The sequence below is a fragment of the Trematomus bernacchii genome, unplaced genomic scaffold (assembly GCF_902827165.1).
Source record: "Trematomus bernacchii unplaced genomic scaffold, fTreBer1.1, whole genome shotgun sequence".
NCBI lineage: Eukaryota > Metazoa > Chordata > Actinopteri > Perciformes > Nototheniidae > Trematomus > Trematomus bernacchii.
In genome coordinates, this window is record NW_022988050.1 from 7649313 (window position 1) to 8146447 (window position 497135).

Here is a 497135-nt window from a genome sequence, read left to right on the forward strand (position 1 = left end):
ATGAATTTCCAATATGTAATAATTGTCTTTGCTTGTGTGAGGCATGCTTTTTATTTGCATAGTTTTAGGATTGCACTCTTAAAAGCAGCCAGTAATCAATTTTAAAGGATTTTCTAGGGACATTATTTATTTTAATGTAGAATAATTAAATATTAGATCTATAGTCAGTCAGCGCTATTAGAATAAGCAGAGTGAATAAAAGACCCCCTTAATCCTCTGAATCCCACTGCACATATGTTTATGTTTGTTGATCCTGTGTTTTAAAGGGGTATTAACAAATAAAAGAAATAGTTCTGTCAAAATAAATGAACAGTGTGCATTGGGAAACCTTATATGATATTTTACATGTTATTGTTTAATATGAATTTGATATTTGTCATAGAATTATGTTTTCACACGTTTCCCTGATTGTTCTGTAATTTGATTTAACAGCTTTTACTCTACTTTTACATCTACAGTACGCGGTTAAATGACTGTCTCATAAAAGAAGAAAGAATTTGCCTGCAAAATAAATTGTACATAAGTACTCAAAGAAACAGATAGGAAAAATCCTCACACAGAACACCAAACTACTTTGAGAAATCACCTACTTTTCTGTGAACACCCTCATTGTTTCATCTCGAGCATTGAAGGCAGCAGCAGCACACAGTGCACTTCCTCTGTGTTTGCAAACAGTTAATTACCCATCATGCATCCATGTTGCCAACCACACCAGCTAAAAGGTCTCTCGTTGCTGATTAACATATTCCTGCTGGACATTTTCTATTTTTTCCCTCGCAGAAAAATGCTTGTTTTATGGTAGCTGTGTTTTGATTTATTCCAGTAATGAAGTTTGTTCTCTTGATAAGTGAAACTTAACATTTTACTTTAGACGAGTGCACATTTCCTCTATTATTGGGAGAGATGCTGTTAAGTATTTTGGCATTTATAGATAATGCTGTCGTTAGCCATAATTACATGTACTAATGGTCCTGGTTTTTTAAGAACGGACAGGAGGGAGAAGTATAAAAATTGACTATTTCATATTGTATGTTATTCATATATTATTATTTAATTCATTCGAGTAAAAGCAAATCAGAGAATGAATATCTAGATTGTGCTTCCATGAATAGTTAATTGTGTGTTTTCTAATAGTGTTCTTATTACTGTGTTTGTTAAATTCAGCATTTGACAGTTTTCTATGAAGAATATTTCTGTGAGTACTTTTTTTTGTTATCACTGAAGAATATTTGCTCAGTCTCTGCATGGCTTGGAATTTTTACTCCATACATCAAAACGATGAAGAAAAGATTTGGGAGGAAAGATTTGGAAATGTAATAATTGTATATATATTGAATACATACTGTATGTATATATATATATATATATATATATATATATATAGAGAGAGAGAGAGAGACTTTATATATTTTGTTTCTTTTTGTATACTTGAAGAAGTAGTTCCTCTGCTCTCTTGTCTCTCAGCGTTTTTATCATTTGTCACAATAGAACAATACATTTGATGAATGCAAATAAAAGCTTTGTTTGAAAGAAGTATGTTCTTAAGTCTTCGTGTTATGACAACCAAAGCTAAGGTTACTGAATGGGGGCAACATCTTTTATCATACATAGAAAAACGGTTTGAATTGTTATCAATGCACTCTCACGTACAGAAATGCAGAATGTCTGTTTTCTGAAAGTCAAGAGCATATTAGTGTTGAAAAGCACCTTCTTGAAACTATGGCAAAAATATTTTTCCCGTATACAATTCACAATCACAATGAAGACAGTGGAGGGAGAGGATAATAGTGTAATGAACAGTGAGTCACATTGGCCTGTGACTCTGCACTCATCTAAAATCAATACCAACCTCCAGAGATGTCTCAACTAATATAACAAACAGCCCAACAAGCATTTCATTAGGGTTAAAAGTTTATGAATCAATAATCAAAATCTCAGGATGCAGAGCCTTATTTTGTTTCCCCCCTAGACAAATCCCAGGAGTGGGATCCGGAGTCTGGACACTCATGATTAATGTAGGTACACTGTTTTTGATATCACTGTAGGTTTTGGAGCGGAGTGTCTCCAGAACTGATCCACACAGCATCGTGGGAACCGTATTAAGCCGGCTACGTGAGCTGTCTCCCGTCGCCTCCAAAACAAACAGCCAAGCGTTTTTCAGATATGGACGCGATAGTCATTAATCAAGGTCCCAGGCAGGTCCTGAACTCTCTAAACATGGAATCCACCAGAGAGACGAGGTAACCTACAGTATGAACCGGCGGCCAGCACAAACACCGTTCACCTGCCCGTCATCTCGCAGGAGGAGGAGAGCCAAGCCGCTGCTGGCTGCTAAATGTTACTTAAAGGTCAATGGTATACATGCCAACGGGTCGATGATTTGAGTCATATTTTTGTAGACTGGCAGGTAGCCGAAGGGATTTTATATGCTGATTTATGTCTTGATTGGGAGAAAAGATGGTGTATGCGTGTGTGGACCTATATCCAACACAATGCAAAGTCCAGTTATCCTCCTACAAGAAGGAGCGCGGTGTTGATTGTATCACACTAGCAGACTCCTATAATGAAAGCTGAAAAGGAATTACAGATGGATGAACCCCCATGGGTGCTCTTTTTAAAATAGGGGGCCCCTTGTAAAGAGATGGATATAAACTCTTATCTTAGGGTATCCAGCCTTGATTGCAAGATCCTGATGAATTTGAGATGTTTTCATTTGTCGCCTGTTACTAACGCAATGTAAAGTCAAACATTTAATCTCTGACCTCTGTGTTTTCAAACCCTCGGCTGCCAAAACAAAAAATCCCAAAAGCAGATGCACAGGACAAATGCAGAGAAAGTGGCTTCCTGTTGACCCCTGCTTTGTGTTTGAGGAGCACATGGGAACTCTCCCTTTCTCTGGTGGTCTTGTATGCAGGACCCTCCACATCTCTGGGCTCTTAATGAGGAGAAGCCCTTTTTTTGACTGTTGGTTAAAAGACTGGGAGCATCTCTTAGAAGGTACTTTCTCAAACAGGAAGCAGGAGGCCTTATTGTGAGAGAAGTCAAAGGAGGAACAGTGTCTTCTTCGTGTTCCTGACAATGGGGGGCATAATTATAATCACAGTGAGGGCAAGTTGACCTTTGGAGACCCTGAATAAAAGGTCATTATGTGCACGATGGAGGCAGTTTCTCTTTGTGAGATTGTGTGTGAGTTTTAAGCAAAGTTTTATGCGCATTTGTTGGCTATTCTGTGTCTGATTTGGCATCTGCATCAATGTTAAGCTTTACTAAAGCCTAATTATGTTTACTGTGACTGGTCAATCATGGCATATTGATAAAAGAGACAATACACTGTGCTGGTGTTACTTATAGAAGCAAATTCCGGTGCATATTAACTGGGTACAGGGCTATTTTCCAAGATGTACAAGGCACTTTAATTTAATGAAGGACACATTTTGGTTGCAAGTGTTCTGCACGCATTATCTCATCATCTTTATAGAGAAATAAAAATAAAAGCACCAGGGGAACTTTGGAAATGATAGCAAACATAAAGTGACCTTTTTCTCTTTTCAACATGTCACTGCCACTCATTTGCGGAGTTATAAAGCAGCGGCTGTTTTTCTTTCAATGCTATAAACTATTGGAAACACTTTAGTACAGAGAAACAATTGCATATTTAATGCTCTCCACACACTTACTAATGAGCCACACAATGAAGACGTGACCTTGAGACAAATGAGTTGCCTCTCAATACAAATCAGAGCACTGTCGTGTTCATTTGGCTATGTTTTCATTAACAGAATGGAACAGGAACTCATTAATGAGACATTAGTCTTTGTACAATACGTGCTAAACGAAAGCTAAACATCATCCAAGGTTAAGTTGTGATCAGGTTATAGTTGATGCAAAGGCTAATTTTAATTTCTGACACTAAAGATCCCAACAAAGCGAACGGGAAAACAGCATGTACATCTTGACTAACATCTCATTTGTGTTGTTGTTGTTGTTGTTGTTGTTATTCGTCAAAAGGATTAAGGTTATTCAGCCTTAATTAAATATTTTATATTTAAGACAAACAGAAGAGGGCAGGAAATGTTAATTAGCAACACGTACTTACCAAACTTAGTCTCCAGGCACGTACTGGTCAACTTCCTGCCATCAACACCTGTAAAATGCATATATATATAACATCAGTTCATATTTAGCATGAGCTTTATTATATAGTGTTAGTCAAGTACTATTTTTGTATTGTCATATTCAACAACTCGTGTATAATACGCAATTTCGTATCTCATCCCTCCAAAATATCTATAGATGATTAGATACTTATATTATGTATGCTTTTGTATACATAAGTGTGTATAACTCAAACTCATTGTTCGCATTAGTGAGTAATCCAAGTCATACACTGTTGGAAAGAGAGCATTTAGCTAAAGTCATGTATTCAAAATCTTATCTCGGTCAAAGAACATAGGTTTTAGCGTCAATATACTTTAGTTTATAAAGTGAAACAACTGATAATGCAAACACACTTACAGTAAGAGTGTTATATTTATATGTTGACTTATTATTTTTGCATTAAAGCAGCATTACAATGTTTTATATTATTATATTGGAGCTCATTTGAACAATTTAAGATACTGGTTTGGTTGGGGGCAAAATATGATATGTTCATCTGAAATGTTGCAGAGTAGAAGTATCAAGTTACAAAAGGCGGGAAACCAAAACATATTAGACATACCTCGAATCGCCCCACTGTCTGTTGTAATGGAGTGTCAAGTGACAAGTGAATTGAAAGGTCCCTAGACACAACATTTTGACAGTAGTGTTGGTTTTTTTTAGGTACAAGAGGACAAAGAAATCACATTTAATGAAGTAATCCTCTCTTTTTGCTGTCAATATGTTAGACGCTGTACACTAAAAGCTGCTCTTAAATATCTGACCGTCTTTTGTTTGAATGTTTCACTCTGATGGAGGGATGTGAGTGTAAGAAGTGTGAGGGCGCAGCTGGTTCAATTATTGATTACCTCTCAGGTATTACTTTGTCTTGAAAATTGATCCTAAAGTCGTTCATTATTATACAGATAGTTGTGTTTTAGGCAGATCAGATACTCTGCAAAAACATACACACATGCTCACACACACGTACCATTAAGGCCCCAGAGCTTTTTTTGTACTCTTTTTTTGGCTGCAGCCCTTGTGGTCTTTTTTTAGGATCCTAATTGAGAAATTAATGCAGAAAAATCCATTGGCCTCAAGTTTTGTGTCCAATAGGCTCCTGAAGGCTTCAATCAATGCTTTCCACCTGGGTGGCTCCAAAGCTCCTTCACGCTTTTGTTTATGCGCTCATAGCTGGAGGATTTTGATATGTGAATTTCAATGAAATAATCACTAATGAGTTTACTGTTACCCCCTGTGATGTACAATGTATAACATGATCTATTTTGTCAGCATTTAAATATTGCTTAACACAAACTAGCTTTCTTAGAATGTTGATGTATTTGTGTCGTAATTGTTCCCTTACCGGCAACACTTATTTTTCTACACTTCAAAATGAGGATCTTTTAACATTCTGTGATCATCTGCGGCATTGTTGCTGGATGAAGCGAGTGTGTTGTGCATCCCTCTTGCCTAGAGGACTTCATTTTGAGGGCGATGTTTAAAGCACAGCACATTATCATCAGGTCAATGAAAAAGCAACCTTGAATTCCCTTTGACACAACTGCCTTTTTTCTAGCAGTCAAACAGGAGAATGTGCATCACTTTGTTACAACTGAAGGCAAAAGGCAAAACGGAGAAAAAGGGGGCTATTAGAGAAGTTGTGAGGCTAAAATCTTTAAGCATTTCAACAGGTTCAGTCCTCAAACATAACAGAATTTTACCTGCCCTTTTTTTCTTTTATGGTCAAAATGGAATGGAAGAAAACGGACATTAGCTCATGGTTGACGCACGGGGGAAAACGAGTGCCATGTTCTCCTTTGTGCTCGTTAACCACCTTCCAAATTCATCATAAGCCCAGAGATCAGATCACAGTCATATTTGATCAATATTAATAAGGATAGGCAAACTCCTCCAGTAATTACCACAGTCTCTGGGCTTTGATTTCGACCATTACTAACGCCTCTGCATCTTTAGATTAAAAAAAAAAGCGACCCCCTTTTATTTCATAACATTAAATCCCGACATGCATCTTCTAAAAGCTCTAATAAGACAAAGATAAGATTTGCATCCCCATACAAGTGTCTTTTTCAATTGATTATGAAGCCGCCATTGATGTGGGAGAAATTGATGTTTTCCTCTGTTCTTAAGGGCGGCTAATAGAAGGGGCGGGCGTCGAGGAGGAGACTTTGCTACTTTGATCTTCAATCAGTAAAAAATCCCACTTCTTCTTTGTCAGACTATATTTGGTAAATAACAGTGACAATCTGCAGGGCCTGGAAAGGGAGAGAAGGAGAGATGTGTTGAAGCGATAAAGAGAGGATGGTAAGTGGGAGAAAAAGGGAGAAGAGTGGGAGAAAAGGGCATGAAGAGGAAAATATCTTGCTTATTACATTTAGGGTGTTAAACAGTGAAAACACAACATGTCTGATACAGTCTTGAGATGGCAAAAAAACAGCATCTGGTGCTGCTATCTCACCAGGCCGATGACATCAAATATTTCTTACATTGTTTATTTGGGATAATCAAATTTGACCCAACTGCCCCCATGTTTCTGTGACGTTGCGTCATGCACAGCAGGTTTCTAATTAGGCCCCATGAAAAACAACAGGTGGATGTGAGAAAAGTAATAAATCATTCAGCCAATATGGCTGCTAACAGGAATGTGTTTTTTCTCTTTTTGTGTCTGCGGGTGGGAAATCGTCGGTGGACAGATGCACAAGATGCTGTGTGCGTCCCACGCATACTTTACAGCACTTCATTTCTGTGTGGCATTTTGTAAAATCATTCTTAGTGTTGGTGCTTATGGCTAAGAGAAAAAACTTGAATTACTTGTATTATTCTAATTGCCAGCAGGGGGCGACTTCTCTGGTTTCAAAATGAAGTCCGATTGTATAGAAGTCTATGAGAAAATGTCCCAACTTTTCAATTAATTTATTACCATAGGAAACATTTTCTAATTGCCTTTGGGGTGTTAATTGCTAGTTTCCAGTCTTTAAAGCATGACGTTTATTTTGTAAATGATTGTTCTATTTAAAGTAAATTAGACATTTAAGCAGCTTATGCTTTAGGGCGGAACTAGCTTGTGATTGAACGGTATAGCTACCAGTGATTGGTTAATATCTGTGTTTTTGTCTTTGAAATGTAACCCTTTCAAACGGTGTGTTCCCCATGAAAGTCATGTTGGGGGTGTAGAAATGCTACTCAAACGATTTTGTGAAATATGAAAATGCATGTGCAATTGCCATATTGCATGTCTCCAATTGATATAGAAAGCTGTTTTGTATACAAAGAACAATAGAGAGCTACATGTTATTGTTTCATCTACCTTGGATGTGTATCTTATGAAGGAGACAGGTGAAGTGTGCATGTGGGCAGAGAGAAGGTGGAAAACACCTGTGAGAGTCAAGGGGACTCGTTCAACAGGTGAGGTTGACAGGAGAACAATTAGGCATGGAAAATTGAGTGAACTGTATGTATATACTGTATATGTTTGATGAGGACATGAAATAAAATAAAATAAACTTCCCCTGTAAAGGAAATAATAAACCAAAGCCAAAGTAAGACAAACAACAAATACATAAGCCACATGAAAAAATTAGAAACGAGAGAAGGTCAAATAACAAAGGCTTGAACAGAACGCTCATGTAACAACACAAAAAAAGCCCACAATTTAGTTGAAAGGGACACGAGACAGGAGGCGGGAGCTGCGATGGTGAGCTGGAGAGACAGAGCTGGAGATGAAGCCAGAGACAGAGGGAGCTCAGTGGGAGGTGGAGGAGAGGCTGGGGGCAGGCTGCAGGCACAGGAGAGGGCAGGGAAGGATTCATGGCCCAGGATCAACAACAGCACACTCAATAAACCCCCACAGACACCGGGGAGAAAACCTAATATGCCTTCAACACATGCAAGCACTCATTTACAAATGTTTACAACCTTTAAGGAACAAAAAAAAAAGGTGATTTGATGCCGTTCGATATCAGCCCTGAAACGGCCAAACGGCAATCTGGGGATAAAACTGAAACAGAGGGCAAATACAGCAGACTGTTGTTTATTATTCCTGGTCTGTAATATCATTTCAGACTATCAGTTTTTTTTACCTTACTAATGATAATGCACACTAATGCTGGATGGAGAAGAAAGTAGAAGGGTAGCAGGTTCCTTTACAACTCTTGTTCTATCATCTCCTTACATTTAAGAGACTTTATAAACACTACACATTAAGGATCATATTCATAAAGCAGCTGCTATTGTTCAGGTGAATAAAAAACACTTGAATTTCTCTTTTTTTTTTGTTACAAGAAGCATGTGTGTTTTAGAAGCTGGATCCAGACGATGTAATGAATATTCCTGTTTGTAATGATCTCGCATTCACCACAGTAATCGTACAATTCTTTATTTATTCCGTGTTTAGTTGCATGTATGATTTCCAAATAATAGGACCGCATGACCTCACCACAGTGCAACTGTAGCGTGATATTGATTTTCAAATTTATAAGTGATTCATGAATATGGATTAAAAGAGAAAGCAACAAAAAAAAAAAGAATCGCAGTTGATACAATGGTGCACACTACTGAGAAGTCTGACTTCTTAGAAGGAGAGGATATAAGGTTGTGAATGCTGCTGAAAAGCTCCGGTGAGGACTGAGGGCTTCGTGTAGTGGTTACCGGCTCACTGAAGCCTCTGACCCAGCGACCACCAGCCTCTCAAAAGTAACTCAAGCCAAAAGTGAACATAAGAGGCTCTTTCTTCCAGCCCTGTTAGAGATCGCATCCATAAAAAGCTCTGCTGGTTCACCCAGTCTAAAGATGGCCGACTCCTGCACACATTTCCGACCAAAACTATTAAAACTCTTCAGAAAAAAGCAGTCCCTGTTCCAGTAATGTTTTATATAGAGTAACGAGGGTTTGATAAAAGTGCTCTGTGGCTTTTACAGCAGGAAGAATTAGGTTTGAATACAGTGCCTTTACTTTGAATACAAATCTGTCCTGAGTAGTTTCACTTTAAATAACAGCAAACAGACAACGGAGATGTAGAAAACTTTGACGTCTTTCTCAGGGAATGAACATTTCAGAAGGACTGTTGCTCTCCGATCTCTGCAGGTCCATTAGTGGCCCCGTAAACCCACCCCGACGGGAGAGAAAAACCTGTGTCAAAAAGTCTGTTTTCTAACAGAGCCTCATCTACATATTTGAATAATACATAGTGCTTATAAGCATATTAAATGGGATGTGGCCACGCGTCATTTGAAGGCAGAGATTAGACCTTCCCAGTTAATTATAAAGATGTCAAATGTCAGCGGGTGAACCCACGCCCTGGGGTCGCCCCCTTTAGTTTAGTGATTATATGCACAAACTATAGATAAAGTGTCATCATACAGGCTATTAAGGTGCTGCGGCTTAAAGAGAGGCTTCCCTCGCCTTTATTGCTATGCATAATCTGTCGAGACCATGCACTCTTAATGGTTTCTCAAACAGCTACTACACTCAGCCTTATATTTCCCTCACACACTTTCAAACAAAGATTAATAGGGAGGCTCAAACTGATGTTAACTTGCTAAATTAGCTGGCTTAGACCTTTACGTTTCAGAGATCTTCTGAGATAGCGCCCCCGCCTCAGACAATAGTGAGGCTGTGTGTGTGCATATGTGTGTGTGGGCTTGTTTTGGTCATTACTGTACCATTAAGGCCCAATCAGCCCAGCTAGGGGCAGCCTGGTGGAAAGCAGCGCGGGGCCTGAGAGAGCACCTTGGGTTCACCTTGACAGGACCGCCAGTCAAACGGGGCAGCCCTCTCTGTGTTCCTGTCAATCTGACTCCCCCTCTGAAGTTCATTTAAAGAAGGAGCAGCGGCTCACTAGCTCCTAACAGGTAAGAAGGGCTCATATTATCAGCCCTTAGAGAGAGCAGGGCAGAACTGTGATGTGCTCTTTCAACTGTACTAAACTGTCTGCACTGTAGCTCAGCGTGCTGACTGACTAGACACACACACACATACACACTGACATATGCACACACACACGCACACACATATATACACACACACATATTGCCATCTGATTGGAAAACAGAGAGACAGAAAAAGAGCAGAAAGTGGAAAAGAATAGTGAGAGAGATGAGAAGAACTGATTTGCATGGGGAAATGGAGATGTTAAGAAACGAAAAGATTAAGGGCACTGGAATAAGGATGAGATTAGATCTCACAGAGCCCGGTTGGTGTCTGTGTGTGTGAGTGTGTAAGACAGAGAGAAGGGGAGAGCAGGAGGGGGAAGAGGATAAGAAAAACAACAGAGAGAATGGTATATTTTCAATGGAAGGTATATTGCAATCCACTTTTCAGATTTTAGGAGTACACTGGGGGGCTTAGGAGTTTGTTTTGGTTTGGGGGAGCTGACACAACATCCACAGCTTCCACCGTCAGGCAATCCCCACTACACAAACACACACACACACACACACACACACACACACACACACACACACACACACACACACACACACACACACACACACGCACACACACCCCTACATGAGGCCCCAGCCCAGCCCTTCCAGCTTCCTCAATATTTCATGCGAAGAGCCCATGCTGACTAACTCAAGGCCGTGCAAGCAACGCTCCCTAACCGTCCAAAGCGCTGGTAGTCTGCAGAGGTTCCTGAATGCCAATATCTACGATCATGGAAACAATAACATTTAGCTGCATTTCCCAGGAATCAAATAAATTAGACAAAATGTAAAGAGTACTGGATCTAAGATGACTGCCATTAAATTGATATGATTTCCCCTTTTTTTTTTTAGCTCAAATTGTTAACCGGCATCAATAAAGAGTAATTTTGCACGATGGAATGCTGAACCCAAACACAATTACACGTAGGCTCGTCTTTGATAGCATCCTGTGGGTCTCTAACTGGTCAAAGTTCTCGAGCTCAAACTTTTTTTGTTTTTATTTCGATGATTGCAACAAGTTACCTCATGCAAGGTTCTTCAACTTTTTTCGGACGAGCTTTTTGTCTCAACGCTGGCCTGCTGGCCCTCCTTTACAATCCCAGTTTTCTATCCAGAAACATGTGAAGGCTCATGGTCACACGCTTTAGTGAATTATTAAACACACTCAAACAAAAGGTGTTCTTACATTTGTTTGATCCTGTGTGTAGTTGGTAAAGGATAGCACTGACATGGACGAGGTTTGCGGTTTGATCCCAACTGGAGATCACACAAGAGCCATTTTGTCATTTCCTGCTTAAAGGATAAGGCTGGCAATGTTGTATATATCCTGAACTCGTCAACACATTCCATAAAAAGACCAAAACCAACAACATGTTAGTCCATCCTCAACACTATCTGACTTACAATCCTTATAAGCGGGAGAAATCCACCACTTTCATAAAAAAAGCTAAATAATTGATTAAACCACTGGGCACTAGTTGTTTACTTAGTCAATCTTACTTATAACTGCGTTTTGTTGCTCTACCAAGTATGTTTGGCACGAAGACGGTATATGTGGACTTGACTCATATCAACTGCAATGCCCATGTTCAATGTGATAAAAATACATGCGAACAGTGTGGATTAATGGTGTATTTTTAATAGTTTTGGGGAAATGTGTTATCGGGTTGAGTCATTGTTGGTTTGAGTTTTTCTGTGCGATTTGTTTACATGAGAAGAATATAGAATATCACCAAACGTATCATCTAAAATGTGGTGATAGACAGTGTATCATTAAGTGTTGGGGTGTTGCACATACAGAGCCTCAGCTTGGTCACCAGTGGGTAAAGGTGTCCCAGTTGATCCCCTCAATGACAAACAGGAACACATGAGGATAAAGATTATTGTGTTTGTTTGTAGATTCTTTGTTTTCAAGTCTTTCAGCTCAAATATCGAACCATCAAACGCTCCAATTTTCGCCACTCTGCCTTGTTTTGTCTAGATTTCCTTCAAGCCGAGTGTCATTGGAGAGTAAACTATGTGTATGCTTTCAGTCCTTTGTATTTTTTCCCTCCGCCTCCCCTTTCTCTCTCACCGGATGTGTGCGAGAGAGCCAATGCGCGCTTGTGTGTGTCTGTGTGTGTGTGTTTGCAAACGAACGTGTGCAGGCTTTGTTTTTCTTTTGAACATGCCTTTGATGTCGCTGTTTATTTATTTATTTCTCTTCCTGCGAAGGCCCTTCTCGGCGGTTAGGGCTACAGCGGATTGGGCGCGCGTTGCTCTGAGTGCCATCCATCAGCGAGGAGCCTCTCTGACGGATGAACCGGTGACCTCGGCTGCCTATAGCACATCAGCTCGGAGCTGGAGCTGCGCTGGGGGATTTTTGTTTTTTTAAGAAGACGTAGTGTAACCAGGAGGGCCTCTGCTTCATCATCACCACCCTGTCTGGCTGGGTATCTTTGTGCGTTACATGTAAAACAACTATTTCATCTCTGGCCAGGAGGTACTGCTTTACTTTGGTTTCCCAATAATAATGGAGCTCTTGTAGTAGTGGGTGTACTTTTCGTTGCTGATTTGATACCTGTGTGTTATCTGCTGTGGTTGAGGCGCGTCCAACGCACATTTTGTAATGACTTTGTAAAGCATATGGAAGACACTGACTGACCATGAAGCTTCAGTGTAAAGGTCATCCAGAGAGGTGAAATTAGAGCAGCCAATTGCTTGGCTCTGAATGTTGCTGAATCTGTCCATGGTGCTGAAATGACCCGGCTATTGTCAAGTGGGGGTATACAGCATATCCCAGAATGCAATAGCTGGATAGGCAGATGACTGAGGTATAATCAACCTCTGATCAAAGTGACTTGCATATGTTTGTCATTTGACCATGTTATGGTACTTCAAGCAGGGCTTTTTCAATAGGAATTTCAATAATTGAGCTGATTCATTTTGATGGCATACCCACAAAAGTTCAATGTTTTTTAGTTTTAGTTGCATAAGCAGCTAAATGATAAGCATAGAGTCAAAAGTTAAATAAAATACAGTATTTAAAGGCTTTTAAAAAGTAAAAAGTAGTTGAAAATGTAACCTTATACACATTCACGACAAGCCAACTAAAACAAAACTGTATTTAAATAAAGAATTGTCCATTTCAGACTTACCACGACCACCTTTTCCCTCCAAGTTCAGATCCATCCGCCCCTCTCTGTTGATTTCGTGTTCCTCGAAGCAAATCTTCAGACCATGGCTTCCAGGGTTATGTTCAGCCTGTCTTTGACCGAGTGTCTAGCATTCCATGGATGGTGTCTCCTCAGGTGGATAGCCATCATCCATCAGACTGTATGTCTTAACCTGTGGAGTTAAACTTCTGACAGACACCTACTGAGACGCCCTGACAGCTGAAATAAACCCGGACCCTCGTGTCCTTTTGTCTCTGCTTACTCACAGGAGTGTGTCGACTGACATGCATCACTCATTACTCAAGAGCACTCTATGCATATATTTCTGTAAGAGGAGTGTCTATCAAATATTTTAAAAGCCATGTAAGCTCCATCAACTCAGCCTTGGGAATCTTTAGCCATCCAATTCTATACTTAACAGGTATGGAACATATATAGCAAACTACTTATCATTAGAGCCGTGAAACTTGAACTCACATTCCTGCCGGTGCATTATCGGAGGCTGCTACCATTTCCGTGCCTTGTAAGCGTTGCCTTCTCTGAATTCCAGTGGCCCCTCGTACCTGGCAGACAGACGACTGACCTACAGTATGCTGCTGTATGTTTCTCGTGATGCTGCCTTCAGGTGCTGCTAGGATAGAAACACATGTTCACAGACATGTTGGTAAACAGGTAACGTCTCGAATGATATCGCAATCAGTTCCTTCACAGACGTCAGGTTTGAAACAAAGAAAACTAAAAGGTACAGTAAGCTGTATATGCATAAAAGGAAAAGCAAACATCTTTGAATGACCCCATTCACTTTTAATTACGTGAATGCTGGAGAACAAGGTCATTAGTGGGATTTGAGAACATGTATTGTGAACCGTTTGACAATCAAACAGGTTTTTAAACAAACTTCTAATGATGAATTACACATTTTCAGTTGTACCTCCAAATAAAAAAGTTTAGATAACCTCATTAAAGTCTGTTTGCATGATTATTATTGTCTGCTTTGGTACTGTGTTACAAAAGTAAGACCCAAGTTGTAATAAAATGGATTCTTCCTTTTACAAAGTAAAGACTCAATTTTATGGGGCCATATTTTATATTTTAGGTTGCAAAAGCAGTGTCTTGCTCTTAGATGTTCTACAGTTACAAATGGTTTCCAACATCAACACAATTTCTTTTAACTGTAACCTTAGTGAGGTCCAAACTAGCCAGACAGTATCTCAATGATGTCTGGGTCCATCTAAATGAACTCTTCAATGACAAAGCAACTACTGCGCAACTTTATCTCCAAACAGAAATTTCTGATTGAATCTTGGTTGAAGACATGTGCAAATAAAACCTTGTGACAATGGCTCAACGTGGCTAAATGACGTCAGTCGGCATTGTACGTTTTACCTTGTCATTCTCCATTGACAATACAGGGAAAAGCTTATCTGAAAGAATGTATAGAGAAATACGGACTAAGGTTTCTAGCTGACAGTACTTTCAACATCAGAAACATAATGGTGCAGACGTCCACTGTGCATCAATAGGAACCCAAGGCCACAGCACAATAACACTAGAGACGGGTAGATAAACAGTTTGTTTACTTTTAAACTTTGCTTCAACAGGGGAGAAATTCAAAGGTAGTTTAACATTTGTCATACTCACAGGAATTGATTTGATCCACAGTTATTGATTATTGCCAATATTAAAACTAAGAAGATTTGTATTTGGGATCTGGCGATGAGCATGTAAAAGTCAAGGTTCAATCAATCTTTGGAATAGCAAAACTTTTTTAATTTGACAACGCAAAGTCAACGCAAAGCGCTGATAAGTAAGTAACTGTGTCATCAGCATAATAATGAATAGAGCTGTTCTTAACCAATGAGCCATGTCATTTATGTATACTTTGAACAAAAGAGGACCTAGTATGGAGCCCTGAGGTGCACAGTCACTTTCTGGGAATCTGTTGCAGGATATATTCAGCTTAGTGCCTGGAAAAGAGAAAGTACCTGCTGAAGATAAGATGATTGCTTCCGGTCACTGACCTAACTGCATTTTTTATGGAGTGACAGGTACTCACAATATAAAGTTCTTAGTAACACTTTTACTTACTTTTCCATCCCATTGTATCGTACCAGAGAAAGACCACTCAGTTTTATAAGCACAAAGTGCCCATTGAAAGGCACTAAATGGGTTCAACTGTATTACTGTATCATTCCCTTTTTAATAGAGCTGTCCTTCAACCACAGCCACCAACTCAGCAGACAAGCTTACATTTCATTTCAATTCCTATTCAACTCATTAAAGAGATTTTTCTTCCATTGGTGTTATTTCTTCATTTAAAAATCACTAGAATGCTTTGGCGTTGACCCAACACCCCTGCCACCCTTTCTCAGTCATAGACGAAACCTGATGGATCCAAGGTTTTATAAGCTGTTGAAAACAGTTGTATGGACTTTCAGTCTGGCTGATGGAAAACAGAACATCTTCCTGCAGCCAGACTGAATTAGACAGGCAAGAAACAACTTGGTCAACTATGTAGCCACAAATTATTCATAAAAGCATTATTAATTAATTAATTAAGTGTTTACTTGGTTTGATTACATTATATTATTGGACGGTTAAGTCTGATATCACAAAATCATAACACCAACAAAGAAACAAAAGGCAAATCCCAAATCTAATTTAGCTTATATTACCAAACTAGGCTTCATATGGGAACTAGTCTGCTCTTCCTTTTGCAGAGACGTGAAAGTGTTCTCAATTGCCGTTTTTCAGTTTTTTTTTACACATCTAACTATGGTTTAAAGGTCACCTATTATGCAAAATCCACTTGTTCATGTCTTTTATACATAAACATGTGTCCCCTCTGTGTAAAGAGATTCTGAAAGTTTGAGGAACAAAGATTAGTTCAACTGTCTGAAAATGAGCAGATTGGATTTTGGCCACTTTATGATGTCATAACGATTCCTCCTAGAGCACCATTGTGTTCTTTTTAACCAAATATCTCACAGAGGGGCGTGGGGGAGTGGCTCCTTATTTTCATCTCAAGTAACAGACAGAGAATCAGCACTTTTGAAACAGGGCTGAAACAGAGGGGATTATGGGATGCATGATCTGTTTGGTATTTGGAGCCAAACACTTCAGAGACATGTTTTGTATATATCTGAGACCTACTGTATAATATATTGATGAAAAACAGTATAATAGGGGACCTTTAAGAAATATGAATAATCATAAACATTTGTTTCAGCTACAAAGAACAACCCCTGCATGCTTTGCTGTTTTGTTGCACCAATTCAGATATAAGTACTCGTATTCAGAATGAAGGTTGATAAAGAAGAAGCACAAAGTCCTAGGAACCCCCCTGATGGGTGGTGTGCAGAATCTGCCTGACCAGGGTTTTTTTTTCTCTCTCTCTCCCTGGAGGGGACAGTGTAAATTCAGCATTTTGATCCCTGAGTGTAATGGAGCGTCCCCTTGTCTGGAGAACCGCTGAGGGATTGAAGCGCGATCAATCACCTCTCCGGACTGTCCGGCCGCTTTACATGTGGCTGAGTCCGAGCTGCTGGCTGGGTGGAGCAATGAAGAAAAAAGGCGTACAAAGTTTTAAGACTCGTGACATGCTTGTGTACGAGCCAAGTTGATGTTTTTCTGATGACATCAATGTGGCATGACTTTCACTTAAAGGAATATTTATTTTGTGTACCTTCAATGAAAGAAAAAAAGCATTTGAAGTATTTTAGGAGCCTTTTTATGTTGGATTTACCCCACAGTTCATGCTAGAAACAGCTGTTCTTCCCTCTATGGAGAAATAACATAACATCTGATAATCCAAAGCAGTATCGTCCCATGAATGGTCCTAAATTCAGTTAACCACAGTGCTTCACTTTAACAAGCATGCCAGCAGAATAATTAATACGTGTTGACCCTCTCCAACGTCGGTCATAGGAGAAGCTATAGGCCAACTGTGTTGTTAAGCATTCAATGAGGGCATTAATACCAGGAGACTCAATTATTCTGCAAATAGTTTGGATGGCACTATAGGTTACGGGAAGCTGCTGACTTTGAAGACCTCTAGCTAGAGACAATGTTTCATTGACACTAATTATAGATATCAGTATGGCATGATGTGTTGCATTCAAAACATCTTGGTAATAATACAAAACACACACATATCATTTAATGTGTATGCCAATATATGCATCACCTGGTTTGTGTCTGTATATTTGTTAGTATTATAAATCAAAACAAAGATATTCATGCCACAAAAATAACTCGTAGTCACTGGATTGTATGTATCTGGTGGATTTTTGTTGCAATGACTTGATGTACTTGTTTAAAGGGCAGTAGAAATACACTTGTGATACAGCTCATATCAAAAACGCTCCATTCGACTACATGGTACGGCGTTATGATCGTTATGATCGCTATGATTTGGGTTCATTCCCACCTCTATGTCAGCTCTCCACTCTTGGCCGGTAGATCGAGACGTTTCTCTTTACCCATAATCCCCCTGCTGACTCCTTCCCCTTTCTCTCACCTGATTAGAATTTCTGCCGTGGCCTCTGGGATTGGACGATTTCAACATATTTTATTTAACTGCTTTTGTAAGCCCTAATATTCAGCAGCTGTGATCTATGGCTGAATTACAATTTTCAGGGTCAAGGAGGGACTTGGCTGTGGAAAAGGGGTGGGTACAACCACTGTACTGGTTGGGAATTGTGTGTATATGTGTGTGTGTGTGTGTGTGTTTGGGGGGGTGTTGGAAAAAGGAAAAAACAGAGAGAAAATGGGAAGGAAGAATCTCACGAGTTGTCTTTAAAAATGAATGAGAAAATGGGTAATCCCAGAGTCGCAGCATGAAAAGAGGGAAAATCAATATGGCCTCTCAGTTCACTGGGGCCCTCACAAGTCCTTGAGATGAACAAAAAGTTGTGCATTTTGTTGCCACATCCATACGTCTCAATAGAGAGGTGTGTGATTTGTGTGTGTAAGGTGAGTGTGAATTGTACAGTCTGTTATAGGAGATGCATCTGTGTGTGTGCAAGGCAGCATGAGCACTGAAGAGGCAGCGTGTAAGGCATATCAGGGAAACTTTGGTTCATAATTTGGAGTTTGAGTGAATTATGTGACTGAATGGGACCCGTGTTAACTGTACCGAGCTTCTTCCAACTTCTAAACCGGTCAAAAGCGTCTGAGAAAACATCCGCCTTTTAATGAAAAACAGATAAGGGAAAACCGGGATTCTTTCATGCAGGCATTCTGTGTGCGTCACTTCTTTCTGAGAGGCGGCGGGATATGAGAGGACATCATACAGGTTCTGTAACCTTTGGACTGCCGATTCAATTGACCCCATGCACCAGCCTGAGAAAGGCCCCCCTCATAAGAATCCAATCCCACTTCCTGGCCTACGTGGAGAAAACTGGTCGCCGAGCTCTGGGATTGGATGCCCGCTCATGAATAATTAATTGCCACCAACCATTTGAGGCGGGGGTTTTGTAGAGCGGTGGGGGGGGGGGGGGGGGGGGGGGGGTTAGATAACAGGCTGCTGGGGGTATTGGTATTGCCCTTTCTTCTAGACAACGCAAACACATATTCCTTTCTCCCTCTCATCCACCTGCACTTCTAAGAGCGAACAAGCAAGTGCACACCTTTTCCATCCATCTATCTGTCCGTCCATCCATCCCCCACTCCACCACCCTTCCCTCTCTGTGCTGTCATGCTAAGCGATGCCCCCACCTCCCTCCCCCCACCCCAGTTGATTAGCGGGCTCTTCAGTAGCCTGTCATGGCGGATGTGCTCCATCAAAGCTGATCGACTCCCCGTTTTTCCAGAAAGATGTCGCGGGTTATCAGCGCGCGCTCAGATCTCCGGCTTCGGGAGGAGCGTGACTGGCAGGCCGTCTTTTGAAGACAGTGATTCCTCCACTGATGCCTCCCAGTTGGAAATTTAGGAACGTGTCTGCTAAGACGCCATATGCAAAGTAAATTACTGTACAGGGGCGAGGCCGACTAAACCCTCCTCTCTCTGAACGTCCAGGCCACTGAGTGCCTCCCAGGCAAGCTCACCTTCTCTGCGCTCATCCCCACTTTTCTTCTCATTTGGCTCTTCTAATTCGTCCACTTTTAAAATGGACAGCAACACCGGAAGAACTATACTGAACAAAACCAGCCGTAGATTTGATGGCTACACCTGCTTGAGTACAGGGGAAATCAATTAAACAAACATAGGCAGAAAATCATAAATGTAACATTTTAAACATATTTTATGATTATCTTCAACATTTAGTGTGCATTCATTTAGTTCAAATTTGATTCAAAGGTCAAAGGGCATACAAGTAGTGAGAAATAAATAAATAAATAAAAGCACAAGCTTCTGCCACTTTACAACAGCTCCATTTTCTCCAACTCCCCATTATCATGCAAATGACATTGCTGGTTACAACTGTATGTCTTTGTAGTGGTAAAGTGTTAATTTCAGTTCAAAGGCTGTGGCAGTATTCTACAGGGAGAGAGAGAGATGGAGGGGAAGATGGGGATGGAGGGGAGAGGAGGAGGGGAGGTGTGCCGAGTGGTTTAGCCTGGCTCAGCCTAGCTCTGACCGGCTCTTTGTGTTTCTATTGTCTCCATGGCAAAGCTGAATTAAGAGAGTCAGGGCTAGGTGTGCCTTTAAAAACAAAAAGAAGGCAGGCAGCACTGCTATAGGCTTACAAATGTCAGCTTTACCTCCTCCAGGAGTAAGTCTGGTTCCTCTCCAAGTGTTTTCTTGTCTGTTAAATGACGACACTACAGGAGGGAAATGTAAGTTATGACACAGCGTCTTGGTAACTGAAATTCAGAACGGCTTTAATGACAAATGTAAGACAACACCGACACTAACAGAGATCACAAAAGTCATCTTCATAGTTAGGGGAGCAGCTCAGAGTCCGAAGGAAACGAGACAAATTGAAGATCCGGGTTGAATGGAAATATGAATCATCCGGACATTACGGATGAAAACGAGCAGAATTTCGTGCATTCACAGTTTTTCAACAAAGCTTTCTACACCAAGCCCTCCAGCTCCATCTCAACCACAGGGGGACACATCCTGCTTGCACACAAACATCCATGTATGTATGGCTGCAGCCCCAGTGATTTCCTCAAATAATGGGGGGCATTGTCATTTCTTTACGAGCACAAACACCATTAAAATGGTCGACAGCGCTGATGGGGGCGAAAGAAAAGACAGATAAAGGGCCGGGGAGAGAAAGAAAGCCATTCTGCTAGGACTGGTGCCGTGTACAAACGGAGAACATGGCTCCTCTTCTATCAGCCGTACACTAGAGCGTGTGTGTGTCTTTTTATCGGGGGGGGGGGCGTCCACCATACGTGCAGCAGTGCATGTGCGCTTTTCTGTGTTTGCTGAATCAAACAGTAGAAGCCTCATTGTAGTTCTCAAACAGTGCCATTGTGGGTTTTTTCTTATAGCTAGTATTGCAGGGCCTCCTTAAATACGTGTGTGTTTGTGTGTATGGTGGGGGGTGGCAGCATCATGGACACTCCTGGAGATGAAGCCCACCCTCCTGTTGTGATCCCACCACCGGAGCTGTTTATCTCGTTTAAGGCCCGCCCTTCGCCAGGGGACAGACAGCTCAAACGACGCTTGTCACAATCCCTTGTCGTCTTAAATGGCTGACAACATCAGGCTTTTTGTAATGGCGGCGAATCACAGAGGTTCCTTACCTTCTTTTACAAAAAAAGAACTTGTATGTAAACCTAGAAAAGGACCAGGGAGGACGAGGCTGACTTCTGAGGTATGCACCAGGGATGTTATCGAGACACAATGACGCAAGATGGAGGTGTAGAAGATCCTCTGGAAAATGATTTCCACTGATGAAATAAAAAGACTATAGCTTTATGATCACTCGTAATCATTACTGAATCAAGCGAGGCACAGCGACGCCGGCATCTGAATGTGATTGGTTGGTTGTGTTTCAACTCTCACAGGACATCCATGCTGAGGACGTGGTTGGTGTAGGTAAAATGTACAGGGACACCCAAAGACTCCATCCTCTATGGCAAACAGGGAGAGGTTCAAAATCACTTCTCAGACATCAAATAATTAATTGCTCTCTCCTCTTGCTCGCTCCCCCCCCCCCCCCGTTTCCCTCCTGGAGTCTGTATGGAAGACACAGCTCCAGTCACTTAAGGAGGGTTAACACCCGTCTAAATTAAATATTAAAAGGTGTCTGTACCTGCTGCTATTGTTGCCCCTTGGAATAAGATATAACCTATTTTTGACAAGTTTTCATCCTCAGCCTTCTGCGGTGAGACGCTTGTCGAAAACCAAATCAGCGCGTGGGGGGGGGAGTGGTAGTGGGGCGTGGGGGGCATTGATGAATAATCTAGTTCATATTCTACCGACACCCGCCGCTCAGAGGGAGAGAAAGAAAGGGATGAAGAGAGGGAGAGAGATGGCAGGTGGAGAAAGCGAGATGGACAGAGGAGCGAAAGATAAAAGCTGGGGGAAAAGCAAGGGATGAGTAAAGGGGAAAAAAGGAGAAAAAGAGGGGAAGAAAGGGAGGAGTGGCAGATGATAGCCGGCGTCTGCCAAGGTATCACATGACAGTGCTCCTGTTTAAATAATAAAACAGGACGGGGGCTCTAAACAAATCGTTATCTTCCCACCTCCATGCATCCTGCCTTGCCTCTGCCCCTCCCTCCATTTTCCCGCTTTTAAAAACTTGTTTTAATGCCATTTCTTAATGAACATAATAGCTCGGTGCTAATAATGAAAAGAAAAGAAAAACATCTAAAAACGCAGAGGGGCCCCCGAGTTGTCGCCGGCGCTCAATTATTTCCTTGTCAAGTGGGTCTGTTTTTAATGAGGCCCTGTGGGACTGACGTCTGTCAGTCAGCCCTGACTTTTTGACACCATTACAACTTCAAATAGAAGCCGCCGCCACGCTGCCTTCCACCGCTCGCTCGCTCCTGCTCCGCTCATCTGACAGGCTGGGAGGGAGGGAAGGAGGGAGGGAGGGGAGGACAGGGAGGAGGAGAGAAAAGGTGGCAGGAGAGGTAGAGAGAAGGGGGGAGCAAAAGGGATGCAGAGGGAGAGAAAGACAAGAGGGATAGAGAGAGAAAGGAGAAGAGAGCACATCGGGTAGACTGCACGTGGAGACACACGCACACTGGGTGAAAAAACAATCACCGAGGGTCATTATCAGTGGAGGTTTGTCAAACTGCCAGGGATTACCCCCCCCCTCCAGCCCCCTACGTACACGCTTCCTTGTTCACTTCCTTCCTTTTTCCTTCCTTCCTTTTTTCATTATGCCTCCACTTTAATGTAAGTCTTGGTGGGTCGGCCCCGCATTGGGACGGTCAGAGGCACACTATTTTGTCGGCCATTAATTTGAGGCTTTGAAGCAGACGGCGGCGCTGCAGCTAGTGAGGGCCTGTGAAACGCTCGTTCGTGGGGGGGGGGGGGGGGGGGGGGGGGGGGGGGGGTCACCACCCTGACACCCCCGCGTCTTCGAAAATGAGGACCAAGGCCCTGAAACAGAATAGCAAATGTCCTCGCCGGGAAGCACCACACCGACCACAGGAGACGCATGCACACTCCAATACTCTACTCCTGTGTGTGTCAATATGGATATGTGAGAGTGTGTGTGTGTGTGTGTGTGTGTGTGTGTGTGTGTGTGTGTGTGTGTGTGTGTCTGTGTTTGTGTCAGATTCATCTACCTCAACTTCTGAAAAGATGCTCTTAAATTTAGATTTTCCAAGACCCCCTGAAGAATGGCTTTCCCCTGAAGAATTAAGCAGCAGTAAACTCACACACACACACATTTCTTTTTCAAACACCTGCAAATGTATCACATCATAAGTCAGCGTACAGATAAACACAGACACAAGGACTGCATCACAATCTTCAGAACTTGACAAGAAAAATATGGAACAAAAAGTGCCCGTTCTAAGACAAGTTAGATCCATTTATAAGAACAGAGGAAGAAGAAAATAAATGCCTCAAAGATACAAAACTTGAAATCCACACATTTCAGTTGGTCCTGGTGTGCAGTCTACCTACGTCTTATCACTGAACACCCAACAATCAAGATGTGGTTAATGTTAATGCTGAATACCTTTTAACATCATCAAATATACAGTTCTAACACAGAAACGTTAATCGCATTATAAATAAATAATAACAGAATCACTTGTATTTAGAGCAAAACACTATACATGATGTGGAATTAAATGTTAGTAGATACAGTATTATGCCTATCATTTAGCAAAATTAAGATATATTAAAAAGTCTGCGGGAGTAAATTGTGGAAGTTTGGGAGGTGCCAAATGTGGATATTAAAGCTTGTATGTGTGCATTGTATTTATGGTCAATTCGGCTTTGTATTAAAAACATTAAAATATTCGATTTTATTTCATTTCCTCAATCTTTAAACGTGTGTTCATATATCCTTTCCTGAAGGCAGCTAATTGAAAACAAACATTTACTTTTGACTGACTGAACTGAAAGTGACCTCCACCTTTTTTTTTTTACGTGCATCCTCTCTTTTGAAGGCTGCACCGCTCGTCTATTTTGGGCTCTGCTGAGCTTTTTAAAGATGGAGTGTGAACAGCACATCTTATCTGAAGGCACTGTCCTCTGTTTTGTAGGGGCTACATGAAGAACAGCTGAATCATTTAGCTACAGACGCTCATACCTACAGAATGAGTGTTGGAGTTAATAACAAACAGCGTGGGCCAATGTCTGTCACTCATGCACATGCAAACATTCATAAGTGTGCACTCTTATATCTGTCGTTCTCGCTGTCTCTCACGCATGCACACACATCCTGAATAACACCTGACCCACCTCCATCACAAGGAAAACAATTATCTACATATCTGAATCTGCTTTTGAGTTACGTACGAAAACCACAGAATTCACCTGGGGACAAGATGGGGTGCAGAACATTGATGAGGACGACGCCATGAAAGATATTAACTTTCATAAAAAAAAAAAACTATTCTTATCCCTGGAGATGAATGCGAGCCTGACAGAGAGAGAGCAAAAGTGAAAGGAGAAAAGCAAGAACAAGAAAGGGAAGCGCAAAGTGGAAAAAAGGTTGAGAGGGACGGAAAGAAACAGCAAACAGGAAGGAAAAAGGAAAGAGATGAAAAAAAAAAAAAAAGCTCGCTGTCAGACTTTGGAAACAGTGATTCATGGGGACCATTTGTCCTAATTACAGCAGAACAACGCTTTTGTCGCTATTAATCACACGGGTGTGTGTTTGTATTTGTGTCAGGGGAGGAGTGAGTGTGCGTGTGCGCGTATGTGTGTGTAGAGGGGAGATCAGTGGCCTCGCAGATTGAAATAGAGGGCCAGGATGATGGTGAGAAGGATGATGGCTCCGAGCATGAAGACCAGGACACGGTTCTGGATGATCCTGCAGAGAGAGAGAGAGAGAGAGAGAAACAGAGTTAGAGATCAGGCAGGGTTCACTAAAGTCATGTTGTGTCTACTGAGATCAACGTAAAACAGTCACATGTTTATGTGCTAACTAAATGACTAGCCATCAACTGGAGGCTTATAATGTTTAATAGCTACCATGAGGTCTGCGTACATGGTATTTACTGGTATACAATCACCGGCATGGGGGTGTAAAACACACACACGCAATATTTCTTAACCTGCAACACTTTTGTGCAAAGCTTGTGTCTTGACAGATGATTTCTGACTGGCAAACACACTTGGAGCCGCTATTAAAATGTCATACAGAAGTGTACACACACACACACTCAAACACACAAAACACTTAACAAGCCCAACACACTAACACACGTACGCACACACAGGCTCTAAAACTTTATTTGCACAATAAAGTGGAAAAAGTGGCTCAGAAGGTCTCCTGGAGGTAATAAAATCACTGAATTACTGATGGAATTTGCCATAAAACGACTCACTATTTTGCGCATTTAAATGTTCCCACTGTGACCTAAGTAAACTTGACAAGAGGGGGCTTTGAATACAGAAAAAACACACAAAGCTGGGAGAGAGGGACAGGGTGCAGAGGCCTGAGCATGGAGAGTGCGAGCTTATCTCATGTGCTCGTTCCCAAAATTCTCCAGAGTTTGCATCACCACACATGCCACGACAAACACACACACACACACACACACACTGCAAACCCTCCGCTGCTCCTGACAAATGAGAGAATTATCACATTTGCTGACATGTGGAGGGGTGGAGGAGAGGCCGAGGAGGGGGGCACTGTCCACTTCTCTAAGCAGGAGATGAATAGCCCATGCTGTGGCCATTTATCACCGGGGAGGGGGGGGCCGGCTGGTTGCTCAGTCACCCTGCTACCCTCTAAAGCCCGACACACCAGTGGAGCTCAAACCTCCTCCAGGCCACCGGCTCCGACCCGCAGTAGCCTCCACACTCAGTTTAAAACCCATCGCTATGGAAGAAAGGACGACAAAAATGTATCACAGTTGTGTTTTTAAGCGTACGCCTTTGTATTCCCCTTGTGTATGTTTTTTTTTAAAACAGAGAAGTGTCTGCTTTGCTCAATTCCTTTGCACAAAGGGCTCTGGAGCCAAATACAAAAATCCTGAAAACCAATCGTTTGTAAAAAAAAAAAACGTCTTTCATGAACGAGACACTTTTTCAGTAAATCCCTCACTGGATAACACCAGAGAGCTCATTACAACCACTGTTTGTAACTAGCACTGCTTTATAAGTAGGTAGTTTATCCTTGAATAAATGCATACATTATCATTCAGTGTCATACTGTACACTAATCCATGTCACACAAGTAGCAGTTATGGTATATGTTCTTATCCTCACTAACACCATGCTGAGTTTTCACCCTAAACAAAAACAAGAAAGAAATACTCAAAATAAATCCAACTGCATGTACATGTTTATGTTGTGGTAAGAGTTGAAGCAGTATTAAGGGATGCTATGATGAGGCGGAGATGATTGGCTGGAGCCAGCTGGGGAGGAGACCCCTCTGAAACACTAATCAGAGCATGCTTAGCAAGGCCACGTCTCCCCCTATTAATTGACATTCATTATTTACAATGATTATTTATCCCAGCCAAATACCCAGAGGAGGTTCTCGTGTGTGTGTGAGCGCGTTGGGAGAATCCAGATCGCTTTGTGTTGTTTGTTAATTTTTCAGCTGGGGAAAAGAGAGGGAGGGTGACTCGAGGCCTGGGGGGGGGGGGGCCGCGGGGGTAAAATGAACAGGAAGTTAGTTTTAGACTCAAGGAAGAAGAGCCCGGGTGCTGAAAGATAGAGAGGGGAAGGGGGGTTCAATGCTGTAAAAATTGCATTCATTAAAAGGAGACTGATCTGGTGGCAAACAACGCTGAATAACTTCAAACACTAAAGCGTTCAAAGCCGTACGGAATGTGACAGTGCTGCGATTTAAGAACTTTTCTCAGGGGACAGATATTGGAAAAAATTGTTACTTTGACCTAAACTGATTCTCTGTACACCAATCTAACAAAAAAGTACAATTTAAAAAGGAGCTACTCTTATTAACAGGAGACTCAAAGCCACAACTACAACTCTTAAGCATGTCTTTCACACTCAAGCTGTGTGTTTTAATCCACTGTAAGCAACACAGCTTGAAGAATAAACTCTTTTTTTGTAATGATTGCAATCATTCAAGTGCACGACAAGATCTTGTGAAGGTTATACACCCAGGATCACCTTTAACCAGAGGATCCACGGATACACACACACACACACACACACACACACACACACACACACACACACACACACACACACACACACACACACACACACACACACACACACACACACACACACACACACACACACACACACACACACACACACACACACACACACACACACACACACACACACACACACACCACAGCACACACACACACACACACACACACACACACACACACACACACACACACATGGAGGAGTCACATAAAGCAGAGGGAGGTACAGTCCCTAATTTAGTTACACAACAATAGGAAGTATAGAATATTGATGTCATCACTTTGCTTTAAATACCATACAGGTGAGAGGGCTGGACAGTCACGACTTATGTTACATTATAGCCTGGATAGGAAAATATTCCATTTGAAAAACCATCACACAAAGCATCGTTCTGGTTGTAAAATAAAAAAAGATTACAAGTAACAAAGTTATTTTGCTCGTTGTGCATTTCATCTTTTTTTCCATTTGGTCACACATAACAACTGGTGTCTATACAAAGAAATGAAAAACCCAGCGGGCAGATCATCTTCATAATCCTCAGGGCGATTCATCTGCATGCTGTTACTTGTAGATGTAATCTATGGATTTATGTTCTTTATCCGGCAAGGCACTTTACTGTGAGCTCACCAGTCAAATGAGCTTCTACAGTGAAGGAAAGGTTGGTTCCTCAGGCAACAGAAGCACCTAGAATAAAACTTAGCCCACAAAAAAAAAACTGCACCCCTGCCAAACCCCCTGAAAATGAAATAAAAAAATCCCAAAAATTGGGAGGTAGGAGAGTGAAGAACATGGTTTTTCTCTGCCGTATGGTTGATCCCATCCTGACACGTGGCCAGACAGAACAGAACTTATCAAACCGGATCCATCCTCCAGCTTTGACACTTGACATAGAGGTGGGGGGGCGAGGGGTGTGTGTGTGTGTTGGGAGGGGAAGGTTTGGGGATGTGTGAGTGATGCACACAGCGCATGTACAAGGCTGACACACACATAGACACACTGACGCACACACCAAGTTTGAGAAGGCTTACCTTTACCCCGCTCCCTACTATGGTGCTAAGATCCCCAAGTATTCTCTCTGTCCCTGCCCCCCCCCCCACCTAAAACACACCACTCATATAGAGACAGACCAACAGTAGATGTGACTTAGAGATCAGCCAATAACAGCACATGGTACTGGTCGTTCTATTGGCTCATGACGTTCCTTCATCGCAGGCTGCCAGTCAGCCTACACCATACTAAGACGTAAATACACAGATATATATAACTGAGAGAGAGAGAGAGAGAGAGAGAGAGAGAGAGAGAGAGAGAGAGAGAGAGAGAGAGAGAGAGAGAGAGAGAGAGAGAGAGAGAGAGACGAAATGATATGAGTGCAAAGGAGAGCAAAAAAGTAAAGCAAGCAGGAAGGATGGAAATGGACAATAAAGCAGCTGAGAGTGAAAAACAAGAGAAAAAAGGAGTGGAGAGACAGAAATAGAGAGGTGGAGTGAGAAAAGACATTAAAGGGGGGGAGAAAGAGGAGAGAGAGAGAGAGAGAGAGAGAGGAGAGAGAGGAGAGGGATGGAAGACGAGGGAGAGAGAGAGAGAGAGATGAGACGATGAGGACCCGAGAGAGAGAGAGAGAGAGGAGAGAGGAGAGAGGAGGAAGAGAGGAGGTCCGTTTACCCGGGGAGGCAGAGCTGGAGGAGAGGCTCCTCGGAGACAGATGAAAATAATGAGGACTTTTCTGTCAGGAAAGATTTACAAAATCGTACCAGTGTTATTAAAATTTAAAATCTCCCGGTTTTTTCCCCTTTTTCTCCCTTCCCACCCTCTTCCTCCCTCCCTCTCTTGCTTTCCCTGTTTTTTTTCTCCCCTCCTCTTCCAGCAGCACAGCCTTATTACCAGCTCTAATGAGCACAGGGATACACCTCAGCTCTGTGTGTGTGTGTGTGTGTGTGTGTGTGTGTGTGTGTGTGTGTGTGTGTGTGTGTGTGTGTGTGTGTGTGTGTGTGTGTGTGTGTGTGTGTGTGTGTGTGTGTGTGTGTTGGGGTCCAGGTCCCTAGCACTAGCTCCATCAGCGCCCCAGATTCTCCAGTCCCTTAAATGACACACACATGGTGTGCGTCCAATCACAACACATGATCGTGGGCACATAGATAGATGCTGCCAAACATGTACACACAGACACAAACACACACGTGTGCGCACAGACAGATTTTGATGGCTCTTAAAGGTGGCTGGACATGAGGCACACACACATAAACACTTCTCTCAGAGTAAGACAGACAGATAACAGCCCCCACCCAAAAAACAAAAACAGTCTCAGTCAGACAGACAGACAGCAGATAGCCAGAACCCACCTTAAAACACACACATACACACACACACATACACACACCCACACCCACACACACCATCTCCACTAAGAAGAAACTTAGCTTCGAGTTGCATCTCTCCGGCCCTCCCCTATCCCTCCTCTTTCCTCGAGTAGACCAATAAAATAAAAATCAATGGCTGTCTGAGCCATTCTGACTCTCCTCCCTCCAAAACCCTGGGAATATGCAGCATGGGAGAGGAGAGGGGGAGAAAGGGAGAGGAGGGAGGGAAGGATCAATGTGCTCACAAATGGTTTGAGTGATGGACATGGAGGTGGAACGCTGGTGGGGGTAAGTCCTAACTAATGCATCGACCTGTTATCGCAAACTAATACAAATAAATGTTTCATCGTAAAAGTACAAGTCCACACACACACACACACACACACACACACACACACACACACACACACACACACACACACACACACACACACACACACACACACACACACACACACACACACACACACACACACACACACACACACACACACACACACACACACACACACACACACACACACACACACACACACACACACACACACACACACACACAGGTATAAGTCTTGGGCTCACACACACCTGCCAAAGGACAAAACATAAGGTGGTAATGGGCCTGCCTTCAATCCAGGTGAGTGAGGAAAGGTGAGAAACGTGCAACGATTTGATCAAGTGAATGAAGCGAGGGAGAATAAGGCAGAACGATCCAGAACGATCCAGAACAATCCAGAACGAGTTCATGCAGATAAAAATGACTTGACCTGTTTGTTGGAGGGATCTGATCTCGCCTCGTTTGTTTTGCTTATTGTCCCCAAGGGGTGTTCAAGATAAATGATGATTTTCAGAAACACACACACAGGCACACACACACACACACACACAGCTGGAGTGGGTCTTTAATTAAGAGCTGTTTGGTGTAATTATTCAGAGCCCCCAACATCATGTAATTCCCTGAAGACAAACAATGTTTAAGAACGTGCCCACACCTTAACAGTCGCACGCTCACACTGTAAAGATCTGTAGTCTGTTAGCAACCATGAACAATGATGTAACACTGTATATATAAATATATCATAACCCCTGTTTTCCTTTGTGTTATTTAGTTTGTAAAAAGCAGCAATTGATTGACAGAGTATTTCTTGTTTTTTGATTTTGATTTTTTCCTGGGAATGGGTTTGTTTATGTAAAACAATTATTATATTTGAATTGTTGATTTGCAAACTGCAACAAACAATTAATCAAATGTTATGTTTCATCCAATGAAAGAAACCCAGAGATAGGCAGTTTAAAATGGTATGAAATAGTTTTGATGTTTTTTATTAAAACCATTCAATTATGTATGTGATTAAACCCATTATGAATTTTGTGATTGAACACATTTTTAAATTGAAATGTATATATTTTATTATCTAGAAATATAACTAGTTTTTAAACAACATTTTTTTTTTTTTTTACAAGTCTTTTTATTTCATTATAGTGTACAATAATCGATGCCATTTCATTTATATTGTAATATCACAGTACACTCCAGAAATGGTAGAAACCATTTGATCCCATACAAAAAAAGGCAGCCCCTTTTTTTTGGACCTGTATTGACAAAATTATTTTTTCACAACTGAGAAAAGTGATATAAAAGATAGACAGGTTTTGATTTGGAGTACGTGGTCTGAGCTCAGTATTTCAATTCAGCCTGATCTGCTCGTTCTCCCCCGCTCTCTGTCTCCCACTTTATTCCCCCTTTTTCTACCAACTGGATGCAGGAGAACAGCACCAGGGCTCTACAAGTTCATCCATTTTTTATTTGGCGGCTAACAACCCTGGCCAGCAGCAGCCTAGACTGGGACCAAAGCTCTCTCCCTGAAAAGTGTTGCAAGGAGAAAAAGAGAGTGAAAGCAGAACAGAACGAGAGGAGGGATGGAGATAGGGATGTAAAAAGATGGAGGAAATGCAGCGTGGGAGGAGAGTGTGTTATATGCAGGAGTACAGTATGTGAGACATGAAAAAGCGGTGACAAAAATTGAGATAGAGAAGAGGAGATGGAGAGGGAAACGGAAAAGAAACAGAGTGGGTGAAGGAGAAAGAGAAATCGAGAATACATTGCAACTGTGTTTGGAATTATTATGAACTTTTTTCCGCCGGCAGCAATTTCTGTGCCTGCTGCAGCTTCTCCTCATCCCGGTGTGATGTACAGGTGGCTTTCTGAGCTCCATACACAGATCATTCCCCTGCCTGCTTACCTGCCTGAACCCTCGCCCCCCCCCCATCCATCTCCATCCTAATCTGTGTCCTTCTTTCGTCCCTTTTTCCTCAGGCATTCATTGCTTATTTTCCACTCACATTTTCTATCTTTTCTCATTGTCTGGCTCTACTTTTCTTGCTCTTGCTCGAGGGGTGTGGTGATAGGATTTGTTTTTACAATGTTTACATTCTGTGCTCGTCACGTCACTGGTTTATAGTCTGCAGGAGCATGTCAACAGCCCATATTTACTGTATGAACGTCAACGTAGGCTGACCACAACTTTATTCAAGACTTCTGTAATCACATCAGATCCTGTGTACTTACTATTAAAGGTTTAATTGCTAAGGAGCTCAGTAAGGACAAAATTACAATTAAAATGTTTTGACTAAGAAGGATTAATAGTGTAATAGTCACGAGCTGGTTGTCACCACAGTATGGTAACAAACGTGGGTATTGTAATAATACAAAAAAACACAAATGAAAACATATGGCTGTTACATTTCGGTAAACTGGCTGAATATGGAACAAACAGCTAACAATAATGGTTGCCTTGGATATCATTGTCGTTTTTAAATTGTAGTGATGTTAGAGTACATATAAAATGATTCAGTACGTAAACAATTGCAAACAAGAAACAGCAGTGTTGTTAGTCAAACAATAGTGGGATGAAGTTTCCTCTGCCATGGTCAAGTTTGCCTGCATGGAAAGAAAATCCAGATCCATTACTCGTTTGAAAAAAACATTAGTTTTCAGTGTTTGCTTTGTTTTCTCACAGCATGTCTGGATTGTAATTATGAAAAAACAAACATAAGCGTTGCCTTCTTCATTCAACAACATGTGGTTGTTATAATATGTAGATGAAATATTCCTGCACCCTGATAGCATTCCTCACCATTTATCCTCTCTGCTAGGAAGTCCCTGAACACAAAATCCCCCTTGTATACATTCTGCGAGGTTTCCAGGGCCAGCTGCAGATCCGATTACTGGCCCCAGTGAAAGAGGGCGTAACATAAGCCATTAGAGCTGCAGGACTCCAAAACTATGATGTCCATAAATTCTTATTGTTTGTTCAGGACTGAGATCTCATTGAAACACATAAATCATTTGCTCACACTGCTGCTCACTTTCAGTAAAGAAGGAAAAGGAAATGAGGAAGAATGAAAGACAGGAGAAGTAGAGCTGGGATGCGTAGGGAGAACACCTGAGGCAATGGTTAATGGCATCTGCATGCTTTGTTACTGGAACAACATAGTGACGCAGGTTGGGAGGAGAGAGACTGCTTATGCATCACACAGTGTTTTCTTAATCTAATTAGTGCACACCTTTTTCTCCACATAACTTTTCAAAGGCAGTGTTTTTGTTGTTTCTTTTACGTAAAAGATACTTAGATGTTTTGAGTCGGAGAAGCAAGGACTAAAACATCAACATTCTGACACCTAACACCAACTCTATTGTTGTGAAATTTGACCTGACTTCTTCAAAGATACTGATGAAATGCTTGGACTCGCCATGTACAATTTGTCATGACACAAAATACTGGCAAAAAGGTTTTTGTGGTGTTTTCAATTGAAAGATGTGGTAATTGGGAGAAGACAGAACATCCATTTCCTTATCCTGCCGTGGTTCCCATAGTTATAAGTTGTTTTATACAAGTAGGAATCAAAGCACATATCTTCACAAGGACTTGTCACAACAGTTACATTTTGCGAGGTGCCTTTTACTGGTTTCCACTCAAAACAAAACCATTCATCAGATAAATGCTTTAAACTCTTTGGGCCTAAAGAGACGTCTGTTTAGGATTCCACGACAAAGAAGCCATGAGGATATTAGTGTTTATGTCTGAGTCTTTTTATTAACTGGTCAGGGAAGCTCTTCTGCGTGGTGTTTGTTTGCCATTTTAAATCAACTCTCCAAATATTTGCTTCAAGTCCCGTGTGGTTTAGGCTCTGCATCCTGTGTGTCTCCATTTGGACATGATGTTGCAATATTGCCCACCAGCATGCACAAAATCATGTACACACACTAAACATACGAGTACACACACACACACCCACACAATCTGACCCTTTTCCTATACAAATGTACAAAGGGCTTACACTAGCCAAGTCAAACCATGTACTGCCTGCAAACATTCCTACACATGTAAGTACAAAAAAACAAAAACACTTTCTATAACAAAGTTTGTTCACATCACTGGTCCTTCTCGAATGTTTGCCTCTTTGCTTGCATAAAATAAAAACATAGTGGTTTACAGATTTCTCACAAGCAAAATGTTTGCATGATTAAAACACAAATGTATGCATTAGCAGCAAACATGAAATCAAAGTGACTTTGAAAGACTGCTGTATACATTGTAAGATGTTCTTTATCATGGACGTCAATCTCTTCGATGAAGAAGAAACATCTCCTCATTTCCTTTCTATCTTCTGTGCTAATTATCTTAATTAAATCATTCTGATGCATTTGACAGAATCTAGAGAGCTGATTTCTTTGCATGGCAAAAATAAGGTCACTTCAAACACATCTGAAAAACAACAACGGTCCCTGAGCAATCCATATGGTACAGGCAACTTAATGTTTTAACAATGGCCATTTTCTTTGAGACTATAGTAAAGGGACTAAAGTAATTGAATGTATAGGTCTTACAATCACGAATATGACAGCAACACACTTCTTAACCTGTTGAAATGGGGAACTAAGTACCTCTCTTTATCTGTTAACTTGGTTTAAATGTATATCTAGAACAGCAGATAGGCTGCCCGAAGCAAAAACTAAGGTAGTTTCCTCTGTTGGTCCCAAGAGGTTAAAGGTCACGATTCCATGTCAGTGTGGACAGAATGCAGACTACCCACGCATGGATTTCATATCAGGGCCACGGGTGCGCTTGAGAAGAAGCCATTTCTTGAACTTGACCTCATGACCGCCGGGCCATTCTTGCCCCGCGCTCTGTCCTGCAGGTATGAAAGGACTGAGCCAGCCAAAGGTCACAGGGTCAGACTATACGTGTATGTGTGCAAGAGCGATTTTGCACATGCTTGGTGTCCGCATCAAGAGGGCGTTGAGTCAAATGTGTGAAAGGAGCGCGTCTGGCAATCTGGTGTGAAATAACACAGTACAATTAAGGATTATGTGAACCATCGGGTCTGCCTGGTTTGGACATGCAGGTACAGATCAGATCATCCAGGTAAGCAGGAAAGTAGAGAGAGGAAGGAGAAAATGGAGAGGTATAATGTCATCCCACAACCCCCCATTTGACACTACAAGGGAGGCTTTAGTCAGTCTAAATAATCCATGCTGTTCCATTAAATTTGCAGACTAGCTTCCCTAGTTCCTATGTCTAGGCCGGGAGAGGGGAAAGAGGGGAGGGGTCGAGCTTGGTGAGATAAGAACCAGAAGTTAGATAATGGTTCAGAATAAACCGCTTTAACGTTAACACATGTTGCCAGAATGACATGAAATGTTTTATAAAGACAGATGGGAAGAGAAAAAAGCAACAGGCCCTTTGAGTGACACTGATTTGCTCATGATTGCCTGCCTCACAGCCAAATATCTCTCCCAACCCATGAAAAAATAAGCACATAGATTGTGTGTGTGTGTGTGGGGGGGGGGGGAGCCACCAGTGTGACGGGGATTGTTGCAGTAACAGCATTATTGACTTGTTGCTCCAGCTACATTTGCTTAGTGCTCTGGAGGCCCGATCAATAGACTCTGAGCTCTGAAGCCCTGCTAATCAGGGCCTGCAGCCACGCAGGGTCAGCCTTCTGCAGCAACTCAGAAAATGAGGAGGGGAGAAAAAAGAGGAAGCAAAGCAGCAAGAAAATGGGAAAATAAAGGGCGCAACAGAAAGAGAAGAAGAGGAACTTTAAGAGCCGATGATGACAGCCGGTGATAATCGACTGAGAATTCTCCTTTCAATCCATTTTCGTTCCGTACACAGCTAGAGGTAAAGTCATGTGGCCTCCTCGCTCTCCTCCTCAGCAGCAGTGTGGGAGTGAGGCACCATGAGAGATGCAGATTGCTGCTTCACCTCTGCCTTCCTGTGAACCTCAGTTCAAAAGTCAAAGGGGCAGTTGGGCTGCTTTGGGACTTTTGGAAATGCAAGAGCCAATCCATACTTGCAGAATCCAATTGTGAGATCTCAAGAGGACCCATAGTGCTTAAACATAGATATAGGAGGAGAGAGTTAACCTAAAGCATGTTAACAAGATTATTAAGAGGGCAATCTAAAAGGCATACATATACTTTAATGACACGCTCACTGTTGTGAACATGGAAAGACAGGAAACTCTGTAGGACTTTGTGACATTTGCAAGGCTGACAAACGTAGAATGGACATAGATCATCTCCATCTGGAGCCTGACGTTCAGACAAGCCCACTATGTAATGCTATGGGAAATTCATGAGGGAACTGGCCATTAAATATAAATGATGAAGTCGAGCGTAGTGGGTTTTCTTACAGTTTTTTTTCCCCCTGGTATCTATGGTCACTGCCGCTCTAAGAGACTTCCCACAGGAATCGAACTAAAAGAAAAAAGGAGAGGATAGCAGGGCAAAGAAAGGTAAGGGAAAGGCTAGAAGGGTATATGGGGGTTCGATATTTTCTTTTAAGGGGCCAGAGGCTGGTTGGCTTCAGCACAAACAGGGTCTTGATACATAGGTCCCAAGGTGTAAACACCAACTTTTACACTGTTGGTGTCATTGCTTTTGCTTTTTCCTCTACATTTCTTTCTGTTGTGTTGTCAGCTGGCCAAATGGGAATATTGTGTCACAGACGTAAAGGCAAGGTGGTTTTCACTGACACCGGCCCTTATGGTTAACTTCTTCCAGTCTTTGTGACAAACTAAGAACAATAACCTTGTAAAATCATTGATTGTTGGATGTGAAAGGCAACAGCTAAAATTAACTTTATGAAAAGAAAGAGAACAAAACCTTTCCCTGAGAATGAAAAAGCCCTTGTGGCTAACAGCTACAGAGAAAGTTTGATTTTAGAGAAGGCAAATCAGATAGCAGGACAAACAATAACAACCAGAGAAACCACAGAACAAGGCCTGAAACAAACTTTCATTGAAATATTCAATGTGATGGAAATATGGAAACAGCTCATCAATGGAGCCCTGTTCTCTGTCTTTGCCACAACCCCTTCGTAACACCCCACTAGAATACCAACACCCACCATCGCAGCATAAGTGGAAGTGCAGGGTCAGCAGCGTCCCCTCTGGCCTTGCTGACCAACAGATATTCTAATAATCACCTTCCTTCTGTACTGTCAGGCCAGCAACCAATGGATCCCTCGTCCTGCCTTCGCCCTCCATCTCCACTTATACTAGGGGCTTTACGGAGCGGCGCTGCTTCGATACATTAAAACTGCTGCCCCATGATCAAACGAGCAAATACCTCCCGGGTCAGCAAAGGGCTACCCCACGTCAGTTAACAATGCAGCATTTAAACATCAGTCGTATGCAAAGCGGCTGGTACACAGGGGAAGAGATGGGCGGCAGGAGAAAGCACAGAAGCAAGGCCTGGACTGGAGAGATAATGAGCGCAGGAGCACACTGGAGAACATCAGCAGCTATATAGCGCTTCCGTGTCAGCTCCTACACAGCTTTATGATGAAAATATAAGATGTGAGGCTCCATCAGCATCATAACAAGGATGTGCTAATGGCTGAGCCGAGCACATATTTATATTGCTCAAAATGCAGACTCAGTATTAATGTGTTGGATACTGAGTTGCTCTAAAACATTTCCATCTGCTCTCTAAATCAAAACTTGGAACTTCCACTGATTCTCACAAAAATATTTTGGAAATGTCTGCAAGTTTGCAATAAATGCGACAGAATATTATTCATTATAGATACTTGGGCCGTTTTAATAAAGCAGAAATTGAATGATAATTGTCAACTTCAGCAGATAATTATGGTACATACTTAAGGCATGCTCTTGTCAGCATTTGATGTTTGAAAATACAACACTTAAAACATAAGCATAGGTCATATTTACCCATGAATTATATGTACACACAGGGACAAGGTTTGCAGATTTGTTTACAGTATACAATCGTCCCAATGCGAGATACTAACTCAAAAACAAATAATTGAAACTATTTTTTTTACAATTTAGAAAACTGAGGAGGGTGAATCAATTTGAGTGTGAAGAACCCTTTAATACGGCTTAAGGGTGAAGAGGTGAAGAAGAGTTTTCTTTCTGGCTTATCCCTCTCTCCCTCTGCCTACTGCTTGGTTAACCGACTGACCTGCTGTCAAAGGAGCCTTTGTGAGTGCGCTTTGGCGGAAGGCCAATCAGATCCTCCGGCTTGTCTGTCTCAGGGAGGAAAATGGCGCCCCTGGTATGCCATCAGTGGCAGAAATGTGCAGACAGTCTGACTGCTGAGGCAGGCTTGGCTTGCTGTGGCCCTTCCAAAAACTATGCCGGAGGAATTACCTGTTTGGCCCTTGGCCAGAGGGACTCGTTCTACAAGGGCTGGTGGTTATTTATCTGTTTATTCACTTAAACCTCATGCACACAGGCACTTTAAAAACAACATTGCAACTCCTTCACATCCACTTCCACAGGTTCTGACAATATTCTCCTTTGAACTACACAGGTAGTTTCAAGGGGTTTGAGTTTGTAACAAACAGTTTTATGTCAAAAGGGTTCCTATTCCAAAGCAAAGCATGAAAACAAGTACTGAATGACTGCTGGGTTAAATCAAATAACTTACTTTAACTTTTATTCACTACAGTGTAGAACAGTTCACTTTTATCTTTGTACAAACCCATAAACATCCACATATTAATGTTGGATTAACCTTTTTTCGTGCCTGTATTTTGGCAACATTGCAATGACACTGCATTAAGTCATTGTTTTATTTTAAATGACCAACTAATTGACCAAATTAATTTGTTATGTACAATATATACAAAACAAACTGTACCATATACCTAAAATACATATATGCAAATGCGTATTGGGCAAAGTTCATACAGTAGGATATTCTGAAACCAAAAAAAGGCTTTTACATTCTTTTTTAGAGGTATAGTGTGTACATGTGAGACTGTGGGAACTCCCCCACTTGAATCAGACACTGAAACGACAAACACCACACAACAAGAATACAAGTTCTGACAAAGCCCTGGTTTACACTAAACAGAGATCACTACTTGCTCACTGCACAATCCCTGTTCATTTCCAGCGTGTAAAACCTGCCAGAGACGAATTCAACTGCTCAACAAAGTGCCACTTGTGACACATCATCCGAGGAAGCATGTGTTTAGGCTTCTGCTTCAGAAACAAACTTCTGACAGCGGGAGATGATGAAACAGAGCAGATCCAAAATTATTCTCGCACTCCTCAGAACCTGCTAAACCTGCTGCAGCCTGGAGCATGCCCCCCCTCACCTTCCCCCAGAGAGAGAGACAGAAAGAAAGTGAGAAAGGGGACAGAGAAACTAGTTAAAAGAAAATAGAAAAGGATCGGAGGGTGATGTAGGAATGTTGGAATATTATTAAAGATTGTAAATGTGCACGGAGCAAACAAGAGGCCCTACAATCCTTTACCTAATGTAAGCAATACCGTTAGTATACAAGAAGTTCATCTCTCTTAAGATTACGATATACACACACTTGAACGTACACACACACAAACATTTCCTCAACCTCTGTTAAATACTGTACGAATTGTAAAGACACACTCAGCAGATCATAAACCTCCACATGTTTAGACCCAAACAGAAACACCATTCTTGGCTGTGCTCACGTGTGTGTGCGAGCTCATGGGGTGGGGTAAGGAGGATAGTCGAGACTTGCTCATTTCACACTGCGAGGTGAGCCAGGGAGCAGTAACAGAATCTAGCCATAAAATATGGTGGAAAAAGGGGGAGGGAGGATGACTGCAGCCCGTGGTGAAGTATGTGTCTATCTGCCACCTATTCCTCCCTCCAAGCCTTTTCTCACAGTTATCCATTATCATAACCCCTGTCTCTGTGGGCATGACTGACACACAAGCCCCCTTTTTGCGTGGCGGCTCTCACCTCGACTGGCCTCCTGCTGACGTAAACTGAGCATGTGGGAATGTTATTTGATGAAGAAAAAGCTGAAAAAGGAATTACAGAATTCTGTTTGACCTCTTGTGCTCCACTGAATACATTTTGTGAGTTTTCTTCAACATTTCTTTGAATTATTCTCACGGCGTGATATAAAAAAAAATCATTATTTTGATCTTTAACGAACATCGTTATTGTCACTTTCAATCATTAGTCAACTTTCCTTGGTCAGCCGGTCAAAGGCAACTTGACAACTTGAAAGTAAAAAAAAAAAAAACCTGCAACAAAATTAGACTCAAGCTGAAATGGCTCACATTTACTGAAAATGGCGTGTTAGTTAAAACCTGGCAGAACGGATCTCTTCATATTTCATCTTTAGAAGTCAGGGCCCTTTTGAATTTAACCCCTTCAGCTCGGCAGCACTATCAAAGTCTCAGGTTCTCCGGAGGGGGTCCACACCTCAAACGTTGCCACTGTCAACAGGAATAACCCTTATCCCCATCTTCTCCTTCATTTGGGTTAAGTGCATCAGCTCTCAGAGCCCACGCAAGGAAAAGCAATTCAACGGAGGTGAAAAAAAATGAAGAGAGAGAGGAAAGAGAGGTGGATTTGAAATGAGAGTTAGGAGAAAAAGTTTTTAATAGCTGGACTGTGCTAAATGATATAAAATCCACATAACTAGGCAATTTCCCAACAACCCTTATTATTTAAGAGTTTTCGATATGCTTGTCTAAAGAGGGTGTATAATCAGATAGACCTGAGAGGCACTTATTTGTCAAGTGTTCCAGTGACTGTGCCATTGTGAATCTGAGCAGATTTCACGGGTTGTTCTATTCTTGTCTGCAGGCCACAGTGGTGTGTAAAATGAGAGGGAATGCAATGTTTTGGGAAATCTAATTTGAGACCTGTGTTTGTTTTCCTGGCCTTACTTTGCAACCAGGAGGCTGGCTCCAAAGCAGCACAACTCTTTTTTTTCCCCCCTAGTTGCAAAACAACAATGTCCAACACTAACCAAAAACCTTAAATTCGATAGAGTGAAGGACATTAAGCTGCTTTTCTCTTCTCCTGGGTCTCTCTCATTTACGCCAAATATTTAAGCAGACAGTTAATTGGGAGGTTATTCACCATGTCACAGGAACATATGCACACTTCCATACATATATGCGTATTTAAAAAACACAAATATTAACAGCCATCTTTGGCAGCTAATTGCAACGTGTTCCCTGTGGGAGGAGAGAGGGGTCCTCGGTCGATAATTAATCCTCGTTTGGAAAAGTAAATGACATTCATTAGCAGGGAATCGAGCCAAGTGCCATTATTTACATGGCAATAATCTGGAGCGTGCTGGTGGCGCTCTTTTAATGTTACAGAAATAACTCTGGGACAGGGGACGAGTACAGTTGCTTCCATCCCTTTTTTCTATGTCTCCGCACCCAGGAACAATTAGGCACAGGCGAACAGATGGGGACGCCTCTGAGTGAGAAAGCTCCTCTGAACAACTCTTCATCTCCTTCTTATCTCACACTCTCATTCACATGCACTCGGGGTACTCACATATACGCACACATGGCCACAAAGTAGAAAGTGTACACAAATACACAAATCCGGGCAGGCACACAAAAACACACTTTAGATATATACTCAAACCAGCGAGCTTACCAAGTACGGATCATGCCGAGTAAACTTTTAACGTTAACTGTCAAAAGACGAGGCTCTTACAAGAGGCTAAACAAGAACATTGAAAATATGGACACTGAGCTGTGACGGTAAAAACACAAACGATGGCCTTAGATATTCATAGCAAAGAACACTGGCTTTCACTGTTGATGAAAAGCAAAGCTTGGCATAGCAAATGTCAGCTCTTACGCATGCATAATTGAAAGTTATAATTGAGAAAACGTACCAGTCAATAGATATTACATAGGTTCAGAGAAAGTGTGTGCTTTGTACACATTTCCATAACACAAAAGGTACATATATGTGTTAACACTGCTGAAACTGGTGTGATAGAAAATGTTACACAAAGGGTCATTTGTTGCACAACCCTGAGGTTTCCCACAATGGTACTAGCCTCTGCACGATGTACTGCTAGGGATGTACACATGAATGGAAAGCGATGAATGTGAAAGCAAACCTATCCTCAATACCATTCACAAAGGTTCAACAACTGTAAGCTTGTATATTTACAATAAGGAAAGCAGTAATGTGAGAATGTATAGAAGAGAACATAACAGTCAGCTGCTTAATCTTATAATCAAGGTTATATAATCAGCTGTATGATAATCTACATTTCATTTGAGGATTTTTTCATCAATAGTGCAACTCTCCAAAATAAATAACTATTCACATAGTATGTAAAACAACATAACTGAATAATTAGAAAGTGTATTTTTAATATTCACCCCATTTGACAAAGCAATAACTAATGGGGATACAAATAAACAATACACAGTGTACTATTTTAATATAATCTAACCCAAAATGTGATTTATACACTGTTCAAACTGCAATGGGACATGTTTTAATGTAGTATGACATACACTGTGTGAACAAAGAGGAACTATTCTTTTCCCCCCTATGTTTTGTATTCACCTGTAATTGTCTCTGTCACTATAAAGCACTTTGAGAGACATGTCTTGTATAAAAGATAAATATGTGGGTATAATGTATTGGTGGACTTTATGGAAACTGTGAGTGTCATAAATCATTTTACAACACATCACCTAATCACTTTCAGGATCATTATCCCAGTTGACCTGGATTCTGCCCGGTTTACCATTCTGTCCAACATCATGCAGCAGGTCAATGCCATGAAAACTAATACACCTGTTATTGTGCGACCTGTTACCCGTCTTTGTCCAGCTAAGTACAATGATTAAGGTGTCAGTCCCTGGGGAACCATGATGAGACATAAATGAGCATTCACTTCATAGCCTCACAGTTTCAGAAAGCCCTTAGCCTTCACGGACACAGTCAGGGGATAGGCCCTGCAACCTCTGGTCATGATGACAGGGAGTGTTCCATCAGGCAGTCTTTACCCATAAGATTAGGTAACATCATCTCGTGTTTGCTGACACTAAGGAAGCAGCCTCTTACCCCCGTAGGGCCTCCTCCACCACCATATGCTGTTACCTATGCCAAACAATGGACTCTGTCAAAGAGACAAACCCTAAATATCTCTGTATCACTCCTTCTCACTGCTTAATCTAAATCTTACCCTTAAGTAGTAAGATTCATGGAGAAAACTAAACAATGTGAGGTTATAAAAACGCCTAAACAAGGCCATGCTATTATGGAACTTTCTTTGCTCTTTCAGTAACTTCTGAATTAATTAATTCACAATGGAGTCCATTCTGTAACATAATGGTTGTCTCCAATTTGTGACCTAACTTGAAATTAAACCTACTTGCCCTCTTTCCTCCCTTGACGCTGACCAGATACCGGGCTGTTATTTTAGCTATTGGGAGGACTGAGGCCTAGGGTGACCTTTTCTGAGCCGAAGGGAAACTTCCTAGAGAAATCCGATAAAATCCAGAGCACGGGCCTCGCTAATTCGTCCATCCAGCTTGCTGCACTTCCACGACCTCTTTTCCTTCAGCCACCCCCCACCAACCCCCCAATCGATCTGCTTATCTCCCGAGATCAAAGGCTCGCACCGCCGTTGTACATTTAGCCTCGGCTGGTTCCTCCCACATCATGTCTAAATATTAATGATAATAAAGTCTCACACCCATCCCTGTGTCAGGCAATTACAGCCAACATTGATCCTCAGCTCTCTGCTCCAATTAGAACTCACCGCTCGTAATGCGTCCTAGCACATCAAAGGATAACAGCCATTGATCCACTCCTGGATCTTAACGTTTACCGTTAGAAGAGAGGGAGGGGGTGGTGGCATGGTGGGGGGAAGCAATATTCTGACTAGAGAAGAAGAGGGGAGAAAATAAATCATTTCATCCACACAGTCAGGTAAAGGAAGTGCTGAAACTCAGAGGGTAAAGCATGGCAGAGGGTGCTCAATAATAACGGACATTTTGACAGTTCAGGACGCAACTAGCAATCCGGAAAGACTCCTTCATAACAGCATGGCCAAACTTACCCACTGAAAACTCTACTCTCTTTTATTTCAATCTAGATCTTTTCGCTTAAAACTGTTTGTGAAAAAAGTGATGATTTCACAGCTGAAGATCACGAAGTAGCAATTGAAGGGTCCATTTGTAATTTCAGCTCAGGGACAATTCATTTTAAAACTCTCAATGCCAGTCTTGTTATTATGCCTGTTTCTAAATATTGATGACTGAACCGCAACCAAACTTTATAAACAAGGAGAAAACAACTCTGGGATCAATCCTATACAATAAAAGTCTCAGTGGGAGGCAAGAAAAGCTTCAGTCGAACAGGATTTATGATGTAACTCCCACATCTATGTCTTAAGGCCAACTAACCTTTACAACTGACCTCACTGAACTTTCAAAGTTTGAGTAAATGGAAATATTTCAAATCGAAGTATGGCTTACATTTCATTCCACAGCAGAACACGCTCAGACAGAGGAACAGAATAGACAACAGGGTAACATTTGACCCATTGAGTCAATAGACAGCGACATGTCACCATTAAACCAGGGACATTCCTTGCACAAATGATGCTAAACAATCCCAGTGTTGACACCATTATTTGACAGGGCTTGTTGTTGTGCTCTTTCTCTGCTGGACTGATGCTCTGATAGTCCTGGCCTTGGGCTCGACCTCACAGCCGCCTTTGTCACAGAGCTGGAGGGAGGCTTAACCATCACTCTGTGCTACAATGATACTCTTCATGGCACCATAATACACTGAAACTACTGTGCAACTGGAATGCAACCCAATGGTTTGTATACCTACAATTAATTGACTGACCATGGCTGGCCTTTTGGTAACAAAGCTGAAATATGTCGAGCAATGAGGTAGCAGTGAAAAAGAAATGAAAGACAAGCACAACATAACTACACCAATTAATTTAGAAATGACACTGTATATACTGGTATCAGTAAATCCTGCATTGATTGCATACTGTATGACAATTAATGCCCGGAAGGGAAAATGGACTCTTGTCTTTGAGTGTTGAGGTTCATTTAAATGTATTTCTAGGTTCTATTTCATGTTAAATGTATTTCTAGGTTTATATTAATAAGTAGTACCAAATCCATAAACGGCTATTCTAAAAACAACAACAATGTTTTAATTGATTTACACGTCATCACAAACCAAAAGTTCCATCACAAAATCAAATAGTTCAAAAGTGCTAAATGTCCACCAAGACATATTTTATGCCATACCAAATGTATCTAAATGGTTTAAAAGTCTGTGAACCCGTAATACCTTAAGCCTTTTTCAGGATTTTTGTGTACGATATTTTTTCCTCTTCTCAACCCAATGTCCTCCGATTGTGGTATCCCTCACTATTATACGCTTTGCTAACATGGTGCTTTGCTTCAACTCTGTACCTCGGCCTCTACCAAACGATGTAATTAAAGATTGGTTAAATGAAACCAGTGTTTAGAAATGGTTTATGTCAAGTCTGTTCTGAAATGCTATACCACAGAGAAACTTTGAGATGGGAAGGGTGTGCATCGACGTCATGTTAAATAAAGAAGAGTCTTGGCCTGAAGAGTCCGGCCAAACAACTAACCAACAGTGTGTCTTAGTGTGAGCCAGGTCAGAAGACGAAGGCTGTGTACAATTGTAAGGCAATGGTAACGGTAGGAAAACATTTGTTGTTGGCTTGGATATCGGGCTCCTCACATGTTAGTGATACTCAGTGATCCATTCAGGTCAGCTGAGGAGAACGAGGAGATTGGCGGGCTCCACAAACAGGCTGGGAAAGTGACACTAGGATGCTAGGCCAAGACATCAATGTCCTCACAACTTCCCTTTAACACTGAAGCAATGTTAGCCCTGGCGCCATCAGAATATGGGTTGAGGTTTAAAGTTTACACGGTGGCTGACAGGATGTCCATGTGACCTAGAAAACGGTCAGAAAATAAACAAATATGCTCTAAAGGGAGGGAACAGTTTTGAGGGCTTAACGAAATGGTTCAGAGAGAATTGGATATTTATGTAAGGGTTAACGCAGTAGTTACCTGGTTCAGATATGGGTCAAATAATCTGTATTTTGTTCATTATTTTCTAACTAGGTAATTTGAAAGAGAATCTTGTTTTACTCATAACAATTGTTTTGCATATAGAATTACCAAAATAATTATCACAAGACTTTTTTCACGACAATGTGCTTATTTTGATTATATCTATTTAGTTAGTGTTTAAAGACTGTGATTAGCTGTTTTTTCTGTTGCCAGTAGCATACAGTAGTACCTAATCCTGAAAGTAACAATCGAAACAGGGAAGGGAATGTCTAGATAGGTCAGCATTTTTCATTTTCACATCCCTTTAAGAACTTTGGCAGATACAATATGGGCAACTGGACTTTTTTGACTGAGGAGGCAAAGTGTATGTATGCGTGTGTGAAAAAACTGGATTTGCGTTACATTGCACTACAGGGGATGAAATCAAAATATATATTTGCAATATTTGTTTTCAGTGCTGTTCTGTGAGCAAGGTTGTTCAAGCTGAGACGAATCGCGATGGGATGTTGTTGACCCTTGAGGTGCAAACTAAGATCCCTGTCGCCACAGAGACGTGAAGACCGTGGTATGAGCGAGGAAGTCTTCCCTCTAGTTGGCAGCAGTCCTGGCCTAGCACCCGGGTGCTCAGCCAACAGCTCCTCTCCTGTGTCAGACCCCCCCCCCCCCCCCCCGCCCCCGCCCCCCCTTCACCACCTCTTCCTCCACAGACTTTACGATGCCAGTCTGACTGGATGGAGCGGGCCAAACAAGACCCAGCCATCGGGCCAAAGGGGCAACGGAACTGCTGCCAGCTGGGCCAGCACTTCACGGCCGAGCACCACTCTCCAAACAAACAGTGCATTGGGCCACAAGCCACGGGCAACATGGAACCTGTCATTACCAGCCGTGCATTGCTGGTTCACTCCCCAAAACCCAAGCCAGGCCAAGGGCTTGAACGTGTTCTGCACTTGACTCAAATTTCTCAGCCAGGGTATGCCATGAGAGAATTCCTTTTTTGGATATAAGCTAAATAATCAGCATATCAAGGTTTATTTGTCTTTTCACCTCTTTAAATAATGTTGATTATAATTGTCATCACTTTTAAAGCAAAAAGAAGAATAACTTTGAAGCTAAGACTGACAGGTTTAAGACATACGAGTGAACAAGTAAGACAGCGCCTACCAAACAGTCCCTTAGCATTAACTGCATACCATCTAATTATACAACATCTAGAAAACTTCCTATGGTCCCTGTGCTAAAAACGGACTCGATGGGCATTTGACCTCAATGGGGTTTTCTTCACTGATTAAGGTTCTACATGCTTTTGTGGCATAACTCTGCTTTGTCCTTACGATTTTGGCTACAAAAGATGATCGTTTAAGGCAGCTATCATGAAAGAAGTCTTTTCTACATCACTAAAAATATGAATCAGTGAGAGGAAGGAAAGTTACGATTTGATGTCCAACCATGCTTTCACTGGAATGCACCAGTCAAACAAAGATATGGAGAGACATGTAGAAACAAATAAATGTGTCTAAAATTAATTTTGAGAAAAAGTGTTTGTGAGGAGTTTAGTGACCATGTATTCGTCTAAAACACACAATGCGGCAACACATGGTACAAGTTCCAAAAACCGAAACCTTAATTGATCTTAGATGACAAATAATACTGTATGTACACTGTTTTTTTACACTGTACTACGGTATCAGCCAGCAGGAATTAAATGCATTTAGTTTGAGGATGTGCTTAAGTGAGCATATGGATAACAAACAGCAGCTACAAACATTTTCACAAAATCTAAGCTATTTCAATTTAAAACGAAGGCCATGGACTAAAAGCATTTCGAGGCAGACATTCAGTCTATAGGCTGCTGCCTCGGCAGTTTAAAATGATGGCCTCTTTGTATGTACTTTCTAAAGGCTCAATGACCAAGATGAATTGGGTCAACAATACCCGAAAAAAGTTTGAGGTGATTTACTTCTGTTGCAAAACTGATGTTATTGAACCTCTTACATTTCCAAAGCAAGAATCCATCAGTATTATTTATTATTTTCTGACAAAACACTGCAAAATAACAATACAGATTAAAGGGTATTGTACTAATTTGGATGGATATTTGATATAATCATACAAAGCTTTAAAAGATGATGGACTTTTTATTATTAACACATTTAAATGAAAATTATTTAAGTTAAATATAATAACTAGATGACCCAAGAACAAAAGAGTAATTTGTTCCTTTGTTGTATGTATTTAGTCTAAAACGATTGATTCTACACATTTTAATATTACAATATACAAATTCAAATAACATTGAGAATAATTATTTCTGTAAATTAAAATGTGTTTTAAGATTTTATTGGGCGTATCCACACATACATATATATATATATTTATAAAGCCCTGTTTTCAAAAATTATTTTTATGACTGTTATGTTTTATACACCATTGAATTTCCATCCACAGCAAGTACCACCAAACTAAAGTAAGCAACCAGATGAGTAATGGGGTCTGTCCTTTTGCCTTAACTTTTTTTTAAATATAAACACACTCAAGGTCAGGCTTTTAGCTTATAAAAGATACCAATATTGTTAAGTATTTTGACAAGAGCTGAATCCTGATGCCTACTGCTGTCTTGCCTTACACGCTTTTCCATTCCTTGAAAAGAAAAGTGGTCCACTTTATATATTGTTTTGCCCGTTGTGATAAAGGGGATCTTTTATGCCATCAACTACATGGCAACAATGTTCTGCCTTTGTTTCATTGCACCATCCTCGGGGTCCGTTAGAATGAGATACAGATATACACAGACGGATAAAAATGATTGATGGGTTAGAAGAAAATATTTAAAAAGAAAGCAAGTCAAATTCAGCATTTGTAAATATTTCAAGCTCTTGCACCCTGCCAAAGAGAGATCTAAGGGGCAACAACAATAACAGCAAAATCTATACTTAACCATCCGTCCTGATGCAAACACAACTTAGACAGCTGACTTATTTTGTTGAGGCTGTTTTGAAAAAATATATTTCGGTTGGGTAGAAAACACAGTAGCAATCTGACACCCCATGTGACATGATTTCACATGAAGTTATCAGCTTAAATTATTTTTGAAAAAATATAGTAGGTTTTTCCTGTCCCCTGTTACTGTCACAATATGATATATCTGACTGAATGGACTGGTAAGAGAAAAATATGGTGAAATAAATAAATTATTGAGAGTGGACAGAAAGTGCAAGGAAGGTATGTACAGTGCAAGTGTTTGGGCAGAAGCCACTGTATCCTGGCAAGCAATGGAGCCAGAGAGCAACTAATCATGGCACAGGGGTCCCATGTCCTGGCATGGCTCAAGATGGAATAGTGCCCGACATGCGCATATGGGTACAGAGTCTATTGCAAAGATATAGAAAACAAAACAGCCATTTTTCTCCTTGACACAAATACTGGCATCCAGTGATGCGGTTGCATTCCACAATATTCCAGGCAGCTGTTGCATAGTATGCCCAGAAGTATGCACAATGGCTTGCTAGGAGGGAACAACAGTCAAATAAGAGACAATGTGATAGGTTCTAATTGCTTCAAAATGTCCTGAAGAAGGCCCCCTATTATCTATTTAAATCGGCTGATAATGGGAGGCTAGGAGGAGGAGGAGATGGAGAAGGGGAGGAGGAGTAGGAGGGGGCGACCTAGGCAGAGGGAGAAAGCTATCCTCTGCGCTGCTGTCGCCTCATTATTTTCCGTCTTGACGGACGCCCGCGCTCAACCCCTGGATGAATGGCCCTGTGCTGAATAAGTTATCGCCAGACACACAAAGGGAAGAGTGCCACAAACAACACAGCAGTACTGCAAAGCATGATATTTTTTTCCCCTCTCTTTCTCAGTCTTTCCTCCCCCTTTCAAACCTCCACCCCTACCCCTGCTTCCTCTAGACGAAAGGCAGGCCCTGCCACAGACTGAGATCTCACCTGTAATTTCTAAAGAAGCTCACAGTAGGTGGGGGGAAAAAACGTAACGGATATAATAAAATGAAAGGGAGGAAGGATGCAGGCATCTATGTTTTCTGAAAAGCTATATACCTGTACTCCTCCATTTTGTTTCATCTGTCCTTTTTTGTTTGTGCAGCTCCCTAGTGAAGACAGGGACCTCCTTTGGACAGCATCTGAAGATGTTGCAGAGGATGTCTTTTTGTTCTTCTTAAGACAAGGCCCACAGATTGATCAGTGAAAATAGTATTGTTTCATCTGATTTGTTTCCTTTTTCTGTTGTGTGGACTGCTAGGGCCTAGCATATCAAATCAAGATCACGTCTTTACAATGCTCCCACGAGGGGGTGTGTGAGAGGCTTCCCCATAGTTCCTAAACGGGATTGTGGAAATGATGACTACAGGAAACAGTCCATCCCCAAAACAGGTGGTTATGGCTGCAGTTTGCTCTACAGCCGCCACTCAGTCTGCCTTGCTGTCACTCAAAAGTAGCGGTGGAACTTTTGGACAGGAGAGCCTCTTTCCCCTCTGACCGGGAAATCAGAGGGTGCCGTGGCCCGACAGGCGCTCGACGGCAGATCAAACAGGGCGGGTACCCTTGGAGTGACACCTGGAGCCACTTCAAGGGATGAGAGCGCCACTGATCTCCAGTCATCTCGTCAGAACGACAGTCTGTCAGGGTTAAAGGAGGGGGGGGAAAAGAAGCTCTATCAACCAGGACGGTTTGAGCGAGGTTGAACGAAGGATCACCTCAATGTCATGGATGGCTGACCCTCGAGCATTTGGAGAAGTGATGGTACTGTGAGAGTTTTTTGATGGAATTTTAAAGTTTGGCCTTGATACCTAGTTAAGGGACTAGGTGATATTTAGGTTATTGTGCTGATATTGTCACCACGATACAGTATGTCTGAACATTTTTTTGTTCTGCTTTGATTGTGAATGCCTTCTACATTAAAATGAATGAATGAATCGTTCTCATCTTTAACGCTAGCCCTCTGTCTCAAACTCTGACATGTTTTGGTTTGAACAAAATGTTAAGAATTTTTTCAGGACCAATCTTGGAATGATTGAGATTTATCTATACAAAAAAAAACAGAAGTTCGCTATGGACTAGATAATAGCGAAAGGGAGATATGTAGGGGAGAAAAAGGGGGCTTTGGCAGCCAGTTAAGCGAGTCAATCCTCAACAGACAAATGCATCCCTTATATAAAACAACAACACGTCTTTGCCCTTGTCAACAACCCCTTCTTCTACAGCCTTGGCTTGTGTGTGTGTGTATCTTTTCCTTTCTGCAGAAAATGTCCCATCAGCACTCTCTAATGGGCGAGGTGGAGGAAGAGAGGAAAAGACAGAGATAAAGCAGGAGGAGAGCGAGAGCGAGAGGGGTGGCAGTGGTGCTTGTTTGGCTCAGGAGCAGCGAGTAATGAGGCTGAGGCGCACCCTGTCATTGTCCCAGCAGCAGCCTGTACTCAGACACACACAGACACACACACAGACACAACCAAAAGTATTTCCTATCTACAAACGAGACACTCAAAAGACTGATATTCAAAAGCTAAAAAAGTAATATAACTTGATAAAAATAAAAGTGTTTTTTATATAAAAATGGTTTTATTGTTATTTTCATGGTTTTGTATCTTATATCTCATTCAGTCATCTGATCTTCAAAAGAAGAGATGAGTCCTGTCATCAGGACCATCACAGTCTTTATGATGTGGAAGAATACATTTGCCTTATATATATTATATATTTGTGTCTCCTTGCTAAAGTAAATAGGCCTAAAGACCAGCAATGTCTTCCAATTTCCCTTGTCTGTCTGTCAACAGTTTAAACTATCAACCCAAAATACCTTTACAGGCTAACATGCTTTCCTCAATCCATTAAACATGTGCATGCACAACAGCTGCGCTCATCTTCAAATGTTTAAAGTTTAGCTAGGGGTTGCGGAGAGGGCAGATATGATTCATGTTTTGTCACTTTGCTGCTTTGCCAGAATAAAAACAGACTGGACATTAAAAGGGACAGAATGCTTCCCTGGAGGTGGCAGAAAAGGCCAGGGATAGGACTGACCCAGAGGGATGCTGCAATATGGGGGTGGGGGGCAGGGGGTTGAGCGGGGTGGTAATGATGCCAGGCTGAACAAATTGCAAAGCAAAAGGCAATGTGTTTAAATGTAGCGCATGGAATTATCGTGGCAGCAACATGGAGAGGAGATCAGAGAGAGTGAGATCCACTGGGAGTGATCTGCCACTCTCGGGACAGAAAACACGAGGCTCCGCTATGGCTACTGTGATGAGTTCAGATGTAATACAAAGTAAGATAGAATTTAAAATAGGGCAAACCCGTGTTACACAATGTCATAGACATCAAGTATAGTCAAATGTTCCGATAAAACCGAGTGTTTATGATCGTAAATGCATGAGATGGTCGGTATAATGGTGGAGGACAGTGCCAGAAAGCTTGAAACGACTACTTTGGGCTGACTCATGACCTCACATCTGATGTGCTTTCCTTTGCTTTTTTCACACTAAAAGAGGGTAACACAAAGCACAACATTTTAAAAGAAAAAAACAAAGGAGAAAACATCTGATCTGCAATCTGAACCATCTTTCAGCCTCAATTAAAATAAATCTTATCTTTTTGTTCAACTTCATAACAAGACTTCAAGAGGGCCCCAAGACTCCGATCACACCACAGCTCACTGGTAGGGTTGAATTCCATTAATAATGTGACCTACATATCCCTGTAATTAATATTCCAAACAGACGGATAGAGAGAGTACATATTTGCCAATAATACAGGATAAAGGCAAAACTTACAGATCTTAGGGAATCATAAGTTCGCCCTCTCCAGATGTTTTTTTTCTTTTTCGGGCCATGCACTTTGGTCCAGTGGCTCATGACTTTGATAGCCTGTGCGTCTGTGGGCCAAGCAATGAAGATACAAAATATGTACATTTTCATGTGAATCACGCAGGGACGAAACTTTAGATTTTTCTATAGGCAAGAGTAAATTGTACATATTTTTCTTTAGTTATACTGTATGAAAAGGTTTATGTTCAATTGAATGAATCAATCAGCAGTACACTGAAAAAAATGAAATGTTGACTTTAACTGAATGTATTATGTAAAAAAGTTGATTAGTTGAAAGCAATAATATTAGGTTTAGATAAAACGTATTAGGTTCAACTTCATATTTTAGCTTTCCATTAACCTAATACAGTTATGTGAAAAAAAATTTACACAATACATTTAATTAAAGTCAATGTTTCAGACAGAATTCAAAATATATTTTCACTGAACTAGCCACATGCACCCACAGTTGTCAAATCTGAAAAATGAACTGGGTCGCACAATAAGACAGCGTGTAAAGACAGGTTTAAAGAAAAGGAAGTTGGTGTCTTGGTAACAGTGCTACTGCATCATCCTCATGGCGGCTCATGGGCTGATCTCTTAATCAGTGTCCAGAGTGTGCATGAATCCTCTTCTGAAGGCTGAGGCTGTGTCCATCTTGCCTGCCCGTCGCTACTGCCAGTCCCAGCCATGAATATGGAGCTGTTCTGTGGCTGGGAGCTTGCTTATGTTTTCTGTCTGATATCTAGGCCCCATTCCCATTTCAAAGGGAGGTCCACCCGGGGCTTTGACTTTTTGATCTGCCTGGCGACTGAGTCGACCACCTGCATGTGGGATCAGCTGCCAGCGAGAGCAGACAACCCCTCTGCTTCAAAATATACATCCTCCCCCCTCTTCGTCCTCTCAGCCTCATTGCCCTTCACTGTGCCCCCTCCCTCCATGAGGCTGCATGGAGCCCCAGTGGTCCTAACTGGGTCTGGAGCTGCATCCCGCTCCCAACTGATCTTCCCGTGGTGGGTTAGATGCTTGAGATGTTCAGGGTAGCGGCAGGAAGGCTCAGGCTAAAGACACAGGGCCGTTTTGTATTTACGAGAAGCCATAGTGTCAGGTAAAAAAACAGACGACTTGTCAAAAGGTCAGTGGCTTTTCTAATCAGAGATGGTGATCCATACTGTGAGCTGTAACCCTTCTCAATGCAGGCTGCACCAAACCTTTAATTCTTTCAGAAATAACCAAATTGGTGGGTAATGAACACCCATTAGTTGAAAGAAAAATCCAATACACAAAGTTTAAAAACCACATCAAAGCCAGTGGTGTGATTTTACAATTCAGACTCCAATAAATCAATAATTTGTTCACTGTCATCGCGCTTAATGGCAACTCATGTTTATATCTTGAGCCACCACTAACTGACTAGGATGTTCTTTCTCTGATGAGTTATATTGATGAGATATTAACGAGCGCCTCCTGCCGGGATTAAGGTGGAGTTAATATTTTACATTGCATTTCACTAAAAAGGAATGCAGCCAATAAAAGTTGTTTAAAAAAACCCAGATGCCAGCTGTAGCCAAAATATTTTCTCTGTGATACAAAGGGACTGGTGTTGTTGCTAAACAGGAACCAAAGGAAATGATAATAGTTTATTTGATGATCATAGATATGAATATGATATCAGGATTCCTTTTCTGCCTCATTGGGATCACTGTGTCTGTCACGGTATAATTAAAACCCAAAGGATTTCAGAATATTGAATTCAAAATTAACTAAGAGCGGATGCCCACCACTAGACCACTGACATCCACTAAGTAAATGAGGACCGTTGATGTGAGAAAGAGGATACGTTTTTGGAAACAGTTATCAACCAAGACCCAACCAATCAACAGCACCAACACAGTGTTTTATACTAATTACCCTCATGGCCTGTGATGATTTTCACAGACCCACATTTGTTAAGATTCATTTTCAAACAAAGCAACAGCTATTTGAGATGTCTGTGTTTCTGGCTGTTTCTTACAATAGGTGATACTCAGAGAGTCTTTAAGTTAATTAGCTTTCTTGAACCCTGACAGCTAGCTTAATGAGTGTCTAATTGTTTCTCAGCTGGGGTGAAACCCCCAGACCACAAAGAAAAGGAGGTGTGAGAGAAGCTACAGCAACAATGAAGAAGCACACCGTGTATCCTTTTGATAACGACAATTCCCTCCTTCTTTTTACCGCACACTGAAGCCTATTTGTCTGACTATGGACCAAGGCCAAGGTGTTTACTGTTCATCATTTTAAAAAGAACTGTGCGATTATTTATTTATACGATCACTATCACAGTTTAGTGGCAAAACAAAGCTATATCTCTCCGTGTTATCGATGCAAAACAATTGTCTAAACCTTGTTGCTTGCAGAAACATATGATTTGGGGATTTAAAGGTAGGGTAGGTAAGTTTGAGAAACCGGCTCGAGATCGCTCGAATTTGAAAATACACAACCGGAGAAAATCTGCCACTTCCTTATAGAGCCCCTCCTCCAACACACACGAACGCGCACATGACCAATGAGGGCACGAGATAAGTTTGTGCACAGATGGAAGGCTGACAGGCAGGTACTGTAGGCCATCCAGTTATTTTAGCCGGGCCGGCACTTAAGATATTCATTGCTATCGGGATGTTAAGAGCATTCCATGGAATATAACAAAAAGTGTATCTCGAGCCGGTTTCTCAAACTTACCTACCCCACCTTTAAATGTAGCTAATTGCTCCATTAGAACAAAAAGGAACACCTAACAAGTTATTTAAACACATTTTTTTTAGTTTTCTTTGGTTTACAACATGTATACACAACTACAGTATAAGTAAAAGTCCTTTACATACTCCTGATAGACCTACTGTACGCAAAGCAATACACTACTTCTATAACTGAGACAAACAAGTGGAGAATGACAAAGCAACCACCCCCCCAACCCGAACCACAGTGTAAAGAAACTACTATTGCTTTGACAACAAAAACAAATATACAATTAATCAAAAGGCAGAAAAACCGGGGGAGCAAATAATGAATTGAATGGGGAAATGAGGACAAATTGCCTAAAAGGGGGTGGGGGGTGTGATATCATTGAACCATCCTGAACTTACTTTTCGCTCTCAGTTCTCTATCTCTGGTTATAAATGACTTCAGATTTGACGTTTCCAGCCCACAACCTTACAACAAAACACACTCTCTTTTATTCAAACAGCGAAGAAATGAAAAGGGAAAAAATTACTTTTGTTAAAGAATGACAGGGGGTGTATGTTGTGCTGCTCCCATCAAGCAGAAAGGCGGGCGGCAGTCGAAGGGGCTCGCAGCCGGGCCCCTCTTTGGAAGGCCCTCATAAATCCTGATTTGAGCGGGGCGCTAACCAGAGGAGGAGAGGCACGTCAACAGAGGAGGCTGGAGACTAGGAGGGGGGTGGCAGCATGCTTCTTAAAATGCTACGTCTGATTAAGTCTTCCCATTAGGTGACAGCTGAACTTTAACATTAATATGATAATATTGAAATAAGTGTGTTATTTACTTCAGCGGCGGCAGAGGGGGGTGGAGGGGAATAAAAGGAGGAAGGAGGAGGGAATGATGAATGATTTCTGGACAGCTTTGGGTGACATGCCAGGCGAGCTGACCCCCCCTGCGATCCTCCTCCTCTTCCCATAATCAGACTTGACAAAATGGAGACATATGCAGAAATATTGGTTACAGTCGGCGTCACAGCCCTTCTCAGGCCTCCCCTCTCTGGTAACTGCCGGCCGCCCTGTGAGCCGCCCTCCAAATTGTCTACGAGCACTGAAGCATCTATTTCAATTGGCACTTCCTTCCTGGCCCCAGGATTTTACATTTAGTCGGTGTCATTTACATATTACTCTTAATCAAAATCCACAGTGGGCGACAGGGAGAAAAAAAAAACAAGAAAGAGAGAGCGAGAAACAAAACCGTGGCGTCACGGTTCAGGGGTAGGCACACAGGCACTTTATAAAATGGAGATGTGACAAGACATTACGGTGTTAGTGTGTGTGTGCGTCTGTGTGTGTGAGACTGTGTGGATGTGTGATGTGGTGGCTGCATAAGATAATGCCAGGACTATTGAAATATTTGCGTGTGAATGCTAGTGTTTGTGTGATTGTTCGGGCTGCATGTGCGTGAAGAGACAAAGGCTGCGAGTTGAATATGGGTGGTAAGTGTGAAAAACAAAGGCAAAGAGAAGAAAATAATGGAGACGTGTACAGTGCGCACACTTGTCTTTTCTTGCCTTTTTCTGGTGGCTGCTACTCTGTTCTCAGTTTACCCAGACACCAGTACCATCGCATGTAACAGAACATCATTCACACAGTTTGTTTGTTTCATTCAAACATACATTAATTGTCATAAAATTAGAACATAAAAGTAATAAGAATCATTTTATAAACCAAATTTAAAGATAACAAAAACCTTAAAATAAGAGTTATACTTCAGAAGTATTGCATAAAGTGCAGTTGTTCCTTGTTGAGTAGTTTCTTTGTATACATTTCATCCAAATAAAATGCCACCAAAGTGGATCAAATCAACTGGTCACAATTTAACCAGTGACTACTTGTCATAAATGGCATTATCAGCATATTTATTTTATTTTATACTGAATATAATTGTACTGTATTCCTTCATTTATTTATTGACTTGTCCGTTGTGTATTGACATGTACCTGTGTTCTCCACAATAGCAGCGCAATGTGCGGTCAAAAGCAACAACAATGGTTGGTATTCATCCTAAATGGAAAGATGGATCACTTTAAGGTGCAGAAACAAGGTCCGTACCTGCCTCTTACCTTCTCAGCATGCCGGTGAGGATGCGAGAACTCTTGCCCAGGTTGGCGTCCGTTTCTCTCAGCTGGGGGAACAGAATTGGGAAAAATAAAAGTTTTAGTTTCCATCGTGAATAAACAATTCTAAAGGTTATTAAACACAGTCTACATATAAACTACTCATGCAAGGCCATACTGTATAGGCTATACTTGTATTGCTGGCCTCAAGGCAAGGTACCTTGCTCAAGGGCAAATTCAGAGGGCACCTCTAAAGTTTGACATTTTATTCCTACACCCAAATGTTTGGTTGTAGAGAGAGATGAATCTAAGAAACTTGATAACAAAAGTATTAACACTATTTTACTGTTATGTCACGTTTATTTTTATTTTATTTTTTACAATAGAACATCTCTGTAACTTTGGTAAGTTAAGAGCAGATGTCCACTAAGTAAGGACTTGTCTTTCTAGCCCTCTGCTGATCATGCAGGGGAAAAGAGTGAGAAGGGCCCTCAGTGTACACAGCGAGCACGAGAAGCACACTTGAAATAATGAACATGGGTATTCAGAGCTAATTGCCGTGGATATTTTCCCTCTTGCTCCATCTACTGTCTTTTCTTTCTCCCTGCCTTTATTTTTCTCCGGGGTCAGGGAGATGTTTTTATTTTATACTCTCATCAGGTGTAGGTTCTTTCACAGAGAAAAGTATTTGGCAGAGATGTTGCCAACAAGGTGCGAGTGTGACTGTTAAAAAAATGCTGACACCGCACTGAGTGAGCTGCCACTAACGTCTACCTGTAGTCACATTTCTAGAGGGTGATGAGGGAGTGCGGGAAGAATTTGTGCAGAGAGGTTCTTTCTGGAGTCAGCCGGGAGTCATTTATGTTCATCTCTCTCCGAGATAATAACTGCTTTCCCAGTAAATCAGTATGTCGTAATCAGTGTATTATTTACGAATTCTATTCTAATTTTGATTCCTCACTTTCACCTCTGTTCTTCCACCCTCCCTCTTCTCTACAATAGTTCCAACATCACTCTTTTTCCTGTGTGTTCTGGCTCATCTTGCATTCATCTCTCTTGCCTGCAATTCGCCCTCTCTTCCCACCCCTTCTTTACTGCTACTTTTTTCCTCTTCTTCCATCCTCCCTTCCTACCCTCTGGCAGCCTGAGTTGGTGCGATGCAGGTTGTGAGAGCCAAGGATGCATGTGGTACAGGGTAGGAGGTGGGGGACCTGGGGTATGGGCCCTCTGGCAAAGACAACAAGTCCTGCAGTTGCCTGATGTCTGCCTCTTCCCACAGATCTGTCCCCTAGATACCTCACACTTTCTCCCAAAATACATCTCTCTCTGAATCATTCCTTCTTTCCACTCCTCTCTCTGTGTCTCTCCACAGCCTCTCCCCAAACCTCATGCTCTCCTTCTTAACATGAAATGGAAACCAGCTGAAATTTTAATGCAGTTGAATGTCTGAAACGAACTGTAAACTGGAATTAACGAGGGGATTTGAATGTATAGATCAAGACAGAACATTGCAGCCAAGACACCCTTTGTAGGCATTACATCCATACAGAATATGTTGCCATGAATATAAAATAAAGCTCATTTGCAAATATAATACAAAAATAATCTCGGAAAATAATCCTTATGAATATTTTTATCTATAGTGCCAGACAAAAAAGAGAGCATTGAGGAAAAGTTCAGCCTTCAGGATGAAAGGTGCAAAATGTAAAGACCCTTATTCAAGTATTTAAGTTTGCAAGTATACTGAGCATGACAAATGTAATGTTTTTTTTAATTTGTTTTTTTAAAAAGCCTTCAAATTACCAAAACATTAAATAATTGTATGTGAATAATCAGAGCTCAAATGACTAAATTCTACCCTAAATAATATGTATTTCTTATTCTCTGTCAGCTTTCAATGTGAAGGTGCCGTTTCAAATGATTTCCTTTAAGGTATAATTTGTGGCTAAATAAATGCACAAATAATGCAAAGATCATGGGCTTCGGGGGAGATAGGATTCATCTCACCCCTAGAGAAGGGAGAGGACACATTTGGTAACCTGATTTAGTCATTTTAAGGCAAGAAGTATTCATTTGGTGCAACAAATATTTAATTTGTGCATTCAAATTCCCTTTTTGTCCCCTTACAGTAAATACCAAATAATCAAGTCATTAATTTTAAACTCTGGAATACAAATATAAGGGTTATATATTATATATAAGGATATAAACACTCATTTTAGGTTATCAATGAGTATTCGTTCCCTGCTGTTACCTGTCTCTTCCGTATGAGCTAGCCTGGAGAATTGTTAAATTACATTCTTCAATCCACTCCGCGGGTTCAGAGTCTGCAGTGTACTGCTTTGACCCAGTGTTGACACCTTCCATTGCCTTCTTTTTGTACCATAAAAGCAAAAACAAAAGGCCAGACCCCCTGCTGAGCATAGGGGTTTGTGTGTGTGTGTTTGTAGGTCTAAATGTGTGTCTGTGCTGTATTGTATGCTAAAACTATGACTCCTTCACCTTCTTTTTAATGCAAAAGATCTGTTAACCAGCCCTCGCATCCAGAGTCTTTACATCTTGATTTATTTTTACTTAACTTCTGCCCCACAAACTGCCTTTAAAGCCCTCCTGAATGTGTGTGTACATGGTCGGGGGGGTTCAGCGAGGAAGACTCATGGGAAGAAAGGAGAGCGAGAGCGAAAGAAAGAGAGCAGGTACTCTCAGTAGACACTGTGGACCGTTTTGAAAGGAGATGTTTGATTTCCTTTGAAAAAGGGCCCACTGCCATGTTGTGGTCTTTAAGCATTCTGCGTTGAGGGTGCCGTCAGTGCTGGGCCCCCTTCCTGTGTTTGGTCTTTTCTGTCTCTGCCTAACTGTCTGCTTGGCTGTCTGAATGTAAGGAGGGGCAGCGCTAAGGATTTGGAGGGGTGGGGGGTTACTCTCGGAGGAACAGTGGGAAGGAGAGAGGGAAACTGGAGAAGAGTGCTGAGATGTAAAGGAGGGTAGGTGAGGAAGGATGGCTGCTGGCAAAGCTATCCCCATTCAGGTGAGAAAAGGAAAAGCGGGAAAATCCTCGAAAAATAAATACCGGGTTCTAATAATATATCACCACAAGAAAGTTTCAATGCATGTGGTGAAGAAATATAGGCTCAACAGTTACCTTGAATTAAAGAAAACACATGAAACTAAGCAATACGGTGCCATGATTAACTGCCTCGTCATTACTATTCTGCTGATGTAATGTGTCCACATGAGTAAGCAAACCAAAGACAGTGTGTGTGCCATGTTTGTGTGTCTTCACTTGGCAAACCATGCAGAAAGTGGTGAATGTTGTCAATGTTGCTAACAGGCTGTAACACCTTTACGGTGTCACAAACACATGTTAGAATAGGCAGATGTGTGTGTGCGGGTGGCGTGTGTGTGTGTGTGTGTGTGTGTGTGTGTGTGTGTGTGTGTGTGTGTGTGTGTGTGTGCGTACTCACCCTCTCTCTAGCTTTTTGGATCTTCTCACGGTCACTGTGCAGGTTGCTGAGAATCTCCTGACCCACTTGTTCTGTAAGAGAAGACGGTGCAGGGTGAGAGGAGTGTGTGTGTCTGACATTTGCAAACTGACCGAAAAGACGGCCTCACTCAAAACGTAAAAGTTTGAATACATGATGTATTTTTTTAAGCAATGTAACTTGAGTTTCAAACTTTTTATTCTCTGTCTTTCAACTCCACCTTTGGTACTTCAGTCGGAATAATGTGAACAGAATATTTTATACCTAGATTCACAGATTTTTTTAATAGCAACAAAATGTTTGACTAGATCCTTTAGTAAATAACATCCAGGGTTGCATCATTCAATTATTTCAGAAACAAAAAGGGAGAACAATTTTCATGTTTACATTTACTTGGAGTGTTCTGTATGCAGGCCTTGTGCAACATTCCATTTTTTTGGTTGTGGTAATTGTTTATGTCTATTAGATTTTTATGCTGCATTGTTGTAGAAGCCTCGGATTCAAGATGTTCATTGCCATAACTGTATTGTAGGTACTGTGTATATGAAAATAAAAAATGTCAATCGTGTACAGACGGTACATTCCATTAATTTATTTTATATATATTCTTAAAAGTCTGAAGTAAATAAACAACACGTCCTAGGCGACAATACCCCAGCATCTTTTCTGCCAGTGGGGTCCAAAAATGCAATATTCAATAGGCCATTCTTTTTTAAATGCCTCTCGTCAGTTGTAGATGTAAACACATTAACGCACAGTTATAAAACATCCCCGACAAGGCACCTGACAAGCTCGTCAGTGGTCACTGTCAGCTTCCTGTCCCTTGGGTTGGGGACGAAAAAGAAAGCAACACAAAATAGAAAATGAATAAGCTGCCCCACCCCCCGCCCACCCCCCACCACAAACTACTGCTGCCATCAATGTAACCATGCTGCTCCAGCATTAGCGTTTAAAAATGAGGGAGGCTGAGGATGAATCAGGAAAAAAAGGAAAAGAAGTGAAGAATCTTTGCATGGATCAAAGACAGGCTTTCAAGCGCACCAAACAAATCCGGAATAAACAACGCAGTTGCTGACTGTATTACACTACACAGGTGCCGCACACCAAAGGGCCCACGTGCTGAGCCCCTGTTTGGGGGGAGCAGTGCAAAAATGGGATACATCTGGCAGCTAAACAAGAGAAGAGAGGGAGAAATAGAGTAAAAGATAGAGAGACGGAGAAAGGAGATCAGGGAAAAGTAGAAAAAAGAGGAAGCACTGTCAAATGAACGACAGTCGTCTCCCATTCATCCCATCCCTTTTACCCCCCTACACTGTAAGTGACTCAAATGTGTCTCTTCCTGCCTTCATTAATTTCTAATCTGGGACGAGACAGATTGAAGGATACCCAGATTAAACAGTGCAGTCAGACAGTCACATGTGACAAATAGGGCAGATTAAAAGACTGAGTGCAGGTATTAATAACCATAAAAAAACAAGCCCTCCCCCGTCCCCATTGGAGAAGAACAAGGGATAAACAGGAAGGGAGTTTTTGCCGAATTCTTCTGTTAAACAGACAAATAAGCACATCTATCCATCTCTGTCAAGGCTGTGGCGTTTTCTTTTAAATAAATGAGTGTGACAAGGACTGCAGCAGCAGAGTTTTTTTTTTATGGCAAGTGCATTATTGGAAAGGTTTGCAAGGTGTGAAAAGATGGATGAGTTAGCAGGAGAAAAGGCCTCCGATGATAGCTCAGTCTAAGCACTGAGAAATCATTACACTCATTCCGTTTGTTTATTTTGAAAGCCAATGATGGTTTTGTGAACGTTTAGGTAAAAGGAAATAATGGACAGCCTTGGCAATGAGATATGTTTCAGTGGACGAGAATAGGACCACTGGATTCAGGTTTCTGTCTATTGTAAGATGCTGATGAGTGCTTGTGCTGTCTGAAGAATGAAATGAATACAATTATGTTTGGCCCGGGTATTAGAGGACCAATGCACAGCCTTGATCAAGAGAGAATATGCTATACTCTTCAAAAATCAGAGAAGTGTTATTACACAAGATTTTAAGCAAATTCAGGTCTTTAAACATTTGTATGAGTTAATGGAGGAATAACAGCTAATATCACATTGAAGATATAATGGTCAGTGGCATATTCAGTTGTTCTAAAGAATTACGGTTAAATATAACCCTATGAAATAAAAAATGTCACCATGACTCCTTCAGATAAAAACATTTTCCTAGGCTGTGTTAAGGTCTTTCCCAGGTCTTCCAAAAATCTCTCACCTTTCCAACAAAGGAATGATTTTGGAGGACTCTCCCCGACCACACCAAGCTATTAAGGGTGTGCATAACATCTCCCAAGGGAATGTATGGTGTTTATTGTCTTTATCATGTATCTTCCCTTGCATTAGTCATTCTCTGGCATGTATCTACATTTACATTCATCTTATTTAACTCCTGCTGTCCAGTGGTCCGTGTAAAACACCATTAGTTACTGGGGAACAATAAGTTGTTGGGCAACAAATGGTGCAAGATATTGAGCTAAAAACTAAAAATCTATTGGAGTAGAGTAATGACAAGCTCCTCAAGAAACAACTTGCATGACTTAAATGCTATTTCATCATCATCATCAAACACTATAGGCTATATATGGGCTTTCACCCATACTGTCAATGCGTCTGAAGACCACAGTGAACTCATACCTCTGGTCTTAGCTCATGTTGATGTGTGGGAAAATGTGTGGTAGAACCTGACCTTAAATGGCATGTTGGTGCATAAGATTTGCTATGTTAACCCTATATGTTCAAGTATATACAGCACAGCAATCGCAATAAATATAGAATTTATGACTACAACAAAAATGTGGGGTAAAAAAAGAGAAAGGTGGACGGTTGATAAAACCAAAGCAGGAGAGGAGAAATAATTTTGTGTTAATAGCCCTGACTTGTTGCTCGTTAGTGTTTAAAATATTCCCCTCCTGTTTAAATAGCTATTAACAATTTAAATAACCCTGGCCCAGAGGCCTTGCTCTGACTCACTCAAGATCCCCATCCCCAAAGGTCCATTTAACAAGCCCATTATTCCATTACATTACACTCACACCAGCACCACTGAGCCTTAATCCAACTCATTCCTCTAATGTAACTGTAGAAAAGAATTAGTATAGATAGTCGAAGGCACAAATTAGATTGAGGGGGGAATAATGTCTGGATCAGGAATTAGACACAGAATTGACATGGCACAGTTTATCTCAGCTCAACCCTGCTAAATGTTTCTAATAATAATACGGTGGACGGAAAATATATTTAATGGACAATTAACTTTACTAATGTAGAACAATAAACCAGCTTAAAACGAGCCGGACACAGTTGGAGAGGAACCCTTTTATATGCTCTGATTCTGGAACAAAGCTGATACAATAAGTTGACAGAAAAATATTCAACAACTTCCTAAAATCTTTTATTTGCCAACATTTCCCCAGTTTAAGCTTACTCAAAAGTTGTTCTGCTACTCTTAGCTTTTTGTGAAAACAGAGAGGCTTACCTATTTTTATTTTACCTTCACATGCTAGAAAGAAAAGGCTAACATAATAATTTATAATTCTGTGTAAAATGTAAATATTTTATCATGGACAAAACCATGCAGAAAACCAACAACTTTGGTGCCATGAAAAACCTCCACCTCCTTAAACTTTTTTCAGTCCATGACACATTTAATTGGAGGCATCATCTGTTTTATAGGAGCTGTTTCAGAGCAGTTACATACTGTCTAAGGGCTCTTTCTCTATTTCTGAGTTGCATTTTTGCCTTGCTCCCTCCGTCCCCAGAGCCCAAAGGGTACAAGACCTGACAGTGGTGTGCTCTGAGGCTCAGCACAGCTCCTTTTCATTAAGCAGTTGAGACCACTTTTTGAAGGTTACCACACACACTTGTATCCGGACACAAGCCACACACTCTAACAAACGGGGTAGGGGCACCCATGGGAAGATTGAGGAGGAGCCAGATAAATGTTAGACCATACATTTTCTCACTATCTCTCTCTCAAGCTTTGCTCAATTTCACACACACACAACAGACACAAAGTGTGGCAGTCGACTTATGCCTGTTACTCCCAGGTGAATAAAGTTACCTGTCTTTCTACACTTCCAGAGAAGCTTTTCTTACGTCTACAACTGCCTGGTGACATACTTTCATCACCTCCATCAAAGTTGTACCCACACTGGGATGTATTTGTAATGCTGAGCCCACAGGCCATGAGGCTTGCGCCTTCGCACTGAGCATAAAAAGGTGCCAAATGCTAGGTCACAGGGGGGGCATGCAGCATCTGGGGGCTCAACAATGTTATGACAGACTACTTGTAATAATAACAGACACTGTTGCATGTTAATTGGGAACTGTTTCTTCACAGGACAGCAGAGTACATTGAATAAAGTGTCTAGATTCATTAAAGGAAGGGCTCAAAATTGGGATTTTTCCAAAATGGCTTTAGCATTGACTAGTCTTTAACAACACACTGCATAGGTGTATATGAAGGTGATTCAGTGGCAGGGTATAAGCACCTTAAAGGCCCAAAACTAGCAATATTCTGGGCAGGAAGAAGCAGAGCCATATAAGTCCATCCTGACTTAGCCCATGCAGCGGCGTTGCATGTGTATGAGTGGTGGTGGGCAGTCAGGGTGGATTTCTGGGGCCTTTCTTCACTCCGCCGGGCTCTGTTTTATTCATCGCCTGCGCCCTGACCCCGCAGAGCTCCTGTTCTGACAAATCACTTCTGATTAAGACAGATCTCAGTTAGTCAGACACTCAACTTGGCCTATTTATCATTCCATAGAAAATATCCCTCTCTCCTCCCCCCGTCCCTCCTCTCCCCCCCCCCCCCCCCCCCCCCGGCTCGTTTGCCTGTCCGTCAGACCGAAGCAAGCGCAAAAAGAAATGTCTGCTGTTTTAAATGGCTGATTATAGACATTTGGAGGATGGAGAGACGTAAGAGCGTCTTATGGGTGATAAGACGAAAGTGTAATGGGTATAAATGACCGGGCCTGCAGGAGAGCAGCTGCTAATAGAACCATTTGTTTAAAGCTGAACCGGGGTGGAGAGAACTGAAAGCTATATTTTCCTTCGATTTGAGCTCCCCCTCTTCTTTTCTATTCACCTCAGCCTCAAATCTCAGATCACTTGATTTACATTTCTTTTTAAAGCAAAGTCTCCTTCACCTTCATTCAATGAGAATTGATGAGGCTTGGAAGTGAATAGCTTGCTTTACATTTATGAAATTACCCGTACCTACACGTCCCTGTGGACAGATTCGCTGACATGGCCACTCGGGTTGTTTAGTAACAATGTCAACTGAATATTTTATGTGTAATTACCAACACATTCAGTTGTTTGAGAGAATAACTTTTATGCAAAGATGTGTTATTATAAACTACAGCTAAATCATAATGCTGTGCCAAAGCATCTAGACAGCCACAAAGCTATTGTGTTAACATTTCTAACAAACCCGATTAAATTAACCTGAACGGCAACCCTGCTGGTGGCAGCGGGGTGAGAAGCAGGAGGGGTGAGAAGCAGGAGGGGTGAGGGGAGAATGAGGGTTTCTACGAGCAAATTGCCTGGACTTAATCAACCAGTCTTACTGAACCATCCAAATGAAAACTAATGGACTTGGGTGCTTGCTGTGATTGCCCCACATGCAACAATGTGTGGGCAGGAGCATTGCTTTCTGAGGTCTTCAATTAAAATTAGAATTACTACAGACGGCTGGTCAGCCCATACACCTATTCTACGCATATCCCGATTGGTCAATTGAGTGGACTTATTAATTCCATTTCCAGTGCTGGGGAAATTATTTTTTATGAAATTAACTTGGTCAAAATTGTAAAAAATGCATGAAGTGTAGAATTAAAACTCATTTTCGAATGAGCTAATTTGTATATGCATTATTCATAGTGGTGACATTTGTGTCACACAATTGTGCTGGCCACGTAGTAATTAAAATATAAAAAAATAAATAGTGCATGAATAAAAAACAAAACAAACATTAGTATGTCAAACTTTATTCAATAAAGTTAGATTGTAAGTGCATTAGTATGCAACTTAAATAATTTGATTTTATTATTAGCTGAGTAGCTGTATAAATAATGGTGCCACACCACATGAGCATTGTAATAACATAATGACCATATCTAAACCAAAGGTCAAAGTCATGTAAAAACACAACAGACCTCAGCAAAGGAACATTTAATAAAAGCATATTCAGTTGGATTTAGAAGAGAAACACATTGAGCCAATTTGAGCTCAACCAACGATGCCAAGATGGATAGAGACTAAAATGTAGGAGAAAACAACATGTCAGTTGGTCCTAATCAAACAAAACGTCTGATTTAAAAGCCGCCGGTGGAACTGACGGAGGAGAAAAGTTTGCCAGTTTCTCGGAAATGGACTCAGGGAGAGATATCAAGAGGAGGAGGGAAGAAGAAAGCGAAAACTTGACGTTCCTCTGGTTCATTTTCAACAGTTTAGGAGCGTTAATCATCACATTACTGTTGATTAAAGGCTTTCACGTCTCTAATCAGAAAGTTGACAGGCAGATCAAAGAGCGAAACACACATTTCTTGCCTTTTAATTATCTGTACAACACCACACCTCGGGCAGCTCTTCCCTGCCTATCTCCTCAAACTCAGCGAAAGACTGCAAAAGGAGATCTAACACTCCTCAGCAGTTCATTATCCAATAAAATGGAACATGGGGGAGAGAAAGCACACACACACACACAATTACACGCATCTGCACACAAAGCTTTAAGGCTTTCTGATTAGTGAAGACCTGGGGGAGGCCTGAAGTCTTCTTTATTAACATGTCCCGAATTGGAACACCTTAATTATGTTTGTCAAAATCGGACGGGGCGTCAAGCTCATTTGCATGTTTTGACAAGGCCTGTTGGGAGCCTCCCTCTATATTTCCCTCAGAGTGCTAGGAGTATTTAGCACTTTTCAACACTGACTGATAATAGCTTCTTGTTGCTAAATGAATGAAATCACTTGTGAGATGTACTTTGTTGGCTTTGACCGCCCAGACCTACTGTTTTCGAGTTAAAAGGTCAAATGGATGGGTATGCTGAGTGAGGTTCATACAAAAGAGCCACTAGACTTTTTAAACAAGCTTGATCGCCACGCTTGTTCAACCTGATGACGATTTGACACCTTATGGAGATTAATTGTTCCTAAATAGCTGTTCCCTGAAAAATCTGTACTACTTTTGGGAAACATTTGGCACTGTTAGGAGGTTCTGGAAAGACCTACTTGTTCCGTAGCACATTCAATACTACAACAGACTGCTACCTGACTCATGATCACATCCTATTTGGATAAAAGAAAGCAATGAACAACTTCCTCCCTTCCCCCATTAACAGCACTAATTGAATCTTTGTTACGTCGATGATATGTAAAACAAGTATGGTCGAAAACAAACAAACAATCTGTGGGGACACAGGACTGTCGGCAGCAATTTAGCAAAGGAGAAAAAGGAGGGCATTAAAGCGATACATCAAACATTAGCCTGAATGGAAGCCGCAGGCCATTAGAAGTGGTTGCACTGACAGGATCTGACGGTTGGAAACACTTAAAAATTATTTTTCCCAAACTTTGAATTAATTATACTCATAAGCGGGAGAAGAGCTTGCAAATCACAGCACAAAAGAAGACACAGCTAGGATTAGTTTTGAAGCTGGCTGTAGAATGACAGGTGGCATCACGGAGGCCAGTTCAATATCTGTGAATGAAGCTCAATTTCTTGGTTATATTCGGCTAAATCTAAGTTTGATTATGAAACATATCACCTAGTTAGGAATTTAAAAGATTGAAGTGAAGGAGCAAGTAGGAAAGGAAGGAGGAAGAAAGTAGACAAGAGGAAAAGGGAAATAAGGAAGAAAGTGAGCAAGGAAAAAGGAAGGAAAGGAGGACAAGGAAAGGTAGGAAGGAAAGAATGGAAGACAGGAAGGAAGGAAAATAGGAAGGGAAAGAAAGGAGGGAACGAAAGTGGAGGGAAGTAAGTGAGCAGCTAAGAATGATTAATCGTGCCAATCAACCAATCAAGTGGCTTGTTTCAAGCGACTAATCAGATGGCTTGTTTCACCTTTTTAACCAAATGTGGACTTCCGTGCATAACAAAGTTAGCACAGATTTCACCTTTATAAGGAACTTTTGGCTGCATTTTGCTTACTTTTGTCTAATAATGATAATAATAATAATATAAAGGTTTAAATTTGAATCTTACTGATCACTCTTAATAATTTGCATTTTTCTGCATTCCCTGAGGTTGTTGAGTTGATGAATAAACACAGCTGATAAGAAATATGGACAAAACTAACTAAGGCTAACTAAGAGTGTGCAGTAAATCACTTTATTTAACATAAAAGATGGAAATCCTTCGTGGCGACAGAGATACTTGTCGTGTATGGGAGGCTTTAATATAAAATGATCCTTTATGCATCAATTCAACATTTTATGCGTGTTTTTATAGCATGCATTAAGTTCTTTTAAAATGTACTGCCCCAGTCACAGTGCCCCTCTTATGCACAAAACAATTTATCAAATTCTCTTTGGCAAATTCAAGGTGCTCTGACAATTTTATTTGAGCGAGCAACAGTGAAGCTTGTTATCCGAACACTGCGTCATTGTGTCTTCTCCGACAGATAGCACAAACACAAGTGTGTGTTTTACTTTAGGGTAATACCACCGCACTTCCCTGGTCTAGTAAAGGGGAAATAATACTGCCATTATAGGGAGAATACGAAGCAAAAGAACTCACAAAAGAGAGACGCATCATGCGCCTCATTTAACAATGACCGGGGCCACAGAGTTGAAGGCCGATTATTGTCAGCTTCCACTGTGAATACACAACATGGCACGACATGTGAGGGCATGTCTCTTGCATATAGTGTACATTGTTTATGTCTACTAGACAAAAACGTAGACAATTCTGCAGTTCTATCCTTCAGAAATTCTCCTTGAACACCTCGTCTTAGAAAGTTATGAACAATAGAAAGATCCCTTATAGCGAGATATATGAAGAACAATAAATATGATTTCTATGATTCACAGTGAGGCAAAGTGCAAATAAAGAAGAAATATAAAGTATGAAAACAAGCACAATCACTTATTTTGACCAAACTAAAATGCAGTACCCATCATTTCCTTTTTCAACAGTTTAGGCAAAAGGCAACTTCAAGTCGTTGCTTTAATAGTGACCAAAACACATAGGCCTGACAATTCTAAATGGCATTTTATAATGTACCGCTGCACTATTTCTTAATGCTCCAATTGTCTTACATTTTTGTAAAGCACTTTCAATTGCCTTGTGTTGAAAGGTGCTATATAAATAAACTTGCCTTGCCTTGTGTATTGTCTGAAATCTGAAATATATGCATCCAAATGTTGGCATATATTTATACTGAAGAATCGGATATGTGACATATCTAAAGGTGAATAACACATGGGTTGAAATTGTACTAAATATAATATAACTGTGCATCACTGCTGGGTGTTAAACTGTCTCCTGTTCCTCATCATTAGCTAAAACAGGCTTAAGTGAATACCCAACACGTCTGCCACCATCTTCCACACTAATGAAGCATATCTAAGTTTTGAGACATGGCAGAACTAATTTAATCTACCTTCCAAAGGGCCTTAGTGCCATCAAATTAATTATTCATAAAGGACATGATATTACAACTCAATTGTCAACTCATTAGCTAGCCCTTTTTTTTAACCTCCCCCTGCCTGTCGCTCTCTTTTGTCTTCAACTGTCTTTCTATTAAAGCAAGTCCTTCGCTGTTAATCTATAACTGAGCAATGTACATAGTCATTGAAGCTCCTGGACAAAATGATTCTATCCTTTTTTTGTGTTGTGAAGTTTGCAGATAAAAGTGACAATTGGGTAGGGGAAGGTCTCTACGATTGTCTTTAAGGTATGCTGATGGCGCCAGCTTTACCATAGAGATTAAAGACACAAAGAAAGTCATCAAGACTGTTATAACAAAACCTTAGATACATTTAGTTTTCCCTCATGAATAATACATGCCATATGTCAAAGCTGATCTTGCCATGATGGTGTTTAGATAGTTTTGCCATGAGGAGGTGGGGCCAAATGTATTTTACACACAGCAGTTCTTTTAGCTAGGTGTCATTTTCTGTTCAGGGGTAGAATGATGGTATGCGACCCTGCCATGACTGACAGGAACAGCAGCAGCCAGGCATGGCTACAACACCCTATAGCAAGACACTAATACGTATATGCCGATTCCTCATATGAGTATGAGGACCCTCCGTGTAAATCAGCATGAGGCCCACACAGCCTGGAAACCAAAACAAAAAAATAATCGCCAACAAGTATCCATGCGCGAATAAAAACTCTGCATACAAGATCAATCCAAGTCATGAAACACTTTTTTTTGCACCTCAAGTACACATGCAGATCACACACCACACGGGTGTATAACAGCTCTGCAGGAGGTCAGAGAAGAAGATGTGGTGTTACGAATATTAGGCTAGAGATACTAAAGAAATCAAATAGCCAAAGTCAGCCACAGAGGAGCGTCTGTTTTCATTTCATTAGAACATTTCTGGATAGACTAGCAGGTGGCAGTAGTTTCTTTGTCCCTTGACTAACAGTGTTCTCACAGTTTTAAATAAGGGGTGGATGAGAGATTTATAGAGCTCAATATGTAAGTCTATGTGCAGATGAGAGATTTTAAACAACGTTTTTTAACCAATAATGTAGAAGTGTTTATTGAGGTTTTATGTTATTCCAAGTATTGACGGTTGGTTAACAATGTACCATCTAAGGCAAGGATAAAGAAGACGTGATTGAAAAACCTTTTCCACGAGAAAGGAAAAACATTCAACATATTTCTTAAAACTCAAGGACACACATGCATTTTTGTCAGAAACAGCAGATGTAAACATCAATGATGTTTACAAGAATCCACCACAAGGCACCTTTAACTTGAATAGACACATTCTTTTGAAACTTATTTTTCCTTTTGGAAAGCGCATTGACATGGAAACTAGCATAATATATGTTTGGCGGCACTACCTTTAGGTTACCTCTCAAGGTTTTATGTATGACACATACAGTATGATGAAGAGACACATGAAGAGTACATTAAAAGAGTTTTCTTTTGAGAGATTAAAATGTTTCCCAAGGTGAGCAAGTACTTGTATGTAATACAAATGTAGTGTTGTCAAGGACCAGTTATCATAAAGTGGAAAGTATTTGAATGTAAACCAATGTTAGACACTGCGCTGGCTATATAAATATGAACAGCATTTTGTATACAGATACATTTTGAATAAATTAGAAGGTTAATAAGGTTCTGTATATTTGTCAATAGTTGAATATCTGCCAAATAAAGAAACTCTATTGGCAGTACATCTCCAGCGAACATTATCTGCATGAGAGATAGGATGTGATACAGCGCAGCCGTGACAGTGGGCAGCCTCTGCATGCTCCGTCCCCTGATTGTAATTGAGGCCGACGCGTGACAGCCCCCCATGTGCCCTCCCTGCAGTGGCCCGGGGCAGAGGCCGTGCTAACAGAGGAAGCACCCGAGACAGTGGCACAGGGTCCTGGCCTGGCACGGCCATAGCATGGTACCCTTAGGGGCACTGACCCCCCCCCCCCCACTCTCAACCCACCACAACTTTCGCTGCCTCACCTTTGTCACCAGGCATCTCGGAGGCTAACGAGAGGGCAGGCGAGACTGCTTAGCAATTCCACCACATCCGTTGGCTGGGTATGCAAGCAGCTCCTTTTTCCTCTCTGCCCTCCGTGTCCCCCACCCCCCCCCCCCTCACCCCTGCTCTGAGACCTTTGGTGAAATAAGTGTCAGCCTGAGGAGACAGGCACTCATCAACACTTTATACCTGGGAGGTATATTAATGCTGTGATGGCTTGCAAGAGGAAAGGGAAAAAAAGCTTTGTCCTCGTAGAGAGAGATAAAGGACAAAGCCTTGGACAACTTTTGAGGATGTTAACTTTGCCGCTGTTAATGTGGATATAATGTGAAAGGTAAAATAAAGCATAAGACAGAAGCAGAGGCCGAATATTATCTTACATCCAGTATAGTTGTATCTCGAAAGACACGGGATATACTAATAATTGGTCATGTGTTTTTAAAAGGAAGCTATATTTATATAAGGTTTCTCTTGATCAATAAGAAACTGAGAACGGAAAAGGAATATGTTGGAGAGAGAGCGAGGGAGTTGCAAGGAGAGAAAGACCGAGAAGAAGCCTTCGTTTCTCCGAACAGATCCTCCCCACCAGGATCCGAGTTACGAATGAAACTTCACATCCACAACAAGTGGAGCTGGAAGCCTACAGGGGCATTCTGGTATCCAGCCGGAGATACATAATTAAAGGAACACGGAGAGGGAGCAATGTTATTACCAATGTTTTCATTAGGCCAAGTTAACACATTGGTCTCCCACAAGACCCACAGACAACAGGAAAGGAAGTAGATGGAATAGGAAGCTGCCTATTGGGGTCTAAAACTCTGTTCAAGAACTGTTCAAATTAGTGCTGGTCTGTGCATCTCTCCTTTCCGCCATAGTGTTACAGTTCTATAAAAACATTTAATTTTGACAGATAGAAAAAAAAAAAACCTTTTTCATGATATTTTCACTCTTTTCCCCAACATCCAGGCCTAAATTAGCCAGGATTTTTAAGATCAGGGACTGTTTTTTAGGCTATGAAAAATGGATTAAATGAAGAGGAAGTCTGGCCTAATGAGCTCCCTGGGCTACGGAGCAGCAGGGACTGTGAGTGGAAAGAAGGGAGACGAGGCAAGCCTTTGAGGAAGAAGGGGCCGCAGCCATGCCCAAAGTGTGCCAGCTTCTCCTTCGCTTTAGCGCCAATGGCACAGACGGCACCTGGGCAAAGCCTGGCCACCCTTGTCCCGTGCCAAAGGAGAAGAGAGGCAGAGCAGCAAGTTTGTGTTGAACCTGAAAGTTCTTTGGCTCTATTTTTTGTATTTGAAGTGCTTTTATATTTGTATTTTTTTACATTTGCTGATGGTTCAGTTATCGAATGGGAAAAGGAAAAATGTATTCTTTATTGATTTTCTGCCTATAGATTGCCCTTTTATTAGTAATATAAGCAGGAAACATGAACCAGTATAAAAAGAGTCTTCCAAATTCAAAATAACTGCTACAAATCTCATTGAAATGTGGTGATGAGTCAAAAAAATAAATTGCAACATGACCCTATTATATACCAATATAAAGGCCAGATCCTCACCAAGTTTGAAACAAATCCTATTTCAACAACTTGTATAGGTGTTCATCCACACAACTTGGAATTTAGGATGTGTTTTCATTTTCTTAGACATTTTTACTTTCAGTTTCAACTTTTTGCATATATTGTCGATACTAAGTAAAGTAAAAACAAATCATACACGACACATAAAAGAAGGTTTTTGATGAATGTAATGAGATTAAAGGGTAATCTGAACCTGAGAAATGATCTGACCTTTCTAAAAATACAACATTTTCTGTCGGAAATAAACGTAAGTGAATACTATTTTTATGGTTTTTCATGGCAACCTGTTTAAGAATAGTATTCACTTATTGTAATGAAAATCAATTGCATACAGTACTACAAAAGAAAAGTCATGAGAGTTACGGGAAATAAAAGCTAAATGAACACATAAAGATGTATTTGGAAGTCATAATCTCGCAGTAAAACAACTTTTCCATCCTTTCAGTTATCATATATTTTTGCCATTTTGGCAAGGACACTAAACCAGGCAGGATGCCAACGACCATGGGACACACTGGGACAGGCCAAGTCTTTATGCCCAAGGAATGTCAACAACTGTCCACAGCAGTGAAAAATAGGGGGTGGGGTCAAAAGAGGGGGTGGGGTCAAAAGAGGGGGAACAGAGAGGAAGGGGCGGAAAGAGGAAGGAATTACAGGCAGGTAGTGGCTCCTGGATGCCTGCCAAAACAAAGAAAAAGGGGCAAAGAAAACAAAATAAGGACAGACAAAGATCCGTCACTCACCTTTAAGAGGTACGAGTCAAAAAGAGAAGAGGGAGACAGACAGAGAGACAGCAAAGAACAACAGCTATAAGAGAGGATAGGAAGGAGGGGGGGCACATTCTTCAGCTACTTTTCCTGACAGCGATTAGAACCTGTCAGAGCCTCTCAACCTGCCACTCCTCTGCGCTCATAGGAGGCCTGTCATTACAAATAGCCCAGATTAAAATACCACACTCCTGGGGCATGGGCCTTGACCTCCACCTACCCCACATTGCCACATGTCTACCCACACAGTTACCCACCCTGCCGGAAGGGAGGGCGGAAAGAAAGAGGGAGGAAGGTCGGAAAGGGTAAGAGACGTGGAGAAATGGATAAAGAGTAATGGGATGGTTGGTAATCTGACCTAAAGAAAACAATACGACGGAGAAGAGAGAATGGAGGAATGACAAGAAGAAGCCAGAAAGAAAATAAATATTACAAGATGACGAATTACTTGAAATCCATGCCTGTTGAAATCTGGAACCAAATCCTGCATGTGCATTCTCTCCTGGGATCGTCTATCCATTTATACTATCCTTCGTATCTCACACGGCTTATGAATAAACACAGTGTTTTATTTGTTTACAGGGTATATATTTTAATTTCTGTCAGATTTTGTGTTAGTTAGACTTCATAAAACAGCAAAAGAGGGAAAAAAAGTCCTGAACATACAGCTAATGATATGTTTGAAGTGCCAGATAGTTCTTTCACACAGCAGTTTGATTAGGCTAATGGTAACAAAGCACTGAGATGTGCTATAGGTTTTTCAGCTCAAGCCTCCTGTACACGTCGACTTGTATTTCTGTGCCAGGTAGACATATGCAAACAGAGAATAATGAGTCCAACGTGTCCCGGATCTATCTGGTGCCAACGTGAATCGTCTGTCCTGACACTGAAAAATGACCTATCTCAGCAAGATTTGGAGGGGGGCCGGTGTGTGTGACAGTCACCAGCACCATGCTGACAGCCCAATAGAGAGAAGAGGAGGAAGGCATCATTAGGATCGCACACACAAATACACAAAACATCAGCGCACAAATATTCATGTACAGAATCCTCGCGTACACTCCATCAGACATGGGGAAATGTGTGCATGCCTGCTTGCACCGCAAAAAGAAAGAAAACATCTCTTGACTGATATTTCTACCTCAAACAGAGCATGAAGTTGTGGCCGCTGTCATGTCACAGTGGCAAGCAAACTGTGGCAGAGCCAGACAGGGCTAAACACACCCCAAACAGACAGGAAACTGATTACAGTATATGACATGTTAGTAATACATAGCCTTAATATGAACATAAACACATGACTGAGCGTAACTCCACAGAGCATGACATAATATAACACACACATCACTGCCAGGACATTTTATTAAAATAGATTAGCTTGAAATTACCTGACAGTCTTGCAAGCTAAACATCAATGTCCATATGGTGTCATAAAAAGAAGCACCTGCAGTGTGTTGGAAACCAATTCAAATCAGTGTGAATACCTTTGGTGGCTCTAATGAAAGACAGAAATGGAAAATTAACCCACAGGGACTGATGCCAAATACATCAAATTAGATCTTGGCCTCAAACTCTTTTTCTAAATAGCAGAAAACATATCTTTGATACATGGACAGCATGTGAGAAGACTGGCCTGACAACAGCATTAGCTCACCATGATGAATTTAAATGAGCAAACTTGGGGAGTTGACAGGCGAGTTTTGCTCACGAGAGACCGTCTCCTGAGAGGAGATGACAACTGAATGATGAGCAATTAGGCCCATCACTTGTTTATTTGTCCAAACAAGGGCTGAAGCTGACAAACAACAGGGATAAAAGCAAACCTAAAATGAACGTTTTTACATAAAATTATCCACAAAGTGAATAATAATGGAAATAAGAAGATAAGATAAGAATATTTACTGCAAGACGGAACAAAATAAAGGACTGCTCCAAGCCGAACCGGACCTTTCCCGAGACTTTTTTGACCTAACGAGCACCAGAAATATTTTAATGTCTGAAATGAAATTTGTGGTGCAGTGTGTTTTTTTATTCCTGCCAGAAACAGTGAGAAACTTGGACTTGTGTATAAGCATTTTTGAAATGTGGCTTGGGTTCCTATCCTGTTGGCTCGTTCTGTATTGCTCATTACAGAATAGGAAGCGAGGGAAGGACAGTGGGATGATGGATACGAGGAGGTGACAGAGGAAGACAGAGATCTCCAGTGACATGTTGAGACATAAACAGCTGAGAGTTATGTGTGCACCAAGCCCAAGTTATGTTGCTGTGAGTTAGGCTTACAGCGATGATGTCTGAGACGGGGAAAACTAAATCTGAGGAAATGTTATGACAGACAACCTGCACTCTGAGGCAAAGTTGTCAAGTGGTCACTGCCAAGGAATTGGTCCTTTTTATTGCTGACTTTTAGCTGTGCTAGGCAGAAATCATTCTAAGGCTATTCCTCATGTTGAACATTCTGTGATGCTAATAAAGTGACAAGACAGCTAACATTTTTTTAAACATCTGTTGATTTTTACAACTGGAAAACTGACAATATTTCCAAAAGATCAAAAATTATGGGAGTTTATAAATCCAAAAAAGTGGAATGACCTGAACAGAGGCGTGTCTGTTTGCAAGTCAGATGACCTCAAGACACTGCATTGAATTTCTACGTAGAGGCGGGAACACCGCATCACATCCTACACCCTATTTTCTCCACTCAGGTCGTGCTCTCCAAAAGCACCTAATTAAAATAACAAACAAAACCCCTGACTGAAAGCTGCACAGTATTCATACAGTATATCATACCTAGACTGTACAAGCACATAATGTATAATGTATAGGCCGCTCGCCCACCACACGTGAAAAATATGTACATATTCCAAAAACAATGAGGTGCTACACAAGTGGAAGTGGAAAGAGGGAGAGGGAAGGAGTGTGAGTGTGTGTGTGTATGCAGACAAACTCCTGATAGTGACCCCGTACCTCATCTCCAGGGCATAAATAAACATGTGTGTGTGAGTGCGCCTGTGGATTATAATCAGAGAGAAAAAGGGAATCAAATTTATTCTGCAGCTGTCATTAATATTTCAAGGCCGTTACTGTTGCCCATGTGAAAGAGCATGAATGATTAATTTAGACATCACCTCTGTCACAATCCCTTACCAGGCCTGGCCCATGATCCACCTTTGAGAATAGTAAACAAAAGGTGGGTTCTCCCTTGTTTTTGTTGTGGTCTGGTTTGGGCTGTTCCTGTCTGGAGAGTATACTGTATGTGGTGGTGGGGGGTGGGTGGGGGGTGGGGGGGTAAGGTGCTGTGTTGTGTTGTTGGACAAGTTGGCTGTCTTTGTGGTTTGGCTGTGACATTCAGGTGTACAGTTTGCTTGGTGTGGGGACAGATCCACAACTGGGAGCTAAAGTTGTAGTAGGATCATGCGTGAGTAAGGAGCTTATGTGCACAACAGTGTGTGTGCCTGTCAGGATGGTGTAGATGTCTTCTTATTCACGATGTATAAAGAACTCTCTCACAGGAGTCTAGCGATTCAAAAACTAGGAATACACGACATGGAATCGTTTAAACCGATACCCATAATTACCTGCATCTCAAGGACGATACTAATAAGATCACCTATATTTTCGCATATTTATATTTTATGCAAATTGAAAAGGGTAAAAAGGCTAAAGGCTATGCAGGGATGTTTGATTTAATATCGACCACATGTCTGACTCTCTAGTCAGTGTGCGTGCTTGTTGTTCATTTCTTCTCTTTTTTTATTGGCAGACCGCAAACCAACTTCAAAAGTGCATACTGCCACCTACCGATTGGCGTGTGTAAAGACTGCGCCTGTTAAGTCAATAAAAACTATTTGGCGCTGAATAGTCAACTGATAATATATTGGCTATAATTGTATTATCCGAATCATATTGAATCATATAAATGTCCCGTTATCCTATAATTTGTTGCCATGCAAAACCGCTGTTAATGCCCTGTAAATGTGTTTCTCGATGACAACAAAGCTCAAGATGACAGCATTGTATTCCAAACACAAACCATTAGTCTGCAAACCAGGTACATTAATAGCCCAAACACTGTGACAGGCACACGTTTACACCCTTATTCCAAGTCAATGGATGAGAATGTTAGCTTCTGATGGATGGGGAGGCAACCGCGAGGTCCTATCAGACTGACATGTGCCCCATACCTGTGTTTTTGATTTGTGTTTGGGCTTTGTGTGACACTTGTCTGACAAGTGGAGATCACAAGGAGACAGGAGCCATCTATCAGACCGCTGATGCCACTGCTGCCGCCTCCAAGGCCTGAGGGCGTGGTGTCTACGTCTGGGTGTGTGTTAGTGTGTTTGTGTGTGTGTGTGTGAGAATAAAAGTACGTTTCTGTAGAGTCTATATTTGTCTTCTAGAAAACTATCGACTGTGTTTTTACGAGACAGCAAAATCATAAGGTTTATTTATGTATTGAATATCATATATTAAGTGTTAATGAGTATGTGTGTATGTGTTTTTGTGTGTGTGTGTGAGTTTGCGTGTGCATGTGTGGCTACCTGCTGAGCAGTAAGCCCAGAGGGGCAAAGCGAGGAATGATGACACTGATGCGATGTGTTGGCATGTGCCCTCGGGTGGTTTTGGTGTGGTTGTCATTTTGTTGTTTCCGTACAGCTCCCCCTTCGTCATACCCCGCATTATTCAAATAACGCGCTTTAAAGTTCTATAAATAAATAATGATTTCACCACTAGATGGATTGATGAACAGTGATGGAGAAGTATTTGTGTTTTTTCTTGTTTTTCCACAGATTTCATATTGTTTGGACAAAGTCTTTGACAGGCATTTGTCTCTTGGGAGATCCAGCTTACGGGGAAAAGGAGTGCTGGGTTAGAAAGCTGCTATCTTGCTGAGCTGTGTGTGAGTATAGGTGTGTATGTATGTGTGTATGTATATGTGTGTATGTATTTATGTATGTATGTGTGTGTGTGTGTGTGTGTGTGTGAGTATATGTATGTGTATGTGTGTATGTATATGTGTGTATATATGTGCGTGTGTGTGTATGCGTGTGTGTGTGAGAAGCTACTTTAATTCAAACCATGGCTTAGCTTTTTTTAAATTGTTATCTGGATAAACTGGCTGCGTCCGTCAATATCTTGAAAGAAACAACCAAGTGCGTCAAAAGGTCAAACTTAACAAGAAGAGCAGAATGATACATTATACATGATACACAATACAATGTAGTAAAAAACACACACACTTTCTCTAACACACACACAATGGAAATTAACATTATAGAAGATTACATATGGGACGATAGGCTGCTGAACTTTTCCCTTACATATATACATGTTACAACGCCCCATCCCTTTCTCTAAACACATCTCCATAGCTTATGGGACCTAAGGGGGTCAATATGCATCTAAAACTTCCTTGTCTTTCCCCAGAAAAAATAAATGTGTGGGACTTGAAAGCAGCGGCAACTCGCTGACTTTCTTCTCTATAGTTCCTTAAGCCAATGCAGATCAATACACAGCCATACATACCACAACTGGAACAACTCCTGTCAAAGGTTACTCCTTTTACTCTGTGTTTCTTTCTTCATTTTAGCAAGGCGGAGGAGGATGAGGAGACGGAGAGAGGACGAATGAGAGGGGGAGAGAGAGAGGAAACGCTATTGGAGCAGCAAGAAAGAGAGCAAGAAAGATAAACCTAAAATGATCCCTCTCTATAGTTGCGGAACTCTGTGCTAATGGGTTTTGACACATCGCCAGCAGGCCAAAGACAGAGGGGGCTGGGGGTGAGTCGATAGTGGTGCACGGCGGTGGCCAGAGGCTAGCAGCAGCGGCTAGGCCAAACCCCTGGTACTAGCATGGGCTGGGGGCCTGACCACTAATCATTAGAAAGTCAATGAGTCCTCTAGCGCTTGCAGCTACGCTAGCCTTCCCAGGGAGCCAAACCACCTAGCGAGGGCCCTATTGTGAACATTCATGTACACACACACACACTATTATAATATATGTGCTGTATATCCTGCATACAGCCAATACAAAGGTGTTATACACACACAACTACTGTAGGTACACATAACTAGACACACATGTATGTAAGAGCTCAATAGCATAGAAGTAAAGAGCTGCAACAAAAACTTGACTAACACTATAAAACTCAGACAGGTTTCATGATATACGCCATGTCAGCCATGCAGAAGTCTCCAGCCTTTGATGCGGTCGTTCTATTAATAAGAGCGGTCACTTTTCCTGCCCGACACTGGACACAGCCTCTCCTGAGACGCCACACAAACTGCTCCCAGGTCGCACTGGGGCTCGGGCACCTCACCTGGACCCCATGCATTTTTAAATGCCTCAAACTGATCTTGACACTTAGCTTCAGACTAGACTACTAAATGAGGCAGAGTTTCTGTAATTGGCAGGGACTTAATAAAAAGAAAAGTAGCATAAAGGTAAAAAAGACACTTAAATTGATGCCAATTTCATTCATATCAAATTACATGTGCGTATTTGTCTTTTAATGTACAAGTTACTGTGAGTGTGTACGATTACACTTCAAAACATTCTGTGTTTTTCAAGCACCTACTCTAAGCTAATGACTGGTTACTGATGGATGAGTAAATTACAATAACTTCTTAAAGATGGGACAATTGCCTTGATTTAAATATCTCTGGTATTACCATACTACATCTAAACATAGAGACAAATGACAAAAGCTTAAACTGTGCAAATCTCAACAAAAAAACAAAATCAATAGCCTTACAGCCTCTTAGCCTCGCTCTGATCAATATGCATGCAATCAAACTTTTTGCCAGCATTACCTCCACTGCTATGCCCATTGATTGAGTCCATTGATCCTGGCGCTTTTAGGAACGGTAGGTATGGATATTTAGCGCTAGAGACCCCATCTGGCCATCTTCGAGAACTCTGACCTCTGTGTTAATCCTCAAACAAAGATAGAACTTATTGGAACCTATACAGTCTGACCTGGAATAGTCTCAGGGGGGTATACTCAAGCAGTGGGGTGCCAAAACAGCCTTTAAAAACTCTAAAAGCCTGGGTGAGGGCTAATATGATTTTAAAATAAGGAGATTGGTGCAAGTGTGTCAAGACACAGTCAATTGAAACATAGGTTGAACATGACGGATAAGATCAATAGAGAGAGACGTGAAGACGGGGAGGAAGAGAGAGTGACGGAGGGTCAATGAGGGTGGGGCAGCAAGAACCAGGGTCTAGCGGGGGATTGGCGTTCACTGAGGCTTCTCACTGATGTGCCGCCAGTCCCTTTGAAGGGATTATTAACACATTTTGATTACTCTGGTCCAGTTGTCACAGAAAATATAACCTCCATCAGGACTATAAAATGGACGGCCCTTTTCTTCTTTAGCCTCCCTCATGTTGGTGCTCCCTTCACTTCCCGCGGTCCCTCCCATCGCCCTGGGCTGGCCCGACTCAAAGCAATCCACTAATTACGGTCTCAGACATCTTGAAGAACGGACTAACACACTATTAGTCTGATAAGAAAGACAGCCTCTTCAGCACACACATATTAGTGGACACACTCTCATACTCTGTATTGGCACCGTGACTGACGCTCAAGTAAATACAGTGCTTTAAAAAAACTTTCTTCATCTTAATTGTCTGTACCAATATTAATTACAGATAGACAATAATTGAATGCTGACCTCTAGGATATACACCAAAGTGGCCAATATCGTCAAATCAATTTTTACATTTGGATCCAGGTTACAACCTCTCAGACTGTACAAGCCAAAAAAAAGACCGATGGCTCAATTACAGCAATACTGCAGTGTGAGGGGGCAACTTTCTATTGACACCACTACATCTGAGACATCCACCATGTCCCATTAATTGCTAGGTTTCCCATGCCACTTGTTACAATGGCAGGTCACATCCTGCTTCGCCTATTAAGACCAGTTTGGATCAATTAGGTGTTAGTGTTGACCACTAAGACACAAAGCCAGTATAAGCCTTCCAGTAGGAAACCAACTCTTACTTTGTCTATGCTTTTGACATAGAGTTCTACCTTTTACCTCCTAAGGTCAACAGTTGTTGTGCACTGGCTTTATAGTATGCTGCATTCATAATTTAAAACAAATTCCAAGTAAAATAAACATTTTCCACAAAGTAAAATCCCCCCCAAGATGGAACATCATCAAGCCACTTAAGTTTACAGTTAAAGACTGAATTTACACCTTTATGAAGAAAACTAAAATACAAATATGTATGCACTCAAAGCCACCTCTCTCGCCTCTTTTCTAGCTAACATAGCCTTATCTTTAATATTCTGTGAAATCTGATACAGTACATTTATGTCATGTGGCAAAACTCTCAGATAGAAAGCCAAACTGACCAGAGTAATATGAATTCTGATGATTTTGAGTTGATGTTACCTTCAAAAATAGAGAAGCCAACTTGGTGTCTTGTTAGTGTTTGTGCTTTTGACTTCTGACATGCACACGCCTACCCAGCTTCACACCCTGTCACTTCAAGACTAAATGAAAAAGATGCTAACAGACAAGCAAACACACATATCCTCTATGAATAAAGTCTCTTTTTTTCACCAGGAAACTGAGTAGGGAAATTCGTAAGGGAAAAAACATCAACAACAAAAGAGAAACAAACTCAGCAGTGACTCAAAAAGAAATGAGAGAATCAAGCAAACGGAAGAGTGGTTTTCACTGTGAACTTTAGCATCATTTACTGTGATAAGCACAGCTAATACATAAGAGAGGATGATTCTCTTTGTACACCATTAACTGGATATCCTGTTTGTGAAATGTATATTCATAAACAGACTGAGGATTGAGCAAAGGGGCCATTTCCAAACATGTACATGATCTGTGGAAAGGGCCAACATAGCCGACATCAAAGGGTCCAGAGTGGGAGAGGTAAAAGTAGGCCAGGCCACGGCCTTGGAGAGAAGAGGAAAGGATACAGGCGGCGGTGAGAGAAACAGAGAGAAGAGGCAGTATGGATGGAGAGAGAGAGAGATAGAGAGAGTTGGTCCCAGGCTGGGAGGAGCTCAGGTGTGAGTTGTGAGGAGGCACCTTCTGTTCGAGCCTCTGAACGCCCCGTCGCCCGGACAGACACGGGCTCCTCTTGTTTGGCCCAAATACATCCAGGTGGCTCAAGACGATGCTCTTTATCACTCAACACAACTTCACCCCCCACAAACAGGCTCACTCACAGATGACATGTACTCACTCAAAAGATACTTGTGCACTTGTAGTTCACTTTTAAAGGGGGTGTGAGCATGGCTGACTAGGAAACACTGGAGATCAAAAGGGTTGTCATAAAATATAACATACATCAAGAAGACCTTTTTTATTTATGAATTCAACAAATGCATTTATTTGAGTTTACGTCACTGAAGAATAGAAGATTTTCATTATTATGTGATCTTAAGTATAAATCATTGTTATATAAACCAGTTTAGTGCATTCCTTTGTTTTTGTATAATGCACTTTTTGTAACAATCACTGCAACTAGGTGTTCTTTCCCTTTTTTTTATAAAACAGATGCAACATCCAAGCTTAAGGTGTTGCAGAGGCAGTACACGCATCAAAGAGGAGACATAACAATACACCACTGTACTTGAATCTCATCAACAAAACCCCAACAAAATGCCCTCACTTACACTAAAACCCGGCCCACGAAAGGTCCAATGTAGACATTGTACGTATTGAAATGCAATACCTGCTTGTAAAGTTACTACCTTGCTTACAGTTTTATATCAGAGGGCTCTTTGATATCTCTTGTGCTGTTGACATTTACGATCACTTTACAAGTAGGCTTGGACAGATGGATTGTGTTTCTGTGCTGCTGCTCTGCTCCTGTTTAGAGACCTGAGCACACCGCAGCCACACATGTCCCTCCTGATGACTGGGAGTTAACACTCAGTAGCTGAAATATATGAGGCAGAGGACGCACGATTAACTGATGGACATTCAAGGACAAACAACAACCCAGTGCAGATTATGTAAAATATGATTAGTATTTTTTTGTTTAAAAAGTGACAGAAATGACCTGCTTCCCTGTGAAGATCATCTTGACACATCTACCAAAAAATGTCAACAGCTCTGCCAAAAAAGATGCTCAAACCACTCAAATCAGATTCATCAAAGGCGGAGCTCACATATCGAGACTTGTTAAGTTAACTGTAGTCACATTGCAAAGGTAGGGTGCCGGAGCCATTGCTGTCACTTGACGACGCTTGCGTCTAAATTGGGAGTGAAGGCCTCCCCAGGAGAGATGGGTGAACCTGTCACAGAAGACTGAGGGAGCAGAAATGTTCAAAAAACGCCAAAGTCTCACACACACACACACACACACAAACACTAAACCAACACAGCATCTCCATATGCTTAAGATCTTAATCATCATCACCATCATCTGTTCTGTCCTTTTAGTGTGTGTGTGTTTGTGTGTGGAAGCTCATGTGTGTGCGGCTCACATAAAAGAAGGACATCTGGAATACAATTATTCCTAGACACCCTCTCACACACACACTCACATTTTCCCTTTGCTCTGAATTTGCATGAATTCCATACATCTGGCCTTTAAGAGGCAATAACAATTATTCATTGAGCTGGTGGTTACAGCCCAAATGCAACCGGCCACTAGTCTAAACAGCTCATTAAAATAGCACAATAGCTCACTTCAAGCACACAGGAAAATTGGCATGCAACTCTATCTATAATATCGTATGGCTCTGAATGCCCATTCCTGATAATATAATGAATTCTGAGTAGCTTTGTGGAGAAAGTAAATATACGTTATATCACTTTCTGATTCTCTGGCTCTGTTTACCTGCACTACTTTCTTTGTCTGTCCAGTTGAAATTTGGCTTTATGTTTTTCAAGTTAGTCTCATTTGGGATGACGTCAATTTGACAATAACATTAGATCAATGCTATGTTGTCAAATTATTTTTGCATGCTTATTTCCGTAAACAGACACCTACCTTTTTTATAGAAATGAACAGAAATGTATGACAGGTAACAACAATGAAATATGTCAAGTTTAAAGTCTTAATAATTAAAATAATGACTTTATGTAGCAAGAGAATAGTACATCCAAAATGTTAGATATCAAATTAAAGTTAGTTACCGTTCCTGGATTATGCTGTTACAAGTCGATTATTACCAGAATTATTCAGGAAACCAAACGAACAAATTGCCGAAAACTATTTGCCAAAAATAATGAAAAATGTGTAGAAAGAAAATACTAAAAAGTACATTTCGACTATCAGGTGGCCTTCAATAAACATTAAACAAGTCTACATCAATGCGTGGACTCTGTTCTGTGTGTAGTCATAACTACGCACATATTCACATCAAACCTGAGATGGGCCAGACCAAGGAGAGCGTCCCTTAGGCCATCTTAGCCAGTCCTTCACAACTGAGCTTTAAAAGATGGGCGACTGTACAGTACGCTGCAGTTGGCCTTGATTGATGATTGAGTAACCCAAGATCATAGATGTGCTCAGGGAGGACTTGCCGGTGCAGAGCTGTGCATACATCAGCCCTTCAGGACTACCACTACAGTACATACATCATGTGGTGAGACTGAGTGATGTTAGCATGGGGACTATGTAGACCACTTAAGGGAAGCTTTCTACATGGCAGTCAACAGTCAAAGTTGACTGAAAATGATTACAGCACAGGAAAAGGGAGGACTTTGTTGTTATGAATCAAATTTTTATCGGAGCCCTGAAACAACTGAGGTGCAAAGCATGTGCAACATCCACGTATTACTAGGAGACACACATCCGCACACAAGCACACATATTAACTTGTGCTGATATTCTTGACAGGCACAACTACAAAAGCATAACTCAGTGGTAAATAAATAAGTTCATGCCGTCTGCGTGAATTCTCTTTTTAGGAACTCTTTGGCTCACATAGACCCGTCCAAAGGATTATGAGCGTGCATCGGTGCATGCATAGAGGCCCCCGTTTCAGCACCTTCTTACAGAGCGAGAACAAGCGGCTCCTCCCTCGTAAAGCAGCTCAAGGGCGCGGCCTATCTACCAAACGATAGAATGCATGAGTGGAATAATGCTTCACTTCAACCAGCCGGCCAGCCTCCATCCACTCAGCGCCTTGGTTCATTTATATGGAAGTCAAACTGTTAGTACTGTCAAGGTTATGTTATTTAACAGGGGAACAGGGAAAGGATAGAGACAAGTTCCAGGCAATTTAAAATTCTGATGAGTGCTCCACCAACTGTGCATCCATAAGAAGGGAGCGAATCCTAAATGAGACCAATTAACTGCCATCCAACCGAGGACAATTCTTTGAGACCTACACATTTGTATTCCCTTGAAATCCAATGCCATTCAAAAATGTCGTGATAAACACAGCAGTTATTTCGCCCTCATCTGACAACAGAGAATTTAATTGTTGGTCATTTTTGGACTAAATGTGACAGTCCTGCAAGTTGCACATAAATTAAAAGGACAATGTCAGCGTGTCTGTTTGTGGCTAGCTTTGCTCAAAACTGTGATGCGGAGTCTCCTGTCCCAAAGCACACATGCGCGCTCACAAACACGCTTAAGAGGCACACAGAGCACTCCTAAGGTTACCCCCCAGGACAAAAGCTTTACCATCCCACTGACTGGCAGATGGGGCGACCAGCTGACATCTCGGCCCGGCTCCGTTTCATGTTCCCCGGGTGTCTTAAACGGGCGGGCACCCTGTCTGATGGGCACAGGACAGCCAAGGAGGAAGCTCCTTTGACAGGGGAAAGGGGGAGGGGGGGGGGGGGGGTGCTCCTTGGGGCTACCATTGAGGAAAAGAGGAGCAAGGACAGACGGAGATGGCTAATGTGCTTCAGTGTGTTTGTACAGTATAATTGTGCGTCTTGCAGGGCGGGAGGCTCGGGGAACGTCGACAGAAGACGCAGATTAATAAAGAGCTAATGACTGCATTTAGCCCGATATGGTTTTCTAACACAGATCAAATATTTGTCCTCAAGGTTAGAGCCAACGCTTATTGTCGCAGGGATCATGAGCAGTTGGATTTCCGTTTTAGATTTAGACAAAGTAATTTAAATCTAAGAGTAGAACTCTACACAAAAGGTGCCATATAGCAGAAGAGAGGCTACAGGGTCTCTATTTGTGCTACTGAAAAAACATCTGTGTTACGATACGAGAACTGACACGCAGTGCATTCGCTAAAAGAAAGTGACAACAAAGCAGCAGCTTCACCGTCTTAAGCTAAAAAGGAGTCATTGTTGTCGTCGGGTTGTTCCTCCTCAGACCTTTAGATGCGGTCCCCAGCTGGGAAAGTTCTATGTAATAACATCTACTAATAACTTGTTTAAAACTATAATAAGCATCAGAATGCTCTAGGTTACTTAAGACCAGTAATCTTATCATCTGAAACATATTGGCACTTATATCAAAACACATTAACAGATGTGATGGGACTATTGTTACTGCTATCATCTATCACAGTAATCAACCATATGTCCACAGGTGTAAAACTTTAATCTATAATTTATCAAACAAAATGTGTCATTTTCAAGTATTAAAAGTATGCTATTGTTTTCATGATAAATGATTTTATTACAATATATCATTCATAATCCTCCAGGGTGCATTTCAAACACTGGTATTAGGGTAATAAGAAATATGAGAAACACAAACCTTCTGATCAAATAATTGACTGTGTAAAAACTAGAATAGCAATTGATATTGTTTTTATGCATCATAAGATCAAAACTGATCATGTCAAAGTCATTCATTACTATGAAAAGGAGACAAAATAAACATAAAAACACAATTTTGAGCTTAATAATTCATATAAAGCTTCACAAACTGTGCACTATAAGTTATATGTGTTGTTTAATATGATTCAAATAGAAAATAAAAAGTTATTTTGAGGGAAAAACTAATATTTATTTAATACTTTTTTGAGTCAGTAATTATTCATTACTTATTTTCACATATTGAGTATTTGTATTGTCTGTTACATTAAAGCACAAGCTAAAGAATACAAAAATATCCCTTTTATGTAGATATCTAAAGTAAGGTTATGATGACAGACTACTTATATTAAAAATGTTATCAGCAGTCAGCTGGGTGAAAAACTACTATTAGTAACTTTAGACTGTCTGCTCACTACTGCTAAATCTGACAGACAATTTCAACCAAACTGTGATTAAATGTTTATTTAATTTCATAATATTTCATGTTTGAGAATTGGAATTCATTTTTGGTCAATTAGGGTCAGTATGAGATTTTTTTGAAACTGTGTTAAATACATGTTTTATTTAAATACAAACATATAATAATGTAATAATTGATTACATTCAATTCAAACAGTTGTAGTTATTAGGATCTATTTTGTGTAAAGGAAAAAAGGTTTTACTATTAACACCACCACATATAACTTAGATGCAACTACAAATGTTAGTTGTTAAAGTACTATTTTACAACTATGAGCAAAGCAAAATGGAAATGTTGAAAAGCAGTAATAGCTCTTCCCTTTGTCTTGCTTTAAACTCTGTTGAATCTGCATTAATAATATAATAAAACGGTTCACTTACGTCTGCCAGCTTGACAGAAGACTTAGTGTTAATGGTAGTTTGACTCATTTGTCATTACTCATGTTCTTTGTAGCAGCTTTCTCCTTTTAAATAAAGCTGGTTGTGACTTTTCTACAATGTAACAGACGTAAGGGAAGACACTGGTCAAATAAAAACCAGGGAATTTTCCTTTTGTAAACGAGGGAAAAATGTAATAATATGTTATGTGACTGTTGTGAATTAGTCATATGCTACCTAACACCTCCATCTCTTGTTCCTATACTGCAGCCCATCCACACTCACTCTGATAAATGTCTCATTTTTTTTTTTTTTATATACTTCTTTTAGTGTTTTAACTGACATCAATCCTCTTGTCATCCAGTGCGTCACTATCATCACCAAATTAAAATGTCTGATATACATCCTCGGGTGACAAGGTGGCACAATTCTCTCTCACTGCCACTCTTTTAATATATTTCACCATTTCATTTTTTTTGTGGTTCTCCCTTTCCGTTTTTAATATTTCAGCGTCTTAGATGTAGCAGCAGCTCTTTAAAGCGCCCATGGGGGCTCCAAGTCCTCGCTTTTGTCTCCCATTTCCTTCTGAAACTGTTTTCTTTAACCCTATGCGGCTCTTCACAGTTGTTGTTTTAGCTCTCCCCTCTCTGTCGCGCTTTCTGCTGCGTTCCCCCTACCTCCCTCAGCTTTCTCTGTGTCAGCCAGAGGTCAACGCTTCACTTTTTCTTCTGCATGCAAGCAGGCAGGGGGTATCTTTTTAGTTATTGTAACCTAAAAATAGAAAAAGAAAATCTGATTTAAGGTTGGAACCAAGGTGTCTTTTAAGATATAGCGGCGTACCACTATCTAGCAATTGGAGGGTGTTAAATATGTTGAGATAAGGATTAGATTACATCAATCAATGATTTGGATGAGGTTTGATTGAGAATAAAGACCAATTTATGACCTGTTTCTGAAATTACATATTTATAATTTTAACATTTATTACTTACTGACACCGTGCATTATTTAAAGCTGAAATAAGCAATTTTTTTCTTTTAATTGTTGTGTAGTGTTACAAAATTAATCCATAGTGTAGTAGAGAGTGGTGAAACACTATTATAAACTGCATTTACTATCAATTCAGACCTATTTTTGATTTTGAGAGATGTTGGTAACATTTTTGGGTTGCATGTTTTCAGTTAACAATGTTAATGTTGTCGTCTTTATACTTCAGAAAATAATATATATGTGAGGGTTAATGTAACCTTTTTCACTGCATACCACCAGAATGAGTTGAAGCTGTTGTTGCAATGTGTGGAAAGTTATGGATTGGACTTTAATATTTGAATACATCTGTGCTTTTTAAATTGAACTGCAAACAAAAATAACAAGAAAAAGGAAGTTTACGTTGATAAATCAGCATCATTTCAGAATGGACACCCAATATTTCTCTTAGCAATGTTGCCTCATGATTTACTGAGCCTGAAAGCTCCAATGAGCTCTCTAGTCAGATCATTACTTCCAAGAGTCTCATTATGTTGAGAGCCTTGTTGAAGCTAATAACTGACTAAAGGTCTAATTATTAGATTTTCTCCTAATTTTATTAAAGCTAGCTAACACTTAGTGCCCACCCAACACAGGGATACAATCAGGCTGGTTGTTGCCTGAAGTTGTTGGACTCAATTCATGGTATTATCCATTCAGGGACATTTTTGATGGACTTCAGTCTACCTTGTGTGAGTTCATTTAATTTTACTCAAACATGTCAATTGTTGCAATCTCTGTAGCGGCACTTAACTTAAGCTAATATTTGGATGTTTGCGCCAACACCTGTCGATGCACAGGGAAATACAGACTTGCCCGCTCACACACAGCGAAACAGGCGCACACACACACAAACACACACTCGAGTCTGTTGGTTCAGCTCTTCCATTGAGGGTGCGTATGCTAGCTGGCCATTGTGCGCGTTAGGCCTTTTGTCTGTGCAGCCTGAAACTGGTGATTGCACCTTAGCTACCGCAGTTCAAGCGTAAACAGTGTTTTCATGCCCTTCGATATACACTGTTGCCAGTGGACCCCTAAATCCCTGGAACAGCTGAGTCCTAGGGTGTCAAAGATAATGGCGATTTATTGCAGTGCGAGGCTTTCTCATTGCCCCTCCCGCCCCCCTTTCCAATAGTCCCCCCCCCACCCCTCCCCCTTCCTCAAACAGATTAAAATTAAGCCTTAAACATGTGAGGATGGAATTAACACATTTAGCGAGTCTCCTCTTCCCACATCCCATTTTCGCTCCAGAGCGGCTGATCCCTGCTGCCGAACGCGGGTGCAATTTTAATGACTCGCAACGTTTTTGAAGTCCACATGAAAAAAGCGTCGCCCGCCGTTTGTGGCGGCGCTAGATATGGCTGGGCCACGGCCGGCCATGATTGGGGGGGACACACGCCGCCGACTCGGACTCCAGGCTCTTCGATAGGATCGGTGTCATTTTCCTCTCCACGATAAGACGCCTTGCTGACAAGGTCCGATTAGGAGAGAAAAAATCATTATTGCTACGCCTTTCATCCACCGGGGGTTTACCGATAAACAGCTCACCCGCGGCTAGATTTTCTGAGAGCGAGATGTTATGCGTTGAAACATATATATTGCGGGAATATGGTTTCAAGCTACATTTTCGAAGCGTTTTCAATAATAATATATTTTAGCTATAGAAAAAAATACTTTTCTTTAAAATGTATTTTGCAAAAGCTCTCCCCCTTCCAGCTGAATGCTCAAGCTGAGACATATTTTATTTAGCTCTCCCTTTCATTAATCAAACAATTATCAAATAACTGTATATTCTTTTTCAACACAATAGGGCAAGATGAACAAAAAGTAATTCATTATTCTATACCTTAAGGAAATCCACATACGAAAACTGATACATATTCAACATATATTCAAACTACATTGTAGAACAGAGAGAATGAGTTAACAATGGATCTATTAGTTTGAAAGGGTAAGATTTACATTGCATATATACTGTATATGATTCAACAAATATTGTATATATACTCAATACAAATAATCCCTTGAAATATCAGCAAGTATCACATTTTGGTGTTTGAGCAGGTCACACACAACTTCTATTTAATGATATAAACTTCATAAAATGATCTGTTCTAAAGTATGGAATTACCAAAATAATAAAACACTTTGCTTAATATTTAATAAATAAGAAAATGTTACAATGGGACAATTTCCATTAATAATATTTTTTTTAAATGTGTTGGATTTTATTATGAAAGAATATGTTTTAACAATAATTAAATGAAATACAAAAATATGTTATAATGTTTTGGTATTTCCCAATATTGTACATATTTAATAATGAAATAAAATGTGCTAGCTAATAATAGCCTCTGCTTAAAATATCTCTTGCGCTTCATAAAATGTAAGTGATTGTGTCATTTGCTAAGTGTTTGCTTATGGATTTGAGGAGCGAGCACCACTTTGGTGGCCCAGCACCAAAAGAATCATGGAGTCTGATCTTTAGAGGGAAGAGGGAGAAATAAAGCAAGTGTGAGAGAAACAGAGAACGAGACGAAGATGGAGGGGGAGAGATAGAGAGTCGAGACAAACGTACGCTGTGTTACTGGGCCACTCCAGCGCCCGTGGACTCTCAGCAAGACTCAAAGCCACACTCTGCTTCAAAAGGCAGCCATGAAGATTTTTTTTTTTTATGTTTACAAAAAAATATTTATTTATTTCTCGTCACTCTGTCATTTATCTGTTTTTTTCCCCTGCTGTCCCAGCACCCCTTGCTCTGCCACTGGAATCATGTTCGATGACGCCGACGTGCTCGCCCTCCCTTCTTCTCCCCCCCATCTCTTTTAATACCACTGCAGTTGAAAATCAAACTGCTCTAAAACAAATTGATGTACTCTTTAATATAGTCGTCACATCATCACAGGGTCCCCACGCGTCTGCCTTGGTGACAACTGCAGGGCTGCTTAGCTTAGCCCAGCGATGGCTGCCACTTTGTTGGTCGCTTCAATGATTTATCACAAAAAAGAGAGGGGGATTGTGAAGAGAGAGAAAAGGGGAGCGACAGAGAGAAAAGACCCCTGGATAACGATTGAGTCACAAGCACCTTTGATTGACAAGGTCTAATCAGCTTATCTCCATCCTAATAAAGTTGATAGCCTGCGGTGCTGCTCTCTACCTGGCATGGCGTGAACTTTGGGCTGTGCTGGGGCCCATGGGGGCCGCGCTCTGGCCCTCTCTGCTTATCTTAACGGGACTGAAATCAATCCCTAATGAGCTGTTTTCATTTTGCAGGATTGATTACAGGCCCCTAAACACCAAGAACAGTCGCCTAAGAAGTGTTCTCAGCCTCTTGCTGGCCACCTTTAAAATGCAGAGTAGCAACGCTTTTGTCTGTGTCGGTCTTTGTTTCAGCGGCTCATTCTGCTGGCCTTGCTAAGTTATTTGTGTCAACTGAACAAGTATAAAGGGGGATGGATTTTCAAAGTGAATTTCTCCCACATGTGCTGGTTGATTTATTGAGTCGTATTGTTTTTATATTGCCTCTTAGATTCATTCATTCGCAACAATTAAAAAAAATAAAGCATTTCCATTTCATTTTAAATATTAATCCAAAAAAAAATAGAATGACATTAAAGCAAATTACAGAAGCTTCAAGAACAAATACGACTGTTGCTGCTACAATAAGCCCATAATTCAGGTCTGACCCTAAGTCTACTATTACTGTTATTGTCCTACATTTTACAGAGCCATCAGCCAAGGCCGTTCTATGTTGACTCAACATAGCAATTAGAGATATACAATTACAGGGTATATGCAGGAATCCTGAAGTCAAATGTAATACCTTTTAAGACCCTTTCCATACATTTTAAGACCTAATCGCCACTTCGAGTTTTAACCGGTTACATTGGCGACCCACTTTACCTCACATTTACTATATACAGTATTGATTGTCCTGTTCAGATGACGTCAAATCCAACGGGATGCCATAAATAAACTACACAGAATCACACTACACACCTACGCAATGATTAAATTCAGGTAAACTGTAGAATACAACCTCTTTGGACAATTTATATACTTATTGAAAACAAGCTACAAAATGTAATACCTTGGGAAATGCCGTTTAATACTTTTTAATAGCCGTAATTTTCGCTAAATTGATTTATCAACTTTTAATACTTTTTAAGACCCCGCGGACACCCTGAATGATTAAAGTGATGCCGGTAAACAAAGTAGATGATTTTTATTACCATAACTGGAAAATAGGCTGGAGTTTGAGGCAGCATTTTCTCTGCCTCGTCTTGTATGAGCTGTCGATCAGCATGTAACTCTCTCCCCTTCAATGAATAATAATCAAAAAGGTGAAACAGCTAATCATTGCAACTTAGATGTCTTATCTGACATGCTATCTATTTCTAAACAAGCAATCATAAATCATTCAAAATCTTTTCAACTGTGGAGGGATGGACTAAAATCTGGCATGTCTTTGATTTAACATCAGTCAAGCCTCCACATTTGGGTATTTCAAATGGCCCTGACTCAAATGTCTTTAAATTGGCTAACTGCATGCCCTCCCTCTTTATTTAGGGCTCTCTTTAACTGGGCTAGCCCCCATGTCTGCTTGTTGCTGTGCCTTGGCTTTTAAGTCAGTGCTCTTCACTAATGAAGTTCTATACTTTATTTATGAGACAAACAGAGGTCTTTGGTTCTTGAGGGTGCGTGTGGTAAATAGCTCTGCATGTCCAAAGAGTCTCCTCTATATCCCTCTGAGGGCTCTCACTGCTTTTGGCAGGCCTTTGTTTTCGCTAAATACACTGGAGACATCGAGAATGGTAGAAAAAAAAGGCTGAAATCTGATAAAATGGTACTGTGTGAGGATTTATCTTTTCTCAGAACTAAGAGTCGTCTTTTTTCCCTTAAATGTGACCTAGAAGCATCCTGGCTTTTTTGTTCCTGGTCATTAAGAGATATATTGTCGACGCTGAAGAGAAAAAGGGGGCAAAGCTGAGTTTCTACGCCATTTCTTTGTTCAGGATATATCTCTTTGAAATAAAATGTATTTTGGTTCCACTTCCCCCATTGGTCAATTACAGTTCTTAAGGGTTACTGTGTCATTGTGGATGAAGAATGCAACTTTGAATTACTGTAAAATAACGATGCTAAACTGCTCTTCGTAAAAAGTACAGCTTAGATGTCTGAGGAGAGTTGAGGTTTGTAGCAAGAAAATCATTTACAATAAAGAGTGTCTGATTGGAGAAACACTTAACGCTCTAATTATTTGTGTTTTACGCCTATGTTGTGTGTTTTAAACTCAAAGCTTACTCTTTGACAGTTGCAAATGCCATTTTGTGCATGAATAAAGCAGGTGTGCTTCTTGGACTTTTATTTAATTATTTTTTATTTGTTGATTTGAAAGGGAAGGAACTACACAAAATACAGGCTTTTTTTTTACTATAAAAATAAGCAGTTCATGGTTTGCAAAAAGATAAATCCCAGTACTTTGTGTCTCAATACAGTAAAAGCTATGGCAGTACTATGATGTAAATAGTGCAGGACTTCCTGAAGATGTCAGGGGAGTGTTGTGCTTTTGCCGCTGTGGAACCACAGATAGTTTGATTTGATCCAAACTGAATATAGTATCAGATGTCGTACACTCTTAAAAAGCCGTATACAAATACGTTAACCTGATGTTTGTGCCCAGTGTGTTTGCTGGATTTGAGAGCTAGGCATATATAGTAATTAATCTAGTGGAGGAGTGCATATTCCCTGTGTATCTATGTTCTTTGTGCAGATGTATTCCCTGTTTGACCCGGAGACATTGCCATTTCAGGTTGTGCATCTGAGCGGAGGGTTGGTATCGACAGCGGAGTAAAGGAAGGGGTCATGGATTAAAGACGTGGGGCGAATTTTCCCCACCAAACCACAAACACAACCCCCAGCTGGTGCGGACCAAGCCAAGTGTGTGGGACCAAGGCAGGATAAACGAGCATTGTTCTTAGCTAGCTGCACACACGGTGGATGAGAGGACCACCGGTGACACAGGGTCAAAGGGCATGTGGTCGACTACGGCAGGAGAAACGGCCGGGCCCAGGAGGTACTGAACACTGTTAAGCCACGGTGGGCTTCTTAAACACCAACCACGCTATGAGGGACACATGAAAAAAACAAGCCATTATAGCGATAACACGACTGGGTGGAATTTAAAATCAGTCGGCTGTCGCAGAATTTGACGCAGTGGAGGAAGTGGGATAGCGGCGGGATCATCTGAGGCATTTGAATCAACATTTTTAAGCAGAGAAAGCAGATTGTATTTATGAATCTGTGAATGCAAGTTACAGGGAACATCAAAAGCCGGTGGTCTGTGTGCGAACCTTCCTTGACTTGAATTATTAAATCTGTCGATGTCGCACACGCCAGCCAACCCGCGATTATAGTGTAAATTGACAAACTTTTTCAAAACTACAACGGAAGCCTCAGAAAGCTGGTTGATACTTCAAGAATGAGCTTTGATACATCTCTGAGGAATACACTCTGCTTCAATAATGTGGGGACTGTCAGGAAGGAAGACAGGAAGAAAAAAATAAAATGCTAACTGGTTAAATCTATTTAAGATCCCAATGAGCTTTTTTCCTATTTTAAGATAAAAACCCTCCTTGATAATGAGGAAAAAAGGAGCTGTGTGTTTCTTTGTTTGGATGGTTTATTTAGAAAGTGATATTATGTTTTTTCTTCCTTCTGCACTCCTGAATTAAGAACTTCAGGAGGAACGCTGACGTTGTTTATTTTCACAGACCCCCCCTCGTTTTTGTATAAAAAAAAACACCACCACCCAACCAACACTCAATGCACAACACACACACCGCCGTAGTGATGCACGTATTTTCTTCGGGAGCAGAGCAAGGAGAAGCGGCGCTCGATCTGTTGCCTGTACACCTCTCTCTCCCTCCCTGGCTCGCCTTTGATGTGCTCCCGAAAATGTCATCAGGCGTCAAGGAAAGAGGTTTTTTTTTTTTTTTTTTTAGACCCCCCCCTTTCCCTGCAACCCCCCAAACACACACAAACACACATATCCACCCACCTCGCATATGAGCGAGACAATTTGCTGTCGCTCACTCATCCTCACCACTATCTTGAACACCACCCCGCTCCCTCCCAACCCCAATCCAAAACAGAAGACGTACCAGTTTCTACTGCTATCTGGTAGCCGGCCTCCAGTCTCCGTGATGACCTTTCCAGCTTCTCTGTGTTGTCCAACAGATGCGCTCGCTGCAACAAATAGAGGGGAGAAAAAAATAAACCAGAGAAACAAACGCAAAAAAAAATTTGATTGAGAGGGCTGGGACCCATTTCAAAGAAACACATCAACACTGTCAACTAAACAGACAGACCACATCCACAGCAACAACATAATGCAGCCAGGTTGGCAATAACCTTCATGGATGACAATGTGTTATTTGCTGATGGAATATCAAGCATATGCATGTTGAGGCTGACAATGTAAGAGGTGCTGCCGCCTCATCTTGGATATAAAAACAAGAAGTACTTTGAGGTTTGTTGCCTCTTGGTATTGTTCCACAGCGTAGCCTTCTGCTGCACACAGAGGGAAGTTAAGGAAGGGATGTGGAGGGAATTAAGATACAATCAAATGTAATTTAAAGCTTGCCAGTTCAAAGGAACATCCTGTTCAGGTGATGGCTTTACACCGGAGCAGACATACAGTATAAGACAAAATCAACATTTACTCTCGCAACTGTAGAGAGTTATGCAACCTTTAAAGTTTAAGATCTTGAATAATAACAATCCATCAATGTCAGAAATGTATATCAAATGGGCATCATTGTAACGGCAGGAAATGTAAGAATTATCCTAAACAAAACCATCAAATGTATTTTTTTCTTCTTGTTTATCTACATTAATGGACCAATACAGTATTTAATGATGTATGAATAAATGCACCCCCCCCCCCCCCCCGCCTCACCCCCACTTGGTTTACTCACAGCTATCAACAATTGACAAGGCTGTCCATTGAAAGCTTGGAGCTAAGGGAGCATATCAAGAAAAATGTGTTTCATAAATAATTAAATAAGCAATTTGATCATTTTTTTCAAAGTGGATCTTTGTGAGTATCAAGGTGTTAGCTAGGGCTGTAATACTGTGTGTAAACATATCAATTGATAGCAGTGCCTTAGATACTAAGAGAACCAGTGCTTCTGGTTTCTTTTCTAAAGCAACATTTGATCTTTTCTGACTGGCAAGGCGAGAAAAAATATCCGATCTGTTGACTGATGGCCTTGAGTTCCATCTCACAGTATGGGCTCTTTAACATAGGAATCTGCCATTATGTTTACATGTAATTGTGTTTACATATTAAAATACCCCACCATGCATAGAACTTGAACTTGAAAATGTTGATCTATACCTGATGATGCGTATTGTTTGATATTAAATGTTGTTAAATCTATTTTAATATTTGGTTTTAAACCTATTCTTCCAACTGCCACCATCAGGAAAGCCTGCCTCTTATTTAAATTAACAGCTAGTCAATTTGTCAATGAGCCCTCCAAACGATTATTGAATTAAGCAGAACATTTCTAGTTAGGAATATCTACTTTATTGTTTCAACATTACATTGTTTAATTCATTGAACAAAAGAGGATACTCTATGCACTATGCATCATCATTTAGTTCTTGCAATAAAAGTCATTCTTCTACCACAGTTTACCCATCGAGGGTAAACTGTGTGATTATTTTTTTGACAGTCATATATGGTTTTCTTTCAAAAGGCTACTGTTTTAACGTGTTTCCCAGATGTCTGCATTAAGTTTGATTCTGTGTTTTCGACCTTTAATCTTTATAATACGATTCCAAAGACTTAATAAACTACATATCTCATTAAAAATATTCTAATGTACTGTATCACAAGGGGGTTAATCATGGGAGCATTTGTTTGATCAGCCTTTGTTTCAAATAATGCGTGGATAAAACACTGAAGTAGTTTTATTAAATTCAATTATTCTATTTAATCATCATGGTTGCTCTAAGCAAATCTTTAGATATTGATTTAATTGTTATTTGCCTGATTGGTTAAAATTAACTATGTTTTTTTCTTTTACCACTTTCATTCAAACAATTTGGTGAATTTAAAAAAAAAACTACCTTAAAGTTGTTTGTATATCTAAACCGTTCCTTATAAGGCAATACCATCATGCAATCTGTTAAACTAGGCAGAGGCTTATAGACATTTTAATGAAGTCTATTTGGAATCCATGGCTTTTCAGTGCAAAGTTTTGACCACCTACTGTATCCAACATACAAACACAGCTTCAAACAACATAAATAATGTCCACTGTAGCAGTCAGGCTTTCATTAAATCCAAAGTGAATTCAGAAGAGAGGATCATAAACAGCGTAAACATGGAAGGCATAAATGTTTATTCCAATGTTGTTGGTTTTGATGGCCCTTTCTAATATGCTATGTTAAGAAACTGATCAGATGTAACATATTTGACACTTGAAAACAACCCGACGAATGACATCCGCCTCTCTGACAAGGGTTTAGACCCATCACAAGAGCGAAGGGGACAGGGGGAGAAGTGAAATCTCTAGTTTTGGTTAGGCTGTCAAAATGTGTACCAGCTAATCACTCAGAGGAAATGAAAAAACGTAAGAAGGGAAAAAAAAAAAAAAGTCAACGACACACTTTTCAAAGTTTGACAATAAGAGGGATGGGAAAAGAGCAGGGAGAAAACTCCTTCTGAACTCTTTTCTCTCCCTCGCTTCCTTTTTCTTCGCGCCGCTGACAGATGTCATTTAAAATTGCAGAGATACTTTGCAATAGTTAAAGGGAGGGCAGGGGGAGGATAGGAGAACGGGTGGGTGGATGTGTGGTAAAATGGGCCGCTACTAGGAGAAAAAGCGATGGGGAGACGGTGAGTGGGACAAGGTGTGGTGTGTTTTTGGTGTAAGGTGTGGCAGGGGGTTTTCAGGGAGGGGTTACTTGGGTGTGGAAGTGGTAGTGGCACCAGCAGTGATGGTGGCAGTGTGCTCGTGGGAGAAAATGGATACCAAGCTTGGGCTATAATGAGCCCCTATGGATCAGAGGGGACGTATTGACATGCAATGCTTAAGCTTATACACCTAGACCATGGCTGCAGTGCCTGTGTGTGCCTGGGAGCATGAGGCAGTCGGGGATACTGACAGAGTAGCGCACTCCCCGGGTTCTTCAAAGAGCTCAAGTGATTAGTATGTTATCATTACCATTCGAAACGTGATTTTCCTATTCCCTCTCGGCAAAGGTGACACGTCTCGGGGAGACGGCCGGCAGACTCACTGCGATGGAAAGCCACTTCAAAGCTTTCTCCTCCTGAATTTCTCCCTCTCTCTCTCTTCTCTCCCGCGTTCTGTCTTCTTTTAGGGCCGGGGGGAGGGGAGGGTGAGCGCGGGTGGGTGTGTGAGGTGGGAGAGGGGGTGCTGGGGGGGGTTTAGTTGTGGCAGTGGCGGTGTATACGTGTGTGTGATCATTAGAATAATGCGCCCCGAGTTTGACGGTGACAGAACCTGAAGGAAAGGGTGAGAGTTCAGCCACTAAGAATCCAGTAATGGCACACTGTGATGGCCCTAATAATGAAACAATCCAGACATGGACGCAGGATGATACCATGGAAAATAATGAAAAGGAACATCTGCAATAAAAACCTCCTACACTACATTGTCTGTGTTGAGGCTGATAGAGAGATTATGTGTACAAACTTTGTCTAAAATGAGGTGACTCTGAATCTCCAGATAAGCAATTTTTAACAAATATCACAAAAATGTGAATCCAAGTGATCGGCTATGGTTTTATTCTGCAGATAGCAAGTCCAAGATATCCTTGTCAGCATTTTTGTCCAAGGAAAAGCAAAGTGGCTGCCAGCTCCTACTGTGCTACAAAGACATATCAAGGCTTGACCCCCGTGGTTCTGATATAAGCATCATGGGATCTTCAGAATAAGGCACACATACTGTACAATAACATCTATTCAAGCTCCAATACTGGCTCACAATTCAGCCCTGACATTAATAAACTGAAAAAACTATGCATGTCATCATAATGATATCTGATTGTCTCATGGAGCCTTCTAGCAAAAGATTTAAATACAACATATGATAAATGTTGTGCATCTCTGAGTGCACTGGTGCACCCCACCACCTCCACCATCCTTTCTCCCTATGCATGTATGCCTTTTCATCTGACACCTACATTTTGAACAAAGATCTTCTTAGGAGCCAGGAAAATTGTGTTTTTTTGTTGTGCTGTTTTGCGTCAAGAAACACTCTTCAGTTGTAAGTTATTAACAGGGAGCCCCAGAACAATGCAGCTGTAGCTCAAACGAAATCTCTCCCCTCTTCTTTCGCTCTCCTGCCTTTTTTCAATATCAAACACGGGCGGTTACTATCACCATTTTCCAAAGTTCAGATGATTTCCTTATTATTTCAATAAGGGTGGGGGAGAGTCAAAGTGAATAATGATGACAGCTGTGATTCAGACTGACTGTGTGATCTTCTGTGCCGTTTGTTTGGGACTTGTAAGACGAGGAATTACAAGTGTCAAACAGCTGTGAATATGGGTGCTAAATATTTAAACATGTTTTTCAGCTGAAGAAAAAAAAGTATAGTTTTTTAAAAGCAAGGCTTAAGTGTGTATAAGCTGTGCCAGCCTTTGATTCATATGCAGGAAGAGCAGGAGGGTAAAAGACTGCAATGGGAGAAGAGCAATGGCGAAGAGGGCGCAGAATCAAGCCCGGTTACACAGATCGGGTCCTTCCAAAAGGGGGAGACAGGTGAGGTAACTCAAGATGACTTCTGACCCTCAGGCTAGCAGGAAATGCACAGAAATAAAGGTGGGAAGAAAAAGGGGAAACAAAAGTAGAGCTGAATAAAAGAAAAAGGGGTGATAACATGGCATCTGGGCCAGCTTGGAGCTCTAAATTATGAATAGGTGTGAATGGTGAGCCTTTGATAGGAATTGAATTACTCTGTTTCAGAAGAGACCCTTTTGAACATATCTCAGTCAAAGGCACGATTAACAACATACTGTAGGTACACCTGCAAATACAAGTTCAGCCACACTTCAAAGGACAAGCAACAAAATGTACAGGAACTGAATCTGCCTCAATTAGAGGGAAATACATCTTTATGGGTATCAATGAAAATGAGTTACAACTACTGAGTGTTGATTTTAAAAAATATGATAATTATGATTGTGAATAACATGCTTGATATTTGTTAAGCAACATAATGTTATTAGAATTCACATTTATATTGCACTACCAGAATAACCAGTATAAGGTTTTGGAGAGAATATTACTAATACTTTAGGACAGTCCGAGAACAAGTGATTAAGTAAAACAAAACAAAATGGTTGCATTAACACCATCTTAATTCATAAACACACAGTTTTGACTACTCAATCAACATTCCATGTACAGATTGCCATGGCCGCTCAAATCATGCCTTTATATTATACTTACAGCTTATACAGATACAACAACATACACGTTTAAGGAATAACCATTTGATTTAAACCTACAAGAGAGAAAAATGCCAACTGTTGTTAAATTAATCTGTCACAGGAAACTTTCATGAAAAGTTATTCTTATGTAGAAAAATAATCATGTATGCCATTTAGTTTAGTTCATCATTGCCTTTGATTTAATTAGCATGTGGTAAGCTAATCGGCTAAGCAATAGGATAACTCTTGTTTCCGTTTGCTGTGGATTGTTGTAAGATCTGCTCAACCAAAATGATATTTCAGATGTTGCATGTTCGTAATTTACCATTATTTACAAACTATCATTGTACAGTACCTGAAGTGTTGAAGTGTTTTCTTGACATTTTTGTTTGTCTGCACTGATGAACATTTTTGCTGCGCACTAATAACAACACTTGATTGACACTTGGTTTCATTGCTTTGCTTGCTTTGGAGACAACAACCCTTACATTGCACAATTTAGAACATGAACAATGAAATACATCAAATGTCATGCACTAATCTATGAAAATGGGGGTGATATTAATGGAGAAGTGAATGATAAAACTACCTTACAGTCATGATTGAACAGCTTCAAACACATTGGTGGGAATTGCACTCAATCCAATTCATTACAAAATTGAGTGAGCAACTACATGGCCTCATTCAAGAAAATTAGGGGGTAGTACATCTTGCAAGCAGCAAATCCCTCGTGAAACAAAGAAATTGATCAGTGTTGGGCCAAATCACCAAAGCTATTTGAAGTTTTGCTTCATTTTGCTGTTTCAGTATCAGAAATAATATCTTATCCTTATGATATTTAAGGTAACTGGAGAAACTGACCTTAGGTAAATTCATTATCTTTGGCTTGGCTTGTAAGCCGTTCAATCAGACATGCTAAAAAAATATGTCCAAATGAGTTGATTTGAATTTTCTTCAGGAGAGCACGGCAAATTGAAATTTCAGTGGGAAAGCAGAATTTAAGGAAGCACTTACCTCTTCACGCAACTTTATCAACTGCATCATGAGAGCAGAAGGAAGAAAAGAGAAAGATGGAGAGAGTGAAGGAGAGATAAACATGGCAGGAGGAAAATCAGTCATGTGGCTGAGTACAGAATTAACCTTGACGATTTATCTGTTTGCATGTTTAGCATTTGGAAATCACTAGACAAACACATTAAACGCAGCTAAACACGCCGCTCGGGCTGACTTTTTTGAACAAACAAAGATCAAGTCCTGGCGCTGTCACATTAAACAAAGAGAGGGAATGGATCGCTCCACTTGCAATATCAACTAACATTATCAAGGAAGTCACTTCACACAAGTCAATATAGCAAGAGAACAAAAATAAAATATAGTCTGCACAGTTGCAAAATATTTTTCCTCAACATTTTAAACTGCATCTGTCATTTTGCTGAATTCTCTGGAAAGGATAAAAAGGGAATATGTGCCCTTTGGAAGAGAGTTGGAGAAATGCTGAGCCACTCCGTTTGTTCCACTGTTTATCAATGCTGATATGCTGTCAATATTACATGTAGCTTCATGAAGGTGCATTTAGATTATGTATAAGCCATGTGAGGATACCCCTGTATACATCCAGTGCAGCGTCTTATTGGGACAGCCACAGATCATGAAAAATGAATCTTAGCATAGCTATACATTTTTGATGAAAGAGAATAGCAAATTTAAAGTGAAGTAAATAAAAAATGCTATTCTATTCCCTGCCCTGGAAAAACCTTGCATCTCTAAAAATGAATCAGACATTTGAGGAAGGGAAATAATCCCATTTGCCATTAATTATGTCTAATCACAATTAAAAGAAGGTTGCTTCCCTGGCCTGTTGTTAAGTGAGGGCTATAGAGAAGGAAAGAGGAGGCTGGGGCTTATCTTGGGAGTGCAACGCGGTTGGTAGAAAAAAGGGAAGGACATATTCCTAGATTTGCAAGCCTTTAAGGTGTTTTTGAATCCACGGTTCTTGGCCAACATTAAAAGGTGATCAGATTTGAATGCAGTCTCAGGGCCACTGTTACTTGTGCTGTTTATTTAGAATTGTGCAAACTGTAATCATTTTATGTTATCTAAGGCTGACATTTTTGAGATCTTGAAATACAAACTTTAATTGCTAATTCTGTGAAAAGAAAGGGAACAAAATGCATATTGTGTCTGAGTGATATAAAACAAAAAATTACAAAATAAAGCATCAGCCTCTTTCTATTGGTTTATGCCAGAATACAATTAGGATATAACTTATATTTCAAATGTTTACCTTTTAAACTGGAATTTTAAACAACAGCAAAATAATATTATACTGCATACTATATTTGTCTGCTCTATTAATATTCCACCACGAGTAAAACACTCGAAGAAATGTGCTGTATGATAATAAATGCAGGAGAAATATATACTATATAAAACACAAACACAAAGTGCTTCACATATTACAATTTTGCATTTTTCGCAGCACTCCCCCTGTTATTTTAGAAGCATCTCAAAAATAGGATTTATACATTTTGGATTTATACACCAATCAAAAAAATCCATCGCTTCACCTCAATATCGCAAACATAAAAATATAGTTGGTATGTGTTATCTTGGAGGTAAACAAGTATAATTGCATGTTATTCTAAGGAGCTCTTTGCCTTGAAAAAGTCGGCCGTATTCAAGACGCACTAAAGAGTTGAAGCTGTCTTTTTTCTAACTCGAGCAACAACTCCCCACGAAGAATGCATTATTGAAGAGGCCAAAGTTTAAAACTACACTGTGGATGTGCTTATTTGGGGCTTGAAAAAACCCAGCAGATCCTGAGATCCCTCACCCCGGCTCAGCCATCAGTCAATGGGTACCAAACAAAACTTGTTCGAGCTCATTTGTGCTGCCTGACTGATTGCAAGTGTTCGTGGAGGATTTGTTAAAACTATACGAGTGGCATGTTGAGCCGTGTTTCTTCCTGCTTAGCTTTATTTTTCTCTGGCATCCATTCTTTAATACAGCCAACGACGCTCGCGCTGCTCAAGAGATATAGAGCAGTAAATACAGAATATTGTAAATGTTATAATTACTCCTGCATGAGCGCCTTTCCCTGTGTTTTTGTGATGCCAGCCAGTATTCAAAATTGCACTGCTGCAATTTTTCTGTTATGATAATCAGCAATTTTTTTTTCAAACAAAAGATTTTTTTTATCCAATACGGAATTCGATACAAGTGGTAATCTGCTTCCTTTGTAGCCTGTAAAATCTGGTCCATGCCGGCTCAAACCAGCACAATCTCTTGTGGCCAAGCCTTCTGCTGTGACTGAAATCGAAACTATTCCGTATAGTGTTCGTGTGTGAAAAGTGTGTGTGCTTCTGCTGCTTTGTGTGTGGTGTCTCTGTGTGTGTGTGTGTGGTTTCGTTGTGTGTGTGCACGCACCAACGTATGTGCGTGTGCTGCATGCAGAGGGAAACAGAAAGAAAAAATGTGCAATGGTAGCCTACCACATTATTAAAAAAACGAGTGATAGTGCCAATTCAGTCTCTGTCCGCATACAGATAACGAATAAATGCCGAACTCTATTAAATCGTCCTTTAGCCATTATCGCAGGGCCAATACGCCATTTTCAGAACTTATGACGGTTCCCTATTTACTTAGCTATAAATCCTTGCCATGTTACCAACAGATTTGTGACTGGTAATGATCTGCTCAGCCAGGGCTATATGAAATGATCCTGACCTCTTTCAGATCGTCAGGAATTAAATTGACCGACTTGCACCGGCCCCCACCATCTTTTCCCCTCTCCTATCACCGCCGTCTCGTTAGATAAAAAACTCTGAAGTTCCGAGTACTCCACTCACAGCAGGACCAAGACAAGTATTATCTGCACAAGTTTAAAAAGAAAAAATGAGGTAAATACGGCACCTGTGAGGAGAAAGGGGAAAATGTATATCATCTATTTACTGTGCTTTTGCCCCCACCATGAACTTGTTCTAACTCTTTGAGTGTGTAGGTGTTTTAGGTATATAATGTATTATTGCAATTTCTCACGTAAGGAATTATTATTGCAAATTATACCAGCTTTTTTGAACATTCAAAAATGTATGTTGTATTTTTTTAACATATAAAGGTTTTGAGTCCTGGTCATATTTGGAAAAAAATTAAATAAGGAAAATATAAAAGAATAAATTGATGAAACAAAGGGAAGCAATACCCTGTTAAGTTGATCTGTTTTAATGGACATCATGTTTGGCCTAAATTGCCAAATATAAATATTTTATTGCAATGTGATATCTTTCAATATTTTAAATTGTATTTAACATTTTATAATTTTATAACGGACATGATGTTGTTGGGCATTGATTTAAATGTCACATTCTGCTATTTATTTGACATGTGTATAAAACTGGATTAAATTATTTTGTTTTATTGTTTTTCATTTTGCAATACAGTCTTTTGACGTATAACAATATCAAATAAATTACAGACAGTTGGTGTCAATTAATAATAATAAAAAAATAATTTCTAAAACTAGAAATACAACAACAAACAGCAATTTCCTAAATTTAGAATATAAATGTTATGAGATTCCATAATATTACCCATATCTAATTCTAATTTGATAATGTTATTTTTATATGTACAGTATAGACTTATAAATATTACTTTATTACATGTTTGGATACATTTTTGAATGAAAGGAAAATAAGATTTGAAATGAGATGTTTTTTTCAGCTTCTCCTTGACAAGATTCTGATAGAACTCCTCAGTGTCTGAGACGTGACATTTCTGACAGCGAGTCTCCTTCCAACTTCTGCACAAAATGTCAGAGTCACTTTTGTGTCTCGCTAATTTGCCAGGAATATGCATTTCAATTATGCATCTTGGTTCTTGATACATATGTTTCTAAGATGTGCGGTTCATGGGTCATCATTGAAATGGTAATAGGGAAATGTTCAAAAAAAATATAAAAACAGACAACTTTTTTTTTTTAGCTTTGCTTAGCTATGAGTCTTCTAAATATACTCACATAGAGCACTGGGGGACTCAATGTGCAAATATGCATTTAGGTTTTCATCTTTGTCCTTTTTCTTTCTTGATTTGCACGTAAATGCAAAGTATTTATTTGCATGCGAATGTGTGATTGTGTGTGTGATTGCGTGTGCCTTGAGACACAGTAACCCCTGCAAGCTGACAGCCGATTGTAAAGGTAATATATAATTACTTAAAAGACGCTTGGTCACAGTTGAGAGTGGCTGTGTACGAGTGGCAGCTGTGCAGGTGAGCAATAGGTAAGTCTTAACTGTTAAAACGCTGTGTGCTGAATCCAGTGATGTATCATGGTTTTGAAGCCGTTCTACATGTATTAAAAGAAATAACAAAACAACTTAAGTTTAAGAGAACACGTGGCATATTTTGGGAAATTAAGATCACAATTCATGATGATTGTTTGTCTTCTCCATTGCAAGCGCTGTGAATGAATCTTTTGTAGACTTTGCTGACAATGAATGAAAATGGGTCTTTATCTGTTGTTTATATCCCTCCAATTCAACAGGCTGAACTGATATCCAAACAAAATGTCAGTCAGCGGCTTTTAGAGAACAATAAACCAATTGTGAACACGGTGATTGATAATAGATCAAACCCGGCTAACAGTTGGATATTTGCTGATATTAAATAAGAATAATTAAAAATGATTTAGGGGCTAAAGGATAATTAGTAAGGAGTACCACACCAAAATAATTCTGTGATTTCTTTAAAAGATATCAATTGTCAAAAATATGAGAACCTGTATTCTTAATACATTTGAGTATCTGAATTGTGCGGGAGTTTAAAGAAAGACCGGAGAGCAAGATTTAGAAATTCTGGGTGTGCATGTGTGTGTCTATGTGTGTGTGCGGACCTCGATGGAGGGTCTTTTATTTTCTTAAGTCCACACCCGGCTGGAGAACAGCTGTGGGACGGTTGGAGTGGGGAGTCCGGGTTTTTTAGATTTAAAATTTGTGTTGGATTGTGTGTTTGTGTTTTGCTGTGCCTGTGTGTGTGTGTGTGCCTGTGTGTGTGTGTGTGTGTGTGTGTGTGTGTGTGTGTGTGTGTGCGTGTGTGTGTGTGTGTCACAATCTGGCATTGAGCAGACCCTGGTCCCAGGCCCTGAGCCGACTCACTGGCAGCCCAGCTTTGCATTAAACAGTGTTCCTTCCGCATGACTTGGTGACAATGCTGTGGTTTTGAGCTCTCGATGGCCTCTATGGAGGGGCCCCACCTCCTCACCCTTGGGGCCAGTCAGCCACCCACACTGGTGTCGTCTGGGCCCCTGATTAGCACCTCACCTGGTTCTCCGAGGAGCCGGCGTCATCCCCCAGGAGATCGTTGCGCACCTCATCACTGTAGGCGATACGTGACCTTTTCTGCAGGGGGAGGAGGATGAGGAGGAAGGACAAAAAAGGAAGAAGAGAGGGGAGAAACGGGGGAGAAGGAAAAAGAGAAAACAAGTGGGGAAATATGGCTTAGTACTGTCGTCGAAGCAGAGACACAACAGGCATTCCTTAAGCACGAGAGCCCCCTAATGGAACTCGGTGACAAACAGTCATACACATGTAGGCTGTGTGTGAGTGTGTCTCTGTGTGCGTGTGCGTGTGTGTGTGTGCCCTTACAACACATGTACTGAAAACAAGCACGTCTGGGTGTGTGCCTCCTTCCAAGGTGAACTACTGTACCTAGTGCACTTGTGCCACAGAAGTGATGGCAAAGAGCCCCCCCACCTTGCCCACTTAAACAAATATAAGTTGAGGGATAAAAAATAAAAACCTCATCTCACACGGGGAGATTGTGGAACAGGGGGGACAGGGGAGAGGGGCCGGGGAGATGTATTATGAGGAAGTATCACTTGTCAGTGCTAAATCTTTTCTGGGGGCTGTCACCGCTGTCATCCCAGTGCAGTGGCAGCCTCTGTGATAACAGCAATGCTGAGACTCAGACAGGGAATAATTCATCACCCATTGGCGGCCCCTCGGATTTTGGGGTTGCCTCTCTCCAACACACAAAAACCCCGCTCTCTCTTTCCCTCCGTCTCCAGATGGGTGAGAATAAGAGGGAATGCCATGTCCAAAACAAAAAAAAGAAACCCAAAAAGACAAACACACACATTTCATACACACTTCAGAGTGTGCCACCTCCGATTGTGGAAGAGTGGGCTGCCGTTGTACCGCTTGTTTACAGACGCCCGACCCGTGGAAAAACAGCCTCTTGGCATGCCCTCTAAACTAAATACACACCAGCAGCAGACAGAGAAAGTGTTTACTAAGCCTCCTTCGCTTTCTCTCCCTGCCTTGACAGGGTTTCTAGGTGGGCTGCAGGAGGTGGGCAAAATCAAAGACAAACACTAGCATAGGAATGAAAATATCACTTTTTTTCTCAACACAAATTCTTTCTATTTTCTACATTCACTTAGTTCTCGACTGTAAATAAATAAAACAAAGAGAGAGAATCAGTGAAGGAACACCAATTACCTGGTGGGGACCTGCTTTCCCCCCCTAAAATACAGTATATCCTTCCCTGGAATCTTTCTATTATCAGTAAAAGTTTGAAGAAGCTATTGCATGAAGTTCTTTGATGCTGCCTCCTGTAAGAGAAGCACAACTCAAACTTCAAAAAGGCCAATTCTAACCTCATGAGTGACGATATCAAGCTCCTTGATTGAAATAACTTTAAAACCAATCACAACCGAGCTAGTTTTTTTGTGTGTCTCTCCTCATAATCTGGAGCAGTGAGTGGAAAGTCATGGCTGATGTGATTTGGCTGTTATTATCGTGATGGTGAGGGCCACAGTTCTCTGGAGTAATTACTGACTAGACGGAGGGCCTGATTGACCCAGACCACGAAACCCATTAGATAAAGAGTGCACCCAAACAATCCTCAGCCACAGGGACCTGAGCCAACCACAGCACGCCCAGTGGGGGGGGAAAGAGAGGATCGGCAGCACAGACTCAAATAAAAACACCACATAACACCCCCCCCCCCCCCCTTAATACGCATTACACAGGAGCACTATGTCAGAATGCTGTTCAGATGTCTCTGCAATTATTTTGTGATTGTGCCCAACAACAATTAGCTCAATTATTAACTCTTTAGTTTGCGTTAATTGTTGCGACACTTTATAATGTGACAGAAAATTCAAAAATACCTAGAGAAATAAGATTAAATAACTTATGAATTAATGGTAATTAAAGACCAAAAAATTCTAAAAATCAAAAATAGATAAATTGAGATCTACGGAAAATATTTGTGACACAAACATACATAATATAGTAATCACTGCCTTTTTTCTTTCTTCTGAACAGCCTCCTTTGTTCACATTTCTGAAGAAAATGTTTATTTCAATCAAATATTATTGAGAACAAATATTTGTAATCAAGAATAACAGAGTGATCATATGGAACATTTATAATCAGAAATAATTGTAGCAATCATATTTAAATGGAATGTGTATATGTTAAGGTAATTGAAGTGGAAGGATTTGTCCCTGTAAAATAAATGAATCTAAAAATGCATTTTTATTTCCAATTCAAAACTTATGTCAGTACTTTTTAAGCCCATCTTCTGTGCAGAGGTTAAATTGGGTCTCTGTGCTTCTGTCACGACAATAAAATCGGATTTGAGAAAAAACCAGAAAGACAATAAGCATCAATTTAAAGACAGCTTGTTCACTTGTACACGAGGCACAAACTCATATTTGTTGCAAAGGAAAAAACACCCACATATTCCATTTAAGTCAAGTTTCATCTTAAAGCGCTGCAGTGCAACTTAGGGGGAAAGACGACTTCAGCAGTAATTGAGACGAGGAAGCCTGGGAGAAGCATTGATTTGAATGTTAAGGCTTACGTCGCCTTCAAACCATATGCAGGGATTTTGGGGTATTTCTAAATAGCTGTCTGTTACAGATGAATGTATGAAGCGTTTCTGCAATGAGAACAGTGCAGATAACAAAGGAAAGTATAAAGAACGGAAATGTCATTGAAATGAAAGTGTGCCGCTACTTCCCCTGTACCTACTGTATACACTCCAGTTGTTGGATTCCCCCTCAGGAAAACAACAGATTCCTGAGTGATTACTGCCTTCCCATTTCATGTATGAACATAAACAGCTGTGCGATATTGACTGCCTAATACCGGAACAGATTTTGATTATAAGTTAGGGTGTTAAGAAAAAAGTGACAACAGGATCACTCTCGAGGTCAGGAAAGCAGATATCAGATACCTGTTCCATAGTAAAGCAAATCGTCTATTCTATAAAGAAAATGCACTGAAGCTCTCTCATTTCAGTTACAGTATGTAAAGAAGGAGCTTCATATCTTAAGACGAACTAATCAGCCTTTGTAATCTAAAAAAGAATGAGCGCTTTCAGAAGATACCTTATTGCTCAGAAAAGAAAGAGCTTTTTTTTAATCCTTTTGAAAGGTCTGTCTTTTGTCACTTTTTTTTAATCTTGGGTGAGAATTTGCTTCTATTCCCGGAAGCACACAAGAACAGTACAAAGGTACATCTTAACTTTATGCAAAGTGGCCTGCCTTTAAAAGTCTACACATGCCGTCAAATGCAGCGATGGAGGTGCTGGTGTCCTGTCAAAAACACACGTTTTACCTCTGTTGACACGCATAGCAGACGACAAAAAAAAGACTCTTCTTTACCCATCAAAACGTAATTACATATGCACGCATAACAATTTATATCAGATATGCTAATCAGTTTGGCATAATGCTCTGAGCAGCAAATGGTATTTATTTAATTATAGCAAATATATGGATATTTCCTTTGTGTCCAATTCCTTTCTAGTATGTGGGCATGCATGGGTATATAACGTCGAGATAAAGATGATTATTATTTATTTTAAAGAAAGAACAAAGGAAATCTTAAAGAACATCTGTTTACAGAAAATGTGTTGAAGATTGTAAAACAATGACCATTCCTAATTTCAAGCGGTCAACAATCTTCGTAATGTAAAAGGAAAGTTCTAGAAATAAAATAGCTATAATTAAAATCAAATAAACCGAGACTCATACACACATTTCAATGCCCTCCAACTCTCCTCGTTGTTTTTCCGCCCGGTGCAACGAATGACACAAGGACAAGCGCAAATAATTGTGGCGCCTGGAAAGCTACAAAATGTAAACAGTTCATTAGACGGGAAATAAAAGGCGTAAAAATACCCAGGGGCAGAGTGTAATGAGGGGCCCTGAAGTTCCTCTGCAGACGCTTTTTCCCCTCCACTTTCCCGAGCTTTTCCTTTTTTCGCCCTGCACACACGGCTGGTGGCATAGCATGAAGAGTAATTAAGCATATTCAATTTACAATCCCACGTTCCATTACAGGCTTTTTCAGCACAAGGAGAGCGGCAGGGCATTTCCAAATGTAGACCCAATAACTATTTTGTCCAGCTCCATGCGCTTGTCTGAAACCCTAACAGTTCAAACTGCTCTAAGAAAGTGAAAACAAATCAAAAACCATTATTTAAATAATAACTATGTGGCATAAAATGGACAGGAATACAAAAATATGAATTAATTGTCTGGAATATCTTGCAAAAACTTCCCAATAAAAAGTCTAAAGTCAGGAATAAAATGACAATAAAATGGGGTAAAAACCTTTATTTATGTCAACAAGAATGTGTGTTAAACTCAAAGGTTATCTATATCACTTTCTTTCCCCCCCCCCCCCCTGCTGTGCTGTGATATTTTCCCAGGTGATGTGTGGACCAGCACCAGCAGGTCCCACTCTGGTTTCCCCCCCCCCCCCCACAAATGGGGGCAGAGGTGGACCGATGTGGCGTGGTGTTAAAAGGAAGCGGAGACCTTTAAGCAGGCACAAGTATCACAACAGCATCTTAAATAATGCATCTCTGCTTGGCAGGGGGGGGAACACACACACACACACACACACACACACACACACACACACACACACACACACACACACACACACACACACACACACACCACACACACACACACACACCACACACACACACACACACACACACACACACACACCACACACACACACACACACACACACACCACACACACACACACACACACACACACACACACACACACACACACACACACACACCACACACACACACACACAACACACACACACACACACACACACACACACACACACACACACAGCACACACACACACACACACACACACACACACACACACACACACACACACACACACACACACAACACACACACACACACACACACACACACACACACACACACACACACACACACACACACACACACACACACACACACACACACACACACACGCACAGCACAAAGGAAAACACACACACAAATTGTTGTCTGGTGTCTTCTACTCTCCTTTAACACAAGCAAATTGGGAGAGGTTGTTCAATTAAGTAAGTGCTCTTTCTAAATGCATTTGATATATTATCAGACAAAGGCAAGTAGCTACAATTGGGATTGTCACAGGAGGGTGTCATTTGTGCCTTTGTTTTATTGTGGTCTTTGGCGCCACCCAATCCAATCCCCCACTTCTGACTGTAGTGCCTGTTTGTGTGAGTTCACACGCGTGCGCGAGGGCGCCTGTGTGAACGGCGGAGGCTTCCACGAGCCTTTGCATCCCAGGGAAAGCGTCTTTAGAGAGCGTACGCGCACAACATATGTGAACGGTGGCCCCGTGTGTGTTCTCTCCCCTAATAGAAGTGCAGCAGTGGTAGAGGAGCCGGAGCCTCAGATAACAGCATGGGGTCTCTCATTAGCTCACAGGTTGGTGCTTTGGTGGCTTCTACGCACACGCCATTGTGTTCCACTTCCATGGAAAACCTGAAGGAGTCTCATACTGTAGAAGCCGTTGTTGAAAACACAAATAAAAGGTGAATGATCAACCTCGGCAAGGTATTAAATGAGCCTGCGACATATCCAAACAGATATGAGGTAGGAGACTTTTTTTAGGGTGGAAAAAAAATACGTTTTGTCATGAAATAAAAACATGACGGTCAGAGCGACTGTGAGAAAACCTCTCTTTATTTGAATTCCCATGAAAATGTTTTAATTCCTATTTTGAAATGGTATCACTGAATCTATCAATAGTTGTTGTATTACACAAGTAAACAGGGTTTCATCTCTGGGGGAAATACCTCGCTGTTTGCTGGTGAAAGAGTACACTATACTGATAGGGCGCTTTCATGCTTGTACCTCTGTGATACCGGTGGTGTATTTCCCTGTCAAAGTCATTTCTATTGCTAAGTACAGCAGAGATCAGTCAATAAGCCTAACGACTGTACCCACAAAGCGAGAGGCCGAGAGGAAGAGAGAGAAGAGAGGAGGGGGGGGGAAGGATTGCAAGTGAACTCCAAACAAAAGAGCCAATTCAAGGAGGGCTTTGATTGAAGAAGCGCCATATACTTTTGGAAGGCCGAGGGATCATCTCTCAATGGTTATTTCTTTAAGGCATGAGGGCCCGATTAAACCCAATATTAAAATATGGAGGCGCGTCTAATGAAAAATCAAAGGCCCCGTTTCCCCTCCCACACCCCCATCCTTCCATCTCTCCTTCCCTCCATCGTGTTATGTCAGGTTGTTCTCCCTTAGCCCACGGTTGTGTAGGAGGGGACCGAAACAAAGTATGAAAAGAAAGGAAGAAGAGAGCAAGAGAGGGAAAGAAAGAAAAAGGGAAAAGAGAGAGGGTTATAGAGATGAGGGACCTAGGTGCTGGTGGTGCAACACAGAGACAGACAGCAGTGGTTGGAGGAGTAAATCAATAGAGCAGAGCCGTCGGGGAGGCGGGCAGCCAGGGCAAGGAGAGAGGAGAGGAGAGGGGGAACCAGCACAGGGGCCCGGGCTCCGATCACAACGCTGGCTTCTGGCGTGCAGTGGGGAATAAAGTGGGCCTCCCCGGGTCAGCACCAGAGAAAAAGGTGAGATTAGAGGAAAGTGGAGGAGGGATTTTCACAGAGTGGAGGTGGGAGGGGTGGTAGAGGTGGGTGTTGGAGGATGACGAGGAGAGAGAAAGTGTGTGTGGAGGAGGGGGGGGGGGGGGGTGTTAGGAGATGTGCAATGCAGGATACCTGGCAAGCCAGGGACCAACCGGCCCATTAGCCTGTGGCTACCTACATATGGTTCACTGAACCCTCTGCTGAGAAGAGCTCCTCTCCTATCAGTCCTCCCATCTTTTTTAAAGAAAGAAATACCTTCACTTTTAACCCTTTCTCTGCTTTGGAAAGAGGTTCACTCCTGACCTCGATTTATGATTCATTTCTGTTTGATGTCTATTCTTGGAGTGTTATCTAAAATTGAAAAATGTAATAAAAAAAGAAAAAACCTAGACACAAAGGGAGAGCAGTCGGGCCTGCTGAGCATGTGCGTTTGCACGTCCGTCAGTGGACACGCACAGAAGACTATCTCCTTCAGTGCTTTGCCTTTTCTTGTAATGTGACCATTGTTGGTGCTGAATAGCGTACTCATTAGCATAAGAATACAGCAGCACATATAGGGACTTAGCTAGATCATTATCTCTATATATTTATGTATACTTTGTTATTTCAGTAGGCAGAACGCATTCAAATGCTGATGAGGCCAGTCAGGCCCCCTTCCAAAGCCCTTCCAACATGTGCCCTCCTGAACTTCCCAATACACTTACCAGTTTCCTGGGAGTCTGCAGCTTTACTACTGGAATGTACAACAGTAGTTCAAAACATTTGGAGAACAAGCCTCCTGAAGGCTACAGAGATGATGACTCTTAAACAGATTATAAAAAACGAAAGTCAAAAGAAATAAATAAACGAATAAATAGAGATGTTGAATAATTCACAAAGAATCATCTGCAATTTACGGAGCCATTTTTAAAAATATTATAGTTTTTTTAAATTGCAAAAAAAAAAATCCTACTGGGAATTATTGGCCATTTGATACATTCAAGCGCCAAAAGCAAAGAATATTAGATGTGATTATTCTGAAGTAAAAATGTGCAAAGAGAAAATGTACAAAAAGTTTGACGATACAAACAAGTGATCTATGGTAATAATGGGAACAAAACTAAAGAGTTTAGTCTCACTGCAGGAGCACGCTGATGCTCTAATGGTGGCCAACCTCTGGGATAATTGAAAAAGAAAACCTAATTCATCTTCCACAATGAAATTCTGATCAAGGCCACTGCAGGCTTCAAAAACAGCAGAGAAAAGGCAAAATTGTTGGTCGCTGAGAGCAAAAACACTTCCCCTTTCTTTCTGACACGCTCCCTCATTAGACACACTTAGGATGAGTATATGAGGAAGAAACTCATTTTAATTGTGTGTGTGTGTGTGTGTGTGTGTGTGTGTGTGTGTGTGTGTATGAAGTGGGTGCGAGCAGGGGTTAAAACATTTGTAAACATAGAGCTTCTCGTTGGTAAAGATGCAATGTAAAGAGTTCTTACCCCTTTCCTCACTCTCGCCTTATTTGAGGCTTACTTATTAAAAAGGCAAATGCCACTGCCTGAAATACAGAGGAAAAACACAGACCCAATGATTCATAATATATTTCATAAATACTTCATGAATCCCTTCACCATACTTAAGCCAGTCTGGCAAGAAAAAACATTGTCACCTATTCTAGCACCCGCTTGTCAGCACATCACTGGGGAGTGGGTGTCACATGTCACTTCTGGTTTACACTACTGCGTGGGACAGGCTCGGTGCAAGCAAACGGGGGTAGGACAGAAAGAAGAACAGAAGGAAAAGTGAAGGGGAGGTGGAAAGGGGAGTAAAAAAGAGGGAGCAGAGAAAGGAGGAGGAAGGGGGTGTTATCATATCATCGCCCCATGTCTTTATATTTCCCCCCTTATTATCTTTGGCCCCCACTCACTCCAGTCACTCAATCACACAAGCCCCGAGGACAGCGAGGGGACCTGGGAGGGCCTTCGCTTCATGGCAGACTCAGCCAGACAAGCGTCTGAAAGCTATACTGATCGCTGTCAGTGTGTGCGGAAGAACGGCGACTTTGGAGGGGCCATGAGAGATAAGCGACAGAGGAAGCGATCGCGTGGAAGGATAACGGTCGAATTTGCACACTGACAAACAAAACCTGTGCTCCAGGCATAATGCAGATACCCCGTCCATACAGACAAGTGTTAACATAAAGAGACAGGGGGGGGGGGGGGGGGGGGGGGGGGGAGAACAGGTGATCTGCTTACAAATGATGGACTATGTGATTTCTGCGACTGCGACTACTGACAAGAACTCGTCTTGTTAATGACCATAAAAGTCATCAGGATGACAGTAAAGCACATGTCGCCAAAATGTATTCCTGCCTCTCTGTCTGGGACCCTTATCTTAATACTTATCATAATCTCAGAAATGGTTGGCAAACGTGTTTTATTTGTGATACGTTTTCTGTAACTTCCAAATCAGGTCTGGTTTAAATAAGGACAACACCAGTGTAAAGACATGCTGCTTTTACAGCTCGGTTTTAGTTTTGTGTTAAGTTAAGCATTTAGTTTGTACTTCAATTGAACACAACTGAAGAATTGTTTTCAATTTAAGTACAAACTAAATGCTTAACTTGAGAATAAACTATTATAGCAGCAGTACCAACAATAATTTGCCATAAGGGGCATTTTGAACTTGAAAAATATACCATTCAACCATTAATAAAACTTCCATTTGAAAACTTTACTTGATATGACGTATTAATGATTATTCACAGTTTTCACAATAATTAAAAAATGTGTGTTTTAGTTGAAGAAGAAAGTTACACAAAGAATGTATTAAATTCTATTAAATGATTGCTTATGGTGGGAAATTCTGGTGTGTCCACTTGGATTTTCTTCCGATAATGAAATATGAACGCATCCTTTTGTCGTTATTCTGATACTGTCCTTCAACCCAAAAATGACCCATTGCTGCTATTACACCATCAAACCCATGAAACATGAGTGACTAAAGGCTAATCCGCAAATGAATCCCATCTTGGTGTCCATAAAGCGGACATGGAAAAGCCTCCAACGCCACAAATCCACAAAGGGCTTGAGGAAGACATACTGTGCACAACAACTTCCAAATGAAAGACATAATTCATAAGTAGAGAAGAAGATCCGTTCGTTTACATCTTAAATCTGCACTCGGAGAAAATATATGGGGAAAAACTGCTGTCAATTGGGAGAGTCCTTTTAAAACTGGTTAAAAGTGATGAGACTTTGGTGTCATTGATGGGTTTGTTAAGCAATAAACCATAGAAAGAGTCAATCTGCCTTCACTTCTCAGTGTTTAATAAGAACAAGCAAGCCAAGGCAACCTAAGACGATTTACAGTGTCTTACATCCAACTAATGTGTGTCTGTCATGTTGTCTACTTGCAGGAGTCACCAGAAACGAGGACAGGGGGCAAAAAAACAAGAACCCTTCAAGATGGATTACAACTATGCTGATTTATTTATCACTACTAGTGAAGTGTGGGAAGTACAGTGGTCCTAAAACCTCCCATCAAAACCTAAATCTCAACGTAATTATCAGCATCTGGCCTAAAAAATAAAACACATTTATTTCCTAGAGCTTCTTAAGATGAACACAAACGTTTATGACTTTGCAAAGTATTCTTTCCCCTTTTAGGTTGCTAAGCGTGCCAAACATAATGAGTTTATGGCCGCTATCAGCTAAAGTTGGATAGTCTCCGCAACCTTGGATCGTCCGTGACCACTAATTATAAAATTGGACGTAAACATTCGCACAGCACCTAAATGAAAAAACAGCCTCATTTCCATCTTTTCGGTTTCCTCAACAACAAAAGTGGTATTAATATGCTTTGAGTGAAGAGCAAAGAAGACACTAAACTTTAACCCAAGACAGGAAGAATTCACATGGAGACAATACCCTATACTTTACATCATGGCATTTGAAAAACCCTGGAAGAATGTTAATTCATTGCCAATGATGAACCGATGGTGGGTGACCTTCAGATGCAGAAGCAACAAATAGCTCTGGGGTTTGGAAACAGGAAAAGAGGCTTATGGAAAACTTCTGATAGCGTTCTTACTGGCAGCTGAAAGAGCAGCCGGAGCTGTGTGTGGTAAAGTCAAGAGTCATTCATTAGTTCTTCGACAACAAGGCAATTTATTCTGATGGGGAACCGAATAAAAACCACGAGTTACAGTAGTTTGCCTTGGCCTCATGTAAGGTGTTCACATTCTACACGCATGATTCAATCTTTTACTGATTTTATTTTCCTCATTTTTAATTAAACCATTTACCTTTATTTACATGGTGCTCTTTAAAAAGTCCAATGTACCAATTTGCTGCTTTTTGAGATTTGAAGATAACTCTAGAAGGTCAGTTAGAAAACAACTAATCAAACTCATATATCCAGGTAAAACAAGAAATACAAATGGTATCAGCACCAAGAGCTTTTTTTAAAATTCCATTCACCTCTGTGTACCTGGCAAATAAACTGTTCAATATTTCAAGGTTGGCTGGCTCTTTGGAAAAACATTAATTATGTCCCTGGGCGGACAGGAGGCATCCATCTAAAAGGTTTTTAAGGCGGTCCAGAAAACACACTTGACCGTCCGTGACTCACTCCAAACAACAACCCCTACGGACAATCAGAATTTAGGAATAAAGATATATCCCTGTGACAGTTGGCTAAATGACTCAATAACAGACAATATTCACTTTAATATCCATAATGTAATAAATGACCTTAGAGGAAAAATACAATGATTAAATTGTATTTTCAAACCTTACTCTTAGTCAAAGGTAAGTACTGCTGTTCTGACGACGTCAACCTCAGATGATTCACAACTTGAATGACCTTACATTATGGAAGAATCTAATATAAAGACTGCGTAATGATATACATTTCAAAAGAAATAATGCTGCTAGGTACAGGATGACATGTTCAAGGTACTTGATATAATACTAAATAGCATTTTATGGAAAGCAACAATAGCTTTCTATTAAGCCAACATTCTGGCTACATTGTACCAACGAATTAGCCTTGACCATCGTTGACATCCAATTCCACTTAATACAAAATGTGAAGAATTCTACCTCAGAACTTGTCAGTGCTTGATATTTAATGACTACCAATTAACCTTTATCAGATTCAAGGATCCCTGAACACAAAAGCTTCTCACATTTGGACCAGAAGTGGTTTGCTATTGAAAAGACAACAAAATGCAAAGAAATTCATCTCATCACCTTAAACACAACTTGAGGGGAATTATCAGCAGTAACACCTGATGTCACAGAGATTAATTAGGGAGAGGAGACGGAAGAGATACAGTATAAAATGTTTACAATATCATTTGAAATTGACTTTTGAAGAGTTATAGTTATTTAATTCCTAATTTGTTTTGCTGCCTTAATGACCTTTTAGAGCTTGACTGCGGAAAGAGACAAACTAAAGAAAATACATAAACTTGGAGGCCATTAAATGGGTTTTTTGCCACAAGGACATTTTGATAACACACATTTTCAAGGCAAAAATAATGAGGTCAGGCAGAGTAATAAGGGGAAGGTTTTATCATGAGTCCACTCGTACATCAGAAAGGCAAAGTAATTGGTTAATGTGCCCAATGTTGTCCTTGTCCTGCACCTGAAGAAGAGGATAATTCTTAGAGCAACACCGCCATCTGCTGCTCAAAGAGATCAACAACCACAGCAGCCAGTGGGAGGTACACTGAGTAAAAAGTAACAGATTGTTAAGAGACCTCTCTGAACACTCCACTAGGAAATAGGCATACAATAATATGTTGTTCCCTAACTTGCTAATGTTTAGTCTAGCTTAGTTTAGTTTATTTGTTTATAGTGTCGTGGTCAGTCCCAATTGATCAACTGTCACAAAAAACAGTAAATGGGGCAGCTTTAGCAAACATTGCTAACTTCCAGCTGTTGTCCCCGGCCAAATGATAATGGGCACCCTTAAAATCACAATACACTAACCCTAACCCTACAATACATGTCATGTGGAGTAATAACAGTGAGCTAAAAGATGCACCTTTTACATTTTCGTGTGAAAAATCGACTAATGCACGGAACTGAAAAACTGGAAAGCTCAAGTTTGGACACAGTTGGTTAAAATCGGTTTAACCAGTGATATCCTGATATTTAAAGTTCTTCAAGACACAATGATAACTGCAGGTCGAATAAAATCTGCATTAGACAAAACATATTTGACATTCACTAAACATATTAAAGCACCAGGTGTACTGACAACAGCATAAAACCATCCCTAAAACTCTGAGCCAATGTTGCTTTAGGACATCTTGTTATGCCCTTCTCGGAGACGTCACACTTTCACAATTAGCATGGTACATCATTTCAGTCACATCCTTAAAAGTGGATTGTGTTTTGTCAGACACAGCAGACGTCTTCAGACCCCCCTACCTCCCCTACTGGGACGGACCCTTTGAGGATGGTGGCTCTGTTTACCCGATAGATTTCATTAAATTAAGCTTATGCCGGGCCTCTTCCTAACCTGATCAAAGACACTGCTAAGAGACATCCTGCTTCCCCTGACCAGAAAAAAGCCACCAAATAGGATTTTCATTGTTTCATTTAAACATGTCCACACTTTTTTTTTTGGTGCCCGTTTGTCACGACCCAGCACCTTTAAAGACCCCCACTGTCCCCCTCTATTATCGCAATGAAGCTGTCAGCCAAGCCAACAAAGCCACATCATATATATATATACACCTTTGGGATGCCCGTTTGATAAGTTGTCTTCCCGGATGAAATGGCTGGGTTACTGAGGTCGACTCGGGCCCTGTCTGGAAAGGAGCAGCAATGAGGTCTCAAGCTGGCACACCGGTGGTAGCAAGACTTCAAACCACGGGTGAAAGGGAGGATGAGAGAGCAGGTTAAGGGGGGAGACACCCGTGGGAGGCCGGTAGGGGGTGAGATTGGGGTGGGGGGGGGGGGGGGGATTGGGTAGTGAGGGAGTGGAAAGGCCTTGATATCCACAGAAAGCACAACAAAGCCAGAGCTTTTTACATTAAAAAGAAAAGGAGATTGCCTTTTTTCCACAAGACGCCTTTTCGAGCCGAGTGTCATGTCCTCCCTGGGCCTGCAGGAAGTGAGAGGCTGAGCTCGGCTATAGCATTTGGCACATCTGAGGCACTTCAGAGGGGGCTGAAGTTCTTGCCTTCTGAACACTTGCATCAGATTTACGGGAGACCAGATATTCTTGATGTTACCGTGTGAGGTGGGTGATCCTGGTTTAAATGCACACTGATCGGACCACACCACACACAGAGGGGTAAAAACGAAAATGTCTCCGCTAAACTGTGGAGTCACAGTTACACGCAGGGCAATATTCTTTTATTCTTCATCCAGTCAGACTGTCCTACTGCTACCTTCTGCTTTACATGTCAGCATTGTGGGCCTTGATACACAAGTGTGCACTTATATAAGTACGATTTTAGAAATAATTAGGATCAGAGCATGCAACATTTTTGTTTTATAAGGAGGAAGCAAAACACATTTTGACCAAAGAACAAGCATACAAATGCAAGTAATGAAAACGTGCAGCAATATCAGCCACAGCGGGGTTTACTGCTTGATGATTGAGCACGGTAAGTGTGTGGAGAAGAAAAGTTCAAGATTAATCACGAGCCAATTAAATGCCCATGGCGAGGAAAGTAAGCTGTCGTGGCACGGAGATCTCCTCCTGTGATCTCAGCGAACACTTCTCTGTGGTGTTCTCCCTGATCACTGGCACAGGATAGCTCCATCCAAATGGGTTGTTTATGCATGTTTACTTGTTTGTTTGTACATTCCATTGAATAGGGATTTGTTTTATTGCATGGTGAATGATCTAAGGCAGATGTTTGAGTTAACGATTTGGTGAAATATGAGCAGGTTCTGATTTCTTTTGTAGGTCAGTAGCATGGGCTAAGAAACACAAAAAGTCAATATGATTGATAAATATCTCATATTTCACTGAATTACATGTGATCGTTACAGCTTTCATTTCATTTTGTAACAAAGAGAAAACATTTTAAACTTGTAATTCAGATTATTATGTAATTTCTTTGGAGAAAAGCGGTCTACAACTGTGTATTTTTTATGATCTGTAATGATTACCATTATTTCCTGAAATCCTTTCCATCAAGAAAAAACTAACCAACAAAAAAAATACTCTTTCCAAGTAAAGAAACAGTTCACATTTGAGAGGAAAGCTACACCTTGAATTCATATTAAGGTTTTTGAGAAAAGTGTGTTTTATGTATTTTGCCCTTAAACCTAAAATAGTGTAATACTTAATTGGAACCACATTAGCAACTAGGTAAAATGCTGCCACTAACTATCTAAACATAACATTCAGCATGTACTATCCAGCCCATTCTGAGTCTGTGGATTTATCACACATCACATTAGATTTGTGGAAGCACTTGTCTTTTCTCGAACTCAAGGTCAGTTGCATTTACACCACGGGTTTGCTATCGTGTTGTGAGCATCGGCAAAACAAAACTGACAACAGAAAACAATAACAGATAAGGGGAAAATATCATTAAAGATACATATCTAGGCAAGGTAAAGATTTAAATAGAATCAGTGAACTTAAGATGTCTTTCAATTTAGGGAAATCGAACACAAAGGGAAGAAGAGAATATGCAAGTATTGGATTTACATTAAGTACAGTTATTGCTCTTACAAATGGAATACGTGAAATCAGCATTATTCCGTAGGCAACAACCTGACTGGGCTGTTCATTAAGCTTTGATAGAGGCTGGAGATCAAGTCAAGACATACCGCGATTCAATCATGAATTACTAAACAAGGCCAGATTCTGCTGCAACAACACAAACACACAGCCTGTTCTCAATAGGCAACACATGCAAGTTCAAACTTGAACTCGGAATTAGCCTCAGTGGACGCACCTCCGAGCTTCCGTGTAGGACCGCGCGCGTGTGTGTGTGTGTGTGTGTGTGTGTGTGTGTGTGTGTGTGTGTGTGTGTTTGTGTGTGTTTGTGTGTGTTGGAGAGAGGGGGAGATTTGTGACTGTGACACCTACACTGATACATAAATAGTGTATTCTCTACACAAAAGGGTATTTTAAAAGTAACTCTAAAGTGGATTGTTGACGTGTGCGGTATATTTGTAATGTTTAAATAACCATAAAGTTTGAAGCAGGTGTGTGGGTACTTACAAAGTCTTTCTCCAGCTTCTCTATCTCCCCTTTGTAGCTCTTCAGTCTGCTGTTGTACATGGGCCGGCTCTGGATGGGGATCTCCCGCACCTCCAGGTCCATCTGCTCCAGCTGAAACCCGCAGTAAACCCAGTTACCTCCACTAAACTTTTTCCAGGATAACACTATCCAATTCATTTCACAAGTAAAGAATAACTTGGAAAACAAAACATTACACAAGTGACAGGTTTAGTGTTTATTCTGATCCAAATTGACTTCATAATGTGAAGGTACAAACCTGGTGAAATGAGCACTATTTATTATATTGTTTTTTATAGCAGTCTTGAACAAATGCTGACATAAAATCCTCTAATTATTATTGTTTTACAATCTACGCATGTCTCACAAAGGTTACTATCTATGACAAAATGCTGCCTAAGATAGAAATTGTGACAACTCTGAAAATATTGAACTTCCTGAAATGAGTTGTTCCAGCAGCAATAACTTTAATATGCTCCAATGTTGATTGTAAAATGAAAATACCTCCCGCTCACGTCACTCAGCTGTGATAAAAGTTGCGACAGAGGAAGGCTGTTCTGTAAATAAATACACTATCAAATATGAGCGCCCCTTCATGTCAGCGACATGCACAGACCCAACAATGTCAAAGTGAATAAAGTAAAAGTACATTTGATGCATGGCTAGACAGGTCTCTCCGTGGCGCATTTGGAGGAAACTAATCACTGTGACATAACACGACAACTGCAACAACAATTTGTCTCTGTCAGGTGACTTTGCTCATTTTTAAACAGCGACATGAAGGCTCCCACCTCAAGATAATGGCTTGAAATGTGTCATAGGGGTGTCACTTAAAAGCAGATTACTGGAAAGTAATCATGTGTGGAGGAAGCCTCCTTTCCGCCATGTGAAGTGTGTGTCTGTGTGTGTGTCTGCATGTCATGTCACCACCAGGATAATACAGGTGCTGTTGTCTGGTGCCAGAGAAAATTGTACCCTCCCTCTTTCCACAAATTCATTATTTAGGAAATGGGAAGAGGAGAAAATTACTGATCAAAGACGTACCAACTCTCTGACTTCTTCAAGCTGTTTGTCGACATTTAGAACCAGCTGTGTCTTCTCCTCTGAAAGAGAAAAAAACAGCAACATATTGATCAGCCGACAGAGGAACAGCGCTTCATGACAACAACCTAACTCCCCCGCAACGGGGGAAGAGAGGGGGAGAGAGAAAGAAAGACTGGGAGAAAACAACACACAAGGACACATTTGAAGATATATTTACACATTCTCTCTACACGACGAGCCAACATTTGATGTCTTTTAGTTATTGGCGTCTATGAGGCCTTTGTTGGTTTCTGTTGAGGAGCAGTGAGACACCTCGTGCCAACTCAAAGGGAAGGGAGGTGTCAGCTTTGCTCACTTGCCAGAAGTATGAGTCCCACTCAGAATGACTAACGCGCCGTTCAGCTCATCACCCCGTGGCTGCTCTTCCACATTACCCATTGAAACTCATTACGACTTGCGAGAGCTCCAAATAGGCACGTAAAGCACCGTACATCCCATCGTTATTTAAGGCAGCCACGCTACCACTTAATTTCTGCACATATGAGAACTGGTCTCTGTTCTAAAATTAGCTCTTTGTCCTGAAAGTGAACTGCATGAAAAGAAGAAATATGGTTCTGTAGAATCATTTAATGTCTGAAACAAGCATCAATAACACGGGTTATTTTAATGGAGGTAAAAACGGAGAAAAGATTGACCAAAATGTTGAAATACATGACAAATGTGTTTGAATTACTCATATTTAAGTATAGGTATATTCACGGATTCATAACTGAGACACACAAAAAAGCCAGTTTGAAACATCAATTGTATCACTGGTAACATGTAGTGTCATTATTTTATTATTTTTTAGGAATAAAAACCATTTATTTAGAAAAGCGACTGTATATTAACAAATTACAATCCTAGTACAGAGTTTACAGTATAATAACTTAATATTTAATTTAGTGTTGAGTTGTCCTTATACGAAATTAACTAAACAAGGAATGGCATATTTAGCTTTATCACAGCAGACATTTGAACAAAAATTCCGATGTGACTTATAATATAATGTGATTTTACATATGCTAATTGGTTACTAATAATATTTTGGATTTGTTTAGATGACACTATGTATCTACAGAACTAGGGAGCAAAAGAGATAAACAAAGACAGTGTAGGGCCAATTTAGATTTTTTTTCTATTAAAAAAAACATTCAGAAAATCTTAACAGTATTAAATTATTTTTTATTTAACTTTAGATAGTTTCTTGAAAGTAATAATTTCACGAAGAAAATATTTTATTAAAAAATAAAAAATATTTTTGAGGAGAAGCTTTATTGTGATAAATATTTCATCATTTTAAATAATTCAACTCAAAGTCAACATAGCTTCAAAGCAAACCACGAGACTATCAGTTGTGGGACTACAAAATCATAAAAATAAATCTAAGCCAATATCTTTATTTCTCAGGCTCCACGGGACAACATTAACTTTAGCGAGCCCTCAAATGCATTTTTTAAAACCCGTGTCCAGCCTCGAAACCTACACAGTAAACAGCCAGAGGCGATTCACTGGAAGGTGCGATAGCGCTGCTTTCTTACTCAAACTCAGGCCCGAGCTGGAGGGCTGTGAAATATGTATGACTATTTACCGAGACTAGAACCTGCTGACGGACGGATGAGCAGTTTTGTACCCAGAAGTAAGGCAAACAAAGAAGAAGTAGGGCTTTGATTGAATGAATGAAGACAGTCAATGCCATTTTTCCATACACTCATTATCAGCCATTGTGCACATGTGAATAGAGAGAAACAACAACAGCAATAACAAAAGCCCTTTGTCGGGAGCTATATTAATGTATTAAATAGAGGGCTGTCAAATCACTAAGAAAAATTCAGCCACTTCAGGAAGAAGAGCCAGATTGACTTAAGAAAAAGAAGAAAACCCTAATGAGAACGGAGGGAATTGAAATTCAAATGTTGACTAATTTGTTGGTGGCAGAAGACGTTGAACATCTACTTATGGTTGTAATGCATTTCCTGGCTTTGTGCATATTCATATGGGCTTACTGTGACACAGTCAACAGATGGCGAGAGGATGCAATGTGGAATTACACTGTGGAATGGGCTGCCATGAAGCTTCAAAGATGCCAATTCCAAATGCGAAATATTCAGTGAGGCGAGGTTTTGTGAGAGGCAGTGCCCTTTGAAATAACAATGAGCAAGGCCGATAATATTCCAGGTAGGGTTTTGGAAACAGTTTTTAGCCGTCAAAACTGAAAATAAACTTAGAGGAGAAGTCAGTTATGGACAATCCAAGTTTTCCAGCTCCACAGCATTTACAGTTCCTTAAATAGCATCTCTGCAATACTTGATATTTATATATCCTAATGGATTTGAGCAGTTGGTGTAAATTAAAATAACGTGCTGTGTATTTTACACTGTCAAATATCAGTATGAAGTCATATGCTGCCTCTCATTCTTATTTTACCTATTAACAAAAATGCAAACTCAGACTCCAATTCTAATTGTCACTAGTAAAAATCTAATTGCACTATTCAAATACATGTTTGTTACATCCTTTTGTGAGACCTTAATACAAATACATATAGAGGGATAGACCAGAAAGTTTAGAAATACCACAAAGAGAGAGAGGGATAAAGGTTGCTCAGCCCTCAGCCTTTTTGGTCTGTGCCAGGTTGAAGCTCGTGCCAAAACGCTCCTACCTTACGAGAGTAAAGAAGCCAGTAACACATGAGTGTAGGATCTATCACATCATATTTGACCTGTATACTGAAGGCTGTGCCTGTTCCCATCCATTTATAAATCCTTTTAAAATTATGGATTTTTGGTACACCATTGTGACTATGTTAGTAACTTCTATGTGCAGCATCCATTTGTAGACCTTGCCACCAAACCAAGACGTTATTCTTATTATGGTTTTTAATGATTTGTAAAGTAGTCACGATGAACTCACTGAGCCTCACAGTGTGATTTGGTCAAAACATAAATAAATACATATTTTCTATTTGACAAAATAAATACATTCTGAGTTGAACACTTGTCACTTGCATGTTCAATACAGACTCATCATATCTGTATTGAAAAGGAAAACAAATCTTCAATGACTTGACCCCTATTTAAACCCTTTAAAGATCATTTGGCTAACATAGACTGTTTGATCATGGCAAACATCCATCCATCTTTCTATCTTTTTCTTCACACACATATTCAATTTCAAGCATTGAGTTGATAGCTATTCTAGAATCTATTAGTCAGAAAGATGTCATAGGAAACATAAACACACACAGATGTATTCACACTGATGTATAATGTGTTGTGACTAATTCACCTGACCATCATAACATGTCTCTGGACTGTTGAAATAATCAAATCAACAATAAAATTGATCATTTTGTAATGGGAATCCAGTTTCATTGATGCATGAAAACGCAACAAGCTGCTGCGTTGCCATGGTGATTTCAAACTCAACAATGTCCATTCATGAAAAAAACACTTTGATTTCATCATCCAGATATCTGGTATTATCTGCTATTTATGTCATCCCATGGAAAGACTGAAATACCAGTCAAAACTCACTTACTATCAATTAATTTCGATTATTTTAATTTACAATGAACAACTATAATAGCAGTGACCAAAGACTTGTGTCCTTTTAAGCCTACTATTACCGAGGTTAAAAGACTATATGAATTCGTACTTAACTAACGGGAGAAAATATAAGATGTTATTTGTCTTTAGGCTCACATTTTCACACTGATTAAAATCCATTAAGACATGATAACAAGCTATTATGTCAGCCAGCAACACGTGATTCATCTATTTGTATAAAAGTCAAGAACACACTCGATATGTGTGTCACCGTTTTGCGCAATACATTTGTTTACCCAAAGATAAGGTAGTACATTGATGAAATAACATGTACTGTAGGCTATACCTGCTACCGTTAGCTAGCCTTCTCAGCTGAGAAATGCCAGCTGAGCTAACTGATAGCCAGCTCCAGCTCAGCGGTTCAACTCATTTATATAACTGTCTTACCTCCACTTAGTTTGGGAATTCGGCCAATTTTGTTGGTTACTTCGGCTGTAATGGTCCCAAAGTCCTGCTCGTATGCTTCAAAGTCGGAAGACATTGTGACGTTTAGGTTTAAAACAGGTTGCTGACAGTTAGCTCAGGATAATAACAACAAGTATCGAATGGTAGAATGAAGTTCCTTCCTTGAGTCGCAGTAAAATGCGCTCGGCAAGAAACATGATTTTATTTTCCTGACGCTAAAAGTGATTCAGCTTGTGAAAAGACTCTATCTGTCACGTTTATTTTTTTCAAGGGTTAACAAATACAAATACAATTATATTATAATAAATAAACAAATACATTAAATTGAGGATTTTAATTTGTCCACAAGAGGCTGGGGGTAACAATATGTGAGACACCATGAGAAAGGTTCCACTCGCTTTGTACACAGAAGAAATCGAAGAAAAAATCCAAGGAAGTGGACAGGTTGGTAATTTAAAGTGACAGTTTTTATCTCCATGTATACGAAATGTTCATATATGCGTATCAGTAAGCATTCGTTATATTTTTAAGATGCAATATAATCCGTGTTTTTTCTTAGCACCTTGTGTCAGTGATCCGTTAATCTTGTCAAGCTGGATAACAAGCTAGCTAGCTAGTTTACAGATGTCACGTTAGCTCTTATACAAAACCTAACAAAAATAATTGCAAAATTCACAATCCCTTTTGTAGTTAATTATTATTTTTGCCAGTGTGGTCTGATGTTGACACCTACATATACTATTCAAATACAATGTATTTGTCTTGATGCGGTTTAGCTAGCTTGGTAACAAGCTAATTAGTTTGTCCGCTGTTTGGGAAATGCTATGGCTTTCCAATAAGTAGAAATGCAGCGTCAGCCACTTTGGTGTATTATACATTTGCGTTTAGTGTGCTTGATCTAAAGCTTTTAGCTAATATGATTGCCTTATTGTAGGGACAATCATTGTGATGAAGTTTAAAACATCGGATTCTCTTATCAGGTTGCATTACTGTTAAAATAAGACTCCAGGAAATTACATTTTATTCTCTGTCAAACAACATCAATCCAAAACGTATAACATTTATGGGATAATGATTTATTACAGGGCTGTTATATTACAATATATTATTTGTAGGTAGGTGTGTTTAATAATCTGACAACTGGGTGTGTCTACCACAAACTTGGGTCATTAAGTGTAGATCACATGTGTTTTTAATTGTCTCTCTCTTTCTGTTTTTCTCTTAGATGGGGAATTAGATTTTGACACAAGACTAGTGTGCTCCGAAGATTGGCTGGAGAGGATGCTGCTCTTTGCCACGGCAAGGAACAATGGGACACGGAGAGACCCAATGACCCAAGAGCAGGCCAGTTGCTGGGTACTCAGAAGACGAGAAAAAATATGTGCATCACCTGCACTCCTGACTTTGCAAGGTAGCAGAGGAAAAGATTAACAGAAGCTTGGTCAATACATTTCAGGAACTCAACCAAAATATTAGTACAAACGCGAGAAGATGAATTTCCTGTCAAATTTTGTGACATTTCAGAACCTCCATGAGGTTCGAAGACTGTGCCACTGGGGTCCAGTCATAGCCCTGTCTGTCATTGCTATATGCTCCACCATGGCCATTCTGGACTCCATTATCTGGTACTGGCCACTAGACACTACAGGAGGCAGTATTAACTTCATCATGCTACTCAACTGGACTGTTCTCATCCTCTACAACTACTTCAATGCGATGTTTGTTGGACCTGGATACATCCCTTTAGGCTGGAAACCAGTAAGCATACTCAATAAAAAACTAAAGCTTAAAGCATTCAGTGTTTGTTTAAACAAAATAGTGTACAGAACAGGGTTTGACCATGTCTGTGAAATCACCTCTTAAATTTGCGATGTAGAGTGAAACCATACAGTCATATAAAATATATTTCATTACACATGTACCTTTTGTTTATCCCCAAACAGGAGAATCAACTGGAAGCCCAGTACCTACAGTACTGCAGAGTGTGCCAAGGTTACAAGGCCCCCAGGTCGCACCATTGTCGCAAATGTAACAGGTAGCTGTGTGAAAATTAAAGAGCATGCATCATATAATCTGTTATGTAAAAAAACAACCTAACATTCCCCACCACTCCTCTTCTCCTCTGCCTCCCCTCCACCAGGTGCGTGATGAAGATGGATCACCATTGCCCCTGGATCAACAACTGCTGCGGCCACCTGAACCACGCCTACTTCACCAGCTTCTTGCTGCTGGCTCCAATGGGATGCTCACATGCTGCCATCATCTTCATCATGACCATGTACACACAGCTGTATGAGAGAGTCAGTAGTCTCCTTACCACACCACACTATGCTTTTCATGGCCTACTGCCAACACAGCTTTTCCAGTTAATTAATCATTTTGATACACACTGTTTTCTTTTTCCTAACTGTAGATATCTTTTGGCTGGAGCACTGTAAAGATTGATATGAGTGCTGTGCGTCAATTCCAGCCTCTCATGCCATTCAGTGTGCCCGCCTTTGCTGCTACACTCTTTGCCTTAGGCTTGGCACTTGGCACCACTATTGCCGTTGGCATGCTCTTCGCCATACAGGTACGTTTTTCATTGGGGTTGTACATTTATAGTAGCTTGTGGCTAGTATTGCTGTCATTGACATGATCATTTCAGCATTAACCTTGGAAATGATGCCATTTATTAAAGCTGGAGTGTGCAGAACTTCTATCTCCCACTTCTCGCAGTGAGCAAAACTACACAAACACTGTTGATGTGTGCTTATGACAAATGCCTATGCATTCAGGTAAGCTTGCAGCGGCTCCCCCAGTGGTCCCCGTTTGCCCTTGGCATCGCTTTCTAATTAGAACTTAACCCTTTGTCTTAACGCTGTTTTCTCATCTGAAGCATACATTCAAGAAGCTTTTGCAGACCCTTTTTAGGTTTTTCCTCCATACTTTAAACTGCTGTTCCCCCTTCCTGCCCCTATAGCTCTGACTAGTTGACACATGATAGTGCACCAGAGCAAGAGAGTTTCCACAGACACCACAGCTCTGGTACACTGCAAAAATAAAGAGAGCATTCCCTTGCGGTGATAGCCTAATTCAGCATTGAGTGACCTCGTTTGGTGAAGGCTTGAATGTAACAGACATTTATTGATGTATAAAAGTCCTACGATCAAGCTAAAAGGCAAATATAAGTTGACTGAAATAGTCTATCTTTTTCAGATGAAAGTCATCCTTCGAAATAAGACCTCGATCGAGTCCTGGATCGAGGAAAAGGTCAGGATGTTTCTTTGGTTTCCAATGCTTGTTTTGTGATGATATCTCAGTTTTATTTAACATGGGTGCCTTTTTGTATTATTTGTTGTTTGATCTACAAACAATAATGTAGAATGTCACAAGCTTTGCTATTTAAAGCTTTGTTCTTTAAATAAAAATGTTCCCATTTATGACTAATTCACACACATCCCAGGATCATCTGTCAGTACAATACAGCAGGCTGAAACTTGACACCACCCCGCCTAAACAGTCCTATTGAAACACATACGAACACAACCTCCTCTGTTTTCCACTAGGCCAAAGACAGAATACAGCACTACCAAACAGGGGAGGACTTCATCTTCCCTTACGACCTCGGCACCCGCTGGCTCAACTTCAAACAAGTCTTTACGTGGACAGGGTCGCCCAAGGGTGACGGCCTCGTATGGCCAGTCCATCCCAAGTGTCACCAGCACACCTTAACTGTAGGTTCAGTTTGTTGTTTAGTATTGCATCTTTCTTTGTATTTCTGATGTCAAAGTTTCTTTGATTTTTAATTTAGCATTAGGTATTCTAATAAATCCTATTCTTGATACATTTCCTGTATAACAGTGAGATTTAAGTGAGGCTAATTGTCTTGTTCCCCCTCAAACAGATCGAACAACTGAAGCAGAAAGCTGATAAACGAGTGAGAAGTGTAAGTACCATGTGGACTTGATTTACACACAGATACACAAGAGAAGGTTTTAATTTGGATTGGCTAGGAAGTATGCGACTCCAGCGGAATGTTTGTGAGATTTAATCAATTCAAACATCAAGACAAAATCACTGTAATTGAATGCAGATTGTCAGAAATGTTGTCAGACATTGAAATTAATTATGATTGATGAATGTGACTTTATTAACCCACATTATTATCATGTCTAAATTAAGTTTGTTGTGGGGGCAGTATAATAATCAGATATGTTGTATGCATCGGCCAGCAGGTCCAGTATCAGGCAGTGGAGGACTATAATGGAGCCTGCTGTCCTCTCAGCAAAGGACTCCAAACCTTTTTCAGAACCCCCTGCACCGAAGAGCCCAGAATCCCCCTCATTAAGGGGGACACCATCCTGGCAACTCGTGGCACTAAGTAAGTTCGTTGTTTGTGTGTGTAGATCTCTGAATTGTTGATGTAAAAAAACTAAATGTCTAAAATGGTTTGATATAAGGCCAAACACCTGACCAGACTGGGATACCAAATTGTACCACTAGGTGTCACACTTGACTCAGAATCGCCTCCTGAGTGAAGCAAAATGAGACTGAGCGTACCTATTGCAGTTGTGCTTACAAGTTGCTTCTTTTCTTCTTTTTTTCCGCTTGAAATCCAAAATGTTGTCGTATTGATGCAGTTATAGTTTTCTTTGAAACAAACTCTAAAACACATCTTCCTCTCTCACAACTTTTCTGAAATTTGATCTTTGATTTATATTTAAAGGTCCCATGTCATGGCCATTTCTACTGATCATAATTCCATTGTTGAGGTATACTAGAATACATTTAAATTGTGCAATTTTCCAAAATCACATTGGTTTCTCATACAGCATCTCTGTATAGTATGTGTATTCACTGAATTTCACTCTGTCCTAAACGGCTTGTTGGAGCTCCTGCCCCCCCCCCCTCCCTGTGAGCCCAGTGTGCTCTGATTGGTCGGAACGTTGCGAGGCTCGCTGCTGCAGTGTGAGCTCGCTGGCGGTGTGTTTTCCGGGTCGGCGATACAGCGAGACACAGCGAAACTCATCCTGAGCACACACAAACACTCACAGCCGAAGTAAAAACAATAAGTGTGGCTTGATATTGAGTAAGAAAACGGTTGATAAACGCTGTGAGAATGGGTCTGCGGAGAGCATTTCTCCGCGATCCCAACTCGTCTATTACCAGCGTTCAGGGAGCTCTATGCAAGTCTAGGGACTCCCTGTAGTTGACGAGATAGTGACGCCAAGGGATCCTGGTGTGTGAGGTGCTGCGTGGATTGGTCCGTTAGGACCAATCCGGTCATTTGTTGTTAATTTGGGTAAGGGCACGTCACGATACCCAGGAAGAAAACATTGGAAAATGAGAAATCTCCAACGAGGCGTTTTGGGGAGGTCTTTTCAGTGTTAGAGTTTTACTCGCTACAGGGTGTACTTTGAGGGTTTGTGACTCTGCAGACCGTTTACATGCATAAAAACCTTCATAACACACAAGGGGACGGGTAATAACCGGAAAAGCATGACATGGGCCCTTTAAATCCATGAGTAATGGACCAGAACTGTATTGTAATTGTCTATTTAAATTCTCCTATTTAATGGGGTTTTTTTCTCTTCAGATGGTGGATGTATGGAGACAAAGTTTTGAACGAGGAGCATAATATAGGTAAGTTGTGATGGGCTAAGGTTAAAGTTAGGTTTTCCCTCTAACAAATGTATAACTGTGTCCTTTATTCCTGTTTTTTACAGTAGGAGACCGTGTAAGGGGATGGTTTCCAAGACGATGTGTGGAGAAGTGCCATTATGACACAGCTGCAAGCGATAGCACCAGCGATAAGAAAGTCAATTAATATATTGGAAGAGGATTCAAGTAGAGCAGGGGAGTTAAACTGAACAAAAGGTGTCTGTCCATGTTCATAAATATACATCCACTCAAGATGTCATGCCTCCTGCTGCAGGCTCACCATCAACAACTCATACTTTGACCAACTTGAATTTTTTAAAGGAACATAGTTCACTAAGTCCTACTGAGCAACTTGAATTCATTACTTAAAGATGACTACAGAGTTTGGAGAGTTAGTGGTCCCATGGGTTCAGTTTTACTCCTCTGACCAAAAGTGAAACCCAGCAAGAGTCTTAATTTCCCTAGAATTGCCCCCAAGCTTAAATGTGACTTTGTTTTGATTACAAACTTTTTACTTGAATCTGTTGTTTTTACTTGTGTTTTTTTGCTAATTATGCAATGCCTCTGCCCAGTTTACCCCGGGACTTCTTCATGCAACTCTTTCTACAGTATGGAAATTACACTTTATTTCTTTTTATTATTTTTGTTATAACTGTTGGCCTCAAACACTAAATTGAAAATTAAAATATCTTCTGCAAAACTCGACTCCTGTTTTTATGCTCTAGCATCTACCTAACATAACTGCATGCAACACAAGTAAGTACAAAGGTTGAGTTCATACTGAATGTTTGCATGACTTACAACTTTCATTCTTTGAGTATATCTGTCAAATAATTGGGCCTTCGGTGAAAAATTTGAATTGATGTCAGCGTATATGCAAGGACGTTTCACTTAAACTTTGCAATTATGTTTACATGACCTAGTACCTTTCATTATTTGAGTATATTCGTAAATACACTTATACTGCACAGCCAGAATACCTCAAACAAGGATTCAAAGTTCTCCTGAAACTAAAAAAATGTAATAAAACTATTAAAAATGGTAAAAACTTGTAACAAAGAGTAACATATTTATTTAAAGCTTTTGCACACCTATGCAAGTGCTTTAAATAACTCACTGATTGGGCTTTATCTGCTCGGGATCTTATTATAGGATACTTGGCATTAACTAAAAAATAAGATGTCTTGCCATGTCGTCTAATGATCTCTATATGTATTTATCCTGGGTCTGTTGTGTTTTTCTGTAGCCTCTTTGCTTCATCTGTATTTGATTAGGGTTAGGGTCAAAACAAACATTAATGGATTCATATAATAAAGCTGTAAATGTCATTCAATCGACCTGTAAAGTAATACACTTATTAAAGTCCGGTCAAATCAAGCAGAAACACTTTGTTTACATGCCTGGATTTATAAAGTTTACCTTACGGTGACTCCCTGTTAATTACATGGCTACGTTTCCCAGACTCCATCGCTTTTCCCCCCTCAACCATTCAGGGTGCGTGTAAAATGTCACGTGATTACCCTAACCAGTTCATGTGTGAGTGACTGGTCTGAAGGGGACTGGATAAGACAGTTCCTAGTTACATATTTTTCAGGAAACGATCTCTTCAGTAGATATGTGACCAGGTTCACTTAAATTGCACGATTCGTCCGTACTTCACGTCGGCTTAGGTTTCCTCCACTAAGGTAAGCTCATGTTAACAGTTGCATTGCAAGGTTGCCAGATATGTGCCAGATTGTCACGAACGATAATTGCTTGGTATGTGAGCCGCACCTAAAAGTACAGGTCGTTTGTGTTAATGCAGGTAAATAAGAAACACCAGCATCTTTAAAGGGTTGCTCTTTTATAATCATGCAGGGTCACTTTGCAAAGGGTTTTTATTGCCTTTTTTTTACAGGCAATGTGATGGTAGTACTACATTGCTAGCTAGCTACGACTTTGAGTAAACACTAGTTAATCTGAGCTTTAACTGTCAACTCTAAGCAAAAGAAAGTGCTTGCTAGTAAGCAAGACTTCGTAGTGGTTAAACATTGGCTGAACATTGATCAACGTTCAGTTTAAATCTGTATTATTTACTGTAGCTTCATACTTGTATTTGATTGGTCAATGGCTGAAAATCTGACCAATAACATGGTAGAGTCTAGGTCGGTTCAGGTCAGTCAGCTTCCTCGTTGGCTGAATGAAGAATAGTGACAATAACAAACGGCTGTTTTATTCACTGAAATACTTTGCCTCAAGGGTTAAACCGCTGGAGTGAGTCAGCATTGTCTTGTCACAATGTAACTAATGCATTGCACAACAAGCGGAATGTTTTAAGAAAGGTTTTTTTTTTGTAAAAGCTAGGTAATCATAAACACAGCTCGCAGACTGGAGGAATGTTAATGTGGAGTGTATCAGTAACTATCCATGGCATTCTTATAGCTTTGCAGTATGAAATAAACATGATAAGGATGCTAAACAGGACAATAACTTGTTGTTAAAATTCTTAGTAGGTCAGCTAAAATAATTAAAATAAAGAAAAACATTTTATCACCAAGTAAATGCATATTTAATGAATGATATGTAACTTGTGCCTTTATCTGTATAAGCAGTTTTGTCCTTGGGCGGTTGTTTAAAGGATGCATGTTAGCAATAATTATATCCTCTTTTTGTTATTTAAACCGTAAAGAAATTGCTACCTAGTACCACTGCTTGTGTAGTAAGCCTTCAAAGGTGGTTTTAATGTAATAAAATAAAAAATCTCAGCCAACTGCTTTCATTTGACTTGTCTTTCACTTTCCATCCCTAACAGTGACTCAGCAGATACTGTGACGGCTGTGATTCCCCGTGATATCGGCTGGTACCATGGCTATGTTCACCACGGGCATCCTTGTGCTGACGTCTCCTCTCAACACCCTCCCCTTGCGCATCGCTCCTGTTCTCAGCTCAGCCGCTCAGCTTGTGGAGCGCACACTGTACGTCCACCTCCACCCAGGGCTGATACTCGGGTGTGGGAACCAGCCTCGACCCGTCTTCATTCCACCGGTAGTGGACCTGTCAACAATCATTAGCCGCCTTTACAGCAACGCAGCTGATGTGTGCGGGCACCTGGATGTTCGTGTTTTGCTGACTAATGTTCGCGCTCAGTCAGCTACAAGCAGCGGGACCACCATCCCAAACGGCCCCTTCCCCAGACCACAGTCTCTGTCTCACTCCCCGGATGTGATCCTTACAGACTTTCCTCTGCAGAACCCGGGTCAGTCCAATCAGGTCATGCAGTGTCTGCAGAGTTATACAGGCCATTGCTACGTCTGTAGCCCCGGCCTGCCCTCAGTGCTGCTTCACCCACAGCTAATGATGCTACAGGAGACAGAGGATGCACTGAAAGAGCCTGAAGAAGAGGCAGAACCCTTGGAGACCTACAGTGACGTGGTGGTAGGGGGGACTTTTGACCGTCTCCATGGGGCCCACAAGACGCTTCTCAACATCTCATGCCTGCTAGCTAATAGGAGGTTCCTTATCGGTGTGTGTGACAAAGCAATGCTGAAAAGTGAGTAGAACATTTCCAGTGTTTTTGTCATTTTAGGAATGTCATCATATAGGCTAATTTCTCATATTTTGATGAACCCCCTCTCCCCTCTGACATACTTTTCTTCCTGGCTTTAGAAAAAGTTCTTAAAGAGCTGGTGGAGCCCTACTCTGTGCGGGTACAGAGACTACAGGAGTTCCTTCAAGAAATCAAACCCTCGCTGCAGGTGGAGATCGTGCCCCTTGATGACCCCTATGGAGTGTCTGTGGTTGACCCCTTGCTGCAGTGCATTGTGGTTAGTGAGGAGACTAGGAAGGGAGGCGAGGCTGTCAACAAAAAACGCATTGAGAACGTAAGTTAGGAAATATCCGATAAATGTTACACCAAACATGTTGACTTTTACCAGTAAATTGGACTCAAATGTTATAATACAATTGTACTTAAATTAAGGTCCTCCTCCTAAGTGATTTTTTTCTTGGGCTGAATTTTTTACTTTTTTTTACATCAACTCAACTTTTATTAAACACAAACGTGCATCCAAAAGTGCTCCATCCAACAATAAACATGCATATATCAATATCATGTAGCCCAAGTGCAGTTTTGTTTCTTTAAATGTTCATTTTAATCCTTTTTGGTCCAGATACATAGGAAACCTTAGCCTGGGTACTCCTTCTCACATATATATGATGTTTTGTTGTCTTTGCATCCTAAATCAGGGCCTGCCCGCTCTCGTCCTCCATGAGATCCAGTTGCTCAAAGATGCCCACCACACCGAGACAGAGGAGGAGAAGATCAGCTCCTCCAGTCTACGCTCTCGTTTGCTGGGAACCCTCCTTACCCCACCTAAAGTACGGCATATTAAAAAAAAACATCAGTTTTGATAAGGCATTTTATTGCATATAGATTATTAAGTGTGGTATTATTGCAACCTTAAGTCATGAAAAAAGTAATGCCAAATATGTTTTTTATTAACTCACTAAAGCAAAAGATTATACTTGTTTTCTTGCTACATTTGAGGAAAAGTGATTTATACAAAACCTGGCTGTTGAACAATTGGTATCAAGCACACAGATCAGATTTTGGAAACGTCTTAATGCTTAAAGGTTCAAATAAGAACTGACCTATACAGATACAAAATAAAATAGCTCTTCTTTACAGTATATAGGCGTATTGCAAAAATAAACAAACATGGTTTTTCATTCCCTGCTCCCATGCATTTCCTGTTTTCTCTGCACTAGGACACATCCCATCTCGCTCCACTTCCATATGTGATAGGCCTGACAGGAGGCAGCGGCAGTGGGAAGAGCTCCATCGCCCGGCGGCTGGAGGCTTTGGGTGCCGTCCGGGTTGACTGTGACAAGCTGGGCCACGAGGTGTACCAGCCCGACACCGCGGCACATCACAGAGTGCTCAAAGAATTTGGGTCAGGTGAGGAAACTCTTGTGTGATAAGGACCGGTTGGACTATGGTCAGAAATGCGTAATCCATCTCCTCATGATATCTTACCATTTTAATGAAATATATATAACGATGAAGAGCGCGGTGATGAGTTTCTTTCGTCCCTTTTAGATCTTCTGAATGAAGACAAGACCATCAACAGACGCGCATTAGGAAGGAAGGTTTTTGGAAACAAGGTAATGTGACAACTATCAATAAAGTTTCCGCACATCACAACATTGTAAATGACATGACAGACTAACCACTGTGTATCAACTGTACATTAAAGATGTTATTTTTTTTGCAGGAGCGGTTAAAAGCCCTCACTGACATTGTATGGCCTGAGATTGCGCTTTTGGTGAAGAACATAATCAGCCAAGCCAGAGAGGAAGGTAATGTAAGAAATAACATTTACATTTCCTTGTACTGATCGTATTAAGTGAAGAGATTTCCCCCAGTGTTCATGTGATCTGTTGCTATTTGCAGGTAAACAGGTGTGTGTGTTGGATGCAGCAGTTCTTCTGGAGGCCGGCTGGACAGACATGACTCACGAGGTCTGGGTCACCATCATCCCTGAGGAGGAGGTAAGATGTTTCACCTGCAAATCTCAATGCAACAGACATGGAGTCAAATTGACCTGTTAGGAAAATAGTACAAAGTAAAGTTGATGAGTCTAAGGTGAAGAGTTTTTACCGTGTATTTGTTTCTCGATACTGGAATTGTCTGTCTGAAAAGGCTGTTTAAGTTTGGGCTACAGAATGTAACCTAATCTTAAAATTATATTGGGAAGTGAAGTGAAACCAGTGGCAAGATGCACTAGTGTGCAAAGGATGTGAAGAAAAGTATTGGATTAAAGAATCTTTGTGTCGACATTTCTTAAGAACTTTAGTGCATATTCTTTCTTTTTTTTACTTTATCTGATGGCTTGTTTTTAGAAAAAAATATGACAACATTTCTGGTGGTGAAGTGGTGTGTGGCTACACGCATTGCTGATATACTGAGGGGCACCAAATTTGGCCATTTGAAATTGTACACATCCTGGTTTACACCTTTTTCTCGTAACTCACCTCTCCTTGTTTCCGCTCCCCTCTCAGGCTGTGATAAGGATAACAGAGCGTGACGGGGTGACCACAGAGGATGCTCTCCGCCGGCTGCAGAGCCAGTGGTCCAACAGTCAGCAAGTAGAGCGGGCCAACGTGGTGCTCAGCACACTGTGGGAGCCAGAGGTCACTCAGAAACAGGTCGGACACTCGCAGACCTTCAAAGTCTACACATGTACATTAAAGGTCACCTATTATGAAAAATCCACTTTTTCACGTCTTTTATACATAAACATGTGTCCCCTCTGTGTAAAGAGATTCTGAAAGTTTCAGGAATAAAGATTCGGTCACTTTTTGTCCTGATCCATTTATATAAAATCCTGTCTGAAAATGAGCTGATCAGAATTTAGCCACTTTATGTCATAACGATTTTTTTGGCTTGTGTAACCATTAGCCAATAACCAACCAAGGTAACCCCACCCCACCTTATCACCTGAATCTCCTCCTAGAGCACCATTGTGTTATTTTTAACCAAATGTCTCTCAGAGGGGCGTGGGGAGTGGCTCCTTATTTTCATCTAAAGTAAAAGACAGAGAATCAGCCCTTTTTGAAACAGGGGGGATTATGGGATGCTGCAATGCATGATCTGTTTGGTATTTTGAGCCAAACACTTCAGAGACATGTTTTGTATATCTGAGACCTATAATATATTGATGAAAAACAGTATAATAGGAGACCTTTAAATATTTTAATTTTGTAAAATGAGAAAACTGTCGTAATAATTCTCCCTATGTCTTATTTTCTTTAAAGGTACTGAAAGCTTGGGAGCTTCTTCAGGAGAGAATCACGCAGAGGACAAAGGGAGATGTATCATCTTAGCTGTGTAGATGTGATTACAGAACAAGATGCCTTAGGAAGAAGTGAGAATGGTTCCTGTGCCATTTCAGCAAATCCAACACGCTTTCTTACTTCTGACCAAGACTCAGTGCCTAATTGAGTTCCCACAGGTTTTTAATAGTTTTTTTATTTCAAGATGCACTGAAAGAGGGATGCATAAGGAAAAACAATATTAATAATTCCAAACAATAGTATTTTGGAGTTTGAAGGCTGGAATTCATGTTTGGGATTATTCTTCAAATATTTTTTTGAATGACATGAGTTTTAAATAGTTCCCGTTTAAATGATTTGCCTAACATTCAGCAAACCAGAACATTCTCATTTCTCAGCAAAGTCTATTTTTAGCACCTGTTCAGTTGATGACACTATGACACAAGTTCTTTCCATGTTTTCAAAGCACAATTAATGAATGTAGCTAAGCAACTGATGGTATGCAGTTTCAGGGATTGGTAGAATATTTTTAACAAATGTACAAAAAATAACTGAAATATATTTGGAATAACCAAATTAGATGAATTATATGAGAATTCTGTGCAATAGGTTAGGATATTTTTGAAATATCAGTGTAGATGCGTTTAATACACTATCCCCCTAACATGATGAAAATAATCAATGACACTGTACATTGACACACATTAAAGACAATATGATTTAAATCCAGCTGATGTGAACATTATCTATACATCTTTGAAAGGTTTATTTAAAAAGGAAAAATGGAATGGAAATCCAAGAATGAACATTCAATTATTAATTTCTCTGAACATACCTGAATTAAAGCCAAAGATACATCAAAGTGGAAACAAAATAAAAAACCGATGAGTTTATCTTGTGGTAAAATGTATGTTGTCAGATCCTAAAATTATAAATCAATGTTTACATAAAAGACTGCTTCATTGCCAAAGCTTGGTTTTGTCCCATGAAGTCATTGAAGTAACATTTGGTGGTACAGTTGGTTTGAAAGTGTAAGCCTCTTTCATTTCATTGCTTTGCATGTCATCTTGGAAATCAGTGAAAAATATTAATAAATTGGTGTAATATTAACCCATTAGTGATCTCTGCATTTTTCTTAGTTAAGGCACGGGCTAATGGGCCAACTTTATTTTGTAATTGATGAGGTTAAAGTTTATGTTTCTTCATTAAAAATGCTATGTAGCATGGAACATTTCACTAGTTTTGAATGAAAAATAAATGCATTTCAACATTTTCCTCATATTCAGCCTTTAAAAACATTTTCATTTGAATAATATTTTAATGTGCAAAATGTACAGTTTTCACGTGAATGGTGCTGAGCTCACAGTAGCATGATTTCACCTTTATTTATTTTTATGTGACTAGTGAAACAAAGGGTTCTGGGTATTTGGTCCAAAAACAACCATAATAGTTTTTTTCCCCTTTAAATAAATTGTAAGAAGCCTTTTTTTGTGGCAGTATATACCTGTCCACCCATGTACAGACGTCATGTCCAGGCTATATCAAAAACCTTCACATCAGTCTACTTCTGAAGAGTCTCCTTACAAATGAAGGACATCTTAAGCTCCTTTTGTTTTCTCCATTTACATCTCCACTTTCAGTTTGGCGGAGCACACTGCTTCCCCCAGCTTGTTGCCGGCCCTGCACACATAAACTCCAGAGTCAGAAAGCTCCAAATCCTCCAGAACCAGAGAGCAGAGCCCGTCTTCATGTTGCTCCATGCTCACTCTGCCCGATTCACACACCGCCTTCTCATTCTGAAGCCACTTCACCTCCAGCTGTGGGTAACCTAGAATTGAAACAATGAGACATTATTACAGAGTTAAAACATTTAATAACTAATAAAGGGGATACAAAATATCACATATATATAAAAAAACAAATGGTTTCTGGTCTTGATACAACACATTGTTAAATATTCCCAAAGCCAATGGTTGCTTTTCCAATGTTAAAATAGCTCAAATAGTTTGAATGGTGAACACAATGATGGTGAATATGTTTAGCCACAGTTGTGATACGATAGTGTGAAGAAAAAAATAAATAGAACTATATTTCTTGCAAATTTACGGTTTTAACATCAATATGCTTTAAACCATAGGTAGGAGATTTTAACATTGGTCCTAGAAAAACATTGCTGAGAAAATAAAAACCTTTGAACGGTCCCGTTAATGTGTCATTAAGCAGGGAAACATAACCCTGAGAACATACTTTACTGAATCCATGTGTCAGTTCCACACTGGTTGTGAACAGATTAAACAAAGGAATTAGAACGTAAATTAGTTATTTAAAAAACAATGTTGGATTAGCCAAGCAAAGTTGTAGATAACTAGCCTTCATCAAAACAATGAGCTCAAAGAGGGTGAAACACTCATTAAAAACAGATAACTACAGATCCAGGTAAACACTATGGTTGCGGTCGAATAGTCCAAAAATCAGCTCCTATCGTCTCCCTATCGTCTATTCCTTGACCTCTGTGTGAAACGTCACGGGGTTAAGGGATAGTGGATAGGAGAATTCAAAAGAATTTAGGAGAAGAGACTGCGGTGCTTTGAGAATCCGACTGCACTTTCACTATCCGACGTGTTTATGATGCGCCAGCGGACGTCATAAATGTGCGTCTGCTGCTGTGGGGAAACTATGGAAACTACAGTTTTCTATACAGCGGACTACAACATGGATGTATAATAAGAATTATATCCTTCCTCGGTCATAATCTGTTGTTTCCGTGAACGGCCGACTGTTGTGTGACGGCAAATGCTGCGGCCGCAAGGCATTGTGGGGCAGCATTTTCTCCTCTCCTTTCGGTTAGGGAGGTCCAGTGGTTCCTAAGCTAAAGGAGGTTATAAAGGAAGTTTGAAACCTCCTTTCCTATCATTTAGAGAATTCGAACGGCTCTTATCATGGCTGCCACTGAGGTACTTCCGGGTCATTTCACTCCGTTAGGAAGGTTCCTAAGCAAATCGGACTATTCGACCGCAACCTATCTGTTTGTCGATTTCTATGAAAAGTCCTTATTAAAAACAAAGGAATTTGATTCATGGCGGATATAAAAACAATAACCATGGCAGCTTTAAGTTCAGCCAGTTTAGGTTTAATCATACTATATCAGAGCATTGTCTTTTTTTGCTCTACTTGTAGCGTGTGCTGAGGCATTATACGAAGTGCAGCACAGTTCTGTTGCCCTACCATTGACAAGGCATGTGAGCCGAGCTGTGGCTCCTTTGGGAAGGGTGGTGTCCTTCAGGGCCTGCTGGAAGCGAGGCTCACTCTGCAGCTGCTTATCCAGCGACTGGATGGCCTCCTCTGCCTCTTGGCTCCATCCTGGCTCTGGATGAGAGGGAGGAGGATGATGATGATGATGATGATGATGAATAAAACAGAAACAAGGCTTTACAGATCACAAAAGGGTAAACTTGAAGTGACAATCGGAAACAGTGAGTCATCTGCCATATGTATGTAGCTCTGGGACACAGGAGGGCATTGAGTGTGTATGTGTGTGTCTTTTTATCAGTCTTACCCTCTGAGGAGCTGCCAGGAGAGTCTGGCCTGTTGGAGAGATTAGCCATCCGCTGTAGGGCCAAAACAGCCTTGCCAGTTTTCTAGAAGTTTAAAAGGACAAATAGCAATGGATGACAAACCACACTCAGAACCAAGCTTAAGGTCTTTTATAGGACAATGGATTGAAAGGTCATCATCGGGAAGCACTGATAAGGAAACTGTTCACATTCTTGGCTGATGGCATTTTAGTAATTTCTTTACCTTCCACTTGCGCTTGGCCAGAAAGCGTCTCATCTTGCACTTATTCAGGGACTTGGTGGGTAGGGGGCTCAGTGGAGTAAAAGAGGCCACCCAGGGGTGTGCGAGGGCCTCGGTACATGACGGCCTGCATCTAAAGTGCAGGTGGATAGAGAGAGAGGGGGAGGAAAGCTGTCAAATGCCAGCAGTGTCTTGTGAATTGGATTATCTGCTGCATAAATACAATCCTGGCTCTCCCCGAATCATTTCTAAATGCTTAGGTAACATGCAAAACAAATGTCAAAGGGGACATTTTGCTCATAATTGCCTTGCTGTGACATTATCAACTGGAGGTTACCACAAAGAGAATCTAAGCAGTTTTTAAACACAACTATCATATACTGTAGGTAACGGTGTCATGAACAAAATAGACCAACCTCCGGTCCTTCTTCAGCAGGGAGCTGATAAAGTCTTTAGCTTGATCAGAGATGTCCTCAAAACTCTCCTGGTCAAACTCGAAGTTGGCAGCAGTCACAAGAGCCAAAGTCTCGACATCGTTGTTCCCCTGGAAGGGAGATTCTCCACTGAGCCTAGGACACAGAACAATTTAACAATTAATGAAAAGTAAGATACACAATAATGCCTCGTTTCTTCAGAGATTATGTTTGTACCTATAAACAAAAGGAATGTGGGTTTTTAAACATTGACCCGTGTGTACAAATTAATAGTCTTGAGTTTGTTCATTTCCAAAATGACTGCTGGATTTGGTTTAAACTTTGCAAAAGATGTTGTACTCGTATTATGTTAAGGAGGGCTGCAGTAATGCAACACCACCAGCAGGGAGCGCCAAATCTGCATTTGTGGAATAGTTTTTATGAAATCGAAATGAATCTTGCATCACTGACAAAATCCAAGTTGCTAATGTATTTATTTTACTTTAAGTGGTTTTCAAATTACATAAACAAAAAGTAAAAACAGGACACTTATCATTGTCGTCTTAGGGTTTTTACTGTCCCACACTTGACCCTCCAGGTTCACTGTTTTCACCTGTAACTTTTATGTTTGTGTGTATGAATGTACCTATAGTTTAAATCACTACAGCCTCTGTTGGACTTACAAGATGTAGCAGATGACTCCGATGCTCCACAAGTCCGTCTCCAGGCCTATAGGCTCATAGTTGATCACCTCAGGGGCCACAAACTCCGGGGTACCATGCATCACCATCAGAGGTTTACCCTCCTCTGGAGAACAAGAGAAGAGAAAGGAATTCAAAATGTTTGCCTGTTTATATTAGCCTGTTTACAGATGGCTACAGTCATCTCTGAATAGATTACCGAGCCTACAAATGCAGCTTTGGAAGCATCACCTAATTTAGTGCTTGATTTTTCTTTGCAGGCTTTGCTGCATGTACAGAGTTAAAGCAGTCTATTTAAAGACTGGTTATTATGCAATGGGCATTGTAGACATCTAAGAATTTAGAGATGACACTCCTTGATGTTACCTTGGGTTATTTTTGCATGTATTGAAATGAGTGATCCTTTGTCAACCCTGCTGCGTCAGGATAATAAAAGGTTATACAACTTCTCACACATTGAGAAGTTGGCAAATTTATAAAATATATAAATATATACAATTAAACTTCATGCAAAGTTCCAGCCAAGAATAGGTTTAATTCTCCATGTGCACATGACTAATCAGCATGGACTGGCCCTTTGATTTTCATGGCTTGAATCTTTAACTGGACTGCACACAGGATGTCATTATTAAGAATACTCTCTGGGCCATTTATTCACTGTCCCCTTTTTTTTTTTAATGCAGAAATAAAATGCTATATTCAAGGGAATTTCCATTCCTAATCACTTCATATTTACTATATAAGGATATGACATCCAAGAGATATCTCTATGAGAGTTTTTCTACAGATCCAGCAAACTCACCCAGTTCACTAGATAAGCCAAAGTCGATGATTTTGATCCGTGTGCCAGTTGTATCCACACAGACGATGTTCTCTGGCTTGATGTCCAAGTGGACGATTTTCTGCTTGTGAACATACTGCATGCCCTCAAGGATCTGCTGCATGTAGCGGGCGCTGGTGGGCTCCGTGTGCTCAAAGTTTTCATCCACGATGCGTTCAAAGAGCTCCCCGCCTGCAATACTGGGCAGACAAATGACACCAATTTAAATCCATGCTTCAAAAACAACCTTGGTCTACTGTCGCTATGAGTTACATCAGATGAAAGGTTATTATCCAAATGAAATAATGTTCGAAATGACTATAAAATTACAAAAAGGTGTTGATATTTTTGGCTGGATAGCATCTAAAATGTCCAAATGACAGTTGAAAAAACATACTTAATACTTTAATATGTTATACCCATGTGGTTTGTTAGCATATTATAGTTTAAATTGAGATTCTTATTTGTCTTTTTACACAAACCCAGGTCTTTCCTCCACTTGCTGCTTTGTAAGCACTGGAAAATATTTTAAATCACTTGTTGCTTTGCCCAGATCAGCAGTAGAAACGTCCCAGCACCAGATACACATTAAAAGTCACTTTTTTCAAATGTACTTACTACTCCATGACCATCACCATCTCAGGCCGTGATTCATAGGCAGCGAGGCACTGGGCCAGTTTTGGGTGGTGAAGATGGTTCATAATTTCGATCTCTTTGCGTGCTGCCATTCTTTCTTTGGAGGTTCGGGCTCGGTAAAACTTCCCAGCAACCTCCTGACCTGTTTCTTTGTGGGACAGCCGAAACACCTGGCCAAACTTCCCACTGTCATCAAAGCAAATAACAGGCATTACAACTTTACTCTGCTTTGAAAGACAGTTCTTAACATATTTGCAATTAACATGTGTGCATTGAAAATCTCATCGACCTGGAGTTTATATACTCACACTCCCAGCTGCTCGTGCACATTGTAGTGATCCTTGGCCTTGTGTTTGGTGTCAATGGTCACTGTGACATATGAATCAGGCTCGTCCTTTTTTTCTTCTTCTAAAACAAAAAACACAGTTGCCAAATAAGCACTTCAAACCTGACAGATAAACCTCAAGTCCTCTTCTCAAATATTTGACATATCCAACATGTCACTTACTTGTAGTCGCCATGTTCACACACTCAGACTCCATGCTAGGTTCGCTGACCCCCGCTGAGTTGTAGGCTCTAACACGGAAGCGGTACTGACCCAGAGGCTGCAGGCCAGAGCGCACGTGGAAGGTTGTGTTTTTACAACGGCTGGTTGCTTCTGTCCAGCTCTCAGGGCTGTCTCGGCCCTCATTTCTCACCTCCACTTTGTAGCCCAACACTGCTGTGCCCCCGTCGTAGCTGGGCCCCGTCCAGGACAGGACCAGGGACTGAGTGGACAGCTGGGACACCACTGGCTGTGAGGCCGGAGGGTCAGGGCGGTCTGAGGAGAAATTCAAGAGCAAAATATGTTTAGTTGAATAGCTAGAGACAATGTTACAGGTAAAATCACTGATTGGTAGCATGGGTTGGAGATTGTTATTTCCATACACACGGCATGGGGGTTGAATCGGTTTTTTATTTTCTGCCCTTTCCCTTCTTCACTATAGTTTTTGTATCAGTTATATTTCTTTTAATCAATTCACATCCCTGCAACAAGTGGTGCTGATAGGAAAATTATATGAGATTTTTAGTAGAGGAAGAACTCAGATCAAGTTAAGGTACTAAAATACTCTAATACAAGTCCTGCATGGAAAATGTTCCATAAGTACAATATACAAATAAAATCAAGAAGATTTACTTAGTTTTCAAAGTAAAATACTCAATTCGGAAAAGTTTCACTTAAACAATCAAAACCAATCCATTTTGTATCAGTTATCAACACATTTCTCAGCTGTATTGTGTATTTTGCATTGTATTGATTTGGAGATGCTTATTTCCATACACATGGCATGGGGGTTGAATCAGTTTCTTATTTTGTGCCCTTAATCTCCATACTTTCCCTTCTTCACTATAGTTTTTTTTAATCAGTTATATTTCATTTATTCAATTAAATATAAGTGTGGTGCTGATAGGAAAATGATATGGGATTTTTAGTAGAGGAAGAATTCAGATCAAGTTAAGCTACTAAAATACTCTAATACAAGTCCTGCATGGAAAATGTTCCATAAGTACATTTATACAAATAAAATCAGGAAGATTGACTTAGTTTTCAAAGTAAAATACTCAATTCGGAAAAGTTTCACTTCAACAATCAATACCAATTCATTTTGTATCAGCTATCGACTCATTTTCCAGCTATACTTGTATATAGTGTATATTGCTTTGTATCGATTCCTACCCATGACACTGAGGGAGATGGTGTGCTGGGCAGAGCCTTTTCTGTTTCGCACTACGACGGTGTACGAGCCTTTGTCCTCTGGGCAGGCCTGAGAGATCTCCACACTGCTCTGTGTCTCACTGCTCATGATAGACTTCCTTGACCCTCTTACTACCACCTGAAGAGGAAGCAAAGTGGATGTGCACATCAAAACATGTTGCTCAATCTCAAAATTAGAATATCAAGTAATGAATTAAACTTACAACCAATGAATCTCTTATTGTTACCTTGTCTTTGTTGAAAATCCAGCAGCAGGCCACAGGGACAGAGCTGCTCCTGAACTCACAGTGAAGTCGGGCCTGCTCTCCTACTCGAACCTCCACCTGCTCTGGGGGGTCCACAAACTCCACAGGAGGCCCTGAGGAAAGAGTTTATTTGATTAATAAAACATGACTTAAGTGCTATAAAATTAAGCTTACATGTTGTGGTGTTCTCCACTCACCTTTGCTTGGGGAGACTTTTGTTTGAAAGTTTGTATCACTGATAGCTGTGGGGACTGAAGAAGGAGGTGGATTTACAGGTGTGTGCTACTATAGGTCGATGTAAGAAGTATCTAACCAATCACATGTCAGCAGTCATGTTAGGTTGCAGAGACAGCTATCAACAGACAACCAATGCAGCCACACATGATTGTGTGGGACTTCAACAGGTGAGTGAAGTTTAAAGACAAAATATTGTTTTTAGCTGAACAAAATACATGTGATTCCCAAATTTAACCTCACATTATTTGTGTGTGTTGCTGCTTTGATCTTCAATAATAAGAATGTTTAAAGTATTCATAGCAAGATGAAATCTGAAGCCTCTTGGGGACATTTTTTCCAGACAAAAAGAAACTCACATGCCAATTATTTACTTGAACAATTTAAAAAGTAGTTTAGATATAATAATAAAAATAATCCTGGCCCCACTTGTTTCAGAGATTCTTTTTTTTCTAAGGAACCAAGAAAGACAATCATAGCAAAACCTTTTTTCCAACTGTTCTTAAGTCATAGACACAAAGGAATTGACATCAGACTTAAAGATGGGATCTCCAAAATAATTCCCACTTGCCTCTCAGGGCTTTCCCTAAAAAGCAGAAAAAACGAGGGATTTTGTGGGTGTATACCAAGGCATTTTATTTTATAAAGCTTTAAAAAAGTTTGTAGTCTACCTTTGTTTTCTTCTCTGTGCTGTCGTCCATTTTTAGAAGCTGAGGACAATTTGGTGTTCTTGGGTAACGCAACCTTAAATGTGACCTCACTGTGCACATGGTTGCTGGTTCTGGGGATTTCCTTTGTTTCTGTATCATGGCAAACAGAGTGGATACAGGTTTAATGTACACAGTGTGATTCAATAGGAAAGATTTACGCTTAAACTCACTCCAACCTGTTTTACCTGTGACTTGTAACACAGCACTGCTTGACTGTTTCCCAGCAGTATTCTCAGCTGTGCACGTGTACGTCCCGGCATCGCCAGGTTTACACTGAGTCAGAGACAGACTGGAAAAACCATTCTGGAAGGAAGTTTTACTTGAGTGCAACCTCTCACCTAGAAGACAAAACAAAAATAGGCAAACAAATGTTTTTACTGTTTTGCGATACTTCTAAAGACAGGATATTGTGGCTCAATCCTGGCTCCTAAAAGAGATGAGATAGGCTTTTTGAAGGTATGGTAATTAGACATTTACCATTGTGTAGCCAGGAAATGTTCAGAGGTTGACTTCCTGTGATAACACCTTGAAAGGTAGCATCACTTCCTTCACAGACTGCACAGTCGCTGATTGGTTGTTTGAAGTGAGGCGTTTGGAGCGCCTGTATGAGTGGAAGTCTGGAATCTAAGAGGAGGGGAGAGGTTTGGGACAATGGGTTTTTTGAAGACGGGATTCATTCAGGGTTCACCTTTTCCAATCAAATTAAAGCACTTTCAAGTTACATTTTAAGGTTTTTGAAGCACCTTAAAGCTGTGGTAAATCGCATATTTACATATATTAATGCAGTGCATAAACTCAGTGACCTGGACAATTTAGTATAATCCAAAACATCTGTGCTGCCTTGAAGTTTACCATGATACCTACACTGTTTTTTGCAATTATAGGTTTTGGCATTATATCGAAAATTGTTTCTGATATTTATCCCCCCTGATGTACATAAATAGGGGGGACAAAAAATGTGAAACACTTCTAAATATAATGTCGTCCAATACAAGATAATTGCAAACTAAAACCGTAATATTAAACATAATTGCCTTTATATAGGCTTGACAATGTCAACAACTAAACATTACAAACTTTGTCAAGGTATAATTTATGGCTGAAATGTTGCATTGTATTGCATTAGATTGCACATCTTAACCAAAATAAAGTGGCAAAAAGGAGTTATTGGCCTTTCCACTGCAGGCATGATGCAACTGATTGAACTATAGATGAACTTTAAATTCCCTGTGTGGATGCAAATGTAGTCAAAAACTATAGACTGATGTTGATGTGTAGTATTGTTAACTCCAGGCAGAGCAGCTAAGTTAATCAGTCACTTGTGGCTGAATCCACTGGAAAGTGTCACAGCTGTGGGTACCAGCATGAGGAATTTGACACGGTGTTTGACAAGATTTTCCGACCAGATGTGTGTTTGCACACATGTTTTTTGGTGTTCAGTGTGTTTACATTTGGGGGAGAAAAGGGGACGGGCATGCTGCATGTCACTCCTTTAAACTCCTGAGGACATTTCTGACAGCATATGTAACTAATTACATTTCACAATATCCTGCTATATATAGAGAGCTGCACCCTTAAAGTGGCAAACTTTCCCCAGTGGAGCTAAACATATCAAACATGTGTAATCTAACAGATCCCCATGTTCCAATTTGCCCTCATGCAAAGGAACAGAAGTTCGAGTTTCAACATGAAATGCCTGCAGGGGCTGCAGGACTGAATGTGACGTGGTACATTTCATTTATTTAACTTTAATATATACACATTATAGTATTAAAATCAATTGATAAGTGCAAAAGTGATTGTTTAAGAACTATGGACAACAGCAAAGCCACGCACAGGCGCTCTCTACAGACTTCTTTCAAGTTTAAAATCCCCTAGGGAAATACATTTTTTGGCAGCTTCACCTCTCGCTGAAATGTGTTCAAGGTTGAAGGGGCAGAATAGGAGAATGTATTTTTAACAGATTCTGTACGAACTGAAGGAATGGAGGGAGTGATAAAACCTGGGAGAATTGGCTATGGCAGCACTGTTTTACATGACATGCAGTGAAATAATACAGGGAGGCTGTAGCGTAGTGGACTAGTACGTTGGTGTTCGGATCAGGGGTTCAAACCCCACTGCAGTCAGCATGTTGTTGTGTCCCTGGGCAAGACATTCCACCCCAAATTGCTCCTGTGGGGATTGCCCACAGTATTGAGTATGTAAGTCGCTTTGGATAAAAGTGTCCAACAAGTGACATGTAATGTAAAAATAAGTCTTACCTGTTGCAGATGGGATCCCCAGCTTGTGGGTTCCTGTTATCTTCCTGTTACTGGTATCCAGTCCATTCTCTTTCTGTTTCTCCACACAGAAAGTCCTGGCTTGAGGCTTCAGGGCCAGCTTGAAAGTAGACACAAAGGTCTTTGGCTTTCCCCCATCCTTATCCATCTCTAGGTAGAAATGATAACCAGATAAGTTTCAGATCACTCATCAGTCAGGCCCCTCTCTTGCTTATGGTGTCCGTTTTTAAGTATAGTGTGAAGCTGATGTGTTGAATGTTTTCACAAAGAGCCTCCGCATACAGGCTGCCTCTGCAATCTCTACCCACCCTCAGCCCCCCGATACACAGGAAACAACCCTTTTTATCTGGAAGGCCAATTAAAAACACACATGTCCAGCCCACACTGTCCCTCTGCGCACACAGAGGGAGAAAGACACATGCGATAGAAAACATGAGTAGGAAATGTGTGGGAGAGGCAAAACATTCAAGCTGGAGAAAAACAGTGCTTTATAATGATAGAAGAAACACAAAAGACGTTTTTAAAAAGCATTTTTACCTGGTTATATTCATACAAACTTCCCCTCTCAGCTTCTGATGGCCATTTCCCACCTGTAAACACCTATTCCCTGTAAACACGGGAGGTAAACTGGGGGTATGAGTAGCGCTGCCAGAGCCACCGCATGAATCAAGACGAGCCTGTAGGACGGCTTTCTGTCTGTGTTGACTCTGCTGCCTGTGCACAACATGTAAAGAATCATGAGGTTATTCTTTAAAGCCGGGGACTTCCGGGGGTTGGGTTTCTTTGAATGAAAAAGGAACCATGTGACCACAAACAGAAAGCTCTACTTCTAAATGCGACGCCTTGATTTCTATTGATATGGGAATATGTAGCTGCTGGTTGGGTGTGTCACCAAGGTGCTCTCATGTTACCTTGTGTTGCCTGATGGATAGTTTCTGTTCTCCATGTTTAAAGCTATTAAAGACACTTTGTCTCTTTCACTATTCTAGAAAACTATTTCACTGACTTAAATGTTTTATTTTTTAGATCATGTGAATAAAAAAATGTATCATCTAGGATTTTTGCTGATTGTTCATTTTTAACTCTAGTTCTAAAATATCTACTTTATGGAATCAATAATGTACATCTAGACTCCAATCACAATTATTATATTGTGTATTTGTTTGTTAATGTTTATTAAAAAGTTATGTCCTATTTTTAAGTAACTAAAGTTACTGTTTGTAACAGTAAGTGTGTATTTAAGATTTCATTTTTCTTTTATGTTTTATACATATATTTGTCATTCCTTGTCTGTAATTACTTTTTTGTTAAAATTTAAAATGAGCCTTGTTTAGTTTCTTTTTTCTTTTTTTTGCCAGAAATGTTGTGTTCTTGAGGCTGGGGAGGAGGGTTTTGTGTGTTTTTTCCTGTTTATCTAAAGTGAAAAAACAAGTAAAATAAAATGAAAACTTGATACAGCACGTGTTCAGAGATAGGACTGTGAACGTATTCTGATAATAAACCACAAATGCTGACACAGTTTAGCATGGAAATGTGGAATCAAAAACTGATGCTTTTGTGGCTGATAGTTATTAAGACAGACAATTGTCTATTGTACACACTTAACACAATGCAGCATCAACAATAACAACGGTTGTATAATATTTTCCTTAAAAGCCGACCTCAAACAGATGAGCTGCTATGTTGTGGTTTTAAATGGTGGGCAGTGCAGGAATGTCGGGAAACAGTCACATGGACTGGTATGTGTAATTAGAACCATATGGGAGGCACATCACTTACTTAATACTACAAACATGTCCCCCGCTCTGAAAGCATGTTGATTGATGGACCAGACACTGAGCAAAGCTTAACTGTTTACTGATGTACAGACTCACTCTACTCACTCCAATACAAAGACACATGACAAATGTGGCTTTAAACACAAACACACATGCACAAACAGTTTACACTCATGAGGTTCAAGGAATACATAAGACTGATGTTAGGCAGAACTTATCTTTTTACTTATTAGTAATCTAAAATGTTTTTTCTGCAGGCTACCAAAATGTTTTTTCTGCAGGCTACCAGAGAATTTGCCAACAAATTGTGTTTTTTTTCCTTCTTTACTTACATTCAAGATGGTTAGGTAAATAATTGTTTTGCTGGATACATTTTATTATGTGTAATATATGTTGGGGTAGCTTAACCACATCAATTCCTTTGTTGCGTAACTGATTTAGCATTAGTTGTGTTGTTATTGTTTTCTCCGTCATGATTATTAATAACAAAAGCTAATTGTTGGTACATCAAGACTTCTTGCACATTTCACATTAATTTCTTTCCTGTTATTAGTTTGTCTTTCCCTTTCCCGAAAGTCCCAAATTGGACATTGTAAATGGATCATTTGTCATGTGTTTTGGGGATAATAAATAAAAGAACTTCAAAACACATGACATCACCCTTGAAAACTATGTACACTGAGTACAGGTCCACTAAGCTTGGGCACATTCTTTAGAAATAGCCATATAAGGTAAAAAGATAGCACAGAATAATATAAGTAAGTACATTCAGTGGGACAGTTTTTTTAACCATATATGGACCTTTCAACAATATGCAATGCACTTATTGCACAAAGCACTTATATTTGATGCAGCCCCACAACCCCACCTCTTTCCTCAACAATTATCCTTATCAGACGGAAATCGTGCAAGGTTTTGACCAAGTCTTGTGGAATTCAAAACAGGAAAAAACAAAGAGTGGGCAGCACAATGTTCTCTCTGCGACTGAGTGCTCCAACTATGGTAATCATTTTACTTCCTGTTCCCATGAAGTCCTTCAAAGACAAGCAGGCTCTGTGTTATCCTGTTCCCACAAAGTTCTTTAAACACATGCCATCAATCCATTACACCCAAATGTTGAACACATTTTTATAAAAAAAGTGGAATGGGGCCCTCCTGTGGTAGCATGCCTCGCATTGCAGAAATGAGCAAGTCTGTCAACGAGCATTGACTGCTGTACGGGAGAGAAAGTCCTCAATTAAACTTTGAAAATATCAAAATGTGCGCTTTTAAGATGAGCTGGTGCCTGGTGCTCAACTGCAGTAATACAAAATATGTTTTATCTCTTGAGCCTGAATTTCTTTGCAGGCAAATAAGAAGTTACGGATAAGGCTTCGTGGACAGAGAGGCAGCAATGAGCAGAAGAACGACAAAACCACACCTCCATGTGTGCACATATATGACTTGTCCTCTAACAGAGAGACTAGTATCTGTATGTATTATTATAAAAAGGTAAAGCCTTGTGACTCAGCCTACAATTGAGCCATGTTTGACATAATCTATTCCTCACATATATCGAAAGAAACTGCATTCAGTGGTTAATGAGGACAGTAATTTCTGATGTTTTGTCCGAAATAGGAAAGCAGCATGGTCCTTCACAGCCTGATGCACGCTGGCTTGAGCTCTAAGAAAGCAGAAAAAGGAGATGGACACAGAAAAAGACATGAATGGATAGAAAGAGATTTGAAAAAGGAAGGACACTGGCAGAGTGTTACAAGCATCCCGGCTGCTCCTTCTACTGTGACAAAGATTATTGTGCTGCAGCCAGAGGCCTCGCTCCTCTTCCAGCTGATGGAGTCGGGTCAGACTTCCTGCAGCTGCTCCATATGTTGCTGGAGAAGCACTGGGGAAGAGTTTGGTCCTCAAAAGGGATGGAAGGAACCCTGAAGCAAGTTCCAGTAGTCAGACGGCTCCAAGTGCTCAGACACTTCAAACTGTGGCAGAAAGAAACTGCATTTCTGTTTCGTTGCGAATAAAGGCTCAAAATCTCTTCTTATTTTTGTATATGTTTGTCAAAATGCTATGTGGGATTTACTGACAGAGCTAATAAAATGTCCTAGTGACCGAATACCTAATAAGATACAATAATGGTGTTTTATTTTTTAATTAAAACTAAGAATTGGTCAGATGTTTTGACATTTGTAAAATTACAAAACGTAACGCCCTTGCCATTTTCTTCTAAACAATTGACTTGCAGAAGGAAAGACAGGACCGTGATAAGCGAACAGAAAAATAAAAGGCTTCCCACAGTTTTTAAATAGGTTAAAATAGACGTGTGACCAAACAACCAGCTGTTATTCCCAGTTTTTGAACACGTCACAAGGCCTCTCTATTGATGCTAAGCTTAAGATTTTGTTTTAACCATTTCGAATTTTGAAGACTGGTATGTAGTATTACAAATGAAAGTCATGACACTAAAGCCAAGGCCAATATTTACATTATATTCCTACAGAAGGCCATATACAGTAGAGGCTTCAACCTGATATTGAGCTAATCACATTCTATGGTACTTTTTGCACTTCATAAACGCTACTATTCAAATCGTCTAACAGGGACCTCGCTGAATGTTTCCATGTGATATATCAATTTACATGTTATCAGGCTGCAGGTTCATTTTCATAAGGTCACACCACACACTCACTACTGACTTACATCTAGGTGTAAAGTCTGTATCTCTTCACACACACACTGAGGGACGTCTTCTGCTTTCTCTCTGTACTCTGTCTTCTTTTCATTACAGTACAAACTTGAATCGCTTGCAACAAGTCCTCACAATGTGCAGCTTCAAATGCGGATTTATTTTCTTCAACATGGTCTTTATGGTAAGTCATTTTGGTAATTCTGTCTATAATTGAAAGTGTTGATTACAGCAATGATAGATAACAAAGAATGGATCAATATACAATTTTATATTTGTATCCGTAGTAAAAGTGTTAGTGACAGTAAAATTGAATAAAACTTTATTCTAAACTGCTTTACAGAATGTTTTGTATTAATAAGAGTGATTTGTACTTTGGATTAATCCAACTATGTTAACAATGTCCTATACCCAGTGGCGTTTTTATATGTACAAAAGTGGTGGGGCACAAAAAACTTAGATGTCTATATATAAGCTTCTGCAGTGACGTGCAGTGAGGTTCATGGCTGGTGAGGCACTGGCACTGACTCTTCAGGTTTACAAATATTATATTTTGACCTAAACCAAAATATAATATTATTTTCAAAAGCTTTTTTTGTCTGATGCTTCGATTAATTTTAAACAGACAGTTCAACAAAAGGATACCCAAAAAATGTAATTTTATCATTTAAATATTGAATTGTTCTCTCTTAGTAAGATCCCATTTTCAATAAAATTGCGGTCTTACCTTGACTTGAAGATGAAGTCCATTTGCCTATCCTTCTGGACAAAAATTTCTATAACTTTTTTGTAAAAGTCCTCCTTATCTTCTTGTAGTTTCAAAAGTCTATCATAAATCTAATCCATAGATTTATGATAAAAAAATTATAAAAGTAGGGTAGACATGTGGATATTATCCGGCTAATCAAAACGTGCATTTATCTAACAGGTACGTTTCCCACAGATCTTATTTCAAGCTATTTTCTAAAATCCTCTGGAGAAATCTCATTGCTTTTTTGTGCTTACTTCCTGGTTTTAGGACGCGCCACTGCAGCTCTCTCGTCTCCTCTTCACACACCACACTTTTCGCGGCACACATACTTACAGCCAATCAGCTCTGAATGATTTGAGATGACGTATGGTGGGGATGGTAGCTCCGTGCCCCTCTGGTCATTATTTTTTTTGCCACACACATTACATTACAAAATACTCTGAGCATGCGCAGTGTAGTTTTTACAGTCACGTTCACTTCACAGCGAGAGGAAGGGGCATAATCAGGTTTTGTCCCACATGGCTCTAAACAGCTCAATAGGCACACACTGTGACTGTAGACACACTAATTAGAAGAACACAGACTAAAACAGCAATGTACAGACGAATCAGATGATTAAACATGATCTTAAAATATATTTTATATTTTTTTTTTTTTTTTTTTTTTGCATTTTTGTAATCATTATTTGTAATACTTTCTGCTGACACTAGGTGGGGCTGTGCCCCACCTGCCCCTAATGACCAGTCGCCACTGCCTATACCATAATCTTTCAGACAGAGTTAGACAAGATCTTCCTCTTTACAATGATTTAGTTTCACACTACAGTATGTTGGCAGTACTTTAAATCAACAGCAGAACAGGGTTCATTGGGTTTTATTTGACTATTTAAAGCCCACTGCTCTAATGTCCTTTTGTTGCATTTGTTTTTCAGGCATCTGGGGTTGCTCTCCTCACTATCGGAGTACTGCACAAATCCACTTTCCAAGAGTTGGAAGAATTTGCAGGGAAAACTCTGGCCAAAATTGCTATAGTCCTCATAGCAGTGGGTGCCATCATTACAGTGGTCTCCATCTTGGGCTGTCTCGGAGCATTCTTTAATAGTTATAATTTGATGGTAACTGTGAGTAACACAACACTACATAATGTAAATGTCTCCTCATACATTTTATTAAAAAACTGTGCCTGTGGGACAAATAGGGCAAGGCTGATCAATATATATATATATATATAAGACTGAACTCTAACTCTGCTCACTCTGTTTCTCTTATGAACTAGTTCATCTGTTGCCTGATCATCATTATCCTAATGGAGATAATCACTGGGGCTGTTGTTTACACATTCTACAACAAGATGGTCTCTGCCCTAGCGAACATAACAGGTTCAGTAAACTACATGGACAAAATCAAAAGGGTGATCAGTGAGTACAGCCCGGAGAAGAGAGCTGCCATCGACAGAATTCAGGAAAAGGTAACGCACAGAGATATTTGCTTTGTATTTGCAAAAGGCCTAATCAACCCAAAACATATTGTAAGCTCTTATTAAGCCATCTGTTTTCTCAGCTCTCTTTGTCAACTGCGTATGTAATAGATACCAATAAGACATTAGGTTGTTTTAATTGACTTTGCATTGTGAAAGTGAATGTATTAAATGTAATGCCAGATGTTAACTTCACTGTAAAAAGAAAGAGTTTTACAGGCCTACAGTACATTCACATATTCAATTTTGGATGCAATTGTGTACAAATTATAACAATGAGTAACAATAAGAAGCTCAGCTACATAATAAACCTGTCTCCTAAAAAGTATTTCTAAATACAATTTTCGTTTATTGTGCACAGATGACAGTAGTACAGGTATCCCAGCTTTTCTTAGAAGTCCACACAAGAAACTCTTATGTTTTTTTTAAAGAAAGCAAACATGCATGTGTGTCCATCGAACAGGTTTTACACTGCATCATGAACACACAGATCACCAGGTTACCTTGGTGACTTTTTCATGTATGATAAAACCATGTTACAGTTCAAATGCTGTGGAGCAGACGGCCCCGACGACTGGGCCACCAGTGTGGGCTGGGAGGACCACGAAGCTACGCCGGACTCCTGCTGCGTGGAGAAGGGTGCCGGCTGTGGGAAAGAAAAGGACAAAGCTCGCAAAAAGGTCTACTGGGAAATCTTATTTCAAGTGCATAGTCATTTGAATTCATTTTTGTGAACAAATAAGTATTTAATTTATATTTTGTGTGTCCTTTTCAGGGTTGCATTAAGGCCATCAACTTATTTCTGGGGAAAAGACTGCAGGCGGTGGGAGTTATCTGTATATGTCTTGCAATTGCAGAGGTAAACACATTCCTTATAAATAAAAAAATGCAATCAACGTATCTGTAAAAAAATCTAAATAACATGCATTTCGTCGTATGATTTAGTTATTTATTAAATTACATGGGAAAACATATTTAAACAATTTGAATGAGAGAATATTCATAAGTTATGGTAATGCAGACATTTGAAAAGTGATGGCATGAATGATAATGAAGCCTATCTCAACCTGTGCCCAAGGTAGTGAAATCCAGAATTAATTAGAATTTATGGAGAGAGAAAATAACTTTTGCTGACCTGTCTTGAGTTCATTTGCTTCCAGTAACGTATAACATTTGTACCTGTTACAGTGTTTTGGAGTAGTCATCGTTGCTTGCTTCAGTTGCGACATAAAACGGAAAGACTATGATAACATGAGCTGATGTGTCATCGTGGCCAAGCACAGCAGACTTCACACATTGCTGACATATTGGAACTATTCTATTTGCTTTATCCATTCTTTGTATCCTATAATTGGACTTAAAGATGATGCTGTAATTGATATGTTTGAAAACAACTGAATGACTGCTTTTTTTGCACTTGAAACATTTGACTATTTTAACAACATATATCTAGATGGAATGGTTTGGTCTATGCCATCGAAAACACCATTTACTCTATAATAGTCTCATGTTTAATTGTCCTGCTACTAAGAATAAATCTAATAAATGTGTGATACACTCTTGTTGGAGGATTTCATTTCTATGTTTGACAACTGATTTGACATCTTTAAAGTTTTTAACTTTTGACAAATGTTCAATATCCAGATGAACATTTCAACAACAATTCTGTGTCACTGCTTCAGCTCTACGAAGGCCAATACTGAACATTCATTTTTACAGACATATCAAAAGGAATAAAGGAACAGATTATTTAACATAGAGATGTTAAATTTGCTCACCATGATGCTCTTGCGATCTTTTTTGTTATGACTGAAAAGGTAAAATAATCTCACAATTCTCGAAAGAAGAAGGCCTTTTAGAAAAGATATCTTCTGTAATAATATTCTTAAGGTAGCTATTCTTTTAGTACAAATATATAGAAACATAATTAGAAATAATTTAGGAAAAGCAATGTTCTCAATCAAAGGATCTAATCGCTTTGCACTAGGCAGAGGCAATTTAGAAGTACACTACATTTCCCAGAAACCCACAACAGGAAATGCGTCCGCTCTCAAAATCAATCCGTCACCGCTATCAGCTCGAAAAGTAACGTGTGCGCCAGCAGCACGCAGAGAGGAAAAATCTAATTTAACAACAACATTGAAACCACAATCAAAGGTAAATAAATAGTTTTATTGTAATATAATGTATTCCCACTACCAGTCTTAATATATGCTATGTAACATACCACACAAGCTAAGCTAACAGACGTTTGGATTTAAGCTAAATTAGCTGTCTGGATGAATATTGTGTTAACATAAAACTGTAAAATAGCCCAACCACGAACTATAGGCTACTGCTTAACTGGATTTACACAGGTTAACATATTTATAATAAAACAAGTTGCTTAGTAAGTATATGAGATGATCGTGATTGAGATAATTGTACAATTATTAGTTACCCTTCTCAATAGTCTCTCTTCTCGACTATATTGCTGAGCAGCATGTCCAAGGCTTTAACCAGGAGAATAAAGGAGCTGGAGGAAGAATGGGGGAAGCTCAGGTCCGAGCTGAAGGAGAGAAGCGAAGCTGGAGAGGATTCAGAGCTGATGTCCAATCCATCCACTCAAGAAAACACTGACTCCAAACCTGATGTTAATACCAGCAGCTGTAAAAAGGGTAAGAAAGTAGCCAAAGACCGTCCTTTCGACTTCTCTGCACACCCTCGGCGACATGTGGCTCTGCGGCTGGCTTACCTGGGATGGTCCTACCAAGGGTTTGCAGTTCAGGATAACACTGACAACACCGTGGAGGCCAGACTCTTTGAAGCTTTGCTGAAGACACGGCTGATCCAGGACAGACAGAGCTCCAACTACCACCGGTGTGGTCGCACTGATAAAGGAGTCAGTGCCTTTTCCCAAGTGAGTTCTCGAAGTACTCATCATCTAAATTGGAATAATGTAACAATATGGTGAGAAAATATGCCATTAATCTGAATGGTGCTCTAGTTCTGTGGCCAAAATATGATGACAACAATATTATAGCTGCATAAACGTAAGAGACATTTTCCCTCTTCTTTGTAGTGCTATCTAGAGTTACTGCTCAAAGTACCAAAGAAATACATTTGAATTAAACAGCAGTGTCTCTAGGAATCATGATTCTGTTTCTCAAGATAATAGTGTTTTTCACTATTATTTTTGGCCCCCTAAGCACCTCAACCCACGTGCCATGACATATAGTGGTACAATATTTGAGAGAAGGCTGACATATCATTGTCTGATATACTCATAAACACACATTAAAATATTCTAGCTTTATTAATAGCACTACAGGTAAGGTAGGAAAAGGTTTAATATTAGATTTAGACTTCAACTGTTTTTTTCCTCCACAGGTCATAACAATCGATTTGCGCTCCACACAGTTTTGTGGAGGACTGGGCATCTCAGTTCCTGAACATGTTGATGTTGGCATCAAGAACAAAGCTACTGGCAGTGAGGTTCCCTATGTGAAGATGCTGAACAGAGTCCTGCCTCAGGACATTAGGATCTTGGACTGGTCTCCAGCTGCAGAGGGCTTCAGCGCTCGCTTTGACTGTAAGTCTCGCACGTACCGGTACTACTTCCCCCGCGGATCCTTGGATGTGACACTGATGGCAGAGGCTGCAAAAAGGTGGGTGAAGACACAAAATGATGAATGCTGATGTTACCCCTCAATGTCACAGTTCTGATTTGATGGTTTGTTGATCTGTCCCCCGACAGATACGAGGGAACTCATGACTTTCGCAACCTTTGCAAAATGGACGTGGGAAATGGAATCCTTCAATTTGAGCGGACTATCTTGTCTGCATCAGTAAAGCCTGTGCAGCCTCAGGACATCTCCAGCACTGGCCCATATGATGTATTCATATTTGAAATAAAAGGATTGGCCTTCCTGTACCATCAGGTATGAAGACACACTGATCAGTGATTTTGTTTCCTTAAAATGTTTAATTTCAAGCCGTCATATTGATATATATATTGATGATTTGTGACATTTGCAGTCTGGGTGAACTCCATGTTGTGTTTCATGCAGGTACGATGCATGATGGCACTCCTTCTCCTGATAGGGCAGAAACTGGAAGACCCGGAGCTAATTGATAAGCTCATGGATGTTCAGAGTAACCCCAGGAAGCCACAATACAGGTGTGTACAAATCCATAATAAAAAACAATATGGTAAAACTACATTTGCATCTGTGTGAATGTTTATTTTGTCATTTGCCTCTAGTATGGCAGTAGACTACCCGCTGGTGCTGCACGACTGCCACTTTCAAGGTCTGGCCTGGGAACAGGACATTGAAGAGGTGAGCCACGTCCTGTCTGAGCTTCAGCAGCACTGGACCCAGAGCACAGTCCGGAGCCAAGTCCTGCACGGGATGATCCAGGGTTTGGAGGCCGCAGGTGAGATGTTCAAAGAGATGAACACACCTCAACATTTTTATTATGTCAAAATACACCTCTGCAGGGCCAGACTGGGATAATAATTTAGGAATCGAATGTCACTCCAGGCCAATATTCACACATTAACAATAGACGTTTACATACAGAAAAACATATACTGTTACTCTTTTGTTGAAATATTTGTCTGTGTACCAATAACATATTTTAGTTTTATTATTTAAGATAAGTTAAACCTTTATTGATCCCTGTAGGGAAAATTGTATGTCACAGCAGCAACAGTAATAAGTATGATACACAGGATAAAAAAGGTAAAACTTACCACAAAGGTAATACAAATTACAAATAAAAGTGTAGTAAAAAAGGAAATGCTTGATTCAATAAGTTAATTGGCAGGAGTATAAAAAGGATATTAGACTCCACAGTGAGAATAATTATTAACACTTTGAACTGCACTAAACGGTACAAAAGGTGCTTTACAAATAAAGTTTGCTTGATAGAATACTTTGCTTAGACACAGTATAGTGTATATACACATTCAAATATTTGTTTAAATTGTTTCACTCGTCTCTATTTACAGGTGGAGTGTCCTCCAATGCCTGCTGTCTAGTAGAAGGCAGCAAGCAGAGAAACTACCGGCCCCTGCTCGAGCGTCCGTGCTGCGAGAGCCTGGAGTCCAGGATAAACCATTTTGTCAAAAGAGGCAGGCTGGAGCGGGAGGAAGGGGAGAATGGAGGTGAAACGGTGCACAGAGGGAAAAAGTCCAAACATTCCCACAGTTCCCCTAGTCTGCCTGTTTCATCAGAGATGTCATCACCAAAACAAAGTACAGATGAAAAAGCAGAAGATTAATATATTCTCACAGGAGAATCAATTTGCCAATATATAATTTGTAATTGTTGTTTCTGCAAGCATTGTATATACATTTTAATTCGAAAACAAAATGTGTTTTTTTTTTCCTTTTTCATTTCTTAAAAACTGTGTTATTACATTTTCATTCATGCAAATCTTTTGCTTTGAAATAAACACGTTTTGGAGAAATTGGTTATCGCTGATATTTGTTTTCAAATGTGTTATTGAACGCAGTGCTCCGACCTCAAGTTGTAAATGTGAATTTGCAATTAACTACGCGGAACCAACGTACGTCGGTAAAGTCGGAAGACTTTCGAGGTGGCGCTTGTCAAGCTAAGAAGCTAGGTCGTTAGCAATCAGCTGAGTGCAAGTCAGAGTTACAGACAGCAATATCTAGCGACACAACTGTGCTCGCCATTGTTTTCTGACTGCATATCTGAAAGGGCGGAGTGGAGATGGCTGCTGGTTTGTGGTATTGCAGATTTGTAGTCGCTCTCACCTGATAAAGACTTGTGCTAACGTTAGCTTGTTAGCAATCCTGGTTGTTTACTACACTCTGCAGGACATCCCAAAGTACATTCAGCCGAATTAAGGAGAAGCACACGTTTACAAGGTGAATATACAACAAGGGTTTGGTGGTTAACTAACAACATAACTTTAATAACTGTGTTAACCGGTCATTCTCTCAAATAAATTGGTTGCATAATAAAGGAGCTGTAGAGTCTGGTCTGGGTTTATTTTGGTGTTGAGTCAAGAATAACTTTAAAGCTGTCTGTCTAACTTTAGTTTGCTTGTTATCTAATTTGTGCACAAACTGAGTGCAGCTCAGCCTCTCCACAGCAGGGGGCGTGTTGTCCTCATAGCAGCATTATAAATAGCAAGTAACACCTGGATATTTCCAGAAATGTATTCGAAACATCTGTATATGTCTCTATCATCTTTCTTAGATTTAGATTGAATTACCCTTTATATTGGCTCTACTGTATGTGGACAAACACATAATATATACACCTTGTCAGCTTTTATTTCCTTTTGTATATTTCCACTTGTAGTGAAAAGTTAATTGTAATGTTTTGTTTTTTTTGCATTGCCCTGATTTACAAAAACTATTTTTTTATTTGGTATGGACTTTACATGAAAGTTAAAATACTAACATGCTGACAGTTATTTGTAAAACTTAACAATACTCGGTTGTTTAAATGGATCAAAAAGAAGAGAAAACCCATCCACAAATATGCCCAATACATTGTGGTATTGGGTTTGAGAACAATGCTGTTCCTCTTTTAGCCATGATTTTATACTTAAAAACAATTGACATTTCCAATCTACAAGTTTTTTTTATGATAAGATTGCTTTTTGTATACATTTGAATCACCTTCTCAGAGTCACCATACAGCTACAGTAACCCTTGTATTACTTTAGTGACATTACTCCCTGGTTAAACTGCCTTTGTCTTCCCTCAAGATGTTCCTGGTGGGACTGACGGGAGGTATTTCCTCAGGGAAAAGCGCAGTGTCTACGATGCTGCGGGAGCTCGGGTGTCCCATTATTGATGCTGATGTTGTAGCAAGGAAAGGTAAGTGGAAATCTCTCCTGCAAATATTAAGATTTCAAGTCAAGAGTTAGAATAACTAGTCAACACTGTCATCCAGGATAACTCAAATGAACTCACATGTGGTAATATGGATTCACCCACATCACTGACTCATAACGTTTATTATTATACTGAAATGGACATGAAGTGGTTGAGCCTGTAGGAGGTTCATTAAGACAAACGCTTGGAGAGAGTGCATGAATCATGACGGCGGTCTCTGTTGACTGCAGGGATGATGTAGTAGTTATCTGGTGAAGATAAAAGGTCACAGAACTAGGGGAAATGTCCCAGCTGCATGTAGAAAATAATAGAAGTAAAGATTGAATTGCACTCTGGTGATTGTTATTAAATTGATTACAATATTTTCTAATCCCCCTTTTCCCCTCTGTGTATCTTTTTCTGTGTGTATTTTTTTGTGTGTACTACTTTTCTTAGTTAGTGTAAAACGGTATATGTTCTTATTCTTATGTTCTTATTTTTGACACTGTTAAAGGTCACCTATCATGCAACTTTTTCATGTCTTTTATACATAAACATGTGTCCCCTCTGTGTAAAGAGATTCTGAAAGTTTCAGGAAAAAAGATTTGCTCACTTTTTGTCTTGATCCATTTATATATGATGTCATAACGATTTCTTGGCTTGTGTAACCATTAGCCAATAACCAACCAAGGTAACACCCCCCACCTTATCACCAGAATCTCCTCCTAGAGCACCATTGTGTTCTTTTTAACCAAATATCTCTCAGAGGGGCGTGGGGAGTGGCTCCTTATTTTCATCTAATGTAAAAGACAGAGAATCAGCACTTTTGAAACAGGGCTGAAACAGAGGGGATTATGGGATGCTACAATTATCTGTTTGGTATTTGGAGCCAAACACTTCAGAGACATGTTTGTATATATCTGAGACCTATAATGTATTGATGAAAAACAGTATAATAGGGGACCTTTAATTAAGATTTTCTTTTCTTGATACAAGTTGTGGAGCAGCACACTCCGGCCTATTCCCGCATCGTTTACCACTTTGGACCGGAGATCCTCCTCGAGAATGGCGAGATCGACCGGCAGAAGCTCGGTCAGCTCATCTTCGCCGACGAGGAGAAGAGGAAGCTGCTGAACTCCATCACCCACCCGGAGATCCATAAAGCAATGCTCAAAGAGATCCTGTTGTACTTTCTCAGAGGTGAGGCTGAGTGTGTCTGAGTTACAATCTACTGAAAGGGAGCTATGGCTGTTTTGATGTGGAGCGCCGATTGTCACAAAGCTGTATGAATTGCTCACTACACGCCAAATAATGCCAACATTTTAGAATATTACCAATATTCTTTACGAGGTTAAACGTGATGGTGGATCCAGCCACTGTGTATGTTGTTAAAAAGTTAAGAACTTTGCTACTTGTATTTCATAATGTTATAGTGTAAATGTGTTGAGGCACTTTTTAAAAATTATTCCTCTTTTGTTTCCACAGGATACCGCTACGTCGTGCTGGATGTGCCCCTTCTGTTCGAAACAAGACGTCTCACTAAGTTTCTCAACCACACTGTAGTAGTCTACTGGTAAGCCCACTGCTAACTTCCCCATTATTTTAGATGACTCATTATTTACAGGTTTCTCTCATCAAAATCTTAAAATATGTTGATGTTTGTTTTTGACAGAAACTGGCCATTAAGCCCAGTTTTGTGAGTTTTTGGTTACCTCTCTCTTCCCCTCTGTATGACATTTATTAGCATGACTCATTGCCTCTGGATTTTTTTTAACAAGGCACCCTGGCTGCTCCATAAATAACCTCCATTGTCTGTTCCCTCTCAGTGACCCTGCCACTCAGCTGCTGCGCCTGATGCAGAGGGACGGCCTGACACAGGAGCATGCGGAGCAGCGCGTGGCCGCACAGATGCCGCTCAATGAAAAGCGCGGCCTGGCCAATCACGTTGTGGAGAACTCCGGCAGCCGAGAGGACACCCACAGGCAGGTCCTGCGACTGCACACACGGCTGGAGGACTCCATGGACTTCCTCTTAGTGAGGGTCATCGCTATCGCTGCCACTACTAGTCTGGGAGGGATTCTGCTGTATGTAACCAAGATACTTATGTCCTAACAGAGGACAGACGCGGGGAGCAATAAGTGGGGGAGTGAGTAGAAACAGGCGATGGCACACCGGGGGGTCCCGATTCAATTTACTGTGAGATTAGTTTCCCAGCACCCACCACTACAGTTCAGTGGTGTGACATGCTCTGTTTGCTCCTAACACCGACTTACATTATTGACACAACATGCACTGACAAATGTGGTTTAGTGGGAAGGGTTTGAATGTGCAATTTATTTCGGTTTCACTCAGATACATTACAAACATGAAGGTGATACCTTAGAGTTGCTGCCCAATGCAGAAACGTTTATTTTAAATGTTAAGGGCCTCAACAGTGATCCCAGTTTGGGGCCTAAAACTAGCTAGAGTTTTTTTGTATTTGGTGCCGTATGCAACACATAACTAACATCAGCAATATCAGGCAAATGACTCGATCTAGTATATGAGATTTTATTTGATTGCATTTCATACCCTATGATGATATCCAAATAAGACATTTTGGTTGATAGTATACATTATGAACAGCTGCACATTCTTAAAACTGTTTATTTGCAGTTTGAGACCTCGATTTTTAGCACAAATGCCAGCCCAGTCCCCAATGATAAATGTGCGAAATTATTGGATGGACTAAAATACCCAACATGAATGACCTGATATTTACATAATATGTAATATGTTGATGATATGTATAATTAAGATGTGACGGGATGTATTTGACAATCCATTTGTAATGGGAACAGAATTAACAGACTTTATAAATATATACTGTAACACTGTATTTTCTTACACTTGAAGCGGCTCTCTGTAAATACTAAGTCTGTGATTTTATTTTCTGTGCGCACTCACTTGTCACTAAAACACAACATTTGTAGCAGCTGTTTGAATGAATTATAAAAGCGCTACTGTTTTAAAAAATAACAACTGTCAGATGGTCTTTTCATTATTTATTTTGTATCATTTTTTTATTTTAGTGCTAGATGCCATTTGTCCTGAACATATAATACTGTTCAATATTTACTGAATAATTCTGCAATTTGACACTAAGAGATTCATTTCTAATTCCTTTAAGGATGGGGGAGGTTCTTTTTGGCCTCTTAAATCAGATTTTAATACATATTAGTTTGAGGAGGTTTTTATGATATTACAACTAATTTGGAAAAAAACAATAACTTAACACATGTTGAGCCTTTGAATATCCTTTACACAACTGCTGTTGAGTCTCAATGCCCAAATCTTTAAAAAACGTAATTGCAACTAAGGATTTCTGTAAAATGTTAGGTCTTACGCAAAATCCAGGGAAACGCGGATTACGTCACTATGACATCATCAGGGTTATTCTCAGACTGTAGAAGGCTCACCTCAGAGAAACAGGAGACATTATACAACCTTTTTTCACAGAATGAGGACTTTTTAGGAATAAACTGAGAAAAACTGTAACTGAAGAAACTAGAAATTGATTGTTATCATTGTTTCTTTTAAAAAGTGACAAATGTCTGTTGGAATCTCCTGAAGCCAAAGTAGATATCTACAAATGTTTGGTTTGTCCAACCAACAGTCAAATTAATTAAATATTTTCTGTATGACTAACAAATGTTTACATATGAGAAGTTACCCTATTAGAATGCTAATTGTGTTATTCCATCAGATTACCATATTCGGTAGCATCCTATGACAACAGATATAAATCCTATCGACAACCCAATATTCTTTGCGAAACACATTGATATAATAACATCCTTCAGGTAATGTGTTAGTGAGAGTTCCTAAGGAGAGGAAAATAATGAACTCCCGTTAACGGTGAGTTGTGATGTCCTTGTTCTTGACCACATTAGAGCTTCGGCATGAAAATTCAGGCCTACAGGCGGACATGGTGACATCATCTTGGCAATGAAGTCCCAGGAGCCTGGGTGGCTCACTTGGCTTGGTCTAAAGCTCCTACTGGTCTCATATTTGTTTTCATCAAGCCACAGCAGAAATAATGCAAAGTGACTGGGGCTGAGGTGGGCGGGGGGGCATGCATGGCTACACATTTTGTAGCCCAATACACAAAATAACAAAGATAATGTAATATTTTGCACACATGCAAACAATTGGCAACATAATGCACACAATAAAACTGGCATGACAAATTCAGGGAGAGCCATGATGAACATGATTGTCTATTCTTAGGTTCCTTTGTTTTGTTTTTTTAAATCTACTCCTGCCTCTGTCTGAAAGTAACATGGTTTACTGGGCAGTCATCTGTTCAGCAGAGATTTCTAAATGTTCTTCTCTTTCTCAGATGCAGACAGAGGCCAGATGCAGAGCGTGTAAGGAAGTCTATATCTGCACCAGCAAGTGTGAAGGCTCCAGGCTGAAAAAGGGTGTCGAAATCTCAGTCTGAATATAAATTGCTTTTAATTCTGAGGGTGTCAAGCTAAAAGGTGAAAGTCTGAAGTTGCCTTGTTACACTTTGTAAAAGTGCATGGATACAGGCACAACCTAACGCTTCATTGTGTGTGGTAGGTCTTCTCCTGGAGCAGGGCAAATCATTTCCTGATGGCAGGGGGTAAAGACTTCTATAATCTCACCATCATTTTCAGAGAGTTGGCCTGCGGCACCACAGTGTGTCCACATTTTGAATCTCCTGTCTGAGTGGTTTTTCATCATTCCCCCCGCCTACACTGCCGTCAGGGAAGGTAAAGCAGCGTGAGCAAAGGAAAACCAAATAAATAGCTTTGCACAAAACTCAACTCCGGACATTAAACATGTTTTATTCCATGTTATTACACCTTCATGCAGATCTAGATCCCTCCGCTTCGCGTCCCCATAATGACCGCGTCTCTGCACATTATCCCTTACTTATGCAATGTTTAACTCTTGCATATGTCAGCTTGAGTCTGAATTGTTGACTCAAGGGGTTCATTTTTTTTTTTAACACAATTGAAAGAATGCCTGCCTAGAGGGTAATAGGTTTTCGGTATTCATTAGGGATTGTTAAAAGCAATTCGTTTTTTTTGAGTGTTTTCAATTAATTTGTAAACATTTGCAGTTCAAGACATATCTTAATATCTATGTGTGGGGGAAACTTCTGAAGCAATTGGAGTCAGGACTCAAGAGAGACACGATGACAAGACATGTCACGGGCCACGAGTTGACCACACGGTTGAGATGCCACATCAATTCTGAAGAACCCTCCTGTAGTTCCAGGTTTTAACTAGTTCAGAGTGTAATAATCAACATTCTTCAATAGATAGACTAAACAGCTGAGGACACTGAATCACAATTGTGTTGTCGCTTATGACTCGGGGTCATCTACACCCCGAGAAGGATTTGTTCCAGGTGCCCCACAACAATAACTATCTCTGACCGAAGTTGCACGGTCATAAACTGGTAACAACAACAAAATGCTTGGGCAGCCCCTCCTTAAGGGAGATAGCGGCTGCCCAAGGCTGGGCATCTGCGTCAGAGGGCAAAAGGTACAACCATGTATACAGAATTATTCCCTGACACTATGTGTTTGCAGGATGGTATCTACTGCAGTTTGTGTCTAGGAGAAATAAATAGGTGACACATCTGATTTGGAACCCTTCCAAAAGCTGTTTGTTTTTTACTTATTTAAAGGGGACCTATCATGCAAAATGCACTTTTGTACGTCTTTTATACATGAATATGTGTCCCCGGTGTTCCAGGGAACTCACCAAGTGTCAGAAAACACAACCCTCTCTATTTTCCTCCATACCCAAATCTCTAAAAAAGGGGCTGCGACGGATCTGATAAAAACTGATCCAGATTTGAACACTGTCCTGATGTCAGGACGGTGTCACTACGGCTATTGGGCCAACTCCACCAATCAGGAGGAGACAGCCACAGCCATTGCCGTTCGAAAGCGCTGGAGACGCTGTAGTACATATGCCAGGCCTGTAGATGGTGCTGTTCTGCCCTTATCTGCCCTTACACAAACAGAGCTAAACAATGTCAAATTGAGCAAAATGAGGCATGGCTCAAAAGTATAAATATGCCTTATATAGGTTTGGTCCTACACTATATTATTCAAATATAGCATGATAGGTCCACTTTAAATCATCAGTCATTATCTCCTGAATGTTTTGTAGCATTTTTAGGATGGGACACCTTTATGATTTGTATTGGTCCATAAACTTTGTTCCAGGAGAGGGAGAACAGGGCCTTTAATAGATTATATAGAGCTATACACCAAAAATATACCACTTTATTCACCTCACGCAGTCTACAACAGCTGTTACCGTTAACATTTCCTCTGGGGCATTCTCACAGAATCTTGACATGTCACAGTAGCCAAGAAAAGCAGAGGTGTAAATAACACAAGTAATGATAGCTGAAAACCAGTCAGCTACATTTCAATGTCCTGATTCAAGTTAAAGGAATAGCACTACTTAAAGGTCCCATGTCATGGCCATTTCTACTGATCATAATTCCATTGTTGAGGTATACTAGAATAGATTTATATTGTGCAATTTTCCAAACTCACATTGGTTTCTCATACAGCATCTCTGTATAGCATGGCCGGAGCTCGGCCGAAGAACACACACAGACCCACTCGCCGTGTCCCGCTGTCTCAGGCTGAGTCCAGGCTGAGAAATCCGCTGAGCTGCAGCTGAGAAAAATAAGGCTGGCTGAGTGTATGTGTGTGAGGAGCTCCGCGGATTGGTCTATTTGGACCAATTGGTCCATTTGGATTGTCGTTACGTCACATTGGTTCCCAGAAGAAAAAAATGGAAAAAGAAAATCTCCAACGAGGCGTTCTGGGGTAGCATAGACACGTCTTTTCTGTGTTAGAGTTTTACTCGCTACTTTGAGGGTTTGTGACTTTGCAGACCGTTTACATGCATAAAAAGCTACATAACACACAAGGGGATGGGTAATAACCGGAAAAGCATGACATGGGACCTTTAAGTAAGTATTTTCAGCAACACAATCAAAAGTAAAAATACTCTGGGTGATAAAGACACCACGACGTGCTGCATATATAGAAGGGCAAGCCAACCTGACCTGCGGCAAATTAGATTTCCTTTGTCGCAGATTGCTGTTTACCCGCAAGAGATTTGGAAAGAACCAGAATGGAATTAATGTCGTTGATACAAAACTTTCGATTATTATTAATTTTGTATTTTAAATTACATATTCTAAGTTATTATTTTATTGAAATTGTACTATATTTAAACAGAAATATAAAATCAGAACGATCCAAATAGCATGTTCTTTATTTTACCCAGATCTGCACCCTAAAAATGAAATTAGGACAAAATATCAGCCACGAATAATTGTTTTTGAAGGTCACCGAGAAGGTCCCTGACCCAACCTTGGTGCAGTTCTCTGTGTGTTGCTGAGGGTGGATTTGTCAAGTGAATATATTCTATATTGAGTGTGGGGATTTGGGAATTATTTTCTGATGAGAACCACCTAAGTGTTTTGATTTCAGTTTGACAAAAAGAGCAACGCTGAAAACCCCACAAGGCCCTGGTGTGCCCACTCTCTCTTAGCCCAACAGGTCACAAATGCAGCTCGACACCAACGGGTAGAATAAACAGGCCTGAGCAACTGTAACGACTTTAGTGTTCTTGAACTCTGGCATCTTGTGTCATGCTGAAGAAAGAGGCACTCGCAGCGCCTCCGTAGCCCGTTGTCAGACTGCATCCACGAGACCGCGGTGAGGTGAAGAGACAGGCAGCACGCCAGCGGAGCGTCCCCAGCCGCATGACTCAGCCTGTCCCTCTGCGTTAGCCCCCGCTCAGTCAGGACCATGAGGAAACAGGGCCGTTGGTATTGAGTCACTGACACACTGGACAGTCCCCAGATCAAGCATGATGATGGGGTAGAAAGTGGAGGATGTATGTTGTCATGTTCTCCCAAGGGTGCAAGGACAAGGGGTGATGTGCATGGGTGCATACATGCAGATCTACTTTTAGTCAAGGAGATGATTAAGTACATGTATGTGTGACCTCTACTCTCCAGTGGGTGTATTCATCATGCCTGCCACACAAGTTAAGTCACTTCACAATAACATAATTTGACCACAATTTAAAGGTGACCTAGTGAGCTTTCTTTTAAATAAAGTTATGTTTACATGCAATGTTACTAAGCAGATACATTGTGTGAGTCACTGAGCTCTATGTGATGAATGCATGCTGATTTATTGGTAGTATTTGAGCCCTGCGTGGTTAGCTTTCAGTCTTTGCTGCCTTTGTTGGGAAATTGCTGTATAAGTCCCACCTTTAGATCATTGGAGAAGTTTGAAACCATTGGCAGAAGTGTATGCCCTGTCCCTTGAATGTGCCTATGTCCAACAAACCGGGGTCCTTTCGTAGAAAAACAGCTCCATAGCACTACTACAGGTCAAACACGTTTTTAGGTAACTTTAATGCCATGTTTTGTTTAATCAGCCAATTCTTAAATGCTTTGTTTAAAGGCCCATACACACCAAACCAACACAAAACAAAGGTAATTCACATGTTGGTTTATAAATTGTTTCCCAATTTTCCCAAACGTGAGGGAACACAACACTGAGCGTTAATGTTGCAGTGCCATGCAACATTAACGCTCAGTGTTGTGTTCCCTCACGTAGGCCCGTCTGGTCCAAAAAGTTGGACTTGAATACAGGAAAACGGTTGACACTGGTGGGTCAGCACTAAAACACCAAAATATTGATGTAAAATTGGGAAACAATTTATAAACCAACATGTGAATTACCTTTGTTTAGTGTTCGTAGTTGTTTATTGTAGGTTAATTGTGACAAAACATAGATCATGGCCAGGGTTCTACTCTAAATCTATGATTTCTCTATAGCAGTTCTTGTCTGATCGTAAATACTTTCTGTTTGGGAAACCTTACATTTAGGGATGTCCCGATCCGATCACGTGATCGGGGATCGGAGCCGATCACGTGATTTTCACGTGATCGGGGATCGGGAGAAAAAAATCGGGGATCGGAGTTTTTTTTTTTTTTTTTTTTTTTTTATAAAATATTTTTATACATTTTATTTAATGTTACAAAACAAAAATGACCATGTTCACGTCTTAAAGTCATCCTGAGGCCTTAGTTTTGGGTTAAAATTACACAACATCATGTATGTGTTGCTTCTTTTGGGCTTGTTTTCATAGACCTGGTTGCTTATTTCTCTCAAATCTGGCAACAGAGTGGGCACAGTGTCTAATAGCAGCAGTAAGCTAACAAGAGGCTACGTTCAGCTGGTGACTCGGGAGTCGGGACAGAGAAAATGTCAGGAGTTTGGAAGTATTATAAAATTGAAAGCGAAGGCAGTGTAACAGCCAGATGCAATGTTTGCAAGGCGGAGGTTCCGCGTGGTGGAAAGAACAGAGCTACGTTCAACATAACCAATCTAATACAAACACCACCAACAACAACACGACGAGTACACAGCGGCCACTCAGGTAACGGCACTGAAACAACCGACACTTTCAGAGACTTTTAAAAGGAAAGAGAAACTACCCCAGAACAGTGAAAAGGCCAAAAAAATAACAGCCAAGATAGCTGAATTCATCGCGTTGGATGACCAGCCGTTATGCTGTGTTCACACCGGACGCGATGCGACGTTTGGGGGCGGCGCGATTACATGTAAAGTCAATGCAGAGACGTGGACAGACGCGAATTCGCTCCGACGGCGTGCATGAAGCGGTGGACGCGGCGCGAATCACACGATTGAGGCGATTGAACGGTGCCGCGTTAAACGCGAGAGTTCAATTTTTTCAACTCGAGCGTCAAATTCACATGACGCGTTCTCGCGGAAGCCAATCAGCGGTGAGGATCTCAGCCGCCGTCACTGACGTTCAACCACACAACATCAGCCGTTAGCTGTTAGCAGTTAGCACACAGAGCTCACAGCTCCTCATATCCGTTCAGAAACTGGACAAAAGTTAAACAAGTACAAACCACAGACTGTCTGTGTCATGGTGAATACAGTCGCTGCTTATTTATGTCTGTAGGCCGTTGTTATGAGTGTGGAATGAGCATATACAACGTTAGCTTAGCCTGGTTGACCCGATCTTCATTCAGAAAACAAGCATTTTAAAAGGTTTTTCGCCTGCCGTCTTGTCTGCAGACTTGTCAAAGCATTAATTCATGGTTGTTACTAACCGGTATCAGTATGTTGTTACTTCGGCATCATTTAGAAACGTGTATTACAATTTAATCACGGTAAAATATGTTCATTTGTTGTAGTTGTAGCTCCCGAGCCAGCGCGTCTTGTTTGAATGACGCGAGTAAACACAGCTGGCAGCCGCGGTGAAACTCCAGCATTTAGAGCGATGCGATAGGAGCGATTAGAGCGAATAGTCTGCATTATTACAGAACAGAACCAAATTGTAGTAAATCAAAATAATTGAATCTGGTCTAATGGGGCTAGGATAAATCAGATCTTGAGCATTAGCAGTATGACCGAATGGCAGTAAAACTAAACAAACAATGCACTGAACGAGCTTATCATGGGTGGTTATCTCCACTCTGCATTGTAAAAAAACAAACTGTAAAAAAACGGTAAAAAGTCTGGCAGCTGTGATTCCAAAAACTTACCGTCAAATTACAGTGAAATACCCTAATTACAATCATTTGAAAATACCGTAAATTCACAGTAAATATTATTAATTTCCTTGACAGAGAAACACTGTTATTTTACAGGTATCTTCCCTTATTTATTACGGACATAATTTAGAGTTAAGCATGTACATTTTTTATCCTAAATTATTATGGTCAAACACCTTCAATAAAGTGACAGAACTTAAAGTTCAGCAGTGAAACACTGTTATTTTACAGGTTTATCTGCTCTTTTTACAGTTAATAACCTTTAATAAAAGTACAGCACTAATACTTCTACGGGCAAAAAACCCGTAAAAAAAAACGGTTAAATGACTGGCAGCAGGCTGCCAAACAAAAACCATAAAATTAAAGTAAAAATACTTTAACTGAAATAAAGTGCAAAAGCAATTAATATACAGGAATTGTCCTTAAAGATTTTACAGGAAAACACTTTCCTCTCTTTTCAAAATCCATTGTCTTAAAATGTTACATTCAAATACCTTAAATAAAGTTCTGATGAGAAAAACAGTTTTTTACATTTTTTTTTATTAGATTTGTATGATCAAACACTAAAATAAATACAGAACCTAACTTGTTCACTCACCCTCCTATCCCAAGTTTGTAGGATAATTTATATTGGCTGCAAAAAACTTGAGGCCCAATCATGTTATATCTCACACAGGCTCCGCCCTCTACTGGACTCTATGGGTACTACTCTCTATCATGCTGTGCGTGCTTTCACCTACTGAATTTACGTAAACGTAGCCGGCCAATCGGGGCGAGCCTACCTGAATGCGCGCGCAGGCCCACAGTATATAAGGCGGCTACAGCCGCCGCCCCACTATCCTATACACTCTTCAGCGAGCGGACTAGGAAAGACAGGGCCTCCAGGTAGAGGGCTCCGCCTGTGTTTATATAACTAGGGTTACAATACGTAACCCCCCGTTATATCTCACACAGGCTCCGCCCTCTACTGGACTCTATGGGTACAGTGGGCGGAGCCCCGATGTATAAACGCCCTGTCGTCCAACAACATCGACCCACCACACCGTCCCTGACCGGCTTTTGGCTAACATCCACTGCATCCCCACTTCCTCCCATCCGGTTGTAACCGTGGAGAAGTCGGGGCCGCAACTTGGATAAGGCACACTCACACACGCTTACCTCGTGTAGATTGTGCATGGAAAAAACTGTGCGGAGACTCCGTCTGGAGCCTACCGCGCACCATGTTCCCCAGGTCCCTCAGGAGCACGGGAAAACCACATCCCCCACACTCACACACGCTCCGTGTAGAGTGGGCATGGACAATAGTGAGGAAGGCTCACAGGCTGCCCATAGGCAGGCGGGGAGAGTCCTCCAGCGCTGTATGGGGCTGATTGCGCACCATGTCTCCCGAGTCCCTCAGGACCATGGGAAAAACACAAGTGCTTTATGTCCAGGGGGGGGGGTCAGATACCTGCTGACCCACAGCCACCCCCCTCTCACCAGTCATGAGTTGCCTCGGCAAGCACCGACGACGAGAAGGAGCCAGACATGTCCAGGAGATAACATTTTATGAAGGGGCCTGGCGTAGACCATCATTGGCCTGGCATTATTTACCATCACAGGATGGTAAATAATGCAATGTTTAAATATTGCTTACTGCACATATTTTATATTCTATAATTGATTGCATTCTATTTCGATGTAAATTACTGCTTTATTTTATTGCTATCTTACTATATTTGTATTAGTGTTCTTAATATAGTTTGCTATCTGTGTACTTTTTTTTATTTTTGTTTTTTATTTGTATGTATGCACCACGACACCTAGTCAAATTCCTCGTACGTGTGAACCTACCTGGCAATAAACCTGTTTCTGATTCTGATCTTTTTGTCGTCTAGGTTGCACTGCCACGTCTACAGTAGCGCAGAATGGACAGAGGAAACGGGGGGTTACGTATTGTAACCCTAGTTATATAAACACAGGCTCCGCCCTCTACTGGACTCTATGGGTACTACTCTCTATCATGCTGTGCGTGCTTTCACCTACTGAATTTACGTAAACGTAGCCGGCCAATCGGGGCGAGCCTACCTGAATGCGCGCGCAGGGCCACAGTATATAAGGCGGCTACAGTACGAAGATTAGAAGAAACGAAAAATGGACTCACCATTACTGGAATCTCGGCCATGCCCCACCTGCCTTGGTTTGATCGCGGGCACCGATCTCCACCCCCTCTGTAGAGTGTTTGGGGGACCAGGATATGGCCGAGGCGGTGCCATTCACGTTCGCCATTCCAGCGGGGCGGATGGCTCCGTTTGCCGTTGTCAGGCACTTCCGGGTTCGGTCCATGGAGGTCCACCGCCCTAGGTGATGACCATGGCGGCGGAGCGCAGCTGCTCCCAGCGGGCAGCAGGCTATGAGGTGTGATTTGTGCCAAAGAACAGATAACTAAGCTCACTGAGCGGAGAACTGACGTGTCAACGTACGCCAACGCCTCCATCAATTTTGAATGGGTTGACGTGCAGGGAGCTGAAAAGAGCTCTGCCACGCTACCGCGTGACAGGGCGACTGCAGATAAACACGGGTGTGTTGGGCATCTCGCTCATTGCTGGAGATGCCCCCACCTCGCCAGATCAACGCGATTATTTGTAGCTTGATCGTGGCCGCCGCCGTTGTCTGCCGTGTGGTATCCCGGTGAGGGATCACGCCGCATGACACTTTTCAAAAAGGACCGTGTTGATCTCCTGGGAGCCCCCGTGTTTACGGAAGGGCTCTTTGGATCGATCTCCTTGGTCACGTGGCACACTCCCCGCCCCCTCTGTAAACTCCAGTATAGGAGCCAGCAGGTGGGCGCGTGCACGTGAGTGGAATAAACCGTAGTGCTGTCAAAGCACTGTGCGGGTTCAAGAGAGTGATGTGTGTGTGAGAAATGCATTCAGTGAAAACGATTGCATTTATCCCAGAGTAAGAGTCATCTCTCTCCACATTTCCACTTTTCACCATAATGTCCGTTTCAAAGAGATGGCATTTGGCAGAGCCGCGGCCCCACGGGAGCTGCCGCGGTGCGTTCAAGAACCTCAGTAGAAAATCGGCCCCTTTTTCTGTGTCAGCCCCCATGCCAAAACTCCCTTTTATGGAAGGTTTGGCAGCGGAGTAGGCCACCAGAGAATACTACAGCTTCTTAGCTGTGGCTCCAAAGTCGAAAAGAGGCCCTGTTGCAAGAACGGTGGGTTACGTATATAGTAACCCTAGTTCTAGAGTGATGTGTGTGTGAAAAATGCATTTAGTAAAAACGATTGCATTTATCCCAGAGTAAGTCATATCTCTCCACAATTCCACATTTTCCCATAATGTCTCGTTGAGATCGGCAAGGCCGTTTTCATACGATGTTAATTGGACACCCATTATGAGGCGTGGCCCCCGTGAGAGTGGCCGCGGTGCCTTCAGGGACCTCCGCAGAAGAACAGTGCGTTACGTAGTGTAACTCTAGTTCTAAAGTGATATGTGTGTGTAAAATGCATTCAGTAAAAACGATTGCATTTATCCCAGAGTAAGAGTCATCTCTCTCCACATTCCACATTTCCCCATAATGTCCGTTTCAAGGAGACGGCATTATGATGACGCGCGGCCCCCCCCCGTGAGAGTGGCCGCGGTGCGTTCAGGGACCTCCGCAGAAGAACAGTGGGTTACGTAGTGTAACTCTAGTTCTAGAGTGATATGTGTGTGTAAAATGCATTCAGTAAAAACGATTGCATTTATCCCAGAGTAAGAGTCATCTCTCTCCACATTCCACATTTTCCACATTTCCCCATAATGTCCGTTTCAAGAGACGGCATTATGACGACGCGCGGCCCCCCCCCCGAGAGTGGGCCGCGGTGCGTTCATGGACAGAAGAAGCTCCGATTAATGCTTATTTCTCTCTAAGAGAAAACAGCATTATGGTGGAGCGCGCGCTCTCACGGGAGCATGCCATGGTGCGTTCAGGGACCTCAGTTAAAAATCGTCCGTTTTTTTCTCTGAGTGGAAACTACATTATAGAAAAACGGCCCTTTCTGTGTCAGCCCCCCATGGGTCAAACTTCCTTTTATGGAGGGTTTGACGGCGGAGTGGGCCACCAGAGAGTACCACAGCTTCATAGCTGCGGCTCTGCAGCTGATTGCACATCCCCTAACACAATGTTATGGGGAATGGAAAATCAGTGGTGTATTAACAGAGCGCATGGACAGGACACTGAGACTGGGTTATTCACTCCAGTTTTGCAGCATCCCTCCTCCGTTCAGAGGCAGGAGAGAGGCACATCTGTCATCCCAGGAGGAGGTTTCCTCTCAGCATGTGCACTCTCAAGTCAGAGAGAAGGGGCATTATTCCCTGTACTTCCTGGTTCCCAAGAAGACAGGAGAATTCAGGCCCATTCTGGATCTTCAATGCCTGAACCAGCACATTGCATGCAAGAAGTTCCATATGTTAACTATGAAACAGTTACTGAGACTGGTGCAGCCAGGCGATTGGTTCACAACCATCGACCTGAAGAACGCTTACTTTCATGGCGAAATTGCTCCAAGAGCACAGAAAGTATTTGCGTTTTGCCTTCCAGGGGGTAGCCTACGAGTACAACAGATGCTGTTCGGCTACTCCCTATCCCCACGCACGTTCAGCCACGACGCTGCAACCGCTGCGGGACCATGGCATGAGGGACGACCTCATAGTTATGGCCAGGTCCAGGGAATGGGCAATACTCCACACAGCCCAATTGATCCTACACCTAACCAAGTTGGGTTGAAAAAGAAGTTGCGGTCAATTGGAAGAAGAGCTCCCCCATACCAAACCAGCAGGTAGAATATCTGGGGGTGATGCTCGATGCAGGCAGACTACGTGTCACCCTGACAGAAAGCAGACAGGCATCCCTGCTGCGGGCAGTCTGCAGGCTGCGTCAGGGGGCGACGGTGACAGCTTTGATCATCATGTAGACTTTGGGTCTCATGACGGCTTCTCACTCCGTAGTGCCACTCGGACTGCTGCATGCACGTCGCATGCAGATGTGGTTTACCGGCCTTCGTTTAGATCTTAAGACACAAACGACGTCTGGTGGCCATCCCCCCCCTCAGTAGAGAGCAACCTCCGATTCTGGGGGTCCCCAGAGAATCTGCGGAGGGGAGCTCCACTGGGGCAGGTAACCTCCTATATCACAGTCTTCACAGACGCTTCAAAGAAAAAGAAAGTGACAGGATGGGGGGGACGTGTCTAGAGAGAGCTGTGGGTGGTTGCTGGCCTCTGGCGGCATAGCAACCTCCTGGAGCTGCAAGCAGTGATGTTGGTCCTACAGCACGGCAAACCCTTAATACAGGGCAAACATGTGCTAGTAAGGAGCGGCAACCGCACCACAGTGGCGTACATCAACAGGCAGGGCGGAGTCCGCTCAATAGCCTGGTTGACCGCAGCAGAGAACCTGTGGCTGTGGGTTTCACAGATTGTGTTGTCTCTAAGGGCCCTGCACATCCCGGGACGGGAGAACAGGGGGGCCGACCTCATGTCAAGAGGCGGACCCCTGCCAGACGAGTGGAGGCTTCACCCGGAGGTGGTGAAGCAGGTCTGGACTCAGTTCGGTAGAACAGAGGTGGACCTGTTCGGCGCAACAGCCACTGTGCCCTGTGGTTCTCCCTGGCTCGGTGGGACAACCCGCCCTTGGGGGTCGACACATTTGCACACGAGCCATGGCCAAGAAAGCTGCTTTACGCCTTTCCACCGCTGCACCTTATCCCCCCCCTCCTGGAGAGGGTGAGGCGGGAACAGCTGTCAATCATCCTGGTGGCCCCAGATCGCCGCCTGGCGCCGTGGTAACGCGGGGGTAACACAGATGATGGTGGGCCAGCCCTGGGCGATTCCTCAGGTCTGGGGAGCGCTGTCTCAGGAAGCAGGTGCAATAGGGGCGTTACCCACTCTGGGCCAACCTCTCCAGGCTTGGCTCCTGAGAGGGACAGGCTGAGACAGGTGGGGCTGTCTGATAACATTATTCAGACTATCCAAGCAGCAAGAGCAGAATCCACCACAGCTTGTTACAGGCCAAAGTGGGCGGGATTCCGGCGATGGTGTGAAGGAAGGAGTCTAGAGCCTCTGTCATGCACGCTGGGCTCTATTCTTACCTACTTACAGATACTGGTGGACAGGGGGCTGGCTCATTCCACAATTAAGGTGTATGCAGCAGCCATTTCGTCCTGCCATGAGGGATTTGGAGGCAGGTCAGCCTTCAGTCAGCCGCTTATGGCGCGGTTTTTGCAGGGGGTCAGGAGGCAGCGCCCAGTAGTGCACGCCTCCGCCCCGCAGTGGGACCTGCCGTTGGTGCTCGAGGCTCTGGTCACAGAACCATTTGAGCCTCTGGAGCTCTCCTCCCTGAAAGCACTGTCATGGAAGACAGCATTGCTACTTGCCTTGACTTCGGCTAAAAGAGTGTCCAAGCTGACCGCTCTGTCGGTACACCCAAGTTGTCTTTTGATCCGGGGTGACCGTAGCGGGGCGACACTCAGGCCGAACCACTCCTTTACTCCTAAGAGTATCAGAAGTTCATTCAGATCAAGGGCTATTCAGTTAGGTGGCTTTAATCTTCCACCCCATTTTGGGGCCAGGGAGGCTAAATTGCACCTCCTCTGCCCAGTGCGTGCGCTAGCATGCTATGTAGAGCGCACGGCTGCCATTAGGCGCACTGAACAACTGTTTGTGTGCTTTGGGGATGGTGTGGCTGGAAAAGCCCTCTCAAAGAAGCGCCTAACAGGATGGCTATGCAGGTGCATTACACATGCCTATGGACGGGCGGGGAGAGCCCTCCCCACTGGGGTCCGTGCACATTCTACACGGGCTGTGGCTGTGTCAACAGCCTTATTCAGCGGCGTGAGTGTAGAAGATATATGCACGGCGGCGTCTTGGTCTACGCCAGGCCCCTTCATAAAATGTTATCTCCTGGACATGTCTGGCTCCTTCTCGTCGTCGGTGCTTGCCGAGGCAACTCATGACTGGTGAGAGGGGGGTGGCTGTGGGTCAGCAGGTATCTGACCCCCCCCCCTGGACATAAAGCACTTGTGTTTTTCCCATGGTCCTGAGGGACTCGGGAGACATGGTGCGCAATCAGCCCCATACAGCGCTGGAGGACTCTCCCCGCCTGCCTATGGGCAGCCTGTGAGCCTTCCTCACTATTGTCCATGCCCACTCTACACGGAGCGTGTGTGAGTGTGGGGGATGTGGTTTTCCCGTGCTCCTGAGGGACCTGGGGAACATGGTGCGCGGTAGGCTCCAGACGGAGTCTCCGCACAGTTTTTTCCATGCACAATCTACACGAGGTAAGCGTGTGTGAGTGTGCCTTATCCAAGTTGCGGCCCCGACTTCTCCACGGTTACAACCGGATGGGAGGAAGTGGGGATGCAGTGGATGTTAGCCAAAAGCCGGTCAGGGACGGTGTGGTGGGTCGATGTTGTTGGACGACAGGGCGTTTATACATCGGGGCTCCGCCCACTGTACCCATAGAGTCCAGTAGAGGGCGGAGCCTGTGTGAGATATAACGGGGGGTTACGTATTGTAACCCTAGTTATATAAACACAGGCGGAGCCCTCTACCTGGAGGCCCTGTCTTTCCTAGTCCGCTCGCTGAAGAGTGTATAGGATAGTGGGGCGGCGGCTGTAGCCGCCTTATATACTGTGGGCCTGCGCGCGCATTCAGGTAGGCTCGCCCCGATTGGCCGGCTACGTTTACGTAAATTCAGTAGGTGAAAGCACGCACAGCATGATAGAGAGTAGTACCCATAGAGTCCAGTAGAGGGCGGAGCCTGTGTTTATATAACTAGGGTTACAATACGTAACCCCCCGTTTCCTCTGTCCATTCTGCGCTACTGTAGACGTGGCAGTGCAACCTAGACGACAAAAAGATCAGAATCAGAAACAGGTTTATTGCCAGGTAGGTTCACACGTACGAGGAATTTGACTAGGTGTCGTGGTGCATACATACAAATAAAAAACAAAAATAAAAAAAAGTACACAGATAGCAAACTATATTAAGAACACTAATACAAATATAGTAAGATAGCAATAAAATAAAGCAGTAATTTACATCGAAATAGAATGCAATCAATTATAGAATATAAAATATGTGCAGTAAGCAATATTTAAACATTGCATTATTTACCATCCTGTGATCTCCATTATGTAATGCATAGTCTGCGTTGTGGCTGAGGTAAAGTGTCAGTGGGGGGGGGCGGGCCTTGTTGAGGTGGCGAGAGGTTTTGGTCCTGATGGAGAGAGGTTCTGGTCCTGATGGAGAGAGGTTCTGGTCCTGATGGAGAGAGGTTTTGGTCCTGATGGAGCGCAGCCTCCTGCCAGAGGGGAGGGGGGTGAACAGTTTGTGTCCAGAGTGGGAGGGGTCGGCCACTAACTTCCCGCCTCAGGGTTCTGGACACATTGAACATGAGCTCTTTTATTAAATAAACTAAACGCTTTCATTTTAAGTTGTGAGTTTAGTGTTTTTGACCCTAAGAAACACTGATGCCTTAATCAATAACAATAATCCACAGCTCCTCTCTCTGCTCCAGAGGATTTAAAAAAGATATCAGCAGTAAACCTAGGGGAAATACACACATTCAATATTATGTTAGACACAAGTTAGTTATTACTCACATATCAAAGTATTTTCATCTGCAAGATGGAAGAATAGCTGGGTGCTGCCTGGAGAGACTGATGAGAGGAGTCACCGGCTGGCTTCAGCAGCTTTCCACACAAAGCCATCACATCTTCTCTTCCATAGTCTTCACTGTCCACTGGTGCTCTGTCAAAAGAGTGAACATCCCAGCTGTCATGGTAACCCTTTGTTACACAACATACAACCAACATGCGTCAAAAGTGACCCGAATTAGTTTAAATTGTAAATATCTTTGCAATAAATTACTTCCAGGATTCCAGGTATTCCTCAATTAACCTGTTTTTGATCAACACCAATTCTAATTTGTATTTGTATCACTACACTTCTAAGGCACAACATGGGTCAAATTACCCATATTCTTTTCCTATGTTATTCATGGCTTTGCTAACAATTCTGCCCTAATGCTGAGACAACTGATCAGAGAGCAGCAGGAACAGATGAGAGCATTGTTTGTTTGACAATACAAGCTTTAAGATTTATGATCAATTCCATCCTGTTACTATAGTTGTCATGCTGTTTATTGTATTCAAGGAGATTTTAAGGGCCTACTTTCCAAGGTTTCCATATTAAAGGAGACCTCTTTATGCAGGCATGACAAGGTTGTTGATGTGATGTTGTATAAAAAAGGAATGCTGCATCTGTTAACTTAGCTTATTTAATGATGCATGAGTATGCTACTGTCTGACATGCAAGTTTAAATTCAAAGCATAATAACTTTGACAATCTTTGCTCATTGAAGTGTCAGTCAAGATGTCATAGAGGTGCTAGAAGTATGCTGTAATTCAGATTGTCCCCTGAAGCATGATTTCAGCTAGTAAACATAACACTTACAGTTTATTTTTAGTAATCAATGTGATACAGGGTGATCGGGGCTATCGGCCTGCTAATGCAACACTTGAATTCATTATAATGCCTCTAGCACGCAAGCAGTTCACACTTTACCCGAATCTCTTGAAATATCTTAACATCTACAAGATAGATTCGCAGAAAAAACATCATACACAGATTCATGGTCCGCAGACAATCGATACCAATTCATATCTAATCCTTTGTGGTTTCCCATGATATCGTCAGGTGAAAAATGTCCTACAAAATACCTACACAACTACATTCCTATCAGCCCCAGCTTTACTTTGTGTTAAGTTCTAATCAAAACTTGATCTAAACTAATAAACCTTGTGAATCAAACTCAAATAATATCTAAACCTTTAGCCTGCTAAACATTAGCATGTTAGCATTTTCATTGTATGTTAGCGAAGCACTGAAATCCTCACATGCTAGCTTGGATGTTTTTTTTCTTTTGGGTTCCCCAGAGCTTGCCTGCTGTTTGTACCACGCCAAAAGTATTCAAACCCCTGAATTAGGAGGACACATGTGACTATTTGTTCCCCCAAGAGGAGATTGTTAAACCTAAGAAAACATTTGATGTGCCCGCCTTGCAATTAAAACCATGTGTGCATGCAAGTGTGGGCAGGTGGCTTTGCATTTGATGGGAGGAAGTGTACTTGAGCAAGAAGGGCAATTCAGCTTGACAATTAAAGCATCCATTGTCTAATTTGGATCACCCCTGGTGAGGTAAATAGGGAGGCTAAAGATAACAACACCAAGGGCTTATTACCGTCACTTCAAACATTTCAAGGGAGGTAGCCTTTCCAAGCCTAGAATTCTCCTGTCTTGTTGAAACTAAAGACACATGCAGGGACACACACGCACGCTGACCTGAACATTGACCCCCAACATCCACACACATGGACAGACAAACATGCACGCGCACTCTGGAGTAGCCTGATAAGCTTCGCGTCTCACCAATTGGCCCCTGCAAATGTCAAACTGAAGCCCTCTTAGTTTACTGATAGGGTAGGTGGGAGTGGATTAATCTAAATTTCCTTCAGTTTCGTGTGCATACGCTGGAGATTAACACAATTAAAACAAGTCTGCAGTAGACACATCTTTCAAATCCTTCTTATAAATGATGAAAAGAGGTACAGTGGAAAATCCTTAAATATCTCTACTGACGAGTCCAAGAGACAAAGCAACAAAAAGCAGCTTACAGCAGAGGAATAGTTATCTTCCTACCCTGGATCTGAATAAAGTCAGGGAGGACAGGAGATGAGATGTGAGTGAAAGGTTGAAGCGTCAATTACAGTCCAGATGCTGTTTCATCACATATTAAAACACCAGCCACAGAGTGTCCTGCTGGGTAGGTTGTTCAGCTAAAGTCACCATCAAAACGCCCAAAGAGGGGTTTGCATTGCTTACACCAGCACAATAGCTCGAGAAGGGATCACCCAGTTTTGCAGGATGAGGCAAAGACGGTGCCTGCCAAGAGAATGTCTCTACGCTTTGTGCAGAGGCTTCCACAGAGGGTTTGAGGCTTACCCGTGTTTGCTGTGTGACCTTAATAAATGGCTAAAAAAGGACGGGTGGTGGCTAAATAAAGGGTTAAATGTAACTATGCAATATGATGCAATAATATAGGTATTGTTGCCAACATTATGGCACTACTAAAATCCTTTTATATTTTGCTGAAAAAATAAATTAATACATTCTGGAGCATTTTCATTTGACTCTCTTCGCTTATTTTAAAATGATAAATACTGTTGAACTCTTTCTTGAGATTGTTTTTGGTGCATTTGTGTTCCTCCCCAGGGGCTTTAGGAGAAGTACAGATGTTGCAGACTCTCAGGCAGTGTTCAGTTCCAGTGGTTTCAGCAGTGAAAGCTGTTTCTCGCAGACCGGGGGCGTTCGTCTTTGACATTGTGACATGAAGTCTCTAATTTGAAGATGTGCTCATACACCCTGCAAGCAGAAAGCAGCCTGTGCTACTGCTCAGCTGCCTCTGGCTCGGGTGACCTCTGCTCAGGCACGGACCCTCAGTCTTAATTGTGTCTGGAGGAATTCTGCTGTCTTAAGACAAGCTCAAGTTTAGACTGGAGGGCTTTGTGGCTTTCACTTCATTGAGCAGTTAAACACACACAAGATGCTCCAGCACTGTATATTGTGGCAATGTAGTCTTAACAAAATGCTGAATTGAAATAACCTTGAAAGTAAAACTGTGCTGACATTCAGTTTGATTAGCTTCTGTTAATAAGTAAATGATGAGTAAATTAATAAACATGGGTAAACGTTTCACTTTTCTCACTTCTTGGTACTCTCAAAACTTTTGTTCATAAAATGCTAACTTGTTGTTTTAAACTAAGTTCTGGACCTCACATGGCCCATATCAAAGGCCAACTATGTCGAAATAATTTCAATGTATCAAAGTGAGTATTTAGGAAAAAATAAAAAAGATATTGGTTGTTACAGTTTAGGCCCGGAAGCTGTTTTCCTGTCTCTGACACTTGTGTCGCAGTCACAGCAGAGCCTAATTTGCCCTCGATTACTTTCCGACACTGATCTAAGCTTTGTCATGATATGTTCTAACACCCTTCCCCTGACTTTTTCTTGTTAAATCCCAGCGTCTTCACAAACATTAAAGGAACACTCAAATCTCTCCTTTGATTGTGAAACACAATCATCCCCCGTTTTTATTTGGCATTTAACACAGCTGTGATTTCTTCTCCCTTTTTCCTCCGTGATCATCTCTACTTGATTGCCTCTTGTGTGTAACATTTAGCAGGACTAAAGTCTGGATCTACTGGGAAATTAGAGATTAGTACAGCTGATCAAGAAATAGATTAGGTAAGTGACATTAACCACAAAAAAAGACATTTGTAATGAAAAATCAAGGACATTAAAATCAAATTCAACAGAAATATATGCTCCTTAAGCCCACATCTAGGTATTTAAAATGTGTTTAAAGTCATTGTATTTCTCTTTATCATTTGTGGAAACACACAGAACATTTCAACAAGTGTTGCATGCATGACTTAAATAAATAAATCTTTACAATTGAGCACATTACATGATACATTTGTACAACGATTGACCACAGCTATATTCTTTAATAGACACACAATATGGTGTACGTAGCCTACACTACTTTGATTGTGTTCAGACATCAAGATCAAATGTACAGTTTATACACTTAACAATATGCCAAATATAATCAGCTGATATGAAATGATTATCCAAATCTTCACAATAACACACAATACTGTTTGTGACCCTGTCAGCTGTTCAAAACTAGCATACTCTCATTTTGGCTTCCAATATTTGACAAACCAGAGCTTCTCTGGGCAGATTATATCTCATCAGTCATTGAAGCACAACATCTTATCGTACAAACAGCATGAGAAAACATAATATTAATATAAATCAGAACAGCACATTTACGAACACTGCAGTCGCCACGACTGTTAGATTCCGAGACTTGAAATTGAAATGACAGTTCAAAAGTGATGGTGAGGTTTCTTCACTGTCAGAATTGTTACTGCACCTCAGCATGACACATGACATGGCTGTCACTGTATGTGTCCATCAGAATTGCGGCATAGGCACCCTGTATATAATGGAACATATGGATGAGGAGGTTGTTACAGATAACCAAAGATCCACAGCCTCAGTCACTGTCAATGCTGACCTTAAACATCTGTTAAACAATCTGACTGTGGATCGGTGGCTATGGGCAACATTAACCTCACTGTGAGAGCCAAGTGAAAGTCAGGAAGTGAATGTCTTCTGGCTGTGACCTTTCACCTCCAAGCCCACAAAGTGTCCAGCCTTCAGTCGGCGTAGAGGATGAATCCTGAAAACGTGCTATACTTGTTACTGTTCCCCCCGTGGGCCTTGCCGCCATCCAATTTTACGAAAACCTCATCGCCTGCATCCAAATGAAGGATGACACTGTTGCTGGCGTAGTCATAACTCTGGTCCTGGTCTTGGGCGATGGCGCTGGCCCTGACCTGGAATATGACATGCACACACAGACAAGGAGAGAGGAAGTCAAGAAATGCACACAGAAGGGGAAAAGACCGTTTTTACAATATATTACTCAACTAACATATAAGAGCAGAATGAATCATTCCCATTTTCATAGAATGCAAATAAGAGCTGCACAATATAAGAAAAAAATATGATAACAATGTTGAATATTTCAATAATGACATTACTTGTGCATGATACATAAACTGATATTAAAGTGTATTTGATTCTGCCTTTTGCTGTTTTAGGTAAACTGCTATAATACAAAATGATTAAATACACTCTTATTTTTGGCAAATTAACAACGAAGTGAACACAAAAGGCACTAATAAAAAAACTAATGATAGTAACATTTTAAAGCGACATATTCTACTGATAGAAATACATAAATAAAAAATCCCTAAGTGCAATAAAATGATAAAAAAAAGCGCTAACATTTTAAGATATGATGATATTGAAATAGATTCATCTTCATACACACCGACATTTAATCACTTCATAATTTGACGCCACTCATTTTCCATGTCCGAGTTGAATTAAAATCTTATGTAAGGAAAATAATATTTGGAAGGCGTGTGGACTGAATTTGAGAGTTTGTGAAAAGTGTTTCCCCTGTGGTGAATATCTTGATGTTCCTCCATGACTCAACTGAAAGGGTCACGCTTGAGTCAGCTTGCCTTTGAGGAAGGATGGCAGAGCATACTCTCCCTTTGGGTCATCTTCCACTCTTGCATCCACCTTTCCCTGGGTGGGGCACTGATAATGCCATATTTATCCCGAATACGAGTGTCATCGTGTCAACACAGGGTAATTACTGAGGGTGTTAGATCTGGAGCCTAACACACTAATCGCCGGTGCTTGTCCATGTTCAAAGTGAAAGTTGTATACTTATAAATATCCCTCTAAGCTTAAGCTAATATGTGATGAGCTCGGTTGCCAGGTTGGATGTTATGCTGTAACCTCAGCAGACATAACCCTAAAAGTGTAATTTTCTTTCTGAATTAAGGAATCTGGACTAATTAGTGCCAATGACAAAAAGACACTGACCAAAAATGTCCCAGTAAAATACAGTCCTAAAAAATTTGCAGAAAACTGCGGGTCTGCTGCAAATCACTTCTTTTAAATCAAGGCTGAAGTGTTTTCTTTCTCCTGCTGCTTTAGACTAAATCAAATAACTATTTGAGGCACTTTTATTCTTGTACTTAATATGTTTTATTGTAGATTGTTCTATTTTTATTTGACTCTCTTTGCTTTTAAATGACTGTTTTTAATATATAATATATTTGGTTCTGTGCACTTTATATCTTAATTCTTTAATGTTTATTTGTATTATTTGTAAAGCACATTGGCAACATTGTCAGTCATATTTTACTTTATCCTGAAGATTTGTTAATGGTTTCATTTGATATCTTGGAGCCCTTTTTTGCTTAAGAAGGTGTGAGACTGCAATACATGTGTTTTCTGTGGTAATCTAAGATAAAGCTTTATATATGAAACGACATATCTGGTGCACCGTATTTACAGTGTCATTGCCCTCTAAAGAAAGGTGGGGGAGGCAGATGGAGGAAGTCTTTGCACATCACTAGTCAGCCAATAGGTGAATCATTCTGATTATAATATGCAGTTTTCCACACAGTATACTCAAGTATGTTTGTCTTTTTATTTAAGTTAAAAGTTAACATGTTTTATTAACTGTAAATCTATTGCTTATTTCAATGTTGCCTTTATATTAAAAAACACTTCTGCACATTTTCAAATAAATGTGTGGATATTAAACAATTTATTTATTAAATTCTATTTGTTGAATGAAAAAGGAAAGTGTGTGTGTGTGTTTGGAAAAATCATACGTTCTAATTCAAATGAGAACTGGAAAAGGGTAAGGGTGCAATTTTCCTTTTTAAATGAATCCCATCTCAAATAAATTGTATCCTTGGGTTGTATTATGATGTACAGGTGTTACTCTCTCCCCTCTCTGTACACCATGGTGCATCCTCTCTGAGATGTCCGAAGGAAAACGTCCTGGCTGAGATGTACATGGTGTTTGATCAATGTCCTCACCTGGGGCTTTAAAGACATTAGAAAATTGTCCATGAGTATAGCAAATATCATGATTTCAAATTGAATCGTCTGGGCCTGACAGGCAGTCTGATAACGCATACGAGCACATCGTGTTCCATGAAGTTTATTTATTTCAAAGGGCACCAGCTTTGAACTAGCCACTACCCCAGGCTGTGTTTTGATGTGTGCAGAGTTGAGATAGCACTGCACTCCTTCCACTCACTTCAATGTGTACATCATTGGATGTATAATATGCACAGATACACAATCTGGCAGTTTGCCACTGTGCATTGTCATTATCTTGAACTAAAATACCGGACCAAGTCAGATCTAAAATCACTATCCACATGAATGCATGACTTCTCCATTTAGACTTCAAGCAGGCTGGTTACAATGTTCCCTGAGCAGTGTACTGTATAATCCAGGGTTCTTATCTCATATTAGATCATTTTCTACTACTTGAACTGAGAAGCGCTTTTTTCATCTGTTAAAGTCAAATGGAAATAATTAAACATTAGGACGTTTTTTGAATAGGTGTCTGCAGAGTTTAAAGGGTTACCCACCAGACCATTCTTGATCAGGTCAGCCCACATGCTGGTGCCATCTCCTCCCCTCATGAGCACATTGTAGATGAAAAAGTAGGTGCCAGGAATCTTACAGGTAAACTTGCCTGTTGCGCCCTCATAGTTACCCCCAATATTAGTCACCACATCATCAAATCGTAGAATATCGTAACCTTCTTGAGGGCTTCGTAGTCCTCCAAAAAATGCCACCCGAGGTGCTGTATTGTACGTTGTTGTACTAACTGCCCCTTTACCCCCTAGACCTAGAATCCCCGTCCGTACGATATCCACACCTTCTCCTGGAGGTCCCTTAGGTCCTGGTGGGCCTGGTTGTCCAGGTGGCCCTGGGGGTCCAGGCTTTCCTGGACGTCCATGTCTGCCGTAGGGGCCGTTAGCACTGTATGTAGGCAGCGGTTGGCCAATGCTGTGATCACTCAGGTCTACATCGTTGTCCACATGTAGGCCTGAGGTTGCTGTATCTGTTCCCGCTTGACCCCCTGTGTCCGTTGTGGGGAAGGGGTCACACACCATGCGGCAGGTACCCAGCATCTCAAAGTGGCTCCCACTGTCATCTGTGCCTCCTGTGCCAACAGAGCTGACCAGCACAGGGATGAGGACCACCAGAACCAGGACCAGCATGACCCCCACAGCAGCTGCCACCAGGGTCTTCCGCCCGATGCTCAGCCGGGGAAGAGGCTGCGCAGCCAGCGTGGAACTCTCCGGGGTGGAAATGGTGACTGTGGGGAGTGCGTCCACCTGGCAAAACACAGACACAATGAGGCTCTCCGATGGGGGAGATGGTGCCCAGGGAGAGCTGGTGTGAGTGTGTGAGTGAGTGACAGAGCCGTGTAGGAGAGGGAGTGGAGCAAGGGATCCAAGTGATCAAAAGGAGAGAGAGAGTGAGAGTGAGGAGAGAGACTTAGAGGAGAGGAGGAGGCAGAGAGTAAGACAGCTTGAGAGAAAAAAAGCAAAGAAGCAAGGGGAGGAGAGAGTGAGCAACATGCACTCACTAACTATCTGAGTCAGGGCTGAGGAGGGCACTTTCCTACTGGCAGATGTGAAAAGCCAGGGAGGACATAAGGAAGGAGTGCGAAATATGGAAGATAAAGATTGGGATCGTAATGAATCAATTCATGATCATGATAAAGACAGAGATGGAGAAACAGATTTAAGTGAAGTTCGCTAAGATCTCAGTTCTAAATTATAGGAGAGATCATTTATTTAACATTACTGAAACATATATATACTCGATTGTTGTGGTTATTTATTGTAAATGTTTCCATAATATTAAACAGTTGGTATTTATTTTGTGCACTCATATAAGAAAATGTTACTTTGAGTACAGTAAGACCTAATTTGAGACTAATAGCCAGCAGCCAGGTATAGATATAGATTTTTCTGGTAAAGTTTTCTTAGCTTATTGTCAGAGTTTTCAAGGTCAGAATGTGCATACTTTCCCTTATCTGCCTACGTGTCTGTGTGGGTGCATGGTAAGAGATCTTGTTTACAGGAATCATTTCAAACATCTCTGGTCCGTCAAGCTGTGACCTTTGCTAATCAGCAAGCTTTTGAAGTAGCAATTCAGATGTTCAGACCTGGTGGCCACAAGTACAATCAATCCATCAATCAATCAATCAATCTAAACTATATGAATCCCAGGGGGAAATTACGTTTTGGAAATTATCAGAATAAAAATGAATAAATATTGAGAAGTAAAAATGTGCCATAAAAGTCCTTGTAGCCACAGGGACACAGCGTATTACACAGTGTCTTAGGCACAGCGTCTTAGGCATAGAAACAAGGCAGAAGGTCACCCACAGCACAGGGACCCTCTGAAGACTCATGATCATGTTGATGCTCTCGGAGAAATCCTCGTCGACCCAAACTGTCGTGAAGCTATCAAAGGAAATATCCGAAATTGATGTGGATTGAAAATATTCCCAAACAGTTACAGACATCAGTAGAACAAGTTTTCTGGGAATTTAATTTATTTGCAAAAAAATATACATAATCTCTGAAATCATAGGTAATCCTTATAATATCATGCACTGTTTGCTGTGTATGTGATTTTAAAGTATCTTCACTGATCAACAATGAGTTTTTATCTATGGCAGCAAGCATCTGCCAATATTACATTTGTACTATTCAAAGCAGTTGTATCTACTTGTTGGCCCCTTGGAGGCAGCAGATCAAGCCTTGAACACAACATGGACATGTTTTTATCCTAGGGATATTACAATTTGTTTTGAACACTATCCAATCACATAACTCTTTGTTCTGTAATATTGGTCGCACGGGACATTTGTGTGAGTTACCTGCAAAGATGATGAGTTTTACTTTGCTGAATGGCCTCAAGGTGGCGGGTCCTTGACATACACCATAAAAGCTATTGTTGGGTGTTTGATCTGAACCAGTTAAGATAGTTGTGATGTTTCGATTTTACTGCTCCTTTCTTGGTGCATGCTTATGGAAAATAACCATGTCCTGACAATGATGAGTCAGACACCTTCGGCATTGCTTTCTTGCTGAGTCTTTCCAGCTGATGACAATATATATCAGAGAGATGCCCAGATGATCAACTCAGAAACCAAACAAAAGTATACACCAATCAAAATAAGATACATACACATTTACTTTAAAATCTGCGCATTTTCAAATATTTCATTTAACTTTTAAAAGAGTTTACATCAGCCTTCTCTGTAGGGTGCTGCACACATATATTGATCTAGTTGCAGACTTTGGTGCCCTCATGTGGCATTTTAACATATTACAAATATAATATAAATATAAACTAAACATCCTCACACAGCATTATTTTTCTCTTTTCTCTTGAATTCACTTGAATTTAATTTAGAAAAATGGTGTAAAAGCAACTTTGGTCCTAGGTGACTCTGTAATGATTTTGTCCTTTAAGCTGCAATTTCTAACAACTTTCTGCTGATGAAGGTGACTCATATCCATAATATAATGTATGTGCCCTTATTCTTAACCGTTTTCTTAATATGTAAGTGACGTGTGTCGTTTTAAATGTTCTCTCTGGTCCCCATTTCAATGAGTGCAGTTGCGTCTTTCAACCAGAGGATGGCGCCAACTGCTTACTCTTGAAAAGCAGCCACAAACTAATCACTGGGTAAATCTTGAAGAAAACTAAAGATACATCTTGGTTAACAATGTGTACAGATGTATCACCAGTTACGACTCTTTGATTGTGATGGCTTGACAACGCATCTAAGAAAAAAAATGGTCTATCTCAATATGTTTTGTGCACTACAAATTAAAAAGTATGCTGCTCTGTCAGGACCATGGAGTTCAGGACCTAACCTTAACCTACCTCCATGCAGAAGCAGGAACTTGTCTTATCAGCACTACAGTAGGGCTAGGTGTAGACCACCCATCTTCAGCAGCCCTGCTCACATTCCAGCATGGACAAGGGGACAGCCTTTTCAGTAACTGGAGACCTGAGGATGTGAATAGTCATCTTTGATGTCTATATTCAGTATGGACTTAGCATTAGGAGCATTTATCTTTTTATTGACTGTTGGGAGATGCAGGTTGAATTGTATTTGGCACTTTGTCTATTAGTTCATCTTAATCATGGTTAAAGCAGGGCAGACATAAATAATTACATTTAGGAAAAATACATAAATGGTTGATCCAACTTGGTGGACAAACTCAATTTATTCTAGAAGTCCTAGTCTCTTCAATGTGGTTATGGACATTTGGTGTAATACAAATGAAAGCATATCAGCCCCTTGTATGTTTACACAAGGGTTCAAGCAGAGTTACTTCCTTGATTCTGTCTTTTTGGACTCTTCCTTTTTAGGAAATGCGCCGCTGCCTTTCAGTCCCTCTTGGGATTCTGTGGGAATTCCTTAGCTGGTTTACTTGGCAGTTGGTTTTCAATACACAAATATTGTTATTCCAGGGTGTGAATATAGGACTGGAGAAGGAATTGAAAAAATGTGTCATGTTTCTTTGGGCCACTCTTGACAAAATGCTGTGCTTGGTTTGTAAACCATTGTATGTATGGGTTGTGTTATCTATAAGACAAATATTTTACAACATTACAAAATAACAATATTAAACCACTACACATCCTCTTTATTTGTTTATGGATCCTAATTGAAAAACATACTAAAATAGATTATTAGAGATTAGTCTGTGATGATTAGATAATAAAAATAGCCCTGAAAGGAGATTTCATTGTCCTCCTTAATGGATATAGTCCAAGTGTTCTGTTTGGAGTTTATATGACCCTGTGTGTTGCCTGTGAGGCCTGCACTCCTATCTCCTATCAGTCACTGCTCCAATTGCTGTGCTGGATGTGTCAAAAGCAGAGCTCGTCTGACCAGTTAATTTACAGCGGCTGGAATCTACTCCTCACAAACAGTAGACACATATTTCCCTTTTTAGGGCATGAGAATCTATTACGTAATTTTGGGAGCACTCGGATCTCTAGCAAACTCGCTTGTGTGGAAGCGGGAGGTGCTGATACGGAGCGACACCACATTCGACCAATCAGACGGCAGGAAAGTTGCCTTCTCGCTCGCTGATTGGCCAGGGGGTGGGAAACGTTGGTTGACGTTTAGGTTGCTCGCGCTCCCTCTCTGGCTGGGAGTTTTTCACGTTGATGGTTTCACGGGAGTAGTTGTAGTCTTCATACCGGAGGGTGAAACTGACCTGGGGGAAAAGCTACCAGGAGTGTTTAAAACTGTAGTAGTGGGAGTTTGGGAGAAAACTGCCTTAGTTGGTAGAATATTAACTTGTTTCTCTCTTGAATAGTGGTCAAAAGTTGCCAACATGCCGGTGTTTCACACGAAGACGATAGAAAGTATCCTGGAGCCAGTGGCTCAGCAGATATCCCATCTGGTGATAATGCACGAAGAAGGTGAAGTTGACGGGAAAGCTATACCAGATCTGACGGCGCCGGTGGCTGCCGTTCAGGCGGCCGTCAGCAACCTTGTTCGGGTGAGTAACTTTGTAAAATGTTGCCTGGTAAAGTCTGCCTAAACGCGACTAGTGTAGTAGGCTACCTGTCGCTCTTTGTCCCGCACCATCCGCTTGAAATTAACTAACTTTACCGTTAAAACACAACGATATTAATGTAGCTAGCTCTGTCTTATGTGTTGAATATCAGATAAAATAGAAGTATGCATGCTATTTAAGTTTCCTGAAGTTGTTTGACTCGGGGCAAAGGGCAGTGACGCCCTTTTCCCCTTGAAAATATGCCCTGCCTCCTCGGTAGCTGCCTGCCATGTCCTGACGTAGGCACTGCTGCTATCTGTGAGCCAGCCAGGTACTGGGGCAGGCTGCAATTCAACAGTATACCCACTTTATTTGATAGATAAGTTGCATTAGTTGTTAATGAATATGGTTTTGAATGGGAATATGAATGAACCTAGAATGCAGAATTGATTTCAGGGCCCTCAGTTCACATATAGTAGGTGGGACAGCATATTATTTCATCCAACTCTTTTAAACATATCTATATAGACTACAATGATTCATGGGCAGTTACAGAAATGATTGATTATTGATGCATACATATATTTGAGCTACAAATGCTCTGCTAATGTGATGATAAAGATTGAGATAGCATTGTCAAACCTTCACTCTGGTTGCAGAAATGTTTCAAAAATGTTAATTTGCATGTAGTTTCGTTGCTACGCAATGTGTCAGTGAACCATTAAATTGTGTGGCCTAAAAAGGATGTTGGCTATATTACTTATTTAAAAAAACGTTAACATTGTGGTCACATACTGTGTTTTCACATCTGTCAACAGCAGCTAGGGCCCAATATGATTTTTGATGGGTCATACTTTGTAATGGGCTCTCTGATAAACCAGAATCTCCACCTGTCAAAATGTGTATTTTTCTCCCCAAAAGTTCATTCACTAGCTTCAATAACTTGGATTCTGATGAAATACAGAATTTGCATCAAAATGAATAAAGAAGTAAATACATACTTCATTACCTATGGCTTAACTTTAAAGAACAAAATGTAATCATCATTGTTGGCACCTTTTTTTGAGGGATCCTGGCAACTAACAAAGAGCAAATATAACTTTCCAAAGTAGCTAAAAGTTTGACTCACCTTGAAGCACTCTGGCAAGTGAGTGCTCTACATTATCATATCTTGATGCCCATTGCCCATGATAGTTTTATACCCACACAGAGCAATTCAAATGTCATTTGAGCCCTAAGTTATGCATTTCCACTAGCCCGCCTTTCAAAAACATTAAATGATGTGCGTCCCCTTCACCAGATGTAGTTGAGTTACAATTATATTTAGACCTGACCACAATGGTGCTCCTCAGAGCCACATAGTATCTATTATGGCAACAAATGAGGAAATGACACAGTTGTTTCTTCAAATGTTCAGCCTGAAACACAAACCATTACAGGGAAGAAAGGAGATATGAAGGGGCTGTCAAGATGTTGTGGCTTGTAAAGAAGAGGAGGGATGGAGGCTAAATTAGGCAAACTTGGTTCCTGTGTGTTGTTCTCTCAGCCTGGCGATACATTTGGACTATTTCTCTGGCGTTGCCTGTCAGCAAAGGAATTCTCGGTTTAGAGGGATTGCCTTCTATTAGCCCTCAGTTTATTTAGTAGGGTCCATATATAACCAGTTAAAACTAGTTAACTTTATTCTATGCCTTTTGTTATCCCTCAATAACCACTACGTCCCAACTATTAGTCTGTACCCCGTTGTGTGCATTGTCTACAGCCACAAAACGTCCTTCCTCTGAGAGGCATTATTGAGAGGTGTTTAGACTTCATACTGCAGTAATACCCTGGATAACAGTATATAAATACCGCCATAAACAGTTGTGGTTGTACGTAGTTAACTAGAGATGTCCCGATCCGATCACGTGATCGGGGATCGGAGCCGATCACGTGATTTTCAAAAGATCGGAATCGGGAGAAAAAAATCGGGGATCGGAATTTTTTTAATTTAAAAAAAAAATGTTTTAATACATTTTTTTTATTATTTTATTGAATGTTACAAAACAAAAATGACCATGCTCACATCTTAAAGTCATCCTGAGGCCTTAGTTTTGGTTTAAAATTACACAACATCATGTATGTGTTGCTTCTTTTGGGCTTGTTTTCATAGACCTGGTTGCTTATTTCTCTCAAATCTGGCAACAGAGTGGGCAGGGCGCAGTGTCTAATAGTAGCAGTAAACTAACAAGAGGCTACGTTCAGCTGGTGCCTCGGGAGTCGGGACAGAGAAAATGTCAGGAGTTTGGAAGTACTATAAAATTGAAAGCGAAGGCAGTGTAACAGCCAGATGCAATGTTTGCAAGTCGGAGGTTCCGCGTGGTGGAAAGAACAGAGAAACGCCACCTGAGAAACAAACACCAACAACAACACGAGGAGTACACAGCGGCCACTCAGGTAAAGGCACTGAAACAACCGACACTTTCAGAGACTTTTAAAAGGAAAGAGAAACTGCCCCAGAACAGTGTTTTCACTGTTTCACTGGCCAAAAAAAGAACAGCCAAGATAGCTGAATTCATCGCGTTGGATGACCAGCCGTTATCTGTTACCTTTTTTTCCTCTTAATGCATTGCATAAAGATCGGATCGGGAAAAATCGGTATCGGCAGATTGTCAAAATCAAATGATCGGAATCGGATCGGGAGCAAAAAAAGGTGATCGGGACATCCCTATAGTTAACCTTTTTGCTTAAACTATAATATTTTCATACGCAAGAGATTTGCTAGTCAAATTTAACAGCGTTATTAAAGATGAATGTACAAGGAATTATAATGATGGGCATGTGAAAATACAAAGAATGCACATCCAATTCTGCTGTATGGAGGTTTTCTTTCCTCTTGTTTTAGTGGTTTGAATTTACTCTAATTATTACATTTTCAAGCATCAGCTGTTTGAATCAAAGAGGCTAGTTTGCTTAGTGGGTGCTACCTGCTCATAATCATCAACAATCCAGAGGAAATAGCTAAACATCCAGCAGCTTAATAGCAGGACCTAAAATGAGAGTACATAATGGACTTACTTTCTTTAGATTGCAAATATTGCTAGGCACCTCATTGATTTATAAATAATCAAATCCTATCTAACACATTAGGTATAATATTAGAATACCACAACATATGTGTGGGGAAGGTGTCAGTCAACTGGTTTTAAAAGTCCCTCCCCAAGTGGCTAGAAATGAAATGATGCAAAAATACGTTGTTGCTGAATCATTGAAGGAAGCAGTGCTTGTCATCATATCCTGACACATAAAATGTCTTTTGCAACATCAACTGGCGGGGGGTGAAATGATCCAGGCGTTTTGGACATTCTGAATTGTGATCAGATGTTTCCAACGGTGGCTTGAATGAATGAGTCGGCCTGTAATTATTTCCAGTTGCTGTAGCAACACGACAACATGTACAGTGTTATGATATCGTTGAAGTTAAGGATCAGATGTAATGTCTTCTGGTTTCAATCCCACCAGTCTCGTGAGTCATACATTGCAGAGCTGAAAAAATACAACACTGTGTGGCTCTTATCTTTGACTTCTTTGTGGCTGATGACGATTGCATTTTTACAGGAAACAGGAATGTTTTGTTCTTAATTTAGGACTTTATAAGACCATATACTATAGTCTTAGTATTGAGGAAAGTGTCATCCTTAGAATGAGAAGGGATGAAGGCGGTCAAGTTGCATTTCTTTAAAGATTCTTAACGCTATTTATCTCATTGTCTGGTTCAGAAAACCACTTGTTGAACAGACTTTTTCTTTTATAAATTGTGTTCAAAATCTCTTGAGCCAGAAGCTAAAACACAGTTAATCATGTTAGTTTTTCGATTACCTTAAAATGTTATTGAAAATTGGGTTCTTTTCTATTTACATATTCTGATGTATGCGTCAGGTGACTTTTCGATACCAGACAAAGGAAAAAACGATGAGGTTTTTAGGACATTCTTAAATACTTCAGCCTGTCTGATATGGGGCACTCACCATGAACAATGTCTAGACTCTAGACCTTTAAATCATTAATTTGAAACGGTGTAATCTTGTTATTCCAGATGCATGGAGAAAAAAGGTTTAGCCCCTGTCTACCGAACCAGTATTTAAAGTGTAGCGCATGACCACAAACCATTGTAAGTGTTAAATATGTCCGCTCTAACTGAGACCCTTCACTAGTGCTCAGCATCTATTGAGACAATGAGCCTGACATTAATTGTGAGGAATGTGAAGGAATGCACCTCTGCTCAGCGGGGGATTGAGCTGATCCTTTTTTGAAATATTGAAGATTATCAATAAATCTATTCCCCTGGAGAAAAACCTGGGTTCACACGACTGTTCATGTGAGCTTCATCTTTATGATATCAGTGTTTGACACACATTGAAGCTATAATCTGGTGAATTGTGTTTTACTGGCAAGATATGGCTAACTTTAGTACATGCGAGTAAACATGTTAAGAGTAGTGTGAGAGGCGTTGTGTAGATTGTTTGTGTAATAAACCAGCCTTGTGGTCATTTTGAAATAGCTTGTGCAACAATGACATAACATAAGCCCAATAACTAACTTGGCAGGAGGAAATACTTGCTGAGCTTTATTGCAACAACCAACCAAATAAATAGCACTTAACTTGCTTAATCCTCCTTATTTATCACTTATCCGTCCGGTTACATTTTTTAAGTTAAAGACACGATGTAGTCTAATACATTCTTATTACATTTGCTGTACATATCAAAGCTATACATGTATTACAACTGATTCTGAGGGTTACAATGATTTCCCTTGAAATTGAAGTACAGCAGGCGTACCACCAGTCAGGCTCGTGAGTTGACTATACTGGCCGTTTTTATTAAAGAGCGGTTGCACTTCATTATTCTTATAGCGCCCTTTTTATAGGCTTGGATAAAGAAAAACATTGAACAGATTTTGGTGTCCTGGAACGAATAAAAAAAATCAGTGTTAGTGTTTGCTCAGATCAGGGGTCACATGACTTGTACAGTAGATATGTTCCTATGTGAAGAGAAATGTACATCTTCTGCAATGTAGCTGAGGTTACAGAACACAACTGTGCGTGTCGCAACAACACCAAAGACATGAACTGTAGCATTTTCATCATTCTGTAGGAAACGTCAGCATCACAATGAAAAGTGTTGGTGGTCTTGAACTCCTTTAAATGTTAAGATAAATAGCCTTCAGCATATACAACCTTCTGGAACATATTACAATACACAGCAACATCTTGTTTCAGACAAAGGATGAACTGAGTTTCTGCATTAAAAGCCAATATAAGATAAACACGTTTTTTGTGAATCATGCAAAGCTACTTCGGTAGATTCCCAAACTTTAAAAAATACTACTGGAAATGTTGAAAATGGTTCCAATTGAAATACTAAACCGTGTTAAGCTCAGTATCTGATGAGGCGTGGAATCTGTCATTTCCCTCGACCGCTACTTTAATCCTTTATGGATGAGAAACAAATGTGTTCATTAACTAAAGTGCTTAAAGGCATTCAAAGCAAACGTTTCCTATTACCTGGTGCTCTAGCTTCCTGCGATTTGTCAAGGGAAATCATTTCATGCTGCTCACCAGTTTTCTCTGTTTTCTTGGCAACAACACAAGTACAACAGAGTCTGAAAAGAGATACTCTAGTCTTCATAAAAGTTTGCTGTTTGGTAATGGATTCACGCTGCATCTTTACTCTTTATTTGTTTGGCAGTCGGATGAATATTTGCCAGCATAGGGGGACACGGAGGAGGGATGAATTGATGAGGAAATGCAGGAAGCCAAGTCAGGAAGACCCGGCAGCTGTCGGCCCACTCAGGAACAGAGTGTGAGTCGCTGAAGGGAAACCCCCTCTCCCTCCTGCACACCATGACAAACGATAGAATGCAATAGGGCTGTCACTTTTCCCCCAAAAAACGCACATGCATAACTACGATGTTACCAACAATTGACCTAGTTGTAACTAATATGAATCCAATCCATATAGTTTAGCCTTATCCCTAACTTTGTTGTATTGTATAAAGCAAGTTTTACGTATATTTGGTTCTTGACTCAAATAAAAAAACGTGTGCCATTACACTTATCACCTTGTAGGGCTGCTCGATTATGGCAAACATCATAATCACGATTATTTTGGTCAATATCGATATCACGATTATTAAATACGATTATTAATTGACTTTGAAAACATCCATTTATTGAACTTTAATATTTTTTTTAGCTATGTAGAATGTGATGGCATGTGTTATATCTTTGTGTCTTTGCGAGCTGGTTGAGTCGGCCGTTGCACTGTAAAGGGCGTCCTTAATTGATGACTGTGATGTGCTGGATGAAGTCGAGGGGGCACTGTCAACGGGGGGGGAGCCTCGCTGCGGGGAAACTGTGGACCTCTGTCGCCTGTCAGCGCAACTGAAATGATGACGTTTAAAAAAAAGCGGGCCGTCTGTGATTCTCCAGAACACACAGATGGCCAGTCCGCCCCTGCTGCACTGTACTTTTTCTTGTTCCACGTCGGACTCTTTAAACCCAAAGAATTTCCAAACAGCGGAATTCGTTTTACCTTTCTTATTCACGTATTGCTCTTGTTCTGCCATCTTCGCTCGCGCTGAACTCACACAACTATTGTCACTCACAACCTGGCCGAGAGGGCGTTTAGGGAGGGGCGAAAGCGCACGCAGCAAAATCATCGTTTTATTTCGATTACGTTGTTTTCGTAATCGTTGCAAGCCAAAATCAAGATTAAAATACGATTAATTGCACAGCCCTATCACCTTGCACCTGAAGTGTTAGAGTGCTAGTAGTATCAATTTGATGGTGTAAATGACTAATTTGTAATATGCCACTAATTGTAGTTCATGCATGCACACACATTATAAAAAAACACGCTTGTAATGGACCACCATTTGTGTATATAGATTAAATTAAAGGGGACCTATCATGCAAAATGCACTTGTGTAAGTCTTTTATACATGAATACGTGTCCCCGGTGTTCCAGGGAACTCACCAAGTGTCAGAAAACACAACCCTCTCTATTTTCCTCCATACCCAAATCTCTAAAAAAGGGGCTGCAATGGATCTGATAAAAACTGATCCAGATTTGAACACTTTACTGATGTCAGGACGGTGGCGCTACGGCTATTGGGCCAACTCTCCACCTATCAGGGGAATGTGGGGTTGGGCCACGGCCGGCCATTGCCGCTCGAAAGCGCTGGAGACGCTGTAGTACATATGCCAGGCCTGTAAGTGGCAGAAGAAGACTTCCCGCGCATGGTTACCATGGTTACCCTTCTGTTTATTCTCCGCTGTGGCTTTCTTTCTCCCTCCCCGAGGCAAGCGTTTGCTCCTGCTGCTTTAATTCAATGCAATCCCTCCCCGTCGAGGCAAGCACTGTAATTCTCTCTGGTTAGTCCACCAGCAGATACCCACCTCTCCGCCTCTTCCAAGGAACGAGGGGACCGTGCGGCAGAGTTTCAGTTTTCTTTCGCCGGTCAAGATGTCCGTTAAAGTTTAAATCTTCCGGACAAAATTAGAAAAGTGCCGGTCAAAGGTCTTCTTTGTTATTTATTGAGCTTTAAAACAAATAAATAACGACTCTATAATAATAGTATTAGGCTATAATAAAACACGGAGGACGGAGATCTATTTTTCTCCCCCTCTTCTGACTTGATCAGAGCACGCTCGGAGCGCTCCCCTCTCCTGCAGGGGGGCGTGGTCAGCTGCAGCTCACAGAATCAGCCCCCTGCAAAAACAGGGCTGGAGAACAGCAAATAGAGCGAAATGAGGCATGGCTAAAATGCATGATCTGTTTGGTATTTTGAAAACAGAAACGTATAAATATACCTTATATAGGTATGGCCCTACAATATATCATTTAAATATAGCATGATAGGTCCACTTTAAGTTTGAATGATGGTTTATACATTTCAATTACAAAGTGATGGTCCCACAACAAGATGTATTTCCATTCAAAAGTAACAAATAGGTTTCATGGTTTATTGATCCACCTTATCGGATGCCTGTGTGAGATGTTGCCTCTACCTCTCTAATGCTCAGTTGATCCATACAAAGTCATCTCTTGTTATCTCTGTTCTATTAGCCGCCCTTGTTCCGTTTAAAGATGGCAGCTCATCTGTGACGATCCTTGTAGTGACTCTTCCTTTTCAGAGCAGGATTCACACAGATGAGCGCCGCTCCCCAGTAACACTGAACGAGCCGCTAAGCTCCTGTAACTGGAGACAGATAGTCGTGATATATCCTCTCTGGCTGCAGGGCCATGGCCAAGCAGGCCATTTGATTTGTGACTTTCATCACCTTGGACACCCTATGGGTAGCAACTTCCTGAACTAAATTAATAAACCATAGACACCCACTTGATAAATGCCAAGATAAAGCCGTCGACCTTCAGTGCGACCCCCTCTGCCTTTCCGATTCATTGTCGGTCAGGAGTCATTTGATATCACAGAACGCAGCACTGGCTGGTTCAAAGACTATTGATCTGGAGTAGCTAATGGAGTGCTGCGTCATCAGTTTACGTGAGCATGTCTCATCGGATTGCAGTCACTTCGAGTGGGAATCAGGGTTGCAATTGAGGAACTAACCCCTCTGTGCAAAATAGCTTACAGTTTATTTGTAGGGCATTGCTAAGGGCAGCAGTGACTGTGCTAGCCAGAATTTGCCATCATAGATCCTTGTGGTCACCATGACTAACACAGCATTGTGCTAAAACTAGCCAACATGTAAAAGGCAGGCAGTGTCTTGGCAGCCATGAGGCTTTCAGAGTGGCCTTTCTTCTCCCAGCAGAGCGATGGGCTGCTGTCAACAAAGCCAAGTCTGTTCTACAGGAGAAGCCACTTTATCAAGCTCCTTCACAACACAGGGTTTCCTCACAGCACTCTTGGAGGCTGGAAAGCGTGTCAGTGTTTCCACTCCAGACACAAATGTTAAATGAGACTGTCAGCCAGTAGCACTGTGTGTGACAGCTTGGAAGAAGATGACACTGAATGTGTGAAAGGTTTTTAAAAAGAAGGTGGAAGTGAACAACTGGCCTTCCTCAAAGTGTGTAGAATCTATTCAGGGAACAGGATATTTGTGTTGTGGTTTGGCCTGTGAGACTGGGCTCTGATTAAGAATGAGATGAAATGACTTCCTTACGTCATCCTTTCCTCTCTCCCCCATGTTTCCTGTGTTCGCTATCAATGATCAAACAAAGGCAAAATGCTAATAAATAATACACTTATTCCATGATTGATAGTTTGACTGACAATCAATTAAAACAATGATTTTGATGATTAATAACAGCCTTTCATTAGGGAACAATACCATCCAGGTTCTATAATGTGGAGATTAACCTATTTTTTAAGTTTGATATCATCGTAAATTAAATATTTTCAGGTATAGGCCGTTTTTGTTGGTCAGCACAAACATGTCATTAAAGTGTCGTACTCTGATCTTGGAACTAAAGATAGGCATTTTTATTACCTTCTTAAAAGTTTAGAGTAAAGAAGCTCTAATGTCAAGCTCGGTCAGTGTTGGTATTGCAAGAATGTGGTCCCAAAAGTTGACGGACGCTCAAAATAGCGTATTAGGACAGGCATATTGAACGGCTTGACAACAGTGGTTATAAACTCGGGTCATGGTTCTATTTTTGCAGTAAATCTTTTGGATCAGTGTTTGGCTGCAGACTGTTTGGACCTTCTGCAGGAAGAGTCTCAGTGGGGAGAAGAAAAAGAGAGAGACAGTGAAGCCCGGTTGCATACAGAACATGGAGCCAAAACCCATCTGATGCTTTGGGGAGAATATGAGTCAGCACTCTAAAAAGGCTATGTGAACTCAGCTTTTGGCTCCCACGTTGTTAGCCTATGGTGTAGTCTGTGTTCTTACCTTTATTCAGTTAGAAATCAAGTCTAAACTTGACTTGATCTCATATAAATCATAGTGTCGTTTTAATAATTCAGTGCTGACGTGACGCAAGCTTTTTACAAAGAAGGTTTTCAGTCCCCCAGAAAAGTTGTTCATCAAGTTCAGAATGCCGAACCGCGCCTACTCGAAAATATTTTTTATATAAAATATTCTGAACATAATCTAACAGAAATATGTATTTATTTATAAGATTGTATTTACAAAATGTTGGCAACATGACTATGTCATAAGCTAATGGAGTCAAATAAATATTATTTTGCCAGACTTAGATAACCCAGAGATATTCCAATTAAAAGTGTTCAAAACCATTGACCACGCAATGTTTCCAATATTTTACAAATGTTTACTTTAATTTAACTTAAATCTGTGTTTTTTATTGTTGTAAGTCGCTTTCTAAAGCAAACAAAGTAAACCTTTTTTTCATCTTGATTTCAGTTTACAACAGGATGCTGCTTAAAAACAGCTCCCAAAAGAAAAAAGATTAAACCATTAGGTCCAAGTGCAAACCAAAAACCTGCTAATATTATGTATTAATATATTACGACTGGCATGCAGGAGAGAGCTCTCTTAAATGAGGTTACTGTATTCTGCAGTGTTGGCAAGGGGTGCAAGGTCTTTGTGTTGCATCCTCCTCCCTCACTCTTGTTTACTACCCTGTCAGTGCCCTATATCCCGGTCAGTAGCCCCGCTGCCCTTTCATTGAAGAGCTTTAGTTGTTGTAGTTGGCTTTTGTTCACAGCTAGAATGTCAGGGTGGCATATAACCACTGTCTGAGATGGACAGCCTGTAAGCTCCAGTTTTAGTTTGGCACAACCTTTGGCCCTATATATAAGCGCTCAGTTACTCATCGAGTCCCTCTGGTCCGGTAAAAAGAGGGTGAGGAGATGTCTGCGCTGCTCCATTACAGCCTCCACGTCAACCATCTGGAATGACTCTGCTACTGCCTGAAGTCACACACGTTGACGAGCTCTCTGGGAAAGCCCTCTGCAGCATCAGGACTACATCCCACATCACTTAGTTTCCACAAGGCCTTTTTTCTTTTTTTTAAATTGGCATTATTATTTATTCACCGAAATGTCTGTAAATTGTGCCAAAAAGGTGCTATTAAAAACTCCCAAAGCACATGGTACCATATTTAAATTGCCAGTTTTGTCAGCAAGGTTCAACAGAACGATTTTACTGAATGATGTGTGTGACAGCGAGGTAATCACTCACGTAGTTTATATTTATCGAAGCAATATTAAAAAAGAGAAGATTTATCGTGTTCCTGTTGGGACAGCTCATTTCAGTCACCCAGTGTGTCCCCCGGTATGAACGCGTGTGATCTCTCACCCATGGCAGCTCGACGTGGGTGAGTTGTTTCTCCCTACAGAGCTGAGGTTATGATGGGGGAGGTGAGTCATTTTGGCATTTGAGTGAGAGGCGACGTTCAGCTGCTCTACGCATTATAACTACGCTGCAGCCTGGCGTCCCCCCCCCCCCCCCCCCCCAGCAGCTGCCTTGTTGAAATAATGGTTCGCTGGACGAGTAGCAGGACATCATTCTGGAAAACGGCATGGTTAAAGACAAAACTCCCTTAGAGGGGGAAGTTGTGGTAACAGAGTTTTTACTCACGCATATGACATATATGTATAGAATGAGAGCTCATGTTGCATAAAAGTTTGGTAATGGATCTTACTGTAAAATATCACTGAGCCAGCACAACTGTTCCAACTCATAGTGCTTGACAAAAAGTGTTGAGTGATACAAAATCCTCATGACTTATGAACTAGTCATCAGGGCTGAGGCCAGGGCGGGGGGGGGGGGGGACACTTGTTTGGACACTTTGACAACCCTTGGTGCCACCTTTACCAGGTTCTAATAACATCGTCCAATCCAAACAAACTTTGTGAAGTTAAAGAGATTGTTCTTGTATTACGCCATCTATTTAACAGATAATGGATGAGATGGCAGGAATGAACTTCACCAAATTCATGCATTCCTATATTACTACATCAAAGAGTGTATCGTCACGCTTTACAGATGGCCACTTATTTTTTGTTAGAATAGCCTATGATCTTATTGGAATCATAACGAGAAATGATGAAGCTTAGGTGCTTTTGCTATTGTCACTGCAGTTCCTGTTCAGTAATGTATGATGTGGGTTAGGCTGTTAAATGCCTGAACTATATATAATGATGTTACTGACACTTCCCAACCAACCAGAAACTGATATTTCCTGTGCCGATATTACACAGTAGTTCTCAACATTGAGACAGCTGAAGCAATAACAATGATTTGATGAAATATATTATAATATTATTGTAGTCTTTGTTTTCAATCATCATCAATCATTTCTCCATGATATGCAAAACATGATCACATCGTCTTGCAATCAAATCAAGACAAGAAACCTCGAATTAACTCATATAAAACTCTGATATTTACTGCAGGAGGATGGTGTATGGGGGCTCATCTTTGAAACATTGTTGCTGCACAACTAGTAGTTCTGTTCTCACGATGTTTATCAGTGGTACCTGCCACAGTTTCCTCCCACGTCTCTAAATAGTTGAAGGAAAGGGACTGAGTGTACAGCATCTGTGTTTACACTGTAATAGAACCAATGACCTGCAGAAGATGTCTTTGACCTTTGCCCAGTGCATGCTGGGACAGGCTCCGGACCCCTCTGACTCTTACAGAGATGAAACAAGAAGTGGGCGGAGTCAGTTTGAAAACTACTGGATACGCCAACACAACTTGAGCACCTGCTGCACAACCTGTTAACATTTATTTACTGCCCAACATTTGTATTCAATTTTGTTAGCATGAATTATGACAGATATACAGATTCATTCATGAATTCACAGGGCTTAAGCTTTAAATGAATACATATTGGGTCGAAAATGTCATGTTGTGCACACAAAATGGCATATCATGTTCTTGTTTGCAAATGTCAATTGTGTATTCTATATATTGTACATCACCCCTTTATGTCTTATTCCATTAAATCCCAGTTGATTGTTTTTTTACTCACCAAGAATCTGTGTTTTCCAGGTGGGGAGGGAGACTGTACAAACTACAGAGGACCAGATCATGAAAAGGGACATGCCACCAGCTTTTAGCAAGTAAGCACGAAAGAGAAATCTCTGCCGATCTCAATTTCATACAATATTAACCTTTCAAACATGTTTTTAGATGACACGGTTGTCTCCCTACAGTATGTGGAACCCACTAGCCTCTCTCTGGCTCTGTTTCTCTCTTTATCTGTTGCAGTAATGGCTGGTTGTGCCCAAGCAAAGGTCAGACACGGCATGTTAAGTGCCCCAGAATCTTGCCCTGGTGTAACATAAATACTTTTTTGGCTAGGGTGGAGTTCCTTTACCCTAAATGAGAAGGGACACAAACTCCTATATGCCCTCCTACATTAGAGCCAGTGACTGCTGCTGCTTTTGGTTTATTTTAAAACGTGAAACACGAAAAAAGCTTACACATTGATGTAAAAAAAGAGATGTATACGTACTTAATCAATGTTCATTCAATGAATCATTTCAAATCGGCTAAATCAGTAGCTTGTGCTCATCTGAAGTCTGTCTGTATCGCAGTCTTTGACCGATCCTTATTAAATGAGACTCTACAGTGGAGGTGGCGAGTGGCAGGACCTGAGAGCCCCCCCCCCCCCAAGGTCAGGGATGAAACATATTGGCAGGCGCAGGTCGTCAGGCTCAACACATTTGGCGCCTCAAAGTCACATCTTCACCTTGTCGTCATCCATCAGCACATAAGCTGGAATGCGTCTCCTTCACTAAATATAGTGTCTGTCGGGGTCCGGTTAATGCATGGCTCTTTCTCGCTAGTGCACGCTGAAGGACACTGCTGGCTGGCTCTGCAGAGACACACACACACACCAGCCTGGATGTCATGCACATACATTAGCCTGTATCCTGCAGGAGACTTGCTCCTTCTGAAGAATGGAAACTGAGCCCCTCTTGTTTGGCCCCTCTGCAACGCCTAAAATGTGGAAAACTAACAATAATGATCTTGTTACCGAGGCAACATTTGGCCCGTAGGCAAAGAAGGAGAGCAGTATACAGTCAGTTCTTGGCTTGTTGCCTGATCTATGTGCAATATGGCTGTTATGATACAACGCAGGTGGCATGCATGATGCAGAGTCAAAGAGCTGAGCCTGTAGTTTTCCTACTCTGGAGTTCACCGAGTGCACCGCAGCCAGGAGGCAACAATCAATCATCTCCATCTCTGTGCAAACAGGGGGTTAAATTGGGCCGAAGCCATTCAGAGTGGAGCTCTGCCTCCTGAGATCCAAATCACTTCCTGTGAGAACAGGCCAACTCCTTTGTCACGAGCTACAGATACTCATGCTGCAGAAGTCACATCAATATTATTTATATAGTCCAAAAGCCTCATAGGGCTTTTCATTCTGTACAACATATGACACTCTGTCCTTAGTCCACTCAACCTTTAAAACAATTAAAAAGCCATTTTCATTTTTAACCAGCTACCAACCTGATTTCACCACATCCCATTCATTCCTTATTCAATTACAAATTAAATGTCCTTGCCATTTAACTATTCATTCGGCTTTTTCATTTAAACAAAGTTCATGTCAGTAGATTTCTTGTGCAAGAACAATACAACAAAACAAACGTAGAGTGTTTATATGCTTAAATAATTCCCCAAATAAGTCCCTTTTCTAAATCATCAAAAAGATGTAAGGTCTCTAAGGAAAACTTGAGGAGATATTTCGTAAATGGGAACCTTCTCATTTTCATATTCGTACTAAAGAACACAGTTTGGTTAAGTGATCTAAAAACGAGTGTCTCCATACAAGCTGCAGCTTGTCGCTAACAGTATTGGTTTTCATACAAGCTGCAGACACACATTGTTTGTAGGACAGGAAGGAAACTAACTATAGCGTTGGGATGAGGTGAGACATAGTAAGCTGTTGACATGATGTGTGAACTCTGTGTAAAAGGTGTGAAACGCATCACATTTCCTTTGAGCTGAAATTCCTTTTGGTCATGTCTTGATTACACTCGGCATCAGTTACAGTCAAATCTTATATTTTCTTAATTTGAAATGTACATTTTGAAATTAAACAAAGTCCTGCTAGGACAGCTGTTAGTGTTTGTTATGGCTAGCTGTATCGCAAAGCTTCCATCTGTGTTTGCTGCGAGCGACTTGCTGTTTCCATGCGTAAAGTCCATCTGGCTTTTGAAGGGCTTCGTATCATCAGCATGACACTTGGTTTGAGGATTTTTTATTTTATTTTGAACTGGTATTTAAATCCATCATTCTTTGCTCTTCACAGAGTGGAGACTGCATGCACTAAACTGGTGCAGGCTGCCTCCATGCTGAAAGCTGATCCGTACTCCGTCCCTGCTCGGGATTACCTCATCGATGGCTCGCGGGGCATCCTCTCTGGGACCTCTGACCTGCTCCTGACCTTTGACGAAGCTGAGGTATTCCTTCATCCATTCATTCAGTCTTATTTAAATAACTTTGTAAAAAAATGTCCAGTCTTTTTGTTGAACAACGAGGTCAGAATAAAAAAGTTGTTAAAGGAAAGAACTATCAATCAGGTGAAACTTCCAGATATTATTATCTTTTTTTAGCAGGCAGTATATTCTACCACCTCATCCATTTCCTATGTTTTGCAGGATGTGGGTGGGGCCCTAACTTCAGAAACATATGTTGATTTAATAATCTTTTTTTTGTGACATCTGACAGTGGTGGAACTGATTTAACTGCCTCTTGTGCTCTGGAGTTCTCCAAGTGCATTGGCAAAATGGTGGACACCAAGTGTGCTCTGTCTTGCCTGATGTTCTGAATGACTGGAAATAGATCAACATGACATCATTTCTTCTTTGCTTGGCCGGCTATAAACAAATACCGGAAACCAAAATGTGTCATGTCAACTGAAGATACAAATAATGACAAATATTGAAATCAGATTAAATAAATGTTTATTTGTTTTTTAAATATTTAACATTTAAACAAATTCACAGTAAAGTTGGCACTGCTGTTTATTCTTTGAAATGAAGTTAGTTTTCTTTACTGTAAAACGTCCTGCCACAGGTATATTATCACCATATCTCTTTAATAACCAATGATATGGATCTGCATACTTGACTGTTAGAAGAGTCAGCAAATCAATTGTTATGAGATTGTTTCTAAATGTATTCTTTAAAAATAATGATATCATCCTCAAAAAGACAGTATTGAGGCTGTAAAAGAGCCCTCTGGCAGCAGAAGGTGAGAAATGGACCGAAAGCAGCTAATAAAGCTTGGAGCTGTGCTAAAGGGTGTACTATTGATTTTCATTGAGCAGACGCTGAGCTGGAAGGGCTTTAGTATCTTTTTAATGGACACTTGAGCCTGCTGTAACAGGCTCTTCTGGTCTAAGGACAGTAGCCATTCCTGCTGCACTCCCCTCCCCTAAGGGTACGCTACTGCTTATAAAGAAGACAGAGAGGTAGATAAATATACCACACGTCTGTGGAAATCTCCATACTTCTTACAAAAACACTTCCTAAATCGTGAAGCTGGCAGCAGCATCATCTATCAGGCCCCTTCGTCCTTTCCTCTCAGGGATGGGAATCAAATAAAAAAGTTGCAGCTCAGCTCTCTGGGAGCAGCCGTCCCCTCGCTGTCTGCAGCAGTCAGCAGGACTCAGCAGGAGTCATCAGTCAGCGGTGCCATCATGGTTTCCAATGCAGCTCAGGGATGGCTCTGTGTAGTGGAGTGGTGACTCCAGCAGTCCTCACAGAGCTGGAGTGAGGACAAATAGGCTGGAATGTCATTAGGCAGCATTATCCCTGTGTAATTAGAGAAAGGGTGGGGGCTGTTTTTGCATAATTTCCTCTGGTTACGCAACTTTTTGAATTAGCCTTTGTTGGTGTCTTGTCCTCTCATTGTCATAGGTCCGCAAAATAATCCGTGTGTGCAAAGGCATCCTGGAGTACCTGACGGTGGCCGAGGTGGTGGAGTCCATGGAGGACCTGATCACGTACACAAAGAACCTGGGTCCAGGTCAGTCTGCTGATACAGGTGTTAGCCTGTATCTCCTGAAAGTAGACATCAGATTCTCTACTTCAGTAAAAGCAGTATTCCTTCATTCATTTCTAAAAATGTGTTCCATTACAAGTGTGCCCTTACATTTTACTTAAGTAAACACATTTTGAAAGTTGCATACATCAACATAAAAAGCTAATTCTTATGAACTGTTCCTTCCTATAATCTTAATCTGGAAATAAACAAGTACATTTAAATGGAAATACATAAGTAATATCACCTTACATTTACATTAAAGTATGTGACTTGAGCAAATGTACTTAGCTCCTCTCCACATTTTGGTTTGTTGCTGGTTTCCAGGAATGACAAAGATGGCGAAGATGATCGATGAGCGACAGCAGGAGCTGACTCACCAGGAGCACCGCGTGATGTTGGTGAACTCCATGAACACAGTCAAAGAGCTGCTGCCCATCCTCATCTCAGGTATTCACACCCCCTTCATCAACAGGGACTCCCACTCAGTGCTTGTTGATTCTTCTTTGTCTTAAAGCAAGTGTCAAGTGCATAATATCGGATTATTTATTGGGAGTTCTGTTTTATTTCCAGGTATCAAAATCTTTGTGACAACCAAGACGTCTGGCGGCCAGGGTGTGGAGGAGTCCTTGAAGAATCGTAACTTCACTTTTGAGAAGATGAGCGCGGAGATAAATGAGATCATCAGAGTGCTGCAGCTGACGTCCTGGGACGAGGATGCCTGGGCCAATAAGGTACTCACAATAACGTGTCACTGTTATTATAAATATACACAAGAACAAGAGTCTGCTTTGATCTGCGAGCTGCACAGTGTTTTAGTTTTGTTTATGTGCTTTTCTATGGATCAACTGAAAGCAGTGAAGCAACATTTTCATTTTTTGCGAGCCACTGTGCTCTCACACACTCCCAGAATGCCTTTGGCAGGAAGCTGCAGACTGGAGAGAATATTCATTTGCATTTTCTTTCCTTCTTTTTTAACAAGGCATGCACTTTGTTTCATCAGGATGACCTCATTAGAAGGTTGACAGGTGTCAAAGATGTTTGAAGCTTACATACCGTTATTAAATAAAGTAGGAACCTTCTCTGTCTCGTTGTAGCTTGGTCATCTTTTGGGCTCGTTTTTATGCTCAGCTCACTATATCCTTACTGTCCCCACACTCTTTAAACGGCTCTTTCTCTGCCACCTTTTCTCTTGTTTGACACTTTGTGTTGCTCTCAGTTGGTATGTCCAGTTCAACATTTGTATTTATGTGGTTCTTCCTTTCTTTTTTACCGTTTCTTTCTCCCTTCACCCCCTGTAGAAGGTAAGCTTTACCTCTCTCGCAGATTGGTTGTGCAGCAGCATGTCTGACAGATGTGTGTGCTGTCTTGTGCTTTGTGGTGCCATTGTGTGCTTATCAGTAGGTAGGATAGGTAAACTGTTGACTATATATATACCGTAAGAGTTAATTAGCAGTTTGAATTTGTTGGACTGCTAATGAAACAGTGTGCATTGAAGAAGTCCTAAGCAGGTTGGAAGCTGAAAGTCCATCTATGTGGAATCTTCTGTTTTGCTTCATAACATGACATTGTATCAACATCTGTGTGTGCTCCTCCTATGTCTTTTAAACCTCACTATGCATGTCCTCAACCTGTCTGATTATTGATTGACCTGAACCGTGCAGTATTGATTTGGGTGTCATTAATTAGAATTTTGTCAGCATTTACCTCACCGTACTTACATACAGCATTAGGAGGAGATCACATAGAAACACATTTTGTTCTGTCAATGGCTCATTTAAGTTAGATATATATAGATATAGATAGGCCCTTGTTTGCTCACAATCCTATTTCCATGATCACCATCTAACCTCAGATAATCTCTATCATTTATTTAATTTAAACCACAGCTAGGTATACCATCCTGTGTTAGATTATAAACTGTAATGGATGTGTGTTTGCATTTCAGGGCAATGATCCTATATCAATGCTATCTTTCACATTACATGCAGTGATTACATGCAGAACAGCAGCTGCACAAGTTTGAACAGTAAACTAATACACCCCCGCAGCTCTGGTGACATCACTTCAAACCTTTGTACTTCTTGTTTCCTCCCTTGTTCTGCTATGTTATTCAACACTCCCAGTTATTCAAATAAACCTGTGTGTTGCCCTCTTTTATTTTAACAAAGTGATTATCGTCAGGGCTCAGACACATTTTGAAATAGATATTCTTAAAACAAACCCTGGAGGCGTGTTCTTAGTCTTCAATTGCTATGACATTTTTGCTGAGATGAAGATACATGATTTAAAATGAAGGATAGTGTTTTCTGAATTCCTATTATTCTACCATGGAAAAAAAAAAGCTCACTCATTCATCCCCTCTGGTCTCCTGCTTTGCTCCGTGTCCAACAGGACTCCGCTTTGTTCTGCTGACTCGACAATGAGTGGACTCATTGTCGAGTCAGCCTCTGTTGGACAGATTGTTGTATTTCCATCCACTCTGATTGAGATACAATGGAGAGTCGTTTGGCTTTCATAACAATACACACTCCTTTTTGATTATGTGAAAGAATGACGGATACGGCATGCGCTCCGTGGGTGTGCCTGACAGATGTGAGCGGTGCTGCACATAGACGTTGCTGTGTGGTGCTCTTTAAGTGGAATAATTCAACAGTCGGGTTTGATCAGAACCATGACGAGAGCCTGGAGCTTTTCTACACCATGTAATTGAATGAAAATACACCCCAAGCTCAGTTTCAATGAGTCATGAACTTATTCTTAAAAAAAGGAATATAATGATATGACATCACCCATATAGTATAGTATGTTAGCCTCATTCACACAGAAGACACTGTTAACAGGAAATTTGACTTGAAATTAACATTACATTCCAGTGTCTCTGATATTCATGTCATCATTTCTAGAAAGAATATATATACATGTATGACTTAGGGGATTGATCCAACTTTTTTTTCTTTTCTCTAGTTGCATTGATTCCCTTTAAGTTATTCATTTATTTTGCCATTTTAACCCAAAGGACACAGAGGCCATGAAGAGGGCTCTGGGGCTTATCGACTCAAAGATAGCTCAAGCTAAGAACTGGCTGAGAGATCCAAACGCTCAATCAGGTAATACACCTCCTATTTTACCAATTTCCTAATCGTAACTATCTATTCTACCACTAATCATGCCCTCAGACTGATTATCTGCTTATATCTAGATACATTACTGATGTGTGGCTTTGTTTGGTGCTTCTAGGGGACGCAGGCGAGCAGGCCATCCGCCAGATCCTTGATGAAGCCGGGAAAGTTGGTGAACTGTGTGCTGGGAAGGAACGCAGAGATATCCTGGGCACTGCCAAGACTCTGGGCCAGATGACTGACCAGGTGTCTGATATCAGGGCCAGGTACACTATACATCCTAAAACACATTGCTGTGTGTGTGTTTCACAACTATGAAAAGACATCCGCCTCCCATTTCACACACTCGTATATCTTTCATTAGGTTGTGTCCTTCTCCTCCTTCTGTCACTCTGTGATTCTGTACCGGTGTTTCATTTAATATCCATTATTACTAATACTCCTTTTGCACAGTAGTTTCCTTTAACATCCTTAAAGGGAGGCAGTAAGCATAATAGAGAGGATTATAGTGTGTAATAATGGAAGTGATATCCCTATGATATGAAATCCGATTGTCACCAGGGACCCTGAGTCACACTCGATGAAAAGCAGCTGTCTGGTATTAATCTATAATCTACTTTAGCCCCCGGTTGAGTAACTCCTCTGAAAACTAAGAGATGCCTTTGAGCCTCGGCTGCTAATATAAGCATTAAGTTAGGAAATCTAATTCTTCAACATGAGACATAAAGCTTTTTAGTAAGTAAACTAATAAGTCTACATGTGTGGTCTCAGGTGCCCCAGTTTATGGATCTGTGTGTTTTCTTTGTCCACCCCAGAGGTCAGGGGGCGTCCCCGGCCGCCATGCAGAAGGCACAGCAGGTTTCCCAGGGGCTCGACGTGCTAACTGGCAAGGTGGAAAATGCTGCTCGCAAGCTGGAGGCCATGACTAACTCCAAGCAGGCCATCGCCAAAAGGATTGATGCTGCCCAGGTGATCCATTAACTCCACTTGGCTTCCTAAACGAGGATTTAAACCTTGAGATGGAAGTATTTGATTGTATTTTCTTTGCGTTTTGCCCCTGCAGAGCTGGCTGGCAGACCCTAACGGCGGCCCAGAGGGAGAAGAGAACATCAGGGCCCTGCTCACCGAGGCCAAAAGGATTGCAGACATGTGTGAGGATCCCAAAGAAAGAGAGGACATCTTGCGCTCTATTGGAGAGATCGCTGCCATGACTGCCAAGTTGTCTGATCTCAGGAGACAGTAAGTTCCTGACTGAGGGCGATATTGAATCATTTTATGCTGCATTTGTATTTTCTTTGAGTCTGAATTTGACAGCCACTTTATCCAAACCCCACAGGTCTGCTTTTACATTTCATTACAGTTGTTTAAGTAATTATACCTAGGATTGGAAGTCATATATGCCTGTAGATCTCTGACGGAATGTTTTCCTTGTAACAGTTCCCTATTGTTTCTGTGGGACTACAAATTCCATAAAACTGTTTTACAGGAACCATTATTATTCCATCTTGTACAACTGGTCTAGAGTATGTTTTTTGGTTCATCACCAGGAATTGTAAAAAGCTCAAAATGTACTACATTTTCAAGTGGAGTAATTTGTATTTCAACTAAAGCTGCCGTATCAAAACACTAGCTACTTGCGCTCTAACTAAAGATAGCTATTAACCGACCTAATTTAAGCCATATCTTTATAAGGAAAAACACCACCTCACATCTGTTTTATTCCTTATAGGGGTAAAGGTGACACTCCCGAGGCCAGAGCTTTGTCTAAACAGATCGCAACAGCTCTGCAGAACCTGCAGTCCAAGACCAACAAAGCTGTGGCCAACAGCAGGCCTGCGAAGGCAGCTGTTCACTTGGAAGGAAAAATCGAGCAGGCGCAGCGCTGGATTGAAAATCCCACCATAGATGACAGCGGTGTGGGTGAGTCTGGCTCCCATCCTCCCCAACTTCCTCATCTCTCCATCTTTCTCCTTCACATTCCTTCCACTGCTCCTGTGGTTCAAAAGCAGACCAGACACTTTGTGTACATGTCCCTTTCTACTGTCCTCAACATTCCACAACGCTCTCCTAACACCGTTATGTTGTTCTTTGGTTTTGGCTCGTCTCCTGTCAAGCCTGAACAGCGTCGTGTTTGTTTACAATGGAGCTGTGGCCTCTCTAAGATTGATTGTTTCACACAATATAACCTTACCTCAAAGGAACAACATGAAATGATACAGAAGAAGCCATGGCTCTCATTCCCCCTAGTGTTGATTAAAACAGTCATTACAGAAACTACCCAGCATTCAATGGGCAGCTATTTGCAGGAGTTGGCCAAACTTATCGCTGGCTTTGAAAAGCAACCTTTACAGTTGCCTTAAATTAAATAATATTTATTGAGCAAAAATTGCAAACACTCTGGTTCTAGATTCATCAATGTAAACTTATGTCATAACAAATGTAATGTCTTTGGGGGATTTAGGCATTCATATTTGGTCGACCATTTGTCAATTAATACAACATATCTGTGATGGCAAGATAAGAAATTATAAAAAAGATATACCTATTTTCTTATTTCACTCTATAACAGTATGTTCATTAGCAGTTAACCATCAGCATTTTCTTTTGTTGTAAATCTTAATGTCTTTACATTTTGTTGTGTGTGTGTTTTAGGTCAGGCAGCCATCCGCGGGCTGGTGGCAGAGGGCCGCAGGCTGGCCAACGCTCTGCAGGGCCCCTACAGGCAGGAGCTGCTGGGTAAGTGTGAGCTGGTGGAGCAGCTCATGGCCCAGCTGGCCGACCTGGCTGCCCGCGGGGAAGGGGACTCTCCTCAGGCACGGGCTGTTGCTCAGCAGCTCCAGGAGGCTCTGAAAGTAAGATGGCTATTACTCACAGTTATTCTCATTCTGACCTGTAGCCTCACTGTGATAGATCATGATTCAGACACAGAGAGAAACAACCCCCTCTGCTGGTTACCAGTGGTTGAAGAAATTCAAAAAATGGCATATGTTACAATAAGTAAAAGTAATGGAACACAATGGGAAAATACTCACTAAAAGTCCTGCTCAAGCTTCAAAGGTAAAATTATTGTAATAGTATGAATCTGAGAAAAGCACAGATCTACAAATGTGTCTTTTTCTCCATTCTTTCGGATTAGTTAAAAGCTGACATGTTATAGGTCTCTCTAAAAACCTAAAAAATAATTTATTGTGAATAAAGATTTGTATAGGTTCTTAAAAGTCTGCAATTTACAGAAAGCATGTTTTAAGTTGTTGTTGTACACACCTGAATGTAGGCTTTAAATCTGCCTTATTAAATGTAATCTATAATATTATATAGATTAATATTAACTGCACTGTAACTTTTAACTTTTATCCATGTAATTTTTCTTTTAATGTTTATTTAATTATCTTTTCTTTTTAATGACTGATTTTAAATGCCATTTTTGTAAAGCACTTTGAATTGCCTTGTGTTGAAAGGTGCTATATAAATAAACTTGCCTTGCCTTGGCTTGCCTATAAATCAATTCTCCAAAACTGTCAAATGAATAAAACCTCAAAATCTGCTTTTATTCAGCACTTACTATTGTTCGAGTATATTGAAGCTCTATAATAATGTGTGTATCTTAAAGATCAGCGGTTTATGAAGTACTCCTGATCTGACTGTGAGTGCGTTTGTAACATCTGTTTGTCCTCCTCCCAGGACCTGAAAGGGAAGATGCAGGAGGCGATGACTCAGGAGGTGTCTGACATCTTCAGTGACACCACCACCCCCATCAAGCTGCTGGCAGTGGCTGCCACCGCCCCCCTGGACGCACCCAACAGAGATGAGGTCAGTCACGCTGCGATCTCACTTAAGTGGTGTTACATTTATCTGCAGGGTGTACTATTATTCCCAACTCTTCTTTTGGGTAATTGTTTTATTAATTATGTTTAGGTCTTTGACGAAAGAGCTGCCAACTTCCAGAACCACGCCAATAAGCTTGGCACCACAGCAGAGAAAGCTGCTGCTGTCGGCACTGCCAACAAAAGCACAGTGGAGGGAATCCAGGCTGCTGTCAAGTCAACAAGAGACTTAACACCACAAGTATGTGATGGTTTAGTGTTTATATCTGTTTATGTTTTCAGTCCACTCCTCTCCGCCCTCCACTCTGCTTCACCAGCCGCAGAGCTTAAGTGTTTCTAGCTTCCTGAGCCAAGTATGTAGCAGTTGTCATTGGACTGACAATTAATGGCTCGGATTGTTTTTTAAGGTGGTATCTGCGGCTCGTATTCTGCTGAGAAACCCTGGCAACCAAGCGGCATACGAACATTTTGAAACCATGAAGAATCAGTGGATCGACAACGTGGAGAAAATGACAGGTGATGGGCCATCAAGACGCTGTGAATTCTCTGATAATAGATGATTCCTTTTACGCCATTGTTATTCCCTATATTAACACGTTATCAATGTTTAGGTCTGGTGGACGAGGCCATCGATACCAAATCCTTGCTGGATGCCTCAGAGGACGCCATCAAGAAGGACCTGGAGAAGTGCCGTTTGGCCATGGCCAACCACCAGCCTCAGATGCTGGTCGCCGGCGCCACCAGCATCGCCCGCAGAGCCAACCGTATCCTCCTGGTGGCGAAGCGAGAGGTGGAGAACTCTGAGGATCCTAAATTCAGGGAGATGGTGAAGGCTGCGTCTGACGAACTGAGCCAGACAATTTCTCCTATGGTGATGGATGCTAAAGCAGTGGCTGGAAATATCAAGGATCCAAGTAAGTGGTTGTGCTAACATGTTTTAGGATTATGTTCTGTAGAACCTTCTGATTATTGATGAATGTGTTTTCTTTTGATTACCAGGTCTTCAGAAAGGCTTTCTGGACTCAGGTTATAATATTCTTGGTGCCGTGGCAAAGGTCAGAGAGGCCTTCCTGCCCCAGGAGCCAGACTTCCCACCACCACCTCCTGAACTGGATCAGCTTAATGTAAATCCTCAGATCAACTACACTATTCATTTGGAAAAACATCTAAAGCTGCTTCTGTGTTTGTGTCCAAAACCACATGTGTATTCAAACCGCCGAACCATAATTACTTTAACTTGCCTTGTAGCTTAACGATGAGGCAGCACCACCAAAACCTCCTCTTCCCGAGGGTGAGGTTCCTCCCCCCAGGCCTCCTCCCCCAGAGGAGAAAGATGAGGAGTTCCCCGAGCAGACTGGTGATATGGTGAACGAGCCCATGATGGTGGCTGCCAGGCAGCTCCACGATGAAGCTCGCAAATGGTCCAGCAAAGTAAGTGACAGTAATGTAAACACAGTAAGGGGCTTTCACATTGGAATCCTCCACCTTCAGATTGATCATGCTCCTATCGTACCTCATAGGGAAACGACATCATTGGTGCTGCAAAACGAATGGCCTTGCTCATGGCTGAAATGTCTCGTCTGGTGCGCGGAGGCGGCGGAAACAAGCGCGCCCTCATCCAGTGCGCCAAGGACATCGCTAAGGCTTCTGATGAAGTCACACGGCTGGCCAAGGAGGTGGCCAAGCAGTGTACTGACAAGCGTATCCGGACCAACCTGCTCCAGGTCAGTTCAGTCGGCTTTAGAGGGTTGGTGGGGCTTATCAGAGTCGTTTGCAGTGGATTGCAACTGTGGAATGGCTTGGCTTTTTTCTTTTTTTTGTATACCTTGTCTGACTTTCTGACCTCTTTTCAGGTGTGTGAGCGCATTCCCACCATCAGCACTCAGCTCAAAATCCTCTCCACAGTCAAGGCCACCATGTTGGGTCGTACCAACATCAGTGAAGAGGAGTCAGAGCAGGTGAGCAGATTATTTTTAATGAATGGGTCAAATCACAAGACTCATTATGTTTTTATATTAGTATAATTTGAGTCTCTCTCATCACTGAAGCTCTTTAATTCCTTCTTCCCCAGGCTACTGAGATGTTGGTCCACAATGCTCAGAACCTGATGCAGTCCGTGAAGGAGACGGTCAGAGAGGCCGAGGCAGCTTCCATTAAGATCCGGACGGACGCAGGTTTTGCCCTTCACTGGATCAGAAAGACCCCCTGGTACCAATAAGAGAAGGGCCCCTGTTCCTCCGGTTATTGTTGGTTCTATCTAGCGATCCAGGAGGACATTGAATGTACAGATATATTCTTTATCAGAGCTATGATATCGGTGCCCGTCACACTAAGGAGGGTGATCCTTCTCTGCTAGTCCCATGTCCTGTCTGTAACAGTTGCTGTTCTGGTAGAATGTAGACAATGGGACTATCAGTGCGAGTTATGGGTTAGATTCTTACTGGGGACGTCTTTTTTTCTAAAAGTGTGTAAAAAATGTGTTTTTAAAGCTTATTTTGACAAATCCCAGGAATATATACTGTATTTTTGATTAGAGGTCTGATTACATATAATGCAAGGATGGTTTTTGGCCTCTTCTAAACACAAACCTTAAGTTAAATTTTAAAAAACTACATTTTCTCAAGAGACATTTTTATATCTTTGTACTGATACTTTAACCTTTACTATCATGTATTCATCTTTGCTAGAATAAGCACATGAACTTGAGGAGTTGTTACAGTATCAGATGCTCAGCTCACGCAAAATGTATACATTAGAATTATGCCTGTTTACACTATTCTATATGCTCACAAGTGAAAGTGAACACTGTTCATTGTTTTACATATTGTAATGCAATTGTAGCATTCTTTATTTTCTTAAGAGTTCTGCCAAAGACTTTCTGCCATGATCTTTGAAAGTAAAGTTGCCTTTTTTTGGTCAGCAATACATATTTAGTTACTTAAAAAAGTAACTTAAAAGTCTGCCAACAGCAAGTAAAGATACTTAAACAACTAATTCTAGATATGTGTAATGTTTCACATGTTGCAATGAGACTTCATGTAAGAAACAGGCTTGTGCTACAGTATGAGGCCTCATAGCCAAAAAATATTACTCTGATTTACACAGCAAGCTAACAAAGCTTCCTTTTCTTAACACTGCACACAGCTTGTCTCATGTTTCCTTGTTGTGCACAATGAAACATTTTTTTTGTGATATATGAATTGCACACTTCTCCTAGGTAGTAAATGACCAGAGGTTAGAGAAGGAGCACAGTGTCATCTGCAGCTGATGAAATGTTATGCTATCACATTTGTCTGAACACACTAAACATAACTGGCCACTATTTCTGGCGACCGTAGTTGATATTTTGAAATATCTGAAGACTGTTAGAGTGAATGTGTCTTTTTAAGTATCTACTACAAACTGATGTGCCTTGGATAATAAACTTTATCTGCAACTGGTACAGTTTTGATTTACAGATGTTTTGTATCATTTGTATGAGGTATGATAGTGTTGATTTATTCAAAAACACTTGTTGTACATGATTCTTCTATAAGGTAACCCCGCTTCATGGCTTTTACTTCATGTCAAATTATGCTCTATGCAAACCCAGAGAATGTTTGTTCAAAAATGATGCCACTTGGTTGGGGTTTAAATGGGCCTGAACAACATTTTGCTGAGGCAATGTTCACTATTTTGTAATAAAGCATTTTATAGCACTTTGAGGTGTGTTTGCTCTATAATTTCTTGTCTTCCTTTATGCTTTACAGTGCCTCTTATGTGAATGTCAGTGAGCTTTTCAGGATTGAAAAAATCTCCATGCAGAAATCTGCTAAGAGATGTACTAAATACTGCTTCTAAATATGTTAAGTATGTGATATAAAAAGCAGTCATATATATTATACAGTGTATATACATTATTATGCCACTGTTTCAACGCATGGATCAGCCTGCAGGTATTATGCACATGTTTCAGTGAGCAGTCTGCATTATGTGAAGGCTCAGCTTGTTCTGAACTTTACTCAGGTACTTTATCAACAAATTATGTCTAATTCCACAGTGAAATAAACTTAAATGTTCCTGCGTTTGCGTTACCAATGGCTTAATTGTCCCACTAAGGGACCCTGTGACATGAAGAAGTTGCTGTGGTCTCTACTGACCCTTTGTTCTTGTCATTAAATCCTGTCAAAGGCCTGCTCATAATGTACAGTTTACACAGCCGACTACACATGGCAGCAGAATTATATTTTGCCTGGAACACCAGAAACCAACTTATTGTCCTCTACTTTAATGTTGCATGCCCCTAGGTGTGTCTTGTGCATGCTCCTAATATCAATAAACTAAAACAAATGGTGGTAAAACTAACAAAACACTGGTATGCCAATTCAGAAGTATTAGATTGCAGAATTTTCTAAACATTTTCATATCAAATATAACCTAAACTCCAATAAAATATAGTATCCTACTAAAACCACTGTACTCAAACAATACTGCATTGATTTGGAGTCTTACAGTACGTTCATATGACATGGAAGCCTTTGACAGTAGAACTTCAACACAATCCAATAAAGAGGTGTGAGATATGTGCACACTTAAATTGAACTTCATCCAGGTGATAAGAGTAATCACTGCGATAACGCGAGATAACTACATCGTTTTCTCCTCTTTATGCGAGTCGAATCGGCTTGGCTAGGAGAAAGTGGCGAGCTAAAACTGACCCTTTCCTTAAAATTACAATTAATTTTCTCTCTGGGTTGCAGGCTGTTTGCCAATTTACTCATTATCATCCGAGGAGAAGGAGGAAGCTGCAGCCTCTCGCTCCTCTAACCCCACATACAGCACCGGCTTCCCGGGCTCTGCAGCGTCAACACAGCCGTCGTTGATTTAACAAAAATATCATACGAAGAACCAAACATGTCGACAGGAATGACAACAGCGTTAAGGTAATAACACGACAGTATTGGGCTGTTTGACGGATGGTCCTCTGCATAGTTAGCTGCTGTTGCTAGCTCTTAATTCATGCTAACGTCTCCGGTGTTGTGTTAAATGTCAGTAGGAGGTGCAGGGTGATGAGGGGCTAAGGCAAAGCAGTCTGAACATTTGAACGTTACATCAAGTATTAAGGCGACACCGCTGTGAGCATTTAACATATATTGTTCAGTCATAACGATGCTAACCGAAGCTAGCAGGAGAGGCTGGGTTCATCACATGATCCAGAGACAATAATGTAGCCTTATCCAACATACAATCCTTAGAAAAAAAGAGGAACAAATGTTACGGTTATATGGAAAATCGACATATTGGTGTGAAAACATTGGTTTTGTTGTAAAAGGCGTGAGACAAAAAAACCTTGAAAGGATAAGTTAATGCTGTCAGTGAAGGGAATGACATTTCAATTTGAATTTACATTAAACATGAAAGTTTTATTAAGCTACTTCAATTTCAAAACATGCACAGCAGGAACTGCAAACTCTGAAAAAACGAAGACAACACAACCGTTCGGTCTAAAAAATTATAATGTAGCCAAATATGAAGTATAAAGAATAGCCATTTAAAGTGAATCTTTATACTTTAAATTACACCATTAGTCCACCGCTTCAGTATTTTGTCAATTACGTGTGTCTCCTCGTCCGTAATGAAGCACATTAGCATACCATTACAGTGCTGGCATGCAGCTAGTGTCTTGTTGACATTTTGCATAATGTGAAGTTAATGGTGCGGCGTTCACGTGACTTAAGGAAACTCTGTTTTTAAATGTAATAGTCTGCAGTTTCTGTAATATTCTGACAAAAATATGTAGTGCATACAGTACAAGAACAACACAGTTACAATTGCAAGTACATGTTTTCAATTATTTACATACTTAAATGGCTCTTGGCAAAGGTAATGCATTCATCTCAATTGTATGTTTATATACATGCCTAAATCCTAAAATTGTTGCTGGCTGAATATCATGTTTCTCTTTCAGTTTCCAGATCCTAATATTATTTATGCTGGGTGCACAATCAATGCAATGTTGCCCTGTTACCGCTTACTGAATTGCTTTAATAGGACATAGCCTGAGCTACAGTTAAATTGTTGGGAACACTCTTGTTTGGCATAGTTTTGTGGGTTTGCGTTTCATGTCTTGAACGAACTGGTATAGCAACATTTCGTTCTGTAACGTCAGCAGGTTAAAGGCCATAATATATTATAACTATATTATAGTTCAACAAAAAACAAGAACTTAAACTTAGGCAAGCAGTTTGAGGCTGGAATGGGTGTAATATGATCCGTCTGGTTTGATCTTGTAACCTTTATTTCCACTTTAAATTGTTATTGTAGGCTAACATCCCAATGCCATTACTCACTGCTTATTTTGCTTTAGTTAAGTTGACATAAAAAGGAGGTCAGTTGCTCACCAAGTCAAGTGATATTATACTACCAACAACACACCACTCCAAATATTTAAATATTCCTCAATAAAATAACTTCAAACTCAAATTGTGCAAATGTATTCCTTTTTATATAAGAAAACTAGAATTAACTTGTGCTGCCAAGTTTACAATAGAGCCATTTAGATCGTATGTATTATTTTGTATACAAAAACACATTTGGGTTTAGACATGGGCGTCGCAGCCATTATATGAGGGTGGGACAAGTCCCCCCCACTTTTTCAAATGGTTAGTTTAGACCCCCCCACTTTTACTATGCGGAAAGTCCGTGAATCGGTCTATCCACTCGCCGCACTTTGTAGAGCGCTGTGTCAGTGCTTCACTATCAAATTAAATCCATTCCACTTGCTTATTGAGAGAATGCCCAAATCAATGAAACTCCGTACCATGTTTTCACTGCTACTTTGTACCAAGGCAGATTCTCACATAGCGCGCGCATGTTCAAGGAGTGTTGTCATAGTTGGACAGCTCAGATCTGTTGTATGAAGCGATGCCGGTAGCGGAGGTAAGGCACACACACCAAATGTTCAGGAAATGGTTAATACAGCGAAGATCAAAGCTGACGATCTCTTGGTTTGATATGTTTTCTCCCCCAGACAACATGGACATAAGAAAAAAATGTTCAAAGAAGAGGAAAATAAGTCATCAGCTGGTAGCAGTTAATCAGTTAACAGTGATGGCGGCGTCTCACTTCTGGAGAGGAGTTTCGTCTTTATGTCATGATAGAGAAATACAAATACTGAATAGTTTAGATGAGAAAAAGGCATCGAAATGCCAGGTTACTAGTATTTATCATGTAAACAGGGAACATGAATAACCCGATCTCTCTGTGCTCATGTAAACACCATATCCCCAATATGATCATAACCGGGATAATACTCATACACGGCTTACTGATGTCCATGTAGAGACGCAGTCAGTGTGTTTTACTGGAGCCTCAGTTCGATAAGAGATTATTTTCTGAGTTCTTTAACTTAGGTACTCTCTCTCAAAATGGTAATGTGCATTATGTTTTAATTATACTTCTTATCATTCAGAAGCTTTTTGTGTGTGTTTATATTTTACTGAGTGCTTATAGGCTATTTCCATCCCAGTATTCAGTTAACTATTTATTTTCTGTGCACATTACATAGAATATTCTACCTACTGCTTGGGACTTTGAGTCTTCAAAATGTCCAATGTCACAGACTGCGACTTACTTTAGAGTCAGTTGTATTTACATTCAGTATGACTTGTTATGATTCAATGTGAAAGAATATACTGCTCAATAAATAATTATCACTTCACCACCTCTCTTGACATCTAGGCACTTGAGAGTGAGTCAGAGGCAGAATACAGGGACAGTGGAGAGAGGTCCATTGCTGAGGTGAGTGATGAAAGGGAAATGACAGTTGAGAGTAAATTGTGATGTGGACTCTCATCCCAGGATTTTAAGGAAATCAGTGGGGATATTGAACAGGAAACATTTCAGTCAAGGGGCATCATATGACCAATATAGACAGAAGAGCAACATTTATTTGAACATTTAAGTCAATGATACCATTCCTAGGTGAACTTAACATCTGTATGGAGTCAGATCAGTCTCAATATTAATAAATGCTCACAGAAGGATTCACAAATGTATTTTGCGATTTATATATAAATGACTCTCCACAACAATATCTCTCAATGCACTCACAAATAATTATTGTTGTATATAAATGTACAAAAAATGGGCATTTAAACTGCTTTTTATTAATTCAAAGACGGCTCTGAATTAATAATCAAATATGTTTCCTTTCTTTACCACTGGATGAAATTACAAAATGTACCCATAATTTTCCTCATGCTAGTATAGCCACATAAAAGTATCAAACCACCTGTTAAAATGCACCAGAATACAGGAAATCTATATTTCTTTTCGCCCCCACACCCCCCGTTAAAAATCCCCCCCCCCACATTCAGGATGCTTCCTACGCCCATGGGTTTAGAACTGGTTATTACTCCCATTTAGATGGAATTCAACAACATTTTAAATATAGAAGAGCAACAAAATACATGTTTACTGTAGTTTGTATACAGCTACAAAACTTAAATTGTTTTTTAAATCAATACAAAATAACATGTTATGTGAATGGTTAAACAATAGCAGAATATATATTTTTTTAAATCAATATATTTCATTTGTTACTTCATCACTTGTATTAGTGTTACCATAGGGTCCATTTCCTTTCCCATTGGACTCAAACACAACACAGAAACCTTTCTATCATTGGAACAATGTGTAGCCAATCATATGGCTCGATGATACTAAAGCCCGCCCTTATCCTCTACCAACCAGTGAGAGTTGACAAAAGTGCAGCTGCAGTTCCTGTACTCAAAAAGCACATTGCTTTGACAGAGTGAAGAAAGCGTTTGAGCTTTTATTCATCAGATAAGGCGCTGAGTTTTCTGACATCATGCCAACTCCAAGGTAAGATCCAAATGACACAATTCTCCAGACTTTCCACAGGTTACAAGTTTGCATTGATTATTGTCTTTTCTGAAATGTGCTTACAGCACTGCCAGTCTTTCAATAGTTTGATTAAAAACCCAGCAACAAAGCGTAACACATTTCAGAGTTTTGGGCATAGACCTAAGTATTAAAAATCAGATGGCTTGAGTGAGTGAATTACATAAAAGCCAAACTGCTGCTAAATTATCTGTGTAAACCAGACATCATATTTGTTTGTGTCTTGTGTTTTATGAAAGGTAGCTGAATTGTTGTGAAGAGTGAGAAACATTTGACTTCTATGATATATTGTAGCTGAGAAGTATTTAATGAAAGGGTCTCATGGGTAAATGCTATCGAAACAACTCAAACTGAATACTGTTTTTCCTGCTTTTACACACCAGTCTAGTGAAAGCATGCTGCGTGTATGAACGGCACATGAGCTGCACATGTCTGCACTTGACACATCTGTTGCTCAGAGAATGATAATCCTTTATTTTGATATTTTCAACGTTCATGACTTCCTGCTTTTCATTTGACTAATCTCTATCTAAATGGGGTTAAAATAAGCAACAATTGTCACCTTTACATTTCTCCTTGTAAGCTGAGTAGTGATATCTCCCAAACTCAATTAAAAAAAAAAATCACTTATTTGTCTGCAATGAGGTCATTAGTTTGCAATTGAACATGTTTCTGTAGATGTATTTAGTCCTCATGTTTACTGTAGAGAGACAGTCAGGTAACATAGCCGAGAGAAAGTCAGGTAACATAGTCGAAACCCAGGTTCTTCCCCCATCAAAGTTTCAATGACTCAATTCAAGAAATCGGAAACAGATTTTTTGATTCACAACGAGTGTTTTTGTCCTCAGCTTGCGAGTAGGAGTGTACATAATACAATACATTTTTGTCCCCCAACAGTGAAAACACACTCTTTGGGATGGGAAATCCCCTGCTGGACATTTCAGCTGTTGTGGACAAAGATTTCCTTGACAAGTAAGCTTAAACAACAGATTTTATTCACAGTTTTCCCATTTCTGTTGTATCTGAGGCACTGACATATTTTCCCTATTCTCTAATAAAGGTTTGGACTGAAGCTTAATGACCAGATCCTCGCTGAAGAACACCACAAAGCCCTGTGAGTCTTTGCTTCACTAAAACACCACATGGTTAAGTAGTGTAACGCAAAGTGTTAAAATTACATGGAACCAAATAAGGGATAGACCGGTCATTCATACCCTCACTACTACCATCTTGACACTAAGCCGTACTCAAAATAGCCAAGTTATAAATCAACCCCCTGTTTTTGGCAGCCTGAGAACCTGACACACCCACACATTTTTATCATTCTGAATTTGAGCCAAACCATACCAAGATGATGCCTCTGAATTTACTACGGCTTTGGGCTAAATAGTAGTTCTCCATTAAAAAATGTTTTACGTCTACAAGTTCAAAAGCATGTCATCAGTTTTACACAAAATGAATATATGATCATTTATACCAAGAAGGGCTTTGCTGAGCATGCAAACCCCTTCTCCAGACCCTCCCTCCTTCACGCTGCTAGCAGATGCATCAGTAATATTATAGCCTTCCTCGAAAACGGGGTTGCGTGTCCCTGAACATAGCACTACACTCTTTTGAAAGTGCACCGAAAGGCAAACAAAAACTGTAAACAACAGAGACCACAATTAAAAATACAGAACTTTAATTACTGACTGACCTCTTCCTTGTCTTTGATGTGCAGATGGTGTCTTTCAAGGAATTTGCTGGTGTTAATTTGAGTGCAGATGTAAAAAGTTCACCATCTGTACGTAAAATGATAGTGAGAGGCAGGTGTTGAAATGAAGCTTCAAGGATTACACACATTTACATACTTCTGAAAATCCAATATTCATAATTTGGGATATTTTAAATGTTGTTATGCGTTTGCCTTTAGGAAATTAGGTTGTTAATTAGTTATGATTTAATGTGTAATACTTTCCTTAGCAGCAAAATAAACAAAACTAACTGACAACGTTTTACATTGCATACGCATCAAGGTTTTTTAAATTATCTTTTTTAGAATTAAGCTTTGGCCTCCGGTATTAATGATTTGTATTATGCATATTCTAGACGAAACTGAAATTATTTAATAGAGATGATATTTATACCAGGAAGGTTGCCATTTGTTTTTCAAGTGCAGTACTTCATCAGCAAAAAGTTATTTATTCAAAAATACCTTATGTATATCACAATTCTGAAAAACTCCTTGATTTGCAAAAAACTCACCCGTTTCTGTTTTACTTTTTACATGTGGTCCAACTCTCCAAGATATTTCATTGTAGATGTTTCAATTAACAGGCAGGACAAATATTAAGGCAGAAAACACAACTTCCTTGGTGGATCTGTTGGGTAATAAGTTATTATTTACTCTTATAAGAGTGGCACAACTGACTTGTTTAGGCCTTTTTATAGCCCAAATGCTCTCTACAGGAGTACATTCACACTCTCACTCAGGCACATTCACACCTCCACGCTGCTCAGTACAACCACCGTCTTATCTGTTGGATGCAAGATAACCACATAACTCTTGCCGGCCACTGAGCTGCTCCACTTGGCAGTTTGGTATCCTGCTCAAGGGCACCTCTGCAGTGGTTAAGTGCAGGGAGGTCAAAGTGCAGAACTTTCACTTTCTTAAATATCATTTTTCCTGCTGGTCTCAGGATAAACCAGACATATCTCCCACTAGGTCCAGCACCTGCTAAAAATTGTTCTACAGTCCAAATTCATTTTGACAATACATCTATATGCGAACAGTTGTATTATCTGGACCATTAATTTGATATTAGTAAGCACAGAGGAAAGGGATCTCACCTTTTTAAGGGAACAGCAGTTGGAATCCAGAATACTTACAGGGTTACTGTTTACTGGAGACACTACTTTTGTTACTACAATTACATATAATATAAGTAATAATGGCTTTGAGCTGTCAAATGCACCTATTCATAACATGAATTATGAAAGACTTGGCTTAAACATCTGGCAAAGAAGTAGCAGAATAGTATAACGTTTTAAAGAAAGTCGTTTTTAAACATACAGTCTGGCTGTTTATCCATGTACATGAACTTTAAATGAGCAATTTATGTTTCACTCAAATGAAAACATCTGCAACCCTTTTCATTATTATGTGTCGCTGCTTGTAGTTTGATCCAGCTGCATATTTAACACCTGTAAACATTCTTTATTGTTAAAATGTTGAGGAGTATGCAGCCTTGGCACAGGTTTCTTCTGAGTTATTTCTAGATTTATGACTTTTAATATCAGGAAAAACAATTCCTGAGATGCTCTAAAAATCTGTTCAGTGCGTCCAGACAATTAAAAGTAAATCACAGTGCAGTAATAATAAAACCATAAAGCACCTGAGCTGTACATAAAGAATAAAAAAGGCGCATCAGTAAATTAGATCGTCTGTACATTTACAAAAGGCTACCTCGTTAGGTCTTATTATTTGACAAAGGGACTCATGTGACCTTGGGGGGGGAGGGGCGTCAGCAGCAGCACAAAGCAGCATCATCAGCACTGTTGTTCTCCTCCGGCACAAAGCAGCGGTGTTATCTTTGGCCCCACAGACACCGTTCCCTCCACATTCTGTACAAGGTCAGGCCAGGATTAACATGCGGCTTTGGTGGTTTATTCCCAGCACAATGCATTTCAATGCATGTCCCCTCCAACACCACACACAGCAGCAACCCACCCTCATGTCTGTCAAATGTTGTATGTGACGGGACTACGGATGGAAATGAGTTAAAATCACATTAGTTATTAACATACATCAGTACAGTCAATTTAAAAAAAACTTGACATGCTGTGATGGTGAGTTTTCCTATTAAGAATGACTACAAAGTGCAAAGAGGTCATTCACAAGGTCATTGGTCCATGGAAGAGAAAGAATTTGACAGGAGTGTTGTGACAAATAACACTTAATAGGCCACAATAGACTTACAAGTGTAGTCGACTCACACTACCGTTGTGCTTCTAAATCTATAGAGTGTAACGCGATTCATTTTTTCTCCCCATCACCCTGGTGGGAGGGAGATCATTGGATGCAGTGCTCTGTGGCCATGCCTGAATTCAATTATCTAGTCACAGCAGAGCCCATATAATCCTGTTGTGGCTGAGGAATTGCCTGCTGTAGAAACCATCAACATGCCTGTTAGTACAGCCTAGGGACTTAATGTTTTTTTTCTTCCAGGAAAAACCTAGAATGTGACTTTTGATGCTTTTTCATTTTGCGCCTAATGTTTTACAAGTTTCAGTTTCAATTCTAAACGCTTTAGGTTTTTTTTATACTATGGAAATTGGTTGATTAACGGGAAATTACTTTTCAATTTTTGTCATCTATCAATCAAAAATTAAGATAATTTGCTGGTGGCTTTTTCTCAACTATATAAAAGACAAACATTTGTGGCAGTTCTACAGAAATCTATGGAAGAGGACGAAAATAAATATTTGGGGATGTGAAAAAAAAAAGTCAGAATTCTGACTTTTTTTCTCACAATTCAGAATATTTAGTTTTTTCACATCCCCACATTTTTTTTTTCATGTGGCCCTAATCCTCTTCCGAGGAAAGCTAGTGGTGTTTTTGCTCTGTTTCTTTGGTTATCTAGTGGTTTGGACGCATACCAGAAAACCACAATGTCCTGGTTTGTTTCCGGTCCTGGTGGTTTGTTGTATTTCATGTTTTCTCTCTGTATTTATACCTTCTCCTGTCTACTAAGTGCATCAAATGAAAGAAATACCAAGTTACTATTAATAAGGCAGCTGCTGTTTCTCAATATTTGTATTTTCATACATTGTTAACATTATGGTGGTTGGTTGCAGTAAACACACGGGTCTTGTAAGTGCTTTTGTTGGTTCTTCCATGGTGGTCTGAAAGCAGCAGCTTCTATTCAGTAGATGCTGGTTTTTCGGAGGATGCCCCGGGTGTTTTGATTTTGCGGTTGGAGAGGAAACCAACTACCCAAAGCGCTGTGTTTGACTTCCTTTTCTGCCTGCTTGGACAAGTATCATTGTATATTACAGTGGGAGAAATTCACAGCAGACATTTGTGCTTACTAGAGCAGGAAAAACTGCGGTGTCATTGATCATAAGTAAATAGACTTTGCTAGCCTTGTGTTGTCCATGCTGTCTTCTGTGAAAAGGCCTTGAGTCAGATGTTGAGTTTTGCCAACTTATTGTCTATTGTATGTTTGACACTGACTCAAGGGTGTCTGAATTATGGACTCTAGAGCTTGTAAAAATGTGTCTTATATGTTCAGTATTTTGTCTTGTTAAATAACGAACAAATAAAATCACAGTATATTTTAAGTGAAGCAATGTTATTCACTTTTTGAATAAAATATTCATTGTAATGTCCCTTTCTTCTCAGAAGTTAATGTCTTTGCTCTGTATTGAATTTCAGTAAAAGGGAATGCACCTTTTCTGCCCAGCAGGTGGCAGCAGTAGCCTACTGTTTGTAACCCAAGGTGTCTTTAAAAAGGAAACATGTCAACATAATGAAAACATGCCTCTTTCTGCAGGGCATAATAATGTGGGCAAATAGACATTTTATTATAGGATAACTAGGCATTAAAGGGTGTTTAGAACACACAGCATTACATAATAAAGCATTCACCCAAACCCTCTTGGGCTTGTTAACCATATCATATTAGAGCTAATGATTATTAGTGTGTCCAATGAGTGAGTCATTGTTACAGTGAGTGTATTGTCACCTCTTGGAGGGAAAAAAAGAAAAAGATTAGTCGCGTTCAAACATTTGTTTTATGACTCTCTCTGTCCGATGATAATTAATTGTTTACTTTCTCATCTCTGGATGATGGCGTGACTCTTTTCAGAGGTTGTTTGCTCACAGCAATTAAGTTCATCAGTGCTCATCCTCCCTCCTCCTCCTCCTCCCTCTCTCTTTCCCCCCCCGTCTCCTTCCTTTTTCTCCCTTTCTCTGTGCTAAATGCAGATTAGCAGCGTCACAATCGCATCCAGAATGAGAGTAAACTCCTCATTATGCCGTGTGACCCTCTGCTGCATGAATAATTCAGGGCTGCAGTGTTAGTGGCTGGCTGTTATTAGCATTCCGGATGGCGAGAGGGAGGGAGGGCGGGAGGCTCATATCACTGACAGGGCTGACTCAGGGGGATCAGCACTGGATTGAGACACACATCACACACACATCATCACACGACACAGGAGATCAGTGGAGGTGCCTCTCCACTCACACACCCCGCTGTCTGTGTACATCTTACACACCCCTGCTGCTGCCGTGCAGCTCAATCTGCTTACTGGGAGGAAAACAACAAAGGCCCCTCTCACTGAGTACATGCTAAACACTCTGGCTCCTGGGTGTGTGTGGGTGTGTGTGTGTGTGTGTGATAGTCTGCTCTGTAAACACACTTGACTCTTTGTTTTGTTTTTTTGTTTTGTTTTTATAATATATATCGAAGGGAATATTGAGTGTTAGAAACCCCCAGCGGAGTTATTCGGGTGTGTCAGGAGTAGCGTGTGTGTGTTTGTGTGTGCTCACATGCAAGCATGCGTGCAGAAGCTGCATGTGCTTGCCATGGTGCCACTTCACTGGATGCACTCATGCTTGACTGAGGGTGTAGACACATTACAACCCCCCCCCCCTTTTATTTTTACTTCCCGGCTCCCTTGTCTGTTGCTGAGGCTGGGTGTAGTACAGTACTTAAACTCACCTCCGCCGGCCCACTGGGGGGTCACAACATCCGGCTCCCCCCTGCCGCCGGGGGCCAAAGGTCGTGGGCCTGCATTCATCAGCCAACCTCAGCCACAGAGAGTGAGCAGAGATTAATGGCACTCAACTGGTAATTGAGACATCAGAAACATTTTCAGCCGCCAACCGCGCTGCTCTTGATGTTTTATTGATATGCATGAATCTGACGATTTAGGGCGCTTGCATAAATCTGACATGCTCACCAGAGCTGTACTCATCTGTAACAAATGTGGATCTAGACCTATTGAATTATAAAACGGGGAAACTTTTCAAATAATGAAAAAATGAAGGAGACACACAATGAAATAGGGGACATTTGTGTGCATTTGAAGCATACATGCTGCATCATGAGCGATGGCTGATGCAATCATAATTAAAGCTTGTCCTCTTCAAATGCCTCCCTCTTGTTGATAATGGCTGCCAGCAGGTGGTGCCAGAAGGAAACATCACAAGTCAAAGGGAGTGTAACAAACATAATCCACATCTCTGTGCATGTGGGCGTCCCCCCCTCTCCTCCCCTTCTCTCCCTCCCGACTCTCTCTTTTTTTTAAAGAGCGTTTTATAATTAAAATGTGGGCGTCTCAGCCAGTGCATACAGCATGTTCAGTTCAGAAAATCATGCTCAGGGCTATTTTTAGTCATCTTTGATCCCCAGCAGCCACACAGGAAAAAGAGCCAATGATGGCAGCAGCCGGTACACATGTAGGCTAGTTAGTAACTATCTGTGCTGATCATTTCTCTACACCTAGCTGTGCGGGGGTAGAGAGAGGAGGCCTGACTGGTGAACAGCAACACTCCCCGTGTGTTTAAAGTTCACACTGGGCCATATGGTCCCCGCAGTATGGGGTGTTGGTGGAATTATTCACAAGAAGCGCTCTGAATCACCAAGATCCTGGTATCAACCTCCCAGATAAGGAGAATGTCTCAAAGGCTTTGTGCTCTGGCTTCAAATCTCAATCCTCAAGAGAACACCAGAAGCTTCGTCCTTGCTTACACGCTCCGTCTTCCCACTCTCTCCCTCAACGTGTCCCTCTCTCTCTCTCCTTCATGTCCTCACACACACACACACTCACACTCCCTCTCCCACATCCACACAGTACAGTGTGACAAACAACGCCACCCTCTGCAGCGTGAAGCCAAAAAGCTGTGACATTTTAGGAGGAAATAATATGAACTCATCCTCCATGACCAGCTTTTGCCCCCGCCGCCTAATCCTTGAGTGCAGCCTAATTAAGTACAAACAGTAGTCGTCGGTTAATTCCAACAAATGGGCTGCGGCTGCTGGATCGGACGATTATAAAAGGGATGCACATTTGTTGTCCCTGCATTCTAATGCAATTACTCACCCATTATGACCATGTAATTGCGCAGTCATTAATTGTGTATCCAGTCTATAATGCAAAAAGGCTCATCGCCACTGGAGTCGTGTTTTGTGCACTGGGGACCCGGGGCAGGTTTTCTCTGTGGAGCAGGGATTTACCCAAATGGATTGAGATACCTGAACTACGGAGATATCGTAACGCTTTTGTGCGAATCAACATTCATCACTCTCCGTAGTGTATTAGAAGATGTCAGAGGACGGGAACAAGGCCTCGCTCGCTCTTTCAATCATGACTCATTTGTGTTCAGTACTTTTATGCGTCTCATTCTTCGCCATCTATCCCCATCCTGCTCTAATGTTCCACTGATAAGAATGTCCTATTCATTCTGCGTTCTTCACCAGTTGCTACAAAGAGAGAGAGAGACTCTACAGGCATTGAATGAAAAGCACATCTATTTCTGAGGGGGAGTGCGAGCGAGCACGGTGGAAGATAATTATTGATTTGAAATAAGAAAAGATAAGGCTCAACCTTGAGCAGGCCGGCGATAGCGCGCAGAACAGAATAATTAATGGGCCTGTCTTGTGTCGGGACAAGCTTTCACATTGAGACGAGCGTATTGATTTTAAACAGATAAACTGCGTAACCCTTTGTGAAGGGTTTGACAAACAATTTAATTGGGGGGAAAAACAACAATATTCCTCACCCTTTCCATCTCCTTTTCATCACGTCCCCGAGCTGTTTTTCCTCTGCCTGACCTATGGAAACAATTACTGTGCATCAGGCCTTGTACTGCCAGACTACCAAGAAACGCTGGTGTAGGAAGCACACACTGATTGGGGAATCTAATCAATGGTGGAACCTGTCTCCACTCCAGATGCCTGTGTTGAAACTGGGATTACCAAAGCCTTTTAGCCGTACAGCTCCCTTTCAGAGAGAGAAAGATGGGTCTGCCTGTTCAAATGTACCTGCCTGCTCTAACTGAAGCACAGATAATTTAGGGTTCCTGTACAACCCTCCTCCTTCCAAATCCCCAAGGAGAGCAGCACAGAAGCCCCAGTCCTCTAACTTCTCCACTTGCCCTCCCCTGATTACTGATGGGGGCTGTTTGATCATGTTTCCCTGCCTGTCCGTGTGATTTGTAAGCTGTTTAAACGTGAACGAGGCAATTAAATGAGGACGAACGCAGGAGAGCGGGTGCTGCGGCGATCATTAGCGATGAATTACCCCGGTGTGCACTCAAACACTCGGGAGGACTTTCAGGCGGACCACTCCCGAGGATCCAGATCCAATCTAGCCATTGATTAACAGAGACTTGTTCTTCCTGTGAAATCACTCGACGGGGATTTTAGGGCACTCATCCGGTCTTATCGAGATAGGCTAACATCAAAGGAGAATGAAGAGGGATTGGGTAAATGGGCTCGCCTTGCCCTCCGTGTAAGAGACTTAGAGGAGCAAATCTTGAATTATTGCCTCGTGTAAATAATCTACTTGGAGCTTTTTTGGGGAGGTGAGAGAGGAACTCATGAGTCACTCGGGGCAGAGAACACTCATCGTACTTTGGAAGCTCTCATATTTCCCTTGATGGGATACAACGGTGGGGGCTCTGTCTCCAGGAATGTAAACAACACGATGTTCCTGACTTGTGTGAACTGCCCCCAAAAAGCCAGTGGGATGTAGAGGAATGACTTTTCTAGTAAGACTCTCACATATTATCAACTAATATCAGTAGGCTAATTCCCCTAATTTGATTTAAGCTGAAGAAGTGCTTCTATTGGCCTTGAAGTGGGAGGTATGGAAACGGAAAATAGCACAATGCCTTTAGTTAAGCGTGGTATTTAGCCAGCGACAGGGTCAGTCCTTGGTTAAGCATGTGTTTATAACAAAGTCTGTCTGTACATTAGTGGAATGCATGGCATACTTGGAATTGCTCTTCCTTTGAAAAACACTAGCCGGTTTTAAAAGCAGAGGTTAGTGGCTGAGGACATTTTGTTCAAAACAATTAATTTTTCTCCGCTCCCTCCCCTCACTGAGGGAGCTTAGTCTGCAGTAGATAGAAAGGGATTTTCTCTTCCTAAATGGCCACGGGGGCCGTTTACGGTGTCACTACTATGGGATCACATGATGTTTGCGGGTGTAAAGGTCTCGAGGCAGCTGCTCCTTTTCGGATGGGATTTTCGAGGCGTCCAAGAGCAGGGCCCCATGCTGTCTGCACTGAAAGGTGGAGCAAATACTTCTAGGAAGAAAAAAAGGCTGAAATCCTCAGAAGCTGTGTGTCTATTTGAAATGAGTTCTGGAGTCCCTCGGCTGCCTTCATGTTATAAACACCCACAGTGCTCAAATTCTTCCTTTGTCAAGGAGTCATAACAGGTGTCTCAGGAAGGATTTTCTTTTCCCGGTTAGCATATTTTCCACTTGCATGGAAAGTTTTTTTTCTTTATTAGGAACATTCTGCCCTGGGTAGACCCCTTGCCTTGAGACATGATATGCAGACTTTCTTTGAAGCAGTAAAGGTTACTTTCACACTCGCTCAATTCGGCCATGCCTTGTTAAACCAGGTTGTGCTAGTACTGAACACCTCTGGCAGACATGTGTTGGTAAGCCATGATGCACTTCGCATACTTATTAATCCTGTCAGGAGTGCATACAATACACCTAGCTTCTTTCTAGCTTCAACTTTAAAATTCAGGTTTGCTGCCCCAAAACGTGCAACCCCTGACCTTTTCTAAAAACTTTGTTTTTGTTCTGAAAAAAGGGAATGTATCGAAACTCTGTATCGGAGACATTACATACCCAGCACCCCTTGGGATTAAACTCAAGTACTTGCTCAACAAACCCTATACAGTTCATTTAAGGTGGAATTACACATAACAGTGGTAATGTAATGGTCCACCCTGAACTATTTACCATGCCATTTGGATTTGTACCGATGATTTAAATACAGTCACAAATGTAAAGTGATCAATTTACAGTTGAAAAAGAAAGCCAAGGACCTTTTTTTTATGTGGCGTATCATCTTGACTGCAGTTAGGTCAATTTCCTTAGCAGGGTGGGCACATTTATATAGCCAGCCCCCTGGGAGGCTGTTTGTGTGAAGATGTGGAGAATACACATTATTCATACTCTCAGCTAGATAAAGACTCTATCTGGCGACATAGCCCAGCTTTGCATCATGTTACGCCTAAGCATTGAAGCTATTGATGTTTGAAATGGCACTATGATGGGGAAAATGCAAAAATGATAGAACCCGCCTTCAGTATTTCACTCGAAACCCAAGGGTGTTCCCGTGGCTTATGTTTGAAAACTCTGCAAGTATTTACTCCCCACTCCCCAATGTCATGTCTGTTTTCTTTACTCAATGTGTTCAGTCTGTTACACCCGTCTGTAAACTGTGCTGTATGGACATCACACATTAAATCAGATGTTGTCTAAACAAGTGATCTGGCTATGACGTTTTTGTACACAAGGAAATTGTAGAACTTGTTTTCCTAATTGCTCTGAAACATCACTTGTGAAAAACAAAATGGCTGCCGATCTGGAAAGATGAATAGTGAAAGATGAATAGTTTCTGTTATTTCATGCATCCCTTTGAGGAAGCAGTTCAAGTTCCCTCCGAAATAACTCATCTTGCTTTAATAGTGTCTGGCTAACTACAGCCATCTGTGGGTAATGTTCCTCTTTTGCTTTTATCAAATTGGCATTTAAACCCCAACGGCCTCTTTTCAACTCCAGCAACATTTGTGGTCAAGTTTCCCATCTAACAAAATCCAGCATTTGCTCGCAGCTTTTTCTTTTTGCGCAATTTTCATAAACAGCTTTCTCCTGGAATGTCACGAAAATTGAAAAATTCTTGTAAGCAGAAACACCTGAACAGTATGTTGAGCAATTGTGCAAGAAATTACTAAAATGAACAGATACAGTAAATGGTTGAAATTGTTAGTTAGAAGTACCCTAATAGATAAATGGTGGGAATGGTTATGAAAAGATTGGACACATTCTGAAAAAATATAGCAAAATTGATGGTTAGCAGTTAAAATGGTTGATGCTAACATTATTGTATCAGCTTGCTATGTTCATATGCCTGGTTCATACTACCACTGACACTCACTGGCATTTGGTAATTGTATCCTGTGTTGAACTGGTTGAATATATAACATGTTGATAGTTTATAAATACAAATTATGCTTGAAGTCATTATGATCCATTCTCTGGAGACCGCAAATGTCTTTACTAAATGTCATTATCTATATTCACAGCTGCTCTTCTACTGTACCTGTGTAACCTCGCCTAATGGATTTTGTATTGGCTAATTTGCGATGCTTATGAAATGCAATTTCTCCTCACTCCTCCTACACATGTTTCAATGTGACAAGTGTTGATAAACCTGTACCCTGCCTAGGATAAATCTGGCTGTATCTAACGTTTACACTAAGCTTGTATCAGTAGGTCTGGTCTAATTCACTTTGTGGTTAACCTTGTTTTTTCTACTTATTTATTTCAGGTTTGAAGAAATTGTCCAGAAGAACAAAGTTGAATACCATGCAGGAGGTTCGACACAGAACTCCGTGAAGATTGCACAGGTTAGTCTTCTCTTGCCCCCTGAATGTGTTTTTAAATATACAGCGGTATGTTTCCAACCTTAGGTTTGTCAGCCTGGGAATACAGAGCATAGCTGCACAGCATCAAGACACATTACAGTTTAAGGTGTTGTGAATTCATCAGAGCTGCCACGGAAAGAGAAAGGCAGGGAGGATTCATAATATTTGCAGTGTTATCTAGTTGGCCTAATTTCCTGAGACATATCAAACATCAATTAGAGAGAATTACAAGTAGATGCAATTAACATGTCACAACGAATTATATCAAACAAATGCTGATCTCCTGCCTGACAGATCTGAGTATCTAAAAGAAAAAGAAGATTGCCGCAAATCTAAAATGCCAATCTGAATCGGAGAAGATTATTCACTGAATATTTTTTCTTTTTTAAGTGACTGCAGTAAGTCTGTGAATTTGACATGCAGTGATTAGTCGCTGATAAGGCTTTGGTCTGCTCACAATAAACAAAGAAAAAGCATCCAGCTGAAAAATAATTCTCTTCCGAGGAGAAATGAGCGCAGAAGCTAATTGAGAGGCTGATGTTTGTGAAAGCGCCGTCTCTTTATTGTGTGTGGGTTTTTGTTTGTACGTGTAAGAACAGTGTGTAGAGCTCGTATTTGTACTGATGTGTATGTGTGTGTGATTGTATGTGTATTTAACACAAGATAGATACAGAAAAACAAGCAGGCCCTCAGGCTGCCACAATCCCCATGCTTTGGAGACGGTAAGCATCCTTTTTAAAAAGAGATGTGGAGCTGTGCACCTCCATACTGACGCTATTTAATTATAACAATCAGAAGTGTTTACATAAACCTCAGCCACTCGCAGACATTAACTGCCCACGAGATTTAATCTTTTCGCCAAGAATTACCCTTATTTTTTTAAATATACTGGATGCAGTTGGATTTCAAAATGTGGTTTTCCCAACACAACCATGGAAATCGTGATGATGTTCTTGTTTCTTTTCCCAACACCAGCTTAGGCCATAGCTTTAGCTTGGTGTCTCAGTAAGGACATAGACCTTGACAGGCATTTGTTATGTTTTATTTAAGAAGGCACAAAAGGAAATGCCCCAAGGTGTGCAACAACCCCATTGTGAAATCAGATGGAGAAGGAGATTTTTATTGCAGGCTCTTTCTGGAAAAAGAGCCGTCATGGCCCCTGTGCCCTGTGAGAAACGTTCAGTCAACTTAAATCGCTCTTATAATGGCATGGCAGACCCCAGTCAAATGTTATTCTACTCTGTTTATTTGGATATTTACCCCTTTCACAGAGAAGATGTCGATTCTGAAATGCTCATGATAAAGAGTGTTTTCGTCCCACACCCAGGAGTCTCAGAAACAGTTTCTGTCAATATATACCTTGAAGCGCTCACTTTTCCACATTCCACTTTCAGGTGATGGTGTTCTTTTATGAAATATGTATAATGCATAACCGGCTCCCAGATTATCACATTGTAGCACTTGCAATATGTGAAACTTCAAACCCTGCTGTATTGTGGAAGCTGAACCTTCAAACACGAATGATATGCACTGCAGCACTGAATCCACATCAAAGGGCCCAGTGACTAAATGAGATTCTCGATCCAGGGCAGGTTTGCTCAGGAGCACCACCGCCGCTGGAGGAGAGGGAGAAGTGTTCAGAGGCTTTGCACAGGAATCGCTGCACACGCTGGGAAAACCCAGGGTGTGGGAGGATCAATGCCTTTGCCAGTAGAACTCGTACTTTCCTCCAAAACCTATCCGCTTCATCGGAGGCTGTAATAGGTTAAATACTGCCGCTTCATCGAGTTAAGATTTCTGCACTATCAAGGAAAACCTAAACCTTGGCTTTAAGAAGATGCAGAATCGATGGTAATTGGATTTAGTCAAATGAGAATTGACCAAGCTGAAGCTTAGATGGATAAGTATTGTTTCCCTTTAGCCACCGTCTGTGCCCCGCTCTTTGATCGAAATCATCCATTGCACCGTTTGCTCGTCGTCCATTGGTTGCACTCAGTGCTATCTTTAGCACTGGCACATAACTCTTTTTTTATGTTATCTTGCATTATAGCTCCTGTCACAACTTATCCATATTCAAAGCACACATCATGGCAACTAGAGTCCCAAGGTAGACATATCTACACATCTGTACTTCCTTATCTGTGCACCATTGCTTCTAAATAAGCCTTAGATTTAGCTTGTATGCAAAGCTGTCTGGCTCTGATTCTAAAGAGGAAAAAATGCAATGATAGAAGTAGGTTGAAGGTTGTTTTGCCTTTGCCAAGGCTCTAACAAACACCATGCCCTAAAGGCTCACCTACTGGATGTTGCAGGCCTGTAAGGTAACACAAACCAGCCCTGTGTAGCCTGCTCTCATACAGCCTCACACATCAAAGGGGCTTCGCCTCAGATACGGCACGGCGGGAAACAACAATCATATTTCTTTCAGTCATTTACAAAGTTGAAGGCAAAATAAATTGTGGCCTCTCTGAGCATGCGATCCAGAATTTGGTACCGCGGAGCACGCATGGTGTTTATCACAGGTGACAGAATCACTGGGGCGAGTCGGTTGACTGGAGGGCTGTATCAAGAAGCACAGTCAATTCATTTAGACAGAACATCAAAGTCCTCCAACAGCTCCTTAGGGCCAAGAGATTGAAGTCTGAGCAGAGACAGGCTCATAGGGAGTTATTGCTCCTGCCAGGGAAGTAGATCCCGCTCGGAGTGCCTCGTGTAAACCGTGCATTCTCATTATGGTCCTCACAAATCAACAGCATTGACATATTTTATTTCTTTGCACTGTAAGCAGGCTTTGTACCCATTCACCCAAAAGAACAAATTGATATGTCTAAGTGCCCTAGCTGTGAGAGCGTCGCAAAAAAGTTATGATTAAGTATGTTCCCTGGTCTTTATTTGGATCGTGTGCTTTGTTGGAAGTCTATATCATCAATTCACGGTGATGTTTTAATTATTGTTTATAAAGGAAAGGCTTTTGAGAAATCGGCCGTCTCTGTTTTGGTTATGATGCCTGTTTAACATTTCCTCAGACTTGGTCGATGGTGGAAGGGGTGAATGGGGCCCAGGTTTGGATGTTGGCTCTGAGCTCTTAATTGGAAACGCATGTGCACCACACTGTTGAAAGTTGTATTTAAAAAACAGAACAATCCCACAGCACTACTTGACTTCGAAAAAGGTCCTCACAAGCTCATATTTTGTAGGGGAACACTTAAACTGGGTTTGATGTCTCATTGAAGGCTTTGACTTATTTCTCGGGTTGAAAATATTCCATGACCTAATGTTTGGCTTTTACAGCTCGTTTTGTTAAATAAATAAAGAACTCTAGCAACTTGTCTCTATTTGAATGGGCTAAATGAAGAAATGCCTACGTCTGGTTCCACTTAGAGAAATGAGGACAGTTAAGGAGAAAGACTGGAGCTTTTGTGTTCAAACTGTGTGACTGCACTTTAAGGAGGATGTGCTTACAGCTAAAGGAGGGCATTCACAATTTTACTGTTGCTTTCTGTTTTTAAGTTACATTCGTCTCACTCTTAATGATTGGTGTTAAGACAAATATTCTTTGTCTCTAAAGAAGAGACTTTTCACTTGGTGGTTCATTTTCATTTTAGGTTCTGGGAAGAGATTTTTGGCTCTTTAGTTTGTGTTTTTGATCACATTGATTGCTTGTAGTTGCATAAATCTCAGTGCAGCTGTGCCGAAATGAGCACACTAATGACCGATTAAAACCTGAACCCTGGTGGGCCTTTGAATTCACGCTGCAGAAATCAACCCTCTCAAGTATGTGCCCGTTGTTAAAGCAAAAGCCTCTTGTTTGTTTTAACACAGGTTAATTGCACAACCACTGTTAGCACCCACTCTGAGCCGTTTTATGGCACCGGGGTCTTGCCGTTTCCTCCCCATTACGAAGCACTGGAAGGTCACAGTCTGTTAAGCTTCTTGTGAGAGATGCATGAAACCAAATGGATTTTTGTTCCCCCTTCCTCATCCCCATCTCCTCTCATTCTAGACATTCCAGGTGTGCAAGTGTGCACTTGAGGGGGGCTGCCATTGTTTTTCCTCCGCACTAGCAGCGGAAGCAAAGAACGCCTCATTCGCTTTGATGAGCGATGTGTTCATGCGTGGGCTTCAATGTCACCCGCCATGAGGCAGCTGTGAAGTCGCAGCTCACGTCTGTGGTGCCATTTACTCAATGATGAAGTGAAGAGATCTCTGTTGGTCCCCCATCCACCTCCTCTTTACACACACGTGTACGTACACACCCCCTCTGAGCATGTGTTCCTCCCACCTCAACTTTATTGTGACGGTATGTCACAGCTAATACCAGCATGCATTAAATCTCAAGCTCTGTGATCACATTGATAAAGGTTGACTGGGCGATTATGCAGGGCTCTGTCATCAGAGGGATTTGTTAACAGCTGATGGCCCCACCGTGTCTCGCCTTCTTTCTTCTGTTTACTCGAATATGACTTTCACAAGAATATAATTTGTTTGATTGAATTTTCCTCTCAGATGCACAAGATTGCTGTCGCCCTGGTGAGAAATGGCACAGATTGCTGTATAGGTGACATATTACTGTCCCTGTTGAAGTTAATTTGCCGTCAAATTTGCGACTTAATTTAAGCTGCCAAAGGGAAGACGTGGGGAGTAGATTGTAACTCATAAGTATGCATAGGAAAGAGTGTTGATTAACATTGAGGGCTCGAGAGACAGACTCACTCAATGTGTATCATCTGGCCTCAGAGGCTGGCAGTGGAATTGAATGTGATTTCTTGCATAACGTGTCCTTGCTTTAAGTCCTTGGTTCCAGGCTCGGGAAGAAAGGCAGCACCATTGGCTTGCTTGCTTTTTTGCTCGGCTCTTGTTCAGTTGCCCAGGCTCGAGGCGAGCTCTGAGTGAAATCTAAAAGGACTCGTGAAACGTACAGCAGTCTACATATCTGGCAGCATTCTCATGTCAAATTACCGAATGATATTTTGCACAGGACACTTGGTCCGCCTGCCACGTTGCTGTGTCCTGCAGTTAAAAGCAGGCACTTTCATGTGCTCACATGACTCTGGATGGTCTGAGAGCCTTTCAGACTGTAAACAATCATTCATTTAACAAACCATTGTTTTGAACAATCTGCCGACACTAGTAAAGAAACTGATGAATGAAAGGATGATTGTACATTTTCATTTGATTATTGAAAGATGCCCCTCTCTCATATTTCCCCCGCAGAATGTCTGTGGCAGTAGCATTTATTTGGCACATTCTCAGCATGCTCCCACTCTTGCGGTTGAAGTGTTGCATAGCAACTGGGAAAAACAGCTTTAAATATTTTGGTTAAAAAGGTTTAAAGAAAATAAAGAACAGCCTGCAATTACTGTTCATTTCTCCCGAGTTCATAAGTTTATGGAGCTGTAGAATTGGGCCAAGTAATAAATGAAATACCAAATTAGGCTTTGTGTTTACTTGGAAAAACTGAGAAATCGTTTGTCTAGAATATTGCCTGTCCGTATGCCAGTTCGGTTATTCATCTACAGCTATTTTGTTTATCGGATAAACGCTGGCAGCTGTCTGCACCTTCACTAATTCACAAGTGTTTTGAAACAAAGCTCGCAGTAGTTTTCAGAGTGCAGCTTGGCTCAGTTTTCAAGCCTACCGAGTATATCTGTGACAGCGTGGAAAATGTGTAGGTGAGTGCAAATTTGAAGTGATGTGCCTCAGGAAAACGGATGGGGATGGATCGACGGGGATGGGGGCACATGTGGAGAGAGAGAAGGCTGGATGACGCACAGCAGGTGACAGACAGACACTAATAGTAATGGCTCTTATCAGTGCTTCGCTCGCTCCCTCTTTTCACATGGGCTCTGACATCCTCCTCCTACTCCACCCCCTCCATCTAGCAGGGGGTGCTGGGAGCGCGCTGGGTTGTGCAGCCCGCTCAGACGGAAAGAGCCTGCCAAACACCGGTCCCCTCACATATAAATTGCATCATTAACATCGCCTAGATTATTCCAAGCTCTCCCACCGGGTTTATGGCAGCACCGGCTCAACTTAACTATTTGACTCACTGAAGACATTCAGGTTTCCTCAGTGAGCTGTGCTGAGATCTGTGGTGAAATGCGCCAGTTCTATTTTCTCTTAAGGTTTTAAACAAATCCTGAGGAAATGTGTCTGATTTCTTTTTTCACTCAGAGGCTTATTATATAGTCTAATATGCTTTATTTTTCAACTTTAGTTGTCAAAACTTTGGACCTGTGTTGCACAGCAAAGGAAGACGAGTTTCTTGTAGTGTTGGGCGATTCGGTCAGAATCATGCTGAGTGACATGGCTATAATCAATTCACCATATTAATAACAATATATTTGTCTTGCTTAAATACATGCAGACAAATGCAAAATCTATAAACTTTCTCACCCTAAAAATGAGACCATAAAACAATTACACATATCGTCACAATATTTTAAAATGGCAGATTGCAAAAGTAATTGATGTTCATATATTGGATTTGTCTGTGTATCCATCATTATGGTAACTGTCATAAATCCATAACAAGATATGAAGCCATTGATATATAATTAAGTGCTGAAAGAATTAGTGCAGTATTCGATTTGACAACAACAATTAAAGTAATGTATCATGCAATAATGTCAAACAATCCGCAGTTCTGTCTTCTTAAGTGTGAAGGTATGCTGCTTTTCTCAGTTTTATATCTTTGCAAACAAAAAAACAGTTGGCGGTTTCAGACTATTGAAACCAATTGATGAATTCAGAAGAAGAAAAATGTATATTGATTGAATATAAACACCTATTTGTGTCAGTTGATAATGATTCCAGTAAACATAGATACATGATAAAAACGAAATGACTGTCCAGCTGTAGATGCTATAAACATAACACCAAATAACTTTAACGCCTACATCCACTTGACCGTATACTGCTAATTGTCTCTTCTCTAAATCATACAAGACAATCTGTGATCTGTTGCACCTCAGAAGGAGGCTCTTAAGCCCAATTGACTTCTGCAGTAGAGCTGGATGGCGCTTCCTCCTCAGATCAGTAGGCAATTAACTCTGTAATTACTATCCGAGGTCAGGGTTAAGCTCTGAGTTAAAGGTTGGAGCAGCAAACATTTTATATGATCCTCTTACTCTATTATCCTTTCTCACTGCTACAAGGTTTTACCTCATGGGGAGAATACATTACATAAAGCCCCTTGGCAATTACTCCTCAATGAATATCCTCACGGTGGATAGTCCCTATGATTAATCTGGAATCCCCTCTGCCCCTGTCCAACCGCAGACCTGGCTCTGCTTACCATGCAAGTTTCATTTTCACCTGAACAAATGGCTCCTTTAGACAAAAAGTGCAAGGCTTTTACTTTTACTGGCTGCTCGGGAGAAAAAAAAAACCAAGAGGAAAAGAGAGGGAGAGCACAACCTCCTGCAGTAAAAACAGATATTCCAACAAGGAGCAAAAGATAGGGTGGGGTCAGAGTGGTCGGTGGTGGGGAGTTTTCTTTTGGGAGGGGGTGGGATTGCTTATTAGTGTTGAATAAAGGCACATTTATTTTTGTGCTTCGGCCTGTAACAGCCTCAGGAAATAGCTCAGTCTCTTGATCGGGAACAAATCCTATTAACTTACAGTGCTCTCACTCAGGGTAATGGGCTCCACCTTGAGACTTGGGAGAGCACTTTTCCCTCTGACACACTGATACCGGTGTCTGGAGGGCTTGGCGTTGGGTAGTCGAACACTCGGGCAGAGACTAATCAAGTCAAACAATCTGCCGGGCTGGAGCAACACGGAGTGAGGATGTTGATATCCAGCGAGCTCATTCAACAGGCCCCTTCACACGTTCCTAACCCAATACCAAAGGATCAGTGCACAGGATCAGTTCAAGATCAGGTTATTCGAGCCCCTGAGAATTGTAAAGCGATCCCAGAGCAGCTTTTGCTTTCTCAGGAGTGATCGGAGCTGGCGGCTCTGTTATAGGCTGTAAGTGCCAGGGCCAAAGGGAACTCCTGGGGTCCCCATTAATTTCTGTCCAGCAAAGGGTAGGGCTGTGAGACTGTTTGCACTGTATGTGTGTGTTTGTGGAAGAAAGTGAGAAAGAGAAACTCGATTTACAGTGTGTGGGTAACCGCCATCCCCAAAGCCAATTGGTAGAGGAACTCTAATATCTTTTAGTGAAAACATTGGGCACCTCTAGTTTATTATTTTCTGTCAGGAATCTGATGTTTCAAACACTGCTGCCATTAGTTTAAAGCTGCCACATACTGTTATTAGCCTTCTGCGAGAACCTTGGGAGAAATGGGAGCTCTCTATCAAAGCATAAATACTCCAATTAAGAGACTGAACCAGATAAAAAGTTGCCTTTGTGGGTGGCAACAGACTTCTCCTCGGCTAAAAAGCAGCAATTTGCTTGTTTCCCAACACATCACACATGTTTTTATGTGTTTGCAGTCTTTGAAACCCTCATTTAAATGTGTCCTAAACATGACCACGTTTGATGCTATGCCTCTCCACTGATGGATCGCCTCAGTCTGGACCCCGCTCATAAATCCATGTTCAATGGCACGTTCCTCTCCTTTCACTATTACCCCTTGTGCCTGCTGTCATCCGGCTGTCTTATGTCTGCAGAGTTACAGTGTGCACCTGTCAAATAGAATTTATGGCAAGCAATTTGTTGTGTACCTGGGGAGTTGCAGTTTCTTGAGAACTTTTTTTCTCGTATTTGTTGCACATTATACGGGATGTTTCTTATTCAGCATTAGTGGCCACGAGTGAAAATTGGTTTTGTGTTCTGTTGGAGTGATAGGAATGCTTTTTCTTAATTCCTGATTCATTTCCGAGGTACATGGTTTTCTCTGGGCAGCAACAGTAGTTGACTTGCGATGAGCTGTCACCAGCTTTGTTTAATACAATAAAAAGAAATGAATGCACAGCAATTAGATGTTTGTTCTGTCTCATTGTTGCACGACTGCGCCTCTGCTGCTGCTGCTTGTGCTCTCAGCTAGGATTATCGCCCCTAAGAGGGGGAAGTATTACAAAATGACAGCCTCTCATGTCGAACAAGTCAAGCTGATTCAGTGAATATTGAAGAGGTTCCCACCACATGTTCTCCTGCATGTTAAGGGAGCAGCGTTAACCTTGTTTTGATTTGCATCTCCTTTGCAATTAAGATAATATGTCGTAATTAGAATTTTAATGTACCGCTGTGAGATTTCTGATAATTATACAGAATTCTCCGCGGTGATTTTCTCTCGCCTGCTTGTCTTCACAGATGAATTCATGGCTGATTAGATCACTGCTTTAATCAGATTTGAGTTACATTGTAAGATATCTTCCCACATGTCTCTGTCAAGCTGAGTTACTCAGCGTAACTGTGAAACCGTTAATGTGACAGCACATATGTTCGATAGGGAGTTTGCAAATTGTTCTTTCACAAGCAGCAGGTTGCTTTATAACAACAGACAGAAAGCTGAGGTGGAACGTCACTCAGCTAGACCCATATCATTAAGTTAACTCATGCACTGCTCTTTACATAATCAATCTGCAGTTTGCACTTATTGTGAGTCGTAAATGTGGGACGTCAATGGCAGGTGCAGTGTCGCATCACATCTAGCAATGGCTCTCTGTTGTATAACTGCTACTTTTCGGCTCAAAGTAGTGAAAGCATCATATTTTATTCCATATGGGGGCACTATATGTTCCAAAACGTTTACAATATGGACACTTTAACTGTACAAGTTTGGCAGAAGTAACCATAATGGCATATACAGTAGGAAGTGATTTTGGAGTGCAGTGCACTTTCTTGGGTCCTTAACAATATACCCAGCAAATATGAAGTCGGTCAAAGTACAGTAAGATCAATTGTTTGTCAAGTAAAGACACCAAAGTTGTTTACTTTCTTATAATTACAAATATCATACTCCATGCTTTCAGCTGTGAGCCAGACACTGTTTACAGGGACTATATTTAAGGTGATGCCATACATAATACAAATATGAGCTTGTTTACTAAATTGATTGAATTGATTGCCGTTAGTTGGCATCGTCAGTGTAAATAGGACCTCATGAAACGGATCAACATTTCTGAAAAGTTTAGGGGTGGTTGTTCATTTAGTATTTCCTCAGTCCGATAATAATTCATTGAATGAATTACAGGTTTAATTGGTGGTGGTTTAGTAGGTCAGGCATTTGAATATGGATGCGAAGGTTTTCCTGCTCAGATTAGTCTATACAGCCCCCATTGCAACACAGAGCTAATTCCACATAATGCATATTTCATCAGTACGCATAACCTTGATGCATTAACTATGGTTGTTTGTTGTGTGCCTGCCCGTGTTTTTTCCATGCTGTTTCCTAGCTGCTTGTTTTAATTCAGCTCGAGACGGCAGCCAACATTCCCCTTGGCCTTTTCACTAAAACTGTACAAACCAGTCAATATTGGCAGGAGAATATTTTCATGCCCTAAGTTTCCACAGTATCAATACTGGAGGACGATAACACAGGCCGGGGTAAATGAACAGAGATCTGCAAAGGAAAACTAAACCTGAGACCTCCTTTGTGGTGCGCAATTGGCCACCACAAAGGAATTAATGACGGATCCTTCCAGCATAATTGTCTAATTATGCTGGGCAGATGGGGCACTGCTTTAACTAGGACACATTGTGCTACCTCTCCAGACTCTCCACAACAAAAGGCAAACCAGTGTGACAGCCTCTTCAGCAGTGAGTGGGAGGGAGAGTGAAAGAAAGAAAATGGAGAGAGAGTAGAGGAGACCCAGAAAAAAAACTGGGTCTGTCACTAAACCATTCCTCCACTCGATATGTTACCACAGAAACAAATGTATGGTGTAAACAGTGCGTGGATCACAGCTCCTGGGAGGTGAATCACTGCAGTGTAATGAGGTTGGTTTACATGCTGCTTCTCAGCTTCCCACCCAGGCTAACTCGATACTTAAACCCCCTAATTAAAGAGAATCGGCCACTCGATAATTGATCACATCGGATGCCTCGGCATACGCCATCACTGTAAGGCTTCATGCCACTGTTTATTAGAGCTGACTGCCGGCTTTGTCTCCTGGGAAGGCAGAGAGAACAGAAGTGATGGAGGGGAGGGGTAGGTAGGGATGAAACAAAGGTAAACATGTAAAGAAATTAAATCTCCCTCCTTGAAAGCTGCTGTTTAAGTATAGCAGGGGGGCTGGCAGCATGATATCACATATCTGTTTCTGTCTCAAGGGTCTTATAGGCACCTCAGCCGCACATGTCATGTGATGGTAGCATTACTTCCTCCATCAAAGTTATTCAAGGGGGCATTAAATAATCTATGACCTTAAGTAGGAAGTGAAAATCAATGCACAAAAGAAAACAGATAACCTGCTGACTTTTTAAATCTAAGTCCAGATGGTTGTTAGGCAGCTACAGGTACTTTTTTAGAAAAGAAAAACAAGCATTTAATAACATTTTAAAAAGTGTAATTGGCAGTGGTTTTCCAAAGTTGCAGTTTGATTAACCGCCATCGATGCATGTCTTGTATCAGCGGGGTATATTCATTTCTTAATTGACTAACTGCTCAATAGTAGACAAGGAAAATTAGTATATTGTATCATATCAGAATGTGGTATTAAAGTGAGACAACACTTCTGGTGCAGCTCATTGTAGCCTGTAGCTAAAATCAATTATGGTTTGCATGTTTTAAAACAGAGTTTAGGTAGAAAAATAATATCTATAAAAGTGATTTTTACTAGTTTCTTGGTTTTCTTGAAGGGGTGAAAAATATGAATTTGAATTAATGTCTCACAAAAGTACATACTTGACATTTAAGATATTTTTTCATATGTAGTTGAGGTGGGAATCTTTGCTTCTATGCATACATTAAAACATTGTATAACAGCAATGAAGGTGTATGCAACGTTTTCTTTCTTATGTCACCCCCACCCTGCTGCTATGTTGCACTTGTCTCTGGTCAGATGGTTATTATTGACCTGTGTTATCTTTACCTCTGAGCTCCATCACTGTGCTTTTGAAGCAGGCGGACAGGAAGTGACTGGACTGACTATTGAGCATCTTCAGGACCTCTGCCTTATTGATTTCCTCTGAGTCCCTGTGGTGTAGGGTAATTTGCTGAGTTTGAAAAATTGATTTATGGAAAGTAAATGTATCATCAAGGCTAGGGCTGGTATCTGGAGAGAAGTAGATTAACAATGAGCAGACACAGTGCTGCTGGAGGGGGGACAAAACATACAGTAGCATGTATTTGGGTATTTACTCCAGACCTATTTACCACAGAGTACACCTGCAGAGCAGACGGCAGGTTATTATAGACGAACCTGAGCAGGTGTGGAGGAGCCGAGGAAGATGTACGACTCCAGTCAGTCTGTTGAGCTCATTTTCTTCTGAAGGGTTTTTGCTGCTTTTGTTCACTTGATTTTACTTCTTTAAAACACCACAGTTGCCATCGGTACAGCAGTGCAGTATCATGCTGCTTAACTGTACCAAAATCATTAATTTAGTCATTTAAAAAATCATGCTTGTTAAGAATTAACATTAAGCATTTGTGCCGTGGCATTATTACTAGGGATGGGAACGATTAATCGAATATTCGAAATTATTCAGGTATTCGAATATGAGAATATGAGTTATGAATATTTTTAATAATTCCTTATTATTCTTTTTTTTTAGGAGGTGTGCCTAAGTTGATTACATATTATCAAATGGAATAATTCAATGTATACGACAGTGCCACAGCTAAGTGTGTTAGGTCTAAAGGTGTGTTTTGCTCCGCTCACCGGTCCCTCACAGCGGGCAGAGCTGCAGGTGCTGATCTCTCTCTCGCGTCCGGTCATACTTCACTCGCGTTTATGTCCAAATCCATCAGATCTAGCTAGTTCTAGCTAATGATATGGCTGCTGCCCCTCCCTACACGCTGATCACGCAGACTCAAACCTCATCTTATGCCCAAATTCCAGCTGAGAGGGTCTTCTCTACAGCTGGCCTGATTGTGAATCGCCTCCGCACCCGCCTCTCCCCTGAGTAGACATGCTCATATTCTTAAACAAGAATGAGTATTGAATAGCTGCATTCTGTGCATAGGCCCTGTTACAGGTTGTTGATCTCTGTTGTAATAGGGTTACGTTACACTAACCCGTTATGTTGTTCGTGTATGATCCCTCTTTAATTTAAAAACCAAGTTATGTTTTAAGCATGAAAGCTGTAGGCCTATAGCTGTCAACTGTTCAAACTGTGATCACCAGTTCAATACATTTGACAAAGTCGACTTGGTTTCTATACTTATTTGAACATGTGTTAAAATCTTTTATTTTTATTTTTTTTGTAACAACAAATCCCCTTTTCTTTTTCTTTTTTGGATATGTACATTTCGGTTAATCGGTTAACCGTTTTTTTGGGGGTCGAATATTCGAATATACATTTGCTTTCAAATTCCCATCCCTAATTATTACCATGTCAAAGAGTGTGTAAAATGTAAAGGCAAATGGCTATAATTATGGCTTATTCATTAATATGAGTTTTTGAGTCTCCATTATTAGATTTGTTCTATAAGTTACATCTCATTTATATGTATGAGCTTTACAGCAACCTGACCCTGACCTGAGGCAAATAATTACAGTTTTCCCCAGCTAGACGTTTTTATACAGAACGATCTGATCACTCTGTCATGTCTACATTGGCAGCGACCCATTTGGCCACGCACCAAAGAGAAACATATTATTACAAAGTGGGTGTAACTTCCTTATGCCAATCACAAAGTGCTGGTTTGGCATTTCTGAATTCCTGTGGCTGGCAGCTGGCAGTGATTTCTCTGACAACCTTTTTATAAAGAAGCCTGCTGGGGCTTTCCCATCATCAACAATTATTTAAAAAAGATCTTTAGACATGCACACTGACAAGTACGTACAGTGCCTTCACACTGACACGAACAAATGTGATACCTGACGGGATGCTTTGTGAAACCATGATAAATTGTTCTTGGCACTTTGCATTGGTAAATAAGGCAGACAAAATGTTAGAAAAAACATATAAATACAAATAATGAAGTCCAATACAACATGGCAAACTACACAATTAAGTTCAGTTAACACCTCTATAATAGTGTTTGTTATAATTAAAACAAAATAACACTTGCTCTCCCAAGGCTGCAAATGATCTAACTCTCAAAATATAATTATTAAATATAATTGTAATTATAGCCTACATGTTTAATACATTCATAATTTTACATTTAATCTGCATCTGATTCAGCATCCACATTGATTATAAGAACATTTACAGAATGTTTGTCTTTTATTAATTAGGGATGAAATTGGCGTGTTAAGGCAACAAAACCCACTCCAACAAGCTAGTTCTGCTAACTACAGTAGTAATCCCTTATTTTTCAAAGTTTGATATGTGTTATATATATATCCTCATAGTTGTCCAAAAGTTGTTAACAAACCACAAACATCTCCCTGCTGCAGTAAATATAATTACTAGGGCATCCAATGTGTACTTACTCAGAAAAAAGTCCCCAATAAATGCACTACTTGCTCCTAATTGAGTAATATGTGCAACTTGATACTAATTGGCTTATTTTTAAAGATTTACCTCTTTATTAGGAACCAATGGACTTTGGATTTGGACCATAGACAAATATGGAATAACATCAGACTTATCCTTTTAATAAGTCCACAAATAAGTTCCTGGATATGCACCAAACCCTGATTACTTGTTCCCTGGCTCTTCGACCAACTTTGGACCAAAAATCTGTAAATATGATTTTGAGATATACTGTAAAATGGCACAGAAATGGCAAAAAAAACATTCTGCCCCAAAAAGAAAGATGATTATAAGCTGAAATTGCTATGCATTTATTTAATAAGAATTGTATTGGATTCAATTGGAATATACAGTAAAGTATATTTTTATATCTGGTTATTATATGTTAAAGGGGACCTATCATGCAAAATGCACTTTTGTACGTCTTTTATACATGAATATGTGTCCCCGGTGTTCCAGGGAACTCACCAAGTGTCAGAAAACACAACCCTCTCTATTTTCCTCCATACCCAAATCTCTAAATAAGGGGCTGCAACGGATCTGATAAAAACTGATCCAGATGGATCAGGAGGAGACAGCCACGGCCATTGCCGTTCGAAAGCGCTGGAGACGCTGTAGTACATATGCCAGGCCTGTAAGTGGCGCTGTAGTCTGCCACAAAAGCAGTGAAGAAGACTTGCTTACCATGGTTACCCTTCTGTTTATTCTCCGCTGTGGCTTTCTTTCTCCCTCCCCGAGGCAAGCGTTTGCTCCCGCTGCTTTAATTCAATGCAATCCCTCCCCGTCGAGGCAAGCACTGTAATTCTCTCCGGTTAGTCCACCAGCAGATGACAAACACCCACCTCTCCGCCTCTTCCAAGGAACGAGGGGACCGTGCGGCAGAGTTTCAGTTTCAGTTTGTTTCGCCGGTCAAGATGTCCGTTAGTTTAAATCTTCCGGACAAAATTAGAAAAGTGCCGGTCAAAGGTCTTCTTTGTTATTTATTGAGCTTTAAAACAAATGAATAACGACTCTATATAATAAAACACGGAGGACGGAGATCTCTTTTTCTCCCCCTCTTCTGACAGCCCAGCAGCTGATCAGAGCACGGCTCACCTCTCCTGCGGGGGGGCGTGGTCAGCAGAATCAGACCCGTAGACAGCAAACAGCACATAGAGCGAAATGAGGCATGGCTAAAATGCATGATCTGTTTGGTATTTTGAAAACAGAAACGTATAAATATACCTTATATAGGTATGGCCCTACAATATATCATTTAAATATAGCATGATAGGTTTCCTTTAAACTAAGGGTCGGTTTATTTTCTTTAAATATATTTTCTTTCTCTTCAAAAGGCTGCTCTGTGACGATACATTTATCCTGAAAGAGGCTAGCATGTCAGCGATTAGCCTGTGGCATTATTACACTAACAATATATTCATGCTGTGAGGATTAGAAGCCGCAACTATTAGTCTTATGGTTATAGTTGATGTTGCAGCGATTTTCTTATACACACACTTGGTTTATCCTGAAGTGTATAATACCATAGCAACATTCTTAACTGCTTATTTAGTCTTTCTGCAGGGGTGACAAAGTGAAGTTAAGTTTATTGAACTTGGTATCCTTTTGCACTCATTGGTTTCCAGTTCAAGGGTGTGAGAGAGACACAGCACTTCCCCCTGGCTTTGAGAAGATCCTCGGAGCCGTGTTATTGTAGTGGTGACCTTGATTCTTCTCTAAAAGCCTTCTGTCAGTGCACATTCTTACAGGCAAGCAGCCTTGTAGTGTTGGCTGAAAACTCATTGAATTTGCTTCACCAAAGCTCACAGGGCAGAAGGGGGCAGGTGCTGCACTGAAATTGGTTTTCTTTTAAAGTAAAGTGTGCTTCACAAAGAATGGCTCTCTCTAAACAGCCTCTGTAATCAGAATGAGCTTCCCCTGCTACACAATAGGGTTTCACTGGAATTAAGAAGTCTGTTTACAATGTGCGAAAAACAAACATACAGTATGAATTGGATTCTGATACTAGACTGTATATATCTAGGTTAGACTGCTCAGATGGTGATTGGTGGCCATTCCAGTAAATATTCACTGTGGGATGGAAGTTAGGTGAATCAGTTTTGGCTCACGATCAGCTTTTTAAAGATTATTATGAGTACGTGATTTCGTGGAAAAAATAGACCGAATGAAATCGAATTCATTTTTTTGGCAGAAGGGGAGGCCTCTTGGCACAAAGAACAATATCTAAATAGAAATCACATTTTTCACTCAAGTTAGATTTTAACTGGAGTGCATTGTCCTCTTTTCTGGCTCCGAAACGTTGCTGTCTAGAAATGTGAAAGTTGCAGCCGCAGAGTTTCGGTGTATTAACATTATTGGCACGCAGGGTGTTATATCTGGCATGGAGAATCCATTTTGAGAGGGTTTGGAAATACTATATGTAAAGAGCATCTGTCACAGACCCTAGTTTCTTTCTCTTAACCTGCAAAGCGTTAAATAGGTCAGTAATATTTCCCTTCTTTTTCGGTGGGATTTGTAAAACGCACAGGATAAAGCACCAAATCATTAGCATGGATGGAATCCAGGGCATTAATGGTAACCAGGCAGAGTCGAGTGACATTGTTATTGCAGCCGTTCCCAGGAAAGTGAGGGGAGCTGAACATTTATATTTGATTTATAGCTGGGTTTGAATTTATGTTTCAACTCTCAATAGGAAAGTAAGTGATCTTCGCCTGGCTTCTCACAAGTGAGGGCCCCACAGCATCTGGTGCTGGAAACATCTCCGTATCAAACGGAGTTCCTTTTAGTTTCTCTTTGCACTGCTCAACCACCAAGAATTTACACCTGTAGGGGATATAGTATTACTATGTTTATTGGACTGGATTCAAGTCTGAGCCTTGGGAAATTATCAGATGAGTTTAATAAGCTGCTCTTTGTGTGGAGCACCAAGTTACTAGACACACTTTGCTCTTGTTGTATACTATCTGATTACCTGCTATCTGCTTATACTCATAGCCGTGATTGCAAAGATGGAGCCAAGTCATTATTTACTTTGGTTTATTGTGCACTAAATGCTGTCTGATAGCTTAAGTGTCGGCTCAGCATTGCAAGCAGTATGGCTCTGATATAAAGATGTTTGATTTACTCTGCTCAAGTGCTGTTATTTATTGGGAGTTCTTTTTCCAACAGCTCGTTGACGAGAGCAGAAATATACAGCTCACTGTCACCATGAGTGTGCTTTTGAATCCTTGAAACATCGTATCTCCACGTTATTATCCGCTTGAAGTGATGATACGAATACCATTCTTTATGGTTTGGTAATAACTGCCTTATTTTTCATCGGGACGCGTCGCATTATTTATCACTGGCAGTGTTCGTGGGGATTAATGATGCATAACTCTGTCAGACTTGTCTGGCATACAGCAGCAGCCGAAGGTATCTGGAAGGTTATCAGAGCAATAAATCCCAAGTTTTCCGCCGTTGTTTGTCACGATGCACTGCAGCAGCCAGTAGTTATGACGGTTCCAGCTTCCCCCCTCTACCTCCCTCTGCAAGCCGTCAGAAAAATAACACAACTTGTTTAAGCTGCCAAGTTGATAAGGTGGAATTTGATCGCGCCACCTCAAAGTTCAAAGCGAGCAACTGTTCTGAAATCTCCTCCTTATTACGTTGACTCTGTCTGCTTCCAGCTGGATGATGGGGTGTAGATAAGGAGCGCGCCTCACACTCTCTCCACCTCTGATGTGCGTTCTTGGCAATGAGCACAGAAGCACAGTCTGTTCAGTCTTGCATTTTAACTGTTTTGTCAATTGCCGTCATCATATTCTGTTATGTCTATAAACTGAAAATGAAATTAGGTGTGCAGACTGTTACACAAGTTCAATCTATACCCGCCCAGCAGCAGTATTTCTTTCATCATGGCTTATTTTCTCTGTTTAATTTATCGGATAAATTGGCCCTTTAACTTGGCAAGCAGGAGGAAGCCATCCATGCATTGTCCATGATCCGGGCAGAGGGGAAGATTCAGTCTATTAGTGCAATGATATGGCCTTTACTGCGGTGAGCTCACTGATTGAATGGCATCCTTCTCAAGGTCAGACCAGAGCTAAGAGCTATTTTCTGCTTACCTGTGCAGCCAGCCGGCCACAGAATCTGCACACAAACTGCCTTTACACCGGCGCGCTTAGTAAGCGGAGAGGCTCATCACTGATATTTCCAGCTGGTAACATGAAGAGAAACCTCTTTGCCTGCAGAAAAGGACACAAAGGCATGAGTAATATGATAAGTGGGATCTTGCTACAGTGCGTAAAGACATTAGGAATGTTGTTTTTTTGATCTGCGCCAAGGGCCGAATCATATCCTCCCATTGTGTTCCTGTCAAAGTAAACCAGCGTGTTAGATGTGAATCAGTTTACATGGAACGTGCAGACGGGGTCAGAGGTCAAACTGGGAGCACAGCTGTTTTGTCTGTTTTATTTTTTTTGATGAATTTGAGGAAACGCAAGCTAAAATAATGATACATGATCGCCATTTACGTCGTTTTATAAGCTGCTTATGTTCGGGGACCTACTTTTATATACGTCTGAATTACTGCTAAACAATCTATAAGTGTGTCAGTGACCCGCTAATGGATATACTGGGAGATTAGTGTTAATGTCTGGGATGGACGGTTTTTGTTAATGTTTTTGATCATAATTTAGCTGATGGTAAAATTATATGAAAAAATTGCAGTCATAACACTCATTAGAGCCCACTTCCTCCCAGCCGCTAATGTTATGAAGTGAATTTTCCGCACTGCCACATTGAATTTAGACAGGCTTGACCTGTGCTAAGCCCTCAACCGGGGCTGTCATTTGGCGTATGTTTAAAAAAAAATCTCTTCGATAACACCCGCACTGTCACCGCATCCACAAAGGGTGGGGGTGGGGGGGTTTGGGGTGCCACCTTCGCGAGATCAAAGCACCGTGACAATCCGCCATACTGCATACAGGATGGAGGTGGGGTGGCAGAACTGATTCACCTGTGCAGGGGCCGAGCACAGATGCCCCCCCCCCCCACCAGCTGGAGCCCACAGACAGGATTAGAGGCTTTATCTGCAAAGGTCCCTCATCATCTCTCTGCCTGAACCTTGGATTGCAACAACCCCCGCAAACACAAACGCCACTTTATGATCACTTTAATAACACCCCCATTCTCACTCCATGCACACTCGGTAAATCAGCTCATGAGCTTTTATAGCCGCCATTGTCTCAGATAAATAGGACAACCCGGTAGTCTGGGACACGCAGCCCATGAATCTGGTGTGGAGGCATTTTCTCTCACAAAGGTATCAATGTATGGCCCACCATTGAGAAGCTGCTGTATCCTAGCTCAGCGCCTCATGCCTGCCAGGTAAACCCGTCTGCCTCTTTGCTGCTGCGATAGGGGAGTTTGGCTCTGACTGACTGAAACAACATCACCTTGTTTATCCTGTAAATAATTCACCCCTCCCGGGCAACAGAAACAAAATCAAGGTTGTGTGTTTAACAAGGGAGTCGGGGAATGAAAAGGCGCCAAGAAGAAGAAAAAAAAATATCAGGTGTTTCCTTTTTAGATAAACTTCCCGCCTGGGGAAAAGCGACACATCCCTTATTCCTATGCAGTGCGGAGATGCTGCAGTGAGATGTGTTATAGGAGGGGTGTGTGTGGTGGGAAGGTTTATTTTGTGTGCTCACTGAACTTGGCCTTTGATAGCTCTCTGAAGAGGCTGCAGAGATACTGTCTGGGACATTCTTGTCATGTTTAACATCAGAACCTATGGAGTGTGTCAGGGCGTCATCGAGTTAGATGCTTATCATGGCGGGATGTTCCTGGGAGCTGTCTGCCCCCGCCCGCCGCCCTGTCTGTGACACACACATGTGTATCGAGACATACAAGCTGCCTACGTTTGTTTTTGGTGTTTTGTGGTGTCTACCACCGCTCCCCTGGGGTGGTGTACCAGTGTCAAGTATGGACAGACTGTATATTTCCTTTTCAATTGTAGCTTCCATCTCCTTTTTATTTTGTGGGTTTTAAACATGGCAGGGTGACTCATTTGTTATTCTATTGCTCTTTAATATGACACATTGCCTACATAATAAAATAATAGGTGGCATTTTTCAATGTTCCTGTTTATATGCATTGAAATAGAAGATTACAAAAAATAGAAAGTTGCGCTACAATCACCAGGAATGAGTTATTCTTGATTTTTACATATGTAAAATATAAATAAATACATTGACCATGCCCTGGTGGCCTTCCCTTATTTTCTCCCCAAAAGCGATGGATCCAATTATTTTCACGCAATGACACAGTGTCTGCCTCTGCTTCTTGTATGGTAGGCAAACCACATGCATCTCATTGTTGCTTCGTCCTACAGTACCTCCAACAGGTCCTGTGAACCTTACACTTAGCATGCCCCCCCCCCTCCACATTTCTAGTGGCTGACATGCATAACACAAATTCCATCAGCAATGAAAAGCAATCTTCAAAGTTACTGCTTCTCCGTTAATGATGATAACATATTGTGGTCTCAAGTCTATTTACATAACACTAGTTGATAGAAACACACATCGATTTGCATTAGCAAAAATATTTGTATGCAAAATAACTAATGGGAAATGTATCCTGTCGCACTGACTGAAAATACTTATTGTTTACTCGGTATGAATAAAACCCATGGCCACTTTCAAAGGTTCCATGAAATTCTATAATTTCTTCCTTAATTTGATTGAATTCCCATATAAATGTGGTAAGATGTAGCACGGGGAAGGATCAAAGTGTAAACCAATGGGATATAAACATCAGGTTGGGCTGGTCTTCTTTGTTATACCTACTAATGCGACAAAAGGTCATCACTGTAATGTAATTGATTTCTAGGAAGAAACAGTTTTCCTATAAGTTCAAGTCCCCATTGCATGGGATCTTTGAAACTTAGAGTGAGTCCTTAAACCACAGTTGTTGTTCATTATAAAGTCATTCTTAAGTACAACAAAAGGAAATTAGTCATTATCCAAACACATGCTGATTGCACATCACATTTAAATATCATAAAAGCATCAGTCAGTTTCACATTGTCCTGCAGCCAGAGCCTAAAGCTGCGTGACAACTGTGAAACAAGCATTACAAAAGGAGACTTGAGTAGTGATACACAAGCCTCCCCACCATGCTGGTGTGTCAGCAAGGGATGAGCCAGGCGCTGATCAGAAGACAACAAGGATCTGGATATTTGAAGCTGATATTGGGCCGGATTCCCATTGGGCTTCATGCTATGCCTTCCCTTTGAGTGTTGATTGCAGAGAGGAGAATGTGGTTGACTGATCTGAAAGGAAATGACTGGAGAGAGAGCTTATCCATGCCTTTGACTGATAATCAGCTCATTATCGCGTTGATCATTTACAGCTCTCCCTCTCGCCTGCTCTCTATTCTTTTAGCTGTGTCACTGAACCAGAGCACAGAGACTTTTAATGGCTTGGCAGGGAGCCCGCTGTGGTGAGGCGGGGTTAAAACAAGCATGCTAGCCCTGGCTACTCTCCACTTTTACACAGTACAGGTCCCCACCCCACTTATCAACCCTCCCAGGGAAGAGAAAAAATTAAAGAAAAACAACAACAGCGACAACAACATATGTAACCCCGACGCGAGCGTTGCCCTAGCACCCCAACATGGCTAACTGTGCATGAAATTGAACTGATTGGAGTTATTGACCAGAAGGCTCCAGCCCCTGAGAGGACAGGGAGTATGGTGCTGATGGGGGGGGGGGGCTACTGTGTTACCTGATTGAGTGAAGAATCTTCTGGCCGGTTGCTTTGATGCACTGCACTTTACAGGAAAGAGTGATTTAATGGAAGCTGCCAGACCTCATCAATGTCAGCTCGTAGTGAGGGCCCTCTGCTCCGCCGTGCTTTATATGAAAGCGCTCGCCATGACAGGTCCTGATGGACAGATGTTTGCTAGTTGTTTTAACTGCACAGTAAAAAGAAACACAGTATCATCCTCCACCTCTGGCTCTAAAAGACAGGCTGTGCAGCGAGAAGAGGCGGTTACAGGCCACCCCGTGCAGAACCCTCGCCCTCAGCTATTTTAGTCCTCTATAAATAGCCCTATTGAATTTTCGCCGGGTTGATAAGCCTATAATTAATGTGACCATCATTAGGCACGGACATGTTCTTCTCAAGAGGACCCCGCTGGTGAGGTGAAGCGAGGAGAATGGAGACTTCTCGGCTGTCCTTGTTTCAAAGATGAACCGAGCAGTGTGAGAGTGTGGAAACCGGAGTTACGGCCAACCAGCTTCCTGGTGATGTGCAGAAGGCGGCGCTTTGTTGTCGAACTGCGGGATAACACGGTGTCATCTATCAACACTCCACAGAAGCCCACTGTGCAGCGTCTTCAGTAGAGCTGAATTGCATCGGAATTGCATCATTAATGGAGCAGAAATGATTCCCAGCAACTCAGAGAGAATACATTGACCCCTGAGGGAGGCTAGAAACAAGACAATGTTTTTACAGGAGGAATATCTAACTAGAGGTCCCATTACCACTTCATCAATATACAGCAGCAAGTGAGCGGGGAGACTGCAGAAAGGAGGCGAAAGGAAGTAGAAGAGGGAATGTAATAGCTTATAGTGCTAATGGCGGTCTGAGCGCTCAAGTCCCAAACATTCAGCCGCCTCATCTCATCTGGGCTGTGTAATTGCCCTCCTGGAAGCTGCCACGCGGAGCGGCTGCCTCTGTAGTGAAGAGTGGCAGCTGCTGGATGTTGAGGAGCGGGCCTAGGTCAGCTCCCCAAGTGGGGCTCCTTGCAACCACGAGATGTCATAATTAATAGCTATCTAGGGGCCCTGGGGCCAGTGCTGGGCGGGCATGTGGGTGAGATTATTCGGGTAAATGGAAGCCAAACAGAAAGAGACACCAGACTTATTCTCCACTTAACATAATGTTTACTTATCACTTTGCCTTTAGCGAGTACGCCTTTGCAGCGCCTTACCCGCTTGCTTTTCAGGGAGATTCTTTCCCCCGCTTGTTTATATTGGGTTTCCCTTCCGTATCTAAACGTACCTAGAGATATGATGCTGTGGTGTATCATGGGAATTTATTAATCTCTGGGGACTGGCGTTCTCCCTAGTTAAGTAAATATACATGAGCTGCTGTGCAAGATACAAGCTCTCAGCACCTTCTGAAAAATCCGTTACTTCAGTTTCCCTTTTCCTTCCCATCCTCCTCCTCCTCTCTCTCTCTCTCTCTTTAACATGCCGCCTGGGGGCAAATCTCGTCTCATCTGCTGCTTAATTTCACTGGAGCGGCCCTCAGTAATGAAGCGCCTTGATGTACATTTGCCAATTTCTGCCTCTGCCACTGCGGTATAATTGGGATGTGACTAAGCATGAATACCCAGCGCAGGGTTGGTTGACCTCTCGGCGACCCCGCGAATAGCGCTTTTGTCATAATGGAGGTATTATCTCACGTAATCTGGGAGTGGAGAGGGATTGTCTGCAGGGTGCCAGGGATGAAAATGAATTGATATAACTCCCTGCTCCTGTGCACCACAGAGGAGAAGAAAGGGGGAAAAAAACCCCTGCAAGATACATTATTTTACACGCTCATGATGAAGACATTTTCTTCTTATCTATTTGCCGCTTTGTGTTTATTGGAGTAGGAGAGCAGCTTCTGGTAAAAGCAGGGGTGGGTTTTTCAGGAAGGGAGGGCGTTTTGATGCTGTGGCACCAAAGAGGATTTCTGTGCGTGTGTGTGTCAGCCTTTTCCCTGTGTGGGTGTACTGTGTACTCATGCACATGTTAGTGTGTATGTGTGTCTGTTAATGACCCTGTAAAATGACAGCTGAGCTGGCAGTGAGAGTACAGCCGACGGTCAGAGGCAGAGAGGGAGAGGAGGATGCAGGAGGGTTCAGATGGAGGTGGGTTGGGGGGGTGGGGTGGTATGGTTCCGAGGTCGGTAGCTCTACTGTGATTCACCATGCTGTCATCAGAGGGACGGGGGCCCTTAGTGGCCCTCTCTATTCCCACCTGAGAGGCCTGCAAATGGAGGGGCCGCGCTGTCATTATTTACAGCCCGCAGCTCCTAACCTTGGATTCGGAGCTCATCACGACGAAGAGAAAATCAGATAGGACTTGACGTGTACCCGAGCCAGTGACCTTGATAAGTGTGAAGTGCCTGCAGCAAGAGGTTAGGGAAGAAGAGCTTGCTTCTGTCGGCTTTGCACATGCGTGTTTGTGTAGTTCAGCCAGGTGGGGAGCACAGCTGAAATGACTGAGCCATGACTCAAGGTGACACGTGACAGGACCTACTCATGGGCCAAAATACAGCTGGCTTATATGGCATTATTACTGTACAATGTGTTGCCTCTAGTGCTAAGAAATGAGCCTAAATTCTATTAACTTTTATATTGGTAATTACATCAAGTAAATGATCAAGCTGGTTACAGCAACTGCTAAACTAAACATACTTTTTTGTCCGTCTTATATCACTTTAATACTTTTAGATTTTTAACAGCTTGTCTTACAAAAATCCAATTGTTGATAATATCACCTTGGGGAAATTATGAATTTTTCATCAAAAAACAAAAGGATAAAAAAATGAAGCAAAGATATTTTATGATTTATTTTTTTACCAAAGAAAAATCCACAAGGTCAGGTATGCTTTGTAAATTGGCAGCCTTGGTTTGAAAAACACACCTGACCCCTTGAAAAACACACCTGACCCCTTGCATACAAGTCATTTGTTTTTACATGGAGATTTTTTCTTTTTATTAGATTGTTTACTCTTTCCACAAACTAGTTACCCAGAGACCAGAGGTTGGGAGTGCAAAATAACAGGGGACGGTATCTCCGGATGGGTGATGAAAATGCTTCTTTTTAGTTTTTCTCCACCGAGATGCTATTTGGTCGTGTGAAATGATTAATTTCACACATATACAGGTCATCCCCAAAAGCAGCAACATCTCATTCACAAGGGGCCCCCGTCAGCAACAAAACAGGAGGCTGCAATAAAATGAACAAACAACAGCACGTACTCTACGTCAATAAATCTTTGGAGGTTAAACCTGAGCGCTGTAGAATTTGAGCAGAGCCACCCCCTACCCCCCCCACCCCCTCCTCTCATCAGGTAAAAGTCACTGAGTACATCAAGACTGTCGAGACCAAAAAAAGGCAGACGAGCAGTTCAGGAAGTGTCCTGTGGTAGCAGCTACACACTCTTTCACACACACACACCGTCTGTGTTTGCATAAGTAGGATGAAGCCTTGAATTATGGGGTTTGTGTAAATAAGGAGATGAGACTGTTTTTAGCACACATGGATGCGGGAGTGCTTGGATGAGAATGGTGCCTCTATGTGCAGTGGAATTGGTCTTGGGTTGTTTACGACAGCTCGCAGCTCTCATATATCACAAGCAGTATGTTTGCTGTGAAGCTACAGTTTGTATGCCATCTGCCTGAGCTGAACTTGACCCTTCAAACAGACTTATATTTTGTAAACTGAGCCCACTGTAACTGCTGTTTTTTTTAATTTTCTCTTTCCTAGTGGATGATCCAGGAACCCCACAAGGTGGCTACTTTCTTCGGGTGCATCGGTACCGACCGCTTTGGGGAGATCCTAAAGAAGAAGGCCGAAGAAGCCCACGTGGACGCACATTACTATGAACAGAACGAGGAGCCGACCGGTACCTGCGCCGCCTGTATCACCGGGGATAATAGGTTAGCCACCTTTCATTCACCTCTGACCGAGAAACGACCCTCTAGCTCCTCGTGATTCTGGTTCCATCCTCAGGCAGGCAGTTGACTCCTCTGGGCTGGAAGTCATAACAGGGAATCATAGCTCAGCTCACACATCAAAAGGAAAAAGAACAGCTTGAGTGTGTTTTTCCAGACCCCCACTCAGTCTCTGCCGCCCCAGTGGGTTGTCATCCATCTATAGGCTGACAGTAGCAATGTGTTAGAGATGACTGGGCTATCCCAGCTCTCACCTGTCAGCCTTCTCGGCTGTAAAAGGGGCTTTAGCATCTCTGGCGACTCTCACGCTAGCATCACCATCAGCACGTCTGAGACAGCAGAGGTTAAAGCCTACACACACACACACACACACACACACACACACACACACACACGCCAATATCACTAACAGCGAGGGCTCCACTTCATGATAGACCAGGTGTGGATCAATAACCTCCTTCTCTAAACACTCCCCCCCCCCCCCCCCCCCCCCACCACTGCATCCCTTCATCTGCTGATACTGGAGTTGTCAGTCAGTCATCGGCTGGACCTCCACCGCCCCGGGAGCGGCCCTCGCTGAATGGCCTTAGTGAGCTTGTTTGATGTGGCTCTGACACCTGAAAAGGTCAGGTGCCGTGCTCAGGGAGACGAGCCCTGTAATATTTCTTACAGGTGTTTAACAGACAGCTCAGGAGGCCAGAGGAAAGGTCGGGCGGCAGGGCCAGATTGGAAGGGTGATGGCTTTGAAGGATTGGGAGCCAGTATGTCACAGCCCCCAGGCTTTGATTAGTGCAACTCTTCAAAGAAAAGAAACCTCCCCTACTCTATCTTACGATCTGAGTTCCAATCTGAGAAGCTACTGTATGTACCTTTACATCAGTGGTACCCCAACCTGGGGGGCGCAGCGCTATTGCGGGTGGGGCGTGAAGCTTGGGAAGAAGTTGTAAACAAACATTGTTTGCTCGTAAAACATTTTTAACACAACCGGCAGTTAAAAGAAAAGTGGAAAAGCCCACGACAAGCCTTTCAGCTATAATGCCCAAATCAACAAAGTATGATGAGGCACACATCTCCCTTGACATCTAACGTGTTCGGTGCGGAGATCTCTCTTTCTCTCTCTCTTTCTCTCGTCTGTGTGGGTGGCGGGGCCTCACAGACTCGCTGCAGCGCCGTGCACACAGAGATCCGCCGTTGGAGAACATAGCGTTCAAAAGTGACAATCTAATCTACAGAGCTCGATGTGGTCAATGCTCGTTTGCCATAAGTATTTTCGCGGAAACACGAGCAATCTGTCCATCAGCTGGTCAAAAGGCATCATATTCATACGGAGAAATGCACCGTTTTCAACTTCCTTAACTCTGAGTTCTGTTGCCCCGAATTACGTGTAAGGTGGGAGAAGTACTTAGATCAAGTAGGCCGACTTAAGTAAAAGTAGTATACTGCAGGGTAGCTTGTGAATTTATTCCAGGTGTAACTAAAGTCTGATTTAAGAGTTGATTATATTTCACATCATTTATCCACATCTGTAAAGTAACTAAAGGTATTAAATACATGTAGTGGAGGAAAAGTACACCATTTACCTCTGGACTGTAGAGGAGCAGAATTACAAAGAAGAAATACTTAGGCCTAAGTACCTCAATATAAGTACAGTACTTGAGTAAATCTACTTGCTACCACCACTACAGGTAGGCCTATGTTATATGTGCTAGCAGCCCATAATCCACAATGAATCAATGTGAATTCTGTTTCTAATTTGTTTAGTTTTCCCCCTAAAAAATAACAAAAATAACCTATAAAAATACTGTTAAAGAACCGGATCGATAAGCAGTACTTGTAATTGTTTCAATTAGGCCTCATTATTTCACAGTGGCACAGGATCATCGGCCAATACAAGCACTTTTGTTCATGTTCAATCCATAATAAAATATAAAATGATAGTTGGATCTTTTATGTCTTATTATTAGCAGAGAAAATGTAATGTTTGTACAACTATATACAACTAATTCTACCAATCTTGGTGGGAACCGGATTAGGGGGTGATCGAAAATATTTCCAATTACACAACCCCCTTGTGTAATTGGAAATATTTTCCAATTCAGGTCAGGTCCCTGTCTGACTGAAAAAGGTTGGGAACCGCTGCTTTACATAATCACATTTAAGACTTTAGACAAAAATGTGTTTCAGTTCTTACAGATCACATTTACAATAAATCAGTCCCTGCAGGATATATACATTTTTGAGTAGCCTAAAATAACCCATTTTGCCTTTTGTGACCGTTGTCATTGTCTTTCCAGTTTGTTACCAAACATTGAATGGTCTTTCTTTGTAACTTGTTTCCACTGAATTGATTCTGTAAGGTAATCTCAACACTTTCTACTAAGCAATTAAACACTACCCACACGCTCAATAAAGCAAATGGTTAGTTGTTTGAGTCTAAATAAAAAAATAGTTTAGTTTCTGTGTAACCTTGATTACATTTGCAAATCTTAGTTTGAGTATACAAAGCCATGCAAGACAAGTTGTACGGAAATAAAGTCCCTGTCACCATAGTTACAAAGAAGTCTCATAATGGAGCTTGATGGTAGTTTAAATTCCTAAATGAATTCCTATACATAAGTTTTCTATAACATTTGCAACTTTCCTTGAGGGACTGAATGCAATATAGAATACACCTTATTGTGTTTCAGTTTTACCTTTTTATATAAATGATATGGTTGGTTTTAGCTGTTATTTCACAGCGCTGTGCTCAGTTAGACACAGTCATTTTGTCCGTCATGCTCGTTCCAACCTTTGAGTCCATTACCGCGGCTCGGGTCAATTGCAGTCCTAATCCTGCTGTCATATAGCCGTCGTCATCATCACACTCTGATCAACTTAGCACACTGTTACTCTTCACTTTGATGCTAACCGCTGTGAGCAGCTTTTTCTCACCGTGCAAAGGACCGTCCTCTTCCTGGAGCAGAACCCACCTGTCATATGGACGCCTAACAGTTTTCCCCTAAGTAGCGATGATGGTTGCACTCATTTTGATGGCCGCTCATAAAGCGACAGCACACGAGGACTGGCTAATGAGCTATGTTAAGATAATGCCACCTGCTTCACTTCCAGCTCCCACCGCTCACTACTCAGCTCAAGTGTTCATTTAGTAATGCATTTCTGTTGTTTTTCAATTATGTTAGCAATGGACCAGTTTTCAAATGTGACATGATGATATGAATAATTTGTGGCTCACTGTTGGCCTTCAAAATCCCTCTGTCTATTTTAATCTCTCCTTTTTGATGTTCCAAACAATGCTTTTTTTTTTACTGAAAGAAGGATAAATAAAGACACCCAGATGACTTTATTTCACCTTGGTTCAGACATTCTAAGAAACTATTATCCTCCTTTTATATCTTCAAAGAACAAAGGAAAGTCTGGGGCCCGTATGTTTTTAAGGAATGTTATTGAGACAAAATTAAGATGGATGATAAGCGAGGTGGAAGATTTATGGGGTCTGTCTCCGCAGGTCCCTTGTTGCTAACCTGGCAGCGGCAAACTGCTACAAAAAGGAAAAACACCTGGACTTGGACAGCAACTGGGAGCTGGTGAAGAAAGCCAAAGTCTATTATATTGCGGTAAGTGAGACCCTCTACATTCAATATGACTGTTCCCCAACTCTATTGCCAGAAGAGGACAAAATGTTAAGAGGCTTTATTCAGGAAATGGCTCAGCGCGCCTTCTGCATTGTCAATATATCCATTCATCCTTTGTCGAGTGAAATGAGCTATGTTACCTATTGAGACAATACAGCTCCATTCTCCCTATTTTACCCTCCTCTTTGTGCATGGAGCTGCTGCACAGTGTGAAATTGTTCTACACGTAATGCATTCATTCATTCCCTTTTTACGTGAAGACAAGCCAACAGGTGCTGTGAAAGTGTGAAAATTGATTATTCAAGTTCATTCGGCTTTACCCCCCCTCCTACACAATCTTCCCCCTACAGACAAAACACACACACAGATTGAGGAGGACAGATGTGAGCTTAGACATTCACACACACACACACACACACACACACACACACACACACACACACACACACACACACACACACACACACACACACACACACACACACACACACGCAAGCTGCAGCACTGAGGTAATGTCTTTACTTACAGCTCCTGGAGTAGGATGGCCTGCCATGCTCATGTTTCACTGTTTGGGATTACATTTAATTCTGGCAGATCAACATTTTCTCTGATCTCAAGTCAAGATGATAGCCTTGAAATTGCGCTGCATTCCACGTCTATAAGCGGTTCATTATCGGCATAAATCAGCATTACAGCCTGGCCATCAACATACTCCTTGGCATATTGTCCCAAGTGAAATTCACAATGGTACCCTTGTTGCCCACAAGCCCTCTAAACATGAGTGTACTGTACTCCAATAATGATGGAGGTTTCATAATTAGCCGCCCAGTGGCAGAAACAAACAACCCAACCGTCCCGTCCCCCCCCCCTCCCTCAGAAAAAAAAAAAAAATCTGTCAGTGCTTGTGCCAAAAAGCAGATCAGTCGGTCCATCCTCCAGAGTTTGTGTGGTCTCATTTTTAGCCTCTGCTTCGCATTAGCAAACACGGCACATCCTCTGCAAAATTGGCAGTTGGGTTTTGCCCACATCCGACAGTGTTGCGGGGAAAAGCTTCCGTGGGATTTGAGGGGGATAGAAGGGCCACAAATGGGTGTTTGTCAGTGCTCGGAATCTCAAACGTCGTTTTCGGCGTTCCTCCCGGGCCTCTTTGTCAAAACAGGGGGATCGTTCGCTTTATTAGGGTCCCATTGGCACTTCTGAAGTACTTAGCCAGATACACAGCCACAGCTATTCCCACTTAATACTGTGTGGCGTGTCTAGACCGGTGTTCACTAAGGCCTCCTCTCTCCATTAACCTTGTCGAGAGCACTCAGATGTATTTACCCAATTTACAGCCACATTGTACATTTCTCCCTCTCTCTCTCTCTGACTCTCACTCTACCAACCTCTGCTGTGTATTAATGCGCTTTGTTGATTTTTATTAAACGACTGCTGGGCGGTGTTCGCAGGCTTGTACCATCTAATCTGTAAATGTAATCACAGAAAAGGCGCGCATGTGTGTATGTTTGCATGTTATTTAGCTCGCACGTGCGTCCGTGTTTGTTAGAGCATGTGTGTTAAAGAGGTGATTGATGATTCCTGGCAGAGGCTCTCAAGGTGCCTGCTACTATGTGGTGTGATTGGATGAAAACAGAATTATTAGAGGGCTCTTGCAGCCAGTCTGGCTCATCCAGCAGCAGCGGCGGGGCTGGTGGCAGACGCAGAGCAGGGAGGCAGCACTGCCATTTCTCACAAAGAGAGAGAATGTTGAACTCCTGCCAAATGTTTGGTGGCAGGCTGTTGCTAGGAAATCTGGGTCCTTAGGCAAATCATTGCACAAAGACCAATAACAAAGGCGTGAGGGGGAAGAAGGAATGGCTAAACGCATTTCAGGCAGAGGATATCTCTCTTTTTGTGGAATGCCATTGCTGCTGCAGTGATGTTTACAGTTATTTCTTTCCCCGACGATTGTAAACATCAGAAATGGAGGGTGATGTGTTGTGTAAAGGGGAGATGAGTGACTCTAATTGGTGGGGGTGATGTGTGCGTGCTGGCCCAGTTAGCCTCTTCTCCCCCCCCTCCTTCCCTTCACTCTCTCTTTCCTTCCATTCCCATCCCCCTTGGCCCTCTATGGACACCCTCCTCCTCCTCTCCTTTTGCTGTCTCCTCTGCCCCCCCCCCCCCCCCCCCCCCCCCCCCCCCCCCTCTTTCTCCAGTCTCCCAGACACACATACACTTGCTGCTAAACACACACAGCATGCACGTACACATTCTGCAGCATACCACTGGCTTGTTTTTCTTACCACTGAGCGCTTTGCCCTGTAATTTGATCTCCACTGCTTGATGCATCCTCCTCGATGCCACTTTGAATTAACCTATGGCTCCACAGCTCTCCTTAGCCCCGGCTAATAAAATGGCCTTTCCTAACTCAAGCCATTTACATTCAGGGAAGAATAGCAAGTACTTGGTCCATCCGTTGGTCATGCACCAGGCAAGAAGCAGAAATGAAGGAGAGGGGAGACGAACAAGACAATTGACTGTGAAAAGGCCTGTTAATGACTGGGCACAGATGGTCCGAAATAACCCAAGGATAGACGGAGGAGACACTCGCCTCTGCCAACTGGCCTCATACACAAAACTCACCCAATGAGACACAAGCTGCAGAGCTGTTAGGTCACAAACCTGATCACAGCTGTGGACGCTGTTCGTTTACGCCCCTCAGCTAATGGCGCTATCGCTGTTAGCCTGAGAGGTTAGCCACGCCCGAGGAAAACAGCTAGCCCACCTTCTTTTCAAGCAGCGCAGCAACTTGAAGTAGAATGCCTCACACTGTTAACACTGGCACACTGAATATAGCATTAATTGGCAGTTTTATCACTGCAGGGGAAAGCTGAGTTCAGCTTCAGTCACCGTAGCATAATATGCAAGAAAAGGAGGCGAAGGGGAGGGCAAAAGCAGGGGGGGGGAAGCGCAATACTGGCACCACAAGCAGCAAGTCAGCCTGCTTAAACTCCAGAGTGGCACACACATATATATACACACACATATATATTTATATATACACACACATTCACATTGTTACTCCGCCCAAACAGCCCCTGCAATTTGCAGCCAAAAAAGTAAAGGGAGAGGTTTTCCCACACACAACTAACTGACATCTCGTCGGCCAGCCGAAGGGCTGATTAGCACAGAGGTGACTGCGGCGGTGTGTCTGTCCAACTCAGAGGACCACTCTGTCCTCACGCTGACCTTGAGCTTCCTCTCCCTTTCTTCCTCTGTCCTTTCCTACCCTTCGCTTTCCTTCCACTCTCCCTCTCACCACTGCTCTTTATCTCCAACATTTCTCCCTTGCTCTGCCTCCAACTCTTCCCTCCCTTCACCCTCTCCTTTTCTGTCTTTTTCTCTCTTTCCTCTGTACTGCACCACTCTGCACTGCCCCTGTCCTTCCACATAGCCAGGGAGGGATCACGAGGCAAAATGCAGGCTGTAGAGAGAAAGAGGGAGGGAAGAGAAGTGGAGGGGGGAGAAAAAAACTGGCAGGCTCCCCCTTTGTCTGCAGGCGATCAGTTACAGTCTTGGTTGCCGATGAAATTTAATCCCCACCGCATTTACATGCCAAGTTTGACTTCTGGCAAGCCTTATTAAATAGATTTGTAAATCATTTCATCTTGATTAAAATCTGTTCTCAAGGGATCAACATTTTTTTCGCCTTGCTTGTGTTTTGTTATGTGCACAATCTGTGCCCACTGGTGTTAAAATGTGAAAGTCAACCCTTGTTGGTGTTATTCTTTCTGTGCGAGTGAGTGTGAGCAGTAGGTTTAGGGGACAAAGAGCGATGGGTGCCAAGTCCCGTCCGTCACCGGCCAAGCCACTGTGTCAGCATGTCTCCCATCTCTGGAGGTCATGTTGGTGGGCAGGCAACGGCTATGATGTGTATTCCCTTTATTAGGCTGACACCACAGCGTCTTAAGCATGGAACAATGTCATTTCAAATTGTGTCTAATCAGATGGCATTTTGTAATTGCCAGCAAGCATCTTATGAATATGAATTCATAATTGTTCAATTACAAGCCGACTGCATCATATTTATTGGCTTTTTTTTTTCTTTTTTTCTCCCGCTGGTCTGGCCAATTATAGGATTTAAATCTTGAGGCAATCAAGTGATAAGGGTGAGGCGTTTAGTGTTTGCTGTCACTATATAATTCTCTCGAATGTTAAACATGCATCTGGGAGGGCTGTATTTGTCAGAAGGCTGTGCGTGGAGGTGCACCTGCCTAATTGAGTGGTAATGAGCTGTCAGGAGTGTGGGCTTGGTGATTGGCTCTTGGCGGGGCGTCCCGTGCCAGTGGGATGTATGGGCTGGCCCGGCCCTGCTGGAGGAGCAGCCAGCCCCACAACGCTGCAGGCCTGAGTGGGCGGAGCGAGGTAAATTAGGGTGGAGAGGCCAAACGGTGCTGACTGCCGAGACATCCTGTGGCTTTCACCCGTCTGTGAGATTTATTTAGGTTGCTTACAATTATCCCTACTCCTGATCTGGTTTTACTACGGCATGTCTGAGGGGGAAGAGGATTTCAGATGTTTTACTTCTGTACAAATAGCAATACTGCAATCTAAACAAACTCAATAAGAAGTAAAAGTCTTGCATTTCATATTTGCTTAATTTAATGTGATTCTTTTTTCTTTGAATTAAAATTGAAAAAATAAACAAGATCACAGTCCTGGCTTATTCTGAAATCACTTTGTATTCACTTTGTCGGGCACTGTATATTCTCACATATAATTTGTCTGATAATTCCAACATTGGAAGGAATAAGTCATATCCATGGCATGTAATGCAACAAAGTCAGAAATGTCACTCTTCTGCACATAATATCTTTAAGTTAATGCATCAGATGTAAAGGTACTTTTTATGCAGATTGTTATATCATTCTAAATGCATTGATTAGATTATTATTACTGATTATTTTAGTTGGTAGCGGGGTAGGTTGAAGCTATCTTAGACTACATTAAAAACTAATTTGGGTCTGTTCCAATAAATCACATTTTATAAGACTATCATTATGCTTTATCTGAAATCTTAAGCCACATAATAACTAGTAATAGAGTTGGAGGAAGTTGAGGGAAACCATCTTTCACTTTGAAATACAGTGGAGTTGTATTAAGCAGCAGCAGCATTCAAATACTTCCGAAAAGTACAGGCACTTTGTACTTGGTTAGTTCACCCAATTGTTGATTGTTCCCCTTTTTAAACTACAGTGCTTTGGCGAAAGCAAATATGTTAGAGATTGTTCTGCACAAAGTTTACAGGATGTCAAGGTTCATCTCATTTTGTTATTAAGGACGAGAAGTTCTCATCATACCGAAAGGCATCTATTCTGGTTTAGGTTTGTGATTTATTCTTTATTTATTTATTTTTTGTAAGAAGTGTGTGTGGAAATACTTAAAAGTTGGCATGGCTGTGCTGGTTTTATTTTGGGAGGCTTTATTTCTAGCATCCTAATTTGAACAACAATGGGGAAAAAAATCTTTTAATCCACTGCATCTTGAGTAATTGCCTCTTGGGGGGGGCACATTTTTTGGACTTTGGCTGTCTTCCAGGCTGCAGTCTATATTACTCTACCAGTGACTCTCTCCTTGTACACCCACGTTACCTTGTAAAAACCGTTTCTCTTCCTCAGCAGGGAAAACACCATGTCCTTTCACCCTGGATTACTGTGTGCATCTGCTCCACCGGCAACACGTCTGTTTTCCTCTGCCTTGCCTTAAAAAGGATGAAATAGTTCAGACTTAATGATATTTCTACTTTTTCATCACCTTGTCCCTTTGCTCCCTCTGCATCAAAGCCCTTGCCGTGTGCTTTTTTTTATTCATGAGATCAAGTTGTGAAACGCAGAATAATGTTTCACTCCTATACTGGGATGTTGTGGCCATTTGTGTGAGTTCCATGGCTTAATTGAATAGACTGAGTAATTATTTGTCAAGTAATGCTAAGCAGAAAATAAATAGCCACTTTGCGGCTGTGAATTGTGCCTGATGGCCATGTGTTGATACTCTCACCAGGGAGAGTAAAAACCTGCTCTACTGGCTAAGTATCTGATTAAGATTCACATGATGATGAAACCACAGACGCTTTAGGATAGTGTGTCTCCTGGGCAAAGATAGTGAGTAGAGTTAAGTGTCGGACGCTGTTATATTATCACGCAGGAACATAAAGCCTCTACTGAATAAATATCGCCAAAATATTCTCCACACCACAAACCATTTGCAACACGCGGGTCAGCTTAACAGTTTTGGAAAGTGGTCTACAAAGGCTCACCACAGATGTGCATCTCTGTGCAGCAGATGCTGGACACTGTTCTCGGAGAATCGTTTCCTTCTGCAAGGTTTCATTTTTCCCTTTTATGTCGCTGTAGCTTGTTTATAGTCCATAATAAGCCTGTGCATATCTTCCTTCTGCCAGTTTGGCCTTGATCCATTGTAAACTGCCAGTCATTTTTCTCTATCATCCTTTTCAAAAGAGACTAATGACTTCTAAGGATAATATAACATTTTATAATGATTTGATCGTTCATTCATTTTAGTTATAAGTCTCAATATATTCACTGCAGTATATCACACCTCAATTGTATTACTATTAATGGCCAGCCAACACAAGTTTCTACTCTCTGATGAGAAAAAAACAAAGTGTAAAAACAAAAAGTTGTTGTTTCATGGGGTGTTATATGCGGGACTATTTTTTGGCCAGGAGCAGTGAGTGGAGTCAAGGCAGGTTGCCTGGCAACCAAACAATAATGAGAAGTCTAACAAAAAGTCCTTACGCCCCGCAATAAATTGCCCTCCACCTCACTACGACTTATTTTAAAAATGTTGTTTTCACACTGATTAAACAAACAACATTTGTAAAACAGGCAGCTGTGGCCGTGCTTTGTTTTCCTCCTCCTCCTGGTCTTTATGCTAAGCTAAGCTAACCATCTGTAGCTTGCCGTTCAATGACCATATCAAACTTCTGATCCAGCTCTTTGCAATAGAGCAAAAAAGCTTCTTTTCCAAAACATTTAAGGAGAATTAATGAAGCATTTTGAATAATATGTATCTGAAAATGCTACGATTTAATTGTTAGGTCCATAATAGAAAAAATCACTAGTTCCCAGAGCTCAAGGACACCAACAATATTAAGAGATTCAACTAACAAAGAATATTAAAAAAAATAAAAAAGCAGCGAAACATCAAGTTTGAAAGGCTGTAACCAGAGGATGTGTAGAACGCGTACTAGTAAAATCAATCATTATTGATTATGCCACAAATAGTTTCACTACAGCATCACCCTGCTTCTTGTCTGTTTCGGATGTCTTGGGTTAGCACATGCAGTGGGAAAGTGTTTATTTTTCATACATGGTCCCACTCAGACATCGGCTAGTACTCTGACCTTATCTATTGTTTCTCAAGTGTATATTGTAAGCAGCTTTGGAGGCTTTATAGAGACTTACCCTGCAGGGCTGCCGTTGCTCTGGTGGAACATTTGGACCTCTGGCAAGTGTCAGATTTTCAGCAGCACATTAAATCTCTTAACCCAGTTCTTTTTTCCCCCTCCCCTTCCTCTCTCTGTCTCACTCTTCCTCTTTCCATCTCTCCTTCCCATGCTAACAAGCTGGCTGTGATTTACTTTTCATGTGTGGCGTTGTTAGCCTCCGCCATTTTTTTCATTTTATTTTCCCCGGCATCTAAACTGTTGTGCCAGCGGTGAGCCTGGTGCCTGTGCCCTGAGGGGGCAGGGAGTGGAAATGCAGCCAGAGCAGCTGCACATCCACCCTGAGGGGCAAAGTCCTCCAGCCTCACTGTGATGGGGAGGCCAGAGCCACTTTGATTAGCATGTCCGTCCTTATTGGCCAGCTTGAATGTCATGCACCGGGAGCCCAGTTGTCTAATGCTTTGGCTGGCCAACGGTGCCGCTCGCTGCTATTACTGATAGGGCAGCTTGTTCCAGCGTGGGGGAGAGGCCAGGGACAGTGCCAGAGTGCCAAATGATTGTCCTCGGGTAAATAAAAAGCAGACATCTTCCTTTTTGATGTTCTTTATGTGCGTGCCTTATTTTCCGATGCTGTGGCGCAATCACATTTGAAAGCATTTTGGGCTGCCTACATAACAAGGGGGAACCAATCAAAACAATAACTGTGGTTCCTTTTGACAAAGCCCTTGGCTCACAATTGTCAGAAGATGTAAGCTGACTCATCCACACAAGAAGGGCATGTATCCCTGGGAGCGAGGGGCGAAAAGCTATGATGAATCTTCCCCTCTGTGCTCTCCTCTCTCCACTGAGCCTGCATGGATTAATTACATGACTAGTAGCTAGTTTGGTCCCATTATTTATTTTTTCTAATGAATAATTGTATTCTCCCTCGCTGCTTAGATTTTATTCTGCTCAGGACTTTTCGTCTTCACCCCGTGGAAATAAGAATGCATTGATTATTTTCCATCTAGCAAATATCCCACCAACTGAGGAATAACATGCCTTTCCCCTAATTGGTTTGTTTATCTTGAGCAACAGACTCTGGGTTTGTTTGGACTCTGGCTGGCATCCACACACTGCACCGCTCCTCAGCATGATTACTCACCTTGGGAGGAGGCTGCTGGAGCAAGGTTGATGTTCCCCGCATAGACATCAGGCTGTCATTCTCCCCGCTTATGTGACATCATTTGCCAAGACAGATTTGTTACAGCAAAAATAAATTCAGGCCTAAAAAGGGATTGATTTAAGGACAGGCTGCAAGTGGAAAAAGGCGACAGGAGGGATGGGGGCTCCCAGACACATTTCACCACTCAGAGGGCTCGGGCCGGATCCAAACAAGCTGCCAACAGAAGATGGATTCTGGCTTCATGTATAATTGATAAACTGTATGTTCTAGGTGTCAGCTTTAAAGAGGGAGCTAGGACTATATCAGGAAGCTATTTTTCCTCTCTGAGGCGAGCATCATTTTTATTTTGTCCTCCCCCGTTCTCTGGCTTATCTTCTCAGTTCAGAAAGCCCCGTTGAAAATTATCGTTTTCTTTGAAGGCGACGTTCGGGAAGTGCAGCTTTAAAAGCACATCCTGTTCCTGCGCCTATTAAGAGTGCTAGTCCAGGGCAGATAGCCATCTGCAAAGTTGACTGTACATCCTGAGTTATCAGGATTAGCCATCTCACTCTTGACACCTAGCACATTAATATTATCTATGGTGGACTCTATCCTGCTGAAAGCAGCGTAAAAGGATTAATGCAGCGCTTATCCTTTTGGAAATAATGCCCTTTATTGAGCGGATTTGACACTGTAAAGGCTAATGATGACATTGAATGGAGCAAGAATAAGTAATGGCGCATCATCCCGTGTCATGCAGCCAGAATGTCGCTATTTGCATTCTGACGGCTCAAACTGTATTGATTTTGCTGAAGGCGTTCGGTTGTTTTTCTTCTGCAGCAGTAAGAAAGTGTTACTCAATCATCAACGGTAGCTAATGACAGTCCTCTCCCTTCAGGCCCAATGACACGCTTCCTTCATTGTCATATTGTATGCTCAGATCTCACCTCTGAGCTCTTTGAGCTGCAGCAATTACTGTACATGAAACACAATATGCCAGCATTCCCCCCCCCCTCCTGTCTGTCATGCACATACTGTGGGGTTAATGTGCCTTTGCCCACTCACTTCAATAGGAGCTCATTTGAATCCTGCCGGTCACATCTTTGAGTGGTAGCAGTACAGTTTGTGCCATAAAGGCTCGACTATTTCAGTATATATAATTTTCCTTTCACATAATATAATAGCAGGGAGAAGCAGTTTTCTTTTGTCTTTTTTTATACTGGATTATACAAAAAGTGTCCTTCTGAATTCATATCATTTGTTTTAATATCCCCCCCCTATTTACTTCTTTGAATGTTACTGGATGTAAACAGAAAATGTGCTGGATCCCGCCACACAATAAATGTAATAAACGTGTTTAGGATATGGTGGCATGTAGAGTTGTGAGTGCTAAACCCATGGTAACGCTAAAGCATTATTTCAGGACCCTAACCTTGCTCCGAGGCCATACTCACCATGACATTATTTTAGGAGCCACAAAACAAATAACACAATCATGTCAGAAAACTAAGGTGGCCTAAAAGCCAAAGACACTATCTATAGCAGAGTAAAAAAAGAAGACCTGTTCACTATGTAGACATGAAAGGCTCATTCTGAGTTAACAAAAACACAACGGCCGTGATTAAACACTAATGAAAACATATTATATTCCATCCCTGCTAATAGATCCCCCTAGATGCAACACACTGTCCCTTTAAATCAAGCTAACATGATTGTAATTCAGTGGGAGAGAGTCTCCTTGACCCCCTAACATGATTTGATTATAAAGAGGTTAAACAACTGTTATAATAAATCTGTCAAATCTTTAATAAGATGTGCCATTTTGTATCGGGCATTATAACACTGAGGTGGCGGACAAGTGGCCATCAGGGCCACCTGAGAACATTCACTCTGTTCTTTCTGCTAAATTGCCGCTTCCCCTAGGTGTTTTATTTTAGCAGGAAAGATAGTAACCTTATCAATCACGGCTGCTTCCCTCTCTCCCAAGGACTTGTGGTGATATGTTCTAAGTACTCTCTCCTTTAGCGCTTTTAATGGGAATATTGCATGCTCATTTCAGCAATGCCTCCCTGTTTCTTAATGAGCTGATAAAGCCCCAATTATGGAAGCAAATCCTGATTTCTGATTTGCATTACCGACTCTTGTATAACCACACACGGCGGAAACGTACATGATTGCGGTGCTGAGATGTTAGCCTGGCTTTCCTGATACTTACATGGTGTGTGTGTGTGTTGATGTGCATGTGTAGGGACACAGGAGATGGACAGATTAGATTAGATACAGTAGATGCTGCACGACTCCGGCCGTTTGTGCGTAGAATGTGATTTAGTTGTGAGGTTTGAGACGGGCTGTGAAGCTGCTCTGGGTCCTGTGATGGGTGAGAGGACAGACTGACAGTGACAGTGGGGTGGTAATGGCTCTGAATGAGGAGGAATGGCCCCTGTAAGGCCCCTCACCCAGTGGCACAGCAGCTCTGTCCAAATACACTGCAAAATGAATTCTACTCTCCACCTGTGTGAAGTTTTATCTCCTCCACAGAACTTGAAATCGAGGCTATTTATAGCTTCAGCAATCTGAGGAGGAATGGTGAAAGAAATGGAAAAACGCTACTCTTAAAGAAACCCAGCCTTCACTTTTATTAAGCATCAGCAGCTGCAGCAACGCCACAGCCCATCAGATGTTAAGACATCAGTGGAAGTACAACACAAAATGAGACGATGTTCACATTTGCAGTTCTTTTTTTTTTTAACAGGACCCCAAACAGATAGCCAAGAGGGAGTCGCTTGGCTGATCAAAGGCGACCTTTGGACGTGTGATCAGAGTTGTGGAAATATCAGTATGAGTGCACTTGCATGTGATTTCCCGGGTTTGTTTTCATACATTTGCCTCTCTTGCCCTCGGTGCCCGTTTTCGTCTCTGAAACTGAAACATCATGTCTAGAATTTTGACTGGGGAGCTCTGCAGTTCATGAAAAATGCATTCACTCGCTCTTCTTCTAACTCCTCGCCTCTGATACTCTTGTCATATCATATCCATGTCATGTCAGTGTGTGTGTATTAATTATGTAGCAGGCGCAGTTGAGGAGACAATATTGATGCATCTCTATATATATATATAACTCACCCGTTGTTGGGAAATATAAACAAGACTTAATTAAGAATGAGAAGACGCTTTAATGTTTAGCCCTGTGAGTAAATACTTCTTAGCTAGTGTTTACATTAAGCTTTTTTTTCTTTTTCTTCCTGCCTCTCTCTGGCTCCATTTTATTCTCAGAGTCAAACTCTACTCAACCGTTGTGGTCACTTTATTTCCGGTTCAACTGAGGTGTTTGACCCCAGTCATCCTGTCTGGGTTCAGCCCATTTCTTTGTCTGCAGAGCTCGCACCCAGTAGCACCCTTTTGGTGGTGTACCAAATTGCAAATGTAATTTATTTCTTTGCAAGCAGACTTATGCATGAGTAAGAAGTCATGTTGTAATATAAAATTGCTCGGCGCACACATGCCAGATCCTGTTTTGGATTTGTGAGTCCTCTGAATATCAGGAGGCATCAGATGGATGGTTCCTCCTTGAAATGCAGCCGTTTCCCTCCGGTCCTCTTCCTCCGTCTGTAACAAATGATCTCTCAGGATTAAAACCACGACAAACACTTGAGAAATATTAATCTTCTTTCAGGACGTCATTCAAAAGTAAAATTCAAAAGGAACAAAAACCCATTTGATGTTTTAAATGCCAAGTCTGATATCTGTTTGAAGAAAGATTAAATGCATCATGTTTATAAAAGCATACTTTAAGTTATTAACCTTGTCCTTGCCAACAACTGAGTCAACATTGATTGTGTGTGTTTTGTAATGCTAGAATGATTGTTTTCCAGCGCTGTGATTGCAGCGGTTTGGCAGGAATAATTGGAAGTTCAAAGCGTCGATTTGTGAGCGTAGCCTGGGGATAGGTTTTCTGGAGAAGCTGACACTTCAGACGTATTATGAAGCCATCACGTCTAATTTGCACAGGGCTCTTTTGTAATTTAGCCCCAGTTCAGAGGAAGAGTCTCCTGCTCTGCAGCACAATGCACACTCTTGCTTGCATTGTTCACGCTCATTGGAAGAGACACTGAGTGAATGAGTCTTGGAGCTCAAATAATGTGCAGCACTGTTCCTGTCATATTTGTTGCTGTGTAATGGCTCCTGATTTGTAGTTTCCTGCAGCGCCTTTTGGATTTGGTGCAGAGCAGACATCACTGCACACTATACAGCAACTGTTTCGCTGTGCATCCAGTCCAAGCAGCTTGTTTACAACTCGCTGTTGAAGCAACTGCATGACAGATAAAGGACCTCCAAAACGTGCTATTTGAGAGGGGGATGAAACCTCTTCAGAGGAAGGACTGGGGTTTTCCACATGCCGCCCAGACATTCTCACACATATTGAGTTTGTCTGTGTGCATCTTTGAAGATGCAAATGTGTCAACCACATGTATCCAACCACCCAGCGAGAAGCTGAGATGCTCAACTGCCTTTCTCACGGCTCTTAAATGGCTGCCAGTGATCTTCAGCGGCTCTGCATGTCTGTGCAGCCCGCAGTTCTTTTTCAACGGACAGATTAGTTTTTGTGGTCTATTGAATAATTTGTGCACATTTATCACAGGGCAAAAAACGTCAGTTCAACCACATTATGAGACGGAAGAGAGTTTGGCTGTAAAATGTTACGACTTCTCGTGTAGCAGCCTGTTACAGTAGATAGTAAGTGTAAGCTTTCCTAATGATACAGAAGCCATTAATTGGCCATTAATAAAAACCAGAAGTTACTAGTGTCAGCCAACTTAATTTATTGCTTCAACTTTTCAGATCTATTTTGAATGACAACACAGACAGAATATGTTTTATTTTGAACATGCAGTCACTTCTTAATCAAGAGAATATTTATACCTCAAACTTGCCAGCCAGCTTTGACGTCTGGTGCAATAAAAAAAGACGGCACATCATAGCTTGGCATATCCTGACAGAAGAGACGTTCGTAAATTATTGATGTTTTCCCTTGCTCTGTCACCTATCATTGCACTATCCTTCTACTCCTGCGTTTTGAAATGCAAGAGTAGTAGTCCTGCAGTGTGGCAAGTCATGTTACTGGCTCTCATTTCAATATCTGAAGTGAAAGGTCGGGATGATATATTCTGTCCTGCCGCGATGACAGTGACTTACATGCCACCAGTTCAACATGGTACACTTTTACGAGGCCCACCCTGCCTGTCGAGCAAACTGATAATGAATCAATCTGTGTGAAACATTTATGGGTAGCCCCCTTCCCCCTCCTTGCGTGAGGCCAATTAGAGCCTCCTCGGTGGCCCCTGCTGTCTGAGTCAGGGAAGCCCCTCGCATTGTCATATCAATATTCCTCTGTTGATCTCCAGCTGAGGCGAGTCCGGCTGCTCTTTCCACACATGCTAATTTGCATTCGCCAGCATGTGTGGGAGATGGCATGCTGGCTGCCTCTCCTCCTTGTTCCCAAACCTATTGTTGGCTCTCTCTCTCTCTGTCTTTTTCTACTTTCCTTCTTCTTCTTTTTTTCGAGAGGGAAAGGTTTCTTGATTCCTGGCATGCCAGAGAAGGGTCCTCTGTGGATTACATTGGCTAAGCCCTTATCACTCCAAGAAATTCACTGCCTGCTTAAAAAAGTGGTAGGAGTAGAAAATCAAGAGGAAGTGTTATTCTTTTTAAGTTTCTCCCTATTCCCATGGAAAGTTATTACGGGTTTGAAGAAAAGTCCTTTTTTTGGCACTCAAGTTTTCTCGTAACTGCATTTCATATTTCACCCTTCTTTTTTTCCCTTTTTCTTTTCCAAGCGGCTGGCTGGTGGAATTTTAGAAGTGGAAAATGTGAAGGCAGGTGCTTGAGAGCGAGGGAGTGAGGGGAGGTTTAGGGAGGGCTGTGCTCACTGGGAAGCGATGTTAAACATCCAGGGGAAATGTTTGTTATTCTAATGGGATACCACCATGGTAACAGCTTTTAGAGACTCCCTAGGCTTTGTGTGGAGTATATGCACGCTTTCATCAATCTCGCCTAATTTCTTTGGGGATTAGCAGATATAATCAGTCCTTTCTCCAAGTCGTCACCTGCTTATCGACATGAATATTATGGTGAAATTTAGCAGAACACAGCCCTGTTGGAAGTGGAGAAACCAATACACGGGCCATTAATATAAATCACAAATTTAAGTGAGCCACTAAATGAATCCAATAGTCATTAGTATTCCTTTTGTGCTGAATGACAACCCAGACAGAATAGCTTACATTTCGCACATACCTATTTCCCTTCTTCTTTTAAATCCTTGCAACCAGGACCAAAGCACTTTTGCCTGCATTACATCTTCACGTTAAACATGTTTCAGACAGGGTAATGAATTATGTCACTTCCAGATGTAATACCTTTACAAGGGTTTTAAAGGCAATAGAGTGAACTCATTTACAAGACTTGGGTAAAAAAGGAAACCCTTGCCTGATGTGGAGCCTCCGTGTTTAAAAGGCTCCAATAACTCGTAAGCCCCTCTCAGTTTTATACCTTTTTCTCTCCCTCTGCAGATTTGCTTAAGTGGCTTATGTGAATTGCAATTGCCACATTGAAGCCAGGCTGTGTACAGAATACATTTCTTCCCGGCTGTGACCAGCTAACAGTGCGGTGAACTTGTGCATGTGGTGATGGAGGGGTTTAACACACAGCACCGCAGCGCCGTGGGAGTATAGCCTGACCCAAAGCTAAGCCCCCAGCCGAACAGCCTTCCATCAAACTCCCAACACTGCCCTCTTATCTGCTGGCATTTCTGTGTGATACAAACAGCCAAGACGTGATATAGTTGGCTACATGTCATATCTGGCATTGTACTACGCTCTATCTGCTCCCCCCTCTGTGAAATATAATGCTTTTAACTCCCCAGCTTTCTGCCTTTGCTATTTTTTCCATCTGCAGCAGAGACAGAGACCAGTGTGTTTGCTCGTCTTGGCCAAAGGCCAAAGGCTCTTTCTGATATAATCCCCACCATCGATCAGACTTTGTTTACTTTAACATGGTTTCTCTCCCCTCCAGCAATTAGAAGGCAACCTTCCACCTCCCGTTCCACAGACTAGCTTTATACGTTTATTTTTCCCTTAAGTGGTAATTTTTCATGTTGTGGCTAAGCTCTGAGAAGTGTGGGTGTATATTAAGTAATGGATACTCTTCAACCAAAATGACTACTAACACATTTTGTTAATATTTCTTTGTCTTTCAGAAGGGAGAATTCCCGGGTCACCAAACACTGCTACTTATTGCACTGTACTGTCACTAAACTGTATTATTTAGGGATGATTCACACATTTCTGATCCAGCACTCCACATCCTGTGCGTTTAATTTAGGCTGCCCCACTTAGAAATAACAAGCACTTTGGATTTTTTAGAAAAATGGATGTGGCTGTAGAAGCTGAGGATGACTCTCCTGTCCTGTCTGAGAGGCTCTTGTCATAATAAATCAGGAGAGAGAGTGACTGGTCGTCTCTGTGGCTTTAGCAAAAGAGGTTTATAATCCACACAGAGAGGAGGACATTTAGTTTTATTGGTTAAATTGTGATCATAAATCTGGAGTACTACGTTACACCTGTCAGTGATAAAGCACGTGTCCAAAATCTCTATTTGTTGCACACCAGAGTAGTATTAAATGTTCTTTTCAGAGAAAAGTGAATGAGTGGAACAGATTTGTATACAGTACTCTAAAGGGCTGTTCCACCCACTTGTTTGATGAGCTAGACATGTATAGAAAGCCAATAATAAAATACATTTATAATATTGCAAGGTTTTTACACCTGCTGGAGTGTAATGTTGGTGTTTCAGTAACTGCAATATGCAAGGAGTGCAATGGAAACAGATTTAGGATGTGACTTATGAAAATGCACATTCATTTGCATTTTCCTTTTGGTTTTGATTCAGGTCATTTGGTTAACATTTGAATACAAACCTGGAAAATAAAGGTCACTTAGGGCAAGCAAAGTACCTTTTTGTTTGTGAGTTGGTTTCAAGTCAACAAGTGTCACTGATTGTGACCATGGAAACATATTATCAATAGTACCTTTTTTAAAGCTTAAATAAGTCAGTCTTAATTTGGGTTAAACTGTCTACCTTGCATTAGTCTAATCCAATCAAATAAGTCTGGTTTATCCATGTCGATAAGAAATAATATATTCTAGTGCCTATGTGTATTTGTCATCTTGTCCAAAAGAGAGGTAACCACACTGCGCCTAATAAGTCTTGCAGAATTATCAAAGGCACGCGGCATGCTAATGCCTCTGAACGATTTAAATTGACCATCTAACACATAGCTTCACCCTGTTACTTGTGCTTTTGGCAGACAACCCTGACGCCTACCAGCAGCATCTGAATTTTGTGATTTTTTGTTTTTGCTAGATGCTTAAGAAAGACTCTTATTTCATGGCTGTGATTATTTATCTTAGCCTCGGATGCTACTCTCAAGTGGGAGAAGCTCTTAGTACACTGCTAATGCTACTTGTGCTTTGAGGGAGAAAAATGTCCAGTAGTGAGCAATAACGTTCACATTACTCGCAGAGAAAACGAGGAGCGGTGGGCAACTTTAATGTAATTATCATGCATTTACTTTAAAACGTTGGAAGTTCCTTCTGTGCTTTCAGTCTTTGCTGTTTTTTTCTTTTGATCACTAAGATTTTGAAGTCCTGCTGGGGTATTTCCATCAGCTGTGATTAGCCGTGCACAGGTAGGGGAGTACTCTTCACTCGGCAGTGAATTTCTAAGGCAATTTAATGTTTTAGCAGCAACTGACCCTTTTTCTTGACAATCAAAATAACAGAGCATCGAGACAGTCTTTTTTAGAACGTGCTCCTGCAGTGACGAGACTTTCTGCTGTTCCTCTTTGTATGTTTACATCATCTGTGTGCACTCAATATTTCTCCCTCTTGGCCCGAATGAAAACAAAGTCAGAGTTGACTCGCAGCAGCATCACAGCACCAGGAGGATAAAAACATGTGGAGTGAATAAACAAGCTCTAAAGTTTCCTAGCCTTGACGGTATTTCTTACCAGTTGTCATTTTATATAGCTTTGTCATTTTTTGCATAATTCCACGGTGCATTGGCTTGGTTTGATTTGATTTAGGACCTCCACCTTCAAGGAAATTGGGCTTAGGGTATGTAAGTTCACACTTCTTGCCTTCTGGCAATTGATTTTTCTGAACTTGATTTTACAGTACTGCTGTTGCAAGAGCAGTAGTGAGTGTTAGAGCCGTGTTGTGTCCCTGAGGTCCAAAGATACTCAAACCTTTAGGGGGAGTTCAGTGTGGTTTTATAATTGAAAGTTAGCAAGTGCAAAATAAAAGGGAATGTGTGTTGATTTAGGTTTAAAACAAGTAATAGATTAGTTGACAGAATATCATTTTTAAATCATACATCAAGGTGAAATACCTCAAATGCACCGTTTCAGCTTCTCCTGTTTAAAGGTCCTGCCTTATTGCTTTTTGTATGATTGTAAACCGAATCATTGGTAAGTTGTATTGTGTTTTTAATAAGAATGTGATTCAAAATACTTTCTTCAAAGTGATGGCATTAATCATATGACACAAGGCAAGTTTATTTATATAGACACAATAAATTACAAGAGCAGAATTAAAGGGTCGTTCCACCACATTTACCCATAAAGCTCTCTTTTACTAGTAATGAGGGATGCTACTAAGTCTGTCGAAGGAGTTTATATTGAAAAACATGTCTGCGGCTCTGGAGAAACTTTTTAACGAATGAGAAAGTAAAGCTTGATGTCATCGGGGATTATTTTATAAGCTTGGGTTCTGAAAAAATAAAACTAACTTGCTTGAATAACCCTTCTAAACAAAGTGTGAAATCATAAATGAAAACCAGTTAGAAATTGCATAAATGATCACACCACAGAAACAACCTAAAGCAGCACTTTAAAGACACCAGCAAGTAATCATGCGTGCTCAGTAAAAAAACATTTGAGTTTTTCCCCTTAAAACCTGCCCCAACTTTTTACACTCATTTAAAATTATTATTTGGCGATCAGCCGCTGATAGCTGTTGGTTTTTTCTTCCTGGGGCCATCATATTACAGTTTCAATTCGTTTTTTTTTTTTTTAAACGGGCATGAATAATTAAAAGTTATTTTCATGCCACGTGTTCTCCTATTTGCTGGTGCCGAGTGCACAGTCAGGAGTTATTATTAGACAGAATTGAAGCGGCCTCGTGTCCTCGGCTCTGAGCAGTTGGGCACCGGGCTCCTGCATTGAGTTTGACAGCCTTCACACAATATTGTGCAAGGGCGCTCCCTTAGCTTCTCATGCTGGTTAAATGTAATATGGCAGATGGATAGTATTTGCAGGGAGAGCGGGGGTCTCACCCTCCCTCTCACTCTTTTTTTTTTTTTCGCCGTCTCTTGCCAGTACCTCAGACATTTCAAGGGGGAGAAATATGTATCAAATTAACTCCTAGCAACAGGGCCTCTGAGCTCCCTGCCCTTGTCTTTTCAGCAATCAGAGCTTTGTTATTTTAGTCTTTCAACCAAAACCAAACTGGATTCAATGGCTTCAGCAATTACCTGTAATTTTCCAACCTGGTGCACTAGCTTTCACCGGCGAGACTGTGAACAGTGAAAGATTGTCTCCTCGGCTCCTCATTTTAGTGTTCAAGTTAAGTGCACTAATTCATTTACATCCATGGAGTGGCACATTTGGAAATGTTCACTTCCCAGCAGCAGGAATGTCTGCGGAGATTTAGTTTCTGTCTGTGCACAACCTTCCAGTCACTGAAACTAGAAACCCCTCTGCAGTGTCGACACTCCAACACCGAACCTCTGCTTTATACATCTGACCCATATATTAATACGTCCTTTCAAGCTAGTTCAGAAAAGACAACTCCGCAGCCCGACATCTGTTTTCACATCAGACTTTTATCCCATTTTTCCATCGACCCCCACAAACTCCCCTTTCCATTCCCCATCCTGTTCCCAAATACTGTAAGAAACTACAGGAGCTCAACTTGACTCCATAAGTGTATTTGCGTGTTTTTTTGTGTGAGTCGGAGTGATGTTTCCCCTTCAGAGGCACTGAAGGAGAGAGAACTGCTTGCACTAAAATGCTAATTAAGTGCAGTGTGGCAGACAAGGACACTTGAGAGTGTGTGCATTAGCGAATTTTAACTCCCTGCAAACCAAACAGTTTGCTCTTGGCTAATCTCCCAATGATGGAGGCAAGAACAACAGTAGGAACCGGAGAGAGTCGAAATATAGACTGGCTTTAGAACATTAAAAGAGAGGGAGAAGGAGCATGGTTTTTCTTTTCATTACCAAGATAACACCGTTTTAGAAGAAGAAAGCATCTCTTCTGGCATGGTTTCTTTTCTTTTCATCTCCTCACAGAGGTAACATATGGTATCTGTAAGGGAGTCGGATTGTGCTATGCAGTGAATTATTTTGTGGATTAGTATTGGCATTTAAATGCTCTTGGCTTTAAATCTTGTCTGTTTTAGATCTTAAGTACATTCCTTGGCATCCCGCTCTCCCTCTCAGGCTGGCCTCTTCCCCCGGCCAACACATTTTTTGAAACTGTAGAGCTTAACAGGAGAGCAAAAGGCGGCCATTTGAAGAGACCCTGAAGCTGATCTCCAATTACTTTTAGTGAGATAGCACTCAAATCAAATTGTTTCATCCCATGTTGTGATGCCAACAAAACCATAACATAGAGTTGGGGTTAAATGTCTTTTTTTCTTCCTAGGCGAGTAGTAACCTCTGTTGCTCTGCAGAGTTGAGGCGTCTGAGGTTAATGTAATTATGGTCTCTGATGGTTGTACAAATTGCAGGCTGGTAGTGTGACACACACTCCCCTCAAGTGCTTTGTGGTCAGCTCTAATGTCTTGTTTTATCCCGCTCATTAAGACGACCTTGGCCAGGTATGTTTGGTTATCGCCACAACCTCCTCGCTGCTTCTTTATACATCAGGAGACCTTTCACGACATTGCGGGATAAATATCCGCCAGCTATAAAATGGGGTAATATTAAAACCAGAGAATATGTTTTAGAAAATAAATACTGCAGCAGTTAGTAAGTGAGGTCTCTGCCCAGTTGTTAAATCCAGCATTTGTGGCACATTTATGTTGCCCTAGAGGTCCTGGCTGACATGATAGCCCCCTTTCCCTCATCTCAAAGGCCGCCTTTTAAAAGCACAGCCCTCCCTTCTGTTTCCAGTACAGTTGGCCTCCCTCCAGCTCCCTCACAAGAAGTGGATGAATTCCTAGATGTCTGATAAGCTTCACTAGAACACGATTCTTAATGGAAGAAGAAGAGGCAGATGCTATCAGTGCGGTTGAATTGCCTTGCAGTCAGATCAAACATCCTAAAAGTGCAGGGAATGCTGAATCATGGTGGTTACACATTTATCTTCTCTGTTGGTTTAATTGCACTTGTTTCTGAAACCAACTGGCCGTTTCGATGCAAACAAAACATCATTAGCATTGTGAACATCTCACTTGCTTTGTAGCTTTCCCCTCCACTCCTTTTCCTTTTGAAAATGAAAAGCTTTAAAAGAGCTCTTTTCATCCTTGTCATTTTTTTTCCCTCCACTCAAGGCACTTTGTGACACCATTTATCACTTACCTCTGTTTGTTTGTCCTTTCTTTCTCCTGTTTATCAAGCCAGAGACAGACACAGATTCCCCCCGCCCCTCATCATGTGTGAAGGTCTTGCTTGTCCCTGTGTGTTTGTGTGTAAAACAGCAGGACCTTCAGGATCGGGGAGTAAAATATATCTCGCAACACTGGCGTAGCGTGCCAGAGGTGTCTTGATGGAGATGGAGTCATACTGAGCTAATGAAGCTCCAAACCTCAGCTATCGATCCCCCTCGCAATGGTGCTTTACAGAGATAACTGAGGAGGAGAGCAGTGTGTGGCCTCACGCGCGCTCTGATCTGTGTGACATCTAATTCTGTGTAATGAACCCTGTGCACCAGAGAGCATGATGGGGGGGCTGTCTATGGTAATGACAGGGATAGCATGGCTTGGGCGGCTTTTGAAAAGCTATGATACATTGCTGGTTTGCTCACAGGGGTTTTCTGACATCGAGGAGTTTATCACTGGAGCAAAAGCCTGTATTTTTGTTTTACTACTTTGTAACTCTGCTATTTGTAGTTCTCTTTTCTCCCTAAAAGTGCCACCTTTATCATGTCTGTCCATCCTAGCAGACAGACATGATTAATCCCTTAATAAGTTATTACTATTGTGTTTTATTTCATTTCATTTGTATTTGTTCCGTTCATGGTATGCACAACTTAATGTATAACAATTATTTACAAAACATGTCTCTATAAACACACCATACCCGAAAAGGAGCAGGGAGACGAAAATAATCTTATATTACCCCTTTCTCAAAACAAAAAAAATATATATAAATAGATGGTCTGTCCTTCATATTTTCTTATTCACAGCCAATCATAACGGTATCGTAGGAAAATAAGAGAAACACAAAAACGTACAAAAAAACACTTAGTTCCCATTTGACAGTTGAAAGAAACAAAACAAAAAAACAACACCAAAACATCACATGTAAAAGGAAAAGTGCATTTATAGACTTCGAGACTTTATAGTTTAGTAGTGTAACATTGTACTAAACAGGGTAAGGACCCACAGCTAGAACAATAACTGTGTTTCTTTCAGCCAACAGAGGCAAAGGGTTGAACAAAGGTTAGCTACAACCCATGAGTCTGCATCAAAACAGGAAACCAAAGACACATCCGTGAATTTGTCGTAACGGCGTTCATTGAAGTGGATGTGGAAACTATGGTTGTTCAAGTGGTGCTATTATGAGTCAGCTTTAAAACTGCATTTGTTTTGACCACTAGGAAGCAGTGCAACAAACGGTAAACACAACACTGACATATGATAACATTATGGAGTACTTACAGCAAGTGTAGGGAAGAAAATGCCTTAGAAATACAAGAAACCGATATTGAGCAACATTAGTATTCACTTGGAAGCGCGTTTCTGGCCCCCTTGGCAACTGGAAGTCCAATGTTATTTTTTGTTTACTTTTAGACTCTTTAAAAGGTCTTTGCAGGTCTCCCTTGAAAAAGAGATCGTTGATCTCAATGGGATTTTTTAACCTGGTTAAATAAAGGCTACAAACAAACAAACAAAAACTCATGTAGCCCCTGCAGAGATATCTGGCTCCTTTTGTTGCCAAATGCTCCACATTCATCAGATGTATACATTTAAATGCTGTTCATGTAATGTACAGCGGGATTATCAGAGCTTTCTCTTCTGAGAGTTTGTCACTAGGGACTGATCTGTTTGACATTATGCAGTGATTTCATCTATTGTTAATATAAAGTATAGATAAAGTATAGATAAGAACAACTTTAAAAGTAGAGGGCCTTTAGATTGTGAAACCCTCTGAGAGACATGTGTGATTTCTGGCTGTATAAATAAACTTGACTTAGATCTAGGGATTTGATCAAATGTATTATGATTGCAGTGGCCATAATTACTCTTTTCAGTCAAGTGGTGATGGTTTGAATTCCCTTCATCATTCCTGAGTAATAGGAAGTGTCAAACAAAACCTTCATAACACGGCGCTCCCCCTCATCGCTGCAGAATTAAAATAGACCCGAAAAAAAAGGAAAAGCGTTTCCTTTTCCATGACCACCTCTGCTGCTGGTGCAAATGAAAATGCCCTTCCCAAAATAGATCATTTTTACCCTTCAGATGTCCACTTTTATTTTAAGCTCAGTGACACCATGCCATCCATCACACCCAGCTTTTTTAGATGTGAGCAGCCCCGGGGAAACACTGATACAATGCAGGAGGAAGTGTGATGGCTTTCTGCTGCTGTGAAGTTAGGACGTCTATGGTTAGATTACCACTAATTTCATCTCAGGGTAGCATTTAGACATTTTCTTTGTGTGAGTAAAGTGGAAGTCATTCCTCTTTTTAGGGTAAACATTGAAAGTGGATGCCTTGCCTTTCCAACTCTGCCCTCAAATTACCACTTGACATGGCCAAACATCGCTCCGCATTATTGTGTGCCAGGAAAAAGCATTTCTGAATGCTTTATTGAATGTTTTGGCTGGGTGGAAATTGTACGAAGTGTACCCAGCGCTTTGATCATCTTGACCTGGAAATGTGATAGTGACCCCACTTCACAGGGCTGCCTGACACCTGGGGAACTGGATCTGGTTTTCTTGATACGTGATCCGCACCACAGCACTAAAGACTTAACTTCTCCCGTTTCCAAAGTCGGCAGGGACTACTGATGGGAACTGGAATTTCACATGGCTCAGACTGAGGCTTTTTTTATGTCTTTCTCCCACAAGCCACTGGAGTCACAGCATGTGGAGGCTGGTGGAAAAATGGCCTGTATGATTTGAATGAACAAGATTCCTGCAGCATTACTTTAACTCTAAGACATTCACAAAAAACGTTTTACAGAAAAGATCGAACAGTGCTGATGATTTATGTTTTGTAGGTACTTAATTTGTATGCTAAAAGACATTTCAGATTCTTTGAGTTCTCAATAAGTTGTTTGTTTTATTTAGCCGTTTTGATGTCATTATTCATTTGTTGGTTGGTTTTCACAGTGTCCAGCTGTGTTTTGTTGTTGCAAGTTGCACATAACGACATAGAGAGTTGCACTTCATCTAAATAAAACATAAACACCGATATGAACACACATATTTAATGGATGTGACAGTCATTTAGGCCCTCATTTTCTAAGTAAATTGATCAGGAGGACAGATGCTGCAAGATCTTGACAGCTTAACAACAAACCATGATTTAGGAACACAGGATTGTAAAGATAAATTATCATCATTTTGTCATTTTATGTTTCTTTTTTTGTCTCTTGATTTATATTGGACTACTGTTTTAGATCGACATGGATAATTTGTTGAACGGTCGGTTTATGTATGACAGTTGTGAGCTATTTAATGTGATGGCACTGGCAGTGCTAGGGAGGCCAGAAGTAAATTACACAGAGCCAGTGTGTGATTAGAGAAGCTGTGGCATGGCTTTTAAAGTTCACCACCCCTCAGGATATTTGATCGAGCCGCCGGCCTTTGATCAGTGTTAACATTACGGTAACCATGACAGTTTATTTTCAACTACCAAAAAAAGACCGTTTGTGTCAGAAAACAATCTCCCCTTCCTCTGACACGTTGGCACGGCACAAAAGAAAAATGTCAGGGTCAGTGATAGGCCATTAGCCCAGAGTGAGCTCCTTTTGTGCTCCCAGATCCATTGAAACACCTTTTTTAAGATTTCAACAGATGGTACCGTGACACAGCAACCACAGGTGCTGACCTGGGCCTTAATTTAAAGACATTGCCAAAAAAAACACGGGTCTTACACCACAGCAGAGCACAGCGAGGAAAATGTCTCTCCAGAAAGAGAATGGCTCTATGAATGTGTAATAAAGAAGTCACCTGCTTAGCACGGCTGTATTGTAATGCCTTGTACATTTGATTGACTACACAGTCACCCTCTATTCATGGGTATTATACCCTTTTCTTTTTCATAGAGGTCGCTCCTCCGTAGCTGCAAATGTCATCGTGCTTTAATGAGAACTCCACTGTAGCCCACAATGGAAGCTTTTCAGCCAGATTAAATGTATCACTGTGCTGAAACTTTCCTTTGCCCCTATTGTGACACAGTGGTTTTACAGAGCAGCTTGTTGCTGAAAAACAAGGTTAAGAAGATCAGTATCAAAGGAGGAGTGTTTTTGTGTGGCTTGCTGGAGAGTCTCGCTTCAGGTTTCCACCTGAAACACAAAGGTGTTTTCTTACCTGATTTGTATTCATTCACACAATGAGTGGACCTGCCTCTCTTGTTTCCAAGTAAGGAGAGTCCAGACGAGACTTTTGTTCGCCCTATCATCGGATACGTGCATGTTGCTTCCTCCAGTACGAGCCTTGGAGCCCAGCCACAGGCTTTGTCCTGGATAGATTTGTTCCTGCCCCTTTTCCTCTTCTTTGTAGCTCTGTGTATGCTCCAAGAAACCATTCAGATAAATGTTTGAGCAGTACCGCTCCTTTTTTTCCCCTCTTGACTCCAGTGTTATTTCAATAATACCAAGCCATGTCACATTTTAAATTGCCATGTCAGGATCCAAAACCCACAAATTAGCAGTTTAAAGTGTTTCAGTCCATAGGAGCCTGTAGTTCAGATCATTCTGTCCCATTTTGTGCTGTCAAACCCCAGATCATGCTTCCTGTGCAGTGGCACCACACAGATGAGTTAGTTTGATCCTGTTGATGTCAATAAATATTGTATTTGTTTTCAGGGTTTCTTCCTCACTGTGTCCCCGGAGTCCATCCTGAAGGTGGCGAAGCACGCTTCAGAAAACAACAAAATCTTCTGCATGAACCTCTCGGCACCTTTCATCAGCCAGTTCTTCAAAGAGCCCTTGATGAAGGTCATGCCTTACGTCGACATCTTGTTTGGTAACGAGACGGTAAGTGAAACGTGACGTGTTCCTTCAGGACAGATATTCTGTTTGCTTACACATTGTTTTGATTAAGATGACCAGAACATGTGTTTTTTATGTGCATGCTTATATTTATTTCCACAGAAAAGATTATAATTTCAGTCTGTTTTGGTTTTTTGGGTTATTTGGTAAGACATTTAAAAAACCTGTGTTAAGTATTTGGCCTTTTTATAATAAAATGTCATGCTAACACTACATTTGGATGCTAAACATGGTAAACATTATACCTGCCAGACATTGGCCTGTAAGGATTGTAATTGTTAGCACGCTGATATTAGCATGTTGCTCTCAACGCTGCTGCTCAAAGTACAGCTGCTCTGGATTCTTGTTTTTTTTACTACTCAAAAACATTTCAATCAATCTTCATCACCTTTAGTACATATGTGAATGAGCATGAGAAAAACCGTTTAATTACACTTTTGAAATATCTTTTACATAACATATAATCCTCCAAATACTGAAATATGTCCAGAACAACAAAAGACAGGTCTACTGATGGCTGTAAATCAAATAACTTTATAATAAGCATGATTTATTCTTCCGTAAACCCTAATATTCCCAGTCAAAATAGTTTTTTTTTTCAAATCTAACCTGCATGATGCAGATTAAATTCTTCAAAATATTGTCCATGATTCACACGATGAATTTAAAGGATTGTGCCGTCTTCCTGCAGGCATGTGCTCCGAGTGCTGCACTGTATATTATCTCACTATGTTAAAAGCTAAATCTAAATACGCCGTTTCATTCCACTCATTGCTCTCATTTCTCCTCAGTGCCCATTTAACTTCTCACTTATCACTGCCCCATAAAGAGATGAATAAGGATTAGCCCTGTAATCATTCATCTCAATCGCGTCACCATTTCAAGGCGGTTGATCTATTGATTTTCTCGCCTCTGTGGAAGTGAGTTGCTGGTTGGAGGTCAAGCTGTGGTCACAGACCGTGGTGCTGCTGGGAAGTATCCTCTAACAGGCCAGCTGGGCTTGCCTCGGAGGCACCGCCTGGACAAACTGCACCTTCGGGGGGGAGAGCAGGGGAGGGGATGATCACTGGGCTGAACTCGCCTCCCCACTGCTAAAGCTACTAAACAGAGCCCTGTCTTGCAGTCAGAGATGGGGTCCACAGAGCAGGACAGAACTGGAAGAAACAGCCCGGCTTTTGAGGATTTATTGCTGTTGCTGACTTCAGCTTTTTCCTCTTCTCTTTCCTCTCCCGACATAAGACCTCCCTTTTTACATATGCACATCTCTTTTGCTCCCTAATTGCTGTGAGGGACGATTCCTTCTCCGAAACCACGTTGCACATTTTGCAAGCGTTATGTATTTTCGGGTTGGTGGTACTGTAACTGTTTGCTAAAGAAGTTTGCTCACACCTCCAGTCATTACAATTTTAATGGCTCTGGATAATTGCAATGTATGTTTGTTGAAGGAGATTATCTCATGGAGTTTCTGTCAGGGCTTGCTCTCTGGAATTGAACCCGGCTTACACCGCCAAAGTAAGAGATTCAGTGTGAAAACAGAGCAGATATTCACTGCCCTCAAGCCGTGAGGTCTTCCAGGGTCTATACAGGACTAATGCCTGTCCAGAGTGTTTTGACTCCTTTTGGCCTTCCTCTGTGTTGGCTGCTGGGAGGAGGGAGCGGGGAATGACTGCTCATACAGTGGAGCCCCAGACCTCCCATTGTGCACAAGCCAGACGAGGTTGGCGGTCATGCAGTGGTGCATGGTGAGTGACAGGTAACAGGGCTGCCTCGCCCACGCTCACCCCCTCCAGCCCCCCTGGCCGTCCTCTCACCCCGACTTCCACCCCCCCAAAGTGATGGATCAGCCTCAGCCTGCCATGCTTTCATAACAAGTCAGTGACAGTCAGGATCATGCAGACTGACTCCTATAGCCTTGCAGAATGTGCCATAAGGGAAGGCTAATGCGTCTGCCTGTCTCTGCCTTCCTCTCCCACTCTTACTGAGTCACGATACAGAGCTGCACTCGCTTGGGGAAATATGTTAAAGCAGCTGTAAGATCTCATGTCTTTTGCTGTGACTAATAATAATTTAGGGGGGAGATTGGACGTTTTTGAAGATGGAGTGCTGCATTATATTGTCAAGACTGGGATCTTATTTCAGTTGGATCACAATTACCTTTTGATCGTTGGTGGTTCTAAAACAATCGTGCAACACCACAGGCTCCAAAACAGTCAATATCCTCTGTTTCTTTCTGTGTTAGCCTGCTTCTGATGTTGAAATGAGTCTACCCTTGGTAATTCTGCTGTAACTCGATCCTGCTGGTACTTGTTTGAAACCTGGCATCAGCAGGCCCTGCCTGGCCTATCGGCAGCCTCCTACTTATATAACAGTCTCCCATCCATCCTGTAATTACTGCCTTTTTGGGGCATAGTGTCGTGTCTGTTTCTTCACTGGAGAGGCTAGCGACGGCGTTTCTGCGCTGCTAAGGCCTGAGATGGTGCCGACAGAGGCACATAGACATCAGACGCTACTCCACTTAATTGGCAAACATGTCGTGTGATAACCTGGGAACACCACAGACCTAATTGAGTCCTCCTGTGCTGTCCTCCTCTGACTACCTGACATGGAACCCAGGGCATTACATTTCCCTCCATTTAATGGCTGCAGTTAATTAGGCCCGAATGAGGGAATCATTACCGCTGGAAAAACCACATGCCAGTGGATTCGCTGATAAAATTAGCCACAATTTGCTTTTGCTATTTGAACATAAAAGATAAACCACACAATGGGGGGGGGGGAAAGGATTGGACCATTACAGACGGATTTGTATTCTGGAATTTTAGACATATCATAGACAAATGGAACGCTTAATCAAGACTGAATTAATCACCCTGACTGATGTTTTTCTAAGCCAGGATTCGTGGCTTTCCCAATTTAGATCATTTCATATGCTTGGGCTCGTTTTTTTTTATCTTCACAAATGGTTTTAAAATATGCTTCCTTAATAAAACGGTACCGCAGATGAGGAGCTTAGTTTTTTTGCCCCACAGCCAATACCCAGCAACCTCCTCACTCCCCTGCCATTAACATTATATACCACCCCCCATACAGGAGCTCTTCATGCCTTCCATCGCTGTCCAATGCGTTCTGCAGCTCCACACTCAGAGGGAGCTTATTTTTATGGGTCCCAGCCCCGTCTTCCAAACGAGAGACAGCCATTGTAATTGAATACTCAATAGGTGAGCCATTTAACAAAAGTGGAAATGGCATTCGGCTATGTATTAATGTGCTTTGCTGAGGCAAAAAGAGCCATCATTTGAATGTTCAAGCTGTTTTAAAAGAGCATTTAGCCTGCCATCTCTCCAGGCCATGAGAACAAAATGACACGGATTTCTTCCTCCTCTGTACTTTGCGTGAATGTTCCTCACCTAATATTTTGTGTGGTTATCTTGCTTATTTTCCCATCCATCCCTCAGCACCTCTCCCTGATCTAGGTGGAGGGATACAAGCAGCTCTACAGAAGGTTATTGTCATGAAAAGCCCCTCAGGCGTTTTGGCTCACAGCCCTATTTTTCCTCCATCTGCATGCAGTGTGTGTGTGGGGTGGTGGGGGGGGCTCTAATGATTTTTCCAGGACAGGTTGAAGTGGGTGTACAAGTGTATATATGTGTGTTTGTGTGGAATGGAAACAAAAAGGCGGGCAGAGGAGATATATGTGCAACATGGCGTCATTTCTCAACATCTCTGTAGATTCGTCATTTGGCTTTGTTTGTTTGAGGGACTGCTTGGAAGCCTTATCTCTGTGGCGAGGCCCGTGGCTGTTTATCGCCTCGGTGACGTGAGCGGGAACGTGGAAGTGGATGCTCTCTGCTGTCAGTATGTGTGGGTGATGGCAAGTTCACTGAAGGCCCCTTAGGGTATGAGGGGTGTTCTCACACAAAAAAGAAGAATAGGAGAAAGAATTTTCCCTTGACAGCTCAAACACAGCGGTCTCGAGATGTACTTCTCAACAGTAGCTTGAGGAAAATATCCTGTCTTAACTGCCTAAAACAAAGAGATGTGAGGGCCAGATTAGCGTATTACTGAAACAGCTTTCCTTTTAGGCTCTTCTCGCTCTCCTCCTGTCAGAGCTGTCTGCAGAGAACAGGGTAGAACATGAGACATTAACCTCCATGTGTTTATTCACAAGGCCCCACAGGCCAACTGGGAGGATGAACACAGAACCATCTCTAAAGCCGGCGAAGCGGAACAATCACAATGTGTCATTTGAGGGAAAGACATGAAGCATTAGCTGCTGCTCTCCTTTGTGTCTTTCACAACTTAATTTTAATTGAATGTGCTATTTATGTGATGAGTCACATGCCTTCCACTCAGCGCAGAGTACACTGACCTTCAGTGTGACGTACAGTCAGTGAGTTGTATGATGAGTCATAGCGCACAATAGCTGTGATGATTGGCTAACGTAAAAGCTGACTTGTTTTTCTTAATTTTTTGCTGAATATAGATACATAATTCCCAACCCTTAAGAACAAGACCCCCCCCCAAGTTGCAAAAAGCAAGAAATGAAAAAGCTACATAATCATTTTTCCTGATTTTTCTTAAAAATATCATCACTTGAAGTGATAACTTGTGACAAGGAGTTGAAAGTAACATTGCTTGGATTTAAATTTAGATCACATATGTTGCTTTAATGACATCAGAGATCACAGTCCACACATCTTGACATATTGACCCTCACAGCACCTTAAGTTAAGTTCATTACAATTCATCCATTCCAATAGTATGAGTGTATTAAAAACCATGACCTTTTTGTGGTCAGGAGTCAATGTTAACCACTTTGTTGCCCTTTAATTTTACTTCACTAAACATTGACTAACGCATACATAGGCAAGGCAAGGCAAGGCAAGGCAAGTTTATTTATATAGCACCTTTCAACACAAGGCAATTCAAAGTGCTTTACAAAAATGGAAGACATTAAGAAAATGGCATTTAAAATCATTAAAAAGAAAAGATAATAAAATAAACATTAAAATAAAAAATACATGGATAAAAGTTAAATATTACAGTGCAGTTTAAGATGTGAATAGTTCAATTAAAAGCAGCGGCAAAAAGAAAAGTCTTCAGCCTGGATTTAAAAGTAGTCAGAGTTGCAGCGGACCTGCAGGTTTCTGGGAGTTTGTTCCAGATATTTGGAGCATAATAACTGAACGCTGCTTCTCCATGTTTAGTTCTGACTCTGGGGACAGAAAGCTGACCAGTCCCTGAAGACCTGAGAGTTCTGGATGGTTCATAATTTAGCAGGAGGTCAGACATGTATTTTGGTCCTAAACCATTCAATGCTTTATAAACCAGCAGCAGTATTTTGAAATCTATTCTTTGACACACAGGAAGCCAGTGTAAGGACTTCAGAACAGGAGTGATGTGATCCACTTTCTTAGTGTTAGTGAGGACTCGAGCAGCAGCGTTCTGAATCAGCTGCAGCTTTCTAATAGATTTTTTAGTGAGACCTGTAAAGACACCATTACAGTAGTCCAGTCTACTGAAGATAAAAGCATGGACAAGTTACATAACAACAGTACAACCGGGATTTCAAGTTAAATAAATAAAAAAGATTAGTAAGAGATGCACTTAGTATTATGGCCAACTTGGAAAACAACATTTTTTGCAATTAGTTGTTTAACTCATTTTGGTATTTCAGGCTACAAAAAAGCAAACAAATAAATCCATGTTTTACAACTTATCATGTTATACGCCTGATAACAAAAACAGGACAGAAGCGTGTTTCTTTAAAATGTATGACTTTTTAAAGTTAAGGTTTTTTTACTTCTTTGGACAAAGTTATATTTTATTGCTACGACACATCAGCTGGATATACTGAAGTACACCATGTTTTGGCAATCGACTGAGAGCAAGTAGAGAAAGCCCCCAGGACTCGGAGAAGCAAGTCACATAGTCAAAAATTAAGTCTACCGTTATTATTAAAGAAGTCACATTAATATTAAAGACATAATTCCTGAGAATAAAAAACACTCCAAAATGGCTAGTTGCAGTCAAAATGTTTGCCTTTAGGTCCATTAAAAATGAAAACTTTTAGGAGCTACCAGGACTAAAGCCAGCAGGTTCAGCCAGAGAACGACTCTAATGTTTTTGCATTAGAGGAAGTCTGAAAAACTTTTTGTTGGTGTTTGTGCCAAGTGAGCAGCTTTCATTAGATTGAAAAGGTTTGCCACCTTGGAATACTTAATCCAGTCCTCCATGTAACGGCAGCAAACAACTAACATATCTCCTGCTGAGATGTTGGCTTTTCTTATCGTTTTGATAAAATAATTGAAATATTAGACATGCTTAAATACTGTACATTTTTCAAACTACTGTATGGTCCCATTTTGAGTAAAATAGACCTCAAAGCAGGGTACGCTTTCCTTCCATAATGTGTTTTCAGTTAATGAAAGTGAGTTATAACATGTTTGTCATCTGGAAATGTCTTGTTCTGTTTTCACTCATGATGAGCTCCTCCATCTTCTTATTATTACTTCTGTTAGGCAACGACCAAGATGGTGACGGCCAAGATGTCAAACTTGAAGTTTCAAAACCTTTGACAAAACCAATGGGTGATGTTATGGTGACTACATTGACTTATATACAGTCTTTGGTAGTAAATGGTGGTCAAATCAGAAAACTGACACACCAATAGCAGTTATGCAGCAATATCTACCTAAAGTTTGCTATACATTATTAGCAATCTGTTGGTCTTCCTAAGTGAGGCTAAAGTATATGTGCTTATAATTTCATCTTTGAAGAAAACTGTTTTATTACTTATTTTCTGAAGTTAACCACTTTCAAAGGTCACAAGCCAAAAGGGTTGTGAGCTACTACTCGACCAAATGAAGTGTTGCAACAAGATATGGCAATTGCTACAATGAAACCCTCAGCCTTTTCCTGCAGAGAGGGGTTCAGTACAGAAGAAGAATGATCTCTCCAACATTCCTCTGTTTTTCCTGGCCTGTCTGTTTGGGAGTCATGCTACTTTGGGAGCCAGCATGGCTCCGCCAGAGGAGTCCGACTAACCACTGTAATTGTGCCGTGCCGAAGCCGCCTTCCCCAACCCTGGGATTGAACCATGAAATATTCCAAAATGCCGAGGTTAAAAGAGGGGGGTCTTTGGCAGTGCGACGTGAAATGTGAGACCACAGAGCATCTTTAACAAGGAGGCGGATAGAAAGCCAGCCAGCCTGCAAGTCGGGCAGCCAGTGCACATGGTGGAGTCCTCTGAAGGAGAATAATTATGGATGTAAGAGGAGATATTGCGCTGGGAGCAGATCAATAGTGCCCACGTTCTGCTGGCGCTGAGGCCACTGTATTTCTGTCACAGCAGGAGAGTGCAGGATATCAGCTTGTTGCTTGTTGCTGGAGGGACTCGCTGAAGTTTGAACACCGGCGGGTTTCCCAGATAGCCTTACAACCCTTGTTCCTGCACTCCCCACCAAATCACTGCTGCTTGGAGTTTGGCTGCTTGCTTCCCCCCCATCTCCAATCCTCTTATCCACACAGAGTTGGCCGGAGGATTGGCCTTTGTCTACTCATGATTGTGTTCCCACAGTCCAGGCTATACAGTCATGTTTTCCAGTGTCCTTTGGAGGACTCTCCCTATTCTGCTCGGGTTATAAAACTCTGAATAAGAAATGGACAAAGACAGCATAATATACCCAATAATGATACCAAATTAATTTGCTACATGCCATGGGTAATAAAAATCTATGCTCTTATTGTAGAAATGTTGCTTAGCTTAATTTGCTCGCTGCTTCCACTTGAACTGAATGAAATGATTGTTTTTCTGATTTATTGCAGCTTTTTTTGATTGCATCATGCAAGTATTTCCCTCATCTATCACATGTTAGCTGTGTGCATAAATGTGAGATGATTTAGCCTCCTTGTTGAAGGGCCCCTGCCCACTATGCAGCTTTTCATCTGGCAAATGGCCATCTTATCCCATCAACACGTTGGACATCATCTACATTTTTTCTATAGCCAATTTATTCAAACAAAGCTCTCGTGTCCCTTGTGCACACAAATGGTACGAATTATTCCGAGAGCTGTTTTTTTTTTTTTCTCCCCTGGTTTTTTTATTGTCTGAAGCATGCTAGTCCCTCCAGAGCAGATCTTTGTTTCTCATTAGGGGGTAAATAGAGCAGACCAAATGCTCGTATGTTTATTATACACAGGAGGCATGATCACTGTTCTTAACAGTTCACTGCAGAAGAAGCGGTTTGCTTTTTTGACCTTTTGTTTGCAGCGCCTGCAGCCAAATGTCGGTAAAATTTTACTGGATAATAAGCTGCGAGAAAACTGATGGACTGTGATGAAGTTAGGTTAATCCATCAAAAGTTTGTATGCCAGACTTTTCAACAAAGACCGTTTTATCCAGAGTGAAACATAAATTTACGACCATTTTAACCATGAACTGTTATTTATTGGAAGGAAATCTTGCACATAATAAAGCATCTGCAAAGATATTTTATAAAAACGCATATATTCATACAAAACAGTCAGAAGAGAATTAACCATATTAGATTAAACAAACATGAGAGCCATATCGCACAATGATTAAAGCAATTAAAACGGAAAGCTTTAAAATGTTTAAAATGTTTAAAATGTTCTATTTCTCTATAAAAATATTTCTTTGTGACTCCGCATCAAACATACATTTGGTTAACAATTAATCATTTAAGCTTAAAAGGAAACATCATCTGTTTCATCAGGAATGTGTGGGTGCGTTTGTAATGATAATAAATCAGGTGGATAGTTTAAAGTAGCAGATCCCTTAGTCACATTAAAGCCCTTGAAACCTTTCAGAATCAGATAACAGCCTCTTTTATTTATAACTAAACAAAGTGTTGAGTCATATCTTTGGCACACAATATGTTTTGTAGGGTGACTCTTCATTTAGAGAGCTTAAATTATATAAGTGGTTTATATTTCAATAACATAATCTAATTATATCACTTAATCTAAGGATACATTGATTTATTGAACCTGAAAATATACCCAAAAAGCTGAAACAAGATTGCAATTAATTTACTTTTATATATACAGAAACAATAACTTTCTATCTGGGAAGTCCTGAATCTTCAGAACGTCAATGAGATGAACCTTGATCAAAGAAACTGGCAGACAATCAATACAAATTATTGAAGCAAAGAAAACACTTCACTCTGAAACAAAATTATTTCTTAGAGTTACTGTAGCAGGTCATTTTTTTTCTAAAGTTAGATATTCGTGTATTCGGATAAATTCAAAAGACCTTATTGCAATCAATTGTTCACCTTTGGACTCTAGTGCAGTGAGTAGTAAAGTCAGCTAGACATGTGGAATAAGAGTTATAAGAACCAGTTAAAAGCTGCTGTTGAGCCGACACGGTCATCTTCCATCTTCCCTTTACCCAGTGTGGTTCCTTGAGAGATAGCCAGTCTCTGGTAGTCTGATGTTGTGTGCTGACCCCTTGTTAGAGCCCAGAGGTGAGATGTGTGATAGAGGCCCTCAGTGCTGATAAGGCCATCAGGCTGATAACTAACTCCCCCCAGCACAAAGCTGCTACTGCTACTGCCACAGCTTCCATTAGCCCCACCACACCGGCTGAATGCCTGCGCTTTCTGAGGTTACATCCTCTGTTCTTCTGGGCCCTTATGCAAACCCTGCTTTCCCAGGCTGAGATTGCTATCAGCGGAGATATTTATGTACTGCACATGTTTCCGATTGTTTAACCTTTGGACCTGTGCTGTAGGTGCTGCTGTCGTCCCTGTGGGCTCGCTAACAGACCACTCTCCTGCCCTTGTAGGCGGACTGAGATATTTGGGAGCAGAGGCTGTTGCTAGAGGTGTGTAATGGACTGGCAGGAAAGGGCACTGTTGAAATTGGTCACATGAAAGCTAAGGTCAGCCCCGGAGCTTAAGCCAGCTCCCTACTTGCTGTCAAGTTTGAACACATTTCTTTCAAATGGGTTCAAAGGGAAATGTTTATTATTATTTCCTTGATTCAGGTTCAATTTGCAGTTCTGATAAATTGGCATCCTTTGTATCCCTTCTAGTGCACAGGAATTTGCAAACCTTGACGTGCTGTGTAGTTGAACTTTAAAGCCATTTGTTTAAACACATCACAAGTTAATGACGTTCAAGATTTGTATTAGTCATCACCTGTATGCCCTCAAAGCCAAAATAGAGAAGAATTGTTAGTATGGCCTTAATGGTGGTGATACAGATCCCAAACTGATACTTTGATAACTATGTATGTTTAATAAATATTTAATAAAGACAGCATCAGATTGTGATTAGCTTATTTACCAATCTTTTAAAATATTTCGTGATCGGCTTGGGACATTTGATACGCGTTTCAGCAGCAGAAAGCCTGCTATAAAAAAAAACAACAACTAGCAATTAAAAACACTACTAAAATCTAATAGGAAAGATATGCAGACTGAGTTGTCATCGTTGTCATGTTTTTGCAGTGCTTTTCACATATTTAGTTTTGATGTAAGCTTACTGTAAGGGTACATCGTGCAGCTGCATTTTGTAGGAAACAATATACACAAATAAACATTTTTTATAAATACTGATTCAGTAACAGATCAACAGAAACTCAATTTGAATGGATTTGGATTGGGGGGGGCATGTTGGAAACATTCATATTTCTAAGCAGAAGTGACATTGCTGTTTACAGCAGTGCATTAAATAAGGAGCATATCCTGAGGCAAGCTAAATGCACTGCATGACAGAATTTGAAAATGAATACCATTTAATGCACAGGAGAAGATACTGCAAATGTAAAGACTCACACCAATCTGGTGAACAGTGGAAAAACCTAATGTAGAGGGGGAAATTATTACATTATTTATAAAACAAATGAAAAATCTCAATCGCCACTAGGTGTTTTTTTTGTGCTTAGTCCTAGTTTGGAATCTGAATAAAGTGTCTGTGCATGGCAGATGTAAATCTCAAAAAGCCTTTATGATAACACCGGCATGTAAGAAAATAACTAGGTAGAGATGAAACATGCCACTTAATGGCTCGGTGAAAACTGAAGTGAAATGCCATCAGTTGTTGTTGAGTAAATTCCCAGAGGCAGTAAAAGCAACTCCTGCCTCTCTGGAGTGTGTTACTGCGCGTGTGTGTTTACCCTCATGTTTGTGGCATGTCATGCTTGAGCAGGATTGCTGCATTCTCCTGGGAGCTACAGGAGAGCTCGGTACAGGTGATTTATTCCTCCTAATCTGTCCTGCACAGTAGCAGGCGGCCGCCTTCCTCTCCGCCCAGCATGAGTGAGGTGCTATCAGCTTGCATGATCATATTAATAGTCACCGGCAGTCGTTATCGGCCCACATATCTTCGAGGTGGCAGCTTCCTGGACTCGTGCTGGGGGCTGACGTCCTGACATCACGGAGGAGTCTTGTTTGTGACCCCAAGGCCAAGTCAAGGGCACTAACAATCCCCACCGATGCCATCGCTTTGATTAGTTATTCATTCTCCACCCCCACACACCACCCTGTAATGTATGCTGTTGTAATCTGGCTGGAAACGCTCGAGTTGAATGCCAGATGTTGTTTTTTACTGGGCATTTATGGAAGCTGAGTGACTCGCCTCAGTGATGTCTTACGCTTAAATGCAGGGAATGAGGAAAACATGTCACCTGCCACTGTTATTTATATATGCACGTAGTTTTAATTGGCTGAATTATTTGAGATTTCATGACCCCAGTCATGCTCAGTTTAATTTGAAAGGTTCCGACAGAAGGTGATTTGTCAAAACCAACTAATCTGTCCGGACCTGATAATTGCCTCTTTTTCAGTTTGCACCATTTGACGAATAAACCAACAGTCATATTATTCAGTTCAACATTTTAGAAGTTCATTTTGATTAAAATGGTGTTAGGTGTACACGCTGACGTCTTAAATAAACATGTATTGAAGGGAAGAAGAAAACATGGGTGTTGTTGTAAATAACTTGTCAGGGCTATAGCCTCCTTTGTATCTCACCCCCCGCTCAATGTCAAATACAATTCAATTTCTGCATCAGCCTGGGCTAACACGGTCAAGCAAATGCCTATTTTCTGAATGGCCTTGGGGAGTTATGCTTTTCAGCTTATCAACTTTTATTAACCTTAGCACTGAGGTTTGCTCTTTGATTTAGATTCTTTGGGAAACACTGAAATTGGATTTTTTTTTTTTTCTCTACTCTCACTCCTGCTGTGACATATGCTCAACAGCTTGTTACACAGAGGAGGAACAACTAAATGCTTGCTTTGATTTGTTACAGAGACCATTCTATCATCACAGTCAATAACAACTTGTCTAGATGTATTAATTTCTTCTCGTTTGGGCGTCATTATGTGCCTTTAATAGCAAAGAGGCATTAGAGAATGGATGGATTTCTTAAAATGTACCTCCAAAACATCAAAATAACTGTTTTGATTTCTGTATTATTTCCTTTATTTGTTTTAAATGCTGGTAAATGGTGAACATATCAATAAAAAGTGGTGAAAATGGCTAGTAGGAGATGACATTAGATGACAGGATAGTTATGAAATGAAGATAGGAATCAAAGTAAAAGCCCCGGTCTGCTTTTCCTGTTTTTTGTAAAGTTGTTTTTCCCTGATAAATGATCAGTGCAGTGTTGTGTGCTATTATGTTAGTTATCCAGAGCCATGAATGTCATCTTTGCTCATCTCTTTATGATGAGGTGTTATATAAAGACTGACTGCATATTGAGCAGTTTTCATTAAGTGGAAGAACAGTAAGTCAATACGGAATAAGTTACTTCACAGAAACGACCCACATGCTGTGGCCGCACAGGCATGCTATGCTCCTGTCACATGTAGTGTCAAGGAAAACAAAGTGTGAGGCTTTGAAAAAATGCCCTTTGCATGAAGTGTGTATTTCCTCTTTCATTTTGCTTGGCAAGAAATGGTAGACTCCCGCCCCCCTGACTGGGCTCTGGATTATTAGCTTAAGCTCTCTAAAAATATCCCTTTGACTGTTTAAGCCTCTGACAGCAGCAACATCTCACACATTCTGATAGCTTTATACTAACTATGGCTGCAGAGGGCTCATGCACTCAGCCTGACTTGTTATCTTTTACCTTGTTTGCCCGAGGAGTAGAACTTACGGGCTATGAAATCTGCAAAAAAAAAAAAGTCCTCTCTCCTTCAGAATCCGACTCGGAGTGGATCATGAAAGGCGAGCATGCAATCTCCGAACAAACGAGATGCTTTTTTGAGCACGAGAGGATTTTGCCCAGATGTCACTCGAAGCGCTTGTCATTGTTGCGACAGCTGTAGAAGCACATGGACCGTCATTTGAAAACCACACATGCCAAAACAGCACACGTCAAATGTGTAACGTACACAACCTGAAACATAGGACTTTCCAATTTCAATGTAGAAAATGATGACTTTTATTGCCTATCATTTCAGTTTTATTGACATGCATGTGTAGTTCAGCTAATTGCATATTTACCAGCACACAGTATTTATCATACCAATATATTAGGTTTAGCTGAGCTTATACAAGCAAATATTTTTGGTGTTGGCCTTCATAACAGCTCATTGAAATTAATAAATTCCTAAAAGGGATTACACCGTACACATGTGGCTCATAGACATTGCTTCAATTATCTTTTCTTCTAACACCCACACTCTCTCCAAAGGCTTTTCTCAAAAAATATTATAGCTGCTAACTAGAGAGAGACGGAGGGTGAGATGGAGGCATGTGCTGCTCCACAGCACCATCGTTATTCCAGCTTTCATTCATGTGTCTCTTTTAAATGCTTTCAGATGAAATATCGCTGTTTTGACAAGACATTTTTCCAAGCTGCTCGCGTCCCTGCGAGATGCCTCGTACTCGCCGGTGATGGAACGTTGCTGAGTAGAAAAGTCAATATGTGGTTGTAAATAAATGAAAACAAATGTGAGACCTAAGCCTTCAATAGACTGAAAAAGGCAAAAGGAGGAGAGAGGAAAAAGACTATTCACCTTTACTCATTATAAAGCTGCTTATGGGCTACAGTGGCTAATTGACTAGCCTCCCTGCCCCTGTGTGTGTGGAAGGAGTCGAGGGGGGTCATGAATTGACATATTGCTGGCGCTGTTGATCCAAGGCAGAGAGCCATGAGGCTTTCCTCCAGGGACCGGTAACCTTATTGTTCCATGTCATCTCCTCCCCTTCTGTTTGAGGACCAGGTTGCCAACCTTTCCCCAAGGTCACGCAAATATCAGCCCCCCTACTGCAGATAATTGGATTGTTTAGAATCATAACATCGACTTATTGGCCCGTCTGGGGTCAAAAGTGAATTTAGTGCACCAGGTTGTCTGTCATGATTTGTGGCATCGTTCTGAACCGACAAGCAACAGCTTCTGTCACCGGTTAAAGAAACGACCAGAGGTTTGGCAGGCTGTTGCCTACAAAAGACATATTGATATATACAGAGCTAATCATATTGTTTAACCATGCTGCTTCTGTATTCGATTTTCCCTGATTATTCCAAGGATCCATTGCTTTCTATTCTTTGTTAATTGATGTGCAGAACCAACCCTGAAATGTCCAAAAGAAAAATGTTTTTTTGATCAATTGTTTACATGTTTGCTCTACGTAATATTCAATAGCATTACATTTTGTTTTGCAACATTTATATTTTCTACTTTTCAAGGCAGACATTAGTTTTAATCAATCTCTGAGTGATTTTTAAAATAGCAAAAAGTGTCCCCAAGTTCTGTAGTTCGGACCCTAGATTTGTAAAGCCTAGAAATGAGGTATCATTTACCTTATGTGTCATACTTTTAATGTAGGCAGTACGTTATGAACTAATTTTTCCCAGGCAGCCGTTGGTCTCCATTAATTTTCATACACTTGAAACTCTTGAGTTGTGTAATTATGTAAATGTGGTTAATTAAACTGTAATTCAAAGCAACAACTTACCTGCTAATGGAGACTTGAGCTTCAAAAGCAAAATTATTAATATTGTATGGAAATTAATAGAAACCCAATTTTCCCGAAACAATAAGAACAAAATAGACATGTAGATTTTTTTGTCGCATGAATTTGCTTTAGACAACCCCAACAAGTTTCAAGAGCTTAACACCCAGTTGTCACCCCATACTAAAATAAATGGAGACCAACAGCTGCCTGAAATAGTAAAACAAATGCCTACAAATCTAATTCACTGGATATCTTTACGAAGTTTACGTGATTTGTAGCTAAAGCAAAAATGTGCATACACACATGTAGGGGGCCTTTTAAGTGCACCTGTTAGGAAACCAAAGAAACATGGGGCGTGTTGAATGCCTGCAGTGTCGGGGATTCCCACATACCAGAACATATTCATGGTTTCATGGCTGGGGGCTTACGTGGTGTTACCTCATGCTGCCGTGGTAAGAAGAGACCAAGTGGGGCAATAGATTAAATGGGTGGGCTGCATGCCTATTAAACAGGGGTTGGCAGAGGAGCACTATCTCAGGTTACCTATTCTCAGGTGTCATGGCCGCACATGTGAGGGAGCGGAGGCAACGAGATGTCTTTACTTCACGTCGGTAGTGTGACATTCTACTCTGCATGTGACTCTGTAATTAACTGCTCATTTGTGTGTGTTTTCTTTTCTTCTCTAGGAGGCGGCGACATTTGCCAAAGAGCTCGGCTTTGAGGTGAGTTGACCGGCAATTGCACACTAAACAGATCCTAAAGGTTTATTTTTGCTGATAATGAAGTTCTTTTTGGACAGTGATTGATGTGCTATTATACTCTCCAGGCCTTGCAGCAGTTGCTATGGAAACCTGGCAGTCGTCATGGTTTCTTTGTTCAGCCAGCTCTCTGTTATGACGCACTCTGCTAGGTCTGCACCCAACATCGCCTACAGATGTTATTTATTGAATTTTGAAAAGCCTCTTGGGAAGCTGAGAAGTTGGGCATGGTTTCAAGCCTTTCTCTGCAGGCTGGGGGCTCGTCAGGTTGCCTGGTTAAAAAGTCTCATTATCTTCATTGCACTCAGGGATGATACTGTATGTCTCCCTTTCCCTGCTATGGCATTACAGCACACTGAAACACACTGTAGTCTTTTAATAACCAAATTACAGCCACCTGTGGTTTTAGATTATGGAAATGAAAATGACAGTGCTTGTTCCCCCATAGATCGTGCTTTAAAGTGGGGCTGCCTCTTACGTGTAAAAATGAATGTTCCCTGTGTCTATTTTCTGCCTGTATTTTGCATATTTTCCAGTCGCGCTGTAATCAAAAACACAAATAGCCGGTGTATGTGTGTGCTCAGGTATTTTAAGTGCCTTCTCTCTTTCAAAGGTAAGGCTGCCTTGAGTATGGCTCTGCACTGTGTGAATAATTGTCATCCAGAATCACTAACGGTGTGATCAACGTGACTGGAATAGAAATGCAATCCTGATGGCAGTGACAGGTTTAAGAGAGGAGAAGGGATGAAGGCAGGAAGAGGAAGGGGGGGGGGGGGGGGGCTCGCTTGGTGTGATGGAGGGTGCCTCACATGAGAAAATAACACAAAGGGCAAAGTGTAGACTCTCCTAGTAGTTACAATTCTTTGACATTTTCCATGTCACTCTTATTTGCCAGAACACAATTGCATCAGATGAATGTGATTTCTCAGATAGCATCAGCGGTCTATACTGTACTTAATGCATTTTCAGATGCTTGTAGTTCAAAAAGGTTTTTTTGTCACTTTGTAATGATAATTTCACTTGCCGTCATACTGTAGCTGTACCCAGACAAGTTTTTAAAATATCAATATACAGAGTGTATACTAGCTTATAGAACTTTGTTTAAAATGGGACAAACAAATATAATGTTTAAACAAGATTTATAGGAAGAAATGTGTCGTTCACACATACACAGTACTCTTGTAATATGAAAAACTTTGGGTTTAATAATGATAATTTCCATCCCTTATACAATATCTCAAAAATATGAAATGTGTGACAATTATGCAAAAATCCTGAGCTTAAAGATCTTGGATAGTTGTTTGACGAAATATTTTTAGCGCACATCCTCTTACTGGAAATATTCTGGAGCTTTTAGCCATTATCGCATGGATTTTATAAGAAGAAGGAGTTGCTCAGTTGTCATGGCGATTGTTGAAAGATGGTCTCCAGTGTCGCATCTGACAACCTGTTATGTGACCAAAATTATATAAATAAACAAACCTCTCTATTACAACTGAGCAAACTCCATCTCACAAAACACTGCTGGATGCCCTTGAATGGATCTTCTGATAAGTTTCTTTTTTCAAATAAAATTCATATTAAATTCAATGAACTGACTTTCAATAGCATCTATCAAATTAAATTCTACAGACCGAGCTCGACTACCTCTTTTTGAAAACATGAACCAAAATCAATTACTTATTTTGACAAGTCTTTTGTAAAATTATACCGCAATTTTCTCATCCTGTCGCGGCACCAAATATATATGTTTCAATAGTTATTCTGTCAAATATACTTCTTTGACTTTAATTAAATTAATTAGTTCAGTTAATTGATCAGTGGAGGATTTTTTTTTTTACGGATACTTTTATTGGATATTGTTAGCTGCTGCCGAGTAGTCATTATCTGACTTGATGCACTTTTAATGTATTCTGAAACATTGTTATTATCACATTATGGATGACTAACAAAAACGGCAGCGGCACTCCTCTAGTGTAAATAAGAGATAAAAAGCTTGTATTTTCCAAAACAGCAATCAGCAGATCTCAACACAGTCGCCTGATTGTGATCTGTTTCCCTTTAAATGCTCAAAGAACTATCTTCATCACGCTCTGATTGAATCTCTCCCTGGCAGTGTTTGTCAAACAGCCTGCAGTGGAGACCATCACTTTCTCACTGGCTTCGACACAAAAAACACAATTTAACACCCCTGTGAAGCTCCTATATTTCACGCCTTGTTGATTTATGTCTGATCAATTGCCACACAATCGTAAATATTGCCATTTGTCAGCGGTAAACTAAATTGACCATATCATTTGCCAATTCATTTGTTCTGCACTTATTTCTCTGCATTCTTTTACCGTAGGAACTTGTCAGGTAAGTGTTTCTGCCCGTCAAAAAGGAGGAAGTTGTTTATGTGTGTGTACAGCGTGCCCTCCTCAACAGGCGTGATGCTTACCCTCCCACCTCTGGCTTTTAGAACCTTTTAGCTCCTAAACCTGAGTAGAGCGCCTTTTTTTATGCCGGCGAACATAAAACCGAAGGGTGACAATGTGCCGAAGCCTTGTGCGGTTTTGCATTCAGTGTCTGGAGGACTGCTTGTGGTTACATCCAGTCACAGTGACAAATTACCTTTTTCTTTTTTTTTCTTTCACCGACGCCTGCTAACAGCCTCTGTATTAACCTCACCATTAGCACTTACTTAGAGTGTTACACCCATTTTTCCTAGAGCCAGGGTCTCCCCGGACCTCTCAGGGCTGATTAAAGGACATTTGGGAGGCATTTAGAGGTGTAAAAGCTCATTGGTTTGAGTGAGCCAGTGTGGCTGGTACTATTGGGTTGGAGCCTATCTCTCTGATTACTCCCATAACCACAGTATTTGCTCGCCCTGAAGGTGCTCGAATGTTAGCTTTGACACAGATGCTAGAGGCGTCTACAACCCGTTAATGCTAGCTACTCAGCGTGCTGTATTACGGAACAGAAGAGTCCACCCCACTGCGAGGCGGCGATAAAGACATTCCACCTGCTCATAGTACATCATGATGAGTTAATAATAAAGTAGCACTGACAGGTGTGGGTTTTTTATCCCTCTCATGATCAAAGGCAAGCACTCCGGAGAGTTCTGTCGTCTCCAGGCGAGAATATCCATTCTGTGCAGATGCTGAGGAGAGATGGCCTGTTTCAGGAAGAGAATGATACAGTACACGCACCACCTATCCCTTCAGCTCAGAAGTAGCTTTATCTGACAACAGCATATCTTCACAAGCTTATTTTCATCTCACTTAGGGAATATGACATTCTAATATTTTACAGCTCTCCTGTAGCGGCATGGAAACATCATTGAGCGCCCCTATTGATCTTTTTCGAAGCGGTTTCATAGCCCATCTGGTTTCATTATCACTTGATCCGTCTGCCAGGATTGGAAAACAATTCTGACCTCTTCCTGTCACAGTTTGCGATCTTTGATTAACTTCTCAGAAACTGTTATTTTCGATGCATTTATTCAACCTTACATACTCCCTGTGTTTTTACAGACAGATGACATCGCAGAGATTGCAAAAAAGGCCCAAAACCTCCCCAAGGAAAACACGAAGAGGCAGCGAATGGTGGTGTTCACCCAGGGCAAGGACGACACTGTTGCAACTGTTGGTAGGCAATTTATTGTTTTTTCGTTTTTGTCTGCCTGTCTTCACATATTTCAACTGAAGTACCACTCAAAGCCATCCCAACTTTGGCCCCTTTTGGACATCTTTACCCTCCTCTTAAACCTCATATCACAAAACTGCAGAGCGGAGCCTTACATAGATTGTAGATCTCTGACTGAAAAGAGCTGAATGCTATCAGTAATTTCTTTGAAGTTTAACCTGAAACATTGACACCAGATGTTAGAAAAAATGAATGCTTGCACTACATTCTGTCATTTCAGAGCATAAAAGAAATGTGGGGGATGCAGAGAGCAGGCATTGATTTGTGAAGTACTTCTAACTTTGTCTTGGACAGACTCCAGGCCAGTCCTCAGCCATTTTTAATGCTTAGACTCTTACATCCTGCCCTTTTCTTTTCCTTCCTAAAAAATGCTGGCAGAGTGGCCTCGAGGAGAGGTTGGTAATGTTGCTCCTCAAATCAATGCATTCTTTTTTTTATTTGGGGCAGATTTGTTAGCGGGACATTAAAAGGCGATGTCATCATAACTGAGCAGGGGTTGCAGGTTTAAGCGGTGTGTGGGGAGACGATAGTTTTCTATTACTGCTGGGAGATGTTTCCTTTGTTTGGAGCCACAGGGTGTCTCTCCTCGTTGCCCTTGCAGTTCAGAGAAGCCTGCACGAGGAGAGATGGCCTCAGGTAAAGACTCCAACATATCACTCATCACTGGGGACTGCAGGGAGCACGGCCACAGCAGCACCGTACCTGCAGGACACTGTCTCTACATGTCCACGCTCCTTAATTCCACTGTATTTACGAGCTGAAGCTTTGGACAGTATGTCACCAATGGATTCAGAATCATCAGAATTCCTTAATTTGTCCCGCAGCGGGGACATTTATCCAATCCAATCCAACTTTATATATATATATAGCACATTTAAAAACAACAGAGTTGACCAAAGTGCTGTATATCAATACATATATAAAAAGCAGCATAAATACATTTAGACAAAACAAATGTAAAAGCACGAGACAATAAAACCATACTTGTAGCCACAGACTGAAAAACTCTCATACACGATGTAAAAACATTTACTGTATTACAACAGCAGAAGTATAGTGCAGATAAAGCAAAAATAATAGATACTAAATAAAAAAAGTAGGCACACGTTATTAATAATCAAAAACAAAGTAATAACAGATAGTACACCAAGTACACCATGGTATAAAAAAGTATATTTTTTTAAAGTGACCAAATGAAATTATAGAAGTAGCATGAGATTCAGTCAATCTTTTTCTGTATTTATATCTATATTGTATTTTCCTTTTTAATGGTCTGTAAAGTGTGCTGTCATTTTGGCTACATTTCTCAAGAGACTCTCTTGGTATAATAAAGGTTTTAAGTGGCTGTAATCAATATTTTTTTATATTAAAAACTATAAAATAACTCTAATCTGAAAAGGGAAGCCACAGAATGATTACCCAACTCTGCAGTTCTCCCAAGCTCTATAAAGCTTTTTAATCTTTTAACTCCTTGTTTTGGTTTTACAGGCGCCACTTTACAGTTTTGGTCCGCTGTCATCAGTGTTGTTTACTGCCGCAGCACGTCAGCTGTTTTCAGCTATGAAACTCTGATAAACCCACATTAGCAACAAAGTTAGCGACGAGCTCGTGAACATATTACAGGTTTAGCAGCAAGAGCAAGGAATGGAGAACAGAAGGAGCTAAAAGCACAGTGGCTGTTGGACTTTGATGCATCGGGTGTACATTTATCAATCTCTTATCCATCAATACATAACATACTGATTTATTGCGAAGTACAAACTAATAGCATATGTTTTAATGAAGCAAATAATCATGTTCAAAGCAGTGTTCCTGGAAGTACATTTCCTTTCCTGAGAGTCTGAAAATATATTCTTAAGCAGACAGTTAAAAAGAAGGAGAATCAATCCATTGTGCTGGAGGTGATGGATAATTCCTGCCTGCTCCCCTCATTGCTCCTGCATGGAGACAGAGCTGCGCGCCGCTGTGAACTTTATATAAAATACATGATGAATGCAGGCGGGATGAAAGACAATGTGTTTCAGATGTCAGATCTACAAAGGCAAACATGATAAATGTCATTGACTGTGCTATCATTTCAGTGGAGCAGTTACAGTAGTAGGCGCTACAGCATTGGTGTGTGTGAGTGAGTGCGTACGTGTGTGTTAACATCGCTATTCATGCCAGCCAAATAAATGTCAATGAAAAAAGAGAATTAAAGATTTTCATTTCCCAGAGGCGGCGCTCTAATAAACTTGATCTCTCATTTTGTTTGCAATTTGTCCTCCTGTCAGGATTTGATCATTTGCCAGCGTCTGCATGTCATGTTAAACCATTTTATAGTGATTAAGGACGAGAGAATGCTTTCCCCCGTGGTATAATTCTCTAAAAAGAGATGTCAATTTGTTATTGTTCTTTTTTTCCCTGCCCTTCATTTGGAGCCTTTCATCACACCACCGCTTCAAACGTGCCTTTTTAAGAGCTGGGAGCAGGGGGGGAAATGGCCCTTTATTTAGCTGCCACTGACACTGCTGAACTACACTGGGCTTTTGCTTATACACCCATTAAAGCAGTAATTAAGATCATTGTGCCCTGAACCTTAACGGTGTGGAGATCTAATAAACGATCATTCAGCGGGGGTGCCGCTCTAATCGCTGATAAGGACTTGATAAAGCCTGACTCTGCTCCTCGCCGAGTTTTAAGGCTCTCAAGGGGGCTAACCAGGCAGAATTCAACTTGGAAAAAAAGACCTGATCCATACATGTTAATCACACGAGGCAGACTGAGTACTGGCTACAAGGCTCTTTATTTAATGCATGTTTTGTTGTTATTCTCCCCAAATTACAGTAGATTAAACATTGCATAATTATAGAAATGTCTACTTGAAGAAGTCATCTGTTTAAAACGCTGTATGTTTACGAAGAACCAAATCAATTAACTTCCCGCGCTATGAGAAAGAACTCTTTTCTCTTGGCATCCCTCTTTCAATGTTTTCTTTCATGTCTCTCTGAAAGGATATTGGTTGGCGATGATCTTTTGCCTGTGGTTACAGTAATTACAGGCATATGTATCTTTTTTCTAACTCAATTGTGAACAAAGATGCTGGTTATGATAGGGAAACAGATTGAATGTCAACTTGCTCCTAACCTGTCGCGTTCGCCAAGAAAGTGGAAATGTTGTTTTCTTCTCCGAGGCTCAGAGTTTGGCTGGAACGCAACAGGAAGCGTTCCAGAAGAAGTATTCTCGGGGAAGTTTTCTCACATAAAGATGTTGTACTTAAACTTCAGCTCACGCCTTTTAGCTTAATACTCATGTAACATTCCCAGTCATTTAGCAGCCCAGGCATTGAAAATGATGTCTTCATTGATTTATTTGCGTAGATGATAAAGTGTGACGGGATCAATGTGAATTTTAATGATGTGCCAGCTATTTGATCAACCTGCTTCCTGTCAAAGCAACAACAGTGAGCGCTGGAACACAACCTCAAGTAGAGCATGTATTCATTTCAGAAATTCATATACTCATTTTCCAATAAATCCGAGGTCGTCTTATGTGCATGTACAGTAGCTTTCTCTCAGTCAGTGTTGTGCTGTGAATTGGCATTGTTAAAAAGAATAGCCAATAATAAAGGACTTAATTGATACTCGTTTCAAAGAGACGCCTGTTGAAAGAATTTCTTAAGTTTAATCACCACCATTCAAGGGTTGTAATGAGGGAATTATGAAGAGCGAATTAACAAAAGCACACAATTATAGCTTACTCGAAAGAAAGTATTTGAATTATTTCTAGGCTTTTCTCCGGTTTTTTTTCCTCTGTTGCAGGTTACCTGTCACAGCACAGCCCACATATTCACCAACAATCTGCTGCTTCACTCACTTTGTCAAACCAAACTCTAGTAACAAGGATATGTTAGTTTAAAAAAGCACAGCAGAGTTGTATTGATTGAAAATGATGTTGCAGATCTCATTACAGTGAAATGTGAAATGAGTGAGCAAAGTGATGTTTTCAGGCTTTCTACAAGCCAGTAACAACAGAGTCTGTGTTTATTGGCAGGAGTTTCATTTTTTTCTTTTATTGCCATTTCCATGACAGATTTTTACCAATGAGATCTTTGTAACAGGCGACTGAGGAATTGTTGGCCTGTAACCTGAGTTACATGTCAGTCAAATATAATAACATGCCTCAATGAGGTTATGTGAACTTTTCCCTGAAAACTTCAGCTTGGCCGTGATGACAGAAGGAGGAGGGTGATCTATTGTGTCAATAAGACATGTTAAAACATATCACATGCTGAAATTAAAATGTACTTTCAGTTACAGTAAATGCTGACATTGGCAAGCTAATGTGCTAACAATAACAATGCTAACACGTTGGTGTTTAGCAGGAAATGTTGACCATGTTCCCCACCTAAATTGATGGTGTTAGCATGCTAACCTTTGCCTTTAGCACTAAAGTACAGCCGAATCTGATAGGAATGTTATTAGTATTTATTCACAAATCAGTGTCACAAAGTAGTTGGAAAGAAATATGATTTAGACCTGATGATAACAATGTAATCGAACTGAATCCAGCAGCAGATTTTTCAGTTTAGACCAAAACGGTGTTGGCATTGCCATCTCAAGAACTTTAATCGTGACACTGACTTTAGGTTACAGTTATACACTGTAGGATGCTTATAATGGCTGAGGCTGAATTTGTATGTTACTTTAGCTCAAAAAGTGGTTCTATAGTCTGGTTATGTCATGCACAAAACAGCTTTGATTGATAATATTGGAAAAAATATACTAATTTGTGTGGAAAAAAAATGGGAAAAGATTGAGATTTCCTTGAAATAAAAGGAAAATTCAATAGCAAAAAGATGCCCTCATGCATGTTAGTTGTGTAATCCTCAGTTTATATACTGTGTTTCAAAGTAAACAAAATAAGGATCTGTTGATTGAGAATACATAGCTGTAGGTCAAACCCATTACAATGTGTTCAATTACTTCTGACATATCCTGATGATGTATTTTCCTAATATGTCATGTAAGAGCCTTTTGGAAGAAATGGTCTATCTAATAAGTCCTGACTCCTCGTGTACCACCCACCCTGGAGAGGGTAACCACCTCTTTTAATTACCGTACAAATATTTACACAGTTATTTATATCCGATTTGTCGGGTGTAATGAACAGCAGAATATGTGCTGAACAAGTGCAGTAGCGTCAACATTTAAAGCATCCGATTTTATAGCCACAAAGTGCATCGCCTAAGCAAAACCACATCTAACGTTACTTAACTGAGGAATAAGTGACATAACTGTAATTTATTATGAGCCCATTTCGTTGCGTTTAATCGTTTGAAGAGGGAGGAGGATTCTGGAGCTTCTTCTGTGGCATTAATTAAGCAAAGTCGTTATGCTACTAATTAGCTGATCCTAAAAGGATTCCTGTATTATTGTAATTTATTATCAAAGTGACAATCTCCTGCTTCCCTTTTAAGAGAGAAAATGTGTCATTAAGAAAACACAATCTAACTCGTTATCTAATACATCCCCAGCACCTGACCTGCTCACATTGTGCTTTGTGAGATGTGATTTCTGCTGCAACTTGATGCAGTTTCTCTCACAGTAGGTGTGTTACAGTCATTTCCCTGACATCAGGTGTTGAGCATATGTTCGGCTTCAGGTTGTGTATCTTTCACCCTGTAATACAAGAGCAGAAATGTATTCAAGAACTGGAGGGGTTGTCTTATCTGCCGCACAGATATTCTGAGCCGTTGTTAGATTAGCAGGGAGCCTCATTAAACAACTTTTTGTAGTTTTTGTTCTCATGTTCCCCTTAAACTTCCAACCTTTTTCTCTCCATAAGAGGTCTGTCAGCCTTTCTCGCGTTCCTTTTATCCACATGTCCACATGTGATGTCTTTTGTCTCTTGCACCTTTTTGAAGGTTCACGTCGGCACCAGAGCCGTGGGATTGTTTGAAGATTGTGTGTGTGGTTCAGATTGTTCTGACATAAGTTGCTGATTTAATGTCACTCTACACCTCGAGACTCTGTCATCTGGTAGATTTTTTTTCCTTTTCCCCCCCACCCCTCTCCCTTAAACTGGAAGTCCCTTTGAAGTGCATATGCTACTGATAATTGAAGCAATATAATCCACTGAAGATAATAGAGAACCTCATTTAATGGATTCCGTTTTGAACTGAAACGACTTGCAGCGATTGCATTGTTTTTAATTTACCAGAGCACTCACCCAAAGCTTTCGACATGTTAAGAGTTTTTACATTTGATGATCTTTTGCTTTTGAAGAATTAAAGTGAGGCACAGCAGTACATAGCATTGTTCTGTTTACTTGAGTATCCCTTAGTTCAATTTACCCAGTAATTTGTGCTGAAACAATAGGTAAATAATCACAGTTGTACACATTCAGAAAAGAAACATTTTCATGATCAGTCAGTTGTTAAATGTTTGTCATTTAACAAGCAAACATTCTCTAAGACAGCCTCTTAAATGCTAACACTTGCTGCTTTACTCTGTTGCAGATCTTTGAAATTAAATGTATTTGGGTTTTGGACTGTTAGTGGAACAAAACACAATATACAGAAGTCTCCTTGAGTTCATGGAACTTGATATTATTAAATAGTTATTTACCATAATGACATTAAGTGGACTGAAAGATCTATAAAAAATAGGACAAACAGGATTTATAATATGAAGCCGTGTTAGCAGCTCTGTTTGGCTACATTAAGCTAAATGCTAACGCCAGCATGCTGATATTTAGCGGCATTAATGTTCACCATGTTCACCATATTAGTTTGGTATGTTAATATGATACGATTTTCTAATTAGATTTTCTAATTAGCATTAAACAGCACTAAAGTATAGCTGAGATGACAGAAATGGTATTCGTTGAGATCAACCTTATATTGGTACCAGAGGAAAAGTGAGGGGGTTCACTCCAGTTATAAGCATGGTATTCATATATTCTATTCTTTAGAATAGCATGTTTTAGTTTGCTTTAGTTGGCATGTAAGATTCAAACCTTGTGCACTTCAAAGTTCCTAAATACAAAAAAAAGGTGTTATATTCAGTACTGGCTGCCATTAATAATGTGGCATTGTTGAATTTATTAATGACTATTTAAATGTCTTAACTGTTAATCAACATGTATTATGTTACATACATTACTGTATAGAGATCCTTATTTCTATTTTACACATTTTACTAATAAGCCATAAATTATTATACTACTACTACTTGCTGAAGTGCTTAAGTCAAATGTTCCACCATCTCCAATTATAACATTACCTCCCTGTGTAAAAAATTGAAATGTGTTCAATATAAATAGTTTTGAGTCCAATTATGTTATATTTTAAACACTGGTTTCCATGGTAATTAACAGCCCTCTTGTGTCCTTACCACAGGTGAGAAGGTGACCAGGTTCCCAGTTTTGGACATCGACCAAAACGATATCGTGGACACTAACGGAGCCGGAGACGCCTTCGTGGGAGGTACGGCATGAAAAGCATCCTCTACACAGCTTGATTTCTGTTTTCAATCCCCATTAACCTTTGATACTGTCCAACTAAGTGACATAGTTATGGTTCCAGATGATATCAGTATGACATTTAGCATGCTGTTTCCACTCTGTATGAGCTGATCGGAACAGTCACCTGTTGAGGATGACACAGTTTTGTCTCTTCAACCACAATCCTAATCCTGGCTAGTATTAATGATAACTTCTCCTAACATTTTTGTAGATGATGGCAGGTTACAAATTGACTTCTGCTCTTTTCCTCTACCCAGGATTCCTCTCTTCTTTGGTCAAAGAGCATGCAGTAGAGGAGTGCATCCGGGCCGGACACTACTCCGCCAACGTCATCATCAGACGCGTCGGATGTACTTTCCCAGAGAAGCCGGACTTCCAGTGATGCATTTGTCTTTTCCACGAGATACTTGTATATGTATGCTTCAGGATTTCATGTACATTTTTTTCTAATTACAGTGACTCACTGCATGGACTAAGTGCTGCAGCTTGAATATTTGATCAAGCTCGCGAAAGCAACTCAGATGTTTAATGCAATTCAACTAATGTACTAGTATCAAACATTGGAATAAAATGGTTATGTTTAAAGGAGCACTCCACTGAAAATCTATCTTTTGAGTATCAAACTGAACTACAGGCCTGAAAGGTACGAAAACGTGTCAAAATGCATTGTTACAAACTTTTCACAACACATCATCGCTTTCTATCTACATCATTGGCATGTTTCAAACACCCAGGATCTTCAAAACCAAGCTTAATACTCAGTGTCCCAGTACCACATCTTCATTGCTTCTGCTGGAAGTAGTGTTTTTATTGATTTATCTGCAAAGTTTGGAGTTTACATCTTATTGATGAAAAGGATCAGTGGTAGAGAAATTAATTTTCCTGCAGGATACGTTTAAAAAGTTTCGCTGTATGGACGCGTGGCCTCTAAAAGTTTGTTGTTTGTTTCTTCATGGAGGATGGCAGCTGGAGAAGTTACAATCGATCCTAGTGACCCAGAGTTAGGCCAAAAAGACATCTATTGAAAATTCCCTAACCATTCCTCTTGCTTAATCTGCTGTTGATCCTCACGCTGAATATTTTCCAAAAAATGTTGCCAACAAATTGTTAATTAGATTGCTTGAATTGGAAACCACAGAAGTGCTGTATTTAGTAGTGTACACTTTGAGTGCCATCCTTCATGAAGCAGAACACATTTTAAAGCCTTCTTTCAAACCTGCGTAGGGTTATTGTTGATACATACTACAAAACACTTTTTCATTCAAGAACACCTTTTAACATTCAGCTATCATGCTGCAGATATTATGGGTGGCTTTCCATTTCCTGAAAGTGACATTTTTTTAGCGGACAAAGATCTTCTGCTACTCAAACTCAATTTACCAAGATAATCTTATACTAAAATAAAGTTAGATCCGACATATGAGATTTGTTTAACCAGCAGGTGGAAGTTTCTTTGAATACAACCAAATAAAAAATGCAACAACAGGGTTTGTGAATTCCCCCATTATTTAATCAGCCAGAGGCTCCCTCATGCTAATCACTTTTGGACAGCTCAACACCCTCTATTATGGGGGGGGGGGGGGACTGTGGGGACTGGGGGGTGCAGGACCAGCCTGGTGTCCTGGCTCCATGCTTGTTGGGTCCTAACTGGACTCTCGGGGTGTGGAGCTGCTCTGCAGGGCTACAGGAGATCATTTTTCTCAGTTAAGGGATTAGTGGTTGCTCTTCGTGGCGATCATTAGAGGGACCTGAAAATTAGGCTGATCCTTCGTACCCAGCTGTGCTGTCGCTGGGGGTTGGAGTCGAGGATCAGAGGGAGGCGCCTCCCCCTCCCAACCCCCTCCCACTGAGTGTGGGCCAGCAGAAATGTTGGGCAGTGTCTCAAGTGTTTTGTGGAAAACAATTCAACACTCATCTGTTCTACAAAGAAGTGCGATGTAGAATAACATTTTGTGTTCCCCTAGATTAGAACAACCTGTTACATTATATTCCTTTTTAATTTTTCTCAGGAGGAATCCAGTTTTAACACTTCTTGCACAATAGCTCTCTTTTCTGTAATGATGCATAGTTTATGCATGTATGCTAATGGGGGGCGTTGAGGTGAAAACATTCTCCAGCCAAAATGTTATTAACAACTTTGAGACACTTTTTTTTCATCAGCATTTTTCAAGGTTTCACACAGATGCGCTTTGAAAAGGACCACATTTCTGATTGGGCAAGATCACACTCCATGGCAGCTGGTTCATTTGCTTCTCAAGATGACAGATGGCAAAACACAAACACAAAAAGAGGGAGCCATGATCAAGTAATGAGAATGCCTGCCACAATAAGGAAGCTACGACACATACTTTTCACTTTCCCTGGTAAACTTTTGCTCAATGAATGCAGAAGGTTAAAAAAAGACATAAAATATGTGCACTTCATTTACATTCAACAATACTATACTATCTGTTTGTACGCTAATGAGCTCAAGGCAATTTTAAAATGGTTAATGCCAGTTTTATCGTGTAGCAGAATTACACAAAATCAAATTTCATCTACTGTTTGCGATAATTATGCTGTTAACAACTGTGACAAGCGAGAGCGACAACTTGACTTTGTGATATTTGCTAACAAAAGTGAGTTCACGACCAGATTTTTTTTTTTTTTTCTGCGAAAGAGAACCGGGGCCCTGGCCAGTGTTTTGCCCCGCAGATGGGCAGCAGTGTTTGTGAACACCAGTGTGGCAGTTGGCAGGGATTGAGGAGGGGGGATGGGAAGATTGCAATGGCACATGCTCCAATTCAAATTATCCCTGGACCCATGCAGCAGTGGAGGACCTGCTGGGGCCCAGGGTGGCATTCATTAAAACCAGACACAGGCAGGTTCGGTCAGCGCCGCCATCATGACACCAGCCCTAAACGCAAATTGGAAACCCCTTTCATTCACATTTCACCTGGTTTAACACCATTTTACAGCTGTGCATCTATGGAAAACATGTTATTGGTATATGTTAACCTGAATTGAGTGGTTAATTAGATTTTAATGAATGTCAAGACTGAACAGCACTCATGTAAACAGTGTTATAGGGAAAAATATATCAATGTCTTCAAGGTATAGGAAGAGCAATGGATGAAGAAGCAAAATGACGAGACTTAAATGGATGCAAATTTCACATCAAATGTGTCATTTTTAACAAGGGGTTAAATGTTTTCTTTTGAAAGCTGCCTGAACAGTACAGTATGTGTTTATCCTCTGATGGGGAGGTACCAATTATCTCTCTAATTACATCTGTATTACTGCATGACAAATGTGCTTTCTGGCATTTCTAATGCTACCAACGAGTTATTAAATGAGTGAGGGTAGTGCAAATCTAAAGGCTGAACATGTAATGATCTACATTATTGCTAACAACTATTGCTCTTCCTTGGGCATTGGGGAAGTTAATTGGCAGATTATGTGGTATGTGCATGATAGCCTTCACTGCCCTGGGTCCTATTGGCCGGTGCAAAACAGTTAACATTAAAATAAAATATGTGTTTATGTTATAGTCACATTTGATCTTCTATCAACTGCACATCAGTTGAAGTTTAAAATGCCCATAGGGAATACATGTTAATAAGGGTGTTATGACATAAAAGTGTTATGTAGCCTGCTGAGACTAATCCAGCAGAAATATGAAGTGTAAAAATGTTCCTCCTGGCTCATCACTGGACATGTTGATGGAGGGGGGGAGTGAAATTGACAATATCATTGTAGGAGCGCACTAAAGGGGCGACGGTCCGCTCCACTACACTGAAGTAGGGATGTCTACAGTGGAAGAAGAAGGGGGAGGGTACCACTTTGTCACAGGCTGCTATGTAGATTAACCTTTCAATTAGTTGTTATCAGGTCCTCTCCATGTCTCGGCGCAAGCTTTCCAGCCTTCGTTTCAAGAGATCAAATCCCACCAAATCGCTCGGATATGTCGCTGCACATGTATCCTTCGACGATTATGAAGAGGAGTATCCGAGGGGGGGAAAAACTTGAAGAGGTAAACTACCAGCAAATATTTACGGTAGACTGTGCCCTCGTTCTTTTTTTTCTTCTTTCATACTAGTTATATGTTCATCCTTGCATGTAACTTAAGTGTCAATTTGTTGTGCCTTGTCGCCCACGGTGGAGGCAGATTAGATCGGTTTGCGTAACATCTTCAAAACGGTGTGAAAAATCCAAGGAGGCTGTGTATCATTTCCTAATAAAATATGGAAAACGAGAGCGGAGCTGAAGCTGAGAAATGGGAGCTAAAGAAACTAGCGATACATAATTGAGAAGCAGTGATGAAGGAGCTACTCTCCCGGCAGTCGTGTTAACTTGTATTCCCCCCTGAACATCTTGTTTCCCTCCAGGGCTCACTATTTTCCCTCATTGGAGATATTTGATAGTTAATGGTGATAAAGAGGTCATGCCATCATTGCACAGCGCAACACACAGGACGTTTATTATTTCGCTGGCAGACCTGGAGGGAGCTACTTTTTAGCTTAACGGAAGGTTTATTTATCGCCGCCTATTTAACGTCACACAGTTTAAATGTTAAATATCTGGAGAATGACGGCTCCTCTCGGGGAAATAATGAAAAGGGAGGAAGATAAAGAGGGGGGAAAGGCAATAGCTTAGACACATTTAGTCTGCAGGAGTCTTGCAAATGCTATCCGGAATTGATTTATTTAAAATAAAATGTGTTCCACTTTAAATCAACCATAGAGACTTTGCGGGTTTTATGCAAACACATGATAGATTTAACAAACAGCCAATTAAAGTCTAAAATGTTCCAAATCACTTTCAAGTACGTGTAACCAACTGTTTCAAGGAGGAATCTAAGTAAAGGTGGGCTGGCGTTAAACGCTTTGCAAATGAGGTTTAATATTTAACTAATTTAATCGTTAATCGCCAGTTTACGCTTGCTAAGAGTTTATTTATGACTTAATAATGTCCTTTCGCCGCTGTTAGAGCTGTAAGTTGAGATATTATGAGTGTTGGAGGTAAATGATATCAATTCATCACTGTAGGCACCTTAAGAGGCGGGTCAATTGAGTGAAGTGACAGATCATACAGCCAGTGCGGTGCCTCTCTGAGTGAGCTCATACATAAAGATTGACATGTGCTTTATCAAACCAGAAATCGGATCTTGTCTTTACAGCCAATATTGAAGTTGCTAGGGAGGGCACATTAGTGTAGGTAAGGTTTAATGAGACTCCATTGGATTGTAATCAGCGTCATGTCGGATTCATGTAAACTACAACATTGTAACAAAATGGCGACTGTTTAGGTGACATCAGTAATGCTGGCAACATTGTCATTTATCAGCTCAACTCAGCGGAACACAACTCTAGGTTTGTTACATAGTTATTACGGGTTTCTTCTTTCGGTAAACGGCTCGGTGGTTATTTGCAGACGTGCATCAAATGTCTTACGGCAGCTGTCAGGAAGTGAGCATTGATTATACATCTGTCATTAGAGCTCGCGCTGATCGGTTTCTCGTCGCGGACGTCGAGCTGTCAAAAGTCGCGTGCGTACAAGTAATGGTTAAACTTAATATATGGTTTTATTTTTAGTGTTTATGTTGTGTGTTATTAGACTGAGAAATGTTACGGTGACATTTTGGGAAATGACGTGCTGCAGGAATAAATGTGAACTTGTTTTATTTTTTTGTCGAGAGGGATTCTTGAAACGAAAATGTTTATATTACGAGGAGACTGTTTATACTTTTCCAGAAGTCGGTAGAAGTTTATAGCTACTTGTCACGGTGGTAAAACTTACTATTTTTATAAAAATAGCCTCTTTTGAAATGGACATCTGGCTTGGTGTGTGGATTATAGTGCCAGACTATGGATTAAGTCACAGGAATGTCTTCAGCAACCATGACAGCTCGTACATCTGTTTCTTTTATTTTGACACATTTTAAACTTCCTGCATTCCTATGGTTTACCCTTTATACTCAATATGCTAAAAACGAGTTAATACATTGTGAATAACAACAAATAACCTGCCATTATAGGAGATGTTGTAGACCGATTTACACATGTATTTGACCATTTGTTTTTCTCTTTTTCCTTCTAGATTTGATCTGGGATTAAAGAAATAAAGCTCCAGGTCAGCTGCTGACTACCACTGTGGAATTTACTCGTGCCAACTTTTCCTCAAGACCTCTGTCAGATACCCAGGATTGAGAAGACATGTGGATCCTGGCGTGGAACTTAACCTTTTAACCTTTTTAAGAATGTGGATGTACCCAGTGTTCAGCAGCAGAAAGGGGGAATCTTTATGGATCTCGTTTTTGTGCGTCTAATTGTTCAACCATGGTAAAACTTGCAAACCCTCTGTACACGGAGTGGATTCTTGAAGCAATACAGAAAATCAAAAGGCAAAAGCAGAGGCCTTCAGAGGAGAGAATTTGTCATGCGGTGGCCACATCGCATGGACTGGACAAGAAGACCGTCCTTGAGCAGTTGGAATTAAGTGTTCATGATGGCTCTATTCTCAAGGTTACAAATAAGGGAAGCGCTTCCTACAAGGACCCAGGAAATCCCGGGAGAGTAGGATCAATCCCACCTGCAAATGTGTCTGTGCCATCAAAGGAATCTATATGGAATTCAAGCGATCTCCGCCATATTGATTGGAATAAAATACTTAAGAGGGCCATCGAGGGTCTGGATGATACCCATGGCTCCTCACTTAAGAACATCGAGAGGTATCTGAGGAACCAGGATGACCTCTCCAACATTGTTGATAACCCTGCTTTCCGGCAGAGGTTACGACTGGCGGCCAAGAAGTCAGTTAACACCGGCAGGTTGTCAAAAAATGGCCCACGGTATAAGCTCAGCCATGGCAATGCGGAGGGAAGGGGCTCCAGGTGTCCAAGTGCTTCCCCCTTGGTCCTGTCGTCAATGACACTCCTCCCTCATGAGCGAGACCAGGTACACACACCGTGGCCTCTTTCACCTCATGCTTATCCCCACATCACCCTGGAAGTTAGGTCTTATGCTGCTGTTACTAGAGGTGTATATCACGCGTTGCATCACAGTACGATATTATATCGATTCTTTGGACAACAACATGGTGTCACAAAGCCTGTCACAAAACAATATTGCTTCAACTCAGCTCATTATTTTATTATGTTTCCCAATCAACACAATTAGTTGCCTTTAAATCAACTCACATAAAGCAACTCAAATATGATTTCATCATGTTATTCCTAGGCTCTGCCAGAGATTTAAAACAACTATCTACCCTTTTTTATTAAAAAGGATCAAAAGAGACCTCCTGTTCACCACGAAGTGCCTCACTTCTCATGTTTTAGTGCAAACGATAAAAGATTTTGAGCAGTTAAGATTTTCAAAACAATGAAATATCTTATAGAAGATATGATCTGTTATGTAGGTGTTAATATGTTAATGTCCCTTGATTTCCTTCAAAATAAGGAAATGTCTTATAGCAGATATGTGTTGATGTTGAATCGCTGATATTGGAGCATTGATCATTGACTCAATACATATTGATAGATGGATCTATTTCTTTATCCCTCACTGCTACCCTTAAAAGGTACAAAAATAGATACATTTCTTTCAAACTATTCTTGTCATTAATGTGTTATTGATCTCAACCGTCTTACCCAGCTCTAACATGTAGTAAAGCTTTATTTTCCGATAACTACAGCCTTTTTCTGCAACATAATACTCGGATTTCCATGAGGCAATTACCCACAAGGAAGTTTGAAGGTTTGGGCCACCACTGAGCGGCATTTGCTTGATAGGAATTTGATGATTGTGGTCTTAATCTTTGGTTTTCTAGCTTGGCAGGTCAGAAACTACGCCATCTAGAGTGCGTCCCTCTGGGCCTGTGTTGTTGCTGTTGGTCTCCATAATATGAGAGCTGGGATAATCAGAAAGTCATGCTGACAGTGTGTGGTAGGCAGTCTGCTGTAGGCTTCCCACAGGTTATGTAACTATACCCTAATGACCTTAAGGGATGTGGCTGGCTGTCTTGTGAGTCGCAAAGCATTAGTAAACAGATTTTATTGGTGATTTTACAAGGACATGAACATAAACTAGTTATCACAAATACTGCTAAAATATGGCAGCTGAAGAATGTGGTAGAACCGAATATTTTCAGGCTGCATGCAGCTGTTATGACCTTTGTGCTAACAGAGATGCCCCAGAGAGGAAATAAAACCATATAAACAAACTTCCAGGTTGCATTGTTTCCACTGCTTTTGGCACCTCAGGGGAGGTTTATAGTTTACAGAGATTGTACTGGTGCTCAGCTACAAAAAAAACACTGTAGACAATAGTCTGTAATATAACACTATTCCTTTAATTGCAAGTGCAGTAGAGTGTTTAATGGAAATTGTTTTTATTGTTGGACTTAAAGAGCAGTGTACAGTCATCTAGATACTTTGTTGTGAGGGCTTTTTGCAGATCGGGTGTCAAGATGAAGTGCGGTCTAATAGTTTATGCACAAGTTGTGGAGCTGAAGTGGCTAGCAGCATCGGGCTATAGAGCTGTCACCCTGCTCCCCAACAGTTTCACAGTGAATAATCAGGAAGCGACACCTTGATACTGCAGCCACAACTGTGACTGTGTCTGTGGTCAGGCCAAAAGTGAAACTGAGAACTGTTTAGAGACACAGTGTCCTGCGAAGGGTTCTCATAAGCGAGGAAGGCCTGCTGTTTTCCATTTGGAACATTTCAACCTATTGCTCCGAGCCTGATGACATCACCGAGCCCAGTCCAGGTTCACCGTTCACTTCAAAGCATGAGACATCTCTGCCTGTTCAGTTGGTGAAGCACAAGTGCGTGTGTTGAGAATAAGAGATACTTTGAGGTGAAAAAAAAAAGAGCAGTCTTGGTTTAGAGTTTATTAGATTCTGAAGAGACTGGCAGGAACAAAGGCAAGGAATGAGGGTTTTTTTCTGCTGCGTTATGCAACCACTTGAGCTCTCTCTCTCTAGCAGCAGTTTTCTAATAGGACCCCACCCCCTCACTCAGGACAGCCTGCTCTTTTCAAGCAGCATCATTTCCTGTAATGTACTTCATTTAGAATCCCCAAGTAAATCATCAGCTTCTTTTCACATTTCTGTGACGTGCAGACTGCTGCTATTGGTTTGAATCACCAGGCCTTAGAATATTGCTGATGGAAATGAATTCTCCACTTCCTGGATTAGACTTCACAACTCAGTCAGCGGAGACTGTTATGAAGTGAAGACTTATTTATTTTAAAAGCAACTTGCCAATCAGCTCTTAGCGTTTTATCAGCAGTATTCACAGGCTGCATATTAGTACTGATGTTATATTCATGTCAAGCTCTTTACATTCATGTTCTTGCTTGTATCAATCATTTATGTTTGTAAACCCAAAATCTGAGTGGTTTACTGAGGGATATCATTCTGATCATTCATGATGCACATGCACTTCTTTTACATTATAAATAATGCATAACTTTAAAGTTACCCCAACACTGAGGCCTTGTTTTCAATGCCTTTGGCTGCATCTCCTAGGGGTGATAACATAGAATGGCTTGTGATCAAGGACAAAATGATAATCCGTCTCCGTTTATCTCCGCTCTGAGCAATGGGGATTTTAACTTTGATGAGCCCTAAATTGGCAGACCTGTTGCAGTCCACTTAGCAAAACAATAGGGTTATATGTCGGACTGCAGCTAACAAGTGTTTCCATTATGTTTCATTAGTTATTCATCTCTTCAATTCGTTTTGTCTGAACATGGTAAATATTGAGCAGCTTATTTTCAATGTACTTCTCTTTAAAACTCTTAAACCCAAAGACATGCATTTTGTAATTATAGAAGAAGAGAGAAATTCCAGATTTGAGAACTGGAAGCAGAGAATGTTTGGCATTCAGCTCGATAAAAGACATAACGTTTAAACAATTCAGAAAATTGTTGCCAATAAACTTTTTGCCAACCACACAATTTTGGAATTAGTTCTGTGCATTAGGATGACACTTACAGCAGACGTTTTAAACAAGATTGATTGCATTTGCAGTCCTTCCCAACTTATACCTGAGCATGTTTTGCCTTCTATAACATGACAAGACAATATCAAATCACTGTTTACTTCTAAGCCCGGTGTTAGAGGTGCATCCTAATCACACCGTAGCATGTCAGTGTTTATACTTCCATATTCACAGCTGTCAGAGTTGTAGTGAGCCTTTAATGCCAGTGTCTGCCCACAAATATTGACCTGGCAGGTTGGAAAATAGAGTAATCATTGATGTGGCAGTAAACCGCTTCCTCTCATCGCGGCGACTAATTGATACAACAGCCAGGAACAATGACCAAAATCCCCACTGTGTCCTTGCTGCATTTCCCAGTGGACTTCATGTGGATGCTGTGACAGGCTGAAAGCTCCTGTGTTGTCTTTGTTGACGGATGAGGAATAAAAGGAGAAGCAAGATCCCCCTTAATTTAACTGTAGGTCAGTGAGGGGGTCAGGACCAATCGAGATCTGGAGGTCACGGATTTCGTTGATGCTGATCTGCGTCATAGTAACCGGGAACTAATTATGGGCATCCCTCGAGTGCCCTTCAAAGCTCCAGTCAATTGACGAGGCCTTAGTGTGTAAACTGATGATGAGGCGCGTTATTTACGGTCACACCTTGAGTGTTATTTTCCGTTAAGAACTTCCTCCCGAGCTAAGCAGTTTGTTTGATGCTCCTCCAGAGACCAGCGCATATGATCTCATGTTTACAGGGACACCTTATGAAAGCAGATTTACGTCAGTGTGGGTTTAGCTTGCTCATGATTTCCGCCACAGATTGTTGAAATGCTGACTGGTTTTTATGAAGAGATGACACTAAGTCCTCCTCAGTTTCCTCTGTGAAGTCAGCCTCTGAGTGATCAATGGGGAAATCCTCTTAAACCTCCAGCTCATATTTCACTTCTTCTCAACTTAACCGTAAGCCCTTAAATGAGTTTGTTCTGAGACTTGCAACATTTACTGTGGATCATGGCAGTAACAATGGGAGCATGTTTTATTATTGAGGTAATTTGATTACATGCTGGTTAATCCTTTCAGACTGGAGTGCACGCTCTAAGAATTGGATTAAGCCCTTAAACTATGATTACTAAGATCACTTAACCATTCACATGTAATGGATAAAGGAGGTGGATCTCAATATCTCTGAGGATGGGTTTCATTTTGTATTCATTTCTACTCCTTTTTTCATTCTCTGGGCTTTGTAGTTTGTATTTTTGATCATTAAAGCACACACTGGTTTTATTGTTTTGCATTAACCGCTAACAAGGCTACGGTCTAAAATCCTCACAAGATAACATTTGTGAATACAAACAGGCTTTCATACACAGCCTGTGCCCGGTTCTGTTTTTTAAACAGTTTGTCTCTGTTTGTGTTCCCACCCAGCTCCGGGTTGACCCCATCCCAATATGCAGTTTCTGTCTTGGAACGAAAGAGTCAAATCGGGACAAGCGGCCAGAAGAGCTGCTGTCCTGTGCAGACTGTGGGAGCAGTGGTAAGTCAGCTTGATGTTCTCACAAGCCACAACATGCTGTAGTCTGTACACAACGAGTAGAATGCTAGCAAAGGCTCACACAGTAACACAGGGAGGAATAGTATTGGGCAATATGGTGCAAATCATTAGTGCTTTATTAGAGGAGTATTCAATACAATGTGTTTATGCTATTCATTAAATCAGACAAAACTCTTCAAATAAATCTTGCTAGTTTTTAACTTCAATTTGGAATAACTAATTTGGACCAGAATATTTTTCACATTTCGTCAAGTTCTATAGTTGTAATGAAAACGAAAAGAATTATCAAAAAAACTCTGGAAAGAATTAAGATAGCACTCCAAATTGTTGTTAAATCTCAATCTCTATATGTTTAGCAGCCATTCTATTCCAGTGTCAAATGTTGTCAGTAGTTTATAGAATAAAATAAAAAATTTTCATTTTACTCAAACACATACCTATAAATAGTAACACCAGAGAAACTGATAATGCTGCAGTGGTCTCTTAATTGTTTCCAGATCTGTATTTATTTATATATAAAAAAAATTGTTATTGCCATAGAGTTATAGCATGAAATTGTTTGTTTTCAGCTGGCCAAATGTGTATTCAACTAATAGAAATTCCCTTAGTGCCTGCAATATGTTAATACAATCTGATATATCAAAGCTACTTTGTTATAGAGCTTGTAAAAAAAAACATGTGATTGTTGACACATTTTCTTTAATACGATTATCATCATAATCTCCCGACCCTGGGAGCAGTAGTACTCGGTTAGGCAGATGTTACATTCTTGCTCCACATTTTTTACTTCCCTTTAAGGGATTTATTAGAAGAACAATGTTCAAATTGAGTGGCTGAAGAGATCCAAATTGCTTGCAACCCTCAGTGGGCTCAAGAAGGGCAGATGCTCTATAAGTGGCCATTAGAATCTGAAATCACCCGAGTCATTTTCGCTCAATTCAGATTCTTCTTATAGAGCGCGCAGGGGATCAGAGATCAACCCTTTCCCCTCTGCACATTGGTGGCATTTCCTTTACTGTTCAGTTTTTTCCCCCAGGCTAAACCCCCATAAAATTACCTCTGCCAAGGAGTCATTTCTGTTTGAACAATTATTTTAAATGCCGTAAGGAATTGTTCTCCTGGTGACATTTTTATAGCTCATATTTGACTAAGTAGCGTCGAGGTGGTTTTCATTAACCGCTCGTAGTGTACACAAATTGTGCTCTCACTGTAAAACAGCTGTTTTACAACCATGAGAGGGAGCGGGGCGAGGGAGACGGCGGGCTTTTACATGACTTTCATGGATCGGCGTCCATTAGAATGAGCGCTGCTACTGTTTCTGCCTCATTAACATCAAATTATCTGTAATTAGCGGCTCAGATGTTTGATCATACTGTTTTTAGACCTAACTTGTGGCAGGGGAAAAGAAGTGTGGCGGACATACAGGCCCAGCATTGTTTTTAATGATGTAATGTGTTAATGTTTAACCTTGCTGTGTGAGTAAATGGAAAGCCTTGTCTCTAGCTCTGTGACACAGTCAATACTGGTAAAGAACAATAAAAGAAGTGTGTGCTAATATGCATTTTCTATTGCTTCTGAAGGGCATCCATCATGTCTGAAGTTCTCCCCTGACCTAACCTCAAATGTGAAGAGATTACGATGGCAGTGTATTGAATGCAAAACCTGCAGCTCCTGTCGAATACAGGGGAAAAATGCTGTAAGTATAACGCTGCCTACATTTTAACACACACCATTATCTGTGTTGTTGGCTTGAAGGTAGATCCCATTTTGTGAGTCCCTGAGGATTTGTTGCTTTTCCCTCAGATTTGTAAAGCCTCTCTTATGCGCAATTGGGCTTATTTTTCCAAAAGACTTTAAATGACAGGGGGGCTGTTACATGTATGCAACAGGGACATCCCTCACTCGTGCCTGCTGTTTCCCTTTCAGGATGAGATGCTATTCTGCGATTCATGTGATCGGGGCTTTCACATGGAATGCTGCGACCCGCCGCTTTCAAGAATGCCAAAAGGTGAGGTGTTTACACTGTCTGGCTCCTCTGTTTCCCTCTCTGCTGTCAATTCAAAGCCTTTTCTTCACACACGGCCGTTTGGGGCTGTCACTCACTACACAGAGAGGCAGCAATGGCTTATTAGAAGCTCTGCATGCCTATCAAATTATTCCAGCATCCCCAGGGAGATTTGCTATCTCTGGATTACAGTAGTGACCCTGCAGCGAGGCTTGTAATGACGGCGCACGTACTGTTGTAGGACATTTGGCAGGCAATTCATACAAGTCACATAGCTTTACTCAACACGCCGACACCAATTCTATTTCACTGGACACAGAATTGACCCAATGTTTTTCTTATGGATTTTCGCTTTGTGCTGAGTAATTGATTGTCATTGGGAGCTGGCGGGATTCTCGCCAGCTCTCGGTATTAAAGGAAATGTTTCAAATGAACGTACTGTATGTCCTCTGAATTGATGAACCCACTCACACGGTACTCTTTGTGCTTGGACACCCTCCAGGAACCTGGGCCTGCCAAGTCTGCAGGCCGAAGGAGAATGGAAAGAAGCTGCTGCACAAGACAGCCGATCAGATCAAACGTCGATATGCAAAGCCAATCGGAAGGCCCAGAAATAAGCTCAAACAAAGAATGTGAGTGTGCAGTCATATGAATATTAGCAGTATCATCTTGACTAAGGGAAATTCATTTTGGTTAATTGTTTTTTTTTTGTATTCTGAGATAATTGCTATGATCCGGGAACATGGCTACATTGTTCAAAACTAAATTAGGAACATGGTTTTGTGCATGTTTTAAAATCCGAGCAATTGCTGTAATGAAAACAATGTATTATACCAGATAACTGTTGTGGTCTACTACTGAATAAGATCAAAGCTGTAATAAACCGGAATAATCTTTTACAAGAAATAGGAACCGAGAGTACCAAGCAATCAGGAAGTAAAAACAAAACAATTAGTTTTTCTCACTCATTTATACAAAAAATGTACTCCGGCACAAGTGAACTTCACAGAGTTTTTAGATTGATTTGTCCATTATTTCCCAAAATCCCATATCACTAATGCAGAAATAAAGAAGGAATTCTAGAGATCTGATATATACTGCACATTTGTTGAATATGTACTGTACTCAGATCAGCAAATTATAACAAAACTATCAAAACCTATTATTCAAGTTAACTCCTAGAAAAACAACTTGATATATTGTTGGTGGGTTAGTTTATAACATTGCATGATATATTAAAAGTTGATTACATGCTTTGTCTGTAAATCTGTTTTAATTAATGTATACATCAGATAAATGCAAAGGAGTAAAAAGTACAGCTGCATAAAAGGAAAATACAGGTACCTCAAAAGTGCATTACTTGAGTAAGCATACTTTGTTAAATTCCTCATCTGTCAACAAGACCTGACTCCTCCAACCCCTCTTGTGTCCTCAGGTCTGTAACCAGTGGTGACGGCTCCATGGTAGCACTTGGAGGAAGGGGGTCACCTGGTAGGGGTCAAAAGATTACCGTCTGTTCCACACCTTCATCTGGTCATGCTGCATCTGTGAAGGACTCCAGAGACAGATTGGCTGTTGCAGACCCCCGTTGTGCGGTCGACGCCACCCAATTCACCACTTCCACCCCCACCACCTCTCCCCCCCTCACGCCCACCTCCACCCCAGCTACACTCACCGTTAACAAGAAAACCAAAGGGCTTATCGATGGGCTTTCCAAATTCTTTACCCCTTCCCCAGTGGGCCGTCGCTCGCGAGCCGTAGAGTCGCCCGACACGCAGTTAAGCTCTAGAGACGAGGGTCCGCCCCAACTGTCCATGCCACCAGAGCCGTTTGCCTTTGCTGCTGACGCATCTCAAAAGATAACCCCCTCTTCCTCTGCACTTCCTCACGCTCCCACGCTGCCGGGACTTAGCCCCCCCTCGCAGGTGTCCAGCAGCTCCACCTCTGCTAACTCGCCCCAGAGCTCCTCCAGCCAGTCTAGTGTTCCTTCCCTGAGTAGTCTCTGCAATAGCAGCCAACTTAAGGGACTATTTGACGGACTATCTCACATCTTTACTACTCAGGGACACTCGCGGAAAAAGAGACTACCTTGCTACGCCCCGCATAAGCGCATGCATCATAAGCAGGACTCCCCACATGAATCCATAGCTGGGCCCCAGCGCCTTGGAAAGAACGAGCATAGTAAAAATAGGTTTCACTCCACGTCTGCCGGGCAGGGCCGACCCAGAGGACACCCATTTAAGATGGTCAGTCATTTCAAACGTAACCCCTTCCTTAAAAAGCACAGGACACTAGGCAGGCTGAGGTATAAAGTGAGCCCTCAGAAGGGAGCCCTCTCACCAGGAAAGGGAGACTTGACAGACGGAAGAATTAAGCCTGAGAATAATCATGGTAAGCAAGGCTTGAAAACTCCAGCCAAGACCTGCGTCTCCACACCTTTTAAGCTTCTTCTTTATTTATTTTAAAGCTTGACACTCGCAGTTTTTTTTTTTTCCAGACTAGAGCTAATCTTTTCTTTGAGAAGACACCCTCAACATCCTAACAGACTACTAATCTTCTGCCTAATTTGAATTCTTTTAACCCAGTTTCGTTGCGTTTTGACTTGGCTGCGGGGTTCACGTGGCTTCCATCCTCTCGCCCGTTGGCTTTTGTCATAGTGCATGGCCCACTAACTCCCTCATTTTGCTCCTTGCTCTGTCCTTGACCCCTCTGCTGTAGTGCGCACATTGTGATCACTACCTAGTAGAGTCTATAGTCACATCAGCGCTCTCCTCATCCCACCCTCACTCTTGAAATCACTGTCTCCACTCAACCTCACTTCCAGCAGTCATTAGACACATACTACCCAGTGATTCACCCACCCAAGTTGACTGAGCTGACATGATGATTATAGCCAGAAGTGCAGTAACCCTTACATTTCACTGTCTCCAGGAGTGAAGTCACAGTTTAAAGACATAACACGTAGGAATAACAAATGGATATATATTTAACGCAGTTCTAAACAACACACTGCACAAACACTACTTACCCTGGCAGCACATTCCCATAAATATGTTAATGACACATCACGTCCACTTATAATGGCTTTTTGTTTTGGTGGTTATGTCATAGTGTTGATGTCTTTCATAAAATTACTGCCTGCTTTCCAACATCAGTTGCTTTTCATGTCGACACTCGCTCCCTTCACTGCATCTGCTTCTTCATTCATGGGAAACTGTCTTGGTGGATGACTAAGCACATGAAAGCGGTTACGCAATTAGAGTGATTTAGTTTCACTTCATTACATTAGGGATTTTCATATAAACATGCAAAGATGATACATTATGAAATTCCTCAGAGACACGGCCTCAAACAGGCTCAGCAGCAGTACTCACAGTATAAGCACATTTGCATAGAATGCATTTATGAGATTATTCAGCCACGGCTGCTTCAAACAGGACGGTGCTGATGTGCTATCTGATGTATTGATGTCGTGTTATTGTTCCTGAAACAGGCCACAACGGGGAGCTGCGTGTGAAGCAGGAGGCCCACGCCGACTTCGCCGCCATGTCCAGAGATCACGTGACGGAGGAGGACATCGAGGCGTTCATGCACGTCCAGGAAATCGCAATGCAGGTGGGAAAACTTGGAAAGGGACATCTTCAACTTCCACTGGAATTAGAGGCTTAATTGAGCACTTGGCAACTTTTTTTAATTGTTTTTTTACATGGGCAATACAAAAAAGGCTTTTAAAATGACATATCAAATCTTATACACTTACTGTATACATAGTTACAGATCTCACATATTTTACATATTGTTCAAAGTATATGTAAATGAAAGTAAAGATCGATTATCGCAATTTGTAAGGTTAACCTTTATCGATATATCTGTGTTTTTCGAAAGAGATATTCGTCCTGGGCCATAACTAAACAGAAAACCAACTTTTCTAAACATTAGGAAAAAACCAAAGCCAACTGATAGACAATTTGCAATTTTTTAAACCCAAGCAATCGTTTTTTAACATTTTTGAGTGACAAGATATTGTATTATGTTCTTTTTCCACGAGTTCATAGTGTTAGTCAAGCTTCCCCTGAATAACATCCTAATCACCTTCACATACTGTATCTCCATGTTAGATTCTCCCTCCTGTTTCCGTATAACGTGGACAGTTGAGTAGTCTTTGGATGTAATGCTTTGCCAATACCACTTTTATGGACTGGTTATTAGAGACACTGTAAGATTGAATTATCTGGGTCACCACATTCATCCGTTTGTTTTTATTCAATCTTTTCACAGAGGTCTGGCTCTCTGATGAACACAGACTCCATGCGATGGCCTACCCTCATTGAATTTGGGAAGTATGAGATCCAAACCTGGTACTCGTCGCCTTACCCTCCTGAATATTCAAGGTAATGTTGCTTTTACTGCACACATAATGCCAGTTTCTTTGTTACTTGAGTTGCGATTTATTTCAATGTCCTTTAAAAAAAAAGCCTCTTATGCTGAAATACAAACCGCAGCTCTTTCTTTTTTGCAGATTACAAAAGCTTTATCTGTGTGAGTTCTGTCTGAAGTACATGAGGAGCAAAAACATTCTCCAGAGACACACAAAGAAGTGTGGCTGGTTTCACCCTCCAGCCAATGAAATCTACAGAAAGGACGACCTTTCCGTATTTGAGGTCAGCTTCCCTTTAAAGCAATAAAGCAATAACTGTATGCTGCATGAGATTCCACTGAATGGGTTCTGGGAAGAGGAGGGGGGGGGGGGGGGAATGGGAACTGTTTGAACACTGTCCTCTTGGTCTTTTTATTCCGTGTTTAGGTTGATGGAAATGTCAGCAAACTATTCTGCCAAAACCTCTGCCTGTTAGCCAAGCTTTTCCTGGATCACAAGACCTTGTATTATGATGTGGAGCCTTTCCTGTTCTACATACTTACAAAGAATGATGAGAAAGGCTGTCATCTTGTGGGCTATTTCTCCAAGGTAAGAATTACAGAGTGATTATATGGGAAATGAAAGAACACCGCACATCGTTTTTTTAAATGATGATACTGATACAGTTAGACGTTTCTGTAATTTGTCCAATTTTTGAAACTGGGATTGAATGAGTCGATTAATTTACAAGCCAAACATGCGATAAATTGAAATGTATTGTTTTGCACGATATCATACCAAAGTATTTAGAGTGCTTTACAAAAAAACAACACAAAAAAAAACCTTTTACTTGCATATAAACAAAGACATCAATGCATACTTACACAAATGCAAACAAACAAAGCAAGTCTAAAAGGAGCACGCAATACTTAAAGTGCATAAATACTGAATGCCTTTTCACCAGACTGAAACTAAGTGTGAGGATTTCTGCTTTTGTGTGTTTTACATCATCGTGTATTGACTACAGTGATGTGCAAATATTGCGAAATGCAGATAATGCTAAATGTCATCACATTTCCTCTATTATCTGACATTAAACAATTGAATAATCGAATCATCAAAAAATAATTGACAGATTAACTGACAAAAGGATTATTATCATTTGTTGTAGAATAAGCTAATCGCCCTGTGTCTGTGTGTCTGTGTGTGTGTGAGCGTGTGATCTCTGTGTGTGTGATGTGTGTGTGTGTATGGGAGCTTTAGACAAGGACAATGGCAGGTGCAGTAAATTGCCAGCTTCAGCAGAGCTCTGACATACTTGATCTGTTTCTCCTTCCCTCAGGAAAAGCTTTGCCAGCAGAAGTACAACGTCTCCTGCATAATGATCATGCCTCAGTACCAAAGGCAAGGATTTGGAAGGTTCCTTATTGATTTCAGTAAGTTCCTTAATGCTTTTTTTAGACCACTGAACTGCCTTGTTTGTTTCTTTCTCTCTGGTCTTTACAAATAATTTCAGATTAAGGGCTGTATTTGGCGCTCGTGGCAAGGTGCTGTTATTCGGTTAAGGCTTTGAAGTAGCCTAATCAAGAGCATTCATGTGCAACGCTAAAGCAATCACATAAGATTAGGAGTGAGAAACATAGCATTCCGGCTGCATACATTATCCGATTGGCCAATAGTATTTCATCCAAGCCTGGAGAGCTTTTTCATCGAATTCTCTCTCGTGATGAGGTGAAGATACTGCTTTTATGTTTTAGTGCAGTAAATGCAGCACATACAATATTTAAAGCCTCGCGGTCCACTTTTTGAAAACAGTTGCTGCCTTAAGTGGATTTCTGTGTTCAGGCTGGCAGGGTTTTTTTTTCATCATTATAGGCGTTTTATTGTTTTGAAGAGTTGTCTCTATGCCGAGTTCGTGTGTGATGAAGAAAAGGAGCGAGAGCGCGGGAGGGGCGGGCGGTAATGGAGCATTTGATTTCCTGTTCACTTTGGGATCCATTGAGAGACGAGATGCAAGAGGATCTGTGATATTGAGAGTGTGCTGATAACAAAGACGGGGGATTAAGGGAGATTGAACACAGCTGAGTTCTGAGCTTTTTGAAGGCTTTATTGGAAAATGTAGCTTTGGAGCTGGAAGTTGTTTAGATTAAGATGTTCTGTTATATTGGATTGTATTAGTGGAACACTTTGTCTCAGGTAGAGTGGTGCATTAGTGGATGTCTGTGTGAAATGCTCCCTTTCAAATCATAATTCAAAGGTCTCCGAGCAGATTTTTTTAGTTTTGGTTTATTTATGTTAATATACTCACAAAGCAATACAAAATGAAATATGACTTTTTTTCAATTAATTAATTTGAATATCACTAAGTGTTTATTATCACAGGCTCCTCTTCTTAGCTTTAGTAATGAATATTGTCATGATTACTGGAATATTATGTGTTGACTGTTTGGTGATTAGATTTGCTTGTTTGGTTCTCGGTAGTGGGTGCACATTAAAACGCATTAATTAATTTCATGCCGCTCATAATGGATGACCCTTGACAGGGCCGCTATAAAACTAATTACAGACAGATACATATTTGTATTAGTTTTTTTTTTTTCTTGTTCATTATCTCCCCTAAGTGCAGTCTCTTGTGAGCAATGACATCCAGCTGCTTCTCTGTTTCGCTCTGTCGCTTTGTTTCCTCTTTTCTCCCCTCTTTCAACCTCCTTTGTTGCCCTTGCCAGCATGTATCATAGCTTCTGACAGAGGTGGAAGGAGAGGAAAACTGATTGCCTCGCCTCCCTTTATACTGTTTGAAGGTGAAATCCCAACCAGGGTTCGGTGTCACATCGTTACATGAATATGTTATCCATAAGGGAGGGGGTGTGAGGATTGAATTGCAATCCAAAATAACCCAGCAACAGCCTCTGGCTTGACTAAAGCATTTTGTTTTTGTTTGAATCTTGTCTTTTTAGGTTACCTTCTCACCAGGCACGAAGGACAAGCCGGCTCCCCGGAGAAACCGCTGTCAGATCTGGGTCGCTTATCCTACCTGGCATATTGGAAAAGTGTCATACTGGGGTACCTTTATAAGCATCCAGATAAACACATCAGTGTTAAAGGAATAAGCAGGGCCACTGGGATGTGTCCGCACGACATCGCCGCTACTCTCCAGCAACTCGGCATGATTGACAGACAGGATGGCAGGTCAGTTTCCGCGCCTCAGCCTCCGCTTCTCCTCGCTGTCTGACTTATCCAGGCCAGCGGGTATTTTTAACAGCATATCCATTAATGCAGCCGAATATTGACAGAAGTAAGTCAGGTTAAGCACCCCCAAGGACACGGAGCACCTGCTGTCCCAAAGAGCTCGTCTTTGTGCTCGCTTTTAACCACACATCACCTCCTGTCTACCCCTTCTTTTTGTTGACATGGGCTTTTTCTCCCTGCGACCTAGGATCGTGTTGATTAGAAGAGAGCGATTGATCCAGAGGCACAAGGAGACCATGAGGGCGAGCCGGCGAGCGAACGAGGTGGACCCCGACGCCCTGCGGTGGACGCCTTCGACCAATATCAACGCTGTGCTGTCTGAGGAGGAGAGGGAGGCAGAGATGGATGTAAGCCCACTCGTTCATTTAGCAGACACTAGTTATTTGTTTACTCTCGCCTGCTCTGCTGTTTGTTTGATTAACTGGAGAGTTCAAATAGAGGCCATTAATGGGGAAAGCATTATCACCGTCAGCAGGCATCTAATGTTGTGCAAAATTGCCCGAAATCAGTTCACTACATAATTGATAGTGCTGAATATTCCATGAAATGCAATCTTTCCACGGTTGCTTAACGGAGACGTTTCCTCCATGACGGGCACACAGCCAATCGGGACGCTGCTCTTATTATCAGGAGGGAACCTGCGGTGATTCATTTGTCATGATGTTAATTCCAATCTCTTGTTTTCCCATTAGCATCATTGCTCAGATGTTGGAGCTGTGCGTGCGCCTCTTCCCAGAGATAATGCGTCTTGTCTGTTTAATTACCAGGCGGAGCGGCTGAAGGAGCAGGCCAGTTGCTGGGAGAAGGAGGAGAGGGGGGGTTTCATGATGACTCACGGCAGCAGGCCACCTCTCACCAAGGTCCACTGCAAGGTTCCCTTCAGGACCTACGAACGCCGGCCCACGCTGTCCTGGCCCCGGCGCATCCAGCAGTCACAGGAAGTGAGCGATGACGAAGCCGATGACGACGATGACTCGGACGTCTCGCCACCCATCCTCACTAAAGCCCATGCGATGCTTGCTGCCAAGAGAAAGGTGACTTTTATTGTTTGTTGATGTGAATCATGCCTCTTGAAATTCAGATTTTTTTTTTCCCTAGAGCATGGGTATCCAAACTACGTTCCGGGGGCCAAATGGGGCCCGTGGGCTATTTTGAATCGGCCCTCTGCTAATTAAAAAAGTATAATGAAATATGGCCCATAAATGAAACTTGTACTTGTCTTATATTGTACTTCTTTAATATATATGACACAGTATTCATGTCCATTTTCCAAATAAATTCAGTCAACTAAAGTAGAAAACATTTTCTAACAAATCTAAGTTGATAAGAAAAAAGCCCAATAACTTATTTACATAACACGCCTGAAATATACCCTTAATATATCCTCTTATTATAACAAAATATTGCCAACAAAATAATTAAACCCCATGGAGAGCTGTGATGAAGGCTTTTTTTTCAAGCATAATTGACCTACATTTGATTGATTTTGCTAACTTATAACTGAACTTATGAGGCCATATACCTCTAGGGAGTGGCCCAGCCCTTCGTATGTTTTTCCGTATGTGGCCCTCGGAGACAAAAGTTTGGACACCCGTGCCCCAGAGGGATTATCTCATTGATTGTCTGGAGTTTTATTCTAGGACAAAGTGGAGTTGAATGTATATCATTAGATATTTTCCTTCATTAGAAACCATGTTGTGTACTCTGGTGAGAAGGAAAGGTTTTATAAATATTCATGAATTCAGTGGAGGGTTCAGTGGCTTCCTCCTGTCATCTGCAGCCTCCCTGTGTGCCTGCATCTGTAGATAATAGATTGTGTTTTCACTGCCGGTGTCGAGACTGCAGGCTAAACCTTGTACTATTGTCAATGGTCATGGTTAATTTACTGCCCTCCTCTGTGCTTCTCACATCTGTTCTGTCTATATGGCACTGCCCTCTTGTGCTGGAGATAATATTACAGCGGGCCTCATGATGCAAGGGAGACCTTTTTCAACAAAAACAGTATGGAAACCAGAAGAGAACGACACAAGCTATTGGAGTTCATTAAGTGCATTAGTTACAGTATTGATTTCACATTCTTCTCTCGGAGAGGAAAGCGGTCGAGTCGTAGGCTGCCGCTGGGAAACAACTGGAGAATGTAAAATATAGACTGTGGCTTCTGCTTACTCTGAACCTCTCAGCTGTGGTTTTCCACACCAGGCTGCTTTGCTTAAACCTTTAGTCTCACAGTGTGGTTTCAACATTTTTACATTTGGCACAACAGTCTGAATGAATTTCTGCTACACACTCAGAGAGGTCATAGACCTAGTGCCCGTGTGTTCAGTCTTTACAAAAGTCCTCTACTCTGATGGAGCTTTTATTCTGTTTTCATCGGTTCCCCTTTGATTTGTTTTGCAGAGATCCATCGTGCTCAAAAAGAGAGGGCGTAAAAGAAAGAGAATAAACAGCAGCGTGACAACAGAAACCATCTCTGAGAGGACAGAGGTGCTGAACGAACCGTTCGACAACTCCGACGATGAGCGTCCGATGCCCCTGCTGGAGCGCACCTGCAGAGTGGGCGAGATGGAGGAAGAAGAAGACGACGACGAAGAAGACGAAGAAGAAGAAGAAGAAGAGGATGAAGATGAAGAGGAGGAGGAGGAACAGGAGGACAAGATACCAATTACACCAATGAAACGCCGGAGAGGTCGCCCGAGGCTGGAGAAAAATGCACGAAGAGACAATCTTGAACACTGGAATGAAGGTATTTACATCTCATAAATGTCGTTTTATAGCAGACTGTTTTGCTCTTGCACCTTCATTCAAGTGTGTGATATTCATTTCTTTTCAACCTGTAGGAGCTGACATCCTCTATAAGAGACCCAGCAGACCCCGTCCAGTGAAACGGAAGAAGGGCTGGCCGAAAGGAGTAAAACGCGGCCCTCCTAAGTGGAGACTTAAGAACGAGCGGAAGATGGGCTTCAAGCTGAACCTCTACACCCCCCCTGAAACGCCGATGGAGGCAGAGCAGCACCATATCCACACTGAAGAGGCCAAAGAGGAGCCAGACGAGGATGTAGTCAGCGCAGACGAGGGCAGGACGGCAGGCAGAGGCTCGGCCAGTCCAGATGTTACGATGGAGCGACTCCTCTCCGAGCCCCCGAGCCCTGCTGACCATGGCTCTCAGAAGTCGAGCTCTCCCGAAGGATCGCCTGTCGCTTCTCCTGCGTGCTCACCCTGCGCCTCACGCTGCGTCTCACCCTGCGCCTCACCCGCCGCCTTGTCCCCTACGCCTGAGGACAGAGCAGACTCCCCAGAACCACCTGAGGACGACCAGCAGGAGAGTGACCCCGGGCAGGACTCCGCATCAAAAGAGGTGGAACACAGAACATTGGAGCCTTCACTGGAGAACGCCAACGCAGAGGAGGGTGAGGAGGACGAGCAGAGAACTCGTATGGAGGATCAGGATGCCGATGATGAGGATGACAGCCACAGCAAGCAGGCAGAACCTGAGAGCAGCAAAGCAGAGTTTGAAAGAGAGACTTTGAAAGAAACACCTGAGTGCACATCGCCTTTTTTAGATCAAAAAGAAGACAACGACTCTGAGTTGAGTCAGCAGGTTTCTACAGTACCTCTTAGTGAAGAGGAGCAAGCTACAGCTGCTGAGAGCATCCAGGAGGCGATGACAGAAGAGACAATAGCAACACCAGCGCCTGAAGCAGTAGCAGTCGCTTCAGTCGCAGCTGCAGACTCTGATAACCCTGTGGAGTCTGAGTCAGAGGAAGAGAGCACGTCCAGTCCCTGCCCCGATCGGCCCCCTCCTCAGCCTACAGAGAGGCCGGCGCTCAGCCCCATGCTGCGACAGGACCCCCCCATCTGCACCGAGATTGACTCAGAGACGGCTCAAGCTGTTCAGTCCCTGACGCAGGAGACAGAGAGGGAGAATGTGTTCCAGGGCTGTGTGGAGAGCCAGGAGCGCTGCAGGCCCCTGCAGACCTACACCCACGTGGCACAAAGCCCCCACCTCACCTCGCTGGATGACTGCCCCCAGTCAGACCACAGCAGCCCCCTCTCCTCTGCCCAATCCCATCCCAGCCAGTCGGTACGCTCCGTCAACAGCCCGGCGGTGTCCATCCTGGAAAGCGGCTACACTCAGATCAGCCCGGACCACAGCGCCATCTCGGTGCCGTCGCTGCACAACATGGAGACCAGCCCCATGATGGATGTGCCGTCGGTGTCGGACCACTCACAGCAGGTGGTGGACAGCGGCTTCAGCGATCTGGGCAGCATCGAGAGCACCACGGAGAACTACGAGAACCCCAGCAGCTACGACTCCACCATGGGGGGCAGCATCTGCGGGGCGGGCCAGAACAGCTGCTCCTACGGCAGCATCCCCCCCAGCGGCCTGGCCCAGAGCAGCTGCGCCGTAAGCCAGCAAATGGCTGCGGTCAACCCCGGCAGCTGCGGCATGATTCAGCAGAACAGCCTGAGCTCGCCGCCGCACTGCAACGTGAAGTCGCCGCAGGGCTGCGTGGTGGTGGAGCGGCCCCCCAGCAACAGCCAACACAGCCAACACAGCCAACACAGTCAACTCAGCCAGCGCAGCCAACACAGCTCCCACAGCAGGCAAGGCCCCCACAATCAGCACAGCCAACACAATCAACACGGTCCACACAATCAGCTTAGCCAGCACAGTCAACACAATCCCCACAACCAGCATAGTCACCACCACAATCACCACCTGCAGCACAATCAGCTCAGCCAGCACAATCAGCACGCGCAGCACAGCCTTCACAATCAACACAGTCAGCACAGCCAGCAGCAGCCCATGGCGCAGTGTGCCATCCCCACCAACTTCACCACCACCATGCAGCTGGCCGACATCCCGGAATCCGGAAACCCCAATTTCACCCTCTACGAGCGGATCAACCACCAGGGGGAGTACGGGGGCGGGCACTACTCCCAGTCGTCCGGCCTCAGCCTGGCCAAGCTGCAGCAGTTCACCAACACCTTCATCGAGCACCCCCACTCGCTGCCTTTCAACCACTCGGCCTCACACCCCATCCCATCGTATGCAAACACCACGTCCCTGTCCTCGCAGCACTCCAGCCTGGTGTCCCTGTCCCAGACCCCACATCGAGTCCCCAACCCCCAGGTGCAGGCCACCATGACCCCGCCCCCGAACCTCAGCAGCCCGCCGCCCATGATGCTGCAGCGCAACATGGGCATCCCCCCCTCGCAGAGGATCCAGCCCCAAATGGCCTCCAAGAGTCACATCTCAGCACGCTCCAAGTCCGCCCCGCTGTCCCACCACCAGCAGCAGCAGATGTACGCGCGCCCACCCCAGAGCGTGGCCATGCAGGCCCCCTCCAGGACGCTGGCCGCCATGCCGCGTATGAACATGAGCGTGAACATCATGCCGGCGCCGGGCTACAACGTCAACTCCATGAACATGCCCTCGCTCAACGCCATGAACAGCTATGGCATGAGCCAGCCCATGATGAACAGCGGCTACCATGGCAACCATGCCTATATGAACCAGTCACCCCAGTACTCTATGCAGATGGGCATGATGGGAACACAGCCATACCCCCAGCAGCCCATGCAGGCTCCACCACATGGCAACATGGTGTACACTCCAGCTGGTCACCATGGTTACATGAACACAGGCATGCCCAAGCAGTCGCTGAAAGGGCCTTTCATCAGGCGGTAACTCTCCGCTGGCCCTCCTCGTGTGCATTTTGCTGTTCAGAGATGCACTGATTTGGCCTTTTTTCTTTTTTTTGTGTCTTTTTTTGTTATCGTTTATGACTTAAAAACCAGCAGCAGCACTTGGAAAGAATGCAAAAAATTTCGTCAATGAGTAACCCTTGAAGCTAATGTTAAAAAAAAGTATTTTTGTTTCTCCAGATGGGAAGCCTTACATCATTACGATGAGAATATATTTAATTAGTGTTAGTGTCTCTGATGTGTCTTTAGAGCAGGCGGTTCAGAGCTCAGCGGTAGAGATTTCATCAGTGGTCTTGCAGTCGTGTAGCAGCCTCAAATGAAGCCATTTAATGTGCCTGCTACAAGTGGAGTTAGTGGCTGTTTGAACCTGTTCAGTGTACCTGTCTAACAGTGCTGACAATTAGTTTGTACTATACTCATGCCTTTGTATATTTAAATTATTGTACTTATTTTGTAAAGTGACAACTAGCATGCTTCAGTCTCTGTTAGTGACAGTGCATTGAGTAGTACTGTACAAGTGTTGTGCTTAATAGCAAGCCATTTGAAAGATATCTGGCCTTTTATTAGGTTTCCCTCCACAGGGATAAGATGAAACTATATTTTGTTAATTCTAATAATGTAAAAAAAATGTAAACTTAGTCCTGTTTTCTGTTCGGTTTGAGAGGTTTTATTGCTATGTATGTATAATTCTGAAGTCTTTTGTAACAGATCTCCTTGAGGCAGCTTTCTGTTTAATAAAGCAGACTGATTTCTGTCAAAAATAACAAAGCATATCTCAGTGTTTGTACCCTGAACAATTCTAAAACATTTCAAAATGTCCAGAAGTGTGGCAGGATTTAAAAGAACTAAATTATTATAACGATGGATAACAATAAAGAAAATATAAATGTAGTCCAAAGTTGATATTTTACATAATGCCTTTTAAAGCTACGTTTTCATTCCATCTGTAGATTTGTTTTCTATCTTTATAAAATGTTGGATTTATATTTTACCGAAGTGTAGAAGAATAGAGCCTGTGAATAGACCAAACTAAGCTAATGGCTTGCATGTAAAACGCAACTTGTACTTGTGTTTTTGTTTATATTGCTCTTTTGTAGCCTTTGTACCTGTACAGAGTTGCTGGTGAGAACAGGGGGGAAATACCTGGCTATGTGCACACAAATCGGACAGAATGACATTCTTGTATTTATGACTTTTCTCCTTTTGTCAGTCACTTAAAATGCTGTACATTTTAGCATAAGAATAAATTATGATTGACCATGTACTTGATTGTTCTCCTTTTAATGTGAAACATTTACTAGCTGGAGGCGTTTCAGAATGAAGAGGCAATGACAGATCCACGCAGCTGTTCTCCCTGCAGATAAGTATGTATAAAATAGAAAGACAAATATTAAATAGAAAAAATATGACGGGAAGGTGAACTTGACCGTACTGAAACCTGACAACAGGAATCATTCACATCTAAATTGTAAAATCCCAGAAAAGTTTAGAAAATTCTAAATATTGGGGCAAAAACAGGGAGGCCTTGCATACCCATGCACATCAAGTATTTAATTTGTAAACCTCTGCATTACAAGAAAATGGTTCCGACAACTTTAAATTGAATATGCTAAAATGCTGTGTCATTTACATGGAAAGCATTCAGAGATCAATCTCTCAACATGACTCGTAATTTAGTAACTTAGATTTGTAACATGACTCGAGACTTTTACACTTGTTTATAGCATAATTTGTGTCCCATAACTTAAAGTTGACTTGGACATACTCTTTACAAATCACTTGAAAGTCAACTTGGACTTGAGGCCTAGAATTGGAATAAAATGACTTGAGCCTAGACTTCAAGTTGTCTTTAATGACTCGAGGCTCGACCTGAGGCTGATCTCGCCCCTTGAGTCCTACGGTTCCTGCTGTCCCTCTCCCCGTTCCTCCAGGAGCTGCATGTCCAGCTCCCTCAGCTGTTTCAGGAAGCCCCAGTTGGGGATGATCCTCCTGCGGCTCTTCACATGCTCGATGGCCTCCACCACCGTCATGTTCTCACAGATCATGAGGTAGGCGAGGAACAGTGTAGCGGAGCGACTCCTTCCCATCACACAGTGCACCAGCAGCTTATCTGGACATACAGGAGTCACACAGTCAGGTAATAGCTACTGTACATTGCTAATTTTTTATTAATTTTTTGAAATTTATAGGGATGGTTCAATCACCCCTCTACTTGGTGTTTGACTAAGTGCGTTAATGGCCAGGTATCTATGAATGTGTTTTTTGTCACCATCTTTCATTTGAGGAATATAAAACGTTTCAGAAACCGCGTCAATGTGGATTAATGTTCCCTATGAAAACTAACAAAAGCAAAGACTATAACCCCTATAAATCAGTAGCCTACATGTCCATACAGTTCCTGAAAAATATAGGCATTTATGTCAACTTTTCAAATGTAGTTTTTTATCTATTTGATCTCCAAAAAAAACAAGGATGTGGAGGTTGATCTCACAACCCTGATACCAAGAACCAAAATGTTTTGCCATCAACTATCTATGAAAAGTCAAATTGTAATCCCCCTACTCCTGTTTATGTTTTATAGCGGATGTTTACAAAGTCTTGTAATTAAAGCTTAACTTTAGCTACTAGCCTACAGACCACCATGTGATTTCTTAATCTGGCTGGAATGACCCTTTAACTATGTGTTTTCTTACTCTGAGGATTGCTCAATGTCTCTTCTATGAACCGAGCTGCAGAGAAGAAATACTGGCTGAGGTTAAAGGTTGTGACGTCTTCTGCTACCACGCCATAGTACACCATGTCCATGTCACCATAGTAACCAGCTCCAGTGTCCACATTGTTCCACGTCCCCTCTGCTGCGTTCAAGATGTGCGTAATCCCCAACCTCTTCAAATTACACTTGTCCTTTGCAGTCTGCCTGCGAAAAGTAGGCGTGAATATTATTTTAATCCTTCATTATTTTATTCAGTTTAGTCATTTAATACTTTTTGACTTACTCGTCCCCGATGTAGACATTAGGCCAGACCTCGTTGACATGAGTGTAAGCAACACTCCCACGGTTTAGGATTTTCTCCAGCTCATAGCCCCCAGGTGTGACATATTCATCCACTGGACTGGATTCCTGCGCTGCCTTTGTAGCATTTATCTTGATGCCAGTCTTTGACTTGTGAGAAGCCATTTTCTCGCTGTGGCTTCCTTTCACACATGATTTATCAGCTTAGGGGGGGAAAGAAATAACACGCTTGCTTTTTTCCCCCTCCTGCGACTTTATTCATGAAAAAATACAGTTTTGTTTTTCCACATGCATCTCCAACAACACTCACCGAGAGATTGAAGCTCGGAGATGTTGTTTTCATCATTCTGGCAGCTTGTTGTGAAGTACTCCTTTAAGGCAGAACATGGTGAGGTTTAATTCTGGCAGGCTCAAGTGAGGGCACAGATTGTATAACCGCTCTGTGACGAGCATCAAATGCAGAGGATATTTTTAGGGCTGTGATGTGGCGGGCCCCTGACCTTAGCTGCCACGTTCCCTGCCTGTGGGGAAAACTTCCACCAAGCAAGTCCCTGCCTTCCACTTCTAAACACGCAACTTTAATCCCCGCTGCTGGCAGGAAGCTGTGCGTACCCAAACGTTGCACTTGCCAAAGGATACCCATATTCACTGGCGTGAACAGGGCTCTCTGGGCTTTTTCTCAGCCGTATGAGCGACTCCTTGAAATTGTCTCTTTTAGCCTTTTGCATATATCAGAGGCTGGGAGAAAACGTGTAAGCGCTGCCTCACAACACCCGTTAAGGATGTTCTGCATTTTATGGAGCCTCTCGGGGGCCAAAAGAGAACTGAAATGTGTCAGACAGTTAGACAGATGAGGTTTTTCACAGGATGTCACATGTCTTTGATTTCCCGTTATATGATATGCATGGTCCATTCACTGATCTTAATGTGAGCCCCCAAGTGAGAGTGTGATGATGACTGTATCGCAGAATGGCTGGATGAAGCTGCTAACATGTCAGACAGAGTTTTCACACCATCAGAGTCCTTTATTTTTCCCTCATATCTTCATACTCTGCCATCATTCATTCTGACAGTGAAATCATTAAACCTGTGATATCCAATTCCTTTTATTTTGACAGCGTCTCTCTCTCTTTTTTTCCCAGTGTGCTCTGGAGAGCATCTCTTATTAAGATGGCTTCAGCGTTTCATCTCTTTTCAAAGTCTGACCTGAATCTGTATACACACTCAGAACCATGCTGGCAGATTTTTATCATCTTGTATCAAGCCTCTTTAGACACCACCGTTTTAACTGTACGACGCCGGATTGCAGCGGTTAAGACACAGTATTTTGAGAGTTGTGGATCTATAAGTGGAGCATTGTTTATTAATAGGCACACACTGTCTTTGAGTTGTTCAAGAACAGTAGGGGTTTTGGCAGTTGTGCTACATTTGTGTTAAAAGCCTCTGTGATATTGATGTGCTGCATGTGACCATGTTGGTGTTTCAGCTGCTTAACTCATGTATCTACTTTACATTTTTGCTGACGCCTTTAAAATGCATGCCTTACAGTGCTGGGTTTATCTGATGTATTTCTCCTGACACTGAAGACAGCCAGGGGTTTTAAATAATTTGTGAACAATATGAAAACCATTTTTTCTTTCTGTATCAACATGTAATTAGAAACAAGTTTATTTCTCCATTGCTTGACATTTTGTTGTTTTCCTCTGCAGAGCCAAGGAAGAGTCCAAGTGACGGAGCTGATTCAGAAATCCGACATTAGGCAGGATGTTCCTGTGCCTCCGAACAGCCTCCACAGCCTCCACCAGGCTGAGTCTCTCTCTGATCAGGAGGTAGGCCAGCGCTAAGGTCGCAGAGCGGCTGATTCCTCGAGCACAGTGGACGAGCACCTTACCTGCAAGAGACAAGAGCACCTTAAATAGTGTACATAACATACATACAGAATGTGATTCATTATAAGGGATGTTTTAGCTTTTGTTTATATTTGTATTTTCATAGTGCAGGCCAGGGGTGTAACAAGAAAACAAGCTCTTGAGTTAGGAGGTTGAGAAAAACTGACTATACACAGTAACATATAAAAAATATTAGAGAAAATGTTTAAAGTTGCTTAATTTATGGGATTTAAAAACATTTGTCTTGTGGATTTGGGTGCAAAATTGCAATAAAATCATTTTCTGAAATAAAATAGATGATATTTATTTAATTAAAGTTAATAAATAAATAAATGCCTGACTGAGAATGTCTTCATGATGATAAAAGAGAGTTGCCAATCTCCTCAATTAGTCACAAACTCTTAAAGTGGACCTATCATGCTATATTTTAATAATATAGTGTAGGACCATACCTATATAAGGCATATTTATACTTTTTTTTGTTCAAAATACCAAACAGATCATGCATTTTAGCCATGCCTCATTTCGCTCAATTTGCACTTTTGTAGCTCTGTTTTTGCAAGGGCTGATTCTGTGAGAACAGCACCATCTACAGGCCTGGCATATGTACTACAGCGTCTCCAGCGCTTTCGAACGGCAATGGCCGTGGCTGTCTCCTCCTGATTGGTGGAGTTGGCCCAATAGCCGTAGCGCCACCGTCCTGACGTCAGGACAGTGTTCAAATCTGGATCAGTTTTTATCAGATCCGTTGCAGCCCCTTTTTTAGAGATTTGGGTATGAAGGAAAATAGAGAGGGTTGTGTTTTCTGACACTTGGTGAGTTCCCTGGAACACCGGGGACACATATTCATGTATAAAAGACGTACAAAAGTGCATTTTGCATGATAGGTCCCCTTTAAGTTAGATATCCATGAGGACTTTCATGTACACGTTCTCAGGCAGCAGCTGAGTCATTTAATTTTTTTGCTCACAATTTCTGAATTCTTGGTTAATAATTAATAGGATGTATTTGGCGTTACAATCAGATTTCCAGCTTGAAGAAGCATCTTGTTACATTTTTATACCACAACATTTGGTGCAGATTTACACCCCTCACGTAATGTGCAAATCTGTTTCCTGTGGCTCAAATGGTAGGCCTACCTCTCTGACTCAGAGCTCCATGAATGAAATCAGCCGTCTCTGTGAAGAATGGGCTCAAGTCAAAATCTTTACAGTCTGGTGCTTCCACTCCATGATACTGTATGTTGGTGTCTTTGTAGAAACATGGCCCCGTGTCAATGTGCTGGGGGCCATCTGCAGCATTCACCACGTGTGTAATTCCCAGATCCACTAACCGGGTTTTATGCTGAGCTGTAGCCCTGTTAAACAACACAAGACATGATACGGGGAATGCTGCCTTTAGAGATTTTTCTGGCCAGCTCTCTGAGCGTATGTTTGCAAATGCATCACTGGTGACTCAAATGTACAGATTTTATATTTGTCCCATGAGTTAGCCAAATACAGAACTTGTTTGCAGCAACACTTTCACAATCAGATCACCATATTGCAGCGGGGCCCTGAAGTGAGAATGTCACTTACGCGTCTCCGATGTAGAGGTTGGGCCAAACCTCGTTGACAGCTCCGGTGGGGCGTCTGTTCTTCAGCAGAAGGCTGAGCAGATCGCAGGTGGGCGGTGTCTGATACTCCGACTCCTCCTCTGGGCTCATATCTGCGTATTTCACTTGAGTGTTGTCGTATAATTATCACAAATGATATTCAGCTCAACACTTGCAAAACAGTTGGATAACTTCCCCAAATACTTGATGTTCCTGGATGGAGAATTTGAGAAGTTCTTTCTGCTGTTCTGCTAGTTTTTCTTTCCTGCAGACATTTGGAAAGGAACCACAGTACACTCTGACCTTATTGGAGCAGCTCGCTCTGTTTTCCATCTGAGCAGAGTATCAGTGTTGTTTGGAGGCTGAGCCCCGCTGGAACGTGACAGCTGAAGATGCCAGAGTCTGGGCAGGAGCAGTGAGGACTATTTATTCCTCAGATGGCTGTGACAGAAGCCATGCTGCTTGTGTTGTGACAACTTTAACCACAGAACCACAGCAGTGATTACAGTTGTAATAGTGTCAGGGATTCAAAACATGTTGAGGAAGATGCCACGTTGAGTCAGTTCATACCACATCAACTTGTTCCTTATTTCAGATCATTTTAAGAATAATGCTGGTGTTATTTTTATGATTTTTTTTATGGATTTAATTCATTCACCCACTGCCTAATTATCCAAAAACTATTCAAAAACATTTGGTGACATATTTCCTTATTATAATGGACATGGAGACTGAAGTTGTGCTGAAACCCCTCAAATAACGCCTTTTCTATTTCTGGACAGTAGCTCCGAGTTAGGCAAACATCACTGACCATTATGTTTACCGCAGATTAGATTGCCATTTGTCATAGAATTATTGATGTTAACATTTCCAATTTTTCTCAGAGCTTTTTGAGAATTGTTTGACTTTTTCTGAAAGTTAATGAGAAACACATTCATATTTGTGTACAGATTAAACAAATTAGATATAATGTGTTAATTAGTGAGCTGTAGAGGGGCCATGCGTGCTGTTTCCCCCCTGCTTCCGGTCTTTATGCTAAGCTAAACTCTCCTGGCTCTAGCTTTGCATATTTAGCACACAGAAAGAAAAGTGTTCCATCTTCTCATATATCTCCCAGCATGAAAGCTCAAGAGAATATTGCCCAAAATGTTTCTTGAAGGTCTCTTATCCACAGAGTCTCAAATGTTGAACATGTCTTCTTTGATGACAGTTGATCTCACAGTTAAGTCCTTTCAGTAGCTGCTCTTTCCTTAGACCTGTTGAATTTATTAAGAAGTAGTATGTCAACTTTTGTAACTTCACAGCCCTTTTATGTGCTTTTAGGATTATATTAAAGCTGTGTCGACACAGACAATATTCTTTTTTAGGATCACCTCACTTTTTCTTTTAGTTACTAGTTCTCATTACAAGTGAAGGCCTTTAATGTATTGTAACTTTAATTTCTTCACAAAAAAATGGAAATCGTTTTACAAAAAAAACACATTACAACTTGGTTTACATTCATATCTTCATTGTACTTCAAACAAAAAAATGTCATTCAAATGGATGGATGGATGGATTTGCCCTCACGTCCGCCCGTAGGCACTGGAGCTCCTCACTGGTCCCTGGTAGTGCAGCTTTTTGTCCAGCTCTCGAAGCTGCTCCAGAAAACCATTGTTCGGTGAGATGTGCCTGTTGGCGCTGACAGCTTTGATGGCGTCCACCAACGTCATGTTCTCGTGGATAATCAGGTATGCCAGGACCAAGGTGGACGAGCGGCTCAGACCCATCGCACAGTGGACAAACACTTTACCTGCATGGAAACCAAAAAACTGAGCATCACTTCCTGTTGATCAGACCACAGTTCATCCTGTCTACCAGCTCCATGTCTGTATTAACAACCATGCAATGACTGGATTATTGTGGTGAACTTTATTCTAACTGTCTAATTTGTAACTCTTTTGTGGATTAAAAACCATGCACATCACAGAGAGGAGTACTTCTAACTCCCGACTAAAAGTTTTCAACAATGTTGCAACAAATGTTTCTACACACAGTAATCCCTGCTTCCTTATCGGGGTTGAGGATTAGGGCGCATAGGAGCGCGTAATTGAACTGTCTTGGCGTCTGTGTATTTCTTCCGGGGATTACTGTAGGGCCCGCCACACACTGGAGCCCCCGATCAGCCAGCATGTGAATGAGGAGGCCTCATCTTATTACTGTCATGTCAGATACCGACTTCGCTTTGCATAACAGGCCAGGCTAGCACAGGCCACAAACATAATTGTGTAATTTCCATGTCCAATAAAAGTGTTGCTTACAAATTACCAGGGCAATCCATTTAAAACCAATTTTCCTGGCTAAGGTCTGAGCTTATGAGAAGATTACCGTGGGGGAAAGATATTAGCTTGATATTATGTTTAGTGTTTGATTTGCATTTTAATGACTAACACAACTGGGGGCTGCTGTAATGGGAATTGACTGACAAATGTTTCTGTACTTTGTCTTGCAGAAAAAGATGTCTCCCCCAAGTTCAGTGTTAAAATGATTAGAGATATCTCGAGTCTAGTGAATGCTTCTCACCTGTAGGCGAGCTCAAAGCGTTCCTGATAAAATTGGCCGCTGGGTAGAAGAAGGGACTCAAGTCAAAGTATGGCATGTCAAAAGCGACCACTCCGTGATAAGTGATTTTGGTGTCTCTGTAGAAGCTGTGGCCCGTGTTCACGTTAAACTTCCCATCAGCAGCGTTAAGAACATGGGTGATGTGGTGAGCCAGGAGTTTCCTCTTGTCTTTGGCTGCATACCTAAGGGGGAAAAGCACAATTGTCTGTCAGTGCAGATAAGGGAAAGAAGGGTTTATCATTTCAAAGAGCATCCCTTGGACCTAAATTGGAAGATTGTATTTTTCCTGTTCTTTCACACCACAAACTAAATGAATTTTCCCTCCAGTATATTTGGGGTGACCCGAGAGCCGAGACACATGTCATTTGCTAGCAATACTTCCACGACTAATTTGTGTAAAGTAAGCAACTTCAGTAATATTAAGCATGTAGTCTAAAGTTTATAAGACCGTGTTAACATGCATTGGGTCAGCAAGGCAACAGTTTAGCCAATATGCTAAACACAGCTAGTGTTTAGCATAAAAACAAACAACGAAAGCATCACATTGGTAAATGCTTACAATGGGATCGTTTATTTACACATGGGGTCAAAAGCTGGCAAACATTCAGTAGCTACTATCTTATATGAAAAATGAGACATTTATCATACCTACTTATAGGGGACGGCAGAAACATCCAATAAAAACACCATAGCGTAAAGGGCCATTGTTCATTATTAATGTTAAACGAGTCGCATTTCCATTGCAGTCCATTGTTAATAATAAATATTGATGCTGCTCTTCCACTCAAATGTTATTTTTTAATTGTTTTAGAGTTTTTAAACCCTTTCATAGTTAGAAACAATGCTCTCACATGTCTCCAATATATATCCTGGGCTGAACTTTATCCAGATGGCTGCTGGTCCCTGTCTTTGTCCACATCAGTCTCTGGAGCTCTGTTACCGGGGGGGTCTCATACCTGTCGTCTGCCCCCTCAGGGCAGCTGAAGCCTCTGGGCATGTCTGGATAGTTCTGCTTTTACAACCTGTCGCATAGAAGTGTCACATTCAACGTTCTGATTGAGTTTAACTTGGAGTTAAAGCAGCTATTTGTTAACGCAACAGATCTGGCCGGTGCTGAAAAGTCATCAAAAGGCTCGGAAAGGTTTTATACTATATGCTTTACTCACCTAAAGTCTAAGGAAATGCGGTTATAGTTTCAGACAACATCTGATTCTCTTTGAAGGCTTAATAACACCACTAATAGGCTTTATTGAAGGGCGGTAAGACTGAAAGAGAAATACAATGGGGGAATTACAGTGAATAGAACATCAGGCAAACAGGCTTATCACCTTTAAATATAGAATATAATTATGCCAATAAATGCACTCCACAGCCGCAAAGGACCAAAAGAACACATAATTGTAGGATGACCTTATGCCGCTCTCATTATTTTATCTACAGTTCAGGAGCACTTATGTGGACTTATTCACCTCAAGAGATAGAGAAAATTGGCATTCAAGGCCTATAAACAGCTTTTCATTTCCTGCAGGCAAGTCCAACCTGTGCATTTACAATTTACACACTGGGCTTGTTGGATGTATGCATACTGTATACATTAGCATCCATTTAGTTAGCTGTGTGATTCTGCTCCAGGCTGAGGACGTACAGCGACGTGTATGCATTGTAATAGTAAAGAAACCCATGGCAGCTTAGCTTCCTATTAGCATTCTGCTGGTGTGTGGAGACGTAATGTGGCTCTCAGGGTTTGGAGACTTATTGTCGTGTCCACAGGGATGAGTCGCTGAGACCAAATCTGTTTCAGTGACCTTTTGTAAAGCTGCCATCACATATGGACTCAAACTTCACAATAGCTGTATCTTTTTCTCTGCATGTGCACAGTGTGTCACGTGTTTTGCAAGAAAAGCTGCATCTTACCCAGCTTGTACTCCATGCATAGAAGTGAGTGAGTGTTAAAGGCAGAGCAAAGTGTGTTTTTGCACAAATACAACATGTGCCCGGAGTACCTCGAGGCTCTTCTTTCTCCTCATTGATCTATAAGTACAACCCTTCCCTCCCTCCCACAGTCAGGGCAGAGAACTGATTTCCCTGGTGCACATGTTGAGCTGCAGCGCTGCTTTCATAGCCTCCCCCTTAGGCTAACCTGTCCTTCTTGCTCTACTTCTGTGTAATTAAAGATGCTATGTATGGGAAAGTGCCCACGGTTAACATGGAGGGCAAAGAAAAATGGCTTTTTACCTCCTCCGGGCCTCTTCTTGGTGGTTTTTATGAATTACACTTCCCTCTTTAGCCTTTTGGATGTGCCTCGTCTGGATTTGTGAGCAAATTAATAAAAGAAGAAAGTGTAATAATCCATCAGGCAATGCAGTACAGTACATCCTCATTTATTAAAGTGCTTCATAAACATGTATACCTTCATACAAAGGTGTAGACTAGTCTAAATCAATACATTTTAATACATATTTATTTTAAGGACTTCTATCTGCAACACATTTGTAACAACATATTGTTAGCGTACACTTGCCTTGGCTGGAAACGTTGCTTTCCAATGTCTCTCGGCAAGAGCTACATGTAGGTCGGCAGCACAACTGTCTGCGTTTTCCTTGGTAATGTACCCTGCAACATTTTTATGCTATTTTAACATCTGAATCCCAGCCCAAAAATAATTCTGGCATCATCTTCTGCATTCCTTTAAGGTTATCCGAGCTACCAACACAAGAGGGAGGATAGGACATTGCTTGTTTAACAGCAAGAGAATTAGATCATATGCTGAGCTTAAAATCTGACTGAGATCCCCTCTACAGTGAAATGTGTTTAAATCAACATATGGACATTTGGTAAAGTCAGGATTTTCTCTTTTACTTTATATATGGACATTTAGTGAATAAAACAGAAACAAATATTAAAGGTTGACACTTAAAGCAACACTCAGTCTTTTCTGAAGCACCAAAGAATTACACAAAAGTTGAAAAATGAAAATAATATACAAATAATACATTTCTTTTGATGATGTAAGGTTAATTATTTGCAAGAAATCCTAACAGTATTGTATACATTTACTTGTACCCACGAAGAATATCCATAGCTAAAACATATATATTGAAATTAAATGTCCAACTCAGCAAAAAAAAAACATGCTGTATACGTGTGTGTGGTATTTCGAGGTTGAGAGATAATTGGAGGTAGCAATCACTGCTATAAAGCAGATGCACGGTGTACCTTTTTGTAAGTGAGCTTTCCAATGTTTCTAAGGATTGGTTCATGGAGATTCAAAGGATTTGAAACCGTGTGATGTGCAGTGATGATCAGCTCAAATAGCTTGATGAATACACAAAGTAATATTATACTGTGAACAATGAGAAGTTGGTCTGTAGACTGATTCAATTTCGAGTTTGAATGTTGAATTACAGAACAATGAGTCGTTTACAGAGTTTACAAAATAACTTTGCTTTGTAAAACATTTCCCATAAGACATTTGGTCCATTCTGCCGTAACACAAAGTGAAGTGCTGAAGAAAGAAATCTTACAAGAATGAGAGGTAACTGAAATACATAATATAGTCACAAAGAATCCTTATCATTAGCATGAATTTGTCTTGGTGTATTTTCACTTTGCCTTACATTATGACCAGTGTGTAATAGATAGAGGAAATGGAACATAATTCATAATTACATTTACAAAAAGTGTATAAACAGCTCAAATGAACAAATGTTGTGTTTTCATTAGCATCAGCCCTTCATACTGTATCAACACAGCCAATGTTCCCCGTCACAGAGTCTGCCATGTTGCACCGCCATGTTTCTATAAAAGCCCAGAACTAAGCTGTGGCTAGAGAGGGCCGTTCACGTGGAAGAGTGGGTGGAAGATATTTCAAATAACGCTCTATATTTCACTAAATCCTACACACTGGTGAATTCATTTTTCAACTGTCATTTTGTTAAGACATTCTGTATTTGTAAATAAAACTGCAAAAAAAACTATAAAAATAGAAAGTCCTTTACCATGGTAGCAGGACCTTGCGAAGCTAATGCAGCTAATTGAGACACATTGTACTCACTCCCTTCACTTACATTAAGCATGTTAATATGTGCCCATGTAAACACTTCGGGCAGAGTATTGTAGTCAGGTGTAGTTCAATGGTTTGTTTGCAGATTTCCCAGGTGACATGCCAACAGGCTATATCACTGTTAATACAGTTAAAACAAATTTCATGACAATCCATATATTTCAGTCTGAAATCAGTCAGGCATCCCTATCCCTGGGCACCGGGCTGCTTCTGTGGGGCTGAAAGTGTAAACTCTTGTTGATTACAGGATCTGACATGTTTTCTCCTTTCTTGTCAGCTGAAGATCGAGATCCAACAGCAAAGCCAGGAAATTCCTGTTGGGGTAGATGGCTCTCTTCTGGATCAATTTCTGCAAAGCTCGCTTGAGCGGGAGTTGATGGTAGATCATGAGGTACGCTAACACCAAGGTCGATGACCTGCTCATTCCCATGATGCAGTGCACCAGAACTTTCGCTGAAGAACAGACAAGATGAAGGGAGAGGGAGTGTGTAGAAGACGGATTAGAGAAAGGCCTCAGTCTTATTAATATCATACATGGCTGCCCGTCTCAAGCTGTGGCCTTTCTTTTTTTCCTGCTTTGAGCTAAAAATAGTGCCTACAATTCATCGCCTTTGTTCATTTAAGGTCCCTTTACAGGCTGGGCCCGACTGTCTCTTTAATCCCAACTTGTCCTCTGCCTGATAGCTTCTTTGAAAGGAGCCATGGTCACATTATAGACTTAAATTCTGCAAGGTAAGACCGTTATTACTACTGCTGGCTGAAAATACATTTACATTCCTTTACAAGATGTGTTACATTGTGGTGACAGGTGACATTGAAGGGACAGCATGATGGGAAAACTTGAGTGGATGGGTTTATACTGGGTTTAGGGAGGGAAATTAAACATGCAGACATGTAAAAATAAAATACTATTCAGTATTTTTGAAATGTTAAAGAAATACCATTCACTGTGCAATATAAAAACAATTATTGTGAACAAAGAAGAGTCTTACCATCATGTGTCTTCAGAGCTTTATGAATGAAATCAGCAGCAGGGTTGAAGTAAACATCCAGATCAAAGTGCGTCGAGTCATCTGCTGGAATGCCACAATACACAAAGTCGTTGCCATAAAAGCTTTGGTTCCCTATGCTGCCTCGCTTGGAGTGAGCAGCGTTTAATACATGAGTAATACCTAATTTCTGCAAGGAAGTCTTGTTTTGGGCTACTGCCCTAACAACACAAAGAGACAGAGAGAGGTTCAAGACGTATGTGAATGCTAAGCTTCACAGCACAATGTTTTTTAACTCAATCATTTGCAGGAGTTATGTAAAAGATCATGGCTGTTTAAAATGACAACTTACAGGTTTCACTACTCATTAAGTTTGAAATCAAATGTATACTTACACATTCCCTATGTAGATGTTCGGCCAGACTTCATCAACTTGACTAAGATGCAGTTTGCATGAGTCCAAAACCTTCTGCAGATCCTTCACACTAAGATATTCTTCTCTCTTGCCTTTCAAGTTTGACATTTTAAGTTCAATTCCCAAATCTTGTATCGATAACTGGTCCAAATGTTTGTTGTTTCAAAGCAGTTCCCGTCAGCTCTGGCTCGGTATGATCTGTACGAGCAGGTGTTTATCTGCTGTCACTGGACAGTTACCCAATTTAGTGCTTAACCTAGCGTGTAGTCTTACTCGTACAGAGGGCAGCACAACAAACAGAGCAGCCCGAGTTCAGCTTTTCACACCGCTGTGGGACTCTAATTTAATAAGGCTCAAACAGAGATGAATCATTCCATAAAGCAGTGATAATTGGATGCAATTATGGACAAAATGTTTAAGTGCATTGCTTATACAGGATGGCAGGAAGTCCACTTGAATGCTGCATTTATGGAACAGATATACTGCAACAGCTTGATGCAGCTAGTTTACTGCTCTGACATACATATCTTGTGAGAGCAAATTGGCTGAAGAGGAAAATAATTAAGCTTTTCATTTCATTTCATTTCAAACCTTTATTTACCAGATTGGTCCCATTGAGATCATAGATCTCTTTTTCAAGGGAGACCTGCTTTGCCGCTGGCTACACATGACTTCAAACAGCCCTCACAAAGCTTCTCTGTTAACCCTCCTATTATGTTGCAGGTCAATTTCACTCATTCCAGCTTTTAAATTTAAGAAAAACATAATTAACCTCCATGAAATATAATGACCTCTTTTCATTCAGGGTCATGAACTGTATGTAGAATGTAAATTGATGTGTTATGGAAAGTCTGTACTGATGTTGTATACAGAATCAGTCAATAAATCTTTTTGACCTGGAGATAGTTATTGATTGATTATTCAACATGCTACATCTGCTTATTGATGCATCAGGGGAGTGTGTGGTGGGACCATATCCCACCTAATATGTACAGTATATTAACATGTAATCCATTCCTTCTAGTAAATGCAGGATTCTGATGAGATCAAGATGCAGATCACTGTATGTTCTCAGAAGACATATTGAGTATAAAAGGTTTTTCAGCATTTGACTCCATTACATAAAATTGGAATAACAAATCCCAAGAAATAACCAGTCAACCACTGGAAACACAAGACAGAAGTTGAGAGGATAATGAAACTGAACATTCAGGCAAATGTATGTTTTAGATCTAGTAACAGCTAATTACATTGCATTATAAACTCAACGTTTGAATGAACAGACAACACAAATGTAGAGAAAGTCAATTTTTATGAATATAGACAAAGGTTAAATTAGTCAGTTAGGCCTTATGTTCTGTCTTAAAATGGATTTTGCCCAAGGTGAATGAGATGAATACACCGATCTCTGATTATAATATAAGAGTCAATAACGTGTGGACAAGCAGCATGATTCGCATTAAACGCAGCACCAGGGGCAAAAGATTTGAGCCATATTCTTGAAACAAACTGACTGAGGTCGACGTACAGTATCTCCCTCTACTGGCAGAAGTGCAATTCTTTATTTGTCTTGAGGAAAACAAGTGTTTGAGTCTCTGTAATTTAGAAAAAACTATTTGTTTTTGCAGTACAAAGGATTGCTCATGATGATTTGTGTGTTTTCATATCCAAAGCACGAAGCTGTTTGAGGAATCCTGTGTTTGGAAAAATCCATCTGTGCTCTTTGACCTTATTGATGGCCTCTAGCAGGGTGTAATTCTGGTGGATCATAAGGTAGGCCAGGACGAGGGAGGCCGACCTGCTCACTCCAACTGCACAGTGGACAAAAACCCGAGCTGTGGAGAAAGAAAAAACATAAGACAATAAACCTTAAGCACAAACTGATACTAGAGTATAGTGACTTGTAGAGAGGCCTGAGATAAAACTGACTGACAAGAAGCAACATGATATTTACCACCAGCTGTGTCAAGTGCACTTTGAATATACTCAGCAGAGGGAAAGAAATAGTGAGATAGGTCAAAGGATGGTGAGTCATCTGCAGGCACTCCATAATATTCCACAGAGGAGCCATAGAAGTCATGACTCCCCTGACAGTGCATCTTCCCATGAGCTGCATTCAGAACGTGAGTGATTCCCAGCTTCCACAGACTGTAGCAATCATTGGCCACTGACCTGTGGACAGAGGAAACAGGGATTATATCAAGAAACAAAACAAGCATCACAAAACTCTAGAATTACTTGTGTTTTGGAATAGGAATATTTAAATTTACATGTCACCAATGAACAGGTTAGGCCAAACTTCATCCACATGATTGCCAAACCTTTTTCCTCCAAATAAAACCTTCACCAAGTCTTTCACAGACGAAGTGGCAGGGGAAACTGCATTACTTTCCTGAACATTGCTCACAGTTGACTGCATAACAACATAGGCTACCTACTACTCTCTACCAATTTGTATGATTTATTCTCCCGACATTTATTTTCAGTTAAGACGTTTGTTAGCGATGCCATGATCTTAGGGCAGGAATACCGTGAACATAGTTTAACGTGACAGAGGAATAAATACACACGTACACCATCAGCTGTGCTTCAATCGGAAATGACACGTTTTATTGCGCATGTCCCTTTTATCACGGGAATACAGGAAGTGATTAGTATAAGAGTACTAAATAAACAGAATTCATATATTACATTTCATAATTCAACAACGTTACTATGCTGCTACTGACAAGGACAGGTGTGTCCGATGTCCCTGATCTAAATTTGTATCAGTGACCCATCATCTAAATCTAAATGGTAGGAAACCTTGGACCTTTATATCTCTAATATTGAATGTGTGGTACTTCGTGGCATTTAATTGCACAAAGACTTCATTTCTTGACATCATAACTATAACTCTCCTGCAAAATAAACACAATAAAGTAGCTTATTTTCACCAGAGGGTGTCACTGTTGGTCAGCATGAGCCAAACCCTGTGTAGCTGATTTTACGTGCGCAGCTACACTGGACATTACCGCCGTGTGTCAACAGTGCTGTGTTAAACAGCTCGAAACCGGGCCGAAATGATTTCCAACAAGCCCATGTTTTTGGAGCAAAGGCTACTAGGTTTTATTCAGATTCTTGTTAGATGCCATTTAGCTAGCTAGCTGAATAAATACGGTATCGTCTTCTGTCACATCTCAGTCCGGGTGAGTGAGCGCATTGATTAAGCTAGCTAATATAGCTTGCTAGCTAACGTTAGCTAGTGCTGAATTAGCCTGTTTGGGATTATTTGTTGTCATGAATAAAAAGGTCTGTTTTGTTTGGTTGTATGTCTACCTCGGGTATGTTTGCTGTAACTTTCACGGTCAACCACCAGCAGTTCGGCTAGTTATCTGACTAGATACTGACAGAGGTTATTAGAATTAGCTCCTGACCGCACCTTAGAAATAGCCAGTGATGTGGGTTTAGTGCAGGTGGGTGTTACTTTCTGGACAAAGATACTGTCTACGTGTTGCTGCTTTTGCACAGATGCGCAGTTCCATCATATCATGAAACCCTTATATAAGACGAGCTAACTTTTTTAATATATATTAATCTTGGCAATACTGGAACAGACTTCAACAGGGTGTTTCCACTGACACCAAGGTTAAGCTTAAACTAAAATGACTCCTTTTTAGTCTTTATTCCATAGTAATAATACAAGGATTCGGAACAATGGGTTACAAGTAATTTTTCACAACTATCACAAAAGTACAAGTCAATATCTGGCCCTTAGGAGTAGTCTGCTCCTTCACCTTGATTCTAGGGTGTGTGCTAAATTCTTGTCAGTGTTTGCCTTGTTTATTTGCACACTTATCCAAAGTTGGGATATGTAGCTAAGGATTGGTTTTAAACCTGACATAGAGATTTGTTTCAAAGTTAAGCTGTTTTCTGTCTATGTGGCATGGTTTGTTAGGAGTATTTATTGCTGATTCAGAAGTAAGGAGTGCCTAAGTAGTGCCTCTCCTTAAGATCCCTTTGTTTGTGGGTGAGGAAGTCAATGAGGAACTGGTATTACGTAAGGGATAGCTCAGTTGTTTGATTTAAAATTATGATATTGTTTTTTTCTCCAGCCTTCAGAGTGAGGAGGCAATGAACCAACTGAGTGTCCGTCGCTGGACGCCAAAACACGTCGCCAAGTGGCTGAAAGAAGAGGGATTCTGTGACTATGTGGACCTGCTGTGCAACAAGCACCGGCTGGACGGCACCAGTCTGCTCGCCCTCAGCGAGTACGACCTCCGCTCACCACCTCTGGAGCTCAAAGTGCTGGGGGACATCAAGCGGCTGATGGTGTCCATACGCAAACTACAGAAACAGAACATTGAAGTGTTGGAGGAGCTGGGTCTTCCCTTTGATGGCCACTCTCCCACAGGGTCTGGAGGTAGTTTGGACTGGCTGTGTAACGGGGACCCAACCAGAGACTGTGACAGCACTGACACAGCACCAGTGGGAGAGGAGTATCACCAGTACACTAATGGAAAGTACAAGCAGCAGCCAAGGCGCCTGGATCCTGAGTACTGGAAGACGGCGCTAAGCTCCATTTATGTGGTGTTCGTGTTTGGGTTCACATCCTTTGTCATGGTTATAGTACATGAGAGGGTGCCTGACATGCGCACATACCCTCCACTGCCAGATATTTTCCTAGACAGGTGGGTGTTTGACTACTACTGAGAGGCTTTACCTGACTTGGTGCAATGGGAAGCCATGAAAAAAAAAAAAGATTTGTCAGCTGTGAAATGCCATAGAGAAAGTTAATCAAATACATATAAATCAGGATATCACAGCAGATGGTGGACATTATAATTGCCCTACTTCCTTGAAGCAAGTTTCTATAATTGTCCTCACATATTCCTCAGAGGTTTACTTTGGTGCAAAGAGAACATTTGAGTGTTTTTAAAAGTGACCTACTTTACAGTGTGACCCATTGTTTATGAACAGCTTTAAGCGTTTGATGTTTATTAAGGGGGAACTGATTTCAGGGAAATGTCTTTTGGCATTATAAAACACGTTAAAGGCAGTTGCAGCTTAAGTGTACTTACATATTTCAACTTTAACCATAGTATTTTGACTTTTTTATTTTTTACAGTGTGCCTAGAATACCTTGGGCCTTTGCCATGGCTGAAGCATGTGGGGTGATCCTGTGTAATGTCTGGTTGCTGGTTCTGCTGCTCCATAAACACAGGTAGAGTACTTTCATATCCGTGCAAATTTTACACCACCACAGTGATATTCCTTTCGGATGCCTAAAATGTGTCCCTTAAATCAATGCTATGGAAGCTAACTATGTCACACGGCTTTTAGGTCCATCCTCTTGCGGCGCATGTGCAGCCTCATGGGAACGGTGTTCATGCTGCGCTGCGTCACCATGTTTGTCACCTCCCTGTCTGTGCCAGGACAGCACCTGCAGTGCTCAGGAAAGGTAATACATAATGCATGTTCTGTCTACTCTATGTAAAATGCTGCCTCTTTGAAAGATGACTGCAGTGATATTTTCACTTTTCTCCAACTAGATGTATGGTGACACGTGGGCCAAACTGCAGCGAGCTGTGGCAATCTGGAGCGGATTTGGGATGACCCTGACAGGCGTGCATACATGTGGTGACTACATGTTCAGCGGGCACACTGTGGTCATCACTCTGCTCAACTTCTTTGTCACAGAGTGTGAGTAGCTTTTAAGTCCAAACTACTTTGAACTTCAGAAGTCCTCTAAACTGCCAACATTTTTAAAATGGACACGGATAACAGATATTAACTCACAATAACTTAACTTGATTTATTAAAGACCAAAGTGAAGCCTTAGGTCATTTTAAAGCTCTAGAGGAGATGTGTGTCTGCTACTCATTGGGTTACGAATACTTTTAACACCTAAAAAGTATTGCGTTCAAATGTGGCTTTATAGTTTTTATTGGATGTCTGAATTAATGGAAAGTCTAAATTGAAGGCTTGATGTTTTTTAAGCTGAAATTCTAGACAATTTGCAGTTTTTTATCCTGCCTTAAAAATATCTAAATATATATATGTAAGCTGATAAAATATGAGCTGTTAAAAACTGTCACATCAGAAGGTTTAAGTACTAAATCATGAAGAAGAAACATTGTAACCATATTTGGGATCATTGCCCTTTTGGTGCCGTCCAGTGTCTCTCACTGGTATTACAATTAATATTATAACTAGCCTGTCTCAGTCTTACCTGGTCAGAAATAATCTGTCTACATAGGACATGATAGATGTGTGGATAATGTAGTAAGACTCCAAACAGCAACATAAAAATGTATCTTAAACCGTTCTTTCTTCTAATTTCTCATACAGACACTCCCCGAAGCTGGAACTTTATTCACACACTGTCATGGGTCTTAAATCTCTTTGGCATCTTCTTCATCTTGGCTGCACACGAACACTACTCCATCGACGTGTTCATAGCGTTCTACATCACTACCAGACTCTTCCTGTACTACCACACTCTGGCCAACACCCGGGCCTACCAGCAGAGTCGAAGAGCTCGCATCTGGTTCCCCATGTTCTCCTTCTTTGAGTGCAACGTCAACGGGCCCGTCCCCAACGAGTACTGTTGGCCCTTCACTAGACCTACTGTGATTCGGAAGTTTATTGGAAAATGAGCAGGTGTAGCGGTTCTGTCAGACACTTCTTAGCCTGTGCTGTTTAGTCTGCTTTGTCAAGTTGCCAACTGAGGCGGTGTGTGATGTCTTCATCAACAAAGACTACTGTTGTGATCCTGTTAGCACCGAGGGATACACTGAGCCATACCTTCTTATGTTCTAGGATTTATCTTCTAACCTTCTTCTACTTGTCTGTCTCCTTTTTAAGTCAGATCAAACTAAAATCTGACAGAATTTCTTAAAAGCCCCATCAAAACTCAGCTTTTTTTTTATGGTGAACAGAGAGGATGTGTCTAATGTATTAGTTTCTTATTTCTCCTCTAAAGGGATGTCATTTTATGCATTTTTAAGTATCTCCCAACTTAAAGACTAACTCTTAAGCCTGTTAGAGTATTTTGATAGCACATGATAAAAGGAAGCCGCATCAAGAAATTCTCAGGCATTCGTGTACCTAATCTTTCACAGCAGTAGGCCATTTTCTGCGCAATTAAAATCCCTGATCATTTCAAAGTTAGGATCTTAACATTTTGTCTAACCTCTAACTTTATAATTAATCAAAACAAAAATCTATGGACCACTGTTGAAGCAATATTCAGTAAGACATTACACTGTTGCTTTTTCCTGTATAGCAAAAATATTGTTCATCCTTTTGAGAAACAGATGCTACATGCCGTTTTGTTTGGAAGTCTTTGTCATTCCTTGAAATAATGCTTACGTTTTCGATAATGTTACTAAGTGTTGACACAGTAATCCATGGCTTAATAAAAGATACAGTTTGTTAAAAGTATGATAATTTCAGCCAAAATCATGGAATCAAAAATGTATTTCCAGTTGTCTTAAATATAATTCCAATTGCCAATTACCTTGAGTGTTATGATAGATTTCTCTGTAGAAATGTTGCAATTTTTTTTATGTGAGATAGTTGTATAGTGCTTTTTTAAATCATAAAGTGTAGATGATTAACATCCTTTACCTTAGTAATAGTTCTTACAAATGATCCTCAAATTTGTATTTACCTGTTAATATTAATTTATTTCATTTTGTAACCGTCGATAGGTATTTTTATATTTCATATACAGTGTTACAGCAACATGCACATGGAGAAATGGGTTTACAGTTGCTCTTAACTATGTATTTATTTGAAACACAATGTGCTTTTTGAGTGTTATGTTGATTTCAGATAGGTCTCTACATCTAATTGAGTGAAACCTGCCACTGTATTAAGAGACATGTTGTAATTGATGTGGTCATTACAGCATGTTAAAAACATTGTATTTCTCAATGGAGTTGACAGTATAACACATCCTTTCATTGAGCAATGATGCTTCTCTGTTTTAATGCTCACGCAAAGCCACAATACTTGTTTCATGTCACAGTCAGTCATTTCCATCATTAAAGAGTTGAAATCAAAGTCCATGTTCTTGTTTCTTTATCCCATTCACTGCACAACCACATAATGAATGCAGTATACAAATATTGATAATGTGATTAGTCGTCAGCAGAGTTGAATAGATTGTTAAACTACAGAAAGCTAATGTTTAATGTACATTTTATCCAACACAAAGCCCTAGATTTCTAGTGGACATATTGGAAGTCTTTGAAACAAGTTTAATAAAGGGGAGATACATATTGTGTTAGTTTCAGGTAGGCCTGCAATTTATTGTTTTCTTACTTAATATGAATAGTGAAAAATGTTTAGTGTTACCAAAAGCCAAAGATGACGTCCCTCAAATGTTTCACTTTTTCCACAACTCTAATAATAGGCTATATTAGTTTGGGTTCACAAATGTATGAAGCTGGAATCCGAGAATTTGGACAACAGGGTTACATAAGGTACAATTTCTCTTTTTGACAAAGACATGTTTTTCTGAAGTAGTCACTGTAATTGTTATTATTTTCTTTTTTTTCCTGGTGTAGCGATTTTTTTTTCCTTTATAGTTCAAGAAAAAAGAAAAGCAAGTAGTTCAAAAGCTAATTAGCGAATTGGTAACCATGGTGATTTAGAGGTCTTACACTTGCCGGTGTGCTGGTAAAATTACGTATGGCATGACAAATTATGTCTTTTACAGTCGACAAGAATCATGATTGCTGTTGCCAAACAATGGAATAAATACTAAATCAACTGTCCGAAAATAACGAAATCTTCTTCTCTTTTCGATTTCAGACAGGCACAAGATAAACACCAATGCGGGTCCTTCGGCTCCGAGGTCACCAGGTTGTTTGTTGCGGTGTCTCCTCCATATCGTCCTACACACACCGGCCGGTCTCTGCTGCTTTTCCCATTTCACAAGTTGATAGCAAAATCAGCGACAACAGTAATACTCGGTAAGTAATAGGCCGTATACTTACTGAGCTTCCTAATGTTGTAGTTTGTTTAAATATCGGCAACGTATTTATCAATCGTCCCATTTGCTAGCTAGAAAACGCCCCCTACCCCCCTCGTGTGTTGAAACTGCTTCAAAATACTTTAGCAGACACCAGTGTAATGTTTATTTTAATTTATATTTTAAAGAAAACGAGAACCTCAATTTCCCCTGAAAATGTATTTCGGGCAAAGTGTCAGAATCATGTTATTGCCAATGTTACTCTGAAAACAGGTGCTTTACTATTTTTAACATATTTATGCAGAATTGTATTAGTAATGGACTGGTAAATATACATTACATGGTGTTTTGCGCGGTATGCTGATACGCCTTTAGTCCTTACGTTACCGTCGTGTACCTGCTTACTGTAAGCAGACAGTTGCTAGCCACCGGCCTAACCTTGACAATGAAGAAGAGGACGTTATAATCTAAGAGTAATGGAGACGGTGGGGCAGGTGTTTGGCAGTGGCAGTGTAACTATTGAAAGTCCTTGGTAGAGTTAGTTTTAGGTTAGACTGTTGGCAGACAATCACTCTATACTCAGCAGTCAGAGGACAGTTAGCTCACATCCTAGCCATTGCTCTTCTTAACCACAGGGTTGTACTAAGGGAACATTAATACATAACCTTAGTTTGTAGGGACACAAAACCATAGACTGAATATATAAAACCAATGTTAATTTGTAATACTTTCTTGCTCATAATAGTGGATTCTATGCTAATGTTTTTTTTTATTGCTGATGTGTCATAAATTGGTTTTCATAACATAACATAAATATTGTATTAGAAGGTCAATTCCGTTTATTTCAAAAGCTTTAATATCATGGGATTTGCTGACTCCAAATCCATACTATATATTATTACTACACAGGACACTGCTGTATTTATATAAATATTGATAGGAAAAATAAGGAATAATAATTTAGAGCTATTGCCTCCTTGCAATATATTCTGTCATGTGACACAATCCGTTAACGGTTTACAGATGCAGTTCTTCTGACATTTCTATACACATGTGTTTGAATATATGAGTACATTTATGGTCCTTTTTCACCAATAACACCTGAAATGTTTCTTTTTGTGATAGGCAAAATGGCAGTTCCTCCAACATATGCAGATCTTGGAAAATCAGCAAAGGACATTTTCAATAAGGGATATGGTAAGTGAAAGCAAGATAAAAGACCATTTCATACATGTGTATTTATAGACCCTTAGAGGACAGGTCGGCCCAGTAAGTAGTTTCTCATTGTAATTTTTCTTTGCAGGTTTTGGACTGGTTAAGCTTGATGTGAAGACAAAGTCTACAAGTGGAGTGGTGAGTTTAACTGTTACTATTAATATACAATAATGCATAGCAGGTATTTTAAGCTGATTTGAGGTTATCACAGATATACCGTTATCAACGTAAATGTTGGCCTCTTAAGTATCACGAAAGTAGCGTTCAAAACTGCCAGAAATGAATTCAAGGTCATTGAGAAACATTATTTGTCTATCGGAGAGCACTGTCAAGTCCTGATTCAGTACATATTTTGGTAATGGTGAAATATTTTTAGAATAATTTTCATGTTGTGTGTTTATGTTTAAACATTAATTTCAGCTGATATTAAAATCTCTGACAATATTTGTATTTGACAATACTTTGTATTTGTACTGTTTTTACTCTCTTAAGTAGTAAATTACTGTCTGCAAGTAGGATTAATGCCCTCTTTTATTCACTTTAGGAGTTCAAAACGTCCGGCTCATCCAATGTAGACACCAGCAAGGTCACCGGAACCCTGGAAACCAAGTACAAGTGGGCTGAGTACGGGCTGACGTTCACAGAGAAGTGGACCACAGAAAACACACTTGGCACTGAGATCTGTGTTGAGGATCAGGTAAATTAAAAACTGCTATGTCGCTGATCATCCTACTAATGCAAAACCCCTGAAATGAATGAGACTGATGGACTTATCTCTTTTGTAGATCACCAAAGGACTGAAACTCACTTTTGACACTACATTTTCACCAAATACTGGGTAAGCTGTTATGTTTGTTGTAAAATCATGACGTACAATCATTGTGTAAAGAACAGCTTTTGTTCACTTCCTCACTTTTGTTTTTTAAATTATTTTACAGCAAGAAGAGCGGCAAGGTCAAGACGGCTTACAAAAGGGAATACGTTAATGTTGGTGTTGATGTGGATCTGGATTTCGCTGGACCTACCATCCATGGATCTGGAGTGGCCGGCTACGAGGGCTGGCTGGCTGGCTACCAGATGACCTTTGACTCAGCCAAATCAAAGATGACCCAGAGTAACTTTTCTGTTGGTTACAAGACCGGAGACTTCCAGCTCCACACCAATGTGTAAGTAATTTTTTACGGCAAATATTTGAACCAAGCTTAATGAATAACTTACAAATAGCTTTCATGTGTATTGATCATGAGGTTATTTGTGAGAGGAAAAGGTTTGAAAAGAATCCTGACATGCAACTGATGGTGCCATTTTCTGCTCTTTTTACCCCTCAGAAATGATGGTTCAGAGTTTGGTGGATCCATTTACCAGAAGGTTAACGACAACCTGGAGACTGCTGTGAATCTCGCCTGGACAGCAGGAAGCAACGGCACTCGCTTTGGAATTGCTGCAAAATACCAGTTAGACTCCAGTTCCTCCATATCTGTAAGTGTCGCCTTTTTATTCCCAAAGGAAGTTATTTCCCACCATTTTTGACAGCAGGGTGTCTCAGACATGTAAACAAAAAAAGAAGCTTGATAGGACATTTTGTAAATGTACATATTTTTCTTTTGTACTTTTGTTTGCTTGCATACATTTGAAGTACATCCGATATATCAAGTGCTATCTGAACACTCTTAATATTCGATAAGTGATTTTAATGCTTTCTCTCTAGGCTAAGGTGAATAATGCCAGCTTGGTGGGAATTGGATACACTCAGACCCTTCGGCCTGGTAAGGACCATCCCATTATACAATATAAAACACAATAGACCTCTTTTCAGTGAATTACAAATATCTATGCATTTCATTTTTCTGTCAGGTATGAAACTGATCCTCTCAGCACTGGTGGATGGGAAGAGCATCAATGCTGGTGGTCACAAAGTTGGTCTGGGCCTGGAGCTGGAGGCATGAGGACCTGCTCCGCCATTTTGAAGAAGAGAAATATCAGCAACAGATATTATAGAGTCGAAGCCAAAACAAAAAAGAAGCCCAGTTCTCTATCACTGTTAGAATGGAACCCTTTCCACCAGCCTCTTTTTTAATGTGGTTACACCTTACTAGTCATGTTTCAATTACATGTGTTTATCACTTACGCCTTCTGCCAATATATCCTCCATAGAGATAGGAAAATTCCTCCACTAGGTGCATTATGTTCAGGTATGGTTTCAGAAAACAAAACTTTATTTTGCTGATGTGTGATGATGTAGAATGTATATCTGAGATGTTAATTTGCACAGTAGAATACATATTTATTCAAACTCTTTCTCCTCTGTTTTATTTGCACATTTTATTTATATTTTAGTAGTGATGTTCTATCAGTTGGAAGTTTAACTCCCAACTAAATATGCTTATCAAAATCTCAGCCAATGTAGTGGCTGAGATCACTTATCTCACTTATGCTGCTGTGTGATAAGTTTGAGACCTCTGCTACCTAAAGCTGCTTTTTAGTTGCAAGACAATGCTAAATGGATTTTCTTTTCCTCAGTGTGGCTCGAGTGAAAGAATATCTGTGTGAATCTTCAACATTTCTTCCCATTTTGAGGACTGTGACACTAATCAGGAAGCTGTTTGTGTGTTGGTGTGTGTCTAACCTTTGCAATAAATTCCTGAAATCAACCTTCATTGCCTCCTGTTATTTGAAAATAATAGTGGAATATGGTATAAAGACAATTTAGTTTAACAATGAAACTACTAAAACAAGTGGCATGTAGATTATTTATTGAAATACAAACGTAATTTAACTGAAATGCTGTCTCGTAACGCAACAAATTATTAAACTATACAGATTATGAAGTAATACATGTGCCAGCTTCCACAACATGTCCCATAAAAAGGATATGCAGTGTTATAGAGGTAATGCTCACTACCTATGAATCATTGTATTCAGACATCTTTCTATAATTTTATAGCTAGTGTGAGCCCATCTCCTATGGTTAGCATACTCAGGTTGATGCGAGCATCTCGGTGCAACTTCTTGTTTAGCTTGTCGATAGCCACAGTGTCTTGGTCGTCAGGAGATGGATTCACTACCTTTCCACCCCACAACACCTGCAGAAAAAATTAATAAAACAATTTTAGAGGATTAGCGGTCTGCAAATATCCTACTCCAACTTAATGTCTTTGTGAAGGCCCTACATTGTCGATGGCGATGATGCCCCCTTTCCTCAACAGCTGCAGAGATTTTTCGTAGTAGTTCTCGTAGTTTCCTTTGTCTGCATCGATGAAGGCAAAGTCAAATGTTTCAGCCTGGCCATCTGACAACAGATCATCTGAAAGAAATAAAAGAGAACATAAATTACACTTCAGGTTATTATTATTATTATTATTAATAATATATTATCATTATAATGAAACTATATGAAAAATATTATTGCTTACTGGCCAGGCATAATAATTATTACGTATAGCCTACTGGTTACTAAAGTAAAAAATATATAATTTACAATACAAAAACTATTATAGGTAGGCTAAAGCACGATTTAGATGAATGGCACGTGACGTCACACAACGTCGACTCGAGTCGTGACGTTCACCGCGACTTCACCATTCCTTGAAAGTTTGATTCACGTGGAAAAACTTCAGAAAATAGCTTAAACAATTATAGACGTTATGTATTTCACAGATTCGGAAATAAGTCACACAAGAGATGAATGAAATGCAAAGGATAAAGAGAAGTGCATCAAACACAGAGACCTCTTTGGCATGACAATTGGAATCCAGGTGAGTGAAAACTTATATAAACCTTAGTCGTTTTATGCTATTAAATGCTACATTCAGGTAGCTAACTATGTGCTATATTTGCAGGTAACCCCAGCTGTGTTACTTAGCATTTGACTAGCTTAGATGAATATGTTAAGCCAAAACGCAGCTGCTCGCTGGACCTGATTGGTGTGCCAAATGGTAATTAAGGAAATTGATTTCAGCTGTAAAATTCTACACTTCAGATAATCACGTGACACTTACTGTCACAATTGCGAGGGAAACCATTTAAGAAACACGGTGGAATTGCATTGTGCATTTTTCACCGAAAAGTTTAGCTGCATATTTATTTATTTTATAAAAAGTGAACCTCATCTGCGTTTCTTTTTCGCTTTATTAAATTGCTCTAAACTGTCAGGGATCTTTACTGCCCCCTGTGGCGGGAACGCGAACAACAGTTGGTGGCAAGTTTTATTAAAGCAATTATTTTCGTTTTGCTATAGAAAATACTGTAATGATGAAGACTGGTTGTTTGGCAAAATAACTTTATGACCTTTTAACCCATTGTTAGCTGTCATTAATGTGAAATGCAATTCATCCTATTTGTTATATCAGACAAATTAAAGTTATTCCAATAAAAGTATCAATGTACCCAGAGTTTTCAGAGCTGGCTGTATGCGCAGATCAATTTTCTGTTCCACTCCAGCCTGGAAAAAGAACAAGGATAATTTCAAAACTGAAAGTGCAGCGGATAAATTGTCAGATGAAAGGTTATTTATGCAGTACATGAAGATATTTTTACAAGCATGATGTTTACAATAACCTATTTTTTATTTTCTGGATGAATCAAAATAAGATACAGGCAGAGGGATATGGGACTGGATACAGCTGATTGTATGTTTACATATTGTACATGAGCTTAAGTATCCCAAATGCACTAGAATACAATAATCTATATGAAGTTCAAGCATGTAAACAGATATTTCACAAAAAAGTCAAAGTCTGAAATTATTAACTGTGACCAACTTGAAAGTCATGAAATTAAATTCTGAAGGTGGTGTTGATTCAATCATTTAAAACATGATGAGTGTATGATTATTAAATGACTTGGCAGACAGGTTCAGTATTTGTCCTTTATCACACAAAAGACTGACAGATACTGAAGGAATTCTGCTTCACATGCAGATGCACAAAAGTGCGTCAAACAGTGCTGCCATCTATTACCTGTGGTGTAAGAAAATCCTCTGCACTGATCAGCACTTTGCAATATTAGGAACAATACAGCAGTATTACAAATCATATACTTTACTCTATCAAAATACAGTGCTTTGACAAATACTAAAACATAGATGTGAACAGTACCTCTTTCCAGAAGGGTTTGCCAATGTTGGTGTAGTCTTCGCTGACATCACATGCCACAATAACTCCATCATCGGGCAAAGTCAGTGCAATGCTTAGTGTGTTGTAACCTGTGTATACTCCTGCAATGAGAGGGCACTCAAATCAGCACAATGGATGACGACAGAAAGGACAAAATTAACACTTTTGGAAAAAATGCAAATTATTATATTCTGTTTCTGTACAGGCAGTGTGATTACATGAACTCAAGTTTCTTTGTTGTGGTCATGAAATGACATTTCTGCACAATATGCTTTTCTTTATGTAAACAAATTTGAATTGGTTTACAGCTAATATAAATGTAATTCTCTGCAGCAACCCAATTCCTCCTAGAAACGTGGCGTCTTGTGTGCATTAAAAGGTACTTTACTGGAGTCTGAAGATGTTAAGGATTGTTGAATATCAATTCTGAGAGATGTATTCATTACAGAGGCTATAGTGTGATGTTAAGTCTGAGGCCCTTACCAATCTCTAATGCTTTCTTGGTTTTAATAAGCTTTGCCATATTGGCCATGAACTGCGACTGCTCGCAGGCGACCATCATGATGTTCCAGGAGTGTTCCATTGTCCTCTGAAAGCAATAAGCAGTTGTGAAACATGATTTTATGATATAAGTGCTTAATTGTGACAGAACACATCCGTACTCAGTATACTGAGATGTGCTTACCAGTCTGAGTTTTTTCAGGGCTGGATGCTCTCTCATAGAGTTGTTGAGAACATACTGCATCAGTGGGTTGTCTTTTCCCTCACCGTGACTTTTGAAGATGCTCATTCTGGTAGATTTCCTTTTCCCTGAGGACAAACATGAAACAATTATAAGGATTTTAAGAGCATGATGTCATTCAACTTACCATCCAGCTTATACATCTTTCAGGAAACTGAAGTCTGGTCCACTTAATGTACAGTAGTTATTTGATTATAAGAACTCAAGAATAAAACTTGAATGATCTCAGTGGGCTAATGCAATTATTGCACCAGCAGTCACAGATCCAGATAGGGAATTGAAGACTGGAAATTGTAAAGCAATAAGTATCTTTATATTGGAGAACATACAATGACTAAGTCTAGACTAACACATTGGGGTGACGGTGTCTTTGTACCTACTCATTCAAAGGCTTTGCAGTTTAGTATTTACCATTATTATCAGGGTCATTAGGAGCTGGAAGCTGAAGCGGAAAGGGAATGATGATAAGAGGGAGACTTTGTACCGGGTATTATTTGTAGGACTCCGTAAACCCTCTACATTACACCCTGAGGTTGAACATTTGGATTACCATGATGATGCCTTCTTTCCTAGTTCCGAAACACTACATTAATGTAACTATTTGCTTGTGTTTTTCTATCCATGAACTACCCTGACAATGCACAGGATTTAACGCTTAACTGTATCATTAGTCAAGACTCGTATATAGGTCACTCATTCAAAAATCTTTAATGCATCACTTCCATTGTCGGTTATGAACACCACAGCCACATTGAAAGGTTTAGTATTAAGACCAACCAGACAAGAACTTAAAGGTCCCATGTCATGGCCATTTCTACTGATCATAATTCCATTGTTGAGGTCTACTAGAATAGATTTACATTGTTCAATGTTCCAAAATCACATTGGTTTCTCATACAGCATCTCTGTAGAGTATGTGTATTCACTCTCTGTCCTAAACGCCTTGTTGGAGCTCCTGCCCCCCCTCCCTATGAGCCCACTGTGCTCTGATGTGTGTTTGTGTTACAATGGCGTTTGTTAGCAACCAGAAAATGACACCAGTAATGACAAACAGATGAGAATGCTGCGGGGCTCGCTGCTCCGCCCTTTGAGACTCGAGGAGCCGACAGTGTGAACTGGATTACTGGTGTCGTTTCCTGGTTGCTGCGTGGGGTCTGCGAGACAGCGAGACACGGCGAAACTCAGCCTGAACTCAGCCTGAACTCAGCCTGAACTCAGCTTGAGCACACACACACGTGAGTGGAGATCCACACAGCTGCGGCTGAGAAAAGATAAGGCGGAGTGTGCCTGCGAAACTCTGCGGAGTATCGCGGATTCGCAGCTGAGAAAAGATAAGGCTGAGTGAGTGTGTGTGTGTGTGTGTGTGTGTGTGTGAGGAGCTCCACGGATTGGTCCATTTGGTCGTCGTTACGTCACTTGGTACCAGGAAGAAAAAGAAAAACTCCAACGAGGCGTTCTGGGGCAGCATAGACAGGTCTTTTCTGTGTTAGAGTTTTACTCGCTACAGGGTGTACTTTGAGGGTTTGTGACTTTGCAGACCGTTAACATGCAAAAAAAGCTACATAATACACAAGGGGACGGGTAATAACTGGAAAAGCATGACATGGGACCTTTAAGGAAAATATTCTTGCCTAATTCTTTGTATTCTCAGATTGTTTTTAAAGAGTGATTTGATTTGTTTACAATATGTCCACAACACTTAAGCTCAGATATATACTGAAAGCTCCTGCTTCCAGGCAGTTTTAAAGCAATATTATTTACTTGTATTACTTTTTGAAACTGAAACAAGCAAAATAGTAATGTGTTTCATATACGTTTTCCCTACTCTACAGATCGAAGTCTACAAAATAACACTAGATGTTCATAAAAAACACAGTGCCATCTACTGGTAACACGCCCTTACACACGCCTCACTGCTGATACTGTAGGTTACCTTGGCATAGTAGCGACGTTGTAAAGCTTTAACGTGAAGAATTAAGGCTAAAAAAAAATCTCTCTTACCAATTAAATAACCGGTGAATAAAACCACTCCCAGTGTGACAGATCCAGCCAGGGCCTCTTTGGATATATAACGAAAAGCCATCTTTTAAACCACAACTTTGATACCACACGGATAACCCAACCTGATCCCAGCTTTAGCGCTTCCGTGTTGTCTCGCGCGTTACCGTAATGCTGCGAGGGATCAGGGGCGCGTAACCGTGTGAGACTGTCTGTTGAGTTTCTATCCACATACTATCAGTCACATGTACAATGCCATCATGTGATTGCCATTGTGTTTAGTGGCGATGAGACAAGGAAAATGCAGTGTTGCTACTCCAACTAATCCGACTAAACAGAAGAAAACAAATGCATATTTAGCAAAGCCAAATGAACAAAGTGTTGATGATATAATGCATCCATGACATTTAAAAACAATCATGCAGTTGCAACCGGTTTCAACAGAAAAACAACTCACCACAAAGTTGCGTCTGAAGATGGCGGCTTGGACGTCAGAGAGTGCCCAACTGAACTGATGAATTCCTGCTGAAACGACCCTTACAAAAATCGAATCATTCATGTAGAAATGGTCATATGACCTGCTGCAGCTCTCATGATAGGACTGTAAAACCGACGCCCATTGTAATGTTGGGACTCACTGCTGCGTACTAGTGCATGTCCCTTTCTTTTGGAAATGTATATGACAATAATAATGTTATTATTTGTGTAACAGAACAATGGTAGACAACAGTTCATTGAGTGGAAGTTTTCATACCACTATGTGCACTCATTCTGTAACAAGTTCTAAAAGCCCTGCAGTGAAACTCTTGTTATTTTGTGGTAGTATGGATTGTATATATATGCAGGTACTTTAACATTTACATGAATTCACAGAAAATGGAACTGTTTGTTTTAAATATGTTATTGAAGTCCAATTTTTTTATTAATTAAATACAACACAATATAATTACTCCACAGAATGCATATAAAAGTTAAACTCAAAATATTTGGACATGTAATATAGGTGTTCGTACAGAGAGGGGCAGTGTTGTCAAGGCAATAAAGTGAATTTACAGTTAGTAATACTTACTGGATATGAAGAACATTGCATATTTGCAATATATTTGTTGATGTGCACACATTTCATTAGCCTTTAAAACAATTAAATTATGGCTTGTATGACAGTTGAACACTAAACACCTGAATTGTTTTGGTCATTTATCAGTAATTATTTAAAGAGAAAAAATCAGTATGACATGAGGTGTAAATTAGAGACCATGTGATTGGGTTACTCTCTGTGTGTGAATCTGATTTTGTTAAATAGCATTGTACTGAGGAAGGCCTAAAGTGACTAACTAATTTAATCCTGTTTTCTTCCGGTTACAATGTCAGCATTGTTTAACTGATGATATATAACCCAAAACATTCACAGTCCTGGAAATAACAACAACTGTTTGGATTTCGTCTTCATGCTACATGACTGAAAACAGATTTGATCACATCTGAAGTTTAAAGAGGATTAGCAACTTTAGATATTTTAGAAGAGCTTCTCCAACCCAATTTCTTTAAGTGCAACAATAAAACATTTGAACAGAAGCAAGTAACATTTTAAAATAGCTTCAATTTATTTTTAAATTGATATAAACATGATTCTTACTCGTAGATATACTTCTCATAAAGCATAAACGATCCAAAAACTTAAATTAAATAATAAAGAGGATTTATAAAATAAATAAAAGTCAAGTCTCAGGAAGTGCAAACCAGGCATGGCTGCAGACCTTCAACCCAAATGACAAAGCAGTATTATATTTTTACTGGACAACCAATGACGCTGTTCACTAGTGATGAATAAAACAAATGCAAAACCTTATAACTTGCAGCATAATTTCCAAATGTACATTCACCATTTTAATACAAACTCTAGGTCTAACTAGTGACGGATATAAATATATCCACTAGAGGGAGTATACGAGCATCATCAGTTTCCTATGTGCTGCATAAAAGACGATAGCATAATGCATGAATATTACTGAGAAAAACGATACCAAAACAAATGATGCCAACTCATCCAGTGTGTTAAGGCCACGGTGACAGCACGGTTTCTGTTTGATAAGGACACTGTGTAGAGATTACTATTCATTCTCAAATAGGAGAAGATTTGGACCAAGTGTTATTTTTTCTAAATGACCCCTCCTGTTCTACCTGATGGATAGCTTGAAATCTGATGCTCTCTCTTTTCCCTGACCTCCAGTTCCCAGGATGCCCTGCATGGCTGCTGCTCACTGACGGCGTCTGGACAGCAGGGGAGGACAAAGTCTTCCTCCAGGGGACTCGGACGCTTCCAGCTGGGACGCCGAGGTGTGGAGCTGGCCTCGGGGTAAGCCCCTTGTGTGAGTAAACACCATAACAATCCAGCAGAGAGACACGCTCCCTGGGTCGGGGGATTTTCTGCTATGCCAGAACAATGTCGACACTGTTGTGATGATTGAATTTTATAGGCCTGCCTGACTCGAGTCTGCTGTCTATGAGAAGAAGTGTTTTATGATGTCACATGTCGGGATGATTAATGTGCTCTGAAATGTGTAGGCCATCTTTGTATGTGTGATGAGGCAATATTCCGTTTTTATCACAGACTACAGAACACTTTATGAGTCCATTATCTTTTTCTACAGAGGACTTGTTAAGCTTAAAGTGACCAACTGTATTAAACATTCACCTGGTTAATCAATGATACATTTAATTACTTAACAAACATGCCCTACACATTTTAAATCCAGCTGAACAGTGTTTGTCAGAATTCTCTCCCAGACAATGAAATGCCATGTAAGTCATCTACTCTCCACTCTTGATTTTTGACTTTGGCAGCAGTCTTTCTCTTTGACTGACAGATGAGCAAGCGATACGACTCCATCAAAAAGTGCAGCCCGACAGCTCTCTTCAAACCAAATACTCCTTGTTCCTGGCACTATATCAATTTGACAAGATGAAAAGTGTTAGAAAAAAATATATACGTGACAATAATAGGGGCTTCACTATGAAGTAATACAAAACAAATGCCCTGTACGTGACTGTGTCACCGAGTGTGTAGTTCTTCAGTCTTCAATTTGTCTTCAATAATTTGTCTTTTATGCTGTTGCATAATAAATATCCCTTTCCACATTTGATTGAAATATGATGTATTGATTCATCTATTGATTTATATTTAAAATCAGTGGTTTAGGCCATGTGTTATTTTGTTTGCAGGAGCACTTAACATCATTCAGGATAAAAAAGATTTATGCAGATATGGGTTTTAATTTAGGTTGAATGTATACAATGACTTGCTACAACCTGTGCAGTTGCATGGATCACATGCAGGATGTTGCCATTTTTTTGCAGCCATTTTTATGTTTCGGTTTTTTTCTGGGCTCTTGCACAGGAAGAAAACTTCCTTTTTCATATTCAGATTTTTACCATTTTTAAGCAGAAATGACAAAATATCTCTAGTTTAGGCTCCTCAGATGTGGTCATTCTCTGCTTCTTCCTCTCTGCACTGCGATGAACTAAAATGGATAGAATGATGTTTATTATTTGGTTAATAATGTATAATGCAGGGCTTAATGTACACACCAAAGAACCTTTAGAAGCTAAGACCTCTGGGTAAATATGACCCTTTTATAGCCATTAAACAACATCTTTAGTCAATTATTCATCAAAGTGAAATGCTTTCTGCCATTAGCATGGGGCCTACATGCAGTTGTGATCAAGTCACTAAATATTCTTGTACTTGTGCTGTCATCACTCGAGTGTGTAAATCCTCATCACTGTGATATGCCTACATTCTGCCCTCCCATTTAGCTAATAAAAAGCATAGACCTAAATGATTCATGGCAACCATTTACATAATTCATAATTAAATCACTACTCGATGGCTTGGAATGTATTAATAGTGAAAATGCTTGTGCCGCCATCGTGATATACTAATTAATATCTTTAGTTATCATTGGCACATTGTTCACTCAGCTGGGGCCTGGTTATGGGGCAGGAATAATGCAATGCAACAACAAATTATCAGTGCATTTAAGTGGGAATGTCTCGGAGTGATGGCCACAATATGCATTTGCCTGAAGAACTTAAGGGAAGAATCTGTTTTATCAGAGTTGTCACGTTCTGGCTAATCATTTTGAACACTGTAAAGATTAAGGCTAATGCATTTCCATCCTCTCCCGCATAGTGCTGCAGGGCATTTCTAATCGTGCTGTACACTTTTCCCACAGTCCACGGAAATGTGTGCCACACATGCTCTCAAGCACACACTTCAAATCCTGTAGACAAAGAAAAACAGAAAATTAAAACGGCATTGTTGATGAAGCAAATGTGTATTTTGATACTGGTCTAAATGGTTGTAGTGCTGAAATGTTAAGCTGAGTAATTGACAGAAAATGTGATTGTTTACAATTTTGGTAGAATATTTATTGATATACATTTTTTTTTCATGCAATAACACAAAACATTTGCTGCTTCTGGTTCCTCAAATCTAGGAATTTCTTTAACTACAGTATAGCCATTTCAACAAAACGTGTCAGGAACTAGCTTTGGAGTTCATACTGCAGCAGAACAGACAACACAGCATACTAATACAACTAATTTAAAAATACAAAATAATAAACACATAGATAGAAAGCAAAAACTAAATGTACCTCAGAGGGCCAAAGGTTTATAACTCAGAGTCATTGTTTGTTTGTTTGTTTGTAGCCTTTATTTAACCAGGTTAAAAAATCCCATTGAGATCAACGATCTCTTTTTCAAGGGAGACCTGCGGTACATTAGTTACACATAAAAACAAACAGAAAACAAAAGGACATCACAACATAATTACAGGGGTATACATTAGCAACCTATTTACATTGACAGGTATCCAATAACATTTCATCCAGCCGTGCTTTAAAACGATGCAAGGGAATCAAAATGCTCAGTTTCAATATTTTTTGCATGGTGTTCCAAGCTAGAGGAGCAGCGCACATAAAAGCTTTAGAACCTAAAACAGTCCTAGCACTTGGCACATGTAATAAAAACACATCCTGGGATCTCAGGCAATAGCTACTTGCCACTCTCCGTGAGATCAAAGAGCATATATAAGTCGGTAGTTTACCCAGCATGGCTTTATATATGAATATGTACCAATGACTGAGCCTCCGAACAGTAAGTGAAGGCAGACCTGCCTTGGCATACAGGGTACAGTGATGAGTAAGTACTTTACAGTTAGTAACAAATCTCAGAGCACTGTGATAGGCGGCATCTAACCTTTCCAGGCAATGGGCAGGTGCATTCATATAGATCAAATCACCATAGTCTAGCACAGGTAAAAAGGTCACAGTGACTAGCCTTTTCCTGGCTTCAAAAGAGAAACAGGACTTGTTTCTGAAAAAGAAACCTAGTCTAACCCTCAGCTTTTTAAGCAGATTAGTGACCTGAAGTTCAAAAGTAAGACAATCATCAAGCCAGATACCAAGGTATTTATAACAGCTAACCACTTGGAGTACTTGCCCTTGCATAGTCACAATATCTAAAGCAGTCTCTGGAGTCTTTTTAGCTTTAGAAAAGAGCATTACCTTGGTTTAGAGCATTACCTTGCATTGCATCCTGTTACAACAGTAGATTGCCTGTATTAAAAAAATCCCCTAAAAACCAAAGGTTGACGTGACCTCAATAAAGACAACCCTGAAACACACGGGTCATGTTAATGAACCCGTGTCACCAATTAACCTTCCCTCTTCTCTTATGAGCTCAATGTATTTTTTATTTTCGACAGTTAATTCAGAATTGAACATCCAGTAACCCTCCCCACCAGTGGACAAACAAAAGGGTCCTCTTCACTAATGGTCCCTGAGGCTTCACCACTATCTATTGATCTGCTGTCACCCAATTTCTCTGTGACTTATGCCCTGCTTAATTCCCATTACTGTGCACACTGAAGCCTTATCAGGGAGAACAATAGCCTTGTTGTCACTGAGGGCAAAAATATGAGCAGGCCTGTGACAGTGTGAGCGTAAACCCATGACTCCAACTCCTCCAGTCCTCTCGGTGACCTCTACGCTCATGTGAGCCGGTTTGAAGCCCGGCGACAGAATACTAAACTCAGTCCGACCCGTTTGCAGATGAATCAGAAAATTGGATCTTGCTTGTTTCATAAAAACGAGCCCCCAAAATACAGAGGGCCGGCTCTTGAGCCATAAAACTGTCGTTGTGATATGTCTCTTGCAATGATGATTCTCGGTTACTGCATGCCCCCTCTCCAGCTAGCTGCTATCTCTTCCTTTCAATTATGTGTTTCTCTGCTCTTTTAGACAAAGAGTAATAAAGCTATAAATCGTGTAACCGGCAGAAGGTATGGACATTCTGTCTCTGAACTGCTGTTGAAACTGCCATAAACCACCCACAAAGTCAAAGATAAGGATTTACAGTTATTTAACATCATCCCTGTCCCCTAAATCACACTGATAAGAGAATTAAGTGATAGCTATAGGTTCTTTGTCCTCTAGCTATTGATTCTTTTAACAGAGAGGCCCTGTGCAATGTTTTTATTGAGCATCCTATTTGCTTTAAGCTTGTGAGTGGAAATTGAGCCATTTGGATTGTTTTATTGAACTCCAAATTCTGCACTCGGAATTAACGTATCTGGTAACTACGTTGAGTCTTCTTGTTTAGTTTGTGGAAATGTTTTCAAATCACAAAACATGACGTTGATGTAGAAATCTGCAGTATTGGAGTCAGAATGTTTGCCAGGGAGAGGTTCATTACCTCCTTGAGAGACCATCGAAATAAATTGTTTTTATATAAAGTTGATGACAATTTAATCTGTATGCCCATTGTTTTCTGGTATGATACAATCATAATGCTTGTCTACATTTCAGTCACAAGAACTGAATTTGCTGAATGTATAAAGCTAAATAGGAGTGATTGTTCTTTCTTGGCCTCTAGACAAAACACATGACTTGATTTACAGGAAGACATCCATCTATAATTGTAATTGGTATTAATATCAATATGCAGCAAATAATCTGCTTGTTAAAGAGGCTATTGTTTCTCCAACCCTGGAGTATATGTCGCCCCTAGCGCATAATGTCCCATTTTGAACAAAGACGTGTTTAGCTTAGCGGAAGTTAGTCACTCGTTTCAGCATGAAAACACTTGTGTCAGTGCCTCCGAGACGGAGTAGTTGCAGCCGTTCACATTTAATGATTCAATTGCTGTTTAGCTTTGGGTTCACGACCCCGAAGCTATGATAAATGTCAAGCGCAACAATATCCCGCTAACAAGACATGCCACTGCCAACCAATCATTTTGTTATTGACTGTGAAAGCACAAGGCGCGGTAATGTGACTCCAAATGTTACGTTGCAGTGTATCTAACCATGTGGGCCGGCTATTCAGTCGTGCTCATTTGGCTCAGAGCACTAGTGTCAGATTATTCTCTGAAGCGGCCAAAAGGCATTCGGGCAGATCTCAGATTGTGTGTCAATACTTTCATTAATCATCAGAGTGGAATAATTCTAATGTCTTTCTCAAATTGGCTGGTCCTATACTGTAGGTTGTTTCTAGTTGGCGAAGTAAAATTAGCATTTTTACTTTTCAGGACTATTTTCTCACTTAGTTCTCACCTACTCTAAATTGCAGAATGCATTGTACATCATGTGTCACAAGGAAGGATAAACGAGCCTATTTGTGATTTCTATTTTCCTCCTAAACAAGCCATTTTTAATAAATGTGGCTGAACAGTTGGCATCCCACTGCTTTTAAAACACATGGGTCAGGCTAATGGACTTGTGTCTCCGGACAACTTCCCCCCTCTGTTGTGAGCTAAATGTAAATTTAGCAAGGACAGTTAATTATGTAAATCATGTCCAAGTCACAGGACATCTGTGTGTATAAAAAGATTGTCTTACACTTAAATTAAGGCGGCGCAACATTTGTCTCTATTTGTTCTGTCTGTCATTAACTTACAGTACAATTTATGCTTCACAAAGAGCCTCCAACAGCTGTTCACTTGTTTTAGAAATGACGTTGTTTATAGATTATTTGTTGAAAGCTGTTAATTCTGTCATCTCCTTTCAGTGTGGCCTTGGAGTGATGTGATGACGGCAGTTAATTAATTTAATGCTGTGTATTGAAATACAATACACAGCATTGTATTAGGCGTTTGTGTCAACGCCCAATCAACATATCTTTCACACAAGAATAAAGTGGTGACATATAGGCCTAAATTGTTGATCAGGGTCATTAGTAACTGAGTTTGATTAATGAAAAGTGTGGACTGAAACTAGAGGTCAGTGCTGTGGTTAGAACCAGATTCTTTGATATTGTTCTTTTGTGTTTCGATTAAAGTTTATATGATCATCTCATCAAGATACGAATCCAGAGAAAGTCAATCAATTAAAGGAAAAATATGTTTATGTATAAAAATAATTTGAACCAATCCCAGCAATGACCGACCCTGTTCTGTGATGAGAGGTATGCATGATGGATAGAGGCATTGGGTGGGACTGTCCTGCTATGTCGATCCCAGAGAAAGCTAAAGGGCCACTCCTCTATGTATAGCCTAGTTGGGCCTTTTTTTGACCGAGGGTCATTCCATTTAGTACTTGGACCTCCCTGTTGGTCAGTCTTAGTATAGTGCCGACTGAAGAGGGAGGGGTTAAGCAGGTGCAAAGGTGGAAGCAACTACAGCTGTAATGATTAGTTGATTCAGCGATGTGTTGCTTGACAGAAAAGTAATCATCTATTTTGATAATCGATTAATAGTTAGTTATTTTTCATGCAAAAATGGCAGAAAATTCAGTTTCATATCATATTTAATTAATTTGTCTTTTAAAGGACAAAAAAAGGCATTTAAACACATAACCCTTGAATAATTGTTAGTTGCAGCCCTAGTTGGGTTCTTCCCAACTGTGTTGACATGCAGCCATTGATCATTCTGAAAAGGGTTAACTGAACAAGAGCAATTTATTTGCCTATTATCAGCTGGCCAAGCATGTTAAAGGTTTCCTGGAGATCTTTTTAAATCTTTTCAAATGCTCTCCTGTTCTGGGGTTACCACATCTCAGACCTCCACAAAATGCCCTTTGAGATGTCCGTGGCCACTGGTGGAGCTCTGCCTCATTAGTGAACTGTGGGAACAAAAGACTCAGAGCAGAGGAGTCCAACCCACATAAATACAGCGGAGCTGGAATTATGCTCAAATGTTAAACCCCCAAACAAACGGGATTGGAAACTCTCTGGGGCGTCTTCTGAACTTCGCTGCTGTCATCCATCAAGAATATTGCCATGCAAGTCTATACAGGACTTGGACAAAATGCTTCTTTAAGCATTTCTCCGGGAAGCATAAAAGTGTATTTATGGTCACCACGGGCATGTATAGAGGAAGATTGGCAAACATGAAAATCAAGTCCTCTCCTGGGTGCCATCTAGCCGTGCTCGGCTGTGTTAAATCATAGACGGAAAGAACAACAGTCTGGTGGCACAACGGTCCAGTCTGACAAAGCACTGCCTTGGGTTTTACATTCTCTCTGCAGCACGTTATTGGACTCAATGTTTTCTCTTCATACCTGTTTTCAGCTCTGTAATGAACTTCATCTGTCTTATTCTGCACATCAGTGACATGTTCCAGTTTCATGTCACCTACAGTTTAGCGTATATTACCCAATGCCAAGATTTAAGGCTGCAGGAGATCCTGTTTCTGCACTTGGCTGATGTGGGATTGATTTCTTTTTACGAATATATGAATCACTGGGGTCATTACTGAGCCAGACTCTTTCATTAAATTGAGCTATATCTCCTGCATCAACGCAGGGCCTTCTGAGAGCCCTCCACCAAGAATATACTGAACCTCCATGGGGTACAGCCACTTTGAAAACAGCAACATGTAAATTATAGCTTCATTTATCCCACAAATACAGAATATTGATCATCTGTGGAGAAAGTAGGTGACAACATACTCTTTGAGACGTTTTATAATTCAGATGTATGTGAAGGGATTGTAAATAAACCGATAAGTGGATCTGGTTGATGAATGTAGAAGCAACATGTTGTAGTTATTTGAATGAATAATATCCCAAGTGGTAAAAAATTATAAATATAACGACACAACTGTGTACTCATAAAAATGCCAGCAATGCTTTTTGAAACCCTTTTTAATTGGGTGGCTTGTAACAGATCACCGCAAGTCGCTGTCACTAGAATATTCCTCACACACACGGGCAGTATTGACTTTTCAAATAAAAAGACATTAATGTAGATAACGGCCATTTTGAATCCTCATTAGTCACCGGTAATCTAGAAACATGGGCGATATATTAGGAGCCGTGTTCGCGGCTAGTCATTAAAGGAGAAATAAAAGACAAAATAAATCCAATCTTGGAACGCCTGCGATTAATCATGTTGGCCACCACTGGCTGCCTGGCTGCTTAACACTTTTATTGAGTCATTTATGCTGGTTTCCCTGATAATCCATTTATTCTGAATAATGCCTCCCTTCATGCTCAAAGAGCTGGTTTCAGGTGATACCGCTATAAACTGTATATTTTTACTACCTTCCCCCTTGACAAACATATATTACAGCAATTAGATGTAATGGCTGACAGAAGAAAAGCAACAATTGCACATTATTCAGGGGAGCTTTTAATGAAAGTGTTAATTAAGTATATTTTCAATTATTCCTTAAGGGGATCACAAACCAAGATAGAATCATGAATAATTTACCACAGTGTCTAATTAGAACTATTTATGTAATTTTCAGAAGAAAGAGTAAAGAATAACTCAACAAGAAAAGGCTACATATGTATATGGACTTTTTCTTGTCCCTGAAATAGCACAAAAGGCGGCACATGGCATCATGTGAGACAACGGCGCGATAAGAGATGATTAAGATGTTCCAGTGTACAACACAAGAAAGGACATGATCCCTCTGTCCAGACTTCTCAAGTATCTCAGACAGCGGTGTATCTGCACTCCTAAAATGCAAACAGATTGTCAAAGGCCTAGGGTCATCCCGCCCGACCCCACTCGACCTGGCATAACCAGCGTTGTCTGCAGTGAGAAGCTGTTTAGTGTCCAGATGCACTGCAGCTTTGACAGATTTCACTCAAAGCAAATGCTGCTGACACCCACAGCTAAACTCCTTAATTAAGTATGTGATGGAGCTGTCCTGGGGTTTCATCATAATACACAACAAAGGAGAATACAACCACACAGGCAGTGTTTCTTCTCTCAAGAGTTCTTCACTGAGGAGTTACCTTCCATGTCCTTTTATACCCGAACTATGTCCCAAACATCGTACCTCTAATACAAGATTCTATATACGTATTAAAAAATTATATGATATGTCTGCAATAGATAATTTGACCCAAACTATGGAGATTAACTTTCTAATGAAATTTACTAGGAACATGTTTTTTTCATGTGTCGTTTCAAAAAGTGCATACCCCCACATATGCTGCAGGATTCCTTTATATTAGTTATGGAATAATTATAAAGTAAAATCTGCATTTGTATGTTGTAAATAATTAAGAGAGAACATAACAAGTAAGTGCAGTAATTCAACAACATTCCAACATCTGAAAATGTTGACTCCTTTTTAAAATATCAGCACTAAAAACTAATCACTTGTTCTATATGTAACAAATTGAATTCAAATTAGTTCTCTACTTTCTTAGATATACCTGAAATCTAAATAAAAAGCTAAAAAAAAGGACCATAAACTACTACCAGGATACCCCTTTCTAACATTACTCATTTAAAAAAATAATCACAGCTGCTACTTTTATAGCCAAACGTGAGTGGCCTGTTTCCGTTCACCATTAGTAGCGAGGCGGTTGTATATTTAGTAATGAGGATTTTGCGTTTTCTCAGCAGTGTCTCTGGAGACTTTCTCACACGGTCTTGGCTAACGGCCTGAAGCCTATCAAGTGTCCCACACAGCAAGTCCTAACACCTGACGACATGGTTCTGCAGGGAGTTTCTGCTGTCACAATAAATCAGGAACAGACAGGATACAGTATAATCATGTGGGTGTCCTGTTTCACTCGGCCTCCGTTGAAAGCTTCAGCAAAATCTTCCCTGCATGTTGTGGCGCACAACACAACTGCACCGTACGGCTCTACACCCACAGAGCTTGATGGTTGACTTGAGAGGAATAATCCATGGGAGATAACATACAAAGAGGCCGTTGACGGTTTATGTTGCGAGTCTTGTATTGTACACAATGATGTATTGTATTGCAGCTTCTCCCCTTTATTCTTAAACATCTCTTGGTTTTGATAGAAAATTGAATAAATGGGAGGCCTTTGATGGAAAATAAGCCTACAGGGTCTGTTTTCTATCTCAACATGTAGCTCATACCTTAGAACTGAGGCATTAAAGAAATCTTACGATGTCTGGAAACAAAGTGTATCAATCCATAACCATATGAAGCCTATACTTCAAAACCAAAGCAAATTGAGTTGCATGAACTATCAGAGCGAGAGCCATGCTATGCTCATAGCTGAGTTCCTTCCCTTCATAAAGATGAATCATAACGTCTAATTTTCACAAATTACCCAAACATTATGTAGTTCTCTCATTTCCAACGCTGTTTAATCTGTGTCTGGAGTATTGGCTGTCACTTCATGTTGCATACGCTCCTTTCACTCTGGCAGTTCATTGTCTTTTGATGGGCCATAAAAGGCACTGTTTGATGGATGATAACTCGGGGCGTCTCTCTTTGTTGTGGGATGTGACGACTGAGTGCATGTGAGATGTGAGAAGAAGACGCGGTGTGAATGGGAGATGTCATCGTTGTCGTGCGCTGATACCAAGGCCTTAAGCCCCGGCTTTGATCTCTGCAAATGATTGCAAAGCAAACACAAATAAAAGATTCCAGTGTGTTACAGTTCCCAGTGAGAAAGTTGAAGTGTTTTTACCAAGAGATCCCTCCCTGATTGGCATTTCTAAAGGGTGATATATCTGCTAATATCAAGACTGTGTTGATTTAGCGGCTGAGAAATTGGAAAGGGTGTTTCTAGGAAGGTCAAGCTAATCTGTATTCTACCTGTATGTAAAAGAGTGATTTATCAAGAGAGAGGACGGCTCATGTCATTGCCTTCTGATCTGGTCCAATAAATATTGAGAGCTCTATAGGCCTTGGACTCCCTGCCGACCCTACAACATCTGCTCAGGCACTTACACGTAATGTATTAGCTGTGAGGACAGGGCAGGTGTTTCCAGCTGGAGCCAGAGAACATGAAAAACAGATTGTGCCTCCAGTTCATGCAATTGAATTAAAATGAGTCACCACCATCTTTTCTCATAAAATAACATCACAAACAATGTTCTGGCATGGACAGGTGGGAATATTTCATAGGTCTGCTGGTGGCAAGAAAGTGAAACTATAATTGATTGCAACTCGCATAAGGAAACTATTGTTGGTACAGATTCCTGAGATAAATATGTATAAATCACCGCTATTAAAAACAAAGGGCTTTCCATTATACTGCAGCCTTTAGCTGCCAGCACTCCGTGTCCAAAAGGCTCTTTGGGATTTTACTTTGATGTTTACTTAACCATCTGAGCATACTGTGCTTCATGGCCTTACATTATAGATTACAAAAGGGATAGCTGAAGTGTCTGATCACGCTTGTAGTTAAGATCATGAGCAAACATTTACCTTTAAGCTCTACCTATTAGGAATTAAATCTATTTGAAATCTAACTCATTAAGAGAATCCCCAGGAGGCATTGGGCGTTGCAACCAAACTTGCAACTCCCTTGATAAATATGTGCTATTATGTGAGATACGCTGATTTCTTTATTGGTACTGAAGTGGGTGTTAGTTTATTTCTCCTGAGAAAACGTGTGATCTTTTAGCAGTCAGTATAAATGTTTTATGATAGAGTAAAAGAATGGTGTAACAATGACAACATTCAATCATTTGTTTTATAAATGTGCCAGTTCACCTAAAATATAAAAACATCATATTGCCATATTGACCTTTATTAGACTCATAGATAACCTAACAAAACCAAACACACAGAAATACTGTGTGAATATTTTGATACATCATGAATGGAGTTAATGGCCGTTTCTCAATGTCGAGTATACCGGCTGCAGAGCCACTATTTCAAGTATACTACGTCATCGAGCGGCGCCGAATGCTGGGCATTTAACATGCATTTATTAAAACAGTCCTTCGGCGCCGCTCGATGATGTAGTATACTTGAAATAGTGGCTCTGCAGCAGGTATACTCGACATTGAGAAACGGCCACAGTGTGTGTTCAGGCCAGCTGAGTATTAGACATATGGACACCAGAGATAATACTGCAATACAAAGAGATGATACTAAAAACTAATTTAGATTGTATTGTTCAAATTCACATTTGAATATATCTGCCTCTGATATATGGATATCTACGTATAGCCATGCTAGCAGCACTTTGAGACATGGCTTTGAGTTTAATGCTAACAGCAGCATGCTTGCATGCTCACAATAACAATACCAAGATATCCAAGGCATCCTTGTCAAACCCAAACCAAAACCCAAGCCTCAAGCTAGCATGGCAAAAGATGTACTTGTGCAGCTCTTTTTTCCTGAAATGGGGAACAGTTTGAAAAGGACATTTGTGATTCATTCTTGGTGGAGATCCATACACTTTTAGAAGTAATTGTGTGATAGGGCAACTTTGAACATTTTCACTTACTAATTTACCTACTCTTGACTACTGCACTTATTTAATAAATAAATAAATAAAATAAAAATAGTGTGCAGCAGTTACTACAAATCAGTTTAAAGTACAGACTACTGCACTTACTTGATTGAAAACAATCTGGCACATGTATCCCATTATTGTCTATCATTATTTAGATGCAAGTCTGGATCCTGATGCCATGGAAAAAGAAAATCTCATTTAAATATAAAGTTAATTATCTCTTGGAGCCTTGGGGGAGGTATGTGCCCCCTGACTGCTGTCTAGTTCAAGATTGGAGCTCAGAAAAGCATGAACGTAGCTAAGAAGGATTGTGGAGCTTGCACTTGTGCCACCTGTGTGGGAGTAACACTGTCTGAAACCACATTTCAGGTCTCTTGTCAGTTGAAAATGAGTAATGTGCTGCAGACTACAGCCTCAGGATAAAGTCATATCTGAAGCAGTATTTGAAGGATATCTAAAACCCAGGATACCTCAAATTGACCTCTGTCATTTCCCTCAACATCGTGTGTACTTTCTTTTAGTCTTTACTGTCTTTTTTCTCCCATATGAGCTCAGCTTTATGTTATACACAGCGATCCTCGGCCATCTGGTTTGTATTTCCTGTGAGTTTCAAGATGGTAAGAGAGTTTAAAAAAGGAGGCTCGTTTGAACTGGGGGCTAATGTAGTCAGGATGGAATCTGTCACTCAGTCTATTGCATGTTGATGACTAAGGGCAGTTTCAGCTGTAAGCAGTCCATGATTTATGGACACCGAGTGAACTCTTGTAAGCAAAAGCCAACTAGGAGTTCAGAGCAGCAACTGGGCCCTTTTTTGGCCGCGGCTCGCCTGCATTTTCTTTCCATTCATGCCAAAGTATTTCGCACGGCAATTAGCTCCATCCTCATTTGGATCTGCAGTCCCAACGGGTTAGCAAAGCCATTTATCATCCTCAGGGCTTGGAACTCTGCAGCTCCGTCTCAGGTAGTTTTTGTAAACAGTCATTGCCTCGGCTCTTTACATTTCACCAAATGAGAGGGAGATACAGTAGTTTTGAGGTTCTGCCATCCGTCCATCTGTCAGATGCTTTGCTTTTTCTCTACAGGTGTGAAGGCAAAAGGGAAATGTCATTTCACATGGCTCATTTGTCATATGGTAACTACATAGTTAGAGTGAATAGAGTGATGACAACATGGCCCCTCGCCTTTTTCGGAGGGTCTGGATTGGAATTGCAGAGAACAGGCAAGACTAAAAAGTATTCTGTACAGCACATGGCTAATGAGGAGTAAGCTCAAAAGAAAAAGAACAGGAGTTACTTTTTTCCAACATTAATGATAGTAAGACTTTTAGTGAGCAGGATTTATAGAGCCTTTAATAGCAGCCTTGACATTTAGCATATGTTTACACAGATACAGATGTAAGATATGTAACCTCGTTAGACACATTAAAGAACTATTCATGCTGAAATATGCCTTGAGTTATATTGAAACCTAAGTGTTGGCTCTGCTACAAGTATTTATATAGCTTCCAAATGCCTGTGGGGCATCATTAAAACACATATTTGAGCAGGCAGAGCCATAAACTTATGCTGGATACATTTTTGTGTTCTTAGCCGAAACATCTTCAGAGGCAGCCGGGAAAATAATCGAACTACAGTATGTGCATTCTCCTATTTTCACATATGTCCTTGGAGAGTCATTACTTCAAAAGAGCTCGCCAACCGATTCTGAATCCATCATTTGTTGAACCGATATATTGCGGTCTCTGTCGCTACTATGTCTTTATCAATCAGAATTAAGGAATTAGATTAAGCTCTTTGGTTTTCTCCTCTTTAAGTGGAGTCACACTGCAGTGCAGGCCCAGGGGTTACTGGAAGTATCAGAGGGGACTAATTGTCAAGGTTATGTCTCAGCGGATGATTGATGTGAGGCCAGGCTGTTTTTGTCAGCCTGTCAGGTGGCTGGAATGTTTAATGTTCTCATTATTGGTTGCTCTGTTGTGTATATTTCTCTGTCAGCGCTGCTGAGCCATCTGAACTGCCAGAGCACTTCAAAGGCCTGCAGGTCATCCGTCTTCCTCCTGACGCCCTGAATGTTCAGCCTCAGCTGAGTGCTGGTGATTTGTTATGACTTGAGAGCCAGCTGACAGACAGGTCTCCTATAAAAAAACATGCACCCATTTCCCTTTTGTCGTGCAGTGAAAGCATCGCTGCTCCTGTAATGGGAGGGGGGCAACTGTCACAGGAGGCTGGCACCTGACAGTTGTGTCATCTCACTAATTTGCAGACAGAATGACTTGAAGTTTTTTGTCTTCTACTTTGCTTCAGTGTGGATTTTGGTTCAGGTGTCACAGATTGTCACAGGTCACCATCTGTTGTTGAGCACCACAGGGAACAAAGCTGAAGGGGAATCACTATATTAAGGCATATTTTCATATCCATCATTAGTGCATTGCCCGTTATACACTCGGTAATGGAAACGGGTAGAGAGCATCATGGGAAGAATATCATTGCTGCAAAGCTCATGCAATGAAAAGGGAGAGTAAGACACTATAAAGACAAGAGGAAGGAAGACGGAATCCAAATCTCAATTATTTTCCCAGACCAGCGTTACAAGATTGATTGTTTTCTGCTGATCTAATTTTGGATCATACAAAAACAGTCCATTTGTCTTAAAGAAAAATGATGTGCCACATGGTGCAGATGGAATTTTTTTTTGGAAGCTGAAAAGATTAAAGAGAAACTCTGCTCCTCAGCCCTAATCACGAGCTGTAGATTACTCTGTCGATTTAACCAGATGGCAGGCTCGATTCTGCAGGCCTTCCTGTATATTAATGAACAGCAGTCTGTTATATTTGACTTAAGGTAAGTGAAATGTCCATCACCTGTAATGGTCTGCCAGCTGGCATTATGCATTTTGCACCACTTTGGGTCCACGTGGCATTTTTCATTTATCACGTTATTGAAGGAGCATTTTTGTTCCCTGCTATTTTCCATCGTTGTCGCTGTTCTGGTAAATATGTTTCTTCACCAGGAAGAAAACTCTCCAAGTCGTGTCCATAGCTAATTTCATCTCATAGGTCAAGGCAATCATTCTGGCACTAAAACTGTCGCGCCGGGCGAAGCACACAAGTTCGATATTAACTTGATTAAGTTAGCCTGTCGACATGACTGCAAACACGGCAATACAGTATGTTAACAAACCTAATAATGGGAAGGGTGAGACAAAGTGGAGGGGATGGCTGCACAATTTCTGGCCAGTCGTGTGTCGGGAACAACGAGCCGCTGACCTTAAAGAACAGCTTATGAGGCTTTGGCTTATTGTTAGTTAGTGTGCAACATAATGCTGCCTTTGTCCTCTTCCTCTGCTGGCTCTACAGAAAGACTTGTTTATGACTTTATCAGACATTCATACTGGCTGCCTGCTCAGGGCATTCAAGAAGAAACTGATTATCTTTGTCTCAGAATGTCAGTCTGAAGGAACTGCAGAAAACTTAAAGAGGCAATGAACACATGTTTGCCAGCCTGAGCATCAAGAGACTCCCTCCGTGAATATGCCAAGCCTAATTTTAAACCAACAGCAGGGGGAACTTTGGCTGTGTTTCCCAACCAGAGAGCACGAACAGCGTGGAAACACAATGCCAGTGTGTCATACATTTAAACACTGTTGAATCAAAGGCTGTTTACTGTTCTCAGAGGCCATTAATCTTACTCAACGTTAGTCTGCTTCTTGCAAATGTGTCAGTAAGAGCTTCCACATGCCAAGACGAGGAGGGGAAAAAGTTGGGGTTATCAGAGGAGGGTTTTCATGGCGTGTCTCTAAAGTCGGCCTGTAGGTAATTAGCCACCTCCACACAATAAGGCCATAAGTCATTAATCACCCAGACCCGGGCAGAAGTCGACTTACTGAGAGCAAGACGTTTGCAGACAAAAAGTTTTCCGCCTATGACATACTTCAAAATGGCCCCTGTCAGTGGTGTGTAAATTATAGGGCATGTTGAGTGCTGAGAGACAAGGGCCCACTGTTTAACTCATGGTCCCTCTTTCCTTTGCTTTGTGTGTTGACAGACTCTCTTCGAGGGAAAATTCCCCTTTAACAATTTCCCATCGGCTGGTTTGTGACTCAATAAGAAACACTTTATTGTGAGTATACAGAGTACACACACAGACACGTTATCCATGTTAGGAAAACCTCAGTGTACAAGCTAACTTCTTTATGATGCCTCACTAGAGTTAATAGAAGAAGACTAGCTCCAAAGGTCAACAGCTCAGTAAAACCCAGCTTTAACTCTGTATTCCTATCGTTTACTTTGCTTGTCAAAGGGAGGAAATTATGGAGTGATGATAAATATGGAGCTTGTTTGGAGAAGCAAAAGCCTCCCCTGAAAACATAAACCACCATGTTTTTTTTTGGATGATGGAAGACACACTTCTCAGCTGACTGAATGTGCAAAAAGTCTTCGGTTTTTCCTTTGCTTCTGTAAACAGAGATCTGTCTGCCTTTCCAGAGTACATAAGCAATGAGGGAGATTTTTGCAAAGCAACTGAAGTTTATGTAACAACGGGGAAATCCCTTGATTGGATCATTAATATTGATTACAAAAGGGTGTTCAATTCATTATATGGCCATAACAAGTGTTTGAAAGCTGCTTGATGTATTTGATGCGTGAACCAGTTTCTGAAAAGTCCATTTTGGTCCACGACTGTGGGCGTTGTGAGGAGGAACATCAGCTCAGCGTAGCGGTGATGATGTCCACCAGCCCTTCAAGCAGAACAGACAGTGTAACACATGGCGTGCAGCTGTGCAAAAGTGACCATTTTTAACATCAACGTGTCTGCGCTGGGCCACGCTGTGCTGATCTGTTCCCCCTCAGGTGAAAGGCCATGAGTCGTACTCACGCTGCAGTTCAAAGCAGAACAGGTGGGGGCCGGCATTGTGATTCAACGCAGGGTTACAAAGCCATCCAGTGTCTTATGTCCTGACAGTATTTTACATTCAAACATGTGGGTAAGAGATCCTCTGTTGCTACATAAAGATTGATAGACTTTAGCATGGTAGGATAGATAGATGTATGTGAAGCCCACTGAGCCAGAAAACAGATGTACCAATTACCTTTTATCCATATGATGCAGCATCTGCCCCCGATGACCTCTTTGATGAAATGAATTTAGCTTTTTCTAAACTCTAAATGTATAATAACAATTCAAACTGATGGTGCTCCCACTCTCCTTTCATTTCAAAATAGTGATGTGACTGATGCATTACAGTAGTTGGACACCAGATAGTCATATAAAGCGCACGTTTATCAAGAACTATCATTTCTCGGTACGGAAATTAGCATGTTTTTGCTTTTTAAAAGACAACAAATATATAATTGATCATACAATATTACTGGTGAATTATCATCTTATAAAATATCCACAGTTTGTTTTCATTTATAAGGGGTAACTGTCCAGTTCAACAACATATTTAGGATGTTTTCTTATCTTTAAGTTTAATTAAAAACGTATAACAATCAATTATAACATGGGTTCATATTCATTTATCTGTGTAACTACTGAGATAACAGCAACAAATTGTGCTTTACTCAAACAACCCAATTTAGTATTGGTTTGTACAAGCAGTTGAGAATATATTTAAAGTGTATTAATGTACATTATTTGTCAACAATTTCTTCCATAGGGACATGTTTAACCATGTCGTAAGTCCACTTACTGTATGGGTTTCCACGTAAATTTATATAGACACATTAATACTATTTGTCTGCTTACAACTATACTATACAGTTATATACAATTGTTTCACTTTTTATAAATGCTAGAGGATTAAAGAACCCAGACATTATTTGATTCAAATTGTAAAGGATGTATTTGTGTAATTTCAGTTTTTTTAGACTGTCTAATGTCACCTTTGTGTTATTTTCAGGTTTGTCTTGGAAAATAGTTTTTGGTTTGAATGATTTTATGTATAAAAAAAACACCACAACATTAATATTATAAAATACATCACTTAAATATATACTGTTAAAAAAAAGAAGTCTTATTAGTTATTATAAGTTAACACTAAATCCCAAGGCTTGCTAACCAAACTGTCATTTCCAAGCAAATTAGTCCACAGATGCTCTACTCACATGCAGCTATTCCCTAAATTAAAAGAAATCCAGCAACTGATGCTATAAAATAAATCTATTGACTGGTTTAACTGCTCATATGTGAATTTATACCACATCAATTAAATGTTGAGAAATGATGTTCAAAGATCTGAAACCCAATTTGTTCACATCACGTTTGTAAATGAAAATAGATGCGTCACGATTGGTCTACTGGCTTCATGGCTGACTGGTTGCCATGCTGAATTGTGTGTTAGTGGCTTTATTACCATCCATCACTGAGCCATGTTAAGGAGTAATCTACATGAAGGATGGGTGGTTTTGATGAATATGACATCTGACTGTTAATGATGGTGATTTTATTGCCGGACAACAGCCTGATTTACTGAGGATGGATAATAACACTGTTGGCTTGATTTAGTTGATTTGTTTTAAGGGGATGATTAAATAGTTAGGCCATGCTATTCATGCTCTCTGCTTCATGGCTTCATTACAGCCATCACAAAAGCTGTGCAAACGTCCCACATCTGGTGTCACCGTAAATCTTTGTTTAGCGAGCCCCGGTATCAGTAGCTCGTTTGTCTTCGTTAATTAAACGATAATCCAGAACCTCGTGATTGAGAAGATTCAGCATGTTTTCATGATCCCAAGATATAATGCATCTGAACACCCCCTAAAAAACACACACACACACACACACACACACACACACACACACACACACACACACACACACACACACACACACACACACACACACACACACACACACACACACACACACACACACACACACACACACACACACACACACACACACACACACACACACACACACACACATTATATGCTCTTATTAAATATAAAACGTTCAAAGCCTTTGCAATTAAATAATTAGTTCTACATCTCGAAGTCCCTTTGTAAAGACTTTTGTAAATCAAGTTTATAAAGTAACTTAAAATATGTGATATTTTGCCATAAACTTGAACATAAAATAAATCACAATCTGATTGCCAGTCACAAAAAAATGGGGACGAATTAAATAAATAATATATATTTGAATAAAAAATCAGTACATTATTATTGAACAGCCCCAAGTTAAAAATAAAGAAATGGTAAAGAAATAAGTGATTAATCAAGGTTTTTGTTGTTGTATTTCCTCTATTAAAATAAAAAAAACTAGGCTACAAATATTGTCAGAGCTTTGTGGAGCTTTAAAAAATGCCATCAAGGTAAAAACGTTTTGCTAAATAAATCAATGATAATTATTTCCATCTTTCTGAGTGAGACTTATCTTTCCCACTATACTTACAGATGATTTAGCATGAAGAATAAAATCATTTCACGTAAAGGTCCCATTTGAATATGCAACACAATGTGCACAAAATGTAAACACAATCCACTCTTTCCTCTGTAAAATAATGCACATAGAGTCTTCAAAGTTATATTATTTTTATTTTAGTCACGCTTGAAGCTATCGCAAATAAATACACTGATCCCCACATGGATCCAGTCCCTGCATGAAGTACAATATAAAACTCATTGGGCCTAAATCTCCTTTTATAAATGTATAATTCTTTGTCTCTACTGGTATCCCAAGGCTGAGGCTGTTGTCAGTCTTTGTCCATACAAGGCGTACGGGGAGTAATATGCTCCTGTGGCCGCGGGCATCGGCACCGGGGCCCCGGTGGGCAGGGGGCTCTTTGAATAGGGGTGATAGCGGCTGCTCAGTCCGAGGTGGTGATGGGGCCCCCTGAGGGCCAGAGCGCCGGGGCTGCCAGGACTGCCATTATGAGGCATATGCATGTGACATGCCATAGCAGCGGCGGCAGCGGCATTGGCGAGAGAAGAGGAACCCGGGTACCCGGATATCAACTTCTCCGTACCGGCAAATGCCGTGTGAGTCCGCAAGTGGCCGAGAAGCTCCTCGGAGGAGGAAAAGCGCTTATCGCAAGGTCCGTTAGCAGACACCCAGTTACACACGTGCGGCAGGGGGTCGTTGGGAAGCATAAAGCCGTAAGGATACAAGGGATGTCCGCCGAAAGACTGGGCCGAGGGGTGCACGCCGTGTAACGGGTGCGTTTGGTACATGAGCGGGTATCCAGATTTGAGCGCGGAGGCAGCAGCAGCCGCTGCAGAGTCATGTGCGCAGTTTGCGCTGGATGCCCCGGACAAATGGCTGGAGCAGTGGTAGCTCAGGCAGTAGGGGTCTCGACACAGACTAGCAGACATAAGAGACGGCGGGGATGCTCCAGATAAGGGACTCGTTCCTGCTTTACTGCAGCCCATTGAGCTGGCAAACTGTGCACTTAACATCTGGCTGCTGGATTTGGAGGGGTCAAGGGTCATTCCGTGATGGAGGAACTGCTGCGGGTAACCTGCGTATGCACCCGCTAAACTTCCAGGGTAGGAAAGACCAGCAGGTGGCATGGGGAAAACTGAATGACCGGGCTTATATGGGGAAACGGGGGCCACCAGTCCAGAGCCGAGGAGGGAGGAGGACGAGGTTAAAGATGGCGAGTCCGATGTAACAGTCTTTGATCCAGATGTGTTCTCCTGGTGTTGGTCAGAGGTAATTCCACTTATCCTATGGCTGATATTACTCTCCGTCGTACTGCTTTTATTGCTTTCAGAGTCCTTCTTGTCCTCCTTGTCCCCCGCTTTGCCTTCAGCCGGCAGAGGCGAGACAGAGGTGCAGGAGCTGGGGCTGCCTGTCCTGGGGCTGAACGGCTGGCAGGTGGCGCTAGGCACTCGGAAACTAGTTTTATCTCCACTTAGGTTACTGCTCGAGTCCTTCTTCTCTGACGATTTGGAGTAAGGTTTGAAACTAGATTTGTCGTCGGCTCCGATGTCGCTCATTTTTAGCGGACCGGATTTCGTCTCCTTATCACTAGATCCATTTGAGCCAGAGGACTGTTTGGAGGAGGACGGAGGATCCGGTTTGCCGATCTGAGAGCACGTCTGGGCCAAAAGAGCCAGTGGACTTTTCTTGGCATCCAGCTGTAAAATAGGACAAACAACTGTTAATGAAATGCATTAAACACTTGCACATGTTATGTTTTGTTATAAATACGCACATATGATCGTTCCGCGTAGTTTACGCATTGCGCAGGAACTTATCTCGGGATGAAACTCAAAACAACTCAGCGTGATTGGCATGTAAAGAGGGAACGTACACAGAAGGCTGTTTTACATGAGATATGAGATAAGACTGAACAACTGCCACACGTCAAAATGACATTACAAACACTTGCATTAATCAGCTACAACAAGGTCATTACATTTTAAAGCGAGTCCAAACTTGACCATTTAACAGCCTAACAGCCTTTTTAAATGCAGACAAATAACCGAAAATATCATAAATCAACTCTGATATTGGGTCTAAAAATCCTATTAGTAGAGGGCTATTTATTTTTTATATTTCCTACCAAATATGTCCCGAAACAGACATCCTAAAATAGCAGATTGAAAGCTTTGGAAGTGATTCCACCGTGTAACACTTTATGGATTCTATTTAGCAAATTGGTGATGGTGTTTTTACAAACAAATATTAACATGTCCGTGCTTACCTCGATTGGACCGAGTGGAGTAGACGGCAAAGGCTGAAGGTACTCCGGGTGCAAAATGTGTCCTGACCGAGCGGTAAGCATGTTCAAAACCTTTATGGGAAGACGACTTGCTTGGCGATAAGGGTCTGCAGGAGACACGGAGTTGTGGACGAATAGCTGTCTGATCTTCACTGCGCCCTTCTCCCCCAAGGAGCAGCTCTCCCACGCTGGATTCGTGCTATTTCTCAGGAAAGAGACCGTGGGCGATGTGATCATGACCCAATTCTCTTAAAAGTGGTTGAGAAATACATGTGTAGGGTAAATAAAGCCAACACTCAAAAGCTTCAAACGGTTAAACGCTTCGCCAGAGATAAAACAAATCAATGTTAAATCCTCAAAAAAAGAGACGCGGAGTTTGAGAACAGAATCCGTGCGTATCACAGCCGCGTTGCTTCATCCCCGGAGTCGCTCTGACAGTGTGGCTGGGGGTCCGAGAGCGTACTCGGTTTACGTTGGCAGTGAGTGGGCAGGAGAGATCACTCCGCCTCCTTCCAGGCAGCGTCTGAATTACTCCGCAGATCACAGCCGTTGCCGCCTCCCAATCAAAAAGAGATCCCTAGGTGATCAGAGGCTCGACTGAATGTGACGTTTCCTACTCACACGGGTGTGTGTTTCACATTTCACCCACTCCGAGCACTTTTAATTTTGAGTTTTTATAAGCGTCTTTGCGTAATTGGCGATTCGACGCATGCGCAGCCCATGCATCTTGTGTGTTTTTAGTGAAGGTGGACCAGGACACAAATTACCAAAACCTCTTTAAATGAAGATAAGATGCGTATTAATAATAATTAATATAATTACAAATAATAATAATTGCTAAATATTGTCACCCTTACAAAATTGTAGGCTATACATTTACAATAATTTTTTCAAATGTCAAGAGCGCCATTTAGAGCTTGTGCATTTGATGGCCCCTTTTGCACATGTCTTGCAAGGAGCAGACACTCTTTGTATCATTTTGTGATGAACTACTTTTAACCCTTAAAGATGGAAAATGAACAACCTAAGGCCTTTCTGGTCAGATATTTACTCCAACATGCAGCGATTTCCATCGGCATGTTTCACATTTTCTTCAACTTTCTCCTCTCAATCACACAGCCTGTCATCTGTCAGTTCCCTGTCCTGCATGGCAGTTATCTGTCAGCTGTCTGCAGTTTTTTTTGTGTGTGCCTCTTCTCAGTCATATTCAGGTCAACTACTGTAAAGTGAATCCATGAGAAGGGGAGTGAAGAAGTGTCTTTCCCTCTCTCCTCCATCATCATTTAGCCCTGATAGCCTGCCTGGTCTGGTAAAACTCAAAACTGCAATTTGTTTAATTGGAGATAAGCTCTGAGGCAATTTTACATAACCCAAATTCTGCTACATACATTAATTTGATAGCATGTCATTATTCAGGTCTTATTCTGTCATGGGAATTAAAAATATTCCTCCACATTTCCGCCACATTCAAGCCAAAAATTGTTTCTTTTTATTCCAAGAGAGCTTAAAAAAACCCTCTAGTGTCTGCCATTAATCATTTAAAGCTTCCACATTTCTTCCCATCGAAATAGACCCACTTATCTTATTACTCAATAGCCTATAAATGTCTTGCTGATCAGGCGAAAGTTAAACATATGCAAGTGTTTTTTGATTGATAACAGGGGTGCTGTTTTCGGCAACGGCTGTCAGGCTCTGACACAGCGCTTTGAGTTATTAGGGCAGAGAAGGGCGACCATAAATTTCGACCGTCAGGCAAAAACTCCTTTATTGTGGACGTGATGGATGGCTTGCTACGGCAGACACCAAATTCTAGGCTTTATCCTTAAATGGCTGCACATTTTTCGTTGCCGTAATTCATTACTTTTAAAAAGAAAGCTTGAAATGTTCCTGCTAGTATTTCACTAGGGCACGTTTATGAATCATCCAGAGTCTGTGCAAACACAACCGTTTACAAGCAGGGACGTGTACCTCAGGTGGTTGATTATACAGATAACAAGCTCTATCTTGGGCTTTTATTCACAAGATTTAGGATTCATATTTAATTAAATGATTAATTCATGTTTTATTCTTTATTTGAATGTCTCAGCTTATATTTGGGCATTATTCCAGGAGAAAAGTTTTTGCAAATTAAAAAGTTTTTTTGAATCACTTTTGCACCATGCAAAGTTTTCTTCCCAAAAGCAATCTTTGGCCAGTTAATATACAAAATATAACCTTTTCGGTCCTTAGAAAAATTACATTTTCTATTCATAACATGTCAAAAAAAGTAACAGTTATGATCTTTAATAAAACTTCGAAACTTTACATTTTTTATTTTATGTTTACTTTTGTTATACTATGGTTCATTGGCAAATCTATGGTTTTGGATTTTGGAAGTGTTTTCCTTGAATATTTGAGATTAATGTAAAATCTGAATTGGTATCCTTTACTTACCTCCAGCACTTTCAGTCTTGATTCTATATGAAATAGTGCTGGTCTGTGCAGAAACAACACTTCGTGCAGGAGCAACTTCACAATTAATCATAAGAGTTGATTAAACATTGAGATAATGGCAATTAGAGTCACAGTGACAGGAGCCGTTTACAACTGTGTTGTATAATGTATAATTGTATAATGTGTATAATTTAGCTCTGGAAGTAGGACCGTTACTACAGGATTGATTATACAAATGCATTCAACACTGTAACTCAGTCTTTTTTTAATCAAAATGTTTAACTCTTATTTCAGTTTCAATTTCTTATATGAAATGATAACTGACCTCATGATGAAGGAGTTAAACTGATAAAAAAAAATCTGCTTTTCTTTTCTAGTTGGGAGGTACAATGCAGCAGTGGACAGCATGAAGGTAAGTCACTGCTCCAGTCTTATTATTCTGCTCGCTTGAGTCTTGCACATGAACATCAAAAACCCTTGACATATAGTTTTGAAAAAAATTGTCGATAAATGCTGCATTATAATGTTGAGCAAATGAAATAAGAAATTCCCCCGACATGACATGAAAATTCACCCCATGGCAGCCGGTGCAGGACGCGTGGCGTCAGCAGCCAGACAAGCCGAGTGGATCTGACAGGTAAAAAGGGGAGATGATGGTTAGAAGGTGCTATTGTTTCATGCCGCTTTCTTGACCTGTCAGGTCCTGGCGCAGAGGCCTGGATGGAGGACCTCCTTGTCACATGAAAACAGTCTTAAAAGGCCGTTATCCAGACTATGGTGATTGCTCCTGTTTAATTGATTTGCTTTGCACTGAGGCCTGTCACATTAATAATAGTTAAGTACAGCCCCAGTGTGTCACCCAGAGTGGTGCGTCTATCTGGAAATTAACAGCCTTAACTAACTGCTGTCTGTGAAGCGAGAACTGTGTGATCATATTAGATGCCGCATACTTGGGCTGAAACTATGGTATTTCTAATACTGCTCTCTTTATAAGTTCAACAGCTTTACATGTATATTTTTCCACACATATACTTCAAAAACCTTCCACAGACTGACCTGTTCATTAAAATACCTATATATATATATATATATATATATATATATATATATATATATATATATATATATATATATATATATATATATATATATATCATAGCCCCCATTCATTATGAACTACCATCCAGAGTAAAACAGAGCTATGCTGACAAGTAAATGGTGTTGAGTGAATAAGACTCAGATTACGCTCTCTGCCACTTCACAGGAGCCTTTGACAGGTTGCAGTAGACATTAAGTCTCTCTGATATTTCCATGACTGACTGACAGTTTGAAATTGCTCCCATCACCTTGATAGCATGGTAATGCACCTTGCATGTGGACTGTCTTTAAAGTGCAGGAAATTACACTCAAAGTTGAGAGTCGCCTTTCAACCAAATATGACAAGAAAATAGACTTCTTTTCTTCTGTGCCCAGAGAGGGAAAAAGGGCCCCACAGAAGCTGGCACAGAATAAGAGGTTATAGCAGCATGTGTCAGGAAGTATTACAGATATTATGTGTTAAAGACAGGACATTTCAGATACTTACAGTAGAAGTCATACCCATTCCCCTTCACTAGACCCAAGCTATTTTCCTCCCCCCCATCTGTGTAAAATACTGTGGCGTTGACTTCATTTGCAAGAGCTCAACTCGGAGCTGACAAGAAGAACTTACAGTATCTCGCCGGAAGTCAGACGGCGATAGCACAGCATGACGGAGAGAGTTGGAAAAGTTGAGGTGCAGCCAAGATCGCAGCGGTGAAGGGTCTTTTTCACCTTGTCTCCTCAATTAGTTAAAGCTGGTCAGGAGTAGGATGTAAAGCCTATGGAGATTATATGCTGTCGTCCACTTGCCATCAGGTAGGTGAAGATCCTGGCGGGTTGTAGTCATGCTGTAGAGAAGAGTTAACTTCACCTACCCTCGCTGTTAGCACTGGAACCAACGGCTCAATTCAACCTGACAGCTGCCGTATTACTGGTTATGAACTTTGTGGAAACTTCAAGAAGCTCCTGTAACACCTACTGTACTCAATCTACTTGTCTAGTGGCTTTAGGAAGAAAGGGAGTGCAATCCTGTTGACTTATGATGACTTTCTAAGTATGACATGTAACTTGGTTTAGCTACTTTTTTCAGCTTTAGGGCTTTATATCAAGATTTGTTTAATTATTGATACATCTGTTTAGTCTTTTTTTGATTAATCAACCAATCCTTTGTCAGAATATGATGAACAATACCCAACATGATTTCCTAGAACTCAATTTGATGTTTTGAAATAGCTTTTTAAGTCTGACCATCATTGCCAAACCCAGCATTGCCAAATAAAAACACTGAAAAACAATGCATTTTCACATTTAAGCAGCTATAAACAGAGAATGTTTGTCATTCTTTGCTTGATTAAATATCATTTGTATTTCTTAAACTAATTGTAGCAACCCTGTTTCTACTGTTTATTACTGAATCTTCAATGAGTCGAAAAAAAACCCACCCGTTTGTTCGTGAAACAGTGAGTGTAAAATCAACATTTTCCACCACGACACTGGCACTAGATGCTGATGCCTCACATTTACTCTTCTAGATTTAATTTATGGAGCCTAAACCGGGTGAAAATGTACAGGTAGCGTGTTATGACACTGGGAGCACTGTGCAGGTCGGGATGAATGTCTGTGATGGGCAGATTATTCAGACTAAAGTAGGCCTAAAGAATGATCTTGTCACATTTCACAGGCAGGATTAGGGATTCGCAGGAGGAGCGCTTCAGTCAGGAATTAGCGTCATGTGGTCGGCTGGAGACAAGCATGCAAGGTATTCGCCGAGACAGGCTTGGACACTTACTGCTCCATTTGTCTACTTAGTGATCAAATACCGAGGATGATGGTTATTTCTCTGTCGTTTGTGGTTTATGTGATATGTATTCATGCGTTTCCATGTTGTTAAATTGTGTGAATTTTGGAGAATCCAGGATAGAACGGGGTTTATTTAATACCTACACATGCAGTTATACAAAGTTTACATCTACGATATAGCATTAGATACAAGACCTGATGGCATCTGGATTTGTAGCCCACAGCCACACCTACTATATCTGTGGCTTTGCATTTTAAATGGGAGCTAGTTTGAGTGTCTTCGGGCTATCAGAATGAGCTATTACCGTGATGATTGAAGAGTGAAGGAGCAAGCGAGCTAAAAGACAAAGTAGAAGAGGCCTGACAAATGAAATCAAACTTCATAAGACCTGCCAGTGGTGTCAGTTGCTATCCATATCTCAAGCGCATTATGGTACTGCAACCCAGCGTACTGCCTTCTCATCTGTCGTCTCAAATTCATCACTTTCTCGACTGTTTCTTTTAAGTCACAAGTGTCAGTGTGAAGAGGAGTCTTAATTGACAACTGAGTGGCATAGACGTGGACCGCTGCCTTTATTTTGGTGCCAAGAAGGGTTGTGTTGTTTTGATGAGCTATTATTGGCAGAAGCCGATAGCAGATAGCAGTGGGCCTGGAAATGGGAAGTGACATCAGACAGAGAGGAGTTTGTCATTGTCTTCAGGCGAGTTCAATCTAGCTGTAAGTTAAGAACAGCCTGTTGAACTGTCACGCAGCAGACTTTGTTTTCTTCGTCTTTGAAGGAGAGAAATTTGGTGAAATCTGTGCTGAAATTTTGTAGACACTTGTCGGATTTTGAATAGCTGAAACAAGTTGGCATTGGTTTCAAAGACGATTTTCTTTGGTAAATTAGATGTATTGTGTCTAACAGATAAAGCTACCATTAGCTCCCAGTCATCATACGCAGCACATTTAAAGATCTGTAGCCCCAAATGTGCAGCAGTGTTTCTCAACATGCTATGTCACATTTTTACTGGAAACCAGATTCCTTTTCATAGCATTTGGTCAAGTAAACAACATTTGGTAGTTGCTTTGTCCAACAAAAAAACACAATTTCCTACATAGAAGTGCTAATGGTCATCATTTACTGTGGCATAGCACTAGAGCTGACTGCATGGCTGTAGGCTTTTACTCTTTTATTTATTTCTTTGCTGTGGATGCTGCATCTTACATTTGATTTGTATCCATTGTGCTGGGGTTGAGGCAGACATCTACAGTATCTGTCTATCTCTGTCTGTCCTAAACTGTTCCTTTTTCATATATATGATTCAATAAAGATTTATTATGATGCAAATTCCAAAATGCACTACTTTTTAATCATGTTTTTCTTGTTTAGCAACAAAGACTAAGGTATGGAATAACAATAAATGATTCTTGGTTCTTGGACTAGATTGTTCTCACCATAACAACTAATGTAAGCTGTTGTTCATGATACTATATAACCTGCACGCTGAGCACATCTGGCGTATATAACCAGTTCACAGTAAATCAATGAGCTGTCTGTAACATGTAGCTCAATAAAAGCACTTCTTAATCACAATATCCTCCTCTAATATTCACTCAGTTGGAGTACAGTGTAAATAAATAGCTCTCAACGCAGTGCATCTTACTGTACATTGATCACGAACACGGGACCCCAGGCAACAATCCACAAAGAAAAATGGCTTCCTTATTTTCACTCATCCGAGGCTCCGTGCAGCCCTTAATAGACAGAATCAGAATGTCTGCTGTGGTGTTGCAGGCTTTATGAGACCATTACCGCTTTTTATTGTGTATCCCCGGACTAATGGCTTCTATAGTCGCTCTGATTTACAGCCTGTCAGCTTTGTGGCTGTCCATTACAACGGGAGGTTGACATGAAGCCAGTGGTTGAAGTGCTCACTGTTAAAAAGAAGGAAGTCATGTCTCACACATAGACGCCAGTCTGCTAAAACCTCTGCTAGAAAGCACATTCATGGGCCATGGCTGCTTGTTTTCCATCCAGTTTCTGTTTTTCCCTATGATGCTCCTCTCCTGCATGGCCAGTTGTATTAAGTCATTTACTGCAGACAAGTATTGCACTGTTTCTTACTTAGTGATATACAAGTCTGTCAAATCCATTAACACTTGATGTTTGGACATTTCTGCATTAAACTGTGTTTTTATGGGAGCTTTATTACAGTGCATAAACTGTCGTCCCAGCACTTAAACACATCATTAAATATTAGTTTGTCATTAGGATTTTATTTCCAGCTTTGATTTTGTAATGTGTTATTGGTTGGGTGGTATCCTTTTTAGTAAATTACTGTGTGAATCACTCGCATGGATGCAGATTTAAGGGAGTTACATCACTTATACCTGACAAACCTTTTAAACTTAAAGTGTAAAACCATAATTTCTATCAGTTACAATACTTTTGTTGTTATTTTGGGGAGGTTTTTCCTTTTGAATTAGACAAAGGATGCTTTAAAGGTGGCAGGAAAGAGAAAGATGAGAAACTAAACTTTGATCAGAATCAGAATTCTTCTATTCGTCGCACAAAGGGATATTTAAATTGTTACAGCAAAGTATATATAGAGATGGAGAAAATAGAACACTATTTTATAAAAAGATGCTGGTAATTTCAGTCAAATCGGGGCTATCGCTTAAAGTTAAAAACACAGATCATTGATTTAAAAAAAAGGACCGTACCTGCACTTTGTTACCGTTGCCTGGCAGGACGAGCACATGCAGACAAACAGGAAGGAATGTTTAATTTAAAGGGGATCGTAAATGGATCACCATACAAGAAAGCCACCTCAGACTTTTATCTCTTTTGGCTCTTGTATGACCTTTCATACTGCATTTTTGTTATGTACAGCTGGACTAACTTTAAAGCCTGCTGAGTTTCAAGACAGTGCTTTTACCTCAGATAATCTGTCCTGAATCTTCCATAAACCTCACTTTATTAGCTCATACACAAGGATCATCCATGTGGAATTAGAGCAAAAAACGCATCCGTGACAATTTAACTTCCTTCAGATGTTCAGAAAGGAAATCACATCATACAGAACACGCTCTGCAGTTGCTTTGAGTGATACATAATTTGCGAAATTCACTCTGAAAAGCACAGATATCTTGTCAATATTTCACTGTCTTCCCCTAATTGTTCACGGTGCATCAGTGCTACAGGCGGGGGCGAGGCAGGTGATCCCTGACGGGGGTTGAGCCGGTCCTGCTTCACATAAAATCAATTCTGGCCTTTGGTGTTGGCAAGCCAGCGGGGTTTGGGGCGAGGAAGGGGAACGCATGTCTGACACCTCCTGACTTTTTCATGAGGTAGTGTTTGAAGTTCTAAACCCCCACAGAGAATTCTTGGGGCGATGAATATAAAAGGGGGTGCAGCTTTAAGCTCAGGCATATTATCATCAATGAAGTTGCCCAGTTTGATGACGAAAGTCCACAGATTGGATTTTGTTCTCCCTCAGCGAGTAATTTGAAGACCTGGAAGAATTACTAACAATATTACACCCTTCAAACGCTGATTTATTTGAACTTCACCATAATGGTTCCTTCAATAATGGCATGTGTTTTCTTTTATGATGGATGTCCTTTCATTATAAGCTGCTCTTAAGTCGCCCTTGTCTTGAGTGGTTCTGTTCTCTCTCTGTTCACGCGCTGTGGTGGGCACAAAGAAGAGGAGCATGACCTCAAAGCATCTTTTGTTCGAGAGGCAGTGGAGGGTGGTGGCTGGGATTCATGTGATGGGGTGAGGAGGTGTGTAAGGTACTGCGGAGGGTGGGCCCGCAATGACAAGCTTGAGTTCTGCAGTCTTGGTGGTCCTGTCTTTCAGCTGTTCTTGTAATAACTCTACTCTGCCATTACGAAACATCTGATAGTAACATGTTCATTAAAAAAAATAGTTCTGGAGTAATGAGATTCAATATGTGAACATTTGTTTACAATTTAAATATTATTGGCCAATATTTGAAGTCTGGAGAAAACGAGAATAATTAAAACCACACTACAGTGTCCCGCTTTATAAAGTGATTTGTAAAATCAAAAAGTGATTTGTGTTTAAAAGTATTCATGACTTCAATTAAAATGGAAGCAATTTAATACATACATTACAAATAATAAGAAGAAAGGAATGTGCATCCTTTCAGGGCTTTGAAGTCAATAGACAGCTTTCTTTTTCTTTTCAACCCCGCAATAACTGACACATTACATTGAACAGTGCTCCAAATCTAAAGGAGTGTCATTTGCTGGCTTCCTCTAACAGATGCTGGTGCTCGTCTCAGGAAAGTGCAATGTCCTGGATCTAGTGGCACTGCCATATAACTGCTGTATAAATAGATTCCTATGACAGAGCCATTCATCTCCAGCCATGAACACATCAACATTAACAGACAGCTCGCCAAGACCTCTGCGCTTGTTAGGGCAAGATCAGCGGTCCAGATGCCCAAGATGTAAACTCGTGAAAGGAAAGATTAATTTATCTGTCATCCCTGCCTTTGACAGTAGTTATAAATCTGATTTAGCTGTTGAGCAGAGGCCATGAAGAAGGGCAGTTGGACATTAAGATTTCAAAGGGGTGATATCAACAAACTCGTGACTCACGGCTTTCCACAAACGGGTCAAGAGTTCTTGTGGGATGCATGTGGTGTGATGTTTTCAAACTTCGAGGCTGCTGCTCATCTCTTCTTCCTTGTGTTGTTTTTTTAAAATGGCGGCAATCATGTGAGGCACAGCGGGCACAGGGTGTCAAAGGAGCTATTTACTGTTAGATTGATGGGAACAGGCGATACGAGGTGCTCACATCCTGTGACCATCTGCACGGGAGTCATGCTAGTTATTCAGATCGGACACAGATGCTCAGGCATAACATGAGCCTCTATGCAGATATGTGGCTGCGTGACAAAATGTTTAGTGCCACAGTTCATGGCACGTCAAGTGGATTTTGACGTGCCAGGGTTTTCTACAGGTTAATTTAAGTTTTTTGCTCAATAGCTGCTTTCTCTTTGCAAGTATTGCTCTTTAAGAGAAACTAACTTTTTCCCCTTTTCGAAACGTTAGATTCAGTGTGAACTCACAGTCTTTCTTGATTGAGAAATGAACATCAACCACTTCAGATCTTACCATTTTAAGCCTTGAACAGCTATAGGTTCTGGCAACATCAACAGTTTCTTGTGTTTGGGACATTTCATTCCTTTTTTCTTCCACTAAACCCCAGAGGGTTAAGGAAACTCTGAGGCATTTGCTGACACTGAAATTACTCTGTGCATAACACACTGCTTTAAGATGCTTAAGGTGGGGGATAAAATGTCATACCACATTAAACAGCTAAATGACCTGATCACAGCGTTGTGTAGGTGTAGCGTGGGTAGGAGGGGCGACACACGATGATGAATCTCTTCCTTTGAAGCCTTTTTCTTTTCATCGTGTCTGTGTTGCTTTCACTCAGATGAAACCACACTCTTTGTATGGTAAACAAGACGAGAACAAAGAGTGAATAGAGGATTTTAAGGGAGTCTATTGTAACCGCACATATGGATGTCAACTGGAGGGACACTAAATACACTGAGCAGTCCTATTTACTTGCATAGTTGCATAATGTAGTCTGCTGCTGTGGCGGTAAATGCATATTTATTCAAGCGCTGTACTTGTAATGTTGAAGTACTCTTCTTGCACTCTACTTGAGCAGTTTCATGTCGGAGTACTTATACCATTACATTTCACAGATAATATTGTACGTTTACAGATATAAAGCCACATCTTACTTTGTATACAATCATCAATACTATACTACTTTCACGAAGTACATTAAACTGAAATAACTTTGACGAGCTGGTTAACAGTAGGCTTAATAGTAGTTAATTGGTTAATGCAAAAAGAAGTTGCTTTAAGGTCATTTTAGAATGCACTTACACCGAGGCTAATAGTAACTGAGTATTTTTTACAATGTGGTATTACTACCTTTACTTAAGCAAATGCTTTGAATACTTAATAAACCACCAGTCTGACGTTTATACTCCTAGATCATTTTTCATTTTAAGCTCAAGTAACCTAAAGCAATAACTCTTAATAAAGTACATTTCAGCGTTCTTTTTAAATTCCAAAACATTAAAGAACAAAGTAATCATAACGTACTGCTGACTTAATGATTATAATTGCATTAATGATGGTGTAAATGACCTCATTGGTGTGGTTTGGACACTGGTGTATTTTCCCCTAGAGCTGTGGCCCGGAGGACAGTGAGAATTTTGACTTGTCAAAGCATCGAGGGCCAGGAGCAGGATTAATGGCTGCCTGCCTGCATCCAAGGTCCTTCAGCAGTAATTGCAAGCAGAATCTGACTCTATGATCTCAGCAGCGGTATGCAACATGCCAAAACAGCCGGCTTTTGACAGATTGCCTTCCTGCAGTAATATCTTAAGCACATTCGTTCTCAAATTAGGCATCTCATGCCTCCCACACCACCACAAAACGGGAGCAATGACTTCTATCCACCTCCACTGAATATATATCTTCGTACATATTTCCCTGCTTTGACTGATCTAAGTTCAAATCAGTTTTTAGCTCACAAAATCTGCCTTTGCACCCTGTATTATTTCACCCGCTGCTGACAAGTGTTGGGAAATGTTTTGAATAAAAGATGTTGTATTCATCTCTTGCAGCTTTGCTGTGTACACCGAATGAAATGCTTTTGGAGAATCACGCAACAAATGTCTTCAGGGCGGTTTAAGCTTCTCTGCTTTGTTAGCCTTCAGGCCTGTGCAGGAGTAAATCCCACTGTGGTTCTCTCTCTCATTCTCTCAGTTCATAGTTTGTGTCCAGCCTCAGGACAGAGGGACTCCTATGTGCTGCTCTGTGGTGGGTTGTGTTCTCTGGAGCAGTTAAAAGCCTGGCAGCTCCACCCTATGACTGTCCAAACACAGTTGACTCTAGGCATCCACATCAAACAGAGCTCTCTGCAAAGCCCATTGGAAAGTAAACCACGGGGTGCTGGGCTTATTTATTTATTTTCCACATATAAAATTGTGCCTGGTTTTGTATTTTTTAAAACATGTTTGGCAAGATTCCCCCATTAGCGTTTGTAATAGATGGCGCAGCTGAATTTAAAGATACTGTATTTGACACTGCAACCGTTTGTAGTCAACTAGTCTGGATCATGTCGAGAGCGAGTTTCAGAGCGAGTTTCAGAGCGAGTAACAAGAAAAGACAAGTCAATGAAAGATCCTTTCAGTCTGCTCCTCAGCGTAGCTCACAACGGACATGTTTGAGTGAAATGAACTTTCCCGGCAATGTGTGTTTAGGAGCGCACGCACTGCAATCACTAATCATCCTGCCTTGAGATCCTTTGACACTGACGTTTGAGGGTAGACGCTATGTGAAAATGTAAATAAACTTTAGAGGAGCTTTGGGTCAGTGTGGGATGAAATTTATAGTTTTGGCATTTACTCTGCAGTCATCATTCATCCCCCTGTCGAGAGCAGAGAGGCCTTGATCAGCGGAGCCTCCGCTGGCCCTCAGATGACCCTGCAGCCTATCTGACCAGCTGCGGTTCAGATGCCTCAGTCTGAGATGTTCACATTACTGTAATAATGGAGGCTTATTAACCCCTTCTGCACTACAACAGCCTCAACAATAAGTCATCTCTTTGCCATTTGCTTATTTGAATGTTGGCAGGAAATGCAGATCCTTAAGATGCATTTCTGTACAAATAGGTTTTAAGGAAAATAATATTCATTGATGTCTGTGTGGTGTCCAAAGTAACCGGTACATTGTTAATGGAAAGGGACTTTCATTGTACTGGTGTAGACCCAGCACACGAAACAAAACTATGTGCATAGCAATAGAGGTAAGTGACAAAGTATATTTTCTTCGTGATGTGGGTGAACTGACCCTTTAAAGAGAAAATAAGCCTATATTTTAATGGGTTTGGCAGCTGCTCCAGACTCTACAGGGTATGTGCACTCTGCAACTGAATGTACAGCCCTGTAAAAGCCAAATCAAAGTCTAATAATGGGAAGGTGGCCTTCAAGCAAAGTGCCAATTATTTTAAATTGCTCCATTAAAGGCAGCAATCACAACTGTCATGTTAGCATTTGGACATAACGGCTCACTTCTGGTGGTTGGAGTTCATGTGGGTGTAGCTGCAGGTTAATAAACACATGTAGATTTACATAACTTCATGAAACAAATGATTTTGTTTGCTGACTGCTTGCCATAACACATAACTGACTGACAACCAAAAAGCTAGACATTTTCTCACTTCAGCTGAGAGAACAAAGCCTCTCGTTGTTTTTCCTCCTTTTAACAGGTGAGTGCTCCAGCTATTAATTTGTGTAGGGCCACCTACTTTAATTGGTCTTAATCTGGAGTGAGTGGCTTTGATCTCTCTGACAGTTTGACTGCATTAGCACGAGTGTGCAGGCTAATCCTTTGCGTAGCTTGTTCTTTTGGCGCAGTCAGAGGCCTGTCCAGCGATAATATGTCAGCTGAGGGATAAGCCCTCATCAAACAACCTGGTCTAAGCTTCTGGAAAATGGGGGTTGAAGGGCCACCATCATGCTGTGCTTCAAACAAAGGTAGAGACGTAAAACAACTCTGCCTTGCAGTTAGTAACCGTTAGATCAAACCCCAAGAGGGACCTTTTTAAGGTCTTCTAGGTTCGTGTTCTCTGAGCAAACTTGTTGTTGTGTTTCGCTGTCTTATGTCCTGTGACCGACCACTCATTGCTCCATGTTAAACACTTTAACACTCTTCTAACCTCCAGCGAGTCCCGGCTGTTACAATGAATTCTTTATATCCATCATCCCACCATTGTTCAGACACGCACTGCATGCATGATCAACATGTCCAAACAGTGGCTTTATCTGGGCTGTGTCATCTTATTAAGAAGTAACAAGCGTATTAAGTGTTTGTCCTGAACTCGAGTTGAACTCTCATGAATTGTGATAACCATCTCAAAGTCAACAATATCTGCTTTCAGGAAAGGAATAGACAGATAGTGTTTGAAATGAAGAAAATAGCAGCACTTGTGCTCCACCAGTGATTCTATCAGACATCATGGTGATTTACTTATCACGACAGGCATATCTTGACTTCAGAGGACCTTTTGTTTTTGTGCTCTGTAATGGAGGAATGTTAGCTGAGCTTTCTTCATGGTTGCATGTGAAAAGGCCAACTATATATAAGTTAATGCTTATTCAAAGAGAACACTTAGAAAGCCAATGGGTTCACAAGGACATTATGGTTATACATCAAGTGTCAGTGTTTTTCTCTACTTGTACTGCCTTTTTAAATGTTGCTGCTTTTAGTATGTTGGTGTGCATTGACATGTATTGGATCTGTTTCTTGTTGAGTGAGAATGTGTTGATTGAGTATTGACAGCAAAACTGATCTGATGAAATCTTTCATATTATGTTTTTGCATTCAAGCCGTGGAGCAGAGTCACATTTTGGTGTTGTTGAAAATACCATCTTTGAATATGTTATTCATCAGTGATACAAGCTAGCCACAGGATAATGGATATTTATACCCCAGCAGTGCTGGTTTGAAGCCTCTCGTTACAGCTTGGACTCTTTCAACCTAGCCTCCGTTTATTTGTGATGCTTTTGTTGCCTCTTTGAGTGACTTCAGAATTGTTGTGGTAATGATACTGTAAGCAATTGCTCTTTGAAAGGGCAGCTAACAGTCTCACCTTCAACCATGACTTGTACATCTCTGGTATGGAATCCAAAACGCTTTAACAAATTGCTTTTCAGCTGGTTTGGTGTCGTGCATGTCCACTCAGCAGTAGTTTCTTCTTGCTTGTGCTAACAAAGGGTACATTTTATGATTGCTCTTTGCTGGAATTGAAGACCAGCCGGTTGTGCTTACTTGAATTCTGTGTCAAACAGGACATGACAGATCTAATATTTATAAGAATAGGTAGACATTTTCAGACACTTATGGCTTTTTTGCATGATAGCCAGAGCATAGAACTCTAACGTTATATCTGTTTCTTACGTTTCAGCAAAAGTCAATTATATAAATCCTAAGTTGTTTCGAAAATATTCCTTTAAAATAAAACTCACCACTCCTTAACAAGAAAAAGTAAAGATTTGCGACTTAACACAAGAAAGTGAACACAATTGTGTACAGCAGTTTTTGTTTCCTCTTTCCTAACTTGATCATCTTGTGACCCCTCAGACTTATCCTATGATCCTCGGGGGTCCTGACCCCCCAGTATGGTATCACTATAAGGGCTTTTGATGTTTTTTTAAAGTGTAAGAATGTGAGATACCAACATTTGGGATGTCAAAGTAATTTCCTAAAATACATTGTATTTTATCATTTTAAATGTGTAAGCTGAATCTTCTCAGCTCACTGCCTCACACTTTAGGCCCCCTGTAAGTGGTCATCTGGTTTCATTTTTAGTTAGGGCCATTTGGCCGATCTGTCATCCATCACATAACAAAAGTATTCGGCACCACAGGGACACCATTGGAAGGTGACTCACCAGTCATGTGCACAAGGTAAAGATTAATCAAATGTTATGTGTACTATCACCAGCTGGCAGCACCAGCCTCTGAGCCTTTGAGTGAGTAAGTCCACAGAGAGGCCTGTGGCACAGCTGAGTTTGTCTTGTAAAAGTGCAGCTGTCCAAGACATGACAGCTACAGCATTAGCAGGGCCATTAAGAGGTGTAGAACATTTCCAGGGAAACCATTTGAAAAATGACAACCCCCGGCACCGCTGAGATATTAATTATACGCAGCACCCGTGGAAAATAAGCCAAAAACAGTTGGTAAGACAAAAGACGTGTTCTTCTCTCACAAGATGCCTTGTTGCATTAAGCATGTGATTGGAGATGAATGTGAGAAGGAAAGAGGGGGAAAACAATACTTACTTTTTCTACTGTATTAGCAAACAGTCTTTAAACACGGATGACCGGAATAATGACAAACTACCTTTCGGTTCATTTTCTTAAATTATTCAAGAATTCATTGTGAAAATTAGAAATGATTCCTAAAGACGACAGCTTCAAAGCAGCATTTCCATACAATATTTGCTCTCAGGAAGAAGAAAAAGCTGCAAATGAATTGCAGTGCAATAGAAGATAAATACAAACTAACAGTAATGTTTGATCTCCAGAATGAATTTCAGCGAAATATACTTTTTGTATACCAACTTAAACAATTCAGAATCGTTGGCACTGTGTGTAAGAAACTTGCAGTTTCAGGACTTTCAGTGCAAGGGAGTAAAGAATTGATATTGGGATTTGATTAGCAGCAGATCAATTTATAAATCCCTTTTTTATCCATTTAAACGATCCAAGGGAAAACGACACACATTCAGAGTTTTAACACATTCCAACATAGCTTGCTAATAACATAGTGCTGGAAAGATAAAGAGTCATGATGCTGGAGCTGCACAGTTTCCTTTTGAGCAGTATTGATCTTCCCCTGGCTATACATGTTTCTGACGTTATTTGCCATTTTCAGAGCAGGAAACCTGTAAAGCAAAACAAAACTTGCCTTGCTCGTCAGGTATATGTGATGATAAACTCAGCTTAGGTGTGCCGGTTGTAAAGTTGATGTACAGATTTGAGGTAAAAGATGAGTCATTTAGTCATAAATCGGCCTCGTAAAACAGCTCTCGGCTTGTTCTGTGATGTTTTATAAGAACAAATGTAGGGGAAGTCAGGGGAAAGCTGAACTTTTTAAGCCCCTGCAGAGAGGTGAACAGGATACGGTCACAGTGTTCCCACCACAGAATAATCTTAAAGCTTTCACATATGAGATATTTTTATCCCTTTATGCAGAAAGCAGTTCCATAATAACTAAATCTGCCTGTAGTGTTAATTGGGGATTAATTTGCTGTGTTTTCAGTAAGTTGAAGGCATTAACATGATCCAACAAGGTGCCTCCTAATTAAAACTGCAAGTCCCTAAGAGTGTAATAATTCCCACAGGAATATTCCATTAATTGGTCATAACTAAACCCGTATAGAGTTTATTACAGTGGCGTTGGTGAGCAAAGTAGTTTAAACTATCTCATATATAGGAGCTATTTCCTGTCCTCTTCTCAAGGGAACAAGAGGAACTGATGATGGCCACATAATATCTATTCGCAGAGCCTCATAAATAAGGAGCTGCCCCTGAGTGCAAACTATGTTTATTATAGCTGCCTGAACCTCTGTGCCAGCCCTTGGAGTTACTTATGCAGATAAATGCAGCACCATTCATCATCACTTCTATTCATAAATAGCCGATAACTCATATCTCTTCATATGGAAGATTAGACCTTGAGAATGTGACTTAAGCACAGGAAGTATTCAGTTCATGAAAAACACGAGTGATCACACAGCGATCTCCCCTTTACTCATTATATCTTATTCTACATGTCATTTCCCTGCTCAGCTATCATCTACGAGGCCCATAAAAGAATCAAGAAGCTTCTTGGTGGTATGCTGACTGAGAGCAGATTTCTGTCTTTCAGTAGTGTGCTGGAGAAGAGGCCACAGAGGTGCATAGACTGATGAGAAGGGATGATATATGTAGCGCCTGTGTCCCAGCTCTCCTCTGGCCCATTGTCATTAATCACAGCCATTAGGCTCCCCCTCCACCGCCGCTCGCCTTGTCTGCGCCCTGCCATCACAGCCTCCCTTTTGTCTCATATCCATAAAGGGAAAGGCTGTATACTTTCACCTCGCCTCCCACTGCAGAGATACAGGGATGCTAAAAGGGTGCTAGCACATGTTCTGGGGAATTAAAAGTTATAATTGATCTTAGAATTGCCTCAAAGGCATTTTGTAACTCTGCAAGAGGTGTATATCTATAAACTTTGTCCTTCTGCAGGCTTCTTTTTCCACAGTGCTCACTATGGTTTACGGTTTTATCTCAGGAATAAGTCGAATTGTTTTAATCTAAGCACTCACATTATCATCCTCTTGTCTCCGCGAGCTCATCAGCAGTCAGAGTTGCTCTCTTTTTCTTCAGCTCAGTCTCCACATCGTTAAGTCTCCCCCATCCTCCATGTCATCAAACCCAAGAGGTCTGATATGATAATATGTGTGAACTGAAATGTGAAAGCAATTCATATCACTTTCCAAGGGCTTTGAATGTTTGATTTGCATAACTAGAGAAAATGATATTAGATGGGCATATTGATTTAATTTCATCCTAGAGCGCTGTTAATTATGGTATCATAAAAGTGTCATCTCTTTATTATCGGGTTCAGAACGGGGGTTGATGGCTGGTGTTGGCGAAGTACTCGCATTGCTACGGCAAGGCTATCATCATGATATTGTTTAGCATAATTTTACATTATGAGGCTAGGTCACGATACGCCGGAGATATCGCTTTTTTGTTATCTCAGTATCACATTTCTTTGACTTTTAAAGGATTAGCTGTATCCCTTCTTACTTTGTTCTTTGATATTGCATGAGTACATCCCCCGAAGGAGCTTCTCCGAATGTTTGACATCTGCTTCACGTTGCACGCACCCCCCTCGGTGTGCTGGCGTCTTGATTTCTATTCCAGTTTTTTTAAGTATTACATGTTCAACATCATATGACCAGAAAAGGAGCACATTTTGTCTTTCAAGTCAATGAGGAACATGTGTCTTGCATATGGCCTTTGTGTGTGTTTTCATATCCTAAAGACTGCAATCTGTATGGGATTATGGGATACCTTTCCCTGTATAGCTATGCGTGCACATCCTGTACATCCAGGGATGGTTACTGGGAAGATGCTGAACAAATGAAGTATCCCCTCCTCGGCTTCCAGCTGAATTCAGATCTTTACAAATGGATTCCCTGAGTGCAATTTATCTAAATGAACAGTGATCATTATTCTAGATCCACCCCATCCTTAATGCTAGAGCACTATTGAGCAGATATCTCTTTAAACACAGCAAATAGGTGGTCTGGGCTGAGAGAAGGCTGAGTGCATTCATTACTTCTCTTCCCTCTTTTTTTCCTCAGGAACACAAAGCAGTGCATAATGTGCAATCTGATAAGTGTTCTCTAGCGCACGCCAGTCCCCCCCCTTCCTTCATCGTCCTATACATCACTGGCCGGCTCAGCTGTGGTTTGCAAGAGGAGAACTCTGGGATTGGTGTGGCTGAAGTTGATGAATAGGCCTGCGAGGGTGAGAAACTCCAGGGCCAAGCTGTAGGTCCATCCCCATGGCATGTGATGCTGATTGGCTTTGTCCTGTGCGGCCGCTCCGGAGAAGCGGACATTAAGATTAAGTGATGCTGTCGTGTCGGGGAGCAGTGCACTGCATCATACTGGGGAAGAGACAGCTGCGGTGGTTAATCCTTCATCACCAGGGGAGTGCTGCCAGAGCAGAGATATACAGCCAAAGATAACCCTCCATAACTTCTGCTAAAGATCAGAAACTTTGAGTTCGCATCCATCTGTCCTCAATCCTCACTTAAAAATGAGGAATGAGCAGAGGCATTTCTGCAGACAGTGGGAAACAAATGGTGCAAATAACATCAAGATGAGGTGAATGTTTTAGTGAGAGGTAATCTCTCCCCAACTACCGGCAAGTAAAACTGGTCAGTGTGCAGAGCATACTGTAGCTTCTGTGAGTGGAGGGAGAAGAAACAAGGGCAAACAAACAGAACCCCATTTACACAGCTTCTGCAATCACTCTTGTGTCAGTGGCTAACGGACAGAAGTGTACTTTATCACACATTCTGGGTTGTGGGAATTCCCAGTAGATGGAAAATCTAGTTTAAACAGAAAAAAAAAGCCACTCAGAGCGGAGCTAAAGTGGTCTGTATTTATGTGTCTGCGCGTGGCGTCAGCATATTTAAGATTGCTGGCTTTGCATGTTTGTTGTTGGTTTGATGTAGCTGTCATGATGTGATGGATGAACATCATCATATAAAGAGTAAAAGGAGAGGTCTGAGCGGCAAGACAAAGGCGACATGTTATATTGCCCAAGATGGCCTGAAAAGACGTTACAGCTGGATAAGTCTCTTTCTATCCACTTCACCCTCTCCGCTGGCCAAAGCCTGCCGAACTTTAACGTTTACATTTTCATACTACTTGTGCTCCCACTTTCTGAATATGGTAATTTTCTCAAGAAAGCCTTCAAAATCCTATGGGATGATATATTTTGTATGGCGGAGGCATACCTGCAGAGAGCACTTGTGACAGTGACATATTAGTTACCGTGTCTCTTGGAATCTGATAACTTCACATTTGCCACCTTGTTAAGTTTTGATTTATGTGATACCATTTCACTAAAGTAATTGGCCTGGCCTGTTGTAGAAAATAATCAGCCTCTCCGCAGAACAAATGCTGGGCCATGCTAATGAGGCAGCCCGAGTGCTGGACTGATGCTGCCGACTGACAGTTATTAATGATTGTTATGATATACAGACGAGTCGAGATTGGACTGAGTTTGGTGAAAAAAAGTGACATTTAAAAAAATATGGCATATTGGGAAGTAGTAATGAAGTAATATACTGCTAGGAAAACAATCATGTGCGTTGTCAAGGCGATGTGTAATTACGCAGCAGCCACCCTGGCTGGCTGTTTGGCAGACGGACTAAGGGGAGAGCTTAACAACATGGCCCGTAATGGATGGAGCTCTTCTGGCAAGGGGCTAAAATGCACTAGGCAGTGACAGAGGTGTACAGATTGATGAATTAATTGGGTCTTTCTTGGGACACAAGGGGAACCGCTGCGGCATATGCTCGGCTTGTTACTTTGGAAAGTCTACTGACCCTGAAAGTGAAGCCATCCCACGCCTGGGGAGTGGAATAGCACACATTGAAGCGTAGTCAAAAGCAATTTGTGACCCTTTTAAAAGTGTATACTTTACTGTAAGTAGTGCTGAATAGGGTTTGTAGATAATTCAATATTATCAATGATATCATTTTATAAATGTTTGTTGTCGGAGTAAATCATTCGATACAATCAGTTATTAACATTTTAGTTTCATAAATATGAAAAATCATGTGATGCATAACAGTCAAATGTAGGGTCAAGTTATGTGACTGAACTTTTGAGAGCCAGATGCGATATTATTATTTATCAAAATAACACACTTTTAAATGCTGCTGGTTAAAATGTGTTAAAGTTTTGTTGGTAAAAAAAAGAAAGAAGAAAGGTTGGTATTTGCTTGCTCCAGTTTCATAAATGTGAGGTTGCTTTTCTCAGTTGTATTCCATTCTGAATGGAAATTCTATGGGATTTGGATTGTTGGTTGGCAAAAAAAGAAATTAAAAGACAAACTGTAATGGACTTTGCTTGATGCAAACCAAACACTTGCATGGTGGATCAATGAGTCCCATCAATGACATCACAGTATTCCTGGCAGGTCAAACTTTTATCACCCACCTGCTAGCCCCTTGCAGAGGTCTACACATAGTTGCCATTTAATCATGGCGCTGCAACACCCCTCTGTCAAACCTCTCAAACGCTCTTACTTAGCGCTGACTCGTGCTGAGTGAGAATGAAAGTTCTCACAGCTGCTAACTGTCACTGTGGTCTTACTTCAGCAAGTGCCCATTGGCTGCGATCGCTCCCCCTCGCTCATCTCCCATCAAGCCGGTGCATTAGGGCCGACTGCCGACCGCATCAGTGGGCCTCCTCGGCCCAGAGAGAGTCCCAGGCCCATCACCACGAATTAAACCAGAGGCTCCGGTAGTGGCGCTGCTTTTGGTGCCACTGAGCATTACACTGACACAAATGCTGAGGATCTTTGTCAGCTATTATTTCAATACATGAGTGTGTGGTGCCTTGTCCATCCCAGTTTCTTTGAAGCTCACATGTCCTCCCCCTACTGCTCGGAACGATTCCCCTTTTGTAGTAGAAGAACAAGCTCCCGGATAGTTAATTAACCTGGTGTGTTCATTTTTTACTCGTAATGAATGTGTTGTGTTATCTGAAAGAATGCCCTGTCTGCCAAGACTGGACAACCTTTGTTTTTTACACATATTTTGACTTGCAAATTAATCAATGCTGACTGGAAAATAGTAAATGTACAAAATGTAGTTTTTGATTCAAGAAAGCTCTATTGAGAGAACTAATGGATATGTTTTAACTTACAATGTTAAGCGAGGTCTTACATTGCAGCTAACTAACTAGAAAACAAAGGACTGAAAACTTCATCTCCATGGAGGTGCTAATGATCTCAAACCTTCTCTTTGATCAAAACATTGTTTCTCATCCTCATGTTTTCTAGCCTCTAATGGCTAAACATTTCTCAGTGATGTGTCTATGCTTGAGGTGTTAATCAATTAACCAACACATCTTTGTAGGCCTGTGGTTTTGGGACGCCTGAGAAGCAATACACTCTCCATCCCTTCTCTCTCGTTCTCCTCTCCCTCTCCCCTCCCTCTGCTCTATCGTTACACTTATCAGAAGAGACAGGTGAGTTAGTGTGCGCTCAACTTCAAACCAGCGTAATTGTTTTTCATACGGAATGAGAGCTGCGGACTAGACATGGATTGTAGAGGAACAACAGGGCTGATTAGCGAGGGTTAGATTTGCTTGCTGGACCATTTTGACACCTGTCTCCCTGCTTTCCCTGGAAGCTGGACCTGATCCCTCTATACTGTCAGTCACTATGGTGGGCAGAGAGAGAGGAGGCAGGGTAATGGATTGAATAAGAGTGGGAGACTTTTCCCCTCTCAGTCAGGACCGTAATCAGAGCTTGTCTTGAAGGTCTCTATGATGGAGCTATTATACTGTACGCATGTTATCTACGGCTCATAGTCTGGAGACAATAAGGCTTGAGAGCAATTAAGCTCAATGACTTTTCTTTTCCATTACTGTAGTCATTGATTTAATGCTATGTCTAGAAGGATTGTGCAGCGTCAATGAGGTATACAGTTTGTTACATTAATGCCCTCTCATCATATATCAACAGCTATTACAGTGTTTTAACAGCATTAGTATTAGCCTTATTTAAAAGTGCGTTGAGTAGCCGTGTGCCCTTATGCTCCGGAAAACTAATGTACAATATTCAAAATATGCATCCCATCTGGCTGCATCTTGTTTACAGAACACAGTGGCAGCTTGGGGTTATTAATCATGTTTGTCTTAATTACCCCGCATAGCTGCTCCATCCCCAACTCTGCATTTGACCTTTTTTCTGGATCCTTTCAAACCATTAATCATGCAAAGATCAACGGCAGCCAAATAAGAGTAGATTGCATTGCATTGCCTCAGCTCCTGGTCTACTTGGAAAGTTACTTATGTATAATTATCAGCACAGCTGGTTTTCATATTCGCAACTTGCATTTAAAAAAGTAAAGTCAAAACAAGTTTAATGGCCGAAACAAAATTGTCGTCCTGTGAAACAAGATAAACAGACTTATCTTGTTCCTTTGCCTCACTTTCTAATGTCTTGATTTTGGTGAACTAATGAGCGTTGACATTTTCAGAGACAAATTGTTCTTTCTTAAGTACTGTTCCTGTTTATTGCCATATAGCCAGGAGCAGAGTCACTCCTAATGTTAATCTGACAGGTAAATGAGCGTCTGTGTGTGGTCTATCTGTTGACGAGGGACAGTCCTGTGGGCTTTAATGTCCTTGCCAGACAGGCAATACAATTTACTGAGAAGTCTTAACCCAGGCATCTTTTCAGACAAGTTTTTTATTTGTCTCCACAAGCCTGAAGAATGAGAAATTGCCATCTTTGAACAAATCTCAGAGTAACCACTCAGTATACCAATGGGACATGCTTGACACATAGCAATTAGAAGGTTGTTTTTGTTTCAAGAAGTAGATTTTAATTGGAAAAATTTCATCTGATGACCTGGAATGCTGATCTGCCGATTTGTTAACCTCTGTTGTTGATTGTTTTTCAGTAAAAGTCATGTCATTTATCATTCAAGTCAACCAAGCAGTGGTCGAATTAGCATCACACTGTGCGGTGCTGTGATATGGAGAAGAACTCCCCTTTCCACTCCTCCTCACCTCCAGTCAGTTAAACAGATGAACTATTGCAGGACAAAGATTAAACAGTAACTGGGGGTGCCACAGCACTGTGTGAATGGAGCCTGACAGACATTTTATCAGTAAACCAATTAACATGATTTATGGTCGGGGGTAACCATGAGACTTGCCCATAAATACAAAGGGCTGGCTGAGCAGCTCCTTCTAAAGTGAGATGTTATCAGACTCCTCTGGATTCTGCTTTGCTGGCATGGAGTCAGCATGCATTTGTAAATGCAGCTACTGTGCATCGAGGGCCTCCCCCCTCACTTTGGGTCAGGAGTTCAAAGCCCAGCATGGAGAGTTGAGGAGTGGGGCGTGAACTTTCCGACCCCCTTAATGTAACAGGGCGAGCAGTGGAAAACCACTTCTTATCAGGCTTCCCCCCCAGGTGCTCGCTGCTCTGTCCATCTCATGAGATATAACATGCAAATAGATGGGATTCTTGGAATTGTATGCATAATGATTAAAGGATTGCTCACATAGCCAAATCAGAATTTACCACGTGAGATGATTCACTTAAGTCGTAACTTAAACTGATTGAAAGCAGCTGACTCATATGTGTCAAGCCCAAGCTAAAGGCATGGCGCGTGGTCCACTGCAGCAACTCTCTTACTGTGTGGAATTTAGGCGTTTCCCATGAGTTCAGGAGCAGTGTTTGCTTGGGATAGATTTAGTGTTTCTCAAAAACATGTTAATTGGACTCTGTCTTGTTTTAGGTGATTTGCTGCTTTAACTCACAAAGTCAGAGGCCGTCATGTGCTTGCCTCAGGTCTTGGTACATTTTGACAATACATTTCTCATTGATTGAATCTTTTGATTTATTTAGGTTGGATTTGATTGAGAAAGGTTGGTATCCTTACCTGTAGAACAAAAGTAGACATTATCGAATCTTTTTTTTGTCCAACCTACTGTTCAAAAACAAAATATTTTCCATTTGCTAAAGCTTTGAAAATGGCTAGCTGAGCCCTAAAAGTTAAGATATACAGTACATTTATGCACAAAATGTCACAAATTAACTAACACAGAAAAGCAGCAAACCCTGGCAGAAACCGCTAATGTTTTGCCCTTTCAAACCATGTGACTGCAATATCAGTTAGTCGACCACTTTGGTCCACACTGGAAAATGTATCCAAAACCTTCGCTTATTAACAAATACTTACAAAACTAATGTCTTTCTGTACTTTATGTTAAGTGATTATTAGCAAATGTTAGCAGGCCATGAAGCAAAAGTAAGGTGTTGCTCATGTTAAAAAGTACACCTGCTAAACATCATCGTGTTAGCTTTGTCATTGTTAGCATGTTAGCATGCTGACAAAAGCATTCAACAACATTTTATTTTTCATTTGATTCCATCGATTAATTGACTTATTGTATAAGCACTTATTAAGAAATGATAAATTTGAATGTATTATCTCAGCAGATGAAACAGGTTTCTCTTTCACCTTTCCTATAGGCAGCATATTTAGGTTTACAAAGGAGCCGGTGATAAAGTCACTCTCTTGAGATTAAAATGAGCCCTGTATGTGTAAGATGCATTTTATGGTGACGGTCCGTGTTATGAGACAGCAATGATGAGCTCCTTATTCACTCTCACAGATCAGTGTGATCAAGTACTCATGATTAACCATGGCCGAGTGACTCGATGATGAATGTTTATACATTCCCTAAAGGAGCTGCAGGACATCACACACATCGCTCTGCATGTTTATAGCTCTACACCTACTATAAGGGAAGATGAAGAGCTCCATTTGCAGTTCACTAACCTTTATGATGTTGGGCTCTCATCTGCATTTTCTTTTATTTTAACACTTCAAGTCACAAATGTCAAAATAAAACCAGCCCATGGAGGTTTCAGGCTCTGCTTGTGAAATAACAACACACTTTGATTTAGTCCAGGGCGTTCCACTCCCATCCCTCTTTTTATGGGAGCTTTTAATTTTTATTGAAGGACGGTGCAAAGTAAATGGTTCCTCATCTAAGGAAGATTAAATGGTTTTATACAATTTACAGAAACACGAGGGCATGAGGGACAAAGGGCTGAGATGAGCTTTCACACCATATGTCCTCTAAATAACGTGAAGGGAGGGACAGGCGCAGAGGAAGGCGAGCAGCGAGCAGGATGTGTTTCTCTGCAGACACATGTAAATCAATTTCTATTGATCCAAACCATACAGCCAGCGGCTCTGCACATTCATTGATTTAAAAATTAGATAACTGCTGGATCGATCTAAATAGAAAATTATATTTGATTTGGATCAAACCTCACTGTCAAATGTGTTCATACTTTGATGTCCTCTGCACTCAGACCTGTTTATTAGATATACATGTGTCTGCACTCATTTATCATGTGAAACCAAAACGTACAACGGGGACGTTTACTCAGATACAGTTTCAAGGTATACTTGTACTCTGAGTAAGTACATTTGATCAATGCATCTATTATTTATTTAACATTATACAGTGTAGAGTCGTAGAAATGTGCCTTTTGCTTCATACTTCTACACTACCACAGAGGTATAAAGTACACATATTCAACAAAGGCTCACTGTGTCTCACTTGGTTTTCAGAAATGTGTAAAGGGGCAAAAGACTCGACTCTAGTGTAAATGGAATAATCATTTTGATATGCTTAAAACTATTAAAATGTTAATGTGTAGTGTCAAAAAGATATCTTCACAATCCCTCCAGTTGTAATTTGGGTATAATTCTAAAATGTAACCTCTTTTTTATTCATGTAATGCAATAATAAAATGCTCAGAAAAGGTTTATATAAAACACATTTACTTACTCTATACTTTGTGGATTATTTGTACATCGTGGTATTGCTATATCAACTTATGTGAAGGAACACGATTCATGTTCCACCACTGGACATTTATGATAGTGGCTTTATAAAACCATCTGATATTCATCATAATGTCTATAACCATGGTGATTGTTGAGCAGAATAACATTTTGTTCTTTCGATGGTACACCGCTGCACCCTCTCATATTTTTCAGATCTTTGGCAGCCGTCTGCCTTTTTCCCTCTGTCTTTCAGAGTTTCAGAGGGCCAGTAAACCATGGCTTTCTATTCCCCTGCTCAGGTGTTTTCACTCAGGAATAGGAGTGATGAGCAAACGCTTTCAGACTCAATCCTTGAGCAAAGGGCTGTGCTGACAGGGATTATTATTTATTTGTCATGGTGGATGTAATAAGCTGTAGATACAGGATGGAGGCCCTGTGATTTATTGCTCTGTCGACCGCCACTAGCAGGACGTGTGCTCTAGCGTGCAGGATGAATACCGCACTGTCAGTCCTGTCCATCCGTCACCATCACCTCTCCCCGCCGCCGCCTCGCTCACACACCCTCCCATTTCATGGCACAATACATAAACAATATTTCATTATTTTGATACCTTCTTCGCCATATTTGTTTTCTGCACGTAACGTGGGGCCTTGGTTTTATGTGCCGCATTATTTTTGATGCATTAGCTTGAGTCGTGCACCTTGGAGGTATTTTAAAATGCTTTCCATCGACTTCAACATAATGAGAATCAAATTTGTTTCCACGTGTTTGCCAGACTCTAATTCTGACATTTTGAGCAATTGAATTAATGTTCTTCACACAATAATCCTCTTGCCTAAAAGATTAGCTTATTTTCTTTGAAAGGTGGGCTTGGTAATATCATTTTTCCATAGTTACAGACATGCAGAGTCCACTGGCACCAGCCACTGGGAAGGTTGTACTCTGAGTAATTATGGCCGTATTCTGCTGCTGCTTTTTATGTTATTGAGCCGCATCTTACAGAACGGGTGACTCTCTTGCGTCTCTGTAGGTCATGTAATCTTGTTAAAAGCCTTCATGGTTTTAGGATTATGTTATTGAAATGTCACTTAATTGGATAAACATTTTTTCATGGCGTAAACACACTGCGCCGGGTTCTGTTTAGTCGCCGTGGATATTGTTTACACGGCAGGGGGATTTGCGTAAGTGGAACTGACTCTGTAAACAGCGGCTCCCACTAGAGGCTTTATGTGAAAAGCAGGCTGAGAGTGAGGCATCAGGGAAAACACTTAGCCCACATATCAGAGCTGCGGACATGTGCTTGGCGAGAGGGAGCGAGCACGTCGGTGACAGCGCTTAATTAATATGAGGAATTGCCTTTGTGTCCGGGTAAACGACTTGAGCAGGAGCCGCTTTGTTGTTTAAGCCCACTCAGCTGAGTGTTTGGTGCAGGATTCTTGTTTTTGTGTGGAGTAAGCTGATATCTGCGAATAACATTACACCCATGCATGGGAAGCACCAGGCAGCCACATTTTCATTCCCCAGATCAGACTTTGTATAAATCATAACTCTTTTTTATTTTTCCCCCTCACAACAGTCACATCCCTTTCTCTCCTCAGGCCCTCAGATGTCATTTACCACAACTCCGCTTGGTGTCTGTGTTTCTAAAGGCTCGTTTTTTTCCCTCAGCAAATTGTTATTTATGGACTTTTGTTTGTTCTCAGGCATCATTACTAACAATACAGTTAATAGCAATCATTTGTTATTCAGCGCTGGTGCTGATTCTTGGGATGGGGGCAGTGAAGTGAGAATACTCATTTGGAGGTTGAGGAAAGTCTTGACAGGGCCCATTTATAACAAGATCATTCTGGAAAGTCCAGCCTATTAATAACCCTCCATCGCAGTCTAATTAGTGCAGCCTGATGTAAACGAGTCTGAATTATGGAGTTGTGAGAATTTCTCCCACAAAGATCATTGTTGGTGTCATCCTTGTTTCTTCGAAATAGCTGAACTGTAGAAAGTTAGATTAGGTTTTAGAGCAACCGTATTCTGTTGTGGTTAATTTGTCATTGTCCATCTGGCTAATTATGTTGAAATATGGGCTACTATTATACCAGTTCTTTTTTAACATTTATATTTTATTTAACAGCAGTTCTAATATGTTATCCTTTATACAATTTAGACCTTATTATATAGCTTACTAGCTCTGTAGCTACCTGGATCCAGCTCCAGGGTTTTGAATTGAGCTTCTCTCATATACTGTATATATTAGCAAAAATCAAATAGGAGATGGGTCGTTTTTTAGCACATCTACAAACTCTAAAGAAGTACATTTAGCTTCTAAATATATTCAAGTTTGTTTATAACAGTTGTTGGTTAAAATAAGTGTGAGTAATGAGTGTATTAATCATAAGGACATTTACATAAAATGGTGAAATATTTTGGATAATTAATTAATCATATAAACCATTAAGGCAACATATCAAACATTCACTTGTTCCAGCGTGTCAGATGTGATAATCATCCATTTTTCTTTTTCTTATATCAAAATTAACTTGTTCTTCACATAATGAGGCCAGTCCTCACATTTCCTGTCTATTTCTATACCATACTTTACAGCCCTACTTTTGTTGTTGTAACAAAATAAAGACATAATGATACTGTCAAGGTTCATGAGGGATTCAGATATGCTAAGTAGATTTTAATATAGGATTTAGATTTGATAACGCACTATTAAATACCAACGCTATGTTCCATATGGATAGGCCAGAATGTCCACCTGCCTCGCTGTGGAATAGCAGACTCCTTCCCTTTCTTCCTTCTCCTCTCCCCCTCTTCAAAGTACACTTGACTTGCTGCTTATCAAGCCTTAATTAGTGATACATTTTCTGCCTGTGATGTCTATTGATGTATTTGAGAAGAAAAGGCAAATTGAGTTGTGACCTGACCCGAGAGCCAATCCCTCTTGAAAACGTTCCCCCTCTTTACCTTCCTGCCTCCCTCAATCTCACCTCATTCCCTCTCTCCCTCTCTCTCTCTTTGCCATGCGGGGCGAGGAGTGGTCTGGAGAAATGAGGTGCAGCATTAGTGTTTTTTTGCTTGCCTGTGCAATAGAAAACAGTGCACGTCAGGGGCCCCGTCAGCAGATCGGGGAGATGCAGATGGGAGGTGAAAAAGCTCCCTGGTGGCAGTCGGGCCCTGCTCGGATGTGATTGCAGCCGCCAGGATGAAGTCAGCACTGACAAAGTGCGCCCATTGATGGATGGACAAAGCAAGGAACTGGATGTGAGAATGGATGGGGCCAGAGTGGGAACTTAACACAGACAAACAAAATGAAAGACAGAGAGGAATTACCTGCTAAAGCATTCCGGCAATACAAGTCCCCGAGCAATTTACTTACTGCTAACTGAGCACAGGAGGACTGTTTGCTCCGGTACAAGTGCGGCTGACAGCGGGAATGGTTTATTCAGTTGATAGAGGTTGCCTGATTTTACACAATTGTTTTTATGATTGCCTGTTTTTCAATATTCACACATATTGAGTACAGACACACATTTTAGTAGACCTGCTTGTACACACACACTCGCACACACACAATTTTAGTTCAAAAGAAAAAGTGTATTACGGCTCATTTTCTCAAAATAGTGAAGAATGGTTGCAAGATCCCAAAGCTGTTCAGGTTGTTTGTGTTCTTTGACAAACAGTCCAGACCATAATGTACACCATTTACAACAATAACAGAAGAAAAAACATCCTCACATTTCAGAAACCAATACCAGTCAATGTTGGCATTTATCTGACCTAAATAATAATAGATTATAACAATTGCTCTCGATTTATTTTCTGTCAAACTACTTTTCGCCTTAGCACCATTCCAGGCTGCAACCGGGCTGTGTAAAAGAGCTTTAAATTGTCTGTGTGCTCAAGCACAGTTTAATTTGTCCTGCCTCAAAGTGGACTGTAAAACACCAGATATTTTAGGTACCTCATGGCCTGAAGAGAACTTAATAACCCCTGAAACTCTGGGCCAATAACCTTCCAAAATTCAGGACTTGTGTGGGAGCTAGAAGAGTTCGCTCCCATGTTGGGGAATGAATTCTCATTACCGTTGCACTAGCACTACATTACATGTCAGTGTTGCTGCTGGATGGGGCCTGAAAGATTAAGACTAATGCTGTTGGCCTCAGGAACTCCGATTAGAAGTATTCTCATTAATCAGAGTCTCAGAGATGGAAGCTCTTTAAGAGCCCGGTCCTCTCTGAGCAAGGGGCAGGGCAGCACCCTGTCACCGGAGAGGGGCGAACCACTCGCACCCATCCTCTATCCCTTCATTACGGTCGCCAAGGACATGTGAAGGCCAGAACCCCTCGATCCTCACTTCCAATTAATGTGACCACCAAAGATCTCCTTTCACTCACAGATGAATTGTCAGATTGGGTTAAAAAAACATGCTGCTTGTAGTCCACATTGTCCTTGCCTATGTAGGAGCATTGTTTGTTGGCGTGTGAATGCCACCGACTTTGGATCAGTATAAAAGGTAGAGATTTTTGTTGTAGGACAATGATATCTTGTTATTCTTAAGGCAGCTGTTATGGCCTCTACAGTTTCTAGGTGTTGAATGGTGAATGGATGGCATTTAATGGATGCAGACACAAATGAGCACATATTCAGTCACAACTGGCCTAGTTAGTTTTTTTTTAGCTCGATAATACATATTTTCACATGTTTCTTGTGTGACAAGTGATTTTATGATTTGTGTCTGTGCGTCAGTGTCCAAGGTTATCCCTGCCAGTCTGTTAACAGAAGGCCAAAGAAAGGCTTTGAAGTTTAAACTGGATGCAACCTGTGTTTGGTTCTCAATTAGCACCTGTCACAGGAGACAAGCTGCTGGGCTCTTGCTCCCCGTGACACACAATTGATGGGCTCCTGCTTTGTAAACCACCAGGGAACAGAAACAGCTCCTTGGAGGGAGTCAATGTATTCTGTAAACAGGGAGAAAACAGAAGTGAATCTCTCGTAAATCTTGTGGTGTAGCGGTATCATTTCCTTCAGCTGACCTTGGCGAGGTCGCAAGATGGGAGGCTTGGATGGACGGAGGAAAGAAATCCTCCTATGATATACGTTCAGAGGGAGGGGTGCCATGAATCATAGCGGCCTGTGATTAGCCCTGAAATCTTACACATGTGAGCTCTCTTTGCTGTTGCTCATCAGCCAGAGTTATGTACCTCCCAGCTCTTTAAAAATGTTATCTTTGGCGTCTAGGGTATGAAAATCTGGCAATAACCTCAAACACTATACCAGTTTGTGGTAAGAAAAGGTCAGAGATGGCTTAAAATATTGCTGGCCATGCAGGCTGCGGAGTGGGACCATCGAGGACATTTATCTTCCCCCATTCGTGTTTCAAACAAATACTTATCAACAGGCCATGAAGTAATCAATGAGGATAATCCATCTTGGAGCCTGTCGATATGGTAATGACTCTGTCTCATCGTTACTGCTACACAGCCATAGATAATTTGCTTTACCAGAATGCTTAGCAGCTGTTGCAACAATCCTGTAGTCGTGTGGAATAAAGTGCTGCCTTTGGTGATTAATGCTTCAGCATTGTGCTGCTCGGCACGCTGATTGTTTTCAGATTTTCTGAAAAAGCTGGATGGATTGAATATCAATAAGTCGAGGGGCTCTAACAAAAAGCTAGGCTGCAGGTATATCACTCTCACTTAATCAATGCTCCTTTTATGCATTGTTAATGGTGCATTCATACATGCATTTGTGCCAGATATGTAGTAAAGAAACAATCTGTTATCCTAATGTAAACAAAAGGGTGACAGCATCAAGCTCTGTCACTTTGAAATTGATTGAACGTTCTTTTAACACAAAGATAAATTGTCCAAAACATTAAAGTTATTAAAGGTTTGTTTACATCAGCCATTTTGTTAACACAGCAGGAAGAAAAGAACATGTTCAAAGTGTAATCGTCTAACAAAAAAAGTGTGTTCATCATTAAAACTAGGTGTTTCCTCATTAGTAAGGCAAAAGGTAATTGATGATCAAAATTATATATAGCATAGAAATGTAAACGTATGTTTGTTCATAGCCTGCTGTTAGATTAAATACTTTAGTGTTATAAAATACATATTGCTGTGCCTTTGCTCATTAGTGTTATCATGTGAACCTAAGCCTTTGGGTAAAAAAAAGCAGCATCAATTAAGAGATTCGGTTTTCACCGACGAGGGGAATGCTTACATTGAATGAATCGGCAAAGTTTTACATTTTCTAAAATGTCTTTGATGGATTGAAGATCCCTTGTGTAAAGATGAAGGTATGACTTGTGCAGTATGAGGCTATATGTATAAGCAAAACACCATCTAAAGATATTGGGAAGGATACTAGTGTGTGCTTGTTTAAAGTGCAAATGCTGTAAAGAAAATGGTTTTAGAGTTATTTATTAAAGATGCTAGTTATGCAATCCTTAATACTTACATTACAGTCATTTATTTGGTCAATAAATTAAGTAATTGCTCATTTATAGTCTGTAGACCCCATGAACTCCCAGCAGATGTGAAACATAAATGAAAGATAAGAGTCCTTGCCAGTACAGACTGTACGGCCAAATCTGAGACTGAACTTAATTTATTTTGGCCTTGTTTTTAAGAGAGACGGGAAGGAGTTTCCGACGCGGGCCGAGTGAAGGAAGAAAGACAATTAAAACTGATAGCACTTGTCCACATAAGTGTCAACAGCAGCCAGGATGGAAGCAATTTATTCAACCAATCATCCAAGTACATGAAGTGTGCCGGTGTTCTGCTGCCGCTGCTGCTGCGGGACGCTGGAAAATGTGATAGTTGTTTCCCCCCTATGAATCACTAGAGGCAGGATGCTCGCCGGATGCAAAGTGGATTGTTCAGTGTCCTGATAACAATTTAAATCCTGTTATGGATAATGCCGGGTAATGCTGTCCTGAAAATTGAACATGACACTCAAGCGATTTATTATCTTTGTGTTCTTAACCTTGGATATCGGATTGTTTGTCCAACCATATCCTTTTGATCCTCTGGAAGGTACACTCTTGATACAGGCCTGCATTTTTCATTGCATGTAGATTGTTGTGGTTAACAAACAGATAAAACCAAGTGAGAACGCTACAGAGGAGATGATGTATGTGTCTACAAGCACAAACGGCATGGATGCTCAAATGCTTTCAGATGTCACACAAAGCGGAAGATACGCCGTATTTATCTGTGATGAAATACCACAGCATAATGCTGTGAATACTGTTCATTGTTGGAACAGTTAAATCTTTCATGATGCAATTTATCACATCGTAATTTTAGCCACAGGACAGTTTGCGAGTCAGACAGTTTGCAGATGTGAAGCAGTTCTCGGGGTAAGAAAGCAACGGCTTTCAAATAAATCACTCAAGCAGCTTCTTTCGGAGCTTTCTTGGACGAACAAAGCCTGTAATCATTTTCAACGCGTCACCTCGTTAAACTCATGCCATTCGTATGAGTTAGTGAATAACCCATAGTTCCCCATGACCCAGAGGCATGTGCTCGGGCCTTTCATACTGTAGCTTCTTTCTGTCCAGCTGCTTTTTCAGGCCCAGCTGGTAATGCAAAAGAAATCCACAACAAATAGGCCTCCCTTCAGCCCCTCCTCATTGTTGTGGAGAGTTTCCTCCCCCTCTGGTCATGAGCTGACACCAGGGCCGGCCTTTGCTCTGATTTAAGACCCTGGCCGACTGATGACCCTGCTCTCCTCTCGCTCCCTCCCCTGCTCTATCTCTGGCTCTACTTTAGCTTGACTTAGGGAAATGCTTGCTCATTCTCTCCACTGCTCATTAATCCAGCGAACAATGAAAGGAGCTGAGCACAAACACTGTTGCGCGTAAATCTTTAATGTGGAGCTTTTACTTTTCTGTCCTTTGTTTTATGAGGCCAGGGCTTTTGTCATAAACACATTTTTAAATATATTTTGTGTCTCATGCAGCTATGGTTCTCAACTGGTCAGGCCTCGGGACCCACTTTTTCCTTTGTCAATAAATCGCGACCCGAAATTGTGAACCACTCAAATCTATTCAACAAAAAATCGTGCTGTAATATATACGCTTTTCAGCATACATTATTAAAGTGAATTACAGTGCATATATCTCTTGTATCCCTTCACAGAACTAAAGTATGATGGAATCAAAGATGAACTGTATAACACAAAAGACACACATGCTGAAAACCCAACCCCAGAAGGGGGGTCTGGGGGGATTTTAGAAATACTAACATATAAACTACGCATTCTGGTACACTCTGAGAAGAAAATAAATAAATGTATTACAACCCGACATATTAATAATATTTTATGCCATTGTTTGTTTTTCACTTTGTTCTGACAGCTGAACTTGCTGCTCCACACAGAGAGAAGAGCAAAGAGGAGAGAGTCTGTGTGAATTACTTTAAATTGTGGGTAAGGGTAGGTAGCCCCCATTGTTCTGTGACCTGTCAATCATCAAACCGGGGGTCATATTTCATTATGTGTTCATTTTTATCTGAAGTTGTACCCATGGATGTATAAAGAGTAGTTCTACCGCAGTTATCCTCCATGGGGACTTCCGGCAACAATCTTGATTCTGATTGGCCAGAAGACTCGAAAAAACATCAGCAAAGATGTTTTATTGAGAAGATGATCACTACATGACAGAAGTTTTCAAAACAGTTTATGGTCTCCGGTACTTCCAGTCCAACTCCTACTGCATGCACAGTGTTAAAAAATCGGGCCTTCAAAATAAAGTTTGACTGTATTCACCAAAAAAAAGAATTCTTTTTTTTTTCCACTTTTTCTTTCACATTTTTTTTTTCTTCACTCAAACATCTGTGACCCACTTGAAACGGGTCCGCAACCCACTTTTGGGACGCGACCCACCAGTTGAGAACCACTGCTCTAAGGGAACACATTATTGCTGCTATAGTGTCAGAGTTTCTTTAGCACACTATCTGTTTTCCTGTCACATGCTGGGAATCATAGCGATACGGACTTTCCTGCTCTTGACATTTTGGCGTCAGAGTGCATGTTTTGATGATTCATGCTCTCCAAATGAACGTCATTACTTTAAGATAAATGGCCAGCCCTCGACCTTGACGCTCATGCTTTCGTACTAGTTTTTGGACAGAGCCTTTAAATACATAAATATATTATTTATGTGTGCTTAAGTTACTGCTGTTGTTGTCTCAGCACATGCAAAGGCCAGAGCCGTGGCCTTGGGGCCAGGCGACAGCACACTTTGTCATGTTTTTTCATTCTCATGCATAATTAAAAAACTTAAATTACTTGCCATGTTCGAAATTATAATGCTGCAGGAAACAGGCTACATGGAAATGTATTTTATTTTTCATGAGACTGACAGGAAATCAATTAATCCTGATGTATTATTTTATGCTGGACAGGCAGTAGGCTGCAGGAGAGAGAGGATGGAGATTGGCTACAGCTGTTCTCATTGGTGCAGCCGTATATTATAGCTGGCGTGTGTGACAGCTTCTGAGGAAAATGGCTGAGGGGTATCAAGCAGGTGACTCGACTGTAAAAAGAATAACACTGTGGGATACAAACTGTTCTCGGAGACTGATATAAGATTTGTGGTGGTGAAGAGGCACTTTACTGCCGCGCTGCATGTGCTGTTGGTTTTGCCATATTTTTTCCTACAACGGCTTTCTGTCACTTTTTATGATGAAGTTCTCTGAAGCGTGTGTTATTTTCTCTCCCTGTGTGCTAGGAGTTGTTGTTGTCATACAGCTTCTTGTGCTAGACCTTATTCGGATGTATTTTTCATGAGTTTACAATAAACCATCGTTTGTGTCTACATTTTTCATGAGAATATTTTTACTTATCAGTAATTGTAGTAGAAATTAACATTGGTAAACAGTTTTTATTTTTTAACTACACATTTCAAATGCCATTAGATAATGGATAATTTGATCTTCATTACCTTCCCTGAGGAGGTTATGTTTATCGGAACATTTTGTTTGTTGGTTTGTTTGTCAGACGAATATAGAAGAACTACTCAAAAGATTTTCACGATACTTGGTGGAAGAGTGTAGCGTGGGCCAAGGAAAAACACATAACAACTCGGAGCCAATCAAACCAGGCTTAGTCCTACTCTTCGGGAGTGACATTCCAGGTAACTCAATGAAAATAGACGGTTTCACCCCAAACTAGAAGGGCAAACGGAGAGCCTCCACCAATACCAAACGCCCTATCTCACAATGTTCTTTACAGTTATACAACAATCAGAGAGTAATATAGAAGCAAACAGCTATTTGCAATTGAAAGATAACTGGAGTTATGGCGTCCTGAGCAGACTATGAAGTGACACTCCTTCTGTTTGTGTTGTATCCATGCTTCTCTGTTCTTTGTTTTATGTAACAAAGAGAGGCGTGTGGTGCAGTGGGTTGTGCGTTGGTGTTCGGATGGTGTTCGGATCAGGATCAGGTTCAAACCCCACTGCAGTCAGCATGTCGTTGTGTCCCTGTGCAAGACACTTCACCCCAAATTGCTCCTGTGGGGATTGCCCACAGTATTGAGTATGTAAGTCGCTTTGGATAAAAGCGTCTAACAAGTGACATGTAATGTAATGTAGATTCACATGCGTAGGTTAAAATAAACATAACTTATTGTTATAGTGGATGTGTAAATAAAAAAACGTAAAGTTTATTAGTTTTCATCTCTTTGAAGCATTATTAAAGCACAAGTGTATGTCTGTGCATGAATCTGTCCACTATAAATCAGAAAAAAATCATATCTTGTGCTGAGGCATCTACATATACTTTTTGTTTATGAGCTGACAGCTTGATTTAAAAGGCAAATGTCTGCCGTCAGATGGAACAGCTCATAATAAATGTGCCAGGTTAGTGGTTCGCGAGTTGCACGGCAGCATATGATTGGTTTATCACTCTCAGCTCTAGTTAATGGACCCCTTTTATGAATGAAGGGAGACGCCACCACTCAGTTCTTGTTTATAGCCAGTTGAAGTGTACATTTACTCAACTTCCTGTATCATCGCTGTCAAATATTGAGCCGTACATTTTATTTTGCTTCCCTCCGTAATTCACATATATGGCAAGACTTAAAACACCTGCTTTCATTTTTATATCTATTAATTCAGGAGTTTACAGATGTTGTGTAGAAGCAAACCAAATGAATAGTGCCAATCAAATGTATTAAAATGAAGACGGAACATTTTAAAATGTAACTTCTTCTGAGAGAGGGATTGTAAAGGAATAGATAAACTACATTTTGAAAATGCGTTTTACACAAAACACAAAATAGGATATCTGATGGATTATGAGCCCACCCCACCCACAGTCAAATTAAACATGTCTTGTGTGGATGACATGTGTGGTGACACACACCAGATAACATGATGCAGCGTCCTGCAGAGGTCAGATAACACTTCACCGGTGAACCAGGCGAGCCATATTACTCACTGCCACAACATCAACGAGGACGAACACACAAAAAGGAATTGTAAATGATTCAGGGAACTGACGGCATCCAGGTTTTTTTCCTCTTCTCTGGGTTAATTCATTGGATGAAACGTTGTGGCACATGATGTGTCATATATCAAAGGCAGGGCATCAGTAATCTTTGCTCAAGGGCATGGATAACAGGCAGATAGACATGTGAATGAGATGGAGAGGGGGGTTGGTGAGCGACTCATCCCTTTCTGCCATCACCACAGAGAAGATAGAGGAAGATTTATGGGACATCACGGACCACATACTAGCAGGCTGACCATCTTCTATGTGAACCCCTCCCTCCCACAATCCCCCATCTTGTTTTAAAAAAAACAAAAAACAGGAACATCCTAGCAAGCAGTTTACTCGTTTATAAGATATTTGGATACGTAATTGTTCTGTTTTCCTTTACTCCTTAGGCAGCCATGTAGTATTTAGTGATTAGGTCAAAGTTATCCAACCTGCGTCGCCTTCTTTCGTCCGTAATTCCACATTTTTGAAAGCCGTGCTGCAGGTACCGCCCACTGCAGAGTGATTGGTCAAAACACTGGTGCATGCTCAATGATTGACACCGATAAAACTGCATGACTAACTCTGTGTTCGTGCTGCCTGACATACATCCTTCTCACGCCTTGTGGTTAAAATAATCTAATTTCTCCAGGGATTTCCAAACAAAGAGGTCCAACACAAGCATATCTAATGTTCAGGATATCTGTATTTGTTTTAACACATTAGCAATCTATTGAAGTTTGATAAACACAGATGGTTTGGAAAACGTCCAGTTTCCAAAGGTACGGCACCAAACACAATAGTATTACGCATGACTTAATTACCATCATCTGTAATACTGCTGTCACTTTGACTCCACCTTGGTTGCTTGGAAAATGCTAAACAAAGTCTTGCACGTGACAGAAAGTAGTGACAGTAATACATTTATATTTGAATTGAGTTAGATCACTGAGGTAGCAATGTTATGGCCTGTCTGATGGGATGTATTCTGATCCACAGTGATTAGAACTACCACAGATGATCACTGAGGAAAACGTCCTCCCATCTTTCCTGGAAGAGAAGTCGTCACATCTGCCTCGCAGGTCGTAGATGACTTCTGAGGATCACAGCTTGTGCCCTCCCTCGGGAAACATTCATGTGTTATCATCAGTCATTACAAAACGTCTTTATAAATGAAATGTCTAACGTCCCTCTGGGTGTATCAACTGCACTGTACACAACAGAAATATCTTGTAGTGCTTTTCAGCTTTTGAAAATTAGGATGTGCTACTTTTGTTGAAACTACAATAATGAAACTTTTCTTTACGCTATAGTACAAGTCTTTATGGCTGTGCACTGCCAGGTTGGGCTATTTGGCAGGCAGAATGCACAAATCAGCGAACAACCTCAGGGAGCAGGAAGAAACCATTGCAGACATTCTGCCAAAGTACCAAATCATTTCAGGTAACAATTACGGTAAAGGCCCATGCCCTTCAGCACAACTTATACTGAAGAAAAAAAGCATGCAACATAGCCAAATACTTAATCTTCCAAGATATTAAACATTTGAGTCCTTTTCTTTGTTGCTCTTGTGCTTCATGTGTGCACAAACCATACATCACATTCAGTCAATCACGCTGCACTTTGGATGTTCCCTGTAGCAAAGACCCGCCATCTTTCACATAACTCTGCTAATTGACCTGAGTGACCGATGAGAACTGGGTGAATTATATCATCTACAGAGAGTACTCACTTGTAACATAGCAGTGTAAGGAAACCTGTGGAAAAATCATGAATATATTCAGAAATATGCCCCTTTTCTGAATTCTATTTCGCTGCCTTTGATCGTTAAGTTGGCATGTTCAGTTTTTACTTGGCAGGCATTTATGGCCTTGTGATATAGATCGCAGTCAAGGAACAGAAACAGGACAAACCATAACCCTATTACGTATCAGGTTGCTTGTCAGGAACTAGTGAACTTTTCTTTGACACATCATTCACACTGTGACGGCATCTAAAGGACAGTGGAATCAACTTAAAAGCTGGGAAACAAAGTGAGTATGCCGACTCTACTTCACATCTGTTCATGTACCTGTCAGGATCTGTGAGCCGAAAGAGGAAGTGGCTGTGTTCGTCGGTGATATCCTTCCTCTCGGCAGCGGCGAGGGAGAACGCCCTGCTCACACAAAGGGTAGCCTCACTCCTTCGCACTGTTTATTTTTAGTCATAACATCCACTACAATTGAAAGTATGGGTCAAGGTGAGGCTAGGACACTTGTGTGGGGAGGGTGCCTAAGGAGCAACAAACAGATGTTCTTTGATGATAATTGCAGAGAAGGGAAAAGCAGTGTGGAGGGAAGGCTCGTAAAGCGCTCACTTGTTGAAGCCGTCCCTCCTGCCCGCTGCCCCCTCGGAAGCCCTGTGGCGGTATGTTGTTTAGCCCCAGGAGTCAGAGTGGGCCTGCTGGTGCCATTACCCTTACTCGCCAGAGGTGACATCTGCTCATAGTAGCAGCCACCAATTTGAATGCCAATATCCTCGCCTTGAACCGACCTGGAGGAACGGAAGGGGGAAAAAAAGTTTGTGTCAGTCGGTGACAATCTTTCTTAACATGAAAGGTTAGGGAGCCACAGCCCTTAATCAAGTGTGGCTGTCAGCAGGCGCCCTTTAAAATGGAGCTGTAAAGACAGGCTGCCAGTGTTACAGCCGATGAGCGCTAGCACTGAATGATTGATTTGTGTAAATCATTTTCTTTTTTGCTCTCTCCCTCTCTTTTATGAGCATCAGTAGCGGTGGAGGATGGTGAGGATACCATCATGGGATTAAGTATAGCTCCTCCAGGCTGTCTTGGTGATTAATGAGCTGCCATAGCATTCCCAACTGTCACTAAGAGGAGCATGGGTTCAACCCATGTCTAGACTGATGATACAGAAGATAAAAATCAGTTGTGTCATCATGTCATTAATGTCCTGTAGTTCTGATGTTGATTTAGCAAGTTGCCAATCACCCTCAGGGGATTGCAACACTGGCTATATTGAGGTCCAAATTGCTTCATATCTACAACATATTCTAGGACAAATGTATATTAGCATTATTGATTTATATTAGTTTTACTGTTTGTGTTACAGCAGCATCCATGCAGTTTAGCATTTCATTTTGTCAAAGTTGTGTTAACACAATATTCATATTTGTTTTCCCTCTTCAAGCAAAATGTACTAGCATACTGCGGCAAACAGCAGGCAGGAAAACGTGTGGGCAGCATGGCAAGCAAAGGCAGCGTTAGCTATTTTGCCTGGCTAGATTCTATTAGCATTTCACAAATTACCAAACACTCCATTGTATTAATCCTCAATCCTTGTCTGTGCGTTCATTAGCAGCCTAATCTGCTTTTTGTATTCTGTCATAATGAAATAATTCTTCTAAGACATGCCAAAAATGATTCCCACACTGTTTTGCTAACCACAGTTTACTCGGATTGAATGGTACAAAATACAAGAGCCCCAAAAGTCCATTGCCTGGAGTAGACACCAATGTGCCCCATTTAAATCACTGCTTTTTTAATTAGTACTTTCTATCTCAAATATTGATGGAACAATTGGTCTCCCCTAACAGTTGGCTACATGTCTTGTTCAGCAGATTCTCCAGAGATTCTCTATGTCTTGTTTTAGAGATCGTCCCTTGTAATGTCTTCTGACCTTTTGCATTGAACTAGAAAGCTGTGCAGGGGGCTGTGAGCAGAGCAAGTACACAGGAAATTGAGCCGCTCTACATCTATCTCTCCCCAAGGAGTGTCGTGTTTCTCTTTCCACCATTTATTTGAAAGCTATCATTTCCTGGGATTCATCGCTGAAAAATGGCATTGATTCTCCGGATGATAGATGCTAAGTGTCCTCCTATCGACATGCCTATTGACAGGGCTGCGTAAATTCTGCATCTTATTACCCTCCCCCCCCTCCCTTCGGATAAATGATACACCTTGTGAACAGGGAGGATGTAGCTGGGTCGATGGCAGAGTCTGAGCATCTCCTACAATAGCGAGTGTCACTTCTGACCAACGTGATTCATTTTGTCAGAAAACACCTTATCACTCACTTCGCTGAATAATTAAACATAATAAGAGTGACAGGAGATAACGTCCCATTGCAATGTAAGCGGGGTAAACATTAGAATGACTACATACTGTTATATTCAGCTACTGTAGGAAGGTCAAATCTTAATCTAAGGGTGTTTTTGAATATAATATCCCTGTCTAGAAAGTTTGCTGTAGCATTAAAATGACTTATGTAAAGCCTTAAACCTACTGCATGTGCTGTGAAGCAACTCGTTTCTTTACTGCATTGTTTACAAGGGCTATTTTTCTTTGACTCTAAGGTTTATTGCATCTTAATCCTAGCCTTTTGTAGCGCTGCCTGCAAGGACGTTAAATAATGTCCCACTGCCAAGCGTTTTCTCCATCTCAATTTGTTTTATAGTAATACACAATTTAACCTTCAGAATAGCATTTGCAGGTCCATAACACTTGGAACAGGTGTAATTTTTCTAACAAACAGAGCTGCAATGTGACCCTATTTATCTCTGTTGCTTATAATGCACTGTATTAATCTGTGGGCCATTCACAACCCATTATTTCAGCAGGGCAATAATTCACTCTTATTGTTCAGCCTCCCTACTGAAGGAAATCTTTGTCGTCCAGTTGTGCTTTAGTGTTCCACCCTGCAGCTGTTGTGTGGGATCTGTGGGAGTTTGCCTTTGTTGCCTTTTGCATGAGAATCCATGAAGCATCAAATGTTATGGAGAGTGAAATGGCCTCTTGTGAATCAGCCTCTTCTTAAAATGAGAATTTCCTGGCTTGATTGATCTCAGTGATTTGTGTTTGAGGCTCTTCTGGTGGAAAACAGTAGTCATTTTTTGCTCATAATATTCTATATCACCATAGGCAGTCTAAGTAATCAGCGCTAAATGATCTCACACAGGAGACATAATTGCAGTTTTAAATACCAACAGCTTGTGAAAGTAGTCAAACAATCTGTGATCCATTAAGTAAGGGATAAAACTAAATCCAGCCATAATTGTATCATTTCATCGAGACAATTTCCCCCTCCTGATTAGAGAAACTGTGAAGACCTTTTAGATTTAAGCTGCAGCTAAAAGCTGTGTGCTTTCTGCAAGTTCAACCTCGGAGCCAACGATGCTCCCCCTTGTTTCGAAGATAAATTAGCAGCTTCTAAATAATGCAGTGAACCCTAATTCTCTTTGATTAGTAGTGAGTTAGATGATGGCGACCCATTGAAATTGGTCATCAGCATAAATAACGAGCGAATGAACTGATAAAATGCAAAGTCCTCGGCCATCATAAATCAAATGGAATCCACTGGCTGTGGAAGCGGGTGGAATTAGAAGTCCATGCTCCTATTAATTATGTTGCCTTGTGAAGGCGACAGCGTGATAAATCAGCGCTGAAAGGCCCTTCACTGGCTGTGTCTGAGGAGTTAGACTGCCTGCAAATTGCTTTGTGTATGCTCCTAATTGTTTCTTAAATAACCCTCCTTTTTGAGGCAGGTTGGAAAGGTAGTCTACCAAGAAGGGTCAAGGAAGTCAGTGCCGCTGACTCTCCAAGATAACAATGAAGAGAATCATCCCTCTCTTTTTTCGCTGTAATTTTTCCAATGTGTATTAATTGCTGTAAGCCACAGTATAAACGAAGAATATATAGTTAATACAAAAAACAAACAATAAAAGAGGTATAAATACATAAGATAAACGGACCAAATAACTAAGAAGTGAAATGGAAAATCCATCTTACAAATGTATATTTATATTACTATATATACTTACTGTCAATACATAAGCACATGTGCTTAAATATACAATACTTTAGACTCTGAGGTCTCATCGTTACACACCTGTGGCAGATACAGATGTTTTTCTCTTTAATCCCTATCTTACATTCAGCACTTTGGTCATTGACTTACAGCCAATATGTTGATCCATAGAAAATGTGCTTTTAAAAAAATTGTAATCTTTCAAATCATTAGGAGTTACCACAACAGTATTGGACACTTTATTTGATGAATAGCGCCTTCACTTTGATGATTTCCCTCTTAGCCTATTCTCCTGTGCTTTATAACCACGTGCCACTCTTTTTCACAACTGCTATTATTTAAGTCCACCTCTCTAGAGCATTGTCCAACGTCATATTTGCGCCCCTCTTGTGTAATATTTGGCTGCAATGGCTTTTTATGGTGGCCAAATAACATAAAATGGGTAAAATTGAGCCATTGCTCATTAAAGTACAACCAACTTTAAAAATCTCTGCATTTTGCCCAAGAACTTAATTTGTATTTGTTGAGCAGCGGACATCGTTGAGCTTGAAATGTAGAGTTTCCAGAGTATTTAGCAGGAAAAGGCAGTCAAGTTAAATTGTGTGTGCTGCCTGAAATGCCAGCGGTCATGCAATGTCAGTGTATGGCTTTGTGCCCATGTCTGCTGTCAGTGTGTGTGATGAAGGGCTTCAGTGCTTTGAGTGCTTTGATCCACTGACAGTTATGCAGAGGAAGATGTGTGTGTACGTGTAGTAGGGCAAATACTGAATGTTGTCATTATAGATTAGCTTTTCTGACTAAACATGTAGCCTTTAAAACGTCAGAACATAATGATGAGGACCTATTGGCCTACACAATCTAACAGTTTTTGTGATTATTAATGCAAAAATAATGAATATCACACTCAAATACTAAAACTGAGCATATATTTAAATAATGGAAGCCGTTAGCCGCTAACTTGCTAGTCAGGAAGTAAAATTCACCTCTATTATTATTACTTGACTTTAGTCTAAGATTACTTGGTGTGTAAGTAATAGTATCAGCAATAACCAAATGCAAGATATACAATTCCAAATACTGTATATAAAAAAATATTTGTAATTATTTTAAATAGGGCTCTAACTAACATACATTTATTTTTGAGAATTTATAAATTCAACGTTATGTCTTCGAAACGGAAGAAACTAGTGAGCAGTCCTAGTTCAAAATGTCTGTAACACAAATAGTTTCAGTTTACTATAAAATATGACAAAAAAGCAGCAAATTGTCACATTTGAAGACATGGATCTGCTTGAAAAACGACTAATGTATCTATCAAAAATATGTTACTATTAAGTTACTAAATACAGCATGTGTAGATATCTGCAGAAGTGTGTGGTGTGTGTGTACGTGTAGTTGGTTGCCCTTCTTCTGACATTCAGCCCCTAGTATATGTTTGAGTTTAAATAATGCTCCTGTGCGGTCGGAGGAATAATGGTGTGGACTTTCATGACATTGCGTCAGTGCCAAGGTGACTGACTCGAGGACTGATTGCTCGCTCTGTCTCTCTCTCTCTCTCTCTGTCCGTCCCCCCTTCTCACCCTGTCAATAAGCATCCTCTTGTCTGATGGAGTCACATCAGGGCACTGCAGCTGACACCATGGTGTCTTTATTTCCTGCAGCAATCCTTTTACAACACACATCAGCGGTGATTAATACACTGACAGCAGCCAGGAGGTTAACCCCCTGCTGCCAGCCAGCTACTGTTCCCGACAAACACACACTACTCACCTTACATACCTAACTACACTGTACTGCACTTTGATATATACTGTGTATAATCAAAGAAGGGACATGATAGTGCAGGATTTTGGTTGCTTGCCCCAACACTGTACACTTTAGATCTGATTGATGGGAGCAGAAAATACTTGGTATTCCAAAACAGTTTTTTACATTAAACCAAATGGTTGCTCCCACTTGCAGCTGTCTGCTCGGTTATTAAATTGGAGGTCTTCCGATTCAAATTTATGGCATCCATTACTCAAGAATTTACATGTCCAGGTGTTGCATCTGTTTGGCTTCAGGTAGGGGTCACTTTGATTTATTAATATCCACGGTTTCATCTGCTAGACAATCACTGACATATTGTCACTTAGGGCAGCGTGTCTCTCCGTCTTTAACAGCTGTGACAACCTGCGTGTTATTAGCTCCCTGGCTGATTATGCAGCAGCGCAGACCGAACATGTCAGCTTCTGCAGGGCGACATTACACTCTTAATGCTTATAATAACCAATAAACAGCAAATTATAGACTCGAGGCTCACTGAAGATTTTCTCATTAAATCTTTATCAACACCTGCTTACTTGTTGAACATCTCAGAAATCTCATGATAGAGGAGATAAGTTAACAGTCTGCAGAAGTGATCGCACCATCTGGGTCATCCAGAGCCATATGTTCACACTTTGTTATTGTTGCACAGGTTCAGGAAAACAGTTTGTTTTTTACTTGCTATCCGACAAGCTCTGTAGTTTCACAGCTTCATAGATCAGAGTAGCTGGTTGGTGAAGGAGCTTTCATTAGAGCTGTAACAATGCCGATTAAAACATTTAAATAATGGATTTGTTAATGTGAGGACATTGTTGATCATTTGTCGTTTAACTAAACACTGACTGGGTCTCGATTTAATATATTTATACTATAGCTTTACGTTTGGTAAGACAAAACAGGTCCTCTTTTAGTGACATATCCTAGTATATGATTGTAACCAAACCTTTTGGGATCACATAGGACTTAAACAGACAGACATTTATACTGAATTTTAAATGTATCATGTTAAATATATTCTATCCTTCTTGTTTCTTTCAAGACTGCTGCACATTAAAACCTTCAGCAGAAACACTGCTCTAAGTGGTCAACAATCAAGATGCAAGCAGGGGACTACAACCTGGATTGGCACCAAACGTCTATGTCTCTTTGCTCACAGTGCGTGTCAGCAGGACGGACCACTGAGGGCCAGAGGTGGCCCACTTGTTAGGACATAGCAAATGTCACGGGCAGAGGGAGAGAGCATCCCCTCGAGTCCCCCAGATGCTGCTCCCACCTCTCATCATTAACTCTCACACTGAGATAGTAATTAGGGCTCCTGGCGGCATAAGACAGATTCTGCATCAGACCACATTTTCTAAGCTGTCATTCTAATTATATAGGCCAGGGCAAGATAGATCAGCTTGGTCGTGTGTTAGTGTTGATGTCAGTTAATCATGGTGACTCGGCCCAAGTCACAAGGCTCTCCGCTGCGTTTGTCTGACGGTACAAAAAAACAAGTTTGTGGTAGAGGTGGTGAAGCTACAATTTAAACCGTTATTAGTTCTGTCTCATGGCTCATAAACTATAGCACAAATGATATGCAGGTGTGACAGTACTGTGTCATGACTCGCAGAAAGAATTGAGCTGCTCATTTAAGTCTGGTGTTATCCAACCCCCCTCCTCAACAAACTGGCATAATATAACCTTTTCTTGCAGTGGAAGCCAGGACATGTTAATTGGATTTGACAAGGGCATATTATGCACAACAAATATTCATAATTCGGCAAAAATTGGAACAGAAAATTGGAAATAAAGAACAGAACAAAGTAGCTTTACATGGTCGGGTAGTCTGAATGTCTGGTATCATATTCTTTTCTGCTGCCTGCATAAAAAGGCACAGAACTGTAACAATGGGTATCAGTGGAAAGTGCTTTAAAGTTAAAGCTGATGGATGGCTTGTCAAAAAAAATAATTGCACTGGTGGGGAAGTGGGTCTGCGTGCTTGGAGGGGGGAGAGCAGGATCTACAGAGAGGATGATGGGAAGTGACAGTGGTCTGTCAAGACGCAGTGGCTGCCCAGAGTAGTGTGAAGCCCCAGCTAGAAGGTGGCAGAACAGAGCAGGCTGTCAGAGCAGGAAAGTGCCTTTAATACATTGAAATGAAAAGGAATCCGCCTGTCAGACCTGTTCAGCCAGTCAAGGGAGGAAGAAGGAATATGGTGGAATAGGTGTAGATGGGTAGAGCTGGGAGTCGCCGGCGTGCCACTGGCCTTGCTACAGGTACAAATCATGCAGTCGGATGAGACGGATCGTCCGCCACTAGTGGCTGCTACCAGTTATAACTGGTTCCTTTTGCTGTGACAATTCATTAATCAGTTTGACAGATTTGGCCTTATTACATGGAATATTTGACACTTGAGCAATTGGATCGTCAACTGCATCCTTTTATAAATGCAATTCAAAGAAGCCTGTTATCTTTAAGGAGTCGTGAACTGACCTTGGGAGGCAAGCATTACTGTTGTATGCTTACATGCATGCATTATTAATAAATATACATATATAAAAAATACAATACACAACTTCATCTGCTTGGTCCCATGCATGATATAAAAGTGTCAGGCTTTGATTGGAGGGATGATGTATAGACTGACCTAACAAAGGATCAAGTGCCCAGTAAGACAGACAGCTAATAGATAGAGAAGCAAGAGCAGCCTCATTTAGAGAGGAAGGGCTGTTTGTGCTGCCAATATGACAAAGGGGAAGTCGACAACCATTGATCCATGCTCACGGATGACAGCTTAAAAATTCAGCAATAATCATGACAAATGAGGAGAGGCACCACAGCAAGAAAATTATCAATAATCGGCGTCTGAGAAGAAATGCCAAGGTCAGAGAGAAAAGGCTACTGAAGTTCTCTCTCTGTGTGGACGCTGCCAGGTGATAGGAGGAGCAGGAGAAGTTATTAATTAAGTTTTGGATCCCACAGGGACATGATTGTCCCTCAGTATAGATTCCTTCCCGGAGCCCACTGAATGCCAAGGGCAAAGAGACCATTATGTAACGGGCAGGTTCTGGTGGCTCTGATCCCTCACTGGGGAGCTGCTGGATGGATTTGCTGTATCAATAACTCAATCCCTTTTCAAAGGAAACCTGTGAAGGCTGAGGCATTAGTCGTATCACTTTTCATGACAGGTCACTGCTGATGTGGGATTTACCTATTCATTCATCCAAAATGTTCCATCGCTTGTCCTGGTCAGGGTCGTGATGACAAGCAAAGTAGCAGACAAGTCATTTTCTCTTGATAACTTTCTCCAGCTAGGAGTACAGAATCATCAATGCATCTAAGACAAGCTGGGACTTACTGAACTTGCACAGTATCTTCCCCATTTAGTGAGGAAAGTGCCCAAATGATCTTCTACCTTCTGTAATTATGAGGTAGCAATGGCTTGATGCAGATTGTCCAGAATGGCTGAACCCACTCAAAGCTGGTGATTGTTGAATATTTAACTGGTACATGGTAAAGCTTTTCTTTTAGCCTAGCTATATTGCCACAACGTCTGTCTTATACCAAGCCTTGGTTATTGGTTGGTTGGTGTAAAATCCTCCAACAGACTTTAAAGTAATCTCTGAAATATATAAAATCCCTGGCAAAACCAATCACTTTAGATTTTCTTAATATATACAAAGTGACCCCGCTGACTCTATCGTAGAGTAATTCTCTTTAATGAAGTCAATGACTTGTTTTTCGTAGATGGGGCAATTAATAGTTGCATCATTAGACTTGGCTCTTTTTTCTATTAGGCTTAGCAAGTTGCATAATGCTAATGTCCTTGGTTATTTGCTGTTAAAGTAGAATGAAAGAGGAGTAAACTGTAAAGCAGTAAAAGGAGTTGCTGACACAGCCAGCAAAGCTCATTTCAGTGAGATGCAAATACAGGAATGCAGCTGCAAAAGCACTTTTTTTGTACCTGTTTTTGAAAAGTCTCTTGTTCAGCCAAGGTTCAAAGGGACACGAGGTCAAAAAGACAAGAGAATAATTTACTAGTTGTGTCATGCTCCTGTGATTGAGTCGCCATTCTGGCTTTGGGGCTTGATTTGTGGCCTCTGTGTGAAAAGTGGCATGTGGCTGTAGGTATGCACACTTCAGGGGAGGTGCGCTTTCTCGCATCTCTGGTCCAAACTAGCACACTGCTAATAACAACACAAGATATTAATCCTCAGCTGCAGCAGCAAAGAGAAACACCTCGGTGGAGGTGTGAAACAATTAAGCGTCCACAGCAGCTCATTTGTTGACGTTTGTTTGCCGTCTTAACCAGGTCTATAGAATGTTCACATCCATTCACACAGAGTTGTACATTTTCTCAATACTGTTAGCATCATAATGTAATACGTTGCCTCAAGAGGGATGATTATTCTGTCATTCTATTACCGTCCAGACGCTGCCCACACACTTCCTTTGCCTTTGCTGTAAGGATAAAGCACAGTTCCTGTTTTTCTGGGACCATCTGTAAGAAAAAAGCCAGCCCAAGGTAAAAACGATGACTGCAACTTGGCAGAAGATTAAACGGGCCCTCCGCAAAAGCCATTAATAATTCTCATATTTTGGAAACAGACCATACATACAGAATCTGCGGTATTTAATCTCCTCTCTCAGCGAATAAAAAAAAAAGGTCAGCTGGGAGGGGAGACTTTTTTTTCCTCCACAGCCCAGAGTGATGGGCCTAGCTTTTCCAAGGCACCCCATTTGTCTGTCAGGGCTGTGAGCAGAGCTGGTGATTTAGTTTCCATCACATGAAGCTCATGTCCGGTTGATGATACTGCCAGGCGGGATATGGGGAGAATTTGTCACCTGGAGCTTTGACGGGGAGATAATTGCTGATAGTTAGCAGAATAATAGGACATGAGCATTACACAGGGTTTAGGGAATATGTGTTGCTCACACTATAGAACACATTTTCCCACATCATTTCAGTATTGAGTTTGTTTACGCTTTGATCATTTAACATAATCAGGCTAAACACAACCAGCCCGTCTACTGAGTATTTAGAAAAATATCCACATGCACATTTTTCTCACCACACTGCTGAGACGTTATTATGTTAACACTTTAAGCAGATTTAGCATGTGATCGCATAATTAAAACAAATATCAGAACAGTCTGGGTTTTTGCTTTGAGCTCTTTGATTCAAAGGTGAAATAATGATTATGCAGATCAAAGATTTCCTACAAGTGGCTTTGTTTTTTGGGAGTAGGGCACAGCAACATCAAGATAAGTTGCATCATTTTCCCCCCCACACATAACATTTTTTGAACAACTGTGGGATGAAAACATACAGAAAACAGAGTGGGTGTTACAGAAACAGACTGCTATGCATGGTTGATAGCTGCTTCTTTAAAGACAATCCCATGTAGTTTATAAATGCAGTTAGAACGTCTGTGTCGTGCATTGACATTGCCCATCCTTCTCTCAGCCCGTGAGTCATGGTGAATATCCACGGGATCAGGCAAGACCCCTCCAGCCAATCAGCAGGTCTCACACAGCCTCAACACCTCTGCTGAGCAGCATCCAAAAACAACAGCTCGGCCTGTGGCTACAAACAAGGCAAGGCACATCAGAGCACAATACAGAACCATTTCAAACTCACCAGGAGTTGCAGTCCCCCCCCCCCCCAGTTAAGTAAAAGGTTATTTCTCTCTCATTATTTCTTGGTTGATCCTCTACTTGTGTAAACTATAACCTCCAAAGTGCAGCAGTCAATGGATACAGTGCACAATGTTTTTCTTTTCTTTTGTGGCTGTTCTCTGCCGCTTATTGACAGGATTTCCAAAATCCTCACATTCCTAGTTTGCAGCTGGTCTGAGAGTTCATCCAGGGTCTCCTAATGTTCTGTCTTTAGGATCATTTGGACGTATAAAAAACATTCAGCCCAATTAGTTGAAATAATGAAAAAAGCTAAGCGTTGATATGAAGTTGTGCTATTTCCCCAAGGGCTTCATGATTTCCCTTTCTAATAGTATTGGCTCCACACTTGTAGGATACGCGTTTGTTTTACAATCTCTTCAAATATAAGACAATGAAGAACTTTGTTGAAACTTAATTTGACCCAAATGTTGGCAAGATGAACACACAATTTTCTTTGAGTAACTTACAAAAGAGACGGGTCACAGCCGACAGCCGTAATAGATGGAGCAGCAAAAGGAGTGGTGCAGATAAGGGAAATGTGCCAGAAAACTCAGCTGTGGGGGTTAGGGAATAATCTCTCTATAATAGCCTGTGTTGGGTCAGAGAGCACTCCCGGACCCCCCCTGCTGTCTTCCTGTGTGTTAACTAACGCTCACCAGAGTTCTGCCTGAACTCGGGGCTGGCAGAGCCACAGAGTGGGATCCAAATTCTCAGCAGCTCTGCGACCTGGCTGAACCTCTACCTAACGCCCCTCGGTGGGAGGGGTGAAACTGCTGAAGAAATCCTCTGAGCCAGCCAGAGGCTGATTTAGGCAGATCTACCCCCTTCCAGCTAAAACATATCTTTGATATAAAACACAAATGATCTCCTTTGGGAGCACTGTGAATCCTTACTGCAGTTTTTTTCACTTGATGTGGTTCACTGGGCCATTTGTGTGTTGGATTGTTAATGAAGTGTTTTTTCCGTCTTTTTGTGATCCTTTTTTTGCTGAGGATTCATACAAAATATGAAATTCTTGTTTCTTGTCCAAGAGTGTCTGATGCATGGATGGAAATACTTCATTCTCTCCGGGGCTTGGGGGCCACAGACATCGTGCTTTTTAAAATGAGTGGGTTGATGTAGTCCAAATGGGAAGGGTTTGCAAGACATGTAGGTCCCACCCAGTTTAGCCCTTTGACTTGCCTCATTCTAACTAGGCCTAATGAAGGGGAGGGGGGTTTAAAGAAGTCTCCAGCAAGCAGCCAGGCATTACCGATTAGGTCAGTGGAACGGCCGCTGGGCTGAGCATGATGGATGACTGGTGGAATGAGTTTCTGCCTTGCGGTATTGTGAAATCTTTTCATTGTCACTGACAGAGCCTATGAAGGGGACTGATAAATGAGGGAGCAAGTGTCAGAAACGCCCTTTCTTTGCCCTGCTGTGGCTTTAATATCTCCCCCAGCTACAGAGCAAAGAGTATTGATAAAAGCAAAAGTTTTAAAAATAACCATGGTTGGTGGAGCTAGACGCAGCGCGGTGGGGGTGATTAAGTCGACGGGCTACCGAACCAACCCAGGGTTGGTCGTTGTAAACACCAGGCGAGGCCAGCGTGCATGCTGGGAAGAGGGAGACGCTTTTTATGGGGAACGGGTGTAACCTAAGTGACACAGTGCTGTGATGAATGTGTTGCCTCCATCTGGTTTCAGCACATGTAATAAATATCTGGACTCATGTTTGACCTCTCTCACTTAGCAGACACATCTTTCATATTGGAAACATCCATGAGGGAAGCACCATAATGGCTGTGTGGAAGGGAGGGTGCAGGACCTGTATTTATTATATATCTAAAGGCATTAATGTAGCAAAACAAGTGCACAACAAAATGAAATGTCCATCTACACCCATAATATCATTTACTAATTAAATAATGCATCTTTTAGTGGAAAGAATATCAGAAAATAGTACATTGCATGTTCCAAGAGCCCTAGGGGTGGTTACAAATGACTTGTTTTTCCAAGCAACAAACTTAAATCTAAACATATTTGATTAATAAGGCAGCAAATAATCATGCTTAGGAAATGACTATATATTGTTTATTATAGATTTAGATGTATTTTATATATTTTGTCAATTATTTTTAGACACAGACAATATACATATTGTTTGAGCTGTGGTCTCAATAGAAGAGTATTTATGAAACAAACAAATGGAAAGAAATGACCAAAGTCAGACATGCACAGTTTCCTTTATTCCCCCCCCCCCCCCCCCCCCCCCCCCCCCCCCCCCCCCCCCCCGTCCTGCAGCTTTCTGCTCTGACCTTGCAGCTCCTCTGCCCCATCCATCTTGGGCTGTTTAGCCATTTCACTGGATACATACCGCGCAGATTAACACAATTCATCACCACAATCATCCTCGATTCATCACCCGTCCCAATGAATGTTTTGACATCTAGTTAATTTTCTGCTGATGATTTATCAAATTATAATTACCATACTCTGAAGGAGTCATTCATTATGTTGATACATGATAATGATGCCAAAGTGGATTGAATTTTAAGTAAGTTCTCTGTGATTATAGCATATGCATTATTGTGAGTAATGCCTTACAATTTGGTCCCCTCCAGCACTTGCAAGTCTGGGGACTTTCTGTTGTGACAATAAATACCGAAACAGGCAGGTTGTTGTTTAATCTTTCAACATACAGTGTTAACTGAGAGCATGCAGAGTAAAAAAAACAGATTCAGGCCTTTAATTTAACATGGCTGGAATTAAAGGGTGTTTTAATTGCTACTCCGGAGTAGCAAGGACTTTAATAGCTTCAGGTTTAGCTGCAGTACTTGGGTACTTTATTAGTAGTTCACTGTTCATTGAGCCTTACTACTATGGCTCAAAAACAATCAATACAGAGACTGGGCAGCTGTGCATACTGCAAGACAGAGAGTTAATCTATCCATTAATCTTGTTATTATTTAATTAAAATGCTCATAAGGCTGCTAAGTAGATAGTAGAGATGCAGGTTACAATTACTTACATTATCGATTCGTCTGTCACTATCTTTTTGTTGTTGAATCTGTTAGTCTTAAAATGTGATAAACTATTGTCCAGTCGATTACTTTTGTTTATTAAATATACAGTATTAAATAAAGCAGCAAAATAGAGTGAGAAGCAGCAATCTCTCACATATGAGAAACTGGAAGCAGACAATTCATTATCATTTTTGCCTAACAACTAACTTATTCCTCTAACTATTTGAGTGCAAGTAGTCAGATAATGGTAATAATGACATTGCACAATTACATTTCAGATCCATACTGTCACTGCACGTTCCTTCTGTCAGGTTATTTTACTGTCGGCAGAAGTCAGACTGGGCTTTGCACCTTGCTTCACTGACTAATTGGAGGCGACTCAGATTGAATTAATGTTGTGTGCCGTGTTTGGTATGCAAAAAGCATGAATCTATTGTTCTGCTCAGAGCGACTGCATGTCATCATGCAGGGTATGTTGTTGGGCAATTAATTAGTACAGTGTACACAGTAGGCGTTACGAGGTCAGGAGGCCAACCCCCTCTCAGTGGTTCGATTCAGCTTGATGGTGACCAAGGGTCTGATAATTACGTGTCATGGATCTAAAAGTGGAATAGATATGCTACTGATTGGGGAAAGACACTTCTTTTAAGTGCCTCTTCCTGCATCTCTTACACAATACAATGAAAGGTCATCATATAGAACAATACTGCATTTGCACCATGTTAGACAATTTGAGCAAATGTCCAGTCGTATTGTTTACTCATTATAACAAGATGTTACCACGGCTGATGTCATGACATGTAGCTTTAATTAGTTATCTTTATGCTGCATGTTTGTGCAAGTTGTTAACATGTTTGACGAGATAAAAAACAACTAAATTGTCCCTGTTATATACAGCAGCTTGATGTTTATATAGTCATATTTTATTTTATTTTAATTGAACCGAACATGATGGTAACTTTCTTCTTTTTTTCCACACCTGCTTGTGTAAGCATCTACATTTCCTTTTATCAAATGGTACACTGCAGACATTCTCAATATCTCCCTTTTATCATTAAATAAAAACAAGTGGGTGGATTCAGCAAATTACATTTTCAACTTGGCAGTTCATATGTATAGTCTGTATATTATAGGGATTATGGGTGGCTGGTCCTTAAGACACACGCTTCTACAAATCTGATTGGAACAAAGGGTTTAGAAAAAAAGGATTTTGGACATTTGTCTTCCCAGTCCCCTACTTATCGAGAGACTTATTTGGCTGTCAACTTCCATGTTTCTCTTGTAACTCACCAGTGGCCATTTTGTCAGGCTAAGTGCTTAAATTGAGCCATTTTGTCTCACTTTAAAATAAACCAACATCTATTATGGTGATCTTTCATTCATAGCTCCTTCGCCTCTCACCTCCACCTCTCTCTGTATCCTTTCCCCTATTTGCCCTGGCCCCCAAGAAATGCATGGTGGGTAACATTATGAGGGCTCGCCTCTCCACTCCGGGCTTGTCAGGACCAATCTGCAGTCATTTGGTGTGAAATGTGCGCCTTGGTCCAGGGCTCTCAAGGTCAGAGCCTGGTAATTGATGTTGCTTATTCATCTGTTTCCTGTGTCTTCTCTCCCTCCTTACACAGCGGCCTTTGTTTGGATGAATTGTTTGAAGATTTACTGTAGTTCTTAAAGGCCTTGAGAAGTGTCCCCCTGCTGCCAGGGCTCAATGTCCCTGCCTCGCTGGAGGCCCAGAGCTGATGACACACTGCTGGTCTGGGACAAAGGCCTGCTTTTCTAAGACAAGATGGAGGGCGCATCTCCCTGCATCACAATTGAGGCAATACTTGAATGGGAATTACAGTCCCTCTTCACTGCTCTAAATCAAGATTTTAATGGTTAAAAGGAAAAGAAAATTAAAATGTAGTTTTTTTCTTTCTACCTATAATCATGTATTATAAGGATAAATTGAGGGAAATGTTCTGAAATACAAGTGCCAGATGCAGTTGGAAAATTAGTCCACTCAACATTTTCTTTACCAAATTGCCTTTTAGAAAATGATGACTGCCGTACAAATATACATTTGAATTTCAAAGTAGCTGCTATGAACACCTCAACAAAAAACTTTGAACATGGAAGTGAATCTCCAACAAGCACGTGAAGTATCTGTATTGCCACTTTTCAAAGCCTCTGCAGCGCCATGCACTCTTGATGGCTGTCACCCAAGGTGCAGATAAACAATGGGCTCATTTGAAAACAAAGAAATGATTATGGGGGGACGTTTAATCCCAGCTTGACATGTCAGCAGGCTGCATGGGCGACAGCTTTCAAGAGAGGCTTTGAAGAGGCAATCTTTTCAGATTCTTGGCTCATTACACAATAAAGAACGCTTCACATGTAACTGAAGTGGGCTGGGAAATGATGGTTAATGATGTTTATGGGCTCCTTGACTTGCAAGTGAATTTACAAGATTGGCCGTTGTGTGGCTAGTTGGCTCTTTAGAAGTAATGTAGAGGTAAAGCAACATGAAACATCTCAGGAAGTTTAATCTGTTTTAATATTAACCCAAACAACCATACTCAGTGCTACAGTTAATACAAAGTATTTCAACATGCTAGAAAATTACCCGACAAATTACACTCGTGTTTTGGAGAAATAACATTCATGAATGCAACAAGAACATATATTTTATATCTTATTTAAGTAATGTCAATTCTGTCAATTATACTGTTAGGAATTGAAGTTCTCGTCACTTGTATTTCTTGTGTGTCCAGATCATAAAAAGAACCCAACCTTTTTACCAGCCGTTTAGAACTCCAACAATGGCTTCCCATTGGCAACAAGTTGGGCATTTCACTCCTTTATCATCAAACAAAAGTCTTAATCTCCTTGATCATAGTCCGTGAACAAGTGGGGAGGAATGTGAGTGACGTGCCCACGGTAAACATAGGAAATGCACCTGTGAGGACAATGTGTTGTGGAAGAACAAAAAAATGCACACAAGGCAGCTGGAAACCTTTTAATTAGTAGTAATTACCCTAGCAGAGGAACGTCGGGAGGCTTAAAAGGATTTGTGTCAGCGCGTGAGAGATCAAAGATTGAGCCGGTCACGTTTTGTTCTGCTGAGTCAAAAACTAATAAGGAGGGTGATAATGGGGCCCAGGAGAATGACAACCCAGGTGGTGGTGTGTTTAATCCCCACTCAAGCCTTCCTGCAGTTAAACAATCGGATGGTTCAATGTTCTGTTATTTTTTTAAGAATCAGCTTTTTACTTATTGGAATATCTTTACTAAGACAGTACTTGTCAAGAGCTACACAAATCTAATTAACATTCACTTGAAAATCAGTACTACTTTTCTATGCATTATTCAAGTATACAATGATTAAACACTACTATGATGTCAGGTAAGCCTGTCAGCCAGCAAGTTTCATTTTTATGATTGTATAAGCCAGAGGGTCATAAAGCTTTTCAGTCACAACCCATCAACCCAACCCGTGTGATGGTATCTGCAAGTTTTTCTGGAGGTGGGTCAAATCCAGCTTAAAAGTCGGTCCCCTTCACATCCAATTCACCGTCACATTCTTACCTACAGGCAACCTCTGCGGAGCCCCGGTCATTAATCAAAGCCGAGTGCTGTCCTGACCTCAGCCCCTTTCCTTTGAAGTGCTCTGTCCTCTGCAGCATGAGGAAATCATTTGCTGCCTGATTCAATGAGCCATCAGTCGAGCCAGCAGACCTAATGACATGTGAGAATATTAACCTCCTACCACCAAGAGTGCTGCTGCTTGGGAAGCAGTCTATTATTCATCCAAGGTTTTACTCAAACCCTTTTTCACGGAACTGCCTCTCTGTTAGACCCTCCTTCACCAACTGTAACCATATAGGCTATTCCACCTTTCCTAACAATGGAAACATGTTAATGCTTTTATAAATGTTTCTTTACATGTACTATCTGTGAGCAGGGTTATCCCAAGACCAAAACATTAGAGAACAATGGAGCCTCTCATTGACAATTCATTAATCAATTTAATCATGTTTTCTGATGCTGTTAAAGCATTGTTACATCATTAATGCTGGAAACACAGGTGGGAAACAAGCCATATATACAATGGTTAAATGACAAATAAAAAAATTAACAGTTTCAATTTAGACAGACTCTTTGACTAAATGTCTGGATTAAGTATTGAATCAATGAAGATGCTAATTGAAGGCTAGAAGTATGAACTGCTAGAATTGTTTTGCAATAAGACACTGTCTTTATAGAAAAAGTCTGTTATACAAATGTAAGCAAAAGAGCCGTCCCAGAGCCAACATGTAAGACACACTGGAATCTTTCTTGTTCTAAAGTTGTTTGACAGGTCCGTGAAAAATATATTCAAGGCAAAAACCAAATCTGTTTTATATATCTCGTAAAACATGTTTAGATGTTCTGTGGTTTTTGATAGGTTCGGTAAAGATGTTTTCCCCTACCTTAGAACAATTCTCTTGGATTATGTGTCTGAATTTAGCTCAAATCTATATGGTAAAAAGAAGTACTGGGACTTTAACCAACAATGTCAAATATTTAAATTATAGTAAAAAGCCTTATGTTTCTGACCATGCTCCTCCATGCCATTCATTATAGTTTCCTATCTCGACAGGCAATCTGTACTGAGAAGCATCCAGTCCATTACACACATATGAGGCCCATCACTCCTGCAGTATTGACAAATTCATCAGGCATTTTTCTCCCTGCTCCCTGAGCAGAATTTAGATTTGACTGCCGTTCCCAACCCAGAATGGCCTTGTTAGAATAAAAACATGACTTCTCCACTCTGGAGCTAGTTGGGAGCTCTTACAGTGATGAGCCATTACCTGTCAGCGGTTAGAGCACGGCCTCGAGTTTAGGCTGATTTGTCAAGTACAAGACAGCGAGTAGAAATGCATCCAGCATTACTCATGGCATAATAAGACAAGTCTGCTATTTTATTATACATTGACAATAAAACCTTGGAAAAGTACAACCTGTACTGCCAAGGGGTGTTGCAATTTGGAATCATTCCCCTTTTTGGATATGTTTTATTGCTTAATCCTTTAGGGAAATACATCACTCTTAAAATGCGACCAACTGCTAAACCAAAACAGTTTGATCCATAACCTAAAATAACACAACTAAACAATGTATTATTGGAACAAAGAAAAACTAATTTTCTTCTGATATTGTTTATCATAGTAAATATATTATATTTGGGTTTTTGATTGTTTGTCTGACAAAACAGTTGCTGCCCTATTTCCTATATCAGTTCACTAAAGTGATGGCAACATCAGACCCATTGCAGTTGCTCATGTATATTAGCTTCATCGCTGTCAGACATCAAGGCTGCCTTCTTCCTTGTCACATACAGTAGTAGAGATGCCCGGACTGACACCAAGCGGAATCGATTCTGACAAGTGATAAAGAAGTGTTTTGGCATGTTACGGGCCTTGTAGGCTGGCCTTCGTACCCCACGGTCACAGGTTGAGGACATCCGACCTGAAATGCATGCAAACTAATGGCCAGCATGACTGACATTTCCACCGATGAGCCCAAAGTGTTGCCCGTTGTCAGCAGGAGTTTATCAATAGGCACGTCTGCATATGCAGTCGTCTATCGATCCATCCATCTCTGTCCGCCCGTCTCTGCATCACTGTAGCTGTCTGTTGTCATTCAGTGGATTGGTTGTGAGCAGAAATGGCTGCTGGAGCCTCATTTTGCAATCCTTCCACCTTGGGAAAAGGGATTTAGAATAATGGCAGCATCATGACATGTTGAAATCTCACCTGTCTTAGCTGTTTTGGACGCAGTAAGTCAGAAATACGCTTTTTATTTAGCAGTCAGCTTTGCAGTTTTAGCAACTTGTAGGAAACATGCTGTTAGGTGTGTCTGTGTTATCCCTAGTCTATGTCATCACTGTTAACATCACTAATGGAGGTAAGCAGGCCTTGTTTGCACTATTCGCCCATGGAGACTGACTCGCTGTACTGACTGTTTTGGTAACAAGGCCCCCGGTTAATTGCGGTGAGTACCAGAGGCTCTGCCCCTCAAGATAACGCCGAGGTTTAGAGCGGCGAGATGCTTTGTGATTAGAGAAAAAGGACCTGGTAGGTGACTGAGGTGAGGATAAAGAAGCCAGATCAGGTCTCTGGGGATAGAACGGTGTCTATGGGGAATTGAGGTAAACAAGATTGTACCTGTGAGGGAGCTGCTGCCCCCAGGTCATTACCGCTCTTAGAGCAGGAAGCAGAAGTCCCACACACATCTCAGTGCTTATCAATGTCCAGGGGATAATAGGGTCACTATTTTTGCCCTAAATTGTCCGCCAGTCAAAGCAATGTTTCATGATGAGGACATACAGTATTTAAGGGCTACAAGGAGTAAGTGGAAATTGAGTTAATGAAACTGCAGCATTAATGCAATGAAGGAGCCAGATAATAACTTCATCCCATTTGGCTAATCAGTGTTATTCAGCGAGCATATATGTAAATCATTCTCAGAAATGAATTGGAATGACAGGTTCATTGCCTATATATTATTATTACACCTATAGCGTTTAAACCTGGCTCGGGCCGCAGCTCCCATGGCAGTGAATTTAACTGATTAAATCACTGGGTGCACACAGCAGTGGTGACACGAAAACAACAATTAATAAGCCAACCCCCAGTGCACAGCAGCTCCTTTTTAACCAGGCTGCTAATAACATTACATGGCACAAATATCCTAATCAGACAGGTGAAAAGGGATTTGGAAGCAATTTGAGTGAGTGAGTCCTTAGTGCGGATAGCCAGCTGCTGTAGTAATGGAATATTTATATATTTTGCTTCATGTTGTATGATAACTTTTGCTTAAGAGGCTGCTTGCTTTATGTTGATTTTACTGTTTATCTTGACAGCTTTCTCTTTATCTCATTCGTATCCTCACTCCCTCCATTCCCTCCCCCCCTGAAAACCATCCCTCCTCACGCACATGCACAATCACTCACAAAGAATGCACATTAAAAAGGATTTGTTCCCCAAAGAAGGTCGGCATTTGTAAGGCTACTGACAGATTTAAGTGTCAATTAAGTTGATGTACAGTGGGCACATTATCATACAAGGTTGTCAGCTGTGGCCATTTGAGGGAAACAAATACCCGGAGCTTTACACCTTCCACAGCTTGAACTTTGTATGGACCCACAGTTGCAATGAATGTCACAGTCAATCATTTATCCAGTTGGCAAGCTTTACGGTGGGGAGTGTGAGATCAAGTCATTTTATACAAATAATAACCACACACCAAAAAAAAATCAGGATTCCAAAATACTTTGTCATGTTCAGCGAGGTCCCATCCCTGGCCTGTTCAGAGGTCCTAAACTCATTACTGGGAGGGGGGAAATTATACCTCTGCACAAGGATGATGGATGACAAGTTTAATTTGTGTCCAGGGACTGAAGGTGAATGGTGACAGAGGTATTTATCTTGAGAATGGAGTTTGGGGTCAGGCGAGGCTGGGTGCCTTAAGGCACAAGACATTGACAAATTCATCCAGTAGACCCCATTGCACGGGCCTTTTCTTTGTTTTGAATCCTTGCCACTCGCTAAGTGACCCACATCGCTCATGCTGCCAATGTGTGAAGAATGCCCTGCCATGCCAGGCATCCTCTGCTGATGCTTGTAGTTCATTCTTCTGTGAGGCCCAAATCTGTGACTCCTTTTGAACCATGTTTGTTTGGGCTGTTCGGGAACTGTTAGATTTTGGGTCACTGGGTTAATTTGATTTCTCAAACTAACAGAAGGCTTCAGGAATACTTCAAATGACAGCATTTTTCTGTTAAGCCTTTCAGTCTGAGCCAATCTGGTGCCATTGAAGTGTATATGCTTTGAAAACTTTTCCCTTTTCCTTCCTTTCTTTAAAATAATAAAAACAAATTAATGTCCTGTATTATCCTCAGTGGTGTTTACTGAGGGACAAGACTGTGTTTACATGCGTCTATGGGGATGTTCTGTAGAAAGAAGGGGGTGAGCGACAGAGACCTCTAGTGGGGATTGAAGAAGCCTTATGAAGGTTGACATACAATCTATTTTTCAACATTTTATAATGTCGCTCTTTGTGGCTACCATTCCTAAAACCAATTTTATTAAACTGAAAACAACTCTGTATTTCAGTGATTTGATTCACTGTATTTTGGAGAATCCTGTAAACTCCAAATCTATAAATAAGAAGAATACACAAGACGCATTGAATAAAACTCATAACAATGTAAACATCTATCTGTAATGTGTAAAGTATCTCAAATATGTGAAATAATTTGACATTAGTAAAACTTTATTTCATTTGAACATTGAAGCGCATTTTTATTCCAGACATTTTAAATCTAATTTCTTGTTTCAAAAGTCTGTTTTTATTTTGTAATGGAACTTTCAACAATGGCATCTGAATTGAATTTCACTTTGGCCTACTTGATTTTATAATGTCACTTTTGACATGACATGAGGGAGGTCAACAGTCATCGCCTTTTTCACCTTTCAGCCAATCTCTTGAATGCAGCCTGTCCTCAGCAAGCTAACAACTGCTGCAAACATAGCCGATGAGATCCTGTTGGCAAGAGCATCAATGCTAAATAAATTCTGAATCAACAAACGAATGACAGTACAGCACACAGACTCAGATTTTCCTCTTTAATGTGTCTTCATATGCTATACATATTTTGAAAACTAGATAGGCTTTGGTTGAGAGGTTGAATCATAAGTCAGCTTCAAGCTAGCTATCTAGCCAACACTGCACTGGCTTTTCACTTTGATGCAATCTGGCTAGCCTATAGCTACTCAGTCAGCTATGTTGATAGTAGGCCCTAGGTGTAGCCTTGTCAAGCTAAATGATAGGAGAGATTACTGTGTGTCTTTGCACTGTTTATATTTACAGCAGCAGCAGCCCTTGGTTTCTTGATTTAGAATAACTTTCGCATCACTGTTGCACTAGCTAATAGGAGCTAATAGGAGCTAACTGGCTACAGTTGTTGAGTTTACTAGCTTTAGAGAGGCTACAGGCGTATAATGAAATACAACTGATGAAATTACATTTAACCATGACAAACAGTTTTGATAATTTCCTATTTTCTTATGTATTGGTTCATCACATGGTTTACTTCCTGTGAATATTTAAATATTATTTGATAGGAATGCAATTTAACATCCAATTCAAAGCATGAAACTGATTTGCAACACCTGTTCAATATATTAGAAAAGAAAGCTTTCAATACGATAATTCCATTTTATCCTACAAATATGGAAAACATAAAAATACCCATCACGTAATACCATACGGTGATACATCAATTCCCAATTCACTTCCGAAATGTACTGTAACTTTTCTTAAAAATGTATAGCTCTAGTGATTAGGCATGCTTAATGAATTTCATAAAAAACATATGAATCTATTTCATATTTATCACTTTGGGGCTCCTCGGCTTTGGAGTCAATTGTTTTTGTAGCCATCTAGCCGGGCTAAATTTGTATTGCAGCACTTTGTGTTTTGAAGGCAAGGGTCTCACTTTCCAATTAGGACAATGTATCAGTGATGGATACAATGTGAAGTGGTCATTTGTTTGTGCTTTGGAAGAAGTTTTCAGAGCCTTTACAATTGCTAACCACTTTACCATGCTTCATCCATCATTTTGTCAACACCCTAATGTTTTAGACCTATACAACCTCGGCCCTGAGAGGAAAGTAACACAGACAAAGCAGTTGGGTGCTTTCACAACATGCCAAATGTTCAACCTTTCTTGTACTTCCTTTCTTTTGTCTATGACTGCCATTATAAGAAGATTTGTGAATTTTGAATGGCAGGAAAGGTGTTAGGGCTGAACAATACATATTTCTGTAGTTCACTGTGTTTTTCAAGTCACTATTCAATAGCTAATACCACATCGAAGGCTGTTGTTCAGATAGATATTTACTCCTACCTGTTTTCTCCCAAAGACACACAGATATTCAACATGACACTAATATTACATTAAAATTATGTCATAACGTTTGATACACTTACAACATTTACGATTTTCCTGTCCGAAATAGTGTATGACATTTCATTTATGATTTATATTTTCTATAATGCTAAATAGAGAGCTGCACAGAAGTCCTAACAAGGGAAATAATGACATTAAAAATATAGAATGGCCTACATGTTAATTGACTGCTCAAAGTTTTTGAAGGGTGCCAGGACAGATTTATTCAAACTAAAACACTCCTGAGCCCTTTGTATCCATTAACAACACTGGGCATTAATATGCTTTTAGACAACCCTGGATAATACTACAAGCTTTTCCACCATGACTTATATTTACTTTAACCAGTCCCCCCTTAAGTGCTGTTTTTAACAATGCAGGCTCTATGAATCATTTACCATACAGGAATACCTTAAAGGAATCATTTGCTTTAGAGACGTTTGTGGTTGGTTTGATGCTGACGAAAGGCATTATCTCCTGACTGACAGATTCTCGGGCTCCCCTAATGCAATATTTATTATATGTCACATAGCCGCGCATTAGGGCCAATAATGGGCCATTGTTTCTGTGTAAGGGACAAGGGGCTGACAATGGTTGAGTAGAGGGAGGTCAGGGTAGCTGGGCCGAGCAAATATAAACCTATAGTCACCTAACAATGCATGCAATTAGCTGGGGTTTGGAAACATGAAATATATAAATAAAAGCATTTCAGCATTATTAATTAAAGGGAAATATGCAGAGCTATAAGTAAAGAAGCAAACCTCCACCAAACTAATGCTGCAACAAACCTTTCTGTGGTAATCAAATTATCGTTTATATCCCTTCTTTCTAAAAAGTAAACTAAAGGTAGAACAATTATTTGAAGAAGATGATTTTTACTATGACTGTAGGGTAGTTTGATCTGTGAGAATGCATTATAATCTATCTGTTAAACCTGGAAAGTAAGTAACTGCGGCTGTCGGATAAATGTAGTTTAGCAAAAAGCACATTATGAAAGTGAGATCTATTGAATAGCATGTAAGGGAAAACACATGTACCTTGAAAACTGTTGGTTAGTAGGCCTACAGTCATCGTGTTAAAAAAAGCTTTTTCTACCACTGTCCCAAACAAAGAAAAGTGTTGATATAGCTGGGTAAACAATTATTATTGTGTGTTAATGTATAGAGCAAGGAAGGACATAACAATTACTTTGTGAATCCTCATGGTTTTCAGCTGACTGGAAAGCTTATTTGCATAATCTCACTTGCTCAACTTGCTTGTTTCCAGTTCGTTTCCTTCATTTTATTTTCCCTGCAGTGCGTGCACTTTATATAGCCAAAGAGTGTTGATCCTCAGAGGCAAAGTGAAACAATATCAACTAAGCGCAAGTATCTTCGAAGAAATACAAAATGACAGACCGGCTGGAGGACTGGTCTTGCGTTCTTGCTCAGGCAAATGATCCCTGTAACTTCTAGCGTTCTCCTCGGCCTGAGTAATTGAGATGTGTAATAACTGTGACAGAGGGCATTATCTGACCCATTTTCCTTTTTCTTCTCACATTGCTTTGTTTATACATGCCTTCCTGTCATAATCCCTTACAAATCTCCAAAGTAAAAGCCCTTTGAAGAAATTGCCTCTCGTAGCGTGATATCCCGTGTAAAGGAGTTCTTTTTAATGACCAGGATCTGACCTCATTTCATATGCATAAGCCTACATCAAAGTAGACAGCGTCCGTCCAGTCTGAGCAGTGTTCTCCCACTTGACAGTCATTCACATTGGAGTGACAAAGCACATACATGGAGCTTGTAATTGGTTAATTAGTTTCTGGCCTTGCAGATTTACCTTGGGTCGACCTTGTATGAGGAGGACCACTGCTCCCCTCAAAGAAACATATGATTTGATTGATTTACATTACCATTCTCTCTTTCATCACTCATTATTAGACTCTAAAGGGCACCTCTGACAGAAATGAGATCTGTGTCTTTGCTTGTTCACTGGATTGTCTCTCTAAAGTGCTCTTCAAAATCTGAACTAGGAAGAGAAATTATCATTTATATTCTTATACTTTCCAACTCTGAATCAAGGGTCAAATCTGCCTCTCAAAACTCAATTGTTCCCAATCTGTTCTGTGACATCTTTGACCTTGTCCTGACTAATTTATTTACCCTGGCTCTGAGAAAAGAAATGCAATTTGGTCATAGCTGGGAGGCTGAGGAGGAGCTGCAGGACCCATAGAAGCCAAAATCATTGTAATTCTACTTAATTATTTAGCCAATGTCAGCTCATAAATAATGGCTCAGGCTCTGTAGCATCATGCTGCTCCCAAAAATCAACTGGCAGGAAGGTGAAAATAACACAATTGCCCTCAAGTCATCAAAGATTGTGGAAGTTTTGCTATTAAATTCATCCACGTTAGATGAATTGTTCATAGTTTTTCATTGATATTCATAACATGTACTCACCACTTTGGATTATTTGATGTGCCTAGTACTTAGTCAGTGGAGTAAAAATCTGTATTCCCTAGTTAAGAAGTGTTTGTACTACATTCTATGCTTCAAACACCAAGTTTGAGGGATAAAGACTGTAATTCTGTTTGATATGTTGCTATGCTTGCATTAGCATTCCATGCTAGCATCTCTCTAAGGTTTAACTTGAATCCATTTTTTTTACTAAATCCACTCAACTGGTACACATACCTAAAACATAAACAAGGAGTATACCAGGGCTTCTCAAACTCCGGACCAAGGTCCGGATCCGGACCCGGACTGAACTACAAATCAATCCGGACCGAACCCTGTGTCCCATTATAAAACATTTAAAAAAAGAATTATACAAAATAAAAACGTTCTGATTCTGATGTAAATTAATGTATATTTTCTTGTGTCTGACGTGTTGTGAGAATGAACGTGCATATATATTTACTTGTGTGCGCGAGCGTGACACGCATTGCAGACCGCAAGTTAACCGCAAGTTTACCTTGACTTTCTAATGCTTCTAATGCCTTTTTTGCCGAGGTTCAAGGCATTGGCTACAGACAAACAGTGCCATTTCTCCCACTAGTTCAAGCCACCATACTGTATGTATGTATGTATTGAATGTGTGTGTGTTTGTATACAGGGGCGCCGTTTGCCGACAGGCAAGTCAGGCAAGTGCTTGGACCAGAAGGGGGCCCCCAAAGAAGGTAGATTAAGAAGGTCCACAGCAACGACAACATGAAACACCCTTTAATTTACTGCAACGACATGTCGGGAAACCCCCTCAAGGGGGCCCCATGCATAGCGCCGTAAGAAACTGCTTCTTAATTTCAGTTAAGTTGCTCCGCTCCGGGGGGGGGGGGGGGGGGACTTTACTGGCTTTATTTATCCGGAGCAGTGACCTTGTATAAAATTCACAAGTGGACCTTTAATAAAAAAGTTTGAGTACCCCTGGAGTATACAATGCTGTTTTGTTCTTAATTGTACAGCAGAGGTCAAATGAGCATCTGATCTACATCCACACACAAAGACGTAGCTCTGTGACTTATGACTGTTGTAGCTACAGTTAGTCACCTTTTGCAGATGATATGTTGTCTATCTCTTGTTACACCAAACTGAGAGGTTGGAACATGTTAACACAGACCAAATGCAATCCGTGATAGTATACACTTTACTATAACAAGCTGTAGTGAAAGATCAACAACAGCTCTCAGTCACATACTTTTTGTAAATACCTTCAATTAGAAACCAAGTTTAGATAAAGGAGACTCACATCCGAACATGTCTTGGTTTGGCAGCGTTTCAGGCTCTATCTGACCAGATAATACTGTGAGCACCACCTGCCAGCTCTGGCACATTTGTCAGCTATTTGAAGTTAGTTATTGACCTCACTGCGATCCCTCTGTTCAAACAACAAGCCCACAGTTCTGCACCTCTGCCAGGTACTCAGTCTTTGTGGCAGGTCTTTGATGCGTTATCTAAACACCGGTGTTTATCTGACTGGACTTCGATGAAATCATCAGGACAGCATGTCCAGTTGTTTTGATTATGATAACAGCTGGGTGTTAGCCATCTTCACAGCCCAGTACATCATCATCTTTGCTCTCTTTTAACTGTCTCAGCAGCGTGTTGTGTATTTGACTCTTACAGTAAGATTTATCTTTGTCGGTACCAGCCCTCAAAGATTTTCCTTCCTTTGTCCTGCATTTAAACTGCTTACAGTAATGTTCCTGTGTTACAATGATGGTACACTCTACCCACAACAACATTTGACTGCAGTTCAAATTGAGTTGTAGAGTGTTCAAGCCTATGTTGTTTTCTGTTTTATGAAATGTAAATCTATAGAATTCTGCATTTCTTCCCCCGCCAGAAAAGTGACATTTTGGCTTTCTGAAACAACATTTTTTTTTTCAATTTGTGGTTTAATTTTCGGCATTTGTGTAGGTCATTGCTTTCGGATTATAGAATTGCAACCAGAAAACATTGGTATAACTGTCAAAGCATAGATGGAGAAACGTTCCTTTTTTACAGCCAATGCTAACCGTCTCTGCTCTTTAAAGGCAGTTTTAATAAATATTTTTCTAATGTTTGTACCTATACTCAACGGTATGAACTTTTCTATTATTAGTGAATGTATTTCTCCTACAGTTCCAAAGACATGCAGGTCAGGTTGGTAACTCCACATTTCGTGTACAGTAGATATTAATGCTCATGTTTTGTCTCTGTTGGTGTGTTGGTGTGTTGGTCTAGGTATAGGTAATGCTGAACTTTGACACACAAACAGCAAACTGTCTCAATGAAGTCCTCCGTCACAACATAGTCAAATATGAAGAAGCTAGTAGACAAGGAGGACGTTTTTACATATATATATATATTTCAAATAATAATGGCAGATCAATTGCCAGTTGTGTTTGAATGGAGTTCGTTGATTGGAGAACAATCTACAGATAGACAAAAAAAAAACATGAACAACGATTATAAAAGTGTTAGGAGGCTTTGAAAGTCTTTGGGGCCAGATCAACATATTTCAGACCAGTACATGGTGTGTCTTGAACACTGAGCTCCTTCGTTAGTCAGGATAACACCCAAACACGTGTGGAACAGAAAATCTGCACATATTGAATCTTTCTATCATGTCAGCAGAATATCTGATGGAGTGTTTCCTCTTTAGTGGATGTCTGAAGGGTTAGCTCCACACTGCAGCTTGGGCCTTAAATCTCTCCAGCTCCACAAAAGAGCCAGAGGGAGGGGTGTACTGTATGTGTGGAGGTCACAAGTAGGTCATCATTCACAAAAATAAGTGCAATTAGTGCAATGACTCAACTTGTTCGCATAATTCACACAGAACTGCACCTCGTAAAGCAGACTGTTAAACTTTAAAGCACATGCGATTACTCATAATTGCTCCAGAAATTGATTTATTAGCTCGGGTGTGAGGCTGTGTGAGCCGAGTGCCATCTGACCTCCAGCTGAATGAATAATCAACAGGCTCCCAGAGCAAGCAGATGTTTGAAAGTGTTGCTGTTTTATCAGGCCTGTAATGCGAACAGGCATGAAACCAGATTAAATTAAATGATGTGAGGACAGACAGCTGTGACACATTTGGACTTTGCCGCTTTTCCCCCTTTTGTGCTAATAGCAGCTTATGTTTCCAACATGAAAGAAGCGCCAGTCTGCCCAACACAGATTTTAATGAATGTGCTGAAACGACATGAACTGTAGGGTAAAGCGGAAAAAAATAGTTTGTCTGCTTTTCTCAGTGGCCTGAAATAAATTATAAAAGTAAAAACAAGCAATGGAAACATTAGCTTCACAAACAACAGTAAATCCAAAGCTGTTTTTCCTCTGGCTGATGTTGCACCACTGGCTGTTTTGTCAGACATGGTAGTCTGTAGGGACATGAACAATGATCCCTTAGCTTCAACCCCTTTTCTCTAATTGCTGTTTAATTTCTTGCTTTGCCCGTGATTATAATGTGTAGCCAGCTTAATGAAGCCCAGATGAGTTGTTTATGAACTCTGTGCACTTTCTCTCCAAGGTTAGTGTTTACAGTGAAATTCAGTACATTCATTGTTTGTTTAAGTAGATTTCCTATTTTAAGCCTTTTTTAGACCATTTCAGGCAGCACGGGGCAAAAATACATAGCATACTGTAGAAAATAGTCTGATGTTTCTTCTTATCTCTGTTTCCAGTTTGCAGTAAGTGATATTTTCAGGTGGAAAAAGGTTTGTATTTTGAAGTGGCGGTCGTTGAATGTTGTTTTGTCTGCCCCGAGGAGCTGTCGACTCAAGTGTTTTTCTCCAAACCTGTCACACTTTTCAGGAACAATTAGAGAAAAGAAAGTAAATTGTTCCCAGGCACTTGGATTGCTGTCCTCGCGACATCTGCCACCGCCGTGCGGATGATAGATTCCTCCTTCATTAGCCAGGGGTGTGGGATTACCCAGTGAGAACACATTAATCACCACTTTCTGTGGCAGCCTGAATGCACTGCGCTTTGTTCGGAGAAAAACTTTTTTTTCTTGACGTGTCACTCTTCTCCTGTGACAGGCCACAATCAATCATCTTGATTGACAGCACTGATAGGTTACACTGTTTACACAATGTGTAATGAAAGATCATGTTACGCACTATTGTTGTTACTGAGACAACTCTTTTGGGCTGGATCTGAATAGAGTGGGTGCTTTGGTACAAACTTACACAAGCACCCACTCGTTTGCTCTCCCTTTCTGTTTCCATAGCAGTTCCCCTTTATGTCCCTGTCTCACTTTCTCTTAAGAAACACTTCACAGATACAGATAGTCTACAAAATTGTTTTACTTCCTTATAAAATAAGTCAAAATATATTGTGCTGACCTCCAGAAATGAAAAACAATTCTTATCTGACTCCCCACACTGAAGGACAACATTGTTTCTTAATCAATTGCAAATACTTTTCCCACATTTATTCAGATTTGAGAGATGTAATACTGCTGAGGTTAATGATTCATGAGATTGAGGCACAAAGTCATTGTAATACTGAAGAATACACAATGTTGGTATCTATCACAGTCCAATGCTTTGTCGACCTTAACTCTTACCTCTGTCGACTTGTGGTTCGATAATGTCTTGCTTTTTTGCCTTGATCCAGAAGGCTCCAGGAGTCTGGTATGTATTTGCAGCAATGACTGATGCTGTCAAATATCTTGGAATTTTGTATTCCTTTTTGGTATTTCAACATTACCATTAAGCAACCAAAAAAAATCAAACTTACCTACAGTCAGAACTTCACAAGCAACCAATCAACCTCACAGTACATTAGAGCCATGTCTCAGTATCATATGCAGAACAATTACTGTAAACTGTCCTCAGTATTGTTTCCAAGTCATTTTGAGACATTGCAATGCTGAGTTAAGCAAATAAAGGTAACATAACATGTTACCTTTATGTTACCTAATCACATCGCAAAGGTTTTCAACCTTTGCGATGTGATTAGTCTTTCTCCTCAGCGTTTAAAGCAAGTGCACACACTGAAGAGGGTATGTTCTTATCCTAGTCCACTTTCTCCGAGTGTCACCTCTAAATCAGCCCTGCAAAGGACATTCACCATACAGTACTAACAGTGTTTTAATGAGAAATGTATTAAACTTTCAGGAGCTGTAATACCTAAAACACTCCTACATCAGTTTAATGTGGACAGGTTGGTAATTGTGCTCTTGAGCAATCAATCACGATCAGCCCCTTTGTTATAATTAGCCCTTCCAGATTGACGTATTGACCATTTTGTATTGAAGTTCTTTGTTTTTAGAGGTTTCCCATCCACCATCTGTCTCTCATGTCTACCTGGATGACCTCTTAGACCTGCACACACAAAAACCGGCACTTTCTGGTGTGTATGCACAGATGCCGTGTTTCATCCGGATGATAGCCATCCCTGGGTCATGTTCAGGTCAGCGGAGAGGTCTGATGTCTCTGTAGTTACACTTAAACAGCTCTGTGTATTTAAAAAACACACATTATCTTTGTTAATCTTTTGTGATTACATTGATTTTTTGCCAAAATGACTACATTTGCAATGTGTTTTGTTTATTTCTTATAATAGTTTAACATTTTCAGCTGTTCAAACTTAGAGAAGTATCTCAAGACATCCCCATTCATGGACATTTCTGTTGGTAGACTTTGGATTGTTCATGTACTTGCCAACAGGTTTGATATGAGGATCCTCTTACTTTCTTTAATAGTCTGAGTTGAGACTATAAGTTAAGTTTGTTCTACCATGCAGTTTAGCAAACTCCCCAACATATTTAGTTAGCTTGTGATACTGTAATACAGATCCTTGGGGCAACTGCTGCCTTAAAAGACAAGCTGTGAGAAGTCCTTCTCTGTTACAAGAACATTTGTTTAAAGATATTGAGCCCTGATTTTTATTTATTTATTTGGCCTGTGAAAGTTGTTCTGTATTGGATTAGCTCTATGCGACAAGTGAGGTGATTCCTGGACTGGTTTTTCATTGAAACAAGGACCTCTCGTAAATATTTGGGTATTTTTATTTTAGCTCTGAGCAGAACCAAAGATGTTTTTAAGCTTCAGCAGTCATGTTGAATGACTCATATGGAAATATGCCATCATTTGGCAACGGTGGACACATCTCTTCCTCCTGGGCATCAGAGATAAGCTGTATAATTTTACATCTCTTGAGCGTCAGGGGTGTCTTTCCATTTCTGGTATCAAGGCTCTATTCAGAGAATTCTACACTCCCAATCATTTGATACACTAAAGGAGATGTCTGACCCAAATGAAGGTGTGATACTTTATGTCCTTTCAGACGTTAGACAGGCACAGGAGATTGGTTTGCAGAAATATGATGAGGAGAAATAAACTCAATGCCCTTTATTTTGGAAAGAACTTCGTGTCTCATCGTTGCTTTTTCAAGTAGAACATAAATCCACTTTAACATGGGACTTTAATCTTTTCATGAAAGTCTCACAGTCAGACTACCCTTTTTAATATAGCGCTTTTAAGCACTTGATATCGACAGATACGGAAATTGAGAAAAATGTATGCACCAACCTCTCTAATCGGATAAACCAGTACCTTTATCGTTACATATGCGGCAGTGCGGGACAGAAAGTTGACTTTCTCTGTCATGTTGTGGTCCACCTAGTTAGACTAGGGTCCACAAAACATAAAGGGACAATGACCAGAGAAAATAAAATGTGCAGTGCAAACTGAAATAAAACCAACTCATTCCCACTCACATAGCTGCAGGACGAGACATCAATTAATACCTTTCATCTTTACCCCAGTAACGTGTCTCATTACAATTATCTCTCAACTACACAGTGCATAAAAGCTCCAGTAAATGAAATGTTCCTCAGTACCGGGATGAAACTCAATGAACCGTTATCGAAACGTGGTACAATCTCAAGGAGTTAAGATGAGTTCTCTGAAGATACACAGAGAGGATTATATTTGGCCGTTTTGATTAATCTGAAGATTATCACAGTCATACAGCTTTCTTAGCATACACCCCTCTTGGGTGGTCTCTCTAGGCGACTTTCTCTGGGTGCCTACCTCCCGCTTGACAGCCATTGTACAATGCAGACAGAGCACAACTACAAGACACACACTCCTGAGGAGAGAACCACAAAACATACTCTGAAGCTTGAAGCTTTTGGCGTCTGCCTCACTCCTTAAAAGAGACTGTTAAATATGAGTCAGCTGTTGTCCTCAGGACTCCAACAACAGCTTTAATTCCTCTGCCTCCCCCTCCTTTGCTTAAAAGGGGGCTTTGTGCCTGTAGGGCCCCCATCAGTTACCTGCTGACAGCCCGAGCATGACTGATGAGCTGCCCGAGGCGTCCCAGTATACTTTGTCAGCTGCTCATAATTTATACATCTTATCTCCGTCAGAACAAAAGACAGAGCGCGGCTTTATGGAAATGAAAACAGAGACTTGTTTAGACTCCAGCATGTGGAGTGAAGTGAAGTGATCCTACTGATAGTTGTTACTCTTGTCTGGCTCCGAGCGCTCCACACCCATTCTGTCTGCCCACACCTTGCCTGTGTGTGTGTGGTGACCCTCAGAGTTTGTGTGTTAGGTTCTGGTTGTGTGTGTCTGGCTTTAGGTGGCAGATTAGGTGACAAAGACATGAAACACAGGTTTGTTTATACAAGGTCATATCAGTTGTTTAGTTTGTAAGTTTGACAATAAATGAAAGTGCCACTACACAATACTTTTGATTGTGACTCTTTACCTACTGAGAATTAACACCCGATTTTGCAGTAGTATATCTTACTTGTTTATCCATACTTTGTAAGCCGTTGTTTTGGTTACACATTTTGATTGTTTGTTTCGTCATGGGGGTCAAAAATCATCATTGCAACTTTAATATGATTCAAAACCAGACAAACTCAATTGTTTAAAAAAAAGAAAAATCACTTTTCTACTTAAATCGATATTTACAAGCACATAATAAAGATAGATTTGTTTACACAATGCATACATGGATATTTTGCTCTCTAAACTACTTAGATCGTCTGGAAATGTCCTTAAACATACATTAGCGATACCTGTGATGGGAGTCGATGCATGATAATGAATTGGATATTGATGTGAACCATGTGGAAGACACTGCAGAGAAAGGCAATCTATCACTGCCAATGGAGCACTTCCCTGCTAAGGGTGGATTTCTCTCCAAATGTTTTGCTTTGGTCTGTGATATTGAGAGTGATTCATTCACTGACTCATCCTCAACTACTTTGTCAGGTTCAAAATGTACTGCCAACTCTTTTATTGACATTTTTAATTTGGAATAAAACGTGGGATATGCACTTTGACACGCTTTTCATCCTGCTTTGGTTTTGTTTTGAATGTTGTGACTCATCAGTAATGACATACATAGAGAACATCTATAATTGGTGGCCCATGCTCTTCTTGGTATGATATGTCTGAAACAGATAATCCTTAGCATTGTAGTTTCATACTCAATATTATTTCCTTTTCGACACTATGCGTTACTACTTTCATATAGCTTTTGCAAATTATAGTTTGCTTTGTGTCCTCCCTCACTGTAAGGTGAGTGTGAATAACAAAGATATCACTCATAATAATAAGAGAGCAAGGCGATGAACGACTGCATTATCCGGCTCCCTTTTTCCCTCCAACACTTATTTTTGTATTTTATCTTAGACAGCTCATTATATGCTGCTCGAGTGTCCGCACAGTTTCCTGGTTCAGAAGTGTTACAAGCAAGGCAGCTGTGGCTATCAGGCAGAGGAATGAGCAGATATCTAAACTGTTCAGTTGATATTCATATCTCCGTGTGGATTCTATTTGTTGCATTCGTAGCTGGCCGAGCGGTGGATCATTTGCACCCCAGTGACAAGTACATCATCATCCGCCTGTAACCTTAGCTTCCAGAGACGATGCAGGCTTTGTTCTCCGCCAGGCTCACTTGAGAATGTTTGGCAGTGTGCTGATAGATATGATTATCCTTAATGTCAGTGCATAGCAGCATCCCTGATAACAGATTCTCTCAGTAGAATCCACCCTGCTTATCTCCTGTGCTGTGTTGTTAGGCTGTGGCTGCTTTTTCTGTGTGGGGAGATGCAAAGCAGTCTTTTTTTATAGAATTGATTCAGTTCACAATTGAAGAGAAATGTTTACATAATTTCTACTTGATGAGCAACACGTCTAAGTAGAATAATTGAGGCATTTTGGCATATTTCACCAAGTACAAGTTGACACAAATTCTCATTTCAAAGTGAGATGGTAATACAATGATGTGTGGAAAACACACATTTATGTCCAAAAGCATAAAAACACTGCAGGTTATTCATCTATACCAAATATTCAGTCATTATTCTGACAGATGCTGAGATCCTGGCTTTTAAACTGATTTACTTATATGTGTACCTGCTTTAGCAAACAATTAGTGTCATAACACTTTAGTTGGAGAGCCAAAAACTGCCATGACAAAACATATTTTGATATATTTTTCATAGTTCTATTGGAAAAATATCTCTACCCCTGCTGTGAATTTTTTTTAAACCTTTTTTGTATTTCCTTGATGGTTGATTAAAGTCTATGATATCTTAATTTCCCTGTGAACTAGTTTGCAGCTGTGTTAGCAGCAGGAGACAGTAGACAACCTCACCTGACACTTGTGACAGAATGGAGGGTGGGTGTTGACATCGTAGCGGTGGTAAAGGGAACGAGGAGGAGGCCTGGGGGGGGGGGGGGGGGCACAGAGGATCCTGTTCAGCTCCACTCAGCAGCCCGGTGATGAGCCTGCAGGAGAGCACTGTGTCTGCAGATTAGAGCCAGGAGATGAGACGGGGGCCTGGAAGGGGTTGCGGGGGGGTTGCAGACCTGGGAATGCCAGCTGCCAGACAGTTCACCATGTGCAACACATGTCTCTCAGCACCTACTGTTCCACTATGCAAAGCCCCCTTCACCATTAAGATGACAGAACAGTTCATATCCTGCGCCGGGTTGATAGATATGTCATATCTGTGAGAACCCTGTTTGTCTTCCACAGGTGTATGAGCTCTTTTTTTCTCCCGGCAGACAGCGCACATGGCACATTTCGACACTCTTTCCCCGATAGTGAGTTGGCATGCAGACAGTATCAAAGGGGAGATCTTTCCCATGCAATTATGGCAGAAAATAAAGGTGATGAGGTGTGTCGCACAAAAGAAAGCAGAGGATCAAAAGGGCTGGAATGAAAGCTGATTTCAATAAAGGGAGAAGCTTCCACACACTGACTGCTACGATGTGAGGGAGTCAGTGGAATCAGTAAATGAGCAAAGAACAGATCTACTAAGAATGCAATTGCTTCCTTATTTAAATTATTTTATTGCATCAAGTTCCCAGAGCCCAAGCGACATTTTGAAGTTTATTGTTTTGTCTAACCAATGTCTTTTCAAACCTTTATTTAACCAGGTGGTCCCATTGAGGTCATCGATCTCTTTTTCAAGGGAGACAATGACTTTAAACAAAAAATGTGTTTAGTCCGCTAGCAATGTACTCTATTTTGGCTTATCAATCAGTTGGTCCAACACCTATGATGCAGACTAAAAGAAAAACAAATATTGAATGGAATAACTGTTAATTTTGAACATACATTCATTGTCCACTGGAGATGAATCCCTATGACTCCGCTATTCATCCAAGACCACCAGCCAGTTACAATTTTGATTTGTCCAATACTAGAGATTATGACCAAATACCTGCAAAACTAATTCAGCTCTCCCTCAGCAGCAGTATGTATATAATACTAAATAACAGCAAGCTAGACCAAGATTGTTAAGAAGGTCAAATCTAGCCTGCTAAACAGCAGCATGTTAGAAGACCTAAATGAACTTCTTCTTTTCCAGTGGTGTCTTTGGCAGTATACTCTGAATCATGAATAGCAACTGTGTAACATGAAGCCCTTCTCCCTTTGAGTAATGTATGCTGAAAAACACTACAATCTGTTTCTGTGTTGTTGACAGGTTGAAGCATCAAAGTCAACAAGACAAATTACCCTTAATGTATTACATTTTGTGAAAAATAGGTGCTAACTGGAAGAGTTACACATTGCTGTAGTACTGAGGGAATCTGTCTCAGGCAGTGTGGGTCATTTTTCCTGGCTGTCAGATATAGTGGGTAATTGGTAATGAGTGGCCTCTCACAAAGCCGATTCTGTGTTTTTCCTTTTTTTATTGCTAATAATGCATGATTGTTCTCTGTAATCCGCAGCACCATTTCTCTTTCATCCCAACGATGAGTTGAAAAAAAGGAGATTTGTTGGCCAGGCAGCCCCATGCCATGCTTAGACGGCTCAACTCTCTCAAAGGGATTTATCCACTGTTGTTATGACTAATACTCTGTGGATTACAAGTTAGTGAGAGGTCATCTATCGCTTCTACTTCCTACAAGTGAGACCGGTGTTGCTTGGTTAGCTACCTTTCCACGACCTGAAAAAATACCCCTCGTCAAAGTGGTGAAAGACAGCACGTAGTTGACATGCTAGATAATTTGCCAAAGTCGACTTGAAAGTGTTCTCCTTTGAACTGAACTCAAAGGTGTCACATTCTCTAATTCAGAGTCGAAATCTGCTCCTGCTGAAATAATGAATTAGGTTGATGGACAGAAATATAACAGGCTGGCTACCCAGCCATCCAATGACCCCCCGCTGCTCCCAAACGCTGCCGGTGATTTACCCTGGCAAAATGAGGGAATTCAATGTATTCACAGGAAGGTGGCGGCTATACTGACTCATAGCCTTTATGCAGTGGAGCATGTCCTTATTCATCAACAAGCATGTCCTCCCTAAAAGGGCAGAGGAAGTTCATAGTCAGCAAACAGTTACTTATTTATGAGTAAAGATTCAGGGATCTAATACCCCTGTTATGGTGGTAACAAACTAGCCCCAAAATCTCCTGATTGATTTGATTTGCTGCGTAAAAATCGATTGTGTGTCCTTCATATGTAAATGTGTTGTTTTTAAAGGATTTCTGAATCCTCAGTGTGGTGCCACAGTGAAGTTTCTGGCCTCCAGTAACCTGCTCAGCCCCCTCTCAAAAATAGTAAAGTCCTTAAAGGGTTGATAGGTTTCCGACTGATGCTTAGCAACAGCATTCCTGTGCCTTAAGTAGCAGTAAGCCCCTCACTGCACCCTTTGATGTGGCTGTCAAGGCAGATTTATTTCCTCTTAACACATTGTCTTCTTGTCCACATACATAAAGGGATGAAAGAGAGTGATGTTTACACTTTTTTAGTTGTAATTAAATTGTGTTGCTCATGATTTTCAGGTGATGTGAGACATAAATGTTGGCGGATCATAGAGGGTGGTCTGACAAAGCAGCTTAATTTGATTTTACCAGCTGACATTTGAGAAGTGATGTCAGGCTCTTTTAAGGCCAACTGAATATCCATTGTCCTTGTTGACCATGGAAATTGAGTTATAGGTAATGCTTGCCTTTTGTTTTTGTACAATTTGTTTAGGGAGCAGGCAGAATTCCCCAATAGAGAAGAAAATACTTCCTTTTCAGTTGTTGCTGAGTTTTCACTTCCATCAAAGATGACAAATCCCCACAGTCTTCCTATAAAGTAAATAATAACTGCGCACATCACATAAATCCAGCTTTGTGTTTGCCATTGTCCCTTTATGTTCAGTATCTTTCAGATTACTCACCTCCTACCTGCTATGTGACATATGTTTGCAGTGAACCTAATGAAATGGAAGTAAGGGCCCTCGCTCTGCCTAAGTGCTTTGTGTTCAGCCACACTTGACGTCTGCTTGGCCTACCTCATGCTTCCCGGCTCCATCCAGCTCTGACTAACCCTCCGTTTGTATCATGGCAGTACAAGTGCTTGTTCTTTGTGTTTGACGGCCCGCTCTGTCTTTAGCCACATGTCTGGGGAAGAGATGTCCAAGCGTGGCAAGGCACCAGGAGTTTCCCTGAAGGGTCCCTGTCGAATCTAACCGGTGTCCTCGTGTTTGACCTCGGTCAAACACGAGGACACCGGTTGAACTTAAGTCAAACAACTTTCATGAAACATTCCAGTGCTAACTTGGTTACTGCAATGAGTCCAAACTGTTATTGGGACAATGACTAAATTGTTTATGCCACATAAACAATTTGATGTGTTTCTTGAGTAGTTTTCTGTCCTGGTAGCAACATTTCTTAATAATATATTTTTGCTATTGGGGGCAAAAAATGAACTGAAACATTGAGCTTACAAACACAACATTATTAACTTGTTTTTAGCGTGTTAACAAGCAAATGCTTATTGACTGTATGGGTCCAGTTAACAAAGCAACTATACTAATTTGAAGTCATGTTTCTGTTCATTCTACTGTAACAACACTGATGTTTTTCTACCTTGGATGCGTACTTATTTGATTTTTATTTGATAAACGTGTCTTTTGCCTCATTATTTAATGTGTTAGTTTACTGTTTCTTTTGCCTTTATCCATACTTTCCCTTTTGCTGTAACGATGTACATTTCCACGCTGTAGGACAATTAACGCATTCTAATTCTAAACACATTTAACTCATGTGTGATTGTTGTTTAGAGTTCAGAGCTTTTTTTCTGATGACACTTGCCTGATGCAGTTGAAAATGCAGGGAAGAATGAATCATAGGGTCCCCCAGCTGGACAGGGGCCCGGGACATGCCAAACATACATATTTACTGAGTCAGGGCTGTTAACTAATGAGCTGTTTTAGCACTTATTGAACATCATTCCCTTTGGATCTTTTATCCATATATCTATACAGATGACTCCTGAAATAATATCCAGTACAGAACATGTTAAAACAAAGCATGTGTATAGTATATTGTTGGACGTCAGAATCAAAGTCTGTGCTTCAGATACAGTTTGTCATTCACATCATCCTCTCCTGCTCCCAGGAGCCCCTTTAAGCTTGAAACACTATCACATATTTTACTGACAGACAATCTTTTCCCAAACCCAAGGCCTTGATAAATCACTGTGAGAATTTCTCTTTCTGCTGAAAAATGGTTTCTTCATTCTCTCAGATAATAACTTTGATCGCTGACAGTGAGTTGAGCCTGGCCTCCTCTGTGCTCTGTGCAGGAGAAGTTAGAGAAATGCATCTTTTTATGATGACACGATGGAAGCGAGATAAAGACAATATGATCACACTGAGGTAACAGTTAGAGGAAGGTGCTGTTACAGTGGCTGCAGGTATGGCTTACCTAAGGCTTTACCAATGTGTTGAATCAATGTTAGTCTTTCAAGACAACAAGTTTATACTCATTGTTGCTAGTTAGTAGTATTTTCTTCTCTGCCTTTTGCTAATGCATTGCTATTTTTCTTTTACTGAAAATGGAATAGCTCAAAACCAAAGCCACCTGCATGCATGGGCGTGCAATTGTGCATGTAGAATACAAATGATTTGAAGCATTACTCCATAGTGCCACTACAACAGAAACAAGCTATGAACACAAAACTGTTTTACGTTTTTCTTAAATACTTACGTTGTTCATGGTTGACTATGTTTACATATTTAGCAGACAGAGCAGCATTAATCATATTTGGAGCTGTGTTGATGGCCACCTGATGAAGGTTATTGTTATCCGTTAAGTGCTGACATTTTCAGATCTTTTCTTTTTGAATTGGGAAACCAAAACGATCAACATTTCTATACAGTTCTGTAGAACTGAACTGCATATTTTCTGTGGGTTTGTCCCTAACTACAAGAAATTCATTGCTAATTAAAATAATTGATTATCGTAAGCAAAGAAGTAAAATAAATGAACAAACCTGAGCATGTTAGAGTTTTTTTAGGTGCTAACAAACAAACGTCACACAGTCAGAGAAAATAAATTATTGAATTTTGCCATGTGAGTTTTTGTTTTAAATATATCGGCATTATCTCGGGTTTGCCAGTTAACATATCTTCCTGTTAAAACCATGTTTCCATTGGCTCCACTGTGGTGCCAAAGGAAAAACTCAGCAGAGTGCTGCTCTGCCTCTGAGAAATGTTTGTGTAACTAAAACTTGAGTCTGTGATGATTCACTGCTTAATCTCCAAAGGGACGACAGCAGCACAAGACAATCTTGTATCATTCAGTACGATACTTTGGTAAACAACATGCCTCAGCTCAGCGGGGCTGTCTTCACAGCAGGGCTTCGTTGTAGACCTCAGCATAATCAAAGCTCTTGTTTGGAGATGTGAACGCCTAGTTTTCAGTTTGGACATTCCCAGTAATTCCTCACCACTAACAAAGCTGCCTGCAGCCTTCTGTGCTGAGTGGAGCCTGAGATCTAGATCTAAAGGCCTTATTTGAAAGTGCTGGTCATGCATGCAAACAAGGGGGTGCTATGAAACCATGCCCTTTGTCTGACACACAATAGCATTTCAACCACAGGGGAACAGCTTGGATCTCCATAGAACTGGCATTACTTTCATGTCAAGTGACAGTGAAGGCAATAGAGTGACTAACTTTTCAAAAAAGCCTCCACACATTGAGCTCTCCCTTTCTGTCCTCTGGTCTTTCAGACTGGCTGGATTGGGACATTATTTCATATTCTTTTAAAGTAGTGCCAAGCTATTCTCTCAGCAGCAGCTTTGATCGAGACTGTGATTTGTGGAGTATATGCTAACGGCTAACACTTCACTGGTAGAGCTCCCGCAGCAGACGACTACAGTAATCACTCACGTTTAACACAACAAAACCAGAGTGGAACACTGCTTCTGTTTTATCTCCCTGTTTACATGATTGCCCTACTTGACCAAAGCAACCACTGGCTTTTTATTCTGAGACACAATATACATTCAACATCACAGCATGCCATATTGTTTTGACAAGCATGTTGGCTTTATAGCTTTGATGTAATGCCCTGATTTAGATTTGTCATAGTTGTCAAACCAGAGGGTATTACATATAGTGTAGCAACGATTATTATTATACTTTTATATATGTATCCGGTGATTACCTTTTTTATTAAATCCATCAAAAATGAAGTCTATCAAATGTTGGAAAAAGTACCAAAATGCCCTATCCTAAACTGAAAGATATTCAATTACATGATCTGTTTCACCGTCTAACTCTGTAACAGAGATAAAGGACTAGTTTCAGGTTTGTCTCCTCTCTTCTCCTAATCAGAGTGATGGGCCACTGAGGGAGAACACAGGAAAGATTAGAGCGACAGAGAGAAACAGACAGACAGGGAAAGGTAGATGAAGAAGAAAGTGGAGAGGGTACTCAACTGTGGGGCTTGAGGTGGGAGGGGTCACGTTGTTTGATCAGCAGACAGGGGGGGAGGTTGAAAAGCCCTTGATGCTGATAGCGGGCAGCGGTTTAGACCCCCGAAGTGATTGACACTTCTGCCACTCCGCTGTGGGCCGAGTGGGGGGGGGGTGGGCGCACACAGAGGGGCCTGTTCCTGGCTTTACATTTGCATCCTCTGCCGTATTATTAACACAACCACCCACGGGTGGTTGTGTTAATAATACGGCAACTGGGAAGATTAATTGTGGACAAGCAGCAGGATTACGAGGGTCTTTGTGGGAGCAAAGGGAGCGCTGGGTGGGAAAGGCCTGTGATCTGTGAGGCTGAGAGGAAATTAGTCAGGGCAGGCTGGAGCTGCCTTTTAACAGCGTACCTAAGGAAATGAAAGCCTTGTGCAAAGAGGATATTGAAATAAGTAGGCAGAAAATTGTCGACATTCTTTAGAGGCCAATATTGTAAATATTCATTGTGCTAATGTGAGCGCACAAAGAAGACGAAAACATTTTGAAGTAAAATAATATTTTCCTATTTTAATTTAAGCAGAAGACAATACACTTGCTGAGTCTTAGATTTAATAACAACATGTGGCTTGTCTAGCATTATCAACACCAACATGTGGAAATTAGACACAGTTCTTGCCTTGTAACCAATTAAGAAAAGTAACAAAACAACAAAGGGGGCTTTAGTCCCCTGCAGCTGTGTCTCCTTTTCTATCTCAAAGGGATATTAAGGAGCAGGGCAGGGGTCTCATGCCACCTGTTGGATTGTCCTCACATAGCAAGCAAACTCACACAGGTACTCAGCTGTTTCCTGACCCTCATATGACTCTTTTTTCCCGACACATTTAGTTAAAAACACATGATTTTATGCTAATCTAGTGCTTACCTATAATAGACGGTCTGAGGAGAGTGTGTTATCTGTGTTTTAGCAGTATGAAGATCACTGTGTGCTTTAGAGACGCACTGAGAAAGTAATTGCACAAACAGCTTCAAAGAACCCAAAACGTCAATTTCCACCACACACAAGAGAATTCTCACTTTGCAACCTGCTTGCTTTCATCGATGTTTGGCCACTTTGCTTGTGGCTTTTCCATCAGTAATCATTAGAAAAAATAAATAGGTAAGCATCTGGACATCCAGGCCGCACTGGTGTTTTTCCAATGTAAGAGAAATCATGAAAAATGGCCTGTCATGCTGAGTTTCTGAAACCAGATGACAAAGCTGGACGTCTGGCGGGGGAGTTACCAAACAGAAACACCAGGCTTAATAGATGTTAATTGGATGTAATTGTTCCAAGCACAACCGTGATGCTCATATAGCATGGCTTAAACATTCAGTAATTTAAAAGCAGATTGCTATTACCTGCTTATTCTTGATTAATTTCCCGACATATTGAGCAATCTCCAGTCAGGAAAATGATCTACAGCTTCATTTCTTTCACTGCAACTATGCTCGATGAGTGAAAAACAAATCACACCGAAACAAATGCGCCATTTAATAACAATAAACTCAAGCGCAGACTAGGCATGCAAATTCAAGATGTGATGTTGCAGTGTATACTCTCGTCCACCTATGAGCATTACCAGACTTTCAGCCTCACTTGCCAGTATCTGGAAAGATATACAGTTTCAAATGTGTGTGTGTGACACGGGGTGCTTTGAAATAAATTCCTAATACACCAAGCTTTTGTGATTTGTGGTCTCAGAGCTGAGCATCTGAGATGTAGTCAAATATGTTTTTAGTTGTGCCAAGATGTTGCACCACTCATTATATTCCTCGGATTTCTGAAGCACCGTCGTTTATCAGGGAGATTTATCGGCAGATGGACTTCCAGATGTTTTGGGTATCTTTTGCAGCAAGAATGTTTTTTCCCCCAAGTAAGACCACAACAGTGCTGTAGGCATTTTCATTTTTTAAGAAGAAACATATGCACAATATTGAATTTAAATACTCTGCCTT

At 41.0% G+C, this 497135-nt stretch overlaps 17 protein-coding genes and 1 long non-coding RNA gene across 40 annotated transcripts; 11 read left to right on the top strand and 7 right to left on the bottom strand.

Moving 5' to 3' along the window:
- Positions 1-23039: 23039 nt before the first annotated feature.
- vti1a (vesicle transport through interaction with t-SNAREs 1A) lies at positions 23040-130394 on the bottom strand. Of its 5 annotated transcripts, none has more exons than XM_034119970.1 (9): positions 130198-130394; positions 126164-126222; positions 125102-125212; positions 109273-109350; positions 103970-103990; positions 97648-97732; positions 60812-60882; positions 57354-57415; positions 23040-24638 (listed from the first exon to the last, which is right to left on the bottom strand). In XM_034119970.1, exons 1-9 carry the CDS (start codon positions 130289-130291, stop codon positions 24545-24547), a joined length of 675 nt encoding a protein of 224 aa, XP_033975861.1. In that variant the 5' UTR covers positions 130292-130394; the 3' UTR covers positions 23040-24544. The 5 variants fall into 5 exon arrangements, with proteins under 5 accessions (XP_033975861.1, XP_033975863.1, XP_033975865.1 ...); XM_034119972.1 differs by having other exon boundaries at positions 57347-57415; XM_034119974.1 differs by having other exon boundaries at positions 57343-57415.
- A 203-nt stretch (positions 130395-130597) lies between these two features.
- zdhhc6 (zinc finger DHHC-type palmitoyltransferase 6) lies at positions 130598-136558 on the top strand. 3 transcript variants are annotated; one of them, XM_034119961.1, is made up of 12 exons: positions 130598-130659; positions 131441-131626; positions 131740-131973; positions 132159-132250; positions 132356-132515; positions 132629-132787; positions 133414-133467; positions 133764-133931; positions 134102-134143; positions 134430-134578; positions 135794-135840; positions 135924-136558. In XM_034119961.1, exons 3-12 carry the CDS (start codon positions 131815-131817, stop codon positions 136022-136024), a joined length of 1131 nt encoding a protein of 376 aa, XP_033975852.1. In that variant the 5' UTR covers positions 130598-130659; positions 131441-131626; positions 131740-131814; the 3' UTR covers positions 136025-136558. The 3 variants fall into 3 exon arrangements, with proteins under 3 accessions (XP_033975852.1, XP_033975850.1, XP_033975851.1); XM_034119959.1 differs by having other exon boundaries at positions 131441-131973; XM_034119960.1 differs by having other exon boundaries at positions 131441-131973; positions 134433-134578.
- Positions 136559-137406: 848 nt separating this feature from the next.
- coasy (CoA synthase) lies at positions 137407-143781 on the top strand. The gene is made up of 10 exons (XM_034119047.1): positions 137407-137543; positions 138650-139387; positions 139504-139718; positions 140083-140214; positions 140605-140794; positions 140936-141000; positions 141111-141195; positions 141290-141387; positions 141898-142044; positions 142654-143781. The coding sequence occupies exons 2-10, from the start codon at positions 138703-138705 to the stop codon at positions 142720-142722; spliced, it is 1686 nt and encodes a 561-aa protein (XP_033974938.1). The 5' UTR covers positions 137407-137543; positions 138650-138702; the 3' UTR covers positions 142723-143781.
- On the bottom strand, positions 143423-154989 carry LOC117473463 (myosin light chain kinase, smooth muscle-like). Of its 5 annotated transcripts, XM_034119041.1 has the most exons (18): positions 154798-154989; positions 154243-154410; positions 152459-152605; positions 152167-152319; positions 151943-152071; positions 151235-151288; positions 151020-151150; positions 150754-150910; positions 149545-149856; positions 149345-149444; positions 149019-149222; positions 148383-148600; positions 147563-147686; positions 146883-147035; positions 146470-146599; positions 146228-146309; positions 145897-146037; positions 143423-144499 (listed from the first exon to the last, which is right to left on the bottom strand). In XM_034119041.1, the coding sequence occupies exons 2-18, from the start codon at positions 154406-154408 to the stop codon at positions 144294-144296; spliced, it is 2607 nt and encodes an 868-aa protein (XP_033974932.1). In that variant the 5' UTR covers positions 154409-154410; positions 154798-154989; the 3' UTR covers positions 143423-144293. The 5 variants fall into 5 exon arrangements, with proteins under 5 accessions (XP_033974932.1, XP_033974936.1, XP_033974935.1 ...); XM_034119045.1 differs by lacking the exon at positions 152459-152605; XM_034119044.1 differs by lacking the exon at positions 151235-151288.
- A 3782-nt stretch (positions 154990-158771) lies between these two features.
- On the top strand, positions 158772-162504 carry LOC117473466 (CD151 antigen-like). Its single transcript, XM_034119053.1, has 6 exons — positions 158772-158899; positions 160398-160580; positions 160742-160933; positions 161485-161622; positions 161718-161801; positions 162131-162504. Exons 1-6 carry the CDS (start codon positions 158852-158854, stop codon positions 162200-162202), a joined length of 717 nt encoding a protein of 238 aa, XP_033974944.1. The 5' UTR covers positions 158772-158851; the 3' UTR covers positions 162203-162504.
- Positions 162505-162986: 482 nt separating this feature from the next.
- Positions 162987-166396, top strand: pus3 (pseudouridylate synthase 3). 4 transcript variants are annotated; one of them, XM_034119048.1, is made up of 7 exons: positions 162987-163099; positions 163424-163841; positions 164312-164589; positions 164679-164862; positions 164992-165101; positions 165186-165358; positions 165936-166207. In XM_034119048.1, exons 2-7 carry the CDS (start codon positions 163425-163427, stop codon positions 166205-166207), a joined length of 1434 nt encoding a protein of 477 aa, XP_033974939.1. In that variant the 5' UTR covers positions 162987-163099; position 163424. The 4 variants fall into 4 exon arrangements, with proteins under 4 accessions (XP_033974939.1, XP_033974940.1, XP_033974941.1 ...); XM_034119049.1 differs by having other exon boundaries at positions 162993-163099; positions 163395-163841; XM_034119050.1 differs by having other exon boundaries at positions 163006-163099; positions 163379-163841.
- Positions 166397-166467: 71 nt separating this feature from the next.
- Positions 166468-170807, top strand: dcakd (dephospho-CoA kinase domain containing). The gene is made up of 5 exons (XM_034119054.1): positions 166468-166820; positions 167672-167783; positions 168777-168980; positions 169266-169353; positions 169607-170807. Exons 2-5 carry the CDS (start codon positions 167672-167674, stop codon positions 169890-169892), a joined length of 690 nt encoding a protein of 229 aa, XP_033974945.1. The 5' UTR covers positions 166468-166820; the 3' UTR covers positions 169893-170807.
- Positions 170808-191631: 20824 nt separating this feature from the next.
- LOC117473950 (C1q-related factor-like) lies at positions 191632-195229 on the bottom strand. Its single transcript, XM_034119917.1, has 2 exons — positions 194573-195229; positions 191632-191932 (listed from the first exon to the last, which is right to left on the bottom strand). The coding sequence occupies exons 1-2, from the start codon at positions 195209-195211 to the stop codon at positions 191753-191755; spliced, it is 819 nt and encodes a 272-aa protein (XP_033975808.1). The 5' UTR covers positions 195212-195229; the 3' UTR covers positions 191632-191752.
- Positions 195230-199195: 3966 nt separating this feature from the next.
- LOC117473611 (vinculin) lies at positions 199196-227162 on the top strand. Its single transcript, XM_034119282.1, has 21 exons — positions 199196-199540; positions 212505-212575; positions 214777-214927; positions 216389-216497; positions 216840-216962; positions 217086-217246; positions 219532-219622; positions 219753-219900; positions 220450-220603; positions 220698-220873; positions 221364-221554; positions 222287-222486; positions 223316-223444; positions 223550-223699; positions 223866-223974; positions 224070-224372; positions 224458-224582; positions 224707-224889; positions 224979-225182; positions 225312-225416; positions 225530-227162. The coding sequence occupies exons 1-21, from the start codon at positions 199373-199375 to the stop codon at positions 225674-225676; spliced, it is 3198 nt and encodes a 1065-aa protein (XP_033975173.1). The 5' UTR covers positions 199196-199372; the 3' UTR covers positions 225677-227162.
- Positions 227163-228164: 1002 nt separating this feature from the next.
- adkb (adenosine kinase b) lies at positions 228165-328483 on the top strand. 3 transcript variants are annotated; one of them, XM_034120149.1, is made up of 13 exons: positions 228275-228380; positions 231178-231237; positions 232192-232323; positions 233260-233334; positions 233423-233476; positions 244925-245003; positions 271094-271266; positions 274787-274895; positions 300821-300991; positions 316634-316669; positions 320221-320335; positions 327774-327860; positions 328156-328483. In XM_034120149.1, the coding sequence occupies exons 3-13, from the start codon at positions 232310-232312 to the stop codon at positions 328278-328280; spliced, it is 1038 nt and encodes a 345-aa protein (XP_033976040.1). In that variant the 5' UTR covers positions 228275-228380; positions 231178-231237; positions 232192-232309; the 3' UTR covers positions 328281-328483. The 3 variants fall into 3 exon arrangements, with proteins under 3 accessions (XP_033976039.1, XP_033976038.1, XP_033976040.1); XM_034120147.1 differs by lacking the exon at positions 232192-232323 and having other exon boundaries at positions 228220-228380; XM_034120148.1 differs by lacking the exons at positions 231178-231237; positions 232192-232323 and having other exon boundaries at positions 228165-228380.
- Positions 328484-331728: 3245 nt separating this feature from the next.
- kat6b (K(lysine) acetyltransferase 6B) lies at positions 331729-356003 on the top strand. 7 transcript variants are annotated; one of them, XM_034120031.1, is made up of 17 exons: positions 331729-331910; positions 333977-334833; positions 339293-339401; positions 341000-341115; positions 341346-341427; positions 341927-342056; positions 342860-343815; positions 344918-345039; positions 345703-345815; positions 345944-346085; positions 346229-346390; positions 347124-347217; positions 348739-348970; positions 349218-349377; positions 349798-350064; positions 351428-351773; positions 351868-354722. In XM_034120031.1, the coding sequence occupies exons 2-17, from the start codon at positions 334216-334218 to the stop codon at positions 354720-354722; spliced, it is 6504 nt and encodes a 2167-aa protein (XP_033975922.1). In that variant the 5' UTR covers positions 331729-331910; positions 333977-334215. The 7 variants fall into 7 exon arrangements, with proteins under 7 accessions (XP_033975922.1, XP_033975921.1, XP_033975927.1 ...); XM_034120030.1 differs by lacking the exon at positions 331729-331910 and adding an exon at positions 333082-333249; XM_034120036.1 differs by lacking the exon at positions 331729-331910 and adding an exon at positions 333084-333249 and having other exon boundaries at positions 342860-342915; positions 351868-356003.
- A 1597-nt stretch (positions 356004-357600) lies between these two features.
- On the top strand, positions 357601-377355 carry LOC117474034 (sphingomyelin synthase-related protein 1-like). The gene is given in 10 exon segments (XM_034120039.1): positions 357601-357665; positions 359462-359581; positions 368177-368290; positions 368524-368559; positions 368561-368631; positions 373398-373973; positions 374411-374506; positions 374626-374743; positions 374835-374985; positions 375634-377355. Coding segments are annotated over 10 exon segments (1650 nt in total). The 5' UTR covers positions 357601-357605; the 3' UTR covers positions 375942-377355.
- LOC117474032 (dual specificity protein phosphatase 13-like) lies at positions 362701-364833 on the bottom strand. Its single transcript, XM_034120037.1, has 3 exons — positions 364688-364833; positions 363798-364018; positions 362701-363027 (listed from the first exon to the last, which is right to left on the bottom strand). The coding sequence occupies exons 1-3, from the start codon at positions 364831-364833 to the stop codon at positions 362801-362803; spliced, it is 594 nt and encodes a 197-aa protein (XP_033975928.1). The 3' UTR covers positions 362701-362800.
- On the bottom strand, positions 370829-371722 carry LOC117474033 (dual specificity protein phosphatase 13-like). Its single transcript, XM_034120038.1, has 3 exons — positions 371574-371722; positions 371258-371475; positions 370829-371138 (listed from the first exon to the last, which is right to left on the bottom strand). Exons 1-3 carry the CDS (start codon positions 371720-371722, stop codon positions 370945-370947), a joined length of 561 nt encoding a protein of 186 aa, XP_033975929.1. The 3' UTR covers positions 370829-370944.
- Positions 377356-378143: 788 nt separating the features above from the next.
- Positions 378144-382131, top strand: LOC117473798 (voltage-dependent anion-selective channel protein 2-like). Its single transcript, XM_034119688.1, has 9 exons — positions 378144-378266; positions 379391-379462; positions 379569-379618; positions 380025-380177; positions 380266-380318; positions 380419-380646; positions 380809-380959; positions 381189-381246; positions 381335-382131. Exons 2-9 carry the CDS (start codon positions 379396-379398, stop codon positions 381424-381426), a joined length of 852 nt encoding a protein of 283 aa, XP_033975579.1. The 5' UTR covers positions 378144-378266; positions 379391-379395; the 3' UTR covers positions 381427-382131.
- An 85-nt stretch (positions 382132-382216) lies between these two features.
- On the bottom strand, positions 382217-387903 carry LOC117473799 (catechol O-methyltransferase domain-containing protein 1-like). Of its 2 annotated transcripts, none has more exons than XM_034119691.1 (7): positions 387792-387903; positions 385280-385404; positions 385078-385183; positions 384577-384695; positions 383867-383921; positions 382651-382784; positions 382217-382563 (listed from the first exon to the last, which is right to left on the bottom strand). In XM_034119691.1, the coding sequence occupies exons 2-7, from the start codon at positions 385382-385384 to the stop codon at positions 382411-382413; spliced, it is 672 nt and encodes a 223-aa protein (XP_033975582.1). In that variant the 5' UTR covers positions 385385-385404; positions 387792-387903; the 3' UTR covers positions 382217-382410. The 2 variants fall into 2 exon arrangements, with proteins under 2 accessions (XP_033975582.1, XP_033975581.1); XM_034119690.1 differs by lacking the exon at positions 387792-387903 and adding an exon at positions 387338-387490.
- LOC117473800 lies at positions 382811-414537 on the top strand. The gene is made up of 3 exons (XR_004555061.1): positions 382811-383235; positions 389565-389703; positions 414512-414537. It is a non-coding gene; the product is annotated as an uncharacterized LOC117473800 (long non-coding RNA).
- On the bottom strand, positions 409550-412145 carry LOC117473797 (zinc finger protein 503-like). Its single transcript, XM_034119687.1, has 2 exons — positions 411684-412145; positions 409550-411114 (listed from the first exon to the last, which is right to left on the bottom strand). Exons 1-2 carry the CDS (start codon positions 411936-411938, stop codon positions 409699-409701), a joined length of 1671 nt encoding a protein of 556 aa, XP_033975578.1. The 5' UTR covers positions 411939-412145; the 3' UTR covers positions 409550-409698.
- Positions 414538-497135: the final 82598 nt, after the last annotated feature.

What these genes read in the sequence shown, in the direction of transcription:
- vti1a (XM_034119970.1), bottom strand. Translation starts at nt 130,291, where the DNA reads ATGTCTTCCGACTTTGAAGCATACGAGCAGGACTTTGGGACCATTACA. An exon ending in AATTCCCAAACTAAGTGGAG is followed by an intron (nt 126,223 to 130,197) that starts GTAAGACAGTTA and finishes TTTCTCTTTCAG; the next exon opens with AGGAGAAGACACAGCTGGTT. An exon ending in CCGGCTCCTCGGAGAACCAG is followed by an intron (nt 103,991 to 109,272) that starts GTGAGGTGCTAA and finishes CTCATGATGCAG; the next exon opens with TTGATAAAGTTGCGTGAAGA.
- zdhhc6 (XM_034119959.1), top strand. Translation starts at nt 131,707, where the DNA reads ATGAATTTCCTGTCAAATTTTGTGACATTTCAGAACCTCCATGAGGTT. An exon ending in ACACACAGCTGTATGAGAGA is followed by an intron (nt 132,516 to 132,628) that starts GTCAGTAGTCTC and finishes TCCTAACTGTAG; the next exon opens with ATATCTTTTGGCTGGAGCAC. An exon ending in CTGGCAACTCGTGGCACTAA is followed by an intron (nt 134,579 to 135,793) that starts GTAAGTTCGTTG and finishes TTTTCTCTTCAG; the next exon opens with ATGGTGGATGTATGGAGACA.
- coasy (XM_034119047.1), top strand. Translation starts at nt 138,703, where the DNA reads ATGGCTATGTTCACCACGGGCATCCTTGTGCTGACGTCTCCTCTCAAC. An exon ending in CCATCATCCCTGAGGAGGAG is followed by an intron (nt 141,388 to 141,897) that starts GTAAGATGTTTC and finishes CTCCCCTCTCAG; the next exon opens with GCTGTGATAAGGATAACAGA. An exon ending in CAGAGGTCACTCAGAAACAG is followed by an intron (nt 142,045 to 142,653) that starts GTCGGACACTCG and finishes TTTTCTTTAAAG; the next exon opens with GTACTGAAAGCTTGGGAGCT.
- LOC117473463 (XM_034119041.1), bottom strand. Translation starts at nt 154,408, where the DNA reads ATGGATAAGGATGGGGGAAAGCCAAAGACCTTTGTGTCTACTTTCAAG. An exon ending in CATTTCCTGGCTACACAATG is followed by an intron (nt 152,320 to 152,458) that starts GTAAATGTCTAA and finishes TTTGTCTTCTAG; the next exon opens with GTGAGAGGTTGCACTCAAGT. An exon ending in TCCTGGCAGCTCCTCAGAGG is followed by an intron (nt 146,038 to 146,227) that starts GTAAGACTGATA and finishes CCTCTCATCCAG; the next exon opens with AGCCAGGATGGAGCCAAGAG.
- LOC117473466 (XM_034119053.1), top strand. Translation starts at nt 158,852, where the DNA reads ATGTGCAGCTTCAAATGCGGATTTATTTTCTTCAACATGGTCTTTATG. An exon ending in TCTTCAACATGGTCTTTATG is followed by an intron (nt 158,900 to 160,397) that starts GTAAGTCATTTT and finishes TTTGTTTTTCAG; the next exon opens with GCATCTGGGGTTGCTCTCCT. An exon ending in TTAATAGTTATAATTTGATG is followed by an intron (nt 160,581 to 160,741) that starts GTAACTGTGAGT and finishes CTTATGAACTAG; the next exon opens with TTCATCTGTTGCCTGATCAT.
- pus3 (XM_034119048.1), top strand. Translation starts at nt 163,425, where the DNA reads ATGTCCAAGGCTTTAACCAGGAGAATAAAGGAGCTGGAGGAAGAATGG. An exon ending in GAGTCAGTGCCTTTTCCCAA is followed by an intron (nt 163,842 to 164,311) that starts GTGAGTTCTCGA and finishes TTTCCTCCACAG; the next exon opens with GTCATAACAATCGATTTGCG. An exon ending in CCAGGGTTTGGAGGCCGCAG is followed by an intron (nt 165,359 to 165,935) that starts GTGAGATGTTCA and finishes CTCTATTTACAG; the next exon opens with GTGGAGTGTCCTCCAATGCC.
- dcakd (XM_034119054.1), top strand. Translation starts at nt 167,672, where the DNA reads ATGTTCCTGGTGGGACTGACGGGAGGTATTTCCTCAGGGAAAAGCGCA. An exon ending in TGATGTTGTAGCAAGGAAAG is followed by an intron (nt 167,784 to 168,776) that starts GTAAGTGGAAAT and finishes TCTTGATACAAG; the next exon opens with TTGTGGAGCAGCACACTCCG. An exon ending in CCTGTTGTACTTTCTCAGAG is followed by an intron (nt 168,981 to 169,265) that starts GTGAGGCTGAGT and finishes TTGTTTCCACAG; the next exon opens with GATACCGCTACGTCGTGCTG.
- LOC117473950 (XM_034119917.1), bottom strand. Translation starts at nt 195,211, where the DNA reads ATGCTGGTCCTGGTTCTGGTGGTCCTCATCCCTGTGCTGGTCAGCTCT. An exon ending in ACCTGATCAAGAATGGTCTG is followed by an intron (nt 191,933 to 194,572) that starts GTGGGTAACCCT and finishes GTCATATTCCAG; the next exon opens with GTCAGGGCCAGCGCCATCGC.
- LOC117473611 (XM_034119282.1), top strand. Translation starts at nt 199,373, where the DNA reads ATGCCGGTGTTTCACACGAAGACGATAGAAAGTATCCTGGAGCCAGTG. An exon ending in CACAAAGAACCTGGGTCCAG is followed by an intron (nt 216,498 to 216,839) that starts GTCAGTCTGCTG and finishes GCTGGTTTCCAG; the next exon opens with GAATGACAAAGATGGCGAAG. An exon ending in GTGTCTGATATCAGGGCCAG is followed by an intron (nt 219,901 to 220,449) that starts GTACACTATACA and finishes TGTCCACCCCAG; the next exon opens with AGGTCAGGGGGCGTCCCCGG.
- adkb (XM_034120147.1), top strand. Translation starts at nt 228,352, where the DNA reads ATGTCGACAGGAATGACAACAGCGTTAAG. An exon ending in TGTATCACCGGGGATAATAG is followed by an intron (nt 271,267 to 274,786) that starts GTTAGCCACCTT and finishes CTGTCTCCGCAG; the next exon opens with GTCCCTTGTTGCTAACCTGG. An exon ending in CGGAGACGCCTTCGTGGGAG is followed by an intron (nt 327,861 to 328,155) that starts GTACGGCATGAA and finishes TCCTCTACCCAG; the next exon opens with GATTCCTCTCTTCTTTGGTC.
- kat6b (XM_034120031.1), top strand. Translation starts at nt 334,216, where the DNA reads ATGGTAAAACTTGCAAACCCTCTGTACACGGAGTGGATTCTTGAAGCA. An exon ending in TACCCTCCTGAATATTCAAG is followed by an intron (nt 345,816 to 345,943) that starts GTAATGTTGCTT and finishes TCTTTTTTGCAG; the next exon opens with ATTACAAAAGCTTTATCTGT. An exon ending in ATTGACAGACAGGATGGCAG is followed by an intron (nt 348,971 to 349,217) that starts GTCAGTTTCCGC and finishes CCTGCGACCTAG; the next exon opens with GATCGTGTTGATTAGAAGAG.
- LOC117474032 (XM_034120037.1), bottom strand. Translation starts at nt 364,833, where the DNA reads ATGCCCAGAGGCTTCAGCTGCCCTGAGGGGGCAGACGACAGGTATGAG. An exon ending in AGGATATATATTGGAGACAT is followed by an intron (nt 364,019 to 364,687) that starts GTGAGAGCATTG and finishes TTTCCCCCTTAG; the next exon opens with GTATGCAGCCAAAGACAAGA. An exon ending in CGCTTTGAGCTCGCCTACAG is followed by an intron (nt 363,028 to 363,797) that starts GTGAGAAGCATT and finishes GTTTCCATGCAG; the next exon opens with GTAAAGTGTTTGTCCACTGT.
- LOC117474033 (XM_034120038.1), bottom strand. Translation starts at nt 371,722, where the DNA reads ATGCAGTCAACTGTGAGCAATGTTCAGGAAAGTAATGCAGTTTCCCCT. An exon ending in AACCTGTTCATTGGTGACAT is followed by an intron (nt 371,476 to 371,573) that starts GTAAATTTAAAT and finishes CTCTGTCCACAG; the next exon opens with GTCAGTGGCCAATGATTGCT. An exon ending in TGCACTTGACACAGCTGGTG is followed by an intron (nt 371,139 to 371,257) that starts GTAAATATCATG and finishes CTTTCTCCACAG; the next exon opens with CTCGGGTTTTTGTCCACTGT.
- LOC117473798 (XM_034119688.1), top strand. Translation starts at nt 379,396, where the DNA reads ATGGCAGTTCCTCCAACATATGCAGATCTTGGAAAATCAGCAAAGGAC. An exon ending in CAAAGTCTACAAGTGGAGTG is followed by an intron (nt 379,619 to 380,024) that starts GTGAGTTTAACT and finishes TATTCACTTTAG; the next exon opens with GAGTTCAAAACGTCCGGCTC. An exon ending in ACATTTTCACCAAATACTGG is followed by an intron (nt 380,319 to 380,418) that starts GTAAGCTGTTAT and finishes ATTATTTTACAG; the next exon opens with CAAGAAGAGCGGCAAGGTCA.
- LOC117473799 (XM_034119690.1), bottom strand. Translation starts at nt 387,419, where the DNA reads ATGGCTTTTCGTTATATATCCAAAGAGGCCCTGGCTGGATCTGTCACA. An exon ending in ATTCACCGGTTATTTAATTG is followed by an intron (nt 385,405 to 387,337) that starts GTAAGAGAGATT and finishes GTTTGTCCTCAG; the next exon opens with GGAAAAGGAAATCTACCAGA. An exon ending in CCCTGAAAAAACTCAGACTG is followed by an intron (nt 385,184 to 385,279) that starts GTAAGCACATCT and finishes TATTGCTTTCAG; the next exon opens with AGGACAATGGAACACTCCTG.
- LOC117473797 (XM_034119687.1), bottom strand. Translation starts at nt 411,938, where the DNA reads ATGATCACATCGCCCACGGTCTCTTTCCTGAGAAATAGCACGAATCCA. An exon ending in CTCCACTCGGTCCAATCGAG is followed by an intron (nt 411,115 to 411,683) that starts GTAAGCACGGAC and finishes CCTATTTTACAG; the next exon opens with CTGGATGCCAAGAAAAGTCC.